This window comes from Drosophila tropicalis, unplaced genomic scaffold, assembly GCF_018151085.1.
Source record: "Drosophila tropicalis isolate 14030-0801.00 unplaced genomic scaffold, ASM1815108v1 contig_859, whole genome shotgun sequence".
NCBI classification, from domain to species: domain Eukaryota; kingdom Metazoa; phylum Arthropoda; class Insecta; order Diptera; family Drosophilidae; genus Drosophila; species Drosophila tropicalis.
The window spans coordinates 60051-612100 of NW_027173353.1; the positions used below are offsets into that span (position 1 = coordinate 60051).

General features: G+C 37.4%; 69 protein-coding genes, 3 long non-coding RNA genes and 1 other non-coding gene across 136 annotated transcripts; 32 read left to right on the plus strand and 41 right to left on the minus strand.

The window, feature by feature from the left end:
* Window positions 1-11777: 11777 nt before the first annotated feature.
* tal-AA (tarsal-less AA) lies at window positions 11778-13162 on the minus strand. The gene has a single exon (XM_068296596.1). It carries the CDS (start codon window positions 12054-12056, stop codon window positions 11967-11969), a length of 90 nt encoding a protein of 29 aa, XP_068152697.1. The 5' UTR covers window positions 12057-13162; the 3' UTR covers window positions 11778-11966.
* A 15303-nt stretch (window positions 13163-28465) lies between these two features.
* On the minus strand, window positions 28466-28538 carry TRNAF-GAA (transfer RNA phenylalanine (anticodon GAA)). Its single transcript has one exon. It is a non-coding gene; the product is annotated as a tRNA-Phe (tRNA).
* Window positions 28539-39593: 11055 nt separating this feature from the next.
* Dip-B (Dipeptidase B) lies at window positions 39594-42511 on the minus strand. 2 transcript variants are annotated; one of them, XM_068297164.1, is made up of 5 exons: window positions 42399-42511; window positions 41982-42086; window positions 41084-41360; window positions 40920-41018; window positions 39594-40864 (listed from the first exon to the last, which is right to left on the minus strand). In XM_068297164.1, exons 2-5 carry the CDS (start codon window positions 41993-41995, stop codon window positions 39728-39730), a joined length of 1527 nt encoding a protein of 508 aa, XP_068153265.1. In that variant the 5' UTR covers window positions 41996-42086; window positions 42399-42511; the 3' UTR covers window positions 39594-39727. The 2 variants fall into 2 exon arrangements, with proteins under 2 accessions (XP_068153265.1, XP_068153264.1); XM_068297163.1 differs by lacking the exon at window positions 42399-42511 and having other exon boundaries at window positions 41982-42240.
* A 148-nt stretch (window positions 42512-42659) lies between these two features.
* LOC137582007 (protein BCCIP homolog) lies at window positions 42660-43812 on the minus strand. Its single transcript, XM_068296433.1, has 3 exons — window positions 43570-43812; window positions 43380-43506; window positions 42660-43324 (listed from the first exon to the last, which is right to left on the minus strand). Exons 1-3 carry the CDS (start codon window positions 43696-43698, stop codon window positions 42681-42683), a joined length of 900 nt encoding a protein of 299 aa, XP_068152534.1. The 5' UTR covers window positions 43699-43812; the 3' UTR covers window positions 42660-42680.
* A 36-nt stretch (window positions 43813-43848) lies between these two features.
* Window positions 43849-44551, minus strand: LOC137582008 (protein Abitram). Its single transcript, XM_068296434.1, has one exon. The coding sequence runs from the start codon at window positions 44549-44551 to the stop codon at window positions 43925-43927; it is 627 nt and encodes a 208-aa protein (XP_068152535.1). The 3' UTR covers window positions 43849-43924.
* Window positions 44552-44557: 6 nt separating this feature from the next.
* On the minus strand, window positions 44558-44957 carry LOC137582009 (COX assembly mitochondrial protein 2 homolog). Its single transcript, XM_068296435.1, has 2 exons — window positions 44784-44957; window positions 44558-44725 (listed from the first exon to the last, which is right to left on the minus strand). The coding sequence occupies exons 1-2, from the start codon at window positions 44862-44864 to the stop codon at window positions 44558-44560; spliced, it is 249 nt and encodes an 82-aa protein (XP_068152536.1). The 5' UTR covers window positions 44865-44957.
* Window positions 44958-45734: 777 nt separating this feature from the next.
* Window positions 45735-53046, minus strand: LOC137581813 (uncharacterized). 4 transcript variants are annotated; one of them, XM_068296154.1, is made up of 14 exons: window positions 52578-52830; window positions 52107-52365; window positions 50515-50598; window positions 50369-50455; window positions 50018-50302; window positions 49919-49957; window positions 49781-49858; window positions 49640-49717; window positions 49502-49579; window positions 48813-49432; window positions 48431-48752; window positions 48184-48356; window positions 47462-47917; window positions 45735-47396 (listed from the first exon to the last, which is right to left on the minus strand). In XM_068296154.1, exons 2-14 carry the CDS (start codon window positions 52165-52167, stop codon window positions 46971-46973), a joined length of 2787 nt encoding a protein of 928 aa, XP_068152255.1. In that variant the 5' UTR covers window positions 52168-52365; window positions 52578-52830; the 3' UTR covers window positions 45735-46970. The 4 variants fall into 4 exon arrangements, with proteins under 4 accessions (XP_068152255.1, XP_068152253.1, XP_068152254.1 ...); XM_068296152.1 differs by lacking the exon at window positions 52578-52830 and adding an exon at window positions 53005-53046 and having other exon boundaries at window positions 50018-50455; XM_068296153.1 differs by having other exon boundaries at window positions 50018-50455; window positions 52724-52836.
* A 2374-nt stretch (window positions 53047-55420) lies between these two features.
* Window positions 55421-58050, minus strand: Cht5 (Chitinase 5). Its single transcript, XM_068296109.1, is given in 8 exon segments — window positions 55421-55701; window positions 55765-55932; window positions 55934-55939; window positions 56000-56185; window positions 56287-56778; window positions 56847-56970; window positions 57033-57663; window positions 57948-58050. Coding segments are annotated over 8 exon segments (1767 nt in total). The 5' UTR covers window positions 57952-58050; the 3' UTR covers window positions 55421-55545.
* Window positions 58051-58597: 547 nt separating this feature from the next.
* LOC137582834 (uncharacterized) lies at window positions 58598-59461 on the minus strand. 2 transcript variants are annotated; one of them, XR_011033327.1, is made up of 3 exons: window positions 59324-59461; window positions 58877-59255; window positions 58598-58821 (listed from the first exon to the last, which is right to left on the minus strand). It is a non-coding gene; the product is annotated as an uncharacterized lncRNA (long non-coding RNA). The 2 variants fall into 2 exon arrangements; XR_011033328.1 differs by having other exon boundaries at window positions 59356-59371.
* Window positions 59462-60559: 1098 nt separating this feature from the next.
* Window positions 60560-111290, minus strand: kmr (kramer). 10 transcript variants are annotated; one of them, XR_011033235.1, is made up of 13 exons: window positions 79810-80188; window positions 77145-79467; window positions 75061-76150; window positions 68616-68917; window positions 68348-68485; window positions 67902-68195; window positions 67605-67844; window positions 65996-67333; window positions 65754-65936; window positions 65602-65694; window positions 65418-65535; window positions 63713-64200; window positions 62374-62573 (listed from the first exon to the last, which is right to left on the minus strand). XR_011033235.1 is itself a non-coding variant. In XM_068296047.1 (12 exons), the coding sequence occupies exons 1-12, from the start codon at window positions 79839-79841 to the stop codon at window positions 62446-62448; spliced, it is 6279 nt and encodes a 2092-aa protein (XP_068152148.1). In that variant the 5' UTR covers window positions 79842-80187; the 3' UTR covers window positions 60560-62445. The 10 variants fall into 10 exon arrangements, 7 of the variants coding, with proteins under 7 accessions (XP_068152148.1, XP_068152149.1, XP_068152150.1 ...); XR_011033236.1 differs by having other exon boundaries at window positions 67614-67844; window positions 79810-80187; XM_068296047.1 differs by lacking the exon at window positions 63713-64200 and having other exon boundaries at window positions 60560-62573; window positions 79810-80187.
* Ubc87F (Ubiquitin conjugating enzyme 87F) lies at window positions 107907-108738 on the plus strand. The gene has a single exon (XM_068297246.1). The coding sequence runs from the start codon at window positions 108144-108146 to the stop codon at window positions 108645-108647; it is 504 nt and encodes a 167-aa protein (XP_068153347.1). The 5' UTR covers window positions 107907-108143; the 3' UTR covers window positions 108648-108738.
* A 2855-nt stretch (window positions 111291-114145) lies between the features above and the next one.
* primo-2 lies at window positions 114146-115020 on the plus strand. The gene is made up of 3 exons (XM_068296652.1): window positions 114146-114378; window positions 114462-114817; window positions 114872-115020. The coding sequence occupies exons 1-3, from the start codon at window positions 114336-114338 to the stop codon at window positions 114968-114970; spliced, it is 498 nt and encodes a 165-aa protein (XP_068152753.1). The 5' UTR covers window positions 114146-114335; the 3' UTR covers window positions 114971-115020.
* Window positions 115021-115115: 95 nt separating this feature from the next.
* Window positions 115116-119135, plus strand: LOC137582199 (low molecular weight phosphotyrosine protein phosphatase 1). 3 transcript variants are annotated; one of them, XM_068296654.1, is made up of 7 exons: window positions 115116-115241; window positions 115304-115653; window positions 115719-115801; window positions 115906-115955; window positions 116013-116197; window positions 116252-116425; window positions 116481-116758. In XM_068296654.1, the coding sequence occupies exons 1-7, from the start codon at window positions 115211-115213 to the stop codon at window positions 116577-116579; spliced, it is 972 nt and encodes a 323-aa protein (XP_068152755.1). In that variant the 5' UTR covers window positions 115116-115210; the 3' UTR covers window positions 116580-116758. The 3 variants fall into 3 exon arrangements, with proteins under 3 accessions (XP_068152755.1, XP_068152756.1, XP_068152757.1); XM_068296656.1 differs by lacking the exons at window positions 115116-115241; window positions 115304-115653 and having other exon boundaries at window positions 115787-115801; window positions 115866-115955; XM_068296655.1 differs by lacking the exons at window positions 115906-115955; window positions 116013-116197; window positions 116252-116425; window positions 116481-116758 and adding an exon at window positions 119093-119135.
* On the minus strand, window positions 116714-118916 carry Adgf-C (Adenosine deaminase-related growth factor C). The gene is made up of 6 exons (XM_068296653.1): window positions 118529-118916; window positions 117966-118463; window positions 117729-117898; window positions 117479-117660; window positions 117269-117405; window positions 116714-117212 (listed from the first exon to the last, which is right to left on the minus strand). Exons 1-6 carry the CDS (start codon window positions 118605-118607, stop codon window positions 116749-116751), a joined length of 1530 nt encoding a protein of 509 aa, XP_068152754.1. The 5' UTR covers window positions 118608-118916; the 3' UTR covers window positions 116714-116748.
* Window positions 119136-120867: 1732 nt separating the features above from the next.
* Adgf-D (Adenosine deaminase-related growth factor D) lies at window positions 120868-123060 on the plus strand. 2 transcript variants are annotated; one of them, XM_068296801.1, is made up of 6 exons: window positions 120872-121268; window positions 121335-121820; window positions 121894-122063; window positions 122131-122312; window positions 122374-122510; window positions 122574-123060. In XM_068296801.1, exons 1-6 carry the CDS (start codon window positions 121199-121201, stop codon window positions 123029-123031), a joined length of 1503 nt encoding a protein of 500 aa, XP_068152902.1. In that variant the 5' UTR covers window positions 120872-121198; the 3' UTR covers window positions 123032-123060. The 2 variants fall into 2 exon arrangements, with proteins under 2 accessions (XP_068152901.1, XP_068152902.1); XM_068296800.1 differs by having other exon boundaries at window positions 120868-121820.
* On the minus strand, window positions 122953-125594 carry ninaB (neither inactivation nor afterpotential B). Its single transcript, XM_068296799.1, has 4 exons — window positions 125336-125594; window positions 124499-125007; window positions 123424-124435; window positions 122953-123358 (listed from the first exon to the last, which is right to left on the minus strand). Exons 1-4 carry the CDS (start codon window positions 125378-125380, stop codon window positions 123083-123085), a joined length of 1842 nt encoding a protein of 613 aa, XP_068152900.1. The 5' UTR covers window positions 125381-125594; the 3' UTR covers window positions 122953-123082.
* f-cup (flyers-cup) lies at window positions 125238-130413 on the plus strand. Of its 6 annotated transcripts, none has more exons than XM_068296795.1 (13): window positions 125241-125509; window positions 125952-126026; window positions 126551-126876; window positions 127512-127702; window positions 127755-127958; window positions 128102-128225; window positions 128294-128466; window positions 128529-128941; window positions 128994-129257; window positions 129345-129488; window positions 129550-129738; window positions 129802-129987; window positions 130050-130413. In XM_068296795.1, the coding sequence occupies exons 2-13, from the start codon at window positions 126022-126024 to the stop codon at window positions 130153-130155; spliced, it is 2325 nt and encodes a 774-aa protein (XP_068152896.1). In that variant the 5' UTR covers window positions 125241-125509; window positions 125952-126021; the 3' UTR covers window positions 130156-130413. The 6 variants fall into 6 exon arrangements, 5 of the variants coding, with proteins under 5 accessions (XP_068152896.1, XP_068152895.1, XP_068152898.1 ...); XM_068296794.1 differs by having other exon boundaries at window positions 125955-126026; XM_068296797.1 differs by lacking the exon at window positions 128994-129257 and having other exon boundaries at window positions 125245-125509; window positions 125955-126026.
* Window positions 130191-131679, minus strand: LOC137582317 (cilia- and flagella-associated protein 36). The gene is made up of 4 exons (XM_068296803.1): window positions 131446-131679; window positions 131183-131388; window positions 130961-131121; window positions 130191-130898 (listed from the first exon to the last, which is right to left on the minus strand). Exons 1-4 carry the CDS (start codon window positions 131546-131548, stop codon window positions 130436-130438), a joined length of 933 nt encoding a protein of 310 aa, XP_068152904.1. The 5' UTR covers window positions 131549-131679; the 3' UTR covers window positions 130191-130435.
* A 986-nt stretch (window positions 131680-132665) lies between these two features.
* On the minus strand, window positions 132666-142023 carry flfl (serine/threonine-protein phosphatase 4 regulatory subunit 3 flfl). 3 transcript variants are annotated; one of them, XM_068297682.1, is made up of 10 exons: window positions 141817-142022; window positions 137840-138233; window positions 136617-137743; window positions 136373-136550; window positions 136053-136308; window positions 135717-135989; window positions 135526-135659; window positions 135263-135464; window positions 134588-135221; window positions 132666-134520 (listed from the first exon to the last, which is right to left on the minus strand). In XM_068297682.1, the coding sequence occupies exons 2-10, from the start codon at window positions 137949-137951 to the stop codon at window positions 134419-134421; spliced, it is 3018 nt and encodes a 1005-aa protein (XP_068153783.1). In that variant the 5' UTR covers window positions 137952-138233; window positions 141817-142022; the 3' UTR covers window positions 132666-134418. The 3 variants fall into 3 exon arrangements, with proteins under 3 accessions (XP_068153783.1, XP_068153782.1, XP_068153781.1); XM_068297681.1 differs by lacking the exon at window positions 132666-134520 and having other exon boundaries at window positions 135048-135464; window positions 136617-137770; window positions 137840-137983; window positions 138052-138233; window positions 141817-142023; XM_068297680.1 differs by lacking the exon at window positions 132666-134520 and having other exon boundaries at window positions 135048-135464; window positions 136617-137770; window positions 141817-142023.
* Window positions 142024-142327: 304 nt separating this feature from the next.
* Window positions 142328-143218, plus strand: PIG-H (Phosphatidylinositol glycan anchor biosynthesis class H). Its single transcript, XM_068297684.1, has 3 exons — window positions 142328-142815; window positions 142880-142957; window positions 143021-143218. The coding sequence occupies exons 1-3, from the start codon at window positions 142357-142359 to the stop codon at window positions 143156-143158; spliced, it is 675 nt and encodes a 224-aa protein (XP_068153785.1). The 5' UTR covers window positions 142328-142356; the 3' UTR covers window positions 143159-143218.
* A 519-nt stretch (window positions 143219-143737) lies between these two features.
* On the plus strand, window positions 143738-148124 carry LOC137582905 (transmembrane protein 245). 9 transcript variants are annotated; one of them, XR_011033337.1, is made up of 7 exons: window positions 143739-143930; window positions 144014-144583; window positions 144638-145790; window positions 146102-146304; window positions 146365-146774; window positions 146837-147063; window positions 147158-147736. XR_011033337.1 is itself a non-coding variant. In XM_068297672.1 (7 exons), the coding sequence occupies exons 2-7, from the start codon at window positions 144053-144055 to the stop codon at window positions 148101-148103; spliced, it is 2634 nt and encodes an 877-aa protein (XP_068153773.1). In that variant the 5' UTR covers window positions 143739-143930; window positions 144014-144052; the 3' UTR covers window positions 148104-148124. The 9 variants fall into 9 exon arrangements, 7 of the variants coding, with proteins under 7 accessions (XP_068153780.1, XP_068153773.1, XP_068153774.1 ...); XR_011033338.1 differs by having other exon boundaries at window positions 146126-146304; XM_068297672.1 differs by lacking the exon at window positions 147158-147736 and adding an exon at window positions 147923-148124 and having other exon boundaries at window positions 146837-146992.
* LOC137582907 (1,5-anhydro-D-fructose reductase) lies at window positions 148114-149942 on the minus strand. Its single transcript, XM_068297683.1, has 5 exons — window positions 149719-149942; window positions 149140-149320; window positions 148563-149074; window positions 148321-148496; window positions 148114-148267 (listed from the first exon to the last, which is right to left on the minus strand). The coding sequence occupies exons 1-5, from the start codon at window positions 149788-149790 to the stop codon at window positions 148219-148221; spliced, it is 990 nt and encodes a 329-aa protein (XP_068153784.1). The 5' UTR covers window positions 149791-149942; the 3' UTR covers window positions 148114-148218.
* A 452-nt stretch (window positions 149943-150394) lies between these two features.
* On the plus strand, window positions 150395-151868 carry LOC137581899 (1,5-anhydro-D-fructose reductase-like). The gene is made up of 5 exons (XM_068296291.1): window positions 150395-150505; window positions 150643-150823; window positions 150890-151401; window positions 151464-151639; window positions 151706-151868. The coding sequence occupies exons 1-5, from the start codon at window positions 150434-150436 to the stop codon at window positions 151752-151754; spliced, it is 990 nt and encodes a 329-aa protein (XP_068152392.1). The 5' UTR covers window positions 150395-150433; the 3' UTR covers window positions 151755-151868.
* Window positions 151869-152074: 206 nt separating this feature from the next.
* 140up (RPII140-upstream gene protein) lies at window positions 152075-153156 on the plus strand. Its single transcript, XM_068296292.1, has 4 exons — window positions 152075-152296; window positions 152348-152513; window positions 152575-152663; window positions 152725-153156. The coding sequence occupies exons 1-4, from the start codon at window positions 152124-152126 to the stop codon at window positions 153080-153082; spliced, it is 786 nt and encodes a 261-aa protein (XP_068152393.1). The 5' UTR covers window positions 152075-152123; the 3' UTR covers window positions 153083-153156.
* Window positions 153090-154750, minus strand: twf (twinfilin actin binding protein). Its single transcript, XM_068296289.1, has 4 exons — window positions 154637-154750; window positions 154499-154576; window positions 153629-154404; window positions 153090-153495 (listed from the first exon to the last, which is right to left on the minus strand). The coding sequence occupies exons 1-4, from the start codon at window positions 154659-154661 to the stop codon at window positions 153337-153339; spliced, it is 1038 nt and encodes a 345-aa protein (XP_068152390.1). The 5' UTR covers window positions 154662-154750; the 3' UTR covers window positions 153090-153336.
* A 173-nt stretch (window positions 154751-154923) lies between these two features.
* Window positions 154924-158377, plus strand: Abi (tyrosine kinase Abl). 4 transcript variants are annotated; one of them, XM_068296203.1, is made up of 7 exons: window positions 154924-155062; window positions 155230-155599; window positions 155658-156253; window positions 156317-156407; window positions 156484-156495; window positions 156575-156762; window positions 156817-158377. In XM_068296203.1, exons 2-7 carry the CDS (start codon window positions 155244-155246, stop codon window positions 156978-156980), a joined length of 1407 nt encoding a protein of 468 aa, XP_068152304.1. In that variant the 5' UTR covers window positions 154924-155062; window positions 155230-155243; the 3' UTR covers window positions 156981-158377. The 4 variants fall into 4 exon arrangements, with proteins under 4 accessions (XP_068152304.1, XP_068152305.1, XP_068152306.1 ...); XM_068296204.1 differs by having other exon boundaries at window positions 156320-156407; XM_068296205.1 differs by lacking the exon at window positions 156484-156495.
* Window positions 158378-162711: 4334 nt separating this feature from the next.
* On the plus strand, window positions 162712-165215 carry Kif19A (Kinesin family member 19A). Its single transcript, XM_068297265.1, has 5 exons — window positions 162712-162831; window positions 162893-164312; window positions 164371-164519; window positions 164584-164927; window positions 164981-165215. The coding sequence occupies exons 1-5, from the start codon at window positions 162712-162714 to the stop codon at window positions 165192-165194; spliced, it is 2247 nt and encodes a 748-aa protein (XP_068153366.1). The 3' UTR covers window positions 165195-165215.
* Window positions 165216-166002: 787 nt separating this feature from the next.
* On the plus strand, window positions 166003-169333 carry LOC137582649 (uncharacterized). Of its 2 annotated transcripts, none has more exons than XM_068297266.1 (2): window positions 166003-166567; window positions 167077-169333. In XM_068297266.1, the coding sequence occupies exons 1-2, from the start codon at window positions 166481-166483 to the stop codon at window positions 168913-168915; spliced, it is 1926 nt and encodes a 641-aa protein (XP_068153367.1). In that variant the 5' UTR covers window positions 166003-166480; the 3' UTR covers window positions 168916-169333. The 2 variants fall into 2 exon arrangements, with proteins under 2 accessions (XP_068153367.1, XP_068153368.1); XM_068297267.1 differs by lacking the exon at window positions 166003-166567 and adding an exon at window positions 166873-166925.
* A 1891-nt stretch (window positions 169334-171224) lies between these two features.
* On the plus strand, window positions 171225-176510 carry PK1-R (Pyrokinin 1 receptor). Of its 2 annotated transcripts, none has more exons than XM_068297270.1 (4): window positions 171225-172627; window positions 172825-173042; window positions 173107-173268; window positions 176387-176510. In XM_068297270.1, the coding sequence occupies exons 1-4, from the start codon at window positions 171778-171780 to the stop codon at window positions 176405-176407; spliced, it is 1251 nt and encodes a 416-aa protein (XP_068153371.1). In that variant the 5' UTR covers window positions 171225-171777; the 3' UTR covers window positions 176408-176510. The 2 variants fall into 2 exon arrangements, with proteins under 2 accessions (XP_068153371.1, XP_068153369.1); XM_068297268.1 differs by lacking the exon at window positions 176387-176510 and adding an exon at window positions 173357-173955.
* On the plus strand, window positions 176459-177294 carry LOC137582651 (10 kDa heat shock protein, mitochondrial). Its single transcript, XM_068297271.1, has 2 exons — window positions 176459-176566; window positions 176641-177294. Exon 2 carries the CDS (start codon window positions 176665-176667, stop codon window positions 176971-176973), a length of 309 nt encoding a protein of 102 aa, XP_068153372.1. The 5' UTR covers window positions 176459-176566; window positions 176641-176664; the 3' UTR covers window positions 176974-177294.
* Window positions 177295-177641: 347 nt separating this feature from the next.
* CCHa1 (CCHamide-1) lies at window positions 177642-182100 on the plus strand. Its single transcript, XM_068296526.1, has 4 exons — window positions 177642-177885; window positions 180948-180983; window positions 181082-181128; window positions 181236-182100. Exons 1-4 carry the CDS (start codon window positions 177822-177824, stop codon window positions 181647-181649), a joined length of 561 nt encoding a protein of 186 aa, XP_068152627.1. The 5' UTR covers window positions 177642-177821; the 3' UTR covers window positions 181650-182100.
* Window positions 181733-183664, minus strand: Npc2b (Niemann-Pick type C-2b). Of its 3 annotated transcripts, XR_011033261.1 has the most exons (4): window positions 183540-183664; window positions 182770-182877; window positions 182075-182698; window positions 181733-181981 (listed from the first exon to the last, which is right to left on the minus strand). XR_011033261.1 is itself a non-coding variant. In XM_068296527.1 (3 exons), the coding sequence occupies exons 2-3, from the start codon at window positions 182855-182857 to the stop codon at window positions 182304-182306; spliced, it is 483 nt and encodes a 160-aa protein (XP_068152628.1). In that variant the 5' UTR covers window positions 182858-182877; window positions 183540-183664; the 3' UTR covers window positions 182025-182303. The 3 variants fall into 3 exon arrangements, 2 of the variants coding, with proteins under 2 accessions (XP_068152628.1, XP_068152629.1); XM_068296527.1 differs by lacking the exon at window positions 181733-181981 and having other exon boundaries at window positions 182025-182698; XM_068296528.1 differs by lacking the exon at window positions 181733-181981 and having other exon boundaries at window positions 182025-182698; window positions 183603-183623.
* A 2350-nt stretch (window positions 183665-186014) lies between these two features.
* On the plus strand, window positions 186015-190629 carry trbd (trabid). The gene is given in 10 exon segments (XM_068298178.1): window positions 186015-186139; window positions 186905-187142; window positions 187213-187810; window positions 187870-188071; window positions 188220-188647; window positions 188649-188947; window positions 189018-189262; window positions 189315-189526; window positions 189760-189908; window positions 189991-190629. Coding segments are annotated over 9 exon segments (2340 nt in total). The 5' UTR covers window positions 186015-186139; window positions 186905-187014; the 3' UTR covers window positions 190070-190629.
* Window positions 190630-191581: 952 nt separating this feature from the next.
* On the minus strand, window positions 191582-191807 carry LOC137583145 (uncharacterized). Its single transcript, XR_011033370.1, has 2 exons — window positions 191776-191807; window positions 191582-191706 (listed from the first exon to the last, which is right to left on the minus strand). It is a non-coding gene; the product is annotated as an uncharacterized lncRNA (long non-coding RNA).
* A 237-nt stretch (window positions 191808-192044) lies between these two features.
* Window positions 192045-204656, plus strand: Unc-115a (Uncoordinated 115a). Of its 4 annotated transcripts, none has more exons than XM_068298177.1 (10): window positions 192045-192568; window positions 199317-200296; window positions 200725-200781; window positions 200934-201484; window positions 201556-201729; window positions 201800-201939; window positions 202298-202383; window positions 203227-203293; window positions 203360-203607; window positions 203673-204656. In XM_068298177.1, exons 1-10 carry the CDS (start codon window positions 192565-192567, stop codon window positions 203784-203786), a joined length of 2421 nt encoding a protein of 806 aa, XP_068154278.1. In that variant the 5' UTR covers window positions 192045-192564; the 3' UTR covers window positions 203787-204656. The 4 variants fall into 4 exon arrangements, with proteins under 4 accessions (XP_068154278.1, XP_068154277.1, XP_068154274.1 ...); XM_068298173.1 differs by lacking the exon at window positions 192045-192568 and adding an exon at window positions 199020-199163; XM_068298176.1 differs by lacking the exons at window positions 192045-192568; window positions 202298-202383 and adding an exon at window positions 199015-199163 and having other exon boundaries at window positions 203243-203293.
* On the minus strand, window positions 204562-205910 carry LOC137583225 (uncharacterized). The gene is made up of 3 exons (XM_068298179.1): window positions 205684-205910; window positions 205413-205568; window positions 204562-205336 (listed from the first exon to the last, which is right to left on the minus strand). The coding sequence occupies exons 1-3, from the start codon at window positions 205804-205806 to the stop codon at window positions 204869-204871; spliced, it is 747 nt and encodes a 248-aa protein (XP_068154280.1). The 5' UTR covers window positions 205807-205910; the 3' UTR covers window positions 204562-204868.
* Window positions 205911-206048: 138 nt separating this feature from the next.
* On the plus strand, window positions 206049-209847 carry Oga (O-GlcNAcase). Its single transcript, XM_068296340.1, has 5 exons — window positions 206049-207145; window positions 207215-207926; window positions 207990-208072; window positions 208140-208531; window positions 208594-209847. Exons 1-5 carry the CDS (start codon window positions 206148-206150, stop codon window positions 209439-209441), a joined length of 3033 nt encoding a protein of 1010 aa, XP_068152441.1. The 5' UTR covers window positions 206049-206147; the 3' UTR covers window positions 209442-209847.
* LOC137581932 (ATP synthase subunit C lysine N-methyltransferase) lies at window positions 209806-210586 on the minus strand. The gene is made up of 2 exons (XM_068296342.1): window positions 210236-210586; window positions 209806-210181 (listed from the first exon to the last, which is right to left on the minus strand). The coding sequence occupies exons 1-2, from the start codon at window positions 210510-210512 to the stop codon at window positions 209838-209840; spliced, it is 621 nt and encodes a 206-aa protein (XP_068152443.1). The 5' UTR covers window positions 210513-210586; the 3' UTR covers window positions 209806-209837.
* Window positions 210587-210686: 100 nt separating this feature from the next.
* IscU (Iron-sulfur cluster assembly enzyme) lies at window positions 210687-211827 on the plus strand. The gene is given in 4 exon segments (XM_068296343.1): window positions 210687-210880; window positions 211065-211347; window positions 211350-211551; window positions 211612-211827. Coding segments are annotated over 3 exon segments (456 nt in total). The 5' UTR covers window positions 210687-210793; the 3' UTR covers window positions 211436-211551; window positions 211612-211827.
* On the minus strand, window positions 211790-213491 carry LOC137581934 (vasotab). The gene is made up of 6 exons (XM_068296344.1): window positions 213379-213491; window positions 213123-213312; window positions 212854-213035; window positions 212477-212774; window positions 212026-212217; window positions 211790-211961 (listed from the first exon to the last, which is right to left on the minus strand). The coding sequence occupies exons 4-6, from the start codon at window positions 212502-212504 to the stop codon at window positions 211903-211905; spliced, it is 279 nt and encodes a 92-aa protein (XP_068152445.1). The 5' UTR covers window positions 212505-212774; window positions 212854-213035; window positions 213123-213312; window positions 213379-213491; the 3' UTR covers window positions 211790-211902.
* A 280-nt stretch (window positions 213492-213771) lies between these two features.
* Window positions 213772-257051, plus strand: cic (Putative transcription factor capicua). 5 transcript variants are annotated; one of them, XM_068297973.1, is made up of 19 exons: window positions 213772-213829; window positions 214744-214994; window positions 244729-246045; window positions 246104-246244; window positions 246314-247005; window positions 247076-247282; window positions 247364-247488; window positions 249350-250231; window positions 250304-251589; window positions 251648-251861; window positions 251935-252246; window positions 254003-254145; window positions 254204-254573; window positions 254640-255009; window positions 255089-255252; window positions 255317-255412; window positions 255472-255656; window positions 255721-255925; window positions 256057-257051. In XM_068297973.1, the coding sequence occupies exons 3-19, from the start codon at window positions 244885-244887 to the stop codon at window positions 256140-256142; spliced, it is 6639 nt and encodes a 2212-aa protein (XP_068154074.1). In that variant the 5' UTR covers window positions 213772-213829; window positions 214744-214994; window positions 244729-244884; the 3' UTR covers window positions 256143-257051. The 5 variants fall into 5 exon arrangements, with proteins under 5 accessions (XP_068154074.1, XP_068154073.1, XP_068154075.1 ...); XM_068297972.1 differs by having other exon boundaries at window positions 213773-213829; window positions 255086-255252; XM_068297974.1 differs by having other exon boundaries at window positions 213774-213829; window positions 255086-255252; window positions 256033-257051.
* Window positions 257052-262070: 5019 nt separating this feature from the next.
* On the minus strand, window positions 262071-262883 carry LOC137582011 (uncharacterized). Its single transcript, XM_068296438.1, has 2 exons — window positions 262707-262883; window positions 262071-262640 (listed from the first exon to the last, which is right to left on the minus strand). The coding sequence occupies exons 1-2, from the start codon at window positions 262881-262883 to the stop codon at window positions 262071-262073; spliced, it is 747 nt and encodes a 248-aa protein (XP_068152539.1).
* A 1523-nt stretch (window positions 262884-264406) lies between these two features.
* LOC137582012 (uncharacterized) lies at window positions 264407-265269 on the minus strand. Its single transcript, XM_068296439.1, has 3 exons — window positions 265105-265269; window positions 264662-265034; window positions 264407-264585 (listed from the first exon to the last, which is right to left on the minus strand). Exons 1-3 carry the CDS (start codon window positions 265267-265269, stop codon window positions 264407-264409), a joined length of 717 nt encoding a protein of 238 aa, XP_068152540.1.
* Window positions 265270-265983: 714 nt separating this feature from the next.
* On the minus strand, window positions 265984-276218 carry Hel89B (histone acetyltransferase 1). Its single transcript, XM_068296448.1, has 7 exons — window positions 275579-276218; window positions 272375-272485; window positions 271376-272310; window positions 269187-271315; window positions 267036-269110; window positions 266733-266973; window positions 265984-266670 (listed from the first exon to the last, which is right to left on the minus strand). Exons 2-7 carry the CDS (start codon window positions 272383-272385, stop codon window positions 266230-266232), a joined length of 5832 nt encoding a protein of 1943 aa, XP_068152549.1. The 5' UTR covers window positions 272386-272485; window positions 275579-276218; the 3' UTR covers window positions 265984-266229.
* A 972-nt stretch (window positions 276219-277190) lies between these two features.
* On the plus strand, window positions 277191-282388 carry mor (SWI/SNF- related protein mor). 2 transcript variants are annotated; one of them, XM_068298169.1, is made up of 7 exons: window positions 277191-277418; window positions 277513-277638; window positions 277799-279051; window positions 279116-279887; window positions 279954-280170; window positions 280797-281744; window positions 281806-282388. In XM_068298169.1, the coding sequence occupies exons 1-7, from the start codon at window positions 277302-277304 to the stop codon at window positions 281964-281966; spliced, it is 3594 nt and encodes a 1197-aa protein (XP_068154270.1). In that variant the 5' UTR covers window positions 277191-277301; the 3' UTR covers window positions 281967-282388. The 2 variants fall into 2 exon arrangements, with proteins under 2 accessions (XP_068154270.1, XP_068154269.1); XM_068298168.1 differs by having other exon boundaries at window positions 277194-277418; window positions 280611-281744.
* Window positions 282389-282689: 301 nt separating this feature from the next.
* On the minus strand, window positions 282690-286782 carry Usp8 (Ubiquitin specific protease 8). Of its 3 annotated transcripts, XM_068298170.1 has the most exons (8): window positions 286431-286782; window positions 285838-286350; window positions 285600-285762; window positions 285030-285530; window positions 284290-284763; window positions 283648-283878; window positions 283130-283584; window positions 282690-283065 (listed from the first exon to the last, which is right to left on the minus strand). In XM_068298170.1, exons 1-8 carry the CDS (start codon window positions 286523-286525, stop codon window positions 282735-282737), a joined length of 2763 nt encoding a protein of 920 aa, XP_068154271.1. In that variant the 5' UTR covers window positions 286526-286782; the 3' UTR covers window positions 282690-282734. The 3 variants fall into 3 exon arrangements, with proteins under 3 accessions (XP_068154271.1, XP_068154272.1, XP_068154273.1); XM_068298171.1 differs by lacking the exons at window positions 285030-285530; window positions 285600-285762; window positions 285838-286350; window positions 286431-286782 and adding an exon at window positions 284837-284978; XM_068298172.1 differs by lacking the exons at window positions 284290-284763; window positions 285030-285530; window positions 285600-285762; window positions 285838-286350; window positions 286431-286782 and adding an exon at window positions 283951-284107.
* Window positions 286783-287143: 361 nt separating this feature from the next.
* tinc (tincar) lies at window positions 287144-332256 on the plus strand. 3 transcript variants are annotated; one of them, XM_068296396.1, is made up of 9 exons: window positions 287144-287631; window positions 288912-289061; window positions 314236-314907; window positions 315474-315589; window positions 318934-319168; window positions 325219-327039; window positions 327717-328191; window positions 329821-330532; window positions 331140-332256. In XM_068296396.1, exons 3-9 carry the CDS (start codon window positions 314598-314600, stop codon window positions 331983-331985), a joined length of 4515 nt encoding a protein of 1504 aa, XP_068152497.1. In that variant the 5' UTR covers window positions 287144-287631; window positions 288912-289061; window positions 314236-314597; the 3' UTR covers window positions 331986-332256. The 3 variants fall into 3 exon arrangements, with proteins under 3 accessions (XP_068152497.1, XP_068152498.1, XP_068152499.1); XM_068296397.1 differs by lacking the exon at window positions 288912-289061; XM_068296398.1 differs by lacking the exon at window positions 331140-332256 and having other exon boundaries at window positions 327717-328136; window positions 329821-330038.
* A 1650-nt stretch (window positions 332257-333906) lies between these two features.
* LOC137582512 (uncharacterized) lies at window positions 333907-334917 on the minus strand. Its single transcript, XR_011033292.1, has 2 exons — window positions 334479-334917; window positions 333907-334418 (listed from the first exon to the last, which is right to left on the minus strand). It is a non-coding gene; the product is annotated as an uncharacterized lncRNA (long non-coding RNA).
* Window positions 334918-335151: 234 nt separating this feature from the next.
* Window positions 335152-341204, plus strand: LOC137582024 (uncharacterized). The gene is made up of 6 exons (XM_068296454.1): window positions 335152-335311; window positions 335817-335955; window positions 336019-337616; window positions 337960-340209; window positions 340270-340394; window positions 340468-341204. The coding sequence occupies exons 2-6, from the start codon at window positions 335859-335861 to the stop codon at window positions 340646-340648; spliced, it is 4251 nt and encodes a 1416-aa protein (XP_068152555.1). The 5' UTR covers window positions 335152-335311; window positions 335817-335858; the 3' UTR covers window positions 340649-341204.
* A 664-nt stretch (window positions 341205-341868) lies between these two features.
* Window positions 341869-343811, minus strand: LOC137581975 (WD repeat-containing protein 55 homolog). Its single transcript, XM_068296392.1, has 2 exons — window positions 343627-343811; window positions 341869-343556 (listed from the first exon to the last, which is right to left on the minus strand). The coding sequence occupies exons 1-2, from the start codon at window positions 343632-343634 to the stop codon at window positions 342050-342052; spliced, it is 1515 nt and encodes a 504-aa protein (XP_068152493.1). The 5' UTR covers window positions 343635-343811; the 3' UTR covers window positions 341869-342049.
* A 1335-nt stretch (window positions 343812-345146) lies between these two features.
* On the minus strand, window positions 345147-347365 carry TfIIFalpha (transcription factor IIFalpha). Its single transcript, XM_068296314.1, has 4 exons — window positions 347215-347365; window positions 346238-347145; window positions 345541-346176; window positions 345147-345478 (listed from the first exon to the last, which is right to left on the minus strand). Exons 1-4 carry the CDS (start codon window positions 347236-347238, stop codon window positions 345277-345279), a joined length of 1770 nt encoding a protein of 589 aa, XP_068152415.1. The 5' UTR covers window positions 347239-347365; the 3' UTR covers window positions 345147-345276.
* A 3340-nt stretch (window positions 347366-350705) lies between these two features.
* Window positions 350706-352540, plus strand: LOC137582925 (zinc finger protein 91). Its single transcript, XM_068297710.1, has 2 exons — window positions 350706-350981; window positions 351039-352540. The coding sequence occupies exons 1-2, from the start codon at window positions 350847-350849 to the stop codon at window positions 352476-352478; spliced, it is 1575 nt and encodes a 524-aa protein (XP_068153811.1). The 5' UTR covers window positions 350706-350846; the 3' UTR covers window positions 352479-352540.
* A 16-nt stretch (window positions 352541-352556) lies between these two features.
* LOC137582929 (HEAT repeat-containing protein 3) lies at window positions 352557-354562 on the minus strand. The gene is given in 2 exon segments (XM_068297717.1): window positions 352557-354245; window positions 354248-354562. Coding segments are annotated over 2 exon segments (1917 nt in total). The 5' UTR covers window positions 354492-354562; the 3' UTR covers window positions 352557-352572.
* A 238-nt stretch (window positions 354563-354800) lies between these two features.
* On the plus strand, window positions 354801-360973 carry LOC137582926 (transcription elongation regulator 1). Of its 3 annotated transcripts, XM_068297711.1 has the most exons (8): window positions 354807-355135; window positions 355195-356636; window positions 356699-357032; window positions 357107-357257; window positions 359198-359584; window positions 359907-360253; window positions 360317-360646; window positions 360719-360973. In XM_068297711.1, exons 2-8 carry the CDS (start codon window positions 355436-355438, stop codon window positions 360843-360845), a joined length of 2877 nt encoding a protein of 958 aa, XP_068153812.1. In that variant the 5' UTR covers window positions 354807-355135; window positions 355195-355435; the 3' UTR covers window positions 360846-360973. The 3 variants fall into 3 exon arrangements, 2 of the variants coding, with proteins under 2 accessions (XP_068153813.1, XP_068153812.1); XR_011033339.1 differs by lacking the exons at window positions 359198-359584; window positions 359907-360253; window positions 360317-360646; window positions 360719-360973 and adding exons at window positions 357579-357757; window positions 357865-358152 and having other exon boundaries at window positions 354801-355135; XM_068297712.1 differs by lacking the exons at window positions 359198-359584; window positions 359907-360253; window positions 360317-360646; window positions 360719-360973 and adding an exon at window positions 357579-358152 and having other exon boundaries at window positions 354801-355135.
* A 1292-nt stretch (window positions 360974-362265) lies between these two features.
* Window positions 362266-370975, minus strand: Pak (serine/threonine-protein kinase PAK 3-like protein). 4 transcript variants are annotated; one of them, XM_068297713.1, is made up of 8 exons: window positions 370707-370975; window positions 367482-367737; window positions 367224-367381; window positions 366046-366211; window positions 365359-365973; window positions 363561-364792; window positions 363280-363498; window positions 362266-363213 (listed from the first exon to the last, which is right to left on the minus strand). In XM_068297713.1, the coding sequence occupies exons 2-8, from the start codon at window positions 367630-367632 to the stop codon at window positions 363130-363132; spliced, it is 2625 nt and encodes an 874-aa protein (XP_068153814.1). In that variant the 5' UTR covers window positions 367633-367737; window positions 370707-370975; the 3' UTR covers window positions 362266-363129. The 4 variants fall into 4 exon arrangements, with proteins under 4 accessions (XP_068153814.1, XP_068153817.1, XP_068153815.1 ...); XM_068297716.1 differs by having other exon boundaries at window positions 363561-364324; window positions 370707-370971; XM_068297714.1 differs by lacking the exon at window positions 370707-370975 and adding an exon at window positions 368176-368190.
* Window positions 370976-371125: 150 nt separating this feature from the next.
* Window positions 371126-372845, plus strand: LOC137582856 (uncharacterized). Its single transcript, XM_068297582.1, has 2 exons — window positions 371126-372251; window positions 372307-372845. Exons 1-2 carry the CDS (start codon window positions 371198-371200, stop codon window positions 372789-372791), a joined length of 1539 nt encoding a protein of 512 aa, XP_068153683.1. The 5' UTR covers window positions 371126-371197; the 3' UTR covers window positions 372792-372845.
* Window positions 372846-374447: 1602 nt separating this feature from the next.
* Window positions 374448-381618, minus strand: LOC137581839 (uncharacterized). 3 transcript variants are annotated; one of them, XM_068296199.1, is made up of 12 exons: window positions 381470-381618; window positions 380546-380829; window positions 380269-380482; window positions 379712-379783; window positions 378397-378718; window positions 376760-378329; window positions 376244-376701; window positions 376079-376177; window positions 375703-376013; window positions 375364-375646; window positions 375129-375296; window positions 374448-375062 (listed from the first exon to the last, which is right to left on the minus strand). In XM_068296199.1, the coding sequence occupies exons 2-12, from the start codon at window positions 380754-380756 to the stop codon at window positions 374856-374858; spliced, it is 3915 nt and encodes a 1304-aa protein (XP_068152300.1). In that variant the 5' UTR covers window positions 380757-380829; window positions 381470-381618; the 3' UTR covers window positions 374448-374855. The 3 variants fall into 3 exon arrangements, with proteins under 3 accessions (XP_068152300.1, XP_068152299.1, XP_068152301.1); XM_068296198.1 differs by having other exon boundaries at window positions 374449-375062; window positions 380546-380840; XM_068296200.1 differs by lacking the exon at window positions 379712-379783 and having other exon boundaries at window positions 374451-375062; window positions 380546-380840.
* Window positions 381619-381689: 71 nt separating this feature from the next.
* Window positions 381690-385397, plus strand: LOC137581840 (endoplasmic reticulum metallopeptidase 1-like). Its single transcript, XM_068296201.1, has 13 exons — window positions 381690-381721; window positions 381975-382032; window positions 382114-382439; window positions 382497-382836; window positions 382921-383003; window positions 383076-383351; window positions 383411-383561; window positions 383622-383848; window positions 383909-384089; window positions 384155-384501; window positions 384571-384779; window positions 384839-385124; window positions 385194-385397. Exons 1-13 carry the CDS (start codon window positions 381704-381706, stop codon window positions 385359-385361), a joined length of 2670 nt encoding a protein of 889 aa, XP_068152302.1. The 5' UTR covers window positions 381690-381703; the 3' UTR covers window positions 385362-385397.
* Window positions 385382-388148, minus strand: LOC137581841 (proline-, glutamic acid- and leucine-rich protein 1). Its single transcript, XM_068296202.1, has 8 exons — window positions 388025-388148; window positions 387749-387959; window positions 387153-387690; window positions 386910-387092; window positions 386743-386850; window positions 386535-386679; window positions 386313-386477; window positions 385382-386245 (listed from the first exon to the last, which is right to left on the minus strand). Exons 1-8 carry the CDS (start codon window positions 388133-388135, stop codon window positions 385445-385447), a joined length of 2262 nt encoding a protein of 753 aa, XP_068152303.1. The 5' UTR covers window positions 388136-388148; the 3' UTR covers window positions 385382-385444.
* A 161-nt stretch (window positions 388149-388309) lies between these two features.
* Vha14-1 (V-type proton ATPase subunit Vha14-1) lies at window positions 388310-389542 on the minus strand. The gene is made up of 4 exons (XM_068297068.1): window positions 389397-389542; window positions 388908-388989; window positions 388635-388840; window positions 388310-388574 (listed from the first exon to the last, which is right to left on the minus strand). The coding sequence occupies exons 1-4, from the start codon at window positions 389448-389450 to the stop codon at window positions 388542-388544; spliced, it is 375 nt and encodes a 124-aa protein (XP_068153169.1). The 5' UTR covers window positions 389451-389542; the 3' UTR covers window positions 388310-388541.
* Window positions 389543-389919: 377 nt separating this feature from the next.
* On the minus strand, window positions 389920-405970 carry nAChRalpha4 (nicotinic acetylcholine receptor alpha4). 2 transcript variants are annotated; one of them, XM_068296697.1, is made up of 12 exons: window positions 405793-405970; window positions 404369-404704; window positions 404210-404254; window positions 403923-404032; window positions 402248-402428; window positions 394425-394540; window positions 394052-394220; window positions 393849-393985; window positions 393646-393789; window positions 393461-393583; window positions 393109-393355; window positions 389920-393017 (listed from the first exon to the last, which is right to left on the minus strand). In XM_068296697.1, the coding sequence occupies exons 2-12, from the start codon at window positions 404606-404608 to the stop codon at window positions 392820-392822; spliced, it is 1710 nt and encodes a 569-aa protein (XP_068152798.1). In that variant the 5' UTR covers window positions 404609-404704; window positions 405793-405970; the 3' UTR covers window positions 389920-392819. The 2 variants fall into 2 exon arrangements, with proteins under 2 accessions (XP_068152798.1, XP_068152799.1); XM_068296698.1 differs by lacking the exons at window positions 402248-402428; window positions 404210-404254; window positions 404369-404704; window positions 405793-405970 and having other exon boundaries at window positions 403923-403936.
* A 1593-nt stretch (window positions 405971-407563) lies between these two features.
* Window positions 407564-408332, plus strand: LOC137582013 (arylalkylamine N-acetyltransferase-like 2). The gene has a single exon (XM_068296440.1). The coding sequence runs from the start codon at window positions 407564-407566 to the stop codon at window positions 408236-408238; it is 675 nt and encodes a 224-aa protein (XP_068152541.1). The 3' UTR covers window positions 408239-408332.
* Window positions 408333-408496: 164 nt separating this feature from the next.
* Window positions 408497-411840, minus strand: CkIIalpha (casein kinase II subunit alpha). Of its 2 annotated transcripts, XM_068296699.1 has the most exons (3): window positions 411734-411840; window positions 410899-411080; window positions 408497-410414 (listed from the first exon to the last, which is right to left on the minus strand). In XM_068296699.1, exon 3 carries the CDS (start codon window positions 410261-410263, stop codon window positions 409253-409255), a length of 1011 nt encoding a protein of 336 aa, XP_068152800.1. In that variant the 5' UTR covers window positions 410264-410414; window positions 410899-411080; window positions 411734-411840; the 3' UTR covers window positions 408497-409252. The 2 variants fall into 2 exon arrangements, with proteins under 2 accessions (XP_068152800.1, XP_068152802.1); XM_068296701.1 differs by lacking the exon at window positions 410899-411080 and having other exon boundaries at window positions 411734-411813.
* An 831-nt stretch (window positions 411841-412671) lies between these two features.
* Window positions 412672-413643, minus strand: LOC137582014 (uncharacterized). Its single transcript, XM_068296441.1, has 5 exons — window positions 413546-413643; window positions 413294-413480; window positions 413143-413236; window positions 412883-413070; window positions 412672-412827 (listed from the first exon to the last, which is right to left on the minus strand). Exons 1-5 carry the CDS (start codon window positions 413641-413643, stop codon window positions 412672-412674), a joined length of 723 nt encoding a protein of 240 aa, XP_068152542.1.
* A 5188-nt stretch (window positions 413644-418831) lies between these two features.
* On the plus strand, window positions 418832-443879 carry LOC137583190 (synaptic vesicle glycoprotein 2C-like). 4 transcript variants are annotated; one of them, XM_068298112.1, is made up of 12 exons: window positions 418832-418940; window positions 421365-421478; window positions 422060-422441; window positions 422625-422746; window positions 423512-423611; window positions 423761-423899; window positions 423967-424163; window positions 424219-424338; window positions 424586-424719; window positions 443225-443384; window positions 443441-443568; window positions 443658-443879. In XM_068298112.1, the coding sequence occupies exons 2-12, from the start codon at window positions 421475-421477 to the stop codon at window positions 443711-443713; spliced, it is 1542 nt and encodes a 513-aa protein (XP_068154213.1). In that variant the 5' UTR covers window positions 418832-418940; window positions 421365-421474; the 3' UTR covers window positions 443714-443879. The 4 variants fall into 4 exon arrangements, 3 of the variants coding, with proteins under 3 accessions (XP_068154213.1, XP_068154212.1, XP_068154210.1); XM_068298111.1 differs by having other exon boundaries at window positions 418925-418940; window positions 421181-421478; XR_011033381.1 differs by lacking the exon at window positions 418832-418940 and having other exon boundaries at window positions 421126-421478; window positions 424597-424719.
* On the minus strand, window positions 424878-446567 carry Dhc93AB (Dynein heavy chain at 93AB). Its single transcript, XM_068298107.1, has 28 exons — window positions 446176-446567; window positions 440863-441658; window positions 440110-440262; window positions 439581-440034; window positions 439230-439512; window positions 438906-439171; window positions 438396-438847; window positions 436761-438337; window positions 436201-436473; window positions 435921-435950; window positions 434026-435776; window positions 433730-433967; window positions 432954-433666; window positions 432405-432757; window positions 431487-432310; window positions 431043-431404; window positions 430813-430969; window positions 429401-430750; window positions 429173-429342; window positions 428611-429108; window positions 428042-428552; window positions 427808-427978; window positions 427435-427751; window positions 426965-427379; window positions 425904-426905; window positions 425695-425843; window positions 425283-425415; window positions 424878-425153 (listed from the first exon to the last, which is right to left on the minus strand). Exons 2-28 carry the CDS (start codon window positions 441584-441586, stop codon window positions 424989-424991), a joined length of 13491 nt encoding a protein of 4496 aa, XP_068154208.1. The 5' UTR covers window positions 441587-441658; window positions 446176-446567; the 3' UTR covers window positions 424878-424988.
* On the plus strand, window positions 444395-449195 carry lovit (loss of visual transmission). The gene is made up of 9 exons (XM_068298108.1): window positions 444395-444850; window positions 446243-446436; window positions 446502-446570; window positions 446678-446917; window positions 447170-447322; window positions 447388-447617; window positions 447846-448303; window positions 448365-448539; window positions 448757-449195. Exons 1-9 carry the CDS (start codon window positions 444663-444665, stop codon window positions 448985-448987), a joined length of 1938 nt encoding a protein of 645 aa, XP_068154209.1. The 5' UTR covers window positions 444395-444662; the 3' UTR covers window positions 448988-449195.
* A 4-nt stretch (window positions 449196-449199) lies between these two features.
* LOC137583191 (eukaryotic translation initiation factor 4E1-like) lies at window positions 449200-450310 on the minus strand. The gene has a single exon (XM_068298113.1). It carries the CDS (start codon window positions 450130-450132, stop codon window positions 449347-449349), a length of 786 nt encoding a protein of 261 aa, XP_068154214.1. The 5' UTR covers window positions 450133-450310; the 3' UTR covers window positions 449200-449346.
* A 3507-nt stretch (window positions 450311-453817) lies between these two features.
* Map205 (Microtubule-associated protein 205) lies at window positions 453818-475527 on the plus strand. Its single transcript, XM_068298086.1, has 2 exons — window positions 453818-455972; window positions 472406-475527. Exons 1-2 carry the CDS (start codon window positions 454302-454304, stop codon window positions 474293-474295), a joined length of 3561 nt encoding a protein of 1186 aa, XP_068154187.1. The 5' UTR covers window positions 453818-454301; the 3' UTR covers window positions 474296-475527.
* A 3355-nt stretch (window positions 475528-478882) lies between these two features.
* On the minus strand, window positions 478883-481196 carry mod (modulo). The gene is made up of 4 exons (XM_068298190.1): window positions 480840-481196; window positions 480348-480753; window positions 479548-480282; window positions 478883-479427 (listed from the first exon to the last, which is right to left on the minus strand). Exons 1-4 carry the CDS (start codon window positions 481065-481067, stop codon window positions 479072-479074), a joined length of 1725 nt encoding a protein of 574 aa, XP_068154291.1. The 5' UTR covers window positions 481068-481196; the 3' UTR covers window positions 478883-479071.
* A 365-nt stretch (window positions 481197-481561) lies between these two features.
* Window positions 481562-490045, plus strand: krz (beta-arrestin protein kurtz). The gene is made up of 2 exons (XM_068298191.1): window positions 481562-482434; window positions 485013-490045. Exons 1-2 carry the CDS (start codon window positions 481819-481821, stop codon window positions 485870-485872), a joined length of 1476 nt encoding a protein of 491 aa, XP_068154292.1. The 5' UTR covers window positions 481562-481818; the 3' UTR covers window positions 485873-490045.
* Window positions 490046-493248: 3203 nt separating this feature from the next.
* LOC137582481 (uncharacterized) lies at window positions 493249-494070 on the minus strand. Its single transcript, XM_068297049.1, has one exon. The coding sequence runs from the start codon at window positions 494055-494057 to the stop codon at window positions 493293-493295; it is 765 nt and encodes a 254-aa protein (XP_068153150.1). The 5' UTR covers window positions 494058-494070; the 3' UTR covers window positions 493249-493292.
* A 7274-nt stretch (window positions 494071-501344) lies between these two features.
* Window positions 501345-502380, minus strand: Pos (Poseidon). Its single transcript, XM_068296447.1, has 2 exons — window positions 501528-502380; window positions 501345-501453 (listed from the first exon to the last, which is right to left on the minus strand). The coding sequence occupies exons 1-2, from the start codon at window positions 502378-502380 to the stop codon at window positions 501419-501421; spliced, it is 888 nt and encodes a 295-aa protein (XP_068152548.1). The 3' UTR covers window positions 501345-501418.
* Window positions 502381-552050: the final 49670 nt, after the last annotated feature.

Here is a 552050-nt window from a genome sequence, read left to right on the forward strand (position 1 = left end):
GAGAGAGACAGAGAGAGAGAGAAAGTGAGCTTAAGGAGCCAAATTACAATTATTTTCGTTACTATTTCACTTTAGATAAATGGCCTAAAGGGCGTGTTGGCCCTAAGTTGTATGCTGTTAATTTTGATTTATGGCAAAATGGCCTTTTATGGCAATATTTATATGCTTCCTGCTGTTGCAGCCAATATGACTCAATGACTTTGCAACTCTATTACATGCAACCCCCTAACGAAGCCCCCACCACATCCCCTACTCAACATCTTGCGATCTCATTGAGAGCATAGCGCGTGTTATTTGATATTGAACTTGGCTTTGACGTTAAGTATGTGTGTGTGTGTCTCTGTGTGTGTGTGTGTGTGGCACGAGTTCTCGCTGTATTGGCGCGTAAACTGGCTCAAATTCATATGAGTGACTATCTACTCGTACGTATTATTCTAATTAATTAATTATTTATTTATGTTGTCAACGGGCAACAATTGTGTAGTCACTGTAGGTGGTAATGTATTGATATTGGTGGTGGTGGTGTTAGCAACCACCATCAGGCGGCGGCGTTGGTGTGGCGCATTTTGTGCATTAAACGCCTTTAGGTAATTTGTATGATTATTGTGTGTTTCTTTCATATTGTTTTTATTATTTATGCAAAAACAAAACCTAACATATATTTACATATAATGCGAGACATGCGCTCTGATCAGAGGTGAACGTAATCCTATATCAGTATTAACCAAATATCAAACATTTTTCATCTTTACCTCAACTTGAGTACTTGCATTTAAGAGAGAAACTTGACCGAAACACAAGGATGACTTAATTTCAAATTCGGTTCAGTCTTTTGCCCATTTTATTATCTATACTTCTCAACCTGGCTTAAAAGCATTAACCAATACTCAATACTTTTAGTTAATTCTCAATTTCGAGTTTTTATTTCTTGATTAGTCTTCAAACTGCTGATGTTTAGTTAAGTTTTTAAAGGGTATACACACTTCGAGGTGATTTTATTTAGCTTAATTTGAGTTACACTCAGTTGTACTTATTAATTTTTAATTTATTGAATGTTATAAATCTTGATTAATTCTTTGTCCAACCAATTTTATTTATATATTTTCTTTTTGATATTTTCTGATTGTCTTTATTACTTTTTTTTTCAATTTTCTTGCCTCCCGAATAACTCAATTTTGTTGATTATTATATTAAGATAACGAATCGTATATTGAAGATATTGTATATCTAGATTTGTATATCTGTATTTTGAAACTAACATTCTGATAAATATCTGTTTTTTGTTAGTGATCAGCCTGTCTTTAGCCTGTCTTACTTATACTAAAGTGTTTTTTTCTTATGCCACAAAAGAAAATGAAACAAATTTCCTATCAAAAGAGTTATTTTTCTTCAAAATTGTATAAAAATTAGACAGCTTTTGAAACTACTTCAAATGAGAGACTTTTCGGTCAATAAATAACTTAATTTTGGACTTCTTAAGTCTGTAAGCCAAACAGAAAATGATTCTAGCCTTACAAGCTTGGCTTAGCCTCCAAATCGAGAGGGTTGCTAGAAAATGATTATAGAATTTCCATCTATTGGAAAACTCGGGATGGCTTCTCTTGGCCTGGAATACCATTTGGCTGCGACTGACAATGAGATGAGGATTGGTGGTTATCCTCAATTACCAATACTGAAACTTCCTTAAAGCTCTTGAACGAAAAGTAAACTACTAAAGATTAAAAACAAATTCTAGTGGTTTAGTTTTGTATTCTTAGAACAACAATTTATAAAGTAAATGTACTCTGCCTATTCATTTAATATAAGATTGTTAATCGGTTGTTCTAGTGCAGTGTATATTGAATTCTCTAGAGAGAAAAGGAGTTGGAGAATATACTTCAATTGTCATCAGTTTGATGTTTAATTTAGACCACATTTCATTCTCATATACGTTTATTTCCATTACCATAATTGATAACTGAATTGAGTTGGAGACCAATAAGATATGTTAATCATTAAAGATATACTTAGTAATATATTAGAAACAAAGTGATTCTCATCGATCTTATTGACTATATTAATTGGTTTCGATTTGTTTAAAGATCATTTGTGCTTATTCCAAGTAGAACATCGATATGTAAATTTGTGTGTAAGTATGACTCGATTTGTATGAGTTTAATTTTGAAAAGGCCAAGCCAAAAAATTTGGTTTGTTTTAGCCAAAAATACTTGTTTCAAAGTTAATTAATTGTTGCTAAACGGTGCAACAAAGAGCCAATAACAACAATTCATTGGCTGTCGCCAGAGACAGACTCTGGGATAGACCGTAATAAAATGACAAGAGCGCATGTCGATTAGAGGAGATTCCTGGGAGACAAGACGAGTTTTTTGTTGGGAATACTTTCAATAATGTACAGTAAAATGTTTAATTAATATTATAAACTTTGACTTTTTTTTCAACACAGAAAGAAAGAGAGAAATATCAAAGAAGTTAAATTCGGCTATGCCGAAGTTTATATACCCTTGCAGTCCTTGACAATAATAATTTCACATGTTCAAAATTTCTTTTCTGCAACTCAATTCATTAATATACAAACAAAACAATTTTACTCTTCATACTATGTACAATTTGTTCTTCTTCTTCCCTCATTCCCTAAGCAAAGCAACGCACGCATACACATACAGTTTATGTAGCGTTGCGTCTGTGTGTGTATGCATGTGCTCTGTTGATTTGATGATGACGTAGTAGGCAGCAAGCAGAGCTGCCGGCAGCGATTGAACCGATTTATATAGACTGTAACTTGTGTTCTATTTATCCGATCAGGGTCAAATTTTGGGATCTGAGATTTTATATCAAATTCTATTATATTGGTGAATTTCATGGGGATACTCCAATTTTTGCAAAAATTTTTGTTCCAGAGCTATATGATATAGTAGTCCGATCCCAAAGATTTTCATACTTTATCTCACCCGGGTAAAAAAAAGCTCCCAAAAAAAATTTCATCCCGATAGCTCTTAAGATGGCTGAGTAAAACGCGTACGCACCGACGGACAGACGGACAGACGGACAGACGGACAGACGGACAGACGGACAGACGGACAGACGGACATGGCTATATCGACTTAGCTTCTCATGCTGATCAAGAATATATATACTTTATGGGGTCGGAAACGTCTCCTTCTGTGCGTTACAAACATCTGACCAATTTTATAATACCCTCTGCAAGGGTATAAAAATAATACATTATTCAAGGTCGTTGGTTAATTTTGTTGTTCCATTTAATGGTTAATTAAATGATTTGGGAAAACTCTTAAAAGCTTCACTTAGGAATTGTATTGAGGTATTCAAACATTGTATGATTAATCAATATTCATTTCATTATAAGGGTTTATTATTACAGTCCTCCTCCAAAAAAAAGATTTCTTAGGTCCAAAAGAAAGAAAGAAAGAAAGAAAGAAACCAAAAACCTTTACAAATACATGACACCTCAAAAAGAAACAGAACTTGAAAAGATTGTCGACTAGAAGATGCCCTTTAGTAAAAATTTAAAAGTTTGATTTTAATTTCAATTTCGTATACTTAATATTCATAGTGGATATTTATGGTAAGACAATGAAGGGTTAAAAAAGGGCTAAATGAATTAGTTTATTAGAGGGGGAGTGGCACATTTTTGTCTTATTTGTTGACTTGACTATAACAAAAAAGTCAAATAGAGCTTTATCTATGGATAAATTGAATAAAATGAATAACTAATAACAAAAATTTAACCAAATTTGACCTGAAATTGAATGAAGTCCTTCCGCTCTAAGGATTGCAGCTGCCCTCTTCTGCCCTTTCCAAGCTAAGCCCTTGGGAAGTAAGAGTAAACTTTATGTACTTGGTATATACTTTAAGTAGTCCTTGTTTTAGTAGGACAAATGATGGAACCATAGATGGATTCAGGGGAGCTCAGCTCAAAGATTTGTTTTAGATATGTTAATAGATGCAACTAGCTATATATGTACATATGTATATACATATATAACCACCTTCTGGATGATCATTGTAGAGTAATACTAATATGCCCCCATGTTAATGCTCCAATGAAGGGTATTTAAAAGCCAAACCTTTGATGAAGAGGCTATGTATGTGCTATGATACCATAATCCACGAATAAAACTAAAGAAGCCAATGTCCAACTCACACACACACAAACACACACACACACTCAAAAAGCTCACAAATAGTTCAATGAACTTTTTTTTTGTATGTTGCTATGCTAGCAGCTCTATCTGTCTCTCTCTCTCTCACTCTGTCGCTTTCTCTGTCTTTCGCATTGTGTCTATCTCACTCCCTCTCACAGGTTCTCAGTGTTTGTATTTATTTTTTATTTATGTTGTTGTGTTTTTTTCGTCTATTTGAATTCATTTTTTTTCTTATGTATGTATCTGAAAGGTGGGAAATTTTTTACCTTACCAAAGTTTTGTTTTCTGTTTTTTTCCAAAGGGGCAACTGCATTTAAGGCTATATCTGTATTCAGTATCTATATATGTATATATATATGGCCAGAGATCTCTGTGTATATGTATATATTTAGCCTTAATTGGTTGAGGGGAAAGCATATATTAAGCGAGCCACCAACAACATCTTTATTTAATTTTGATATGCATTTTTAAAATATCTTTCGTATGTTTTTTTTTTCGGTTTGCTTCTCCTTTTGTGTGCGTGTTTCTTGATTTTGTCACGTAGCCCTCTTCTTGCCTCTTGCCAAAGCAGCAGGTGGGGCAGACGGGTGGGTTAATTTTTTGAATGAATTTTGATAGCCTCCCCCCTGCAACGATTCGGTCTGGGCACAGATTTTTCACATGACTCAAATCGAGTGTGAATAATGACATCTTTAGGGCCAAGTAAGCAAAATCATTTAAGCTTAATTGTTATGCTGATAGAGGCGCTAGATGGATTGGTTTCAGTTCCAAACACACACAAAAAATACGAGACAAAATAAAAGAACAAAGTCTCTCACCTGACAGGTGTACAAACACACAGGTAGACCCCAACGATCACACACACACACATAGTTACATACATATGCATGTGTATGTATTTCAATCAGTATATTGTTGTGTCTCGGCCAGCCATCTCACGTTTCAAACCTTTTTTTTTTAGGTTTTTTTTTTTGGGGGAAATGGAAGACTCCAAAAGAGTTGGGAGCTTATGCCATGAAGAGAGAGAGAGAGAGAGAGAGAGAGGTAGTAAAGGCTTAAATAGTTTATTAACAATTAAATTTAACTAAAATATTCAAATTTTATTTGACTAAAACTTAAGCTTTCGTTGCTTACTTAAATGAATGTCATGAATTCTAAGCAACTACTACTAATCCTTAAGGACTCCCTAATGAACCAATAAAGAACCTTCTCTGGAAGTTATCAAGTGTTTGATATTATCATTGAAGTCTCAAGTTTTTAAAGCATTTGGAACGAAAGTATCTTAAGATTTACCCTATGAATATATAATATAAAATTTTACAGAAAAAGTAACTAGTTTTGAATGAATTTGAAAACTTGGGTTTTGGAAATTCTTCAGCAGACTTAAGGCATAAAAAGCAAAACTAATAAAGTGTGAAAATCCGTTTTTCTGAAGCAAACAGTCTGAGTAAACGTATTTATAGAGTTATTAAGAAATATCAGGCTTACATATCGATTAAAAATACTATATAAATTAAAATTATAAATTGTTATGGATTTCATGATCTTATTGGCCACTTTTACAATGACAGATCATCGAAGGATAAAATAAGGGAAAACCCAAATTTTAGCTCCGATTTTCCGGCCGATTTCCTTTAGCAAAAAGTTAAGTTAGTTTTGCATTAGACTTCTTCTTCTTCTTGTTTAAACAATTTCATAAGTTTTGAGAAATTTGTTTAAGAAATTTTCTATGCTTACCTAACTTAAATGACAATAGAATATAACTTTAAAGTCTGAAATTAAGAGAGAGAGAGAGAGAGAGGGGGATTTCCCTGTCAAGACAAGTTAAAGCCAATAGAATTATCTCTTTGATGGATTGGTTATCGTTTTTTTTTTCTACTTTATAATTTTGAAAGTGTCGTCAGATCTTTGTTTTTAGTGACTTAAGCTATAATTTCTGTCTCGATGGGGCAATAAAATAAAGAAAAAGCCAACTATTAAATTGAATTGTCGCAAAAACAATGTTTTTTTTTATATATGTTTTTGTCGTGGTGTGTGTGTGGGCGTGTGTGTTTTTTGCTATTAATTAATTGTCATGTGATTATTACACAATATAGCTAGGTACATATGTATCTCTCAGTTAGAGGAGGGGGTGGGTGGGTAGCTACGAATTTGAGTCTGGGGCAGCGCTGCTTACGCAATGTATCTTCCAGTATTTAAACAGGTGGCCTGTGTCCCCCATCGTCCCCTTGGCTGACGTCACTGATAGCAAACTCTAACATCAGCTAACATCAGAGCAGTAGCAGCTAAATATACAAAATATATATTTATTATACCACATAGTATATATACATACGTATGTGTGTGTGTGCATGTATTTAGTGGCTATGGCTGCGCAATTTGTTAACTTGGACTTGGCCAAGCCAGCTTAAAGTCAGTGCCAAGTAATGAAAATGGCAACGTGTTTTGGCATTAGACGTGAAAGTGCGAGTTTATATACTCAAGACTGGTCAGCGGATGGATGGTTAGTGGTTAGACAGGGCCACGGGTGCGGGTGGAACGGTCGCGGACGGGTAGAGGGGGCCGGGGTGGCAGGCTGCATACATACATCATAGCTCCATTCGGGGCGTGGGTGGGTGCTTCAACGCCAACGTCAGTTAGTTGATTTTTTTTTTTTTTTATGGCACGTAATTTGCAATTTTTGCAAAAACTCAAGTCCAAGACTACTTACACACACACACACACACATACACATACATACACCAACAATCCAAGCCACGTTCCAGGTTTTTGCTGGCAGCTTTTCACTTTTCATTTTGCGCTTTTCCATTGGCCATCGTTGGCAAAAAGAAGCAGACCCATCATCATTATCATGGTCCTAGGCAACATCGCAAGCCTTTATCTAAGTACGTGCCTCATGTTGCATTTGTTTTTTTGCCCTGTTGGCCTATTAAGTCTTAAAGTTCTTAAACAGTTTTGGCCATTGTCCAAAACCCATGCATATGGTTAAATAGGAAAAACCCCGCCCCCCCTCCATAAGACTTTGGCTTTGCAGTTTCTCTATATTAATCGGCGACCTATTTAAATGGCTTGACATATTGCGTATACGCCCAGTTGCTGTGATTCAAAGACTCCAAAACACATGACTAATTCCAAAATTAAGCAGAAATGTAACATTTTGGCACGTGAATCGGCCAAAAACTATGCGACCAACAATAACAACTTGAAAAAATCTCAAACATTTGACGCATTTTTGCCAAAAACAACAACAACAACAACAATTATTTGCAAATTAGGAGAAACTCTCATAATAATTTTTTTCCTTCTTTGGTTTTTTTTTTTTCTGTGTTTTTGTTTTGTTTTGGTAGGGAGATGAAACTGAAACTGAAACTGAATATATAACAAAAGACACTTGTCGTCTGGGTGAAATTTTCACCAGATATTCAAATGAACACAAACAACAAGCCAAAAGCCAAAAACCAATACCAAAAAAAAATATATAAAAATAAAAAACGGAAACCGTTAAAGTTAAACAACAGCAGAGTAGACAGCAGCAACAACAACAACAACAACAAATGTTAGGTTGTTTTTTTTTTCTTATTTTGGAGTCGCTTTCAAATTGTACAAGTTGTTGTTGTTGTTGATTTTGGTCCCCAACCGCCTCCGTTAATGAGGCGTGCTCCGTTGTTTACCCCACTCGACACACACACACACACACACACAGTTAGGAGACTTTGGTGTTGCTGCTGAAGATCAATGGATTGTACCAAAGTTGTTGTTGTTGTTGTTGGCCTACCACTTTCATTGTTACTGTTTGTTTGTTGTTTGACTTTGAGCCACCAAAAAAGCTTTGAGCGATTTTTCATTGGAATAGAAAGTGAATTGTATTTGTTTTCGCTGATATTTTTCATTTTGTTGGTATCTTTCATTACTCCCGCCAAAAGAAGAGAGTGATATATATAGAGAGAGAGAGAGAGCTAGCAACAACAACAACCGAAATTGGATCATGTCATTGACCTTAAGTTCCATCCACACTTCCCTCAAAAAGTGTAACCAGTGAGAGTGCTCTGTCTATTTATTTAGGCTTTTGTTTTCTTTCTTTTTCCTTTTTATTATACCCTTTTGATAAATGATCACTTGCTAATGTCAATAATGATTCATTAATATCACTCAATTTACAACTGAAAGCCCCTTAACTACACAGAGCTGTATCAATAAATATCCATTAATAGTTGGATATATGTAGTTTAGATTAACATATTTAACTTACATCTAAGAAAAGTGATTCATAAAATACAATAGAGACCTTTAAACTTATAGTAAAGCTTGGCAAATAAAGGTCATAACGAATGGTGAATCCCCTTAGAGAGTTTGCTTTGCTTTTGGCCTGAGAGTTTTTTAGGGTTACATAGAATACTCGATGTGTGGGTGAAAGGATATTTCATTTAAGGATCTACGAAATTGTAAATTTTTTAATATTTTCCATAGCTTTTTCAACAATAATCTCTTTTCTGTGGACTTTCTTTCTTTGATTGGGATATTTTGATCCAAATTTTAGGTTAATTGGAGAAAACTATTTTCGAAACTTGCGAAGTTTTCCATAGAATTGTGTATTATCCTTTGGCTAGAACTGCCTAAAAATTTGTCTAGATGTTAGAAAGGTTTTCTGTTTTTATTCAATTATGATTAAATTATACTATAATATTGTATCTTGTTCATAATGTATATAAAAAACTTGTTTAAAATACTTTTTAAATAGCTTAGACAATAATTAATAAATAATAATATTATTGATGACTATAATCCATATGAATTTCCCATACAAAACCATTTCAGTTGACTTATTTCTCCTTTATTATGGAGACAATCCTTAAAGTTTCTTAAATTCAACTCAATTAAATATTAAAGATCAGTCTAAATTTAGGTCAATCAATTAAAAGTTTAAGAGGTAATCATTAAAAGATTAGCTCTTTTAGAAAATAAAATTTTAGATTAATTTGCAATATATTTTATATATTTTTCATTTCAAATCTATAGTCAATCATTAAAATTTTCATGTCTCTATATTTAAGTTTATCGTAATTTGAATTTTCTTGACTTTTCTTTCTAGTATTTTCCAAAAATGAAATCTTTTGCTGCTGTCGAATCGATTTCTTTTACAAAATGTGTAAATTAAGGCAATCTCCCCGCCCCTCACCCCAATACCTCGCCATGTTGCCACCCTCGATCAAAACACACTCACACACGCAACAGTCACCAGCGAAAAGCAACAGCACCTTAACCAATGAGTTTATTCACCTTTCGCCTAATTATCAAAATACATAAACGAAATGTACCAAAAAAACAAGAAATACATATTTATATATGTATGTATATACAAATATATATATATATATACATAGATATATGTTGGTACTCTTACTATATCGTGCTACAAGAGGCGTGCTAAAGCTTCAATGATCATTATGACGAAGACAACGACGACTTCAATGAAATCAATTTTACGATAATAATTTTTTGAAAGCAGCAACAACAACAACATTAACTAAGATACGATGAGAGCGAAGCCCTGCTGACGCTGACGCCGACGCCGACGTTGCCGCTGCCGCTTAATAAACATTGAATCAGTGTGTCTCCAGAAGCAATCCCTAGCCCCAACCCTCGCAAGTCGCAGCCCCCAAGCCCCCCTAGTCACCCTCCCAGTCGCTACAACTCTCTGGTCGCAGTCCATGTACCGTTGGAAATTTCTTGCTTTTTCTTTTCTCAATATAAGTGTGTGAGTAGTATCGTATTTTGTTGTTGTTTTTTTTTGTTGTGTTTCGTTGTTATTGTCTTGCACAAATGTAGGTCAAGTTATAATGTGTGAGAGTGTGTGTGCTGTGTGTGCGGGGCATTTGCCATACTACGTATAGCTTGTGGGAAGTTGCGTACCAGGCAGAGTCACTCACTTACTCACTCTCAGTCAGTCAGTCAGTCAGTCAGAGTCCAAAAACAACAACAACAACTCTCTGTGGTATTTTCTAGTAGTCCCCCACCATGTCAGACCAGGCCAACTTTCACTTAGAAAGTTCTGCTTGCGGTTATGAAGAGTGGGAATCTTTTATCTTCTTTTTTTTTTTTTTTAGTCGTTCGGCGTCTTTAAGCAATGAAATGAATGACGACTAGTCAGAGAGTTAAGGCGTCTCTGGTTAACTGGGTCAAAATGTGGGCTTAGGGTACATTTTGTTTTTTTTCTTTCACTGTTGACTGACTGCTTTTTTTTTTTTTAGCACTTTTATCTCTCGTCTATGCCACACATAATAATGCATCATGCCTCAATGCAACGAAAGCCAAAAGCTTTCCGTTAGACATTGCCAACCTTGGCGATCAGCTGCTCTCGAGTCGACTAGATTTCCCTGAACTTCATACTGCAAAAACACAAAAAAAAGCTAATGTAACTGTAGCTATTTATAGCGTCGAGTTGCACTGCATATGTATCCGTATCCGTATAATTGGAGTGTGTGTGTGTGTGTGTGTGCATGGGAACTTCCTGCTTGTGTGGAAAACTTGTAGAAAGAGAGTGAGCCGCTTAAGCTTTTGCCAGGTTTCTCTCGCTCTCTCACGTGCTTTTGCCTCTGCTCAGCTGAGAATGCAGTTCTATGCAGTTGCTTTGCTCTGCTTCTGCTTCTGCTCTGCCTCTGCTCTGCTCGCTCTTGTGCTATTATTGACCTAATCACTTGTGGAGCACAAACGAACATTGAACTTTTACTTCCGCATGCATCAAGCACACGGTGCGGGCATCTGTTTGGATATTTTTTTTCGTTTTCAACTTAATCGATTTTCTCCATTTTCATTTAAATCTCTCTCTCTCTCTCTCTGTGTGTGTGTGTGTGCGTGTGTGGATGGGCAAGACTTTAATTAATGCCCACAGATTCATCAAATATGCGCCAGACGTTTGGAAAATCATTTTTTTCCTTCATGCCCTCCAGCCTTGGAGCCTTGCAAGGCAGCAATTTGTCTGGAAAATCTTGTGATTAAATGCGACAATTTTCTGCATAGTTAGATAGTTAGTTAGTTAGTTTGTAGTTGGTGGTTGGCCCCAAAGGCACCTGAAAGGGACCTTCCCATTAAAAATCCAGTCTTATGTATGTTTTTTTTTTTTAAATAATTATATTTTTATGTGTGATTTTAGGTGAGTTTTTTTTGTATGTGTGTGGGTTCGTATGACATATATAAATAAACTTATTAGACTTAAATGTTATGAAAAAAACTTTCGTCTCTTTTACTCTCGATTCGGCAAAAAGCATAATTTTATGATAAAAGAAGAAAAAAACCTTGCAAAAAAAGGGAATATTGTTTGAAATATGACACTAAACTTAATACTTTTTCCATAGTTTTTTTTAGCAACAAAGATATATAACATATGTATATAATGTGAAATGAATAGGATAATAATGGTAAACCATTTAGGCAAATGTTGTTGTTTTTTTTTAGTTTTTTATGTTTGTGAACAATATTTAATTTAAATAATATATAATAAAAATAAATAATTTATATATATGTAATAGGTAATAATAATAATAATAAGCATAATAATAATAATAGGTAAAAATACACAAAAAAGAACTACATAAATACAAAGTTTCAAAGTGTGTGTGTGTGTGTGTGTCTTTGTGTGTGTGTATAGGTGATAATTTAAATAATTTACTTTCTTCTGCGTCTGCAACTGGAAGTCTCCTCGCGGCCACGTACGCGCAACCAAGGTGCGCCCCCAATCATGCCCAGAATTTTATGTGTGCGTGTCACTTGTAATAAGGCAAAGGCGGTGATGGGTTTCGGTATACCCTAATATTGTCCAGTTGGATCCAGGCGCCGTTTATGGCGTGTGTCCTGTGTATCCCTTGGTCGGCGATATGTACCAGTTGGATCCAGCATATTGATAACTGATTTTGTGTGTGTGTTGTTTTGTGAAAATCTTCTTGATTATCTTGATTAGTTGAAGTTTCTCTTCTTCTAATAGGTTCCAGTGGGATCCAAAGCAAGAGACATGATGATGATTGTTTTGTATATAATAAAGACAAGTTGAGAATTTCGAAGAAAAGTTGAATGGTATTTGCTAGTCTTTAATATTGACCAGTAGGATCCAAATAGGCAGCCATTGTAGATATGTATTTATGATTAAACACTTTTCGAGAATTTGTGGGTTTTGTGGGCGTTATGAACTTCCTTCTCAGTACTGACCAGTGGGATCCAAGTAGGCTGCCATTTGTATGCCGTGTAAGGTACCCAAAAATACTTGTATGACAAAACCACGAGTTGCTGCTGCTGCTGCTGCTTCTGCTTCAGCTGTTGCTCCTTTGTTTAATTTAAATCAACTTAATGTTGGCTGTTTATATATATATGTATATATATATATATTGAACTTTATACTGGTTCTCTTGACTTTGTCTTTTGCTGTTGTTGTTGTTTGTGGTTTTGGTGGTGGTGCTGCTTCTGCTGCTGGTGCTGAAGTTGTTGTAAGTTCTTTTATTATCACCAACAGTTTGGGTTATTTTTGTTGTCTGATTATACAGCGGCGCGTGTTTACGTATTGGTTTGTGTGTGTGTGTGTATGTAGATATTTGTTGTTGTCTATAGTTTTTTTTGTGTATTATAGGAAGAGTCACTGACACTTAAAATCCATTAAACACTTTTGTTCTTTAGTTCTTTATTGTTTATTAATAAGCGTCTGACTGAGACTGAGAGACTTTTTTTTATTGTGTTTGTTTTTCGCTTATGAAACCGAGCAAAATGTCTAGTAAATCGACAGAATGATGCGCGTTCACGGACAGAAATTTAAATTTGTTGAAATTATATTGTATTATTTACAACAAATTATTATAGGTGGTTTTTTTTTATTTGTTGTGCGCAGGTATTACGTGAAAAATGTGAGCACTACTATTTATTTTTGTTGTTACTTTTTTTGGATATTAATTTGTTTGCTTTTGAATTAACTCTGTTTGCTGTCTGGCTCTTGGCTTGGCTGATGTGCACTCGTCGAACGTTGTCGATCTTATGATTTGATTTTCGTCAAGTCGTAAGCTTAAATGCTCGGCGGAGTGGCAGCAGCAGCGGCGCGGCAATCGACGACGGCAGCGTTGGCAGAGCGTAATATCAGAGTGCAGTAAGCGAGTGGAAGAGAGAGCACTAGATGGGCAGGTGTGTTGTTTGGATGCTCTTAATGTTTGTGCGGATGCTACTCTTAAGCAAACGGGAGAGTGAGCGAGAGAGCGAGGGAGCATAGATTGTGGGCAGTTTTCATTCATGTGACCAGGTAGAAGAGGTAGAAGAGCCGATCCATGTCGCTCTCTTTCGCTCATTCACTCTCTGCTGCTGACTGGGAAGTTAGGTAGAAGGTAGCAGCACACATGAATCTCTCTCACACTCACACACTCGCAACGATGACGACTCACACCCACCTGGATTTCATTCAAGAAACAGCTGTTTTGGTCTGCGAACTGCGACACGATCGAGTGCCCTCGTTATGCTTTTGTCATGGTATTTGTGTGTGTGTGTGTGTGTTCGTGTGTGCCGATCTTTCCCTACCTTAGGCAGGTAGTCCTTTCTGCCTATTGGTGGTGATGATTCTGAATCCTAAGAACAGGCTCCACCTACATTTCTTTTGGGTTTGGCGATAATTGATGCCTATCTGGTTAGATGACTTTGCTAAAAAGAATTATTGTATTTGGCCAGTTTAACAAGTAAATAGGCAAATACAACTCACTCGAGGCGAGGACTGTCGCCACAGGACAAACACACAATCCTTGCCAAAATGCTAATGTCCTTAGCATGTGGCATAAGTCCCAAATTAATGATCTTTTAGCCACGGCGACGGTCAAAGGCATCACTGCCCATCTTTACGTGACATTTGCAGTAGCCTAAGCCGTCGGTGCTGTCAACTGAAAAAGGCTTAAGAAGCCGCCGCCGCTGCCGCCTCCGTCGCCATCGTAAGACTCATAAAAAGGATAAACGTAGGGCATGAGTCAGCATTCAGCATGGGCACTTCCGCGAAATGCGATACTAAACCAGAGGAGCGAACGACAAAAAATAAAAAAATACAAAATAAAATAATACACAAAACGTTGCAAAATTTTGTTGTCGTTTTTAGCCCAAAAGAAATACGAATTTATGATTGTAAAAAGATAAGTCAGCTGTTTAAGGTTGCCAGGAGGCGCACAAAGGATTACAAGATGTGTCATCTGCAGTACAATAGGAAATATAAATCCTTTCGTTTTATTACAACAACGTAAAAAACTCAACCAAATGTGAAGCTGCTGCAGAAGTGGAAAAAAATCATTAAAAGGGACTTCCGGAGCAGCCAAAAAAAAGAGAGGAGAGGCACGAGCTGAAGCAACCCTTTGGCACGGGCCAGCATGGACCTTTTAGCCCCTCATTAGGCTCGTGTCATCTTGTAAGATGTAAGATGATCACCATAATTCTATGGCACGGGGCAAATCGATAAAGGGGAGATGCCAAGGATTGACGTCTGTTTTTAAGGCTCACAGAGGTAGCCTGAGGTAAATTACAAGATAGACTAAAGTTAGACTGAAATTTGGAGGGTTTTAGAGTATCTCTCTAGGTCAGGAATCACTTAACATTTGCTTCGGAAATGCATTAACTTAGATGGCATCCAGTCCGTTATCTTATTTGCTGACGAGTCCTTGGATCCCCTTCTTAATTTCTTTCTCTATGTTTTGGCTTTGGGCGGATATAAGCATTTTGGTGTTTCCGCTTTCTTCTTTCACTTTTCAAATAGTTCCTCCTTAGTTTAATTTAACGACTAGGCTATCAAATTCGTTCGGGCTTAGTTGGGGGAGTTTTCATTTTCGTTTTTGCACCTTTTCATTAGCCACGTGCCATGGCACAAAGGTAAGGTAGAAATGGAAATTTGTTGGCACAACTGTTCCATCAGAGTCACTTTTACTGGAGCATTTGCTTTGAAATTTGATCTAATTTGGGTTTTCGTTTTTTTCCAGATTCACTTTTAACGGCTGCCATTTGGGTTTACATATAATTTTTGATGCAATGTTTGTTGAGGGCCCAAGAACTCCAAACTCCAAAAGAAAAATCGGAAAAAAACGGTCTTGAATCTCTTGTTTGCCTTCTCATGGAAACGAAATAATTTGGGTCAATGTTCCGGGGAGTTGTTATGCTGTTCTTTCATTCGTTTTTTTTCTCTCTCCACTTTATGCAGATTTAACAGTATTTTGTTTGCCACCTTTTGTTGGTCTTGGACTTGGCCATGCAGTGTTAGCAGTTTTTTTTTTCTTTCGTCGTCTTTCTGCAATGCAAGAAACTCAAACTCGTTGCTGTTGTTAATTTGGTCCGCTCGTGCCGAGTTGACAATTTGAAACGTTTTTTTTTTGTCTTGTCTTTTTGTGGCTGCAATGGCCAACTGGTTACCAGTTAAATTCTCTATTAACCAGCTCTGACAATTTGCAGTTGATATTTTTAATTAGTTAGCTTGAGACAAAGTTGCAGAGTTTAACGGTTTTAACTCTATCTGCACATTTTAACCTACTTTTGATTTCAGATCACTTGTGATGGCACTCAATGTAGATCGAGTGTTCTTTAGGAACTTGAAACTCTTTTAAACTCCTCTTAAGCTTAGCCAAAATCTGACTTATACAGGAGTTTGGAATGGAAATTAAATTGACTCTGTGATTAATTCTTATACAAAAATTGTCAGGTTAAGAGTTTTATCAAAGGTAATCATCAACTGGGTCACCAATCCGTCTCTGGTATAAATGGCAGGTCAAGTGGGCTTCTTCTTTATAGACTTCTAGTCTGCATGTTTGAGGGCCAGTTCAATATCATGGGTTTCTAACCTTGAGTGGTATCGAATGTAATACCTCCGTATCTCTCACTTAACGTACTGGATGTTAAGGTCTCTGTGGATAACTAAGTTACATATGTACGTAAGGAGGCGCGTCAACAATCCTGCGTAGAAGCTTGTTCTGGGATCGCTACGCAGATTAAGAGTAAAATAGTTCCGAAGAAACATTTAAAAGTTAACGATAATTATAACTCTCTTATGGTTCAATAGCCATAGAAAGAAATTTATAATCAAGAAAGTCCTTTCTTATACACAGAAACGAAACACTTAATGCCAAGATAGGACTAAGGGAGCATAAGCTTAGTTTCTTGGATAGTCTTTAATAAAATGTGCTATAGTTCATCTTAGCTTGAAAAATATCTGATATGATATGATTATGATAATCTATATCACAATTTACAGGGATATAACTACAGCTTTAACTATCTTTTTCAAAATAATTTACAACCGGAGTAGAAGCCTCTTAAAATAAACTGTTTAAACTTCTAGAAAACTCCTAAAAATCCAACTGTTTGAACTACTATCGAGTATCTGTATCTATTGGGAAAATAATATATATCTTTAACTTGATGTGTTCTAATAAACTAACTTAAAAGTGTTCTTATAAATAAAACTTCAAGGATTAAAAGGTAAACAATTTGTTACTTAAATACCTCAAACAATTAAGATAACATTAAACTGGTAACGAAAAATCCAATGTTGAAAAGCTAAAGTTATTGTTTTTTTGAAATTTCTCTTGAGAAATCTTAGAAGGTTTGCCAGTTAAAGCCAGTGAAAACTGGAAAATTGTAGTTTATTCACCTGTATATCGGCATTTTTGGTCCACGTGCTCGTTGTGAACTTTTACTCCAGTTTTGGCTTAAGAATTAAATCAAATAAAACGTGATGGGCCCACGGGCCCGGTAATGGAACTTTTCCTCGATTTCCAAATATACAAATGAAATTCCCATTTAACTGAGACGTCAGACAGTCTCAGTTTCTCAGATCTCTCGAATTCGCCTGGTTGTAATGACAGGCAAATATGTTAAATGATTTGGGGAATTGAATATGCTAAACGGCATCGATAACAGGCCCATATATGTATATATACTGAAGTTGACGCAAAATGCAAATATACATTTAGACATCTATATATATACTTGTATATATATATGTCTTTGTTGATGTGGCAAACGGCAACTGCCAAAACTCAATGAAATTGCTTAGTCAGGATATTAGATAAACTACATTGGGGCAAGGGCCGAAAGTGCAGTCCGTTAATGGCATTAAACCGATCAAGGTGACGAATGAAATGCATAAGAATTTACATATGTATGTATAACGACAACAACGACATACTTCTATATGTTTATGTATTTGTTTCTAACTATCTATCTATCTATGGAGTACTGCCGATCATTACACAGCGGTCAAACGGTCATTGGCCTGCTTGCGCATCTCAGCCTTAGCCATAGACGTAGCCATCTCCATCTCCATCGCCATCGCCATCGCCATCTCCATCTCCATCTTTAGCTCCTCGTATATCTCGTATCTTGCAACTACTCTTCATCATGTGTATCTCTATCTCTGTGGCTCTGTGTTGCGAATGCTGTTAGCTGGCACGTAAGCAGTCTTGGCATCTTTCACCATGTGCTAGCTTGGGCCTGGTCGCAGCTTACGCAAAATTATTTATGAAAACAGAGCCGGCAACAACAACAACAACACCGGCAATAACAACAACAACAACAAGAACTCTCGACTCTGATTCTTTTGCTATCAATCAGAGTCTATGGAAATTCACAACGTCAAGAAACAGAGAGAGTGAGAGAGAGAAAGAGACAGAGCTGCCGTTCTGTTTCATTCTATGGTCTAGGGCTATGCGTTCTGTGGAAATTCCGCATCGATTTGCATATGTGACAAACGGCAGCAGTTTATAATTATCGCGCGCTTGCCACTTGCTTGCTGCAGTTGTCACTTGCCTCCTGGAGTCGCCTTTTCTCTGTTATAGATAGATATCTATGTACATATTGTATCTACATATATGCCTCCCTGATGAACCTTGTCCGAGGCACTCTTATTACAACTTTGTTATTGATTTCATAATTTATTGTCGCCATCGTTTGCCAGTCAATGGCCATTAGATCAATGCATAGAAACCAATTGCAAACTGAGATGCATAACAAAGGCGCCGCATATTGAATTTGAATTGCGAAACAAAGCAACGACGTACTCGATGGTTGAATGGATGTAAAACGACAAAAACAATAACAAAAACAAAAACGAACACCTAATGACAAATCAATCTGGTGGCACTCAAAAATGACTTCCTTCCCAAATGGCAAAATGCGGTGATTTTCACCCAATAAGGAAGCAAAACAAACAGCAACCAGCAGTAACCAGAGACTGAGCTGAGCTGCATTCAAGCAAAACATATACATACTACGAAGAAAAAAAACTAAAAAAAAAAAAAAAAAACGGTCTACAGAGGCCGCCACCAGGCAGCCAGGCCCTATAAATCTGCCACCAAGACACAAGACCAAGACCAGACCAAAAGCCACCTCTTGTAGTATTTTTTTTTTTTTTTTTTTGCCATCAGACCAGTTGCTCTGGCTGGCGACTAGTTGGCCAATGGCATAGACACATGCTGACTCTAGTCGTGTGTGCCGGGGGTGGGAGAGGTGGCAGTGGAGAGCCGGCTGCGGGCTGTTTGCTTGCATGGAAGTAAAAATAACCTCAGCTAAGTTCACTGGGGCGAGGTTGAATGAACTCCAATCGTTAAAAGGCAGAAGAAAAAGTTAGGATCTCTCCATACACAGAGAGAAAACTTGGTCATAAATTGATTCAGATATTCTCCCACTCTCTCTTTGAGTTTGTGTGTGTATTATTTCCTCTTTTTTTTTTTTTTTTTGGTACTCCGGATATATCAATAACTGGCCTTTTTTTTCCTTCCTTTCTTTTATGCATGCTCGGCTCAATTCAATCTGCGGATTGCAGTTTCCATTTCTTTCAATTAAACTTTTTTATGATTTTTTTTCTTCTTTTTATTTTTTGCGAGCAATTTGCAATGACAACTGCAGACGACATATACAATTAACTTATCGCGAAAAAACGTTTCCGGAAACTGACTACTACTGCCCACACAAATGCTCTCTACTGGGGCCACGGGAATGGGTATGGGAATGGAAATGGAAATGGGTATAAGCATCAGCATGGACAAGGGACAACAAGGGATATAGAGAGAAGAGTGGACAGAGAGGGGGCGAGAGGCATGTAAATGCAATATCACAGACTCTCGGATGGCTTTTAATATGTTTGTTGACATCCAATTAGAGCGATTTCCTTCCTCATTAACAAAAGCAGCAAGTAGGCACAGGTTGGGATATGATAAATATATACGACTTTTAATATACCCATTACAAAGCGAGCAATTGTAACAAATACAAATGGAATATATGTACATATATATAATTTCTCAGCACGACAAACAATTAGAACTGTGGACAGTGTGAGTGATGCATTTTTTATAGACATCATGCCATCATCGTCACGATCATTATCGTCATCATCATCATCATCATTAACAGCAGCAAACAACATGATGAGCCATATCTATGGCCCATCTAGGGCCATGGCCACCTCGCACACACACACATGTACATGGACATGGACATGGACACACACAGTATTGCAATTAGAGCTCGTAGTTCTGCACGCTTAAAGTACAATAAACTCAGATTGCAACACCACACACACATGGACAAATAATACGTTGTATTAAACATAGTAGCAGTTGTGGTTGTGAGGTTTTTGAACTTACTCCTCTTGTATGCACGTAACTCCCCCCCTGCCCCGTTTCGACACAATCAGCTATTGCTCTGTGTGTGTGTGTTGCTCTTCTAATGTGCCTAGTTAGATTTTATGATGGCGCCTTGTAGCCAAGCAAAGACCAGGGCACAGGTTTATGGCCAAGCATTTAGCACAACGTTTAGCAGCCGAATGGCTTTATTATTGATATGAAGAAGGCGCAAATGAAAGTGAAAGTTCTGACCAAGACTTAGAGGCAACAAGGGTCTTATAGACACTTTTAGTTTGGCATCTTCTTTCATTGGCAAAGTGGAAATTTAGTTGGAAACACAAATAAGTCAATTCCAATTGATGAAAGGTTTTTCCCACCCGTTGCAAAAAGGCCTACCTAGTCTTGTGACCACATAATGTAAAGCTTATATAGCTTTCAGTTTATTTTTGGGCCCGTCTGGCTATGGGAAACAGGACATGTAGATACATAAGGACATGACGATTAGAGTACCCATTCTGGCCAACAGTCATACTCGTTCCACATGGCAGAGTTTGCTTGTATCGGCTGATATATATATATATAAGGCATATAATGCCATTTACAAATACACAGAGAAACAGACAGAGAGAGAGAGAGAGAGAGAGCTGGAGTTCCTTTACATGGGCATGAATAACAAATCTAAACATATGTAATATGTGTACCCCTCTGACTAACTGACTCACTGAGTGACTGACTGAATGTATGGCTCTCTGACTGCCTGGTTGGTGGAGGAGTTTGTTGTATTATCCAAGCATAAAGAAGAAGAACAAAAAAGAAAAAAAGACAAATACGAATGGGGCCCAGACAAAACACACAAACACACTCATGGACTCGGCAACATACAAGGGGGTCTCTCTCTGTATGTGTGTGTGTGTCGACATGGGGTTGCTGCTGCTGTTGGTTTGCCCCTCACAATGCTCGTGGTGGTTGTTGTTGTTGTTGTTGTGGCTGTTATTGCTGCGGGTGATGATGATGATGATGATACCCATCACTCCCCCCTGTTCGTACGACACACTCACACACCCACACACACACACTCATATTATGGAGCTGACACTTGTGCTGATATCCTGCGAACCTATTCGCATTTCATATACTTACATCATTGCATTTGTATTGGTTACCCCTCAGATACACAAAGGACATGGCAAATGTCTCTCTCTCCCTCTCTCTGTGAGTGTGTGTGTGTGTCTGGGTGAGTGTGTTGTGTAGTAAAAAGTATTGCATTAAATACATTAAATTGTGTAAATAATATGCTATACATGTTGCCAGTTCATTAAATATATGTGCCAGGAGTTACATGCCTAGACACATATACTACAACGAGTGTGTGTGGGGATATAGATACTCCTCTCGGTATGTACAATTGATATCCATGGAGTGGTTGAGGGCTTATTGCATTTGGCCACTCCATATTTGTGTAAGTTTGTGTGTGTGTGTGTGTGTATTCATTTGACCGGCAATTTATTTATGACATTTTATCAATTTTATATTCCATTCATGTCGTCTGTTTGTTTTTGTTTTATTCATTTTTTTGTTGTTTTTGTTTAGCTGACTGAATTCATTGTGTCTGGTTTGCTGCTCGCCTGTTGGCATATCCTTTAAATACAACTTGTGCGCGTGCTGAAGCGTTGTCCTTGGCAACAACTTGAAGCTCCTTTGATCCTCTTAAGTTAATTTAATTTTTATGGAGCCTTGCTTGAGCATGCTCAAAATGCCGACATCAAAGCGTCTCTTAAGTGAGTTTATAATCTTCAAAGCTCCAGAAATTCATTTGGAACAGGGCAACAGCATGGAATAGTAGCCAAATACATAGCATACTTTTCAGGACTGTGTGTGGACGGTGAGCGGTGGAGGAAGGAAGGAGGTGTGGTGGGGTTATGGACCTCCCATTTAAGATTGCCTCTTTGGTATATGTTGAATGTTTTTTCCCATACACTTATCTAACTAATTTACACAGGGTATATTAAATTTTTTGCAGTCTCAAAGAGAAAACATCATTTGTGTCCTTTGAGTATATACAAATACTTATCATTAAAGGGTGGCAATGTCCTTACATTTAAAGTATATGTAGATGAATATATACAAAAGTCAAATAAGCATATACACAATTCGTTGCCGTTTAATTCCAAGCTGAGATTTTCTTTTTACAATAGAATGGTGGGTGAAACTCGGCCAGGTCATGGAACCTGCTGGTCTCTGTTTCACCCACGTGCTGGACGACGCCGGTTGCTCTGGGGTGCGTTGAATGGGGCGTATGGAATACTTTTTGGGGGTTGGTTAGCCGACTGCGTGTCATGCGCATAGCCAGCATATGGTTGTGGCCATTGTGCTAATGCATACCAACGCCTTCTATGAATCATATGCGCCTGTTAACTTCTAATAGCTTAGAAATTTCTAACGCTTACGCAACCCTAGACCCAACAGATAAACTCCCCAACACACACACACACACACATAGGGCTTGACAAAGGTAATAGAAAGTTTTTATATCTATTTACCTTTCATTTTTGTGCGATTGTCACACCTGAGCGCAAATGCTGCCCCACAAAAGCGGGCTACACTTTTTGCTGAGTGCCTGTTGCGGCCAGGTAAATTATGCAATCTTTAACAACTAACACGGCAATGCCAGTAGCGACAGGTGTTCCACCTTTTGTAATAATATACAACCTGAAGCTAGTTTTTTTTCCCTTTGTTGTTGTCAATGTTCGTTAATGGGGTCCGCTCTTCAACTTGGCGCTCATAATAATGGATTTTTTCATATATTACAACAAGGCGCTCAGCAAATTTGTTGTTGCTGCTTAATAAAATGGGGGATATTTTTGTGATTGGGTAATTGCATTATGCCACTAGATAAACCAACCACCCGCCCCCGAGACCCATACTTGTCTCTGTGACTCATTTGGCGGGCAGGGAGGGCGGTGCGATTACTGTTATAACTAAGACTATGAAACTATAGTTTTCAAAACTAAAAGTATTACCATACCAGGTTATTAGGCATTCAGCAATTTGGTATAGGACGACCAACTATCTCAGTTTTGCCGCATGTCCATAAAATAGTTACGCTCTCTCACACTCTCTCTCTCTCTATTTGGCTTTCATACTCACTCTCAGGCCACATGTGTGAATGAAGAAAAAACGAAAGTGTCCTGCGCTCTTGGCATGTGAAAACTACACATGTGAGGCATCTAAGAAACAAGAATATGTTGCCCCACCATCAACACTCGAAACGATTCTTGTTTTTAGCTAAGCTCTAAGCAAAATCCACTGAACCACATTTTTTTTTTTCGTAGCATACATCTAAGCGCAAAACTACCCTGAAAGGGGTTGGAAAAAAACGGCATGTTAACGGTAAGCTGCCGACGGTCACAGGTCCCACACAGTAAGTGAAAGTAACCCTCGCCGCTTGAAAGAGTTGGGCGCATAGAACCCATCAATAGGCGGACTCAGCTCTCAGTTTTTGTCCACTGCCACACGCAATGGACGCAAAAATGGCGCGCAAGTTGCAAGAATTTTTGGAGCTACTAGAAAAATACCGTCATTAGGCCAGCAGACGCAAAGGAAAGTGGCGCCATCGCATTCCAATGTGATGACGTTGCCGAAAAAATGAGGAAAAAAGTCAAAGAAACCTCAGAGTGAGTTGCCCAAAACAAAAAAAAAGACCAAAACACACACACAACGAATGTGATGACAGGAATGGAGTGTGTATTAAATGGGTCCTCTGGCGCCCATAATGCCAACGCCCCATGGCAACATGGCAAAGGCGAATTTTTAGGACGCTTTCGTTACAGGAACACAGCGAAAGTAGCAGCTAGCTAAATGGAGAGCACGTGTTTTCGGTTTTGAAATTTTCTAGCCGGAAGTAAACATAAATTTCTACTTCCGGTTTTTCACTCTGTCCGCCTGGTAAATGAAAATGCAGTAGTTCCGCATGTATGGCAACTCCAGTAAGTTGTGTATGTATTCAAAACACACACACACAACCACACATTAAAACCTCATTTTAATCTCCCTCTCTCTCTCTCTCTGACTCTCTCTCTATCTTTCTGTGTCTTTGTCTGCCAAAGTTTTGGAATTTGGCGGGCGTGGTCGGACAGCTATTGATCCGTTGCATGTGCCATACACGGCTGCCAGCAAAGAAGGACCAGTTGATGCAGCAGCCATCGTTCATTTCATAAATATGTATGTATGTTTTATGCCATGCCTTAAATATTTGGAGTCAATGCCTGCAAAATTTCAAAATGGCGCCGTTTTTAAAGTGCCAACTTGTGGCTTCAGCCGACCAGGTGCCCAGCCAGGACCAGTTGGCTGCCAATTCGAAATGATATGCCAATAAAAATCAATAGAGAGTACCTCACTCTCTCTTTTTTTCAATTGGAAAGGTGGCAAGGTCCTGGGTGGGCCTCAATGAACTCATTGAGGTTAAGCTCTCTCTGTCGCTTGTCTCTCTCTCTCTCTCTCTCTCTATCTCTCTCTGCTGCTGCTGCATTAAATATTTAAATTTTTGTTTTGTAACTAAAGTCTTTCTAAGCAGCGTAAGGTCCTTGAGTTGATTTTTAAAAAAATACTTCGACCTGCATTGAGCAGGCAAACATGGCCGATGGCATGTGTTTGTAGATAAAAAATAAACGACACAAAAGCCAAAATAAAGTACGTGGGGGATAGAGCCTCGGGTTTGTCAGTGACTTTTACGGCCATTTAACACGTCATTAAAACGTCAAGTCATCAATCTTCTTGCTCATTCGAACAGGCTCGCAGGGTATCAGGGCGAGAATCTTGGCCCAAAAAGCCTACGGGCTACAGTTGCCTATGGAACACATTTATTTTGGCAACTTTCTCAACTGCTCTCATTGTGCTGATGCCCAGCAGTGTTGGTGACCCTAAAAACAAATATGGCCATTAGAAAATTTCCATTTTCGTCACACGTTGTCAGGGTAACAGGTTTCGGGCGACAGGACCCAAGCAACTAAGAACAGCTGATCAGAATCTGGAACTTTGTGCCGCATTCCAATCTCCATCTGTGGCATCCTTGGCGCCTGCTTTGCAGATATTTGTCATAGAAATGTTAGAAACTTCAATGCGAATTCTTGTGTGTGCTTAGAAGTTGCTTAGAAGGACCCACAACAGGAACATGACGTAGATGTTGCTGCTGCTGCTGCAGGCCAACGACAGTTGCGGGCCATAAATTCAACATTTTAATGCGAAAGCAGTCAACTCGGCGGCGTCCATTTGTATGAGGATAGCAGCAAACAGAAGCAATAGCATGGGGACCTTTTAGTTGGTAGTTCTGCCTCTCTCTCTCTCTCTCTCTCACTCACACACACTCTAAACAGGACATGCGCAGAATGCATCAATGGTATGGATACTTGGGGATGGCTTCCTATGAAAAAATGGTCCTAGCTCATGCCGTTTGTCATTTATGAGTGCCAGTAACGTAAATTTATCTCAGTTGGCCTCTCTCTCTCTCTCTCACACATTCTGTGCTTTTATCCCTACATATATGTATGTATATGTAACATCATCCTGGTCATGCTACGCCCCCAACTTACTGTCCATCTTTGGTTGCCTATTACCCTTACGATAATGATAAGAAATTTTTATATCCAGCATACGCTCAAAGAACCTACTGAGAAGCTGTTCTCTAGAGAAATAGTGTGAGAGAGAGAGCGAGAGAGAAAGATATCTAAGCTCAGTCTCTGCATAAATTATCAATGTGGTATTTTTTTTATATACATACATATATGTCTATGTATGGCTAAAACATTATTTTGCGTGGGCGTTACATTCCGACGGAGAAAAAGAAATTTTGTAGATTCTGCTAGCAGAGCAACAGAAATCTATAGCAAGTAACTTGGCCATTTCCCTTCTACGCAGCTGCAGTGAGCAGGAGTCAAAAGTCCAGGACCAAGTGAGGCCAGAGTGAGAGAGAAAGAGAGAGAGAGACAATTGAACAGGAATTGCCCCAGCTTACAATAAGGATAATAATTTTGTTAATGCAATTAATTATTAAACCCAATAAATATAATCTTCAGATAATTTATAGAATTTTTTCATTTCCCATCGATTTTTTCTTATATTTTCTTTAGCTTCTTCATTCTGAGTGTGTGGTGTGGTGTCTTGCCTCTGTTGCTGCAACATTATGTAACCGTATTGGCCCTGTAAACGTGCCACACTTTGTTGCCGAGCTAACCAGAGCTGCTAGCCTAATACCTTTTACAGGAATTCGTGCTACAAAGCTAAGGCAAATTTACATGTTACTCATTATAGACAACCCTTACAGACATAAGTAGGTAGATACATACATATGTCCTACCCCTAAATTACATATATGTACATGTATTCATATGCGTGTAATGTAATGTAATGTAATTGCTCATGTAAGCTGCTTTGTCGTCTCGTCTGAGGCCCTAATACAAGTTTGCATATTTCTAAATTCTAAACGCATCTGTTGAGCAGACCACAGGGCTCAGGTCCTCATGTCCTCAGGTCCTTACTCCTCCTCCACCTCCTCCATTTCATGTTAATATGAAAACGAGAGTAAAAATGCCCTGCAGACTGCGCACCCTTCGCGCACACGAGACCACGATTCAACCGAGTTGCTTAGCATAGAAAACGAAATAATGTGGCTGCTGTTTTTTCTTTACTTGTGTGTGGGTCCTGACAAAAAACAAAAAATAGAAAGGTAGAAGCAGAAAAAAAAAATCATTTCCTTGTTAAGCGACCCTTAGATGAGACTCACAATAGAGGCGCAGACAATTGGCACCCCAAAGACCGCAGTATCCGAAAGGATCTTTTCACTTTTTTTTCTCTCTCTCCTCGTTTTTTTCTTTTTCGCGGCTGTCACACTTCCTGGGCACAGAACAAGATGCTGCAATTTGAGGGTGCCTCAACCATCTTTCACTTTCAATGGGCCATAACAAATAAAAGAATGAATGAATGGAAGAAGAAAAAAACTACAAAAAAACAATGAAATTATTGAAGAAAAAATGCATAGAAAAAACTGGAGACTCTTGGTGTTTTTTTTTTATGCAAAAGACATCATCAACATCATCATCATCGTTGTGATCATCGTCAGGCTGATCGTCAGGGCGCCATGTGGTGCGTGCCAGCCGGAGTAGGAGGAGGACGTTGGTTTTTTATGCCAAACGGATATGTGATATTTCTGGGTAGGCGTAGGCTGGCAGCAATTTTTCCATCCATTTCATTTTCATATATCAAGTCAATGGCTTTTGTGGTCGCTAAGCACGCGCTTACCAAGCAGCTGTTGGACACACGGCCAAGCCAATGCATAGAATAAAAGGCCTTTTGCATATATTTTGCAGCTGGCATACGCCCCCCGCCCCCCCCAAATAAAAACTAGACTGTTTCATTTTCTTTTACTGCTCAATCAGTTGTCCACTTTAGAAAGTGACCAATTTCGAGTTCTCCTCAGGTAGTGATGACCTTTCTAATTGTTGTCAACGCATTCGTCACACTTTTTCTGTATCCTGGCTCAAAATAAAGGTGTCCTGACCAATGGCTGCGTTAATAATGCGATTTGCATTTCCCTTTCATTCTACATTGTGTCCAAGTGTCGTCCTTGGTCGATGTTTAGCCTGCTGTTTGATTGAGTTGTGTGTCCTTTCATATATCCTAATCTGCACCTTTTCAATTGCAGTCTTCTGCCTCATTGTCTCAGGGTCAGCATTTGCTGCGCCGGCTTAGTTAAATTTTGTGCAAAATTTTTGTCTCCTCTCTTGATTGACAGCAGCATGCCACTGTTGATCCTGCTGGACATGCCACAAGGCATTATACAGATCTAAGGAATTTAATAGATTTGTACACAAAAGTAAATGCAGCTTTCACAAACTAATTAATAATTAAATTTTAAATTTAATGAAAGTACTTCCTAAGCAGGATAATTTTGTGAAGAAATTAGACTAATAAATTATGTTTCCTTGCAATTTCTGAATACATATTTTCAACTAATTAATATCTCAATTAAAATTTAAATCTTTTATATACCTGATAGCGCTTTAAAGTCTATCAAAAAGTACCTTTGTCTTTCGTAATTTCTGTTAATGAGCATGAGAAGCTGAGTCGATATAGCCAAGCGTTTACGTTTTACTCGGCCATCTTAAGAGCTATTGGGATAAAACTTGGTATTTGAGCTATATTTGACTTGGAATTCTGTATCTATAATTTTATTATAATTTTCGGACAATTTTGTATTATCTATCAATCTGCATATCAAAAGACATCATTTGAATCTACATCCAAAACTACAAAACTAAATTAGTTTCTATGTATTTCTTAAGATTTTTTCAAAAGTTGGGCCAAAATGTTATTTTTTTAAATCTCCAAGTAGTTGATAACATCTTAAACTACGATAAAAGAGGTACAGAACTTTTTGAAGTTGTTTATAAATTGGTCAAAATTCACCCCAGAGAAATTAAGAATTTCAAATTAATTATAATTATTATTTTCAGACAATAAAAACGTTTCTGACTTATATAGAACCTTAAAAATATTGACAAAAACTTGGCAATATAACCAAAAACTTATTACAACTGACTATTTTTCTCCAATTATTCTTAACAAAAAAAGTAATTACTTGGTGTAAACAATTGTATTAAACAAAAGTACGTAGAAAAAAAAAAAAAAAAGATAATTTCATGCCGAAACCCGGGATTGAACCGGGGACCTTTAGATCTTCAGTCTAACGCTCTCCCAACTGAGCTATTTCGGCGTTGTGTCGTAGGCAGACGAAGGCCCTGGGAACAGTCGTAGGAATATGTTGGGGCTTGCCCTTGCCAAATGCCGCGAACCTTATCTAATCGCCCGCATATTAAAAATAGAACTTGTGCCGCATAGCGAGAGAGAGAGAGAGGAGGAGAGGTGCAAGTGCGAATGAGATGGATAATTCTCAGCGCCAGCGCTAAAGCCGAAGCCATCAAAGTCAAATGCATTTCAAATGTAAAAAAATGCAAAAATAGAAAATAGAAAAAAAAGGAATAAAGAAAAGCAACACAAAATAACAACAAAAAGGAAAGAACGCCATGGCTCACACACGCTCAGATTTACTTGGAAGTCTTCAGTCTTCTTGGGTCTTGGATGTTGGATGTTGGTTCTGGGAGTCTTGGTTGGAAGAGTAAGTATGGTAGCAAGAGTTGGCTGTCTCTTCGTCTTGCAGCCAAATCATGTTTGTTCCGCCACGATAGCACATGGCATCTCTAATGAACTATTGGTATAGAATAGGAGGAGGAGGAGAAGGAGGAGGATGAGGAGGTGGTAATGGGAGTGGGTGTGGGGGCGGGAATAGATGAAGAGCAGTAAAATAGTCGCTACTACTACTTCTACTACTACTAGCTGAGTGAGTGGGCTTAAAGGCGGTTAGAGGAAGGGGGCGGTGTTGGCTGGCTGGCTAAGACGGTTGAAGAGAGATCAGTGTGGTTGTTGTTGTTGTTGTTGCTGGGTGTCGCATACAGTTTTGCTCTCTGGGCAACAAATCAGCCAGAGACCAAAACCAGAAATGAAGCTTCATCTACAGCTTCATGTGGTTGTTGTTGTTGTAAAAATGTTTGCTTGCACGCTTTCGAATGGTTGCCGATGTCTTGTTGTTGTTGTTGTTGTTGGTAGTGGTGTTGCTGTTGGTGCTGTTGCTTGGTCGTGCTTTGCGGTCGTTGCCCCGCTGTGACGTCACCGGTTCAATGGCAAAATGTGACCCAGATTGTCTGAGCTGCACAACCTAAGCTATGTTCCATGCCTGTGTGTGTCTGTGTGTGTGTGAGTGTGAGCTGGCTTTCCGTATGTGTGTTAGCCACATTTTATCTCTCTCTTTTATAGAATAAAGAGAATTCGTGTACATAGAAGAGACTAAGCAATGCTCTCTTAGCCTCTTGGTCTTTTTGTAATTTGAGCTTGCCCTTGGCTGTAACCCTTTGATTTTTGGACAACAAGAACAACATTGAAGCACTGGTGATTGCTTCCCTCTCCTCTCCTTTATAGAAATGGGGACACAATCGACGAACCACACGGCGGCGGCAGCTCCTCGATTGCTTTTGTTGCCATGTCTCTGTAATTATCGCTCGCCGTGCATGTCCACAGCTCCAACTTTGGGCTCCAAGTCAAGTCCCCAACCCAGAGTGGGCATAGAGCCACCACCAGGCGGCAGTGTTGCGTGTAATTTGTTATTTTATTTTATTGTTATTATTACCGCATGCGACGTGCACTTTATTTTCATTACCAGTTGGGATTCTTTCACATGCATATGTAACTTTGTTTTTATTTCTTTGTATAGAGAGACACAGAGAGAAGGAGAGAGTTTCGGGGGGGAGCTAACCAACATTGAATGCCCATGCTTGGAATTGGTTGGTCTCCCATCATCATCATCATCATCATCATCATGATGACCGTATGTTTGTGGTTGTGGTTTCTACTGGGTACCCTAGGAGGACACAGTTGCACGTGCAATTACATTTGGGGGGTTTTTGGGGGCAGGGGGGGATTGGAAATGCATAAATAGAGAAATTGAAATGTCTATAAATAAGAAACAACTAACTTTATGATCTCCATACACCTCTCTATCTATAGATAGATGTTACCTAATATTTTATTTCTAGTTAATTAGAATGATTTAAGAGCTAATAACTTTGATTGATGGGCGTTGATTGGCTGTTAAACTACAAAGATGTGGGGCCCTCAGATACAATGTTCTAATATAACCCCTGTCCCCCTCCTAAGAACTCTCTCGATGAGTCTCTCTCTCTTTTACCACTACCGCCCGTAATGTTGCCAACTTAATACTCGGCTATCTGAACAATTTTGTGCAATTCATTAAAACGTTTTTGATTTGCCTGATATTGAGGCTCTGAGCCATTAATTGCGTTTTTAACGATTACCACGATTCCGATTCCCAATTTACAATTCTCACTCCCCCATCTCTTGAAGAAAGAAACGCCGAGTCGAGCCAATAAGCCGCTCAGCAACTTTTAACAACTCTTCTCATATTAAAATGTAATGTTCATATTCATAAGAGAATAGCAGAGGGAGAGAGAGAGATCGAGACTATACAGCGATGCCGGCTAAGAGTCTTTGGTGATGGAGGAGGAGAAGGAAGAGCCAAAGCTGGAGCTGGCTACTTCCAAGTCTCTTGTGGAAATTAACAATATTTATATAAACAAGTTATAAACAATGTTTGCCTAAACAGTGACAAACACACACAGACAGAAGACTGGCAGAGAAAGATAGAGAGAGAGAAAGAGGTGCTCTCCAAACCAGTTGGGAATTGAGCTCCAAATGCATTACATGACGACGCCGACGACGACGGATGCATGAGAAGAAGGCAACATACTTCCGCATTACTGAGGCCAACAAGCTCCAAGCTTACAGAAAGAGAAAGATATATGGAAGAGAGTCAACGAAGAGAATATTAAGAGGTTAAAATGCTCTTTTCTTTTTTGTTTGCTGCTTGTAGTCAGCTGATTTTGTTTTGCTTGAACTTTTGCCGGTTGGTGATTGTTTGGTCAGTTGTTGCTGTTGGCCAGGTCTGTTTGTTTTGGAGCTGGACAACTTATACACACACACACGCACACACATTAGCATGTCAGTTGAATACGATGGGCGACCCTGCCCAATGTCAATCATTATCATTCCTTCTTTCTTTTTTTGGGGCCCTTACCAAGAGTATTTGAAGCTGAAAAGGTTTACAAGCTAACAAAGCAAAAGAAAATAACAAAAAGTTTGCCGAAAAAACAAATAAGTTCTTAATAAATACCATCATCATCTGATCCGACAATAATGGGTCCATTAATAAACTAGTTTATGGAATCTTTAAAGAGTCTCAAACAAGGTGATTAGGGTGATTTATTTAAACAGGTCGAGATAAGAAAGTTATCTGCCATGCTACCTAAATGCTAAAACTAGTTGAGAATTACAACTAAACGAAACGAAAAGCTTACGTTGTTTAGATCAGAACAAAAGCCTTTTTCGACTAGAATCTCTTAGCCAACCCAAAGGGCTTAATGGACTGAAGCATTATTTGTTTATTACAACAATTTTGATTAATTTCATTTTGAGTATTTCATTTGATCCGGCCCTGAGTGTGAAACACACTCAATGGTTTATGTATCGCGTATCGTGTGTGTGTGTGCGTGGCAAGCGAGTTAAGCTTGGCTTGGTTACAACATGGAATGGGGTGGTGCGAAGGGGTGTGGGGGAAATGGGTGATGATGGTGGAATGAAGGGACAAGGTGGGGCGGCTATGGGGCATTCTGCCTGCCTTAACTTACACACTCTTTGTCTGCTGCATATGTATGTATGAAGAAGCGCACAGACACACTCACCCATGGTTTTTTATATATATTTCTTCTTTTTTTTTTTTTTTTTTTGGGAGGTGAATGGCCGCAACTGTCGTTGCCACTTTGGTAACACCGTGGCGCATTAAACGTAGCAGTCGGCGCGGTGAAATAAACCAAAAACCCAAAGCCACAACCTCGTCATCATCATCATCATCATCATGGTGGACTGTGGGCACTGAGTCGTTTTTGGCACACCACACAGAAGATTGGTCAAACCCCAACAAAGGGGTGGGCCGGCGAGACGGGGGCAGGAGTCGGAGGGCAGGTCAGGGGACGGACCAATGTTTAATTTGCTTTGCATTTGGTTTGGCCAAATATAAAAAAACTTTGTTGATGACGCGCGAGACCAACTGACTGACTGACTGACTGACTACTCCTCTGCTTCTGCTTCTGATTCTGATTCTGCTGCTCGAAAGGTAACTCACGCATTTTTATGACCACACAGTCAAGTCATTTTGATATTTTAGGGTTCTCTCGTTTCTGGCTGCCTCTTCCCACATTTCGATTCCCACTGATCCTCCACACAGAAATAAATAAAAGAGACGAACAAAATGTTTGTGGAGTGAATACGAATATGTATGTGGGCAAACTAGAACAAAGTTTTCTTCTCTCGTTTTTTTTTTTTGGCCCGTGATAAATGGGATTTGTATGGCAATTAAGTTAGAGGCTTAACTAGATTGAAAAGCTGAAAAGTTTTTCGTATGAATGAACTACGGCTGCTGCTGCTGCTGCTGCCGCTTGGTTGGGAGATGGGCTACTAGTTGCCTAGAATAAAACTAATTTCTTTTCTTTTTTTTTTTTTCAACACATGCTGTTCGCGTGTAGTTTTTAGCCCGCCTCAAGGTACTTGACCCTTTGGCTCACAGCTGATTTATGGGAACTTATACATACGTCTCCACACACACATGTGTGTGTATGTTTTGTTTGTTGCCTTGTCGCTTGTCTGGATGGCTATCCAGAAGGGAATGAAGAAATTAATGCTAGCCCCTATACATACATACATACATACAAACATATATAGAAAGAAAGCTAATTCATGACATGCTGACCATATTAATTTATCTTCTTTCTGCAAAATTTTCGTGCATGATTTGGCCATTACCACCAATTGAGATTGACTTCTATCTCTATCTGCTTTCTATGTTCAAATTTATATATGTATCGTGGCTATATACCATATGTTTCTTTGCTAACTATGGTTTCTGTGGTTTCTGCCCGTACAATGAACTCTCAGATGCGTGAAATGTTTGAAGTTTTGGTTTTTGGTAACGAGATCATTGACACTTTAACGCGGAATGCATTAAGTTTGTTACCATGGCAAACGATACGGGCAACAGTTTCTTTTATTGGCATGATCGTGCACTACTCATGATAACGAATTTCTTAGAAAGCTACATACAAACAAAGATGATGGATAATACTCAACTAAAGTACTTTGTATGATAGAGTATTGGGAAATCAGTTTTTTTTTTCAAACCAATGAAGTTCTGTGAGTGATAATAGATAAGAGGATCTTGAAACTCTTAAAACGTATAGAAAAGTATGTCAAAACTTGCATTTAAGCAGGCTTAAGTTTATATATCCATATTCGTAATGAATCAATATGATAATCAACTGGGACGATCTGGCCAACCGTTCAGATCCTCTAATCCTCTAGGAACTAGACGAATCAATCAAATAAAAAACTAATCAAATTTGTTTTACATTTTTAAGTAAATTAAGTAAAGTAAAGTATTTAAAAATAGTTTAATTGTTATCATAATCTATTAGTCCCCAGAAATTTCATAAAAATCAGGTAAAAAAAGAAGACAAGATATACTTTTTGCTCTTGGAAAGAGAAAGGGTGAAGGGTGATGTCTTCTAAGGTCGTCAAATTTCTTAAGTTCTTGTAAGAGTAAGCGAGATAGTCTTTGTTTGCTACATATAAAGAAGTTGATCTATTTAGAAACTTTGTTCCATTCCATACACACTTAAATCTTAAGACTTCTTAACTTCTATTATAAATATTTCAGATTCTTTGGCTTTATTATACATAAAACCCTTTAGAAAAAAAAAAGGTAAACTTAAAAGGCGCCATGCTCGTTTTAAACATTTAAATGCTTTTGTGAATATTTAAATAATTCAACCATTCTTAATACCATTCCAACAGATTAGCATGAATATTCAGAAATCAAATTATAACCAGCGGGCTAATGATAAACAGAAATAAAAGAAGAACAAAAAAAATATATATACAAAATGGGAATTCATTGGGATAAAGTTCGCTGACATCTTATCAGAAGAGCAAACAAACAGAGTAAACATATAGAAGATAAGTCCTATCATGCCAGACATATGTACATATGTATAATACTACATATATGTATGTATATAGAGTGATATGGGGCGTTGTGTGGCACTGAAATCAGTGCATAAAATTCTTGACAAGAACATATTCCGTAATTACTCCATTATAATGGCGGCAAGAACTGAGCTGATTGAGAAGAGACTGTGTGTGCGATTGTGTGTGTGTGTGTGTAGATAATGATAATGGTTTCAATTACCCGGCCAAAGCCAAGGAGAGGTCCAGAGGGAGATCAGAATGGTGTTTGTGGGGATGGGAGACACGCCCTGCAACAAAAGAGTAAACAAATGTATGTATTTCTCTTTTTAGTTTTATTTTCATTTCAATTTTTCCCCCTCTTATTTGTTGTTGTTTTTTTTGTTTTTTTGGCTTTTTAGTGGTGTAAAATATGCGGAAATGCATTTCTATGGACTTACTTACACACAAGTCAAACACCACAAGTCATGCCAGCCGGCAAAAGTTGCATGTGAACAGATCTACTCGGTGTGTGTGTGTGTGTGTGTTGGCCCGAAGATGACGATATTAATGTGGCTGCGGGATGGTAATGATGATCATGATAATCATGTGAAAACCAAACCAAACCAAACTAAAGGCAAAATCCAAAGCCACCATGGACCTGTTTGGGGGCATAATAAGAACACACAGAGCAATGCAGCTGCTGCAACAGAGAGATGGGTAAGGGTAAGGATAAAAGGGGGCGAGAGAATTGTGCAGCTTAGCGTTGCATCCAGCAACAAAATGGGCTGCTGGGGGCCCAGCCAGTTGCAGGATGCAACAGTTGAAAAGAGGGGGCCAAAAGCACCACTCCTCCTCACCCTCCCCCTAACCGCCTTTAGCCAGCATTGCTTTCTGATGTTGACGATCAACCTATAGCCCAAGTAAATTACGACGACGACGACTGCAAGTCAACCAGTCAAGTCAGTCAAGACAAGAGTCATTTCTGTGTATGCCCCATGGGCGTAAGTGCATCTGTGTGTGTGTGTTGGTATGAGAAAAGTTAAGAAAGAAAGCAAGTTGCTGGCTAAGAAGCAGCATCAGGCATCATGGAAGCAGCAAACAGTCAACCAGCCTCCAACATTTCGCCTGTTGTTGCTGGGCTTTTTCATTTCTTTTCTTAGCTTGTTGTTGTTGTTGTTGCTGTATTTACAAACGGGCAAAGGTTCGTTGACCGTACAAATAGTGACCCACTAACATCCGCGAGTACGTTCACCCTAGTGACGTATTACTTCCATGATCGAAGACGAGGTAACAGCAGCCGCAGTCGCAGCCGCAGCCGAAGTGGAGGCTTCGACAACCGAAGCGAACCTGGCTCAAACCTTAATGGTTGGAAACGAACCACAAAAATACGGTTGCGGCTTAAGAGCATGAATTTGAAGAGCTTAAGAGTTTTCTTGGTTTTTTTTTTTTATTTTTTATATTGAATTGAAAATTGAACCGGCCAGACGAGATGGCTCTCTCTCTCTCTCTCTCTTTCTCACTCTCTCTGTCTCTCTATAGATGTGGCCAAAACGCGGAAATGTTGTACGTTACACATTGCGTGTTGTTGTTGTTGTTGCTGCCGCTGCTGTTGTTGCTTAATCCTATCTTCGCGGACATCTTCATCAGCTCAAGATTAAAAGCAAATTGCATGCGATAACTGATTTTGCCTTGACCATAAATATTATAATATATAGAATTCACACTGTTCGATCGGAGCAATCAGGTTTTATCTACTGGCTTATCTTTATGTAAGGACCACACCTTTTGCCAATTTTTGCTTTTTTGTCTTTATGCCTGACCTTTAACAGCCTTGACAATTGCCACCTCCTTTTGCTCCTCAAGTTCAAGTTGCCTGCAACAAAAACCAAAAACCTGAAAAACACATAGCAAATATATGTGTGTGTGTGTGTGAGAGAGAAAAAAATAACTTACCACATGCGGTGAAAGTAAAAATTCATAATTTTGTCTTGGTTTTGAACCAAGGAGGCCATAAAAATGGTAAGCCAACTGCAATTGCAACAACCATCATGGTGGCATGCAGTTTTTCCAAGCCCCTTTTTACCACTTCATTAGTTTTAGGTGAGAGGTTCGGGTCGTGTGTGTGTGTGTGTGAGTGTCTTGGGTCCGGGATTGTGGCCTTTCTTTTACTTTCGTTCGCTTTTCCAAATAATTTTACCACAAGGTGTGAACGAACACACAGACAGATAGAGAGGAAAAAAGGCCAGAGCCAATGTCGAGGCCAAAAACTGCAACTGAGGTTGAGGTTGAGGTGGCCGATATCATGAACATGAACATGACACAATATTATGAGATTATGAGCTCTTGGCTCTGACTCTGACTCTGACTCTGGCTGCGGGTTGCCTGCGGCTTAAAAGGAAAATTTTGTTTTTCAATTTCAATTTTCGACTCCTATCTTTTGGCTCTCTCCTTTCCATTGTGTTGTTCATAATTTAGCGTTTATTTATGAGTTGTCATGTTCGAGAGGTGCTGCCCGGTACGTGATTTGGCTGACTGTGTCGGCATCCGATGGCCAAGTTCAAGGCAATTGCTGGCGCCTGAAGGACAGAGTTTAGATCAATTTGATATTTATGAGTTTATGCAGAAATTTGTCTGTTCCCAGGATAGGAACAGGACAAGGACCAGGCCCACACACAGACGCAAACACCTTTTTGTGGTGGCATGAATGAAAATGTCAGCATCAGGATATTCAATATGCAGCCTGGCATCCTTGAACTCCAGCTTCAAGAAAAGAAAACGAAAAAACACAAAAAGAAAGGTGGGGCAGCTGTTGTTGGTGTTGCTTCTGCTAGTTACTTCCATCTCAATGGGCACATGGGAAGAGATGAAGAGTGAGTGGAGCATAGAGTGGCTGGCCCTACTCTTAGCCCTGTTTTTTTCTTCAGATTTTTTGGCTAAGCTTTTTAATCGAGGTGAGATCAAATAACTGAGATCGGCAGCTGCTCGCTTCCGATTCACACGCTCTCGCGATGTGGCCCAAAACTGCTGTTGCTGTTGGCTGCAAATTGGCTAACAATTTTCAAGTGGCTGTCTGCAATCATTGGACTAATTTTAATATGTCCATGGCTATAAAGCTTCAGACTCGGTTTCGATCTAATAGTCATGAGCTCTCGGACTATTGCATCTATGATTATGGACTCACGCCAATCGCAAACTCTGACTCTGACTCCGACTTCGACTTCGACTCCGGTGCTAAGCCACAAACATATGTTTCTCTCTATGTATGTATGTATGTATATATGGGGAGGTAAGTACATAAATGTAGCAACATAGATGGTTGTTGCTTCGGTTGTTGCCTGGTTGGCTGGCTGCCACTTGGTTGCCACTGGAATTGCGACCTCTTTGGCGCTGTGTAGCTGGTTACGAAACCCCAAGAAAAACTTCCGCATTCATTTAAGATCATTTCTGTCGTTGGTGCTCCAAGTACTTGTTGTTGTTGCAACTCTTGCACCGGCAACAGGCAGCAGTCCCCCCTCATTTGGTGTTGTTGCTGCTGCTTGTCTGTTGTTTACTATTATTAATGCCGCCGCCATCACCGCCGCCGTTGGACTGGTCCCCACTTTGGTTTTTGTTTTTTCTTTTCCCTGCTGCAAATTTATGGATCAGTCGTATTGCGCGACAAAAAGTCAACAATGGCAGCCAAAATGTCGTCTGCCAAAAATTGATTGAAGGAAAACCTTTTCCTCCTTCCTATCTTAGAGAATGAGATCCTCTAAAATAACAGACCCACAATGGTCGACAATGATTCATTGGTTTGGTGTAACGGTACCCAGTACCAGTCCTGCCATAATCAGGTCATGGCTTCTGCCAATTTACAATACAAGAACATGGCCAAAAGTGCCGCCGCTTCGCCCAATAAATTCACACTAACGGCATATATAAACATTTATATGGCCTGTTCATCAATAATGAATACCGTTAAGTTGGAGCCAAAAGCTCTTACGGAATGGCAATATGACCAAAATGCAACTGGCCAACTTGGCCAGAACTCATTCTGCTCTTCTCTCGGACTGTCAAATGTGGAGGCATGCGTCAATAAATTACCTAGAAGCGCACCCAAGAGCACTGTCAAGACCAAAGCGAGAACAGAAACCAAAACAAAAAACCTATCGACCAAGGCACAGAGGAAAGCCACGCAGGGAAGCAAAAGGCAGGCGGCACAAGGAGGCGGTAGGAGGTAGGCGGGAGGCGGAAGGCCTACAGCAAAACTGGAGACCAGGCAACGGTATATTATGCAATCACAGCATGAATGAGACACTCTTGACCGAGTTTCCAAAGCCAAGCAATAACGGTATCAAGACACATGCGACAGCTGACAAGTGGCCAATAGCAAGGCGAAGTAAGCGCAGCAAACAAAAACAAAAAAACAGTGCAGAGAAGCGACTAACGGGTTCTGAATGAAGCTCTGGGCCAAAGAAAGAAACAAAGCAAAAGTCGACAAGGAGAATATAATGAACAACTGCAAACACAAAGAGCCAATGAAAAAAAGGTAAATACCTACATTTATAAAAAACTAATCAACATGGAAAAAAGGTTTTTGAAAATCAAAAACTTACAACTTAATCATTACTAAAGGGTAATTTGATCAATACTTTTACCATTAACATTAACTTTAAGAGACTCTAGCTTAGATAATCTTTATTTTCTATTTGAAACCTTGAAATTTCTTTTCACCAACTTAAAATTTAAATCTCAATCTCTAAAATTTCTTTTGTTATTCCTACTTTATTATAAAGGATTATAATAAAGTTTATTTCTTTAAGAAGAATTTCTTCTTAAAAGGGTTAAAAAATACTAAAACAATTTTTGATCCAGATCTCTTGTTGAACTCATCATTTAAATCTCAAACTCAAAATTTCTTTATCTCTTCCTTTTATAATCTATGAATACCTTAACTAAGGACAAAAAGTCTAGAGTTTTGTTAACTTTTGAACTTTTGTTAACTTTTTAAAATGACCAAGTTAATCAAGCCTTGTTATCAGTTTTGAAGATACTCCATAGAAAGGTAAATACAATTTATAAACGATGTACATATAAAAGTTTTTCCAGCATTTTCTGAAAATTTACACTCTATTATTATATTCATAGAAAAATGACGAAATCGTTTTAATTTGCATTGATTAGTTTAATTCAGTGATGCAGATATACATATATAGGTATATATAGTGGACAGATAGATAATTGAGTAAAAAATATAAGTACTGAAAGTGAATGTCATACAAATCGATATAGAATTCTTCAGTTAAGCAAATGTGTTTTAACCAACGATACGACAGGAGCAGCTGTTGGCATTTCGGGTAGTTCTCCGGCACTGCCAGCAATATCCAGATGTGTATACTTGATGGGCTTACTCGAGTCGAGACCATGTTGATCTAAACCGGTGACCTTGATAAGGAATGCCGCGGGCACCTGATGACCACGTGGCGTACGCACCGATGGTGCATTATTGGCCTGAACCAGATCCTCGCCAAGAGCTTTGCCAGCATTAAACTCAAAATCGGATGGACGCAAAACAGAGACTTCATAGGGTTCGCCATAGATTTGTCCGGCTTCCTGCAGCTTACGGGCATGATTTTCGGCAGCAGCCACACTATTGTCAATGGCAATGGTTTGGCCAGCTCCAGCTGAGATCCAAGCATGTCCAGTCAGTGTGGCAATGGTGAATAAATGTGGGTTTGGTAGATTGTCCTTAACAGCGATTTCCTTCATGCGACAGAGTACATCGGCCATGCACATGCGACCTTCGGCATCGGTATTGCCAATGCGTACACGAAGTCCAGCTCGCGATGTTATGATTTCATCGGCCACATAGCAATCCTCTCCAACCGAATTGCGTACCATACAGAGAGCAGCAACCACATGAATGTCCTCTGGCTTCATTTCATTGACCACCTGCATGAAGCCAGCCACAGCAGCTGCTCCGCATTTATCACGAGACATACCGGCCATAACACCACCGGCCTTGATGTCGGCACCGCCAGTGTCATAGGTTACTCCCTTGCCAACCAGCATCAGGGTTTTCTTTGCCGGCTTTGGTGGCTTGTACTCCAGGAAGATGATGCGACCTCGATGACGTTCTACAACATCAGCGGCACGATTTACGGCAGCAAAAAGGGGGTATTCCTTCTGAAGAGTAGGCACATCACTGATCACAGTGACCTTTAGAGAAGGCAACAAGGCGGTAATGTACTTCTCCACAGCAATGGGAGTCATCCTCTCGGGATCACCAACTCCAATGTCACGGGCAATGAAACGACCAGATTCCAGTATTAATGCATCCTTTAGAATATCATCTGCATCGGGGCCATCGATTTGGACACTAAGATTGGCTAAAAGGCTTTTCTGGCTAGGATCGGCTTCACGCAATTGAATTGGCTAATAAGTAGATATGATAAAATCCATGGAAAAATGTTCAATTCCATATACTAACCACATAAAGCTGCTCTAAGGCTCCCAGGACGGTACAAAGTTCAGCCTGTGGAAACCGTTTGCTCTTGGGCACAACCAATAGAGGTGTTCGGAAACCAGCCTGCAAGTCATTAAGACAATTGTTTACTTGTCGGTCATACACGATATCAACAAGCTCTTTCTCACCTTAATGGCCTTCTGTATGGATTCTTTGGCAGCCTTCTGATAACTACGCACATCATCATAGTCAGTCAATTTGGGAACGGGCGAATAAATCACTGGAATTCCCAAAGATGGTGCCTTGAAGCAGGAAACGCTGCTATCAAAGGACTTGTCAAACGAACGATGCTCCTCAAAGGTCTCCCGCAGTTCTTCAGGCAAAGTGGCACGATCAATGATGCAAAGGACATCACTGCCAGATCTCATCATAAGTTTTTTCAATTGTAGAGTACATGGCAGAATTCTAGAATGCGCATATAACGTTTGTTAATATAAATTTATTATTGTTTTTAAATACTTTATTTATATGCGCTGTAAACAATAATTGAGTCAGCAAACCTTTAAATGTAACTTTATCACGTATACTACATACAAGTGGAGAAACTGCCATGTAAGCGATTCGCAGGTTTTAATTGTTCTTTGTTATTTGCTTATCTACCGGCGCATCGATTATCTTAGCTCTAAATGCAATAAATAAATGCTTGCGATAATGGCCGTATGACCAATTTTAGTTAAGATTAACTACTTCAGAAATAAATTCTTCACAAATGGGGCGTTCTCAATTATAATCAAAGGGCTGGATTAACTACGACAGTACCGAATCCTACGAAACACTAAGCGCGCCCGATCTTAATGGAGTGTTTGGCGATCGAGCTGGAACGCCAGCAGTAGGACACTGGTTTAGACAGACAAACGGATAAGACTATAAAGTCGTGGGTTATAGTTTCTATAATTACAGCTCCCATTCATTGTATCCGTTGCAGACTTTTGCCCAATTTTAGAGACCCTTTTTTGAAGATTGTAATCTCCAAATCTTTATAATCTCTATATACTTATGTATGTATGTATGTATGTATGTACTTACTTTTCGATCCCCATGTTTGCGTTTGCAATGGATTCCTTAACACTCGTGGCACACAACGAACTGAATCAAACGGCAAATGTTGCTGAACTGAACAGGGGCTGGCAACTGTAAGCGATAAGATGTCCAAACGGTTAAATTGTGGTTTTTTGATAAGCGATTTGCTTTCTTTTCTCTTTCTCTTTTTGTGTTTGAGTTTGAAGAACAACAACAATAACAACTTTGCCTCCTTTACTGGAGAATTTGCAATGTAGTGTGAGCAATTCGGGGACCGATAATTCAGCTTTTATACGTTTTTTTCGCATTCGTTTGACAATAATAACAACAGCAACGACAATTTAATAATATTTTTACACGACGTATGAATAATTTCTTGAATGTTACAATTGTAATTGGAGAATATGAATAAAGTCTACTCACGTCGCTATTTTTTTTTTATTTGCTGAATGTTTGACTGTGTGTGTGTTTGCGTTTGCTGGCTTCAAATGAAACGTAATCAGCTGTTAGATTGCGTTGCCAGCTGTTTTAAAGAATTAGTTCCACATTTGTTTGTTAGAGTAAATTGTTTAAATTCAAACTGGCTGACAATAAGATCTTTTAAGATATTAATATATAAGACATTTCATATAAGAATTCAGAGAACTCTTAAAACTTTCTAATAAGCAATTAAAAGTACAAAAATTTGGTTAACAAACATAATTTTTATTCGTCATTTATATATTTTTGGATATCTTTTATCAGTTTTGGCAACTGATTGGCATCCAAAGCCAATAGTTTTCTGTATGGCGTCATTACAGCATCTCCCTCAAGCCAGTCACCAGACATGCCCGAATCACATTCTGAGGCTACTGAATACTCAAAGGAAAACTTTGCCTTCTCGGACAGAAACTCATCCTCGGCATTTGTGTAGTTATCCTCTGCTGGTTTGCCTTTTTTAGCCTCCTTGCGATAGAATTTAACTAGTAACAACAGCGTTCCAAAGTCAAATTTCATTTTTTTCGCATTGGCTGCTTCAATTTCCTCGTGCAAATTCTCCAACAATGGCACAGAGATCTGTGCTGGTATATTGATGAATCGTTCATTGATCAGGAAACCGACATGCCTCTGCTCATTGTCCAACAGCTCACGCAGTTGTTGTTGTACTTCCGGCGTGGCATGGGATTTGGCGCGCTCTTGTATATAGGTGCGCAATTGGCCAATACTAGGCTGATCCTTCTTGGCGGAGAGATTAAGCACTGAGGTAATGCCAAATATGGTGCCATCTTCTACCATATTCTCATCATCTGTTTCGCTCTCGGCACCGTCATCATCGCACTGATAGATGACACTGCCCACATAGTTTTGAGCTGATCAAGAAATATAAGTTATAGTATGTAATCGATGCAAACAAATGTGTCTCACCTATAATCAAATCTGCCATTTGATTGCAATTAATGTGGGCGCGCAGGAAGAGACGCTGCAGCAGCTGTGATATACCCTGGGCATCGGGATCAACTGGAGATCGGCCACCAAAATCAATCTGTACCTCCTATGCAACATATAATTTTCTATAAAAATCCAACTTTGTAGGGTTTTATTTTGTACTGCTCACCTCGTTTCCTCTATAGGCGTCCGGATGGTCACCCTCGTCATCATCATCGTCGTCACTGTCACTGGAGCTTGTTTCTTCGTTCTGGTCAACCTCCATATTATTCAGATTCTTTCGCTTGTTGGCAGACATTATATTTTGTTTATTATTATAATAAATTCAAACAAAAGTTTAAAACAAAACTTTATAAATTCAGTCAGCTGTTTGTAAACACACACACGTGTTGCGCAGCGTTGCCATTAAAGCCGTGAGTTTATCGATATAAATAGAGGACACAATCGATAGTATCGATTATTTTATTTAAAAAAATAAGTAAAATTCAAATTTACTTAATTATTTTTGCAGAATCCTTCAAATTTCATAAATCGTCCTGTTGGACCTCCACTTGCTTGTTATTGTTGACGTATTCCTCATATTGCTGTTGGTTTAGTAGGCTGGCTTTCATATCCTCGCAGTTTTCAATCTTGGGCAGTAATATGGCAAAGTATCCGGCTCTTTCAGGCAGCTGCTCCAGTAACTTTGGCTCTGCTATGAGTTCCGTGTTCACCTCCACCAGTTTGCCACGAATACAGCTGGGTATTTTGAACGTCTCACCCGTCTCTGTGGTAAGTAAAGCCAGCGTGGAGTCTGCCTGCAGAATCATGCCGCCCTTCTTTCCCTTTCCCTTAACCACATTCTGGCTGCGATCTACATTACCTACATTAAAATTGACTTGTGAAATGCCCTGAGCAAAGGCAGGATGCGATGGTGCCAGGCATATTAAGCAAATGCGATTGGAGTGATAGAGCACTTGGTAGGCGGCATTTCCCTTGATGTAGTAAAAACGTGTGAAAAATCTATCCACAACACTGGGATAGTTGTCATCGTAGCTGTCTGTAATTGGTCTCACAGATTGTCCGCAGATCTCCTGCTCTTTGTCTTCAAAGTAGTAAGGTGCGAATGGATCCTCCTCGCCTAGAACTGGAGTTGCCACTGCCGTTGCCATTGTGTCTTAATTGGTATTACTCTCTCCCTGTAGTAACTTCTCCTTGTACTTGGCTTGGCGCTCAATGGCTTTGGCACGATTTGCAGCAGAGCGAGCTATACGTTCTCCTTTGAGGCACTTGACCACCTTATCGTCTATGGAATTGCACACGCCTATGAATTTCGCAAATGCGTGCTACGATGAATAAAAATATTATTGCCAATGTTCATTTTCGTGTCCTCAAGTTACTTACATTCTCGTGACAGGCTTTGAGCTCCTCGATCAGTTTATTGCAGGCCGGGGTATGCAAATGTGCGGCTAAATCAGTATGCATTCCGTATGTTTTCCGGCTATGAAATGTTTTTGTTTTGCTGTGGACTGCTTAAATTCGGTTACGAAAACACAAACACATGAGCGTTTTATAACCGCTTTCTCCAACCCTGTCGGCACGACGTAACGAAAACGTAAGCAACTCCTCACGACATAACATTAGCGACTACTGGACACTCTTTCGTTTTTTCATTTTTGGAGCATTGCGGAGGTTATTTATATTATAAGAATCCAATTACTAACTTAAATAACCAATTAACATCTTATAACAAATGATGCATAATAATCTTTAAAAGTACATTTAAGTGTAAATGTCCTCCATTAATTAGAACCCAGGTTCAAATTAATATCAATATGTGTTAAAATATTAATAAGAAGTGCGAAAATGTTTTAAAAAATCATACCCTACCTAAACACCGAAAAAAATAGAGGGTCAAATACTAGGAGCTGGTTTAAAAATTAATAGGACTCCAAATCCGACTTTCCATCCACTATTTTTCTGAACCCCTATTTTAAATACTGGCAGTTTCGTAAGAGATGGGAGTCGATAATAATGTATCGATCCGATTATATTCCGCCTTTTACTGCCGCGATAGTAACGACTAGTGAGGTACCGATTAATATTCATGTGCGTTTAACGTAAAGCTTCCAGATAGCTAAACAGCTGTTTTCAAACTTCGTTAAACATTAATTGCATAAATTTTTTCATAAGTTCTTTGCTATCGGAACTCGTGCATATTTGTAAAGTAACAAGATAAAAGTAAGCATGTTATAATAAACAAGTGGGCGAATCAGTTCAAACTTTCTCCCGGAATCACGTATGTATGTATGTAAATAAATAGTTAAAAACAGTTTAAAACATTGCGCAGTTGAATGGGGTTTACCGTTGTTTTTATTCTTCATTTCATGTATTTTACCCACTCTCACAGTTCATTTTACATTTGGTTCTCAGTTTCTGTAAAATTGTTTAAGTTTATAGTTTAACATAATTTGCTTTATCTCACATGCGCTTTAGTCATTCATGAATAAAAATTTAGTTAAATTGTTTTAATCGTCTTCACTGTGTGCTTTTGTTACAAAAAGTCTTATCAACTACATCATCGCTATATTTCATATTTTATGGTGTCCTGCTCAAAAAACGAAAATAAAAAAACGAACTAGTGTTTTGCTCAAAAATATCTCTGAAAAAATCAACACATTGCTGAACTCTCAAAATTCTGAAAAAGATTCTTGTCAATTTCTGCGCTGTTGTTACTACTACTACTACTACTTGAAATAAGGAAAAGCTAACAATTGGGAAAATAGTCGGATTTCGGATAATAGCCAATTTGGTTCGGTCACTACGCGGGAAACGGGTAAGGGCTAATGGGGCTCTCTATATGTGTTAGATATATGTATGTATGTATATGTCATCGATCCGCAGCTCTCAATAAAACTTTGCTTCTCTAGTTAAGTGATAAAGGTTGATCTACTCATCTACAATTAAATTAAGAAAAAAAGGCTCAGTGTGCTTCCTCTACTCTGTTTGCAAAAATTAAACTAAAAACAATTAAAATAACTAACCAATAGTTGGCTGGTCTTTGGTAAAATAGGCTCTCATTGGTGCAATATTAGTTACCTCTCTCAAAAAAGCTCTCAGTTCAATTATGTAGATATTATACATACATATTAATTATGTGTAAATCATATCGAAAAAAAAAGAAAAACTTTCAATTTGTTGCAACATTAATTTGAGTTGTTAAAGGCCACTAGACTTTGGACCAAAACATTGCAACGCATTGCTCTAAAACAGATCGGTCAATCAATCTCGAAACTCTCTTGGCCCTCTTCTATATAGGATGTCTTACGCTGTTGTTACAAAATGCTCTCATTTGTGGCCCTTATGGACATGTGCTCCTCCTTGCTCTCTCGCTGTCTACTTTACTTTACTTCTTTACTATTCAATTAGCTCATTCGATGCAGTTAATTCACATTAGACGGTTTCCATTTGCCGATGTCCCATTCTTCCCATTTCATTTGTCTCTGTCTCATATTCATTCTCTATCTCTAACTCTCGTGCTCTCTCATGCTTATTAAAGAAAACAAACTACATAAATGGCAGGTTATCTCCTCATCTCGTCTTTTTCGGCTCAGCCGGATTGTTACCCGTCTCCGCCGATTGTTCGTGCTGTGCCTCAATGCTGGCCAATGCTGCCTCGGACATTTTCTTGTATTTGCCGGCAAGTTCGGGCAACTCGTAGGCAATGGCCACATCCAGCTTGGTGATGGGACAGCCACGGAAATAAGTACATGTCTCTGTTAGCTTCTTGAACTCGTACAAGGGATTCAAGCGGAAGAAGTCACGATAGACTTCAGGATCCGGCAGATCGTAACGCGAGATGTTGGTCAGTGTGGAGAGACCCTCGTAGATGTGATAATTCTGCGGATGATCGACAATATCATCCGATATGCGCTTCTTGTTGCCAAAAAGCGTCTTGTGATTGTAATAGGTGTTTAGATAACAATCGACCATCTTGGCATGATTGCGCACGCGCACCTGTAAAAGTCAATCAGGTTTGATTAATCCAATCTCAGCATGGAAATAGTTTTTGTTAGACTTACTGCAAAGCGACGAGCACTGGATATTTTGTGTTCAATACGCTTATCGATGGCCGTACGCAAATCACGCAAGAAGGCACGCTCCTGGGCCAATAGCAGGCGGGCCGGTGCGCCATCCTGATATGGATGCGTCCACAGCGAGGTGGTGTACATCAATGGCGGCTGGGCCGACGACATTAGCGGCGAAATGTTCCAAATGAGGGCGCCCTGCACACGCAACAGTTCCTCAGGCTTGACGGTATCAGCCTTGTTAAGAATGATGCGCGTTTGGTATTCGCGCCCCTTTAGCTGATCGAGAATGGCCTCCGTTTCGGGGCCCACATCCAACTTGGCTGGGTCGTAGACCAGAAAGATGATGTCGGCGCGATCGATGAACCACTGGCAGGCATCGTTGAAGGGGAAGACACGAGAGACCTGCTTGCGCACTTCGAGAATGCCGGGTATCTCGACAATGTTGACCTGAAAAAATGCATTCGGGGGTTGTGTTTAAATTTAGTTAGCTAAAATTATTCCTAAGTACAATTTTAATAAACAAAATTAATGCAAAAACTGTGTGCGCGCTAAAAGCTATAAATTCATCCGGGCAGATTGCCAGCGGTTTCCCAATCGAAGAAGATGCCCTGCCAACAAAAACTAACAGGGAGACAAGTTAATGCACTTAATCAAAAAGTATCTGACAGATACATGTGTACTAAAGAATGCGGATGGCTTATCTTAGAACATACCTTTTCGAGCAACTTGCTCTTCATCTTCAGACCCCTAAGTCGCTCCTCCAGTCCCTGGCCGAACTTTTGCAGGCCAGCAAAGGTATAATCAGCAGCCAGTTGAGTGCCATCCAAAACCTCAGTCTCATTGCCCCACATCAGAATATTGAAATAGGCTGGAGAGGGTTCGGCTCCTAAATATAGAATATTAAGAGTATTAATCTCACGTTCTACTGATTCACGTGATTCACTTATGTAGTTCACTTACCGGTTCTCAATGAGTTGGGTGTATATTCGTTGTCAGTCAAATAGTTAAGAATCGAGGACTTGCCACCAGACCATGGACCCATAAATAGAATCAATGGCTTGGAGAAGATTTCAGGATCGCTAAAGTGACGATTGCTAAGATCGCGATATTTATAGAGTGTTTCCAATGGCTTGACAGCATTCTCATAGATGCGTTTGATATCTCTAAGAATTATTTCAGCCACATTATCGGTGGCCTTTTCGCGAGCATTGAATTCCTCATCCAATTGCAAGAGCTCTGAGATGTGTTGACGACTGCGGCGATTTTGTGGTATTTCACCCTCCTATAATAGGCACAAAATTTAACCACATTTGAAATGGTTGAAGTCGTTCAAATTGCTTACCCAAAGAAGTTCGTCCTCTGGTTTGGTATCATCTTCATCATCTTCATCGTCGTCTTCTTCGTTGCCAGTTGCAACAGCCGAATCTGCTTGAGCCTGCTCTGGTTCAATGGCATCTTCTTGAACAGCTTCCTTTTCCACAGACTCATCAGCTTCTTCCTCTTTCTTTGCCTCCTCTGCAGGAGCTTCTTCAACAGGAGCATCTTCTACCTTTTCCTCGGTGGGCTTGACTTCTTCTACTTCAACCACAGGCTCGGCTGGCTCCTCAGCTTCTGGCTTTTCTTCTTCAGCAACGGCTTCGGGTTCTGATTCAACCTCGGCTTCTGGTTCAGCTTCAACTTCAACGGACTCCTCTTTGACGGCTTCCTCCACAGGGAATTCATCAGCTGGGCTTGGGGGTGCCACAACATCCAAAACTGGAGCTGCATCAACTTCGCGCTTGCTGCGTTTCTTAACCTCTTCCTCATCGTCGTCGTCGTCATCGTCACCATTCTCTTCACTGTCATGCTCGTTGGGCACTCCATCGCCATCTACATCGCTATCGTGTTCATTCAATATGCCATCGCCATCCAAATCAGAATCCTTTTCATTTGGCACACCATCGCCATCCAGATCATCGTCGTCTGCAAATTGGCAAACAGGTTTATTTAACTAAGTCACTCTTATTTTAATAGCAAGGATATGTTTGTTACCTTCATTGGCTTTGCCATCGCCATCCAGATCCTCGTCCTTTTCATTCTTAACGCCATCGCCATCAAGATCCTCATCCTCTGAATAATTAAAAATGTTAATTAAGGAACCACTGGCAGATTGAAATAAAAAGAACTCACCGTGATTGATTGTGCCATCTCCATCCAAATCCTCATCATCATCATTGTGGACACCATCACCATCTAGATCGTCGTCCTCTGCATTAAAAGCATAGAAAATGCAAAGCACCCGATATAAATATTATTTTAAATTATATATACCATGATTCTTTTTGCCATCGCCATCTAAATCCTCATCTTCCTCATTGGGCACGCCATCACCATCCAAGTCATCGTCCTCTAAAGATGGACAAAAGAGTATAGGAACCAAAACTTTTGGAGGACTATTTAATTACTTACCATGATTTGGAGTACCATCTCCGTCAAGATCATCATCCTCTGCAAAAAATGAAACATTTGAATATAAATAAAGTTGGATTAGTTTTACGAATAACTCACCATGATTCACTTTGCCATCGCCATCGATGTCTTCGTCCTCATGATTTGGCACACCATCGCCGTCGATATCCTCGTCCTTGGAATTTTGCACACCGTCGCCATCAATGTCGTCATCATCTTCGTTTGGTATGCCATCGCCATCTATGTCATCGTCCTCTTCGTTCGGTATGCCATCTCCATCGATATCGTCGTCCTTGTCGTTTGGTATGCCATCCCCATCAATGTCATCGTCCTCGTCATCAGGAATGCCATCGCCATCAAGATCGTTTGCGCTTTTCGCGTCCTCTGTGGAATCCAATTCGACAGTTTCAATTTCAACAGTATCTTTTTCATCATCATTCCCAATCCCACCATCATCATCATCGTCGTCGTCGTCGTCATCATTGTCCCTACGAGGCTGATCGGATTGCAATTCTCCAGAGTCATCTTTAATGCCATCTAGAATTGGATTGTCTTTGCTAGTCCCAGTTGTTTTGATTCTTTTGGGTCTTTCTCACCTGTTTTCAATTCACTTATAGCCTTTTCAATGTAGGGTCGACATTCTGATTCGCTTGGTCCGACATCGGCATTGACAAACCCAACTGCAAACGATTATAAAACAACGTGACAGCTAACGAATATGAAACGTATGGGCCCTACCAAGAAGTCCTTCAGTCCTTAGTTTTGTTTTTTTTTTTTTTTTGTGTTTTTCTGTGTCGGATGTCAGCAAGCAAGTACCGAGGTCATTTTATCTTTTCAAACTTGACATTATTTATGGCTCTCACAAACATTCTCACACTCATACAATGAACAATTTTCCTTCACCGATTTATGAATTTTATTTTTAAATTATGAAAATTCAACACACATTTCGCCAGCTAATGGAAAGGCGGTTAGCAGAGGAAGGGAAATGCGAAGACTTTGTTGGCTGTTCGCCCACTTCTTTTTTACTTTAATATATATTTTCTTTGCAGCTCCCCACCCCCTTTGAATTTGCGAGGGAGTAACACACACACACACACATGCTTTTGCTTTTTAGTGTTCTAAGGTCGCGGTTTTTAAAGAAAATTGATTGACAGTTCCATTCTAAGGTCATTTGCTAATTACTTTCAATATGGCCAAAACCATTAGAAGACTGTCTAAAATTACAAAAGAAATTTGTATATAGAATGGGAACATTTGGGTTTGGGTTTAATTATTTCAATTACATTATGATTGAATTGTTTATGATAAATCTCTTGTGTGTTTATTCAATTTGTTTTATTTCCTATAACTACTTATTGCAGACGTCTTTGCGGGGGGATTAGAGGAAGCTATTTCAAATATTTCTAATTTCTCATTTCTATAAAATTATTTATACAAATCTCGTTGATGCCTGGCTGCATATTGTGTTTATGTTGGTGCAATCTAACTACCTACATACATACATATCTATCTATCTATATAATATTTATACCGCAATTTGCGCCATTTCAATTTCTCAATATTCACATATTCTATTTTGCAAACAACACACACGCACACACACATATATACAGCGTATCGAAAATATACTCGCTCAACACATAAAATAACTTAAAAATTTCTAAATTTAAAAATATTACAAATGATGACAACGAAATGAGAGACAGAGAGAGAGAGCAACCAAACAGGGGCTATCTATCGTTGACGTTTTAGCCAACGATTTTCTTGTAGGAAAATTAACACAAAACCAACAACAAGTTAGACAAAAAGCTTAAATGTATCTGTATCTGTGTGTGTTTGAGTATCTATGTGTGTGTGTGCTTGGCTAGGCCAAAATTTTTAGTTAGTATCTTCAAATGTCGTCCGCTGACGTTTGTTCACTTATATACAAACGCACAAAACTAAGCCAAAAGACATATTCAAAAAAATATATATGTGTATAAATAAATATATATATTTTCTTTTTTCCGTTTTTCTTTCTTTTTGATTTTTGGGCGGTTTTTGTTATAAAATTGCATAATGTCTCAGCGTGCGGAATTTTCAGATAATTTCTTTTTGAATGGGCTGGGATGGTCCCGGGTTATCTATGTATGTATGTATGTATCTTGGCTTATATAATAGACCCTTTGATGGATTTTAAACTCACCATTGTTGGAGACGGCGATTAACGTTAGTCCCAATAGGAACCATATAGTTAGCCGCCCCATTATGATCAAATCAACAAATTATCCTTGAGTTTTCCCAGTGTGGTTAATACTTTAGCCACGTCATAAATTCTCCTTTTTATTTTCTCGAACTTTTCCGTAATTATTGTTAATTAGGAAAAATTTAAATCAAAACACTTGCTCTCGTATACTGGCATATATATCTATATATATTTCTATATATCCGCTCGTTTAAATGCACTGCATGAAAGAGTAAAGAATTCAATGCTAAAGATTATTTTTCAAACGTATTTGAAAGATCAAGAGATATTTCATAAATCTATATGTATTTAAACATGGGTAGTATATAAAGAGGGATAGAGAGATATAGGTAAAGAGAGAGAGAGAGAGAGAGAGAGAGAGAGAGAGAGAGTGAGAGATAATAAGATATATATGTATAATAAGGCTCGCACAAATTTTTAATATTTTTGTCACAATTTTGCACTTGTTCGTTTTGTTCACTTTTTGTGTAGCTCGTTTAAATTTGAATTTTTTTCGCTTTAATTTTTTTCGTTTTTTTTATTAATTTAGCGAGCCGTTTTTTTTTTTTTTAACCAACAATCGTCGGCTGGGTAATCCTTAGTGTCCCTTTCGACGATTGTCAGCTAAATAATTTTGCTTATTTTTGGCTCGTCGTCGTCTGTGCACGTCGTGTGCGTATCGTTTTTTGAACAGGCACCACAAGATTTTGCCCCCAACAATCTATCTAATTTCGATTTTGGTTTTCACAACCAGCCACCAGCAGCAACCAGAAGAATGAAATTTAGAAAAAGAATACAACAAATTTTTTTGTTGATTTTTTTTTTTTTTTTTTTGAAAAAATTATTCTATTTTTCGTACACGAGTATACGAGACGATCTCTCCCGGTCCAAAACCAATTCGTAACTCAACATGCATATACCATGAATTTACCTTGTGACCGCGAAAATTATTTTGCTTTTTGATATTTTTGTAGGAAAAAAAAAGCAAAAATAAAAACAACAAAATGATTTTTGTCAAAAACCAACGAATTGAGTTGAGTAATTTTTTTTCGTATTTCGCCGGCGCTCAAATACTTATAGATGGGCGCCTTCTCTATGATCTTGGTGACTCTCTCTCTAAACAAACATATATATATGTACATATATCCAACAATAAGTATATATACTTAGAGAGAGCACAAAAAAAAGGGATATGCTACTTAGGAGACAAGTTTCAGTCATAAATCTTAATGAAAATTAGCAATCTCTTTTACTATGTATTTTATTATTTGTTATGAATTATGGCAAATCATAAATCAAAGTGATAATTTTCTCCAGAATCTGTAAATAGATGATGGAAAGTATTTTAAATATAAACCATTATGTTGCGCTCATTCTATAGATAGATAATTTGGTTTTACTACTTAAAAAAATTGTCAAGTATTGTAAGGTATTTTAAATTTGTGAAGTCTTTTATTCAGTACCATGAGTATGTACTTTCGGTTTAAGTATGTACTTATTTATTTATGAGTGTTTTATATAAAAAACTGATCGAAATTGATCAAAATGAAATCACTTTAACTTTAACTTTAAAGTTTTAAGTCTTTGAAATGATATTAAAACAGACATTTTAAGTTAATTTTCTGTTTGGTCGTTTATCGCTTACTGTTTTTATAAGTGGTTTAAAAAACAAGCTCTTTCGAATGTTACATTTTCTGATGTGGTTACTTATGGTAAATGTTTATTCAAATTATATTAAACGTTTGGGATTTCTTTTTTCAATCATCTAAATTTATTAACCTACAAATTACCATACAAAATTTCTTAATTTAGTTATTTGGTTGTCAAAGTTCTGAAATTTCAAACGAGCTGACCAGTTGATCTCTATATTTACTCATTAATTTAAAAAACACGTTTGTGAATTTAGAAACATCGAAATACTTAGTTGGATAACAAACCCAGAAGGATACCGATCTAGAATCCATCTGAAGGTTTATTTGGATGTTAAAAATAGTCTGTGAATTTATAAATAACTCCTAACAATTGGTATCTCGATATTATCTTTTCATGTTTCAATGTAAAGCAGCAATTTTATAATTTTCGTTGATCAAAATAAATTAGATTAGGTATTTTTAGTAAACATTTATTAAAAGGGTGAAACTGTTATGAAAAATAGCTTAAACTGAGGATTCTTCCAATTCTTTATTTAGATTATAATGTTTTTGATTTCATAATATCATATTTTCTTTAAGTCTTCAAAAAAAGAATATGTATTTTGAAATGTTTCAGAGGCCATACTAAATATCTACATTAAGATTCATATAGTACTCAAATTAAAGTCATTGAAATCTGTGATGTTTCTTAATGCATTATTAATTACTTATTATACTTATTGTCTTTTATATATTCTAGTCATAGATATATGAATACGTCTATTAGAGTAGTATTTGAAAACCTGATTGATTTAACATTTCAACAAGTACCTAGAACCTACCACTATATCCTTGTGATTAAGGGCCTAGTCTGGTATGGGTAGAATAGGCCCCTCTTCCTTCAAGAACTCATTCAATTCAATTCAAATTGTCTAAAATTTTAGTCTTTAATAAAAAATTTAATACAATTCATTTAATATAAACTATCCCAATAAAGACTGTCCCTTAATTTGAATTTTGCCTTTGCTCTAGCTTAAAATTATAGGTCTCAAGTTTGTGTGCAGTGTATTTAAGTGTCCATGTTGGAGAAATTTTCATATTTTTGAGTCAAAAACTAAATTACATCTGAGCAGCACATATATACATACATACATACATGCAGCAGATGTATGAAGAGATATATTCATAGATATATTTTCATGTATTCTTGTACAAATATTTTTGAGTAACATTTTCTTGTTGAGCTGCCCGATTTGTTATATGTCACAAATGATTTAACTCTTCCATCTCTCTTGCTCTTTGCCGCATTTCTGTATGCTATGTTTTTCAAGATGAGATTACAAGCAACATTTTGAGAAAATTGTTTGGGTTTCCAACATTTATCAACGGTCATTTGTACGGTTGATTGCATGAACAGCTGTTCAAAGTTCCAAGGGCGCATCGCATCATTCGCCTCATGCCTGACCACAGACCAATGCAAGTCATTTCTTTTATGGCAAATTTATAATTGAAAAGAGTATTTAACATTAAAATTTACCCTATACATGAAATGGTTAATTAAGTGCTTGATTTTATTATATTTAAATGTTAATTTAATGTTATTTTTTTCGTCTCGAACAATAATCCTGATGATATCATCTTAAATCTTATGTATTTGCTTTATGATGTCACAAAGCTAATATTTATTGTGAAAAACTTGAGAGATATATATAAATTAGGAATTCTTAATTAATCTAATAAATAAGTTGAAAGTTCTTTATATTTATGAGTTAGTGGGCTTCATTGCCTTGGCTCTTTGTCTTAGTTTTGGTACAATAATAGCGATCACTATTCTCAGCCCAATCACAAACATTTAGAACTGTGTGAAATGCTGTGCCCTCTTTGCATTCGAATTCCACGGGTTTGCCATGGACACAACGGAAATACTAAAGGGAATACATTTTTATTAGTTAGAGGGTTTTCTCTGTAGTTTTACTAGTTAGTTTTACCTTTCTGCAATTGGGATGAGGCACAAAGTCACGATTGAAGCAATCAATTTCACTTGGATCAAATTGTGGTTGAGATCCACCTACAACTTCTTCGGGCTCTTCGGTTATCTTTTCTGGTGTTGCTGTAGTCGTAGGTTTCACTGTAGTCGTGGTCTTTTTGGGCTTTTTTAGGTTTCTGGAGAAAACACAAGAATTTATTAACTACGATCATAGATTCATTCGATTGGGCTCAAACCTTGGTTGTCTTGGTGGTGGTGGAGCTGGATGGCTTTGGTATAGGTGCTGACGTTGTGACGACTGGTGTTGACGTGGGTTTTGGCTTTGGTTTCGGTTTACGCGTCGTTGTTGATGTCACCGCCGCTTGCACTGGTTCTCCCTCATCCGGATTGGGCGATGTGGCGGGTGGTTTCGCCCACTCAGGCTGCAAAAAGTGTAAAATACAGAAAATTTTCATTGGCTTTCACTCGAAATGTGTTGGATTTTTGGCAAACATCCCACACACAAACATACACACACACTTACCCGCGGTGTTGTCTCTCGTGTTGGCTCTGGCACACGATAGTTTCGCATATTATCATAGAGAATTTGCATTAGACCATTCTTGCGACCGCACAGACCATGGAAATCATCCATATCGATGGCCCAGGTCATGGCTCCAGCATAGCCCTTTGCCTTGATAAAGTCCATTTTAATTTGTACGGATGCCTCGTTCTCATAGCCCACCCATTGGGTGTCTTTATAGGTAAATGGCACCATGCCGGCATCATCCCATTCAACAGTCCATCCTTTCGATTTGTCCATCACTTCGGTGCATATCTCATAGTAGGCCAAAAATCCGCTGGCATTCGTATAGGGACCTGGAGCTCCTCCACCCGCCTCCTTATTGATATACGTACCCATGTTGTAGTTCTTGTTCGAATTGCTCAGTGTGTAGGTGCGTCCGTAGAAGGGAATGCCAACCACTAATTTGTTTGCCGGGCAGCCCATCTCCTCCCACAGTGCGAGGCCGTCATTCTTGAATGGCAATGCTAATTAGTTTGGCACAGAGACATCTAACCAGTCATTCGTCCATCTGAACTTACCACATTGAGGCGTTCGTAGGCATACTGGTCGTGTTTGCGTTTATACAGTGGACTATGCACATCGGCAAAGCCAGCCCAATTTCCCCTCAAATCATAGGTCATAGCATGAATGGCATCGAGTAATCTGCAATAATTGAATTTGCCTCACATTGATGCTCAACCAAAAGAATCCCTTTCAATACTCACTCGCACAACTCGGGCACATGATAGCCCTCTTGTAGTCTAAATTTGGCTACCGGCACTGCCATGGTTATCTCCCAGCCGCGACCCTCACGATCGAAAGCTCGCCTTAGCTCCTGCACGAAATACAAGAACTTATCCTTATCGCCAAAGGTGCCACCACGATCAGTGGCCCCTGGATATTCCCAATCCAAGTCGAAGCCATCGAAATTATAGAGTTTCATGAACTGGACAACGCTGCGTATGAAACTCTGTCGTCGCTCTCGCACTGCCGACATTTGTGAGTATTTGGAGCCACCTTCACCCCAGCCGCCCACAGCAATTTGTAACTTCAGTTTAGGATGAGTTTGACGCAGCTGTGTGAACTTCTGGAAACCCTCTTGGTCGACATCCAATTCGGGATCAATAACCAATACATCCCAGCTTTTGTCATTCACTCCAATGAAAGAGTAAATCAAATGCGTGCAGAGATCAGCTGGTATATCCTCCAAGCCATAGCGTCCAATACCTGGACGATAGACGGCCCAATTGCTAAAATAGCAAACAATGCGAGCCGGTTGATCGTTAGCCAAAATTTCTACTGGCCCAGAAGCATACAATACGGCCAGCAGCGGCAGAAGCCACTTTAAATGTTGCACTACGCGGGGAGAAGTCAAATAATATCGGCATTAAAGATAAACACAAAACATTTCTGTTACGACTTGTTGTTTATCGAGATTGACGAGACTTGCATATATAATTTTTTTGTTTTTGTTATTTGACATGTCGGTAGTAACATTGATTGCACCTCTCTTACTTTTATTTTGGGTATGCTAAGGTTATGTGCCCATAATTGTGCCCATATAGAGTTCATTAACCGTATGAGAAGCTTCGTTCGCGTTTGATATGCAAGACCAGGCCGATCTGGGATTTTATGCTTACCCATTTCTTAAGGCAACTCGACACAACAATTCCTACGGCGGCAGAGGAGAGACTACTACTGGGAAACCGATGTGGATTAACTACTGCGTACGACGCTCGTTTGGCGTCAAATGACAGTCAAACTCTCGGCGAGCTTTGCTTTTATACCTACCCACCTACCTATCTACCGATTGCTGGAATACTCTTATTGGGTACGGTCCGGTTCTTGGATTGTCAATCGTATCGTATTGCCTTTGTTCCTGCGTAAAGTGCGTGAGAGACGGGAGACAGATATATACTATAGTATGTCTTATATGGAGAATGAGAATGAATGGTGATCGTCGTCGCTAAAAAAGCAAAAAGAAGGCAAAGCTTTTGTTCTTTGTTATTTGTTGTGTTCTCATTTCAAGATCTGTTTAGTTTATGGCCGCGACTTTCTTTCGTTTTGGTTCGTTCATTCAGTCAGTCAGTCAGTTAGTGGGCTTTTAAAAAGTCATAACAAATGAGTTTGTTTATCATCTAGAATTACCATTTCGACCTGTCCTCCTTTGGTTGGCGATCCGTTTAAAAGAGGTTCTGTGGTTTCATATTAACTGGCCCCACTTCATGTGCATCCTGGCATGAGCATAAAAAGTTTATTAATCCCAAACACACACACACAGACGCGGGAGTTTAATTTTAGAATTTTTAATGAGAAGATTTTACTTGAAGACAAATAAAACTAGAACCTATCCAATGCGTATATCTATATCCAAGGTATCACTTTCTGTGGAACTAGTTGGTAATGTTGTTGTTGTTGTTGGTGGTGGTTGTGTGGATGGTGGTGGTGCTGCTACAGTTGTTGTACTGATGTCAATCATTTGCTGTGGCTCCAGGTTATTCTCTTTGGATTCATCTAAAGAAATCTTTGAGATTATAAAACATATTTCTTGGATATTATTAACACTTGCCATTAAATGGTGCCAATTTAGTCTTATAAGGTGGTGTAGGCTGTAGCTGTGGGTCAAACGCACGGGATGGTGGTCCTGGTGGGCCAAAGCCAAAAGGATGCGATGGTCCATGATGCGACCAAGAATCTGGTGGAGCCCCAAAGCCACGATGATGACAACCAGGACTTGGAAAGTATTGATTATGTTGATTATGTCCGTTGTTCCAATTGAAATCATGATCATGATGATAGAAATGATGCCGTCGATATCGTAAGTGGGGAATCTCTCTCACTGGAGAAGCCGCCGACTCCTCGGCCAACAAATCCAAAGCCTGATTGGCTGACGCATCTTCAATTCCAAGTGATGGAGCTGCCCAGACTTGTAGTCCAAGAAGTAACAGCTGCCATGAATAATAGAAATAACTTTAAATGGTTGTCTGTAGATTGAAAAACTATTTATTTAACTTACAAATCCTAGAACTAAAGTAGACGACATTCTACCTTTGTGAGTTTGTCTTGTTTCCCTTAAATTGAACCTCAACCTCACACCTGAGGCACACAATGCCGACTAACTTAAACGGTCGACTCACTTAATTCCGCACAATTAATGCGTCGACAATGTCGCCGGGGTTTTTTTTCTTCTTACTCACAGAGATTTTTGAGTTGCTTTTGTGTTAAATAGCAGCAACGACCAAACCTGATTGGTTTAATGATATTTCAGGTTTTTTGCATATGTATACATATGTATGTGTGTGTACATATTATATCTTGTCATCGGTTCAATATAAATCATAAGACAGTAGTTTATATGTCTGTTGTAATGTCGAGTAATCGAGTACTCAAATGATCGGTTTCTCCATGCATAAGAATAAAGGGCAATCAAGTTTAGGTTTTAAAACGCATTTTAAACACTTATCTAATATGATAAACTAATGTTAATTTGTGCAAATAAACCTAATGAACTTTGACTATGCCTTTTATTGGTTGTTTAGCTGGTTCATTGAGTAAAAGCGAAAAGTGTTTTCGTTCGTATGTTAATTGGTTTGATATTAGAATTTGATAAGAAGTGACTTTTGTTTTGTTTCTTTTTTTAGAAAGTTATAGATTGCTCTACATTTTGGCAACAAGAAAAAACACCTACACACAACATACACACTCACGTATGTACATACATGCGTGTGCCTTTAGCAGGTTGTTTGTCAATCCTAGTCATATTTATATAGTGCTTTGTATCTCACTTTAGCGGGATTGACTCTGCGGTTGCTTGGGGCACGTATTCATTGTGATTCATGCCCAGATTTTATATATGTATATTCCTCTTTCGTGTTTTCATCCAGCTCTTTTATTGTGTATAGACTTAACATTGATCTTGAATTTAGCTGGCAAATTGACGCACTTACCAGATGACCAGTTCCTGTTCCGCTATTGAGTAACAACCTTCAGTTGTAACTGAATAATAAGTAAACAGTGTGGATAATGAATTTAAATTTTCAACTATAATCTTTATTGATAACATTTTCTCATCTGTTCAATTTGATGCAGTTTTCTTTTCGTTTTCAACTCTTGCGTCATAATATGACTTATATATGTATATATGTATATATATATATTTATGATATATGCTATAAATATTTTTAGTGTGTGTGTGTGTTTGATATATATAGTTTTTTTTTTGTCTGGTTTTTTTTTTTTTTTTTTTGGGGGGGCGGGGCATATCTGTGCAATTTGCAATTCGATAACTTGTTAAGCTTGGCATTCTAGTTATTTATTATGTTTAATTTGTAGCGTTTTGTGCGTAAACTTAAAGAAAAAAATCCTTAAAATTTTCATCATAATTTCTTTTTACATCCATATAGCACCGCGAAATGTACAAACAATTTTAAGTTATTGTTAAAAATATATATACGTATAATATTTTAATTTAAAGGCTAAGCATTAAAATAATAAAACATATTAATTTTATAACAAACTAAAAAAGAACTTAAAGAAATATTTTTGTACACTTTGCATGGATTAGTTTATCTTTTTTTAAATTTCATTTTTTTTTTTTTTACTTTCCCATATATATATAACAGATTATCGTTGTGGTTTATGCATATAGTAGTAAGGTATAGTATGTATATTTAGATGTCTATGATTCTATGTAGATAATTTTTTTTGTATAATCTTATGCCACTTTTAATAACTTTTCAAGTTATATAGACATTAACTTTAACTAGCATTTGCATATAATTTCATTATTGACTTTGCATTGATCTTGTTGTTGTTATCTTCACTTTTATCCCGACTTTTTTCTTTGTCGATATTTATATAATTGCCTGCCTAATTGACCTACATATTTAAATCATTTTTTGCATGCTCGTTTATGTAATTGATTCTAATTGTATGTATTTATAATTAAAAATTAAAATATATATAGATATATGTATATGTCTGATATATGAATAGTATGTATTTATGTCCTTTAAATACAATTTCATTATATGTAGGTTTTAGCTTTTCTTCTCGCCGATTAATTGCAATAGGTAGGTACATTTTATTTTTTCGGGTAGTGTATTCGAGTAAGTGCAATTGATTCATTGTGTTTATTTTTCTATAGGAATAATCTTCATATCCTAAGATTCAGATACGTAGAAGCCTTAGCTGCTGTCTGTTAATTGAAATTTTTGTTGTTTAATAACAAAAAATAAAAACTTGTTCATATCAAATGCAATAATTGGCTCCAAAAATTGTTCAATTCTTATTGTTTGTTGGTTTGGTTTGTTTCCACGGCCAAATGCAATATTTAATAAATAATTTGTTTATTTATTTAAGAAGTCCGTTACAAAAAGTCTTTAAATTTAATTAATTTGCCATTTTTGCCTCTTTACTTATTTTTTTTTTTGTTGTTGTTGTCCTGCACAGAAACGTGATTTGACTTTAACATTTACACACACATATTTATCTTTTCTGGATTCTTTTGACTTAAAACTTGCCATAGTATCAGCTAAGTACTCATATACATACATATATAGTAAATATACATACATATATATATATATATATATATGTAGCTTTTAGTTTTTTAAACGCTCACTAATTAATATGTAATTGAAAATGTTTAACTGACATTTAACGCGTTTTACATTGATATGTTGCATCTTTGATTTCCATATAATGTATATGTGTATGTATGTATGTATATACATATATATATTGTGTGTATATTTGCATGCATATGTATAATTTACGTTTCAACAAGTATTTCCCTTTCCTTTAGCTCCACAAAAAATTCGTTAATTTTCCACTTACATACACATTTATCAATTACTTGCTCCTGTTTATCTTTTTTTTTAGTTTTTGGTTTTCTTTTTCTTATAATTCAGTCACATTAAGAATTGATACGATTTCGATTAAAAACAGTTTAGCAAATTTTTCTTTTGTTTTCTAGTTTTGATTCTGAAGATAAATGCAGCAGTTATTGTGCTAATTATTATTATTATTATTCATATTTTTGTAAACGCTCGTTCGGAGTTAATTTTTGTATTAGGTATTTAGTATTCAGTAGAGTCAAGTTTGATCGTATGCATTATTCTGGTTATTATTTAGTATTTAGCTGTAAAAATTGTCGCGTTGTTGATATAAAGGCAGTGAATCGCTTGGTGATTCCGATCGTCTTTCACGTTCCTCGTCATCGCTGCCCTGATTCGATTTGTCGGCCGCTTTGGACATGGCTTTCTCTATGATTGGTAATAAGTGAAGATGACACCGGTAAAGAAGAAGATGATGAAGAAAGAGCAGAAAAAGGAAGAAAAAAGAAAAGTTCATGTTAGTTCAACTTGCTTTTCACTCATTGCTTCATTTAGAATTGACCAAAAACCTTCCCAAGCGTGCTGTAAAAGTTTCTTTAGGGTACACAGAGAAACATTTTGAAAGTTACTATAAAAGTTGATGTGAATGGATGTTTGTTTGTATATTGTTCGGTATGTTGTTCTTGTTGTGTGTGTGTGCCTTGAGCTTATACTTACTCATCTTTTGAGCGTTTTTGGCGCTGCATTTTCGTTTTTTGACTGTGTTAGGCAAAGTTTAGTTTTACGCATTTTAGGCAGTGCAGCAGAATTTAGTTTCAAAACTTAACAAATCTGTCAAATTGAGCTATAAATTCATCCTAAGTATACCTATAGTATTTACTATAAAGTTTCCTGTTGCCTTTCTTTGGAGTTTAAGTGTATTTGAGTTACCTAGTGTTGATTGATTTATATAAATAAGAACAACACTCAAGCGCAGTCGTTTTGGAGCTTGATTGTTAAACCATTGTTAAACCATAAGGTAAACTGCAGCATAACCCATTTAAGGATTCAAAATCTCTTCTCAAGGGAACAAAATTTCTGAGGACTGTTGTTTTTTCTATAAAAATTAAATTGTGGTCTTAAAACTGTTGAAATATTTGCTGACCTGGTATAAATTTAACTCAGTTTACGTTATAAAACACAAAATTCTGTTATTTCGAATCTGTATACCTTGTCTGTCTTTAAGGCATAAGAAGCTATGCAAACTCTATTAATCTTTTCCAATATATATTGTGTCTTTAATACAATTTAAAGTGCTCTACTTTTGGTGTTCTGCTAAAATCATTTGTTTGACGTATTGTGAGTTTAAGGGTTTGTGTATTGAATGTGTGGGTATTAAAAGTTTGTTTTGTTTTGGAATTTGTTTAAGTGTTCAAGTGCAATTTGATATATTTAGACTTTTATAGATACAAGGCCGATTAGTTAGGGCCAATTGAAATTTTTGAAGCATAGTTTTGGGCGCAAGCTACATACATACAATACAGGATCATACGAATAGAGAAAAATTAAATAAAATAATGTGTACAAACCTTCACTTACGGATTCGTATGTCATTTATGCTTGTTCTTGTTCTTGTTGTTGTTGTTCTTGTTCATGTGCTTATTGTTGTTGTTCTTGTTGTGATTGCGTTGATGTTTATTTTGGTTTTTTCATATTATTCATTGTCGTTCAGTATTTTATGTGAGTTTATAGTGATTTGAGTGAGTTTAGCATGCTATAATCTCAATATCATTGCGTGTTTCTATTGCTGTGTTGATCTTGTTGTTGTTGTTATTGTATTTTAATGTTGGTTGATGTTGTTGTTGTTGTTGTTATTGTATATACGCAAGTGTGATCGCGAACCCATTTATCCAAATTTCTTGTTTATAATATTCAATATTCTTTTTCCAATAACAATGTGAGCAAAACAAAATGCATACAAAAAAAAAAAAAAAACTTTAAAAAAACACAAAAATTAAGGTGAACAAAAACAACATGACAGACTAATTAAACAATTAGTTGTGACTAGTGGGATTGCCTAGAAAAATGCAAGAAAATAAAAAGAAAACAATAAACATAAACACATAAATATAAATCAAACATAAATGTATGTAAAAACATATATATATTCACTAACATAACAATAAATTTGTTAATTGATATTAATAATTATAATTTATAGCTAAGTTTCCTATATTTCTTTATCTTTCTTTGCCTGAAAGTCTTTTTTTAGCTCGTGTGTTTCAATAAACTTAGAAATTTTATTTGATTCTGGGAGTAATTTTAAAAATCAAACATAGAAGGATTATTTTATTAATCAACACAGATTATTGTTTATTGATAGCTTTAGTTAAGTAATATGAACTTGTTAAAACGAAACATTATATATTTGCCTATTTTTAAAAGACAAGAGATTAACTCTCTAATAACCCATAAAAAAAAGTGAATAGAATTTTTCACGAGCTCTAAAAAGGCATTAAGTGAAAGACTAAAGTGAATTAAACCCCCCGTTTAAGAATAAGTTTGATATGTATTATTGCAATGTTATGAAATATACATACATAGATAAAGAATTTACATAAAAAGAAGATATGTAATGTATGTATATGAATGGGTAGGGTAAATGTATTTTTTAATTGCATGTATAGAGTGATTGTATGATTGACTGTGAAAAGTGTTGAATGTGTTTGTTTGTGATATGATATTTGAACGCCTTTGAATGAGGGAGATGAATCTAAATAGATGATGATCTTTGGTATCTTGGATGGATCTTATATTTTAAAGGGGGCGTAACACAATTTAGATATTAGATGGTATGGCTTATGATATGGATTTATCATTAATCATCTAGAAAATTAGAAAAAAGTCGAAAGAAGATATTATAGATTAGAAGAGCATAGAGTTGACAGTTGAGATAGAGAGTTAGGGAAAGAGCAGGGACAGAGTGATATAATGCTCTCTGGCATGATTTTGAATTACATTGAATAAACGCAGAGATTTTTACACATATATATATATATTGGTTAAAGTTAAATACATAAAGAAAATTCATATATAGATTGATGGGAAATAAAATGTTATGTTTTTGAAATAAAATAAAAAATTAACATTAAACATAAACTCAACTTTCAAGGCATTGCATCAACAGTTTGAATAATCGTTTAAAAAACTTTGAATATCAATTGGAACTGAACACAAGAGCTTATATAACTAAATTTAAAGACCTAAATGCATTGATGGTCAAACTCTACGTACCGGCTACAATTTTGCTGACTTGCATGACTTGTTGGGCAAGAATTTGATTAAGTTGCAGAAGATGTTCACGTTGTTTCTTCTCTGCATTCAATTTGCTGGGCGGCAGATGTTCATTCTCCTAAAGAACAGCAAGATGAATCATCAAATGCATATATAGTTTTTGGTATTATCTCTATAAACTTACATTGCTGCTAATGGGTGCCTCAGAGAGCATTTTCTTAATCGATTCAACCTTCTCCTGACGCCGTTTCTTTTCCTCTGGCGATAGTTCAGGCGTCTGTGAAAGATTTTGATTAAATAATGATCATCTCATTCTCATCTGTTGAAGAGACTTACTGTTTCTGGTATGTAACGCTCGGGTATAACAATTTTATTTGGAGCCAAAAGTAAGTTATCAATGGTATTTTCAGATATCTTTTCACCCTGACCCAGAGCCGAACGCACCACATCGGGAGCATTCATACGTGGACGCAATGCCACCTCCATATCAAGATCATCACGAGCCCTCCAATTAGTATTCTGTATAGATTTGAAAGTTATTATATGATTTAAGTATGAATAGTTATATTTATACTTACATTGCGATTCATATCATTCTCGGCCTGCACCTTTTCCATGGCCTTCTGATTGACATTGTTGGGCGCCGTGTAATGGCGACGTTTCTCCCGCGGAACTGCCCTTCGATGTTTGTGCTGAGGTGGCACTTTCTCCACAATCTTTTCGGTGTCTTCGGATGCCGAACCAGCAGACATTTCGTTTATAATCTGCCGTGCAGCCACACTCTGGAACACAGGCTCCGGACTAATGTCAGTCAAGCTCTTGTTAAGGCTCTGCAGAGATTCGGTCTTGGTGCGTAAAGCCACGCGGGCACTATCCCTGGAAGGATTGGCTTGCTGTTGCAGTTGCTTGGCAAAATAGGCATTAGCCAGGGGATTAAGATGTTCTCGTTGCTGTTGCTGATGCGGATGTTGATGATGGCCATTGCTTTGGGGGGCTGGCGGTGGAGGTGGTTGATGCTCATAGTTACTGTTCCGGTCATAGTCATAGCCGCCATTGTATGAACTGTGGCCGTTCTGTTTAATGGATCCATTCATATGCCGGCTATGCCTGGGCTTAGGTGGTTCGCTGTAATTGCGAGGCAAGGACTTGGAACGACTGTGATGTCCATTAGTCATTTGCTCCTGCAAGCTCTGGGCATACAGTTGTTGCTGTTGCTGTTGCTGCTGGGCATATTGCTCTTCCTCTAGTACCTGATCCAAATTCTGTGTGGAACTACTTAGACCACGTTCACTGCGATCCCGATGACGTCGCTCCGATTCTCGCTTAACAATGCGCACCGTTTTAATTTCCTGTTTCTCCAAGTTACTCAGATTGGCAAACGGATTGCTATCCAAGAAACCATCACTATCCACACCACTCATTTCCAGGGCATCGCTGCTGCCACCATTATAACGATTATAGTCACTCAACTTGGCCGAGCTGTTCGTGTCCACATACAATGGCGTCGATAGATTCAAAGTCGAATCATTCAAATGCTGGCGACTGCCACTGTGCTGCATATTCAAATCCAAATCGGTCTCTGTCCAGCTGGTGGAATTGCTGCGCTTCTTTAGACTGCCATTCGAGGTGGCAGCAGTCATTTCCTTATTGCCAATCTCTTGATACAAACGTGTCGAATTCTCGGTCAACTGACGGACAGCGGAACTCAGTTCATGTCTTTGGCGTTGCATATCGCCAACCAGGGATTGCACTCGTTCCAATTCCGATTGAAGGACAGCAGCCGTCTGATTGCCATTAAGATGCACAGCATCGTTATTCAATCCATTGCCTGTGGCCCGACTTGACTGCACTTTCTGGCGCAGCAATAACAACTCCTGCTCCAGGCGGCTATTACCAGCGACCGTTTGCTCTAGTTTCTGTAATGACAGGAGATTAAGTGTGTGTGTTCGAAGGAGCTTATCACCAAATCGTTGGCACATGCAGACGGCGTTTTAGTAAAAGTCTTTTGCATCTGAAGTTCAATCAAATTTGAATTGAATAATCACATAGCAGAGAATTCCGTTCAAATCGTATTTTATCTTGTATTCGAATTAGTTACAAAAGCAACATGCATAGCACAAGCGTTTAAATAGATAAGTACACATATTTTTGTTTATTTGTATTATGCAAAAAACTTTTACTAGGCACCTTAGCTACCTTTGAGTTCTCGGCCAACAATTGATGGACACGAGACAATTCACGTTCCAGTATATGCTGTTGCTTCTTGGCCGCCTCCATGGCCATGGGCGTGGCATTGTTGTCATGTATGCGTGCACGTAGACCACCAAGAGCACGCTCAAGATCCTCTTTATCACGTTGCAGGCTCTGCAAAGTGCCAGATTCCTCCTGCAGCAATTGATCCAATTGATAAAGCTCCTGAACCTTGGCCTAAATAGAGTTAAAGTTGATATTCAACTTATTTTATTTTTGAATTGAATTACGTACCTGAAGCTCCGATTGATTTGGACTGAGACGTTCCCATTGCTTTTGCTCTTCCTGCATCATTTGGCGTTCTTGCATGCGTTGATTGAACTCCAGACGATCTAAAGTGGCTGGCTGAGCTCTACCATTTGCATCGTTGCGATATAGAGAGCCCAATTTTACCATATTATCGACCAGATTAACCAATGGTTTGCTCTTCTCATACTGACGCTCTAGATCAAGCAAATGCTGCTTCAAATAATCCAAACGCTGTATACTTTCCGCACGAGTTAGACCCTCAGCACTGCGTAGGCGATTCTATGGCAAACAATTAGGATGATTGTTAAGTTAGTTCAAAAAAATGGCAAAGATTATTTAAGAAGCTTAAACTTAAATTAGTCACAGAACACCGACACCATAATTATTCGGATAAGCCAACAACCAAGAGACGAAAAACATGTTGTAACCACCTGAACATCATGAATATCACTGCAACACTGCTCAATGGCCCTGGCGGTTTGACTGCTCTGGCGACGCAATTGTATTAGCAGAAGTACCAACTCCTCGTGGGTGCGACTCAATAAATCACCAGCCGATACATCCAAGTTCTAAATTATGATGTGGGATAGTAGGTGGGTTTAAATATGATGCACTTAATTTGCCAACTTTCTTGCCCCACTGAACTGCAAATTTATTGTTGCCCCACTCTCCCCCAACTTGGTCGATTTTGGAACTTACCCTTATCTGAGAGCTGGTTTCACGTTCAAGCATATCGATTTCAGCACGACTTCCGGCACGACGAATGACAAATTGTTGCTGCTGCTGTGGTGTAGATGTGGCACCAATGGTGCCAGCTCCCTTGCCACCACCTGGACCATATTGGCCACGATCCGTTAGAATTGTGGCCTTGGCATATTTTGTCTCCACCGAACTGCCATAATATGGGGCAAAAGCCGACTCTTGTTGTGCATCAGAGGGATCCGGGATGACTGTGAGATTGCCCTTGGGCAAATTGTTCACGTTTTGCACCGAAATCGAAGCTGCAATTTTCAAAGGAAGTTTTTAATTAATAAATTGTTAAAAAAAAGAACGAGGGAAAACAAGAAATGGTTTCGAAATTGATTAAATGCGTGCGCGAAATATTGAAAAGAGAAGCCAATTAGTTCACAAAATAGTTTTTGTGTTTTGTTTTTGTTTCGATGTATATAATTTTCTGCATTAAGTCAAAAAAAAAAATAAAGGAATACTAGGGAAATTGTGCTCTACAAGAGATAAAAAATAGTCCTTGCTAGGCAGCTGCTGTTGGGAATTAAGCCCAAATAAGTATACTATAAAAATTTTTACTATACAGAGCATGTACGTGTTGAATGAATTGATGTTTGTATGTATATATATATGGGTGTGGGTGTGTGAATGTATGTTTATGTAGATGAAGAAGAGTGTGTAAATGTATGTGTGTGTGTGTGTGATAGAAATGGTGTGAGTTTTAATGGATATTTACAAGCGCATTAATTACTTAATGAGATGCATGATTGATAAAAAAATGTTTTAAAAATTTGCTTACCATTTGATTAATTAAACAAAACAATACAACAATAATGAGAATAACAACAACAACAATGACAATAACAAATATAACAATTAACAACAAACAAATTGAAGGCTCGTTCAGAAAATTCAACCCAAAAATAAAACTACTACGCAAAACAAAACAAGGTCAAGAAGGCCAAAACACATACAAACCAAACACACACACACAGACTGAGAGAACTAGTAACAGAAAATGTTAAACAAAGCCTTTCTCCTTTCTCAAATTTTTTTTTCTTGTTTGTGTTTTGTGCTTATGTGTGTGCTGGGTGAGTGTTTGTGTGTGCGAGTGAGTGTGTGCATCTCAGTTGTTGTTTGTCCGGGACTTTTGTATTTTGGCAACAGCCACAATGGGATTACCATTGACATCATCATTACTATTTTGATTATTTAATTGTTGAATGATGGAACGCACATTGCTCGTCAAGGGCAACACTGGACCACTTGAACCACTGGGAGTAGTCGCCGATTCCACACTGGGATTTGACTTCATTAGGCCACTTGACATGGCATCCCATTGTCTTATCGTCTCACGATCGAACTCATTCGATTTGTGTGACAAATTCGATGCAGTCTCTTCGCGCAACACCTCATAGACATCGGAATCGATTTGTTGTTCATTGTGATCAATTGTTAGATTTGAACTATTGGCAAGTAATTGTACATAGACATCATGCTCATTGCTAATAGCCATGGCCGTATCTAATTGCGCCTGTTGACGCTGTGGCTTGAGGCTGTCATTAACATAGGTCACCTCACGACTGAGTTTGGTTTTCGGGGTACTGGTGATTGGTTGGTGTACTGGGGCCGGGGCTGTGATACGATCGAGATCATCGAGGGAGCGAGCATGACGCTGTGAGACACGACGTAAACTCTCGCGCCATAGTGTGTCCTCCTCCCAGAGCAGTTCGCCACCTAGAACTGAAATTTGACTGGTATTAATGCTTGTGGCACTTGGTCTAGCCTCTCTTGTCACCTCTCTCTTATCACTTTCAGTACCAACACCACCAACAACAACATCGCCATCATCATTATCATCATCCATATTATCATCTTCACCAACATCTCTAACATTACGATGATGTTCATCCAAACGACTACCACCAATCAGTTTACGGGCGAGATTTGTGTTTTTAGTAGTAGTAGTTGTGAGAAATGAATGTGCTTGGTTTAGTGAATGCCCATTTCCGCTGCCACTGCCGTTGCCACTGCCGCTTCCGTTTCCGTTGCTGCTCTGTGGCAACTCTGGCAATACGGCATCGACAATCTGCATATTGTTCAATTTATGTTGCACTTGACCCGCTTTTAAATTTTTATTGCTGCTATAGCTAAGTTTCTCATTGTTGGCCTTGACAGTATACAGATTCTTGCTATCAATGGCCTGATCCTTGTCCACCAATGCATCCATATTGAACTGATGCTCCAACCGTTCGATGGGATTGTGTATGTGGGCAATATTAAGACCCAGAGCATGAATATCCCTCTGGTTATTGAGTGGCGGAAGTGCTGGCAATTCAGAATAATAATACGGAGCGGACTGAGTGGATATATTGCTATTGTTTCGACTATGCGATGGTGTGAGATAAGCGGCGGATGCAACTGCTGCTGCTGCTGCTGCCGCTGCAGCATTGGCCGACTTCTCACCCAATTGCTGGATGGAGTCAGTGGACGACAGAAAGTGTATATTCCCATAGAAATGCTGTTCTCCATCGCCGCCATCATCATTGCGGAATGTTTTCGGTGGCTTTATCAAATTTGTTAGTATATCCGCACCAGCTGCGGCATTGGAATCGTTCAGAAGATGGCTAGTCGGTGTCACCTGGCCCCCGGTATGCTGATAGGGTAAGAGATCACTGCCCTGCAAATGACTCAGATATGTGTCCAATTCCTGACTGCTTAGGGTTTCTTCGAATTGCTCACTCAACGATTCAATTTCACTTATCGATTCCTGGGAGAGAGGACGACGAGAACGTTGTCGTTCCAGCTCTGAATCGGAACGCTGACGAAATTCCACAGATTCACTTTCACTGCTATCGCCGACAACATAGCGCAAAGGCAACGAATTATTGCTGGGACAACGCGCCGGTGATGGACGCAACTGTCCACGCCTTTGATAGATATCCAAATCCGATGACGTACGCGATGAACTATTATCCGTCTGGCAGCCACTGTAATTCGAGTCGGAAAGGGTGCGTGCGTGATGTTGTTGTAGCATAAGTGTGGGTGTGGTCGTTGTCGAACTCATCCCCGACGGTCTAGACTGGGTTGGGCCACGCGCCTTGGCAAAATGATCCGGCAGGGACAGCCGGCTGCTTTGCAATTGGGTAGAGCTGGCATCGTGTTTGGCATGCAAATTCAGGGATGTGTTGCTCGCATGCATCTTGGGCAGCTGTTCGTATGACAAATGAACCTTGCTATCACGTCGCTTCACTGTGTCATAATGCTCTGACGAGAATATCTCCTCGGTGGTCTTTAGCTCCTCCATGGGCGGTGGTGAATCCGGAATAGGTGGCGGTGGCAAAATCTCACTATCCGAACTCTCAGCATAGTTATTCAATGGGGTCGATGCTCCAAGATAATATGAGGCTGGTCTAAAGGTATCTGATAAACTAAATCGTGAACGAGATCTTAATTTCTTGGCCTCCAATTGCTGTTTACTGCTTTCATCGTCTGCATCATCGGAACTATCGCTGGCCAAGGCGAAGGCACTTTTGGCTGGCTTAAGGATATCAGGCATATCCTTACCCTGCCTTTTCTTGGACTTTTTCTTTAGAGTCTCAGCACCGGGATGGTTGGGTTTCTTGCCCTTCTTTAGGGTTGATCTACCCGAGGAACAGTGGGCTTCTTCGGCTGCTGTTGTTGCCTTCACGCCAGACAATTCCATATAGACGGGTTCCGTCTTGGTGGTCAAAAGTTTCATGCTGTTGGCCACTGTGGCAATGCACATGATCTCATAATTACTTTTGTTATCCTCATCCATAATACCCTTAGTCATTTCTACATAATGATTCTCGTCTTCCACCGGCTGCTCATTGTTATAGCTCTCATGGGTGGCAACTAAACTTAAAGTTCCTGATTGGCCCAATTCCACTTTTTTGGGTGTCATGGGCAGATAATGACTCTCATCGAATTGCTGATCGGTGGGTGTAATGGGCTCGTTTACATAGATTTGCTGCAATTCCTTGTCACTAGGAAAATTGGCATTTGCCTTGCTATTCGATTCAATCTCTTCATCGTCATCATCATCAACCTGAGCCAAAGCTTCATCAATATCATCATCTGTGTATTCTTCACAGGCTGTACTTTCATCATCATCATCTTCATCATCATTATCAGTATTCATTTCATTCCGTTCTTGCATTGGCCCTTCTGCATTATGCTCTGTAACTTCTCCTAGACCAGGTTTGGTTTCAGACGTTGGCGTTAAATCCTCTTCCGCATGTTGGTCCTTCTCCTTCTCCCTTTCCATCTCCATTTCCATCTCTTTCATCGTCTCCTTTTGTTGCTGCTCTTTGAAAAGCTTTAGCTGCATCAGCATGGGCGTCTCATCGGCATCATTAATCGCAGCGCTATCCTGTTTCTCCTCCGCCTTTGTTTGTCCCTTTCCCTGTAACTGCATCCCAGCTGCTTTGCCAAATTCCATGTTCTCATAGTTACCCGTACTACTGGAGCTTCTGCTGACCAGCTTATTGTTGTATACGGGCACATAATTGGCATTCTGTGGAGATTTTGGTGCTGTTTTCTTTGGCAAAATGGGAACATTCTCTACCTCCTCTTGCTGCTCCTGCTCCTGCAACTTGTCTTCATCTTTACATTTCTCATCCGCCTGTCCACCAACTAATGGCAATTGCAGCTTCAATTTAGGTCTCTCATGAGCCTGTTTCGGTTGCACCTGAATGATGGGCACTCTATGGCCCTCATGCACTTTCAATATGGGTTTCAATGGAGGTCTCACTTTAAATTTTGTGGGTGAACTTAAATTTAAATTTGAATTATTGCTATTGTTGCTTGCTAATATTTTTGTTGTTGCTATTGTTGTTGCTGTTGCAATTGTTGTTGCAGTGCTTTGTGTACTAGTACTAGTAGGAGTAGTAGTTGTGGTTGTTGTTGTTGCATTTCTTGTTGACCTTCCTGCCGTCGCACTATACAAGTTATCATCCACAGGCCCAGCTGCGTTTTGTGTGATTTGTATTTTTGCATTTTTCGATTTACAACATTTACATTATATAAACAAACAAACAAAAAAAAACCGTGTAAACAATATTTATATATTTTATATATGAAAAAGAAGAAATATAAAAAAACATATTTTTGATTTGTTTATTTTCTGTGTATGCATTAAACAAAACAAAAGAAAACAAAATCAATTAAAATTGGGCCTCTGAACCCATTTTAAAAATTGAAATTGAGTTGGTTTTTAATTGTTTTATTGATACGTTTTGAGTTTTTTTATTTTTTTATTTTTTTGTGGGTTTTAGTGCAAAGTTTACAGCGGCTTTTAGTAGAAGAAATACCAAACACCCAAAGAGAATTGATGATTTGAAATTTACAATAAATAGGAAAAAGTAATAGTTATTTTTGTTGAACCCTTTTGTAAAGACTAAACCCATGAAATAGATAGATAGAGAGTAGACTAGTTTGGAAACTATTTGTTTAAATAATAAGCAAATAAAATATGTAGGTATATATGAAAACGTTTTCTGGGTCCTGCAATACATACATATACATACATATATACAGAGTTAGCCTACATTTTTGCGGCCTTCCATGGCCTGATTTCAATAAAAAGTAATCGTTATCCTTTAGAATTGAAAACTGTTTTTTTGTTTTTTGTACGCGTGTGGCGGCAGGAAGGTTTTTGTTTTCTGTTTTTATCTATTTTAATTTCTGTGTTGATTTGATTTTAGTTTAAATAAATTGAATAGTTTAAATAACTAACTACAAAAAAGGAATCTTTGTTGGTTTTAGTATATGTATAATACGTAAATAATGAATCAAGTTCTGTTAATATACAAGCCAAGGGAATATGTTAAGTTTAGTAGCAAGTGAGTGGGAAATTAAACTACTTTTAAGATGGATTTAAGTTGCGTTTAATGAAAAACTAAAACGACAATCAACAGCAGCTGCGGCAGCTCTAACTAAAAGTATGTATTTTCTACGGGCACAAAAAGTTTCCAGGGAAACGCAAAACAAAAAATAAAAGGAAGAGGAGGAAAAAAAACAACTACAAAGTGATACGATACGATACTGAAGGCCTTTTTGCCTAGGGGCAACTAGTGCAGCATGCAACTGAAAGTAAAGCCAAAGAGCAAATAAAAGTAAAAGTACAAAGAGCGTACACACAGCAAAAGAAAAACCTAGGAAACAAGAAAATGAAATGCGGCACAGCAGAGCACACACACACACAGAGTTAGGAAAAGCTACACACAACACAGAGATACAGATACGCTTAAAGGAGGCAGTTACTATGACAGAGTAAGAAGGATACAAGATAGAATGAAAGTGAGCTCAATGACAGCGACAACGAGATATTAAAGATAGTTCAAGCAAAGCATAATAAGGAGGGAATTACATGGAGTGTATTGGTGAGACTTACCCTCATCATCCGAGGAGTAGTTATTATATGCAACTCCACCCGGTCCAACATTCGCCTGGCTATCCGATCGTGATCTCTGTATGCCGCTGGCTGCCCCAGCCGCTGAGCCATTGCCATGGCCATTGCCGACTAAACCAGTTTTACCCGCTTGGGGGCCGTAACGCGCCCCACTGGCCACAGCTGTGGATGCAAGGAGTATATTGGGATTACTGCCCAGCTTGGACATGGCCGACATATTGCTGCCGCCTTGTTGGATGCCCTTGCGAGTCAATGGACTCTGCAACATGCGTTGCTTCCATTCGAGTAAACGCTTCATGGACTCCTCCCGCTTGCGTTCACCATCCTGTGCATGTTGTGGTGATGCCGATGCCGAGACTGGAGCTCCTGATGTAGGCGAGGTTGTGGCCGAATTGGAGGCTGAATAGCCATCATCTAGGCCGCCATTGCGTTTCGGCAAACGGGCACTGGCCGATCGCAAAAACTGTTCATTCTTGCTGATAATCTCCTGTGTGGACATTGAGGGCGGGAAAATGGAGCCCGGATGCACATTTAGGGGCGGCAAATCCTCTACTTCATGCGGCATATGTCCATGCATGGAGGCCGAACGTCCAGAAGCGATTCCCTGGCTGGCTGAACGACTCATTCGAGGCATGCTGCTGGCCGCACTGCCCTGAGCCTGTGCCTCGGCCAGTAGCTCCTGCCGTTTGTAGGCCCTCTCATAGGGATTTTCATAGCCAATGGTGTGAACACCGCTGGCAATTTCCCCGCCGGCTGTCCGGTAATTGCCTGCCTGCTGCGGCTGAGCTCCACTCTGCAAATAGAGTGCACTCTTGCGCATCTTGTCCGCATAGCTGGCCTCCGAATAGTAAAAGCTATCCGGCGTCCGATTGATATCCAAGCTGGACTTTGGTCGCGGAGCACGTCCATTCTCATGTTTATTATTGTGAGCCGCTGCAGCCGCAGCCGCAGCTGCCGCAGCCTCGGCCCGAGCCTCATACTCCAGAAAGTCGGCAGAGTGCGGACGCACAATGGCCGCCGCTGTACGAGCACGCAAATCCAAATTATTGATTAGTTGATCGGCAGCCGAGGTCTGTAAATAAAAAAATGAGCGAAAAGAAGGGTTAGTCAGCAATTTGGAAAGCAGTTAAAACTCATGTTGTTGGCGTGCATTTTAAACTGGGGAAATTGGCTGGCTTGGCCCATAACTTGTTCGACACTTGGCAGGACCCGCCACAGCTGGCGGGCACAAGGCACCGCCTCACGTAGCCAAGGCACATAAATCATGCACGCGACTCATTTCCTGCTCTGACCCACTAAAGCAGCTGCTCCTTTGGCAGAGCTGGCCCCAAAAAGGTTGAGCAGACCCATAAAGTTGCATTTTGCAAGCGAGTGCAGCACAAAAGCCTGCAATTTAGTCAACCCACTGACACACTAAAGTCCAATTAAAGTCCGCCAACTAAGCGACGTTTGCATTAAGGGGGAGCAGTTGATGGCTCCCATTTGAAAAATGAAAGTTTAACTTACTGAATAATGATATAGAGATAGTACATGCTGATCAGTAGATAATGGAATTAACCTATTGGTCTGAATAGAACTAAAATTTGATTTATGCAAAAGTTATTTCAACTGAATGTAGACGAAAACGTCTTTGATCAATGCTGAATACAAGTTTAATTCGTGGGGGGTAAAAAATAGGTCAACTGGGGTGGTAGAAATCGGTGGAAACTTATTTTATCCAGTTGCTTCTTCGAGCAACATTTAACTTTTTCCTTTTTATTAGCTGCACTCAATTTGCTGCAATCAGAAGGCATCAAGTGCCTTGCAGATGATTTGTTGGGCTGACCTTCGCTCTGCGACGATGATGATGATGCCGAGAGGAAAAAAAAATAGATAGGGTGGCCAGTGGGTGGTGGATGGTGTCATAAAGTAGCAATGCCAAGTGGCAGGTCATCATCAGTGAGCGCTTTCGTGCTTGTGTGTGCCTTTGATTGCCTTGGAGAATTACATTCACTATTTGTGCTATCTCTCTTTTTTCTCTGCCCAATCCCATTCCCATTGCCACCCAATTTTATTCGTAGACTTACCTCCAAGTGATTGGGCGTATAGCGTTGGGGCATGGCCGGCAAATGTTTACTGCCATCATAGCTGGGCGGACTGAGTGGCCGACGATAGCTGGCCGCCTCTTGGAGCAATGCCTCTTGCGCGGACATGGGTATGGCACCGCCAGCTGCCGCCAATTGAGACATATTGTAGATATCCTCGTAGTCGGCAGCAGCTGCAGCAGCAGCGGCAAACATCCTCTGCTGTTTTGATCGTCCATAAGCATCGGGAGTGCGTCGTTCGGCCTGCAAAAGCTGTTGGGGAGTGGGATAGCCACCACTGGAATTGCCCCGTTGCATCATCTTGGCCATATATAGATCCCTTTCGCCATAGATTTCCTCGACAGCTCGTTGTTGCTGCAGCCGTGCTATTTGCTCCTCCATATCGATCTGTTGCTGCTGGAATTGTGCCTCCAAATGGTCGAGATTGTATTGCTGTTGCGCCTGTTGTAGCTGTAGGGCGGAGGTTATCTGACCTGTTCTTGTGTCGTAGATGGCATGATGTTGTTGTGGTTGCTGTTGTTGTTGCTGTTGAGATCGTTGCTGTTGTTGGTAGATTGACTGTGCTGGCGTCATCATATGCCGGCTAGAGTGTTGTTGCTGTTGTTCGTTGTGTTCGGGTGATGGGGAAGAGTAACCACCATCATTGATGCGTCGCGGCTTGGGTGGAGCATTTGCATACAATGGTTGAGCACCGCCACCATTGCCGCTGGTGGTGCCACCGGCATTATCCGAAGATGGCGTTGGCTGTCCCTTGCTAGGCTGCGATTGCAATGTGTGTATGCCCGAGTCCGAATTCTCTCCACTATGATTTAGAGATGAACTCACACTTGGCTCTGATTCACCACTGCTAGGAGCCTGCATCAGACTGGCCGCCGCCAGAGCTCTAACCCACTGCATCATGGCCTCCGCATTGTCTGCTGCCAGCCAATAGGTTCTCATATTCTGATGTTCGCACTTGAAGGCGAACTTGCGATAGATTTTATCCTCAGGCAAACAGGCGGACACCCGATACGATGGCAAAAGCACCGAACCCAACAATTTCTCCTCCTCGGGACCCTTGTAATAGTAGAGACAGTACTCGGCCAGGACAAACCAACGTTTGCGCCACACCTTTAGGCCATCGGATCCCTGCTTGTGCAGCCAACCGGACAGAGTAACAGGCGAAGTAGGTGGCCGTTTGGTTATGGGCGATTTCAGGGCCTGTATGGATCCGGCGCTCTTCTTGCGATCGAGTGGCGCATGACTGGGACTCTTGGTGGAATTGGATGTCGAAGAGGATTCCTCCGAGCTGGGTGTAGCCTTGGGCTTAACGGCCGATATTTGAGTTTGGCAGGCTTGATTAACCACATGACCAGGATGATTCTGTTGTATGTAGACGGGTCCGTGTTCGCTTCCAGGCGTTTGTTGGTCTGCCTTATGACGATGTTGCAATTGTTGCTGTTGCTGCTGCTGTTGTTGCTGTTGCAATTGTTGTTGATGTTGCAGTTGTTGTTGTTGCTGCTGCAATTGCAGTTGCTGTGCATATAACTCTTGATAATGCTTAGGCATCTGCTGTTGCAATTTCAATGGGCCCTGGGCTGGTTGATATTGATTTTGTATATTGAGAGAGGAAGGTGGAGCTCTCTGTTGCTGTTGTTGTTGTTGATGTTGCTGCTGCTGCTGTTGCTGTTGCTGCTGGAGGGTAATATTGGACACCATGCTTGATGATTGACTCATCTGATAATGATTTGTTGGCGGATTCATTGCCTGACGCATGGCAAATGTCCTCTGCTGTTGTTGAGCCGCCTCACTTTGTGTGGCAATTTGCGCCTGAATTTTAGCATGTTGCAACTGCTGATACTGTGCTTGCAACGCCGATATCGGATGATGTCCGGCTGTGGCATTGCTGGCCTGCAGACGTCCAGCTGCCGCCAGATAAGTTCGCTCTGTAGGCGACTGATAGATTTGATCGCCAGCTCCTCCACTGCTTGAGTATGATTGATGATATGGTGAACTGTGCGAACTGCTCGAATTGCCACCGCCATGGCCACCATGCTTCAGTAAGCCATGATGCTTGCCCTGCGGTTGCATATCAATCGGCGAGAGGGCACCGCCACTAGAACTAGTCGCTGTTGGGGATTGTTGATACAGTCCTTGCTGATAGGCTGCGGCCACTGCCGACGATTGAGTGCGATAGTCAATGAGATTAGTTTGATACGCCAGCGGCAGCTTTTTTTGTTGCTGGGCCAAGGCAGCTGCCTCTTGCAACTGTTGCAGCTTTTTGGGGTCCATAGTGCCGGCTGTGAAGAGTGGTGGAGCTTCCAACCTGCAAAGTACACAAAAAGCAAAGGAAATCAATGAGAACGTTGCAATCGTAGATTTAATTAGCTTAATTCAATTGCGTGACCGTAAGCCCCTTTATGCAAGGCCTTTCAATTTCACGAGCCTCTGGATGCCCAGAACGGAAGGGCCACGTTGTCAACTGTCGTCGGTCGATGGATGGATGGATAGATGCACTGGCTCACGGCTTAATTGACCATAATTGATTAACTGCCTGCGCTGTGGCCTACAGACTTACTATACTACATACATGCACACATCGACCGACCTCGCATTGCAATTTTTTGGATCACAGACATTCTGTCCCCGATTTTCAGTAGATACTCACCAGTCCCATAGCTGATAAATGCAGCCAAACATTTTTCCACCTTTTGCCTTGCAGCTCCACTAATTAATTAATAATTTAATTGGGCTTATTTCAGCCTTAATTCAATTGCACTAAATTTGTTTTTTTTATTATTATTATGATGATTTGCTGATTGTGTTTGCTTGTTGTAATGGATTTTCATTTGATTATTTGTTTGGGTGCAAAAACTCAATTATATTTTACACTTTTCACTCACTTCGCTTTACCCAATTGAAATGTGGCTAGAGAGTCTTTTTGTTTTCGGTTTGCTTTTAGCGTGATATGTGAGTTTGTGTGTCTCCCCGCGCTCACTCTCTGTCTCTCTCTCTCTCTATGGGGTGAAAAAAATGCGGCCGCCTAGATTGCAATGAAATTGTGTGTGAATGGGTCTATTTTTATTGAAGGGGACCGCAGATTTATTCGTCGGCAATTGCCAAAAACAAGAAGCGCAAACGGCGATGGTCAAAGAGAAAAGAATTATAGAAAAAAATCTGATTTCATTAACACAGAGAAGGTATATTAGCTTTAATCAGAAGTTTAGGGAAAGTATCTGTTAACACGTTTCTTCAAAATAGTTTAAGAAAAAGTGCCTCCTAACTATTAAATTCAATTTCAATTTCCACAAACAAAGATTCTGATAATTGCTAACAAGAATATAAAAGAGTAGATCAAATTCGGCGAGGTTGAAGCTTGATTGGTCCTTTGATTTTAACTATTTATCTGCCCAAGGGAAATTTTTCAATTTAAATCAATATTGAAAGGGCTTTTTAATCACGTTGAATCTATCAGAAATATGTATTCTGTTATGTTTAAAAGAATACAAAACAAATGCGCAACATTTTTTTTCCATTTTATTGATTGAAACATTTGTGGAATTTACAATCAACTTTTTAAATTAAAAAACAAATACAATTTATCTACCACGTTGACTTAGAGAAATCAATGAGAAAGCATTTTTATAGATAAATCTCTGATAAAGATTAAACTGATAATCAAAGAATAATAAAATTCTCATAAAATAAACAAATTGTAAGCCATTATAGTCACTTTCATTACAATCGAAATTCCATTGAATTGAATAATTGCTATAGACAGATATCCCGTCAGCCAAAACCGAGACACTGACCACATAAGTTTAATGCACACACCCGAACAGACAGATGCAGGTGAAAATAAATATAAATTTCCTTTAGTATTAACAATTTGTATGTTGATTTAAATGAAAATGTCATTGCCGATAAGCATGTTATCGATTGCGGAATATTTAAATGCAATTGAAAATGAATGCCAGTTTTTGGTTATGCATTTAATTCTATTGAAATGAAAAGTCATCTAGTGGTTGTGCATAATTTATGTATACAAATACAACCATATATACAAATACAACATATCCATATACCTATATTAAATGTATGTACATGCACATACAAATGATGTGGTGAGGGCAATTAGCTTGGTAGTTTGTATACTTTTTTTGATTATTTCTTCACATGAATTATGGATTATATTGATTTAAGATTCAGCTTTAAGCTCGGCAAAAATATGTTGCCTATTCTGAGGGATAAGTAACAGGAAATGGCATTAAATATATCTGAATAAATGGCAGATACATATATACGTATATAGGTATATTATCCTGAATATGGCACTCCTTTTCTAACTAAAGGCAACAATAAAACTTTGCTGTTTCAACGACGTTCGAGCATTAAAAGCAAAGTCCTGTTGAAAATGTTGCGCAATAAATAAACAATTGATCCGGGCATTAACATCCATGTCTACGTATGTGTTTGTGTGTGTGTGTGAGCTTGTGTATGAGCTATGCTGGCTAAGCTGAGTGCCAAAATGTACCATTTGTTGTTGATGTCGCTTAAGGGCCAACTTGGCCTGACCTAGCCTATTCCATTCTGGCCTTTCCTGGCCATTTTACGCTACAATCAACTCTGGCCAAACAATTTTATAATTGCCTTCAAGCCGAGCCACAATTTGTATGGCTTTCAATTAACGCCGACGATAGCAAAGTAGCAACAGCGGCAAACGGCCGAAGCAATAACCAAAAGCACAATCGTTGAAAGTAAAAGACATGGCCGAAAGCAAAACGCACAATAAAATATTGGCAACTGAACAACAATATAAAATCAATACCGATTAAACATGCTACAAGCCATGCCAAGTCTGCAGCCAGGACTCGTCTTCGAAGCTGGTTGTCTGGCTGGCTGTCTTTTAGCCATGGTTTTTATTTATTTAAGCGGCAAATGAATGGTTGGAGGCGTGGGTGTGGTTAAAAAAAAATGGCATGGGTAAATGGGTAAATGAGGTGGTTCAGCTGTGCAGCTCCTTTGCATAGTTGTATCGTTATGGTTTTTCATGCAATATTTACATACATTCCCATATCCGTTGTTCCTTCTTTGCCCCATAGAGAGTCTCATGCCAATATGGGAATGAGAAATTGCCGCGAAAATAATTCATGTACACAATAACGAGTACGACGAGCGAGAAACAGCAGCAGCAAACGAGTGCCAAAAAAATAAATATACATACATATGCATATAAATGGCCACACACATACACATACCTACCTATCAACTACAACAACTATAACGAAATATGATCTTTGGCACATGGCCAATAGGCTCAACAAATTCTGTTGACGGCTGTTGGCCCACAATATTTATGCTTATTTATACAACAAATTACACATACGAACTGATTAGGAAGCATCATTCTCTCCATTTGTGAGCCATGCTAAGTTTATATTTGCATTAGAGTTGTGTAAGTTGGTTATAAACTTAGTTATGCAATTGACCATATAAAGTAGTTGTTTACTCTTTTCATCTGTCCTTTCGCAGACTCAGATTACCAATGAAGCCAGTGAAATAAATATTGCTATTCATATGTATATGTAAATATGTATATATATGGGGTAATCTTTGTTTCTTTTTCTAAATAGTTGTAGAATAAACCTTCAAGCGTTTTAAATGCTTATCTTCTCATATTAAACGTAATAGAAGTATCTAAATAAGCGAAAGACAAATAAGAAATCTTTGCCGAGTAATTCATTTTTGGGCTTTATATTGTCTAGAAAAAAGAGTATACATAAAAGAGGCATTGTGTTTGGATAAGGAATTTTGACTCTCTGGTGTTCATTTGCATTTTGAGCATTGGACACGGTAAACTCAACGAAAAATTGGGCTAAACGAAATTGACTCAATTTCAATATTTGAATGACGTTCATATTGACAGCGATGCTATGCAGAAAAGTTTAGTAGAGTAAAACAGTTTTGTAGCAAATGATTGGCATTTGAATTATTGAGCGGCCACATGAACCCAGGACACGCACATCAAAAATTGAATTGTCAGTTGAAAGACTGGTAATTCTATTATATTATATGTATTTGTGTGTGTGTGAGCGCATTATAACATAACGAGGGTTAATTTGCGGTCGAGTTTGCCATATAATTCCATTCAAAATTAGCATGTCAAAGTCAGCCATAAGCCATTTTTGATTTGGGTACAGGATAAAAACGCCTTTAACACAGAGCGTCACTTGTGCCCAGTTGATTAGGCACTCTTTTGACTATTTTTAGCGCTCTCTTTTATTGCTCTAATTGCTGCCGGCGACATATACAACAGAACTTTCACACTGACGCACACACACACACACACACACACATACCTGACCCAACAGTGAAACCACCGACTGTCCGCAATGACGTCATTACCATTGGCAGCAAGTGGCCACTACAAGCCAAGAGATGGCGATGGCGGCGTCGTAGTCGACGACTACGACAGCCACTCAACGAGTCGTTTCACTTTGAATTGCTTGTAGTCAGCCAAGAGATGGAAAATACCAGGGTGAAGGGAAATAGGGAGTGGTTACCTATAACCACAGAGAGATGGAGAGGAAGAGGCAGAGAGAAAGCAAGAGGGGAGTGACAACCAACTGGCCAACTTAATTAGTATTGAAGCCCAGCATGGCCCCGCAATCGAGTCCTTCTTACGTTTATATACGTTAAGTGCAATTATAAATACTTATCAAGAAGATTTCAAGTAGAAACGGAAGCTTTACGGGCCAAAGAAGTGGAACAATAAATACAAGAAAATAAGTCAAAGTAGCTGGAGCAAAAATCAATAAACAACTTTCAGGCTTTTCCTCAAAAACTGTGACAAAAGTTTGTAACGAAAGAAAGTGCCTTGAAATACGCACAACCACATATACACAGACATATACACAAACACATTTATAAGAATACGTACAAACTTATATATACATATATATAAAATACAGTGGCGTTTAGGGGTAAGGTAGAATAAGGAAAAAACATTCTTAGACTTTAATTTAACTTTTCTTAACCTTGCGAATGTTAAGAAATTTTGTTGGGTTTGCTTTCTATATCATAAGTCCTTAGTAGAAACGATCAGATAGTATTTTCTCAACTGTAATACTTATTTAGATGTATTGAGTAATTACTATATAAAATATAGTAAGTTCTTCCTTACCAATGCCCCTCAAGAAAATTTATTTCTAGATCCGCCACTGTGTAAAAAAATAGAGACAGAGTTGAGCTTGTGCCCTGCCTGACAGATAAGACCTTTTACTTTTTCTGTTCATTCTCATTTCTTGAAAGCCTTTGGGGTATTTGGCACATCATGACCTTGCCAGCCGCTTTGATGACTTGTCAATGGGAGTGTGTGTGTGTGTGTGTGTGTGTATGGATAAGAGCTAGTGATTTGGCCGCTGGCCATAGCATACTTATTGGGGCAAAAGTGTTGCATAATATTTGCAAACATAAAAAAAAAAAAATGGACAGCAATTTTCAACAAATGACTTTCGCATTGCTAACAAAACAAAAACTTATCACATTATTTGAGTTAAGAATACAGAATATTTACTTATTGCACACATACACAACAATAAAAATGAGCAATTTCCATTTCACAAACAATTGAAATCAATTAAAATTTAATTTAACTTAATGAAATATTACGTGCGTGCCATAATGTGTGTAATGACATGAGTCATCAATTTATATTTATTTATAATTGTATATAAATCAATACACTATACCAATAGAATTTCGGCAATGAAGCAAATTTTTGAAAGGAGTTCAATTTCGTATTGCAAAGAGTTGAGAAAATGCCTTTCTTATACGTTTTCTATTTAGATAGTATCAGCGAAAAGAATTGGCTTTATGTCAAAGTTATTCCAAAGCCAAATAAAGGACTCGAAGTTATAACTTGAAATCGATACCTTGAAATCCTTTTAAAATCCTTACTTGTTTACCTTAACAAGTCCCTTTTGCTGAACTTTGTAATTGGCCAAGTTGAAGACAATTCATCAAAACCGCTTTGCTAAAAGCAAAAGAATATTAATGCCAAGCAATTTGGAAAGTGAATGCCTTTCGGAAAAAATGTCATGTTTTAATAACATTTGTGGTTCGCATCACTTGGGCCATTCAAACTTGCACCCTTGATTGTTCAGACCAAACAATAGGGGTAACAATACGTTGAAGTGACCCAGACCAGACCAGAGTAGACCAGACATGACCAGAGACTAGAGACTAGTGTAGACCCAACTGACCCCACTAACCACACATTCTCTCTCTACTTCAAATTCTTTCATTCACATTCTAAACAAGAAGCAAACATGGATGGGCTTCCAACAACAAAGCATAAATATTCATTGCAATTGAGGGTCTCTCCCTCGGAAAAGGGACGGGTGTGTGTGTGCTTGTATGTGTGTGTCAACTTCCGCCCAGAATGACACTTGATGATGAAGATTTTGTTGCTTTCACTTTTGTCGTTGTTCTCGTCGTCAACTTGATTGGCACAGGCAGCATCAGCATCAGTAGGAGCCGCAACCCATCCATGTATGTATGTGGAGGATGCAGTCGAATACCATTTTTTTCCTATTTTTTTTCTTACCGTACTTGCTAACATTGACTAACATGGCACGTGCTTGAAAGGCAGGCAACCAGACAGTCATGATGTTAGTAGGCATTGGAAGCCAAGGTGCCAATGCAGCTGGCAGTCAAAAAAAGATGAAAAAGGACAAACTGACTAAGTGACTGAATGGCTGGCTGACTGACTGACTGGCTGGCTGTTTGACTATTAAGCATCTGCTTAGGTGATTATCATAGACACACACACAAATTGAGTAAACAGGATGATGGCAAAGTTCAGCATCTAAGAAGCCGACTGAGTGAGCCGTTGCTGTTGCTGTTGCCGTTGCCGTTGTTGTTGTTGTTGTTAGCAGAAAGATGTCATTATGGTGATGCCAAGATGGCGTTGCCTTGAAACAGGATTTGCTGCCTAGGCATTTGCTAATGCGCGCATTCATTTTCTGCTCTGCAAAAGTTAAAAATTCAAATCAAGGCAAGGACATGGCGTGACACACACACACACACACACTCATATATATATACAACATTCAATGCACACACACACACGCTGCACACATTCATAGCGGCATAGAAGTGCCAAGAGTTTATCACACAAACATGAGCTATGGCAATGGCGGCTGTCATTCATGTTGCATACTAATTTAAATACTTTACACGCACGCCCCCAAACCTGGGTGAAGAGGGAACGTAATGGGGAGCCTGCCATAACGATTGGAACTGTGACTTAGACTGGGACAGGGACACACACACACACACACACGTACAGATATACCACCGCATGTGGTGCTGTTACCCATTTCCGCTTCTGGCAGCAGCACAAAAGCCACTCGAGTCCGCCTTGTGCCTGCAGGATGTGTGCCATGTTTATGGCTGCCTCTTTCAGCTATTACTCTCCCTGGCTCATACTCATCTCCTCTTTCTCTCTCGCTCTCTCTCTCTGTTCGCTTTTTGTTCCCTTTTTTTGTCGTTTCTCTTCTATCCCTTCCCATTTATTGCTAGAGGGAACAAAGAAGAGCAAAAATATTTTGCTGTTTTTAGTTGTCGCAAAACTTTGTGCTTTGTATGTATGAGTGTCTGTGTGTCTGTGTCTGTGTGTGTGCGAGGGCGTAGGAGTATACCAACGAGTGTGCGTGTGTTTGTGTGCTTTTGTTTATTGTATATTTGTTTGGCATTTTCCTGTACAGCTTTTCCCCAAAAAAAACAAAACAAAAATTAAACGAGAGTTGACCAAAGCAAAAACGAAAAACTAGCATGATGATTGGAAACCAAAATTCTCTACAAAGCTGGATTATGATTGCCAGATTATGTTTCTTTCTCAATTGTTTTTTTCTTTCCTTCTTGTTTTTCGATACCCCACAAACATTTAAAATGAAATGAATAAAGAATTTCAAATCGGGAAATGCATCTCAATGGAAGCTACCTAAAAATTTTCAACCATATTTTTTGTAAACATTAATTAAAGTTGATAAGAAATCCTTGTTTTAAAATAAATGAATGTGATGGTCTAAACTAAAATCAATAAAGGTTAAATCTTCCATCTGCCATATACATATATTTAGTATTTCTATAATCTTTTAATCCACCCACGTTTGTCCTTCTCTTGTGTGTCGTTATTATGATTTTTTTTGGTTCTTCTCTTTGTGCCATTTTGTTTTGTTCCAATTCCCTTTTTTTGTTTTGTTTGTTTGATGATTTTTGTTTTTGGTGTTTTCATATATTTTTTGTTGCTGCATCTAAATATAAAAATATGTATATGTATATAAATAGTTTCCTTCGTTGTGTGTGTGTGTGTGTGATTGCTTTTGGGTAGTCAGTCCAATTTGATGTCGTCCATTGTAGGTATATACACATAAAAATGCAAATTGTTATTGATTATGCTGCACATAAAACTATAAAAGACAAATACAAACATTCCGTTGGCTATCTTCAAGTTTGCTGCCATTGTTGGTGTCCTTGCTGTGCCGTAATAAATACTTACAAAAATATATGTGTATATACATTTGTATAATGTGCAGTTTTTGACCCAAAACCTTTGTTCTCTCCTCTTGTCCATTGTGTTTTTACTTCTTGAGAAAATTCAATTTGTCTTAAGGAATGTGGAATGAAAACAAACTCAGTATAACTACAACTCAAATTCATTTGCAAGCACTTTTGGTTTGGCCTATAAGCAAAAATATTACGCATACGCCCCATTGGGCAAAATAGATATGGAGGTTGCCACATTGGGCCATCATAATGCCATAAATTCATTTTGAAATGCACTTTGACTGCTTGACTTTCTGCTTAGAAGTTGAGACAGACGCAAACTTTGAGAATCCCAAAATATTTCATATGCCGGCTGAGGCCATCGAGGGGAAGGGAGGTAGAAACGATGGTCGGAGAATGGAAAAGTTGGGGAGTAAGACAACATAAGCCTGTCATACAGAGTTTGGCAAACAGTTTGCCTGCGGTTGCGAAACTCAAACAATTTAGCTCCGAAGAAAAAAAAGAGAATTAAAAAAACAAACTTTTGCCACTGACATTTGCCCTGGCAGCACAACTCCTGGCTACAATTTCTCACTACGACGACTACGCCTATTCCCGAGGTCACACAAGGAGTATGGGCAAGGAACTGCGTCAATCAGACGCAACGCAGGGCATAATGACTTTTGTAATTACTCGCCATGTGTCTTGGTGTCCTGATGAATAGTTTGCTGGCAATTACCTGCTGAATCGACTGTCCAACTTTTAATTGCTGATGCATGCGAAATAAGTGAACTCAAGGACATCGTAGCAGGAGCATCGCCTCCATTACAAATACCCACAAGAGACAACATTTCACCAACGCTTAATGAGCACAACCAAAGTTTGTGCAAGTGTGCCTCATTTTGGAGCCAAAAAGAACCATGAGAAATTTTCTAAAATTTAAATGAGTCGGCCTCAATGTTTGTGGGACATTAACGGGAGAATCATTGAATGACGAAGACATTGCTTATGCTTTTACTAGTGTTGCTGCTGCTGCTGGCATTGGGAAATTCCATTATGAAATTATGAAAATGGAAATTAAAATGCCTGAATTACGAAAATGGCGAAAACATGTGAAAACTTTGGCATAGATTGACGTGAAGAGATACAACATGAAAATTGAAATGGAAATGGGCATGGAAATGTATGGTTGTGTAATGAGTAATAGTTTATGCATCAATCATGTCAAATGTGTGTGTGTGTTTGTGTTGCCATTTCATTATGAAAAACCAAGAAATAAGAACAACACATAAAATATCTTTTACTATAACCACATTAAACTGACCTTTAATCTTCAAGATCTTTGTCTATTTAAACCTTAATTGTAAGCCAGGAGAATAATTTTGAAATCAGCTTAACTTAATGGTGGGCAAATAATTAATTGTGATTAAATTACTTGGCAAAAGTTATTGTTTATTCATTTCCAAATAGATTGCAACAACAAATCTGTGTAGTTTAGCTTTCTTTGACAAATTGATTCTTATAAACTTGATTCCTTTGCTGCAAAGCTTCGTTTCACTCAATGCTTCGATACGAAGCTTATTCAGCCAGGTTTCTATCTCTTTAAGCCTTAATTATAAGCCCTGAGAACAATTTGGAAATCTTCAAAACTTAAGCTGCGTTTCATTTAATGCATTGATGGGACGTTTAATCCGAAAGCTCTTTGCTCAAAGACAATTTTGAAAGATTTTTTGGACTAATTAAATCTCTTTTAGCAAAAGTTTTGGTTTATTTGCATTAAACTTTAACAACTGCAACAAAATTGATACATAAATACTTTCTGGACTCCTTGAAAATGAGCAGCTTATGGTTTGTGCGTTTCACTTAATGCCACTTAGATGGTGAGCAAAAGAGATGGATTAAATTTGAAGCGAATGCATGAGAAGAGAAAATGCTGCATGGGAAATTTAATTGAATTGAAACCGCTGTAAAGCGTTGGACAGGCTTTTCATTTCAATTTTCCAACGTTGGCAGCCAGCCAGCGATGACCCAAGTCAACACAACATTTACGAGTTTCAATTAGTCGAATTAATGCTTAAATTTGATTTGTACGGTATGAAGAGCTTGTTCGCATGGTCAGCTGCCCAGCCATGTGTATCACGGTAAAACTATGAAAGTCAGGAGCAAACGGGATCCATGGGATAGGGAAGAAGGAACTCTGTCCCAAAGAAACAACGCAAAGTGTCCTTGTCAGCAATGTTTTTGTTGTTGTGCGAATATGTAGATAAGTTTGTATGTGCTATGTGTGTTTATGTGTGTGTTTTTTCTTTCTTGGAAAATAACTTATTCATTAGATATCAAGAAAATGTTGTATGTGTGTGTGTGAGTGTGTAAAGTATTCGCCGTTAGGCATAATAAATTGCTTTAAAAGGGAGCCGCAGCCGAACAAAGCAAGTACAAGATATCGGGACTCTTTTTTGTTGTTTTGGTTGTTGTTATTTTTGTTAGCAGACCTATATATGTATGTGTATATATACAGGTGCCGCCTTGTATTTCCGCCCACACCGACACACACACACACACACCATCTCGTAGACAGACAGGACTCTTTGTGTGAGGCGATAAGCGAACCGCGTGTGTTGCTGCCAAAAAAAGTATAAAAAGAGAAAACGTAAAAGGATACACTTACACCAACACACAAGTGTAATAAGGACACCTGCACACTAACACACAAAAATAACGAGTAAAATGATAATGGAAAATGTTGAAGACGACACCAGACTATACAAATTGAAAAACTGATACTTTTCCCACTGATTTTAGGCTACAAGAAGAAACACCACGACTTCTTCCCCTCTATACTTATAAAAGCGTTCACTCAGGAATTGCAGAGGCTAAGGCTAACAGTTTTTTGTAGATAGCTAGCAAAAGAAAGACGAAGGCATCCAGTAACATGGACACACTCCAAGCCAGTCAGACCAGCCAATTCAGCACTCGGCTCGAGAGTACGACGATGTGACGGTCGGTCTTCGGTAAGATGTCTTTGCTACGTTTCTGGCACATAATAATTTACATAATATACGTGAGCACACAATCAAAACGACCACACTGAGGATGGAGCAGCAGCAGGACGAGCCAAAAGCAATATGAAGGCGAACATTTGGCCAGAATATATTTTCACTCTCACAGGACGAACGCATGCCATATACATATACACAAATACAGACGAAATATTTGTAGTCGTTTTTATGTAACGTAACATTGCCGCGCGCACATTTTCTAATTCATTTTCATTTTTACTTTTATTTGATTTTTTCCTCTTTTCTTTCTCCCCCTGGCCCACTCGCACACACCGACTAACCACTCCCACTCGCACCCACCGCCGCCGCCCAACGCGTTTGTTTTAGCTTTATTTAGCTGCTTCTTCTTATTTTGTTTTCCTTTTCTCTTTTTTTTTTTGCGTTTGCGTTGCCAACTAAAAATTAAGCGAAGAAGCGTAGACCAACCGTTCCGTTTTTGGCCAATTTCATGAGGAGACTGTAGAGAAATCGTTGGTGGCCATAACAATTCGTTTGGCAATTTGGCGAAAGGACACGGAGTTCAGAGTGAAAGCTTCATTGAGTTAAAGCTCGGCAAAAGCTTCGTGGGTTGTCCCAACAGTTTTTACATTTCAAAAAGGAGGAAAAGTCTCTAGTACACGGAAGGATAAATACCTATGTAGTATTGTGAGTTGAGTGAAAGCTTTATTAAGCCACATGTCACCCACCTTACAGCCCCTTTTCAAGTTATGTATGTATGTGTGTGTGTGTGTGTGTGTGTGTAGGTGGCTAAATTTTGTATGTTTATTTAGTGGTTTCTGTTTGTCTTCTGTTTATGCAGCAAAAGCAACAGCAGCAGCAGCAGCAACAAAATAAGGAAAAACCGAACTTTAAGCTTTTATTTCTAATTTACTCTAAGCAGCACACAGAAATAAAATTACCCACACAAAAATAAATAGAAACACCGGCAGCATAAAACAGAATATTATGCCGAAAAAAAGTACAAAGTAACTTTAACTGCAATGTCAGATAAATACACACACAGTAAAACCAACCTAAGGGTACTTCCGAAACGACTGACTGACTGTCCGACTGAGTGACGGTTGTGAGTGAGCTTTTGAAAAATCATCTGCTTATGCCGTGCGAGTGCCAAAGACCATAAAATCCGTGTTAATATATATTAATAATCTAGGCCGGGTAAGGCTCCGTGTATACCTGCCCGCCTTAATTATCATTTTCGAGAGCATGCGAGGCCAATTATCTAAACTTGGCTAACTAACTAATAACTCAAGTCAACTTACCTCTGTCTTTATAAATATATATACGCGTATGTGTTTGTATGTTGGCCAATAAATTTAGGCGCTATTCCGTGGTTTAGTCATCATGTGAATAGCTGCAAACATAGAAAGAACAAAAAGAAATAAGTAAGCGAGTGTGTGATTGAGTGGAGGGGAATCAAGTCATTAATATGCAACTGGCAGCCAACTGAGAAATCGTGTAGAAAAAACGCGTATGTCAATTAAAAGCCTATAACAAAGCCAAGAGAACAAGCAGCAAACACTACACGGATATTCGAACGACAACGGGTATGGTTAAAAGGCAGAGCAGAAATCAACTTGCTGGCTGTTCCCAGTAAAACACAAAATCGTCATTGCACGCAAAATGCAAACGACGATACAATGCTCTGATGGAATCTAGACGGGCATGTGGATGGTGGGTGAGAGGGGCGTACAAAGTCATAACGAATGGAATAGAGGAATAGAGGAAGAGAGAGTTAAAGGCGAAACCGATTTTAGTCACACAAGTCACGTGCAGGCAAAACGACTAAACACGCGTTTCAAATGTGCCGCAGCTCAGGGAGTAAAGTCGAATTGGGCTAGAGAAAAGAGACTGAGAATTGAATCGATTGTGTGTGGTGCAGGCAAAGGAAAACGAAAAAAAACAAATCCCAAAAATTGTGGCAATCTCTTAGCAAAGATCGAAACCATTTCGTTAAAAGGGAGCGCATCCTTTATTTGTTTATCTGTTTGATTTGACCTACAATTTGCAAATCGAAAGCCAAACAAAAGAAATGAAACTAAAATTAATAAAAAGCCAATCAAATACAATTTGCTAAATTATAATTGAAAAATTGTCTATTGGGCTTTAACAGGCAATTAGCCAGAAGCAAAACTGAGATGCAATTACTTTTTCCTAACACTCTCTCTCCCACACACACACACACACACACACTCTGTGAGTGTGTTAGTCTATATGTTTGTGGGTGTTTGTGCAATTGGAAACAATTAGCAAAGTGTGCTGGAGATTTAGAGCGGAATGTCATGGCCCTAATTGCCCAGGAGCGCTCACACATACTAACAAGACGAGAGTGAGGCGAAAATTTAATGCCGGAGACATGCAAAAATTACATCCTCAATTGCAGACAGTAGACATCGTTGTCATTCTCACACAAAGGACCGCCCCACTCCCCCACCCCCAAAATTTTCAATAAACAAGGCGCTCGTGCGGTCTAAAATACCCTCTGTTCACTCTTGCTCCAATTTCGCCCTCTATATTCCAGCTGCCCAGTTTCTCTGTCTATCTGTGTGTGAGTGTGTGCAACGAGGCGTGTTTGGGGCTCTCTAGGGCTTGCCAAAGAGACTACAACCACACTTGGAGACATATGCGAGATGTGATGGAGGGCGGGAGAGAGGGGGGGGCTTAAGCGGAAGCATGAAGGCAAAACAAAATCAATTGCACTGGCTTGGCACTTTTGTTCCTTTAGTCTGCCCAAAAAAGTAGGCAATATAAATTTGCACACAGCTGCCATCTGTCGCACACATTAAGCCATTACTCTCTCTCTTTCGAACTGTGCGTTGACCAGTGGACAGTAAATAACAATACTAAAAACAACAACAACAACAATGGCAACCTCAGTTAGCCAGTCATCCACGTTTTCGGATGAGCTTTTACTGCGTTCTGCAAATTCAATTGAAATCTACACAATGCCCACATACATGGGGTTAACCTTCCTACCCACCCCCCATTCTTTCTCAACAGTCAATTTCAGCTCCACGATGCACTGAAGTGTGGCCAACAGCAACCTGGCGTTTTACCACTCTCTCTCTCTATCTCTCTCTCTCTCTCTCATTCTCTCCCTTTCCATGCTTCATTGAATCGCCACAACGAAACCAAACGCTCAACTCAACGTATTTTGCCAATTACATGAACCAACTCTGACAGTGAGACCAGTCACCAGGAGCCACCGGCATCAGCACCCGTCACTGACAAGGTACTTTTGGCGTGCGGCTTGGCCAGTTGGAGGTCCAATTGATTGCCGAACACAATGAGGGGCGCATTTAATAGAGATATTAGGCCTACGGAAGTTTGGTTAACCAAAACCCATAAACTAATCTAAATCATAATATGACAATCTGAACCAATAAGTCATAAACTGAATATCCAAAGACAAATGGCATAATGACACCAACCATCCACAAAAACTGATTACACATCTTCTTATAGATAGATTCAGTACATGAAATGCTTATTTCTATTCTTTAATTTATGAAAACGTGTAAGAAGAACAAAAACGAAGGAAGCATTTACAAAGGTGTTGGCTTAGGTACCATGACAAATTCATGATGCGCAGGTGTTTACTTTTTAATTTCCCTAGATTCTTTGCCGTGTGTATACATAGTTTATTCCTGTTTCTAAGGTATGTATGAAACTTTCATTCTGAGGTCATTGCTCCCTTGAATTCCCCACTCAAGTGTCACTGTCAATGCTGCAGCCTCCTAATGCATAATTAAGTGTGTGTGTGTGTGTGTGTGTGTGTCTCTACACTTGCGTTTAACTATGCGTAAAATATGCTGCTGCTGCTGCTGCTTCTGCATCTCACGATGATTATGATGTCTATAATGATAATGATGATGTGGATGCTGGTTGCCGACTTCACTTTGCCATCCCAAATGACTGACACACTTAAGTCACAAAAAAAATGCTGCAAAAACCCGGATTCCTGTCCGCCTGGTCTTCTACCCCCCTCGAGTGGGTTTTCTTTTTTTCTGTTTGCTTCGTTTAAAGTTGCAATCTCAGCGGCTGCAGCGGCGACTCATTTAATGCCAGTAAATGCAAACGTCACGTTCCGTTCAAGATAGAAAACGAAAAAAAAAATGCAGTAAGAAAAAACCGCAAGCGTCTGCTTTTCACATTTGACATTTTGCCTATGTCATCAGCTAACTAACAGTATTAGGCCATTGGCGGTTTTTGTTGCTGTTGTTCGATTTGCAAAATTCTCAAATTGCGCTTGGCAACGACTTCCGTTCAAATCGTTGATTTTCACCCTATAACAGCCTGTAGGCAGATAGGCAGATAGAGCAGAAGATGCACGGGAACACAGTGCTTTCAGATTGATTTGTATTTATGTATATATGTACATATGTTTGTACATATCAAGCTGTGGTTGCAACTCTCTATTGCGCATCAATCAGCAACAGAAACTGCAAGCGGCAACATCATCCATTCTGATAATTATGCCCAACAGCAACAAGCTGCAACCCAATAGCTTCATAGAGTTAAAGTTGCTAGAGGAGGAGTAGATGAAGGAGGCACACTATAAACTAGGTCAAAAGGTGATTTTCCCCCTCCAAATCTGCCCCACTCTTTAGATATCTACTGTTCTTTGGCAAATTGCCAGTATAGCGTCAAGGTTTTTGTGTCTTCTAACTTGAAGATTATTTTGTGAAAATGCCAATTGCAAGTTTCCCATCAACCATCAACAAACAGCAAGCAACAAAACGGTTGATCTTACCTACTACCTGTAAATTTATTTTAACAACTTGCCATGGCGGATGGTTAATCGGTATAAACTTGAACTTGATCTTGAAAAATCAGTTCCAAATGCCTGCACATTCATATGCATATGTATGTATTAACTCATGGTTATACATATATACGCCTATTCACTGTTATGATTATATCATATTTTCCTACGCATTTCCACTCCACTTAATAGCAAATTATCTGCAGCCACATGTAATGTTTATATTTTCTTGCCTAGACTTTTCAACGCGACTAAATGTTCCACATCTGTGCGTTGTTGCATGTCGTTCATTTTGGTTGCTATTGCTGTTGTTGTTTATATTTTTTTGTCTTTCTTTTTTTGTTGCTTTTTTTTTTTGTATATGTAAAGTCAAACAAGCGTACAATTAGAGCGCTCAAAGTCGCGTAACATTCGCAAAATGCCGGCAACTTGGCAACTACAAAATGGGCAGTCATTTATTTTATTTATGTGTACTTTTGCATGTATATTTGAGCTATGTATCTATGTATGTACGTAAGTAGATTCTGCAGTTGATTGTACAGAATAATAGGTATCAAAAGCATATATGTAGAACTTAATTCAATAGAATCTGCATCGATTAAACCTACATTTAAAACAAACAATGATTTATATTTTTTTGACCTTAAAGAATTCTAAATTAATGAATGTTTATTCAAGTTTCTCTTGATCTCTATGAGATCTCTATACTTTGCATCTTTAAAGTATCTCAAATTTGTTGTGAAAGTTTCAATATTTCGAAAGATCTTTCTATAAATCTGAAGAAACTACTTTTATCCTTGAAAGCGATCAAAAAATGGTAATCAAATTAACAATCATCTAACATTTTAAGCATTTTAAACTAAAATCTTTTCCAGGAAATCATCAAGTCGTGCATACCCCAAATATAGCACACTTTGATGTAATTTTTTTTGTTATATTTTATGCAATTAGTCTTTTTTTTTTGTGCCATGTTGTATTTAGAATTCAGTTGACTCTGCAGGCTATGTTAATTTTTTGTTTTAGCTTTCAATTTCATTGCGCTGAATGTCATTTTAAAGCGCGGCAACCAGAAAATAAAAAAAAACCCGTTCACAATTGAGAGATACATACAAAGTACCTACATTGAGAATTGAAATTCTCTATCATTGTTAGTCTTTTTGTTGTGGTTCGTGTTGCACAACAACAACAACTATGTACATAGCCTTTTTGGTTTTTGCACCTGTGCAAATGGCTATCGATCGATGATGCTTGGTCGATTCAATTTTCCGTTCCGTTCGATCGTGCAGGCCAAGCAATTTTGTTGTCTGACTCTACCAGACACAAAGATGGTGCTTTGTTTTTACAATTTGGTTCCGTTATTTTTCTATATACCACGCTTCATTAAGCAACTTAGCTCTGGATCAGCACATTTTAACTGGGCTTCAGGTTGCAATAAATAAAACCAACTCAGCATTTATCATTTACCCTTACCAAAAAAAGAAGAAGAAAAACGACCAAAAACAAGTTGTTGGCTCTGACTTATCAAATGCTTTTAAGAAAAAATCACGTTACAAAATGCCAACGATAAGTCATCGTCTGGAAGTTCGTATATAAGTATGTATGTATACACAATGTGTGCATTTGCAGCTGTGGGAGAAAATTGCATTGCAAAATACTTGGCGAAAAAGTAAAAGCCAAAAAGCCAGCTACCAGACAGTTGATAGTTAGGGAAACGAAAGATCAAATAGGATAGAGAGTGGGTGCACACAAGTGAGAGTGAAGTGAAGTGAAGTGAAGGGAAGGGAAGTGAAAGGCAAGGAGCAAAGGAAGCAAGTTAGTGTCACTTGTCTGCTGCCATTTGTCATGCGATGCCTTTTGGACAACTCTGCTCCATTCCATTTCGATTCCAATCCACTCCACTCCACTCCTTGCCTAGAAATGGTACTTCATTCGGGCAATTGGCACAGGCATTTGGATAATTTTAATGAGAGGCACTTGCAGGAATTTGCTACAATTTGACAGCAAATTGCCAACAAGAGTTGCAGCAGCAGCAGCAGTAACATCTGTTCGAGAGAGAAAGAGGGAAAGACTCTGCTTGGTAATTTCTACAATACATTTATGTCAACAATTCCCCATTTTTTGTTTTTGACTCTCAGCTTACAACATAATGATGTTGTTGCAGCTTATCAGACAACGTTGAAACTGTAACTGACACTGAAGCTGATAAGAGTTGAAAATGTTTCGGAAATGAAGCAATCAATTGATGTCATTTATGATGCTGAACAAAATCAAACAAATTATGTCAACAACTACATAAATAAAAACATAAAATAGAACGCCTTTGGGGCGCCTTAGGGCCCCCTCGCCCTGTACTTTATGTACCTATTGGAAACCACAAAGTGTTCCAAACATTTAGTCAACCGATAAGCACTGGCACTCCCATGAAGCTTGGCCTCCCTTTATATTTGGCCAGTGAACCAGGCGTCGGAACCGGGCAACAAGCAATAACTAACAACCGCAACTGTTACAATTCGCCCAAAGTGCTTTTTTCCCGTCCCCAACCCCAGAGAGTGTGGCGATTGGTGGTAGTGCATCGATCAAACTTCCCTGGTGGGGAAAGACCAGCCGTTTCGATGCGTCTGCATTGATTTGTGCAACGCCCCTAAAAAACTATTTTAATATAGCCAGAAGGCTGAAATTTATGAGTGAAACTCCAGGGGCGAAACTCTCACAACCGTCCCCAGCCATGGATCTGTCAATATTCATAAACGCAAATCCCATTTGGATGCACACCCCCTCGGATAGCACGCACAGCCCTTCTGGACGAAACGAAACGAATCGAGACGAATTTTATTCATGGCGCATTTGGTTTAAACGGCGTTTACATATTGAAATCTGAAATTCAAAATGTGAATTGTGAAAATCTCTGTGTAAATGGAAAGTCACAGTACAAATACTAGCGCACTCGGTCCGTGTGTGTGTTTATATATGACATACCCATGTGTGCTTAAGGGTTTTGAGCTCATAAACTTATAAAACTCGTAAAAGAAAAAAATCAAACAAGAGAAATAGCTCTTGGCCAATAACGAAATTGTTTATACACTGTCTTAATTAACACGTAACTAACAGTACTGTAAATAAAATGCCACTTTCCAACACTAAGAGGTCTTAGTTAGCGCTTAATATAACCGTTAAGTCAGCATTCCCCAAGTTTGAAACAAATTTAAAGGGCCCACTCAATGATAGAAGTTTGGAAAGTGTATACAAAACTTTGTGAAAACTTTGTTGCCATGTTTTTTTTTTCCCCCAATGCAGAGTTTGAATCTGGCTTAAATCAACCCGAAAAACGAGTTTTCTGTAGACCTAAAATCAATGTTTTCAATTCCCCCGCTGCCATATCACCTCCCAACATATCACAAACACACACACACACCACTCCCAGAGCAACAGCAGACTTGGTTGCATTTTGTAGCTAACAACAACAACAACCCAAATAATTGAACATTTTTTGTTAAATTTTTGTTTGTTGTTTCTTTTTTGATTTTGAGGTGACCCAATTTAAAGGCTACACCCGAAAATAACAAATTGCTGCAATGTGCGGGGCACGCCCCAATGCCACGCCCCCATTGTGGAGTTGCGTTGCAATGCGTTTTTGGGGCAAACAAGAGTTTTGCCAGAGTTTCTTTTTGGCGAAAAGTTTCTTATTGATTTTGTCGCGGTGCAAAAGCCAAGTCAAAAGTTTATCTCTCACTCTTTCTCTCGCTCTCTCTTTGTACAATTTGACTGGGAAAACCTCAGGAAAACTTAATGCTGACACGTTCAATATTGAGTTTTAGATACCTCAACCCCCCGCAACGAATTGCAAAAGTTGCAACTGCCATGGTATGAAAATCAACAGGTATTCAATAACTTTCAAATGGTCAATGCTTTGAAAGTTGGTAAGAGCCAGTCAGTCAGTCAGACTGGCCATGGTCATTGAATGCTACCAATTACATTGTTGGCCAGCCATTCAGCTGGAGATTCAATTAAACTTTAGCTTTACGCTTTCGATCAGTGAAAGTAACAAACAGCCGCAGTAGACACACATCTCATTCAATTGGCATTCACAATGAAAGGCCAATTCCAGATCCAGTTCCAGTTTCAGTTGCAACAATCAGTGGCAAAGTGTCAAGTGCATTGGCCACTGAACCGCATCAAATAATGGTCCATTCAATTTGTTGAAGTAGCATTGATTTCCCCATTTCCACCTCCCTTTTCATCACATGAATGATAGTCATCTCACTTGATATCCAAGTTCAACGGCATTTTGCAAGGAAACCTGAGCTCCTGCCCTTAAATGGACACACAATGATTTGCATTTATGATTCGCTTTTTTCATTTTGCAATTAAAGCAAACATCCGTCTTTAATTGAAATCGAAACTTTTGGGCAGGGTTAAGGAGGGGATCAGTTTGCCATAGCATAAATCTAGCACAAGCACGAGCGACCAGACCAGAGAACAATGCAGGCTAAAGCCTCTAGGGGCACGGGTTTGCAACTGGGATCGCGGGGCTATTGCCGATGCCAACGTCGACGCCGACGCCTCCGGCTGGTGACGCTTAGTTGCATTCAACACGAGAATCCACAGAGGCAACAGCAGCAACAGCAACACGCTTGGCCAACGCTGCGTGATGAAGTGGCCATGTATGGATGTCGTATCTTTCCCTTCAGTTCGGCTCTGTTCTGTTCTGCCTGCTTGTTTGTTGCATATAAATTGCATTTACAGCATATACATATAAAATTGGCACATTTTACTCTCTTTTCAACAAGTTCAGACAAGCGAAATGGAACGCACAGCTGAGCCTAGGGCAATAACAAGACAAGTATTGTTCTATAGCAGCAGCAGCAACAGCAATTACTGGGGAGGGGAACATCAGTAGGAGCAACAGGAAATGCAGGTTAAATTGATAAGTATCTTATGGATACTCTGCATGCTTAAAGTCTAATGTATATAGAATGTATTTAGCATGTGGAATGTCTTGATTTAAAGAATCCTAGAATCTATAAGAGTGACAGTATTCTGATTTACTTAAAAAAGTGGGCCCCCCTTTTAATTCACAGAACTTTACCATAATTAGTAGGTACTTAAAGTCGTTGAATTGGAACTGAATTTGTACATGAAAATTCACTTAAGTGTATAGTTTCTGCCCTGAGGTCTAAATTGGGTATACCACTTATCTAGAATTGCGGTGTCCATAAAAAAAGAGGTTAATAAAAAGACTAATGAATTACAGATAGCATCAACCGCAACTTCTAACTACACTGCATTGTCATCCAACTAGAGAAAACACAATTAATTTTTTTGAGGAGCCCACATTTCTCTCTGGAGTTCATGTACACCTGTCGAGCGAAGCTTATCCCGCATCTACATCTCAATTGGAAATGTCATAATATATGTAGGTACATTGAGACAGACTGAGAGACTTGAAAATGTTTAGCCAAGACAGTGGTCAGAGTGGTTAGTGGAGGGCCCTTTAAGGCCTAGAGACATTGATGTCTTGAGTGCTGTGTATCTCTGTGTTAATTTCCGCTCAACTGTTAGTTTTATGACTTCTTCAGAGACATTCCCACACGGCGGCGAGCCTAAGGTGAGGCCCCGCAACTATGCTGCGTCACATGAAAAATACAATAAAAATAAAAGAAAAAATGCCCCGAAACGAAAGCTGTGGGTCAGTTTTGAATAATTTATAGCACAAGCACTGTTGAATGTTTGTTGTTGAATGAATGAATAGATGATTGTTTTGAGCATTTCCATGTCCACTTTGTTGTGACTCTCTGGTGGAAAAATGCTAATTTGAAGGCAACTGCTGAAAACGAAACTGAGACAAACCAAGCCAACGAGCAAACGAGCGTCCATTATCAAAAGAAAGCTAATGAACCTGGCCAAGCCCAGTTGGTTAGCTGGCCAGGTGCCTTTAGTCAGGTCAGTGGGTGAAATTTGAGTAGAGAAGCGGAGAGGTAGAGAAGAGAAAGAACCAAATGTATTCCTCGAGACAATGTCAAGGGTTCAACTCTTAATTGTTAACAAGTGAAGCGGCTCCCTTCGCTGTCATGCTCGACTGACTGACTATTTGAGCGAAAGGAAAGCAAAGGCTATGGCAGAGATGGCAGACACAAACAACAAATGCAAATTGTGTGAATAAAAGTCAACATTTGTGGCCAACGCCTTGGCACGCAAGCAAGCAAAATCTTTGGCCCTTCCGTGAATAGTTTATACAGGGGCGGATTTGATTTTTGTATGGAAATCATAATGAGAATGTGGCCACTCCGAGGCTGCCTCATGATGTAGCACTAGAGACTAGTCAATCATATGTGATTATATATAGATCTCCGTACGATTGAAAGCCCTCGCCTTGAAATACGCTCTTGGTTTTGTTGTCTTTATGAATTCATTTCTTAAATCCAAATGCTGAGGCGCTATCACGTAGTCTTTTGCTGAGATGAGGCTAACCAAATTAGCATAGCTTTTGCTTTTCTTTTCATCAAACCTAAAAACGGGGAACTGTGCTAATGTTACGATGAAATGGGCTTCCTGTTAACTCTGAGATTTACTTTTGCCCACATACTACTCCAGTTCATTAACTTTGCCAACAATGTGAAGACAGAAGTGAATTTCACTTTTTTTTTCCTACTTCGCGCACAATTTAAAGTTCAACGAGCTTATGTATCTCTTTTCCTGCGTCCCCATGCATATTGGATGCATTATACCAAGAAACCAGTTGAATAATAACCAAGTGAGCCAAGTTATTGCTCTCCCATCTCACTCTCTCTGTCTCTCTATGCCTCCTCCCCCTGTCTTCTTGAATTTTAGGGGGCAATATTGCAAATTACTGGCACATAACCTCCGGCTTTAAATGGCCATTACCAGCGGGGGGATCTTACAGTAGGGAGAAGAGTGGGCCCTTTTGGGCCAAAAACTTGAACTGCTTGTTGATGGAATTTAATTAAAAAACGAAAAAAAATTTATATACTTTCACTGCCAACCATCAGCTAGTTATAAATTTATGCCAGTTTGTAGTTAACAATTATGAGAGATTTGATAATTCAATAACAAAATATGGCAAAAATACTGACACTGACAGTTTTGCAATTATGTTGAAACTGAGGAACTGAAAAGCAAACAAATTATGACAGGATGTTGTCGTCATCAGTTTGGTATAGTCATTAAAAAAAAAAAACCAAAACACCAAAAGCAGCAGCTCATTTATTATGTTTTTATAATTATCAAATGAACTTTTGTACGTATGTATATACGAATGCATGTGTATTGCAATATCATCAATAGAGATAATTATCAGAATAATGAAACACAATTTGAAATGAAAATATTTGGCTTATACTTTTCTCTTTGCTTTAAACAAGTCTAACGAACTTTTGACCAACTTAAAAAGAAGTTCCCACAGTAAATTGGCCAACAGCTATTGAAATATTTAGCCCATTTAGGTTTTGAATTTATAAACACAACTTTTGTGATATTCATCAACCAATCAGTTTATCTGAAAGATATAGAAATACCTTTTCTATAGAGCTTAAAGGCAAACAAACTAGATTTCCAATCCGCTACTGTCTATTATATAAGATATATCATGGCTAATAGAAATTTTGTAAAAGCCCATGAAATGCATTTTCCTTCATTTATTATAGTCAAAATCAAAGAACCAAAACACTTTGCATAATCTTAAATTTATGGCCATATAAACAAACTTATATGTGATTTGATCATTAACTTTGAAATAAAATATAAAAAAATGCATAAAAATTTAAGCAATCAAAGAAATCATTTAAAACCCTTCTTTCTTCCTTGTTTCTTTTGTATACGAATGACAATATATTTAATTATACATGTCTAAATTCTATGAGTTTGTTTCAATTGAAATCAAATTCAACTATACATAACAACTATTTTGTGTATTAGAAAATGTATTTCCTATTTGACTCACCATAACAAACAAAACAAAAGCCCCGCCACGTAATTAAACCTAAACACCGTGCTATTATCGCCTCTCTCTCTCTTTCTGCTCACCCCCACCACAATAAGTCACACAAAAAATGTATAAAAAAAACATAGGTATATATACCATACAATAATAAAAAATATATAGAAAAACAAAAACCATATAACCTGAGGTTGAAAACACAACAAAAACAACAACATAAAAAGCTGAAACGCTTTTCGCAAGAAAACGTGCTGTCATTAAATTTAATAAGCACTTTTTTAGGCCAAGCTTGGATTTTTCAAGCAGAGGGAAAAAAAATTTAAAAAAAAAAAAAATAATAAAATATAATAAAAAGAAATTGTTTAAAATGACGGGCAAGCATTTAAAAGCGAAATGTGCTAGCTAAATATGAAAGAAAAACAAACAAAAAAAGAAAGAAATTATCCGATACAATGAAAAAAAAAATAGAAAAAAAACGAACACAAAAAACTAAACTACAAATAGCTTATGCTACTTTTTTTTAGAATTTTCTTTTGCTTGTCTGCTTTAAAGAAGTAAATGAACTCCAGAAGAACGTTAGCTAACGGCTCATTGGGGCTCATTTGTCCCATGAGGAGAAGAGTTTCAGCTAGCTGGCTTCACGGTAGCTCAGTTTAGGCCATTTCTTTGTCAGTCTTATGAAATATGCGTAACGTTTAACACTTTACAGCCCAAATGGTTGGGGGGGGATAGTGAATAAAGTTGAATTTCGGGGCCAGAGCGTTAAATTGTATACTAAAACTTCCGTTAATGGACCAACAAATTGAGTAATTACGAAACTTTTAAAGGTTTAAGCCACAATAATGGTTTTGGGAGAGTGTGTACATATATTTTGGGGCTGAGAAGGTAAATGCATTTTTGTTTTTATTCAAGCGACCCAGTTGAAAGTTGGCGGAAATGCACTGCCGCTCATTAAGGACCACAGCCCGAGGAGTAGAAAGAGAAGAAAGACAGGATGCAGACAAAAATATCTATACATTTCTATGAAATAAACATAAAGGTAAGCTCTCTTGGTCCTTCGCATACTGACTCAAAAGCATTATGGAAATATAAAATATTTTATATAGTACTTCAACCGGAAAGTGCAGAATTCTATTCCCATTCAGTGCACATGAGCAGCAGCAACTGCATCTGTTCGTTTAACCAACTCCCATCTAGCTTCTCATCTTCAACTACCAACTCCCAACTCTAATTCCACTTGCCAACTCAATTATAAACGCACAAAACACATTAAAACTGCAAGTAAAGTGAGAGTTTTTGTTTTCATTCTTGCAGCTTTTCATTGCTGCCGTTGCCGTTGCTGCTGCTGCTGCTGCAATTTATTTAGTTTTCTTTCCGGCATTGTTCTGCAGCAATTGCAGTTCGCGCGCAAGTGAAAAAAAAACACGCCGTGTGCAGCAATATTTTCCAGCACCCGCTTTTTTCAGCTCTCCCATCTTACATTTCCAGAAGCAATTTAAAAAAAAATATATACATGTTCAGTGGACTGAGCTTGGGTGGGTCCTAAGGTAGGGGCAATGTTGTGGATGGAGGGTAGATGACCACCACATGAGTTAGAGCCTCAATAAAGAAGTCAAATTATGCTGGTCACTCACTTAACTAACTTGTATTTATTAACTTTTCACTAGACAGAGAATGTTACACTTAACAAAGAGTTTATACTACTTTAAAGCTTTTGAAAGTAGATAGATAGATTTAGTAGATATTAGAATATCGATTCGATTTATTGGGAGAAATAATAAGAATTTTCTATATTATAAGTTTTATTTTAATATATTTGACCGTAATCAAAAACCTCAAATGTTAGCCCAACAAGAATTGAAATTTGTTTCAATAGAAAACTGATATGATGACCAGTTTACTTGGTGAAAAGAATCTCTTTAATCAATCTAATATTAATTTCTCACAGTGTAGGCAAGCTGTGTGAAGTGAGATTGCGACTGAATCGTTTTATTTCATTTTCCTATATTACTTAAAGTCATTTATTTAGCATTTTGTATAATTTGTTGAAATTTCTTTTGCCATTATGTAAGTGGAGAGCGAGCAAGTAAGAGAAGGCAGAACGAAAGGCACACATAGCACATGCAGTCAGTCCATTTGCTTGGGCTACCTGCTAGCAGGCATAATCAATTTGGTTCCAGGAAATTATCTACAGCTAAAAAAACTAACCGCACACCCATTCTGACTTCGGCGAGGAGAAGAAGGGAAGAGCAATTTCCAATTGATCGTTGCCGTCAGCTGGTTGCTTGATGAGCAATCAATTTGTGGCATGACTCCAAGAAATGCAGCAGCAGCACCTGCTCACGTTCAACATTGCACGAGATCCCAAAGTCTGAGTCAAGAGTGTGGGCTAGTGACCGTTAAAAACAAAAAAGTTTGCGTGATGCCGGAAGTTAAATTGTCGCACGACACGCCCACAGAAATAAAAATGAAACAAGCCACCGAAAAATGTTACCCTAGCAACCCCCGCATCTAAACATGACTGACTCCCCCTCGCCTTAATACAATCACCATGCAACATGACAACGTGTTGTTGGAGTAAGTGTGTTTGTGTGTGTGGGCGCATTAATGAAAATTTCCCAAACACATTATATGAAAATCAATTTAACAAAACGAATGTTAATGAAATGCCACCCGTGTCAATGCCATTTTTATCAATACGTTCAAAGTGCGACGACATTTTCATTTCTCTCTCTTTCCCTGTCTCTCTGTAGTAAATGGAAATTTGAGTTTTTCTTTTAGAGTGTGCCGTGTGGCGGCACGTGTGGATCGTTTTCAGAGATCTCAGATCTAGTTGCCAGTCTGTTTGCCTGCCTCACTGCCTGCCTCCCTGCACACGACATGTGGCACTTAAATGGGCACCAGCAACAACAGCAACTACAACAACAACAACTTTAGCAGCTGTCAGTCTTATGTTGTTACCAAACATGTTTCTCTTTTTGCCTGTAGATTCATTCTCTAACTGATAATTTGAGCAAATTTTAAATCCAACTGCGTTCTCGAGAGACATGTGTTTATTCGTTTTTGTGTACATATTTCCTTCTTTTTTTTGTGAGTGTGTTTCTTTTTCTTTTTGCAAGGAGCAGTATGCAAAAATATACATACATATGTATGTATGTACATGCAATTGGAATTTGTGAAAAGCATTGCATGGCACAAAAAACTTGAAAAACCGGCAGAGCCAAATGGCAAACAACAATATTTTCCATAACCCAACTGGCCAAAAAGACATTAGCAATTCACACATTTGCGGCAACATAATTTCAGTTAGCGATAGTCAGAGATATGCCGTTTTGCAGAGAGAATTTCAAAATGCCAGCAAAAGCAACAGCAAGTTGCTCTAGCAGCAAAAGTTGGAGGAGAAGGAGAGGATGGAGGGGCTACTGATAGAATTGAGTCTATGCATATGTATGCAAGCACATGTCGTGGTTGAAGTTGCAGTCATGGCCATCAAGAGAGATACATACATATGTACGTATGTGTTAGCCAACAGTCGCAGCAACAACAACAACAACAACTATGCTCAATTACGAAAGTCCAAAAGGCAAACACCAAATCCAACAGCAACATTCATAATTTACTATGCACCCATGGGAGGCAAAATCCATGTAATAGCCATGTATAAAGAAAAAATACATACATACATATATAGAGCCAAAGGCAATGTGCCAAAGTGACTGTAATGGAGCGAAAGTCCTTTCACAAAAATCGAAGAAAAAATGAAACATTTCGTTCCCTTTTGAGCAAATCCATTTGTTAATTAAATGGGAATTGTGTGGCGAATGTCTTAAGTTTATGGCCAAATTTTCAACACTTTAATTAATGGAATAGACTAACAATAAGAAGTAACACAATTTTTAGGTAAAAGAAGGTCTTAAGTTTCTGCATTCTCCATCTTAACTGGCTCTATCCCATAATCATTAGTCAACATTTTAGAGAAGTAATCTATCTTTAAGCTTTTTTAATAAATTGAAACTAAAAAAAATGTTTAAATTTAAGTAAATCTAGACGTTAAATTAGGTGATTTAGGTAAACTAAGGAGAAAATAACAATATGTTTAAATAGTTTAAGAAAATTTCTTTAAATATTTCAATAAATTTTCTTACTTGCAAGCGTTTTTGAATTTGCTTGATGAATAAAGAAATGAATAAAGAATTCAAGGTTAATATTTATTTCTTTCAAGGCTTCTTTTGACTTACAGTGATCTTAAATAAAACCGAATACCTTTATTTAGTCTTTAACAACTTAAATCAAATGCCTAAGACGAACTGAAGTAACTTTTACGCCAAGAAAATCTTTTGAAAACTCTGTTTTCCTTTAGAACAACTTAAATAAAATCATAAAATTTGAAAAACTTTGTCACCTACTTAAATATTGAACTAAATGTCCCTTTGTTTTCTAGTCAGACACAGCTGTCGTAGCCTCAACTGTCGTTAGACGCATAATATTCAGCGTAGTGTAACAACGACAGAAATCGAGTAAGAAAATAAAATATTTTGGAAATACATTCACAAATCAAAACACCAACTAAAAAAAACAACAGCACTAGAAATTTTCTAGAACAAAATTTCAGTAGACGTAAGCGCATTATCCTCCCCCCCTCCCAGTTTAAACATCTTTATAGGTAGTGAAACGATATGTCTGAGATGCAATCATCCCTGCTCCTTAGACGCCAATTGACTGAGCTCCAACGGAATCCTGTTGAGGGTTTCTCTGCTGGTCTGGTCAGCGATGTGGATATATTTAAATGGGAAGTGGTTATAATTGGACCTCCTGATACATTGTACGAGGGCGGTTGCTTCAAGGCGCACTTAACATTTCCCAAGGAATATCCATTGCGTCCTCCACGTATGAAATTCATAACGGAAATCTGGCATCCAAATATTGATAAATCGGGCGATGTCTGCATATCGATACTGCACGAACCTGGCGATGATAAATGGGGCTACGAGAAGGCCGAAGAGAGATGGTTACCAGTTCACACGGTCGAGACAATATTGCTATCGGTCATATCGATGCTAACCGATCCCAATGATGAGTCAGCTGCCAATGTGGACGCTGCCAAAGAATGGCGGGAGGATTACAAGGAATTCAAGCGCAAGGTGACCCGTTGTGTGCGTCGCAGTCAGGAGGAGGTCTAGTCACACAAAAAACGGAATACCATCTCTCACTCTCACTGACGACATGCAAATTTCAACAATAAATTTATCGACCATTTAACCCAAAAGAAAAGTTTCTAAAGTTTTCATGCACTCAAAGTAGATGAAGAATCAACTGCTAATTAGCTCCGACCAATTAAGAAAGTATATAAATCTTCAGTCAGCATCACACTTTCTGATTAGCCGAGAAATTTCTTTGTGCTTGCGCCAATTCTAATGCGAACTGACTGAGAGAGGGCAGGGGGTGTTTTTCCGCATCTGTCAACTTTAATTAGACTTAATCACACGCAACATTTTGAGGCCCCTTTTCTTTGCTAATTTTTTTTTTCTGCTGTTTTGTTTTTATTTCTTGGTCCCAGGCTGGTCTTGGTCTGGGTCAATCTTTAAGCCAGTGTGCTTAATAGGCTTAGAAGCTCTTTTTCAGCCAGCTGCACACACTGACACAGTTATGGCCACAATGTAGAGCGAAGACCACGACGACGACGACGATGACGACTAAGTAATACCAACATTTTCGATTGGCTGTAGCTTTGGCTACATTTTATGGTCTTCACATGTTGCCTGTTGGCTAGTAGTATGTGGCGTATTGTGTGACAACACAAACTCTGGCCAACGACTCGCAAAATGAATTTGCCTTCGAGCATTTTTGTGGTTTTGGCTAAAGTTGCCTTTTGTTGGATTTGCAACAAGTTTTTGCATTTGCCCCTAAAGGGGTGATATACCCCGATTGAAATATTTCGTAAGTAATTGCAATTAACATTTTTCAGGTAGAACTGAATTAATATTTAACGTTTTTTTTGGTGTGCCCCAAATGCTCCAACTATGATTCAGCAAAGCACAAAGGAAATGAGCACAAATCGACTGGCAATTTTCAAAAACTAGGTAAATAAGGCCATGCACCTTCTCTGACGGCCGGTTATGGCCACTATGAAAATCAGTCAGCAAAAAAAAAAACTAAATAAAAATAGTAAAAAACGAAAACGAAAAGAAAGAAACATGAACAGAGTAAGAAAAAAAAAAGAGAAAAAGCAAGCTTGAAAGATTTCATCTGAAGACGCAACTTCTGAAAAGATCTTGAGGTTGAAGATTCTTCAGCGCAGCAGAAAAGAAGAAAAAAAAAACTCACTCAGCCAGTAGAAATTGAATTGATGTTGATGTTGTTGGCCTGGGACAGAGATAGACGGGCGGACAAAAGGTAAAAACCGGCTCTGTGGCCACAGCCTGGGCTCCAAAACGCAACGCATAAGCGTAAGCCAAGATGAAGTCTCGGGACATAAAAACTGGCGACTTGAAATGGTTATGGAGACGGGGGAAATGGAGCTGGGGTTGGGTCTGACGATCGTGCCAGGCCACAGTGGACGAGGCATTTATAAATAGCTTTCGATATATACATAGTGTGTGTGTGTGTGTGTGTCAGTGAAATCTTCCAGCAGCAGCTAATGGGGGGAAAAACCTAGCTAGAGAGAGAGAGAGAGAGGGAGAGAGTAGATAAAACCGATTATGCCCTCTTTTTCTATCTATAGACTATCTATTCCTAGATCGAGGGTCAATCCAAACAGGTAGCAAGTGGCAACAAGGCAGGTCAGCTTCATTAGTTTCGAGGGTCATAGGGTCGAGGGTGGAAAAAACGCAGCTGAACAAGTGGCTACATGCATACACGCATGTGTGCCTATGTGTGCGTGTCCGTATTTTTCCTGGGAAACAAAAGGTGAACCAAGTTTTTGACTTACCTAGGAATGAGAATCGTTGGTTAAACAAAACACAAAAATCCAATAGTCTCGTATCTGACACTCTCTCCGTCTTTGGCTCTTAATGTGTGTGTGTGTGTGTGAGTTCGGTGCGTCGCCGCATACGTGTTAAGTAAATTCCAATATGTGTATGTTTTGCCTTGTATCTTACAGATACATTGGCTGGGCTCAGAGATACTGGTTTTGATTTCGTAAAGTTGCTGTAACCAGCAAACGAACCACTCGGTCGAAGAACAACAACTGGATGATGGATAGATAGGTGAAGGATGTGTGGGGGGCGGGGGGTGACGCTGAATGCTGGTGGAGGCGAAGGTGGACACAAACAAAAATCGAGAGAAACCACCACTACAGCTTGGTCGTTGCTCCTGCTGACTGATGTTGTTGTTGTAGATGATGATGAGTAATCCAGTTAAAATTTTGTTGGCACTCGCGATGCTGTTTTTTTTTTTTTGGATTTCTAACACTTTTCACTAGAAAGAATCTGCGACTCTTCTTCTTTCCTGTTTTTTTTTTTTCTTGATTGTTTAACAACTTTTACACGCTTTAATGATTTTGTTAACGCATGGGCATAATAACAAAAAATACAACAAAAAATTTTAAAATACCTAAAAACTACCTGACGCACAGCGCGCCATAAAAAAAAACTGAAAAGGCAAATAACACACAAACACACAGACACGAAATAAAACACTGAGCTAAAGCGATTCTTGTTGTTTGTTAATATTGTTGTTGTTGTTGCTGTTATTTGTTGGTGGTGTATATTTTAAATGCCGCGCGCTGCGTTTACTTTCCGATTTCTATACACTTTAGCTCTCTCTCACTCGCTCGCTAACTCTTGTCTCTTACTCAGTACACACACAACACACGTCCAGCCGCGATGCCGTCTCAAAGTAAACTAAAACCAACTAAATTGAAAACAAGTTTTTATACCCTAGCAAAATGTGCATGAAATTTAAGACATTTCCGACTATATACGCTGTATATACAGTATGAAGAGTTAAGATCGGTTTAGCCTTATACAAATGTCAGTGTTTTTTTGTACATTTTAAGGACCTTTTTATAAATGAGTCGCTAAGAGTTGCATCTTTTTATTGCTGCACTTTTTTCTATATGTATTAAAAAATCTTAACTCCTGTAAAGATCATAAAACTTTATAAATGGTTCTCATTGTAGAGATGATAAACTTTATTGTCTTTTCTAACTATTATAAATTTGTTAAACTCTTTTTAAAACTTGTCCACAATTGTTTAAATATAGCATATAGTTTTAAACAAAAATAACTATAAAGAACTGTAAGGCATCCATAAATCAAGTCGTTTTTGAAAATTTTCAAATACTGTTTAGTGTAAATAAAGCATTTTTAAGGGTATACAAACTTCTCGTTTGCTTTTTCTTCTAGACTTCTGTTTCTGTTAACCAAGATGAGACTGGTAACTAACAGAATTCAAGTTGCAGCAGTCAAGCAACATTTTAAATCGAAATGCATGCACACCCACACACACACACACACACTCACTCACATTGCAATCTGTTAACTTGGCAACATTTTTGTTGTCAGCATGTTGCTGACAGTAATCGGGTATGTTGCTAATGTTTGTTGTTGCCGGCTTTTTAGCTATGCTATGCCGGCTGCTAACAGTCGTCACTGCTCTTCTTCTTGTTGTTTTGTTGTTGGACGATAGACACCCCCGCAGACACACCCTCTACCCAATTGTAGGGTAGTTGCTTGTCATATACCCTTGTGTCCTGAATAGCTGTGGGGTTGCTTGGTTTTGTTTTTGAACTTTGAATATAATTTATCGGTTAAATTAGATTGCCAATTAAGCTTTGATAAAAAATATTTATAGATCGATCTGTTTCTTGAATTGTTCTACTGATAAAGTCCTTCCTGTATTTTTGTATTTGTTTAACTAAGAGTCATGCAATGGTCGACTTCTATTTGATTATTTGCAAACTTGTTACCGAGCGTCCGTTTTGTATTTACATTCAAGTAGTAGAATACAATGAATGCGCTTATTTGTCTGACCCAACCCGGTTAGATTTGGTTGAGATGGTTGAAGGGACGAACTAGTCTAAGTGGTAGGAGGATGTGACGCCCGCTTGGCGCTAAATATTTGATGTAGCTGCATGGCAGAGATAATAGACAGTTGGAGATAGAACTCAGACAGATACATAGACAACCTGTCTGCTGGTTTTACTATTGAAATATCCCTGCTTTGTACGCTTTTCATTTGGAAAATGGAAAATCTTGTAACTGCTGCTGCTGCTCATCTTATTTTTGTTAAACAATATTTGCTTAGAGTACGTATGTATGTATATCTTTGTTGTTATCAGGCTCAACTCATTTGCACTTGAAAAACATTGCCCTGGGCTGAGGTAACCTGAAGTAAATAGACATTCATAAACATTCATCTTGGTATCTATTTACACTGACCTTAACGTAAATAATACTTCTCGTTGACGACGATGATGATGATTCTACAGCTGCCATTGGCGGTCGTTTGTCTTATCTTAGTCGACGACAAAAGGATGGCCACAAATGATGAGTACAAACACCTAAATACATAGGTATATACATCTCCAACTACATCCTTACTCTCTGATCCTAGTCACATATGCAAGAGTTGTCGGACCGTTGTTGTTTTGCAGTGCACATGTCTTTGCATTTCCATTTCCATTTGCATTTTCAACAATTGTCAATTGTTGAGGGACGACAACAGTCAACGACGTCGACGACGACGACGACGCACTGCAGCAACATGCAAATTTGCATATGCAAGAGAGTGTGATGAGAGTACGTAACATTACATTTGTCTGCACTACCAACAAGCTCACTTTGATGCATATCAAAGCCGCCCCCTCAAAAAGCCCAACAACAAGAGCTACATACAAAAAGTTGGCAAAGTTTATATCTCAAAAGATAGACATACATTAATGTATGTATATTCGTCTGGCTTTTGTTTTCCTTGATGTTTTTATAAAATTTGCATAGAGTTTTCCGTTTCTACAACTAATATGTATGTATATAGATAAAACTATATAGTGTGTGGCACAGTCTGGTCAGATAACTTTAATGTCCAACGACAGCCCCGACCGATGAAAAGCCATTAAAAATTTGAAAACCCAGCCAGTCTTTGTAGGTTATTGTCTGTCTTTACAGCTGCACCTGTTCTGCACAGCACCGGAAGCAATTCCAACCCCTTCCCATCCCACCCACAAAAGACTCTCCGCTTGCATATTCATGGGCAAACCTGGGCTGCTCATCACCTTAAGGTTGAACAAGTTCCCAGAGTGCAATAGCCATGGACATGAACTTTAATAAAAATGTTAATAGTTTAAGTTATTTTAAGGACTAGTTTCGGGGTTCTCTTTTTGTTTTGTGGGAAGTCTAAACAGGATATAGAGCAACCGGAAATGACGAAAGTGACATGCAAGATAGGCAAGATAGGGGCTGTTAAGGTATACTCGTTTTGGTTGTTTACATTATTTCTAATTTGGGTGTTAAATGGAGCTCTTGAGATTGTTTTGTTGACTTTTTTGTTAGCATTGAAGTAAAAAAGTTAATTGAAATAGAATGAATCGAATGATCATCCGCTTTTAAACGAAGCCCATTCTTATAGACGGTAACTAATGCAAGGACTATAAATATGATCCAATTTACCTTTATTTAAACCAATTACTCCATAGTTTAGTAAAACGACAACAAGACGAAGTCTAGGAGTAAATATGAAACTTTGAGCATTCGTTTCGATTATTGTCAAGTAATTCTAGAGCAAACACATTATTATAGAGAAATGTTATAGAGAATCATGTACTAAGTAAATTTAAGCGTTTTCATCAACACACTTACCCAAATTATATTCGCGAATCAGACGACACTGTACCAAGGACAAAGGGTTTTTATTTCCGGTAAAGAAAAACAATGCGAGGCAGATCTCAAAAACGTCTGCTAATGGTCTGTGTGGGTGCGTATTCATCCCTTTATCTTTTGTCGTTTTTGTAAATAATCCATTATATTTATTAATATGCAAATGCAATCCACACGAAGGCAATTTATGTCGCTCCCCCATGGCGGAGGCAGTTATGCGTGAAGTCATTAGCAGGGCGGGTCTGGAAAAGGATTGGCATGTGGATAGCGCCAGCATCGAAAGCTGGCACACCGGCTCTCAGCCAGATTCACGTGTTTTAAATATTTTGGCCAATCACAATATTGACTACAAGAATCACCAAGCCCGCCAACTGACCGAAGATGACTTTGTTAAATTTGATTATATTTTTGGCATGGATCCCAATAATATGGAGTCGCTGAAACGGATGGCGCCGCAATATGCCACAGCCAAGCTGCTACTGTTGGGTGGCTTTGGTTTGCATCCGGACAATCGCACTATTGAAGATCCTTATTATGTAAGTAGAAATCGAGTCAGGTGCAAATCTTAATCACATTTCAAATGACTTTAGGAAATGGGAGAGGCTGCTTTTGAAAAGATTTTTAATCAGTGTAACGTTGCATGTCAATGTTTTCTTAAGCAGGCACGTGCAAATGAAATTATAATGTGATATATGAAAATTACGTATAAATAAATCAGAAGTTAAAAATTTAAATAAAACGTTATTGCGAACTAGTTCAGTTACAGGCCCTCCTTGAGTCAGCTGTTTCTTAACAGTCTGTTAATTTACAGTCTGTACAATGCCGGAGCGAATTGGAAATTGCTCAGCGAATTTCTTGTGTCTGGACGAATTTGCCGTAATAGATGTAAACAAAAAATCACAGTTTTTAAATATTAAAAATTCGAGAAAATGGTTAAGAAAATATTAATGATTTGTTTGGGTAACTATCACACTTAAGCAATTACCAATATACAAGATTGATCCCCTATTATATGCTTGCAGGCAACATTTGCCGGTCTCCCATAGCCGAGGTTGTAATGGTTCAAGCATTGGAGAATGCTAAATTGGACAATGTTGTGGTGGACAGTGCAGCAATTGGCTCCTGGCATGTGGGCAATCGGGCAGATCATCGTGCTCTTAGTACACTGGAGAGTCATGGTCTAAAGAGTACGCACATTGTCAGGCAAATCAAGAAAAATGACTTTGAAGATTTTGATTATATCTTTGGCATGGATGAGGACAACATGAGTGAGCTGCGACGACTGGCACCTAAGAATTCCAAAGCGGAGCTGCTTATGTTGGGTGATTTTGGCTTGGAAAAGAAGAACCGCATTATTGAGGATCCGTACTATGTATGCTAAGAATCTCTAATCAATTTAAACGAAAACAATAACAAATGTCCCTTTTGACCTTGCAGGAACGGGGAGCCGCTGGCTTTGAGACAGCTTATCAGCAGTGCGTGGTGGCATGTGCCGCCTTTGTTAAGGAGCGCCTGCAAAAGTAAGTGACTTGAAAGAAGTGTAAATGTTCATTGTTAATCAATTTAATTGTAAAATAAATGGAGAGTGTTAAAACAGTGAACCGGTTTTTTATATATGAATCAGCAATTTGCGGAACCAACAGTTCACCATGAAGATTCTATTTGTGTGCTTAGGTAATGCAACTAATTTTTGGGTAGATCTTACTCCATTAACTCTAATTATAAACTTAGGCAACACCTGTCGTTCACCCATGGCCGAGTCCGTTATGGAGCAACTGATTCGGAAGCATCAACTTCAAGATTGGCACACAGATAGCGCGGGACTTAGAGATTGGAATGTAGGAAGAGAGCCCCAGGGACGGGCACAACACCTGCTGCAACAGCATGGCTTAAATTCAAGGCATTTGAGTCGTCTGGTAACACACATTAGCCCTTGGTGTGCTTATATAACGAATAACTTATGTATTTAGATCACAAATCAGGATTTTTACGACTTTGACTACATTCTGGGCATGGATAATGAAAACATTAAGGAACTTCAACAAAAGGCACATAGTCTGCAACCTCAGCCGGATTGTAAAATCTTATTACTAGGAAGCTATTTAGGGCGCAAGGAAGATGAAATCATTCCGGATCCATATTTTGTAATTTAATGAATTCAATTTACATGGTTCACTGAGAAAACTTTCTCTTTCGCAGAGTCAAGGAATGGGTGGCTTTCATTCAGCTTATTTGCAGATAAATGAGAGTTGCGAAGCCTTTGTGAAGAAGCACAAAAAGGATAATAATGGATTTTAATACATATTTTCATACGCCCCGTCGGCCGTGAATAGTAGTAACTGTATCCGTTCTTAAGTCATACTTTTGCCAACTGGTCAGCATGGAAATCCATTTAGACACGATTTAGACGATTAAATTACAATTTCGTGCTGAATTTTTTATAATTTAATTATAATAATTATAACGATCAAAAGACATTACCCTGCAGTACTTTATCTATAAATCGTGACCAAGTAATCTCTAAGATCTTAAAGGCACGAAGCCGCTCCTCATCAGTCAGGAAGGAGTAGCGTATCGAGTTCCAGACAAGGCTCTTGAGAACCCGAAGACCAGCATTATTTGGTGCTAGACTCATGATGGCATAGTAAAAATCATAGCTTAAGGCTTTGGCATTCCAAAATCCCGGATCATCGTTACATATCACAATAGGTACATCCAATGCCATATACTGGGCACCAGGATGGTTACGCATATCCCAAACTAAATGGAGAACTTGATTCGATAGTGGATTGAGCTCGACAGCTATGTCTCGCGTCTTGACTGCGTTCATTAGTATGGGATGCTTGGCCAGGGCGAAACCATGTCCTATTCTGGTTGTATTAAGCAATAAAGCGTCCAGTAGATTAACATCCGTTGAGGCACCAAACCAATCTACAAGAAGTGAGGCTCAGGATTAGAAAGCAAACGTAACATGAAGTTAGACTTACTGGTCTCTCCGGCATGCAGAAATAAACGAGCTGTCGATGGCAAATTTCTCAGCGCTGGCAACAAACTATAAAGGGGTTTCCCATTATCCTCCTGGCCAACCAAATCAAAGCCCACCATAAATTGGGGAAAGGTTTCACTGAAGCAAGCAAGAACAAAAAAAACGTTAAAAAAGGGACAGCAAGTTTAGTCCTAGATATTTTTCAACTTACTGCCATTCTCTGAACTCATTTAAACGTTGTTCAACCTGTTGCACATCCTGACCACGATAGACTGCATAGATGAGTTTGATGCCCAAAAAATCGGGATGCAGGCGTACAAATTTCTCATTCAGAGTCTGCAATTCGCGTATTGTGTCAAGTCGGGTGAACGTACGTCCACTCGCATCATAAAGCTGCTAAAAGAAAACGATTTAGTTTGAAGAAAATCGTTTGTAACCCTTCCAATGAATGTCTGACCCACCTCTTTAAGACTTGTGCGGACCTCAGCATACATCACATTGTCGTTATACAGCTCCTCCATCATTTGCCAATGATAGGCACGAAAGGCAGGCAAAAAGCTGATGGCATCACCCAGGGTATCAAACATATCCTGGAATTTACTCCACACTGATGTAATTGTGGGATACTCTACTGCAAAAATAGTTGCAACAGTTCAAATAAACTATTCTTGACGAGATTCCTTTAAGTAAATAATTACATTCTGGCACTGGTGTATATAAATTGAAGAGCCTCTCAAAATTGTGATCATAGACAGCTGGATCTATGGAATTTCGTCGCTCATCAGCTACACGTATATATTGCGACTGGCAGCCATGTTTCTGGGGAGCACGACGAAAGGTCAAAACACTGCGTCCTTTGGATGTGGTGCAGCGCAGCATGCCAGACATATAGGACATCTTTTGCACCACCCACTTGGAGCTGACCGATGCAGTGTTGTGCAAATGCAGGACAGCTCCTTTCGGCATCATCTGCAGGAATCGAAAGACTCCACTGCGATCGATAAGGGGTTTGGCTTTAAAAAAATGCATAGCAGCAGCATTCTGATCGGCATTCCGAAACCCTTGAGCCAATTCACCCAGTTTGTATTGCATAAAGAGATCATCGACTTTGGCCTCTTCACTGTTGAGATATGTATGCCCACCAGTCATTAGTTGCTCCTCGGCAGCCAGAACCGCCTGACGTGCTTGCTCATAGCCTAAGTGAACCAGAATTTATTTCTTATCCCCGGAGCACACAATAATTAAATAGGAGAAAGCTTACTCAGCGTAGTTTCTGGCTGTGCCGTAAGCCGATCGACCAGCAGGAGCACGAGCACAACCACCGCACAGGAAGGCCACATATTGTCTACTAATTGAACGAATTTCTATACTGTCCTTAACAATGATTTATTGTGGCCAAACTAATGAACAAATATTGACAGGTTGACGTTGACTTTGTTTGCCTTCTAAGGGAAGGCTAAAGGGCTAAAGGGTCTTTTTGACTTTCTCACTCTTTTGCCGGACACGCGCCCGTTCGGTTAGACAGCGCGGCTAGAACTGTCGCCCCATGCCGGTTTCGTTTGAAACTTTGCCAAAAAGTAACAACCATAAAATAATAATAATTTTTTGAATATACAATCATTATACAAAGTAGTGTGTATTGGAATTGTAGTTAAATGTTTTCCTCTCCGCAATCAGCAGATCGTTTAAAGAGGGTGCCGAGTCTCCTCCTCCATTAATCTGCAGCCCTTAACGGTTGACAACCTCCCAAACTTATGAAGGGGAAGGGAGTGAGAAATGTTTTGTTCTAATAGTTGGCATTTTTTTGTTTTTGCTTTTCGTTTAGGCAACTGACTGCTGTGCATATTAAGTGATTTGCAAATGACGACGACAACAGCAACAACAACAATGATGACGATGATGATGATGATAATGATCATGATGATAGAGCGCGCGCGCCCACCACTTCCACTGGATGATGATATTCCAAAAATTTTTAAGTATTTTTTGTTGTCTGTTCCATTTTGGCAAATTTTCACTGACGTTTGCGGACGCGCTGGTTGATTTCTAATATCACATGAACGTACGACGACATTGGAATTAAAAGTCAGTAAACCACTGGACGAGAATCTCTATCTATCTATCTATCTATCCATCCATCTAGGTGTGTCATTTACGGTAATTGTAATTGTAATTGTAATTATAGTTGCGACAATTATTTTCCTATTTTGCAAATAAGTGTATAATATGAAGACTCATTCATTTGAAAATTGCCAACGAAATGTAATATTAATTTCCACAATTTATTCTAATCACTTACCATCAAAGTTAACTATGGATAAAATAAGCAATTGTTAAAAGAAGACACTTACCTTTTTTGTGCAAAAGTTCAATGGAAGTTAGTTTTGAAACTGAAGCGTCTCAATTGTTAAATACTAACAAAATGCTTGGTAAATTCCCCCACGTCAATATTTTATTTTAATCTACTTGTTAAATCGCTTAATTATATGCCTAATTAAAAGAAAAACAATATAAACAATGATTCATAAACAAACAAACTACATTCACTTTTATAAGTAAAATAATACAAAACAAAAAACATTATCTTGCATTTCAAAAAATCACAAAGTAAATGTTTAAATCATGTATTTTATTATTATGTTATTTTATGCTTAATGCGAATAATATTTATTTTCAACTTCAACTTTTCTGAACTCAAATTGGTTTCCTAGCAATTTCGGTTGGGCTTAAACTTTCCAACTAAACTTTGTTAACATTGATTTATAAGAAATTTCTTATATCTGATATATAAAATATATATAAAATAATTGTTATTTCTTTACATGTTTAAATTTCTTATATTTATTTTTATAAATAAGACAAGAGAAGAAGTTTCAAAACGTTAGAACCTTATTCTCCAAACGGTAGCCAAAACATCTCAAAACTCAATCCTAGGATTGAAAATACTATATTTAAGTATCCTTTCAAATTTAGAAAACTTATGCCATTCAAACATTTTTATTTTAGTTATAGATGACTTAAAGTGGTTAGGGACAGATTCTGGTTTATAAATGATAAATTGATTGATTTGGTTAATGGTTAGATTGATAAATTAAAACTGCAAAGTTAAATAAACAATTTCTCATAGTACTATTATTATGATTTCCCCATATTCCCTCAAATATAAATGTTATATATATATATTATCTTTCATATTGAAGCCCCCATCCCCAAGTAATATCGCATTCAATGTCAAGTATTTAGAAAATTTAGTGACCGCAAAGCGAATTGGGTTAGTAAACAATATGCAAAAATATTCAAATATACATATACATAAAACACATAATATATAATATATATGTACATACATTGAAATATTTGTACTATACCAAATATGTATGTAAGTTTAGCAATGCTGATAAAAATAAAACACTATACACTAGATTTCAAGGGGCACATGTGATTCTAGAATGGATTTAGCTATGATCAGGAAATAAATGAATTAAAAGTTAAGATTAAGTCAAAAAATTACAAAGTTTTTGAAGATTTTCGCAAATATTTTCGAATATATTCAGTTAAATTTGATGCAGGGTATGCATGAGAGGCTTTTAGGTCATGAAATTCATTTTGCAAATTTACGACGGGGGGCATATGGAGATTTTTGCGACCCCATCCCATCCATTCAGCATAATATGGACTAATGGTTGGCATTGAACTGTAGTAGCATCAGCTGTCGCTATTGTTGGGTTCTGCTGCCCAGCGTCCAAGATCATGAACAGTTTTGGCGATTGTATGCAATCGCAATGGGTCTCCAATGGGGCTTTATCAGTTAGTTTGTTGGTGGACACCAAACGTCGAGCATCAGTCACTTGACTTCAAAACAATATACGACGTATTCTTTTTGGGTTTTTTTCTGTGTGTGTTTTTACGAGAAGGAAGGAAGTGAAAACAAATGTTGCTGCTGAAACTATTGTTGTGTTTATGGTTTCTATGGCTAGATGGATTACATGGCGCAGAGTTACGTAAGTTAATTACCCCAAAAATTGCCCCTTCCAGTGAGACTCTTTCATCAATTTTTGGTTTTACAGCCTATGAAACACTGCGCGAACGGATTATGGATACTGAGCGGAAAGCCTCGCTGGGCGGCAATATGTGGCTAACATCTGATGAGGAAAAGGCCAATAGCATTCTAATGAATGCCAAACGTGCCGAAATTGCCGAAGGCTTAAAAAATCCCGATAAATATCCACCAGCCATGCATTTCTTCCAAGGCAAACAATATGTGCGACAGAGTGAAGTATTTCGCCTCATTCAGAAGATGCCAAAAGGCGCCTTTTTGCATGGCCACAATACAGGAATGGTTAGCTCGAGATGGATAGTGGGAAATCTAACAACGACAAGCAATTTGTATACTTGCCGAGATGTCAGAGGGCTACTGATATTCACCTATGATCAGTCAAAATGTCACAGCGAAGTGCAAAATGTGTGTACGGAACGTATCAATGCCGAGGATCGGGATAAATATGAACGTCAATTGGAAAGGCACATCAATATGCATTGTTCTCGGCCAGAGGGTAAGACTATTATAAATGTATACATCTTTCTCTGCTGCTATAAATGCATAATATCGGATCTCTTAACGTAAAGCTCTTTTGCGAAATCGTACAAAAATCTGGGAACGTTTTGAAAACATTTTCACAACTGTCGATCGTCTATATAAATATCGACCAACCTATTGTGCCTATCATAAAAGACTTCTCGAGGAATTGTGTGAGGATAATATTATATATGCCGAAGTTAGAGCTTCTCTGTCACCCGTAAGTATTACAGAGTTAATCCATCCTCTTAATCAGTTTCCTCAATGACGTTTTTTATCTACTTTAGCTTTATGATGACAATAATCGTACTTATAGCACACTGGAGGTGGCCAACGAACTGGAACGCATTGTCGAGGAGTTTAAGGCAAAGCATCATGATTTTGTGGGTCTAAAGGTGATCTATGCCAAACGCAATCGAGCCAGTGAAGAGGAAATGGCCAGAAGAATCACCACGTTCAAGCAGCTGCAGTAAGTGATAACAATCGACAATCCCAATTTTTATTTCTTCTGAAACGTTTTTTCATTTTAGCCATGCCAAACCAAACTTTGTGATAGGCTTCGATTTAATTGGTCAAGAGGATACGGGAGATCGTATAAAAAAACATGTCAATGAGTTATCAAATTTTCCCAGCACGGCCAACTATTTCTTTCACGCCGGCGAGACAAGTGAGTTTCATCCCCTGATATACTCTCCTATCCCTTTTTGACAATCATTTGTTCTTCCTATAGACTGGAATGGTGTCAGCGATTGGAATATGATGGATGCCATACTCTTAAATACAAAACGCATTGGTCATGCCTTTGCCTTGCCCAAGCATCCGCAACTTTGGGCCACCATCAAGAGACGTAATATAGCCATTGAGGTGAATCCAATATCCAATCAGGTTTTGGGTTTCGTCTGGGATCTAAGAAATCATCCGGCTAGTTTTCTAATAGCTGAAAACTTTCCCATAGTGATATCAGCCGATGATCCCGGCACTTGGGGAGCCAAGGGCTTAAGCTATGATTTCTACTACGCCTTCATGGCTTTGGCCCCAGCGGAGGCGGATCTGCGATTCCTGAAACAATTGGCCTTGAATTCCATAGAGTATGCAGTGCTCACACCAGATGAAAGGCGAAAAATCAATCGTGTATTCCAAAGAAAATGGCAAGAGTTCATTGCCAATGTATTGAATCCAAAATTCTAAGAGAAATATATACTAAAACTACTTACATATATATAGTGAATACTGAAAAGATTAAGCTGTGTAGGGGGCAAACCATCCGTGAAGGCATTTGGGTACTGGCCCATTTGTGTGAAAGTCACAGCGACCCAGTTCGGTCATTGTCTTGGCGCAGAGTACAATTAGACCCACATAACGATCGTTGAGACCACCGACAACTATGGAAGCCAATATGACACCATCGTCTTCGCTTTGCGGCTGTGGCGAGGGCACGAATATCGGCTCACTAGGATATACATTTCGTTCACACCAGGTCAAGGTGGTTTTCTTCCAAACATCTACCTTGATGAGCTTGATTTGTGGGATGAGAAATCAGCTTGAGTAGCAAATGTAAATTAAGTCCATTAAAAACTTACCGTGCCTGGATTTTCAGCGTCGACATCTGAACTAATGGCATAGAAATAACGATAATTTTTACCCATATGTCGCTCATAGTAGATCCTTGGAGTCTCACAGCCCCAATCGCAGAGCATTTCTGGCCGCAGATAGATTGCATTTGTGCCTTGATAAGCCTCGGCTTGACTATGTTTCAGTGTAACCAAGTTTATGGAGTCCTCATCGTAGCGCATACGTTTTGTCTCTTCTGTCTTATCCACATTGGCATTTGTAGCCGAATAGGATATGTCCACGAATTCGGAAACAGAATGCTTTAGCCGCGTAGGTTGCGCCGTGCCAAGACCCACCAGAGAAAATGACTTCACTATGCCTTTTGCTCGTTTGCCGGATGTCATTGTCTGTCCACCCAAAGGCAAGACAAATCTCAAGGGTCGTCCACGGAATAACTTTGCATAGTTGGCATTGGTTTGCATATTGGCAATGGCCTCCAAATACATGCAGTTAATCATTTCGGGATTCTTGTAACAACAGATATCCACAATGACATGTTCATCCTGCTCAAAGCAATTGATAATGTGAAGATAAAAAAAGGCTTCGGATTCAAAGGATTGAACCAATTTGCCCGTTGATCGCTCAATCAGATGAAACAATGTTGGCTTGTCCTCATACCACTTTAGACAGGCGGATAGATTTTGATTGTATAGCTGAGATTTGATATACTCGGTTAGAGACACGGACAAAGGCTGCTCGACAATGACAAAGTAATGCTCCGTTAGTCCAAACGTATGCATATAACCGGGATGAAGTTTCCAGCGACAGGGTAATGTGGCCACCACATGAGCATCCTCGAACATCTGATGACCATTGGGAAAACAGATAATTGTATATGCAGGACCAGATTTAGTCATGGTAGTGCCCAAATTGTAAACTGTTCCACTGGGCACAATGTGAGGATGAGATGTGTGATTAATAACGCCCACAAAATCGGTGGTACAGATCCTTCCTTCAGTGGCCAAAGTGCACGGATTAATTCTGCAACAAAAGTGAATTTTAAAATGCTAATATCTGAATCATCTTAAATATCTATCTGACTACCTATGCATAAATGGTGTCTCGGTAAAGGTATAATACTCATCGCCAAATGGATAAATGGATATCATAGAGTTATCCGTGCCACTATCTGGCCGGAATATGGCTGCAAATTTATCAAAGATCGTATGACAAGGATCGGGTACAGATGCTGTTCCAAACTCTGTGACCACAATTCGTTGAGCTGCACGATTTTTTCGCAATGTTTCCGTGTCGACAAAACGATTCTGATAGGTGACACGTCCGTCTCGTATGGCAAAACGATGCAGCAGTGCCGAGCAATCAAAAAGATGGCCAAATGTCATATCGCCTACCTTCCAGCTGCCAGGACCATTCCTCAGTAGACTACCATTTAACCAGTTGGGTATATGACCACTTAAATGTCCCTCGATGGGATCCACAATCTCACGTTCACAGGAGCGCAACCAAACATCCGATTTGCAATTGGGATAATAGCGACCATTACCATCCAGTTTCTCTCCCTGGGGATCGAGACGTTTATCATCGTATTTAGCCTGTGCAAAGATTCCAGAAATTCATTTTAAACTAATATTGATTTCTTATACTATTCACGTGTGGGTCACATTTTTGCCATGGGATTAATGTGGATTATCCACTGGCTAAACGCACTGACTGACTGTCCATTTTCCCACATACGAAATGTAATCCACTAAAATTGACCACCTGGTTCTTTCTAGTATTGAAACTTTTTAAACATATTTTAAAATTCTGTCAAAGTGTTTTAGATATATTTTCGGCAATTGTTAGGCAAAATTATTGAATTTTAATTGGAAATCACAAAAAAGTTGGTTTGATCGCAATTTAAAACTTTATACAACTGACCGCAAAGAAATCACGTATAAAACTTTTAAAGGCTCCGGTTGCCATTACGATAAAGTCAGCATATATATCCTGGAGTAGAATTAATCCCGGAGCGGCTGATGTAATTTCAGTCAAAGTTCTTGTCACCGCTTTTTGCTGGCCCAAGCACCTCAATAGAAAAGCAAATAACAACTGGCAAGTTTTCCAAAAGTGCTCTCACCTCGTCGACTAAGGGTAGATATGAATGGATAGATTGTTGGTTGGTTGGTTGGTTGGGTGGGTGGCTGGTTGGGTGGTGTGGTGGCCACCAATTGGAGGCAACTGACCCTACGCTAGCTACGCTTTGCTTTAGCGTTATTCATAATTTTGATTGACAGTAGAGCCGGCATCGTTAGCAGCAATGCAAAGGCAAATAGAAATAGACAAATGTGTGGGGGAGTGAGGGGAGGTCTCAGCATTTTTGCCGCTTCGTTTAGGCAGAGCTCCCCTCTTAAGTGCCCGGACTAACATTTCAGTTTGGGCGTTAGAAAAACGATATATTGAAATTCAATATATACCCACTGACTGACTTTACTGGCTGACCTTGCTTCAAAGTAACGAGAATTCTCTCTCCCTTTTCCTTCCTCTCTATCCCCAGCAGAAGAAGCCCAACAAAACAAGTGCAACAAAAGAAAGATAAAAAAAAACAAAGCCGCATCAAGTTAATAATGAAGTAAGTACCCTACCAGTAATAAAATAATAAATCTTTTAGGTTGTTTCTCAATTGCGCATACGCCACGTGGTCTCAGTCTTAAGTTCATGATCAAATCAATTGCAAAACAACAATAAGCTAAATCTAAGGCTGAGGCCTATTCTGAGCAATTTAAATCTCTATTATAAAAGCTATTGCAACGCAGGTGCATCTCGAACATTGCCCTAGATTTAATCAATTTTAATTTCTGTTCTTCTCTTAGCTAAAAAAAGGAAGACACTTATTTTTCTGTTCCTGTTAGCTAGTTTCAAAAACTTAAACATTCAAATTGCCCGCCCAATGTGACCTTAAACAGAATTACATAACAGACCCTAATGCTGCTGTTAGATTAACAGCTTGTCAAACGCGCAAACAGCTGTTCCAAAGTTAAAAACACAAAACACATATTCCGAATTCAATTCAAATACATAAAATAGTTTGCTCTTCTTAATTAGGGATCCTAGATATATTTTTCTAATCGCATGTTTTGGGCAATTCTGCTATAGCTTTAACAATTATACAAACGCTTTGGACGCGTTGGAAACTTTTGGAGGTGGTTACGAGTTGGGACATTCCTATTTCACCCACTACGGCTGCCCCAGCGACGATATGAGCGAAGAGAAAGGTCGAGGGTCTGCCTCGGGTAGTCGCATTCCTCGAAGCAGTCCCCGACAGCGCCCAATACCACCACGCCCGCGTCCCAATTGCTCTTTCCAACCTGTATTCCACGAGCGTTCGGCACGTGAGGATGATGCAGTGCTTACCCAGCAATTGTGGAAATTGGCACGCAGATCGGGCACTCTAAATCTATCAAACAAGGGCTTGTCCCGCGGTGAGTACAACAACAACAACAACAACAGGCGCACACATGCAGTTGTGTCGGCAAAGCAAATGCGACGCTGGAAGTCCATGGCCAAGGTCGTACCGACAACAACGGATCAACCTTCTCATATGTATAATAGCAACGTCATTGACAGCAGCGCCTTGTGGTTCCAGTACATGTGAGATAATCGTGATTTTGTTTTGAGCCCGACCCTGTTCCAGACCATAAAAGGTGTCAAGCTAATTTAACGCCTCGCCAAGCAGCAGCAGCTGCAGCAGCTACTAGAGGATCGGTTCATATACAGTTATGTTCAATGGGGCACACCAATTTAGTTTATGCAGTGCTTTGGCTGCCTACGAAACGGTCCAGAACGCTTTACGAAAGTTAATCAAAATTGCGTCCTCCAGGCGAACGGCACAGCTCACATCTTTTTGCATGTGTGGTCCTTATCCGCGTCGAAGGCGTTATTATCAGATACGTGAATTCCAAATGGCATCATCAGCCGATGAACTCGAGAGCGAGGACCCCGACGATGAGCTTGACCTTGATGAACCAGCGCCGCAGCCCAGCCCAGATAACTGTAGTGTAGTGCGCCAACAAATTGCTAATCGTATAAAAATTTATATCCTTTTTGCTCTTTGCAGTACCGGAGCGACTTTACGACATTAATCAGGCGGATGAAGACAGCAAAGCAGCAAATTTGGAGCAACTGCGCATAAAAGAGGAAGATGCTTGGTGGAATCAGGTGCCATTGATCAATCTGGATTTGAGCTCCAATACACTATCACGTCTATCACCAAAAATTGAGAATCTTATGACATTGACAGTGCTGACTGTAAGATTTCTAGGAAAATCCATTGTACCACATTAATTTCATTTCCTTGTAGCTGCATGACAATGCATTGGTTGAGTTGCCACGCCAGATCGGCAAACTGGAGAAGCTTACACGATTGAATCTTAGCCACAACAAGCTAAGTCAATTGCCGAGTGAGCTCTTCACTTTGCCGGTGCTGAATCATCTCAATATTTCATACAATGAATTTAATGAGCTAAGTCCGGATGTAAGTGACTTGCATATGCTTGATTTTTTGGTAAGTATTCCCTCTTTATCTCTCTCCATTAACTAAAACTTGGTTCTGGGACATATAATTGACTAATTTATTTTATCTTAACCACAATCTTCCTGCTAACCAACCCAATGTGGAAAAAAAAAAACAAATAACACCTAAAAAAGGATGCTAGTCATAACAATCTCCAATCGTTGCCTGGTGGCATTGGTTTCCTGGTGCGTATAACAAAGCTTTTGTTGTCCTATAACCATATTAAGGAATTGCCACCGGATATTGTTAACATGCGCAGTAAGTTGCACCCAGCTCAAGCTCTGAATTTGACCCTAAATCTTGTCGCATTTTCTCCAATTTGAAAGTTCTAGAAAAACTGGATTTAATGCAAAATGACCTAATCAATTTACCTGATGACATGGGCTTGATACGGAAACTCAAATGTCTATATATCCAACATAATGATATCAAAGAGTTACCCGAATTTGAGGGCAATGAAGCTCTAACTGAAATGCATGCCAGCAATAATTATATAACTGTAAGTACATATACTTAGGAATTAAATGTTCAATATACACTATATCTTTTGAAATCCCACAGAGCATACCCAAAGGATTGTGCAGCAATTTGCCACATCTGAAGCTCCTTGACTTGCGTGATAACCAGATAACGGAGCTGCCAGATGAAATTTGTCTACTACGCAATCTTCACCGTCTCGATATATCCAATAATTCTATAAGCGTTTTGCCAGTCACTCTTTCTTCATTGGCCCATTTAGTAAATCTCCAAGTCGAGGGTAATCTTATCAAGACAATTCGACGCGATATTATACAATGTGGCACAACGCGTATACTAAAGGTTCTGCACGATCGAGCCCAAGCCCAGCCCAGGGAAAAGGGCGGAGCCGATGATGGCAGTGGCAGTGGCGGTTCTCTAACAGAATCCATGGATGCCTTGCGTCTGGGTGGCTGTCAAACAAATGATGGCCCAATGCCTGAGAATTTTCCTGATAGGTATGTTATACATGGCTCCTCACTAAGTGCACTTAATCACGCGTTCAGCTAGCTCCCAGCCCCATTGTCAGTGTCAGCATTGTATGCAGCATAATCGCTTTTGTGTCGCTTATCCAAATCCTCAAATACAGGGACAACAATATGCGCCTGAGAATTATCAACAAGAGCATTATTATGGTCATTCCGCTCATTATCTTCAACAGCAGCAGCAGCAACCTATGCCTTATCCAAATCGTTTTAATGGCTTTGCCTCCATGTATCAGCAGCAACTATATTCTAATAGCAGCAACTCATATGCCGTACAAAAACGTTGGGTGTAGTGTATTTTCAGCTTTAAACATAAAAACATAAACAAAATATTTCGATCCCATGTAACTAATGTTCATCAACTTATATATTGCAGATACAAGTTACGACATACGCATACTTTGGCTGTAAACTTGGAAGAACTAACCAATGTGCCGGATCAGGTCTTTGAAATAGCCAGAGCAGAGAATGTAAATGTGGTGGATTTTGCCCGCAACAAACTGGGAACTCTGCCAAATGGGTAGGCAAAGTGTTAGAGAAACTAAGTGAGCAAATGTTTTAAACAACCTTTTGGTCTTTAGTTTACAATATATGCGTGATCTGGTTACGGAGTTGGTATTATCCCATAACCTCATAAGTTTTGTGCCGCCATTTATATCGCAGTTTACTCGCATTACCTTTTTGAATTTGTCGAACAATTTGCTTAAAGAGTTACCGAAAGAGTTTGGAGTTTTGAATACTCTGCGTGAGCTTAATATTGCAAATAATCGGTGAGTTTTATACTAAGACGTTATTCAAAAAGTTCTATAGTTAATCAAGTGAAATTATTGCAGTTTTGAGTGTATACCCAGCTGTTTGTATGAGTTGCAGCGTTTGGAAGTTCTAGTGGCTAGTGATAATCATATTAAAGTATTAAATATATCCGGATTGAAAGCTATGTCACGTTTGGCCACATTGGATTTACGCAACAATGATATTGAGTTTATTCCACCAATATTGGGCAATTTAACCAATATAACGTAAGAATATTGCATAAAATTTGTGATCTTAATAATTGATTATTGTCCCTTTTGATTTACAGTCACCTGGAATTGATAGGCAATCCATTCCGTCAGCCCCGTCATCAAATTCTAATAAAGGGCACTGAGTCTATTATGTCGTATCTAAGGGATCGTATACCAATCTAGAAAACGAAAAAGAAAAATGTTTGATTTACATTGATTCCTTTCACATTTTCTGCACAATTTTCAGAAATTTTTTTTTTATTATTTTTAAATTCTTATAGTAGCACTCATTTCAAACAACTTTGTTGAGTTGCGCCCAGTACCTTATACATAATACACTCTCCCAACTACTAGTCAGCACGATGCATTCAAACTAACTAATAAGTGTAATTAAACTGGCCAAAAAGCTTGCAATAAATTAATGTACATAGAAATACGAAATCGATTCGTTGCCCTCTTGTTTCTAATTGTGCTCAACAACCTCGCTGCGAAGGCGCTTGGCCAAGGTGCGGCGAAGCTGAAGAGCCGCATTCTCCTCGCTTTCCAATGGCGATGGCATTGTGAGGTCAATTGTCTTGCCACCATTCTCGAGTAACTGCTGGGCCACTTGGGCAGAACTAGGACGAACTCCTACATCTGGTGGACTAGTGCGTGCCATAGTATCCTGAAGCTGTTTGGCACGCGTTTGTTTCTTTATTTCGACAATTTTATCTCGCTGTTGGCGCAAGTACTCCTGTCGCGAGACCACATCGTTGGGATCCACCTTATCCTCTTGCTCGAAAAACAAATTTAAACGTTGAAATTTATCATTGACCATATCAATATTGGGTTCTTGCTCGGGCGTTAAGGCCGCTTCGGGACTTTCCAGCTCGTCGGCAACAGTTTTGGCAATCAATTCTTCCACATCGATGCTAGCGGCTGCATCGCTATATAATATATACATAGATTGAAAAATAAAGAAAACAAAAACTAACTAAAGCTATACTACCCATGGTCGGAGCCTGTCGCACTGGCATTGTCGCCATCCCCTGTGCCGGCTAGATGAGCCAATTGATTTTTTTCTATGAGATCCAAGGCCTGTAGTTGCAGTTCCACGTTGCGTTGCGTCATCATGCGTATGAATATTTTCAAATCATTGGCCGCCCATATCTATAATAAATAAAACTATAACCAAGTCTATGCACTCTTTTAAGCAATGTGTCCAAAGTACCTGCTGAAAGAGAACCTGGTGAAACTGAAAGGGATTATCTCCCTGAGCCTGACGACCCTCCATGCAGGCCACTTCGAATTGTTCCGGGGTTATATGCATTTCCTCCATGAAACTACCAAGCATATAGTCAACCAAATTTTTATATTCCTCATGAATTTGTTGTATGTCCGGATTATTCTCATCGAGTTGAAGATTGGGATCGAAAACTGGGTGAATCAATATGAGATGTGGGAGTGACGTGTCCGTTAATTGTGTTTACATACCTAGGGATTTTTGTTCGATAAAGGTTTGCAATGGTGCATTCCAAACGGGTCCATGGAGAAAGCAAACCAAGGAATCAAATACCCAAGAATCTTCAGCCGACATTTTCCTATAAACACAGTGGAGTGAATGACTTCAGGAGAATTGGAAAATAATTCGTTGTCAGAGTGAGTTTTGGCTTTAACTTTTTGTTTGGTCCTTGAAATGGTTGCCATAGCAACATGACTAACCACTGTACAATGGGTGCGTGTTTCTCTCAGTCTTTGAATGGACTCCTTCATGATAGAAAATCTAACCCACTGTGCCGACATGGTAAACTTTTATCAATTCACAAATGATGGGAAATAAAACACTATGAAGAACACTTTTTTTTTTTTTTTTTTTTTTTTTGTTTCCGTTTAAAAACTATTAAAAACTATGATTTAATTTACTCATAATCATAATATATAGAGTTCATATATATATCCGCGTTTTTATGCATGGATGTTTAAACAACTAAAAATTATTCCAAATTATATATGTAATTGGTATGTGTGTTAGGATTAGGGATTAGACAGCATATCATATACAATACACGATTTTCATATAAATACTATGTATAAACTATAGTTCTTTCATTCATTCTTTATTCGTTTTTTGTTTTGTTTTCTTTAATGTTTGTCGCTTAGTTGCTTCATTTTATTATTATTTTTTTTATATTTTATTTTCTTTTGTTTTATGCACTCTGCGGTTGCGTTTTATTGTTGCAGTTCAATCAATCAAACAAAAACAACAACATGGAAGGATATATGTAATCTTCAATTATGTTTCATATATATATATATATATGTATATATATTTGTCGTATGCATATGTGGGTAATAAAGAGGGTCTTTGGGGGTTGTGTAAGGGTGACGATATTGATCGATTGCTCCAAGTTTGCGGTGTGTTTTTTAAGGAGAGTTGTAAACGTTTTTTTTTTTTGTTTGTTTTGTTTGCAGAGGAAACCATTCTTAGTTTTGAAATATGCAATTTATTAAAAACTAAAATAAATATGTATGTAGTAAAGTATACGCATACGCAACATGGCAAATACGATTATTAACAAATAACTTGATTACACCTTAATTAGCAATGAAGCTAAATCGCTGTGAATTTGAAATATCAATATCCTGAATGATGTCTATGTGTCTGAATGTCCGTAGTTATCTGGGGGGGGTGGTTCCAAATGTATTCAAATCTATTTTCAATGTATATATATATATATTTGAATTTCCAAATCAAAAACAAAAAACTTAAATGGAAAACGTAAAAATACTATAATAATATGTATATTTTTTTATTGTTTGTTTTGTTTTGTTATCCTCATTTGTATTTACTATACGTTCTATTTGTAATTATCATTATCAGTTATCTCGGTTGTTCTTGTTTGTTGATAATATTGTTGCCATGTGAAAGAATTTGTGCAACAATTACTTAATTATACAGTCTGAAGAATCGGCGTTATGTGTGAATCTTCTTACTTCGATATATATTTAGAAATAACCTCAGATCAGATTAATGTAGGCTATATTATACAAAAACGTTATACATTTTTCCAATTTGTTGTTATTGTTGTTGTTGTTCTTTTATCGTTAAGTGGTGCTAGACATGAAGTAAGCCGACTATTAACTAATTCGATATGAGGACTGACTAAAATTATATACAAGGTTTATTTGCGGCAGAGCGGGAAAGGGGGCTAATGAAAGATATTTGTATATATCGGTATTGTTTTATGTATTTTCTGTGTGCGGTTCATTAACAGATAGTTTTTTTTTAACAAAATTTGTAAAGTTGGCTATGGTAATTTTGTATGTGTATTTAATAAAACAATTGCTGATTAGACAGTAAAAGAAATATTAAAAAATTGTATAATTTTTGAAAGATTTTAATAAATTATTACAATTAACTATTGTAATTTAAAGGGTGAGAAATATTAGTCTCACCTTTCACTTTTTTGACTTTAAATGATATAAATATATGTAGAACTTGAGTAATCAAACTAAGCAATTGTTTTTAAAAATTTCGAAAATGAAATATTGCACAAAAAGTGGTTATCTGCTGCATTCCAACAAGCCAACTTTACAGGATCTGTTTTCATTGCTCTTTATCGCTTTAAAGAAAAAACGGTCATGCACCACAAAACTAGGTTCGTTTCAACCACATTACCTCCTTAATTTTCTTTCTCTTCGTCCCTTTTCGCGCACGGCGTAGCGTATGAGAGTTTTGGAGTTTTGGAGTTTTGGAGTTTTGGAGTTTTTTTTTTTTTTTTTTTTTTGTTTTGTTGTTTTTAATTACTAAATACATTATTATTTTGGTTTCTTTCGTTTATGCTTCCAACGTGCGTGCGTGCGTGTGTGTGTGTGTGTGTGCATGTTTGTTTTAATTTAAGACAAGCGCTTACACACAAACACACGCATACAGACACATATAATTGTTGTGTTTCCCATATGTATATATTTATATATACATATTTATATATATATATATATATCGTAGGTATATATAGATATATACATATTTAGTATAATAATTTAATTTAGTAAAGTAAGATTTATAATTTCTGGTTTTACTTTTTTGTGTTTTTTTCCCCTTTTTTGTTTTTCTTTAAAATAAATTTTCCTTTATGCTAAATTGTTGTTTTTATGTTGGGTTTCCTTTTGTTTTCTTGTTCGATCTTACATCGTACCTCTATCTGTGTTCGTTTTACTTTCGTTTTCTCTTTTTTTTATGCCTTTTGCTGTTGTGTTTTAATAATTCAAAGGAGCGTCGCCATTCGTAGCTGCAACCGCTGGTGTAGCTACATTCATTAGCCGATACTCTTCGTTTCTTTCATTTGTTGATGTGGGTATGTTGTGTTTGTGTATGTGTGTGTGTGTGTGTTTGCTGTTGTTGCTTTAATTTGTTGTTTGTTCCATGGATTCATAATTGATGCCGCTGTGCTCCATCTTTATTAACTATGTCAAACGTGCGCGTTTTTGTGTTTGTGGCCCATCGGAATTGTCTTCATCCTCTTCGTAATCATCCTCACCGGAATCACTTTCATAATCCACAAGACCCTAACAAGAGTAAATATGTAATTAAATGATAGCCGTTGGTAATCATTCAAAGCGTTCACCAACTCACCTTCTTAGCCGTTTCCTTATCTGCCTCAGTGGCCGCTTCGGAGGACCCTTCCGCCGAGGTAGTAGCCGCATTTTTGTCCTTGTCCCCGTTCTCTTCCTCATCCTCCTTTGTGGAATCATCATTGGCCTCATTACATGTAGCAGCCGATGGCGTTTCAATAGAATCGTTATCTAAACTGCTTACAGTCGGCTCTGATGTTTCCGGTGCTGTTGATAGGCTGGACGTAGTTGTGGCGGCTGCAGATGCTGCCATTGCCGAAGCAATTGTTGTAAACAATTGTGAGGCGGCTGCTACTGCAACTACTGTCGCGGAATCGCACAGCGCCGGTGTCGGAGGCGATGAAGATAACGAGGATGATGACGATGATGATGATGATGACGATGAGGTGGACGCTTCAAGCGAGGATGCGGATGATGACGAAGGCAACACATTTACAGCTGAAGCTGACGAAGTATCTTCATTTTGCGCCTGCTGCTGCTGCTCTACATTGCCCAGCTGTTGTTGCAGTTCTGCGATCTCGGGCTGTGATTGCTGTTGCTGGAATGCCTGCTGCTGTTGTTGTTGTTGTTGCTGCTGGAGAGCGATGTTAGCAGCCGTCGCTAAATGAACAGCAGCCTGAGTTTGCTCTTCAATGCTACTCGAAGACTCTGGACTACTGCCACCACCACTGACTACGGGGGAGTAGATGCTGTTGTTGCTGATGATGATGATGATGCCGATGAGGCTGCTCCTGATACTGAGGTGGCAGTTGCTGTCGCTGTGGAATTCAAATTGCCCAACAGACCACCGCTTTGTGGTGACGTGCTGTGTGGTGGCGAGGATCTCTGAGTCTGTGACTGGCTTTGTTGGGTTTGCGGGCCATTCTTTTCGCTGACGGCTAAAAACCGAAAATATAATTAGCTGTTGCATTCGCAAATCTGTCTATTGAATTGGCTTACATTTTATAACATTATTATATGTATCAATTTCCTCTGGAAAATCATCTTCCTCATTAAACCACATTTCCTCTTCCTCCTCCATTTGACGTTGGTCTCGACGAAAACGTCCAGCGCTGCGAATTATGGGCAGGCCACTATTGAAATAGCATTTCATTTAATGTGCATTTCAAATAACAATTTATAACACTTACCCATCTGTTCGGTTTTCCATCTTGTCACGATCCTTAAGACGATCTTGATACTGGTCATAGCGATTCTTTAAATATTTGAAAGTCTGCACATATTCGATTTCATCAAATATCTTGCTAAAATTCTCTACAAAATACACGCACAATGTGCGTATATCTTCAAGTTTTATAAACTCGAATAATTCCAGTATGGCTGATTCCAATAGATTGTAACGGCCATTATTACGAATAAAGGCATCAACCACAGGCGCAAATAGATTACACTTTACAATGTGTCTGTTGAGATTACAAAGATACAAATTAAAATATAATTACACCATTTTCATTTCAATTTCATACCTGTTGTAAAACTCATCCTTTAGTGCAATTATCTTACGCAACAATCGTAGCGCGCCTAGTACAAGGAACGTGTGTGTGCTTTTCATTAGCACTAGAATTCGTTTGAGGAGATCCTTTTGTAACAAGAAGTTCTTAATGTGATAGCTATGATGTTCCACACAAAATGATAAAATGTCCAAAACAATGCCAAGCAATTGGGCTGTCTGATAGTCCTCATTCTGGGGGCGATCACCCGTTGTATTGAGCATTAGGGGGGCTTAATGAAAACCAAATTGTTGTTGATTTTGATACACTAATACAGACATTATTTAAATACATACCAACGAGCGTTTGTACGCTGTATTTATAGAAAAAATTGAGAAAATCTCCCTTCTCGGTCAGCATATTCTCTGGTTCTAGCAAGATTTTAATAATGCCCATCAATTGCACTGCAATGCCCAGCTCTGGTTCTGAATCATTAAGCATTTGTTCGATGGCAATATTAAGCAGCATGCGCTCCTATCGTATAAAAGAAAAGAAAATAAGATAAATAGTCCAAAAATTGTAAGAGGGGCTTACACTTACACCTTCGGGCCGATTCACCTGATTGAGCGTATAATTACGCACCACCAATGGTGAAAATTCCACAATAGCCGTGAGAATGTCTATTGAGGCTGATTTGGTCTTTTTGTCATTCATAACCAACGTCAACTCCAATGCCTGCAGTATGCCAAGGCAGGTGAGCGTCTTATAAAAGGAATCCTTGCCCTGCGGCTGCAGATTCTGGGCAAAATTGCAGAATTCCTTGAGAAACAAAACCGTGTCGCGACGCTTTGCGTCACCAGTGGCGGGATCTGTGAGCACCGTAAAGACATCGAGCAGGAAACGTTCATCCTCCTGGATCATTGTCACAATTTCGACCTTGTTAAAGAATATGAAACTGGAAAGTGTATTCAACATGTTGTCCTCAACAAACACTGACGGCGTGGGCAGTATAATGTCTTGTATGTACTGCACTCGAAACGTTTGATGGATTTTTGCCAACAGATCTGGATTCTTAATGGGCACTGCCTCACGAAATTTGGCCCATTGCTTTAAATACTGGCGATGCTTCTTTGGCTGTGCCACACTAGGATCATACTCCAGGCAGCCGACTACATCGAAAATTGTGTCATCGGCAAACATGATCTCAAAGAGGGCATTTTTGTTTAGCAAAAATATATTTTTAAATATCTCAAATAGATGATGGAGACCCTCAGTATTTTCCAGATCCTCGCACATATGGAATAGATTCAGCAACTTTTTGATATAACTTTCCGACTCAAGAGCCATAGAGAGTTTCTCCTTACGCAACGGCGTGGACAAGCAGCTTTGTATCGTCTCTGAAATGTCTTCGAGCCGGTTTATTTCACATGCTGGGAGCTCAATAGGCGGCGCCGTATCTGACATATCCTCAAAACGTTCATCCTCTGATTCCTCCACAATGTCCTGCGTAATTTCGACAGATGGATCTTTGCCCTGTACTTGGCATATCTTCTCCCATATCTCATCGCAACCAGCCTTTTCCTGAAAGCTAAGCGCTAAATCAAAATTATCTCCTTCCGACCAGACAATTAGTGTATCCTGTTGCTTCTGATAAGCAGTGTCTGGTTGAATTTTGCTCTCCAACAACAAGGAACCATCAGACTCAGCTCGCACCAGCAGGGATATGCCTGAAAATGCATCATCAAGAGATTGATCTAAACTAATTTCGTTTTACATCGTTTTTTTTTTTTTTAATTTTGCAATAAAATTTGGATGGAACGAACCTTTAAGTCGATCCACGTATGTGGATGAAACGTGTCCAGTGCCACGATCATCCCACTGCCGCTCTGCATTGAGGGCGTAGAGCTTAACACGTCGGCGGGTGTCGGTCGTCATGATGGATCTGCGGCTCCCTAGTTGATTTTTATCTACGGGCCGTGAGGGATTTTCCAAAATTGTTTTTTCTATTTAATTTTTATAATTTGTGGCTTATAACCTGTTTTTCTTGACTATCCTGGGCTAGGCTAAGCTAGTAACTAAATAAGGATTTTGAATTTAAAATTCAAAGGATTTTGGGCTAATCTCTATGCTTGACTTTTAGTACATCCATTGCATTAAAGCAAGCCACTTGGGGGAGAAGGGTTGACCTTATTATAGAAAAGAACGAATTCAATAATACTGAAAATGAAAGAAAAACAGAAAATGTATTATTAAAGCAGTTATTATTTAAGTTAGGTATGTTAAATAGCAGAGGGGTAACAGAAAATGTAAAGAATATTTATTTAACAGAGCAGGCAACGGTAAACGTGTGGTTGTTAAATTGCGTTTCGTTGCAAGTTTAAAAGATTATTTTAAAGCCGGTCACAAATAGGCCATCAAAATTTATTTAAAAAATCACAAATAACCAAGTGTGAATTAAGGAATTGCCAATTTGTGAGTCGCATGGCATTGCCAACACACATTTCAATCAATAACAAATAAATTCACAATTTTCATAAGCGCAATTTAATTCGAAGAGTCCAAATTATGAGTAATACCATGAAAACGCATGAATGAAAATGTGAAAGCAGCACTCTGTCTGTGTTATATGTATCCGTATTCACGCACACACACGCATAAAGTGAAAGAGAGTGACATGGGGAGAGCAAGAGAATGACCACTAACAAAAACAGCATCAAAAAGAAAACACAAATGGATGGTGGAGAGGGGAAAAATGGAGAGAAGAAATGCTAATAATGTATGTATGTATGTACATTGTATTTGTATGTATGTAAGTTTATAAAACTTGAAAACTATGATTCTGACTCCAAAATGGTGGAGGAGGTCTACAATGAAAAGCGCGACCAAAGGCAACCAACTTGAGTGCAAACACGCGCGCGACAAAAACAAACAATGAGCCAAGAAACACAGAGACATAGTAAAAGAGGGAGAGTATCTCATCACAATTGGCAATGGCTGAGAAGGGAAAGCGGTAAGCGGGTGGGTGGCTGCCGGCAGGCACTGCCTCAGATTAGATTATAGCATACAAATACACGCACACACATGCATAGTAGACCTACGCACAGCACAAGGTAAAAATCAATGAACAAGTGTAAAATGTGTGTAAACAGAACAACGAGCCAAAAAGAAAAACTAGAAATAATATGCATACACACAAACACATACAATAGGTACATACATATGTATGCGTATTTATGGGTGTCTGAGTTGTCTACGTCATTAATGGCATATTTACGTCACATTGGCAATGAAATATTTCGTTTATTGTATGTATGTACATACATCCATACATACATACATACATATGTAGTTAATAGGAGAGCCGATCGCAAATTCCATATTCTACGTTTGAGAACTTTTATTTTAAAAGACAACTTCTAGGGAAACTTTTTTCCTAATACGTTTCTAAAGATTTTTCCTGCTAAACCTGGATCAAGGGCTTATTCTCTTACACCGCACACCTCTCCCCCTATCCATCGATGTACATATACATATATATACATATGTACATACATATATTTCTCCGTGTCTAGGTTGAAAAAATGCGTGTTGAGCTATTTAACACAATATTTTTGTTTTCTACGTTCAGATTACGCGACGCGATGAAGAGATACGGTGCAACTGATAGTCTTACTCACTCACATACACATACTTATGTATATGTATACATAGGTACCTCTGTATGTGTTGGTGGAGAGCATCTCCAATGAAGCGGCGCCCCCATAGGCCAATTTAACGCTGATAAGAAGGAGAGAACTGGCAAAACTCTAGGCAAGCAAGCAAGGCGCAATCACAACGAATTGTATCAAAACAAAAGCAGCAATTAAAAACAAATGCTGAGAGAGAGGTTTACGCAATCAGCTGCAAAAAATAAAAAGAAAATCTTGGAAACTAATGAACGAGTTGTTTTGAGGGTTATTAATAAACACACTCGGTGATGGACCCGGTTGAATGGATGCCAAAAAAAAAGACAAGCATGAATGTGAATTGTATACGAGTGTGTAAAAACGAATCTGGAATTATGCTAGGTTCAAGTTCGGTTTTTCTTTTATTTTCACAAGGCCGGGAAAAATTTACATATTAAAGTACTTGACTGCTAAGCTGATTAAACAAAAAGTAGAGTAAATAGCTAAACGATCTTTAAGCCTCATTGTTGTGGAACTTCAGAGATGCCAGATTATGTAATTTTTCTTTTACAGTTACAATCGGCAACGGGTGTAAATAAATACATATGGCTGATTTTCCTTTTAGCATTACTTTATATTTAAGAAAAGGACGAAGTTATATTAACAATGTCTTGACTTGTAATCTTTTTTTACTCAACATGAGCTTAACTAAATAAAGCTAAAACAAAAAACTTCCAGGGATACAGGATATTTGTATGAAGAAAGGAATACAATATAAAAAAGCGGGCTTTATGGCCCCTCCTCATTTTTATATCCTTCCTGGCCAGCGTCTTTTTGCAAATGTATGCGTTTTGTGTATAACACACTTGCGATTTCTTTGTATGTGTATGTGGATCTCTTCACACAATCACAATGAATGGCTTCGGGCAGGCAGTAGAGCAACTGCTCAAGGAAAAGGGGGAAAACAGGCAGTCAGTTTGGCGGCGACGATTGGCAAACTCGTCGTATCTTGTTTTTGCATGCATGGCAATGTATACAGAGAATACGCGCGCTTGTTCATGTATCTGTCTACGTGCATGTGTGTGTCAGAGAGAGTTTGTTTGTATGCACATTTAGGGTGGGATAGGGACAAAGAGGGTGAGCGAAAAAGATTTATTTTTCATACGTATCCCGTAACGATGTTTTTTTTTTACCGCTGCTAGTGCAAAATAAGCAGACATGGCTTTTCAATATTTTCAAATGCATGTATGCACAGACACACACACTTACACATTAAATTGTGGGCCCAACGAGTATAGCGCTTTTTGGCCGTCTCTTTAGTGGTTCATTCAATAAAATTATTGCGAATGGCAGGCACAAAACAGAATTGCAAAAAAATTGCAGCGTATTTGCTGCCGCTGGCTGCTGCTAGCTAGAAGCGAAGCGTGTGGTAAAGAAAAACGCCGTCGCTTCTCTCACATACACACACTCACACACCCACGAATTTGTGACTGTGCTAAGTGTGTGTGTGCATGTGTACCTTTAATGACGCATGCAAATATTTCACATTTATTTTGATTTTATTTTTTTCCCGTTTGCCATCGGGGAAGCTTTCTTAAGTAAATATTTTACTTTTGATCCGATATTGCTTTATCATTATTGTTAAATTTCAGTAACACAAGTTGTAAGAAAAACATTGGGTACACACCACACACACACAACCACATATACATGCATACACACGCGGAGCAAAGGCGAAAACCCACCACATGTAACAGCGGCAAAATTCAACATACTACAAAATAGAAGAGAGCGAAAACTCAACACACGGGACCCCAACGACATTTGGCGAGATGTTGCATAAAGTTAATAACAAAAAAAAATGAAGTAAATGTCCTTGCATTAGATCAGGAAGTAAATTCGAAATAGACATGTAGATAAGAGTTTGCTGCAGTTAGTGTCTCTGACTTCACAATAATAATATTAGTCGGGGGAATACGTGAGAATCAAAGTATACGAGAATACACACACTCACACACATGCATATATACATATGTATACAGACACACACACACACACGCGCGCAGACAACACAGAAGCCGCAAGAGGGCGAGGAGAGGCATTGAATCTTTTTTTCCAAAAGTTTTTACACTCACGCTGCAATTTCCTTGTGTTGCTGCCCTTGTTTTTGGTATTCGATTTCTCCTGGCTGCTATCTGCATTTATTCAAGTTTAGTGTAAACACTTTCGCTTGCGCATATTTACCACTCGTTATTAACAATTTATCTTTCGGGATAACTTATTTTCTTTAATTTTTCGCGGAACCGACGCTCGAGCGCTGGTCGAGACGATAATTTTTTGTGTGTTGTTGTTGCAACGACGCCATGTTGTTTTTCCTCTACACGTATGGTCACTCTAAAACAAGAGAGAAACGCAGAAAATACCAGAAACTCGCTAAAAATACCAACAATCAGATTTATTTACATTAATTGATAAGAAATATATTTAAAAAAGAAAACAAACTGAAGAAATACACCAATTGTGGGTGTATTTATAACATATTGTTTGCATAAATCAATGATTGACTGCTCTGAACCTTTATAAAAAACAATCGAATTCGTTTGCTTTCCCGCCAAATTTAGCTATTGCCATCTCTGACGTTGCACTTTTTTTTTTTTTTTATTGTTTATAGCAAAATGGAACCGCATATAAAAATAGTAAATCATAAATACTACAGCCGGCATGCAAAATATGCTGGACTCACAGAGGCAGATTTGGAATTGTGCATTAGAAGCTATGACAACGATGCTGTAGTTCGCATAGAATTGTTAAACCGGCAATTTGGTTCCCAGTGGCGTGAGCAACTGCATCGATTTTGGGTTCTTGTTGGCCTGATTACTGTCTACTTTGCATGTGTCTGGACATGCAGTTCCAGCGTTTGGCAGGTTCCCACTTTAATTTTCGCAATGCTTATGATTACGCTAGGAGGCTACATTCTGAGCTCCGCACTTAATTTAGTGCAGTCAGAGAAGCTCTTCTATAGTTGGGATTTGGCTTTGCAAACAGAAACCGTTCATACATTTGGCCGCAAGACAATACAGTGCGTTCAGCGTGGTCATCTGTACGACATAGTTCTGAATGAGGTTATAGAAAATGTATGTGTAACCCCCTTAGCATAATCATAAGTGTTCTTAAAAAAAATGTATCTTTATATTACAGCTGGATGTGAAGTATATGTTAATTGTGAGAACTAAAGGAGGAATGTTTGACCGGAAACCCATAATTCCACTATTTAACGTAATTTAAAATTAAACTATATTAAATATTTTATCGAATTTAACAAGATCTCTACTTCCTCAGATGCACTCTCCATCGTTTGAGTGCCTCCAGCACATATATCGCATTATACATGGCCATTGGCTGCAGAATGAAAATTCTAGCTTAGGTGAAACAAATCAGGACTTTAGCATTTCGAAACCTTCCTCGGCGGCATTGTAGAGCTCTTCGAGCACGTCCAACTGTAGATTAAATTTTAACATTAAAAGTTTTAAAACTTAACTACTGTTTATATTGCAATGTATATATCTTACCCGTAGCATTGGCGTATACTGTGGTTCCTTATCCTGCTGAGTACCTAACATCTGAGGTAGTTCGTTTGGGACATTCAGCTCAGCGCTTATTATATTATAGTCACCGTTGACCTGCAGGAGTAAGAGACTTGTGAAAACATTCAAATTGTAAAGGGGAAACATAAAGACTTGCCAGTTCAGTTAACTCCGTAGTCATGGCTTTTTTTTACTACAGCGCGGTAGAGCCGAAGATATTCAGTTCTGCTTTTAATCATACGCATTTGAACTTCCCGCAGATGAAGAACTTGTTGCAGTGTTAACTCTGTGTAAATATCATTATTGAAACTAAAATAGTTCAACTAGTTGCCCAATGCATTTACCTGATTTACTCATAGCGTCGGTCTTCTGTTTATATTTTGGCTTAAATACGAATTCAAAACAAACAGTCCAGTGTTGGTTAACTGCTGTTAAAAAAACAAATATTCCCACCACTAAAAAACTATCGACGGGGCTGACGTAATTTGACAAAAACAAAAACAGACGCACTTTTGTTTATATCGTCCCCTCAGCGTCAACCCAGCAAAAAATTATTGGTTTCTTCGGTTTTTGGCCCGGTTATCTTCACAGATGCCCATTGACCTCATGTCCAAATTGGATCAGCAATGTGAAGCAGCTGATATTGAATTGACACATTAACGAATGTAAGTTCTTAGCCATAAATAGATTTTATAAATAGTTCAATGCGACGAAGGGTGTGTCTTAGTAAAATTCCTCACGTCTTTAGTTCCAGTTCCCCACCCTTACCCACGTTAAACACATAAGGATGAACCGCACGATGGACTCATCAAATCCAATTCGCAGAGACCGCTCCTTTGACAGCGTTCTAAACAGGCTACTTCGAATGCGTAGCCAGAATCATGAGAGTTTTCGCGCTGCAATGTACAATTTCCTAATTGCCGCTGGTATAGCAGCTTTTGTGGCCGTCTGCTTCATTTTGGGTCCATTTGTGCGTCCACTGATGTGGGCCTTTCTTATGGGGGCTGTCCTGTTTCCGTTTAAACGTCGGTTGGCCTATTTGCTTAACAGCTGGTTCCAGAGATTGGAGGAGCGGGATTCAAATGTTTTAGTCTCCATATGTTTGGCTCCGATGGAGGCAACAGAGCATTGTGGCCGCTTGCTTATCCTTTGGTTATGCGAGCATTGGCAATTACTACTGGCCGGTTGTGGAGTGGCTGGATGCATTAAACTTTTAGTTTTATATGCCCCCAAAGGATTCCTGCTTGCCATATGGAGTTGGGTGACTTTCTCACATGGACTGTTTGTGAAGATAATTGGATTCCTAAATGTCTATGTGGTATGCTAAGCGTCAGTAACTACTCCAATAGATGACTTATCTTATTTTCGACAGCTAATCGCTTTGGTTGTAATCTACCTCACCACTGTCCATTTCTTTTGGCGGCCAGAGAACCGAGCCCATTTTGTAGTTGCCGGTCAATCCATGTGGATAGCCATAGCCGGATATCTGTGCAGCTTTTTAGGAGCTCTTCAAGTACCCGTATTCCTCCTGGTTATGGCCTATGTAACGGCCTCGACGGCGTATCATCTACAGATTAGCACGGATTCTGGGTCCTATCTTCATCGCTTGCAGAAATTGTTCGATAAGAATGACTTTGAGAGATCTTTAAGTAATTTCAGTATTGCCGGCAAAGCCACCGGTGGAGTAGAGCAATCGAACTTACAATCCGATGTGGAGGATATATCACTAAGCGATACTATAGATTCAACTGACACCTTCGATGCCAAGCCTTTGGAGGAGGAGGAGACTGAAGGCCATCAGAGCGAGACGTTCTTTAAGCTTTTATTCTATGCTTGTTTAGCCACTTTCCTTTATCGCAACATTTGGATGTTTATATTGGCCGCTGTGCCAGTGTTTGTGCATTTACTCTTAACTTTGGGAGCCTACACGGGAATAACACAATTTGTGTCTGGCCGGATTCATGATATTTATAATGCTCTGCGACAATGGGCCATTGATCATCATTCGGCGGTGTTGCCATTGTGTCTACCTGGCGTGCTGGAACTCAACTATAAAATCAATTGCATAATTCGTAATTCACTAAAATCGTCCGTGGAATCGGTCACCTCCATTCTCATGATCATACTCATGTTGCTCATCATTATCTTTCTGGGTGTGTTCTTTTGCATTAACATTTATTCGGAGACCATTGAGGTGGCGTATTTGGGCAAAGATCTAATTAACAAGACGATCACAGATCGGCCAGAGCTAATTGATATTCTGCCCGCCAATGTTCAGGCGTCCATTGATGATGCGCTCGACAATGCTCACCATTATGGACGCCGTAAAATTGAGACATATATTGATGACTGGCTTGCCGATGCGGATAAGGTACATGCCACCAAGCTAAAAGATCAAATTCTCGATGTGTGGGATAGGCTCATTCAATATTGGATTGATTTTAATAAAGCAGGCACGTCTTATGGACCGCGAGTGCCCACAGATGCGTTGAAAAGTACATTTGGTGAGATTGTCGATAATCCAGGTAAGTCTCTTCTCCATTGCACTGGGCAGTGGCTTTTCTTTTGTTATTGTCCTTCCCTCTTTAGTTGTCTTTTGTAACACCTAACACTGTTTCAATTGCATTTTAAGGGTTTACTTTTAAAGAACATTTCTACAAGGAGTGTTGCTTCTTGGTAAACTCTTAAACAATTTTGGTTGTTGGCTTTATTTTGTTATATTTATTGCTTCTTCAGCACTTAACAAACAACATCCATCCTAATCTCTGTTTGCGTCTATCAATTAACTCCATTCTCTGTCGCTTCTGCTAACCAATGGACATTTATTTTAACCAAGGACATTTTAAAGAGCTAGTTTTAGTGGCAAAACAGGGCATCATCGGCTGGGCGCAAAGCAACACTCAGACAATACTCGAGGTAGCGGAATCTCTTTGGCATATCATACGAACGAATCTCTCCATGATAATGGGTGTTACTGGCGATATACTCTCACTGCTTCTATCTGGCGGACAAGCTTGCGTCGAATTCATATTGGATATGGTGAGTGTTTGTAATTATTATATAAATGGCTCCATTTGTTAAAAATTCTATTTTATGTAGATTGTCTTTTTCACGGCACTTTTCTATTTACTATCGAGTAGTCAGGATAAATATGCCCCATTGCAGATAACGAAATATCTGGGTTACTCTACTTCAGGGATTAAAATTGCCGATGCTTTAGAAAATTCAATTACTGTGGTGCTAGTCTCCATGTTTAAGTGCTCCATCTTTACGGGACTGTTCACCTGGCTGGTCCACACAGTGTTTGGAGCGCGCATTGTGTTCTTACCTTCAGCTCTGGCTGCCATGCTGGCAGCAGCTCCGTTCCTTGGTAGCTATTGGTGTGCTGTACCAGCCTTCCTTGAGTTATGGTTAGCCCAAGATCGCTTTTATGCCGGTTTAACACTATTCCTGATGCAGTTTTTTGTGCCCTCGGCATTTGAAACGGCCATCTATGCAGATCTTAAGGGGTAAGTATATTGGTTTAATATTTTAATGTATTCCGCTTAATATTTTAATATATAATACTTAGTGGCGGCCATCCATATCTAAATGGCTTGGCAATTGCTGGAGGTATGTACTGGATTGGATGGCAGGGGGCCATATTTGGACCTCTAATGCTTTGCTTCTTCATCGGCCTCTTTGAGGTTGCCACTTTGGCTATGCGCAACAATCAGGAGAATCCCAGGTAAGCTGGGATCAATACATTCAAATACATTCCGAACTTTTGATTTTGCATGCGGCCCAAGCAGGATTTAAGTGAGTGGCCTAAATTTTATTGTTTCTTTGTTGACTTTTGCTTGAATTTCAATTATTACTATTATTGACCACCATTCCTGTTCCCGTGTTGCAGACGCAGCTCTGATGAAGAAACACGAACTACGTGAGTTCAGTCATTTGGGCTGTTTTTACTACGAATTTCCTTCCAGTTTAATACTCGAAAGTGCAATCTTAACATAAGCGTAAAGCCAAATCTTGACAATCAACATGCGTTTGGCCCAATTTACCATATTAATGCTGGACTGCTGCGTTAATTTAATTCGTTCTTCTGTTTTCTTTTTTTTAAACAAAATTTTCAAGTATTCCCTTTCCCTTGTATTATATAAGCAGTAATTATTTTTTAAATTTCGAACATTGGCGCCAAATCCAAATGCTTTTCTAAAAAAAGTTAGAGTAAGGTCAAATGTCTTAAGTTTTATCAGTAAACAGATTTATATGATATCAACATTCGATCAGAAACACTTTTAAAAACTATCTCAAATACCGAATTCAAACATTTTTGTATATATCTCCATGGATATATTTAAAAATAGTTTTGGTAAAGACCTTGAAGTATATTTGGACTTGGCACCAGTGGGCACTTCTCGAATTGTTTAAATATTTGTATGTGTATTAAATATACTTAAAAATTGAAATGTTTTGAGACCTCAAACCGGTTTTGTTGCAAATGAAGTTCCGAATTATGCGCTCGCTACTAATAATTACTAAAAAAAAATGTAACTTGTGATTTGTCTATGTCGTAGATTATAAAAAAAAAAAACAAATTGTTGCAAATAAAAGTCCAAACTAATCGTAAAATGCTTTCAAATTTCTAAATGGAAAGTGTCTCTATTCCCAGCTCTCAGTTGAATGTTGACAAAGCCCTTACAAACGAGACGAAAGAAATTGGAGAGGAACTAGACAGCCCAAAAGCTGTTATGCCCCCACCACCACAAAGATGGAATGGAAAACCAGTTCAAGTGAAAATCATAACACGAACTCTTCAACCATTGGATACATTTCAAAAGGAAAGCCAATAAACATTCGAAATTCAACGAAAACACGAATATAATGCATGCGTTAACGGTGCTAAAACTATAATATAATAAGAAACAGATACATATGTTGAAGCAGATAATATGCTAGGGATACATATTAATTGGTGTATTGATTCTTGAAAGTGAACTCCGGATGCTTTTCCACACTGCAAAAAAAAACATATTGTAAAATTATTGTAAAGATAATGGGTTTTCTTACCCATGGAAGAAGGCAAAGTCACAAACGCGTATATTCTTATCTAGGGCCAAAAGTTTGTCGACCTCTCCTGACGACAGTTGGAAATCAAAAATATCCAGATTTTCCTTTAAACGTTTCGGATTAGAGCTTTTGGGTATAGCAATGACACCAGTGTCGATTATCCAGCGCAAAAGAACCTGAACACGAGATAAAAGAAGCTCGATTGAAATAAAAATGTATTATGTGTTTTTTTAATTCCTTACCTGAGCTGGAGACTTGCCATGGGCAGCAGCTATTTCCTTGACTTCTGGTATATCCAGCAAATCGGGCACATCACGTACCAAACCTGCCCCAGCATTGAATTTGGCAATGCCTCTGGAGCCCAAAGGCGAATAGGCCGTAATGGCAACGTTTTCTGCTTTACAAAAATCAACCAAATCACGTTGCTGGAGATACACATGATGTTCAATCTGATTGGTGGCTGGTGGAATTTTACAATTTTTCAACAGACGTGCCACCTGATCCTTGCTGAAATTGGACACACCAATCGATTTGGCCAAACCGTTTGCTACTAGCTTTTCCATTTCCACCCAGGTGGCAGCATGATTCGTAGTGACATCTACTTCCATTAAACCATCTTTATCTAGTTTAAAACTTCCGTCCTCATTAATATTGAGAGTAAATGGTGTATGGATTAAATAGAGATCCACATAGTCCAATTGTAGATCTGCCAGAGATTTCTTAATTACGCCCTCGACTTCATGTGGACGATTGGCTTAAGAGGAATACATTTTTTTATTTACATATTATACTAGTCATAGAGGTAATCAAAATAATTACCAATTGGAGGCAGTTTGGTTACAATAAATAGATCCTCGCGTTTTACCTTTCCAGCATCCAGCCAACGCTTGAGAACTCTACCAATTGCCACTTCATTACCATAGACAGGAGCTGTGTCAATATGACGATAGCCGGCCTCCAATGCAGCATCGATTGCCGTCTCGATTTCCTCATCGCTGGACTAAAATTACAATTGCAAATTGTGGTTTAATCTAGGGATTCAGTTATTCAATAAGTAATTCAATAAGTGGCCACCACACCCTCCCTCCACTCTCCAGTGTCATCTATCGCTGACACATTTCATTTGTTTATTCTTGTTAATCTCTGCAATGCAGAGAGAAAGCTGTTTGTTTTAAATATGAAAACCGGTCTTAAGTCTGAACAATCTTCCAATTGATTGTATTGGACCCATGCCCCATGCCCTAGCCACCAGCCCCTACTCCTCACCGTAATCACTTAAATTAAATGAAATTCTGATGTGTCAGCATTCGTGTTGCCATTATTTAAGCAGTCATGGTCGCAATTATCATGATTAAATTAAACAAATTTGAATTCTAATTGTCCGATTCAAACACCTACCTGCCAGGTGCCAATACCAATTAAAGGCATTTTCACTCCATTGTTGAGGGTCAAAAACTTTGTGCCAGCCATTTTAAAATCACTTTTTTGAAATATTCAACTGCTTAATAACTTATGGATCTTGGAACTGTAAATAAACTAAGCCGTGTTTACTTTCCGATTCAACCTGTTGAATGTCTTTGCGCTCACTATGTCAGGTCTCCATTGGCTGAAATCAGCGCCGGCTGAATTTGCCATCGCTTTTAGCCTACCCACACTCTATGCACTGTGAAAAATGGGTTTACTGTAGAAGGGGTCCCAAATGATTGCAATAAAATATTGGTTACTTATTTTAAGAAGAGGGATTTCTACTGTGTCTCGCTCGAAAGGCTTGCGTCTGTGAGTGACTTTTATTTATTATTAGTATTTATTTTGTCAACAGACCTAAAGAAAAATTCCTTAAATAGAATATATTAAATAATATATTAAACATTTCACTATATGTTTTCTCTTAGTGCACACACTTCGCCTCGTCGATGATACTATCGATGGATTTAGTTTCTGGCGATATATCGATGATTTTTTTACCCCGATTTTCGAAATCTGAAATCAGCGCTAATAAGACTTAAAAATTCCGTTGCATATAAAGTAAAATAAATCTTTTTTTGGAATTGTTAGTCTGTTTACCGACTTGAATCTGAGTAGCTAGCAGTTCAGCGGTTAAAAATAATTAATTATGGCATGTATCAAGTTTTTAACCCTAAATAATGGAGTAAAAATGCCCGTACTTGGTATTGGCACCTGGCAGGTAAGGCTTGACTACTACAAAACCTCCCATGTCATGTGGGGGCCAGATAAGATACATACGTCTAGTAACATATTGGATCGTGATTGATAAGCTACAGCACAAAGTAATTTCATAAAAATTGGAAACTATTATTTTAGTCCAGCGATGCGGAAATCGAGATTGCCATCGAAGCTGCCTTGGAAGCGGGCTACCGTCATATAGATACAGCTCCTGTCTATCGCAATGAGGCAGCAATTGGTAGAGTTCTCAAGCGTTGGCTGGATGCTGGAAAGGTACAACGCGAGGACCTATTTATTGTTACCAAACTGGCGTCATTTGGTAGGACCTTGTTATTAGCATTGTGGCAATTTTGAATTATAACTGAATTGAATTTGTCCCTTCTAGCCAATCGCCCCCATGAAGTGGAGCCTGCAATTAAAAAATCGTTAGCAGATTTACAATTGGACTATGTGGATCTCTTTTTAATTCATACACCATTTACCTTTGTCAAAGGAGATGATGGCAGCGTTAAGCGTGATAAGAATGGCATCGTTGAGGTTGATGTAACTACAAATCATGCCGCCACCTGGGTCGAAATGGAGAAGCTGGTAGAAGCAGGATTAACCAGATCCATTGGAATATCAAATTTCAGCAAGGAGCAGGTGGCTCGTCTGTTGAAACATTGCAATATTCCACCAGCCACCAATCAGATTGAACATCATGTGTATCTCCAGCAACGTGATTTGGTTGATTTTTGTAAAGCAGAAAATGTTGTCATTATAGCCTATTCTCCCTTGGGCTCGAGGGGCATAGCCAAAATCAATGCACTTGTTGGTGTGCAGCGCGATTTACCCGATCTTTTCGATATACCAGAACTCAAGAAGATAGCTAAAGCTCACGGCAAAACTCCAGCTCAGGTAAGATAAAAAAAAAATTAAAAATAGATTGTTTCAAATCGATCCTAATTTATCATGGTCAGGTTCTTTTGCGTTGGATAATCGACACTGGTCTCACTGCTATACCCAAGAGCGCTGAACCGAAACGTTTAAAGGAAAATTTGGATATTTTCGACTTTGAACTGTCTACAGAGGAAATAAACACTCTCTTGGCTTTGGATAAAAATATACGCATTTGTGATTTTTCCATCTTTCAAGGGTACACAAAAAAACCAGATTCTTCAAAAATACAAAGTTATATTGACTTATTTCTATTTATTTTCAGTTTGGAAAAACATCCGGAGTTCACTTTTAAAAACCAATACACCAAATGAGCAGTATTTTTAAAATTTAAATACATAATCGTAAAAAAAAAATTGTTTATATGTATTATTACAAAATCATACCGAAATATATATTTTTTTGATTAGTTTTTGAAGCCCCCCCAATTAAGACTCTGTCAGCGCTTAAATTAGAAATTGGAAATTTAAAAAGTGAATTTTGATTAGTTGGGGCATCCATTAATGAATCATAGTTTGGTAAATGTTTACTATAATAATTTTTTTAATATTTTGATTTTAAGTCCTAGTCGAAAATTTAGCGGTAAAATAGCCAATGTTATTTCCTTAACTTTACAACACTGAACTCGCCATCTGCAGTAAACAGCTGATTCGCAGCTTGTTATTTAATCTCAAACACTTCGCATGAATTTCTTTAAAAAAGGTCGTCCGTTTTTGATAGCGGGCTTATTGCCTGGCTTGGACAGCGGCTCGGATGATATAGTTAATAAAGATAACAAGACATACAAATCATATTTAGCCAGCAAACCGCCCGAGGAATCCGGTAGAGAGCGGCTCCGGCATATGTTCACCGTGGAGTAAGTGCAGCCTTAAGTCTATGAACTAACTAATAAATACTGTGTTTCCAGTGAATTTGGTAGCATATCCTCTGAGCTTAACTCCATTTATCAGGCCGGCTTCCTTGGATTTCTGATTGGTGCAATCTATGGTGGTGTTACCCAATCCAGAGCTGGTTACATAGACTTCATGGAGAATAATCAGGCGACTGCATTTAAATCACATTTTGATGCCAAGGTGGGAAGAGCTTTTAAATCATTTTCAGATTCCCAAACTTATTTCCATTTGTTTTTTGCAGAAAAAAATGCAGGATCAATTCACAGTCAACTTTGCCAAAGGCGGGTTTAAATGGGGTTGGCGAGTGGGCCTATTTACCACTTCCTATTTGTGAGTACTAATAAAGACGTCCTCCTCGAATAGTGCTTTTAAACTAATACTTCCGTTGTAGTGGCATCATCACCTGCATTTCGGTATATCGTGGCAAATCTTCGATTTATGAGTATCTGGCTGCTGGCTCTATTACCGGCTCCCTATACAAGATAAACTTGGGTCTGCGCGGTATGGCCGCTGGTGGTATTATTGGTGGCTTTCTAGGTGGTGTGGCAGGAGTTACTTCATTGCTCATAATGAAGGCTTCAGGCACTTCCATGGAAGAAGTGCGCTACTGGCAATATAAATGGCGTCTCGAGCGAGATGATACTATCCAACAGGCCATCAAGAAGCAGGGCGACAAGGATACCTCCGATCTAGTTAAGTCCCATGACAGTAGGGTGGGAGAACAGATTAACTTGGAATCGGTAAAATAGAGCTTAATTAGAATAATTCCTTTGATTTTATTAATTAAATAAATTGCAAATATGTCCAGAGGAAGCCCATATCAGCTGCTATGCGTTGTTTTTTTCAGTTGATACCTAGGCCAACGAATGATTTGGATATTAATTAGGAACAGAACAAAACGAATACACGAAGATGAACGAAAATAGACACAAATTTGAGTATAAATAAATTAAATGCTCTAGAATACGAAAAATTGACTCGATGGGTAACCGTTTGGTTTGTTTCAGACTTCATCTTCGTTGGTGGGTCGTGTCAGGCGCTTTGCGCCTCGATTTGGTGGACCCTTGGGTTTGGCAAAGGCCGGACGATATAATATCTTCTTTGGATGTAATTCGTCCAGCAAGTAGGCTTCGGTTAGTTCACTTCCGCTATCGATTTCCAACTGAAAGAATGTAAAGATCAATGATAATGCTAAAAATAGCTTAAAAATGTTTATAAATTATGTTTAGCCTTTTTTCCAAACAAATATTTATAATGAGTTGGCAGTTCTGTGAGACATTCACCCACACACTCACCTTTTTAATGACCTCCACACCCAAGGCAGCCAATTCCTCCAGAAACGGCGCCTTGCAACTGGAGTACATCATGCGCTCTCGAACCGAACAATTGTAACCTGGCATAGAGTAGATGAACACATAAGATTCCAAATAATCACCTTCGTGGGTGTGCCTAAACAAGTACAAATGATAGCGGGCATGATCCTCGGGCACCTGTTTGGGCAAATCATTGAGCTCCACTTTGGCCGCATTCGATACGTGGATTCGTTCTTCTGCAAGATCGATACGAAACTGCAAATAGTCGTAATTGCCGCGCACCAGATCTTGTATAGCAGATATTGTGGCGTCACTCAATGGGCAAGAGATCCCACCCAGTGTTTGATGGCGAGTATTCGTGCTTATCTCTGTGTGGACCTCCGTTTTGCGCAGCTCTTGAAGCTCCTCTTCACGTGTGGTAAGAGGCGCGGGTGCAGAAAATTCCCGTTTATGCTTCTTATATCCATCGAATGTAGTCTCGTCCAACGTAGTGGCATGTACCTCCTCCGTGATGTATGCTGAACCGAACTCAGCCTTCAGCGTGGCCTTGGTGGATGCATAAACCATTTTCTGTCGTATGCTAGCAGTATCGGGAGTCCAGCTGATTAGAAGCCAACTGTAGCCCAAAGGAATCTTTACATCCAACCGATATAGTATATAGCAGGGCACAGTCTCCTCCAGCATTGGGCTTATCAGCTTGTCATAATCGCGTTCCCAATCCTTCTTCACCTCAGCTGTACCACTGCAACTCAACTGTTCTATTTTGGGGCGGGGCGGCAACGGAAGCACCGTTATCACAACATTACTTAGTATACATATTATATGTATGTATCTAGTCCATGTACTACTCACCGTTCTCAATGGAAACTTTAACCACACGCAATTTACCGTTCTTTGCCTTGCCGAAAACTTTCGCCAGCTGCTCGTTAGCTAAGTGGGTGAAACACATTACAAAATTAATTCACTTATCTATAGAATTTTTAAACTCACCTCTAATGCCCGTTTGATGCGACATTATTTAAAATATTTAATACAAATTTTGGCGTTAATCGTGGAACAAAACAAATTCGTCACAATACGGGGGAGTAAAAAAGAGTGGCCAGATCGCAATTTCTTTCTCGCCGCAGTTTTTAGCCCCTCTCGCCGTAGTTTTTAGCCGTAAATTTTTGCCCTCTCGCCGCAACTAGCGTTTTAAAAACGCGTGAGTAAACCGCTAGCGTTTTAAAAACGCGTGAGTAAACCGCTCGAACATTTGAGTAAACGCGCGAACATGTTCGAGTTCGTGAGTAAAGTTCGAACATGTTCGAGTTCGCGAGTAATTGATATATAAAATGTTATTAATAATAACGTTCACGCGCATTTAAACAAAATAAATAAGACAAAGAAGCAATTCAAGTGCAATTGGATAGTAATCAAGTGAGTAGCTTTGTGATTTTCATCTTTGGTTACACGGAATTAAAAATTTAGGGCGACGTCAGCAGAGCAGTAAGAAAGACACTCGCTGCCACCGCCCCAAAAGAATGAATTTTTGAGAAAAGTCTCACTTTTGACTGTGATGTATACTTCTGTTTTTTTTGGAACAGCAAACTACTCCCCCATGTTATCCGAAGCCCCCATGGCCAGTGACAGCATAATGGATGAATTAGCATCTTTGATTCGCACCGAAATACCCGATGGCCGCCAGAGCCTACGCGATAGCTACACAAATCTGGAACGGGTGGCCGACTATTGTGAAGACACCTACTACAGGGCGGACAATAAGAAGGCAGCTCTGGAAGCCACCAAGAACTATACCACTCAATCTCTGGCTAGTGTAGCATACCAGATAAACACTCTGGCCTACAGCTATATGCAGCTGTTAGAGCTTCAGGCTCAGCAATTGAGTGAAATGGAATCGCAAATGAATCATATAGCTCAAACGGTGCATATTCATAAGGAGAAGGTAGCCAGACGGTAAGTCATTGATTTGGAAATAAATGGCTGCAATTTTTTATATCTATTTTATATTCAGGGAGATTGGAGTGCTGACAGCAAATAAGGTGAGCTCCAGGCAATTTAAGATTGTGGCGCCAATCAATCCGGAGAAGCCGATCAAGTATCTACGCAAGCCCATTGACTACTCCATTCTGGATGAGATTGGACATGGTATCAATGCGGCTTCCCATCAAGTACGTCAAAAGCATCGCGTGTCATCCAGTCATGGCTCTGTGCAATCACTTGTGCCCAATTCGGTGGTGGGACCGCCGCCAACCACAAAGCCGCCGACACCACCGCAAATGTCGCGGGCTGGAAATACAGGAACATTGGGCAAATCTGTGAGCAATACAGGAACATTGGGTAAAAGTTCACGCGAATATCGTACGCCACCGGTGGTCAATCCGCCTCAGGTGCCTTCGCATTATGCTCCAAATTATCCCATGGGACATCCAAAACGTCCCATGTCGACGGCTTCGTCTACCACCACCACAACGGGAGGTGGAGCAGCTGGAAATGAAAGGGCTGCTGGCTACAGTGCCCTGCCCATGCCGCCAAGCCAACAGATTGCCACTCATGTGAATTTGCCGTCAACAGGCATGATGCAATATGACGAAAGGAGCAGCATGCCACGTGAGTTGAAACATTTCAAAGACCTTTTTGGCCAGTAGCTAACAACTTTGTAATCCTCCTTAGCAGCTCCTCCCTCTCCTCTGACCGTGTCCCAACATGAGATGACCGAACAGAGTCATATTGGAATGCATACGCTGGGCAGGAATATAAATAGGTGAGTCACATCTTTTAGTTTTTGAATCTGTTGCACTCTTATTATTTATTGTATTTTAATGCTTGTGCCTACTCAGGAATCCCAATAGGTAAAACCTAGCCATAATCGTTGACTTCTTAGAAGAACACATTAAATAACTCTTCATCTATTTCATATTTGTTTCATAGGAATCACTTTAGTTTGAACTTTGCTCGTCCTGGCTCACAGTCGCCACCATTACCACCGCCGCCGCCTCCAGAGGATGAGCATCAGGATTTCGGACGTCCACGCAATTCGTCTGGACCACAATTGGCACCTATTGTGCCAGAGGATCAGAACTTGCCTGGCTGGGTGCCCAAGAACTACATTGAAAAGGGTAAGTCATTTGAAATGTGAAATAGTGACCATTCTACATTAGATTCTCTTTCAGTGGTGGCTATCTATGACTACTATGCCGACAAGGATGACGAGCTAAGCTTCCAGGAGAGCTCAGTGCTGTATGTGCTGAAGAAGAATGACGATGGCTGGTGGGAGGGCGTCATGGATGGTGTGACTGGACTATTTCCGGGCAATTATGTTGAGCCTTGTGTCTAAAGCAGGTGTTATACCATGCTACAAACATATAATTAACTTTCTCTCTCTCCGACAATGAGACATGCCAACCCATTACAATAATACACACACACGCCTACATTAATTACACTGTGCGACAAGTGAATGTTTATATTGGGAATTACTTATTCGCTTGAAACGAGTTTGTAGAAAGAAGTGAAATGGTATTACTAAACATTTTTTTATCCATCTAGTTTTCTTCGAAATTTAATAGAATCTTAAACTCTTATACAATAATTTTGTTGCACGGTGTAATCTGGACTATCCTTCTCCGCAGATATTTAGTTTCTACAAAGATATACAGCGTTATAAATATTGAGTATATATACCCAGATCAAAAAGCATTATTGTATAGACTAGGTAAACAAAAGAAATCCACAACAACCACAATAAGGATTTGAGCATTTTTGATATAAAACATTTATACAATTAACAATGGCACAATAAAGCCACAAAAGTATTTCAATAGCATAAACTCAAAAAACATAGACTAATATATACTAATTGTAGCATTTTTCAATTGTTTTTGTTAAAGCATATAGTTACATCTCTTGTAGAAATTCAGCAATTGTCTAAATCAATGTCTATACACATATGTTAGAAACGATTGGATAGCTGATTGCTTCGCATCGCATAATCATTCCTAAAGCATTCCACAAGAGTTGTAACAATGCCTTGCAATGGGAAAATGTATTTTTGTTTTATAAATTGTTTATCAATTTAAACAGAAAATTATTAGTAGATATATAAACATTAGCCAAACACAGGCCAAATCAGTTCCCTCCTATTGCGAAACGTATTAACAAAATACATCCTGCTTTGAGTTTTTTTTCCCAAAATACATAATCTTTTTGCATTGAAGTGGAGAAGTAACTAATTTGGGTCACTTTCAGTTAACTTGACTTACAGATACTATATTTACATTCTAAACATAGCTAAATTTACCAGACACACACAAATCACTCAATGAAAAATTCAAAATTTAATCCATTTAATAAAACTCCACTGACCTAGACAAATTTCAAATATTTGCTCGGAATTTCGTTGTTTGCACACAGTCCTTACGCCCGGCTCCGCCCACTTCAAAGTGGCGGCACCGTAAGCAATAATGCCGTAGGTTATACCAATTTCAGTTTTAGCATTTAGTTTATAAGTATTGACCAGTTGGGCCCTCTGCCTTTGTCGCAGTTATTTTCACTTTTACTCTTTATTTTTTTTCTTACTCTCGTTTACACTTTTATTATTTGCCTATACATAATTTAGTTAAAATCAATCATATGCAAATCAAAATGAGAAGCAAAAATCTTTAAAATATACAAACATGCATTTTATATATGGTATGAATAGCTAATAAACAATTTGAATTACATACTACTAGACCTTGCTCTTTGACCGTGTAATTTGTCTTGACCTTCTCGTGCCGAAAAGAATCTTTAATTGGAATCTTGAATGAGCTATGGTGTAGCTAAAATGCAAATTTAACGTGTTATATAAAGTCCTTGATGGGCACTCACACAAACACACTCCCACTGTAATGGTGTGGGGCAATTGATTGCGTTTTGCAATGAAATATTTACAAATGCCAACACTCATTGAAGGCTTGCCTAAATCTATCAATCAGAGTTCGACTTGTATGCTAATCCAAAGGCTCTTTGCACTTGCATTTCAATGTCTTGTCCGCCAATTGGACGAGTTAAACGGCTAAAATGGTGGTGGTGCAGCTGGTGGTTGGATATTCGCCATGGAAATGAACGCAAGGAAATGAACGCTTTCCTGGTGATATGTGGCAGTTTTTATTTGCAGCATTTTTGTTGTTGTTGTTGTTGTTTTATCAAACCATTTGGCCCACACTTAAGTTGAGCTGACGTGACGGAAATGCTTTCACAATGGTTGGAAAAGAAATGGAAAAAACGGTGAGTGACGAGTGGGTTACAATGGCTTTTACCTACTAAACTCCTAAACCAAAAATATATAACAAATGATTTGCATAAAAGCCGCCTAACTACTATGGACGAGGTGCACATGGCAAAAATAATAATTTTAAAAATTTGTTTAGAGTGGACCCAACTTAAAGGACTTTCCAATTTTCGGTCAGTTGGTCCCTCTTTAGACCAACTAACATTAGAAAATAAGAAGCTAACCTTAATTAGATATGTAAGTTTTCGAAATAGATTTTCTAACTCAAATGAACAACAGGGTCCATATGATATTATTCAGATCATTCCTCTATCCCGACAAACGTAATTGAAAACGAAATTTAAAGTCAATCAGTCAAGTCACCATTAATCTGAATTTATAAACATTTCAAGGGTGGAAATGAACATAAAACTCTTGAAGAATTGAGCCTTATAATTTGAGACAGCTGATTATAGTTGATCCTTGATCAATAACAAGATAAAAAAACTAACTAAAGGCAATACGAAGTTCTCATTTCCCTCTTTCCATTCATCTATCCAATTAAATCGCTTAAATGAAGTAGAATTCCCGATTAAATGAAACAAATATACTTGGCATTTAATATTCCTTTAGATGTAGATTAGAAAAAGAAAAGAGTATGTTTAAAAAGCTGTATCGAAACTCGTAAGGCAGTTGTTCAATACCTTTTAGATATATGAATCCAATTTGACCCAAATTGTTCAAGTGTATTTACATATATTTAAACATAACTCGATCCACGCGAATTTGTTGAGCTAAGTGCTATGTGTCATTCCTTGCATACTGGCTACATACATAGCTATTTGATGGATACGAACAGACCCCCAACTGGCCAATGACATAGAAATGTATGCAAAATGGCGCATTAGCATTTCAACTATTCAAACGACAAGAACAAGAGAAATGAACGAAAAAAAATTGATTGTGCCGTGCCAGGATACAGAACACTACATAGAACAATACTACCATCAACATTCCATTGCCCGTCACTACTTTCTCTTTCCACTACCAGCCGTCACCAGCGACACCCACTTGGCCGCTTTGGGACTATACAGTGCTTTCCTTTTGACCAGGGCAGACCCAGACCAGCTAGAACTAGAGACCGAAATTGGCATTTCAGTTGAGTTTTGTCCGTCAATGTGAGCGGTTTGATCAGGACTACATCGGTTCGTGGTTTCTTGGAATGTCTTTCATTTCCGTTAAAAGTGAATAGACTTGTTTTGTTTTTTTTTTTTTTTTTTTTTGTTGTCCTTTCGAATAGATATACTTAAATTGAAATAACTACTTTTGTAAGTGCAATGCACCAGTTTAAAGTTCTTTATCAAAATGGCCAAAGTTTCGGTTACTATATATGGATAGATTGTTGTGTTTTTGTTTTTACATAATCGTTGAATGGATTTTGACTCTGCAGGCTTCGCATTTAATTGACCTACTTGGGGTTCTACTTACATACTTCTACTACTTATCGTCCGAATCGTTGGCTTTACTTATTGTTAGCTGTAAAATATTACATTATTTCATGTCAAGATTGGGGCCAACTGCCACCGCAGCCATTTTGTTTTCGAATGTGTGAAATATGCGAAAACTTTTCTCTCGACTGCCGACTGTGTAAACAATGCGGACAATGTTGGCCCATTTAGGGTCAGTTTGAGTTCTAAAGACTTTGGGCCACTTGCATGCACGCACAGGGCTCTTAGAGTTTGAGATTTTTAATTGCGGCGTCCATTGCTAATTTTTAGCCACTTTTGAAGGTTGCAACTTCCCCCCACTTGTATAGGAAATGATGTCACCTGCAAATAATTTAATATTTGATGTGATGATTTCTATAAATAGACCGTAAATCGTAATGGTTTTCTTTTTATATAATTAACTTCAACGTGGAGTTGAAACCGCCAATCAAAGTAACCCAATAATTACCTTCTGATGGCTAGAGATTTTAGTCAGACTATTATTAGACCTGGATTGTGTGCTCTTCTATCAGAGACTACACTTTCTTTTTTCACAAAACTTATTGATTAATTAATTTGACATTTAATTTTGTTTTTTTAATACTTTTCTGATTAATCAAAGTGCTTTTATTTGCCTACGTGCTAGACAGAAATTGTTTGGCTTTTGTTTCTTGCAATTAATGGCAGGCTCATTAAAGGCGCATCGGGGACTCCCTCCCCTTCCATCCATTTACAGAAATATTATCTATCTATCTATTCATAAATTCTACAATGGGAGGACATGAGGTTGCCGCACGACATTGTTGGGTTATTCACTGATTTTCCTGACTGGCCAAATTTAACGGTCAACCATTTGTCAACCTAGGGGAATTTGTATAGCTCATAAAATCTAAGGTATACACTAATGAGCTATAGCACAACTATGAATCAAATAACTACATAACACCACGCCCAAGCCCCTTCTTGTGCCCAACTAGGGTCCCCAAAGCAAATGCCTCTCTATCGGAGGCAATAATCTAGGCTGATTTGGGTTGGGGGAGAAGGGCAAACAGTATGGAGTAGACGGTGAAGGTGCAATACATCAAATCAAAACATTAACAGACGAACGCCCAACAACAACAACAACAACAACAAAATGTAGCCAAAGCGAATGGCCTGTCTCGGACACCCACAAAAAAAAAGCCGACCAAGTGCCGTCGACTTTTATCCATTGGCTTTTTTGCTTTCCTTCTTTCGTGTCTGGTGGCAATTTACACAAATTCAATAAACAACCAATTGTGAAACTTGTGCTTCGTGGTTGGTGCAAGGGAGATAGCTAGATTGAAATGTGGTGAAAAAAGTGTTAAGATCCCCAGTTCTGGTGGCAGTTTGTGTGGGAATTCAACAAATATAAAGTCTCATTAAAGTCATTTGAAATCGATTTAGCTGAAGTGAAATCCCATTTTCAACGCGTTCAACTTATGTATATTTACCTTGAGGGGACACTCAAGGCATATAAATTCATAAATATTTTAAGCGCCAACTGTCTCACCTGTGACATATTCAAACTCATATAATATTCGTTGTCCTGTTGGTCAAAACATTGAATTAAATTTAATAATGCATACTTTGCGGCGCCCATCAAGTTTTCGGTGGTCACACATGGTAATTAAAAATGCTTTTAAGAAATGATAAAGCTATACCATTAAGAGTTGGAATAAGTCAATAAGTTTGGTAATTAATTGGAAACTAAAATAGATAATTAATTAATATAATTAATAAAGTGGTTTGCTGTTGTTGCCAAAAATAGTAGATGTTCCACTTGGAAGCGTCAGACAAATTGCTTTAGATAATGGAACAGATCTTGATCTTATGTGGTAACACGAGTTCATCCTTTGACATTAGTGAGGCAGGTTAAATTCTAGTGAACCACCAACTCTAGGTCAAATTTTACCTACGACCTGATAAATTCATCGATAGCCACACAACCTTCTATGATTTGCATGTGGCAACACGCAGGACACATCAATGTTCAAGTTCACGGATTGATTTATGGCACACGCCATCTCATAATGCTCCTTTGGCACTTGGAGGTAAACAAGAAAACCTACGGGACTTTCGATTAACATTAACCATGTCCAGTCGACCGCTCGAAGGGAAGACCTTGGCGCGTAAATTTACAATCCATTAGGGAGAGGGGGCGGCTTTGTTAGGCTAATGACATTTTTACGATTGTTGACAACAAATTGACACCATTTGTATTCATTTGTTTTACTCCTCCTCGGGTCATCAGGTGGCATAAGACGGCACGTGTCAAGGTACATACAACGACAAGGTCCAACTGATCAAAAATGGCGACTAGTGTTGGTGGTGCCAGCAGTTGGTCGGGTAGTAGTGGAGGTAGTATATCCTCACAGGGACCCCGCCAACTGACAACTGCCCAACACCCAGCACAGGAGGAGCGTCTTGTGGTATGTAAAATGTGGAAAAGACTCACAATTGAATACTTAACTTTAAGTATGCCAATTTTAGGTGGCTGTTCGCGTTCGTCCTAGCCAAGAGGCTACTGATCGCTGCATTGAGGTGATTTCCAGTGGCTCTCTACTCTACGACGATGGTGGAAAGAGTCGACCGCGTCAATACTCCTACGATCATGTATTCCGAGAGAATGACACCCAGGAATATGTCTACAAGACAACAACAGCTCCTCTGGTCAGAGATGTCTTGAACGGGTATAATGCAGCAGTTTTTGCCTATGGAGCCACAGGATCGGGTAAAACACATACCATGCTGGGGCCAGTTCCTCGCAAGAAACCGGCCACAGCAGATCGACCTCCAGCTACAGCAGCCTCTTGCTATGAAGGAGATGTCAGCAGTCAAGATACTGGCCTCATGGTTCGCGCCATTGAGGATATATTCGAGCACATCGAGTCAGCTTCCCCGGACAATTCGTGTAAGGTGTCCATATCGTATTTGGAGATCTACAATGAACTTATACGAGATTTACTGAATCCTGGCGGACCGCTCGAGTTGCGCGAAGACAACCGCGGTCAACGCATCACGGTGGCGGGTCTGTCTGAAATCACAACCTCTAGTCGCAAAGAGGTAGTCGGTCTTCTAATGAAGGGTAACAAGGCAAGGACAATGGAGCCCACGGCTGCCAATCAAACCTCCTCGCGTAGCCATGCCCTGCTTAGTATTACAGTACAGATGCGAACACCTCTGGGAACCAAGCAGGGTCGGCTCTTTCTTACCGATTTGGCAGGCTCGGAGAGGGCCAAGAAGACCAAGAACAGGGGTAAGCGTCTACAAGAAGGAGCCCACATCAACCGTAGTCTTCTTGCACTGGGCAACTGCATCAATGCCTTGTCGGGCGGAGCCCGCTATGTTAATTATCGTGATTCCAAATTGACGCGTCTGCTGAAGGAAGCTTTAAGTGGCCGCTGCAAGACTGTGATGATTGCCCATGTGGCTCCAGAGGGCAAGCATCGGGACGAGACCAAAAACACTTTGGTCTATGCAGACCGAGCTAATAGCATCACCACCAAACTTCAGAATTCCGTCTATTTGGATGAATTTAAGGATTTCCCCACCAAACACTATCAGAGTCTTGTCTCTGAGCTAAGAGATGAAGTTTCCCGTCTGCGTACCAAAATGCTTTCCGATCGTCCGCGAAGTGGAGCTGCTGCTGCAGCGGCGGCGACGGCCACATCTCAGCAACAACAACAGCAGCCACCCAATGAAGAGCAGGATTCACAAAGGAAAACGGAGCTTCGCTATCTACGGGAGCAGATCGTGCTAACATTCAAGCAGCAGATGAAATTACGACGCAAGCTGCTGGAGGCGGAAAGCCACCTACTTGGTCTGGAATTGGATGCCGAGCGTCAGCATATGATAATCTCACATTGGCAAGGACGTATTGGCAAATTGTACGATGCTAACGGAGAGGAAGGTAAGCAATGTGACCTACATATTTGTGTGGTCAGGTGATTTATTTTTTCTACTTAAAGACTCCGAGTCGGAGGGCTCTGTGGCCTTAAAGAATGCATGGGGTGAACTGGCGGCCATCGAGAAGGAGACGCGGCGTTATAAGGAGATACGGGAAAAAACCGAAAATGAACTAGAGCAATGCCGCCAAAAGGGTGTCAAACTGGAGGATGTAAGTGTCTTTGGATATTGTAATTCCACTTGGGATCGGTAGTAATTCTTCATATATTTTATAGGAATTACCCGAGCGCATAACCAGCGATGAGGAGCGTGAATTACTGGCCCTACTTTGCCGTGTCCATGAATTGGAGGCCGACAAGGTATCCCTGCAAGCGGAACGTCTAGCCCGACAGGCAGAATTGCGTCGAAGGGATCTTCAGCTATTGCGCGCCGAACGCCAACGACGATTGTGTGAGGATATCATCAGCTCCCAGCGAAGACTCATTGAAGAGGGAAACGTTGATCTGCCGGACGAGTTGCGCGAACTGTACGGTCTCTATCAGCAGGAAATTCATGCCGGTGTGGTTACACCCAGTACCAGTAGCTATGAAAAGAAGCTGCCACCCATCTACACAGCCGGGTATGATTCAGGTTCATCACCATTTCTTTTCACATCCTTTACTTTCATTGCAGCTCTGATTCGCCAGGATCGAGTTCCAGTTCGGAATGGTCTCCTGTCTCACCATTGCCACCCATTGACATTCAAGTGGAGCAAGTTGATCGTGTGATGGGTCCACCTGTTAATCAACGTCTGCCAAGGCTATCCACAGCGACCATTGTGCCGGCTGGTGGAAGTAGTGGAGCACGTCGTCCTTCTTTGCGGGCAGCAAAGCATACGCATCCTTAGGGAAGGCATTCAAGGTTGTTCGAGGCGAATCGCTCAGGAATTGTTGTTTTAACTAAAGGCTAGAAATTAAATATGTTTTTAATTAAATATAATTCGCTTACTTAACTTTTAAAGGATTATCAAATAAATTTATAAAGCTTCAACTTTTTTCGTTTTAGAAATCTTGTTATCAATATTATTATAGAGCCAGTTAATTCTTACTCTTTTTTAGTTTTAAATCTGATAAGGGAACATACAAATTCAAAATATCTTAATGCGTTTTTGAAATTATTTTTACTTTCATCTTTCAATTGTTTTTTATGGTTTTTTTTATTAATCATTTATAATTTATGGTTAAAAAGCGACCCCTGAATCAAACTACATACGTCTCCGCCAGTGGACGAGCGGAACATTTGCGGAACTCTTTAGTTGATGGTGGTTGGTCATACCCCTTTCCCTCATAAAAGGTCTTCTTCTATCTATTGTACCTGCGTTAAGTGAGTGCAATTGTGTGGAAACGATTATATTTTCCATAAGGGGTACTCACGAGTATAACTCGATTACATTACAAACAGTCTCTCGCTCTCTCTCTCTAACTATCTATGTTATTACTTATCTACACTGCACGAAATTAAAGGTGCTCCTTTTTTTGTTTGTAGGGCAAGAGTAACTTCTCCAAGGCCACCTACAACACTATCGCATTAGTTCTTCATTTTCGTAAGTGGGTCAAACGGCACAAAACATAAACAAACTGAACTGATGGAGAGCGAGAGCGAGCGAAGTATGCTGGGACCGAGAGAGGAAAGTGTGCCCTTTTGCTTGAGGGAAAGAGAGAGCCGAGCCCTTCTGCTGGTGAGAGCATGCGTGTTGAAAATTATCTAACAACATTAATACCGACAAATGTATCTGCCGCTGACCAAGTGGATTTCATTATTAGATACACAGCTGTGCGCTCATTGAGAGTGGTTTGTTTTCATTCCGAGTCTCCATTTATTACATTTTCAACTTCTCTAGAAACAACAACACATGAAGTTGCTGTCAAATAAGATACATAGAAGAATTTAATAAAAATATAATTTATTTAGTTAAAAAAGCCAATTACAAACTACAAACAAAACAAGTGCCAATCGGGAAAAGCAGCGAAGTCCATTGAAACCAACGATTCTTGCGAAAGAAAAACTACATCAAAACAAAGTGTGGAAACCCCAAGAGAAAAGAGAAAATCTCTGTTATTGCGTTGTACTGCTGGAAAATAAAAATAGAATAAATTTCTTCATTTATTCAACGCCAAACACTTAGACACTTGCATGGGTAATCATTTAACAACAAGTGGAAAACCAAGCCAAAGACGAGAAAGGACCTTCTTTAATAGGCTGAGTTGCAGTTGCACTCAGGTATGTGTAAAAAAAACCAAACAATTGACCAATGCAATGGGCAGCTTCGCATCATTAATGTTTGGGGGGTTGGAAAAAGAAAGCTGGATGCAGGAATAAGCAAGGAAAAAGCCCATAAAAACAACACGAACATCTGCGTAGGTCCTTGACAACAAAGTGGTGCCTGGCAACAGTCACAATCCCACTGTAGTCCATTTGGATAGGGTTGACAAGTGCAAGGTATGATTGTTATCAGAAGCAAGGCCGTAATGAGAAATACGAATGTAATCGGATCCGAGGGAGTCAACACTGTTTCAGTAGTTTAGTAGCCAAGTTGCTCACCACATCCAGCCATTGCCTCTGACAGTTGGTAGTCACGGTAGAATAGTTTCTTCATTTTTCGAAACAAAAAATGAAAATTTTAAGTTATTTGTTCTATATTTGCGTCTTTAACTTAAATCATTTGAAGAATGAGCCATTTTTAAATTTGCAACTTGAAATCATTAACATATTGATACTTTTTCTTTCAGACCAACACAAACATGAAGGTTAAGACGACAAAGATTCTTTCCGTGCCAGCATCGAAAACTTCATCACCCTTCACGCTAACTCCGTCTCCGCCATCATCAACGCCATCTTCACCCTTGAATCTAATGGACAATATCGAATGGAATAAACAAGAAAAGCGCACACATATCGAACAGTTGCCCAATGATTTGTGGCTAGAGATTATGTCCTTTTTGCCATACACTGATCTGCAACAATTGCGTATGGTTAATAGAAGATGTCGTGATCTGGCCAATCGACGATGTTTTCGATCCAAGTCGAAGGTGATTGTCAGCAGTCACAATTTGTTGGACATCAAGGAGTATGTCGAGGAGGGATGTTCCTATCTAAGTTTTGAAAAAATGGAGCTACGCAATTTGCGTCAGTGCGACCAATTGGCACATTTTCTGAAGCTTGTGGGATCTCAGGTGACACACTTGGAAGTGTGCCATGCACCCGTGTTTCGTGATTTGGATGGAAAGATGCCGAATCTGAAGATGCTGACGATTGCCACAACCAGCCTGTTGGATGACAATCATCTACAGCCGGTGGATGGGATAGACTTAAAGCAGTTTGTCCATTTGATGGGGTTCGAATGTGATGGCGTTAGCATGGACTCGTCGATGAAATTGCAAATGCTAGAGCAACTAAGTCGCTCAGAGAATAAAATCCAATTGCGTCATTTACAATTCGAATACAGGCGGAACAATGAAATGGCCCTGGCTCAGGTGCTATACGATCATGCTGATTCGCTGGAATATGTGGATATCTTCTTTAGTTGCTCGCCTGGCACCGATGCATATAAATGGAAAAATGCATTTGAGAGAATGAGTAAACTACAAACCCTAAAACTGTCTGGGCATTGTCATTTCGTTCTGCTCGATGCCATTCTTACATCCATTCCGGCTGAGGCTCGGCTTCGTCAGCTAGATTTGACTGGGATGCTGTCACTTACCAATGAGTTGCTACTGTACGTGGCTGGCAAATGGACAAATACTATCCGGAAATTGGATCTTATGTTCTGCGTTCAGCTGAATGCCAGTTGTGTTCCTGCTCTGCGGCAACTTAGCGGGCAACTGCAATCCCTGACTTTGGGACACTGTCGTGAATTGACCGGATTATGCCTAGTTGAGGGTTTGGCCTACAAAATGAACAGCACACTGCAAGAACTGCTGCTGGAAGACGTGTGTTTCATTGATGAGCCATCCATGTGCACGATTCTGGAACGACTACCAAATCTGCGACGTCTTAGCCTGGAAAACTGCCGTCAAACCGTCACCGATAAGACCATGGCTGTAATATGCCAGTATCAGACAGGCCTAAGGGATCTCAACATCGACTATTGTGTAAAAATCACTGACTTGGCCTTACTTGGTAACGGCGACAAGCCTTATGGAATCAAGAGGTTAAAAGGACTGCGTGAATTGAACCTACGCGGATGCCGCAATCTAACAGATCGAGCTTTGGCAGAAGCTCTCCACTTACCCGAATTACGTAGTCTATCTGTGGGATACTGTTGTTTAGAGCCTGAGGGCACTCAGGCCATTAGCCGTAATTGCCCTTTACTAGAGGCCCTCTGTCTTGCCAGTTGCATTCTGGTCGATGATGATACAATACGTCATCTTATGCGAAATTTAAAACGTTTACGTCGCCTGAATATAAGCAATTGTATGAAGCTGACTCTTCAATCTATAAATCATATTATCCGATATGGCCACAATTTGACTGAACTGATTGCCTGCTCCATTGATGGCATGGATAATGAGGTAGCACAACGAATTCTCGAGCATCATCGTCCACAATTAAAGAAGGCTCTGCTATAGCAGGAAAGGTATATCCACTGACCATTCGAAGACGTGAGCCATCATAGCAACTGGCAGAGTGACGATGAAGAGTCGGAAATCATTGAAATTGTAGTGTATAAAAGGTGTAGGTGGAGAGGGAATCAGAAGTAGGACCCAGTGCAATATAATAAAGCCAAGCGTTCATTATCATAAATACTCATGTAAAAATCGGAATACTTTGCAATTGCATTACTATCGCTGTACAATTCGAACATGTGACATAATTTTGAAGGGTGAAATCATAGATTTGTATGTACATATACACTAATTACTAATTATGTTTTGTCTTAATGACAAAAGTCTTCTTACAATAAGCAAAGGCCAAATAGCAAATGAAGTACAACCATACCTCTTCAATAAATGCAAAATGACATTTCCAATGAGAATGAAATAAAAAGCATTAATTAATAAATTAATAAACTTTAGTGTATAAGTGATTTTTTAAATATCCAATATGTATGTGAAACTTCCCTTTGGCCTACACGATAATGAATAATAATTAAGACTTTACTTAATAACTCGAAGAGCTTAGATCCATGTTAATTTTAAAGGCAATGGCGTCTAAATAAGACTTTAAGGTTTACATAATTTTACCGAACGTTCGATTTGGTGTCAAACCAAAAGTACTCTTGACAAAGATTCACAGCAATCGTATGCCATTTTAAAGGCAAAGGGTTATTAGTTAATTATTTAATGTGTGAGTATTTTTAGGAATATGATTAATTCATATTCAAAAATTATCGGGTGATGATTGTGTTAAGTATGATATAGGACTTTCCTGATTGCCGAGCATCTTCTTATAAATAAATAAAAATAAAACTATGTCAAATTTTTATTCAAATTAATACATTTTAAAAGAGAAGAATATTTGGGTGGCTTTTCAGAACCTTTTTTAAAAATAAATTAATTGATTGAACACTTGTTTGTGAAGTTTTAATCCGAAAATTTTTAAAAACCAAATCTCAGATACTTTTGTTTTTAAAGTAGATTACCTTCTGATATGCCAAATATCTCATTCTATACACATTTATCTAAAATTAAGAGACTAGAGGCTTATCATAATTCTAAATGCTTAACTCTAAAAGTTACCTTTAATTAGACGTAATATAAGCTTAAAGTTAATATCCTTATTTTCCTTTCAAGAAACTTTGCAAATCAATTTACTGACTAATTTGCTGATTTGTTAAAAATATGTATTTAAGATTCAATAAGAAAATCCCTAAACAAGTTTTTATGTTCTTCAGTTTTTTGTCCCTCTGTATACATATTTGCTTTAGTAAGAGCTTTTGTAAGCTTACTTTTGAATGAATATGAACTGTTATGTTACTGTGGGTTAAGCTTCGGGGGAAACCCAATTAAACCACGAATCGCAGTCTACAGTAGAGCCCCGCACCATTGACACATCTATCTAGCGCCAATTCCAAAGGCAACGCACGCACTTTGACACCCATCGATGGAAGAGGTTGGATGGCTGTCAGATGAGGGGGGGCGCATCGAGCAGAGCGGTGCAGGTTTTGCTTCACTTAGTGTCTAGCTAAACGAATAAAATAAATGAATGAAAATATTACGGGGGCTGTATAGCAAATGTCACTCGTCGTCAGCACGGAACTGAGGAGCCATGAAACTGACAGAACGCATGGGGCAAAACTTTTTTGTCACTTTTTGCCATTGGGTTTTGTTTTTGTTGGCAACATATATTCTATGTATGAAATATAGTGCCCAAAAACCCAACCGCATAAGCACACAGGCGACACAAGAAAAAACGCACATAATATGTAACCTGCACGAAATGTAGAAAATACTCAAGACTAATCTTAATTGCATTCATGATAATGATAAGCTATCTACCCGTTGATAGTTGATCAAGTTTGATAATTAAGTCAATTTTGGAAAACTCTTTTCTTCAAGTAGAGTAAGATGGATAGACTTGTGCTAAAAAGGAAATGGAATTTTCCTCTGGCCTAGACTTGAAATAAATAAAGGCAAAAGGACTAAAGTATATGTTTGTATGGTCCAAATTATCATCAAATTCTTAATAACATTAGATATAATTCCAATTCCATCTTAGGTTGAAAGGATAATTAGGAAAAATTTGTTTAATTGCAAACATTTTCTTATCAAACTTGATGTAAATGTAATTCAACTTATTGTTATTACGCGCACCTTATTGTGCATGTGTGTGACTGGCAGAGGCAGAAGTGGAAAAACTGCGAAGCGTCGTTGCTTGTTTCTAGATACAAATCTGAATGAAATGTCGTTGCTGCTTATCAGATAAGTTTTGAACGCGCTGGAGAGCGGTTCGTTTTTAGTTGTAGCCCTAGAGACGAAGACGGGGATTTGTCATTAGTGTGAGAATTGTTAGTGAATTGAATTAACGAATTCCTTCGTATTAGTAATAGTAGAGTAGAGCAGAGCGGAGTGGAGTGGAATGAAGTGGAAAGGAAGACAGATACCTGACCATGATAGCTCTCTGAGTTAATACCGCGAGCCGGTTAATACCAAGTGATTGCCCCGCTGTGGCGAGTGTAACCGCAAATCGCGTCCGTATCCGGGCTTAACCTTGCCGGTAACTTTCGGATTGATTGCGTGCCAGTCCAGAGACGATTCGATTCGAGTCTGGAAGTCACTACCTTCTGAAGTTGTTGTTGTTGTTATTTTTTGTTGTAGCTGGTCGCGACATTAAATTATTATAATTAGCATCGATAGGGAGACAAAACAAACGGAATATTATCGAAGCTAGTGGAAATTTTGCGTAACGCAAAGCCATCAAAATAAAGGAAAAATTTTCAAGAGACCCAAAAGGTAGAGAGAGAGACAGGGACTGAGTGTAGTCAGGGCATTATGTCCGAGTTCATGTACGAGGATGAGGACTTGTCGCCTGCCAATGTCACTGCTCTGCTGGGACCACAACGCGACTCCCTGAACATAGTCATACCAGTCACTGTGATCTATGGACTAATATTTTTCACTGGCGTTGTGGGCAACATTAGCACTTGCATTGTGATCAAAAAGAATCGCTCAATGCACACGGCCACTAATTATTATCTCTTCTCGTTGGCCATATCGGATTTCATGCTACTTCTATCGGGAGTTCCTCAAGAAGTGTGGTTCATTTGGTCCCAATATCCGTATATTTTTGGAGAATACTTTTGCATTGGACGCGGTCTGCTGGCCGAGACATCGGCAAATGCCACAGTATTAACGATTACCGCATTCACTGCGGAACGCTATGTAGCCATTTGCCATCCGTTCTTGGGTCAGGCCATGAGCAAATTAAGCCGAGCCATAAGAATCGTTGTATTGATCTGGGTGCTGGCCATACTCACAGCCATTCCACAGGCAGCTCAATTTGGCATCATCAGCTATGCGGGAGTCGACAAATGTGTGGTGGTTCGTGTCATAATCCAACATTCGTTTCAACTGTCAACGTTTATCTTCTTTTTTGCACCCATGTCCATAATTCTGGTATTATATATGCTAATTGGCCTGCATTTGTATCGAGCCAGTTCAATTGGCAACGATGCCGAGGGATCAGTAAGGTCTTTCGATCGCCGTAGTCATCAGCCCTTGAAGAATATGCATAGTGATACAATTTTATATCGCTATGCGGGAACTGGAACAGGACACCAACTGAGCTCAGTGCGTGGTCGACTCAATCACTATGGGACACGCCGGGTTCTAAGGATGCTGGGTAAGCGGTCTAATCATTATCTAAAATTGTGACAGCTGGTAAGCGCGGTAAATCTTCTGGCCATATGCCAGCAATCATCATAAAGTACATATATTTAATCAGCTAGCCAAAAATTATTGTGTATGACATTTATGATGGCCAAAAGCGAAAGCGAAATGAAATGAAACTATTTATCTCTTGCTCTTCCCCCCAAACAGTTGCCGTTGTTGTGTGTTTCTTTTTGTGCTGGGCTCCATTTCATGCCCAAAGGTTGATTGCCATTTATGCCCCCGAACGAGGAGCCGAAAGTCAAGAGGAACATAAGTTCCTTTATACGGTGATGACTTATATTTCAGGAGTTCTCTATTATCTATCCACATGCATTAATCCTTTGCTTTACAATCTGATGAGCAATAAGTTTCGAGAGGCCTTCAAGGTAAATCTTAAGCCTGTTCAATTGGGACTATAACTAATTATGATTTTCCATGTCTACTTTGCAGTCTGTTCTGTTGGGCAAGAAACCAATGAAGGGATCGTTGAATTCACGCCGACAGTTCGAATCGCGACGATTACAACGTACCACAACTCCAAACTCGTCCACCCAAACGCAACGCGTCTCAACAAGTGACTCAGCCGATCAGGCGAAACCTCCACTAATGCAGGTTTGTCGATTCTAACGTTTCGATAATAGATTTTTATCTTAAAATGCATTAAATGCTATCTTCTCCTCCTCCCCCCCCCCACACACAGACAACTTCTCTGAACAATGATCGCTTGCCACAAGGAAAGGCACAACTTGTTTCACAGTCTGCAATCATCAATGCACAAAGTGACTAAAACGAATACTAATATTAATAGAAATACTAATTATAGTTGTTGGGATTTTCCTTGCTTCACAATGGGACCCAATGGTCAATACATCTATATAGATACATATATATATTTATCACTTGCCGCAATTTGTATTCAATTCGAGAGCTCCACATGCTTCCTAATGCTAATTTATTTTAATGTCGTTTAGTCGATTATACTGTGTATTCGATGTTGTTGTTGTCGTTGTTGTTATTTCTACCAAAGGCATTTAGTACAAGTTTTAGTTAACACTTTTTATTTGTGTTAATATACATTTTTGCTGTGCAAGTTTTGTTTGCAATAAAGAGTTAATTATAATTAGAAATTTTTCATATTTTATCTATACACAAACACTTTCTAAGTTATAGTATGAAAATTATCTTAAGAGTGAACTAAAACTAGTCTACAAGTCTAGTTAGTTAAGAAGCGATTGATTGATTTACTTTTCCTCTAGTCTCAAATAAAGAATACAAAACTTTCCTATTCCATATACTTGTCATAGCCAATGAAACATATGTGAGCTATATTGTTAAAATAAATAAAACTAAATGTTATAAATTTGTTAATTAAATTGTGGTTGGAGTTTTAGGCTAAAACTTGGGATCTAAAGTATACTTTGAATGCGAGCTTTATAACCAACTGAAACTCAAAAAAATACAAACTCCGACTTTAGAATAAAGATGTATCTGGTCTTTTCTCATAGAAACATCTACAGTTTATATTTAAAGTATCTGTTGAATTACCTAGTTAAAATTGATCAGATTTCGCTTGAACTTAATTGGTTTGTTTGTGTCACGTATGAGAAACATTTTATGTGCGTCTTACCGAAACAACTTTAAAGTCAAGGCCCAATTTAATACTGCACAATATCAAGGGCATACATCTGTACATATCTATAGATACTTCAAACGATTATTTGAAGCGAGAAATTAATATTTGCTAAACAAGTTTTGCCCTTTGATGTTCACTTATATTTATATGAAACCAACGCTCACTTACTCAATGAAAATTTGTGAGGATTCATTCAACAAAAACAAAAAACCAAAACAAAAAAAAATGTTTGTCTATTATCGATTTTAGAGGGTTTGTCATCTAGACGATTGAATTATAATGACTAGCTACTACTACATGGACGTAGACAGGGGACAAAAGGATATTCTCACTGATCATCTTCGGTCGGCCATAATCTGAGTTATACCATCAATTAATTTATTTTTAATTTAGCACAAGAACGAAGTATTTTGCATCTCAAGTGATTGGTATTTGGATATATAATCGATAGTTATAGAATATTCTTTCGAATAATGTGTTTATGTTCTATATATGTATACTTAGATAAGTTTTTGTAGAGTTTAATCAATCAGCTTTTAACTATTTCACTTAAGCCTAAGAAAGTAATGCTGTCTTAAGCAGCATTTATTATTATTCGCAAAGGTAATTCTATTGGATAGTTGTAGAAAGTAAGCATTTGTATTCCAAGGGCTTTAAGGGACTCATAACAAACGAAAACTGATAGTAGAGGACATACATATGTACCTCTAGGAAAAGGAAAATCTGTCCTACGCCCATGCAGGCAAAACAATGTGAGAAATGCTCAAGGTCATATCTATGTAAATGCAGTAGAGCCAACATGGCGTATTAGTAATCATCAACGAAATTTGTTATGAAAATGCAATCAGGCAAATGGAAAATAGCTGCAAAATGGTTTTAAGCTATTGTGCAAATGCAGTTGTAAATAAATATACATATATATGTACATATGTATGTATATGTACAGAACAGTATTAAAGAGAGTTTACTTGCTTGTGCAACTAACTAACTGACTAACTAGGACCAAGTCTCACATTTTATGGCACATCTGCGACTCACAAATGCGTCAATTTGATATGTGAAAGTCCAAAGCGCAGCGGGCAATAAAGAAACAAAAAGAACAGCAGAAAAAAACATAACTAAACGGGCAAAAAGCAAAAGTGAAAAAGTCCATGAACGTCACGTAAAGCCAATAGACTAATATTGCAAAATATAAAAACACAAAAAATGAAAGGGAAAGAAAAATCAGGTAGAGGAGTAAGGGGAAATGACCTACACACCCGCAAAATGACGTAGAAATTATGAAGTTTTTGATTTATGAGCGAATTGTGGGAAATGGAGAAAAACAGAAACGGGCAAAAACAACAAGTAGAGAATAGAGAAAAGGGAAAGGAGAGAGAAAGAGCGTAAAACCAAAACAAAATTCCTGACAGCATTAAATGCTAGAAGTTTAGTCACACGTACAAACGCACACATACACACTCACACTCACTCTCACACGCCCCCACAAACGCACACGGATGAAGAAAAGCCTCACAGACTGAATGGCAGCCGCAACAACAAACCACAACAGCTTATTTAGTTAGAAAAACTGCCAACAGGTGGCTATGACTTGAGCGTGGGCTATTTGCGGACTGACCATAATAGGAAACGTTACGTATACGCACCGTCACACACATACACACACACGCCCAGTAGTTCACACTTTTAATGCACGACTAACTTTTGACGATAGATAAACGCAATATTTCTAGGGTGAACCAAAGCCAAAAATGAAAAATAGAATTTTAAACTTAGCAGGCTTTGCTAAGAAAGAGATTTTAACTTAGTAGGCTTTTCTCTCAAAAAAAGCGATTTTCACTTAGTAGGCTTTGAAAATTATGTATTGATTTGATTGGTTCATGTTGTCACGACTGTTATGTACCCTATAAACATATTTATCGATATATATTACAAAAAGAAATAACTAAAATTAATTTAAAGTTATGTTAAAAGCGCTATTTATATTAACTATTAGTGGGTGAGTATACCCATGGTATACTTTTCATGTTTTATCGTTGGGAATATTGATTTAAATATTTAACTGCTTATGATGGCCAAACAACCCTTTTGTTACAGGGTATTTGCAAAAAAATTTAAAAACATAGTAGCCGGGAAGTCATTCGATTCCGACCGAGAAAGTCAATATACCAACCTACGATTCCTACAGAAATCAGTCTTTGCCTACAATCCAAACCGTACGGAACAAGTTATAATAATAAACATTAAAAAGTGAAAGTGAATAAAAAAAGTTTCAAAGTGAGTTAAAAAAAAAAAAAGTAATTTCCTTTTGATTTATAGTACAAGGTTATTTTATCCCTTTGCATTTGAAGGACAAAAGGACTGTTTGTCAAACCATGGCTAGCGCTATTAAACGGGTCATACCGATGTTGGATCGCATCCTGGTTCAACGTGCAGAGGTGAAGACTACAACAGCTGGTGGAATTTTGCTGCCCGAGGAGTCGGTGCCCAAGGAGATGCAAGGCATTGTCGTTGCTGTCGGTCCCGGGGCTCGCAATCCAGGTGGAGCTGGACACTTGAGTGTTGGCGTCAAGGAAGGAGACCGCGTCCTTTTGCCCAAATATGGCGGAACCAAGGTCGACATGGATGACCAACGTGAATACGTACTCTTTCGCGAAAGCGATATTCTAGCTAAGCTGGAATAATCAACTCAAATCTAACATCTAAACATACACAAACAATACATGCACCTGAATCGGGGGTGCAGATTACTTTACACCAGATTTCAAACACGGGGCACTAAATACTCCGACCCAACACTGCGAGAGGACACGACATTCTATTTGCGATACATGCGTTCGAAATTAATGATTTACATAGTATTATTTGGTAGCTAATACACAACACGAATTGTAATACACCTATTTACACATTTTACACACACATGATAGCAGGCCAAACATTTGCAATTTTGTAAGGACATTAAACAATTGTTTGAGATGCGCTTAACATTTTACGACCAAAAATCTAAAGCATTTTTTCTTTCTTAATATTTACCTGCAATTGAAAGTTAATCCTTCAGGGAAAGAAAATTGTGTTGCGTGGGCTTTTCACTATTTTCATTTTCTTTGGCCTTTGCCCACTTGCCACACCCACACGCACAGCTCTCGCCTTCTGCCTGTTGCTTGGTTGGACCTTCTCGCTCTACGTTCATTGGTGGCATTCGCTTCGTGGCTAAAACATCGTAACATTCTTCGTGTTTGGCATTCGTATTGGTTGTCCGTTATCTTTTGGTAAGTTCCATTCATTCTGCGGGCCTTTTCCGGCTATAAAAGCCGTTGGTCTCCCACATTTTGTTGGCAATATCGAGAAGAGTGTTAACAGCAGAACTTGGCAATAAAGTTTCGAGATCATACAGCAGGAAAAAGAAACACAAAGTGCATATTGACAAACATTTATAAAAAAAAAAATCTGCACCTATAAAAAATTTTATTTGACATTTTAATCAAAGTTCAAATTAAAATAAAGAACAAAGAATTTTGTTAGTGACAAAATGTGGTACATTAAGTTCAGTTGGACTATTTTGGTGCTTGTGGGCCTAATTGCAGCAGCGGCAGGTAAAATTATACAATACAAAAAGCAAAATAAAATAAACTTTAAATATATAATTCTACTTACTCATTGAAATGGGTTCAAAAATATAGCATACTTTTCGGCTAATCATAGCGTAGACTTAACTTCCTGTATGCTTCGTCATCAACAACAATATTTAATCATTCAATGAGCTTCTGAGAATTTCCCGCTTCAATATATCCATCAATAGGGTCATAAATACCAACTATCCAAATCTAACTGATTAACATATATTGAGTGAAAAAACCGGCTAATCCGCATTATCAGTTTCACCAGTTTTATGCACATTTTCCTGTTGCCTATTCATCTTTGTTGTTACTTAATTTCGTTAGGCTGTTAGGGACCACTGATAGTCATTGCATTCATACTGGGACCAGGCTGGCTGGCTGGCTGGCTGACTCGCTGGCAAAGGTCTAAATGAAATGCCTCAGCGTTTTTAATTGCTGTCGTAAATTAATCCAAATTGCGTACAAAATAACAAAACACAGGGCCAATACATAGTTCGCTGGCAATCGTGACACGGTGAAACAAAAACGTGTGAATTTTGTCAAGCTGTGCGCTCCACGGACCTCTGCAGGCGACCATTGCACTTGTGGGTGGCTGGGTCCGAGATAGGCATACCACAACGATTCATTGCCAGCGAGTGTTCCAGTTACGGCCAGACAACAAATTCAAATTGTGACGGCAATCATTATTAGAGCGGCTAACGCTTTGAAAAATACATACGAACTTGGGTTATCAACACAGAATGTGTCGCAAAGATTGATTGGGTTAGGTTCAGGTTGACATTTAATATTGAATACTAGAACTCGATGAGGCATATTCAAATTAATCAACATCAGAATGAGGAATTGCCTTGCCATGGGTATTACCTGTACACAACAAGCTTCTATTAATTTCCAATGAAATGCTTTCTAAAACTCTCTCTGTGACTTAGTATAAATGGTTTTGCGTAGGATTGCAGAGCTGTGAAATGGGAGTAATTTGCCCCTAAAAAATTCTAAAAAATTTACAGAATTTGTGGAATTCCCTTTGTTAGTTTACCTAATTTGTATGCCTGTTCATGAACAATGATTTCATGGGCAAGCAATTGCATACTTTGATGGGTGAATTTCGCTCAATTTACGTTCTAAATCCGTCTTTTGTTTCTGTATTCTATTTTAGGAATCTCACAATTGCTGTACAAAATATTCCTTTGTTGATATTTGCTCAGAAATCAACAAGTGAAGAGTAAACTAAAAAACTAACCAGAAATGCATTAACTATGCATTTCTGGTTAGTTTTTTAATTTAATATATCAATCTATGTCAAAAGGATATATCAATTACTTCCTTTTACTCAAAAAATTGCCAATAAATCAAAAATTTGATTTAAGATTCCGAATGAACCCATTTGATTTGAGAAATTCTTTAATCAGCTATCCATTTTAGAACTCTTTTGACATATTATTGACTTAAGGGTAAAACTATTTCAGAGTTACAAGTAGCTAAAGTGAGAAATGAAAACTATTGTAACTCCATAGCCATAAATTAAGACTAGTCTTTTTTACAAAAACTTGTTTTTATGTCAAAACTTTCCAGGAATATAAAATTAAAAGAAGTATTTGAGATGTTGCTTATAAAATAATTAACTTTTGGTGAATCCCCCGCAATAAACTAAACCCGACTTTAGAATCTTCAACCTTAATAACTTACTTACACTTCAGGTTTGCGACAATAAAAAAGAGGCTAAAGCAAAGAGGTAAAAAAAAATGCCATTAAAAGTCAATTTAATGTATGTGTGTACTATGTACATACTTTAGTTGAACAAATGGCGCAACACTTTTAAGTTTGTCGAGCATCTTTTGCCCAGCCATAAACATTGAAATTGACCCCAAACGGCAAATGCTGGCCAAGTCGGTGGACGCCAGCCGACCTCGGGCGAAAGGCATTAAAGTGGCTGGTCACGATAATTAGGCGCTTAAGAATGGACTTTACTTAATGACAGCCCTTCGATGCGATCCGTCCAATTGTTGTGACGCTATCTTTGATGGCCTCAAAGTGATGCCGACTGGCCTGTCAACAAGTGTGTGAGTGTTTGGCCTGTGGGTGAGGGCTTGTGGGTTGTGGGTGCACGGCAACAATTAATCCATGGCTTAAGTAATTGACAAATGATTACATGTTTGATATATGGACATCAGCAGCAGCAGCAGCAGCAGCAGCAGCAGCGGCAGGGTAGTAACAGCAAAATAGGGCGTGATAGAGGTTAGCGGTTAGTCTGGCCTGGCATTTATATAAAATATATATAGGTGTATGAATTTATCTGGGCTTATGCAAACAACATAGCCAAAGCTATACCAAGAACCAGACCCAGACCCATGTACACACCCACACCACCTGTGTCAGGGAACTTGTTGCTATTGTCTATTGTTGCCTGGCGCCGTTTTCTCTTCTAGTTGCGCCATCAGGTACACATGTATGTAAGCGTGTTATTTTCGTATTCAAATCTAGTCCCAGCTGCTTTTTGACACTTCTTTTGTTGGCTGTCGGGCAACTGATGCAACAACTGATGAAGATGTGCTGCCCGTCCATTTGTGTGATTAGCTTTTCGGGCAGCACACAATGCATCAAGGATGTTGCACAAGAGCAACCATTAACCACGCACTCAAACCTTATGGCAGATGCCCTCCGAGTGCTTCTCTTTTGCAGTGCATTACTCATCCGCCCTGTTATTATCCTATCACACGTGGATTGTAATGGACGCATTTATCATGGGTCGTGACTCATGACGCAATGCGAATAATAAACCTAAGTAGATGCAGCAACTTTGTTTCGTCTTCCTTGCCGAGTAGCACTTGGAATGCGCAGGCAAGAAACCCAACAGCCTACGCAAAGTAACTTTTTTTCCTTCCACGGCTCAGCATGATGCGTGTTTAGTGGGGGACCATTTGTGCATAACTTTTCCCACAATAGCTTAACACTTTCATTTCTTTTCTTCTACTTGGATCCTGTCGTGCCACACTGATGATGATTTATTTTATATTGTGAAAAATTTTGCATACTTTCAGGCTCCTGCTTGGAATACGGCCATTCGTGTTGGGGAGGTGAGTAACTTGATTTCGTTTATCTCTCACTTTTTTTTTCTGTTGCACAAGCCCATTGTCTATTTGCTAAATTTGGTGTCCTTTTATGTGATTTTTAGCCCATGGCAAACGCTCAGGTGGTAAAGCAGTTCTGGCAGTCAAACAGGTGGGTTAATACATAATTTCATGTTTACATCATTCAAAAGAGGTCAAAAGAAAGGTTTTCGAAGGTTATATGAGTTGTCATTAAATACTTGTATTTTAATTTTGCAGTCACCTATATCCTATGCCATTGACTCTATGGCCGAGCAACTTTACAACAATGCCAACGGCAACAACAACAACAACAACAATGTGCAAGACGATGACGATGACAACAGCAATAACAACACCAACAACAATTTACCCCTATCCGAAACTGGCTTAGGTACTCCAAATGGCGAGACAGCAGTGGATATTCAAGAAAGGGAACGTAATCGGAATCGTAAATGGACACAGCTAATGCGTCTGCATCGTTTCAAGCATCAGCAACAACAACAACAACAACGTGGCCAGGGTGTCGATGGACGGGGACAATATGATGCCTCCAACATGGCTGCTGAAAGTTGGCGTAAATTGCAGCAAGCTTTGTTACTTGCCGAACAGGCAGAACAACAGCAACCGCTCTATGAACTCAGCACAAAGTAAATGCATACACACACACACACACACACACAATGATATGCCAAATTGATAACATAATGCAAAATATGAACAACAACAACTGCAAGTACTATAACAATTAAAAGATATTTATTCCACAAATAGAACGATTTGAACTCGCCCCATTCGTTGCATGCTGAGAGGCATCAATTGAGCAGCTTAAAAACAAAGGCAACAACAAAAAAATGCAAAAAAAAAAAACGGCAAAGATTAAAACTAAATTAAAAATATGTAAAAAAAAAACTTCAATGCACGCCAGTTGTCCGAGTCAAAGTCTGTGTCCCACATATGCACATATATATACATATTATATATACCTGTTAAAAGTATAAGCTAATCAAATTAATTGTAAAATTAAAGTTTTAAATGTTGGTTGATTATTTATTATATACATTTACATTTACACTTACAATTAAACACAATTTTTATCTCTCAACTTTGAACTTTGAATCCTTCAGTATTGCGTCACTGGCTGGATGTCGCAATATTGTCACGATTTTTCGCCCAATTTTTAACTTAGTATGCTCTTAATTAAACCCTATATGCATCTAAATATATAGTACATACAATATACAATACATACATATACGATTTTTAAAGCTTAAATAAAAATAGAATCTTATAAGATCCTTTAGAATTTTAGGCCTTGATTTTTGCTGGAATTTGGAAACAGGCCGCATCGCCCTCCTTATCACCCAGTCCCCAATGTATCTCGAGACTGACAGTGGGATAAACGGGTAAAATTTTGAAACTATTCTTATAAGTATATGTTTGTCCAGCCTTCAAGGGGCATCCCACTTGATTCTCGCCGGATTCATCGTAGATATGTGGGCAAGCGCTGGTGCCATAATATCCCGGGAATGGCAATGGCACATCCAATATAATGCCCTGTATATCGGAATTTAGGTCTTGAAAATCGCGATCTGGCTTCAATTTCATCATAATGCTGGCCTCTGTGTTACGTTTGAGAATGCATTTGCTTTTTGGGCAATTCGAGATGGTTACATCACCTGGCTGCAATGCCTTGGCTTTGGCTATAAAAGGTACACAGTAGGATACAATCTATTAGCTTATTTTTTTTAACTACCCATTGTCAGACACTTACACTTTGGACAGGGACTGACATCAGTGGCATTTGTATATCCCAGCACAGATGTGGCACAGATCAACAATAGCACTGAATTGAGCTTCATTTTGGCAGCTACAAAGTTTGCTATTAAAAGGAAGGAGTGGAGGGAGGAAAGTAGGCAGGTGGTGAGATAAATCAAACAGATTTAACAACAGCTTGCTAATTGCTGGCTAACTACATTGGGCCAGCCTAAAAAGCTTGCCATCGCAACGAACTACCTAAACTCCAAACCGGTCTAGCAAGATGTTTTTGTGTGGATGAAAGATCGACCTTGACTTAAAAATCAGCGAAACTGAGACTAAATAATTATATACACAATAAGAGATGCAAATCTGCAATACAAATTTAACTAGTTATTTTTCATTTCTTTGAGTTACTTCTTTGGTACTTTTTTTAAGTCTCGTTTGCCTACTTTAACAAGCCTTTTCGACTGAGCTAATTGAATTTTTTATACTCGTTTGTTTTTTTAATAATTTGTTGGAAAATATTTTATATGTATTTCCATTTATGTTGCTATAATTTTAAAATTTAAAACTGTTGCTGAAGAGCTCACTTTAACAACCTTTCGAGATTTTATATTACTCTTTTTATTTGTTTATTAACAATGACAAAAGCTGTGATCAACCACATTGTGATTTTTTATTAAGAGCATCAACTTGTCACATAAAAAATTAAACTTAGTTCCACACTAAAAAAGACTTTATCTTGCAGTAAAAACTTTGCCTGACACTAATTGAATTATTTACCAATTTTCAGTCACAATTAATGTAAAATTTCCGTATTATATACTTCAGAGAGCGCGGACTCACGTGTTGCTTCAGGCGCGGCTTATGAACAACAACTAAGCCAACTTCGTATGGCACACGGCATATATATATTTTTATAGTATAAAGATCGCTGTGAACGATCACTCTCGGCCTGACTAACGATTCCAATTGAATGCCAGCGTCGTTCTGTGGCAGTTTTTCTTCGCCTACTTGACATGCCTGGCCTCACTCATAGTACAGACACTTAATTGCCGCTGTCCATTTTGGTTTCAAGTAAAGTTTTCCTTTTCAAAGCATGCCTCAGTTAGAGATAACTTAAGACTGGCATCTTTATTCAGACTATCTACAGATTAAATTTGATTTTTTTAGTTAGACAAAGACAAATGGATCTAATAGGCAATATGTGATTGTTTTATAGATTCAACAACTTGTTGATTGTCATTACTACTTATTATCATTATCGTTATTTGTCTTGGTTGTTAGCATGCTTGAAATGCAAATTGCATTCAAATTGCAAATATAATCGAACAAATAAGCGATTGTTTATATACATGTACATTTGTTTATGTTTATTACACTTAAAAAAAGAGGGAATTTTATTTTCATGATCTGGATTTTCCTTTGAAAAAAAAAAAGACCTATCCTCATTTAAGCAACTTTATTTTGTTCCTCGATTAAATGACAAAATATAAATTTGGTTGCAGATAAAGTGTATGAATTTCTGTCTACATTTTGAAATCGAAAATTTATAAGAGGATTATAAAATATTATAATTTTTTTGATTGACTCCCTTTTTTAAATACATTTTGATTTGAATTCCTGAAAATAAAGTGAAGTGAAACATTAACTTCAAATAAATTTAAATAAACGAATTATAAAATTGAACAACAAATAACAATAAAACTTGATCTAGAATTGAATGAATTCTTAAAAAAATTGATTAAATTTAACGGTCTTAGCTGTTTTTTTCCTTTGGTCAACCAGGACACGCACTTGATTTTACCTTAGAAGAAGCTCAAGCTAATTAAAAAACTTGTAATTTCCATTGCAATTGTCACAATCAGTATTTTTAATGCATCAGTTTATTCTGTTTTAAAGTCGAGTTTCATTAAATTATTGATCAGGAAGTCAAACTTAACGATGACACGGTGAATTTTAAAATTGATGCAGGCCTCAAGCCCCTTTTCTACTTTTATCACTCTACATTAACATTTTTAGAAAGTTGGCCAAGAGAACAAAAGCATCGGAATGAATAACAATACTAATCCAAATGAAAGGTAAAGTGATTGGAAAAACATACTTTTCAACGTTAGAAATGCAACTGAAAACTGGGGAAAATTTGTCGATTGAAATCTGTTGTTTAAACAACCAGTTGTGGCAGTGGATCAGCCGGTTTCATGGATTTGTCTCGCTTTTAAAACTTTACACAATATTATTTACTTGTTGTTGTTGTATTACAAACAGAATTGAAAATTTCCGGCTTTTTGTTGTTTGCTGAGCCGACGACCCGATAAGAGTGTGGGAGTGGTGCGTGCGGTCAACGTGAAACTGATCGGCACACACTGACACATACAAAAAACAAACAAAAAAAACTTGTGGATATGTACAGAAAAGTTTAAGTTTGTTGATGATTCTGTTTGTTACTTTTTATTAACGCACTACCTGGCATACGAAATGAGTTTAAAAAATAAAAGGGGAAGAGAATTTGAGAAGTAAGATTTTTGGTGTGAAATCTAAAAGCAAGCTCAGTTATCATCACCCCTTTGTTGGCGTGTATCGGAAATTAAAACTTTCAAAATCTAAACATTCCATATAAGCACCTACAAAATACGCACTAAAATTTGTTTCGGAAGTACATATTTCCTGATTCACGTAATTAGTAAAATGACAAGGAGTATAAAAAAATGTGGAGAGTATTGTGAACTTACATTAATATCTGCAAATTTCATTTATTAGCCTTTTTTAATTTAAACGTCACAATGTCTGAGAGGGGCTGTAAATAAATTATATTTTGGCTGCTTTTTAAATTCAAATTCTGCTACTTTTGTCGTGCTGCCAGATGCTTAGAAAATGATGGAACCCAACACTTTCCAACACTAAACTTAGTTAGTGCAGAATAAATATTTTGGAACCAGTGGTTCGACTCTAATATGAATTAACGGTATTCTTCGAAATAGGGGCATAAGGAAGTCGGGTAAAAATCATGGTTGACCGACAGAAGATAACTTAAGTTTGTGGCTATAGAAAAATTATTGACCCTCATTTATCAAAAATATAATTTTTTTCAGTAGAATAATATAGTAATAGCATTTTGAACAGTCAGCAATAATGATTATACATATATAATTGTTTGATTTCGACATGGTGCGCTATTAGCAAATTGTATTCATGACGTCACAAAATTACATTTTTACGCCTGTCGGCGGTAAACAGCACTGGCTGATTCAGTGACTTTGGCAACACTAGCTTTTCATACGTCTTTTCTTTTTGCTCGCCTTTGTTTTGTAATTGCAATTGTTGTTATTTTGATTGTTCTTTAAATCCTGGCGAACTATAGATTTTGCAACTGGTTTCAGTGTGTAGGTACAAATTGTGTGTGTGTGTGGGTGTGGGTGTGTGTGTGAATGTTCAATAAAAAATGGAAAGGAATTCAAACTGTAATAGTTTTTAGTAAAACAAGTGAAAGTTTTTTTTACTGTTTTTCGTTCGTCTTTGTTTTGTAATTGTAATTGTTATTTTGTTTGTCATGCACTAATACTAAGTTGTCTTTGCCCTGCCAATATTCACACAATTACAATTATACGGCTGCTAGTGGATGTCACCAGGTTTGGGGTCTCTTTTTCTCTTCTCTATGTTGGCCTCAATGTGATTGTGACAGTGTTATATATACATACATGCATATATATATTCATGTACATACATAACAAATCAAATTCGTATCGAATTGTAAATTGGAAAAAGAAGGCCTTGCATTTTTTGGTGTGTGTATGTTTGTGTCTGTTGCGACAGGTACTTGGGTCGTACTACCCAATCAAATTAATAATAAAGAATGAGTTCCAATAAGAAAAACTTTTGATTGATATACACATACATATCCTAAGAGTATGTAGAGCAGTATAAACAACCTAGAATCAGGCCTCCCGAAGGCTATCTGTGACGACACAGTAAGATAGAAGTCCAACAGTCATGGCTCTACATATATGTATATAGTGTGTGTGTGTGTGTGTAGACAGGGTCAAGGCCAGTTTTTTTTCATCTATTTGGATATACATACATACATATGTACATTTACACAAAAAATTAATAGACAAATTTTCTGATCCCATTTTTATATCTCCTGTTAGATTCTATTGACTGGGTAGAACAGGGAGGTAGAGGAAAGTAAGGCTGAAGGAAGGAAGGCAGGTTAAGGTAACCGAGTATCGCTCTGGCTGTGGCTACTTCTGAGCAAAAGATGAGCGATACCAAAGACGAAGCTCTAAAATGGAAATGTGAAATATGCACCTATGAGAATTATCCATCCTCACTGAAATGCACGATGTGCCAGGCCTCCAAGCCATTGCTTAACGAGGATATATTTCGGTAAGGCCATCGTCCTTGACATTGACAATTACCGAGGACAATGTGTAATTTTTGGCTCGCCCTCTCATAGGCTCAGTCCATCGTCGCAACAGGATATAAGCAGCAGCAACAACTACAACTCAGAAGAGGCGGCAGCTGGTATTGCCGCCGTTGAACCCACATCCACATGCTACGCTCAATCCCAGGCGCGTCAGACCAATCTTACTATCGATGGAGAGAAATGGGCCTGCAGGGTATGCACTTATCTGAATTGGCCTCGAAGTTTGCGGTGTGTGCAATGTTATACCAAACGTGGCGGAGCAGCCATAGAATTGGATAATGATAATGAAGCGGATAAGGAGGATGGCGGCGTTAGTGGATCTGGTCAAGCTTTGCAAGCGCTGCGCATTAGTGGATCGGATACGGATCTTGGCTGCCGCCGACCAATCGACGCGACCGATGGCCGACAGCAGCATCTTCAACTGATTAGCGGAGGAGGTGGTGCCGCAGCCTCCAATCGCCTAAGTCCAAGTCCAAGCGTTGACGATTCAACGCATCTCAACAATCTGGCCAATACTAACTCTCTCAATCAGCATCAACAATCACACCAACAACAGCAGCAGCGGGAATCCTCTTCGTCCGTCTCGCTGCAGCAAAAACATTGCTTTGTGGCCAAATGGGCCTGTAATGTAAGTTTTGAGATGTAATTCCAAGTCATTTCGTACATTACATTAATAATTCGTTACAGTCCTGCACCTATGAAAACTGGCCCAAAAGCCTCAAGTGTTCCATGTGTGGTAAAACGAAGGAACGGGATAGCAGTAGATCTGGTTCGCAAATCGATTTACATGCCGGTGGTGCAAGCATAATCGAAGATGAGGAGCAACAAAATACAAATGACACAGTTAGCGTCAATAATTCGTTTAATAAGAAGCACATTTACCAACTAGGTAAGATATATAATTGTGTTATAACTACAATTGCATCGATTATTTAAAGGTAGAAGAAACCGTCTAATTGTTAATGCGTAGTGGTTTCTTTATATCGATTTTTAGGGAGCCAAGACAGTTTAATAATAATTCTCTCCTTCACTTCAAGGTTCTTCGGAAACCATCAACAACTGTGATACGCTTCAGGAGCGCCAAGAGCGTCGCCAACGTCAGATTAGACAAAAGGTCGACTGGCAGTGGTTAAATGCTTGTCTGGGCGTTGTGGATAACAATTATAGCGCCGTGGAGGCTTATCTCTCGTGCGGTGGCAATCCGGCTCGTTCGTTGACAAGCACCGAAATTGCCGCCCTCAATCGAAATTCGGCCTTTGATGTGGGACACACATTAATCCATCTGGCAATACGTTTTCATCGTGAAGAGATGCTGCCCATGCTGTTGGCTCAGATTTCTGGCTCGGGTCCGGGCATTAAACGTGTACCGTCATATGTGGCCCCAGATTTGGCTGCCGATATACGTCGTCATTTTGCCAATACACTTCGCCTGCGCAAGACTGGGTTGGCATGCCATTATGTCCAAAAAGCATGCCACATTCGCCCTGCCCGCCGAAATCGAGGAGCTGCCCATACAAATTCAAGACCAACTCTATGATGAGCTACTGGATCGTGATGCCCAGAAGCAGTTAGAGTCACCGCCTCCAGCGCTTAATTGGTCTCTGGAGATAACAGCTCGTCTGAGCTCTCGTTTGTTGGTGCTGTGGAATCGTAGTGCTGGAGATTGCCTTCTGGATTCGGCCATGCAGGCCACATGGGGTGTTTTCGATCGTGACAATATTTTAAGGCGTGCTTTGGCCGACACTTTGCATCAATGTGGTCATGTGTAAGTGAAAACTTCTAGCACACATAAACAGAGTACATATATAAATATTTGTTTAAATTCATTATTTTAGGTTCTTTACACGTTGGAAAGAGTATGAAATGCTACAAGCATCGATGCTTCCTTTTACACTCGAGGATTCGCAGTGGGAGGAAGACTGGAGCACTCTTTTATCGTTAGCCAGTCAACCAGGCTCATCACTGGAGCAATTGCACATCTTTGCGCTGGCACACATTCTTCGGCGTCCTATTATAGTTTACGGAGTGAAATATGTTAAAAGCTTTCGGGGTGAAGATATTGGCTATGCCCGGTTTGAGGGTAATTCTTGTTCTCTCATTTGCTAGAGATAATTACTATGATTCATTTTCAGGCGTCTATCTACCTTTATTCTGGGATCAAAACTTTTGCACCAAATCTCCCATCGCTCTAGGCTATACACGGGGACATTTTAGCGCTTTAGTGCCGATGGAACCTTTTTCTCGCATAGATGGCCGACGTGATGATGTCGAGGATATGACCTACCTGCCACTTATGGACTGCGAGCTGAAACTCTTGCCCATACATTTTCTAACGCAATCAGAGGTGAGTTCTACTTTTAGTTATAAATAATTAGTTTTATTAATGAGGCCTACAACAAATGAACACATATAGTTATGAGTAGATTTCGAATTATTTATAATTTTCTAAAGAAAAAAAAAGCAACTCATTGTCAGTCCATCAAAAGTCAATTAAGTCCAGGGCTATCAGTTATTCAATTATTGTTTTCATAAACATACATACATCATTACTTATTTCCATTCATGGCTGCATTGTAGGTGGGCAACGAGGAGTCTATAATGCGTCAATGGCTAGACGTTTGTGTAACAGATGGTGGTCTGTTGGTGGCGCAACAAAAACTTGGCAAACGTCCACTCCTGGTAGCACAAATGCTGGAGGAGTGGCTGAATCATTATAGGCGTATTGCGTGAGTTTAACTTGTTTGTAAAATATCTTTTTACAGAATATTGTATTGATCCGTGCATTCATATTTTCCTTATCCTCCATAGGCAAGTCATAACCGCACCGTTTGTGCGCCGACCGCAGATAACCCATTATTCCAGTGACGGGGACTCGGATGAGGAGTAAAATTAGCATCACACGTCCACCAACACCACACTACATTACACACACACACAACCACAGAGCTCATAGTTGAATTTCGCTTAGTAAAAAGAAATCAGAAACCGATTCACATGCAGTTAGCTAATGAAACCTATATAGAGAGTACGTATATTCAATTATATATGTATATAGAAAGTATAGAGGCAATCTTAAACTCTAAATAAATTGAAAGCAACAGATCGATGCCAAGAAAGAAAGTACGAAAATACATTATTAGCTACCGTAAATCATATCCGTTTCCAACATTCAACATTCGTTGATTTTAGTCAAAACTATTATTGCATTGTAAACCATTTAGAGAAGAACAAAATGAAATCAGCATATACTGTTAGATATAATTACAAAACGCATACACATAATAAGAAAGAAAAAATACAAACAGAACAATCTATTGAGTCAATGATGAAGGGCCGCCAGTCGACCGCTATGCGAAATTGAGAATCGAGTAAAACCCACAGACACACACAGACTACACATCGTAATTAATGTGTAGGTATGTACAATGTTGATATATAAAAAAGAAATACCAATCCTTATGTATAACTATGTATGTACGTTTAAATTATTCTAAATCTCGATGTACTATTAAATTTTAAACAAGTGAAAAAGAAAACACAATACAAATGTGTGGGTAAAGTTACAAGTTATATATTTACAAATAAGCGTCATTGAAATGTTTATTGATAGTTTTTAAAACACTTTTTTGGAATTATTATGAGAATCATTACACAAACACACACATATGTGTATACTGTATGCATACAAATGAATATTTATACAATTGTATGTACTTTATATACTAATTAATTAGTATATTCGTATGCATATGTATATATATGTGACTTATATAGAACTCCTATGGTTCCAAAAGTTGAACAAAGGGCCACTAATATTATGAATTTTATTCTAACTGTATTATAAATGGAATTTTATCTCATTATACCTTTTTGTTAGTAATGTTATTAAAAATTATTATATCTTAAGAAAGCTTACTGTGCAAATGTACACGCAAAACGCATACAAAAAAAAAAAAAAAAAAAAAAAACACTTATTGAAATAAAAGATTTTGAGGTGAAGAATCTGTAAAAGACTATTCTATTTCTATCTTTTCTTCATGAAAACCTTATCTATGGATGGGTTACAATCTAATCAAATTCTTTTTATGATAGTCGTAGTAGTATATAGTTTGTAAATGATTCTTGTTATTCTAAATAATTGTCCAATTGGCAATTCAAAATGAATTTGAAAAATCGGTATGTAGCGCCAAATGTATATCGAAACTCGCAAATGATGCTGTTAAATTTTAACAGAACTTCGCGTACCTGAGAGCCCATTCGATATTTTCGATGTTTTGAGTGAAAAAATTCGATATATCGATACTATCGAAATATTTGCGGTCTTTTATTTTCATTTGAATTCAAAAATTAAAAATTGTTCATTTTATAATGTATATATGAAGAGAAACAAAAATGATAGTACTTTGGTAAAAATAACATTTTATATTGCTTCATTGCAAATGTATTTTCATACTTATTATAAATATATATATTATGGTTTTTTGGCCACCGTATTTTCAGCTTCCACATTGCAGATGCCGCCATCTATACATATGTATGTACATATAAAATTAGTTTCACGTTTCTAAGAATAAAATAAAATATAATAATCACCCTTGTTACTGTCAATCAGAAACTTGTCCATTCCGTAATCCAACAAATTCGATGGTGGCGCAGAAACGTAAATATTCGATACATCGATAGTACCATCGATAGTTTGCCAGCGAGAGGGCAAAAATTTACGGCGAGAGGGCAAAAATTTACGGCGAGAGGGCAAGAATTTACGGCGAGAGGGCACGAATTTACGGCAAAAAGCTACCGCGAAAAAGCAAAAACTGAGGCGAAAAAACATATGTTTATGTATCTGAGAGATACTTTTAGTCGTTTTGCTCGTGTTTGTTCGGTGCGGTGTTTTTTTTCTCCTGGTCGCAGCTGGTCCCGAATTGGAATTCTTTCTACATACAAAAACCACCATTTTCACTGTGATCTTTGGTCGGCAAATAGCATTTGTGAATGTACAATACATAGATAGTTGATAGAAAAAGTGAAATACGCATCCGCAATTCAAACCCAAAATCATACTCAAAACTCACACACAGATACAGGCATTACATACATACATACATAAATAGTGCTCCTTTTACTTTACCTATGTGAATTGAAAATTGCGAATGCATCGTACGACGGTTAAAGTAAAAAAGATACAAATAAAAAAATTCTAAGCGAAGAAGCCGAAGAAAAATCTGTTTAGTGTGTGAAGTGAAGAGGAAGTAGTGGTGACCTGTGCGCGTGTAGTTGTGTGCTTTCTACGTGCGTGTTTCGTCTGTTTTTTCTGTGTGTGTGTTTCCCTCCCCCATTTTGCAGGCGCAAGTGTGAAGAGCATAGCAGTATTTGTATCTCGCAATGGGTAAGTTATCTTTGCCTTTGCCCCGAACACCGACACTAACGTGTCTCTCTCTCTCCCTCTCCCTCTCTGTGGCGCGCGCGGCTTCTGTGTATGTGTGTGAGCGAAATTGAGCAAAACCAACGAAAGGGGGTGGCCTCTACCTTAATTTCCTCTCTCTATTTCTCTCTTACTCTCACCGCTGTCTAACTAACTGTCCTCAGACATGGGTTTCGAAAAGATAGTAAGATTATTGGCATTATCACACTCAGCTATCATATATGGAGAATGTGCTGAATGTAACCTGTCTATTTGAATTCGTTAATCAATATTGACCGCCTGTCTTGGGTCCCCATTCTCACGGATACATATGTACATATACATAGATATATATGTGAGTAGCGGTACGCTATGGCTAACTCATCCGTTCATACACATGTATGTACATATGTGTGTACATGTCGTCCACTCCCTATTTTGTTTCTCAGCTGCTTTGCCGATGACGTCAGTGTTGTTGTAAGAACAAGTTTCTTTTCATATTTTTTTTTTTTACTTTTGCCATCGCCCCAAATTGACTTGATATTGGAGAACCAGAATGACGATTCACACACACACACACAGAGTCCCACGAAAACCTGACCGTATAAACCTCAAAGGTGCTTGGGCATGCAACTGCAATTACACACGTTACCGTTAACCGTTACCGACTGTAAATTTACCGTTCGCTTGGCATGAAAGCTCACAAGCTAACTTCGCTGGCTATTGGCCCCCTTTTATGGGTAACTTAAGCCCTTTTTCTATAGATTTCATTCAGCCTAGTCAATGATTAATTACTGGCCTTTTCCTATTCGTCCGGCTAGGGTGGCCCTAATTTCAGTGTGTGTCTATGTGTGTCTCTGATGATGACTCTTCTTTTGGGAGGGGGGAGACCACTTGTCGTGTTGTTGTGTGCGTGCCTAAAATGCATAATTGACTCCAGCTTCTACACAGAGCAAAAGCAACGGACAACCCCAGACCCCATAATGTGAATGTGAAATGTGAATGGGAATGGCCATGTGAACGCTGCCGTTCGTCGCCCCCATCACAAAAGGCTTTACAATAACCACATAGAGAGTGCGGCGCATTGACTTCCCATGCCAAAAGGGGGTTTCCTTTTTGAGTTTTTCGTTCAACTGATGAAAATGAAAGGGGCAAAAAACAAGTCGTCGTCTCCAGAGAGCAGCCGGTAGGGGCCATCTTAAGCATTTGGGCTTTTTTATTTTATTTGTACGTTGATTTGTTCATGTTTGTGTTGTCGTTGTCGTGCAGTCGGATGCATTTTTCAATTTCTCTGGATGTCGGCGGCGGCAGGGGTTATATAGGTCAGAGCACTTGCATAGAAAGTGGCTTCTCCTTCTTCGGTCTCTTCTCTATTCGTTTAGTTTGTTCGTTTGCCTAATTGAATGCTATTTTTGTATTTCGATGGCAACGTCATCAGCTTCAACTGTGTATGTATATATGTACATATACGAACAAATATAGGAAAATATATACTATATTATCTAAACTTGTGTGTGTGTGGCTTCGGCTGGTTGGCTTTTCACTTTTTTTTGTCTAATAAGCATACAGGAAGCACTTTTAAGCATTAAACATAAAAAATTACGTATACGTCAGGTAGCACCACATAAAAGCACTTGCAGAGCAATTTCAATCGGATGAGTAATACCTCCGTGTGTATACCTCTTCAACATCCAAAAAGAAAAAGTATGTGTACATACATACATAAACACAGACATTGAGAGTGTGGGCGTGTGTGTGTGTGTGGGAGTGGAATGCAAGAGCGTGATGTTGTCTTTCTCAAAAAACAAAAAACAGAAAAAGAATGAAAGAAGAAAACATATAAATCCAGTGGCAAAGAGTGAAAAATCTTTCTATGTGTGCTCCTTTCTGCTCACCTGTATCTCTATACCGCCTTGACCTGCATTGTCCTCGACATTCTGTCAAGGATTTGACGCACTTAACGAAGGTCGTTTGTGCCAACCATTCATTTTTTCAGGTTAGGTTTGCTTTTCGGGGCGCGGTTTAAATTAATTAAAATATTTCGAATGTCATGCAATTTGACCATTGACAAAAAAAAAAAGAAATATTCTCTGTTTATTTCAAATTTAATTTCAAATTTAAAGTTCTATGCATAATAATCAATGATGTGACTTAACCTTGGACTTGCCCCTTGGTTGTATACAGACGGGTTTTTCGACTACATAATTTTTGGTTCGCTCGTTTGTTTGTTTGTATTTCAAATTCGAGTGTTTTCCTATAACCAGTTTGTGCGGCACATGGACTTCGACTCAGTCTCAGTCTCCATCTCCGTCTGCCACAACTCAAAAAAAAAAAAAAAATGAAATATGTACATACAACAAAAAAAAAAAAAAAAATACAAAAGCTCTACGTTGGCTGTGGCTGCGGCGACGGCGGTGGCGGTGGCGGTGGCGCCGATGACATCATTCGGCACTAAAATTGCTTGCCGTAATTATAATAAAAAAAGAAAAACCAACAACAGCAACTAAAAGCAACAAACAAATTGTGAGCTCAAAACATATTTATTATACCCACCAAGCGAACAGATACAAATGTATCTCGTCATGAGCAACTCCACATTATCTGTGGCATGGAAACGTAATTTTCGCCTAGTTGTAATTATCATGCCAATGTTAAAATTATGATCTATATATGTATGTATATGCATATAGGATCCAAATTGCTGTTGAAAAGTCAATAAACAAAATGCCAAAAACAAAAAAATCAATATGCAAAAGTAATGGTGAAAAAATGTTTGTGATTGCATAATAAACAAGCAGAGATAGCATAAACGAATTTAATTGAATTTAAACACGTACTACACACACACACACACATAAGAGGCAGAGAGATACACACTGACTATAGACTGGACGCCAATTTGCTCTAGTGAATAAAGTGAAAAGATTTAATTAACGTAATAACTAATTATATTATACAATTCGACTATTGAAAAGTTTTAACTTAAATTTGACTGATTTTGAAAGTATGCCAGACTTTAAAGCGTTAATTTTTAAATATTTTTGAGTTTAAACTGATGAAAACGATATATAGAATATAATGTATGAAAAATTCTAGACCGAACTTCATAACCTTAATGATAACTTCATAATAAGTTTCTAAAAAAGTTAATACAAGGCATGGTTGAATTAAACAAATTTTTTCAAGGGGGTCTGATAAAAGTTTTTTGGCCTAAAAAGTTTAGCAAATCTCGCAGAAGGCATTTTGTCACTAGAGGAAAAACTGTTTCTGAAGAGGATCGAATCGATTCTCGGTTGGCGGGAGTTTAGACTTCTTATAATCGACATGTGCGTAAGGAGAGTCGGAAAAGGTCAAGATCCCTTGGACTCTTCTTGGATTAATCCATGATACAAAGTAAACACTTACATAATATAAACAGTTGAATTTAAAGTAAATTTTATGTAAACTTTTCATTTGTGATTTATCGTACTTACATACATATATTAATATTTAGTAAATGTCGCAATTTCCGTTTGTGTAGTTTACATGTTTCCGTAGGTACATTTGAACGCAAAAACCCCCCAAATCAGACTTGGTAAATAGTAAATTTTTAAAACTTAGAGATACACCACTTTAAAGAAATTGTGGGCTTAGTAGAATGTTGAAATTATAGTTAAGTTTTAATGCTAAGCCAGAAGTATTCAGTATTTCATTAAAAATTGTGATTTTTGTTTCTATTCTTTTAGTTCATATTAGCTTTGAGTTTTCTCAAAGGATTCTTTATATAGCATAACAAGATATGCTTTATTGTATTATTATTTTGTTATAACGATAAGGATGAATTTATTTTGGTTTTACCTGGTCATAAGTAGACCAGTTGAGATATGTATGTGTATATTTGCTTGTATGTAGTTTGAATCGATCACAAGTAAAGAGCCCAACAAGTCTTGCCTCATCGTTAGCCTACGTCATTGATGGGACACGTAGACCCAGCGATTTCATTGTGTGTATGAGTTTTTTTTTTCTTTTTTCATATCTTAACACAAAGTTTTGTAGCTTATCAATAAGTTCTTTTAATTTAAAGGCAACTGAAATTTTGAAAGCTCAACAGGTTGAAATTATGGCAAGTGGTTCAATTAAATGAACATCAACTGAAATTAAAGAAAACTTCCATTAAAACTCTTTCTTTTATAAAAATTTTGTCATTTTGTAAACTAAAATAAACTGTTTGTTGTTTTCATAACAAAATTTAAAAAAATGAAGCAAGTAAGTCGACTCGTCGACTCGGGTATACCATACACCAGGTGAAACAAATTTTTTTAAATTTCGAAAACCAAATGTACATATGTATGTCTATTAAATTGTTTTTACATGTTTCATAGTATGTGCTATCTCGCTCACTCTACGAACACACGAGCACTCTAGCGCCGCTACTAGCCAACGGCCAATTCTGGCCTTGTGGACCGCGTAGTAAAATACGTTCATACGCATATTTTGCATGTTTCTAGTCCGATTTCAATAAAATTTAGTAGTTTTGTAGAAATAGATAAGATTAATTAGTCTGCCGAATTTGAATGCGATAGTCAAAAAACTACAGGAGAAAATCGGTTTTTTCTTAATTATGGAGGCGGAAGTGGGCGTGGCAAAATATGAAAATATATATACTCTGCGCGAATACTAAGCCAGTATACATACTAAATTTGGTGACTTTAGCTTTGTTTGTTTTTGATAAAATCAGTTTTGTTTGATTTGCGGGGGCGGAAGTGGGCGTGGCAAAATTTTTAAATAGCCAGTTTCTGCGCGTCTATTAAACTAGTCTGCATACCAAATTTGATGTCGGTAGCTCTCATAGTTTTTAAGAAAATCAGTTTTATGTAAATTACGGGGGCGGAAGGGGGCGTGGCAAAAAGTTTAAACAATTAGTTTCTGCGCGCCAACTAAACGAGCATATAAACCAAATTTGATGTCTCTAGCTGTTATACTTTTTAAGAAAAACAGTTTTATGTGATTCCTGGGGGCGTAAGGGGGCGTGGCCGAAATTCCAATTAACTCTGAACATGTGCATACTACACGAGTATACATACCAAATTTGGTGGCTCTAGCTCTTATAGTCTCCGAGATCTGCGTGTTCATACGGACGGACGGACGGACGGACGGACGGACGGACGGACGGACGGACGGACGGACGGACGGACGGACGGACGGACAGACGGACATGGCTAGATCGACTCGGCTATTCATCCTGATCAAGAATATATATACTTTATAGGGTCGGAGAAGCTTCCTTCTGGCTGTTACATACATTTTGGCGACTTTAATATACCATTTCACCCTATGGGTGTATGGTATAAAAATGTGCCCATAAAGAAAGGGAAAAAGGCAGACAAACAGTCGTCTGTCTATATAATCATTAGTTTTAATGTACACAAATGTTTTTTTTTTAGCCAGCCATTAGTACTACATCTAACTAAGCAAAGTGTCTAGCTGTGGTTTTTTTTTGTTGTGTCCTATGGAAAATGCTTTCTATTCTTTGTTGTTGTTCAAAGCAGACCTGACACCAAAATTTTGTTGATGATTTTTGGGGTGGGGAAACAAACCCGAAAAAAGAGATCAGTCATGGCCGACAATTTGTTTCGTTTCATTTTGTGATGCCGTCATGGTTATGAGGTCTCCCCTACTTTTCATCTTTCATATAAACACTCGAATGCATTTACTCTATACATATATTTATATCTACATATATACTTCATTTATGTGGCTAAATATATTTTGATATGCTTCAGTCTCGTGTTCATCGTTTTGGGTAAAAAAAAGATATACATATGTACATATGGACATACATATATATCTAGCTGGTTGAGGTGTATGCATTAAAAGATATGTGATAAGAAGTTCCTAGAATTGATTGTTCGCTGAATTCAGTTTAGTTCAGTTCAGTTCAGAACCCATTACAAATTATTAAATTTGCTTATCTTTTTACATTTTACAATTTATTGTATTGTCTCTCTACCTCTCTAACTTCTCTGTCTGTCTCTCTTTATGTATTCTGTTCATATCGTTTGCCTTTTGGTGTTGACTTTTTAGACTTTTTCTACATACATACATACTTATGCATGTACTCAAGTATCTGGCAAGTGCCTGAGAAAGTCCAGTAAATAAAAATACATATGCAGGGGCCAGACTTACCTGTACACTTGTGTACAATAATTAACACAAAGACATAACGTTTTATATATACAGCTGAAAATGTATATGTATATGCGAGAGGTTTGGTTATATCTGGCAAGTTTATGCCGCCCTTGGCCTTATCAATGATAAGATTAATTGCCAGCGATGTGTGTGAGTGTGAGTCATAGCTACTTACAGAATGATAAATAAAAAACAAAATATAAAATGGAAAAGAGTATGCTTTGGCTGCCAATAAAAAAAATGTTAAAGCCGCCTCTCTCACCTACTAATAGTATCTGGTGGGGCGACACACATCAGACTATTCAAAGCCCAACGCACAGAGATACACACTCACATATGTATATGCAAAGAAACGTTAACTATATCATCATCAACATCGATCTGGGGCTTGTGCTTGGCAAAACGGGGCAAGGTTTGGCCATTATCGCATCACATGCATATGACATCAGCGCTGCGGTGGCGTATACGTAATCTGGTCGGGCCTGGGCCCCAGCTTTGATTGAATGAAAATACAGATTAAGATAGAACAAATGATAATCTTCCCGCTCTCTCTCTCTCTTTGCAGGTAAACAAAAAATCTACTGTGCAAAATGCACAAAAAAATGCTCCGGCGAGGTGCTCCGTGTGGCTGACAATCATTTCCACAAGGCTTGCTTTCAGTGCTGCCAATGCAAAAAGTCATTGGCCACTGGCGGATTCTTTACAAAAGACAGCGCCTACTATTGCATACCGGATTATCAGCGATTGTACGGCACAAAGTGCGCCACTTGCCAGCAATATGTGGAGGGCGAGGTGGTCAGCACAATGGGCAAGACGTATCATCAAAAGTGCTTCACATGCTCCAAGTGTTCGCAACCCTTTAAATCGGGCAGCAAGGTGACCAATACCGGTAAAGAGGTACTCTGCGAGCAATGCGTTTCAGGAGTGCCACCCGCTGCGGCATCGCCATCCCGGCAAGCGGCCGTTACTTCGCCAGCGCCGCCAGCAGAGAGTCCCACACGAGCCACAGCCCATCAGCAGCTGACGAGTGGTGTAATTTCCCATAAGGCTCATCTCAAAGAGCACTATGATCCCAATGATTGTGCCGGCTGTGGGGAACTGCTAAAAGAGGGCCAGGCACTGGTGGCCCTCGACAGGCAGTGGCATGTCTCCTGCTTCCGTTGCAAAGCCTGCCAGGCCGTACTCAATGGCGAGTACATGGGCAAGGATGGCGTCCCATATTGCGAGAAATGCTATCAAAAGAGTTTCGGTGTCAAGTGCGCGTATTGCAATCGATTCATTAGCGGAAAAGTTCTCCAGGCCGGTGACAATCATCACTTCCATCCAACCTGTGCCCGCTGCACCAAGTGCGGTGATCCCTTTGGCGATGGCGAGGAAATGTACCTGCAAGGCAGCGCTATTTGGCATCCGCGCTGTGGTCCTGGTCCCTCCGAGTCTGGCATTATATTGAACGGTGGCAACACATCAGTAGCTGGTGGCGCCTCCAATGGCAATTTCACAGACACCGAATGCGATCGCATGAGCTCCAGTGCAATGAGTGATATGGTATGTACACTCCAAAAAAAAAAAAAAAACAAATCTGAAAGGTTCCGCAAGATGATCACGACTCCAGAGCAAGGAGTTGTCGCTGCTGCACAAGCTAATACTAATTTGAATGCCCCATCACACACACTTCTACCAATCCTCCCACAAATCTCACAGGCCATAACGTATCTCCAGTTTTATTTTAATGAAAAACAAATTCTCAGTCGTTTGAGACTCAGAAACCATTAATTGAGTTAGTGTATCGATCAACTGGCCAGTCACCTCCACCTCCACCTCTACCTTCACCTTCACCCCATCTTAGCACACACATCACATGCAATTTATGATTTTTGTAATTTTCTTTATTATTATTATTATTTTTTATGCATTTTAGTTGTTCACCTTGTTTTGAGCTTGCGTTTTTTTTATTTTCTTTCGTTCGTTTTCAGTACATCCGTTCCAGAACTCCGAGTTTTAATGGTTCACTTTATTCCCCTAGCCGCAAGGTTTGTTTTTTATAATTTCTATTGTCATCATTTATTTGTTTGAATTTTATCATGCTACTAAATCCACAAATCGCACTGCATGTAAAACTATCCCCAGTGGGAATGAATTGCCTGTTTACCTGGGAAGACTTATCATTCAATCTGCATTGCAGCATTATCGTACGGTTAGTCCTGGCCTGATATTACGTGAATATGGTAGACCAATTGGCGAGGATATCTCACGGATCTATACATACAGTTATCTAACCGATGCGCCCCATTATCTACGCAAACCGATCGATCCGTATGACAAGACGGCATTATCGCCCCATTTCCATAGGCCATCCTCCTATGCCACCACTGCCAGTAATGCCGGCTCTGTGGCGGGCAGTCGGCCGCCATCTCGTCCTCATTCACGGACACGTAGTGCCATGAAGGTGCTGGTCGATGCCATTCGCTCGGAGACCCCACGTCCCAAGAGCCCGGGCATGAACAACGAAGAACCCATTGAATTGTCGCACTATCCGGCTGCCAAGAAACCGCCACCAGGCGAGCAGCCTAAAATTGAGAGGGATGACTTCCCGGCTCCTCCATATCCATACACTGATCCAGAACGGAGGCGACGCTATAGCGAGTCATACCACGGAGTGCCCGTCTCCGATGATGATGACGAGAACAATGGCGATCATGCCAATGGCAAGATGAAGAATGGCGATGAGCAAATGTAAGTGACAAAAAGCCATACAAAAATCTTGAAATCTTGAAGATTCTAATTTCTTTTTCTCATTCAATCAGACGCCTTAAACGAGAGGCAGAGCAGCTGGAGAAACTAAACTCGGGCATCGGTTCGGCAATTGCCAAGGATCTTAAAGAGCATGCCAAGTACAGAAAATGGAAGCAAAATAATTTAGATCCACGTAATGCATCGCGTACGCCTTCCGCCTCCAAGGAGCCGCTATACAAATTAAGGTTGGGCAATCAAAATCGAAAAGTTTTGCGACTAGTTCTTCTTCTTATATAAGAACTCATCCCATTGTAGATACGAATCACCCATTGGAGCATCGCCCTCGCGTCATCTGGACCATCAGAAGCCCTTCTGTGAGGATGAAATGTTTGATCGCTCTACAAGCTATCGTGGCTCCCTTGGCAAATCGTTGGGCAATGCGCCCAGTTATAATGGTAATCTTTGAATCATTTGAGCCCTTAAGCCCGGAAAGTGTATCTTAAGCGCGTGTGATAAGCCGTTTCCTAGCAAAAATTCATTCGTGAGACTTTTGAACAATTCAAACTCAATATTTTGTTGATTGCTTTACTGAAAATGTTCGTTCAATCTTTTGCAATTATTGTCCAATAGATTCTCCAAAGAATGTGACAACTTATAAATATTGTCTGTGTTTCCGCAAAAAATAAAAAAAATTATTTGAATTTAGTTTAATAAAATTCTCACTAGTAAAATGAATTTTTGCAAGGGTATATCTTGGCACAGCTAAAGTTAGCCGATATTATATATGTATATATCGCCCAATTACGTTTATAGCCATACATTCCTATCGCTCGCCGCCCAAGCCCGGATACGGATTCAAAACGACCACTCTGCCCTATATACGCAACGGCTACAGCTCAGTAAGTGCTGCCTGTTGTTGAATCGATCAAGAATCGAGATACTATATTCTGTATGGTGTTTATTGGGCTGCATTTAACTTAACTCCATTAACTTACAATTAGGATAAGAGCTAACATTTGTCCATGGCGAAATTTAACTCTCTCACTCTCTCTTTACCTCTCATTCTGTATCTTCTCTTGATTGGAATTGTAATACTCTGACTCTGGTGGCTGGGACACTGCATAACTAAATCATTAATTCGCTAACATCTCAACTGGTTGGTCTGCTACTTCCTTTTGTGTCTTCTTCTATGCTACCCCAATTCCTATATATATATATAAAATATCCTTTAAACAACTAAATTTTTGTGTGTGCGTGTTAAATCAATGTTTATATGCTCTTTGTTGTTGCCTTGTCACACAACACCGTCACTTACATCTACTCCATCTACTAACCACGTACATAACGCCTAACAACAATCATCATTCATCATATACAACACACAAAAAAAAAACCGAAACAAAAACCAACATCAGTGGTGAGTGCACTGCGCCATGTACCCAAACCTGGATACGGTCTGGCTCCACGCTCTCACACATTCAGTTCCACAACATCTGCTGCTGTCACGATGCATGGTGCCACTGTAAGATTGCTTTTGGTTGTTCTACTCCCCTCTTTCGTTTCGTAGATCTTATTATTTTCGAGTTTTTTTTTCGTTCACTCACATTTCTTAGTATAAACTACTTATCTTAGCTCAACTATCTATGCACTCGTTTATGGTTTCTTTTGGTTTTGGCATGTTAATTAAATGGTGTCTGCTGGCAGAGAATTATTTTAATTGTTGTATTCTATTTCAAATACAGGATTTCTCTTATGGAGGTCTTGGCGACAAAACTCACAGCACAGATTTAAGTTGCGGCAAATCGGAGGGTAAGTACTTCAAGTGATAATTGTTGTAAATCATTTAAAGTAACGTATTGTTTTCTTTCTTTTCAGCTTCAGTGGATTCTATTACCGATGGCGATAGACGAGCCCTAATGGGAAATGGCACAGATTTGCATGCCTCAAGCACATACTCAGGAGCCTTGTCCTATCATTATCCCCAGGCTGGACTTATAAGACGCAGTTTGCCCAATATGGCACATTCAATGCTGGTCCATGAGCCAGCCAAAATCTATCCCTATCATTTACTGCTTATCACAAACTATCGACTACCCTCTGATGTTGATCGCTGTAATCTAGAGGTAAAAACTATTTTGAAACCATGTCAAATATAGATTTAATAAGTTACTATATTTGTTTTTTGCAGCGTCATTTATCGGATATTGAGTTTGAACACATATTGCAGTGTGGCAGATCGGAATTCTATCGGTTGCCTCAATGGAGACGCAATGAGCTGAAGCGGCGGATGAAACTCTTCTAAGATTGATTTGATTGATTGAGTGTGTCCTAACCAACAGTAGTGGAGGCTGCTTGCGACGAAACCAAATGAATACAATTTACCTTAAAAAAAAACAAAAAAACAAAAAAGAAAACAAAACATGAGGAGAATTGAAAGGTCAACACAAAAAGATAGATGGAACTGCTAAGCTAATTTCACAGCCACAGCCAGTTTTGAAACACGCTTTAAATAGTTGAGAGAAAAAAATCAATGAAAACCAACTAAAACTATATTTAAATACAAATACATAGTTACATTTACAGTGCGGAGCGCGGATGGGTGCCGAAAGATGGTGCCGCTGGGTCCAGCTCCAGTTTATTTTTTTAAGAATTAGTTGCGCTAAAGCAAACAAATTGTAACTGAACACTATTTAAAAAAAAGAAACAATTACAAGCAAACATTGCAGAAGAAACAAAAGGGCAGTTCCCAATAATAATAATAATAAAAGAAAAAAATAATGTATACAAATTTCAATTAGTTAAACAATGCATGATTGCTTTTTTATATATATGTGTACAATGCATAAAACATATATTATATACACCCACACACGATTGATCATAAAATATATATTTACTTTATATACCTTTATTTTCTTTCCGGTATTGAAATGAACAGAAATTAATGTATGTACCTACAACAGAATCCAATGAACAAGTTAGCAAAAGTCAAAAGAATGAGGAACAGGCAAAAGTTTAAAATATTCGGCATTAAAAACAAAAAAAAAAAAAAAACAAACGCTAAACAATTACGCAAATTTTATTTATTAATAAATATATTTTATTTATTTATTTAAATAGAATATGTCAAAGAATAATAAAGATGAATAAATATCCACATGGATTAAAGCAATATCTAACAAGTTTCTAAAAAAAATTCGACATTAATCGAGTTCAAAACAATTTGAGTACAGAATGGTCTACTATATAATAGTAAGAGTGTTTGTTGTTTGGAATGTAGAGAGATTTCGTGTGTAATTAAAATATATATTTTATATATTCTATGTGTAAATATATATTGAGCTAGTTTTCACAGTTTTACTTATGTTGCTTTTCGAGATTGCACTAGTTTTGTTTGGAGAGAGCCTCGTTCGAACGCAGATTGTATGTCATTTGTGTCTTCATCACAGTCACTGTACTTCCAATGATTTGCTTATGATAGATCTGACGTGTGGCAAAGCCCATATTATCATAGAAATCACGTTCATTCTCTTGCCACTCGGAAATGGTGCATTCCAATGTGGCATAGCCGCCATTAAGACAATTTTTCACAACCAGTCCAAGCATTGGACCCATTATCTTTTCATGTGGATAGTTTGGGGCCAAGGCAAAGCGATATATCCAGGCTGCGTTATAAACGGCATGATGATTCTTAACGCTTATCGTTGCCACTATGCGGCGACGGAATTTATTGATGTAGGACTCCTCATATGGACAGTTTTCAATAAATATCTGATAGCTCGCTTCATTGGGATCACAGCGAAATATAAAGGGCTCATAGCACTCGGCCACCAGTGATTGGGAGGGTTTCATCTGAAAGAACAATACAACAAACGATTTTTAGCCTGATAACTGTCTAGGCTTACAAATTGTTATTTTTATTTCCTACCGCCATCAGCTCCACCGCCTTGGCATAGAACGAAAAGTATGTTCCTGTGAAGAGGAAGAAAAAACATCCGGGCACAGTGAAGGCACAGAAAAGTAATGGCACACCCAGAAATATGAAGAATAAGGCCCATGTGATGACAATAAATTGTAATGTAATCTGAAGGAACATGTATGTATAAGAAATTTATGTATGTAGAGGTACCTTGATGAAGATAACACACGTTCCACACAAAAGAAAATACCAATTAACATGGACACTACTTTCTACTTACCTCTCGAAAACAAAACACTAAGAAAGATTTCTTTGAAAATGACATAATGTAGTCTCTGACCAATTCCTGGCACTTGAGCTCATCGTCTTCGTGATAATTGCGTATAACAATAAATGGTTGCATTTTATTTAAATCAAAAATAAATAACAATAATATTAATAGTAACAATAAGTAAAAAATTAAATGGAACAAAACAAAAACACTCCCACACAATGTTTGTTATTGTTGTTGATGCAATCGAGTGTTGGCGAACTTTTTTATTTCCTGCCAGTGCTGGAAAAATAATGGGAGTATTGGAACTAAAAACTAAAAATTTGTTTGTAGGTAAAAATTTAACGAACTAGTTCTGCTCTGCGTTTGCCAACACTAATTTGCATCCTGAAAATAACAAATAAAAAAATTAATAGCTGCTGCTACCGCTTTCGCCGTTGCAATATTTATCCTGATCTCTGATCCCGTTTAAAATGGTAGACGCCGCCAATCCACAGCTAGCGTCTCAGCAGGATGAGCAACGGCAGTTCATTTGTGGTGTTATTGAGGGCTTCTATGGCCGACCATGGACAACTGAACAGCGTAAAGATTTGTTTCGCAAACTCAAGAAGCTGGGCATGGACTCGTATATGTATGCACCCAAGGACGACTACAAGCACAGGGCATACTGGCGTGAATTGTATACAGTTGAGGAAGCCGATCATTTATCAGGTTTAATTGCTGCTGCCAAGGAAGCCGGCATTGTGTTCTACTACGCCTTGTCGCCGGGCCTGGACATGACGTATAGCAGCCAGAAAGAGATAGCGACGTTAAAACGAAAGCTAGATCAGGTATCACAATTTGGATGCGAGGCGTATGCCCTTCTCTTCGATGACATTGAATCCGAACTATGCAAGTCTGACAAAGAGGTCTTTCAGACCTTTGGCAATGCTCAGGTGTCGGTGACAAATGAAATTTACCTACATTTGGGCCGACCCAAATTTCTATTTTGCCCCACCCAGTATTGCGTCACCCGTGCTGTGCCCACCATCCAAGAATCGGAGTATTTGAATACATTGGGCTCCAAGCTAAACAATGAAATTGATATCCTTTGGACGGGGGATAAGGTGATCTCGAAAACGATTACAATTGAATCTATACAGGAAATCACTGAAGTTCTACGTCGACCTCCTGTTATTTGGGATAATCTTCATGCCAATGATTATGATCAGAAACGAGTGTTTCTGGGACCCTATACTGGCCGGTCGCCAGCTTTAATACCACATCTTCGGGGGGTTATGACGAATCCCAATTGTGAATTCTTCGCCAACTTTATAGCGATTCATTCATTGGCATTTTGGTCACGTTGCAATATGGATTCCAAGATGAATAGCTCGCTGAGTGCCGATATTAAATTAGAGACTGAAAATGAGGATGAGGTGCCCGTGGAATTTCTATCAAAGAATGTATACCATCCACGTTTGGCCCTTAAGTAAGTCCAAAAGAACTGGCTAAAGCTAAGTCTGATATTAAAGTCTTTTATTGTGTTGTTTGTTCTCAGAAACGCCCTAACCGAATGGCTGCCCGAATTCTTCGTGGAACGGGAAGCCTGGGGACCCATAACTAAGCCACAACCGCAAGTACAAATGGTTATGCCAATCATACCAATTATACCATCCATTAACACTTGCATGAGTCTGACGACAACCACCACGACCACTTCGACAAACACGAGGACGGTACCCGAGGTGAATACCACTCAATTGCAGGCTCTGGCCGATGTCTGTAGCACTGTCAGCTCGGCCATGACGCCCATATGCAATCCGGTGATGAATTCCCTGGTATCGCCCACCAAAGTCATAACCAATGAGGAAATTATCAATCCTATACCTACTACAGCCGCTAGCAACATTGAGTTGCCCAAGAAGATACCCATTTCTATTGTTCCAGTTCCCATAATGGAGGCGAAAAATGTTGACCCCTCCTTGGAAGATAGTCTGGATGGTGAGGAAGCTAAACAAGAAGATATTGCCATTGAGGATGAGAAAACCAGAGATTTAGAACCTGTGACTTCTAGTCTTTGTGTGGACACAATGCTAGATGACAACAGCTTGAGTCCATTAAGCGCCGGCATCAATGAACCTATGGAATGCAGCAGCAGCTTAGCTTCTCAAGTATCTCCGAAAGAGGAGGAAGATGAGCAGCAGCAACAGCTGCAAACCCCTAAATTAATTGCCGACGATGTTCTTATGGAATCAGTCAATGATGTACATGTAAGTCGTCTACATCTAGTGAGATTATTTCAAAGATATCCTTTCTCTTATATATATCCATAGATCATGCATGTAGAAAGCTCAGCCTCGTCCTCATTATCAAATGCCGAAATGCGAGAGGATGAACAAATCATTAAAAATAATGAGTAAGTAACAAAAAAACAGTGGATTTCAAAGAATCACTTATACATTTTCCCTTTTTGGTTTTGCTAGGCCTTGTTCTGCTGGGTCCAAGATAAATGTGGAGGACTTAAGCCTGCTCTCTGATCTTTTCTATCTGCCCTTTGAACATGGCAGCCGTGGCTTAAAGCTGCTTAGTGAGTTCAACTGGCTAAAAAGCAATGCCAATGTCCTGCTTCAGTCAAGCGGAGATGCCAACAAGGAATGGCTACAACGATGTGGAGCTTATGATGATCTATGCGCTTCTGTGCAAGAATTGTTAATCAAAATTGCCGGTTGCGAAAATAAGGAAATTTGCCATGAGTTGTATTCCTATGTTTGGGACATATCGGGTGCCCTCTCACTTCTTAATGGTTATGTCAAATGGTTGGCTCTGGGACAGTTTCCGCAAAATATGGCTTCGTATACTGAAGGCAGTTACACATGTGAGTTATTATATGCTTCTTAATAAATTATCAGCCCACTTAAATCCCTTGCTTTCGTGCAGGGTTTAGCAAAGGATGGAAAGAAGCTTTCATGTCTGGGGATCAGGAGCCATGGGTTTTTCGTGGCGGACTTATTGCCGATTTGCAACGTCTGATGCCTGTAGATTCGGCCAATGATCTGTTTATCTACAAATTACCCGAACAACCCACGTCCAATTATTATCTTCTAAGGCCTTTCTGCAGTAGGGATGAGCAGGAAGTGAATGATGTTTGTACTCGAGCATATCTGGAGTGCAGTCCGGATTTGCATGATGACGATGCTAATGACCAGATACCTGTGCTACCGGCCAATGTAATCAATATTGTGGCAGATGCTCTTGTGGGCGCCCATTTGACTCTGGACTCAAAATTTTGCATTGTGGCCTATGATGGTAATGAAAGCATTGTAGGTTATGCCTGTGCTTCCTTGGATGTCAATTTATATCATCGAAACTGGGAATTATGCTGGCTACCAGAACTCCGTGAAAAATATCCGAAATCTCTTATCGATCAGGATGATGCAAATTTAGTGGGTAATGGAAAATTGCAGCGGCTTATTCATAGTTTTGTGGATAAATTCCATCATAGCACAGAACCGCTGGAAATATGTCCACCTGCCGAGGTAACCAGCTCCTTTCCGGCCGTAATGTGTGCAGCCACCACAAAAGAAGCAGATCAGCAGGATAATGGCATTGCCAAGCGTATGCTGACAGTCCTTTTGGCGGCATTGCGTGCCAATGGCTGCTTTGGGGTGCATGTATGTGTACCTGAACAAAATGTGGAGCAGGTCAATTTCTATACAAAAATTGGTTTTGTCGATGTGTATCGTGAAGAGAGCAGACATTGCATTTATTTAGGGCGGCGTTTCTAGCAGCAGCATCAGCAGCTAGATGGCCAGTTGTCACGATTTTTTGTGCTCAAGCCGTTGTCACATTGCGGGTTGTTGTAGACTTTGTGATTGATATCGGCTGCCTTATGGTTCCTTATTATTCTGTATTCCGTGTACTCTATGGTGTACTTACGCCATTTTTCATGTATTCTCGTCGTTTAAGGTCTGGTTCTCGTTTTGTACTCTGTGTCCAATTTTTTTGTCTTAGTCTTAACATGTATTTTTTTTCTAGTTTTTTTGTATTAACGACCAACTTGACGTTAGCCAAGCGAGTCCTGGCTGAATTGGCCCCTTATCCTAGCATTTATATAATACGTATGTATGTATATTGATTCTATTAAAGATATCTAATATTCAACAAATAAAAATTTATATTTCTCATACGAAACGTTTACTTAAATCGTAGAACCAGACTGTATTCACCCCATCATCAATAGTATGTTCGGGCTGAAGGTGAGGTAGAGGAAATCGACAGGCTATGACTTTGGCATCGTGTGGACACTCTGCAATCAATTTGTGCTCCAAATCTTGCATCATCTGCTCCACACCGAATATTACCACGTAGTTGTAGCTCTGTATGTTAAATTTCCAAAGATCGCGACGAAAGAAGCTAGCCTGTCGGCTTACACCATGACGCAGTGCAGCCAACCGGGAGTAGTATACCAGCCAAGGATTCAACTCAACCCCATCTGTTTTCAGGTCTTTGGCGTGCTGGGCAGCAGCTGAAAGAAGATTATATAAGATGTACATGGAAATCGGGAGTTCGACTCACTTACCTACAACAATTCGCCCGTCTCCGGAACCAATATCCAGGAGTTTTCCACTGTTCGCATTTTTGGGTAGAAAGCTTAACACATTTTTGATTTGTTCCTCGGTCGCTGGAACATAAGGCAGGCAAATCCTTCGGAACGCTGGTGCCACAAAAGAGGCACAAACCACAGAGAGACCGAGAGCCACTCCACCTGTGGCTGCAATTAGTATTTTGCCACCTGTCGATATGGAGCTGGACTTGCTCTTTAATTTTTGGTCACCGGCTCCATCTAAAAGTTCCATTTGCCAAGAAATTTGCGCCCTCGAAAATCAACATAAATATCACCCAGCAAGCATTTGCTTGGTTATTGCAGAAAACAAATTCAAATAACAGTTGGTTCACAGAAGATTGAATTTTAACATTAACCAACACTGACAGTATGACAGAACTAGCGCAGAACTTTGGCAACACTACTTGTCAGCTGTTCACTTTCTTACCACGCAGTAGCCCGAGCCGAATGTGTTTTGATTTCACAACATTGCTCATATTTATTTGTGATTGATTTTTAACTGATTATAAAATTATGTCTTTGGTGCGGAACTCATCCCGATTGCTGCGGTCACAGCTGAAGCGGGTGCAAAGTGTGCCAGTGGCTTTATATCATGAGAATGTAAGTAATATCATAGAAATGGCGGCACTTTGAAGGTCTTTCGTAATATCTTTTACGTACTATATAATAATACATATATAAGTCATTGTTTTCATATTGCATGATAGATAGATTACAACGCGTTCCTCGTGGCACGCACAAAGATAACATTCATATATAATATATAACGATAACGTATTTGTAGGTCGTTGAACACTACGAAAATCCCCGCAATGTCGGTTCGTTGGACAAAAAAGATATTACTGTCGGCACTGGCCTTGTGGGCGCTCCCGCTTGCGGTGATGTGATGAAATTGCAGATTAAAGTCGATGAAAATGGCAAGATTATTGATGCCAAATTCAAAACTTTTGGCTGTGGCTCAGCCATTGCCAGCAGTTCGTTGGCCACCGAATGGGTAAAGGGCAAATCTATCGATGAGGCTGGCAAATTGAAGAATACAGATATCGCCAAGGAGTTGCGATTGCCCCCGTCAAGTTGCATTGCTCCATGCTGGCTGAAGATGCAATCAAAGCTGCATTGGCCGACTACAAAGTCAAGCAGCAGAAAAAGGATTAAATGGCGAATTTCTAAAAGCCCAGATGAATCTAATCAACAACAATAACAAACAACCTTATAATAATTGAATTATTTTTGCATTAGAAATTAGTCGCTTTGAAGCTTTGTAGTGAGTGGTAAGTAAGATTTTACCCCATTTAATAAAAACTCACTGATTGCTGAACTTTTCTTTACAGATTGCTGATAAGTCTATATATGAGTGAGTGTGTTTGGAATGGATCTTTACTGGAGTGTGGTTTGAATGCGTGTGTGTCTGTTTAAATATTAATGTGAGTGTCGTTAAAGAAGGGGATATTTAAACGATATTGAAATTATACGTTATGCATAACTATAAAATACAAAAAAAAAGAGAAATTAAATAAACTTCTATATATTTGTTCGCATTAAAGATATATGGTTGCAGTTCTATTTTATTTTATATTGCACAAAAATCATTGTTAAACAAGACGGAAAGGTTGTGATTTGATTTAAGATAGACGCACGCTAACTCCACCACCGCATTCGCCTTTGCTCTTCTGTTCAAAAGCTGAAATTAAGTAAACAACATTTAAGAAGTAATTGTCAATTAATTTTGGGATGAATATTCTTACGATCATCGGCATGCTGGCAATTGTAGTTGGCCATCACACACTGACTGCCAAAGGTCAGCAGACGTTCCTTGCTACTATTTTTGGCCTTGGCACAAATTGGCTCGTAGTCATCGCCACAGGCACGGACACAAGTATTCGTTTTGGTGTTGGTCTTGCCAGGACTGGCCAAGACAAAGGCCAACAAGCAAACGGCTAGAATAAGTATGGATTGAAAGTCAATCTTCGTGGAAACGTTATTTCCATTTGATACTTGTAAATGGCCAATGAGATTTCGTATTCATAAATATCAAACATTATATATATTTATTCTCTTAATTGATTATTTACTCCTGCGGTTTGATAACATTGCTTGAACTTTTTATTTGTATTATCTCGTGAATCTCGGATGAATTGAATTTTAATTTTCCACTTTACATATTGATTTTATTTATTTATTTATTTTTTACTTTACCTAGAAAAGCAAACAGAGCGAAACGCATTTTGTATGTAAAGTCAAAAGTTCCACGAATTCAACTGAATTAAATAAGGCACAAATAAATGACAAAAAACTTTCGCAAAACCGGCTTTCAGTTAAGCTAGAATTGAACTGAATTCTGGACTGAGAGATTTATCACCTTTATATACGAATCACATACAGACGAAGCTTGGACTCATGAACAATAGCTGATATACAAAAACATTTTATATATACCAGTTTCTAAGTAGGAGGGAGGAGGAGGAGGAGGAGGAGGAGGAGGTACATCGCCCACCTAGAAAATACAAATTAAATTGATGTAGATTAAAAACAACAAAAAAAAGTAAATTCAAGTAAACATAAAGTGCACTTGCCACAGATGATGATGCCGATGGTGATGGGATGAGGGATTGGACACGAAACGTTGGATCCGAAGATATTTGTCATAATTCCCAGAGTCATCTTTATTCCCCTTGGTTGAGGTGAGGATGACAATATGTAATTGAACAGGTCATCATCTCATCGTTTCGTCCCACACTATGCGATTATGATGTAACTTTATGGAATAACAAAAACAAATTGGACAAATGGGGCGTCAAGGGAGGCAGTTTATATCATTGAAAACCTCAACAATTATTCCTACCATTAAAGCGAAACGTGCTTCCAGTATAAACGTGACATATCTAGTTATCCAGCAACCCCATCCAGTTCACGTGATGACAATTTCGCAAAGTGTGCCTCCGATTAATCTTAGAGTTCCTAGATTTGATATGAACGCTTAAATTCTTGCAAATTCAACTGAAGGTCTACAAAATTAGTTAAAAGAAGTTATCCTATGTATGTATTAGTGTGGCTGGTTTATACTGCGTATACGTAATATTGAATTAAAAAATAGTTACCAATAAACATCAAAATATATTGATTGTTCCTTTTGTCGCGCACAAAGGGGTATATTCAATAAAAGAAAACAATATTATATAGTTCAAAGAATATTATTGTTTCGTTTGCAGTTTTTAAACTTATCTGAAAAATTTGGCGGGAAAAAACCGAATGTGGCAACACTGCTGAGGAGATAAAGTTTAGTTGCTCGATGTTGGCACCATTTGTTCGAGTGTAGTCGATAAATTTGCCACCACTAACATGTTCGCAGCTGGCATCATTGGATCGCCGTTGGCATCCATTGTTCGCCGTTGGCATCAATTGTTCGAGTTCGACTCCTTAATTGCATGTAGTTTGAAGCGAATTCGGCGCACCGAGCGAATTGATTTCGCCGTTTTGTTTGTTGTTGTTTTTTTTTGTTTTTGTTTTCAAGTCGAATTGGAAGGTTGTTGTGCGGTCGGTTGTCGGATGGTGATAAATTAATTTTAATTTAATTTTACTTACAAACAAATAATTAAAAAGAGCGAATGAACAGAAAATGCAATTAAGAAAACTAATGGAACATTTTGAAATCTTTTAAAAATATAAAAAGTGCATAAAATTTCTAAAATATTCATGTGAAGTGAAAATAAAATGTGAAAATTAGTGGGGAAAAAACAGGGAGAACTAAACTAATTGATGTGTGTTAAATATTTAATAAATAAAGAATGAAATGCGAGAAAATCATAAACAAGAAAATCGAATCGAAAACCAGGCAGAAAAAAGCACGGAGCAACAGAGTTGCCAGGCCATAAGTGAATAAAAGTTTAAACAAAAGGGAAACCAGAAAACCATTGTAGCAAATGGTTTTTGGAAAATTTCCGTAATGTTCAAACAAACGAAATACAAATTGTTCGATAAATGTTTAAACAAAATTAGCTAGTGTGGGGAAGAATTATTCTTATTGGTCTTGGAATTTCAGCCAAATGAGTTGGCAACACTGTGGCCAAGAGAGTGAGAGCGAGAGATGTTTGCGTGTGTGAGTGCGTGGGCTTGTGTGACTCTGTGTGTGTGTGTGTGTGTGAGTGTTGTGTGTAGGGCTCTCTCTTGCTCATTTCAATTTTCCTCAATGAATGAAAATTTTTCACGGTAAAATGTTTTCGGTTTCGATTCCGCTGCCTTCGTCGTCGTCGTCGTAGTCGTTGTGTATTGCCGTTTTTACGCGACCAAGAACAAGATATACATAATATATGTATATAAAATAAAGACACAATATATACTTACATATTGATACACTTTGTATTTCCTACTGACCGAGAACCGGGCACAAAAACAATGGCGATTTGCTTCATAATGATGAATTGTTAATAGTAGTAAAATTGATTTTCTCTTACATATATTTTCAGTATTTTTAGCCCTATTCGGTAAAGGGTAACCGCAAGTCGGCCATTCGGCTTGAAATATCAAAGTTGTATGGCACAGAGAGAAGAGAAAAAATTAAAATTAAATATTCGCAAAGCGAGAGAAAATGTTAAATAATTTTTAAAGTGTTTCTGTGTGTTTTTAACGTGTATTGTAATAAAAAATCAACAAAAATTCCTGTAGTAACAGCAAAGGAATAGAATCAAACACTTTTGGAGGCAGCCAAAAAAAAGAGGTAAGCTGAAAATTCTTTAACTCATAACAACTGCGCTCTAGCCCCATCGCCCATGCCCCCCATGCTCCACGAATTCGGCCAATTGGAAAATTTCTTATTTCATTTTACTTACACTTGCTCGTGCTTCATTCACAAGACACACACACATCCGCATACATACCTATACATTTGTACTCTCTCTCTCGCGCTCTCTGGCAAGTGAATTAGTGTGACCAAAGTTTAAGTGGTTTTATGTTGTAGCTGGTCAGGCCAGAATTTTATTTTTTTTTTTTTTTCGTTTCTTTTAGTTGTTGCTAACTGCAAAAACGTCAACTTTTTTTGCATTAATAAAAAAAGAAAACAATGGCATAGTGTGGGTGGTTTTTTTTTTTGTGCTTATTGAAATTTAACTCAACTGTTATGTATGTGTGTACAAATGTACGTTTTTTAATAATCTTAGTTTCTTTAGATTTAACATCGCAGTGCTTTAATTTTTTTGAAAATTAAATTTATTTCACCAATTTGCCTTGAATTATTAAACCTAGTTTCCATTTTCTTTGTTTCAAAATTAAAATAAATTTCAAATTAACTAAAATAAAAGCATTTCCGGTTGTTGTGTTTCCACTGTGGCGAAATCCTCTCAAGCCCACCCCCCAAACTATATCTCTATCACTCATTATCTTTCTCGCTCTTTCTCGGTGTGTCTATTGTAATTAGTAGGCAACTGCAACGATGCATGCCCCAATTTGACCTATCTCCATCTCCTGCTCCTCTACACACACACACACACTCAGACAAAGACAGGCTTGGATAATTTACATTTGAATGTGCGTGAGCACACATTTGTTGATAATTACCAGCAAATTACTAAACGCACTTAGCAACAACAACAACAAAAAGTCGTCTGTGATAGATATGTAAATACACACACACACACACAAAAACACCCACAACCCAAAGCACACATACACATGCATAGCTCAACGCGTGCTCAATTGACATTTATTATTTTCGACTTCTTTACGCCGTTCACTGCTGCTGTCGCTACTGAGGTCGCTTCTAATCCAACAATTCTTTCGCTATATCATTGGTCTGGACGGGTGGGTGTAAAGAGCTTGGAAGAATGAGTAAAAATTTTGGATCTTGGCAAGTTTTCGTCAATTAATTCATAGACTCACCTTATGAAATGCGTAAACTTATATTTTCTTTGTAAAACCTTTAAAAAATCCGTCTAAAAATACCTATAAAGTTGGAGAATATGTTTGCTGTGGATACATTTTTGTTATACACTTGCAAAAGCGTTATCTTTAAAAATAAAGGACACGAATGTTTAATTTGTAACGTAATTAACATCAAAGTACTAAAAGACAACAAAATTCCTGATCTCCAATTAATATTTCTGTTACAGTTGCTTGAAATAGTATTCCCACTTTGTTGAGGTCTTTTATTTATTACTTAGATATTCAGTTAGAAAACAATGTTTTTATAACAATAATGTTAAAATAACTTTTTTTTTTAGGAAACTTTGAAAAAAGTTTAGCTTTATCAGCAAAAATTTAAAATTTAGAATTAGGAACAAGTTCTTGACGATCTTTCAAAATGAAGTCTCGGCTTTATACATATTTAACATGTGTACGCAAGTTGATGGTGTTTTCTTAATTCATTTAATGCTTTTTACCAATTTGGCTTATTTTTTTTTGTTTCTTTCTGGTTTTATTATTAGTATTAACTTCTGTATAAACTAGGCACAGCACGTTTTTACTTTTCTGGTATGGGTTTCTTGTCCATTTATGGTAAGGGCGCATAAGGCGTCCATTTTTGGTCATGAAAGCTAGTTGCACTACACTGAAACAAATCAGAGAAAGAAAAAAACATCAGCCATATCATAATTTATAATCTTTAGGAAAAAAAAACAAATCTTATGGAATCTATAAACCTTGAAGCACAACCTCTAAATAACTGAATCGTAGACTCAAAGAATCATTAAAAAAAAGTCGTCACAACTTCCAATCATAATCCATCAAAAAATACAAAAATACGAGAAAAAAATGAACGACACGTAATTGCCTAAATCCAAACACAAAACAAGATCATGTAAGTCAGAGTCAGAGTCAGTTAGAAAGACACAGCCAGCAGTCATGTCAAGATGGAAAAATAAGCTGAAAATACATAAATTTGTAATGGATGATGAGAGCAGAAGGCTTGGGGTGGGGAGAAGGGAGGTAGGTGGTAAGGAAGACCCAACAACGAAGTTCACGGGTAAAGCGAATGCCAAAGTCAGATGGTAACGATGGCTACACAACAATAAATCAACCAAAATAAAGCTTCCCTTTAACTTGGTCTTTGGGAATGATGAAACGAAGGAATGAGGTTTCCAGAGCAGAGCGTACGGTTTACGTAACTTAAAATAAAAGGTATAAAACAGAACAGATTGTCAAGTGAAATCAAAGTAATTTGATTAATTAATTGGATATTTAATATTTATACAGTCGAAAAATACTCAAGAGATAAGTAAAAAAATCTGTAATTTAAGCTTGTATTTAACTGCAAAGAGCATTTCTTAACTAAGACATTAAGGAATTTAAAGGATGCCAAAGCTAAGAGAGTGTCGAAATTCAATGACCCTCTTTGCAAAGTATCTTTATTCCATTTTGGAATTAGAACATTAACTTGAATTAATTATTTGAAAAGGAAAATTTTGGAAATCTGATCAATCAAAGATTTTCAAAATTTCTCCACATGATGTATAAAAAACCTGGATCATTAGATGATTTATCGTTCGTAATAAAGGTTTACTTCTCCTCAATATATATGTACTAACCATATCCGTGTATTCTGAAAGATTTTTTTGTTATAAATTGCATCTACTGTACTTGCCAATGAAATGGTCCTATTGAAGATATGTACATACATACATATGTATGTACCTACAAATATGTGTGTGTATAGTCAAAGTTTGTTGAATAAACATTATTTTCCTTCATGGAAATTTATTGAGCGGATTGATTAGAACTACATATACATATATGTATGTATTATTGTTGAATCCCTCTTATACGATTAACAACTCGGTGTCCCTGGCTGTCCGACCAAGTTAGTTTTCACTGATTATGTTTGTACATACATACATACATACATACATACATACATACATACATAAGTGCAATGAGTCCGCTGCTGATGCCGTCAGTCATGATCATCATTATCATTATTATCACCACAGACATCATCATAATCATCATCAGCAGGGAACAACAGAAGCAACAGCCGGCCAACACAAGCCACAAGCAGCGCGCTGCTGCAAAATGGCGAACGCACGAAAAGAAAAAAAAAGAGTAACAGAAAAGAAAAACATTCAATAAAGCAGAGAGAGAGAGAGAGGGAGACCAAAACCAAAGCATGCAGACAGAATGACAAACAGACATTCAGGCTGGCATCGGCATCGCGTATACGTAGCGTAGTACACATACACCCAAAGCACATTCAGGCATGTGTATATATGTATGTATGAGTGTGTGTGTGTGTCCATGCATACACGCAAACATCCAAAACCATCCACATGCACGTTGCCTGGCGGGTGGTTGGTGGCTAAGGGGGCTAGAGGGCTAGAAAGCTGGTGGCTGGTGGCTACGGGGCAGAGACACACTAACTGAAATGAACATTGCCTGTTAGTGTTGTTGGTGTAGTTGTTGTTGTTCTTGCTGTTGTTGCTCTTCTTGTTGTTGTTGTTTTACTACTATGTACTACGCTTAACACCAGTAGCTGTCTGACAGCTTGGCTGTCGCACCGGCTGATTGTTGTTGGTTTATTTTTTCGGTGTAATACCCTGCACCCAAAAAAAGGGATAAAATGGGGTATATTAGATATGGATTACGTTACGATATACAGAATTATGTATTTATGCCATTTTTAAATTAGCATTAGAATCAATAATTATAGAAAATAAAAATTTCTTATTCTTTTATAATATTTTATATTTATCCCATTAAATGTACACAAATAGATAAATGAAACTCAAATTTCGGATTATAAAAGGCTCTCATGGGAAAGTAATAAAGCAAATATTTGAAAAATTTAAATACAGGGTATCTTAAAGTCATCATAGTTTCGAGTTGACTGCATATTTTCTTTTCTTACTTTGTGCTGGCCTTTTTGTTCGATTTGTTTTTTTTTTTTTTTTTTTTGAAGTTCAAGAATATGAAAAGCAAACGCGTATAACACTAAACGAAAGAGAAAAAAAAGAAGGAGGCAGCAAGTAGTAGTAGTCGTAGTGTGACAATGCGGCGAGGTGTAGCTATCGGGTATATACAAACTTACAGACAATATGTGTATCTTTACATATATGTATGTATGTGCATACATACATATAGAAATATATAGCTACAATATCTGAGATGTTACCAAGCAAATGTCTTGTCTACACACACACACACCCAATGAATACATGTGCGTACTTTTGGAGTTCTTCTTCGACTTCTTCTTGTATTTGGTCTTCTTGTGGCGTTCACACACAGAAACACACACACACACTCTTGGTTGGATTGGAATATGTAATTTTTCGTTCATTGCTTTTGAACCGGTTTGCCATGCGTCTCGTACAACCAACCTTCCCTCTGTCCTTCCCCCCTCTGGATCTTCATCATCAACATCATCTTCGCCTCCTACTTGAATCACAAACTTTACCAAATACTACTATAAACATTGGAGTTGTACTACAACTTCTTGCGACTGACTGCCTGTGCCTCCGTCTCCTCAACTGCCTGCCCCTTTGATGGTTAGTTGCTTGGATGGAGTCTGTGTAGATTTTGCTGATTTTGTTGTGGGGTTGTGTCTGTCTGTTTTGGAATCCTATACACATATATATGCTATGTATAGTCAATATAGTCAGTAACAAAATCTAGATAGTTAAATAAAATGGATTTTATTCATTTAAGTCACTTTTCTGTAATAACTAACAATTTAAGTAATTTTATTTTAAGTGAAAACAACGAAAGAGTTAATTCTGTATAAGCTCAAGTAAATAATATTATCATGGAATAGTTGTTTCCTATAATGAAAGTAAGAATAATCAATTCAACTCAAGTTCAGTCTATTTAAGAGCTTTCCAAACGAACTCCTGATCATTGTAAAAGTCATGACAATAAGAGTATCTATAATCTTTTCAATTGAGGCGACTCAAAACAGCCCTCGCCTTTTTCTGATCTGCTGCCTTGTTGACCCTAATCCGCACCTGTATTTCATCTTTCGTCGTCGTCTTCTGGCAAGAGGCGCAGCAGAAGTAGGGCCCGCAACCAAACAAAAAAAAAAAAAAAACCAAACGAAAAACATGCGTCGTCAACATTTTCGGGATCATTAATTACGTCTGGGTCTACGTCTTTTTGCCTGCCTCTGCCTCGGCTGCTGCTGCTGGTTGCCTTCTGCTGTCGGCTGACCAAGAACCGGAATGTTCAAGAAGGAAACAAGAAAGTTGGCTATAAGATTTGATCTCTCCCTCTCTCTCTCTGTGTCTCGCTCTCCCACAATCTATCTCTTTCTTGTTACTCTTTGACTTGGATTTTTCAAGCTCCAACTTTATTCTTTTTTTGTTCACATTAGAATTTCTATATGTTTGCACAAAGGCTGCTCTTTGTGTGTTGTTTGCTGTATGTGGAGGAATAACTGGAACTGGTTTGCTTTTTTTTTTTTTTTTTTTTTTAGTTTTTAGTTTTTATCTATAACTCACTACATAAAGAGACGACGTGCATGTATGTATGTATATAAAATACATTTTACATACATCCATATACATATATATGTATTTTCATATTTCCAACATGCGTTTATGGCTATTTATACTTCCTTTTTATCGGCATCTCGATGAATAAGCCGCTACTAAAGGCTTTGGGTTTTGCCTGTGGCCTCATTAGCGTTTGAAAGAGCATTATTACTCATCCTTCTTTCACAAAATTGTATGTATGTATGTATGTATATAATATTATTTATGTATAATGCCTGAGCTAAGCCGTACTTTATCATCATTTTGTTTAAAGTCTTCCTCCCCTCTGCCGCATTCCCATTTCGACTCGATGAAGATAAAATTATTATTTTTGTATTTGTATTTGAATCACTATTAACCAGTAGCTTTAAGATTTCTCTGAAAAATTTATTCATAATGATGTTGAAAAATGAAACAATACCCAATACATTTTGTATGCTATTTATATTGAAATCGAAAACGAAATCGAACAACCAACCGGTTCTTCATTTCGTTCCCGCTCTCGGCCACTATTGGCCGTAATCAACCACAAAAAACGAAAAATATTTTTATTTATTGAGTACCAACAAAATGAAAAGCCGCAAACAAACCGGAAAATATTGCAAGAACAAAAAAAACAACGACTGGTTATAACTATTATCCCCTTTTATCTTTCTTCGTTTCATATCCATTCAAAAGAGCATTTACTTAGAACTTCATTGACGAATAAACCAGATATTGTCTAAAGATTATAACTATGTAGTTTACCTGGTGATGTGGTTAAAAACTTCTAATTCTCATGTCAGTGGAAATTGAAATGCAAAACTCCATACATTTTACTATATAGGAGAGAGAATCAAAGTGTTGTAGAAGTTGAAAGAAACATTGAGCAGACTTTGTCTTCCCAATTGGCCCTACTTCGATCAGTGTACACCCTAGAACTCTGATGAAAATCTGTTGCAACAATGATATTATAAAAAAAAAAACCTATAAAATTATTGAACTTTGCTTTGATATTTTTCTGAATCGTAGTTAAATTTGAATTGTAATTATTTTTTTTTCAATTTTATTATATAAAAAATTAATTAAAAATAGTATTTTATTTCCAATAAATAAAGTTAGACATTAAGTAAGTTTTTTTTAGATAAAATGTATTGATAAATTACATTAGTTACATTATAATAGTTAAAATTAAACTCAATTAGATCAAGTCTCAACAACCCTAGATGGTTGTCCTTGTTTGACTTACATAAAGGTTGTTCTTTGTTATTAAATATGTCTTACTGAACTTTGTAATTAAATAAGTATATTAGATTCTCAGATTTATTAGTGTGTAATAAATAATAAAAAAAAAAAAAACAAATTCACTTATTATAAAAATAAAGCAATTCAATTTCAATTCAATTGAAAAGTTGCATTAGAAACGATTTTAAGTTCGTTTTATTATCGATAACTATGGACAACAATTTTCAAAAACAAAAATCTTGTACTTACCTTGCTTATGATTAATAATTTGTTGGTTTTCATACTTTTACCTAAAACTGATATACATTTTCATCAGGGATAGGGTATCAAACAATAAAAGCAAACACACAGAGACATGCCACAGTGCTGATAAGTCAATATGTAATTTAAATTGTATTTTTATAATGATAAGCCGGTAAAATGTGACATATATACATATATATAGGAATCAGACAGAGAAAGGGAGAGTCAGGGAAAATGAAAGAAGAGGTGCTATATACATACGTATGTATGTGTGTATGTATGTATGATTGAATATGTGTATATACAAACATATGAACAAACTTTATTGATTTCAATTTACACACAGACACACATGGACAGCTGTTGTCGCTTTCTGTCAGTTGGTCAATTATGCCTTTTGCCTTGCACTATCAGTTAATACTTCTATACAGACATATATACTATATATTCGTGTATGTATGTACATATGTACATAAACTAGATGTTGCATATATAAATTTCAATTTATAGCTACTTGTTGTTTATGAAACTTGCAAATGCAGATACAATTCGGTTGCCATCTTATATTATTTTCGCTAATAAATGAACAAAAAAAAAAATATCTAAATATTAAGGCATATGTTACCTAAATGCCACATACATCTGTATATATTCATATATGTACATATGTATATGTAGATACACATTCATTCTTAATGAAAAAGCACAAAATCTATATACTTCTCTGTATCTATGTATGCATTTGTTTATTTATTTGTACGTGTGCTTGTTTTTTATCTGCCTTTTGTAGCAAATGAATGAAAAGCAACAAGAAAATACAACAACAAAAATCCCATAGACACAATAGTTTCATATATATTTGTAGATACATACATACAAACAACGCCAGTTTGACTATAAAATTTATTGGTTTCTGTTCGTCGTCTATCGTTTATTAGTAATCTATTGATTGCCTAGCATTTAGCTTACTTAAATAATGATCAAGAATTTTTATATCTCGCAATTTCATCAAAATTTCTCAAAATTTCACATAGAATCAAATTGTAATTAAAAATCAGGCATATAATGTAACTCCAATCCCATTTTACACATTTCTTATCTGAGTGGAAACATTTTTCCAATCTGTCTAATAAAATCTACTTAACTTTTCATTAAACCTATTCAGACTACGTGGTAAATACTCGACAATTAGCTATAGAATGAAATTAATGAATGATATATGATCGTGTTTTTAACAATATACAAATCGTTTGTTGATTTATTTAGATCAAATATTAAGTAGTTTAAGTCCTTTTTGCTTATTAATTTAAGGTAACTATAATTCCAAATGGACAAAAATTTCAACAATTTTTACTACATTTCTCATATCTGCTTAGGAAGAATTAAAATCAAGTTTTTTAACAATTTTTATAGAAAAATACATAAAATACAATTGAATTCAACTCCAGTCCATTCAAGTTCTAAGCAAAGTTTTTTATATTTTGTGAATTACTTCTCAACTATTGCAATAAACAACATTGTCAATTAAAACTACTTTATGATCGATAGAATAGCTTAATAGCTTTATTTTCATGCAAAAACTGTTTACTATCTGATAATACAGCAGTATTTATAATTTATATACATATACATACATGTATATATACCTTTAGTTTCAACCTTAATAATTCTCTTTGATCATCAGTTTTTTTGTTTGGTGTTTAAATAAATTTCCTTGACTATGGAGATATTTTCAGTTTCGGTGCGTGCCACATTAAATTCGAAAATACAACACGAACCCACAATAATAACGATGATGATGATCATTATAATGATGATGATGATATCTCCATAGTTCCATAGTTATTACTCACGGCACGTCACAACAAAACCAAAAAAAAACAACAACAAATAAATAAGAAATATTTAAAAAAAAAAAAAAGGCAAAGCGAAACAAAACTGAACTCAAAATTAAGATATGCTAAAAAGGCAAAAAGACAGAAAAAAAAAAAGAAACAGAAACTTGGTTGATAGTAGTAGGTAGTAGGTCGCAGGAGATACACGGGGGAGTCAAAGAGCTCAGAAAGGAGAAGGGCGAGGGGAACGGAGACTTGTTGACAACAACTTTGGGTGCTAGCTTGCTCTCTGGGGCTGTTTGTTTGCTTGCTTGGTTGGCTTTGATGAGAATTGCCTGTTAATTTTTTCTATACCCCACAAACCATAATGTACAATAAAAATGGGGATATTAGCACTAACTAAAACAAGTAATCAAGTGAGCAATGGGAAATAGTAGATACTTTTTTGTATCTATTAAAAAACAAATATTAGTGACCATTTTGTGATTTTTGTTTCCATAGAAAATATTGTTAATAATGAATGAGTTTGAATCGAATTAATAATTTTTAATCCAGCATTTCAAAAGAAAGAAAGGTATTTGAAAAGGAAGAAAGGTATTTCAAAGTCGCCAATTTCATTTCTAATGGAAAGGAAAGGAATTCTCTTTTATTTTTTTATATGTATGGATGTATGTACATATATACTTGTATATTTTTATCTATACGAAATGGTGTGTGCTGCGTTGTCGTCTCTCTATATATGATTTGTATTCAGCATTACTTTTTTTTTTTTTTTTTTTTTTGCTGCTGCTGATATGGCATTTAAACCATTATTGTATAGAGTCGTCGTTTTTTTGCTCTATCTGTATGTCTTTCTCTCTCGCCCACTCTCTCTTTCTCGCTTTGTCTCGTTCGAATGAATTCTCTTGCTCTCTTTTTCTGTCTGCTGTATAGTATAGAGTATTATGAATATATAGCATTGGGGGTATGATTAGTCTTAACTCGTCGGTCGGTCGGTTGGTCGTTTCTTGATGATTGTGGTCATTCAGTTAGTCAGTCAGTCGGACAGTTAGTCTGTCATACGCAACCGTGGTGTCATTCATTTGCCATTTCAAGTGCTTTACACACTCATGATATTGTTGTACGAGTTCATATATGTATGTATGTATAAATATATTGCCATATGTATGTGTATATGTACATATGAGTACGAATGATCGTTTATAATGCCGGCAGTAGTTGAGTATCTCCTCTCGTCTCTTTACTACTACTACTACAACAACTATAGCAAATGTATTTGTTAATACTAAAGTGTAGCTATTTTTTAATACATACAAACAATATATTTTTCCTATTCATTAATAAGTTGTTAAGCTGTCAGTTGTCGTGCTCTTTTCGGTCATTATACAATATCCATAGTATTATTATAGTATAGACTCTACACACATACATACATACGGTGTACATGTGGTATACTTGATTCAGAACTATAATGAATTTCCTATGCAAATATAGTCGTAATTGTTTATCTATATGTAGTGCGAAAATAGAAAATAGCTATATGTACGGTAAGTTTTGTTTTTAATGATTGATAATTAAGAATCATTCAATAGAAATATTATAATTATATTAGAGAGACACAGGCTTGGTGCTGTTTATGCATATTTTTTTTGTTTTAAACATCTGTTAAGCCATATTCACAAACGAGGGCAATAAAAATATCGTCTTTTGCTTAGACTAATGGGAAATCCCAATTGATAGTTAAACAAAGAGCAAAGCTAAAGACTTGACCCCTTTTTAGGTACATAAATCTTTATTCTTAAATCTCAAAACTCATTTGAAAAAAAATCCTAAAATTGGATTCTATTTGTTTACTAATTTCTCAGTACTGTTCCCCTTAGCTGATTTTAACTAATCTTTTATTATTAATCATTCGCAGGTGTTCAGCCTATGGTATGAGTTTTTTTTTTTTGGAGATAGCGTAACTACGTTTAACTAAGCATGATTGTGCCTTTACTAACAAAAAACAACAATGACAAAAACAACAACGCCGAAGAAAATACAAACAATAAAGGCAAACGTACGCGAACGAACAATAAAATTATCGTGCAATCAACTCGAAACAACTTCATCAATCAAGTAGCCAATAAATCATACAATAAATTACCTTACATCAAGACAAACTAGTGTCAACTTCCACAACAAAACCAAAAACAAAACCAAAAAAACGAAACGCAAAGTGATACACGATATGCTATTATTATATGAATGGTTCTACTTTATGACATTTCAAAATGATTTAGACAAGAAAAGAAAGTAGCTGAAAATATTTCTTTATAATTTAATGAAATACATACATATATAGGTATTAATCGTTTTTTTTTACTGACTTGAAGTAATAATTGCGGTTTTCCCCAAATTTTCAATCCAATTCACAATAAACAATTAAAACTAATTAGTTAGTGTGAGAAAATAAAAGTGCCAATAGTAAATGCAAAAGGAAAATAAATACATATAATTAAAGCAAGCATTAATTGCTAAGTATCTAGAATGTTTTAAACCATATAAACTAGATTAATTTAACTTTTAAAATGAATATTGAATTTATCTATTGCTTATTGGCAACCAGCGAACATTGCATAAGCATTTCGATTGAGAACGGGGAAATTTCATTTCGATAGCTTTCAAATTGCTTTTCCACTCACTATTTTTTTCTGGCTGCTGCTTTCTAAGAATAAATCTTGTAAATTAATGACTATATCGAATTTATTTACTCATGGCTAATAATGTACTCAACCATATTAAAGAATAATAAAAGAAATAATTTCGATACGTATTAATGAGAAAATTGGCAATTAATTTTCATTTCACTGACCACTAAAAGGCAAAGGAATTGAATTTGACCAATTTGGCTCGGAATCGAAAGCGGTAGCAAGAGGAGAAGCAGGTTCTCTCAATTACTAGGCCCGATTTGTGTTTCGAATCAGAGATATTGGAATTATTGTGGTAGAGTATTTAAAAGTCATTGCTAAACACATCACAATGTTTTTTGTTTTTATGTTTTTACGCGCTCATCAAAAGAAAAAAAAAGAAAAAAATTTGTATCCAACTTTTGTGTAAAGAGAATCTGCTTCATCGTCTGCCTGCCTGGTGCATGTGGCCTGGCCAGCCGGCTAGTAGGAACCAGTTGGTTCTTAGGAGGCCCCCTTTCTCCCACTCTCCATCAGACAAGAGAAGAAGCAGAAGGCATAGCGATGCGCATGTACTCGTATCTAGATAAGCATCCAGATGGTCGTGGCCAAGAGGGAAGGAGGATGGGATGGGGCGAAGAGGAGGCCAAGGCATAGCCAACAGGGTCAGCGGGTTGTATTTTTCATTATTATTATTTTTCTTTTCTTTTCTTCTTGCTGTTGTTTTTGGTTTCTTCTCTTTGCTCTCTTGCCAAGCCAATTTTTACGCGCATTTGTTTACTATAGATACAAACACATACACAGAGACACATACACACTATCTGCATATGTATGTATGGGGTAAAGCTTTGTGTGTGCGGCTACTGTTTGTATCTCTATCTGTATCTCTGTTTTTGCCATTAAGCTTAAATAATACCAAAGTAAACAAAACAATAAGGAATGTGTGTGCTTTCTCTCTCTTTCTCTCTCCCACTTTTCCTCTCACTCTGTATTCTATAGAATGGTTTTTGGTTGGGTTTTCGGCACTTGTTTCTTTTAAGTGAATTTTCTTCGTTTTTCCCATTCTTCCCATTGGGTGGGTATTACATAAAAAAAAAAAGCAGAAAAAGAAAACAGATATAAAAATGAAAATGTTAAAAGGTAGAAGAATTTGGAGGCAGCCACTTTGGGTTATTTAGAGTTAAAATCGGTAAATAAATGCAGTCTGAGATAGAGAGAGAGAGAGGGAGATAGATGTTCGTGTTCGGTTCTATGATGATGTGTAATTTGGTAGTCTTTTGTGTAAATTGTCTGTATGCATTATTTACACAACAATTTAACAGGTAGCCCAGTATGACACGCAAACTAACAAAACTAACAATAAAAGAAGAGAAAATAATCAGTATAAAAAATGATTCAAGGAATTTGCTGTGATATATTCGATAAGAGTAACTGAAAACCACCAAAACGACATGAAATCTTAAAAAAAGAAACTGAATAAGCAGTGATTAATCAACAATACTTAACTTAGTCTATGTATATAGCATATGATTCATATATACGTACTATCGTTATTTCAGGAATTTATAACTGAAATTCTAAGAGACCTAACCACAAGTTTAATTTTTAAATTATCAAATGGAATGCCTGAAAAATCAATTTATTCCTATATTAATGAAACGTGTCGTACATTTCTTTTTTTTTGAGGTTTCTGATTATCCTAATAACATTTCAAGATTGATGATATTTGTTTCAAATACCCGTAAATCAAGTTAGTTTTTATGTCTATTAAACGGGGGCTAACTCAAGGTGGTATGTATCTGAATGAAATACAAATCGGCTTACTTCAATTAAACGGCATGGGGGCCATAATAAATAAGCCAAAAATAAATGCATAAATAAGTATTCATGTAAGCTTGAATACACAAACACAAACACAATGAGTATATACATAGATATGACAAATATACGTGTGTAAATTGCCAATCTATAAGTAAAAGAGATGAAAATATGTAGAATAACAGCCAGCCAACCAACGTAGAGCACGTTTTGTTAATTTTTAATTAATGAAATTTATTTCGAGAAAAGAAAAAAAAAACAGAACCAACAAATATATGTAAGTCTCTCTGTCTCTGAGGACTCATTTTGAGGTGTATGGAATTCATTTTTGCACCTATATCATCCATCTACGTACATATGTACATATGTATGAACAAAGCAGCCTACCTTTATATTATTATTTACGTACATATATGGCGCATCAAATAATCAGGCAATTTATAAAACTGCCAACATCTAGACCTCGATAAGCAATACCTTTAATTTTTTTTTTTTTTTTTTTGCTTTTGTATTTTCGTTTTGCCTTTCGGTCGTACGATATTTTTCATTCATGCGCTAATCGTTGGACATTATGGCTTTCTTTCTACACACAAGCTAGATTATACATATATGTACACTCATGATGAATATAATAGGTACACCCTTTAAAATTTAATTTAAATTAGCACAACTTTTTTTCTTTTACCTTAATCACCAAAATTTAAATGCACATTTGTTTATTGAACATTTGTGTATTCTTTACCTTAATTTGGAAATGAAAAGTTATTTTATTCAAAAGTTACAACAAAAATATGAAATTTCAGAATTTCGTGCTTGATGAAAATAATAGGTACACTTTAATTCACTAAGTCATATTTAATTTTTTTTGTTTTCAAATCACTGAAAATCTATTTTTGTTTCATTATCTGATTAATATGGAATGTATCCACCTTAATTTTACCGTTACTTTTCCCATCCGATTGGGGATACTCTTAATCAAAGCTTGGCAGGACTCTATCGAAATCTTCTTCGACGCACTCCCACAATTGTCGGTTGTTGCCACTTTTTTCTGTTCGAGACTGATCCTATAGCTCACCCCACAAGTTATCGATGAGATTCAGATCCGGAGACTAAGTGGGCTAGGTAAGAGCGACCACTATATTGACCTCTAACCAAGTTTTTAAAATTTTGGAGGTGTGTTTTACGTCGTTATCCTGTTGATAAACCCACCACAGGGACTTTTTTTCCTCTAAATATGCTAGCATAATATTTTCCAGGACATCCCTATAGTCAGCTGCTCCCATCATGTCAGATATTAGGAATATTGGATAGTGTTCTGACCAAGACAAACAACCCCACACTATAATATTTTTAACACCATGCACCACTGTAGCGGTGATCAAAGTTTTTGGTTATAGGGCGCCTTAAATGTTAGGAACAGTCATTTCCGAAAAGATAAATTTTAGTTTCGTTGCTAAGAAGGATATTAGGCCGGTTTTTTTGAACTTCAGATGCTGCCCATGTGAAGTAGTCGTTAAGAAATCTTTGCTACATGATCAAATCTTTGGTTCGCATCAAAGGAACCCTTCTTGCGATACGAACTGATAGATTAGCCATTTGTAGTGAAATCCTAATTGGAAAAACATTAATATCATTGTCCATTTTGGATCCAATGGCTCTCAAGGACTCGAAAGTGTCCGAATTTCCTAGGTTAGGAGTGGTTTTCTCTTGACCCAGTTAGTCTCGTGATCTGAATCTCATCGATAACTTGTGGGGTGAGCTATAGGATCAGTCTCGAACAGAAAAAAGTGGCAACAACCGACAATTGTGGGAGTGCGTCGAAGAAGATTTCGATAGAGTCCTGCCAAGCTTTGATTAAGAGTATCCCCAATCGGATGGGAAAAGTAACGGTAAAATTAAGGTGGATACATTCCATATTAATCAGATAATGAAACAAAAATAGATTTTCAGTGATTTGAAAACAAAAAAATTAAATATGACTTAGTGAATTAAAGTGTACCTATTATTTTCATCAAGCACGAAATTCTGAAATTTCATATTTTTTGTTGTAACTTTTGAATAAAATAATTTTTCTTTTCCAAATTATGGTAAACAATACACAAATGTTCAATAAACAAATGTGCATTTAAATTTTGGTGATTAAGGTAAAAGAAAAAAAGTTGTGCTAATTTAAAGTCAAAAAAATTAATTTTAAGGGGTGTACCTATTATATTCATCATGAGTGTATGTATACGTATGTATATGGCCGATAAAATAAAATGTATTCCCCTCTTGCTTTTGCTTGCTTGCCTATCCTTTCTCTCGCACCTTATATCAAAAACGTAAATCACCTGCCAGCGGTTCTCAATATTTTAAACACATTTTAATGCTGCGTAAATAAACCGAAAAGAAACCAAAATTAAACAATCCCCCACGTGCTTTCTTTTTCAAAACCAAATACTATATTTATGAGGAAAACGAAAAGAATTATTTTATGTATTTATTATTGTATGTATTTTCATTTAATACGTATACGTTATTTTTCTTTTTTTCTGGTTTGTGTTTTTATGTGTATTTTCTTGCCTCTTGACGCTTTGTATGTATGTATGTAGGCAAATATTTTCATTGCCGGAAAACGTTGGCTATCATTTGAAAAGCGAGAGAGATTGATTGAAAGGGGGAGAGACCGGGAGCCTTAGAAATACTCTTCACGACAATATAAGCCATTAATCCTTTCAAGTAGTGAATTGTAATCCAAGTTAATAATACAGAAACTATTTCTTAAGTGAATCAGTTGTATTAAGTCATTTATATCAGAGACTTTTTGCGGTTTGCCACAGTTGCTGAAATCTTGAATTATGTTTTTAATAAGAATACTGTTTCTCTTTCTTTAAAAGAACTTGAATAAAACAGATATTGAAATATTAGCAATTTAAGAGGTAAAATATAGTTTTTGGGGAAATTTTTTCCCCTCATTTCCTCTGCGGTTAACTAAATCTTAATATACAAAAACAAAGAGAGAGAGAGTATCTCAATTTCTTTGCATGTTATTTGTACAAATTTGTATTCATTTCTTTTCGGCTACGATCATTGTTTACTTTTCTATTATTGGCCTATTCGTTTTTGATTGAAATGGTATTTTCGTATTTATTTTTTGTTGGTTTCGGGTTTTCGGTGAAGCGACAAAGTGTATAAAGCACCGAAAATTTTTTTGCACACATCATAAACGATAGTTTACAACAAAATTGTTTTGGCGCCACTCAATCAGACTCCAACTAGTCCCAATCTGGCTTGGCCCACAAGAGAAAACAACTACAAAAGGCGTCGCCGTGTCGCCATCAGTCAAAGTTCTTGTTTGATTTACATGTTTATCTTCATACTTCATGTCTCTCTTCTCTGTGCTCAGTTTCTGCATAAATTATACAACAAATTTGTATGTGTGTATGTATTTGTATGTATCTCTAGCCAACATTCTCACTCTTTCGCTCTGTTTTGGTTTTGGCTAAATTGAATTGTGTTAAGTTTCACACATAAGCGATATGAGCAACAGCTGCTTTAAATGCAGAAAAATAAACACACACACACAGAGACAGAAAGCGAAAGAAAATAAAATTATAAATAAGAAATAAACTTCTTTTTGCCCTGCTGCATGTAATTATAAGCTTTGAAAATTTCTTGGAATCATTTCGCATACAAATTGATATAATGATGCCTTTAAAGGTATTTTGTGGTTGATTTTTATGTGTACACATACAAGTGAAAAATGTTGTATATGTATATACATATATATCTCGGCGCCACATAATTAAAATTGTCTTTGATCTTTTAAATAATCCAAGAAATTTTACAAGGCGCCACCCCCCTTACCATATACATAGAGTTTCGAAGAAATGTCATTCAATATATACATAATACATAAACAATATATGTACTTAGATACTTATAAATAAATATTTATACATTTCTTTTCTATTTATTTGCAGGTATGTACATATGTCTACCAGCAGGCAAGGCACATGTGGTCTATAGTATAAGCTCTTAGTCTCAATTATTGAAGAGGAAGCGTAAGTGTGAAAAATATTATAATAGAATAATCTATTGACGCATTTTTAAAAGAGAAAACTACAAATTACTCACAGGCTACAGAATTATGTCTTGCCAATATTGGCAGCATTAATCATTATCCAAATCTGTTGTCTGTGATCTATCATAAGTTTCCTAAATTAAAATGACATTAGCATATAATACATGTAAATGGCTATGAAAAGAACCAAAATGCAATTTACAAGTTTCTAAAGTTATTATTTATACAAGTTACAATACAAGTTCAGCTGGATCTAATCTCATTTAAGCGAATTTTGTGTAATACAATCAAAACTTAAGCTATTGAAGATGATCTTTTCAAATCAATCTTTATCTGGATTAAATCCTAATCACTTGCCACATCAAAGACGCAATCTTTAGCCGCCCACAACTCGAGACATTCATTCAGCCACCCACTTGAAGCATTAATTAATTTCAATGAATTTAATTTCATAGGCTAAACTTTAGGTTCCCCTCCGCTCTTGCTCTCCAGCTCCATCTCCATTTCGACTTTGAAACTCCTACAGTTTTTTATTTTTAAGTATATATTTACAAATCGTGTCAAAGTTAGAGAACATTTCATGTGTAGGTTTTCGACTTGGTTGGGCTTGGTTGGGTCGAGTGTGTTGCTGGCTTGTTGGCTTGGCTTGGCTTGGTTGGCTGGTTGTTTCCAGTTTTTCCCTCATCAACATGATAGAAATGCGTGGGCCGGCCGGTTTATAGTACATGTATAGTATGTGTATATATGGACATACTATGAACGTAGTATTGTAGTAAATTGAAAAAATGCAATCACGACAAACCTCTAAACTAGCACGTCGCAATGTTGCATTTTATAACTTTGATTAGGTTGAGCACAACTAAAATAAAACAGAGGAAAAGTACAATCGTACAAATATACATACACATATGTACATATATACAATTGTATGTGTATATATAAAGACGAGACAACTGCTTGGAAAATCAAGGTTGCTACCGCTGCATATAAAAAAGAGTCGACGTGCTGGCCAATGTTCAACCCATATACCTAGGTGGGGGAGCACATGAACATTTTATATGCATGTACAACAGTATATAAAAAAATATTATATATAGTATTCATATGAACTTAGGTCTACACAATTCTAGACAAATAATTGATTAGTAAGCGGGTTTGACATATTTTTTTTGCTCTGCCAAACAAGCATCTAAAAATATGCACGGCTTTTTAAAAATCGATTAAGCTCGGACCTACAAAAAAAAAATAATATACATGCATACGTATGTACGTCCATCCATGGAAAAACAAAAACAAAAAGGTATTTTTTTGCACACACACTTGTAAGTGTTGTTTGTTTGTGTTTTTTTTTTTTTTTTCGTGGCGTTACTTTACGGGTTATCGCATAAAGTTTTGGCCTTGTGGTGAATGTCTGTCTCTTTTGGAATTTGGAATTCATAAATTTACTCATCTTTTCCAAAAGCTAATCCATCCCACGCTGCTGCTGCTGCTTCTGCTGCTGTTGCATCTCTATGCCACCTTCAAATTCATTAAAAAGAAAATTTCACTTAAAAACGTCAGCCAGCCCACTCAATCAATTTCAAATGCCTTTCAATTTCCATCAATTGTGAAATCATAATAAATTAATTAATAAGATGGAAGCAGACAACAACAAAAAAGAGCTTGACCTAAACGTAAAGACTATTAGGCTTAGATATACATACACATATAATCTATCTATCTGTTGGATGTTAGATAAACTGTTTGACCAACTGAGTCACCCACCTGTTTGACTAGTTCGACTACAGCATTCGACTGACGAAAGGTTTATGCACCACACAAGTCAAAGTCAGGAAAAAAAAAGACCAACCTACGCATAAAGTCAGTTAAAATAAGTATACATACATATATATCTATATGTATGTATGTATGTACATATATACATTTTCCGATCCCAAAGCAAAGCAAACTACGACCTTTTTATGCCTCTCTTTTGGGTTTTCTGTGTATGTTTTTGACATTATCCTGCTTTTTCGCACTTTCTTGTTTGGACAATAGCCGCACACAACCCAACAACGGACGCCCCCGCACTCCAACTCACACACACACACAGACATCAAAAAATGTGTATATGATACATCTTCTCTGTCGCCATATTTGTTTAGGTCAGTCCCGTCCCTTTGAAAACGAAGTGAACCTTACCATGTTTAAATAAAAAAATTTTCATCATGGCAAATGAAGAGTTGGTAGAATAATACACCTATGTACATACATATGTATATACATACATACATGTATATATATATTTGTTATTCACTGTATGTAACCGAACAAAACTTTGGCTTTGGTCTTCCCCAACAAATTTCACTGTATTTTTAGATTTCTCGATATATAAAGAAACAAACAAGTCCAAAAAGCAATGTTAATAACTAAAAATTAGATACTACCTTAAAAAGGATGCAACCTTATCTTAATTTCTGTATAATTTAGTTTATTTAATACATATTTACATATCTAGATTCCAGAATCGCGGACGGAAATCAGTCAGTATAGGACTCATTGCTTCCCGAATGATGATTCGATCTAAGTTAAATATAAGTCATGTTGCTTGATAGATTTCTGTCATTCTTGGGCAATTTTCGTAAACCTTTATTGAACTTAATGTCTGCCATGGATTGGAACAGATAGTAATTTGTTGTTGAAATGTATCAAATTTTAATTGTTTTGAGAAGGATTGCTTTCTTACCGTTGGCTTTTCTCACTATACCGATTCCAGTCACACTTAAAAATTAACTTACGTTAGAAGGTGGGTAAATAGAAAATCGAAAAATAATATCATGTAAATATTTGACACCACTTAGTGTTGTTCTGCCTCGCTTGCCCCCTCGCTCTCTCTCTCTCTATCTCTGCCTTTTTTCGGTGTGAAGAGGAATTATACAAATAAATAAACCAAAAAATGGGGGAAAAGAGAAAGAAGTGAACCCACATACATTTATCTACTAATATACATACATAGTATGTATATAGGGCCTGCCACGTTTTTGACTTTTGTTATTGTTGCTGCCCCCGGCCGGGTCTTGTCAGTCTATTTACTTGACCACAAATGTTGGAGACGACTCACTGTGTTGTTGTTGCTGCTTGTGCTGCCGTGTCTGTTTATATAGCAACTAATTGTTCGTGGGCTTATCTCAAATTTCAGATCGGAGCACGAGGCATTGAAAGAAAAAGAGGCAAACAAGAAGAAAAGCAACTGAGAAATAATGAGTAAAGGTGGGCAACAACAAAATATGTAATACAAATGAATTTGTTTTCCATTTTATTAAACAACAATTTTGAAATATTCAAAAAGTTTGAGAATAAAGCGAGGTGAAGGATAAGGCTAACTAAATTCCAAAACATGACGAAAACATATGCAATCTATTGTTGGACATAAGTTTTGTGGTCTATGAATTCTATTAATGCCTTTTGAGATACATTTACAAATTGTTCTATTAATTAAACACATGTGGTTTTAATTTAACAGGGTTTAAACCTTTGGGTTTTAATGTTTTCATGTTCTCAATGGCAAAGAAGCATTGCAGTTATTTATAGTTAATTGACGCTGATGTTCTATGCATAAACCCACCTGGCCAATTGAAAAAGCTAACTTGTTTAGCACATTTACGTGAATATAGCCAGGACCTGACAAGGAGGGGAGACAAATAAGATTAAAAAACGAGGAAGAAAATGGCCAAAGAGAAGGAAAAACGAATAAAATGGCCCTGGAGGTAAATGAAGGCCACTTACTTAAGCAATAGCAGCAGCAGCTGACGCACATAAAACTCCTCCATATGGGCAACATGGAATGGGACCATTTTGTAGGCGGAAAGCATCCTTGAGGCTTGCCATTCTCATCATGCACGCGCACGTTCCCCGAACACAAGAGAGAAATAATCAAACAGCAGAAGCGAGAGGGAGATAGAGAGAGAAAGAAAGAACGAAAGGACTCACAAAGTGTAGGCAATTGAATTCTGTGGTTTTTTTCGGTTTGAGTAAATCAATTGAGTTCCGCCTTCTTTAGCTCATAGTCTTCATCCTCATCATCATCGTTGTCGTCGCCGGCCTCGTCTTCGTCCTGTTTTCGCCTTCACCGTCTTGTCCGTGTAATGTTAACAAACTGCAAAGTAGTTCTCACCCGCAGTTCATTCGCCCATTTTCCCTCTGTTTTACTATAATGAGGGGGGAATCTGCCTTTGACACTCTTGTGGTCATAATAGTTTGCTCTCCATATATTTTCTAAAGATTTTGCTACCCTCATTTCCTTCTTAGTCCTTGCTGCTTTTGACTCGGATCTACCCCAACAAGAATTTTGTTAAATATTGAACGGGGGTTCGTTCTGAAAAGGTTTTCCGTTTGGCTTTTACTTGCCTACTTTTTCTGGTTTATTGCGCGTTAAGAATTTTTTAGTCTTGAGCCAATGAGGGAAAGGAAACTAAACTTTAATTAAGATCTAAGGATTTTTCTTTATGTTGGTTGATGATAAATTGCAAAATATTCGTCTGCAAATCGTAAAATATTTTATAGCATACTTTTCAGAGTATGTAGCGGATGTACATATACAAAAGTAAATTATTCGAAAACACATTAAATGAAAATTGTTATTTCTGGTTGTTATCGTTATCGGTTGTTTCATTACCTTAACTCTTCCACATTATGAAAGGGAACCACAATGATCCTGAATTATCCTAGCCCTAGTTCAGCTTTTCCTATAATTTTTGTATCAATTAAATTGTTCAAAATTTAAGTTTAATACTAAAGTTTAAGTAAGTTTAATACTACTTCATTCTATTCGGTTCCCATTTATCTGCACCATTTTTATGCTCCTCTCTCTATCTCTCTCTCTCGATTTCTTTAGCCATTATCAAGTTTTCTAAACAAAACTTTTTGTTTTTTAATGGAGTCTCATTAGCGTTGTTGGTAAGCTAAAGTTCATAATAAAGTTGGCTCATCAATAAATCTGTTGCTATCGACACATACGTGTCCATATGTATGTATGTTTGTATGTGTGTATGAAAGTGTGAATGTTTTAAAGTTGTTAACTTTATTGATTTTTCTCTTTACCCACGTTAATTGAGTGAAAATTGATACTCAATTATAAATCAAAAAATCCTCCTGTCAAAAGAGAATACAAGAAGTAATTTAAGTCTCTAAAATAAAAAAAAAAAAAAAAAGAATATATATAGAAGTTAGAGTTGAATTTTTACTATGACAGATTGCTCAATCATTGATGACAACTGTACTTTTTATATTCTTTTTTTGTTTGTTGATGTGCTTTTTAAAAGAATGAAATGAAAACGTAGTCCGGCCGGCCCATTGAAAGAATTTGCATTTGGAGCTCAATCAAATGCATTTTGTATGTGCATTCTCTGTATACATAAATATTTGATGGGCCAGCGCGCATGCAGCACAAAATTGTTGTATCAAGTCGAAAAATAAAAAATTCTCCAACAGAGTTGCCGCATTCATGTCTAATTCGCATAAAAGTAGTGTGAAAATTTGCACTCTCACCAAGTTGGCAAAATCGTTTTGCAATTGAAGAAACTCAATTGCAATTATTAAGAATTAACTTCATTCATTTTGCATGCCTTTGTCATGGGAAAGTTCTCAAGTGTTTTACCACAAGTATTATAGTTTCAATTTAATATTTAAATTGAGGCTTGTAATCAAGTTATTACAATACTTGTGAAAATCCAAATTATTTTTGAATCGATTTCAAACGTTAAACTAGCGTAGCGGAGTGTGTGTTGTGTGTTGAAGGTTCAATTGGTTCAATCTCAGACTTTTTGTTTGTTGTTGTCATACGGAATGTTTACATAGTCGACTTTGGTCGATATTCCAATTCATCTTGTTGTGTTTACCCCCTATTTTTCTTGGTATATGTGAAGTTTTGACGTCCGGTCGATTTTTAGGCTTAGTTGCAATTTCTTTGCGGGCCCCAAGAGCTATTGACATACGAAGCCAGCAGCTTTTATGCACATCATATCATCATCATCGTCATCGTCGTCATCATCTCAGTGCCACATCCAAGCCCCACATCATTCAACAGAAGCCTGAACAACTTTTCTTATATGTTTTTGTGCTCTGTTTTGTTTATTTTTATACTTTTTTTTTCGTCTTCTCGTTTCTCTTTTAACTTAGCGTTGTCGGCATATTGCATTGAAATTTGCAACACATTTCCATTTTTTTTTTCTGTTGAGTTCTTTGGGGCTACCGTTTGACGTTTTGGTTTTGGGGTAAAAGAAAAAGAAGAAAAAAGCTTGAAAAAAGGCTGGATAAAAGAGGAATAAAACTGGAATGATTTAATGCAAATTTTATGCGCCATACTTTAGCACACTCTTCCGTCCCAACTGTGGCGATTCGGCTCGGTTCTACATCATCATCATCATGAACGGTTGTCATTGTTTTGTCAGTAGTATTGAGAACACTTTAATATATATTTTGCAATCGAATATTTTGCATGCATGCAATTATTTCTGTTTTTATTCAATTGAAATTGTGAAATGACTAAAACAGAAAATAAATTAGAGAAAACCAAGTTCGATGACCCCCAGCTACCCTAATATCCCCCTTGCTATCCCCCTTAGAGTAACTCTTGAACTTTTCAAATTATAAAAGTATTCTCATTAGTAAAAGCTGCAAACTAAAATGAAAGTAGGTATTGATATGAATTTTTTTAACAAAAATTGCAAGAATTCTTTTATTATTTACTTAAATATTTAATCAATAGTTATCGTATTTAGTCTGCAATAGTTTGTCCTCCACATACATACATACATATGTACATAAACATTGCAAATAGATTGTGTAGTAATTTGATATTACGAGAGTTTCTCGGAAATATTGTGCTATGTTGTTGACAGTACTTATAAACTGTGGCTATCTTTCTCAGATTCTAAACCCACTATAAGTAAGTTTTGCAAACAAGTTTACTGATCTTTCACTGTAGACGAAGACTATCAATTCAAGTGCAATAATTTAAAAGTGCAGTCTGCCGTTTTCATCTTAAGTACTAAATTGTTCTCAACTGCAATTAGCTGGAAAACATGAGACGAAGGCTGCAGCAACACTTTGTGTTTGAGAAAAATGAAGAGAAGATGGCGACGACGACGACGCGTTGTCTTTTCGGCGCTAGAGCTAAAAAATTTTAATTAGTCTGCACGCCTCGGGTTCTCCTTCTCCCTCTCTTCTTTCCTTCTATATCACACGCTTTTCTCTATCATTGTGAACTTTAAGCGCAACATCAGCAAATTAATCGAAATGCATTAAAGCCAATTAGAAGGAGGCAACAACAGCCCTCTCCTCTCCCCCTCTCTCTGTGTGCAGTGGACGATCTTTACTACTTGATTTTCTTGCTGCTCTTGTAATCAAGAAGATGTGAGTGAACCTAAACCCATTCAGGCTACCGTTAAGAAGTTGCATTGTATTTTATGTATGTATGTATGTACATACAAAGTTACCCCCAGAACAGGGTCGGATTTAGGCGAGGAAAAGCAAATAAAATAAACTTAAAACTGTTAACCAAATATTAATTCTATATTAGAAACGTTTCGAGAATGTTTTCTAAAGTTTCTTGGGCCAGGATTGCAGAAATAGCTGTTCCTTTTATTCCTTAAATTCGAACCGAGAATAAGCAGTGTGAAGGAAGTTTGAAATTTAAGCGAGGGCTGATTAATAAATTGTTCAGAATAGCTAAAATAACTTTGTTTCTGATAATTTTTAAAGCAGTTTTTGGGGCTTAGTAAGAATTACTATGAATGTATGTATGTATATTTATTTTTTGGTAAAGTTTGCAGCAAACTTTTTAATTGGCCTTCGTTTATGTATTGTTTGTATGTACATATCTCTTGTCTTTTAATTTCTGCCTCTTTTTTCGCGTTTTTTGCTTCGTCATCTCAACAACAGCAGCAACGTTTGGGCCATTGCAATCAGCAGCAACTGCCTCTGCTTGTGTCTCTGTCTCGGTTTCAGCTTGTGCCCCCATTTGGATTCTCCTCCTGTGCTCCACATTTCAATTTCAATTCGCGCATTTCGCGTTGCTAGGCGCGACAGACGTAGGGTGGCCGGCTGGATCGCCCCGGCAACACAACAAAACTTACTCACTCAGTCAGTCAGTCGTCTTTTACAACTCAGCACTGTGGCGAGAGAGCTAGAGAGGAGAGACCACCGACCCCCAATGAGAGAGTCGTCAGCATCAGCAGCATCCAACAGCCAGCAGCCTTTTCCATTCTTCTCCACTGCATTCTTCTTCCCCCTTTTTTTTGTTGCCCTCTCTTGCCTTTTTTTTTAATAGTATGCCGCACTCAGCAACAACTGCAAGCTCAAGCACAGGGTGGTGCATACAAAATAATTTACGCCATGTAGAAGGCAAAAAAGCTAAAAATGAGTAAAGAGGCCTGTGCATGTGCTGGAAAAATCTATGTGCACATGCACCAAAAGAGGCATCATACAGTAAAGGCAATACAATTATGAACTAAGCTGGGAATAAATAAATTTACAAAATACTAAAATGCAAATAATCAAAGATAATGCACCAGATATGCAAGCCTTGGTTACAAAATCGCTAATGTCTGCTATGCAAAAATGTATTTCAAAATATATATTTATGTATACATTTTCAAAAAAATAACACTTCCTTTTCACCATATTTGTCGAAATAGCATAGAATATGTGTATATGTATATGTGTATGTTTGTTTAGCTTTGGTATCCCTCCCACAAAATTATATACCTTTTTTTGGAGGCCACTGTGAGAGACACTGTTACACGCGCGCCAATGTAAAAATCGTTGTTGTAACCTTTTGTTGTTGTTGTTGGTGATTGCTACTGCAGCGTATTGCATTCATGCGTGCTTTGTATATGCAAGTGTGTGTGTGTGTTTGAGGGTGGGGATGAGACGAGGCGAAGGTGCTGCTGCTTGCTCACTCACTCACTTATATGTACGTGTTGTTTGCATTTACTCTACGCAAATGAGCGGCATTCGCTGTTGTTGTTTTTTTTTTGCATATATGTATGTATGTATGTATGCAGGCATATGCATACTTTTCCTTCTCGAGGAGCCACACCTCCTTCCCGCCCCCTCCAGTCAATGATATAGCCTAGCAACGTTTGCGCACAACTTACTCTCACTTGATGATGCTGCGTTGCATTTTATTTATTTCAGTTTTTTTCTTACTGCATTATTTTTTGTTTTAGCAGACTTTGAATGACTAAGAGTTTTTGTTGTTGTGGCGAGAGAGAGAAGGACGCCAAGAGTAGGGAACAAGAAAAAAATCACAGCATTATACTAACTGCAATTGCATGAGCTGCTCTCTCTCTCTCATGGATTCTCTTTTATTCTCTCTCTCGTTTACCCTATCTGTGTGTTTGTGTTTGTGTGGGGTTACTGACATTGCACAGCAGCCAGCCACTGCACTGCATCCCACTATTCCTGGCACTGGTCGGCCATACAACGATGTTGCTATGGCTGGCACTTCACTTCACAAGTGCTCAACGACGACCAAAAACGGAAGACGAAGAAGCGTTAACTTTATGTTCTTTCCTTCTTTCTTATTGCATTCGCTTCCCCCCTCTCTCTCTATCTCTCTCTCTATCTATCTCTCTCACTTGGTTGCACTCCCCCGTCAGAAAAATAATTTCTATTCGCTTTCATTTGGCGCCAAAACAAAAAGTGACAAACCGTTAGTTTTGTGGGTTCAAAGAACTTTATTTCCTCACACAAAATTCATACAATGATAGAAAATTTAATACGACTGCATTGAGATCGATCTCGTATGTATGTATGTGTGTGTGTGTGTGTGTACTCGTTTGTTGTGTGAGAGAGTGTGAATGCCAATTAACAACAAGAACAATTGTAAAAGGCAATGGCCCGCCCATGCATGCCAACTGCAGTTAGATGATTTTTAAACCACATCATAAAATTGTAGCAACAATACACACATACATACATACATGCACACATTATTGCAATGCAGAATATCATGATGGCAATTCAAAACAGTAACAAGAGCAACATAATAATTACACATAACTGTAATACATAATATACATGCACACATATGCACATGTATAATGTTTTGCCATTAGTTTAATATTTACATATATTTTGACATAGTATCCATCCATGCCTTTAGGCATTTCATTTATAAATATTTTTTATAAAAACTTTTTAATAAAACCCCATTATAAATTTTGAAACATGATATTTTTGTAGTAAACCATTCTTAAATATTAGAAATTTATTCTTTTCCATTAAAAAAAAAACACATTTTACTGGAAATTCGTTAAAACGTATGGAAAATTAGTAATAAAATAAAATAACAGTTAAAATCATTTATATAACTGATGATAAATACGCTTTTAAGTGTAGAAAATTTCATTTGGTCTTCAATATACTGACAGGTTGTCTACTAGATTACATTTCAACTACATATTAATTGGCTTTTCATTTGGGGTTCCGACATCTTTTCCCCTTGTTTTCGACTCACATTCAGACAGTAATTGCGGGAAATTATTGCCACGCCCAATGTGGGCGCTCAGAACAGAGAAAGAAAATTGAATAAAAAACGAAGCAAAACTGAAGCCCAACATGGCTAAAAGGCAAGCTTCACAGGCATCAAGGCCATATTGATGTTGTTGTATTTGATGCTATTGCTTTTGGGTAGTACCTATTAATGGAAAATCTAAAGAGGGTCAATGATGATAGAAATGAGTGGGAGGATCATTTTATTATCTGTAACTTAAACTTAGCTTTTGGAGATGACGTGTTCCCCCTGTGATTAGTTTAAACATATGCGTATGCACCTGAAAAATAAGAAGCTTATGTACATATTTACTTTTGTTTTATGTAAATAAGTGCATATCTTTCCCTCCATATGTATGCGCATACACACATATGAACATATTTTTCCATGCAATGCCGCTGGATGGTTGGGAGACTTTTGTTTGCAGGGCTTCCTCCACGTGCATATATCGCGTGTGTGTGTGCGTGTGTGTGTGTGCTTAGTCATAAAATATAAAAAATGGTAAAACCTTTGCTGATGCTACCGATGCGTGCCTAAGTAAATCTTAGCCCCTAGTACACAGTAAGACAAGTCGTCTAACTCAGCATTTATTCTCCAGAAACTTGTATTCTCATGAAGTTAAGACAAAAAGTTTGAAATTACTCAGCATTTAAATGGGATGATTTCTTTCACTACAAGTGCCAAGTTAAATTGTAGTGCATTTAATGTACACGCGCTGAAATAAAATTTGTATAGCTAGAAATAGAACTTTTCTAAGCAGCACACCTGACTAAAAAAAAAAAAAAGAAGGTCTTGTAGTAGCTTTTCGTAGTCATGCACCCGTATAATCCATAAAGCGACCTCCAGTTAGCACACACCCCAACCCTGAGCCCCCCAAAACTTCTCACCCACAACCCAGAGACCCATTCACAAGCTTGTCAAAGTCGAGGCTGCAGTTGCGTCTGCTGTTGATATGAGTTTGTGTGTGTGTGTGCGGGTGGGTGTCTGTGTGTGTGTGTGTGTGCAAGTGTATTTGTGGTTGCCAGATGATTTTGACTTTTTATGCAACTGTACGTAAAATGTTTCAAGTGTCATTTATATTTCATTTTAACTCGGTTTCTTTTTTCCTTCTTTTATTTTTTATGAAACGTCCCCAACCACTGGACGTCTGTGCAAATTAAAATGTTTCCGTTGTCGCACACAGACACAGTCGGAAAAAGAGAGAGAATACACCATAGAAAGAGAGCGTGGCATGAAGAAGGGGGGAGAAACAGGAGAGAGAGAAAGAGAGGACATTGAGCCTCCTGACAAACTGTCGGGGTAAACTTGGTTTATAGTGCAATGCATATAATTCTCTGTCGAGATTGAATTTTATTGCCTGGCAACAGGCGCCACTGTTACTACTCTTCTGCCCGGCCCCAAATGCCATAGTTATCCAAAGTGTCCTGTGTCCCGTGTCCTGTCCTCTCTGCTACCGCCCGGATATCACAGAGTTGTCAGGATGCGGATTACACTAATTATGAAATGACATTGCCGACGTCGTCGTTGATTTTAATGGTTTTTTGTTGTTGCTGACCTCGCTTAATTAACAAAGTTTTTACAATTTGTTTTTCTTTCTTTCTCCCATTGCAGAAGGACGAAGGATGTTGAGATTGATAGTTGCTGATGCATTTTATGTCCATTAACAACATTACGCACAAGACGAGATAAAAACAACAATAGCTAAAAAAAAAAAAAACAATAGAAGCCACAGATATTTGCCCACATGTTGCTGCCACGACAAGAAAAATGCTTAGCGATGCTCAACAGGCATCTAAAACAACAGCAGCAGCAGCAATTGGCCCACCGGAAACTTATGTCATAACAACAATTAATAAACAGCAAATATACCAACAACAACAGCAAAATAGTTTTGTTGTTGCAAATAACAAAATGGTAATACCAGCAACAGCAGCAACAATTGCCGGTACACCAACAGCAACGACAACAACAACAACATCAGCAGCAGCAACAGCAACAATAACAACAACGGAGCCAACGCAACAGCAACATGTGTTATTTCAGCCACAATTACAAACAACAACCACACCTCAGCAACATCAACAAGCCACAGCACCTCAACCGCGTCAGCATCCCAAGAAAAGAAAATTTGATCCAGCTGAGCTGGACAAAGCCGAACAACAACAACAGCAGCAACATCATCAGCAGCAGCAGCAGTTGTCGTTACAAAAATGTTCCGAGAGTAATGGCAACAGTGAAATCAATGGCAATGTTGCTGCCGTGCAGCAACAACATCAACAACTGCAACTACAACGCATGATTGTAAGTCCTTCCGCAGTTCTTATTGGCGGTGCAGGCACCGGCAATGATAATAAAAATCAACAGCAGCAGCCGCAGCAACAACAACAGCAACATCGTGTTATAATTGCTTCGCCGCAGCAACATGCCTCCAGTACTTATAAACAACACAGCAGCAGCAATAGCAGCAGCAGCAACAGCAGTACTAGCAGCAGCAGCAACAACACTCACCATCAGCAACGCACACATACACCAACATCAACGGTTTACTATCAACAACAACACCAGCAGCAGCAGCAACAACAGCAACCGCAACAACGTTTTAGCTTTAACAACTCAAACAATCAGCAACATGTACAGGAACAGCAACAACAACAGCATCCACATCAACATCAACAACAACAACAGCTGCAGCAGCAACAGCCGCCGCAGTCTCTTGATCTCAGCGATTGGGTGAATACACGCGTCCTAGCCAAAATTCACCAACATTATGCTCCTGGCATTATACGACAACTGTCAGAGGGCACGCCCCCACATTCAATACTCGTTGAATTCGATGCCATTGAGTATGGCCAGCAACTATATCAGGATATATTGCTGCCACAAGGACGATATCATGTGATACTCGATGCCAGTCCGCCAATGGCAGATGTAAGTAAAGTGACTAGAGACTTTTTCAAAATCAAAATTGACTTTTTATATTTTGTAGATCACCCTAGAGGCTCGTGTTTGTGTCCGTCATCAGGAGGTTCGCTGTCCAGGTGGATTTGTCTATGCGGAAGGAATCATAACCGATATCAATCAATCCCTTAAACAATATACAGTGCAATTGATTGGTAATGATGAATTGGTAAGTAAAATATGCAAGAAGAAGACAACAAAGCTATATCTCTTTCTCACTCTCTTGCTCTCTTTTTAGGCAACCACAAAACTAGTGCGTCGTGCAGATTTGCGACTTTTGCAGCCACCATGGTGGGATGAGCTTAATGAACTGACACCAACTGTTGCCACGCCAACATCATCAACATCATCGTCGTCGTCGTCGTCATCGTCTATGGCAACGCCTTTGAGTGGTGTTGGGGCCAAACGCAAAAATGATTCGGCGGCTGGTGTGCCCTTGTCAAGTGGCAACATTGTATATCCAAAGTCATTGACTGGAGCACCTTTAGCATTTGTGGCCACGCGCTATGATGGCAAGTTGCCCATAATTACGCAAAAACAAGAAGAGTATTATAGAACGACGGCCACATCACCGTTCCAGAGTGGCAACGGTGGTGTAGTACCTCCTCCACCACCTTTGGCATTAACAGCCCATGTTGAACAGCAGCAGCAGCAGCAAAATGGTTTGCCAGATATAGTGATCTCGCCGGGTAGCAGCCAACAGCAGCACCTTAAAATCCAACAACAGCAACAACAGTCACGTGGCTATGACGATTACGACTCCGATGATGAGCTGAAGCGAGTCGGCATTGGCTATTCTCCAGCCGCCGGCGATATGGATAATGAAAAAATGAGCGCCTGCAGCAAAAGGAGTAGCATGCAGAGTCGCGGCAGCACATCAAGCTTAATTGATCAGAGGCTCACACCACGATCTCATCCAGCAACTCCAAGGTAAAACATTTCACACAAATGACGTTTGTAAATGACACATAATGACATTTATGTATATTCATTTTGATAGATCTCAAGCCACAACGCCGCATCGTTTTAAAAAGGGCGACATCGTTGAATCGGAGTCCGGCGTGCGTAAGAAATACAATGGAAAGCAATGGCGACGTCTCTGCATGCTATGCATGAAGGAATCTCAGCGTCGTGGCTATTGTTCAAGGCATTTGAATCAGAAGGGAAATGTCTTGCCATCATCCACGGGGCCGAGCCGATTGCTAAGGTGACAAACAAAATCTTTGTTGTACTCTGACACACGCTTTAACACTTTCTTTCCACTCTCTTTGGGTCTTTATCTCTGCAGTGATAGCCGTTCAAGCAGCAAGACACAAATTGATGAGGATACGTCACGTGATTCGGAAACCTCGCCCAACTACAGAGTCAAGGGTCGCTATGATCAGGAAGAGACCGATGCGGCTGTGATGCTAGGTAAAACCTCTCACACCTTTCTAAATAGCCTAGAATTCTTAAAGTTCTTAAAATCTGGAAAATTTGTTGAAATTTATTCATAGTTTTAGCGTTCAATTCATCTCAAGGCTGGAATTCCAGCCTCTTGATCCCTCCCTGTTGGTCCACTCCCTGTCGCTTTATCAGCGCCTGCTTAGCCTGCTAATCTTTTTACGATTCACGCAATTACTCACACGGTTAGAGGACAAGGCTGTCCGGTCTTTCTTTTATGGTTGCGTTTTGAAACCTTTTCGTTTGGGTTAGGGCATAACGACTTCAAAATGTGCACTCTACAAATGATTTCACCATTATACGAAGAAGAAAAATATTTACCTACTATTTTTGAATATTCTTTCAAAAATCTTGGTATAATGATTATTTCAAATTTTGATATTTCATTGTAAATATTAATTGGATTTTAAGTCCGTAAATATGTAATATTAATAATTGACAACACACATATGTGTGTATTTATATTTTGGATAAATTATACTGCAAGCAATCAATATTGCCGTCTCTAGAATTTATGAATAACTTATTGAAATTATTGGATAGATTTGTCTTACAATTAGTTCTCTCTCTGTTTTTAGTGCTTATATGTATGTAGGGTACTCCATAATAGTTCATATAGCTTGTACTTTCTTTGATGCTTCAATGCATTTCCAATTCACTATAAAAATGCGCATATCATAAAATTTTATTGTAACAGCGCAGTCCTCAGTCCGCTTTCCGTCCAATACCTTTTTGGGAAAGCAACTTAACAAAGGTTGATGCCCAAAAATCAAAAGAAATAATAAAGAAAAAGGTGTTGTCCGAATTCCTAAATTCATAGATAGAAAAAAGAGTCTATTGTCTCTGCCGGGGACCTGCCGCTGGGCCACTTGAAAGTGTGACCGCAGTCTGTGATTTACACACAGAGATCCAGAACCAGACACAGACAGACACAGGCATAGACCCCGGGCCAGACTAGACCCAACGACGACGTCGGCATCAGTTGAGCAGCGCTGCCTACGCAACAACATTCCAATGCACCTGCACAAGATGATCATCACGATGATCGTGAAGAAGAAGACAAGAACAACAACAATGACGACGACGACGACGCCACTTGAAACGAAACAAAAGCAAAAGCAGCAGCAGCAGCAGAGCAAATGAGAAAAGATTCTTTTCTTTTATTCGTTTTTACCTAAACACAACAACAATAAAAAAATGCACTTGAGAGAGCCAGCCACGCACGCATACATACACCTAAGCAGCTACACACTCTCGCAGCAGGTAAACAAACATGGCGCAGCAGCAGCAGCGACAGCGACAGCAGCAACATTGCCAGGCAGCAGGCAGAGAAGAGAACATACCAGACGAGAGAGAGACAGTTTATGCCTGAACATCGATGCCGCATTTTATGCTGAAGCAGTAGTAGTGACAGTGAGGGAGGAGGAGGCGGAGGAAAAGGGGCAAAATACTAAAATACAGAACAGAACAGAGAACAGAAAAAGCAAACCGATGCGAATGCAGTAGACAAAACGAAACGAAAACGTTGACAACGTTGACGACAGACCAAGAAAAGACCAAAAATTAAAATAAAGTGTTTTAAACAAAAAACATAAAGAATAAGTAAAAGCAAACGACAATTTCTTAACAAAAATTTTCGAAGAAACGCGATGATATATCCGCGACGAACGTCATGAATGCGTTCCAGGACTTTGAATTGGGAGCTAAATTATACCTGCAGTGCTTATGTAATGATTAAAGGATGACAAAAACTATAATGATAACATTTAAACAGAGTTTAAAAAATAGTGCTGTTAATAAATTTTCCATTTCGTGTTTTACTTTATTCTAGTATCCTTAAGCAGTTCACGCTCGGCCACGCCATCGTATACATCACCTGTGAACCATACCGGCGCCTCGCCATCGAATGCCATTGCCCACTCACCGGTGAATGTGTCCTCGAATCACAGGCAAAATTTCTTTACACCGATTGCCAATCAAGCGCAACAGCATCAGCAACAAAATGTGGCAGCAGCAACGGCAGCATCAGCAGCCCCACCGCCAGCAGCGCCGCTGCCTTTGGATGGCAAATGGAAAACAACACCTAGTCCGGTGTTGTACAACACCAACAACAATAACAGCAACATTAACAACAATAATAACAACTGGGAAAACGGTGGAGGTGCTACAACAACAACAGCATCAATTTCAGGATCAGCAGCAGTGGCAACAATAACTCAAACTCAATCTCAGCCAATGCCACCACAAACGACACCCGTTTCACTGGTGATGCATGCTCCACATGCACCGCAACAACAACAACAACAACCACCTGCCGCTCATTTAAATACTAATCTGCCAGCGCCAGCGGCACCCACCAGCGTCATACGCATCTCTAGCAGTCAACAACATCTTCAGCAGCACCATCAGCATCAACAGCAACAACAACATCAGCATCTGATTCATCATCATCAGCAGCAGCAGCAGCAGCAGCAGCAGCAACAGCAGCCGCCACTGCAGCAACATGTTGTTGTCTCCTCAGCACCAAGCCATCAGACATTTCATCCCGTCATTGTAGATGCCACACAGTTGACTGTGACACCATTGCCACTGACTGGGGGTTTCCATCAACAACAACAACAGCAGCCTCAGGCAACTTCTACAACGGTTTCATTTCATCAGCCCAGCACACCCACTGTTCTGGCCGGACAGGATAAATTGTTGACAAAAAATGGTAAGATCAAGATCAATCCAAATATCAAGAATCGAAAGAGTTTGCTTGACAATTTTTGTTTGATTGTCGCAGGTTACAACGATAGCTATGCCTGGTATAAACTATTGCCGCAAATGCCGCCCATGACCAAGGCGCCAGTTAAATGCTCGACTGCACCAATAATGACCACTACGGCAAACAACTATGGTGTTATGCTGCAACAGCAGCAGCAGCAACAACTATCGCCACCTCAGCAGGCGCCACCGCCACCAACATCTGTAGCCGTCTCACAGCAGCAGCATGTATCGCTCAATCAAAATAACAATCATTTGATTGTGCCAGCACCAATGTCCTCACCGGGCAAGCCACTAAATTGTTCCATGAATGATGCCAAGGTAGCTGCCGCTGCCGCCGCTGCTGCCAATGCTGTTGCTTCAGTCCAGATGGATGATCACGATGATCAACTGGACGATGATGTTTTTGAGATGACATCGACAACAACAACTGTAACCACAAATGGCCATAAGAAATCCAATTATAGTAAAATAAGGAAATTAGAAGATTGTCATGATCCCAACGATGTAGCAGGAGGAGGAGCGCCGACCACTTCGGCGGCTAAGCGTAGAAGTCAATCGATGAGTGCGCTCCAACAGCAACAGCAGCAGCAACAACAACAACAACAGCCCGGCGGTGCTGCGGCAGTTTCTCCTGCTGTGGCAGGAAAGAAAATTCGACGACCGATGAATGCGTTTATGATATTTTCGAAAAAGCATCGCAAAATGGTCCATAAGAAGCATCCGAATCAAGATAATCGCACAGTTAGCAAAATCCTGGGTGAATGGTGGTATGCACTAAAGCCAGAACAGAAGGCGCAATACCATGAGTTGGCTAGTTCGGTAAAGGATGCCCATTTCAAATTGCACCCCGAGTGGAAATGGTGCTCCAAGGATCGTCGCAAGTCTTCAGCATCCGGTGCAGGTGCTGCTGGTGGTGGCAAGAATCCAAACGCCGCAGGAGCTGCATCAGTCGATGCCAAACAGCGTCTGGTGTCGATGGATGGCTCTGATGGCTCCCTAGAACACGACATGTGCACACCTAGCACACCAGGAGGTAATGGCAGTTGTACTGCTCAAGCACAGAATGCCAACGATACGCAAGGTGACATTATTCCACTGACCATTGCCAAATATAATACCGCATGCGATGAGACACCAAACACCAAAAATGAATTACAATCAGATGAGGATGAACAAATGCTTGTCGTTGAAGTAGAGTCCAAGAAATTAGATTTACAGTGTCGTGAACGAGTCAATGACTCTGATATGGATGATGTGCCATATGATTATCGAACACAACAACAGCTAAAGGAAACAGAACAGGTAAAAGTGCAATAAAACCTAAATGCTTAAACCTTATTAAATCTTAAATCTTTAACAGCGTCATTTGGCTGAGCAAGATCACCTGCAATCCTCCTCAAATGGGCCCAATGCAGCAACTAGCAACTCAGCGGAGCGGGAAATTACACTTAAACCAAAGGCTATCAAAGCCCATCCGGTGCTGGAGAGCACTATGCTGTCATTTACACAGAATGTGTGCAAACAATACACTAGTCCCAAAAATCCAATTGGTGTAACACCATTCCAACCCACAGGCGAGCAATTGATACCACAAATTAACTAAACAGTATACTAACATTTGCCCCTTTTAACACTTTTACAAAACAGGCGGCGCTTTCAAGTCCATGGGTAGTCCTAAAAGCAAATCCGAGCACGAGCAACAGCAGCAGCAGCAACAACAACAACAACAGCAGCAGCCACATATCAAACAGGAGTACATTAAACAGGAACCACCATCGCCCTATAAAATAAATGGCAGTGGTAGCAATTGTTTATCCAGTGGTGCTACATCACAACGGAATAGTGCCAGCGGCGTGGGAGCCATTTTTAATTTCAATGTGCCAACTGCTACGGCTCTTAGCCAAAAGCAATTTCACTATCCCATGCATCATCCACTGCCAAGCCCGACGGATGTGAGAGGTGAGTCGAGTTTTCCAATAAAAATGAAAATTAGTTCAAAGGGTTTTTGCTTTTTCCCCAAACCCAACAAGAAACAGAAAATGTTCTTGATGGCTGGTGATATTATTTTTGATCAGAAGGCAATAATAATATTTGGCCAGATTGGTTGTACTTATAATTATTTATTATTAGATTAGATTAAATATATATTTTATTTTAAGTTTGTATGTAAAGAAAATTTTATATTGATTTTAGCTTGGCATTTTGTTTGGTACTATGATTTATTATCATTTTAGTTTATATCGATTCTAATTTGTTTTGATGTGATACGAAATTAGCAAAGATCTCAAAATTTATCGCCTCGAACCACCCAAACTCGCCCAATTTCATCCTAGCGCTCACACCATCATTTGTTTCTGTAATCATCTTTCTTTCTACTACTTTCTCTACTTAATCGCTTCCACATAAAAAAAAAAAAATCAAAAAATCATTTCGTCATACAACCACTATATCGCGAGTATAGAAGTAGACAAACATCAAGATGTAGCTAAAGAGAAGGAAAACGATGAGGATTATGTGGAGGATGATGAAGAGGATCATGATGATGAGGAATTGAATGACGACGATGATGACGAAGATGAAGAGGATGATGAACAATTTATGCAGGAATTGGCAACTGTTAATGCCGATCAGAACGATTTCGATAATATAGAACAATACACCATAGCCAAACCTGCAACAACAACAACAACTGCAATAGCTCAAACAAAAATCACAAATCAAACAACGACGTTAACGACCTCGACAGCAGCAGCAACTACAACAACAACAACAATTATAACTCCTAGCAATAATACGAGACGCAAACAATTTACTATTGTACGTTCTCTGACTCCGCTCCAGCCGACGATTTCGCCACACCAACAATTGAAAAATTTGCATCAACGACGCGTGGAGACTCCGCCGACAGTCATAACCAGAGTGCCAACACCCACCATTAATCATCATTTCACTATCATACGCACACAAACACCAACACCTACACCAATACAGAGCAGCAGCACAACCAATACCACGACCAACATCACTAGTCGACCACCATCACAACCACTTAACAATACACCGCCGCCTCTATTTTTCAAGCCTAATAAATTTTCCAATAATTTCAATCCAAAATCAAATTCCAACGCTTCGACACCAATTATACGCAAATTGTTGACGCTTAAAGATGGTAACAAAGCCACAGGGAGAGCAGCTATACTATATGATGCCCTAGTCTTAGATACCTTGCATGACGAAGGTGAAGGTGATCTAGATAATGAGACAAATGCGGATCATGGTAGTGGAGAAGAGCCAGAGTGTAAGCAGGCGCCACCACCACAGCAACCACCACCGACAATGTTGCTTATAACCGATGTCAATACCTACAATCAGCAGCAGCAACAGCAACAACAGCTACAGCATGTGACCACTGGAGGAAACGGAGGAGCTACTACACTACGCCCCGTCTCGTTTATAAGCATCAATGCGTGTAATAAGATAACTTTGCCTGCAAATGCCCGAATCCTAACCACCAGCACCACGACCACTAATAGCATAGTCAACAACGGAAGCAGCACACTGACAGTGTTAGCCAAGGCGGGAACAAATCATAGTAACCAAAATGCCAACGAACTAAGTTCAATAGGATCAGCAGCTAGCCATAATAATATTAATAATAACAATAGCAATGAGGCAACCATACTTATATCGACATCCACTAATAATAATTCTATAGCCCATCAGGCATGCGTACCATCGTCACCAGCAGCAATGGGTCTAGGCCATGCGGCAAGCATAGCAACGCCCCCGGCTTCGGCACCAGCTCAAATAATGGGCGGTGGAAAACCAGCTCCAATTTTCTTTGCCATGAGTAATCCTGTAAGTAGAACGACCCCTAAAGAGATAGAGATAGGGGACTTAACTCTTTTTCTTACAGTACGCCCTGCTGCCTCGACCACAAGGCATTGAGATTGAGCCATTCGGCACAGGCAGTTATATATTCAAAAATCATTCATTGCCGCCACCTGTGAGTGCCCAACCGACAATGCTGCTGCATGGCTATACACAGTCAAGTCAACACAATGCAGAGCTACCGGCCAGTTCGCCATCGTCATACAAATCCATGCCATCCACACCAAAGTCGGCAACATATCATATGGTTGAACGCAATATGGACTCATCATCTAGCGCGGGAGGAGCAGCAGCTGGCGATGAGACCGGCGAAATGGATTCCGATGATCAATTCGTATTGGCTCCCACGCCAGCTCAACTGGGCAAAGCGCCTCTGCAACGTCGCAAGAATCTATGTAAGTAGAAATATAGTTAACAAAACTCTTTTAAAAGATCAGTTACTTATGAAATTATTATTTCAGCACAAAGTAAATCCGATAATAATGTTTCTTACGGTTCAAACAATGGCCAACACATTAGTCGTAAGTTGCATTCACCCACTATGATGGATACCACAACGGCTACATCAGCGGCTAGCTCTTCGCCCGTTATTGGCCATGTGAATAGCACAAGCCTGAATTCGGCTTTGCCAACGCCCACCTCTTCGACAACAACACCAAATAGTGATGAGCAATTGCCTCTAACACCGACAACAACAGCAACCACAACAACAGGTGCCATAACCTTGTCCGCTGGTGGTACTACCAATGGCAGCAGTATTCAACCCAAATCACCTCTTAAAGCTGTAATGTCAACAGCAGGTCATAAGAAAAAGAACGATGAGATGAACAAGTAAGTAATCAAGTCGAATTTTCCAACCTTCAAACACCTCTAACTGAGTTTTCTTTTACACCTTTTATTTTTAAAGTAGTGTGCTCAAGCAGGTTGATTTTGAGAAGAAATACAAGGCTTTGCCACAATTTCAACCGGAGGATTGCCAATCGCCTAGTGCCATAGCAGTGCCTTCATCGCCAAGGGTCTATGGTACGAACTATCGGAAGAAGAATACAGCTCCGCCGCCGGTGCAGAAGCTAAGTAAGTGAATATAATAGCAAACAAAATATGAACTCTGTTTCTTATTCACCTCTAACGTTTACAGTAAGTGAAGATGATTCCATAGACGAGCCTGCATCATCGGCACCGCCCACAACATCGCAACGTTTCTTTGGTCCAGATTTTAACAACGAGCTAAAAGGTAAATGACTTGACTTTATTAAATGCAAACAGCTATTAACTGAACATTTCGCTTTGCAGAATTAGAGACCACAGATCAAACAGGTCGCTCACCTAGAACGCCAAAGACACCGCTGCAAAGTGCTCGCTCGGATGCCAGCGAGAAGGGCCATCGCAAAGTGTTAGAAACGCGTCGAAATTTAGTGTTGCAACTATTTGCAGTTCATGGCAATTTTCCGACTACTCAGGCCACTGTGGCTTTTCAGGTAACTATAGATATATTTTCTATTTAAGCTTACTTGATCTACAGCTAATGATTTGGATTCTTAGGCCAAACACAAGGATGTCTTTCCACGCAAACAGGATCTCCAGCTAAAGATAAGAGAAGTGCGGCAAAAGCTACTGGGTCAGGCATCCTGTACACCACACTCGGCTGGTCCAAATACGCCATCGGATGCGAGTGCATCATCATTGGCCATGTTGAGTATTGGTAGTGGTGCCAGCCAAACAACTAACAATGCAAATAATCATGCAGGTAATGAACTATAAGATTAAAATATGATTTGTTATCATATGCATTTTGGTTGTTAATTTTGTGTTTTTTTTTTTTTTTACATATTTCTTTTTCGAAACGTTTTAAAGATGTTCTTCAATATTACTAAACAGGTATGCAGGCCGAGCAACAACAACAACAACATCATCAGCAATATCTTAGCAATAAACCAAACGAAAATCCAGCCAAGTACAAGTAAAATGAATGGGCCAACTGGATAAGGACAAAACAAACAAACAAACAAAAAAGAACGAAAGAAAAACAAACATTGTACAAGCAAATCATTTGTATTATTACTAACTCTAATTTATTTTTCTTTGTTTTTGTTGTTTTTCAATTTGCTGCTGCTGCATTAAAAAAAAAAAAAATAAGGCAAGACAAATTACTTAATAAACAATTGCAGCAACAACGCACAACAGCAACACAAAAAAAAAAAACTTAAATTAGTAGTTGCAAAAGCTCATGCATAAGATGCATGTTTTAGTTAAAACAAAACAAAAAACAATCCAAACACAACAAAATGTTTGTTAATAACAATAGCAATCGAAATGATAAAAAGATTGAAAATATTTAACAAGAATGAATTTATTAAGCAGCTTAATAAAGTCAGCAAACAATTTGATACACATTATTATTATTAATATTATAAAAAGAAAGCCACTCAACATACATACTACAATACAATATTGAATTAAGTACAGATGAATGAAGTAGAATGAATGAATGAAGTGCAACCAACATAGAAACAGCAATTGATTACCCATTTACAATGGCTTAGTTATATATATATATAATTTACAACAAACAACAAACAATAAGAATAAACATACGAAGAAATAGAAACAGCCACATAAACATTAAAATTAATAGACCTTAAGCTTTAAATTAAATTGCACATTAAACATTTTTAAAGTGTATTAAGCACAAGTAAAACAAAAACAAAAAAAAAACAAAACAACAAAAAAAAGTAAATAAATCAACAAGAAGTAAGAAAAATTGTATAAAACATGAAGAAAAATCTGATGAAGAAGAGTGTGGAAAACACAAAACACCCTGTAGTTCTATCGTAAATTTAGTCATTAACGAGAAGTTTTAAAAAACAAGCACACACACACACACACACACAGATCTAAAAATTATATATATATTATATATAAATGCTTTTAAATTGTCTTTTCAAATGAAACAAACAAAACAATTGTATGTATTTCTCTCTTCCATTTTAATTTTAAATTGGCTTTACTTTACACCATTCTGTTTTAAAACTGTTGTCTATTTGAAAAATAATTTATAACTTATATTATACAAATATAAATATATATATAGAGTTTAGCTTGTTTTTTTTCATTTAAAATTGTATACACGAACACGAAAAAATAAAACGTAATTAAAAATTGATTGCAATAATTATGAGAGAAAACAAACAACACAGAACTGTCTTCCACTGTTGCTGCAATAATGCTTATTATTATTATTATTATATTATAATTCTTAGTTATTATTATTGAAATTTTTTACTAAATGTGACTGGTTTCGAAGTTTCGATAACTGTTCTTTTATATTATAATTAAATATTTAGTTTTTATGTGAAAGTAGTTAGTCTTAGACAAGCTTTAAAAACAAATTCAAACCACAATGTAGATTGAGATTTCATTTATTTTGTTTTTCGTATAATTCGTGTTTGTATAATTTTATGTTTGTCTGATTAATCAAAGTGCTGTTCTCTCTCTCTCTCTCTCTCTCTCTGTCTCTCTTTTTCTCTAGGAATAAAGTTTTATAATTGTTCATATTTTGATCAGTCACATATTGTATATTAATATTCTGTTGAAATTTTAACCATTAGGCAACAGTTTAAAAGAAAAAACAAGATAAAAAAATTAATAAAAAGAATTGTCGCTTCCGTTTTACTCACCTTTTCTTAATACAAATACAACAAGAAGCAAAATAAAATAAAAATAAAAGAAAAACAGCACTTAAATAATAATTTAATTCTAATTTTACTTTTAGATTTTAGTTATCATTTATTTTATTGTATTAATAAGTGAACAAATAACAAATGAATTATGAGAAACGAAATTTTATATGATAAAAACCTAAGAAGATAAAAACTAATTCAACTGTAGCGTGTTAAATGTTTAAATAAAAAGAAAAAAACATAATGAATAAAACAAAGTTTATAAGAAAAAAAACAAAACAAAACAAACCAACAACAACAACAAAAAAAAAACAAATCTAAGAAATGTGTAAAATTTATTGTAGAAGAAAAATTTGCTAAAACCTTAAGAACATTAAACGAAAAAAAAATTACAAAAATAAAAAACAAATTTAAAGCAGAAATATTTCTAAAACTAGACAGGTAAACCACCTCCCCCCTCAACTAGATGATGATGATGATGATAACCAAGCGAATTTGTGCCAATGACAAAAGCTAATGTAACAAATCATAAATATAATAATAATAATAAATTATTTTAACTAGAAATTGCCGATAAGAATTGTTGATATGACGGAAAGTGCGAGCACTTCTTTTGGTTGTGTCCGATTATAGCCCACTTACGACTTTCCCAATGAATAATCAGTTGGAAAATTAACAACTTTTAAAGTTTCTTTGTGGAAAAAACCATTATAATAGGCTTAAGATTGGAAAACTTTGTCAAGTTAGCTTGTTTGGCTGGTGACTTTTCTCTCTCAGAGTCTACATTTTGGAAAGGTCAAGAGAACTTCAGAATTATAGGCATTAAAGTAATGTAATACTAAAAAAAAAGGCATCAAATAATCAAGTATTGGATAATCGGATAAAGTCGAGGTGTAAGGGCAACGTAATGAAGAACTAAACCATTATAAAGGCCCTCCATCTCAAGGATTGGAAGGAGGTTACAAAAGGGTTTGAAAATATTTGAAGTTACTTTTATACTGCTATCAACAATTCTTAAACGAGAACAACTTTCCATTTCACCGCCCCCACCCCCTTAGGAAACTCGGTCGGCATTAAAATATCCGTCGTCAATTAAGTTAAGCGCAAGCAACAAACTTTTTTGACATTTACCAAAATAAAATAAATCTTTACAAAAAAAAAACACAAACAAAACAAAAAATGAGATATAAAGAAAAAAAAAAAAAAAACATGGAACAACTTTTGGCTAGACAAAATTTTTCGGACAAACAAAAAGAAAAAGAAAAACAAAAACATGAGAAAACAACTCAGACAAATGAACAACAAGTAAAAATGGCGTTTCGGATACAAAATTCTAAAATTCAGGTATTGACTAAAACAAATCGTGTTGTATAATCTTAGACAAAACAAGAAAAACAAAAGGAGAACAATTATTTAACTAACTATTTATACATAAACGACAACAAAAAAACAAAAGAAAATTGAAGGAACAAGGTGCTTTTACAACAACAACAACAACAACAAAAAACCAATATATAAAATAAAAAGTTTGTAGAATTTTAAATAAATTATAATACTATATACATACATACATAAATAGATACAAAATGCATATATGCATACATACATACATACATATGTATGTATGTACATCATCTCTGTATGTACTATATTTTTGAGTCAGAAATATGAAAAGACGACAAAATACTTGTAATGTATTTTTAAACTGCTTTTAAACACACTGAAAACAAAAACAAATGTGAAATCGAACAGAATTAATTGATTAATGTAAAAGCAAACCATTTCGTTGTGAACAAAAATTCGCACATTTAAATGATATTATGGAAAAAAAAGAGAAAACGTTTTTTTATAGGTTTTAATCTTGAAATGTTTTTAAGAACATATTATATACATACATACATACACACATAGTATATATATATGTATATATATATATATAATGTAGTAGTTTGCCTGCCTTTGTCCCTCGTCCCTCGCTAAATCCCCTGTTGATTGCAGTTTGTTTAGTTGAATTGTTAATACATATAATGAATATGTATATATACATACATTCTGCATATAAAATATATATATAAATATATCTATTACATTACATACATACATATTAAAAAAGATATATATATGATTATTATTATTATATTATTATTATTATTATTATATAAGTAAGCAAAACAAATAATTGCACAGACAAAATGTTCGTTTGGAATGTAGTGAAAATTTTATTTGCCATTGACCTGAACGCTTTGTATAAAACATTTAACAAACATACATACATACATACATATATACACATAAATAGTTTATTTGTGAAACTAATTTGTAAGCCCAGTTATTGTGAAAATTTAATCTTTAAGCCAAACACACACTCTCACACAAATTACAAATATTACGAATAAAGATACGAATGGATGGTGACACGCAAATGTATTGATGATCTATGTACAACAACAATGGAACCATTAGATGATATTTCAAATATCTGAACAAAAAACAGTTTAAACCGATGTGTCCACTGATCTGATCTGTGTAGGAGGCTGATATCAGATCCCCCAACAGGTCAATCATGTACACAGATACACTCACAACACAAACACACACACACAAAATATACATACATACATATATATATATATATATATGTATATACACATACGAAATAAATTTATTGAATAAAACGAAAAATATGCATTCATATTTAGGACCCCCTCTTACTCCTTCTCACAGTGTGATTTGGCTGGGATTCCCTCTCTCAGGAAACGAGGTATTACATACATTTATTTGATATTAAATTGAGTTTTAAACGAACCGAGCCAACAAATTTAGCCATCTCCTAACACGATCTACTTTAACAGTCTTACCATCTCAAAATTTTTCTTGTAATATATCGTTGAATGGTGTATATACATATATGGCATTCCATAGACCAATTAATTGTATTCCTGGCAAATGATTCCAAGATCAGATGTATGAGGAAATGAGAGATTACATGGAAGATCTATGCTTGATTCTACAGCTACAACTTTCAATAATTAAGTTTCTTCACTTAGTCTGTAAGAATAACAATCGTAACAGTCATAACAATCGTTTGCCATTTACCATTAACTTTGATAACAACAATAGAGTTTTCCCATAATAAAGAGTCATGGCTAACCGATATGCCCAAGACATGGAACGCCCCAAAAATTAATAATGCGAGACGCACTTTGTCCAATTTGTGACTTCCACACGGGCTAAATATTTGATGTATTCCCTTAATTCAATTTTTAGAATTCAGATTTTTAGTTATTCATGGGTTAAAGTTTCACAAATTAGCTCCAATCTCTTATCCGATAACCTATAAATCTGAAATGATATAAAATTTTAAACAAAATACATTTAATAGCAGTGCGTATTCTTAATTATTATTTGATTTATAAAGTTTACTTTTATGAAACAGGAGCATAAACATTTCCATTTAGTAACTGAGTTTTCATTGTTATTTTTGTGTTTTTACTTTCTCAAATAAAATCTATTCTCAGTATAAATATATTTGAAACTCGCAATTAACAATTCAAGTGCTAAACCACAACACATAAACGTTAAGGTTTTTATTGTTTTATTATTTTATAATTATTGTCTCTAATTACTTGCTATAATACGCATACACACATATAGATATATACCTTCACATGTATACAAAGAAGAACTTTAGAACTTAAATAATTTTTGGTGAGTGTTCTGAAATTTAAGCTAAGAATTTAAGAAGTTCACTTTCTTCTCCAAAATCTAGTGTAGAATAAATAAAGATTTCATACGCCTTTAGGATAGGTCTTACCATAATAATATCCTAATTGATATGGTGGTCCGATCTTGTCGAATCTTTGGATATAGTATAAAGTATATTAAATTGTTTACTTTACTTTGTTCCCAAAGGAGACCAATCATAAAAAACTTTGTCATAGATATTTATGAGTTTATTAGGCTAAAGAAATAAATCGGTTTGAAGGTGAATTCTCCAGCGGTCATTCCTATGGCATATGGTGGTCTGATTCGTCTGAATTCAAAATAGACAATGCGCGGATATAAATAGAGTAAACAAGAAGCTTGCCTTGATTAAGATTATATGATGATTGCTTCTCCTAAACAAACTTAATACACCCAAACTTAATACTTAAATGTTTTTTATTGAGATTATAATTTGTACATTTGGTCAGACAAAGGAGATAAACCCCCCTATGAAGTCTCTGTCCCAGTGACCTCTATTGGCACCTCCACGGCCACTTCCTCCACCGGCACGCCCACTGTCTGTATTGGTTTGTAAAGTAAACTTTTGACTGAGCTCAGTATACTTATGTCCGCACAATTCACAAATGTCTCCTGAGCACCACAACCCATGGCACCGGTACCATCCTCACAGACACCCCAATTGTTGCCGGCAGTGTAGGTCCAACGCATAACACAATGCTCACACTGGACACCGCTGGGTAGGTCGACAGTGGATTTAATTGTACCCATGGTGGTGTTTATGTCCTGCTTGAGGCTGCCATCGCTGAATTTCAATGGATATTTGTTGAAACAATCGTCCGATTCACTGCCAAACTCATCAAGATCACACAGATGAAACTGGAAGTTGCCCAAATGATTGGCTGTGACCTCGACAACAATCTCAGCCGTCGTTGTGGCTATATAACTTTCAACAATGACTCCGCCTCCGTATTTACCACCCAGTTCATTTGGTCGCGGCTGCTCCAGACTCCAATCATCGCCACAAAGACCACAAAGGCCACCATTCTCAGTTTGTTTCTGCACCAAAGAAAACGAAATAAGAAAATTACAACATTTTTTGGTTGTTAAATTTTCAAAACTTACCCAAAATCCTCCACAATATAGGCCAGTGTCATCATAATTTGTAGGTGCCGAGCTATCGTAGCGCCAACGTGATGATCTACCCACTGGACTCATCATCCTTCCATGTCCCTCTGTACCCAACAGAAGGCAACTGAATGCCACAAATACGCTCAGTAGAACTCTTACGGCTTGCTTCATTTTCTTTGGCTTTGACTTTCACTTTTGATGCGTGAAAGGGTAAATCCGTATGCTTATATACTACCATTCCTCTTATCATATGTATATTTTATGCATGGCCATTACTTTTCCCTTGCCAAGACTTCTTATCACACTATCATATACTTTTTATGGGAATTTAAAATGTTGTTGAAGGATCGCCATCACGCCAGGCGCTTTGGGGGAATATCACAATAACAAATGTTTTGGCGGTGATCATAACAACTCGTCGTCAGAATAGAATTGGCGAATGTGTCATAACCCATAGCTGCCAATAGCTGTTGTCCCCATTGTCAAAATTATTGCTAATTGAATCATTAAAATACGAATGAATTGTTTTGTTTTTTCGTAACTGATTAGAGATCGATTAGAAACCAATGGCAATCGGATAAGAGTTCATCAGTACTCAAAAGCTACACTAGAATCTATTATCTATGTTCGGTATATCAGAGCAATAAATGATGAGTCTGCTTAGAGACAGAAATTATTGATAAAACGATAATCGGCGTGAGTTTGGACAACAAAATATTATCAACCAGCTAAATCAATAAACTTTCCATGCTGTTGATCGATTAGGAATGTAACTATATTTCAGTATGCTTTAAGCCCTAAAAGTAATGATTAGTAAGAGCTTTAAATATATTAATCTTAGAATCGTCTAAACAGATGGTTTATTATTTTTTTTTTTTTTTTGGTTTAGTTTGCTGTTTTAATGTGTATCCTTAATCCGTTTCTAATCAGCTGATTTTATACACATTTCTACTGATTCTCTCTCTCTATCTTCGACTAGGTAAGTCCAAAACTATATTGCCTACTTTCAGGCGTCGCATTCATTTCAAATAGCTCATTGGCCATTTCTTATCTAATTAAAATGAGCCAATGACTACTTAAGCAGGCGAATGTGTATGGTTAATATTCAATTGACAAATCATAAAAAAAACTGAGAAATCCGGTGATTTCAAAAGAAATTACCATTTGTTGGGCCTCACAGTTTCTCAATGAGAAGATTTTTAAACATTAGTCAGCAAAGCAGTTTTTTATTGGAATAGGAATATTATATCCCTTAAATTTTTAAATTTTATAATACTCAAATTGATTGATCACCCCATTGAAATCATTTAAACTAAATAAAAAATGGTTAAAATTTTGTTTGATTTCAAATAGCCATATGAATATGCCTAAAAGTTTAATGCTGTTTAGAGCAAATATTATTATTTTAATGTATTGTTATAGTTCTTTATCAACCTCTCTTTATCTATCATCGAAATAATATTTTTTTTCAACTTGTGAAATTGATAAAACAAAGAAGTCATAAATAAGTTAACTCCATAGTTTAAACGGGTGCAAGTCCAAAATTGGCTTTAGGAGTATTTAAAGAGAGATTTTAGATAGGGATAACAAAAACGTATATGTATAATATAAAAAATGTTCACAGTTTATTTTAGTTTTTAAATATTTTTTGGTTTGGTTTCAAATTCAGACAGTTTCAGACTTCTGGGTTGAAGTTAGGCAGTCTCATTGGAGGCAACCTCCACAGGCACCACGGGTTCAGCACCACCAGCCATCTCCTTAATCATGTTGCGACCCCAGAATACACTGACATCGGCACAGTTCTTGAAGGTCTCTTGTGGACCACAGCCCAAAGCGCCATTGCCAGAATCGTCGCAAAGACCCCAGTTGTTGGCTAATGGTAGAGAAAGAGAATTCAGATGAGTATCAACAGTTCGGCAGATGAGCTTATTTATAGAGATAGTTCCTACCTCCCGTATAAGTCCAACGCAGGACACAGTGATTGCATGTTACTTGATCGGGCAAGAGTACGGTCACATCGAATTCGCCGGCTTGAGTGCCAATATGAAGGCGATCACTGCCATCGGGGAAACGCAATAGGTTTTGATTGAAACAATCTTCCGATTCACTACCAAAAGCATCCAAGTTGCACAGATGGAACTCAAAGTATCCCAAATGGTTGGTGGTGATCTTAACGCTCACAGTAATGGACGAGGAAGCTGCATAGCTACGAGTTATGACTCCTTCACCGCCAATGCTACCGCCGATCTCATTGGCACGTGGCTGGCCATCCAAAAAGTTGTCACCGCACAGACCACAGCGTCCGCCATTGTTCGATTGGGTCTTTAAAAACGAGAGATATGTCGACCATATGGATAATCGGAAATTTGATTTGCTGTTAGTCTATACTTACATAAAGTCCACCACAGAACAGTTCATTATCGTTCCAATTTTGGGGAGCAGCTCCATCATAACGCCAGCGGGAGCTACGACTGGGAGGTGACAACATCATGCCGTGGGCATCGATCTGTTGCAGACCAATGGCCAGCACTAAGGCCAAACTAAGCAGATACTTCATGGTAAACTCCCTTTGCGATTTCACTTTCACTAACCACTGGCCAGGAACATAATCCCTATATATACCCCCATTCACAATATTTTGGTTCCATATCACGTCCACTTATCAATCTGAAGAGTTTTATGATGCCTCTTCTACTGATAATAGTCAAGTATACACACATACTTTATGTATGTATATATAAATAAACAAAAACAGTAGCAAAATAACAAACTTACACTAAATAAACAGAGGCAGCATTTAACTCATAGTCAAAAATCGGTTGCCGATGGATAACCATCTTTAATTGGCCTAGTAAAATATTCATAAAAATGTCAACGGAATTTGATCAGCTACTCTATTATATAAATATGTACATATGCATGTGGCACTGTGCATAGTGCAAAATTCTGATGGTATCTCTTAATCGCATTAAGATTATCGCTTCATATATACATATATGTACATATGTATGTATAAGTAGCTTTGTTTTGGCAATAAGGGGCCAATACACCCTCGGCCTAATTATTTTTAATGCATGAACCACAACGGGAGGCCAAAAAGAATTCCAGATGTACAAATACTTTTATTATTTAGCATTTTATGGCAAGCCATTTAACCAATATAATTAAAAATAAATATGTAATAATTTTTCAACTTTTTAGAACTTTATCGACGTTACAATGAAATATTTCATCATTTTTGTTATAGAAAGACGAACGAAACCTTTTAGATTCCAAGTGAAAATAAGTAATAGATTTATTGGGATAGAATGCAAACTAAGACTTTAGTAATGTAATTATTGTAATCATTATGGATAATTATGTTTTTTCATGGTTTTTTCTTTATTTTTCAATTACAAAGGAACAGGAAAAGTAGGATGTTATAATCATAAAACTGAACTCTCATCTGGAAGTCTTTAGAGTTGGTATTTGAGCCGGCGGAAGTGGATTTAAGCGAGGGGAAGAGAAAGAATAACTTTTATTTTTTTAACGCCTGCACAAAGTTGCCCAAATCGTATTCCTCCTCGTACTGATGCTCGGACCAAAGTTCAGGCAAGTTTTCAATTATTGTGTTCATTGATATGTTACTGACACCAGATGATGCACTACTTCCTTGCTGGTTGTTCTTGTCAGACTCGGCATTAACGAAGCGATCGAATATTTGTGAGGTGCCCATGGTCTGGAGTGAGGCATTCTCGGCACTGACCACAGTATTGGCAGTAAGAATTTTGAACTTCTGTAGTCCCATAATCTTTTCCTCTAGCGAGTTACGCGTTATCAGCCGATAGACATTGACTACCTTCTTTTGGCCAATACGATGGGCACGATCCATGGCTTGTAGATCTTTCATGGGATTCCAATCGTGTTCGACAAAGATGACAGTATCGGCTCCAGTTAAATTTAAACCTAGACCGCCAACCTGGTCAACAAAATTATGTCAATTAATTTATTGTTAACGAAAATTCCCAGAAAATTCCTTACCAGAGTGGTTAGCAGCAAAACGTCAATGCTAGGGTCACTATTGAAATTATTAACTATATCCTGACGCTGGGAAGCCGGAACACTGCCATCTAGTCGCAAATAGGTGACACTGGGCAGATGACGACGCAGCAGATCGTGCTCAACAATGTCCAACATGGCTTTCAATTGGCAAAAGATCAGGGCACGATGCTGGCTCACGGATTCGGTTTGGACTCCAATACCGCAGTCAAGTAGAAGTTGCCTAGTGGAAATTATTTAAGAGATTACTTAATTGATTCTATTGCATTCCTGGGTGGTACTTACTTCAGAGCTGGTAACTTGGCCGAATTCTCAATGTCATCTAATGTGGAATTTGAGAGCGCCAATTGAGTTACGATCGGGCCGAGCTCTTCGGATTGGCGTAGAACCAGTTTGGGATGATTACAAACATTCTGTAGATATCGCAGAGCTTGGAAGATGTGCGTCCTGCCATTGAGATTCTCTGTGTTCGTTGTGGTTCCTGTTCCTGCGCCCGGCGAATCGCCCAACTTATCCAAACAGTCTTTAAGGTGTTTCTTGCTAAAATCTTCATAGAGACGCAACTGGAGAGGACTCAGCTCACAGAGGAGATCTTGTGTGATCTTTGGTGGCAAATCCTTGAGTACATCTTCTTTGACACGCCGTAAAAGGAATGGCAAGACCTGACGATGAAGGGCTTCCATGGCCAAGACGCCAGCTTCTTGATCTTTGGGTGAACTCTTAGCATCCCGCGATGCCAAAATGGGTCGTGAGAAACGTTGAATGAATTGCTTCTCTGTGCCCAGGAATCCAGGCATTAGGAAATCGAATAGGGACCACAATTCCAAAACATTATTTTGAATAGGCGTACCCGACAGAATGAGTCTGTGATTGGCTTTCAATTGTTTAATTGCCTTGGAGCTCTTAGTTTTGCCATTCTTAATTATGTGACCCTCGTCCAAGACGCAATAGTTGAAATGTATTTCACTGAAGTATTCTATGTCTTTGCGCACCGTGTCATAGGATGCCACCACCAGATTGCATGTGGTGCCAATTTGACTGCGAAGCTTCTCACGTCCCACGGGAAATCCGTAATAGTGCAGTGGCCTTAAGATCGGCGTTTGGGCCAGAAATTTCTCGACCTCATAGACCCAATGGCCGGTTAAAGTGGGCGGACAAATGACCAAACTGGGCAAATTAGACTGATTCGTATTTTCGCGTTGGATATGATCACCCGCCAGAATGCAAATGGTCTGTAGAGTCTTTCCCAGACCCATGTCATCACAGAGTATGCCATGAAGATTATATTTATTCAAGAACCACAGCCAATTGATGCCAGCCTGCTGATAGCCACGCAGCTCCACACTCAACGGTACGGGAACTTTATAATCGGGAATAGTCTTGGGATTAAATAGATAATCCAAGAATTCTTTATCCCGACTTTTTCTCGCCTGCAGCGGTTCACTTTTCAGCTGTTCTGACTTAGCTCCACCATCTAGGGGCATCAATTGTATAAGATTGGCAAAACATTGAGTTGCCATTAGGCGCACAGACTCAGCCGGATCGCTCATTGTACCTAGCAAAGGCACCACAAGCACCACAATGTAGGGCACCACTTGAATTTGTAAGCGGCTGACAACACGCTCAATGGCTTCCACCGCTCCTTGACGCTCAATTAGTTTCTCGATCTTGGACAAAAGTGGAACAAGGTGCTGGACTACAAATTGCATAGTCTCACATGGATCTATCTCGGCTAGGACTGCTATACAACGTGCTGCCATATGGCGCAAAGCTTTTAAGGGATGTCGCACAATGAATCCCAAATGAGGTAGCAGGGTAAACAATTCCTTATGCAGTGCCCTATGCAAATGAGGAGCAGCTGTCTCAATTAATTGAAGTGAACTAATAAGTTCGGTGCAAACACCGAGATCGGGCAAAGTGTTATACAGAAGTGTGTCGTTCGTTTCCTGGACGAATTGGGCAAGTTTGCCAAACATCAGCTGCTCAAATATCGGCACTTTTTCGACAATGCGCTCACCAAAGGACGAGCATAGCTTTGTAATGGCACAAGCTGATCCAAGACGTTGAATGCGACATTGTTTCGCTTCGGCTTCACGTGCTATTAACACACTCTGCTCTGTTGTGGCGGCGGCAGCTGCTGCATTAGCTAAAATCTCACTGGCTGGCGGTCTTCCTGGACCACGTGGTGTAGTGGGTGTACTTGAACCGGTTGTAGTGCTTCCACTTCCTGGACCTCTATTGGCATTTGTGTTTGATTTCACTGCCTGTTGAAGGGTCAGAGTCACAATGCCATAGTAAGCGCAATTCGAATCAGCAACAGCCGAGGCCATCGTATTCATCACGGTATGGGGAGGCATAATCTTTAAAATAATGAAAATATTTGTCAACTTTTAGTAAAAAAGGAACATAGCAGTAGTAGTAGTCAGTGGTACTCACCAGTTTGGGCGTGTGATCGCCATCACTTCGAAGCAATGTGCATAAATTGTTTAAAATTTTACTGTTTGGACTAGGATTTCTATCACAAACCTGATCCATTAAATGAACCAGAAACTCAGCTGACAACTGCTGCAATGGCACACACTGTTCCCGCTTGATGGACTCCATTAGTGGCTTTACGACGGGATTCAATTTCTCTGGCAGACAATGCAAGGCACATATGGCACCAGCTAATGCAGCCTGGGCACTGACATGATATGAGCCTTGCTCAGTCGTTGTCTGCTGGTATGAGGCCTGAAGACTGCGCCGACGTTCCAATAGCGTATCCATGACCTTGGGCTTCAGGGGAAAATGGCGTATGTTCTCGCTTAAACTGAATGCCACTGCTTGGATCTGGTCGAGTGTTAGGATTTTGGCATTGTTAAAATCATTGATGGGTATCTTATTTTGCTTTAGAGTCGCAATAAAATCTTGCGTTTCCTGCAATAAACGTGTAAGCGAAACGGCGACCTCATCGTAGTAGAAATACTCGGCAACACATTGATGGAGTTTCTCTTGCAGATTAGGTGGACCAGGGCGCACTGGCTCATCTTCAAGGGCCCAGAAGGCTATAATCAGTCCACAAACAATTCTCTGCACAGCAGAGTGGGCATTTAAATGACCCAGCAGTACTTTGGTGTAGCAATCTGTGGGGCTTTCCATTTGTGGTGTATAGACCACACCCGGGGCCGGTTGCACTAGATAGTGGGAGAGTGCTCCAAGCGCTCGCGACGATGTAATTCTGGCCCTCACAAAATTTGCCTCTCTAACCTCTAGGGGAGTTGCCTCACTACCACCCAAGTAAAGTTTTTGCACGGCAATCGAATGTGCTAGAGCGGAACCACCCAAATCATCGCCCAATTTCGGTAAACGACGTCGTGAAGATGTTGATGAGGCATCACCTGTACCGCCGCCGCCGCAAGCTCTAATGAGAACAGCTGAATCAAAGGCTAATCTGGGCGGTTGCATTGCTAGACATATCCATGATGATACAAATGGACAAGCAGCGTTCAAAAGAGCACCTAAATCGGCATGTTGAATGAGATTAGACCACACTTGGCGTGCCAATGCCTGAATACTCTCTTGAGGCTCCACCAATATGCGTTGGTAAATGTGACGCAAGGCCTGCTGGAGCAGCTGCCAGTTCCAGTCGTTGACCCCAAAGTTAAGTTTTACCTGCTTCGCTTCGGTCTCTGTTTTGACACCTCCTTCTCGATCACCATTTATTAGCTTATCCTCACTGGTTAGTGTGATTAGAGTCTTCAAAGTGGATTTCCTCACAGAGCTGGTGCTATGAGAAAGAAATGGCCAGAGACGTGGCACTAATGTCGACATCGGCTCCATTTGTATCCATGATGCAGCTTGTGGTAGACATAAAATGGCCGCTAATAAACCCATAAAGCTGTTGCAAGCCGATGTTAGTTCATCTTGATCCAGCAGCAAATCCCACAGCATTTTAACAATAGATGAAACTTGTGTGGGGCTCAATAGCTTAGGTAGCCATGTGGAAACTGGTATTAATGTGGCAGCAGCTACAGCTCCTACATCATCAACTGAATCGAGAAGTCCCGTCAAAATGATCTCTATTGATTGTGGCAAATATATCTGAAGTAACTCTTCTCGAACCACAAAAACATACTTCAATCCCAAAAGGCCACCGTGACGGACTTCCCATTCATTCTTGTGGCGTATCAATTGCAATAGAATATCCACAATTCTCTGGACCTTGCTCGCTTCGATCTCTTTGACCAATGTGCCGAGTACTTGGGCGCATGTCTCTCGCACCGGAGCCACAACCTGATCGGAAACGAAATCACCGAAACGGTCCAAACAGAGAACACATAGCAAACGAAGAGCGGCATCTTCTAGCCAACGATTGTGGGCCTCGTGCATCTGTTCCAATGAATGATGGCATATGGATTTACCCGCACCCTGCGCATGTTGATTAATCAATTCGCGTAAAGCTGTCGCTGCACCATGACGAACTTCCCATTTCGCATGAAAGAGATCGATAAACAGTCGGGAGCAAAAATTCTCCAGGGGCCAGCTAGTGGCATCAACCCACTGGCCAGTGGCATCTGGCACAGCAGCTGTAAATAGATTAGATTATTGTAGATTTATACATTAATTTCGATATTTTAATGACTTACCATTTAAACTATAGAAAATCTCTTGACCCATATGGGATTTTAATTTCTTTTTTTCCGGCTCATCGCTGGTGGGTGTAGATGGAAGACCACCTCCTCCACCATTACTACTATTACTGCCGCATCCACTGCTATTGCTAATGGAATTCCTTCGACTACATGTTGGCGGCGTTGTTACCTGTCTAGCCTTACGCTTGGCCCGATTAATTTCACGACAGCTGAGAGGAGCTCCACCGCCATTAGCATTAGGTTTGAGATTGAGGATCTGCTCTACGGGTAATTTTTCTGCATTGATATTGTAGTTACTGTTCTGGTTACCAGAGCCACTGCGGTTCAAGGCAACATCTTCATCTGTGATCATATCGGTTAAGTTCACACCCAACTTGGCCGCCGTTGTCAGACCCAATTTATCATTTAGCAAAGCACGCTGTCGACTGAGTCTTGTGGCCACGCTCTGATCTTCCGCGCCACCAGCCCCAGTAGCTGGTTGTTCTTCTTGGACATCGAATTCATTGCCCTCAGAACCAATGAGACGGGCGCCTTTCTGTAGTATTTGTTGCAAATCAAATTCATCGAAACTAAGCAGACGTTCGCTACTGCTGTTTGTAGCCGTCGTCGAGGAGGATGCACTCGACTGGCAACTATCCTCCTCGGCAGGCTCTTCCTTTTTTACAGTAGTAGCTGCATTTGACTGCTGATAATGATTCAGATCCAATTCTGGTTGCCATAATGGTACCTGTTTCAATATTGATTCTACAGTCTGCGCGGCAGCTATTCTCGTCTCCCACGATGAGCTATGCAAGTAGCCAACTAGACGATTTAGAAGCGAATGCAACTCATGGGGATATAGTTTCTGAACTTCTCCAATTTGTTTGGCTGCCGCTTGCCGTGTGGCGGCTGTTGAGCCCGACTCCAAAAGGATAAACAGACGATCAAGTCTGTAATTCAAGTAAATATAGTTAGTGTTTATCTCTTAGTTAATATATTTAGGGTTCAAGTCACCTGGAAGTCATTTTTCTATATGTGTGTGCGTGGTAATTTGTGATACGCTTTTGTGGTCAATCTTTTGTTATGCTTTTCAACTTCTTTTTGCTTATCCTAACTGTAACTAATCTGCAAATATAATCATAAAAGAAATTGTTGTTTACATGTGTTTAAGCAATAGATAAAAAATATAAAAATACTTTTTAATAATAATAATTATTTGTATTAAACGTATTTGATGAAATTCATACTACATTTTGATTATATTTGTTTGCCTTAAAAGATAAGGACAACAATTTCGCTACTTTGTTTTATGTATAATTTTTTAAATTTCTGAATGTATGAATATAAATATGATAAGAGGTATCATTTTCAATGACACAACAGATTTGTAAATATGTACAATATGTACATACATATGTTCATTCATGATTATGTTTCTAAAATGCGAGGGCTAAAAGGCATTTCGCATGAATTAGATGTTATTAAGCTTGAAATAGCTTGACATTGATTCAACGTTTGTCGTTTCGTTCCTAATGAACACAAATTTTACAAGGTTTAGAATATTAATTTTTTTATTTAAGAGTATATTCTTTGCTTTGTTTTAAAGCAAAGACAAATTACAGCGAAGAATGAGAATGAACCATTTGATGGATTCAGGTAGAAATATAAATAAGGGTCAAATGAAATTGCGGAATGGGAGTTTAGCATATAAGTTTTAGGATTTAGTTTAAAACAAAAAATTATTATTATTGGGTATGTCAGATTTCGACACAAAATAATTACGAGCTACCCCATATTTCATGTATTTTATGAACAATAATTTGAAAATGATTTTGGCTACTATAGAATTTTATATCATACGTTTTTTTTTTATATTTTATTCAAGTAAATTGATAGCTACATACACAAAATAAAAGTGGAGGGGGAGCATGAAACGTGACAAATTGAGTAAATTACTATATTGACTTATTGACGACTTAAGTTACCCCTAAGTATTTGATATATTTTAATGGGAATGACAAATACCATTTCGTAAAGATAAGAATTAATAGACTATGCATTATTAGTTGGATTTTTTTTTCAATTGTTATCTTAAATTTAAGTTAGTTATGTTGCAGTTGGAAATATTTTGTTAAACAAGTTCACTGAACTTAACAAAACAATAAATAAAGTTTTAATTATTTTTTTATCTACTAACACTTAGATTTAAAAAAAATATCTTAGGCCAAGCACGTGCATAATTTTATTACTTAATCCATTCTATGGACACCATAAATAAAAGGAAAGAAATAATAATAATAAAACTTACATAAACATGACAAAACATTTAAATGATTCATTTAACTTTGATTACAACAAAATTACAACTTTTTAAAAGATTTGAAATGTTTCTCTAATTGTTAGTCAATTATAATAATATTTAAAATGTGTTCTGTAATACTGTGATTCTGTGTTTTTATAGCTGAGAGAGGGAGAGTGTAAATCCATTTCCATTTATTCGTACTCTTTCATGGTTGAATGATTGATAAGAACGGCCGCAGCGAAGCAGCACCAAAAAGTTATCAACAAATGGTAATGTACTCAAAAATAATGAAGTAAATTCGAAATTGGAACTTTGGTTTTAGGGTCAACTTTGTTCATCCAAAATTAACTTTGGATGAAATAGAATTATGCCCCCTTTATCTCTCATCATCATTATTGATACCTAAAATTTTTGAAAAAATGTAATCAAATACACAATTGTTAAAACATGTGTGTGTGCTTTTTTGAATATTTGGCAAACATGAGAACCAACATTTGGATAATTATTTTAACAGCTGCCGCCAAAAAATGCGCTCATCGTTTTCTGTTTTTTTTTTTTTGCGTTTAATTTATTTACCAATAAAGTTAATAGGTTAATACGTTAGGGCCCTTGAAATTCTTATATTGATAATGAAATATTAATGCGGTATGTGTAATTGATTTTTTACTTATTAACTAACTGTTGATGCATTTCCGCTGCACAATTGCATACATGAGTACATACAATATGCCCCTTCCTTCTCTATAACTACAATTAGCTAAGGTAAATGTCAAATATGGCAAGCCCAAACAAGTCCAAATCAAGAGAGAAAGAAACTTACAAAATCTCAACAAAAAAAAAAAAAAAAAAACACGCACACAAAGCTGCGCTTTAAAACTAGTTCAAGTGCCCTACCCTCCCCTTGCTAATATAAATATAAGTAGGAAACAAGAAGGGGGAGGTTGTTTAGATGACGACAGCAATAGAGACACAGCCAGAGAGAGAGCCAGTGTGAGAGACTTGCAGCAGTCGCTGCCGTCGTCGCTTGTCGATTACGGCAGCAGACCAAAAATAAATACATTCAGGTGGTGCTCTGGTAGCGCCGACGTTTGCGGCAACGTGGACAACAACGCACAGACTTACTTACATATGTATGTATGTACATATGTATGTATATGGGGAGATGGATGCGGGTAAAAGCGGGGAAAATTTCAAACACCCACAAAAACAAGTATTAAACAATAGCAAACAGAATAAAACCTAAGCAAAATGGCTACAAATATTCAGAATACAATAGCAATCAAACGGTAAAACAAAGCAAAAACAAAGACTCCCTCCCACATAGCAAAAAAGCTTCAAGCAATTAGTTAAGTGATTTCTGCTTCTCTCTCTCTCTCTCTTTTTCTTTGTGGCTTATAAACAATAACAGTATGTCTGTGAGTAAGTGATTGAGTGTAGTTTTTTTTTTTTTATTTGTTGTTGTTATTGTATGATTTTTTATGAATTCTTTTTTAGCGTAATAAAATTTCTTCTCGACTCCTCTTATCAGAAATGGCCCCGTTTGTCCCCACCAACACCACGACAAAGCTTTAAAGAAAAAAAAATCGGTTGCTGCAGTCGGCAGAGGCGGGGACTGCGACCGAGAGAGCCAAGCAGAGACGCCAGCGGAAGCCGCTTGCTCGCGCGATCGCCTTTCCTCGTTGTGTAGAGGGGAAATAATTCAATTTATAATGAGGATGAAAAGCATTTTTTTCTTAATTATTTATGATAAAAATGATAAGAGATTTGGCTTAGAAATTAAGCTTGAGCACTAAAGAAGGCAAGGCATCTTAAAATTATACTAATTTGTGCATTGATAAATACATATTTATGAATGTGTATGATGTATGTATGTACATAGACATGTACATTATATTACGTACACGTTTATTACTTACCTTTGGCAAAAGTTGCTGCGGCTGCTTCAGTTGATGCGGCGCTGCTTACTGCAGCATAGGTGTACCTATGGCGTCGACTGCGCGGTCACTCATGCTGCTGCTGCTACTACTCTGCGTTATATTTCTAATTGATTAACTGCTAATCGTTTATTTTCTTTTCTTTATGTACATATGTATGTATGTATGAAGAGTGGTATAGTTTCCTCCCTTTTTATTTTTTATATATGTATATAACACAATAAATATATGTATGTATATTTATATATACATACATATACATAGATTAGTGTGTGTGTTTGCTTTGCGGCAGCGTCACAAATCGTTTTTTTTTTCTTTTTCTTATTCGCTCACTCTCATTGATTTTTCACACACGAACGCACACATGCATATGGGGATATGTTCGCACCCACACTTTAGCTTTCCGGCGCGGTGCAATTTACCGTTTTTCCTTTCTATCATCGGCCGTTAGGATAGTCAATGTTTTAATTTAACATTGGGTTTAACACTAGCGTTATCACACACACACTCCGTTCGCACTATATTTTCCAATTTACGAATTTTACCAGGGAAAGCCATGGTGTCGCACCAATGCTCCAACATTTATATATGGCCCCACTTGGGGCCTAGCAGCTGGTTTTGATCAGCGAAATTGTTCGCAACATGTTCCACGAACGTACGAAAACGTCGTCTCCATCCCTGTACGACGTAAAGACACACGAAAACAAACACGTAACAACACGTAACTTCATAATAACAGAACACCTTTGCGACTGTTGGACACTCTTTTGGACTAAATATTACATGTGATGACAAAAGATGCATAAATCTCATAAAAAGTACATATGGGGTGGATTAGTTTTTTAAATTGCCTGGATCAATTAGAACCCGGCTTCAAATCGCAGCCAGGTCAAGGATAGATGTCGACTATGTTTAATACTTACATATGTTGATAGTTTTGCAATTGAATCCCATACAAAATGATAACAATTATTAATAACAATAAACAGTAAAATTATTCAGTGTTTACAATAGTCAAACCTCCTCACGATTACCCTACCCGCCAAAACTTATTTGTTCGATGCAACGTTTGAGATGGCATCCCAAGTTTGAGTGGCAGCCATCAGTGTTGCCGTTTTCCTCAAAGCGAAAAATGCTAGATAGCAGAGCAAAAAAAAAAAAGGCAATAAAGAGAGATATTATTGATCAAAAACAAGTTTTTTTTTTTTTTAAATTATTTTCCATTATGGGGTGGATTAAAACTCTCAAACTATTTCGGTATTAGTATATTAGCGTTTAAAAAGTGATAGATCTAGCCAGCTAAGTGCCAAAACGACAACACTGGCAGCCATTGACCAATACAAATTCGCCTCGTTCGTTGTACATCCGATAACTTCGCTTCGTTTTTCTAAGGATATTTGATTTGTTTTTATAAAATTAAAATAGTTTGGAATTCATAATCTATAATCCTGTGTTCGGTGCTATGGTTTAATAGAAATTATATTTTATTCGCTAGTAAAGGATTACAATGTCTCCAAGATTTAGTTCAGTGGAGAATATCGATTTGCGCCCGATTTTTCGATAAAAAATACTAAATTGTTAAAAGTCGAAAACATTTCCGGGGCTGCATCGTTATCGTGGCGTCTAATCTCTTCAATATTGGTTTTTGTATTTGGCGTTGGCGTGCGAAAATAATTAAGAAAATAAAGAAAAAGAATTGGCCACCATGAACACATTGGGACCTAAAAAGGACGGAAGTCCGAATATAGAATTTTTCCACTCGCCCGAGACGCTACAGGGCTTTGAATCCATACGACTGTGGCTGCAAAAGAATTGTAAAAAGGTGAGGAAAAAAACAATGCCACCGCCGCCGACGAAATCAAAAATGGCGCAGTCTTGTGTATAATATAATAAAACTTTTCGTTTTTTTCTTTTAGTATTTGGCCCATAGCTCAGAACCGATTACCAAGGAATCGTTGGCTCAATTGCTGCTTAATTTTTTACAATATGTTGAGGCCAAGTTGGGTAAAAACTCGGTTGAGCCGCCGGCGACACGAATTCCGGTTAGTATGTGTGAGAGTGTGTGTGGGTGGATGGGGGGGTAAAATCATGACAGGGTGTCTCATTCGGGTGTTTGCATAGAAAATTGTGACTTTAAAGTTTTCAATAATAAACTATTATTGGAATAATTATTAATTAATGCTTTTTATTTTTTCTCTCTAGATGCGTTGTTTCCTGGATTTTAAGAACGGAGGTGGATTATGCATTATTTTCTCTACGATGTTTCGTTTCCGGGCCGAGCAACGAGGCAAGAAATTTGATTTCTCAATTGGCAAGAATCCCACTCGCAAAGATCCCAATATTCAGCTGTTAATTGAGATTGAGCAGGCTTTGGTAGAGGCGGATTTATATCGGATTCCTTACATTTATATAAGACCCGAGATCGAAAAGAGTTTCGAGGGTCGTTTGCGTGAAATTCTTGACAACCGAAGAGTTGAGATTGTCACCGATGAAGAGGATGCCACACATATTGTATATCCCATTGTGGATCCGCATCAAGATGAGTATGCCCGACCCATTTTTAAGCGGGGAAATCATGTTATGCTTCATTGGTACTATTTCCCAGAATCATATGATTCTTGGACGGTGAATAATTTCGATTTGCCGGATAACATACCAGAGAATCCGGAATCACCCGGCGAACGTTGGCGTGTGTCGGCTTCATGGATTTTAGATCTAGAGCAATACAATGAATGGATGGCCGAAGAGGATTACGAAGTGGATGAGCAGGGCAAGAAGAAGACGCACAAGCAGCGAATGTCCATTGATGATATCATGTCGTTCGGTGATGAGAAGAAGAAGCCTAGCACAAGCACTGCCACAGGCAAACAAAAGCGTCGCCGTTCGCCATCACCAACCACATCAACATCTACATCCAAGCCGGGTAAACGTAAGCCGGCTGTAATCCATAAGAAATCACGCAACGATGACGACGACGAAGATCTGACACGGGATCTGGACGATCCGCCGGCCGAGCCCAATGTCCAGGAAGTCCACAAGGCAAATACTGCCCTTCAATCAACAGCCAGTCCAGCTCCTGGTGGCAAATCTCGCGGTGATAACGATATGATGCCCATTAAGGGTGGCACCATGACCGATCTCGACGATGAGATGACAGGCGGCAGTGCTGCTGCCCAGGCCCTTTCCACCGGAGACGGCGAGAACTCTCAGACAGGCAAAACTAGCGATAACAGTAATACGCAAGAGTTTTCATCATCTGCCAAGGAAGACATGGAAGACAATGTCACAGAGCAGACACATCATATCATTGTGCCCTCGTACTCGGCCTGGTTTGATTATAATTCCATTCATGTTATTGAAAAGAGGGCTATGCCCGAGTTCTTTAACAGCAAAAATAAATCCAAGACTCCAGAGATTTACATGGCATACAGGAACTTTATGATTGATACATATAGGTAATCTACAGATTAGATTTAAAAATATTGTAAGTAGAATTATAATGCCCTCCATCTTTTGCAGACTCAATCCAACTGAGTACTTGACTAGTACAGCCTGTCGCCGCAATTTGGCAGGTGATGTCTGCGCGATTATGCGAGTCCATGCATTCCTCGAGCAATGGGGCTTGATTAACTATCAGATCGATGCCGATTTGCGTCCCACACCCATGGGCCCTCCACCTACTTCACACTTCCATATATTATCCGATACGCCATCCGGATTGCAAGCCATCAATCCTCAAAAGACACAACAGCCATCGGCGGCAAAAACTTTGCTAGATCTTGACAAGAAACCCCTGGGCAAAGAAGGTGCTGGCACATTGGAGATTGGGGACAAGGCCATTAAAACCGAAGCTTTGGAGAATGGAGCGGCTAGCGGCGGCTTGGCTTCCGGTGTGAGTCAATTTGGACTTAAATTGGATCAGTATGCCAAGAAACCAGCAGCCATGAGGAATCGCACTGCGGCCAGCATGGCTCGTGAGTGGACCGATCAAGAGACACTTTTATTGCTCGAGGGACTCGAGATGCATAAGGATGATTGGAATAAAGTGTGCGAGCATGTTGGATCTCGCACGCAAGATGAATGCATTCTCCACTTTCTGCGGCTGCCCATCGAGGATCCTTATCTAGAGGATGATGGTGGCTTCCTTGGTCCTTTGGGATGTCAGCCCATACCTTTCAGTAAATCAGGCAATCCCATTATGTCCACAGTCGCTTTTCTTGCATCTGTTGTCGATCCCCGTGTTGCTGCAGCAGCAGCAAAAGCAGCTATGGAGGAATTCGCGGCAATTAAGGTAATGTGGAATCTGCTTACTAAGTAAATATATTCTAATCCCGATTCTATATTCCAAACCTGACAGGATGAGGTGCCTGCTACTATTATGGACAACCATATGAAAAATGTGGAAAAGGCTTCGGTTGGCGGCAAATTTAATCCCAATTTCGGACTGGCTGAGAGCGGCATTGCTGGCACTGGCAATGACAAGGAGGAAGAAGACGCATCTAACAAGGAGGGCGCCAGCGCCAAAGAAGCAACCACTAACGATGAGGAAATGAAGGATATAAGCAAAAAAGACGGTAAGTTTTATAATATTTGTGCAAATCACACAACTTCTATACTCGATCAGCATACAAATTTAGGGACGATCTATTATAGTCTTGTCCGTTCCGTCAGTTTAAAATTAAGAAATAATTAAATTTTAGTTTAGAGCCATTTGAATCGGTTTAAATTTTTGTTAGGTGGATATTATAATTTTAGAGTTCTGAAAAAAGTTTTCGTATTTCTGCTCAAATTATGAGTAGACAACAAAATTTATTATCCAGATGATTATTTTCATTAGAAAATTTGCTGCTTAGATGATTATTTTCTATAATTTTCCTAGATTATTACTCTTTATGTTTGAAATTGATGAAATTTGCAACCTTTTTGGCCAACATTACTCTATTTGTTTGTTTATTTTTTATTTTGTTTTATTTTCTGTTTCTTGAACCAACACCGCAACAAAAAACAAACACAGACGATGCAACATCCAAAGACAAAACGAAAACGGATAAGCCAAACACCACCACAAACACAGACTCAAGTTCAAGTTCATCGTCAAGCACAACACCAACAACATCAGGGACAAACAACACTGACAAGAAATCGAAAGAGACCACTTCGAACAACAAATCAGAGAAATCAAACAAATCCTCACCCACAGAACCAGGCTCTAGTGGCGGCGATGTACACGACATCAAAACGGAGGACACCACCAGTGGCGATGGCGAGCCCAAGGATGCCACCAGCAGCAGCTCCGATGCAGCTGCTCCATCGAAGGATGGTGCATCCAATACCACCACCACGGTAGCCAAAGAGGGTGCATTTAGTGAAAATAATATGCAAACTGCAGCTGCTGCAGCTCTGGCTTCTGCCGCTGTCAAGGCCAAGCATTTGGCTGCATTGGAGGAGCGTAAAATCAAGTCTCTGGTTGCCCTGTTGGTGGAGACGCAAATGAAAAAGCTGGAGATAAAGTTGCGTCATTTCGAGGAACTGGAGGCTACCATGGAGCGAGAGCGCGAGGGTCTCGAGTATCAGCGACAGCAATTAATCACCGAGCGGCAACAATTCCATCTAGAGCAATTGAAGGCAGCCGAATTTCGAGCTCGACAGCAGGCGCATCATCGTTTGCAACAGGAATTGCAACAGCAGCAGCAACAGCAGGGTCAGCCGTCTGGTTCCATAATAGTTCAGCAACAGCCACCGGCACCAGTTCAGCAGCAACAGCCACCACAGCAAGCAGCAGGACAACCGGTTCCACCGCATATTCAGCATCATGCTGGACAGCAGCAGCCAGCACAACAAACGCAACAGCCACCACATCCTCTGCAGCAAGCACAGCCGCAACAGCAGCAGCAACCGCAACCGCTGGCACCACAATCACAACAGCAACATCAGCCGTTGCCACCACATCTAGCAGCAGCAGCTGGTGGACCACCACACAATGGGGCAACATTTGCCACTCCTCCCACTGCTCCCATTGGAGCAGCTGGGGCGCCACCGGCCGCACCAGCACCTGCGGCTCCGGGTGGGCAACCTGCTGGACCAGTTGGTGTGGAACCAGCAGTTAGTAGTGCACCAGCAGCGCAATCTCAAGCTCCGACGCCAATGGGTAAGTTTAGCTAAACGTCTATTATATCTTTTATAAATCTAATTCTTTCTTTTTTCTGTAGATACTACACCGCCAGCCCATACTTCACCACCGGAGGCGGTAGCTCCTGCACCAGCTGTCCAAAATATTAGCAGCATTCCTCCAGTCGGTGGATCTGGTGGTCCAGCACCTCCTCCAGTGGTCGCAAATGCTCCACCACCACCGTCATCATCATCATCCTAATTTTTAGACTTAGTTTAAGTTGTACGCTCTCAGTATGTAATTTGTATACTTTTAATCAACTTTCGCTGTCCACAATTTTATTTTTCATTATCTTATAAACGTTCTGTCCCCACCTAACCAACCCGATCTGAATAAAGGCCCGCCACATTGGGCAGTGGTGACTGGTAGGCACTGCCTAATTAGACAAGCTCGCCTCCACCTCTAGAATGACCTTTTCCCCCACTAAATAACACAAATTTGCATTCTATTAAAATCTATATACCTATATATATCTCTTCAAAACTTTGTGAAAAATTAATATATTATCACAAGGAGGAATGCCACCAATATCTACTATCTTATCGGTTAATTGATATTTCTAAAGGTCAATACTCTTACAGGCACAGAATAATTATAAAATAAAATTTGAAATTATGTAGAAATTGCATTTCGTTTATTTGGTTTAAAAATATATAGTTTGTTTGATTTTTGTATGGAGTGTATGTTCGTATATTTAATAACTTTCCTCTCCTTGCTCTACTCGTAATGCACTTATCAGACAGATCAGTTTTTTTTCGTATTACATATTTCAAGGCTATGTAGAATTAAATGTAAACTTAATAATTATCTAAGCAATTGTTAGTAAAAAGATAATCAACAACAAATTAAAAAAATTACAGTTTGGGATTGCAAAATGAAATAAATGGTGGGGAAATAAGAGAAGTATAACATTAAACAAGAGGATGGATAATAAAATAAATTTTATTGAGGGTGGCAAGGCGGATGATTTTACTGAGACACTTGCGTATGCGGCAACCAAGTATAGAAAAGAATGTAGGCCGCACTTGAGACAACACTCGACGTATCCAGCGTCGAAACAATTTGATCATCAAATTTATACCAACGTTTATAATTGGCACTTTTACAGAAAGCTGTATAATGGCCACCTTCCATGGTGCCATAATGGTTAGATACCGCATATAGTTGGTAGATTTTTGGAGTGACCGTACGAGATTCGGCGCGCGCTATATAGGGAGTCATCTCAAGATTTTCAAGAGGAAAACGTAAATAGTTTTGCTTCTTAATATAAGCTCCACTCTTGATGGGATCCGCGTAGAAACTATTGAAGGTAAATAGAAGATTGAGTTAATGTAATTAAAAGTCTTCAATTAGTTTACTCTTACCGCTTTAAATGCACTACCAGAACTGGTGGCAATTTAGATATATCCAATTTCTTAATCGCTTCTCTTTTCGTTTTGCAATTTGGACAATTCCAACCATGAATACGCTCACCACTAAAATACATATCCATGCATTGATTTAAATAGCACATTTCGGTATTTGCTGGCAGTTCCAAACTGAGATTTGAGAAACATTCATATGTGGCTGACTCGCGATTACAGGTTACACATTTTACTGTGCTCTTCATTTGTCCATAAAACAAATGCAATATAAGGCTCTCCTTTGCTTTGGTAAATTCCAGCCAAGCTTTCTCTGAGGCTGTGAATGTTTCTCGCATTTGTTTCACATTCAAAGTTTGCAAATCGGAATGTAACCAATCCATTAAAATTGTAAGGAATTCATGAGAGTCCTGTTGATCGACGCCACGAAATATTTTCTGATACTGACCCACAACATACTAAAAAAAGTCAAGAAGTTAATGTAACAACTTTAAATATACATATTAATATTAACGACTTACTCTTAAGTCACGACTAGCCACGCATTTATATTGACCATTCCATAGCTCTTTAATTAGTGCAGCGACTTCTTCGATTACTTGCCCATTAGTTTTGTTACTACGACTTATATAGTTTTTGTATTTATCCGTAATACAATATTCCGTCAACTGTGGGGTATGACTCAAGCATTGAAGAATGCTGTTCATATAGCAAGTGTTACCCAAATTTTTCAACCCAGTTAGACCACGACCCTAAAAATGAGAAGAAACCAAAATGCATGATAAGAAATACTTTCTTCCCGTGTTAGGTAAACAAGGAATTACACGTCTTAATGGAAATATGGAGCTATAAATGCTGTATGTAGGTGTGGATATTGCTTGTAGTTTGACTTTTGCCACTGAAATCATTGCCAGAATTACTAAACAGTTTGGCAATTCGTTGTTGCTTTAGATAGAACAACATGCTTTGAGTACAGCGGACAGCGAGCGACTAAGAAACCAATTCCCATATTAAGATATATACATTCAGATGGTATGTCTGGCTAAAGTCTAGAAAACGTGACCCCCCCCAACCACCACAATTGTGGGTGGACGCTATTGATTTTGTTGATGTGTTCTATAAATAGATAATGCAACCACCCATCCACTAACTGGACGACTCACCACATTGTGACCTATAACAGGTGAAAAGTCCCGCACTAGGGGCTGTGATTTTTCCGCTGGTTTTACTATTTGGGTGCTTGATGGCGGTTTCATGCCTCTATCAAATCGTGGTAATTCCGATGCCTGCTCGATCAATAGAGTCTCTACGCCATTTTTAATGTTTTGCATATTAACAATCGAATCATGATCTAGAGTTGGGATTAATGTTGTATCATTTGACGGTGGCGGCGGTGTTATTGTTGATAACATTGTCGAGGGCGGATTATAGAGCTTTTTGGTCTCACGGGCAATCGCCAGGAGACGTTCACGTTCTATGCGATCATGGGCATGCTTTTCATCCAGCCTTTGACGTTCAAGTATCTTGGACTCAATGCATCTGGTGGCCTCAGTTTCGCCATTTAGTGTTGTCTTTTTGGTGGCCTGTTCCTCCTTATACCGATTTAAATCCTCACGCAGATGATTGTTTTCAATTTTCTACAATAAAAGTAAAAAAAAAAATTCATTCACTTTCAATTTCGAGATAGAGTGGTTTTAGGGATTACTTAACGGTTCCAGAAGACATTTACTTAATTAATAAAATATATATGCGTCAGCGTTAAAAACAAAATAATAGCTAACTGTCTAAAAAGTACTGTTAACATTACAAGTAATTTTTACAAAAATAAATTTGAAATCAGTTCGTTTTTTGGTAGAACACTAGTAAGCTACTAATAGAACTAAGAAAACATTTCAACACTCACATAATCCTCGGCTGTATTTTCGAGTTGAAGTATATTGTAAAGCAATTCCTGATCGGTCGAACTTAATTCAACTCCCTCAGCTTTCAGTTGTTTTAATTCAAATATTGTATTCCATTTTCTATTCGCATCTATAAGCAATTGATCATTGTGCTCGGCGCGCTGCAGTAAATTGGCCTGATCACGCAATATTTCATCAATCGGCTTAGCTTGCTCCGATTTCACTTCATTTGAGACCAGATTCATGGTGCGCATGGCAGCCAATTTACTAGCACGATTAATCCTAGGTCGTCCTCCTGGAGCATATGATGTGATATCTTCTTTCATTGTTATATCACTGAGCGACGGGTATTCAATATCGTCAATTGGCTCAATGTCATTATTGTTTTGTTTTGGCGCCTGTACAGACGGATTGGTGCAATGACTGGGATACATCATTATAAAGTATTCATAGCCGCTTTCAAGTATTTGTATGGGTGCACGATAGGTGGCATCCGGATCCCACTGGCAAAGAGATAAATTAAATTGTGTACACAAGAAAAGAAAGATGGTAAAAGAATTTAGCGAACTTACATTCTTTAAAATATCAAGTAATATGGCAATAGCCGTATTTGATGCCGGCTCACCATCCTTTGTGTTCCAGTCCATTAACACCACTGTCTCCTTAACGGAACGTGATGCCCAAAGGGTTTTGGATTGGCTACTAAGTCGTGCTTGCAATCTGCCAGCTGACATACTAAAACAAAGAAATAAAAAAAAAAGACTTTGACCACCTGACTTTATATTCCATCGGATTCCTCATATGACTCACCCTGAAGCTATTATTTCTTCGGGAACATTAAATGCACAATTGTAGGTAAGGTGAGAGTTTTCATAGTCCGCACTTGGTCGACAGTCCATGACCAGAACCGTTTTTTCCTGCATTCGCTGAAACAAAGACTCACAACTAATAACGCCCAATTTCGCATACTCTTTGGCGGTTAATGACGACAACATTGTTGTTCCATTACTAATGACTGTGTCGCCAATGTGATCCAAAGGACTACTAATTATAGTTGGTGGTGTGGCTACTTGCCGTAGAGCCCTATACCGATCCCTGAGGGAATCGTTGATCTTTTCTAAAGCATCCATTTTGCGACGGTTTGCTTCTTTATCACCCAGTTTTTCTCGTACTGCTACCTTATTATTTGAATAGTCGGGTTTCTTGCGTATGTCGTTTAATATATTGAAGTATTTCATGTACGTGACATAAGCCATCTCCTCGTCCCCGTCTAAACGGTACTTCTCCGCTGTCGTGTACAGTTTGTAGGCGGTGTTAAGTAGCCTTTGGAATAAATAGAGAATACAAGAATCAGCAAAATATTTTAATAGAAAGATTTTAGTTGGAGTGGGGTGTCGGCTTACATTTTCATGCTTTTGTTGCAGCAATCTGGGATGATGGTCAGTCGCTCCAAGTCTTCCAAGTTTTTGGACAAATACAATTCTTTTGTATGGGCCATGGTGTTGTAGGACTATATTCTCTTTATAAATAACTTTAAGGAACTCCCTTTCTTAAACGAAGTTGGTGGCTGACGTGCAAATGTCACCTGGGAGGGGTTTAATATTCTAATACGACAACCACTTCATATATCAAGAATAAAATAGACTTCAAGAGACACAAATTAAACTATAAATATATTGACTAATTCGAGGTATTGCCCAAAATATCGCTTCCGCAAAAAAAATTATCAGTTTTTAACAATTCTAAGACACAGAGTGACCAGATTTCTTGTATTTTTGAGAGACAATAACAATTGCTAATTCGCCCAGCGAACTGCCAATTTGCCCAGCCATATGGAATTCGCTTCTCCAAATTTATATTTTATTCACCCAGGGTTGTTGCATGTTCGATTTAAATGTTGAAAATTTACGGCGAACTGACAAAATTTCACGGCGAATAGTTCATTTTATTACGTCGAGGGCAAAAGGTTACGGCGAAACGCAAAATGTTACGGCGAATAGTCAATTTTTAGATGGCGAGTCGAGCGATTTGGCGGCGAATTTTTTATTACTGTTGTTTTTGATTTCAAATTGTGCGGTTGTGCGGGCGGAGTTTTTTGTGAAAAAATAAAAAATGAGTAAAAATACGTCGAAGAAGCTAAAAAACACAAATTGATTAAAAATATTTTGCAAAGCTTTGCATTTTCAATAACAACAACAACAAAATAAACTCATACTTAAAGATTTTTTTGCTTCTTTATTGTTGTTTTGTTTTCGAGGTGAGCGGACGCGTCTGCGGATCGTCGCAGAATACTTTGAAATAATATACAATATATTCGTTTTGGGGAACTCTAAAAATTTTAAAAATTTTCAAGAGCGCGATATTTGTGTCCATCAGTACTTGTGAATGTGTGTGTGTGTGGGTGTGCGCGTACACTGTATGCGTGTTGTATGTGTAAGTGAATGCGCCTAATTTTGGGCTACAAAAATTGAGAAATACAAAGAAAATAAATATCAAATAAATCAAGCATACGCAATGTGTTTTTAACGCAGAGAAAATCAAATTCAAATTTTAAACCAGGATTCACCTGGCGGCGGGGGACGGTGATTCATTCAGATAGTACAGGTGAGAGTGCGTTTGTGTATTGTTTTTGGTTTTAGCCATGACTGTCGATTGCCGACTAACGTTATTTCGCCGGCAAAACAAACGACCAGATAATCCTAACCCCCTTTCTCTCTTCCTCTCTCTGTCTTTAGAGAGTGTATTTAATTCACTACAGCTATCTCTCTCATGGGCTGATTGGGAGACAGGTTGGCGCCGTCGCGGTGGTGTCATGTCATTTGCTGTGTTTTATAGAAAATATCCTTTTTTCTAATATATGATAGTAAAGAATATCCAAGATAAAAATAAAAATTTGTCTGGTTCCTGTTTCACTTAGCATAAAGGATACACAAGAACCCTTCTGTACACTGTACTATAGAATGGTTACATCTGTATGTACATGCAGTTTATCCCATTAGGCTCTCCGTCTGGCAGACGAGACGCAATTGATGCTTGTTCCGCCGCCTGTTTCCCCTTGTCCTTGTTCTTGTTTCTGTTCTTGGTCTGGCCACCACCCACCCAAACCACCCCCAAAAAAACAAAAATACTCTAGCTTCTGGGTGAACTCGCACTGTCTCGTGGGGTTGTCCTGTGGAAGTTGCCACTGTTGATTTTTGATTTCTGTGCGGCTTTTTATTGCGTCGAAAAGTTTTTATGCTCGCGTTTCCTTTTTGTGTGTTCTGTTGCACACCCTCCGTCCTTTCCCCGTTATCCAGTAGAAAAGTTGCCACACTATGGCCGCTGTCGTCCTCGTCGCCGGTCTAGACACGAAAGCCAACAGTTTGGCATTTAGCCGAGTTTATGCGTTAGAAATTCAACAAATTCAAATTAGATAGTTTAGATTGAAAACTATATGTTATAGCCGCCTGACTAAGAATTTCCAAAACCTTCTCGTTAGCTTTTATATTAAGAAAATTAGTTGGTAAACTTTTCATTGTTTTCATTCTTTATCTACATAATATATGTAAGTAGCTTACTTTTTTAGAGTTTTATTCTCAACAGTCTCAAATATTGCTTTTTGATAAATTAAAGTTTGTTAAAATAGTTTAATAATAATTTAATAACAATGTATTTCAGATTCATATGAATTGGTTAAAATTACATTTAAAGCAAAGTAAAACTTAAATCATGCAAAAGAATTTTGTTTAAAAGGAAATATTCAAATGACCACTCAGTTTTCTTATCTTGTCTCTTTCCTAACGCATAAACGCAAGATTTCATAGGCTGTGTCTTTATATAGACTTTATTTATGTATATGCATATAGTTTACCTGCAATTATATAAAATGTCCTATTTTGTTTTAGCTGGAATAAGCATATCAAAAACATGAAAACTATTGACTGCAAAAAATAAAAAAGAAACATCCACGGAAGGAAAAAAAGTGTCTGAAATAATATCTCTTTCTATTTATCATATCGTCATCTACTTGCAAGGAACATTGCAGTCTGTGACAGGTGAGTGAACATTGTGGGGGTCATCTTTTCTTCCTATTCACGTCGTTGGCGTTCTCGATAACGCTGTTGCACTCCAATGTGTAGTAATTTGTATGCTCGACTAGCAACACCCGCATACCAAAAGGCAAAGTCAAAGTAATTTGAATAATTCGCATCATCATGATTCAGAATTGAAGTTACCATGGCGACGACATGCCAGACAACGGAGAGGAGGCGAGAGCAATTGGATGTTGTTTTGCGCAGCTGCATGAGATTCTTCTTATGTGTATGACACATACACACACACACACATAATGTGCCTCACAATGCCAAAATATATCCTAAACAAACTTCCGCTTCACAGACGCCCCATAAGAAAAGGTGGCTATATTTAATTAAAGCAGGCAACAGAAAAAAAAAGAAGACTCAACCGAAGAACTGAACAGCACGGAACAGAACAGGCCGGCACAGTCAGTCATAGACTCAGGGCCCTAGACGCAGGCCTTTTGCTATTTATATGTACATATTTGTTCGTATCAAACCATACCATGTATGCATATGCCGTGACTCTTATATGGCTATACACTTGAAAGAAATTCTATATACCATGTACTAGCATCAGGTTACTTGTTCACTGTTTTCACATATTTGATCCTCGTACAATTATAGGATTATTCTGTGAATTGATCTGGAGCATAGGTTAGATTTGATAGTAAGAAGTTCTTTCTATCTTTAGAATATTTTCTACCTGACTTTAAATGAGAAATATTGAATACGTTTCAAGTTATGGATGTAAATACATAGACTTAACAGATCATTGACCTAAATCAATAAGGATTATAATTTCAACACATTTTGAATGATAAAATAGTATTTTTTGATAGTGTAGAAAGATCGGCGCCAAGTGCCTTTGACATTTGTCCAAATTATAAGTTGAAGAGCCCCAAAAACTCATGTGTGTTTGATAGTTTTAATAGATGGATTGCAGTTCAAGTGGGTTCAGAATATGTATACATAACTTCAACTCTGAATATACATACATACATACATACTTACAAAGCGAACGGATGTTGTACCATTTGTTCGCTTTACGTGACTGCATTTTGTCTTTCTTAAGTGCTCTCAACTGCTCATACTTTAGCTTGGCGTAATGAGTTTGTGTTTGTCGTTCATGCCAAACACGTGACAAACATGAAAATCACCAAACAAAAACGAGAATTAGATGTCAAAGAGAGCATTTTACAACAAATTTTTCTAAACAACAAAGTAAATATGCCGCGGCACAAGGGTCAATGGCCAATTGGAAATTCCAATCATCATTAATTAGTGCTAAAAACTTTTAGATACCTGAAAAATGTCTCAAAATTTTTGAGCAAATGGATTTATTTAGCAATTAGTGGTTGTCAGAAAGAAAAGACGAAGTAGAAGAACATGTAAAGCCAGACGAAGAAGGAAAAGTGTAACAAGGATGTTGATGATGATGTCGAACCAACGAGCGGCAATTGCCAGCGGGGTGTTAACGTTGTCATTGTAACTGACATCATGTAGACAGACCCATATACTACAAACCGACCGACCGACCGACCGTTGGTTAGGTAGGACAACAACGGAGAAGTGTAAGAGCAGAAATAAAATATGGGAAAAAGAAGAGACTAAAGGTGGAGTAGCTACTACAACGACAAAGTAAAGTTGTTGTTGCTGCTGTTGTTTCGCCCTGAGCCATATTTTGCACCTTTTACGTTTATTGTGACATTATGCTTTAAATAATGGATAAACAAAACAAGGAGAAAACTACAACAAAGCAAACACTTTTTTAGATCAACAAAAAAAAAAAAAAAAAAAAAAACAAGGGAAAAAAACCTGGATGTTGGACATCAGGCAATGAGTGGCATTTGCAGTAGTATTTCGTATCCTTCTTGTACATTATGGTTTTATTAAAAAATGAGGCACAGCCACAGTTCTATAACCGACAGAAAGAACAAAAAACAAAATGGGCAAAAAGGCAAAGGCAACAACACTAAACGAATGCAAACAAGGAGTGGGCAAAGAGAATCGCAAAAGCAAAGTAAACAACAAACAACAAAAATGTAACTAAAAGTATGGCCAGACTCCGTGTTGAAAGCTGGGAGGAGTTGGGCGGAACAGGCAAAAATGTAAGTGGTCAGTTCCGTACGGAAAAGTGAAAAAGCCTTGATTAAAATGACCAACGAAGTATAAAAGCAAAGATAGTTCCTAGGCAACGACTTTCAGATACCATATATCATAAATTTTCAAAAAAAAAAAAAAATAACTAAAATAAAACATTTTATGATTAATAAAACTTATCACAGGTTCACATTCTTTTTGGCTTCAATCATGAGTTTATTTTTAAAGTGGGAATACTAAAAGTACTGTCTACAAGAATTCATCACATGTCACATTTGGCAGACCTTAATGTACCCGTTTTTCTAATTTTGTAAACGGCATAGAAAATACGCAAGTGGCAATAAGAATATTGAAGCGTAAAAACTAAGAAATTGAGGTAAAAAATTGGTAAAAATTTTCCTTTTAATTTTTAAAATTTTAATTTTTTTCACTAACAAGTCAGAAAAGCAAAACTCTGCCCCAATATACTTACGTACTTGGATAAATCGTATTTCCAACTGTATGCTGCTTCCCGCTGCGAGTCCCTTTTTGAAGTTCTTTTTGTTGTCGTTGAGTGATTTCTTTTGTTCTATTTTGTGATTAAGGGCGAGAACAAAGTTTTGTCAATGCATCATGATTATATTGATGAAATGTGATTTTCAGGTTTTCAAAGTACAATTGATCTATTGACTGATATATGAAAGTGGGAACGTAACCACATATACGTAATAAACCGAATGTTTTGACGTACAAAGGACTTCTTTTTGCTTTTATTGCGCTCCTTTATAATCTTTTATAAGCCTAAAGGGGAAAAAAAGGTCGAAATATAAAAGAGAATGAAACTATATTGAAGAGAATGAAAACTAAAAACAAGGATAGCATCTTTAAATCAATGTAAAAAGTCTCCAATGACGTTTTCGTTAATAGTTCCTTAAAGGAAAATGCATATTACCAAGAATTGGTTAGTTTCTTTAACCTTTAAATGGATTTTGTAAAATTATTCGCACTTTTCGTCGCCTTTGGAGTCACCTGCATTCCAAATTCATCTCATTTGTGTTTTCCACAAAATGCTGCTGCGGCTGGTTTACGATTTGCAGGTGGGCTGGACCTGAACTGTTGTTACAGGAACACTCAACTTTCACCCAACTCCCATGTATTTCGACATGCAAATGCGCAACAATTGACAAGAGAAACAGAAGCCGTCAGACAGTGACAACAACAAGAACGGCAACACAGACAGACAGGACAGACAATTAAGTGTTAAGTTTTTCACGAACATCATCAGAACGGGGTGAGAGCAGAAAAGAGGATGGGCGACTTTTCTGCTGTAATGGAGTGACAAAAAAAAAAAAAAAATGAACTAAAAGGATGGAAAGGAAGTCGATGCTATAGCTAGCTCTGATGCTGTGACATTTGTCAACCGAAATTGCGCGAGCGACGACGGAGAAGAGGACGACGGACGAGTCAAACACAGACACACTGACGCAATGGGGCGTATGTAAAACTTCCTGTTATTTTCCTTCTTTTTTTTTTTTGTGTGCTGTAAAGTGGATTGCATGTGTGTGTGTGTGTGTGTATGTTTCATTTGCCTACCAATTTCAGTTGGCCATGCCGGGGAACAATTGCCAAACAAAAGCCGCTTACAACACTTGAGGCGAGGAACATTTCTAGTTTGCTGCCGTTGCTGCTGCTGCTGCTGATGCCAACTAGACTCTGACTGCAGTTAAATTACAATTGTTCGCTTTGTTGCACATTTGTTCTTGCCTCTCCGTTACCAGACACTTTTTATGCGTTGTCTACATTTTTTTCCCGGATTTTCCAAAGGTGTTCTATGGGTAGATATGTTAATTTAGCCTTACGTCTAATCGGGACTTAAAGTTTTTAAAGTAAACAGATAATTAGTGAAAAACAGCTAGTTTCCACACAATAGAATTTTTTGTTTAACAACATTTCAACATTAGATATTGTTGTTTTTGGAGGGTAACAAATGGTCCATGCAACACATTTCTGTATCAAAAATAACTGTCAAGTGTGTGTGGGCTTGTAGAGGGATCTACTACTGTCAGCTTTGGTCCCATTGTATTTTTGTGTTGCCATTTTTTGCATTGTTGTCTGCATCATCATCATCATCAAAATCATCATCATCATTGTCGAGTGTTGTAAATGGAATAAAATGCTAATCGCATTTGGTTTTCACAGCGTTGATTTATGTGTGAGGATGGATTAGGACTTAAAAGCTTAAGAACTTTTTTTTTGCATACATATGTATATGCGAGTATGTATATTTAAATAGAAGCATGTTTAAAATAATTGGTATACAAAAATTATAATGAAATATTTTTGAAACCAAGTAAAATGTAGTCTTTCTTATCTTCAATGAACAGAAATTGGCAAAGGTTTTAAATTGAAATCCATTTGAATATTATTAAACTTGTCGTTCTACCACTTGAGATTTTATAGCACTTCCTATTGATTTTTATATCCTTGCAGAAGTTATTATAGGCAGTGGTGGATCGATAGTTTTTGGAGGCTTAAATCAATCATCTTAGTGGGAAATCGATCTGGGATTTTAGAAATTCAACAGTCCAAGAAGTGAAGTATCGTTCTTAGACATGAAAGTATCTCCGCCAGGGTATATCAAATTCGTTATGACCGAAGTTAGCCTCGTGCATTTTTCGGCTATATGTACATATATGCACATGTGAAAAGTTAATTTCATTTTCTAAGAAAAGCCAAAAACAGAAATGTGCAATGTAACAGCAACAATTTTCCCTCAGCTGCACTTGAAACACTTGAAGAAGGAGACACAAAGCCGCACACAGATAGAAACTGAAAGAAAGACAGGGAGAGAAAGCAGCTCACTTACTGAGTAGCTTAGCGGAACAACAACTTACATACCAGTAAATAGTATATACATATATAAACTCACATACTTAAGTTCTATATAACAAGTATGTTACTTGTACTCAAAAAAAAAAAAGAAAAAAACCAAACGAAACATAACAGCAGGAGATGTGTGCCACAATTGGTTTCCAGCATAATGAAGCTGTAGCAACAGAAGTTGCAACAACAACAACAACAAACTTTTGTATTAAAACTTATTAAATTTAACCGTATAAAAACTTGTAAAACTTGCTGCAAATGCAAATATATTTGCTGAAGGACTTTAACCATCAGAAATAGGAGAATTTCCTCCAAAAGGGCACACAAATTTTAAGGTTTTCACCAGAAATTCTTGACAAGGCAACAATTAAAACTCTAAATAACACCCAATAGAGCTCAGTTACTCTTGAATAGATAGAGGACACTGTATGAATATGAACTATATTATCTATATATGTATATATAAATGTAATTGTCCATGAGTGTGTGTGTGTTTGTCTTGTGCAGTTCATAACTTTGTTGCCTCTGACACTGTTTGGTTGGTTGTACGACCATATGGCGCAACATTCTGCCATTCTGTTGAGGACTTTGGGGACTTTTGCTGTTTTCATGCATGTTTTTAATCCTTTAGAGCAAACAACGTTAGTTTATCCAACCAGTGCAGAACATCAATGCCCTGTCCTTTTAATTTTATCTTCCTGTAAGCAAAAATGCAATGCAATTTCAAAAGAGAACAAAATAATTGTAATCCCCTTTTATGGCTGCACATTGCGAATAATTGTAAAAATTTTATAAATGCATTCAAAATTATTTTTATTACTAAAATAAAAAAAAAACCCGTGTTTCTTTTTATATACAATTTCCATTTAAGTTGATATCAATTTAATTATTTTAAGCATAAGCATTCGTGAAAAATTTAATATTAAAGGTTCTATATAATGAAAGAAAATTTTAACAGAAACTGCTCTTGTTTTCTGAAAAAAAATGAATAAGTTTTGCTTGTTTTCATGGTGAAATTAGAAATACTTTTTGTTCTGCTACGAGTATAACCAAAAACCACAGAAATGTATATATAATTTTAGAAAAACTTAGCAGAATTACCTTAAATAAAAAAATAATTATATATAAAACCTATTTTCTATTTTAAATAACTTTTTTTATTCCTTCGTTAATTTGTTAATAAATCTAAATTCATTCCTGGAAAAAATATTAGAAATTTTTTCTTTCTTAAGAATCAACAAAATTTTATTATATAACTTTTACTTCTCCCCATGTGAATTAGGATACAATCTAAATCTTTATATTGTTGCCGTTTTTGTAAATACAAGTTTGATAAAGTAGAACAATATTTTTTGTCATTCATATTCAATTGTAGTCGAAAATTATAGAACCTACTCCCATACGATTTCTTTATTAAATTGTCTCTTCATTTTTCTGCCTGTTAATGGGGCTATAACAATTTGTCCTAAATATTTAATAACTGTCATCAATGTTAAAGACATGATTCCACCACCATCATCATCATCATTGTGTTTCATTTTTATCAACATTTCCTTAATCAACTAAAATAATGTTACGCAATACACATACACACATACATATGTATGAGTATGATTCCGATGCCTTGCCGGTGTCCTGTGCGCCTCATTAATAAGAAATCAAAAATCGATTAACTCAACCCAGGTTATCCTCCGACCGTGCAGAGTACCCCTATCCCTCGAACATTTTATACCCGCAATCAATTTATGTACTTATTATATAAGTAGAAACAATTTGAGTGAAAAAGTTTTAATTGCCAAAACGTGTTGTGTGTAAAAAGAAGAATTGTTGAAATTTATATTTTGTTGTTTTTTGTTGATTTTAACTTGGTATAAATGGCAACATTAATGAGTTTTAATGAATTAATCGATAAATATTATTTGAAATATTTGTCGAGACATTTCAAACTGATGTATTGATATTGATGAGAACGTGCTTGGTGATTCTGACGGTAAGGATGCGTAGGAACCTTTAGGTTTTTTACGAGCAACGAAATCTAACAGCTGCCAGTGGAAATGAGTTGGTGGTGGTTCCCATTAATTTTGTACAAAAGCTAATACTGCAAATTATATGGCCAACGGTTAAACATTCGCTCACAATTTGGGTTACCAACGAACCGGCTTCCTTCCTACTTATTTCCACTCCGCCCTCAACGCCCTTTCCCATTCGTTCTCAAATAACTGGTTTTGGGGCTCCGTTTCTGTCCTGCAGAAAGACGAAAAAAAAGGGCAACAGATGTCGTCGCTGGCTTCGCTTTTGGGCGATTAACTTACCTGACCAGTGCCAGCTTTTTGTACTGTTTCTCGGTTTTTGTTTTCCTCTCCGTTTTTCTGTTTTTTGATTTGAAATGTGTGGCAGGTGCAAAAATTCTCTGCCCCTTAAAATGTAAGCATTTTTCGGCAATCGCCGCCGCCGCCGCATAGCCTTAACTGATTTGCTTGGCACACCTGCTGCTGCTGCTTCTCTATGTATGTATATATTTATGTTGTATGTAGGTTCCCTGCAGGTAGTCGTCTGCTGATCCGATCTGATCCTTTTTGTGCAAATAATAGGAGCCCTTTGGCCACTTTTACCTTTATCATAATGTGTTTTTTTTCTTGTTTCGAGTCTAGCTAGTTGTCTGTCAGTGTCTATATGTGTGTTTGCTATCCTTATCCCTGTTGCTTACTTGTCATTTATGCCATTTTAATTATCATTAATTTGCTACTGTCTACTGAAGCATTGTCGTTGTTATCTAAAATCTCTTTATGTTTGGTAGAATGATAAATGAATGTATAAACAATTCAAATTTCGATTCAAATATTGTCTATTTTGCTTTAACTTATTTGAATTTGTCTGATTTCATCTTCTCTTTTAATTGCAAGCTGTTCTTAAAGAACAATAAGCTATCTTTATGATTCAAAAACAATTTACAAAATTTATTATGCGTTAATAGGTTTATCCAAAGTCGATGTGGTATTTACGTACCAACGACTTCTTGCTTTTGGCTATTAATTGTCCTTAATTAAGTATTTTAATTAATTTCCGAAATTCAATTTTGTATAGAATAATCCTAGTCAGGCCTAGAGCTTTTTAAATCAATTAAGTTGTATTATATTTCAAGAGGATTCATATTGTTATGACTGATCTCAATCTGAAAATTACGAGTACACCTCGCACATTTTGTGTCACTTTTATATGCTTGCTGTGGCACTTGTCGAGCAGATTTCCAAAAATTTTTACAATTGTGTGCGACATGGTGCTTGTGGGTGGAGAAGCGGAAAAGGGCCGGGACACACTTCAACTTGAACTGTCACTTCTCTATGTACATAAGTTCCACCTTATCGCAGATGCATTTGTTAGTGTTCTATCGCACCGTTGTTTGCCATTGCACTGTTTGACGAGTTCCCTTCCCCCAAACACCGTCGCTCTCGCTCTCGCCCTCGCCTTCGGTGTACCAAACTGCCAAAAACAAAAAAAAATACCATTCCAAGTTGAAGCGAGAGGGGAAATCAGAAAGTTGCCGAGGCAAACCAAAGCCGAACACAAACCAAAAATCGATAAGAACAACATACCGTAAAAGTGAATGAGGAAATCGTAGTTAACAACCTGAAGACTCTACTAAATTGATATCATCATTTTATACATTTCCTAATTAAAATGGTTGTGGTGTAGTTGAAAGAATTTTTTGTAAATTAAAATGATATTAATATATAGGCAAATCTTAAATAAAGAGTAACTGAAAGCAGCTTAACATCGGAGGCAGGTAACTAGATAGCTTACTGACAATTGTGGTCCTTCTTTTAGAAGGATGAGGAGTGCAGGGGTCGAAGAAGAAGTAAAAGTAGAATTTAGGTAACAGCTATAACCACATTGAAGCTGCCTTTGAATTCTGCCTATCAATTGAGAAAATATGTATACACACATATGTACATATGTATACCTAGATACATACTTACTAGTGTGTGTGCAAGTTTTTGTGCATATATCTTCTCAAGTGGTTACTGCCAGACCATAAAATACACACACAGACACAGGCATATCGGTGGAAGCATATGTGGAGCCGCAAACCAAAAGGCCATGGAGGACAAAACCAATGAGAAGGACTATTTGGACCACTTGAAAGTGCCTCGAGTGTAAATGAGAAAAGACAGACGAGTGGTTTGGGCTGGCTTCCCTTTTCATTTTCATTTTCTTTTTTTTTTTCTTTCTTTTCGTGAAGTAAAGTGAGAGATATGTATGTATGTATGTATTTATCAGTTTTGCACTTTAGCTCAAGTGACAAAGTGAGTGGAAAGCCAGAAATTGAAAAATGACTCAAAATGCCAGAAATTTTGTGAGTAGAGCGACCAGAGCGGAGCTGGGATGTCCTGCATGCAGGATTACCAAGCGTAACGATTACAAAACTCTTGAATAGGGTTAGGCAAAGGACGGTAAGTGATAAAAGACAAGAAGAAATGAAAAGAGAGTAAATGAAAAGTTGTGCAACTTCTTTCAGTCATTACGACTGCCCATCTTTCTCCCACCTACATACCTACCTCTGTGTATTATCACTTTCTATGCCATGATATCTATGGAACTAGGTAGAGGGGTCTTGTTTTGGTTTCCTATCTATGTGTGTCAGTTAATCAACTGCATTCTCAGATATGAATTAGTAGATTTCCCCGTTCCACTTTTCCTAAATTTTGTCAACCATACTACACTGAGAGAAAATGATTATTTTGCATGAATGAGTTCCATTGATTCGATGGCCGTTTCTGTTCCGAATTGAAAGGCTTCTTGCAATCTTGTATTAACTAAATAAATTAAATGTACCATAAATTCTTAAACAGATGTTTAGATTTACCTTGCCAGTAGTGGACATAATTTTGCTTCTGCGTACGCACACTCACACACTTGAATGGCGTAGTATTTGATTAATCTCAACACTTTCCGACCCATTAATTTCAATGTGGAGCTTGTGGAAGGGGGAGTGCTTCTATGTATGTGTCCTTCTCATCCCCATTTTCGCAGTCCTGGGGACATGCATTAATGGGGTTTCGCCCTTGCGAGTAATTCACTTCACACAAGAGAAATAGGGGGCTAAGTTTATGGATGCAGCCGACCTGTTTCGAAAGCAATGGTGGACTCTTTTAACAACCATTGTAGAAATCCCCATACACATCTCTGTAATTTGCAGAGTGGATTTTATAGATAACCCACACAGACACACACAAATGATGACCAGATCATCTGATAGCATTCGTTGAGTATCTGGAATTAGAATATGGCTTGAATAGATGCAAAATGCGTGTCATAAAGTAACTGAAATATGACCAAAGATTGGAATTGACAGTGATTGGTGGTGGTGGTGGCTTGGGGTGCAAGGGCTGGTAGATCGATGGCTGGTAGGGCAGTAAGACGTGACCCAGGCGTGGGTATACCAGTTTTTTTTCCATTTCCATGGCAACACCCTAATCTATATAGTATACACGCCCTTTACCTTTAACCCAGGATACAAAACAACATTTGTACCTTTAATTTATTGATGTTTTGTGTCCTGAAATGGGGTTATTTTTGGGTGTGGATGTGGGTGGCCGGAACAAATGTGTGCCCAGGTGTGAACTTAATTTGTGTCTGGGTCTGGTTCTGGGTCTAGGTCCGTTTGTTTGTTTGTCGTCATATACATGCATTTGTGCTTATGCTCGAGTTACCTGGCTTTCTTTTTTTTGGGGTCAGTTTAAAAGGTTCATTTTTGTTTTAGTTTTGGCCCCCAGCATGATGTGTGAAAATTGCCAAACTAATAGAAAGACCTCCTTCAAAAAAGGCCATCCTAATGGGAATATACTTAGAGAGGTTCCCCCCCATTGGTAAACCATTTCATCAACTCGCCTACACGCACAAACACAAACACATTCATTAATTGTTTGTATATACATATATAATTCGAGCAAGATTTCAAATCAGATTTCAGACTTGAAAAAGAGAATTGCAAAGTCTTTATCACTATAAATTATTTCTGACTGTGGGATTTCTGCACAGTTTGCTTTCTTCTTTGTCCCGATGCAACAACGAACCAAACAAAAACAAATTGACTGCCAGCCAGGACACTCAATCTCCGCGCACTGCGTTGCGTTAAGGAAACTTAATGCCATACCACAAGCTAGACAACAAAGGAATGGTAGGTGGCAAAGGAAATGTGCATATTTTATCGTCTCGCTTGCTAAAAGGAAGCTTCAACTGAGTATAAAAGGGAAATATCCCTTCTGCCATCATGACAGGGAGCCAATGAGATGATTCAACCAGAGACAAATTTCCAACAAACAAAAAAAAATCAAACACAATTTAAAAAACATTTGAGACCCCCAACATTGTGTTACATTTTTTGGAAGTTTTCACGGGTTAAGGAAAAGACATTTGTTCTTCATGTGGAACGCCAAAATACTTAGATACCATGTACATACATATCAACTTCGAAGAGACACCCTGTTGCCAGACACATACACAAATACACACACATTGGCATAAAAAACCTCTCACATACTTTGACAACACTTTGTAATAAAATTTTCCTCGAGGTTATGGAAATTTTTCCGTAGTGCTGGTGACCTGTGGGAATGCTGCTTTGTTTTTAGTGATAACTTTTCCTTTGCATTTGTTGGCATTCTTTCTGTTTTCTTTGTTTTTTGGTGGAGGGAACCCGCAGAAATTGTGTTTGCATGCAACATTTCTAGACGATTTGCATAATTAAACTGATTTTGATAAATGGCGAAGGCAAACAACAACAACAAAAGCAAAAAGAGAATCACCCAACTTGCAAAAGTTCAACATTTCAATGGGTCTTTCTTGGTTTTTCGTCGGTATGAAATGGAAACCCTTTCTTCGTGGCCCGACATAAATTTTCATTTCTTGTGCCAAAAAGGTCAAAAGTTTTGCCAAATTATTGGAACAATTTCCTACTTGTGCAGGAATGTCGGGCTATTTGAAATAGAACTTGAGAGAGCATTTCTGTTCATTTTTCATTGGCTGCCTTTCAATCGAAGATTTACCTAAATCGTTGTGATAAATCGTTGATAGGCTGCCACCAATCCCAGAAAAGGTCTCAAAGGTCATGCCAATCCTGTTATTTAAAAAAAAAACAATACCCTTGGGCAGTGGAATGGAAGGGAAGTTTCCAATTTAGTATGCCAACCAATTTAAATTTTCAAGTCTAATTTGAACAATTTTGAATAATAATTATAACTTTTATGCTAATGCGGCACAGGTAGCCAACTATTTTTTTTTTTTTTTTTTTGAGCTCAGCCAAGAGGAAGTAATTATTGAAAATTATTTTGCACAACAAAATTTTCCGCACTCTGGTACAGGCTAACTTAACTAAGCTAGAAAATCGCTCAATCCAATTAAAAGTTAAATGCCACAAAGGCAATGGAAAAACTCTTAAAGGTTCAAAAACTTGTAGAAATGGAGAATTCTCTCCTTTTTCTTCGTATTCTTTTTACACCATCGACGCCGTTGCCGCCATCGGTCAAGTTGAAGGCTTTATATTATAAATAACAGCCAAACACGCCAACAACAAAAGTATCAGGCAAGTTTATATATTTGCCCAATGCGAATAAGGCGAATAAAGTGAATCGGGCATGGTAGTATATAGGAAGTTGAACGAGTTAACGATGCCAATGGCTTGCGTGCCGACCAACAGAACTCAACGAACGAGCCAAGTAACAAAACTTTCCACTAAGAACTTTGATTAAGTTTCTTTTGGCCTTAAAGTTCCTTCAATAAGCTAGGGAAAGGTGGCGAAAATTAACTAAACCAAATGAAGTTTATAGAAAGAGAGAGGAGAGAGAAAGAGAGTGGGAGAGACTCTGCCAGGACTCAGTTAGGGTGGGTAGTCCGTTGATGGTGGCAATGGCAGGATGGTTGGCAACGTGCTTAGGCCACCAAACGGCGCTGCAAAGTATGCTATAGATTATGGCACGCCCGGCACGTAGAGCAAAATAAAGCTAACCAAAAACGAAGAGAAATAGAAGACACAGACAGAGAGAAAGAAGAAGAGAGGTGAGGTGGGCAGCGCTTTTATAATTATTGTCTTGAAATTAATCAAAGTCTTTGCTGATGAAAAACAACAACAAAAAAAATTTGAATTTTCTTTTAAGACTATGCGGTTGGCTGAATCCGCCTGAAATTCGCCCACACCTCGTGCCTCTCCCACTCTCTCTCCCTCTTGCACACATAAGCAAACGCATAAACTTGGAATTAATTCAATTACTTGCCCGGATTTAACTTAAGTGTAGCAAATTGTTTAAGGCTCATGGAAACCCAAAAGCAAGTTTTTCTCTTAATATGGGAAAAAGGTTAATTGTTTAGGCATTATGGGTTGTACTTCATGTAGGGAAAGTGTTTAATTGATAGTTAATATATCACACGAAATGAAATTTTCAGAAACCACAAATGGTTATCTAGTGGAAATTTAATTAGTTAACAGACTATTAAATCTATAACATTATATATATATGTGGTTAGGACTTTTAAGGACTTAATCAACATACAAATTACATGAGTATGTAAGCAAATGGGACAAATAAATACTATGTAATAATAATTTATAAATTGATTACTTCAATCGCATAAATAATATGAAAAATCTGATACAACAATATATGTAACTTTAAGATCTGAGGTGGGGCAGTTATTATAGGCTCAGCAGCTGTCAACCGAAAGGGATTCGAAGTAGCAATATCTTTCATCATTGATTAAATGTCAATGGCTTATGTTGTGCCTCTTTCTCTTGAAATTTTTACAATTTTTCATCACTTTCCTTACCTCCTTTGCTGCCTTTATTGGGACTCACATTTGTCATTTTTGTCAGAGAGGTTTTTACAGGGCAAAACGATTACTTTATGTGCACTCACATTTGTTACACATTTAAGTTATTGCCTTGATTTTCTTATATATATGTTTCCGGATAGAGAGAATAAGTAAAAAGGAAAAACGTGAAAGCAATAATCAAGCCAATGAACCAAATAATTTGCGCAATTGTAGTTCTACAATTCTAGCTTGGCCTTCGGGCAACGAAATAAAGCTTAATAATTTACTTTTGGCGTTAAAGTTAGAGATTGTTTGGGGCGGAAAGGGAAAATGGGATTAAATATTCAACACACAAACACTCACACACACACACACACTTACATGAGTTGAGTGAAGATGTATGTAGATGTGTCCAGGCCAAAAGGGCTTTAGCTTAGTTCAAAAGTTTAAGTCGAATGCATGGGTATGGCCCAAACAAAGGCAACAACTACAACAATGAGTTGGAAACTTGGCTCAAAATGCGTTCATGTGCAAAAATGCCATTGTTTTGGATTTGGTCGTAAACAAAGCGGGGAACCAAGCAAGCAGCATCAACAACAATAACAGAAATAACAAAGACGGAACCTACAACTTTTTGCCGTCTCTCTCTCTCTCTTCAAAAACTAGGCGAATAGGTAAGAAACACAAAACCAAGAAGCAAAGAGCAAAAAAATAAAACCAGAACCCACTCTCGACCAAAGTGAAAAGCTGAAATGGAGGAAAGAAAAACGGAAGTAATACTTACAACTCTCTAACATAAATACAAAAGTGTGAATAGATTTAACAAATTTACAGGATTCGAATGAATGAATACCCATCTTAATTAACATTGTTCTGTCTTCGACTAGAGAATAATGTTTCAGGACTTTAAACTTGAAAATAACTTAATTACCAATAAAAATTCGATATCACAAAGTTTTAGTAAATTGGAGATGAAAGATAGTTAGATTCTATTAAACGTTTTAATTTGTTTCTTAACATTTTATTTTGCTTAATTGGAAAAAAACGTGTTAATCCTTTTGTTAGACTTACTCCTTAGCCATAGACTTTGAGTAATTTGAAATATAATATTAAACTTTATGTATAGCTGTCATACTATGTATACAAAAGCTGTTATCTTAGCTGAGCATAAAGTTTATATGCTGAAACGAACAGGGAATACAGATAACTGCAAAGCAACAACAACAACAACAACATGAAAAGCAATTCAGCACTTAAGAAAAAACTCCATGTACACTTTTCTAGTGGGGATGCAGATATTGGGTTTTTAGGACTCACTTCCTTTTTCTACCTTCGGCATATGCGTTAGAAGATTGGGAAACTGCAAGACTGACACAAATGGTGTCACATGCAAAAGATGTGGGAGGGGGTTCCAGTGAAAAGGAGAACAAATTCGGTGAAAATGTTGCCAGTACAATTTCATTGCAAAAACTTTTGAAATGTTTTAGCAGAAGGCAAGACAAAAAGTGGCATAAGCAATGGCATGGGGAAGACAGATTCACTGACAGGAGCAGCAGCAGCAGCAGCAGCAGTGACAAGTCATAAAATACACAACAAGGCAAAATGGAAAGCCAAGCAGCAAAGTGGTAATAGAGGCTCCTGCCCAGTTGGTACAGTTGGTTACAGTTCTCTGTGCAAAAAATTTTATATGTCTATTTAGTTATTTTCCGTTAGCTGGCATTGTGGATAAAAGCTATTTCAAACAGGACATGGCAAAATGAACATAAGCCATATACATAAGTAAAATGTAACATGAAAAGCGTTTTAATAAAATATCAATTATCCAACACACACACACACACAAGCCAATGTGTGTATGCACAGAGTGTTGTTTCTTAACAATTGGCTGATAAATTATGTCAAAATAGTAAAGAAAAACCAATTTCCGAAAATAGTATTCAATTGGCGATTATTTGATATTTTGCGGACAAGTAACATTTGAAAATAAAATCAATAAATTTTCATAAATTTATAAGAGAATTAGTTAGAGAATCGCATCTAAGGGTCAATTGCTTGTTTTTTGGGGCAAAATGTTTCCAAAGAATATCCAAATCCGCCCCTGCGGCAGTAAATCCTTGTTTAAGAAACATTGTTGTTAAAATTTAATTTAAAATGTGGTATTTCGGTTTTGTATTTCAATTTCAGTTTCGTTTTACTTATGTGTGTATGTTTGATATCAATAAAGGTGTCGGTTTCTTATGAATTTGAGTGATTGAATGAATTTGATTTCATTTTAAAGATTGAAGGTTAATAAAAGATTATTAGCACCTTAAAAATCTTGGCCACAAATTGTTGATTAGCCTAAATAGACTAATAATACTAATAATACTAATTTGTAAATAAAAAAAAACTATTGAGTTTAATGAAATGTAGACTAACCCAAAAAAGTGTAAGGGTATAGAAAGAATGTAATTTTTTACATTTTAAACAAACTTTTCCTTTGGTTTGAATTTTTCGCTTTGAATTTTTTTTTTTTTTGCAGTTATTTAAAGTTATTTGATTTTATTCCTTTTTTATTTCACATTTCTCGTTGCTATAGTTATATTAAATTTCAGTTTCTGATAAATTGGCATTTTAATTAGACGTCTAGTAAAAATGAATGCAGAACATTCTATATTTTTTGGGTAATTGGCTAGATCAAATTGTAAGAGAAGAATAAAATTCCATTTACCATTTTTTCTCGTTTGTTATTTTTTGGGTTCTCATTTCTCTTTATTTAACATATGGCATGTGGCTAAAAGGTAGAATGGGGAAATACACATAAATATTTTCTCGAATTTTTGGTATATCGTTAGTCGCCATTTTGCCATTTCGCCATATTTTATTTCCGTTTGTCGCTGTTGCCGCATTGTTTCCGTTTTGCCTAGTTGTTGTATTTGTTGGTTTTTTTTTTTTTTTTTTAGGACGAAAACTCAATTATTTATGCATGTCACGTCATTTTCGGCAAACCATGAGATGGGTACAAAAATATTTTGGCGAAAACAATAATAAAAAAAAAATACAAAAAAATTAGGAAGACAGAGAAAAGGAAAACTCAAACGTCACAGCCACAAGCAAAAAAGCTTCTTGTCAGATTTTCTTTTTGGTAGGTTATGTAGGAGTTGAAGCAGAAGCAGGTTAGCTAGGTATCCTTCGATGATGCTGCTTCTGCTTATTAGATTATCCGGCGAGCAATTCAATTGTCATTCTCCGACATGACATTTGACTTTTCGATGAAAAATTGTTCGCATTTAATGCAAGGAAACATTCCATCAATCAATATTAAAAACGCGCATTAAGTATACGCCATGTGGCTTATTAAAATTAAATTTTCTGCGAAAAAAAGAACCAAAACACACAAAAATATTGCGAAAAAATCAAAATTCAAATTAAATTAATGAAACAAAAGCTGAATTCAATAAATAAACAAAAAAAAATCAAACCAAACCATTGAAACCAAAGCCAAGCCCTGTTGACTTCAATGAAGCGTTAAATTGAATTGTTGTCGCCGCAATTTTCTTTTTTTTTTTGTATCTCTCTCTTCTTTCTGCCTCCCCACTTCCGTTCTTTGACATTGTCCATTGTATTTGGCGTTCGCTTTTAAAATTTGTATGCCCATGCAAAATAGAACCCTAAAGAATAGGGAGACGGTAGAGAAATCCTTTTCCAAACAAGTCATAAATTGCTCAATATTGTGTGTCTGTGTGTGTGTATGTGTGTGTGGGTCGACGTCATTTGCCCCAAAATGGTTGTCAACCCAACAGACTAAATAAGATCTATATCTTTGCAGCTGCCACGTGCCCAAGATACATACACACATATACATACATACATACATAAGTAGGTTCGTTTCCTTGCCATTGCGTTTTTCAATAAGTTGGGATTAAGTTTTTAAAGGCAAACTACCAACGTGAGACTTCACAAGCCATGTATTTATGTGTGTCAAGCAAAGTAATAAAAATATATTTCCTCCTCTCTCCGATATGATGTTATTCTTAAACTGACAACTTTTATGCTCTTTGTTTGCCGACTAAAAATTACTCTGAACTTTTTCGTTTAAGTCATAGAAGTTGAGAGTTTTGCAGTTCAATCAGCATTTAAAGATTCAGAAAAGAGAACTGTTTGTCCTTTACTGAGCTATTTGTATGGTAACCAAGAATTTGTATCCTATTGCAATTGAGAGTTTAGCTTAAAACGTTTTGGTTGACATTAAAGTTACTAAGATATTCAATTTCTTAGTTTGAAGGTTTTAGTACTTTTTTGTTTTGTTTTGTTAAGTCCCTTCAAAAAACTTTCAATTTGTAGTTCTCTATTTTTAATTTGAAGTCGCCGCACACTCGCACAGGGTGGGGGCAGGTTACTTTTTTTTTGGGGCAAATTCCTTTTGGGAGTTTCAATAAAACTTTGCCTCACTTTGTCGTTTTGTTCGCGGCATCGAGCTGAGCACATCTTCCAGTTGTCAGGACCTGCCTAGTGCCTAGTTGGCTGGTGGTTGGGTGGTACAGCTTCTGCTGCCTGTCAACATTAGTTGAACACAAAATTTCAGTTTAGCATTTTACGCTTGACGCGTCGACTAATGGATAAGAGAATGGGAAGAGAAAACCATGAGGGGAAGGTGGCAGTGGTCGGGGGATTGAGAGGTGGAAATGGGAATGGAAGATGGTAGATGGGGATTGGTTGGGTAACCACATTAAGCAAATGAATAATGCATTTTTATCCGTAATTTAGTCGAGTTTTTATGCAACTTTTTACTTTTATTTTTGCTGTGCGAAAAACTTTGACACGATAACATGATAAAGTTAATTACTATAACTTCTTCTTTATATTTTTCTTTTGTTGTGTTTTCGCTTTAGGGTTTTGATATGCAAAAATTTTCCATTTCGATAAAGAAATTTTGCTAGCTTGAAATCAACTTTATTATCCTTTGCGTAATAAAACGATATGAGATATTCAATTATCATAGCTAACAGATCTTTATAGAGTTGTACAAGTTGTTAGTGTGAGTGTGTGTTGGAATGTGTGTGTGTGTTAGAGTATATTCATATTCTTATCAGTTTTTTATATGATTATTCTTGACAGAAAATTGTAGATTCAAGTTGAATAATTCAAAGAGTGCAAATATCCTTTTTAGCTTCCTTAGCAATTTCCTAGTGCAAAATTTTTTAATGTCCATGTTTAAGTTTGCTCTGGCATTTTTCTAGCTACGAACTCCAATTCCATTCTTTGCTCCTGTTCCATCTCTTTGCCAGTTCATGCATCGCTGATGCTGCTGCTTCTGCATCTGCGAGTTTTATGCAAGTTATGCGCAAATGTGTTCATTGCTTGAAAGTTTTCTCAACTGCCACCATGTGGCCCCTTCCCAAGTGGCCCTACTCCCCCCGTTCACTAATATCCTTGCCTAGCCTTGTGGCATCTTGTGTCATAATCTCTGACTGCTATCGGCATTCCATTTCCAGGCTTTCTCCCTAGTTTCACCCCTCAAAAACCTCATCTGGCACTACGTGCCATTTTGATTTGTCCTGACTTTTCTGCGGTTGCAATGCTCTCAGCTGGTCTTAGCTTCCATTTACGATTTGCCATCCCGTTTTGGCCAACTAAAGACGTCAACATCTTTATTGTTTGCTTGCCAGTGACCAGCAGCAAGCATCAACTATACTTTTTTATGATTTCTTTTTTGCGGTTATTTCCCTTTCTATTTCTCTCTCTCTCTCTCTCTCTCTCTCTCTCTCTCTCTCTCTCTCTCTCTCTCTCTCTCTCTCTCTCTCTCGGTATCTGCCTCTGTCTCTGCTTCTTTGAGCCACTATCTATCTGCTGCTTGGAGATGGATATCTTTTTGAGACTTTAAATGAAATTGAATTTTGTTCTCGACTTTTGTCTTGTCTCAATTTTGTTGGTATGTGCATTATTTGATAGCCTCAAGTCAAAATGTTGGCATCCTGTTAGCTACGACTCGTCTTGTCGTCCTGTCCTGTCCTATTCTGGCTTGCGTCCGTCTTATCTTTATTGTCCTGCGGTTTTTGGTTTTAGTTATTGATCGCTTTGTTCGTTTGTTGTGGTTTTTGTTTTACGCTTTGCCATCACTCTGAAGAGTGGAACCACGCCCAGTTTAACAATTTTTGGAATTGTTTTTGTGCGGTAAAACTGATAATTTATGCAGAAATACAAAATCAATTAAAAGTCCTTTTGAATTATAAGTGGTGTACACATATATTGCTTGTTCTGGCCACTTTTTATCTTCGATTCTTTCTCATTTGCCTGTTTGTTGTTTGAGAGTTTTTTGACCCATTTAAAGACAACTGACTGATGGGTTAAATAACTGGCCAACAGGCCAGTGGTTTTTCAATTACGAAAGCCAGTAAGCACAGGGAATGCATATAGAAGGGGTTGTGATGGAGGTGGTGAAGCAATGTTTGCTTTCTTTCATCGTACACACATATTTCCACATCGTGTTTTTCTGGTTTTACTCCTCCAATGGTTTTTTTCCAACAACCAACTAGCTGACTATGCTATTTGATTTGGTCATTCACAATGAAATCAATGTGGCAGATGGAAAAGAGTTCTATATACATGCATACATAAAAAAAAAATGGAATCCTTTTGGAATGTTGCCTTATTGTTGTTGAGCTTTAACAATTGTTTGTGTTTCTCTTTGTTTGGTTTAATTAAAAGCACAATTTCAGTTGCAACTAAAATTCTCTATAAGCAGGGGAGAGGAGGATCAGGTAAACTGACAGGCAAACCTATTAACCAAGTGCCCTTTTTTATTTATGTTGACATCGAGGAATGAGTGATGAATCCAATAGATTTAATTAGGCGATCGAACAGAGGACAGAGGTTAAAAGGTCAGTCATACAATAACTAGAAGCTAATGATTCTATTTTAATAAACCTAATAATAAACCTTTGTGTAACTGTTTTTTTATTCACTGCTTTTTGCTAAAAGAAATCCTATTAATTAATATTACTTTCACACTTGACCTGAAATATTTAAATGAAATATTTCTTTTAACTTTGCTGCCTTTTGCTAATGCCTCTTTAATGGATTGTCAACTAATCCATGTAGCCATCTGACTTAGTTTATTTTAAGACTCAGAAATAATATCCTTCTATTAGAGCAATTCATAGAAGTCCATCATGTTGTGATTTAGTATTCTCATGATAGTCCCAAACAACAAGGTTTTGCTACATATCTCTATAGAATTTCATTCGTTATATTATCGACATGAAATTATTAGCCGCCTATGAGTTGAAGTATGAATCAAAATTGATGGAAAAACAGTCATAAGAAAGCGGGGTATTAAGTCAAAATGGCAACTAACGTGCAGTGGTTGATGTCTTAAAACGCTTTGCTTGAAAGCGTTTGCCATTTGTCAAACTTTTTTTGTTGTCCTTTATTCTTTTTTTGGTTTTTTCATTCTTCTTTAACCTTTTTTTCGTATAACTGTATGTGTGTGTATGTTTTTTTTTTGTTATTTTTTTGCTGCCAACAAAAATGTCAAAACAAAATGCCGCTTAATGCGGCATGTCCTGAGCCAAATATACAATATATGTACCATATACTAGATGAAAAGCACCTGTGCGTGGAGCAAGAAGATGGCGGAAAGTGAAGTGAAGTTGGTGAAATTGTTGGCCAAGAGGTCGGGGTGTTAAGGGTGACTGCTTCTATCGATTTTCTTCATAGACGTTGGGTAAAATGTTTTGCTTTTTGAAGCTCATGGACGACAATTGCACAACAAGCAGGCAACTAAACAACCCCCCAAAAAATAAACTGCTCCCCTTCTGACAAATCCATTCGAAAGCGATAAATAAATGGGAATTTTTATGACCAGAAACTCAAGCAAATGCAGGCGGATTGCCTGCCTGGCAGTAGGCGACAAAAACAACTCGAGGAGCAACAACACGAAAATGCCGTAACTTTGGCATATACACAAACATACATACGCAAAAGGGGGATGTTTGTTGTATTTAATACCCTTGCTGAGGGCACATTTCACATCATCACAGAAATTGATTGGCCTGAAGTCGTCATGAAGTGGCTGAGAAGTATGCTATACATATTTTACAGGATGCTAAAGAAAGAGTATTTCATGCACGACCACGAGGAGTTTGTTTAGCTTGGCTTCCCTCTTCCTAAGCTCTCTAAAGCAATTTAAACGCATTCGGAAAATTGTGCGGCATTTCAACGCATTTCAAGTGGTGGCATGTGGAGAATTGGGTGGTTTTAGCAACCAGTGTTGGTAAGCGATAATTTATTTTCGTTTCCCATAATGTTCTTAATGCAATTTTCATTCAAATTTATATACTAGCAACTAGCTGATGTTATTCCATATTATTATTATTTTTCACGACATTTTAATTACAGTTATTTATGTATTTATGTAGTTTGCTTTCAAAACTACCACTAAATCATAGTCGGTTTATTGGCTTTATAACCCAATATTTTGTATTTTAGATTCCAATTCTTGTTTGCTCTCACGTCTTTTGTAAAGTTCAAAATTGATAAAATGGAAAAAATAATACGATGTCGAAGAAGTGAACATGGCTCACACGTATTAACTTGGCACATGTGTGAATACAACACACAACACATGTATAACTGGGCACGTGTCACATAGGGGGACACCCTACACCCAAAACTTTTCATCATTTCAACCACTCCTACCTACTGCGCCCCACTCACTCGCAGTTCGCAGTCGTTTGCGAAAACTTTTGTCAATGCTTAAACAAGTCTTCGTTTAACAAAAGTTTTTTTTCATTTATCATGCTCTTTTCTTAAGCATAAATATATTTTTCCTAGGCAACTGAATTTATTTTTGTCCTTCTTTTGTGTAAATTTATATTGCATAAGTCACTCAACTCAACTGAAATCATGGAAATTAAAAATAAAAGTTTATGTCATGTAACCGACTATTTTGAGTGCTTCAATTGTTTATCACAAATTGCAATTGAAATCAAGTAAAGGGTTTTTGGTTACTTCTTGAACGTCCTTTGTTTTTCCACACAGTTCTTTAATTGGCTTCATATTTTGCACTTTAACCAAAATTAGCTTTCATTTGTTTTTATTTTGTGAAAACTCATAAGATGACATTCCTAAAGATGTTAAAAAGTCGCAGGAATTTTTTGTGGCAGGACACCTTTTACTTCATTTTAAATTCGTTAAGCGGAATTCTTGTACCACATGGGTTGAATAAATTTTCAATGTTCTCTTCCTTAACAGTTAGAAGGTAAGGAAAGTATCACGTTTAAGCCAAACAGTGCTAGCTTTCGACCAAAAGACTCTGTTAGACTTGTTTAAAACAAATTTTAATTGCCTCCACTTCCCTTTAGAATGATCAAACAGAATGAGCCATAAAAAAAACGAGAGAAGTATGTAAGGAAATTGCGAAAGGACAAAGTGAATGTGAAGCCTGTTGAATATTTAAAATTCTATGTAAAAAATGCAAATGATGAATGTTTGAGGTCTTTTCACTTATTTTACTTGTTTTTTCACATGGTTCATTTAACGTAACAAAAAGAGCTAAGGGCAATGATGATATTGCTTCAGACTTCTTTTCGGAGAAAAAATGAGAGTGAAAGAAAAACTCAAAGTCATTTGAACTATGCAGAGTTTTTAATTTACAAGAAAAGGAAAGCATTTGAATATTTCTTTTATTTTTTTTTCTTGGTTTGTTTGTCTTGATATGATCTGACAAAGTGTGTATGGAAAATAGGGACTAGCACCTAATGTACCTTGAAGCAGGCATAAAGTGGCTATTTCATTTGCGTAAAAGTTGTGCAAACGCGACAAATTGCCCACGGGTGGGAAGAAGATGGGGCAAGGACTTGTCTCATTTGCTCACTCTCTTGTTATCTTTCTGTTTGTACGTTCTTACATTGTCGTCTGCTGACAAAAAAGAAGGAGACAAAGCAAATGCCCTTAAGCAACAACAGACAACAGCAACACCAACAGCGGCAGCAGGAAAAAGAAATGTCAACATCTGCATTTATGACTTTTGTGGCTGGCTAATCTGATGTTGAGTATGTCAAAGTACAACAGGAAGGAGGAATAAGCCATGGAAAGAAACGAAGCGAACCTTACCAAAACCCCCATCATATCCCGTCTCTGTACCCAACCCTTAACTTTCTTGGCTCGTCCGACTCTCACCAACATCTTGACTAACTCATAGAAAACGTTGAACATATTAAGGGAATGAACACACTCACACACACACACACTGGATACAGGCGAAGGCAAACAAACATGCAAAGATTGTAATTAACATAAATTGTGAGGGAGAGACCCCAAAAAGTTACCCCAAAAATGAAGACAACCAGTAGAAGAACTAAACTAACTGAAACCATTTAGATTCCAAACAAAACTAAAGCCAGAGGCATAAGTCTTGTATGCCAGATAGGATTATATTCAATTTACTCAAGAATCTACATAAGTATATATTTCAGTTTATACACTATTAATTAATGTATCTATATCTTGACTTCTCACTGTGGGACAAAGTTGGAGAATTTGATGAGAAATTTTCGTTGTTTTTAGTCTTAACTGACAAAAATCTAAAACTAATAGAAATTTCTGACCATAAAAACTTATTAAATAATAGATTTTTAGATCCTCAGCAACTTTCAAAATATCTTTAACTGAACACTAAAAATAAGAAGTGTAAAGAGCTTATTAATTTATTCCATGTTTGGCAAAGTCTTTATTAAATTTAATTGAATTTACTGCATTTGGTTAAAGATTTCAAAATAGAGTTTAAAATTATAATGTTTTATTGTGCCTTAAAGTGAAATGTGCAATGTATACACATCGGTGAGCATGGGTTTCAAATGGAACAACGACATAAAATATAGTTTTGTTCATGCTTTGCAAATCAAGTTGGCATGTGGCAAGTTGATGGCTGTCGCATAAGGCGGCGGCAAGTAAAGCAAAGAAAAGGCACTACATGTCTCACAGCGAGAATATTCATGAATATATACATATGTACATATATGAAAGGGTGGTGAGAAAAAGGAAACGAACTAACTGCAGCCTAGACCTCAAACCCAGACCCAGACATACCGACACATACATACTTATATGCAGACGATGCCGAGTTGTGCATCACCTGAAGCTCCGCCTTAACACAGTCTACAAGCATAATTACAGAGCGTGGCAATATTCAGGTGGCAGGCAACATGATGCATTGCATGTACCGGACATGCAGCCAGGATGAGAAGGACTTCTCTACACGCTTGCGTTTTGGGAAATTGCTAAGGGAAATGCCGCTTTGTTAATCATTTAAAAGCGTGAAAAAATGGGAAAATATTTTAATATAAAATAAACTTTCTATCGCATATGTATTTATTTGTTTTTAAATGTTCTCTTTTTCCAGCACGAATCAGCACCATCAAGAAAGAATTCACATAGAGATATTCTCTTTTGCTGAACATTATAATGAGGCATATCAATGAACAAACAATATCATCATTATTAGTAACAAAAACAACAATGGGCATAGCCCAAAACAATGAAAGGCCTCATCAGTTAAGTAAATAGAAAATCAACGGGCAAAATCAATACACAATCAATACAAATATATGTATTGAGTGGCAAAGAGACTGAGAGACAAGATAGATAGAGAGAAGGAACAGATAGTCCCTTGAAAAATACGAAACAAAAGCGCAAAAGCGTCAACAAAATAAAAAAAAAGAAATAAAAACCAAGTTAAAAAGTTTTCCCCAGAACCTAGTCAAAATGGGTGGGAAGAATAGTGGCAGTGCTCTAAACTCTAGCATGTGCAGCAACTCGATGCTGACAAATGCAACCGGCAATACCACAACAATTGGCATCAACAGCAGCAGCAGCCTCACTCAGCAACAGCAACAACTTCAGGCCAAATACATTAAGTCAAAGCGCCATCAAAGTCGGTATACAAATCTTCAGCATTCTGGTCACGATTCGAGCAGCTATCTGCATTTGAATTCACTTTGGTCGATCTGGTATGGTGTGCTTCTTACACTATTTCAAGGATATTTGGCTATGCATGGAGCCTATAGGTTCCTTGGTAAGTATTTCTCATTCTATTTAAATTAATTACAAATAATTGAATATTTTTTAACGCCCCCCCACATCATTGTTTAAGAAATTTACAGTAAATTTCGATTTATTACTAGTAGAAACTGATGATTCAAAATTCATTTAATATTTTCTTTAATGTTATTGTAAGATTCAATTGTCCATGACTGATTGCACGGCTATATAAATTTCCGTATATCCAGGGCTTTAACTCATATAAAATTATTCTTGCTAATAGTAATTATTCCCATCTCTCCTGATGTTCCTCTAATCTAAAAGAGTTTTTCTCTACTTTTTGAATGGCTTGTGAATTAGCAGACGTGACAAATTAACTGTGAACAATCAACTTGTAATTGTATTTTATTCATTAAATTTTTTATGTATTTATAGGTTACTAATTTAGTTATAAATTAAAGTTTAATAGTTTGGAAACGAAATGTGTATTTAATAAATTTATGTAAAATTATCACATATTTTAGTTGCACCCTTTATGCCTTTAAATTTTGCATTTATAATTCTCTTTCATTTGCATTTTAATTTTTGTTTTTATTGCAGGATGTTCGCTGATACCCTGGAAAATTGAACCCGTGGCTGAATTGAATCTGCAAATTGTATTATCCGGTGTGGTTTTCATTCTCTTGCCAGTCTTTTTCACTTCCGCCGTATTTAAGGTAAGCTATTGAATTGTTTTTGCCATTAACTTCATTTTCGATTAATAAAAAAAGAACTGAAAGCGGAAGATGAGGTAGACATCAACCACTCAATAATTGAATTTCCCATCGTCGTCGGGTGTCTCTTTGTGAGCGCGTTTGTGTTTGTGTGTGTGTGGCTGACTGTGTCTGTGTGTGGCAACTATTTTTAGTGGCATTATTCTCGTTATTAAATTTATTTGCAAACAAAAACAGAAGCAGCAGCAGTCCACAAAATTGCTGGCAATGTTGATAGAAGAGTTTATATAGACACACACACACACGCATGCAGACGCCATTGCGTTGGTTATCCTTTGCCCCACACACAGAAAAACACATGGCACACACACACATACGACTGCAGTCCTGTCCTTTTTGCTGGCATTCGGTTCGTGTCTCTGCTTTTATCAGCATAATAAATGCAATTATGGTTTTTCCACATATTTTTCTCTCTTCCCGAGTAACTCTTCCACTGGCTCTCTGACCATGTCGTGTTCTGGTCCTGAATGTAGTCCTGTCTCTCTTATTTTCTCTTTTTTTTAGTGTCTTATTTATTGTCTATTTGAGATGTGGCAGACGATGATGGCAATGTTTGAAGAGGAGGTGCTGGTGGCTATGAGGGAAGAGAAACACATCATAGAAAGATATACAATAACAGAGAAATGGCATTTTCTCCCCCTGTCCCTCTGTATCTCTTCCTCTTTTACACATTCTCTGCAACAATTCCCACTAAAAGCCACTTAAAGTGAGATGCAGGGTGCAGGGGAGGGTGTCTGTGTCTGTGCTTGTTGTGTTGCTTCTCACTTTTGGAAAAGGACAATGCTGTAGGTGCATTTGTTTGTCTTTGTCTGTCAGCAACCAGCATCGGCATCCTTTTTGCCTCTGAAAACAGTTTACAGATAATTGACTGGAGGTTTTTGCTTTTTTTTTTTTTTTTTATTAAGAAAACAACAGCCACTGGGCATAACGGGAGAGACAGTAGCATGATTGGATGGAGCAGGAAAAGCTGCTGCCTATCAGTCAGTCCCAGACACGGGATACAAACACGCGTAGAGAGAGAAACAACACGGGAGGACCAAACAGGGCAGGGCAGGGGAAAGAAAACTATTGCAAACTAACAAGCTATAGAAAGCAAGTGAAAACCCGCTCTTCATCATCATACGCATGAACCTGAATGAACTTTTAATAAAAACCAAAACTGAAATTCCATTATTAGCTATTGAGGCATGACTATCAGTGACTTCCAGCCTAGAGCTCGCCACGGCCGATTGAGTTTGGTCCAGTCAGTGCTTTTTAGATACAAATTTGATGGAATGGCAATTAGTAGAACAAAAAAGAAAGGGGTCTAGGTAAATAAATAAAAAAAAATTTAATCAAATACACAGAAAATCGAAAATAAAGAAAGAATACGTTAAAAGAGATATTTCATTGGCATTATGAATTCGATAGCCTACGATTGCTTTAATTTAAGTAAACCAAAACTCGTCAGATTCTCCTTTTAGAGCAACATTGTAAATACACATTTCTTAAATACCATAATAAACGTCAGGTTTATATAACATTTTAACACAGACACAATAGCTTCATTTAGCCAACTGAATTAACGTTTCGCTTTCAATTCTGTTTATGTCTTTGTGGCTCAGTTCACTCGTCAGGGAATAGACAGGAGCTTGGAGTTATCAAAATCATTCACAAAATGTCGGTTAGCTTAAATGTATTATCTGGCTGTTGCGATACCTCCAGCTGCCAAAGCATTTCCCTCATACAACCCTTCCACCAACCGTCTACCGACCACCAGCATCATCATCAGCATCAGTACCACCTATTGCCTACCCTGGGGATGTATGCACTTCAAATGCGCGTTTCGCTTTTTGCAAATTGCAATCATTGTTGCACGAAAACCAAACCAAAACCAGACCAAAACGAAACGAAACCAAACCAAAGCAAATTTGAAGAGGAGTTTCCACATATTCTTCTCCTGCTGCTCTACTCTGCTGCTTGTGCTACTGCTACTGATTTTTCTCCTCCAATTTTTTTTCGTTTCGCCATCGTGTTGTTCTCTGTACATTGTTTTTAATTTAAAAGCCCGACAGCTCGCATTTATTTATATGGTGCACGTGATATTTATTTTCCTCTTCTCTCCAATAAATATATGTACATACATACGCACACATGTATATATATTAGGTTTGTATATTCACACAGGTTATACAAGTATGTATGTATATGGTAAGAATGTATATAAATATTTCATTTCACCATTTGTCACGTGCATTTTTATGCGGCAGCGCGTCGTATGCGCAACGCCGTTTTTGTTCTCTTAAAAACAATATGAAAAATTCATATAAAACCTTGCCACAAAAAAGCTCAACGTTCGCTTTAGTTTTAGTCCGACACATTTCATTTATTTCTTATTCTATTAATTGCACTTTACTTGTTTGTGGCTGTTTCAGTTTTGTGTGTGTGTGTGTGAGTGTTTCTGGTGTCAGTGTGTTGAAATTAAATCGTACAAAAGCCCATGATAAATTTGATTTATAAACTTTTGTTTAATGTATGTATAGAAATGAACTCAAACGATTTGAAAAACAAACAAAAGTTAGAAAGCGAAAAAGCCATTTAAATAATTCAAAATAATGGAATGGAATTTTTCTGTACCATGGCTTTTAATTCACAAACTCAATCAAATTGGTTTATTCTCCATATTGGAGAATAATGTTAACAATTTTCGTTGTTATTTAATGAATATGCATAATAATGTTAGTTAAGATTCGATTTTGGAATACACTCATTTCGATATAAATTAAAACATAGATAAGGACAATGCGAAGACAATTTAATTATTTTTTTAATAACTTAAAACTTTAAATTAAACCTTTTAGTTTAATGACCTTAAAGTCATGCATTAAGGGTTATTTGGGATTAAAAAGAGTTCCTGGCCTGTCAAAAGACTTAAGAACTCTGCCTTTTGGTAACTTTCATCATAAGTTTAAAATGACTCTGGTTGAAAAGTTGGCCTAAAACTACATTCAAACATTAGGTTCCTTTTGGGCCTAGATCATTACAGTAAAACTGAATAATTTCTGTAAATACGAGACTTTTTTATTGCAATGGTTAATTTAAATTTAGAATTTTTATTGTTCTTTGTTCATTTTAAATTTAAGATAGCCTGTTAGCCTTTGAAGAGATAAGCGCTCTTGCTTTGTTAAGGGCCAGCTAAATAATGAGGGTAGTTGCTGTATTTACCGATCTAATATTTTCACCTGTAATTTTACACTTAATAATCATCACCTTTTCTTTACCTTTTGTTTGTTTGTTATGCTTGACAGGTTGGCAATTTGGCAAACGATGGCATTAAATTGGCCACAGGAGCTAAAGAACGACGCTGCACTCTGGCACCACACGATGGCCTCGAGGAGGAGTCGCACGGCGGGACGTTGCGTGCCCTGTGGACTCATGGTGGACCAACAGCGGCTTTTGTACACATTCTCATTGCGTTGTGTTTGCTGTTGCCGCGACTTTTGCTTGAAGCTCGAATTATTGAGAATGGATTGTTGCCAAAAGGTAAGTTCAATCCCCAAACCCCTCTGCCCGATCCAAATGCCCTATCAACGCATTGAAACGAAGTGAGTCAGATGTGAGAGAGAGAGACGCTGAAAAGTATGCTATAGTATATAATGAAATATGCAATGACAGGATGTCCTCTCAGAATACATGCTATTTTCGTGTTGATGTCTTTCTCAGCAGAAGGGTACCTACCTCTCCCTCTCTCTCCCTGTTCTCTGTCTGTCTGGTAGTCTTTATTTTTACGGGGATACAATTGCATTCCAATTTTGCATTTCCCGCACGAACATTTCCCCACGCATACACACACGCACGCTCACCAAGTCACCCATTGTCATCCCATGTATGTGTGTTTATATAAATGGGACGAATGAAGCGAAATCAATGATAATTGCCATTGTTTGTTTGCCATTCTGCATTTTAATTAAATCATTTTTGTGTTAAATTAAACGAAAATTGGCTAGCATTGAATTGTCACAAAGGGACCTATTTAGTTGCTTGGTAATATTCTCTCATCTTGTCTGTCATTTTACGAGTATTGCAGGCCAAAAAAGTAATTTCGACATTTTGGTTTTCTCTTTTTTGTTGTCTTTGTTGTTTTTTGCTTTTGCTTCTTTGGTTTGATGTCGTAAAACTGTTTGGCCAAGAGGTTTTAAGACGCTTTAAGCACGCTTAACAAAGTAAGCCTAAGGGAATTTTTAGAGCAAGAGACTGACTGACTGAAAGAAGATGGCAGAGATGTAGGAGGGGTAAAAAGGAGTAAAGCTTCCTTCAAAGGTAATCGCTGGGGAAATCTGCAAGCCAAACATATGCATGAGTGCAAACAAAAACAAACTCGTACGAGTGGGCTAACAACCACAGGAGTAAACACATATGCATGAACACACACACACATATACTGGTATGTAAACTCTCTGGTCTGGTTGACAGCAGGACGACGAGAACGCCGGCGACGACAAGGTGCGCCCATTATGGCCAGCAATAAGCCATGTTATTAACAGTGAAGCAGAGTCAAGCAAAAACTACGCCAAAAACAAGCCAAAGCTAAGCAAATGTTTGACTGACTCCCTTATCCCTCTCATTCCGCCTCCGTATCCCTCTATTCCATTGGTCTCTATCTCACTCATGTAGTGAGCGAAATTAGGAACAGGCAACTGTTTGTCTATTTGGATGTGTATGAGTGTGTATTTGGGTGTAATTGTACTGGCAGTAGTAGTCAGTGACACACAGTCACAGTCACACAGTCCTTACCTGTGGCACAGTTAACTAATGCCACAGTCAATTATTCAAGTTAAGGGAAAACGAATTTTTGATACTCTTCTACGCAAATATGATGATAAATCATTTAACTAGCAAAACTCTCGATTCTAATATGCAATTCCTACAAAAAATTAAAGTTAAATCGTATCGTGTTAAAACGAAATTTAATAGAGGATTGCTAATAAAGGACATGTTGTATTATTAAAGATTATTTCTTGACAGACTCTTTACTCTAGAAGCGTATGAAAATGGATAAGAACTAAAGGGGTCGAAAGATGTAATGTAATTACTTAATTTCTATTTCGTATGCTAGAACTAGAAAATTTCTGTAGAAAGTTGTTTTTGTTTTTCGTTACATATTTAAATCTTTATTTTTTTAAAAAACTTGTTGTCTTTTTGTAGTTGTGGTTGGATGTAGCAAAATTTAAATTTAAATTGTATATACGTTAGGAAAAACCAAATGCAATTTGGTGAAATACCGATTCCGACGGACCACCATCCAATTGTCGAACAGGGAATTGAGAGGAGGATTCGCAATGATGAGCAGCGATGGGTAAATCAAAATTAACTACATTTAAAGTGAGTCCCTTGAGTGACCAGCTGGTTTGGTTGGCCTGACCGTATGGTGGGTTTATTGAACTAACAAAGAGAAAGCCAAGAAGCGAAAAACGAAAGAGAGATGAAACGAGAAAGAGAGAGAGAGAACAAGAGGCGGAGGAGGAGGAGGAGGAGGAGGAAAGTCCTGCCGCAGAGTAAATTAAAAATGTGGCGTTCATTTCATCGACGGCTGCCCGTCATTTGTTCATTGGTTGGTTCGTACAATTTTCATTGGCATCATAAAACCAGGCACAAGCCATGACCGACCGCCAGAAGAATTTAAATCCTGTTCGTCCTGTTCTCACGCGCAGGCATCATGTGATTTTTCAATTAATTTGGAATTTCTCATTTTTTCTCCGTCTTTTATTTCTCTCTCTCTCTCGTTCTCTTTGTTGTTGTTTCTCAATTGGCAGCCACAAAGTAAAGCGAACGACGTACACACATACAATCCGTCCGTACGTCTATCCGCCCGTCTCTGTATGTTTTCTCGTTGCTGTCATTGCCAGACATTGCTGGAAAATTGTTTTCGCGCAATTCTCTAACCGCTTCGCTCCGCTCCGTTTTGCACTGCACACTCCTCAATCCCTTCTTAAATTAGAAAAAATCATTGACACAAATACAAAGAGAAAACAAAAACACAGGAAAAACTTAATGCGACTGTTGTGCATTGGGCAAATGCATTTGGTTTGCCACTTGGTCAAGCTAAACTAAGTGCAATGACTTGTCCTTGTCGCGATTTCTATGACCATTTTTACGCTTGCTTTGGCTCAGGCTCCGTTTTTCTCCATCGTTTCTCTGGTTTTTTTCTCTACCATAAACTCTGTTGGCGTCTGTTGCCACTTTTCAGCCATTTGCCATCGCGAACTCACATTCTTTAAGACCTTATGGCAAATGGACTTGATCCTTTTGCTTTTTCCTTCACTCTTCCTTTTTTGTTGCCATTTCTCAACTTTCGCATTACCATAAAATTTGCATAAGATGTATATATGTATGTATGTATATGTATGTATATGGCAATTAAGCAAAAATATCATAAAAAGAAATATATTTTTTAAACTTTTCTCAAGTCGCATAAAAAAATTTCTCGTAGAAAACAGACATTAACTGAGTAACGAGCTGAAGTGGGCGATGGTGAAATCCTGTACCATGACTGAAGGTTATAAAATAAGATTGATTTCACGTCGACTAATGAGTTCAAGGTAAAAGGAAATGCTTTTAACTCCATAAATTTTGCTTATAGATAGTTTTTGAATTAAGAATTGGCATACCTTTAAGACTTGGCGACAAATGCGAAATAATGAGTTGGGTTACCACAAAATCACAATTAATTTAATTAAACAAAAGAAGAGAAATAAAAAAAATGACAAGAATGATTTGATGGCCACAAGGTACTCGGATCTCATTTAGGTACGCCATGTTTGCCACTCATAAATAATTAATGCAGACATAACAGAAAACAAATGAAAAATCAGATAGGACGAGCCATACTTATGTAGATACATACAAATAAACGCTACTAAACAGGCTGCTAAACTCAAATTACAATAAGAGAAGAGGTCGAGGACGAAAATGAGAATGCGGGGGCCAATGTAGTGGCCAGGACCATGGCCTGCCTCCTGCTGTTCCTTGCTTTCCACGATGGTTCGAGGTCCGGGGTCGGCTCAAAGCTCGAGCTCGAGCATGAAACTTATCATTATTCATGCTAAAGACTTAACGAGCGCGCGAATAAATGGTAAGAAGAGAAAGCAGGATGGATAGACAGCCGAAAGAGAGTGGGAGTAAGTCAGAGCTGGCGAAATGAGAGGAAAGCATGCTTATCCTTCGAGCCTTATCGCAACTATTACCACAGCAGGAAGTCCCTTCGGGTGGGCGTTAGCTGCTTTCTGGTGCATTGGACTTTGTCAGTCCTGCCATTTGCCGCACAGCGTTACACCCTAAGTAAAAGTGTTGAAAAAGAAGGAAAATGAAAAATGTGGTCGAAAGTCAATTTTAGTTTTCTTGTAGAACAGCTAAAAGACAAATATAAGTTGTACAATTGTTTATACACTGCTTATCGCATTACCATTTTAAGAGTATAGAAAGTTCGGTTTATCTTAGCTTGTTAGCCTGTATGTGATTGTCATTGCCATAATCATTGAGATGATGGTGGCGGCGTAGTTAAGAGGGAGGGAGAACCAGGAGAGGGGAGATACTACAACGTAGCAAAAGTTGGGTTTGGGTTAATCTGCAGATTTTTTGGTATTGTCGGTTTTACGACCAACTTGCCGACGACAACAGCAGCGGCAATGACAGCGGCAAAGGCACAACATCATCTTAAACGACGACATATTATTATGGGCGAACCATTTTTGTAATCCTCGAGCCTGCAGCAAACTCTCTCTGGACCCATGTCATTCCTTGCTCTCCTTTGTCTTTAATATTTGTTCGGCAATTCTCATTTCTTTTATTTCCATCAGCAGCTTTACTCCTTGCTTTCGCACTGCCCCCGTCCTTCTCTCCTTCTCCAATGGTCTCCCAGTTTCCCGCTGTTAAATGAAGGCACTGACATTCTTTACTTTGCTTTCGCTTTAAGCAACTCGCCTAATAAATTTGGTTTTATGAAAGTGTTAACTTGGCAAATTTTCGTTGTTTCTTTGCCTGTATTAAATTATTAACTGAGGCATTTTGTGGTCTTAGCATAATTCTAGGCAAAGACCAAACAAAGACAAACTAATTAGCAAGTATGCATAAGAATTTAATCAAGGCATATTGCTTAGCCTAGCAAGTAACTTGTTATTCCCTTGGATCGATCGATAAATAAATTGGAAAACGGAAGAAAATGGCCATAAAGTTGGCATTTCTGATATATTTACAAAAGACCGCAAAAGTCAATCTACTTTCAATTATTTGTGCTTTCTCATGGAAAATACATTGGTTATTCATTTTGGTTATCGTTTACTCGCTGCGCATTTGACTTGCTGATGATTGCCTCGTACCCGGATGTCCTGTGTAAAGCCATTAATATTCATTACACAAAAATTGAGTACTTGACCGTGAAAAATATAAATATTAGATAACAACCATCAAGAAGAGAGACAAACATCTTGGCTGTGTTGAATATTTTATATGTAGCTATAGTAGACTTTAAAAATCAATCAATCAGGATAATTTGAAGCCGCAGCTCTTCTAAGGCTTAAAGTGAACCTTGTAGTCGAATCTTGTCGGATTAAAAATTAAGATTAATGCAAACAGAAGAAAACTAAATTGAAGCATTAGCACACTTATTTAACGAAGTTAGATAAAATAAATTAATGCACCTTTTTACCTCTCCTAATGATACTTATATGTATATTCAACCAAACTGAGACTCTAATAAATATTTATGTTTGTCTGTTAGAGTAGAAGAGGGAGTAAGTCTATCAAAGTCAACAGGAAGCAGTGTAAAAATTCTTAGAAGATATTATAAAAGCTAAAGCAAATCTTTATCCTTTTGGGCATTTACTTGTGCCAAAAAGTATGCAATGAATATTTTATTTGTCTTGCTCGTAGATGACTTTAGAGTACTTATATTATAAAATTCAAACATTGAATTAAGACATTCCCAGATGATCCCAAAACCCCATATAAATGCCTTTTAAAGTCTTTATTCTTCTAATTTATAACCTAATGTAAAGGGAAACTGTTAAAGAAAGTTATGAAAATCTGTGGAAAAGTTTAATTAACAAGATGCCTTTTTGTTTTACTTCTTCTTGTTCAGTTCTTTTAGATAAAAGCAAAAGGCCTAAAAACAAATATAAGGGCGTTTACTATTGCTTTAATATTGAAATCATTTGGGCGTGGTTGAGCAGCTTCTATCTATCAACGCCTCATTTAATTAACGATAGTTCAAGGGATTTAGTTGAAGTGGGTTGCTTGTTTTGGTTCCAGACCTGCCTCCAGTGCTTCATCAACTGCTCGTTACATCAGACTTCATGTTTATTTAAGCCAAGTGCGTGTTTGTCAGGAGAATGTGTGTGTGTGTGTGTGTTAGTTGAACAGGTTGTTGTCTATACATGTTTAATCCTTAGTATCCTGCTTAGTGTATACCAATTAGCTGTAAAAGCTGAAGGAGTCTAGTTCAAAGCAATTAATTGCATGAGGTTCCCATCAATCAGAAAGTTCAATACTTATTACATTTCTCTGCCTTTCTCTCCCTCTTTGTGTTTCTTTTGCAGAACAAATTTGGGCTACGGAATTGGATTTCATTGTTATAAATAGACGCAATTTGATGGCCATGGCTGTGGTCGCACCTACAAATCTAACAGGAGCATCCGCAAGCTTTGAGCATGTCGATAATAATAATGATGACGACGATGATGATTACTATAACGATACCATGTTTACGGCCATACGTGGACGTACAGCAAATACAAATGCTAATACCAACAATAATTTGTTTGATTTAAGACCCGATAAAGATCGTGATATGAAAAAGTTTGGCAAGACAGTGACAACTACTCAACAATCAGCCACAAGCACAATGTTGAATAAAATTAATGAAAGATACTTTGAAGTGCCCGATTTCATTAGTCAGGATATCGATGAGGAGGAGCGGCAAGAGCTGGAGGAGGTTATTAATGGCGACGATGAGGAAAAGGAAGATGATGAAATTGTATTGCCGGCAATAACTACAGAAAATTGGCAAAAGTTGGGCACTTTGGCTAAGAAGAAGAAACTAAGTTTGTCAACGACAGCAAAAACAACAACAACAAGGGGTACGACAGCGATTACCAGCAGCAGCAGCACCACCACCACCACCACCACCACCTCGACCACAACAGTACCGACAACAACGCCTGCCACAACAACCAAAGGAACAACAACAACAACCAGTGAAGCAATTATTATGACAACCTCAAAGCAGCCACAACATCATCATCATCAACATCATCAAAAGACCTCTAGAAAGCATCACAAGCAACACCACAAGCAACGTAACCCACAACAACAGCAACAACAGCAAACAACGCGTCGTCATCATGTGACATCCCACGAACAAGCCATGCTAGAATCCTATGCCCCTCCAGTGCAATCGGTTCCAGCAGAAGAGACCACCACGCGAGACAGCAATATACACCGTGTGCGCCCCGAAGTTCTACCCGATATCATAATTCCCTCCACACCGGCAATATCTAGTTCAAATTCTAAAATAATTGCCATTAAACCAAAGAATCAGAAGAGAAAACTCTTTAAACGTTCGGCCGGTGTGGAAATTGAACCGGAATATCTTTTGGGTGACACTGAATCAGTGAGTTCCAGTGAATTCATCCCAAAGTCATCATCTGAGGTGGACGAGGATGCCGAAAATGAGAGTGTGGATTTGGACGAAGCCGATTTCAAGACACTAACTCTGCCGCCGTCGATATCTGCGGCAGCTCCAGCTCCGTCGCAGCAGCCTTCCACGACGAACGGTGATTATGTGCGGCTCGACGGTTTTGCTGGCATGTTGCAACTATTTTTTGGCATTGATCGGCCCATCGATGTAAACATTTTTGCCCAACCGCCGAGCGCTGAATTTGTGAACCTTTTGTGTGCACTCCTCGTCTGGTCTGTACGCTATCCGGCCGTATTTTGGAACACATCCAAATTGTTTGCCTGCATATTTAGTCTACAAATGATTGTGGCTGCATTGGATATCATTTTGGGTTATGTGGGCATTTCAAATCTATATAAGTTGCAAATCTATGCTGAAGTCATGCCCGTTCATCAACCGGGCTTAATATTGAATGCCATCGTCACCTTGGCTCTCTACATACTGGCCACCGCCTTGGTATTGGCCTCATCCATGGTTATGTATTTGTATGGGCATGGACGTTTGGCCACACGAATGCGAGATCGTTCAATTATCACATTAAAGAATAGCGAAACTTGGATATATTTTGCCCACTGTGCCTCCTTGTGTTTCGTTTTGGCCCTGGCAGTGGTCAAGGCTCCATTACTAAACGATTTGAGTGCCACCTACAAGAATAATCTCCATTGTCCCACCTTTTTTGCTGGTAAGTGAACAGCACAGCATGCTGTATATAATATTTAAAAACGATTTTCAGCACAAAACCAAACAACTGAAACTTTTAAAATTAATCAAAATTTTTTCGATAACTTTCCGTTCTCAACTGATAATTTCAAATGGGTCTAAAAAACAATCAAAAATATTCCCTTAACTGAAATTCAAATTGTGGCATAGAAAATTTAACTAAAAAGTACAGTTTATGCTTCGTTTTCAATTTACCTATTCTAACTTCAACATTGAACATTGATTAACCTCACGTGTTAGAATCTTAATCCCTTTTGGCTTTGTTAAACCTGAAGTTTTAAATTTAGTGGAATAGTTTGCATAATTCCAAAGGGGTTACCAAACTCTGGTTGTAATTGGAAACGCAACCAGTTGACTTACACAAAGGTCGTGCCACAATAACACCTTGAACTTCACTTATGTACTCACTCACTTACATACATACACACTACAAAAACAAGTGTGGTTTGGTAGGCCGATCGGTTTGGCCTAAGCCAATTAGTGTCCTTGTTTGGGTTTCACGCTTAATTGGACTGTTATTGTTGTCCAGACAAGGCTCTCTGAATTCCAATTAACCTGTCTTACAGTTACTTTAATCAGATTACCCATCTCTTCTCTTCTTTTATTTGTACTCTTTCTTTGGTATTCGTGTTCTGGCAGCCCTTATTGGAGTTACTCATCTGTTGCTATGGATTGTTGTCTGGCTATGTTTAACCATCAAACGGCGTTGGCACTTTAAATTACCGCCACTGGAGAACATCTATGGCCTGGGCGGTGTCGGAAGTGGTGGAGGTGGAGGCAAGAACGGTGCAGCTCAACCCCTGCTAATGTCAAGCGGTCAAAGGACAGGAAGTAATTCAAGTAGCGGTGCCAATTCGACAAGCACCACCATCAATGGCATAACCAACAACACCAATGAATCATCGTCATCGTCAGCAGGATCGACCAAGCCAGACATGATGAGCACGGCAACAAGTACAGAGCTGGCTGGCATGGGCATGGCCGCCCAAGAGGACATCTATTGGCCCAAACTGACACCAAGTTCACCAAAATTGAAGGTTACCTTCAATGAAGTAACGAGTACGTCTGATGATGTCCTACTAATTGGTGACCAAGAACAAACTGATGGCAAGCGGTAAAAAATCGTTTTTTTAGTTACAAAAGAAAAGGCATCATTACCAAATCACTTTACGTCCCCCACCCAAAAAAAAAAAAAAAAACACACACACATTTTTGTCCGTTTAACTATTAGAGGCAATAGTTTTTCATTTACATTGAAACATCAATAGTTCCATTAATTAATGCACTAAATACCGAAATGCACTGAAACACCCAATCATCTGGTTCATCCATAATCCTTTATGTTATTCGATTTTGTTATATCCTTCAACATTTTCTGTTTGGGTTTATTTTTTGCACGATTTTCATTTAATTATCCAACACGAGAGTTCCATCATCTTTAAAATGTTTCAGTAAATATCAGTACTTTTTATTTATTTTCCCATTTTTTATATATAGTCTTATTTGTTGTTGTTTGTTTTGTTATTGATCAACTAAACGAAACTCATTATAGAAAAAGAAAAAAAGATTGAAATAATAATAATGAAAATGAAGAATAAAACAAGAAACTATTTTGTTCCGCTTGTCGCCTGTTTTTTGAAAGAGATTTTTTTTTTTTTGTTATCGTTTTCGATTATTTTGAAATTATTTGGTTATTATAGAAATCAACTAATCAACTAACTAACTAACTTACTTACTAACTAGAGCTAATTGACTGAAATGAAGAAATAATTAACTAATCGAATAACCAAAAATTGTCGCACATTTTGTCATGGTTCTTTTTGTTGTTGTTGTTCTTGTTGTTATTGCTCTTGTTACTACATATTATTGTGGGTTTTATTTTTAGTATGTATGTGTGTGTGTGTGTGTTGTTTAACTAACCAAAACGTAATACAATTTTAGGTAAACTAACACAACACATGCATTTATTTTCATTCTCTGCAGTGAGAGTCTGTTGGCAAATAGTTAAATATTTAATAGAAGAGGAAACAGAAATGGGATTAGGATGTCTACAATGAGTCATCCATATTATAGGATATTGGATTCAATTATATACATATATAGTTTATTTACCTTTTATGCTCTTGCAGTGGCAATATAATTGATTTGTGTCTCTGTCTTTCAGTCATTAAGCTTTTCTGATGTACCCAGCACATTTGTCAACTTTGGACTGATCAGACAATTATACCAACTAGAAATAGGAAGAAAAAATGGCAAATGAGGCTCTTGCCTTTATCCTAGAGACAGATAGTAGAAGAATAATCTATATTTTGGGAGAGTAATATATTTAATAGTCAAAAACTGCATAGCTTTTAAACTAGATAAATTTGTAAATATGCTTCGAATTATGATAAATCTGATCGAAAAAAGTTCAAACAGTTTTAAAGTCTATCAATCTATCTAGATTTCATAAAAACCTATCAACCTATACATATGTGTTTGATAGTTGATTTAAAAATCCTTAGCATGTATGCTATTAATCTCTTACAATTAGATACAATCAGAACAATCTTGTTTCGAATTTATCTAAATGGGACTTATCGAGGACATTTCAAATAATGCAAAAGTAACAGACTCCTTCTGCCAACAAGAATGGCAACAATAGAACAACAATGACAATTTTTATTTGACCTTCCATGTATAGTTTTGTTAACCGATTGTATTGTATATATAATGTATATTTGTAATCTCGTGTCTGATATAGCCATACGAGCCGTGGAACCGCGATATGTTTTGCCAGTTCTACGAGGGAAATTGACGACGGCGAATATGCGACATTAAGAGCTGCCACCGCTGGCGCCGTTGTGGGCATAACCATGGGCAGTATGAAGAGTGTTGGTGGAGCTGGGGGATCTGGTGGTGGTATTACAACTGTGGGTGTGAGCCTTTTACAACTATCCGAGTATGATGAACTTCCGCCGCCACCACCGCCACAGCAGCAACAACAACAACAATTTGCCCATGCTCGTCCCCATGACTATGCTAATCTGAGCGGCCTGGGCGGCATCAGTGATGACAACATCTCCGAAGAGGGTAAACTATTGGCTTGTGTTCGTGATGATAGCATCACATACGCATCCACACGAGATCTGGAGCCACCGCAGCCAACAACGAAATCAACACATCCACCCCCACCACCCCCACTGCCAATGAAGGGAGCACCAATACCATTGCCACCGGCCATTCAGCCACATTCACATAATATCTATGCCGGTCGGGCTCCGCAGGCCATGCCCGAAATCATGGAATTATCGCCCGAGCATCATCAGAAAACACAACAACAGCAGCAGCAGCAAAAGCAGCCGCTCCATCATCCTCTACAGCAAAACACTCCCCAACATCAGCAGCAACAACATCATCATCTAGTCAGTCCATTGGCTCCGGTCACTGTGGCCGTGCATACAAATGAAGCGCATGTAAGTCGCCAATGAGCCATGCTCCAGCCATTTTTAATTAGCGGAGACAATGCTCCAATCTCTCTCCGAATATTAAAAGACCCTATTACAATTCCTTCAATGCATGATGTAAGAGTATTTAATGTCCGATATGAGCTCCCGTTGTTTCATACATATGTGAAGGGAGGGACAATGCGTCGCCTAGTTTGGGGCGTGTTTTGTGTCACACCCAACATAGCGGTGCAATGAGATTTATGTTTGGTGTTATGAGACAGCATAAATCAGTGTGTGGCCCACGAGAAGTCACAGAGTCAGTCAGTTAGTCAGGGACCAAGATTGATCGATGGCCTTTGGTTTTGGGCGTTTTCCTGCCTGCCCGTCTTCCTGTCTGTCTATTTGTCTGTCTATCTTACTGCCCGACTGGGTGGGTGTGTGGCAGATATCTCAGTCTTATCTGATTTGATTTTATTTTCACTTGCAGACAATCATCAACTGACGTGTAGCCTGAAGCTAAGCTAGCTAGTTGTCCCTTACCCGAATCACACACCTCTCTGCTATCATTTGCACTTTCATCCCAATTCTATCTCTCTATCACTCTTGTTCCGTCTCTTAATCCTGCCATCCTCAGATCGCTTCCAGTTCCACACCCCGCTGTCTGCGTCGTGCCGATTCTGGTGTCCCCAATGAGGCTTTAACGCCACGCAGCGATACCACATCAACCACAGAGAGCACCATAACCACCTCACCGCCAGACCGTGCCCCATCCGAATCCTCTAGCGGAGTCCATTCCGGTGAGGAGCGCGAAATGGAAGTCATCATTAGGCCACGTTCCACCTGTAAGCCACCGCCGCGTCCACCACAGCCCCCGATTCAAGAGGAACCCTACGGACGCTGCACAAATATGCGTATGTCCAGCTTCAATTCGGATCCACATTCGAATGCTTCGTCAGCATCATCCTCGGCCACTGTCATTAATAGCGCCACCTTGCCGCTTCAGCGTAGTATTCCAGAGCAAAAGTTTGACTATACCGCTCATTGCAGTACCATGCCGTTACCGGTGGGCTGTCACAGCCAGCAGCTTGCCGGCACAGGAGGAGGAGCAGGAACTGGGGGTTATGCCTCCACCTCAGCCATGACCAGTTCCATGGTCGGCAATTCTACTGTCTCCAGTTTCAAGACACCCAGCATACATTATGCAAATGCGGCGGTGGCTCTAGGCAGTGGCCAACTGCATACAACTTTACCGAATGGCGTGAGATATTCCAATCCGCATTTTCTACGCCGTCTGCCTCATGTGAGTAAGGCAGCTGAATCCCCATATGGCCACCTGGGCTATGGTGCCGCTCATCATGCTTTTGGTAAGATGGGACACGAAGCAACGCATCCAACCATCCCCGAAGATCGGGACTCTGCCAACTATTCAATGGCCTCTGACCAGGACTGTGGACTCTATGTAACTGCCCAGCTACATTAAGCTTCATAACTAATCTAACTACTCAATTTCAGTGTATAGAGCAAACAGAAAAACAAATGAAAATCCCGAAAATATCCTGTACCAGAATCATTAATCTTCCATATCTTATGTACACACACACACTTGAGTTCAAAAGATGTGTGTGTCTCTTTTTTTTCAAGATCATTTGCTTATCTGCCTGAATTATAGATAATGAGAATTCTAACTCAAGTACTAAACTAGTACCAATCCCACACATGACCCACGCAAAAATAAAACTATATGATCCAAATATGAACTATATACATATATGTACATATGATTTTATGATTGAGACCATTTTGATGTCATATAAACTTTATATGTTGGAAGCGATGTTGGATGATATATTCAACCAATTAACCAATCTCTATTAAAAATAGGTTCATCTAGATTCTAGAACATCAAATATCTAACAATTTCAATAAATCACATCATTTTCAAAGATTCAAGATCAGAATATTTAACATTTACGTAAAATACAGCATTCTTGAAATATACATAAGTATTTGCTTAATTTTTAAAAAATTTCGTATACATTTACCAAATGGATTTTTGAACAAAATATAAGTTTGACATCAAAAAATATTGGTCTCAATCCGAAGAATCATGCTAAAATGTAACACATACATACATACATACATCAATATATATTTATACATGCTCGTATACAAAGTGTAAGATAATAACAAAAATCCATCTAACTAAAGAAAAACTTGACTAATCAATGTAAACTAAAATTAATCATATCATTAATGAATGAATGAAATTAATTTCTATATTCTAAGAAGCTATCCATGAAATAATTACCACTAAGAAACCTATATAATAATAGCTTGATCACTTGAGCAAGCATTAAAAAACAAAATACAATATTTTTAACTAACGCATTTTCTCTAATCGCAAGAAAGAAAACAAATGAAAAAAAGGCAAAAGTGTTTACGAATTTAAGCTGCAAGTGTATGGTTTTTAAACATATGTAATTCTAATGGCACACTACCTTACCCTATACCTAATCTAGCCTACGCTTCAACTAGTCGGCACAAACTCGTACTCGTAATGCCCATTACCCTAGGCTTTTGCATTGTAAGCAAACATATTTTCTATGGTCTCATCTTAAGCAAAATAAATGCGACAATATGAAAATGATATAATGTATAAAAAAACAAACACAAATACTACAAGAAATACTAGCCATATAAATATATATATATACATATATATTTAAATTTACATCTGTATGTATGTATAATACAAGACAACTGGGGCAACACACATACATACATAATTAATTCCCATGCAAAACATATCTTACCCTATTTCCTAACTTATCTAAACTTATCCTATCACAATTGGAAATACAAGACTCAATTTTTGAATCCCTTTTGCTTCCACTGCGCACGCAAATGATTCCTAGATGAATCCAAAACTCTTCACCTCTTCACAGTTTCAGTTTTGATTTTTGTTATAAAGACTGATTAGTATTATATAATAACTATCGACAATTTAAACATCCCCGTATAATACCATATATTAAATCATTCAGACACTCGCACACAGCATACATACATACATACATAAATGTTGAACCCTCAGATTATTGTATAGTTCAGTTTTAGTATTGTATTTGCCGTTTAAAAGATAATTCTTTAAACTTTTAGTTCCTTTAATGAAACGCACTAAAAACTATGCGATAACGCGAAATCAATATATAAGCAAATCTTTTGTAACATAATTTCTATTTAATTACGGAATAATTTAATAAATCAACAGATAAAGGATGAAAAAATAAATCTTTGGGCCCTTATTTTTTGTATGTTTAAGTAAATATTCAAGACTATTGTAAATGATGATGATGATAATAGTTTGGATTGCCCAAGAATCGATTGAAAAAGCAACATAATTAATATACATATACATACTATATTATTCTTACATACCATACAAATATATATATATAAACACACACACACACAAATATATATACATATATATATAAAATATATGAATTAGATGGTTTATCAATGGTAAAATAAAGAAATACCACCGCTTTATGTGAAACCCCCAATAATGAAATTTGAATTTTTCTTTAATACGAATAGATCATATTATTTTCCAAAGTTACTGCTTCTCCGATTTTACAAGACAATACACAGTACAAAACTCGTCTCCATATTCAGTGATATTAACTCGGTTCAACAGATAAGTATTCTCGATCGCTTGCTTGCATCGGGGACAATTGCACCAATATATGCACTGCCAATAGAAATTATTCTGTGATAATTCCACTGTTCGATGCATGGCCTTGACTGTGTTTCGAAATATTCCATGCCTTCTCAAAATGCTGCTTGGCCATCAAAATCAGCCCCATTTGCAAATGAATTTGTGCCTCCACTTCTGATGGCGGCGTAAAGCCTATAAATAAAAAAAATACATTTTAGTAAGCTTATTGTTTTGATTTCTCTAATTGTTTACCTGTAGGCATTGAATGCATTTCTTGATATTTAGGAGTTGAAAGGTACTTTACTACGCCATCTTGGCTAGCCGTTGGATTCGCACTGCTAGATCCAATGGTCAATAAGAAGTTTTTTATTACAATCGGCATTTTCGTCATCTGTGAGCCTGATGAGGATGGCCATAATGGCATATAAAAGAAATGGTCCACGAAACTACAGCTCAATTGCAGCTTGTCCTGGGCAGTTGAACAAGTGTCCTCAATGTCATGTTAATGGGTTTAACATATTATTTACTTAATCCGCAGCAAGCCACAAAAAGAAAACAAAACCCGCTGATTCAGAATCCACCATGAAAAATAAACTCACCACGAACCAAATGATAAATTCGCCTCAGAAAAATTCGCTTCGTTCTCTTCAGCAGTGTTGCCAATCTCGCTTTTTTTCCCGTCAACTTTTTTTTAAAGTATGTTTCTTATTTTTGCTAAGTTGTGCTCGCCAACATTTGGATAAAAATTCTGAGAAAGTATTGTCTTTAAAAATAAAAAATGATTCAACAAAACAGGATAAAATATATAAAAAATGTTTCTTTGCTCGCTTTACTTTATAGTAATTTGCCTCCTTTTTACTTTTCTCCCTTTAAATTCAGCTTTTTTTGACCATAAGTTGACAACACTGCTCCCCAGTATTTAAAATTTTTCACATTGGAGACAAGGTTGTAAGTTTGAAGGAGTCGCAATTGCAATTTTTAATTATTATTAAATGAAGCTCAATAAAATCACAAAATGTTTGCGTTTCCAATAATTTAGCAGTAACTAGATTTGTTATTGCCCAATTGTGCATCGGCAACAGCAGGTAAGTGCCACCTTTCCGTTCTCTCTCTTTCTCTCCGCCCCCCTTCCGACACTCGACCACCCACCAACCAACCACTACACACTCATCGCAACAACTACGCACAACCATAGTCACAGCTGTTTTTATTTTCTTGTCGAGAGAACACACACATCTTATCAAATATGACGGTGGAAATGGGAAGCAAAGGGAGGAGGTTCATTAAATTTTTAAACAATTTTTCTCAAATTTGAAATGCTAAAGTCGTTATTTTTTGTGTGAATCAAAGGTGCTTGGGAGAATTAGTTCATATTTGGGCTAAGATTCTTCAATTAACTCCACCTTGTATCGCATTCTCTCAAAGTTTTTGCTATATTATACATGCTTTGACATACATGTGTACATAGTATTCCACATTCTCACATACACACATCGATATATATACATACATATATTTTCATAATAATTTTCCTTATATCTGGACAATTACCTATACTCTTTTACGACGTTATATCGTTTTTTCATAAAGTACAACAACAAAAAACACCACACAAGAAACAACGAACAAAAAATGGAGAATGAACAAGATGAACTCAGGCACTTGCAGCAGCAGCACCATCAGCAGCATTCCCGTCCATTGCAGCAATATGCGGAGCGTCGGGAAACACGTGAGCACAATAATAATTAAAGATCAGATCTTTTCAATCTTGATATCCATTCGATCCTTTCAGATTCTCCATTTGGCCTGTACTATGAACAGCATCAGCCCCGTGATACTTTGGTAGGACCAACAACATTAACGGACAGATACCATCTGGTGATGTCACCATTTGTAGCCACATCCGAAACACCGACTAGTCGAACTGATGGTGGTGGAGACTATAATCCATATCAAAATGAAAGCTTAACCCCACATATGGAACAGGAGCTGCATAGTAGTAGTAGTAGAAATTCACCATTATTGGAATCCCATCAGATGTTCACCATGCAAGCACCGCGGCCGTCGTTTTCATGTTTAGTACGTCGACGTCGGATGGCGACACTTGGCAACACCAACGGTCCCAGAACGGATTCTTCCAGTTATGAGGCGGCCACAGGGATACGTCGCTTGGAGCAGCATGCACATGGCCAGAATATGATACATCCATATTTTGAGTTGGCATCATCCTCTTCGTCGGGGGCGGCAACTTCTCAGCCATCAACCATGGCCAGCTCCAGCTCTAGACTCATTCCTGAACAAAAGACTGAAATACCAACGCGACGAGAGGAGGCGCAGTGGCCTGTGGCTGCACTAGATGATCATGCCATGGATGCGTCATTAACATCGACTACCGGCTCCACTTTAGTGGCAAGTTATGAGATGCCCACCAGTTCGTTAATCAGCAATAGCACAAACAGTTCATTTGAAGCCAATTCCAATCTGGCTGCTCTATCTGGCGCTGGTATGAGCATCTATGATGATGTGACATCTAGTGCTTCAGACACGGAGCATGTGCAGTTTGCTCATACACGTACCACCAATACAACGACAACCACATCAGCCATTCAGGCGCATAAAAAAAGAAAGAAGCAAGCGACACCCTCATCCTCTTCGTCGGTGATTGATTTAGATGCCAATCCCAGTACAAGTGCCCAGGCTCAGCAGCACCAACAGCATCAGCAGCGGCAACCTAATAATTATACAATATATCAATCGTTGATTGAGCCGGACAACGAGACAACGAGTAGCGATGATGGTTGGGATTTGCGTATGCATAATTCTGCTCCTCCGCCATCAAATGACACATCTGTCGCAATGAGTCGTAATCATCTCATGCAATCATCACCAGTGATTGATCATGTGGATCACTCATATTACAATAGCCGCGGTCAAATGGAAATTAATGGAGTATCAGTGATATCGCCGCCCCCACCACCGGATAGTTCCTATATGCAACTACCGGCAGCTTCTTGTTCCACAGCTACACATACCACCTGCAGTATGGACTATAGCAACCGTGTTGGTGAACTCTGTGGTGTCCACCGTCTCAGGCAAGGATCAAGAGATGCTAATAATGAGATGGCTGCCCTTCCTACATCTGTTTCTTCAAATGGTGGTGGTGGTGCTCCTGCTGCATCGGTGGTACGCACTCGTCTGGGTTCTGGCTTACCCAGTGGCATTGTGCGCACACGTAGTCGCGTGCGTTCCATGGATGAGGCACGGCCAAGTAATAAACGGATGCGATTGGATGCTTTAGCAGAGCCATCTAATAGTAACACGCGCCTCTCACCCACAAACTTTTTTGCATTTCATCCAGGCCGGCACCGACATCGTACTTACGGCGAACAAGTGAGTTTCTTATTCATAATGTTGATGTTACGATTGGGGAGTGTCCGTTTTCTGTTATTCTATGCCAACAAACCCATTGTTTATTTATTGACACAATTTCTAGAATCAGCCAATTCCAAACAATACAGAACTACCCACAATATTTTGTGATTTAAAAAGGGTTTGGAGTCGTTTAGTCTCAGTTTCATATTTACAACTAGATGGTTAGATGAATAGTAGTATTGGTCTTGGATCTGAACCGAAAGGTTTTGGGTTCCACTCCTAATTAAGACAAACTTGAACATAGTCGGAATTGGCTGCAGGGATCTTTCAATACGATTGTAAATGTTTTCTACCTTTACAGGCGTCACCGGAGCAACAGCAGCAGCAGCAGTCAGTGGCGCCGCAGCAAACACCGCAACAGACCCCAAGCGGAGGTTCCTGTGTGATTGCTTATGTCGGTAGACCACGACAAGAGCGACAGGAGGATCTACCCTCAACGTCAACAGGAGGCAACAGGCAGCAAGGACAGGGCAACGCTGTCTTAACTGCTCCAGATCTTCAGTTAGATGACTGGTCTTCTGATTCAAATGGTGGCAGCGATGATGTGGTTTTCGTACACTCCACCAGAGAGCCAATACTCTCCATAGACTTGACGTCAGACGACGATGGTGTCGCCCAGCAGCAACACCAACACCAGAGAAGTTTTGAACAGCAGCAGCAGCATCAAATGCATGTAGATAGAGACTACCTACTGCATCCTTCGGAAGAGCCACCAACGGTTGGACGTCCGAATTCGGCGAATGGCTACGATGGAAGAAGGCGACGGCGACACGTTTATAATTATACCTATTCCCTACCAATGAATCGTGCGGATCGCCGTGCAGAAATCGGACCAAACCCAAATGTGGGTGGTGGAGTTGGTGGTAGTGGCAGCGGCACATCCTTTGCCTTTTACAGTGGAGCTTTGACGGATCGTGCAGCCATGACGGATCACAATTATAGCTACGATCACAGCCACGGCCAGGGACAAGTGCCGCCTGTTCTGCTGGCAGAAGAACCACAGCCGGCTCCTAATAATTTCTATTCCAGAGCACCATGCCCGAGTACAACGCGATGTCCTGGTCTAGACTCGCAACGATATTTCCAACCTATAACGCCACCACCCTTGTGGCCATTTAGTTCTTTGGGATCGGAACTCTTGCCGAATGGTCTTTATGACCGTCCATCTCTGCCAAGACCGTCATCAACGACGGCCAGCACTGGGGTGGCAGCCAGCAGCAGCAGTGAGCCAAATAGCGGTCGTAGCAGTCCAGGAACGAATTTCTATCGTCGTTATCAGCCATACTTTATGCCTCCTTATAACATACCACCTTTGCCAGCGGCAGTTAGCCGAAGCGGAACTGGGGCTGCCGCCGCAACGGGAGGAGTTGCAGCCGGAACGGATTATCACTTGCCCAATCCCCATTATCAAGGCGGGGGCGTGGCTGTTGGAGGTGGCGGCAGTAGTCGCAGTTCTCTTAGTGGAGCCATGAGTGCCGCTGCTGTAGCGGCGACAGTAGCAGCAGCTCAAGCTCAATCTTTTAGTGATTTGCTGTCGCTGGCCAATGTGCATTCAACACCGTCTACCACTATGGAAAGTAATCACGGCCTTGATAGCAGGGGTTACCAAAGTCAATCTCCGCATCATAATCATCCGCACACTCATAGCCATTCCCATTTGTTGTTAGCCACTCCACCACCGCCTCCAGTGACATCGGCACTGGTCACAATGACTGTTACGGCCGGGGTGTCGCCCCCGCCGCCCTTGGAAATGTATTCCGGACGAGCCACCATTCCCTATTGTGGATCACCCCCCTATGGCATGCGACGATCGGAGGCTTATACTAGTCGTCAGCATTATCAGCCGCAACCGCATCAGGGTCATCATCAGGCACCCCAGAATCAAATGCACGCCCACATTCATCCACCTCATCGTGCCAGTGCCATTGTGGCGGCTACATCCCTGACCCCGGCTCCTCCTTATCCTGTGCATCAGAATCTGTGGTATCGTCAACAGAATATGCAGGAGTTGCATCGTCGACACTTGACACCCACACCCATTGATCTCTCCTCAAATCCATTGAACTTGACTAGTAGCCTGCGAACACGGTATTTACATAGCATATGCAGTTGTGTGCATGCCAGGAATGGCCCTGTCTCTAGTCTGGATCCGGCATATTATCCACCGTATGATGCAAATGCAGCAGCCGCTGTCCAAGCTGCTGCTCAAGCTGCTGCTGTTCAGGCAGCTGCTGTTCAAGGGGCAGCTGCCGCCGCTGCAGTTGTTAGCAATAATCCAAATGGTGGTCCACAGCAGCAGCAGCAACAACAGCAACATCAACAACAACAACAACAGCATCCACAGCAGCAGCAACAACAACAACAGCATCAGCAGCAACAACAACCGCAATCCCTAATGCAACACCAGCAACAGCGCCGAAGAGCCATTCATCACCATATGTTCCATCATCATTATTCGCCGTTGCATCTAGAGATTGGTTTGGCCACTCCATTGTCGTTGGGCTCTCGGATTTTGATTGGACCCCCGCGTCCAAATCGTGGAGCCACTTTGGTAAGTTATGAGAAAACTAGTGGTGAAACTTTTGACTCTATTAATCATTCCACGGGGCAGGAAACTATCGAACGGAATACCTTGCCACATAAATACAGACGTGTGCGTAGACCCAGCGAAACTGATGAAGATGCTGAGAAGTGTGCCATATGTTTGTCCCTATTCGAAATCGAGAATGATGTTCGGTAAGCTCTTGAGCTTGATATCTCACAATTATCGTCAGCCGGAAGCACTAATTTCTCGGTCGTTCATTTTCAGTCGTCTGCCCTGTATGCATCTTTTCCATACCGACTGTGTGGACCAATGGCTGGTAACCAATAAACACTGCCCCATTTGTCGGGTGGATATTGAAACGCATATGGCCAAGGACGCTTTGGGTCCCAACTCATCAAGCAGTGTAAGCGGCTCTTCTTCAAATGCTGCTCCCCCAGCTTTATGACATTGTGTCCATGGCGGTGTTTTTATGTAAAAAGCAAATGTTAGGGATACCTTGTTCGTTCCAAACAAACCAAAAACGCTTGCAAACTTTGAGTTGGCGGCGTTTTTGCAATTAAGTAGACTACAAAAACCAGTAACAACATATACAAACAACAAATGCTAACTAACCCACCCAACTTGGGCATAAGAATTTGCCGCGTTGCGTAAAAAAAAAAAAAACAAAAAAACACACATTAAGAACTGCGAACAAAACATCTTGCAAAATTATGTAATATTCTTCATACATATTATGTGTATATCAAACAAAATTCATGTGATTGCAATTAATGCAAGGTTTTGGTTGGTACTTCCCCTAAGATTCAGCTATTGTGGTGTATCATGGGCCGGGAAATGCCAACCAAACGTAATTATTATTTGTCCATATCTACCATATGTAGTTGCTATAATTAACTTTTGATTGTGTCTGCATAGAAATTATCGATGTATTTGTATATATACTAAGAAGTGAAATCATTTTGAAAATCGATAAAATAAGATATTTGTGCAAACTTAAAGAATCTTTTGTTTATTTTGCCCCTCTCTTTTAGTTTTCAAGTTTATATTTTATATTATCAAAAAAAATGTGCATTGTATATATACTATAAATAATGTTTAATTTAATTTATAATTAATATTTTTGAATTTTATAACTTATTATATCTATGATCCCTGGAACTCACAGCTCAAAATCAAATCATTCTTATTGTGCCATACAATATATCATTCATAAATATATATATATACTTATATATATAAATGTTAATCCATATATCAGAAGGCAGTAAAACTATTCAAATAAAAACAATTTGCGAAAAAAAAACACATCATTTTACTTTACCTTTAAAAATATTTAAATTAAAAATTTAGCTTTTAGATTAAAAAATTTCAACGATAACGCCAAAGTTATTTAGAAAAATTGATTGTATATTAAATTTAAGTTGTTACTGCGACATTTTTGAATTTAGTCAAACTTTTACTATGTGCCGGCTCGAACTCAGATAAAATTTAAACAATTTGTCCCAAGTGATGCTGATGTAAGTGTTCGTGGAATATAAAGCGTTTTAATTTTTTTTTTCAAGAATTTTTATTTTTAAAAATTTATTTGACTTTTTGCCCATATGAAAAAACGGATTTTTATAAGGTTCTAGGACCAACCGACAAGAAGATTTATCTCAAAAGGAATAAAATATTGGATTTAACTTTATTGACTTAAATTCATATACATTTTTATATTTGTATGCATATCTATTATGGCTACATATATAAACTTGTCGAGTGGTAAGGGGGGATCTTTAACAGTTATCGTCTAGTAAATTGAATATGATCATTCTAAGAGCCGCCGGAAAATTTAGCAATTAACTAATTAAGATGTATTACTGGGCCCAGCGGTAGCATCATCATTTTCATTATCATTGTTATCTTCTTTGGCCAGATCAGCAAAGAAATCTGAAGCATTTGTACATTTGGATGAGGGCAAATTGTGACGTTTCTCCTTATAGGCATTGTGCTTCTCGTTGTACTTAATGTCACCAAAATCCTCAAAATATTTCACATTCCAGAAGCGAACATCATTATTATGCGATGACGAGGCCAATAGCTCGCCATTTGTATTGATATCTATGGATTCAATGGGCATATTGTGTTGTCCAACAACTCCCAGATTTCGATAGGGTGTAATGTGACATGCGCGTATATTGCCATCCTCACCCGCGACACAGGCAATGCGCTCGGTTATGGGAATCATTAGACTTATGGGACTCTTGATGCCCGGATACATGTCGCAGTGGTAGCCAAAGTAGCCCCAATTATAGGTATAGAGACGACCCTTTGAGGTACCGACAACAAGTTTGGAGTTTCCTCGATAAATGCCCATGCAATTGAGTTCCTCCTCGTAAGGCTCCGATTGAACATACAATTTGCGTGCTCCAATATTAAAGGTGGTAAGATAGCCATCTGCACTGGTAGCCAATAGAAGTTTCTTTTGCTCGTTGGTTATCATTTGAGTGACCTGATCCTCAATCTCCTTAAGTTCGAATATGGAATCTTTTGTGCGGAAATCCCACAATTTCACAGTACCCGAGTCATCGCCTGAGGCAAAGAGTCGTTCATCAAGGACAAGCAGCTTGTTTATGGCATCATCGTGGGCCGTCTCATAAAGCTTCTTTAGTTTCTCTGTTTCCATATCGGTAATCATCACAGATTTATCCTTCGAGCAGGTAATCAAACTGCGTCCATCTTCTGTGAATTCCACATCCCGACAAGCTTTCGCATGCACTTCAATAGTTTTCAGCAACTTATTTTCCTCGTTGCTATACTCATAGAGATGCACATCACCAATAATTGTGGCTAAGGCGATAATATGTCTTTCCGGATGGAAGCATATGTCTGTAATAAAGTCCTCGAGTTTAATTTCAGGAGGAGCACTGCGTGGTTTCTTTATAGCTGCTATAATTGCACGCACTGTTTCATCTGTTTCGTCATCTTCATCCATATCAAAGGCACCGCCATCCAAATCCTGACTTCTGTTTGAGCTCCCACTGGGTCCATCATCATCTTTGCGCCGTTTGGCTTTGCTGGCTCCACCACCAGCCGCCCCATCCGCTTCATCTAGCATAGAATCATCCGAATCTGTGTCTGAATCTTCTTCATTGGGATTAAAGCTGCTATCGCTGCTGATGCTGTCCTCGGCGTTGGCTGCAGGTCGCTCGTAAGGTTCTGGAGCTCCTATATCATCGCCCAAATCGTATTCACCGATATCGCTGTCTGATTCGTTTACCACTTCTTGTTCAATTTCTGCTATAAAACCAACGACATCGTCTTCCGAAACCTCAACTTCGTCCTCTTCTAGTGGCGTCTTGAAGAGCTCATGTCTACAAATCACACGAATTCAAATAGCTTAGAATTTAAATCTCATTGCTAGCATTTTTTTATGGTACTCACGTATGCATTCTGTAAATAAAAACAAATTTTCTTTTCTTTCCGAGATTCACGACCACGCTACTACCACATAGTGTGACCAGCCGCAACCATAAGCTGATTGTCGATAGTTATCTTATGTATGTACATTATCAATTTCAAAAATTGTTTAAATACCGAAATATTTTATGAGATTTATGATTCACAAACAATTAAAAAGAAATTAAAGTGTGTATTAAAGCGAAAAGCAATGTTATAGTTCACTGAATAGGCCTTATGGCATATTTACTTTGCGACAATGCGGTTCAAGTTGATATTCGTTGTGGCGCTAATTTTCGCACACAATGCAGATAATATTGTAAGTTTACTAAATTTTCCACAAGCTTCGGTTTTTGATTAATTAAATATCTAATATCCTTTTTGCCCGAAAGTATGGTGTTATCTTTAAATTTACGAATTTCGTTTGTGATGTCCACAATTCCTCTTCGATTCAAGTTCATCAATGTCGTTTGAAAGCAGTAAAACGTAATCACGTTACCCTCAATCTGAATGCAACCTTATTGTTCTTAGTGAATCGTGCACAAGTTCAAATCCAGTTTCTTAGGAATTCAAACGGCTACAAGTTATTTCATTACAACTCCACAATAGATATTTGTCGCTTTTTAAATCAGACTTATGATCCAATGGCTATAATGATTTTTCGACAATTTAAAGAATTTTCCAACTTTAATCACACCTGTCCTTATATGGTAAGTAAATTGGCAATCACACCAACCATACATATTATCTGTAATCGAAATTTTTGATTTTCTTTTAGGGTAATGTTTATGTAAAGGATTTATATTTAAGACCAGAACTGGTGCCTTTGCCCATACCCACGGGAGAGTATTTGTTGACTTTAAAGTGGATATTTGAGAAAAAAGCAGCAATGACAACAAAGCAGTATTTCATAATTGTTGACAGTTAATAATTTGTCTACTTATGTCTGTTTGATAATTATAATTAATTAGCACATATAAAGGGTAATGTCTTGCAATCTAATTCATTTTCCTTTTTTGGTTAAACATTTCTGTTGCTATTGTAAAATCAATTCGTTTTTTATATTTGTATCCATACTCGTCTTGTCGTATTTTTCGTTTATTATTATTGTAAATATAGTCTATTTTAAACACGGGAAAACGTTTAAAATATTTATTGTCCATTACTTGTAATTACCGAAAAGATATAACACGTAAACACAATACTTAATCAAGCGAAAAGATTTGAATTTTTTGATTCTGTTAAACTGCTTAACCGGGTCAGCCCAGTACGAAAACCAAAAATATTGGCTTGCGATGTCATAATGCAAATTATAATATCACAAAATCGGCTCGAATATTCAACAGTTATAATAATAACGGAATCTGGGCTCGTTAGCGCTTTGCTCCTAGGATTTGTTAATCCTAGGATGGCTAATCGGGAACTGGAACTACCAGAACTAGCGCATCAGCCTTTGCTGTTGGCGATGTAAAACGGATGGCCATTGCAAGGAAAAAAGAAACACGTTGACGAAATTTTCTTTAATTAAGTATATAAACAATCTGATAGAATAATAAAAATGAAACTGTTTACAAAATGTTTCGCTTTAGGTTGCTTTAGTTTAAAATTACTATAAACTCATTTTGCACTTAATAGTTACTTTATCCACAAATACATTTTCCCTTGAATAGTATGCTTAACGGGATTAATTTTCTTTAAAATTTTTGTCATGGTTTCAACCAGACGATCACTCGAGACGCCAGTTTTTTTGTTCTTAAACTTGGTCAACAGTTCGGTGGCTGTCAAGGGTTTTCGTTTCAGATACCGACGCACAGCTTCTTCGGTGATGCCATAATCCCTGGATAAAAGAAAAGGGTAAATAAATTGTCTACTACAATTTTTAGAATAACAAGTACTTACTCTATTTTATTGTTGACGACACCAGCAAACGTCGAGGGCAAAGAGTTACTAATCTCATTTTTAGGACGTTTCGCTGGCGTGCTATTGGGGCTATTACTGGTATCTGAGCCAGTTAGATCACTTGGTAGGCTGTTCATAACTTTGCGTTTGGTGGCCTCATTGCCAAGAGTAGGCGTGACAGAACGAGATTTGTTGGCATTGGAGCTAGTGCTGGCAACAGGTTTGCGCTGGCTGCTACTGCTATTGCTATTATCCTTTTCCTTCTCCTTTTCTTTTTCTTTATAGGCTGATGAAGAAGCGTTGGCCTTCTTTTTCGGAGGCCCATTGCTGAGATCATCTTCGGAATCGGTGCTATCCGACGTAAAATCTGTGGAAGAATCATTACCACTACCTCCATTCGACTTTGATTTCCGGTCTTCTTTAGAATGTTTCTTTTTCTTTTTACTGTCTTTTTTATCGTCATCCTTATTTTTGTCTTTCTTATTCTTTTTCTCTCCTTCAGCATCCTCCTTGTCAGATTCATCAGATTTCTTTTCTTCATCTTCTTCCTCGTCCGAAGTAAGGAGTTTACGCAAAGCGTCCTCTTCAGCCACGCCCTTCATATCCTTGACCAATTTAGATTCAGGATCTGGCTCACTGGAAGACACAAGAGAACTGTGAGTTGAAAATTTGTGAAAGCGGTTTTTGTTTTACTTACTCTTCACTGGAACTAGTATCATAGTCCATTTCGCGACCCTCTTCATCGCCGTCATCAGATTCCTCGAATGCTTCATCATCAACATCCCTTTTCTTTTTCTTTTTATCCCCAGCCTTTCCCTTTCCTTTGCCCTTTTTGTTGCCATCATCATCGCTATCTTCTTGTTCCTTCTTCTTTTTCTTCTCCTCTTCATCATCGGAATCCGACTCGTCCTCGGAATCAATCCACTCATCCATGTCTGTTATTTTCAATTCCTTTGACTTTTTAGTAGCAGCCTTAATTAATTTAGTCTCCTCTGGATCCTGTTCTTCTTCTTCGTCGCCCCGAAGACGTTTCCTCAACATGAGAGAGAAATAGTTCATGACCTTTTTACGACGGCCAAACTCCTGTTCTGCTTCTTCTGCCGACAGCGATTTGTAACGTTGAATGGGTTGGAAATTATACCATTCATTCAGTGGATAAGCTTCAATAGCACCATCTGGCGCATGGGTAAAAACATAAAAAGCGGCATTTTCACTTACTCCACCTTCGCGTATTCCTCTAAACTTTTTGCCCATTTTTCCGCCCACCTTTAAAATCCAGGGCTGTGCTTCGGGCCTATATTTTCTGGCAATGATGCCAAATTTTTTGCGTCGCGCCTCTTCGCGCTGATCCCTGTTGTACTCAGATCCGGCGCCAAATTTCGGTTGATCTTCATCCATGCCGCGAAATTCCTTCATATTATTCTCCCGCTCCAGCTTAACATTTCGCCACTGTGCGAAATCCACATTTAGGGTGGCATTGAAACGCATAACATGATGCTTTTTTCTCATTTTTGGCACTCTTATCTTAAATTCCTGGACATTTGAATTCCCGGAAGCAGATGCAGTCGATGATGATGCCGCTGCAGACGTGGAACTGCTGCTGCCCTAAAGGAAATTAACAAATTACAATCGAATTACAAAAAGGAAGTTGAGGGAATCACAACTGTTACTAACAATCGATTTAATTGCACCCGACATTTTTGGTCTACTATGTATTATATTTAGTGACTCTAATTAAGGATATCTTCTTCTTCTGCCTTTTATTTTTTTTTATATGTATATGTATTAAGTTGGCGATAGCGATAGGCTCTTGCGCGAGTAATCGATATATATCGTTGTACTTTGTTAGTGTTGGGAAGTTCATTCGGGTGTTTGTGTATTTTGAACAATGGTAAATGTTTACTATTACTACTCGGGCCCAAAACGCCCTTAAACTACATAATTTTGGTATCAAACGAAAGAGAAAAATTGCACGAGCACGACCTCAGCTGCGCCTTGGCGATTTATTTCGTAGTTTTTGAGTAATTAACAAAAGAAAATTAATATTTTTAGCGGGACTATAGCTAAAAGTAGCCTTTTCCGGCTAAAAAAAGCTGTTCAATTTTGAGATGGTGTTGCCAAATGCCGAATTTTGGATACTCGAATACGCGGGCATTTTGAATCTTTTGTTCGCACTATTCTCAACAAACGAAAATATTGTTGAGTTTACAATATTTCTTGATTTTATGGAACAAATATAGTTTAGAATACAATATTCGGCTGCCAGAGCAGCCGAATATTCCTCGACTTTTGGGTTTAGATTAAAATATTTGGCTACCAGGGCAGTCAAACAGCGCGCCAAATAAAAAATAGCGTTTGACAACACTGAAATCTAGCTTTACCCGATTTTTCCACTTTTCAACACTGAAATCTCGAGTAGTAATAGTAAACATTTACCAAATAGTTTGTGTGCAGGTTTCTTCTTTATCATGTGACAGGGAGCATTTGCTGCACTTTTGGTCTAACTGTTTGCAGTGCTGCGCAAAGTGATTAAATCTGAAGCATCTGTAGCATTGACTAAAAGGAACAAAAGGACTTACTGGAACTTTCGAGTATAGGAAAATTATTTCTGTTGGTATTTGAGATCCTTTGAAAACTATTTTAACTCTAGATGTTGCGACTAGATTGTCCTTCTCCTTTCTACGCACACGAATAATCTCGTGTATGTCCACTGGTGCTGAGATATACTCCTTAAGTTCTTCGTCTGCGAATCTTGTGGGGATCTGGAATATGATTCCAGTTTTGTATAGGAAATGCTTTAGTAACTTGGGTTCTTACTCATATTTTTTAAGGTCCGATACGATGAATACGTTGGCTGCAGCTGCCGATTAAAATTCTACCTTGCAACGTCCATATCCTATTTTATTGACAGCTAATATGTCTTTGACTTTTAGTTTAAACAAAACTGCATTTAGCTCTAATGGATTAATTGGTAATCTGCTTTTATTGCTCTCTTTGTTATTTTCATCTACTCTGTCTACATACACCACAAATGGTCTCTTGTGTGTATTGTTATAATATAGAACGTTAGTTTGCGATTTGCTATTTGACATTTCTGTTGTATCTTGATTTTCCTTTTGTGTCGAGTCATTGAATTCTGACATTTCTGTCATTTCTACTTCGTCAATTTCAGATTTTGATTCGGATTTCATTGGTGGTAGTTTTTCTTTCCTTTGATGCCCGCGATATTCTTGGCTTTTTGAATCTGTTTGGCTCTGAGAGGGGGCCACCGCCCCTGGCCCCAGAGCCCATGATTTTACGGGTAATTTTACCCGTTTTTTTTTTTTTTTTTTTTTTTATACTTTCCACAAAATTAAATTTTGTTTGTTTTCGTTTTGTGTAAATAAAATATTTTTATTTCCACACCACAGTGGAATAAAATAGAAGGATCAAATCCTTGGAGGTTATTATTTATTTTTTTTTTTTTTTTTTAAGGCACTGTCTTGTCAGTCTTTTTGAATTATTTTTTTTTCCAATAGGCGCTGAAACACAACCGTTGCTCAACGTACGGGGCTCGAATGGTTTGTAATTTTTTTTAATTTAATTCACCATCTACAAAATAAAAAATAGTGATGGACGAAAAAGCGATTCGATTTTAGTTCGATTTTACATTTGAAATATTTTTCGTGATTTTTTATTAATGATTTATGTACAACTAAGCATAACTTATAGATAATATATTGCGATTTATTTTAAAAAACTGATAAATTTATGTATATTGTCCTTTGTGCAACAATTTTTTTTTGTAATTTTGGAAGAATATTAACAAAAACGAAACTAGTGATGGACCTGCAACTAGTGAGGGACGAAAAATCGAATTTGATTTAGTTCCCGCCCTTTTTAATTCAGTTTAAAATATTCGTATTACAAATTTTTGGAAATCGGATTTGCTTCTAATGTGAGAAAAAGGCTAACAGCAAGCCCGAATCAAATGATCCTAATTCATATTGACCCATAAATGAATTGTAAAAAATATATATAATAAATAATATATTGTCAAATATTGTGAATGTCAAATATTATATTAATCACAAAAAAAAGTAAAAATAAAAAGCTTCTATTTCAAACAAAATTTAATGTATCTTTACGAAATTTGTACACCATTTACATCCATTGGCTGCCATAACCATCTTGATCCGGGACCTAATGATTAAATGATTTATTTTTTGTTTAGAAATGAAGAAATTTACATTTTTTGGTTTTTGTATTTTCGTTTTCATGATATTTAATTAATTTAAATTTAATTAATTTATAAATCGTTAAGAATATTGCCAGACTATCATAGTTTTTTGAATCTTCCAGAAGAATGGCATAGTTTTTTGAATCTTCTAGAAGAATGGCCAATACTCAATGATTAAATGGACACCCATCAACTGGCCAAATATATAGTTTTCTTTTTTTGGATGTGCAGTAGTACTTATATTTTGTACTAATGCTCAAACGCCAAGACAACTTATGTGTTGCATGTCCTTACTGAGATAACATCAAAAACCCGTATATTACACCGTGGATACAAAATTTATATTATTATTACATAAGAAGGCCAGAGCAAATAAACTTACATAATACTTTGAACTTAACTATAGATAGAGAGAGATACTATAAGCTTATTAATATCATGTGGGACTACAGATCCTCGTTCAAGTTCACATTGCATGTGTTATTATTCTCGAATGTCCTTCTGCCTTTTATTTAAAAATTTCAAAAAGTTAATTTAGAAGGGGGTTTAAAAAATTATGTTTGACGGCGCCACTGCAAGGGGGGTCACAACTCGATGTCGCAACTCGATCCAACATGCAACTCGATCCAACATCCAACAAAAGAGCGCTGTTTATGCAAAAGAGAGTAAAAAGAGAGTAAAAATCGTGAGAAATGGTTGGAGTCGAGCAATGGAGTCAGACCCAACCACGCTGTCGAGCAAAAGAGTCAATTAGAGGTGGAAAAACATCGATGGTACTATCGATACATCGATGGTTTTGTATTTTTAAAAAACATCGATTCGCCGTAAAATGTTGCCCATTCGCCTTAAAAAATTGAGCGCGGCGAACCATATGTCGCGAACCAGTTCCAAAATGTTCCGAGTCATTTTTGTTTAATTTTCAGGGTTGTCACCTGGCAAAAAACTTATCTGATCTGGTCCCATCATTGAAAACAAACAAAATAAATAAATCGTAAAATACACAAAGCCATTAGACGAATATTAAATATATTATTCTTTTTTTTGTTTATTAAGTTACTTTTCAGATTAAATATATTATAAAAGGAAAATGTCACGAAGCTTAGTGCTAACCGATGAGCAAAGTCGTCTTAATGCCCGCTTGGAGGCTCATATGGTCTACATATGTCCAGAGTGTGGTAAAGCGTTTCGAACCCAAGTCGAATGGCGTCAGCATTTGAACACGGTAAATATTGAGAATTCTTTTAATTTACCTCTCCATTCAATTCAACCTTCTTTATAGAAACACGATTACTTGAAAAAGACGTATGTGGACTTCAATTTCACCCAAATTAATAATCGTTTTCATGAGTGCCAGATCTGCTTTAAATGGGTGGAGAATGCCCATAAAACAATTGCCATGCTACAATATCATTACTTTATGCATTTAGATCACAGTAAAACATATCGGTGTGTTCACTGTCGCATGGCCTATACTCGAAGAAGAGCTCTGAATTCCCATTTGTTGGACACACATATGCGGGAGATTGAGAAATATGAAGCAAAGCTTAGGCAAATGAAAAGAAATGAAGAGCAAAAGGCTTTAGAAGCAGCAGCAACGCTGCCTAAGCCGACAAAGATACCTAATAAGCCAGTTGGTAGACCACCAAATAAATCTGGGACAGCACGCAAACGTAAAGATTTGTTGGCAAAAGCTCTGATGGACATTGATCTCCAGGCCGAAGACTATAAAGGTACTAACACCACCAGCAATTCAACTGAAGTTTCACATTCCAAAGCATCGAATGCCAGTGAGCAAAATTTGGATCGTTGTCTAAATGCCTATGAGGATATACTCCGAAAAGAAGAAGAACAAGCTGACCTGGATGCCTTGTGTGAGGAATTCTTTGTGGAGAAAGTCGACGATGAGCAAGAACTTCCGCAGAAGCCAACAGAGCCAAAAGCCAACAGCTCGCAAGAAGTAGTCATTATTGAGATTGATGCTCTGGGAAAAGAAGAAGTGGATCAACTGCAAAAAGAGCTTAAGCCTGGTGGAAGCCGCAGTCCGCCCAGCAAACGTCGCCGTTTATCCGAATCCGAGGAACTCAATACTCAGGAATTAACAAAACTCATTTCCTATTTGTGTCCCAAATGCGGTAAAGAAATTTCATCTATGGACGCTTGGCGAACTCATGTTTTCGAGAAGCATGATTTCGAGCATTTCATTGAGAATAACTTTAAAATAATTGAGCCGGGCTATAAAAGCATGTGTCTGCAATGCCGCGAAATTCAGACGACCACAAAACGATCTGAGCTGCAAAAACATTGTTTTAAGCATCTACCATATCGATCCTATTTAAAGTGTTCTCTCTGTGATCGTACCAAGACCAGTATGTCCAAAATGTACAATCATATACGTTACAATCATCAGGAGGAGCTTCAAAGCAAGAATAAGACACAGTTGATTGTGAAACCGGAGCCCAGGTGGAATATTAGCCCAAAACATCGACTACAAACTTCAGCAGAAAGTCTAAGGCCAGAAAGCCCCCCAAACGATGGTGATGAGCATTTAGTTTGCGAGTACTGCAATAAGATCTTTAAGACCTATTGGCGCCACAAGCGACATGAAGCCACTTGCATCAAGGCCGGAGTTCTGCAGCCAGAGTCCTTATTCGATACAGGAGCTGATCTTATAATGAAGCATTTGCGTGAGGGTTGCTTACGTATGAGTACCATCTGCTGAAACATGTAGTATACCTAAGATTATATGTTACTCAAATAATAGCATTCATTTCAACAAAACAACACTGAAATTTCTATATTTTTTCGGTTTTTTTTTATTTTTTGCAATTGTCATTTAAATACGTCACAAATCGCGAGAAATTGGTTTTAACTGTCATAATGGTGGCACGACGCTCCTTCATATCACGACGCTGTTGCCTCAGCTTTGATTTAAATGTTTCCTCAAGAATTTTAACGCTTTCACACATATTTAACTCGGCTATAATCTCTGGCCAATCTTCAATAGCAAATATATCCATTAAAGCATCCAAGCCTTCAGATAGTGCCCACAAATCACTTTCCAGTTTACAAGAATCCAACAAGAAGACAATAATAATTTTGACCAAATTCTCGGCTAGTAGACAACCCAAAGTGCCCAGCATTCGATTCCAATTGACACGTATATCCAAATGCGGACAACTACGAGCTCCTTCGATAATTAAAACCAAATCCGCCTCTGTCATCTGTTGGAATAGATCTTTGCGGGATTTGAGTAGTAGCAGGGATGACCGCATTAGCGAGGTGATTGCTTCCATAATTGTGGCATCCGTTATACCCTTGAATGCCTGCTGACCCAGCTGGAACCACATATTGTATATATTCTGGTGGCCGCCCAAGTCATCAACTTTTAAAAGATTAGTTAGATTTTGCAGACAAAGTAAATGGGAGACCCGCATTTTTGTGAATTTACTCTGCAGCTGCGAATTGTGTGTAAGACTGAGTAATTTTTCCAAAGTCAAATCTAAGGGTTGACATTTTTGCCATAACTTTTCAACCACATTTCCAGACTTAATTATCTCGAGAAAATCACCAGAGGACGAGTTATTTACAGTTTCATCTTCCATGTCGTAATCGGCAACACTTTCAGTTTCCGACTGATCCAAATCTGAGTCCGCATTAGCATATTCTTGTTGATTATCATCATCATCATCAGATGACGCAAAGTTAGTTATAATCTCGGCCACTAGTCGTTGGCCATCTAGAAGATATTCAAGATTTTTTAACAGTTCTTCTGTTTCCGTCAGTTTATTTTGGCCGTTTTGTTTTCCGTTCGCTTGCGATTCATTTAAATCTTCAGTTTCCATGGATATTTCTAATACAGGAACTTGATTCTTGGTTACCTCTTGCTCTAATGCATTCTTATGGTAATTCAGCTGCGCTTGGGTGTCGGTGGTTAATAACTTTTCCAAGCTAGCCATAATTTCCTTAGTATAGGCTGACGAGCAGGCTGGAACGTTAACCAAAATTCCTGCCGCTAAAGCACTTAGATATAATAAATTCTGGTTTGCTTCCTCCTGATTGACTTTAATTAGTTCCGTTAAGATTTGCTCATTAGCCACAACATTCCATGAGCTGGAATTATTTTCTGATACAACCAAAACTAATTGTGCCACTGCTATAGAAATTTCCAAACCGAATTTCTTGTAGTCCAAGCATAATAGCAATTGGTTTAGCAAGCCGGATGACTGGTTAAAGGCTTCAGTGGCTGTGGGAGAACTCTCTGTGAGATTTCTAAGCAAGTGTATGGCCTGTAAAAATGTATCCGCTTGAAGTTCTGATTCCAGGATATTAATTTTCAAATCGTAACTGGTTATTAAGGATAACAATGCTGTCAATATATCATTGTCGACCAAATATTCACAAACTTCGGGCCCATAAACAGATAAATTTCGTAAGGCTCCGGCAGCAGCATTTCTTATAGCGTTATCTCTGTCGCACAGTAGGGGGCCGCAATGCGTACCAAATCACTCTCTAGAATCTCTCGCAGCTTCTCTTTGCGGAGCGCCAGAACTGCAAACGAGTGCAATCCGTTGAGTTTTTCCTCGATGTTGGCTCGCTGCAGGTGTATGCCAATTGCTTCGACGGGACCACAGTTGCTCTCTTCTTCACTGTCCACTTGAAAGCCATTCTCGAGGCTATCGGAAGTATTGACTCCTGTGGGAGTCCGAACTTTGGTTTTCTTTACTTTTCCCATTGCAGTTAAGGCGGAGTCCCGTTTCAAATGCAACTGAGGTTTATGTCCAGCACGTGTTTATTTTGAAAAAGACCAGGGTGGAAGAATGCCTGGTTGTGGAGTTAGTGAACTAGTTCTCCTTATTTTTAAATGCAATGCTAAAAACTCCAAACAAAATAAGAACTGTGACTAATAGAACACACTAAGGAAAATATGCTTCCACGGCTGACTATATATAAATGCCAACTCCAACGTTTTTAAAATTGTTGAAATTTTTATTTCTCTAGTTCCCTTTGCATTTAGGGTTGATGTTTGTTTGTATCGATGTTATCGAATATTTAGTCTGGCATCATTGAATTTCTACTAGCGGCGGATGAAAATTTTTTCTTCGAGTGAAAAGCGTTAGCAAAAGCCGAATCTGTGCAATGGAAAGCAATGAAAGCATGGATAGTGAACGTGCTAGTGCAACGGAAGATGAAAATAGCAATAGCAACCGATCTCCACAAGAAGCAGCTGTGCCTGGCTTAGGCGTTGTAGCGGGGGGGCTTGAATGGTGGTGGTGGTGGTGGTGGCAGTCAAGATGGATCGAATGGGGTAGCTGTTGAAGTGGGGGCAGCAGTTGCCATAGCGGCTACTGTAAAGGAAAAGCCAATCGAGTCACAGTGGTAAGTACATGTGAAATTGAAAATGAATTAGGTTACGAGTTTCTTGTTTTTTTTTGCAGGAGCAAGCCGCCGGGATTCAATGCATTTAGTGGACGACCTATAGGAGAACATACGGCCTTACAGCAGCAGGCCCAACAGCAACAACAACTGCAGCAACCGCCTCCAACGAATGGAGTAACCCCGGCACCCAATTCAGATATTTGGGTGGAGACAAAAGCCGAGGACGGTCGTTCGTATTATTATCATGCAGTTACAAGAGAAACGACATGGGCACGTCCTGATGGTCCAAGCATCAAGATCATGACCCAGAGCGAAGTCGAGGAGATCGCAAAAAGACCGACGCCAGTCACAAAAGCTACTGAAGCTCCAGAGATCTCACATCTAACCTCTCAGCCACCACCACACCTAATGAGTCAGCCACCGCCTTCGACTGCAGCCACACCTGGCGCACTTCTCTCTCAGCCTCCGCCGAATGTGCGACAACAACCACCGCCCTTATTTCAACCACCTCCAGGATTTGGGCAGCCACCATTCTGTATGCCTCCGCCGGCCTATGGCTTTCCTGGTGCCGCTCCTGCAGCTGCTGCCCCAACATGGGGGGTAGGCATCCCACCTTGGCAACAGCCGCATGGTCCACCACCAGCTGGTGTTGGTGGGGATAAACCAGCACAAAAGCTGATCATTAAGCCTGGAGTTATAGATCCAGCAGTGATTGCTCGAGCTGCCGAATGGTCCGAGCATCGTGCACCGGACGGAAGGCCATATTATTTCCACGCCCAGCGTGGTGAATCCGTTTGGGAAAAACCCCAAGCTTTACGAGATATGGAAGCAGCACGCATGGCCGCCCATTCGGGCATAACGCCACCGACAGTGGCTGCTCCGCCTCCACACCATTTACTTCCCAATCCGATGATGCATCTGCCACCAGGTACAGCACCTGGTTTTGATCCACAAATGGCATTTGCAGCGGCTGCAGCAGCGGCTGCCTCTACAAAGGCGGCACAGGCAGCAGCCTTAGAAAAGGAGGCAAAGAAAGCAGCCGAAGAAAAGCGGAAAAAGGAGGAGGAACAACAAAAGAAGGCAGCTGCAGCAGCAGCCAATGCTAAGCAGACGGACAAATCCCGTCCAGTTACCAGCACGCCTATAGCAGGCACTCCCTGGTGTGTGGTCTGGACAGGAGACGCTCGAGTTTTCTTTTACAATCCATCGACAAGAACTTCGGTATGGGATCGACCCGAGGATCTGATGAATCGGGAAGATGTTGACAAGGCCGTCAATGAGCGACCGGAACAATTAAAAACTGATCAAGAGAAGTCCCAAGAGGCGGAGGCCAAGTCAACTGTAGATGCATCTCGGGATTTCGTGGAGGTACCGCAACTAGAACTAAATCAGCAAGTCCAGAGGATAGAACCAGAAGAGGATGAGGACGATGGAATTATTAAAATTCGTACTGAATCTGAATCTAGTGTGGAGGAAGTACCCACCAAGAGAGTTCGAACTTGTAAGTGGAACTAATTCACCAATTACTTAACCTTCAATTCACATATTCAATCTATTATTCAGTAACAAAATCGAAGCGAGCCGAAGACGCTGCCTTGGAGGCCGAACAACGTGCAGCTAAAGAGCGTGCCCTGGTTCCACTAGAGCAACGTGTGACCCAATTCAAGGAGATGTTAAGAGAAAAGGATGTGTCTGCTTTCAGCACCTGGGAAAAGGAGTTACATAAGATTGTCTTTGATCCACGCTATTTGCTGCTTACATCAAAGGAGCGAAAACAGGTATTTGAAAAGTATGTGAAAGATCGTGCCGAGGAAGAGCGTAAGGAAAAACGCAACAAAATGCGACAAAAGCGGGATGACTTCCGTAAACTCATGGAGGAATGCAAACTGCACGGCAAGTAAGTAAATTCAGCAAAATTGAAGTTATGCTAAGGTATATTCAATTACTAACACTCCCCTACTTTTATCCCAGGTCGTCATTCTCCGAATTTAGTCAAAGGAATGCTAAAGACGAGCGTTACCGTGCCATCGAAAAGGTGCGCGAACGCGAGAGTCTCTTCAACGAATATATCGTTGAAGTGCGGCGGCACGAAAAGGAGGATAAACAGCTAAAGAAAGATCAGGTATGCATTGAAAAATGCGGCAAGAATTGCTGCTCCTTGTACTATTTACGTATTTGCTCTGAATGGAGTAACTAATGATGATAATTGAAGAAGATGATGATGATGAAAATGTACATTATATGCACATATTCAACCCATGAACATATCAATTTATATATATACCTTTATATTTATATAAATATTTAAAATTATCTTATTATACATAATGTGATTTGATTGACTTTTTTGTTAATTTTAAAACATAAACAACGTGTGAACCACATACGAACCCAACCGTACCGAAACCGAACCAAACTGAACCCTGATCGATTGCATTTGTAGCTTGTGCCCTTGACCGTGCGGTTCCGGTTGCCACATGTCCACATAATGTTGCAATGTTGTAGCCACTAGCTAGCTAGCAAACAGTTAAAAGAGCACTAAAGCACGTCCCTCAATCATCAACCAACCAGCAACCAGATACAGCAAACACCAACATCAAATTCTTGTCGTCGTTGTCTAAAGTGAGTGAGTTACCAAAACAAAAAAAAAAAAAACAAAAAAAACAAAAATTAACAGTTTGTTTCATAACAAATATGGAAAACAAAAAAATCATAAAAATTAAAAAAAGGTTTAACTTGATAATCGTTGGTGTGATTTCCAATTCCCGCCCCGCGCCCCAGGAATATATGATCAATTGATTATGAGGTGACCAAGATGATGATGATGATTTAAGATGATAATGTGATGAAGATGATAATGTAATTGTATGTATATGAACGAACACGATGGTTGCCACAATCAACATCATTTGATTTTGGAATTGGAACAGGATGGATCTTCGAGCTGGAACTGGAGCTGGATAGCAACAACTACGTGTGTGCAGGTGCCCGTCCATTCTTCCGGCGCTGAGCAAACAGTATGAATAATACATAATTAAAATAACCCAATATTATCGTTTTGTTTTAAAAAGGCAAAAAAAAAAAAATGAAATGTAAAATCACAACGAGAATTGTGGAATGAACCGAATGCAAGCGAAACAAAGATCAGGGAAAATCAAACAGAAAGCATAAACAAAACTTAGTCCGTTTTTACTTTGCTAAAAATAAAGCAGTCTGCTTATCTCTTCTTTCCTTACTTTTCATTAATGTGGTCCGATATTAAGGCAATTGGGAACAGTTTGCCTCCAAGAACTACAACTTGCTCCTACAATTTGCTACACTCGGATTGTTACCACGGTTCTCACAAAACAAAAACAAACCTTTCTAGTTAATATCTTTATGTATATTTATCTATTTATTGTATGTTTATTTTAGTTTTCTACAAACTACTAATATATGACATTCGGCATTGCTGAAATGAAAAAAGGGCTTCTTGCTAAATGATTGAGAGAAGACACTTTAGTTTTTGTATTAGCGTATGCTAATGTAATTTTCTGAGCTTCTGAACATTATTTAAATACTTCTGCCACTTTCTTCTAGTTTCTTAATTTGTAGTTCATAAAACAAATTTTAGAGATTTAAAAAGAAAACATTTTCTTCTCGTTAAAAAGAAATCTCATGTCACGCCGTTAAACACTGTTTGAATTTTTGCTTCCAACAAAAGCACTTCTATTCTCTCACTTAGCAGAGTCGCCGCCTACTACTAAACCCATTAATTCTCTTTCAGTAAATCTTATTTAATTATACATAATTCTCTTTCAGCATCAAGGATGAGAGCTTGTAACTATATTCTCATTCATATAGAAATAAGAGAACCTAAACATAAGCATCTTTAAGTCAGTTTTATAAGTTATTATCTAGGACTATCTATGTAAGTTCAATACCATAATCAATTCTAATGATAAAACTAATTCGCTTTTCTTAATTCATTTCTCTTTTTCTTCCACATGCCTGTCATGTCAAAAACAAAAAACAAAAATTCCTTTACCATACTCCTACACCATATAATATCCAATAATATAGATTCGCAAAGATTTTCTGGACATGCTACGTGAAAGACATGATATCGAAAGACACACCCGATGGTATGATATCAAAAAGAAGTTTGAATCAGACTCACGATATCGTGCAGTGGACTCTCTTTATAGAGAGGAATATTTCGAGGACTATTTGCATATTATGAAGGACGAGAAACGTAAGGAGAGGGATTTGCGAGAACAACGGGAAAGAGAACGTCAACGTGACCGCAAATCTGACAGAAGAGATCGAGACAAAGATAAGGACAAGGACAAAAGCCGCAAGGATCGTAGTGATCGCAGTCGTTCCAGAGACAGGCATCGTGATCGAAGATCATCCAAGGACAGAGATGATAAGAGCAAATCGGATAAAAGCAGAAGGCGAGAGTCCCCGGTAAGCAGTTGTTTAACAGATGACTAAGGTTTTTAAATAGAAAGAATTTTCAAGAAACTTCGGACCAAACAATTCTATTTTTCGGGGCCGATGTCAAATTCAAGAAGAGTTGTAATCATTTCATTAAAATAAAAGTAATATATTCCCCATTGAACAGTGGTTTAACGTAAGGAGTTTTTAAATCAGTCAATGTTTTAAAGACTCTAGTCAACTGACCTTGACTTCTTTCAATTGAACTGTTGCATAGATCATTCATACAGAAAAAGAAAAATCGGAGCAAACTTTAAAATAATATATTATTATACAAATTCCTACATTTTAGGAGGAGGGTGAAGATTCGGAGGCTAACGACAGCTATAATAGCGAATTGGCACGCATTCGTGAAGATGAAGCGGAACAAAAGCAAAAGGAACGTGAGAAAAAACTTAGAGCCGAACAGAGTATTCGGGAGCGGGAGAAGGAAGTTCAACGCACTTTGGCAGGACACTTGCGGGATCGGGACAAGGAGCGCGAGCATCATAAGCGTGATGAAAGCATAGGACATTTTACAGCTTTGCTTACGGATTTGGTGCGAGCACCTGACTACACCTGGAAGGAGGTAAAGCGGCAATTGCGCAAAGATCATCGATGGGAACTGATTGAAACGCTTGATCGGGATGATCGCGAGAGGTATATATAGAATAGTAAAAGTACAAGAAACTATAGCTAATCACTCAATCAAACCTTTGATAGAATTTTTAACGAACACATTGACAATCTGATGAAAAAGAAACGAGAGAAATTCCGGGAAATGCTTGATGAGATCACCACACTGCAGCTAACCAGCACCTGGAAAGAAATTAAAAAATTAATCAAAGAGGATCCAAGATATCTTAAGTATAATTCCGATAAAGGCGAACGTGAGTTCCGCGACTACATAAAGGACAAAACACTAAATGCAAAAACAGCGTTACGTGAACTGTTGCAGGAATGCAAATTCATAACACACAAAAGCAGCGATCTCATCAAGGAGAATGTGAATCATCTTAAAGAAATCCAGGACATACTCAAGAACGATAAGCGGTATGATCGATTGCAGCACTAATTAAATAAAAAATACGTTCATTATTAATTTTCTCTTTCTGTTTATTTTAGTTACTTGGTGCTGGATCACATGGAGGACGAAAGAGATACCATTGTTTTAAGTTTTTTGGAGGAGCTAAACAAACGTGGTCCACCGCCGCCGCCTACAGCCTCGGAATCTACGCGCCGCAACAAATAATCAATCCTAAATCCCTAATCAATTCAAATTATTCTTAAATTATTATTTTTAACTTTGAAATTATTTAGCATCTAAATATTTAAACATGAATAATAAACAAATTAAAACATTTAATGAATAGAACACAATTGTGGTTCAATTACTTTTGTAATAATATATTTTTATTGATCATTTTATATATATAATGTACATATATATATATATATATGCATGGTCTTAGAATCATCCCGCGATCATATTATTGTTTAATACACATTCGTTCTCATGTTTTATTTGTTTGGATTTTTTGCTTTGCCTAATATCTAAAAATAAATACAATAATTTCTATAATTTTGCATATAAATTATTGCAAAATATTTAAATGTAGTTGTCTGTTTTTGTTATTTTAGGTTTAGGAACTAAGAGCAAAAAAATTGTTTGGATGCTTGTGATGTGCCTGTTCGGTAACGTATGTATGTATGTATATATTTGTAATCCTGATTTACTTCATTTGCCAAAGTTTTTAGACACCATATTTTTAAATCTGCTGAAGCTGGATGTCTTTAACAATTGGTCTCTTTCGACATAAGAGAATATCAATCGTTTGTAATACAAATTTCTTAAAGGTTTTTAAATATATAGAAACTCAAAAATGAACAATTTAATTACGGAACGAATTGTGGCATGTCAAAGATATAGCTTTCGATTTTAGATAGTAGATAAACAAATAGAAACTACGTAGAATGGAAATAGTGATCGTCAGTGGAAATTATTAGGCAAAATAAAACTGATAATCTAAATTAATGCTTTCTTTTTTATAATTCTTACAAAAAATCCATTTGGATTTAAAAGTACCCAATAATCCCACGTTAACTGTATCGATTTATTAGCTGGTGTTTTCAGTTGAATGCTCTCTACGCTATGTCTTCTAATATTTAGTTACTACTATTTATAAAATATTTTTTGCTTGACTTTCTTTTCGTATTGATTTTTTTTTGTTTGTTTTTGGGTTAGGCACAAAGTAACTGGTTGTTGTTATCCTCTTCTTGGTTTCAAAATTTGTATATTTTGTCTGTGTTTTTCTTTTTACATGCTATTATTCCTTTATTATCTAGTTATATATTAAGTTGATACTATCCTCAATTTATCGAACAGCTTTGTAGTTGTGATTCCTATACATATATATAGATGTTATGGATGTCTATGTCTAGTATAATTATATATAAATTTTCAATATATTGCTACTTGACTTGTTTGTTCCGTTCTATATAAATTCTATTACAATTACAAGTATGTCAAATTTACCCTCTTAGCTTCTGTTTTTTTTTTTGTTTGATTTACAACATTGTATAAAAATAGCAAGATGGATAACAAAATCTAAAAATGACAAAAATCAGCAGCATACAAAATAAAAGAAACATTAAATGTGAAATAAAATAAATTCATATTGAAAAATATAAATATATTTGTATTTATTACATCATAAAGCAAATGTGTGTGTGTGTGTTAAAACTAGTTTTGAAACTTTTACTAAAAAACAGAAAAGTCTCTAAGCGATTGCAATTGAAAAAAATGTTTTAAATAATACTCTCTACGTCAATTGAATTAGTTGTTAGTTACATCCTTGATGGGATTTTTCTTATAGAAATCGTTTGTTTTCTTCTTTTTTTTTGTTGTTGTAGGTGAATCAAATAATATGAGCTTTATACAGATAACTGTGTTTATTATTATTAATTTATATACGTTTTTTTTTTTTTTTATCATCTTAGTTTTTGTTTTAAATGCAAAAAATTACCCAATTTTACGTAAACATTAATGAAGTTATTTGCTGAAAAGCATTTAAAATGCTTGATTTACACATGATTTGTTTTTTTTTTTTTGTTTTAAATATAAGTTTTGGTATAACAATTAAAGGATTACTAGAGATGATATTAAGCCAAATAGAAAAACGGAAAGAATTCAATTGAACTATAATAAGTCTCTTTTTTTTCTCTGTTTGCTATTATTATTGTGGCTGTTTTACTTTTAAATGAATGTTTGTGTTGATAGATCGTATCGCGATTTGGCCAACAACTCCGGATTCAGTGTAGAATATTTATATATGTATATAATACGTTCTTGTTTCTCTTTTTATATAAATTAATTCATAATAGTAATCATAATCATTAATAATTCATCATCTGTTCTGCATAATCATTAAGTATTGTTGCTATTGTGGTTGTTGTTGCTGTTGCAGTTGCTGTTGCCTTTTGCAGTAGTAATTCATTAGTAATGGTTAAATAAGCTGTTTCTTCTTGGTTGTCAATCAGTTGCCCTTAGTAGCCTCTTTGGCGGCCATAATTAGAGGAGTTAGGCTGGCCAATGGACGGGCCAATTTCAGGAAGGGATGCTGAAAAATGCAAGTAAACGATTCATACTCCATTTGAGTCAATATGTTGTGTATGAGCACACTTACCTTCAGTAAATCCATGGCGCTGGCTCGACGATCAACCTCCACTTCTAGACACTGATCGAGAAAATCTTGAAATGCTGCGGACAGCTTGTCTTTTTCTTTAATCTCTGGCTTGCCATTGGTGGCAATGAGGTACAGGGCTTTAAGCGGATTCTCATTTAGGTAAGGCGGTTCACCTTCTACCATTTCAATGGCCATTATGCCCAAGGACCACAAGTCGACCTATATCAAAATTGAGAACAGTTTAATTTCAACCAATCAGATTGGGCAGACATCATTCTTACCTTTGGTCCATATTGTTTGCGTGTAACTACCTCAGGGGCCATCCAATATGGAGTGCCCACCATAGTTGTGCGTTTTGATTGCTCTGGCGAAATTTGCGCACAGAAACCAAAATCAGTCAGCTTGACGGACCCATCCAAGCCAAGCAAAATATTATCACTCTTTATGTCTCGATGAATTACCTGATTGGCATGCAGGAATTCCAGAGCTTGCAATACCTCTCGACAAACGGCCGCAATTTGTCCCTCATCCATACATGTTTCTGTTACAACATCGGTGAGGGAGCCACCTGGCAGATATTCCATGACGACCCAAAGCTCTTCGGATACTAGATAGCTGTCCAGATAATTGACCACATTTGGATGTTTGTTTTCTCGCATCACCAAAATTTCATTAATGATCAGCTCTTTCTTAGGTTGTTGCGATAGGTTCATCTGTTTAATGGCCACCTCCATGCCCGTTGAAGATTCAATGGCCGTGTAGACGGTGCCCGAAGCTCCTTGGCCAATTTTTTCCATTTTTGTGTACTTACGATTTGGATCGCCCACGGACACAATGGTGCGAAGCTTCTCAAGGATTTCCTCATCGGACATTTTCTTCTTTTTAGCATTGGCTGCTCTTGTGTTTGCTCCAGCTGATGCTTGTGGCACGGCAATTTGATTGCCAGGACTTGCACCAGTTGTGGCAGCTGCAGCTGCTGTTGCTGTGGGTGCACCGGGAGTAGAAGTGACCAATCCAGTTGTCGGATCATGTGTGTTGTATAGGTCTGTGGCGGCATTATGACAGGGTGTGGCAGGCGTTATGGTGGGCGGCAGGGGAACAGAAACCGTTGTCGTTGTTGCCGAATTGCGGGCGGAAGACATTAATGTTGTCGGTGTTGGACAGTGGATTGAGGGCAGATGACAAACATTAGGCGGAGGCGGCAATAGAGAATCATCATCATCGTCATCGTCATGGAAAGAGGGGAACGATGAAAAGGAGGAAGCAGAAGAATGATGATTAGTCGTTGTTGTTGTTGTTGCTGCTGCTGTCGCGACAAGCTGCTGCGTGCCCTGGCTAGCACTGGGAGTAACAGAAGTTGTAGTAGCAGTAGCAGTAGGATTGGTACTAGTAGTAGTAGTAGTGGTAGTAGTATAAGTAGAGGTACGACTAAGGTTAGTAGTGGTTGAACCGCCGTCTGTATCTGTTGTTGTTGTAGCTGTTGTCGCTGCTGCTGCTGTTGGATTTGTTGCTGCTGAGTTGTAGTTGCAGTTGGTTTTTCAAATATCAAGCAGAATTTGTTTGTAGTTTTTTTTTTTTTTTTAAACATAACAGAATACAGAGAAGTCGATGCAAATGACAATAATAATAATAATAATAGTGATTCTGTTATCAGACATTTAGCAGTTAGCAATTAGCAGAATTAATCAACAATACAAATCAACATTCAGCAAAAAGAAAACTAAAATCAATTCGGCATTACCGAATTTAAAAAAAAAAAAATCGACCCTTGCAGTTCAGGTTATTTCGATTGGTCTAATTAATATGCATATTTCAGTTTTGTACAATATTTCTTTCCTAGAAAATTTAAATTCCATCGGACTTGCTGTTAATTTAAGAAAGAACCTAAATTCAATCAGATTACAAAATCGGTTATCATATTTTGAACTTTATCAGAATTGTAAATAGTCTTTTTCAAATTATATTTAACTGTTTGCAAGGGTCTTGAGCTTGGGGGTAAGTAAAGAAAATAGTACGCAATTATAACTAAAAATTTTAGCAAAAGTCTTTTCCTCTTTGTTTTTGAGTTTTTGCACTCACTTGCGTTATTCTTGTTCTTGTCCAATGTTGTCGTTGCGGCATTGTTGGTAAGTAGTGACGAAGTGGCTGTTGTTATTCCCGGTAAAGCGGCTTTGTGATTGTGTAGCGGCGTTGTTGGCGTGGTTGCCGGGGCAGCTGGTATAGAGTGGGGCAAAGACATTGGCTGTAATTCCTCAATGGGACGTGTGTAAATGGATTTCGTACGCTCCGGTCGAGATGCCACTGGTGGAGGTGGTGGCTGCTGCTGACCGAGCATATCGTCCTCATTGGCGGATGAATGTTGCGATGCGGATGAGGAGGCCGTATGACCGCCAAAATTATATGAATGTGATTGACTGATCCCACCAATGTGATGATGTTGTTGTTGCTGATGATGATGTTGCTGATGTTGCTGTTGTTGATGTTGTTGTAGTTGCATCTGCTGTAATTGTTGTTGTTGCTGATAATGATTGCTCAGCATTTGCCCTGCAGCAGCTACATTGTTCGCATTGGGACCCAGTGTCATGCTACCCAATTGGACACCAATTAAATTTCCACCACTATTTGAGCCATGCAATTCCGAATCAGTTGGTGTACTGCTGGGACTGCTACTGCTCACTCTACTCAGCGAGGAACCTAAGGATTATCCAAAACAAAACACAGATAAGTTTCGTGACATCATTTGAAATCATAAAATTAAAATCATACCTGAATGCGTCGTTATAGCATTTGTCATGTATTTGGAACTTGGTCTCTGTTTGGTTGTATTGTCAAACCATTTGAGAACATCGAGTACAGCCTGGGGATTCTTCTTCTGCTCCTGCTTGCTGATATTCGAGTTCATCAATAGACGCGCCCATGCCTCTGGCATACCCTAAAATAATTATAACAAAAACAATTACAAATGGTATATAGAATTTTCATTATTATAACAAGGCGGCGTTTGCAATTGTGAAAAATGGATAAGGTTTGTGTATATTTCCCTCTTGAGAGGATTAAGAATTTGGTAAGCACATTTGGATATTGAAGATGATAGCATTTTCAACTATAAAATTCTAAGCTCAGCCATCAATTGTATGAAATTAAAGTGTATAAAGAAATTATATATGGATAAAATGCATAAATTTCTTCTTTTTTTTTGAGAGAGAGATTAACTGGTCAAGATTCAGGCTGATGAGACATTTACTATATCTATGTAGGGGAACACATATGACAACAACAAAAAAGAGGTAATTTGAAGGCAATTATCCTATGGCTTGAAACATTTCGGCATTTACTTACATTCATTGGCAGCTTGAAATACACAATACAAAATCAAAATACAAAATCGATAATATAATATATTTAGAAAAGCAAATAATGCATGTTAAAGAAGATTTTGAAGAATCATTTGGAAGTAAATTGAATGTAGAGAACCATTAAGATAAATAAATTAAAAATGACAAGACATTAAATATGCCAGGAGGAAATCAAGTAATGAAGGCTAAAATTAAAACGTTCTCCTTTACTGTCAACGTGATAAAAATTACATTTTCAGTCTATTAAACAAAAATCTTTTATTCATTTTTCTCTGCAATATCCACATTAAGATAAAAATTTCTCTCTGATTTTTGTATACCAACTGACATCATGTTAAAAAAAAAATGTTAGTAGTAATTTCATTTAATTTCTCAAAGAAAATAATTTTGAATATAAAGTATTCAAAGTTTTGCGGTGATTTTAAATTGACTGTTTGATGTATGCATGAAAAATATTTTGTTATTTTTTGTACAGTACTGAAAGTTGTGTTCGGACATCGAAAGCCAAATTATATTATATATAAACAGTTATATTGCTATACAAAATAATGCTCAAGTGATGAAATTAGTAATGTAATTGAAACTCACCGTAAATTCTCCAGTTACAGCATCGAAACCCACATGAACTGTATGCTCGAAATTCGTAGGATAAGAAATATTTGGTTTGGAATCCGTATGTGAGGGCTTTGATCCTTTGATCTTATTTTTAAGCGTCTTCTTTTTCCGATCGGCAGCATCGTCGGGCTCTTTAAATGGGGGAAAGAGGAACAAGCAACAATAAGTACACATTTTGTCAATAGCGTGCCAATGATAGCCATCTACTGATGGCCACACACTCTCGCTCACCTTTGGGCAATGGACGCATGTCAACAGACGGCGCATCACCGCCCCCGCCTCCACTGCCAGCAAGGGGTACCCGTTCAACGCCGCCGCCGCCGCCACGATTGCTAGTTAACCGTACTGGCGGAGCCGGTGGTTTATCCTCCTCACTAGACATACTATGTTCTTATGGGCTCGCTCTTCCCCTCTTATTCTTCTCCTTTTACTTGTTATTGTTCTTCCTTGAAAGAACAGCTGTTCTGATGCAGAGGAGGGAAATCAGCTGTAAGTCAAAAGAAAAAGAAAATTAAGAGCGCAAATTGTAGTAAAAGATAAGTAATGATTTCATTTCTTAAATATGTATGTACTAATATTTCCCGTACTCTTCTGTTATCTATACACAGACATACTTATGTACATACATTTTTACTTGAGAGAGGCTTATCTAAAATTATTTTATTTCCTTTTTAATGCAGTCGCGTCATAAGGTTCTGCAAAACTTGTAGTTTGTCATATAATTTGGCACAGATCTAGAGTGTTATATAGTGGTTGATGTTTTTTGTTTTTGGTTTAGGAAATTTTTTTTTTTTGGCAAATATAATATATAATTTTTTTCAAAGTGCTTGCCCACACGAAATCACAAAATATATATAAAAATATAAATAAATAAATTGATATATACAGAATGTATGTATGTACACACATATATAGATACACATACATATATATATATATGTATATATGGACCGACGATGAACGGACGAATGAACTGACTTGGTCTGTTGGGGATTTTGCTTTGAGTGTCACTGCCACTAGAGCAGAGCCGGCAAAGCAAAAAGAGAGACCCCACTCTCTCACACACTCATACCCATACTTTCTCTCTTTCTCCCGCCTACGCTAACGATCGCGTCCAATGGGAAATAAAAACAACAAAGTAACGAATTATGCGATAACACAAGAGTTCGAATGTTTTTGGTCTACTTCTCCCCCTCCGCAGTCTTTACTTCCTTCATCCATATTGGCCTGCAGTAGCAAAAGCACCAACTGTATTATCGATTAGCGCACAAACTCACGCATTTTCAGATCTACAACAAGAATAAGAAAAACAAGAAACAACACTCAAATTATATGCCTTGGACATTGAATGTGGGCGGCGGCGGTGACGGCAGCAGAAACGCAGCAAAACATATGATGAGAGATAGAGAGGGAGAGAGAGACTCCAACGCGTTGCCTTTGGCAACGAAGCAACGAAGAAGACGAAAGCGCTACCGTGGGTCGAACATGGATAAAATTACAAGAAGTCATTGGATCCCAAGGGTAAACCCTAAAGCCCAACTACATATTATTCAAATTATCAGGATTAAACAATAAATAGTTCACAGCAAATGCATATAAATATGCAGTTTGCTCCACTGTGCGGTGTTGCTCGCATGATTCATTCATTTATCACCGTCAGGGCGTCAATGCAGTCAAAGAGAGAGGGATATAGAGGGGAAAATGCGACGTGCAGAAGGGGGTGTTATATAAAATCTAAGCAAACAACAAAAAATTGTATATGTATTTGTAGGTTTGTTGGCTAGCTGCCCTGAGACCGAAACAACAATAACAACTTCAGATGTTTTATAGGTAAAATTTCTTTTCTTTTTTTTGTTATTTCTTGTTTTGTTTTTAGATACGGAAAACTTCTTTGGGGAGCAAACCAAACAAAAATACAGCAGGGGAAGGAGAAGAGGCAAGAGAGTTTTGAGTGGGAGCCAAAAATTGGGTTAACTGTAAAATTTGTGTGTTGCCTCTGGTTTTGGTTACTTGAAGTTCAAGTAAAATCAATAAATTTCAACATTTATATGTATATGTATATATGCATGTACATATGTATGTACATATATAAATAAGTTTTAATTCATTGCAGGTAATGCAAAATTAATCCCTAATGAGCAAAATACTAATACATAGAAATGTGTGGACACATGTACGGAGACACACACACAGACACCACTAACAGGAAACTCGACAGCACTTGCGGCATTTAAATGAGAGACAGAAAGAAAGAGTGGCTGGCGGGGGGTGGGAAGGGTTCCCAAGTGGGCCAAACATAGGTGCATGTTGCAAGAACAACATGGCGTGTTGCAAGTGCATTGAGTGGCGCTGACTGGCTCCAAGTGCATAAAGAAGCCACAAACATACATATATGTACATAATACAAATAAATGAACAAGTTCATGCGTGGCTTAAATATCATGAAATTACTTAGTAATCTTTAGGATTTAACTGATGACAGATAAATATATTACTTTATTCGCTTTTTATTGCAAGGGACATAATAATATACATTAGACTACAGTTGAACATCACTCTAATGGATTAAGATTTCTGGTAAGAAAAATCGTAGCCTAAGGAACAATAAAAGGACAGCATTCACATTACCATTCTCCATTCAACAATAAAAAATAACAACAAATGGATAATAGAGCTTCGTATAAACATAGCTGTGGAACAGCGACAGTGTCGTCTATTTTGGGTTTTGGACACCAAGTTAAAGCAAACGGAAATGTGCCTTATACATACATATGGATATGGTACATACATATGTATGTACTTACATACAAACATATATTCTTCTTCATTTTGCCTCTCTTGTTCTAGCTTTTATGGCTTTGCTTTTCTGTTTTTACCTGGTCTAAAGTAATCCATATATAGTATACGTACTAAGAGAATGCACCGTTAGGCGGATGAAGCCAACTATAACTTTTAAATGACAAATAAATTGCCGCAATGCACGTGGGCCCCCCCTTTCGCCACCCACCTTACCCCACCCACTAGCTGGGATGTGCGGCTTGAAATAGACACGGTGAAGACACTCCGTTATTAAAGCATATCGTAATTTTTTTGATTAAATTGCATATATTATGAATTACAATGACAACGTTTTAGCAAAACGCTAGAAAAGAAAAACAGAAACCACTTGAAACGCTTCCCTGTTTTCCGTCGTGTTTGTTGGGAAAAATCAATGCACATGTGTGTGTGTTTGTAATAAATGTAGGGTTGAGGGGATCAAACATATGTATGTATGCATGCGGGACTCTGAGCTCCAACAAACAAAACGTTGGCTTTTTTTTTTTTATTTTGTTTTATGAATGAAACACAAACTCTCCTGCAATTAGGCTTACAATTGGCAGGTGGACAGGTTTCTATATAAGTAAGTATAGAGATAACACCCTGTAATGCCGCCGCTATCCCGCTACCGCTCCTTACCATAAACTTGTCGTTGTCAGCTTTTCTTCTTTTTCTAATGTGCCTTCACAAAAACTTCAATGCATTTTCATTTGCTAAAAAGACACACACACACACTTTTTAAAAGCTTCAGCTATTTTTTTCGCGTTGCCGTCACTTTCTGCTTGCCTCTTTCTTTGCACATCCGAATTTCTTTAAATGGCGACGCTTTAACAATTTAATAAGTTGTACTTAATATAAACTAAATAATTTTCAGCATTTCATTTTGTGGTAGGGCTGGAGAACTTTTAATGACGGACCTGCTAACTTACTTGTGACTCTGCTAACTCATTCGCGAGCTGCTAACTCAGTTGCGAATTAGCTCCAGGGATACACTCTGTTTTTGTAACTCGACAACCCTTATTTGAAAAAAATCTAACTGCTAAATATTTGAATTTGTGAGCAAGATTTTTGACATTTGTTATTAGTCTGTCGGAGTGTGCGCTGTAAACAGTAAAAAAAATTGTTACGAAATGGCCGAAGGAAAAAAAAGCGAAAATGAGGAAAACTGGCTTTATGGTGGGGAGAAACTTAACTTACCAAAAGAAACATCAGAATTGGTCAAAGCACAGCATGTTGTTTGCTCCCCAAGAAAAAAGCAACCAGAAAGCGAGTTAACTGAATTCGATGATCCGGCCAAGGAAATGGAGGAAGATGAGGAAGCTTTAATGATAAACAGTGAATTAAACATGCCACCGTTGCATGGTCATGCTACCGTCTCGGACGGGGACGAGGACTCTGAAGATGATGTCAATGTAGTCATACGACACATACATCCAACATCAAATGTTCGCCAGTTAACTAATCTCCTGACGTGCCCGAGCGTCGTTGAAAAGGCCAAACCATCAGCTCAGGCAGGTCAGTTTAGCGTGGCCGATTTTCAGGGAATCGATGAAACCATAAACGAAATTCCAGCTCATGAATTTAGCATTGATTCTCTTGAGGAGAAACCTTGGCGGAAACCGGGATCAGATATCACAGATTATTTTAATTATGGATTTAATGAAATGACCTGGCGAGCTTACTGCGAACGGCAGAAGCATATGCGTATAACTGAAAGCGGAGCTGGAATGATCAGCCTCACACAGAATCCGTATAACAATGTTGGTTTGGTGGGTGTCAAAATAGAAGATACCACAATGCAAATGCCACCAGGCACTACGATGCAGCCTTCTCACCTAGCAATGGGAATGGGGATGCAGAGGTCTTCCCGTCCAATTGCAGCCTGTAAAGAACAGGTCATTAAGGTTTTAACTGCAGAAAGTCGACATTATACACGTATGAATTTAAATTTTCCACCACCACCTCCTGGAGTAACAGATGATGCGTACCTTCGTGAGCAGGATTCCTTCGATTATGGCTATGGCGAACAGTCCAATTGGATGCCCACTAGCATTAAACAACTAACCCCATCAAATGAACTTCAGATGCTGCCAGAGTCTATTGATAATTCGCCTCCAACTCAGGTGAATATGTCGTTTCCACATCAGATGATGATGCAAGATGAAGACCAGAAGCCAATAAGGGGTAAGTGTCTTGCAATAAGAATAATTACCGTATTTCATTTGAGTTTTTTTTTAAGAACCATCACCACGTCCAAGAGTACCCTTGGGCATAAACGACACCAATTCGTTTAGAAAATTCTCATCATCGTCTTCCTATTTAACGGTATCCAAAGATGGCAGTGATGACAATAAGCGTAACAGCAGGCGGCCTGTTAAATACAATGAGCCCAAAAGAGAGAGTTCTTCCTTTCAGTTAAGAAAAAACTTTCTCGACATGCTCAGCGAACGTCAAGATATAAACAATAATACTCGATGGAATGACATTAAAAAGAAACTGCGAAATGATCAACGTTATCGTGCTTTGGACTCTGTCTATCGTGAGGAATACTTTCGTGACTATTTGCACATTATCATCAGAGAAGGGAAGCGTAAGCGAGGGCATAAGGAACGCCACCGCCAAAATTCATCATCTTCGTCGTCGACGTCAAAGAGGCAAGGGACTCGCTCTTGGTCTATGGAAAAAATTAGTTACAGCGTTGCTAGTTCACGAAAAAATACTTAACAACATATAATAAGTTCTTAACAATAGAATCCAAAGAAGTAAATAAAGAAGCTAAGCTGGTAAAAATAATTTTGTAATGTTTCCTAATTAGATTAAAAGAAAAACTATATTTTATATTTAGCCAACATTTTCTTTATTACTTTATCATATTACACTACAATCCAAGTACGGTTGTCAATTATATATCGCCCCCGGCCAGCCAAATAGATTTTCGTTTTCGATAAAAATGGATAAAAATTCAAAATCTTTGTGGCTCGCAGAGCGCTTTGTAATGACCTACCGCAATTATTTATTTTTCATAATTGATAAGAAAAATTACTTTTATTTTATAATTTGTTGTTTTTCATAAAATTGTTCAATGCATTTCTCATGAGATTTATCGTTCACATTTTTGTTTCTTTAATTTGTATAACTACATATATGTATATATGTTAATCTATTTTAGATGAATGTGTATATAAATTGTTTTTTTTTTTTTTTTATTTTAAACTATTGATAAATGGGCATAGGTAAATGTATAAAAAAAACAATAAACTTGTACAAAAATAAGTTAAAATTAACACTGGAAGCTGCCGAAATTTAGTTGGTACTATGTGAGCTAAGAGCAGTATAAAAAAATTTTAAACAAGTTAAGAAAAATAATACTTAAAAGTGTGTTTATGTGTGGTAGTTAACATAAAGTTAAATACTTTTGGAGGGCACTCTGTCTGGATGGATGAAAAAGAGTTTTGGAATTTTGGTTAAAAAGGAATTTTACAATGATTTGGAAAGTTGACCAATGAGAAGTGAGTTTGTTAACATTTTTGTCTATTTAACCATTAAATAATACAATATAAATTTAAAAATTGTTATTCTATTTTTTTTTTTTTTTTTGTAAATTTTCTTCATTTAGAATGCTTTTTAATGCAGTAATTCCTGTTTCACGTTTGATCTGTTGTACTTAGGGTAAAACTGCATGGAGCGACTGAGAAAATCGGGAAATACTGGGGATATATAAATAAAATCCCTTAAAATTGTCGTTCAATGCAAATACTTGACAAAAGTACAACAGAAGCTTTATTGTACATAGATTTTGCTATTGATATTCATACTGCTTTAGGTTTAACTTTGATTTTTTGTTCGGAAGAAAAAGAGTATTTCGTAGTTGATAATATTAGTTACGTAAATAAATTAGTTGTTAAGCCATAGTTTTTTTGTGTTGGTTTGTTTTTGTTTTATATATTAATTAACAATATTTGCCGATCATTACAGAAGGTATGGCATTTCATATTTGTTTGTTCGTTTTTGTTAGGTACAAAGAAAAACAAAAATCTCTTGGCAAAGTTATATTTAAAACCTATAATAAAAAAAATTAGCTGAATGTTGTAATGAAGCAGCTTTTTTGTTCATTTGGTATTTTTGTAGTTACTTTAGTAGTTTTTATATATATGTATATATATATATATATATATATATATATATATAATATATATGCATAGAAGAGTTCGAGTTTAATTGTTGCATTAAAATTTACTTGCGACTAGAATTAAGATTTGTTGTTGATTCTTTTTCACTATTTATGGTATTCATTGTATATATTTATATACTAACAACTCGTATATATTTATAAAGATATATATTTATATTTATATATATATATATGTATATATATATATATATGTGGATAAATTTGTTCATATTACTCTTTAACTACATGGATCTGCTTTAGCTGCTTGGTCATAATGGAAAAGTTAAAAATAAATTCAAGTTCTGTTATCTATTCATTGATAATAATTAAAAACTATTAGAAGTTTAGATAAAACGCTGACTAATATAGCTTTTGAGTTCGACTTTAAAGTTGACAAGCGATTCAATATAAATATATCTCATATATAAAATCAACAAGAATGCATAACTCGTTTTAATATATCTGAATCAAGCAGCTGAAGCAGCCGTTGTATATAATCATATATGTATATATAAATACATTGATAAATGTATTTGTATATGTGCCCGAATCACCCATTTGATACCATATCTCACGCTCATGTTCATTTATGATCGAAGATCCTCCTGATAAATCTGTTAGACCGTTGTGCCATAGGCATTGTTAAATACGGCTCTAGAGCTATCAGTATCTAATGATATATCCTCTGGACTAGCCAAATCGACACGTACATTGGAATTAGTGCGTCGACGAGCGGCCTGAGCTGCGCCCCAATTGCTTAATGTCCAATGGAAACCCGATGAACTTGGCTCCGGTTCTGCATCAACTTTGACTTGTGTGCAAACCTTCAAGTTAATACGAGAAGATTAACTAGAAATTTGGAGTTCTTGAATTTAAAACCTTTAACTAACCTCTCGGTTGCCACAGGGCAAAGTCTCAGTACCATTGCCTATTGCTGAGCCAGATACTGATCCGGAGCCGGAGTCCCTGGTGCTGCCAATGCTACTACTGCTAGCCAAAGAATCATTGCTAGACTCTATAACCGCTCCGCGATAGCGGGCCACCGATTGGGCAACTTGCTGCAATAAATTTGACCGCATTAAATCGTATATACTATAATGATTCATTGATTATTAATTGACTCACAATAGCATCTCCACCTTGACAATCCTCAATCGATTTGAGTATCTCCCACACTAGTTCCGAATCCAATGGTATGGGCTGTTCAGTATCTCTATTGTAAATAGCAATGGCGATGTGGACTGGGTGTGGAACTGGCAGCGGTATAAGTAGCTTTTCGGTGACACTTTTTTCTCCACATTGCTGTTTCCACGGACGCCAGGGCTTTTGAGTATCCGGCGAGGATTTTGGTATATGTTGGGCACGCTGAGCCCGCACACGTGGCGTAGTCAAACCCACAGACATGTCACTGAAATATTCATAAGAAATAAATCAAGAGCACATGTTTATAGCATTTATCTGTACCGTTTCTCGGGTTTGCGGAAAGTCAGCGTAATTCGTGATCTTGGATTAAATGCCGTAACCTCTAGGAATGGCAAATGCACTTGAACATTGCCGCGTGGTGCATAAACATTGCCCAAAAGATCCAGACCTTTGGAACCAATCACATCGTTGGCGTTCTTTACCATTTCCGTATAGCGCATTAAGTCCAGCGAGGCATGTGGTTCTAGTTTAAAATGTGTGTCATGTTCAGTCAATGGCGTTAGAAAATCTAAACTAAATATATCGGTATAAATGAGACCAGCTAATCCAGGCCAGTCGTTCACTATGAGACCCTGAAATCAATAGAAGTTCAATTTAATCATATAACTTTAAAAAACTACGGTTTAAGTGCACTCACTTTATTATCCCAGAATTCCTCCTCGCTAATCGACAATCTGCCGATAACATGAGACGGATAGTATTTCTCTAATATATGGGCGGCCAGTTGAATGGCAATCTAAAACAAAATACACGTTATCCATTGCCTCTTATAATCTGTCATCTGCCATTTCTATGTACTTACTTTTAATTCTTTGGTATTTAGCTTAATACGGGACTTAACCTGCGTGGTCAGCGCCGTTTGAAGTTCCCGACGACGTTTTTCCAGCTTTTCATGCAATGTACTCATCAAATCCTGCGCCTCACGATCCAAAGCCAAATACGGTCCTGTCTTACTTAACTGAGCTGAGAAAGGACCAAAGCAGGCCTCAACAAATTGCAGGAAATCCTGCTGCGGCTGGAGTATAACTCGTTCCGTAGCATGTTGATAGGCCTGCATTTCATCCAGCTCCATTTTAGCCTCTAGGGCGGCCAAAGCCTGCTCTGGTTTGATAATGAAATAGTAATCTAAGGCCAAACCAGGTCCAGCAATACGTTTAACAGCAATACTATCCGATGCCGGAACTCTTCCGCATTTTTTAATGAATAAATGGAAAGTAAGCGAATCCCACACTATACGGAACGTATATCGAATAACACCAACTATGAAAGAAAATAAAACAATTACCAATTTAACTATAACTTGAAGCATTTAACTTACCTATTAGTACTGTTCCAGCTGCCAGAGGACACAGTAAAGTGGCCACTAAAACCGACGCTAACGGTTGCAATAGTCCCTGGATAAGTAAATTCCAAATTAATGCCTCCAATAGTATACAATAACGATTTTTCGTATTATCTGGCGCATCTAGATCATATATTAGAATCATATATATATGCAGGAGGAGGACGAAAACTGGAATCCATAATGGTGCTGTAATGGCTAGTCCGATGCTCAAGCAACTGGTGGCCAAACAGATCAATGGAAAGGCAAACAGTATGACCACGGAGCCCAGAAAGCCCTTGACAAAATAATTCCAAGTGCGATTCAAGTTCCTGGTCAAACCTTTGCCAATAAAACCAGTATCCGGTTCAGTTTCAAAATGTGTGCGGGATTTTGATATGTGTCGCCAGAGTTCAATGAGTCGTGAGGCCATGGTTTGAGTTATGCTCGTTTTTCGTGGAAATAGAGTGCCATTAATTTGCGATAATTCAAGATCGGGCATAAACGGTTTCACGCAGCAAAGTGCTCGTATTCCAAGAGGACTACACCAGGGCACTAGGATACCAAGCAAAAACATCATGTTCCATGTCCAACACCAAGTTCGTTGAATTAAATTCAGCATTCGCCAAAAAGGCCATCGGGTACTTGTGGTTCTTATTTTCTCCTTCTCTACCAAAAAGACCGGCTGACTCGGATCGGAGCGTGGTGTGACAATTGAAGTGGCCTGCTGGCTAATGACTGTAGGTATTACATCCGATTGTCCCTGAAAATTACGACGAATGATCCATGCTTGGGGTGACCATATGCGACAGGCCCATTGAAAACTTCGCGTTGGTGTTTTGGCATTTTTCAACTCCTTAAGCAGCACTGGCTCACGTTCTTTCATAAAGGCCAAATCGCGAGATAGAAAGTAAGCCGTCTGATGCAGGTTGTGTTGAGTGCACATCTTTAGAGCCTCCTCGTGGGCAGACCAGGCGCACTTGTTCAATTTGTGCTCCTCGGCATGTCGTAGCTTGGAGCGCAGCCATGGCGCGACACGTGCAAGTACCGAATGATCATTGCTTAAACATTTCTCATGATCCTCACGTGAGCGTTTTATATCCTGCTGCACTTTATCTACAGCCTTGTGCATTATCACCACAGATTGGGCCTGGTGGACGAGCAATTCAGGCACACCTTGTCCCAGTTCGGACAATTTGGCGTTCCCCATGATCGAAGTGTAGACACGCTGTAAATATTCTCGCATTACAGCTTCATTGACCTCTTCCTCGATTTCTTTGTCGTTCAGTTTCTTGGCTCTCAGCTCGGCAATTAAACGCTCACGAAAATGCAGGAACCAACCACGAGTCTCACGTTCCAGGATACCAATGAGAATGGGCAAAGCCTTGCGCATAATATCCCGGCAAAAAAGGCGTAGATCAATCTCTTGACCTTTGGGAGTGAGAAAGAGATATGGCACAGGCTGGCTAATCTCACAACTGTTGAAATCGAATTTTTCCATGGTGGCGCGTCGTAACATCTTCCTCACATATGCACACAGGCCATCTAGGCAATCTTCATATTCGGGCTAATAATGATGAAAAAAATTAACATAAAACTCAATCGAACTAACTTTCTTTCTATTGTGGTCTTACTCGGCACACCAGCTCGGCAATGAGAAAACGACAGCGTTCTTCCTTGATTTTATAATCCAAGTTGTGTGCCAATAATGCTGGCACTCCTATGAACATATCCGCCAGCTTGGTAAACGCTCCTAACAGCGCCTGTCCAGCTTCCATAACCGAAAAGAAGTGCGAAAATATACGTGCACGGGCAGTGACCACGAGAAAACGGGCTGCCAGAGCCAAATCGCTAAGAAATGAGTCATGAGCGCGTGCTCGTCCTTTTTGCAAAAGCTGCGATAGACGCCATTTATGCACTTGGCCGGGAAAGTGCAGGCTTGGTACATCGAATTCTCTGTCGAAACATGAAGGACACTTAATTAGTTTAACCAAATCATAAAAATTAAGTGGCAACATATAAAGACACAAATAATCTGTACTATTTATACAGAGGTATATAGTATACATATATCGAAAAAGTAGTTTTTTATGTTAGTAGTTAAAATAAACTATAGATTTTCAATTCTATGAGTTATTCAATTGTTGTTGGCATGCGACAAGCGTGATCCCAATTCGAGAATTATTGTTGTGAATGTTTTTTGCCCAATTCCATTTAAATGGGTGAGAGATTAGGGTAAGTGTAGGTCTCAATTTATTGATAGATAGTGTGTGGGTGGTGGGTGAGTTTTCTGTGTGTGTGGGTTTGTGTGAGAGTTTTAAGTATGTAAATCCACAACGTAGCGACAAAACATAGATTACTAATCACAAGATATTATATTTTCTTTCGCCTAGGTCATATTTTTAAAACAAAATCTCTTAGCTTTTTGATTTAAATAAAAACTAAAAATTTGATAGTAAATGAATCTTACGAATGACAATTGTGATCTAGGATAATAGGAAATTTATTGTTTTTGAAAGTTAATAATTATAATATTTCGAAAGTTACAAGTAATAATGGACTAACTCATTTCCATCGCAAACTTTCAGGGTTCCCTATTCTTCTTGTCTAGAAAACTTCAGTGATTGATAAATTTTATAACATTTAAACTTGCCATCAGGGTTTACTATGATTTTTTTTACTTTCCAATTTAGATCGCATGCAAATTCACTGAGTGTCATGCAAAAATTTTAGTTAATGCTCATGTTTACATCTTTTATTTTGCTTTTTCTTTTTTTTTTTTTTACAATTATCAATGAAATAAAAAAATGGATTAGTTTTAATGAAATGAAGTAAATTATGTATGTACAAAAAACGGAATAAACATTGACTAAAACAACTGTTTTATGTAATGGCAAAACACGCAAGATAGTTCTGCTTTTTGTTGTACATATTTTGTCGCTTATTTACCCATTTTTACGTATAGTTTCCAATTGTTCCAAAGTTAATTTCTTCGGCTTTCCATATTTATCCTTTTGCAAGCTTTACAGAAATATTGTTCAATTTGTTGGTTTTTACGTTTTGGCGATTTTCTTATTTGTTTTTTAATTGAGTTTCAAACAGAAAGTGTAGTAAAGTAATGGATAAAATGTGTGTGGCATGCAATTAGCTTAAAACATAAATTAAAAATAACAAAAAATTAAACTGAAGACTGTTTTATTTGGGTTTCTTTTTTAAAAATTGCGTTGGTCTTCTTTTTTGTCTTTGGGCATGCATTTAGTTTTTAAATCATTGCGTTTGCTTTGTGCATAAAATGTGACGAATATTTACCACAAACGAAAAGTAAAACACCAAAAATAAAATAGAATGTGATTTGTTGATTTAGCCACAAAAACAGAAAATTTAGTTTAGTTCAGTTGTTGTTATTCAGCCTTAGCCAACACGTCATCTTCGTCTTTATATAGATTATTTAAATCCAAGGTCATCCTTTCTCATCCCATCTCCATAATGATGGTTTGAATACTCACCCAGTTTCACGGAGAGTCTTCAATTGGACATTGGTGAGTCGACGCGGTTCCCCACTTCCATCCGAGGCAACTGCATCTAGCTCATCGAAGGGCGGCGCAATAAAAAGATCACGTAAATTTATTGGACGAGTTTTTCGGCTGTTCACACTATTGGTGGCATTTGCCAAGCTGGCTGTCAAATTAAGTCCACTATTGGCCAAGGATTGAGGCAATACTACAGAAATATCAACATTTAATTAATATTATAAATATCCTTTGATTTGAGTAGTCAACAAACCTATGGGAAAACTTTTCCAGTGATATAAGAACTGCTCGGCCACACTTTTGATCTGTTCCACCAACTGTTCGACTTCAAGCGGAGCTCCTACAAGATTGATATTGAATTGGACAGGTTCCCTCTCTGGTGCAGCTAGAGTTTGAGGACGCATCAGATGATTTCCCGATGAGGGGGCCGCAGATGCAGCGGCTGAAGGAGGTTGCAGTGACATACTGATGCTAATGTTGGATAGCGGGGCACAGGGTAGCGCACTAGGTCAGTTCAATATGGTGCTTCCATGATGGCTATAAATGTGCTAAAGAATTTTGGTTTATTTAATTGAAATAACACAAACTTAATGATCTAATTGAAAATCCACATGCGTTCCACTTAGTCTCATGCCTTTTGTATGTGTGCGAGGGAAAATAATTGAAATTCCAGACACTCAGAGCAGGAGGGCGAGGAAGGTAGAGCAATTGATTGAATATTTAAATGTAAACAAATATTTTATCTCACAACCCTTCGGCTAAATAAAATTTTGGATATATATGTACATACATATATCAGACGAAGTTGCCATCTGATGAGCCACTAAACGTGTAACTGAACCTAGTTTTTCCTTGGGTTTTTTTCCCCATTTTTTTTTGTTTGAGTTACACCTGCCCCAACTAACTCTAAGTATAATTTCGCGCTTCGTTTGCCACAGTCGTCTAGTGTTCCACGCCCATTGCCAGACGACCAGAGGCCCACCCCCACCCATCCACTTCATGGCATCCCCTTTTCCCGCGTCTCACTCTTCTCCTACCCTTTCGCTCCACTCACAATTCTTATTGTTTAATTGCCGCACACACACAAACACACACGCGCACATACACACGCACTTGCATTCAACTACACACACACACTACGCACTTCGAGGGTTTTGAGTAACATTTTAACTTTTACCTTGTTTGTTATATCAAGTTGCAATGCTTCTGACTAACTTGGACATTATTTTAACTAATTATAATGCGTAAGGCTGCGATTTTCAGGGAATTGGGGTATCTTTCAACGAACACGAACACACGGACAGTGTTACCAGTTCCCAACATGTTCAAAAAGCCTTAAAAGTCCGATATTTATCGATAAGAGATTTAAGTGTGCCCAGGTGTAAGCAAAGATTGATTTTTACATCGAATAATGGACCGGCTTTACGGAGTAAGTTTCTTTAAAAAATTGATAAAGTTTATAAAATCAATTTATGATTGTGCCAAGCTCGGTAATTAAGTTGAAATACTGAATATAAAGCAAGAATTCAAAGCTGACATGATTTTAAGCTAAGATAAAGCAAAGTCAACAAACACTTTGTTTTGTATACATACAAATGTACAAAGGTCTTAAATTTTATTGCTTTTTTTATTTCAAAATTTTACTATTATTTGTATTGTATTATTTTACATATTTCTTTTAGAGCTGCCTTTCGGACAGTCGCAGATGTCGAAACGAGACCCTTAACTTGTTTGATGCAGGTAAATATTTAATTAGGAAATTATCAAAGTGCTAACAAATTACTAATAATAATTTATATATATATATATAATTTAAAATAGGTTACAGAAAACGAAACATACACCACATTTCTCAAGGATGGGGATTTGTTGCCGTTGCAATAACATTGCTTTTAGGTTTTTGTTCTCAATATCACTTTCATGAGAATTTACCGAAAGCCTTAGACAATTCTGAACTACTTCATAATCCAAACTCATTTTTATCGGAGCGAGCGTGGCATGATCTAAAGATACTTTCCAGTTTTGGCTCTCGATCCGTTGGAAAATATACTAACGAAGTTTTAGCAATCGAGTTTTTAAAGAAAGTCATAAATAATGATATAAAAAATCTAGCTCACGCCAATCAGCGGGTTGAACTAGATGTTCAGGTAATTTTAAATCATAATAAAGTCGGGTAGAAAGTATAGTTTTTGGTATTTTAATAGGTTGTTAGCGGAGGTTTTTGGGCCGATTTTAAGCCTTATGGGATGACTAGTATCTATCGTAATGTACAAAATGTGGTTGTAAAGCTACATGGCGAACCAGGACTAAGACCATGCAAGAGCCTACTCATCAATGCGCATTTTGACAGTGTGCCAGGAAGTCCAGGAGCAAGCGATGATGCGATGGCATGTGCTGTCATGTTGGAAATTCTTCGAGTATTGTCAAGGCAAAGTAACCGAAGCAAGTGTGATATTATCTTCCTATTCAATGGAGCCGAGGAAACTGGACTTCAAGCCTCTCACGGATTTATAACAAAGCACAAATGGGCAAAGAACATTGGAGGTAACAAAAATAGAAAAATTTAGATTCATATAATTCTTAGTTAAACTCTAAAATCTCTAATACTCAAAAATATCACTTGCTAAGCTTTTATTAATCTTGAGTCGGTTGGATCTGGAGGAAAAGAGATGTTGTTTCAAAGCAGTGCCAATAATTCGTGGCTTGTTGCAGTAAGCTTTTTTACAAAATAGATTGCTTTGAACATTATTTATAAATATAATATAAAATGACCCATCTTATAGATGTACGGCAAGTCAGTTCCCCATCCTAATGCGCAAGCGGCGGCTGAAGAAATATTTCAATCTGGAATAATTCCATCTGATACAGATTTTCGAATCTTTCGAGATTTTGGAAAATTACCTGGCATGGATTTTGCTCATCACATAAACAGCCACCGGTATCACACCAAGTACGATCATATAGACTACATTCCAATTGGCTCTGTACAACATACTGGAGACAATATTCTGGAACTAGCAAAAGCTATCTCGAATGGTGATGAGCTACGCAGTACTAAAGTATGTTCCTATTTTTGTAATATTTAAAAAATGTTGTTTAATATTTTAATTTTTTTTAGAAAAAAAATATTAACCAATCGCAGGTCTTTTTTGATATCTTCGGATACTTTTTCATTGTATATTCCAAAGACTTTGCAACTGTATTTAATTATGTTGTAGTAGTTTCTGCGGTTTCAATCTCATATTTATCGCTCTCAAAAGCAACCAAAGGTCTGTATGAAATCTTTACCATTATTCTTAACCTTTTGTTTTAATTTTATTTTTTTTAAGGCATAAACAAAAAACATTTGCGATACGAAATATTTCTGGGTTTTGTTATTAATATGATTAGTCTAGTGAGTGCCGGAGCCTTTTGTTATGCGATTGCATACGATGTGGATGTGTCTGGACAATCCATGTTTTGGTATAGCAATACATATCTATGTGTTCCCACATATTGCCTAGTAACCGTTTTTGTACAATGTGCTGTGCATTTGGTTTTTAGTCGAAATTTAAAGGTGACTACTACGATTACAGTCCGTTAATGAGTGACTTAAGAAAGTGTAAACCCTTTTAAGACTCCACTTAGTTTAGCCCTGCAAACTCAAGCCAGATTGGCTGGAACGTCTCTTTTTTGGGGAATTCTTTGCGCAGCTGGAACTGGGGCCGGAGTCCGCACATCTTATACAATAATGGTGCCAATCTTTATAACCAATGCAGCCAATATGGTGATAGCTATTTGTGACTACCAAAATTCACGTGTGTATTGAATGTGTCTTCTATAAAGTAAAAAATCAAAAGAGTTACATTCCTTTTCTTTGCAGAAAGGCGATGGCTTTATGTCCATCTTTTCGGACAACTTTTTGTTGTGTTATGGAGCACACTGTTTTACAGCATGGTTTTGGGAATTTTTATACCAACCGCAGGGCGAATGGGCGGTGAAAAGAATCCTGATATAATAATTTCGATTATCTGCTGCTGTTTAACGTTCTTCATAACAAGCTATCTGACACCTTTGGTCGTATTATTGGAAAGGAAGAAAACATTTTTAATTTCGCTTTTTACGGTTTATATCATAACTAGGTTTTATTTCATTGCCTTTACAAATGTGGGTTTTCCCTACTCAGATGATACCGGAGGACAACCACGTACACAAAGACATTATATGTCGGTAAGTTTAAATTTAAATCAATTTATTTAATTCGGAATTCAGTTATTATATCATCTTTTATATACAAAGCATACAATTCGAACACTTTATGACCGGGATGGGAATATTCGATATACAGATTCTGGTATTTGGATGTTAAATATGGATCGCAACTCACAAAAAACAATTGAAAGCCTAATAATGCCAGAAGAACCAATCCCCAATCATAAAAACATTCTATGCAAGAGCGAAGCGTTCTGCGGCCTACCTATTTACTCTATTCGGCAAGCTAAGACTGGGTAAATTTTACTTACCACAAAAAGTTTGGAAATTTTTAATATTGAATCATTATCCTTAGTGGTTTTTGGATACCGAGCCCAATGCCAACAATTCGAGAGATTTCGCATCTGGAACTACTATCACACCAGCAACTCTCTGATCGAAATCATCGACTAAATTTTGCTTTAACAGGGAGCTACCTAGCATCTCTGCAAATCCATTTGAGGGACAATGTAAGTCTTAAACAATGGAGTCTTACAACAAATTTGCCCTCCAGCGTAAACTATAATAAAAAGGATTCATACTTTGTTTTAATCACAACTGGACTGGAATCAGAAGCATTTAATATCACAATTGACGTAGAGGTAACTTTCACGCGGTTTCTGTTTCCATACAGGTTTTTCTAGCTAAATGTAATTTTTTGTGATTTACAGACAGCAGAGCAGCATCATAAAAGAGCATTGCTAGACATTACGCTAGTCTCAACTTACTTTGATTATCACAAGGATCATACATCGATTTTTGCTAAAATTATATCCAAATTACCGCGTTGGGCGCACGTTGTGCCTAGCGTGGCCTCACTTAAATCGTGGACATTTTAATAAAATACACATATGTATAATTAATGAAAACAAAAATTACTTGCTTTTATTGGTGTTTGTCAGCCCTCGTTTTCAATACAACATTACCAGAATTCATTAACAAACGCTGCATTTAATTCTTCTACAAAGTTGTCATCAATGTCATAATTTTCTTCGGGCCTGCTACTATCATCAGGACTTGAGGAAGAATTCTTTATTTCTGTTACAACTTTGCGTCCAGGCAAACTGCTTTCTTTTAAGTCATTTACTTTTTTAACTGGCTCTTTCTCGTCGATGACACGAGGTTTATTGTTACTATTTGGTGGCAAAACGTCAGATGGAGGTGGCGACAAATCTATATTTTCTATAACTTTGGAGGGCATGACATCAACGGACGGTACGGCAATATTAACGTCTTCTATAGTGTCTGAATTTGGCATGTCCACTTCCATCAAACTGGCACCCTTTGGTTGTGCTTCAATATCTGTGTCAAGTTCACTGGTAAGCATATCATTGTTTCCATGGTTTGCAGACTCATTTTCAATTGCAGAGAAGTCATTGTCATTGAGCAAAACTGTTTCTTCTTCACTCGTAGAAGTTGAACTTCTTAGATCTCTTTTAAAGAATACACTTTCTTTTTGCGGGTGTAGCATATTTTCAATAGTGTCAATTAGATTTTGGCAGCATAAACGCACTTCAGATGAACTGTCCCTCGAACGAGTTTCATCTAACAGATACAGAATTATCTCTGTAGGCGGAGGACAACGGAAATTCCTTGATTGTACAATTATTGTGAGCGTCCTATATATTTCTGCACGATATTTCCAATCGTGGGGTTGTTCCGATTTTGAATGCAAATTTTGTTGCATTTGAATACAAATAATCAATAAAGTGTTGTAAACATCCTGTAAAAACAAAAAAGTTAAGCTTACATTCGAGAAAAAAAACTAACAATTGATTTACTTTACGTACCTTTATAATTGTGTGCTTAATTAAATGACCCGAGGAATGCAATAAATTTTGCAGGCAACGGAAGGCCTCTTGGCAAAGCGAAGAAGTTTTAACTATTCCAGAAAATTCATTTTTTAAAGGTTGGACATCTTTTTTACGTCGCGGTAAGTTATTTGGTCGCTGCAACTAAAAATGAGCATATTTTTAATAAAAGTTTATCTTCAAGCGAATAATAGTTCCAACCTCTGTTGATTTATTGGGTAGAACTGGACGGACATCATCCAATATTTCTTTTATTAAATAATCTGAGATGATTTCGCAACGGCTTCCATCATTTAACACTGAACACCAAAGCGTTATTACTTTGTACACCAAAGAGCGTAGGTTCCTAGAATGTAAAATTAGATTAAAAGAACCAAACATTTAATTAATAAAATGCTTTGATACTTACACAAAATTCTCTTGTGGTTCTTTGCTTGTCGCTGGCTTAGTATTCTTTAAAGAGTCCAATAGAATACTTAAAATCAAACGAAAATGCATTCTAAGGTGAGTGTTACAGCTGTAAGCAATGGTATCAATAAGTTTTCTCAATAAAATTGAACTAAATAGGTAGCTTACATGCTAATGAGAACTTCTAACAATTCAAGTAGCTTGAAATGTAATTCGGGTAGAAGACTGCCAAAGCACAAGTTGTCAATGTTTGAATTGTTTCTGTAACTTGTCAATTTTAAACCAAGACCACGTTGGATTAGATTAAGTATTTTCTTTGGATAAATACATTTCTTGACGGGAAAAGGTTCACTAGTAAAAAGAAAAGGAAAATTGAGTGTACCATTTGAATTGTATGATTTTTAAACGAACCTTAGGGCAATTTTAAGATAGTCAACAAGATTGCAAAAACGCCGACAGACACGAGCACTCCGTTCGATGGGGTCTCCTTCCAGGACAAGTTCAAAATATTCCAGCTTAGTGCTTATAGCAGGTCTTTCAAAAATTTCGTCTTGGGAACTTATCGTTACATTTAGCAAATCATGAAGGTTGCCCAATATTCCCAATTGAAAATCCCGCCATTGTCCTTTATCCTTGTTTTCGCCATCGTTAGGAGTTCCTCCACGCACCTGCTGCAGCATGAGCCAACATTCGCCAGTGCCATGTATTATATCGATATCGCTACTGTCCACCAGTGAAGCTAGAAATTTGTTAACCATAGCTCTCCCAGATTTACTGGGTCCGGGATAGTAATGTAGGCATTCTTTTAAAGCGTTCAAGGAACTAATTGTGATGGGTGCGCTATAACGTATTTCCTGAAGACTCAGACTCTCAAAAAACTTTAAAAGGTATGTTGATGCAAATGTTTTAGCAACATCAAAGGTGGATTGAATTCGCTTGATGAGCAACGCTAAAAGAGAATGTGTATACATGATAAATGCAATTATTTAAAACATTTATTAACATACCTAAAGCCCCATAGATAAGATGACCATATGAACGGATCTCCATTGGATTACATGACTTCATTATGCTACCCAGCCATATATGTGCTTTTTTCTCCAAAACGCCTGTGGAACACAAGTCCTGATCCAGGTAAGCGATGAGGAATCGTAACCCAATTGCCCGACTTGTGCTTTTTGAAAGCGTCGATGTGATTGTTTGAGTCGCCACATTTTTCTGAAATCAAAGCGGATTTGTTACTTAAATGTCACGCGTATCTCAATTAATTTGTCGAAACCTACATCGTCCGATATTGGGTGATTTTTATTTATCGCTTCCAAATAGATATTTCGACTTTTTGGATTGGCATTTGCTATACCTTGAAAAATAGATTCTATTCCAGACATTTTCATTAAACCTTCGAGATGTGAGATATATAAAAAGTGATATCGATAACCCCGATTGTTTTTTGCACTGACTTCGCAGGGAACTGGTTCTGAACCGGTCACCTGCCAATTTTTCTTAACCAAATCTAAACATTAATTTTTAAACAATATTTTTATTGATTAAAACTTTTAATTCACATATTAACGAAACAAACAAATACTTTATTTATGTTTACAAATATTTATATATACATTTTCAACAAATGTTACCCAAAAACTCTTAAAAGAAGGGTAAACAAAAGAAATAAACTTAATTGATTACCATGGTATTTAAGCAATTCAATTCTATGATAAAACATTTGTTATTAATGCTGGAATTATGTGGCTGACAAAAATACACAAGTATGTGACAAAGCTTCTCCAAATCAAGAAATCAGCGCACCAAATCTTCGGGATTAAACATGCCCTAAAAAATATTGTAAAAATTATTTCAGTTCCAACATTAACAATGAACATTTCAACTTACACGTGCACGTCTTAAGATGGAATCCTTGCTAGCATCGTAAGGATGGTCTTTGGATGGAATTTCGAGCACAGCTGGCACTGGAGAAGTGTGTGCATCTATAACATGACGAATGAGTTCTGCATAGTTCTGATTTATAAGGATAATATCGATATCATCCCGTTTCAAGAATCGCTTAAAGCAGTCTTCAATTTCGCTTACAGCAGTATCTTTAATGAAAAAAATAAATATTTTTAAATTAGGTTTACATAAACTTGCAAATTTCAATTAACTTACTTTTATCGACAACCATAAAATTCGGGTGTCGGTTTTTGTTTATTTCCCCGATTCCTCCAAGAAGAAATCCAACACAAGTATCCTAAAAAAGAAAAATGAGTACACACCTCATGAATAAGTTTATTTTATTATTTTTACACCCGCGTTTGTATTTCCAAGAGTTTATTTGCCCTTGTATAGACCAACGGTCTCTATTTGAGATTCCTGTACCCTTACCATAGGCAAAATCAATAATTGCCGATGCAAATCTTATGTCCATACATGAATGTACATAATTGCTTACGCATAACATATTTATAGGCATTATACAAACAGTCTCAACTTTAGTAGATGTCCTTTTAGTAATGTACTTGGGTATATGAAAAACCCATATGCATCCATACTTATGTACATACATATGGTGATATATACACACCCACACACTTACATACATTGTAAATTTACATTTGCAAAAATTAATTACGATTCTTTGGACAAATGGTTACTAACCTCGTCACCAATAACTGATATCAGTTTTCCTTTGATTGCCGAATGTAGTGCCATTATGATGATGTTTTAATTGTAGTTCAATTTATTTCCTCAGGTCAAACAATTCGTCGATTGAGCTCAAAGAAAAAAATGGTCAGCTGACAACTGTCACGAGATATGCAATAACGCCCTAAAAAATACCAAAAACAATGCTTATTGGTGGCAACCCTAAAATAGATATGACACAAACGTATTTTTTAAACAATTTCAAATATTTATATTTCAAATTTAAATCAACAATCGAGCCTTAGTAAAAAACAATAAATAATTATTTTAATATTAAAATTTAAACTCGAAATTAAACCATCCAAAAAAAAAACCACACCGACTGAGTCTCTGAAATCTTTCTCCAAATACTTTAAAAACGGAGTTTAAGAAAAATAAACGGATTTCACCATCGTATTCCTCGGCATCAGGTTATTAAACCTTCAATTTAAAGCTTCGTTTTTAGCATAAATTTGTGTTGATAAATATGCACGGCATCGAAATTGAGAACGTGTTTTATATTTATTGCATAATGTAATCAAAAAATACAACAGTATCTCTGACATGTTACCTACAAATAATTTCTTATTTTGTAATTCAACTTTCTTTTAAATAACAAATACATATATACTTTAAATAATATTTAATCTTAATTACTAAAATGTTAACTTTCTATTTCACATTTTTTCATGCTATGTTTTGCTTTGGCTTTAAAGTAGTTTTTATATTGTATTTTTAAGTAATGTATGTATGTATGTATGTAAGTACTTATGAGCCATTGAGACAAAATATTAAAAAATTAGCTTGCACCACGCTTTCATATATGCATAACAAATATAATCTTCATTGTGTACGAACTGCTTAATCAAATTTAGCGGAATTGAAAAATTGCTGAAGAAATCAGAATATGAACATCATGTTCATCGCAAACGTAAAAATTTCAATTAATTGTCTCAAAAAAAAATTATTAACTCACAATTTAGGATATATGTATATGTATGTATGTGTTTTATATGTTCTTGATGACTTGAATGAAAAAGAAGGAGTAACTGCGAGGCACAAGCTTCATTTAGAAAAAAAGTTTTAGATACTACTGTTAATTTACTCGTTTCTGCATTTTGTCGTTATCTTCTTTGATTTAATATTCGTTTCATAGTTTCCTTTTGGTTTTAAAAAGTCGTTGATCATTTCTGAATTTAACATATTTTATCTGTTATTTTACTGCCAGACTTAGTGGTGGTATTGCAACTTGTCTATCATATGGTTAGTTGAAATCTGTTGTGTATTTCAATAATTTTCTGCTTTATATTCAACAATTCTTATGTTTTAAAAGTAAATACATTCTTTGTGTACAAGTTCAGTTTTACAAAAAATATTTTTTTCCAGCTAATGAGGTTGAACGGAAAGCATGATTAAATTTTTTTTTTAGGCTTTTGGCAGTATTTAATATTGCAAAGGTTTTGTGGCATTCTGGATAAAAAGATTTAACCATGGTATTTAGAATTTGGCTGATTCTGTTCCTGGGCAGGTGGCAGGTGAAGGTAAAACTTAAACTTCATTGCAATTGGTTCCAAATTATATTAAGGAATTTTGTAACATTTTTTTAAAGACACTGCGATCTTAACAATATTTGTCTGATTCTATTTTATGTACAATGCACATTTACACAGTTAATTTCGCTTAGCCATAAGATATAAACTGCCTTAAATCATCGTACTATCGTTTGAAAAATGAATAATTTCTGTTAAATTTGAATCGCACTTCAATTTTAGTAGCAAATTTTTTAAAATTATACTTAATATGCATACGTTTGTATGAGAATATTAACAATATTAGTAGCAATAAATAGTAATTGAGTATGTATGTATGTATGTGCATGTATATTTGATAGTATAAAACCAAAAAAAGAACTAAATTACACATTGTGTGTTAAACTTATAAATAATATTTATATATGTTGATGTGTATATGTATACGAATACATATGTTACTTGCAATCATTTTATTTCAACTAACTTTTTAACTTTTTTTTGTTTTAATTTTCTTTTTTTTTATTATTTTCACAGTGCGAGGTTAACTACAGTTTACGATTTTGAACAGCTCATAACACTTACACAATTATTAGGCACACAGGCCACATATATGTATACACATACACATGCATATGTATATCAAACTCGTTATATATGCTCTCATGTTGATATCAGGATCCGCATAAATTGACCGTCAACTCTGGTCATGGTCATGAGTTCAAAATGTTACACGTATTTCCATATTCTTGTTTGTTGTTGTGTGTGTGTGTGTGTTTTTTTTTCTAGATTCAATAGATACATAGTTTAACAAGCATTTGCTAATAAATTGACAATTGAAATTTTAGACACATTTAAACGATAATTTCAAAAGCATTGAGAAAACTTCGAACTACTTCTAAGCACAAAGTAACATCAATTTTCAAATTAAGATTGTTTCGAATAATTTTTGAAATATTTTAAAGAGCATCGACGGAAGAGAGTTTTAAGGCTTTGTGTACAATAATTTCATCAAAACTAATGACAATAAAATTCATTTTTATTGAATTTTTAGGGGAGGAAAAACATATAAGTATTTGTTAATGGAATTAATTGATTTGTTCGTGTCTTGATCGTGTTTTCTGTTAAATTGAGAAGAAATCTGTTGGCTTTTTATAGATTTTAAATTCGTTTTACAATTGTTGTTGTAAGGGTATGACATTAGCAAGTTGTTATTTGTTTACTGGAATGTATGTATGGTGGTTATTGTATAAGAACGAATAAATCAATATTATTTTTGAATTGTTATTAAATGCTTGTTAAGTTAGATTCTACTTGTTATCTCTCTGAAGTACTGGGACCAACATAAGGTTTTGACTTTCTAAGACCTTTTCATCTGTTGTGGAATAGGTAAATGGGTCTCGTCGAGTAACGAGAAGACTTAGTAATATCATACCCCTGTTTTGCGGATGGATTGTTGTAATCTGTCTCTCAGCATACAAGTCTCAGGCCTTAAGATTTCGCAAAAACTTTGTGTCAATTCATATCGAAATGTTTCGATAATACAAAAGAATTTGAAGTAATGGATAATATATTTTTTAAAAAAGGCAGTATTGTTTTTTTTTTTTTTTTTTTTTGTTAAAAACATTCAATTTTCCTACTGCATTGCCCCACGAATTTTATCTCTGACATAAATATGTACATACATAGGTAGGTATATAGTTCTTTTTTCGTTAATATTCTTATCTGGATTTTAGTATTTTCTTTCTTTTTCTTTTTTTAGCAATGAGCTGCTTCTATGTAGTTGACAACAATGCAAAATTTGAATGCATTGAACTCTTTTGCAAAATGGTCAGTTTAAAAACATATGTGAGATTCTTGGATAGAAATGCTATTGCGGAGGCCTGCAACGTCCAGCCGATGTTCCGGAGAAATCCAAGTCTTTTTGTTCTATAATTGGGATTCGGTCATCATACAATGTTGGCGCTTGTAATATGATTCCAGCTGTACCAGCCAGTACGGCCAATGTAAATATCCATAGAAATAGTCTATCCAAAACCATGGCTACATATTTCCAATCTTCTTTTACCTTTTTCAAGTGGGACAAAGGAAAAACATTTAGATTAGAAATTTTGAATACTCTTCTCGAATCATGCGATTCATGGGATTCATGTTCTTACTTTAGTAGAGTCCTCCTGCATTTTGGTATGCTCGGCTATAAAACGTACACAAAAACAGCTTCGATGTATTCGAGGTGGGCATTTAGAATGGGAAAATGCTGGATTATTTAATATTGGGCTTTTCATTCCCGAATTTCCGATATCCAAATCAGGCACAGCTGTTAAATCCTCTGAACTAGAATGCGTTAGTGGCGGCAACGGACCGTGTATTTGACAACTTCCACCAAAAGGTCCTGTGCCCGTTAAACTATAATATTAGTAATGAAAATTTATTACTATTTTTTCAATATCGAAGGATTGAAGAACCTAGAGCCTAAGAACAGGGCTTAATCTTGTTTTTTGTTATACTTTCCTTTGTGATGTTAACTCTTCTTTTGATTGGGTATGACTGTATCCTGTTGATACAAGGTGGTCAATATTGGTCGATGAATAATAGGGATAAAAACAGGCATGAGTATCCTTCAGAAGCAATTTACTGAAATTGAGCGAAAATTATTTAAAATGATAAACCTTTTTGGAAAATGTTGCTTCACTTACCTTGTCTCAAAATTATATGTAGGCCTTCGAATAAATAAAAACTTTGGTAAAAAATCAATAAAAACGCTTTTAACCCAAGGCGCCATTCTATGAGTTTGTGGAGATCGAAAATGTACATTAAGTACGACGACTGTTACACAAATACTAAAACCAAAGTGAAGAAATATTAGTTGTGAATTTTTTAAAATAAACTTTTTACTTACCTAATGGAAACTAAAATCATAGCAAATATTAGGTATTTCCCCAACAACGGCACAACCAGCGATGTCGGTGGGATAATTTCCACAACCAAGAGAAAGAACACATGGAGACTGATAAGAATCGAAATAGATAATGTAACCTGAAAAAGAAATCCAAAATATGTAATTGCAATACAATGGCAATGTCAAATTAAGGCAAATCAAACCTTTTCTCCGCTATCTGATGGTAAATAGAATGTTAATACTGTCAAAAATGAGATTCCCATGCATGGTATAATTATATTAACAGTGTAGAATAGAGTCTTTCTTCGCATTGTTATGTTGAATGTTATATCCAAATAGGGTTCATCGCAACATGTGTAAAACTTTTCATTTCTGTAAGCATAAATAACAAGATTAACATTGAATTTAATATATGAGCAATTATTTCGAATTTTTTTAAGCGATGGGATAATGCGCCATTGATAGTGTGCAGTTGCAAAAGTATAGCATACTGTTTGGGGCAACACTCAAGACGAATGAATACTAGACGAAAATCTTCACAATAATTCAAATTAGGTAAACATTTTTCAAGCTTACCTCACTGCTGGCACCTCAAGGATATCCCATTCGACAGACATATAGAATTCCGATAAGTCGACACCAACATCGACAACATTGCTGCCCTGTTGCTCATCCATATGCCTTAGGTCCACCTTGAGAAATTTGAAACTTCGGTTATTTATCATAATATCGAAATACATAGGGAATACATTTATGACACACTGTATGTGTATGTGTATATGTACGTACGAATAGTTACATAAAATTGTAAAAAGGAAAATTATTAACTTGGGCGATAAATAATATATTTTCAAACGATTTGAGCCAATAATAGGCGCTCACGAATATATGTAGAATATCCTTAGATTATAAAGCGGTCTTTCATGCATGTAATTTTAAACTAATAGAGCTAATTTTATGGTTTCTTTGTTTAATTATTGTACGTTTACGCGTATTAAACAAAAAAAAAATGAAAACTTATATCAATAAATAAAATTGAGGAGAATAAAAAACTTTTATTTCAAAACAAAGGTTTAATTTCTTTTCGTGTGTGTGTGTGTGTTTTTTTTAAATTTGCCTCATAACATTGCTAAACTCTGTAAAAATATTATTTCAATGATAAATTATCGCAATTAGCTTCTTTTATTTTTTTGTGATGAAGACATGTTCTATTTTTTAAAAACGAAACAATAAAATATAAAATTAAAAAAGTATAATACAAAGAAACATTTAACGAAACAAACGGATGGAAATTATGTTTTTTATTCATATTTAAAGCCGGAGCTAAAATTTAAATATTGCTTATTGCAGTTTATTAAAATAATTCTCAAGTAAATGAAAAGTGTTTGCAACAAATCGGTTAGTTTAGTATGTATATTCTTTAGAATTGATCACGAATCAAGCAGAAAAATAAAAAAATACATACAATTTAGTTAACAATCGTTTAGCTAATAAAGCGAATTTAAAAATATAATCAACAAAACAAATTTTGAACCTTGATCATGGAATAGTTCGAACGATATTTGGAAAAACTTCAATATAGTAGAAACTTTTGGCTTAAATCCAATTAAAATGAACTCAGAACAAGTTGTTAAGTGTCTCGTTAAAATATGAATATTTTTTTCTTCACAAACTAATTAGTTATAATTTCGTTTCTGAAAACAACTGAAGGTTGCACATTTTTGGATAGGAGCGTTTGAAATTCTCTTTCAATGTAAATTGATTCATGATCCAAGTTTTGTATGTATATAAATAAATAAACAAATAATTTACAACAAATAATTGCAAAGAAGAAAAATAAGGCAACAAATTTCGAAATAAAAGTGTCTGCTTTATTTATGACAAAGTTATATACATTTTTATTGTTTTCATGCAAATGCTGAGGTTACAAAGTTGAAAACTCTCATGCAGACATTATTTTTTGAATAAACTTCCAATAAATTTAAAAACATTCCATTCACTTATTCAAATTGATAACAAAAACAAAGTCATGCGTGAATTTCTTTTCCGAGATCTTTAGAGTATTTTTAAAATTAATTTAATAATTTAATTTATATTTTTCAAAACACATTTTTTTGGGTTTTACTTTATCAGTCATTTTAAGTTGAAAACATTTTTTTTATGATAATTTTGTTAATTAAAACTAAATTAATAGTGTCATGGTAAAAAAGAAGTCGGACCGACAGATTCATCAACATTAGATGAATTAATATTAATAAAATAAATATTAAATATTGCCACACTTATTAAGCATCGTTTCTAGGATTGAAAATGTTGAAATTTGACTATCTAATTTTTGAATTTGGCTTTGAGTTTGGTAAATATTTGAAATCTGTTCAAAAGCCCGGTAGATTTTTTGAATTTGTTTTTCTATTTTTTTTTTTTTTGTTATGTTTTTTGCTAAACAAGCGATCTCTTTTATATCAAATGTAAAAATATAGAAAATTACATGCAGAGTATGGTGGAGGATGCAAAATGCAAGATGTCAATAGAAAAACACACTTAGTTAAACAAATTGATTAGTCAATTGGTATTTAGATGGGCAAATGGGTAAACTTAATTACTTACTAACTTAACTAGCATTCATTCAGAGAAACGGCGTGCAGAAGAATTAGGTTTTTTTTTGGTTTTTTTGGAAACAGTTGGCAACAATCTGGGCTAGACACAACATTTTGTATTGCTAATTGTTTTAATTATTATTAATTAATTAGTTAGTTGGGCAGGTGTGTTGTAAAGGTGTTTTACGAAGTAGACTGTCTGAATGGTGAGATTGTGTTGTGTTATATGTTTGTGTGTGGGTGTGTGTGTATGTGTCGATGTTTCATGGGTCGATCTATGCCCTTGTGAAATGACCGATATGTGCCCTTTAAAGTATGCAATAGGTAGTCAAAAGAACAATAAAGAACCCCTTTCTCTTTGCCCTTGTATATGATTAATGTATTGTCAAGGGAATTTGTAGAATTTATCAAAAAGTTAGATTTTTATTTGCCCATTGCCCATTCATAGTTTCGTTTTCGGTATGAAAAGATGTCAGACAGAACTATATATGTACATATGTCGTTCTGATTCTCACTTAGTTATTTCGATGCTTTATAATAACATTTGTACAATATGTTGTACGATACATTTCATTTGAAAGTGAACCTTTTTACTAGGCTTAAAAGACGTTAAGCATTTTAGTTTTTATTATTTTTTAACCGACTTGAAATTGACTTTACGCAGTTATGTATGTATGTGTGTATGTATTTTTGCATGCATAGTATATAATTTTACACTATTAATATATAGAATGCCCTTAAGTTCAGTTTTGCAGATAACACCTTATATATTCACTTAAATAAGCCTTAGTTAATTAAGCTTAGCAAAAGAGCTATAACAGCGCTATACGAATATATTTAAAACTCTTTAATGAGTACTCGAAAATATCCGATTTCAATTTGAATATATTCATACAGCTCACTATATTGTGTGTGTGTGTGGTATATGAATATTGATTATTTTTGTTTCATCGACGTTTATTAAATTTTATGAGTGTCTTTCATATGTCATATCTGGATACGAAGTCAGTTTTGGAAGTCAATCAATTAGATTTTGTTCATTTCCTTCTTTGTTAGATATTTTCACCACAAAATCTGAAGCTTTTTGCTGTAAATATCGTCAATGTTTGAAAAGGTCAATTTCTGCTATTTATTGTGTCACTTTAAATTTATCACTTTAATTAATTAATTAATAATATGTTTAACTGAATCGTAATGTAATTGTGTAGTGAGTTTAATATGATGATTGATTATGCATACATTTCTATATTATCAATGGTTTTTATTATATTATTTTTATAGAAATCCCACTTATAAAATATCCCACTCCATGCCACAAAGAAAATTCCCGTTCGACGCTTTCAAAGGGACCTCTCAACGTATAAAACGCACTTAAGAGATTCATGTCAGATATATTTATATACATATATATGCATATATAGGGAATATGTATATAGCAATATTCTGAGATGCGTCCTTTCATCTTTTTCCCGTAAAGAATGATAAAAGTTACAAAAAATATTTAAAATCAACTGTTTGCTTTGTTGTTTTCGATTTAGTTTTTTTTTTCCGAAATTTTGATAAAAAAAATGTAGAGGTTGGCGAAACAGAAATTTTAAAACACACCCCAAAAGACAGACAAACAAATTTTCGAGGTGAGCCTTGTTAAAATCACAGCAGAAGCGGGTTAAAAGTGATAGACTTCTTTAGAAGGATAAGCTTAAGAATAAAGAACTTCATTACATAAGAGACAGCAGATCAGCCATTATTCCTTTGGTCCCATTTTAAGAATAAATTAAAGTTGTTTGGCTTCAAATTTAACTGCGTACTTTTATATTCTAGAGAATCCATTCAATTCCTCGTCGCACAACGAAAAGATTCCTATTAAAAATAATAATATAAGAAATAAACTCCTTTGAAATATCTAACACAGCTACACAGGACCACAAAAACTATCTAGTTCTATGACAATAAAAACAAACTTTCATTGCTGTATTTAGAAAATTTATTCTCTTGCGCACCATAAGCATAGGACTGGAATTTATTTATATTTTTTGTTTTATATCTTTTTTATTAGGACATTGTCCAATTATAATATAGAGTTTAATGCTCTCAATACTAAAATAATAATAATAACTTTTAACATAAATGCATAAGAATATAGTTTACGCCATTTGTTGAATATTCAATGAATATTATTTACATACTTGGTATATGCCCATGCCAAATAAAGGAGAATCATGCACATGCCATAAATCATGCATCATTTCCGGAGACTTTTCATTATATTAAATTATAAAAACAAAAAGAGTAAACAAAAATGTTTATATTTGGTTTATTAAAGATGCATAAAGTCGTCACACATGCTACATGCATTCAATTAAACAAATTTACAATTATTATACCCACCTGTTTGGGCTCTATAAGTATTATGACTTGTTAGGAGAACCATCAACTATATAGGAACAATATGATAAGTTAAACTAATTGAGTTTGGAGTTACTTTAAATAGTTCTTTGTTATTTTGTTAAGAGCTTTTTCCTTCTTTTTAGTTCAGATCTTATTTTTAAACAGAATTGCATTCGAAATTTTAATGAATTGATTTCCAAAATTCAACTTTTTTTTTAGAGATTAGAGATTCTTCTTTGAATTTACTTTAATTACCCATAATACAGCAGCTCGAAATCGGACGAATGTAATCTTTTTTCGTATTGCTATTAGATTTTCCTACTACCATTAAAGATTATATCGTTTTAATTCAGAAACATTTAATTTAATTCACTTAAATATTATTAATATCACTATGCAAAATAAGAATGTTAAGACAAAATAAACACATGCATTTCATCAAAGACAATTAAAACATGCAGGAAAATGTAAAAATATATTAATTATACATACATACATGAATACACTTACATTTAAGTACATATTTTTGAATATGTATGTAAATGTTTACAATTACAATGTAATAATTGCCAACTTCATGTACATATGTATATATATGTATATATGGATATTGACTTTTAACAAGCATTAAAAAGGAGTGAAAATTCAAAATTTCTGTCCTTGAATGTTTTTTTTTTTGTTACTTATATATGTATGTATTTGCATACATAAATAAGTATAAACTAAAATTATTTTAAATTACAAGTGTGAACTTTGGTTTCCAAAATGCATGAAAACTTAAACAAAATAATTGGATTAATATCAATGCAATTAAAATAATAAGTCTCCGTTATAATAGTTAACTAATTAATCATGCATAAAATGAAATTTTTGTGATTTTCATGCCCATAAAAGTATGCTATATTCCATGCAGTTGTTTTTTTTATTGATGAATACCTACAAGGATGTTCGTGTGTGTGTTTGCGTGTGTAGAAGGGAGATAGCTGGAAGTATTTATAAATTTTATATATTTTTTTATTATTCATGCAGTTTAAGCATGCGAAACATCATTGAATATTCAATTTGAAACTATTAACATCCCATTTTTTCCCAGCACATTAATTTTATGGATTTTCTTTTTTTTTTTTTTTATTGTTTTTTTTTTTTTTGTTTTATTGCAAATTAAAATAATTGATAAGCTGATTGATCCATAAAATTTGAAATGTGTGGTCATATAATACATGAACTGATTAACGAGAAACTATCTAAGTTAATATTTAACATGGTATCATTCCAATTCATAAACACTTTGTTGGTATTGAATATTTCATTTTAACTGATTTTAGTAGTTACATTTTGACGTTTAATAATAATAATCATAATCATAATCATAATAATAGAAACAAAATATAGTTTTTGATTTTTTTTTTTGTTTTTGTCAAATGGCTTAGGAGTAAATAAGATTTGAGTAGCACCTTAAAACCATCATAGGTCCAACTTCCTAATTTTAAGATGCACGTCTGCACGTCATATGGAAAATATTCAACATCGATTGAACAAGACGATTTATAGACGGCAGGTGGTTGCCAAATCACCAATCCATTACTATAGACTATTGCTTTTGTCATAAGTGTTACTTCATAATGACCATCAGCACTGAAAAATATATATATTTTGAACACAACTCCTGTTACCATCGTAATACATATTAAACGCCAATAAATTTTTGCAGCTTTTTATACTTAAGTAAGTGTGTGTTTGTATGTGTATTATATGTATGTTAGTATGTATGTATGTATGTCTGTTAGTATGTTTCGTATCGTTTTGTGTGTAATTAATGCATTTATTGTTTATTGTTTGCACATATTGATCTTGTTTTCTTAATGCTGAGTGCTGTAAGGAGACATGTTATAAGCATATGAGTTCCATTTGATTTAATTAACCCAGATTCAACCCATACATACATAGCTAATGACAAGAGATTAATTTCAAGCGAAACAAATCAATTTCAGGATTGCCACCCCCTCTCTATTACATCAAAGTTGGTTTCGGTGGCCACCCCCTATATTTAGTTTAAATAAAATACCGTTTTATCCATTCCCACATTTGCCAAATACTTAAGTGTTTTTAAACACTGCCAAAAAGTCAATATTATGTATGTGTATGTGTTTTTTCTTATATAAATATATAGATATATATATATATTTGGATGTAGATATCGGTGTAGTTATGTATTTAGAGTAAATATTTGCTGGGACACGTAGCATTTTATTTATATATTTTGCGAATGTAATGTTGGTTAGTCGGTGCATATATGTAAAATAGATACGGCATGTTAAAATGTAATATGTAATGAAAAGGAACTAAGAATCATGTAATGTACCATCGCAATGTATAGAGGCATGTATGCAAAGATGCATACTTATACGTACATACATATGTACATACATACATGCATACATCAGTGCATACATACGTTTTGATGAATTGTTATTTAAATATTGAGATAACTTTATGTTGGTATATGAAAAATTTATACATCTGTTAAGAGGGAACAAAATTGATAACAACTGCACATTCAGTTTCAGAAAATCAAAATTAAAATCCAAGTCTACATTTATAATTATAATAATAATAATAATAATAATTTTTTTTTTGTTTTGTTTTTTTGGTTTGTATTATTTTGGAATCAGTATTAATGCGTAATAAATAGTACATAACATACAATAAAATTATGTACAAAAATATATATATGTATTTGAATATGTGTGTAACTGAAAGCAATTTATGCGTTGCTGCTATTAAAATGATCGATCAAACGGAAAATTTAAATTAAGAATCTCTGCTATTTAAATGGGAATGACCTCACGAATTGTCTCCAGCGCATTCACAATTTGTTTCTTATATTTTTGTTCATTCTCTGTTTTCTGGTTTCATTTTTCGTTTAAATGTTATTTGGTTTTTTTTCGCTTTTCTCTTATACATCAAAGAAAGCAAACGTTATGAAGTAAATTTATATTGGTAACTTAAAAAAAAGATAAATAAATATGGTCAGTTCATAATCACCTCGCAATTAAAGAAATATTGTATGTTGAGATAAATGAAAGAAATGAAACATTAAATTGATTTTACAAACAAAGTTAGACGTCATAACCAGGGTTGTCAACCAAAAACATAAAAAGGAGTCCTTCGTTTTTAGAATTTTGTACAAAGTTACTTCAGCTTAGGAATTTAGCCATTCTATGAGCTACTAACACAAGTCTTTTGTCTTGATTTTTTTTTTTTTTTTTTTTTTTATCAGAAATAAATGATAATGAAACTAAAAACAAAACAAATAAATGATCTTGGGTGACAAGAGAGAAACAGAGACAGAGAGAGAGAGAGGGGAGAGAGCCACTCGTTATATAGTTTGTACGAAGATTTTGACAGACCTACCTTGAACCCGTCATAAGTCCAACTGCCAAACTTTAGAACACAAGTTTGTTCATCAAATGGGAAATATTCTACATCTATCTCACAGGATGATTTGTATATAGCGGGCGGTTTCCATTCAACTAATCCTTCAGAGTAAATTGTGGCTTTTGTCGCAAGAGTCACTTCGAAGTTACCATCGGCACTATACACAGTTTAATGTGTTTTTAAATTCGTATTTGGTTTTTTTTTTTTTGTTTTATATCCGTACAAATTACATTTTTATATATAGAGTAGGTGCAATAAGTATGTATAAGAAAATTTGCAGCTTTATGAATATAATTTTTGATATCCTTAACGTATAAAAGGTTTCAGTTTCCACATTGAACCTTGGCTCAATCAAAAGAATATTTTGAAATTCAAAAATATATCTTTCATTTAAAAAAAGTTCAACGTGAAAGCTGCAATTGGCGGGAGGCTTTAATATTGAAGCTGCCATAAAAAGGAAATGTAATCACAAATGAAAAGTATGTAATCAATTTTTTCCAAAATTTTGTTTGGCATTATGAGGGATATACACAGATTTTAAATATACAAAATGTTATTAGATATTATTATAAACTCTTCAATGAAAAACCCATGAAATTGGTGAATTTATTATGAGTGTATGCAGAATTATTTACAGTGTATCAGCTTAGCTCCAGCCTTTTTAATTTTTAAATAATAATTCATTTTATATATTAGCCCCCTATCATAATACACTTCCAATTAAATCCAATAATCAGTTATTAATATTCAGCAATCACACTGAACAACCTGCCCCAAAATATTTAACGACTTGGTTTATTTTTTAATTATCAAATGATTAGTAGAAGAATAAATAAAAAGAAGCAAGCCTAAGAAATATTGATTCATAAAGTTTTTGTAGTTAATGTCCATATTAAATCATTTGTAAAATAAAAAAGTTCCTCTGATATAGAAAGATCAGAAAGATGTAGGTCCTGTTAATAAAGGAATTTTTAAGGGTTTTCCAATCAGTAACTGACAAATAATGCACACAAACATCAAGATAGGAGATAGGATAAAGGATTATCTTTTCCTTACTACAACTTATTTCAATTTTATTTGTTGCATCGAAACATTTACACATCTCTACACAAAACATTGAACCGTGGGTAGGAAATAAAATAGAGTTACTTCAGGTTTCGGTTTTTCAAAAACTGTTGGGGACTTTTTGATTCATTTGGATATTTAGAGGACGATCACAACAATAATATATTAATGGATTTCTGCTAATCAATGTCTCATTTAAAGAGGCTCGACTACTCGATCGACTGATATTTGGGAGCAAAGTTTGCTCATAGATTAAATCAAAAATCAATAAAGAAAAACAATGTTCCACATATAAATTTTGGTTACTTGCAAAACTGGTTTGGTTTATAATATATTCTTTAAGCAAATCCATTGAGATGTTTACTTTCGAACAATATATATATATATACATATATTTTTCAGAGGAATTCCAAATGTTTATATAGCGCGAAAGTTCATATTTCATACACGAGTACAAGACAAGCACCACATTTAGAATTTATGTATATTGATAATGTTGAAGGAGAAAGAAATTTGTTGATTGTAAAAAAAAAACTTAATAGGAGTACACTCCATTGGATTTGTTGCGTTTTATTGTCTTACTTACTTGTTATATAGTACAATATCCGGCCTCCAAATATGATCGGAAGGGACGTGTAGCATATGGACTCCGCCATATTCCTTTGGTTCCCATCGTAACTTGTAATCATACCAGGACTATAAGCATTTAGAATATAAATAAAAATTAGTGTCAATTAAGGAATACATTTAATAAATTGTAAGTGTAAAAGTTTTGTTTAAGTATTAACGCAATTCACAAGGTCTAATTCGGTCAAATTTAGCTTTAAAATAAAATATCCTTATCTTATTCATGGTGCATTCTAGTTGACTCACCTGCTCCACCCAAAGATTTGTCGTCATAATTTGATTTTTAAGATTCTACAATAAATGTAAATATAAATGAAGTATTAAACAAAAAAGTTCCACAAAGTATATATACTGTTTAGTTTGATGTTTCATAATTGAAAAACTCAAATACTTTTTAAAACTTACCACATCAATCAGCTGGGATAGCTTCAATTTGATGCAAACTTTGAGCACATCGGTAGTATTGACGACAGGACGAACTAATTTATTATAGTTACTCAATAGATCATCGTAGAGACGCTTTGCATCAGGATTACCAGCCACTGCACCATGTACCATTAAAGCTGATAGAAGCCAGGCTCTAATAATTTCGCCGGATGACGGCTTCATTACGAATAGGCGTATGATTTCAATTATAAATTTCATGTGGACTTTAGTTTTGTGTGGACGAATATATGAAGGGGATTATACATATCATATGGTATATATGTAGCTAAACGTTTTCTTCCTTCTCTGGGTTCTCTATAATTAAAAAAAAAAAAATATGTTGAATAAATTACTTAAGTTGAGTCTAAAATTCACTTATTAGATATATCATATCACTTATAATATCACTTATTTTATTAAATATTCTCTTTAAATGGTTAATAAAGCTAAGTTTGACTATAAGTTAATAATGACCCAGTTAATAAAATATAGTTATTTTGGCCAAGTGCACTTAGTGAAAGTTCTAAGTAAGTATTACGGACTAAAAATCTCTTAGAAGGCGAAAATCGTTACGATTTACTTAACAAACATTTATTAAATTAAGATATCGTAATTTGAAATAAACTTCCGTGGAAACTTTTTCTCTTTTCCCCCATTGGCAAATGCTTTCACGTGGAAAAAGAAAATAGCAGATACACGAAAAATCACAGCAAGACATTTCTTAGAAGTTTCGCAAATTGTCATCCGCTGCTTGGAAGATAAATGTTCTTCTCTTCCCATTGATTAAGCAGCCATTAATATTACAAAAGTTGTGGATGGATACACAGAATTGGAAATTTGGCACAACGTATCGAAGGCTTAGCAAGTGTTCATAGCAATTTCCGAGATGTTTTCGAGCTTTCTCTTATTTAATTGACACACAAAAACCCGCGACATTTATGTATGTATATTATTTCATCTTAAAGTTATTGTTATGCTCTATACACATGTATATAGTTTAGTTAACGAAATCAATATATATGCACCGATGCATATGTACACACACACACACATACATACATACATACATATGTACGTAGATGCAAATGTATACCACGATTGGATGTAGAGATGCTATACTATATACCACTATATATACATATATATTTATATATATATCTATACACATGATGCGTGGGCGTTGCCATATAATGAAAGGCATCCGTTTTCCTAAAATTTTCATCATGTTTAATATCCTTTTCGGACAGGAAATTCGTGTGTAAGATATTCCTTCATATGTAAGACAACATTTGCATAAACTTTTACATATATATTTTTGTTATATTTATGCTCATTGTATCCTTTTTATAATTATATATAGTTACATATATAGGGTCATCAAGAAAAGGGTAAATTTCACTCACAATTTTGCTAATGCAACTTGCAATAGATTTTATTTCATTCATTTTATTTATTAGTTAATTTTATTTGAAACCACTTCCATTATGTGTGTTGCTAACATTTTATGTAACATTTATTAAATAGAATAATAGAATTTTTTTATGGAAAATAATTGATCCCGCAATAGGTGAACAAACCACGCTGAATGAAATGTCTGAGAGAACTGAATATGCGATAAGCGTTTTGGAAATGGCAAGTGCGCTCTTCCAGCCCGACTGGCTACCAAAAGATGGATGGATGGATGGTGGGTTGGTTGGTTGGGAGAGAAGAGATTCTGGAATGCCAATTCAACCCTTAGTCAATGGAGCAGCTGCTGCTTCTGCTGCTGTGATGGAATCTTGTGCCAAATTTCTAATAGAAATTATCCTTGCAATTATGGGCACAACTAAAGTAAATATGCACCAATTAAATTGAGTTAAGGACAAATTTTTGTTGCCTATTCCCATTCATTCATGCGAATTAGCAACAACAATTTACTCACAATCGTGTTGTTGTTGTTCATTAGAATTACACAGGTAATACCTAATTTAGTTCAGCATCTAATCCCTTAAGATTAACCCATTATTTTAAGGCCGTCTTGACATACTTACATTCATAAATTTTCTACATAAAAATTCAGATTATTAAGGCGGTTTTAACGAGTTTGGATGCTGAGACAATTTGCCATTCACATTTGGAATAATATTTAAAACGCATGCGCAATTTTAATATGTTTTGATAGTCTTGTTTATGCGAAATTCTTTACAAAAACTTTATAGGGACTTGAAAAATACACTATAAGTATGGTAAACACAGATAGATACCTGGATTTTTGTAAAAAAATAAAAAAAAAAAACATCGAATACATACTAATTAAGCTAACTAGCTATTACCTGAATTCCTTAGTAGAATTCTTATATTCGTCCTTTCAAATAACTCTATTAAGTTCGAAACTTTCTCGTTTTGAATGTCTAACTTTTTAAACTCTGTTAAATTATCCTTTTATATAGTAAACATTAAAAGTATCTTTGCAAAGGTTTCGTAAAATTTGTAGACCACAAATGAAAATAAATAAAAGCAATTTTTCACCCTTGATTCTCAAACTCATTATTTCGAAATTGAATAAAAATTTTAAAACCTGTCTGTAGAATGAATTAAATATACAATATACATACGCCAATTTAACAACTTTTTTTGTTTTTAAATTGATTATGTCCCTTTAAAAAAAAAAGAATTCCATGAAAATTTTTTTATACCCTTGCAAAAAAAGGGAAAATTAATTTTGGTCAGAAGTGTGCAACGCATAGAATGAAGCATCTCCGACCATACAAAGTATATATATTCTTGATCAGCACGACGAGACGAGTTCAAATAGCTATGTCCGTCCGTCCGTCTATTTCCGTCTATGTCCGCAGGGGTTGTATATTTCAGATTCAGCCGGATCGGACCACTATATCATAGAGCTCCCATACATACAAACGCCAAAGTGACCAATGACTTTTCTCAATAACTTCGTCATTTTTTGTGCTATTCTGAGGAAAGAGTTACCAAAAAAGTTGCAAGGGTATACAAAATTTTACGCGGCCCTCTGGTTTCTTATCGTTTTGATAAGAGTTAATTTATTACATTTGCCACGCTTGTGGCCTAATTTCCTATCGTTTTGATAAGGGTTCATTTATTACATTTTCCACGCCGATTGCCTAAAGTGTAATTAGACACTACAGCCACCAGATCAGTTCACGGAAAGAATCTGAGATGGTTGCAAGTAATATTAGTACGGAAAACGGGATAGCCGTACGAATAATGAGTACGGAGGATTACGATCAAGTGGAACTCTTTTTACGAGATCATTACTATAATGCTGACCCGCTTATGATGTCCTGTCCAGGCGATCTATATAAGTTTGGTATTCCGTACTTTGATGAAATGAATCTATCACTAATAAAGCAAAACACTTCATTGATTGCCATCGATGAGTTAACTAATAGCATTGCTGGTGTGGTCATAGCAGGAGCACAAGCCGAAAACGATGTAGAGGAGCACCGCTTGCTATCAGAAGCATTGGGTTCAAATATATTTGGTTGCATCGAACGACTGGTATCGGAGGTGGAACGCAAATCTAATGTCTATCAGAGATTCAATGTAAACAAATTGCTTTATTCCCATGTCACGTGTGTGGATACCTTGAAACGTGGTCAGGGACTGGGTGTACGTTTAGCAAAAACTCTAATAAAATTGGGCCGTGCAAAAGGATTCAAATTGATGTTAGCCTTGTGTTCAAGTTTCTATTCGGCTCGTCAAAAGCATGCTCTGGGCATGGAGTGTATATATGCCCAGGCATATGCGGATTATAAGGATGACGAGGGTAGGGCGATATTGACACCACCGGCTCCCCATACCCATATTCGAGTCATGGCCATGAAATTATAAAGGAAAATTAGAAAGTTTTTATCACTTATTAAATCTTACAAGAATTTACTTAAAAATAAAATCATTTATGCTTCTTGTGTTAATGTTCAAACCTTTAAAAATTTAGGTTGATTTATTATTATGTCTTTAAAAGACCCAGTAAGTGGATCCCCTTGTTGTCTGTATGGTAACAAATGCTGATTTGAGTGATACGTATAATTGTTTTACTGCAAATGATAACGAACACCATCCGTGTGAGATCATGAGATAAAGTGGAAATTTGTTTTTCTAATTTATTTTATTATTCCCTCCTACGATTTTCATCGGGTTTTGTTTAAGAAATGAAAACAATTTATTGGATTATATTTATAATTATAAGGTATAAATATACGTTAATTATAATGGAGCTTGGTGTTCTGTTGCCTGTGTATGTATGAGTTTGTACACAAATATATTTCGGTATGTTTATGTATATGCGTGTGTGTATTTCTGTATGGTAAGTATCTAATTTGGTTTACCCATGTTCTTTCTTTGCATTGTCGTCACCTTGCCAAAGTAGTGTATCGGTCTCCAAAAAAATAATATTATATATTATCCTCACTTTCGGCAAATTGAACATTACTATTGTTTATTATTATTTTTTTCTCTTTTTTTTTTTTTTTGTTTTTTTGTTATATGCTTAATTTGTGTGAACAAAGTGTTGGTTTTGTTTTGTGTGTGTGTCTGTGTATGGTGTAGGTGTATGTGTGTGAATTCGGTGTGTTTAATCTATATTTTCTACAACAGTCCGTCCATATTTAACCATGTTTTCCAAACTCTATGTCGATGCGTTTCCTTATTGCTGATTTTGTTTATATTCTTCACTGATCTTTATCCGCTTTATATGCTGCACGACGACATACATTTCATGCACTCCACTTCTCCCTTCCGCTGGTCATTGTCCATCCTCTCATCTGCTCTGCTCTGTTCATCTCACTTTATTATTATCGTAATATGCGTTATGGACACCTACTTCAGAATGTTGATCAACTCCTCCTATTGTTGGTTATTAGGATTCATTTGTCCGTTGACAACGGGCACAAAGTATGGATGCGCCATGGCTTCGCGAGCGGTGAGACGGTCTACATGATCGTAGCGCAAGAGCTTATCAAGGAAATCCAATGCTTCCGGCGACACTAGATGCTGATTGTCGGAGTGAACAAATCGCTCCCACCGCTTGCGCGAATGGCGTTGCAAGATGTCATGAAATCGCGGATCCAGGTCAATATTATACTTATCCAGATAAGCGTATAGCTCCTCGGTTCCCAGCACCTTGGCAATGCGCACTAGCTGATCGTAGTTGTCGTGGCCATGGAAAAACGGCTCTTTTCGAAATATCATCGATGCCAACATGCAGCCAAGGGACCACATATCCAAAGAATAGTCATACATCTGGTAATCTACCAGCAATTCGGGGCCCTTAAAGTAGCGGGACGCCACCCGGACATTGTACTCCTGGCCGGGATGATAGAATTCAGCAAGGCCCCAATCAATGAGGCGCAACTTGCGGTTCTCGTGGTCGATCATCACATTGTGGGGCTTCACATCGCGGTGCATAATGCCCATGCTGTGGCAGTAGTCGAGCGCCTTAAGTAGCTCGAATAGATAATAGCGGATCTCGTAGTCTGTCAGCGTCTGATATAGCTGCTTAAAGTCCGTGTTGTTCACGTGCTCGAAGATCAGTGCTGGCGTGCGAGACACCGGGTCCTTGACAACAGCTAGCAGCGTAATTATGTTGGTGCCGCCACGCAAATTCTCCAAGATCTTGATCTCGCGCTTAATCTTCTTCTTTTTGACGGGCTTTAGAATTTTCACGACACACTTCTCTGTGGTCGTTATGTTGATGGCCTCGAATACCTCCGAATACTTGCCACGCCCCAACTTGCGCACCAATTGATAATCATCCTGATTTCCCCAGTCGACCACATAGTTCTCATAGTCCCAATATTCATCCGGCTTGTGAGCATTCACGTCTGTATAAACGCGAGCGGCACTCGGTAGCGTCATCTCCGCTCGATCTTCTTCCTCCGCTGTTTCCGATTCTTTAGAGGATGTTGTGCGTCTGGCGCCCTTGTCAGATGCCCCTGACTCAGTTGATGTGCCTGTGCTGGTGGTTGGTTGATGGCCCCAAACAGCAAGATTTGTGTTGTACAGTTGTCTGAAAAAAAGGTTGAAAAGTCAAATAAAATTTCTGTTGATCAAAAAAATAAACTATATTTATATATATGTGTGTGTGTAGGTCGTTTCTATGACATTTATATTCTTCGAATAAATGAACCGTCTCGGAATTAGTTAAATGAGATGCCGCTGTGTTTATGGCAACCATAATTTTGAAATTTAATTTGGAATACATGTTTTCCTTTTGGCAGTTGATCGGATCGGATTGTCTAAACTATGTATTAGACTAATTTGTAATACGGCTCTGTTGCCTAGAATTAGAAATCTATAGACTCCGTTTGAAGATAGATCTGAGCCTGGACATGTAATTCGTTGGATACTTCAGAGTCTCTGATTCACATTCCATGATGTAAATACGTATTATTAACGTGATTATGATGTCTGTGTGAGTGTGTGTGTTCAATTTGTATATAGTATGAATGGGTATCGATTTAAACAAAAATATATGCAACAATGCAACGTACCCAAGTCGAACAGGTTGGCTGTAATTCAATTTTGGATTTTGCGATGGCGACGGCCTCGAGGAATTCCGTTTGTAGTACTTGCAGTGCACCAGAAAGATTGTCAAAGGCGGTCGACGTAATTTGCAAGAGAGAGCAAATTGACGATGGACGCCGAGCACGTTCCGTATGTTTTGAATGTTGCGCTAATTTATATAATATGCAAAGAAATGAGAAAGAAAACTCATATTTATACACAAATGTAGAAATTAAGAATTAACTCCGGCTTGCGCCGATGCATTATCGACTGTGTGTGCACACAACGTATATAAACAATTAAAAAAATAAGTTATACAGTACAGACAATATGAATGTATAAAGTACTTTCATACACACGCATTTTGTATGGTACGCACGCACGCTCACACACACACACACACGCACACTCCATTTACATTTGTGCTTGGGTATATTTCATACAAATTTTTAAGCAACTAATTTATCACAAATTATTATAAGAACAATAAAAACAACCGGTATAACTGAAACACACTTATATGCACACATATAAATATAAATATATGCATCTATGCATATTGTATGTACTTAATAATCCATGTATGTATGTATGTACGTATACTGTACGTACATCAACTCGGCGTGTTCAAGAATTTTGCCGCATGAATCTACCATTTATATATGTATGTACATTCATACATATGTACATACATATGCTTGTGCAAGTAGGCGGAAAAACACATAAAATGCGCACTAGACAAATTTCAATTGATTTCCATGTTTAAGTCACAGTCCGGGACGTCGCAATTGACTTTAATCTCTTTCAAATATGTATACTTACATCGTTTTTGGGCAGCGTGATGACGTGAATTTTCTTTTTTATAAAGATGGACCGATATCCACTGATGAATTATATTTGCAGACAATTTATCGAAAAATTGGTTCACCAGTCTAGTTCGATAAGTTTGTTGCTAAGGGCTACAGTTCTTTTTTTAAATCGGTTGCGCTTCTTATATTAATCGATAACAGAAATGTTCAAAAATTATCGATAACTATAAATTTATATAAAATTATGAAGTACATTTATTGCAAAAATCAAAATACTATTTTACGCCATATTTCTATCATGTAATATATATATATATATATTTTAAACATTTCTTCTGGACACAAGCTAATTTATTTATCATTTTTAAAATGTAAACTAAATTGAAAATTGCATTTATAGTTTGATGTTAACTATGTAATTGTACACAATTAATCCGTTCTACATCTTTACATCATTACATCTTTTGTACATATGAACAAGACTTCGTAGCATAAATCCATAATCATTTGAAACTCGTGCTGCCAGCCAACTTGATCCCAAACTATAGAGATAATAAAAATTGATATGTTTGATTAAATTAAATTAGTTATACAAATGCTTTACAATTTAATCGAATATAATATTGACTATAACTCCTGTAGGCGACTTAAGTAGGACTTACTGGTAAACTGAATAAGTTTTATTTGGAAAGTTACTAAATCAGAATTGAACTCGACATATAAAAGATTTTTTGACATAATTTACCTGTATAAAGGAATCCATATCCTTTGCGCGTCTGGCATTTCCTTCCCAAACTTGGAATAGTTGCATAAAAAGCTTAAATGCTTTTGAACTTTTTTAGTATTTTTGCCGTCCACGACCAAATTGTCCACAGAGTTTAAAATGAGTTTGGATAATTGATTAATCTGTGAGGTAAATACATATATTGTAGTTAGTTTGTACTTTTATATTTAGCATAAAGAATTTCTGCAAACCCCCGCCAATGAGCTGTGATTGTAGCCAAGAGAACGTTTTCTCCGTCGGATTTCCTCAGTTCCGTCAATGGTATCACTAGATTCAGTTGCTTCCATGGGCAGCATCATTAAATTGCTTCCATCATCTTTACTCTAAAAGTTTATCCCATTTAAGAACTGAGTAATTATTATTATATTACAGTCTCACCATGGTTATGCACATTAAAACCTGCAGGATGAACATGCCAAAGGACAAAAATGCTAATGTTGTTAATGCAATGTCTGTGATGTCCTTGATACTGATTTCTTTCTTTTGCTTGGTGGACTCTGACATGGCATGCGAATTATCAGATGGTGGAGAATGAACAGAGTAATCGTCGTAGGAATTATCGTAACCTTTAAATAATATACACTACGTGAACTAAGAACATACATATATTTATATTAATATTAATACAGGAAGCTTACCACTTTTGCTTATTTCCTTTAAATGCGGAGCTATTATTGCATGACGGTATGTATACCTTGGTATCAGTGGTCCTGGATGTATGTGTAGGGGATACTGAAATCAATATGAATGATTATATTTTGAGAAAATGTTGAGAAAATAAAAGCATACATCATAATTTATGCTGGCATTTTGGATACCATCAAAAGCATATCCAGTTATGTCCCCATCCTCAGTGTCATCTAATCCAGCCGAAAAATCTGAATCTGGTCCAGTGGTTCGTCTTTGCACTGGACTTGTATTCTCGATGGCATGCTTTTGTTCAAGCTGATGCTGAATGTCTTCCAGTGTTGTAGTCCTACAAATATATTTATCTACTACGTGATCTAATAATATGCGATATATAAATCTTATAAAACTAACCTTTGAAGCCAGGCTTTATATTGTGCAGAGCCATCGTCATAAAGCATCTTTTTTACGGCTCCCACATGCAAATCATTTGCAGATGAGTTTGTTTGCATTCTTCCAATTCTCTTTTCGATACCGAATCTATTTTTGTCATTTGTCCAGTTCAAAATCTGTTGAGCAAGATAATCTGATGCCATAAATTGCTGCATCATTTTTCTGTAGATTGTAACACAGAAAGAGTTAAGTAAGTCCGAATTTTAGTTCATATTTTTTTATATTTACCTATGATAGGACATCGTCTGTAAAATGTTTGCCCAGCTTGTTGTCTGATTTTCTATAGGTTCTTGATTCATGTGATTTAGAAACAAATCTAATGGCATCATTTTAGCATTGAGTATATCATCTACGTTCATATCAATGTCGAAACCCTTGGCATTAGTTTTGTAGACATGGAAAAATATAAGAAGTAAATATGCAAGAAACTTCATTTTTTAACCCACAAGAATTGCATCCACTTCGAATCACTGTATCTGAAGAACTGCCAGCAAGAAGATTTAAAGTTGCCTCCACTCTTCACACTTTCTACTTTTATGACAGATAATTGCAAGTTGTGCACCAGATGCAGAAAGTAAATAATAATTACTTGTCGCGCTCTAAAGCATGAATGAAATTCTATATCTTACCTTCATATTTGTGGGTAGAAGAAAGTACAAAAGTAAGAATATGTCTCGACAGTTTTGTATTAAGAAAAAAACTATTTAATTAAACACGCAAAAATACTTTTGCCATAAAACAAAAGTTGTTGCTCGGTCGGTCCAAGCCAATAAAGCTGAACTATTTTACTGAAATCTTAGTCAATGGTCAATTGTAATCTAACTAGTCTTTGATTCCTCTTCATAACTTGGTTACAGGATTCCCCAGGCTTTATTGAATTCAATTTTATACATGTCAGATGTTTTGCCGTGGGAAACTACAGAAGGCACGAGTTTAATTATTTGATTTGGGTAGATAGTATCAGACAACTAGATGATTAATGTTTGGAAACACTTTCAAGTTAACACGCGATTCACCAATATTAATGGAAATATGTTTTTTTTTTTTGTGTCTCGTTTTTTTTTTTTTGTAGTTGGGAGGAAATAGATTCCTCTGTATGATGATGAAACTGATGCTTTGGCTTAGTTACATTAGATACCTTTTGATAGGGAAATAAAGTTAGGATATAACCACAGAGTCGTGTCGAAGCTTGGACACTCTTTCAAGAAATTTTGATTTATACTTTTTTACTTATGTCAAAGTAGAAAAACGTTTTAACGTTTAAGAATTTATATTTGAGATCAACTATGCTAATAGTCGGACTTGACTTAATCTCAGATGTAGAAATATATCCTTTTTAGATTAAAAATTCAACTATTAATATTAAGTACACTTAATATAAAAATTTAAAAATGAAAAGGATAACCTGATGGTGTCTTTTATAAATTTCTACATCTAGTCCCATATTTACATAAATATGTTGTCCTTTATTTATTTCAACTTTCAAGTTAAGTCCAATAGTAATGAATTTTATAATTCTGAATCTGGCTTGGTTTAATGTCAAACTCGAAGTCGATTGAGATCAGGTCTAAACCTTCACAAATCGATGCTTAATGCCCATCCAAATAAAAAAAAAAAGTCGTGAAAAAGATATAATTATACTTAATAGCATTGATGTACTTCTTAAAGAAATTATCAACACTCGCTTGTGTATGTATGTGTGTGTGTGTGTGTATATAGTATAATGTTAAATATCTAGGTAAATATTTATAACACAAATTGAGATGTCAGGGTGTGAATAGGCAATATTGGGTGTGGCAGCGGTACATTTACGTATGCACACATACTTAATATACACCTATACACGTACAGATCGACAATAATGATGATGATGATGAAGATGATGATTCGTTTTACACCTAATTGAGAAGTTACACAATAGAACAGACTCCATGAAATTTTGGGCATCTGCTGGTCGATCCGCTACATTTTAACCAGAGAGTCTCGAGGTAAAAGCATACACACACACATACAAATGTGTACATATGCACCCAATCTCACACTTATATAAATGGAGTGTCTCGTCGAAATTCTTTTTAAATAGTAGTAATACATTAACACATCTTAAATTAGTTAAGCAATGAAAGCATTCGGAATGTTAACGATATAATTTGTGCTTTAAGAATGGTTGTTTACGCGCAGCTGCACTGCTGCTGCTCCTCTCAGTTCGAAGCTACCTACCAACCCACATCCATACCCATACCCATATCATACCATTCCATCCCAGATACATCTGTGTGTTTGGTCGGACAGAGATGAAGATAGCCGCCATGTCTCCGGATTGGCTATTTTCCCAGTCGTCAGTTATGCAGATGGTCGTTCTCATCATCCCCTTACAGATTTTTAAGCGTACATCGCAAGGTGCGAAGCTGAAGTGCTAATTTCTGGGCGGAGTCAGAAAAAAAACTAGACAAATCACACATGAGAGATCTGAAGTCGTGATTAGACGGCGATTAACCATAATAACAACAATTATGGTTTCAGTTTGACATGATACGTCTCGGGATCTAAACGGATTTGTAATGAATCGGGCGAACGCAATCAGAGCATCGAGTGAGAATGTCAACGGTTTAAATAATAATAATATTGGCGCCATTAATTGTGATGCATGTGAGATAACAATGAAAGCTCAGGAAAACTCCAATGTTTCCCAGGGGGCAAATATATCTGTGTGTAAACATAATACCCGCAATATGGGACGATTTTGTTCATTTAGTATTGATAATATTTTAAGAAGAAACAGTGAATCCTCCGAAAGCAGTTCAGGATTTGTTAGCGGCAAACCAACAACAATTCATCCAAATGTAACAACAACAACAATAGTGAATACTTCACAGTCCATGCGTAAGTTCTGGAATCTTTATTATAAGATCGGATCAGTTGGAAGATTTGACTAAACCATATAAATAGAAAAAATATCTCGAAAATCCTAAGAGTTCCTTTTTGTCACATACATATAAAGCCGCCGGGAGGGATAAGACAGATTATTGAGAGATCGTTTTGGGTTTAATGGCAGTTTGTATTTGTTATTTAAGCTGATATTTATTTGTGAAATATCTTAAATCATGAACGGATCTATAGATGAAAGGGGGGAGCTTGGCAACCCTCTGAAATATCTCTAAATTGAGTCTTTTTTGGGCTCTTTATAGCCACAACTACATAGTAAGTCTTTTACTTGGTCTTGCACTGACAAAATGCCTTCATGGAAATTAATTATATTACTGATTTTTTTATTGGACCCTCTGTAAATATATTTTATGAATCCGTCCATGCCTTACACATATGCTTTATCTTTCTGAGGGATTACATGCAATTACATGGACGTAGGCAATCCCGTCGGCTCATTAGTTTGGATTACAAACAGATAATTGTTCAGTTTTAAGTTAAGTAATATTATAGATTTTGTTGTACATTTTCTTTCTTACTTTTATTCTCCTTAAAGCTTATTCTAATGCTTTCTGGTATAAATGAATGTGAATTTAAAACAACTAAGAAAGAATATGTTACCATCTGATTTAAAAATCAAGATCAGTATGACGAAAAGGCAATAGAGGCAAAAGTTTGTTTTTCCATTAGGGTTTAGAATATTTTGTATCGTCTATCTTCCTATAAAAGTTAGGCGTAAGAATAATATATCCTTTTTAACAATACCAAATGGCCTCTTAAGATATTCAAACACAAGTGTGCTTCCGTTTTTAGAATATAAAAAGTAAAACTCGATAAAAAAAAAACATTTTATCATAAGACTTAGAAAATCGAAGTAGTGCATTCTCATTAATATGGAACCTTGTTGTATATTTCAGTTGACAGAGAAGCTACGGATATTCCAGATTTCCATGATGCTTCAGCACAGAAAGGATTTACGTTTTTCCAAAATCTATCCTTTAACGGAACTGAATGCTTACAAATACCGTATCCCACAGATTTTGGAACCTCACCACCTGTCTTTCAGTATCCATCTAAAATAGTTATGCCTCCGTATTTGCATCACCTCTTAACGATTCAAGGTATTGTCATTTTGAAAGATTGCTTTGTTTACCCAAATATATTTTGAAATACTTACTATTTTGTTTTCGAAGGAAAACGATTCAGAAAACAGGGCATTGATAGAAAGCCACGACAGGCTTATAGTGCTAAACAGCTGGATCGACTTGAGAACGAGTTTAAAATGGACAAATACTTGAGTGTTAGCAAACGAATGGAGCTATCAAAAACTTTGTCACTCACAGAGGTGCAAATCAAAACGTGGTTTCAAAATCGTCGAACTAAATGGAAAAAGCAACTTACCTCCCGACTCAAAATAGCCCAACGCCAAGGCCTATGTAATGCCAATATGTACATTCCAGCCGTATCCAGTAGAGCCGGAAGTCTGTCGGCTCTCACAGGAAACAATGCGATGCAACCAACGTTCTACACTTCTTCTCCTCAATTATGCATAGTTAAGCCTTTTCCATTTATTGACGCTGTGTTAGGAAGCCAAGCTCAAACAAATTGTGTCTCGAACTTTGATGAAAACTCTCAATAAACAAATCAAAACATTAAGCATTGTACAAATTATTTAAAGAATTTATTTAAATGTTTCGGGCTTCAGCATTTCTACCCAGTTAAGGTGAAAAACATTCTTCTGGAATCAAATCTTGGACGATGACTGCCCAAGGAAAAAGCCTTACAATCTTTTATTTTCTACATTCGCCTATTAAACTGTGTCAAGAATTGTTTCAAATTGATAGACGATTCATCTTGTTTGTCTATATATTGATTTTACAGTGGCGTAGTCGAGGTTTCAAATAGAGGGCGGTCCTTAATTCTAAGTATTTATCTTTAATTTTCACATTATTTTGTTTGATTTTTTTTTGAGTCTTTAACCGACAGGTATGAATAAAAGGTCCACCTTAAAATGCTATATATGTACATATATATATGTATTTAGAAATATCTAGATATATGTACAAGTACAACTATGTGCTAGACCCAACTACAAATATGTATGTATGCAAAAGAAATTGCTGAGTGTCAACATTACATGTATTTATGTATGTTGATTCAAGGTTAACCGGCCTCTTTCTCAAAATACAAGACGAAGAATACAAAATGAGTATGGGATATGCTCATCGAACTTTTGTACTTTCCTCTTATTTTTTGTTTTTGGCCTAAGAACATTGCATTTCCGCTTCTCAAAAGATCTCAGCGTTTAGTTTTTGTGAAACGGTGTCTTAGAGCGGTTCGATTATTTTAATTTAACTACATAGTACCCAATATAAATTAATCCATATATTATACAAAATCGTTGCAAACTAAATAACTGCGAAACGATTACGTAATATCCCAAAGGACAAATAAAATTTCAAATTAATAATTACAACTGCATGTCCCAAAAGCATCTTGAAATCTGTTTAGAAATATTGTGATTGAATTGTGATTTTTGCAAAAATAATTGGATATATAGTATACATATATGTATATCTGAACTATATAATAAACAACAGTGACATTAAACTTGAATGGTCTGATATTTTTTTGGGCACTTAGCAAAAGACATTCTGTGCACGCTTAATTCATTGACCACGACCAAACGTACATATATATATATATACATATATGTAAATGCATTTATAATAGATATTTATATCTGTGAACTTGTACGAACCAACATTATACATATATGCATTTATTTTTAAAATCACCTAAAAAATCAAGTTATTCATGTATGTATGTAGGTAAATGGGTGATTATTTTCTATTTCACTTATTGTTTTCAACAATTTCTCTTGGCTTTTACGTCATTATACCCACACAAGAGATAGTGTAAAAGCATTGAGACATACAAACATATATAAGGATGTAGAAAATTTGTAAACAGACTTTTTATATATACATATATAATACATACATATATATGTTTGTCTATGGTATCGTGTAGACGTACTTAGTAGCAATGAACGACGCAATTTTCTATGCATGACCGTCATCAACAAATGGACTTTATGATCTTGTATTTACTGAATCCTTGTTAAAAACAAACTCAATACTCAAAACTTCTTATTTTTAAATTATTTACAATAGTTGGAACATATTGATGCAGGGTAATTTCTAGTAATATCCTAAATTGAAATAAATAATGTCCAGAAAATTGTTTCCCTTTAGTTTGACTCCTTTTATAGCTCTGCTATTAAAGCGTTAAAGTGAGCCAGCTAGAAAAGGCTATGAATTTAAAAATAAGGCTAAAAAAAGCTAAACGTAATATTGGTTTAAAACGACCTCAGGCTTCACATTTTCACTAAGGAATTATGTCATTCCAAATGAATTTAAGTACCTAATATTTGTCATCATTTATACCTAAAGATATATATCAGTCATATAATTTTAAAATTTAACTTAATGGTCGAACTGTCTTCAAAATACGTGTTTGTAGAGTCAAGTAAGATTGTCTGAAAAAGATATGTAATAATTTTTACCCCTTTTTGAGTGTATTTTTTAACGAGGCAGAAAATTAGCATTGAAATTGCCATAAATATTATACATCCATACATAAGTATATATATGGTATATTAACCTACAAGATAAATAATATAATTTTTTAATTATTACAAAATAGCGTCTCTGATTAAAGCATTTGGCAATACGAAGACAACTTGTGTTGTATATTGAGAAATAGAGGAAGAGAGAGAGAGAGAGAGGTTGAGAGAGAAAATATAATCGATTTTTGATTTCCTGAAAGTCTGTTATCATTAGAGGGGCTCTTTCAAGGATATCCTCTCATAAGGATATACGCCTAGGATGTCGCCAAGAAAAATGCTTAGTTTATTAACAGGAATGAATCCATAAGTTGAATATGTTCACATGTACACACCTTGTTTCCATGTAGGGTGGTCGTCATTGTGTGTGAAGAAGTGTGTATGTATCTGTGTATCTACGTATACAGATATAAAGAGCCAAGCTCGTTTTAATATCGAATGTCCGTGAAGCCCAACCCAGCAATGACAAAATGCCTGTTTGGGTCTAACATTTGACCGTCAACTTACACACACACACACACACACACACACGCATACATAGAAAGTCTTGGACAAACAGCATTTTCCCTTCAGTTCACTATGTCACGCGAAGGACCGCAGATATGCGTTTTGCGTTCCTGTTAATTTTTTTTGTTGTCGTTTAATTTTGTTTACATAAATACATATGTATAAACACATAATCAGCATTGTTGAAAAATACGCATAAAAAACAATTAGGAAATAATCAAAGGATCAATAATTAATTCCCAACAACTTGTATACAAATATAGTGAATTGCAATAAAACGAAATATGTGTAAATTTAAGTGATGTATGTACATATGTATCCTGCATGTCCTTGTCCTTCATACACCGTATACACCTTTATGTTTCATGGTTTATGAATTTTTGAGTCTTTAGCATGCTCTAAAGTAACTTTCTTGATCAACTTTAATGTTCTAATGCTCCTATTTGTGTGACCTATTGTGTATTAGTGCCCTGTTTAAAAGTGATAAAGCAATTGCAAGAAAATCTAATTTAATAATTTGCATGGACTCTTTAAAGTGGCAAATTTATTAAAATGCATCTTTATTGTTTCAAATTGATGTAATTGCATTTGATGAATAATTAATCCAATTACACAACAAGATTAAATACATATAAATATAATAAATATTGTGATATATCTAACTACAACTACTTGCTGGAAATACAAATAAAACCATAAAAAAAAAAAAAAAAAAACTAGAAGACAACGTAATATATCGAATCGCATATGTCAACCGATATAAAATTAACTACGACGTATAAAACAAATTGCGCAGAACTTCGAGGGAGCTATCAAACTCAAGACACAGGATGAGTAAGTCAGTGATATCAATAAAAGTACACACATACATACATACATACCTACCTATATTAAATATTAATTAAATTACTAAATTATAAAGACATTGCGCACTTGGTAGTTAGCCAGATCAAGTCATCTTGTCATGGTTCATCATAACATACTAAGTAATTAATAAGCTCTCGATAGGCTCTCAGACACTGCCTCCCTTTATCCAGGGACCCTTTAATAGATAATAAAAAAACAAGGGGAAAGAGGATACTGACAAGAAAATGACCTGTATGGGGCACACACACACACACAACACACATACACAATGAAGTATCACGCGTCAGCACAAAGAATCGTGGCAAAAAGTAAACTAAAGGATAACTAACATTAACTGTGGGTCGATAGTTGACCCACGTGTCACAGCAGTTAGAACTAAAGGTCATGGGCATAAAATGAAGTCGTGTTAACATTCCATTTTTAGCCATTTTTGCACTCACACGTTTTTTGCACATATCCTTGAACAGAAGCTACTCCTGTCAATTACCACTCTGCCAGAAATGACCGTTCCCTTTTTCTTTCTACTCTTCTTTATTTTCTTTTTATAGGCCTTGATTTTCTTGAAAATTTAGCCAGCGATTATGAAAATGCTCTGCTGCAAACTGGTTTTGGCAAATTTCATTTACTTTTGCTAACAATATGCGGACTGATCTACATGAATACGGCCATTGGCGTGACCATCATATCCTTTGTTCTTCCATCGGCGACTTGTGACTTCGAGATGACATCCAGAGACAAGGGTTGGCTTTCGGCCTCACCAATGCTGGGAATGTTAATTGGTTCATATTTTTGGGGTTGTTTGGCCGACACAAAAGGACGTCGCATTGTATTAATTGCAACTTTACTGGCTGACGGAATCTTTGGACTAATATCATCATTTGCCCCACTCTACATAATATTTATGTTTATACGCTTTATCAATGGTTTCAAGTAAGAATTCTGAAAATTTCTATATTTATTTTTGTCATCTTATTTAATAAATCTCATTCTCATAAAGTTATGTTTTATTCTTCATTTAAAGATTTTATAGATTTCATTCTCATCCTCAATGGTCACTATGTATTTTGGCATAAAAAACAAAATATACATACATATGTATCTTTTAATTTGCAGTGTGGCAGGTACAATGGGAATTGTTTTTCCATATCTGGGTGAATTTCAGCCAACAAAATATAGAGAAAAAATCTTATGTTGGATGGAACTTTTTTGGACTTTTGGAATTATTCTCTTGCCAGGTTTGTGTATTCAAATAACTTTACATACAAATTATCACAATTTATTTGAAATATTTTGTGGCTAGACCTTAATCAAATCAATAGTAGATTATTTTGTTTTAAACAATCATAGTGCCGTTATATTGAAATAAGGGAACAAGCAGAACAGTTTGTCAATAACAAATGAATAAGAACAATTGTGTTTTTCAATTAAATACTTTTTGAAAATATGTACAAAAAGTGCTCTCTCGATTTAGTAGTCTCGTCATTAATTTCGTCCAATTTCTCTTGTAGTCAATGTAAAACGAATATAAAATTGACGTCCAATAATTGCAGAAGCCAGTAAAAATCCATACCGAAAAGATTGCTGGAAGGCCACAAATCTGCTAATAATATAAAGTAAAATGAATTGAATTACTTATGTAAGTATATACAAGTCAATTATTGTCTATAGTTCATACTTACTTTATTTCTTACTGCTGCAAGCTGTTTCTTAAGGGTGGAGCTGCGGTAATAACCTTTATGTATGATGATCTTAGATAGGTGCGACTTCTTTGTACCTTCAAATATTATATTGGCAAACTTAATCAAAACTTTTACACGTTTTTCGTCTCAAAATCTGGCTAAAACTGAAGCTTATAGTAAAATTTATATATCTGCTTATTCTGAAAGGCCTATTCAACTGCACTATACTGATTGGAAAATTGAACTATATATTTTTGAACTCGTAACTGACCAAGAAATAATATTCAACTAATATTCAACTTAATGATATATTATTTTCAGGTATTGCCTGGGGCGTGATACCATTAAAAATTAATATTGGATCTGGATCATTCAATTATCATAGCTGGAATTTATTCGTAGCAATGTGCGCTGTTCCCAGGTAATGCAATAATTGGAATCATGTAAGTTATATATGTATATAAATAGTTACTTCATGTTTCTCAACCGGATGGAATTATGGCCACAATTTAGTTGTAGTAACTCGACCTTCTCAAGTTTTTATTTAATCTGACTAAATTATAATTTCAGTCTTCTTCTGGGTATGTGGCTATTTGCTTTTCCCGAAAGTCCCAAATTTCTGCTTGAGCATGGAGAATCGGAAAAGGCTTTGGATATTCTTGTCTATATGTATGTTAAGAATACGGGAAATCGACGAGAAGACTACCCTGTAAGATTTTTGTATATTCTTGAAATTGATTTGTTGTAACTTATTAACTGACTTTTCCTACAATTAGTGTACCAGTCTTCGAGAACCCGATCGTACCATTCAAAGAGCTGGGGAAAAAAGTGTTCGTAGTTTAAGGTTTCGAAAACCTAATGAGCTAAAATTATTATTATCAGAGATTTGGACGCAAACAAAAACGCTATGCAAGAAACCCTATTTGAAGAACACATTCATAACATGTGGAATACAATTCTGTCTAACCACAAGGTATGCAAATATCGAAAATGTGTAAACATTATTTTATTATTACTTATTTTTGCAGCTATTACACATTAATGGTTTGGTTTCCAGAACTGTTTCAAAGATTTGATGATTATGAGAAGGCTTATCCAGGCAAATCAGCATCTGTTTGTGATGTTTCATCGATTGTAGTAACTAACTCGTAAGTATTTTAATTAAAAAACTCTGAATTGGTATAATAAAAATTTAGAAAAGAACAAATGCCAATATATCACGAAAAACAATCGAAATTTTGTAATAATTGGTTATGAGTTAATAACAATGAAGATAAAATTTAGTAATCATTATACTTATAATTGGGATAGATTTAGAAAATATAAATTTAGAGAATTGTAAATTAATGTGTTTAGATTTGTTTACTTTACTTTGTTAATGAAATACATACTCAGTTCCTTTGTAGGATGTGATTCGGCAATCGATCAGCAAGTTTTCCTTCACACAATCATCATCGGTTTGGCCTGCATACCGACAAGCTTCTGGTTACCACTCTGTGTACACAGACTTGGAGTCAAATTCTTTCTGGGTACGTATATAACATTTTTTGAAAAATCGGTAAAAATCCATTGGAAATATAAACAAAAATATTGGATCATTTCTTTTCGATTTGCTTTATGCTAGTGCGCCTAAGGCAAGTCTACAAAAAACTGTGGATTTATTTTGGGGAAAAAAAACGTGCTTAGATTTTAAAAAAGGAATTACATTTTACTATACATTCTACTAAATTTCAAAATACTATTTATGGTATTCTACTGAAAAAAATTAATAAATTGGAGAAAGTCATTTAAATCTAATTTATGTTTGTAAGAGTAAAGCGACGCCAGCCAATATCCATTTGCCAGGCTTATCTTTAGTCTTCAGATTCAAATTGGAGACATATGTCGTGGGACCACGGGTTCGAGTCTTATATACAGGACACTCGTACATATTTCTCAAGTCTTGCTTATCTTGGGTAATAGCCTGCAACATGAAACGAAACGAATCCTCTATTAGATATGAATGTCAAAATATTATAAATATGATTATTTGATCAAAATAGATGTGATTTTGATAATAGATGCTTCTATGGTTCTTAAATTCTGAACTTACACGAATATTAATTACAGGCATTGATGGATAAAGTTCCTTAAGTCGGGATTCCATTATTATGCCCTGCTGTATATCCCATCTGGCACCTTCCATAAAAATTCCATGTACACAACAACCATCTCTCGGTGCAGTTCTATTATTAGAGAATGATTTTTAAGTGTTAATATATTTTGAGCATATTTACTAAAGCTATTTTTATGAGAAAAGTTATAGTCTAGAAAATTTGTGATGAATATTATTATATATATTCCTCTAAAACTTAAAATATTAATTTTTAATAATTTAAAATAAATTTTAAAGACAAACAATAAGAAGGAACCTATTGTAGGTTTAGATTTTAAACCGAGGACAGAATTTCTTTAATAATATATGAGATAAAATGGATTTAGGTTTGCTTTCGAGGTATATTTACGTGAACTCCTCCTTTTGTTTTTTGGTGACATCGCATTGCAGGCACATCTTATCCAGGGGTAAATCGTTTCGACGTGCAGTGCTTTGCATAATAGCTGTGAGTAAAGATTGAGGATTGAAAAAGCCGGCCAACCAAACGCATGAGGGTAACTGCAAGGAGGGATAGTTGTAGTTAAAAGAATCGATGGATATTGCATTCAAAATACAAACCACAAAATCAGTGGACCAGGTTTCCAGCTCCCTCAGGCGGAGACATAAATCAATAAACCAATTATTGAGACCCAAGAGCGAGGGATACGCACGTTGTGTCCAAATCGGTGGTACTTGATCCAAAAACAGTGAATTTTCCAGAACTTCCATATCCGATGTAATGGTCAATTCACCCTTTAGGCCCAAGTCCAATTCCTTCAGGCTGCGCTTCATTTCGCTGGTGAGGAAGTTCATCCGCTCGCATTCCTGAAAGGCCACTATCACATACGGTGTGCGCTCCTCCACCTTGTTCATAATCTCGATCATGTTAAATTCCTCTGGTAGCTTCTCAATTATCTCGTCAACAATTTGCTTGACCTTATCCTCGCGTGTCACTGTCGTCCCACCGCCAGCTCCGGCATCACGCGGTTGCATTTCAAAGACTGTGCGAAAAATGGTTTCCGCCCGTGTGGTTAGGAAACCAATCTCTGCATTCGGATGCAGTCCATAGAGATATGGTGACTCGGCTGGCAACATTTCATCCACATAGGTGTGGTAGCCCAGATAATCGGTGTTTGGTGGGGCAGGGAAAGAGGGTGCCAAAAAGAGTTCGCCATCAACTAGATCCGGTTGCATATACTCCTCCAAATAGGTGATGCATAAACGTCTGTCCCAGTCATCGGTTATGTGACCACCATACATGATCTCGCCAAAGAGATAACGAAGATCCTCGAACGGGACCTTTGAGTTATTTTCCAAGTAATTGTATAAAACCGACACGGAAATATTCAAATCTCCCACATTGAAGGGGTAGATCTTATTCCAGCCCTGTGGTCCAAATTTGCGACGTTCTGCCACGACTGCATGGAAGTAGCAGAGCGAGAAAAGTATGGCCTTAAATTCGGCTTCTTTGCCAGACATTTCCAGCGTTTCCTGGGTAAAGTTATCCAAAGCTTTGTGAAGATTCGCCAGCATACCAGTTGGCGGTTCGTTTGTGATCTTAATCGACGACTCTAAAATACCCTGCATCGTGAAAGAAGGTATTAATAATTGGCTCATTGAAAGGTTTCTTGTTGACCCACCTGTGGTATTATGTGAGCTGAGGGTGTTGAAGCTGGTTCCGCACTCAAGAACATGCGATAATCAGGATGTGAATCCTCTGCATAGTACTCTAGTTTCTTTTCCAAAACAGGCAACCACTTTCTCACCAAATGGATATTCTGTAAAACCACCCAATGGCCATTTTTGGCCGCCGTATCCATAGCCGCCTCGGCAATGGCCTCCTGACCCTGTCCCAAAGATACATTATGAAAATTCCCCAGATCCATGGTGAAACCCATTTGTTTGCCCAACGCCTCAACATCCTTTAAAGGATTAACGCCAGGCGAGAGTATGAAGAAGATTGGTGTGGACGGGCTAGCTTCCTCATACGATTTGGCAAACTCCATAGCCCGACTCTCCACATATTTAGATCCAAGTTTCTCCTCAATAAAATCACTAATAGTTCGGCATTTAGGGAAGTTTTTCATACTCACTAGTTTGTCATACTTACGCCAAGGCATATGTCATACGATCTGGCCTCAATGCCCTGATCATGCATAAACGTTGCAAGGCTGTCTTATTCTTCCATTCCTGGGGGAATTTCTCTTTCTCCGGGAGTTCTGATTCGACAAGTTTCTTCCAACGCTTCGACGAGGTCTCAATATCACGATCGAGGTTCCGAAATTCATCTTTGGACGCCAGACTGCAAATTCCGCCCCACGATTGATTTGTTAAAAAATCCACAGGACTTGTTACATGTGGCTTGATCGGGAAGCGGAGCAAGAAGTCGAGTTCCGCGGATGTAATCTCCTCGTTCATAAGTAAAATCTGTCAACATAATGAAATTAATAATTTGAACAAAATTCACAAATTATTATCATTACCTGAAAAGTCATTTGTGATGCAAAGATAAGCTTGTCGCATTCAAAAAGACCACGCGAAGTATACTGAAACACCGAATACGTTATGCAATCGATCAGATTGGAGACACGCAAATCCAATGTTTCGCCCGGTTCAGCCTTGGCTATGGCCTTTTGGAACACTACACTAAACGCCTACAATTAAATAATGAAATTTATTAGAGTTTCGGAACACAAAGGGAGATGCGCTACACTTACCTTCAGGGAGAACTGATAGATTGGATTAATTGTGTTCAATTCGTTTAGAATAAAATAGAGCAGACTGGCCCTTGCCGCCGCCGGTCGATAGTATTCTCTAGCCTTGTCAATTTCTTTCGATGTGATCTTTGCCTCAGCCACCTTTTGTTCAATTTCGGATGCCGTGCTTTTGGTCGTCTCCAGATTCTCAACTAAAGCGGTGTCACCTAAAATATTCTCGCCAGCTGACGATAAACGAGAAAGCAAATCATCCTCTAGTTTTTTTAGCATAATTTTAAAATCGTTTTGTTGTTTAGTTAATTCAGCCTTTAACTCCTCCAGATCAGGTCGTTCGGCCTTCACCACTTCGGCCAGCAATTGATCCTCTAAACCATCACGTGTAACGGTAAAATTAATTAGTGTAGTCTGTGCCTGCATTTCGGGTTTATAGTGGGGATTAGCAAGTTTTGTATGTAGAATGAGGCGGAAGTTGGAGTTGTACTCAATTTCCTTATCTCCGATTTTGATGGCCCTATTAAAGGAGAGGATTAAAATCTGCATTCAAACCTGAATTAGGGCATTTTACTTACTTGCCCTTCTTGATTAGATTACGGCCAAGTAAAGAATCCAAAACTGGATCCAAATTCTCATCGATGTTCTCAATTAAAACTGTGCTACCGGCATTAATGGATTTTTCTATAATATCCAAGTAGCTACGTTGACCCAAACGGATCACCTTAAGCTCTTCACCATATTTTTGTTTTATCCACTTGACGCCCTGCAATTGCGGATCTATCATCAGGGGCCAGCGGTCAGAATTTGAGAGAATCGTTGCATTCTCAATGGACATGCGATCACTGGGCAGTCCCTCATTTGTCCATATGGCTATCGTTGTATCATCTGTTAGCAACGATAATGGATCTAAATTTTCAGTTGTAGGTATGGGTGGGTCAATGCTTTTCAGAAAGGGTGTCCACATCTTCATTAGCAGATCGATGCGGAAACCCTTCGTGAAACAGCCAACATAGGAAATGAAGGCGGTAATGAGTAGTATATCGCCGGGTAAAGTAATACCCTGCTTGACGAAGCTACAAGACAAAAAGAACGAAATGATTATTCTCCAAGCCAAAGGGAAACGCAAATATGACCTACTTATTGACTGCTTCAGCCCAGCGTACATTTTCACTGGCCAAACCACCAACTAGGCGATTTGCCAAAGCTATTGTGGCCTGAGTGGCATCCGCTTCCTGTTGGCAGCGTAATTTATCTGCTGTGGCTTTTTCAAAATCAGCCGTTAGCTTAGCCAGTTGTTCCTCCAGACCCTGAGGGTGAAACATGGTCACTTGATCTAATTGTAAATGATTTTCATGTATTACTTACCGCCACTTTACGTTTAATGCCCGCTAACTTGTCTTGGGCGGCAGCTAGCTCAGCATTGGCAGCTGCCAGAGCCTTACGTTTTGGCTCCACATCACAATATACTTCATAGAACTTTACGATATTGATAACCCAAGCACATAGGCCAGCTGCAGCTCCTGATTTGGAACGTACGAATTCCGGCTCGAATTCGGGATCCTTGAGATAAGGCTGTATAGCTTTGGTTATTTCTGGATGTATATTCTCCTTGTCATAGTTGATGAGTGAATCCAAAAATGTGTCAACCTTTGCCATTGCAATTTTAGCTGCCTTCCAGCTGCGATCTTTGGGTAGTTTGCCTCCAGGTGACAGTAAAACCATTACAGCAGCCGTTACATTCGTAACAGCTCCCGGAGGTGAACCGAAACTCTTAAGCTCGGTCAAGTTAGCCTTATTCAAGGTATTCAGAGCCTCTTGGGCGGCCAATAGGGCTGGCTCTGCCTTTAGCAGATCTTCCTCGCAGTCACGTTGTTTCTTGGTCACTTCGTCGGCTATCAAAGCAACCTTCATTTCCTCCTCATCAGCTACGGCTTTCTCTCTTTGCACTTTCTCCGTTTCAATTCCTACAATTTCGATTAGAGCATCGGCTGCTTCATTTTTCTCCTTTAGCTCTACCTCTTGAACGGCCAATTTGACCTTCAAGTCAGCCACTTGCAAAGCTGTGGAACGTAATTTCTCTAGACCATTCTCTAGACGTTCTATTTTGCTTTGCAGATCATTGTGCTTATGATTAAGCAGCTTGAGATATAGATTTATCTGCTCAAGATAACTCTTTGGTGTCGTGTAATTGTATCTACGCTCATTTTGTAAATATACTTTGGATGTCGTGTTCACAGATGTATGGACATAGGCCATAAATTTGGCCACCGAATCGCGATGAGTCTCGGGCAGAACCACATTCTGGGCCAAGAAATTCATGGCGACGGAAATAAGCGCTTCTTGAGGCCATTCGTGGAACCAATTGATGGACGTTGCATTGATGATGGCAGGGAATTTTCTCGACCGAACACGCAATGTTGAACCCACTGGTGAAAAGCACAGAACTATTTTGAGCTGTTTGCGCACACGATCGATGAAGAATTTCCAACAGTTTTCCCGCGTATCAACCAGTCCCGCACCTTTGACCTCATTGCGCACTCCAGCGATGATATTCTCGATTTCGTCGTCCGGGAATAGATCTGGAATCTCGCCAGTGGCTAACATATCATTAATTAGGACAAGAAAATCCTCGCTGGGTATTTGGGCATCCGTCATCAGAAACATAATACCGACATTTTTAAGACCCGCTTTCAGATACAATCCGGAAAATTCATTCTATAAATATAAAATTCATTAAATGCAGATATCCCACTCTTTGGGTCACTGGACAAACTAACCTTCAGATCGTTCACTCCATAGCCCTTCTTCAGCTGAATCTGCACGACCTCCAAGCTGGATATGAATGCTGCCAAGCGCGCTAGAGACTGTTTGCCACTGCCACCAACACCAACCAATAAAGCGCTGCCACGCGGTGATTCTAAAATGCGATTGATTCTGCAACAAAAAAAAAAAAAAGAAACAGGTTTTGAGAAAAGTCTTTAAAGGATAATTGTAGATCAGTTTTTACCTGCAAACATGCATCATCGCATCCTCGAACAACACCAGATTCATGGCAGCGACTAGATCATTATACGATGACATTGCTTCCTGAAGGAGTTTGTGAAGCTCAGGCCAACCCTTGATGGGCATGTACTTAGGATCACCAATTCCTCCAGCGAAATGACAGTAAATATTCGGCTTGTCGAATATAACGGATTCGTCAATTTCTTCGAATGACTTCTTGACAATGTCATGCTGCATTTTGATAAAGCTATCGATATCCTTATCGTCAGTTAGCTTATCGGAGTAAACGCGTTGTGTCTCATGTTGCCACAAACGTATAAGATCTGTAGAGCCCGTTAAGCACTCCGTTGAACTGAACAGTAAGCCCTGCCAATGTGTAAAGGATTAAGGATTAACGTAAGAGTCATTTCAATCATTTGGCAATTGAAAGTTTCAAATTTCCACCTACCTGAAACACGTTACTGATATCTCGAAGATTGAATATATAATGCGATTTAATTGCCGTAGGCAGAAATACTTGTAGACACTTATTGTGCAGGGCTAAAGTGGCCGCAACAATGTTCGGTGTCATTCGCGTCACAATCGGATTGAATTTCTGTTCGGCATTGGCAAAATGTTGTGCCAATATCGATGAGTACATATGGGTAATTGATTCCGGTCCTGGAAAACTTACAGCTAGCACACAAAAATGTCGCTGTAAGCGTGGATTTACTGTAAAGCTTCCCGAGGTTGGATTCATGCATGCCACATACTGGCAATTGTGTATATCCTTTAGAGTCAATTTATTGCGATCATACCAATGACCGTAGTCCAAATGTTGACGCATCAGTGTATGGGGCTGTACTGTTCCATAACAATCCACTTCAGGCATATTGATATCGTCGACGAAATAGCAGAGTAACTTATTACCGGGCGGTCCGTAGTTGCGTCCCGCTTTCTTTTCTAGCGGTTTCTCAAGGATCTTTTGCAACATCTCGGACGTTGTATAGAAATTGAATGGTATTGCAGTGACAGCGTAATTCTCAGAAAGCGATTGAAGCTTCTCGTTGACCAGTACGGTTTTGCCACAGCCAGCATTTCCAACTAGCATCACCGGGTGCTTCTTATCCATTAGGAGATCTAGAAAGTAACGCAGGCGTATCGACTCAGAGGTGTGCACTATAACAGCCTGCAATGGTAGATCACCATCCAGTTCAAATTTGGGTATCTTCTCGGTCCAGGGTAAAAATGTCTTTGTCTCGCTATCCAGAAAGTAGTCGAAAACTGTTCCGCCTAGATATTGTGAGTGCGTTTGGTTGGGTGGTTGGTTTGTTTTGGGAATGGAATAACTTATGGCGACTAGAGCTTAGTGTGTGTGTTTACTCACCTGGCGGAAACTTAACAGTTTTGAACTCATTTACCCACCATTTGCTGAATTCGACACGATAATCAATGGCTTGATCCTGAAACATAGCCGAACCGAACGCCCAAATACAGGCAAAAACAAAATATAACTCGTGCCATTCTTTGGGACAATCGGCTGGAGTGTTTGCTGGTATTAGAAAACTGTTGAGCAGATGGCACAACATTTGTATATGTGCCATCTCCGGGACAGGCGTGATTTTTTTGAAACGCACGCGTATCGTCTCCAGTGAAGGCGGAATGTACTTGTCGAATAACATGACCAAATTGGACTTTTCGGCAGGAATTTTGCGCGTTTCAACCCAACTGGTCACATAGCTAAAAACATGGAAATAAGCTTAATTAGTATAAAAGTCTGAATATATTAATTTTTTTGGAGCATAAATGACGGAACTAGAGGGTGAAATATGAGAAAATCGCCCCTAAGTACGCTGTTGGCAGTCCAAAAATTAACTTGGGGGCAATTATCTTTAATTTCACTCTCTGATAGCTCCACAAAATTTGTGTCACATACGGATTCCAACCCAAGTCCTGGGGATTTATGTACAATATGCCAGCCCTGGATACGGTTGCCGGTGTGGCTGTTCTCAGGTTCGAGATCTCGAATAGCAAACGCATCGAAGGTGTCAACGCAATGCGCTCATTGCTAGCCAATGTTAATACTTTATTATCATCCATAACGGTATTTAGACTCTCAATCCACATGGGATCGATATCACCATCGAGCACTATCCATTTGGGTTGATCGTTTGTCAGGTTTGCCTGATCCCGCATTAATACCGAGAACAGCCCGTCTTTCCATTCGCGTGTCGCCGGGTTGATAATGCCGAAGAGTTCATCATTGGTCACCGCTTTTGGATTCAAGTCATTGAATATAGGCTTCCGTTTGATATTCTGATAGGTGCGCAGCAGCGTCTTCCACACTTGTGTTTTGCCAGTGCCCGCGTTGCCAACAATGAACACGGAGTGACGTACCTCCAACAGTTCCTCCAGTTGCACCACTTTCAAAATAAAATTATCTTCTGGTTGTAGTAGCAAATCGGAGGCAGCTTGTTTTACGGTGCGTTCAAAGTCCTGATCACGTTTGCGCGGCACATCTAAAGCGGGAAATAGATCGCTGATGAGCCCCATAAACACCGGCATGTCATCGGTGATAATTTTTGGTATATTAAAGTCACGCAAGGCACGCATAAGAACCTCTTCTTCCGGACGGCCAGGATCTCCGCGCTAAGATCAAACCAAAATGTGATTAGTCAGTCCATAGAAAAGTCTGTAACCCAATCTGCACACCTTAAGAGACCCAGCGACTACAAGTACAGATTTGATGGCCCTTAGACCCCAATCGTAGTGATCCTGTTTAGATAGCAATTCCTTGCAAAGTGTGTAGAGGGTAATGAATTTGCGCGCCAACACACGGGCATCCTGAAATCCTTCTGCCACCAGCATAATCTCACAGATGAGTTCAAAATCAGGTACCACCATGGCACAAGGGCGAAAGAGGGCTTTCAGATTCTCTGGTAACTCAGTTCTAGTTAAAATAGAAAAGGGCTAAGTTGAGTTGTGACTGGTATCAAAAAATATCTTACCTTCCAGCATAACCAGGATTCATGGTTATAAAGACACCAACAGTGGGAACACAGGTGATCATTTCGCCCATAAAATTGAATTTCTCCTTCTTATCTCGGATGGCATCTTGCACAGACTTAACCTGTACAGCCACCACGGATAGAACCTCCACTGTGATGCGATTAAATTCATCAAAACAGCCCCAGGCTCCAGTCTGGGCAAGGCCCTTATATATGTTGCCACACGATTGATAATCCATTTGTTCGGAACAATTAAACACATAAACCATAATACCAATGGCCCGCCCCAAATCCTTAGTTGTCTCCGTTTTGCCCGTACCAGCGGGACCAGCAGGAGCCCCGCCCATGACTAGATGAAGCGATTGTGTCAGGGTGATATAACAGCGATCTGTGAGCGGCGTTATAACCAGGCGTGGCGTATTTCCTAAATATTCATGGCAATACCTGAACTCAGCGTCGCAAATATTGGCAAAACAATCTTTGTCCACATCATCGAAACGATGTCTTAGCTGGGACTGCCACATAAATGCTGAACCCGAATCCAGTTTGGCCTGAATCATCTTGGCGACCACATCTCTCGAATGCACATCAATTGTGCATATCGTCATTATTTTCTGACGATCGCCTTTGCTAAGCTCGCCCAGCAGAAGTGTTATGAGTAGACTGAGTTGTGAGATTTGTTTCTTGTAATAATCCTTGATGGCATTATCGTAACCCTCTTCCAAACGACCGAAGGCAATATTCACCTCCGTTGACCACCAGATTTGTGAACCACACAGGGACACCTGGGCAGGATAATCGAACAACCATTGTTCCCGTTGCTTTTCCTCGTAAGCTATTACAGCCTCCGTAACATAATGTCTTAAACTTGCACGCATGGCGGCCTGTATGCGATTGAGCCACACCTCGACCGGACCCCGAATACTGGCCAATTCATTGAATTCGACATATTCACCATCCTTGGCGTACATGCCCGATGCTGTCTCGATGTCATTGGCATCGTCACGATTGAATTTCAGGCGCGCTATCGAATCGAAAAGTTTCGTCAGATGCTTGGTCACCATTTCCGGTTGAATGCCATTGCTGAGGACGTCTAGCAGATCGGCCGATGACACAAAGTAGAAACGAGGAAAAGCCAAACGTTTCGTTTCCAAGTACTCTGCCAGTGCCTTTTCACATAGCGTAAGCTCCTTTTGCAAATGCTCCAGACGTTCGATCAGCCCTGATCGATTGGTAGATGCTACCACATTGGACGAAACGGACATTTCGTCCATCAGGATGCGAAACTCAGCATCAATATTATCGAACCGAACCGAGTCGACGGGGAGCTGTTTGCGTATGTCTTCCGAACTCATGAAGATACTCTCAAGATGGGTCCAAGTGCGTTGTACCTCAAACCAAACCGAAATAACTTGGTCGGCGATCATCAGTTTATTTTGCCAAGTTGACACTTCTTCGAGGAAATGGGCGATGTACTTGGATGTTATTAAATTCTGTAGGCAAACCTGATTATCTTCAAGCGTCTCTATGAGTTCTTCCGATGCCTTTAGGAGATTACAGCCAGTGCGTGGATGCAGCTCATGATCAAATTCCATAGCCGACCAAGTGGTATTTAAATCCCTTAAAATTTTCTCCATTGACATTTCCTTAACAGCCTTGTCCACAATATTTTTCACTTCCTCCTCGCATTCATGTAGATTAAGTCCCAAAAGTTCGGCCAATGTCGTCTCATGATCCATGATAAACTTTACCTGTAAATTGGAGATTGGTTTGGCAAATATTGTAGATCACAAAAGTAAACAAGATCAAGATAAGAACTACAACTACATAAGTTTGTTGACTAACTAAAGAGACTAACTAGAACTACTTTTTGGGGTGATGGACAAACCACTTACGGTAACTTCTTTAGGCAAGGCGGCAAGACTCTGCAATGAAATGGTATTTACAAGAACTGTACAGGTAAGACCGAAAATAAATGATTGTTTCGGTAAACAGAAATGATTAAATAACATTTAGTTTGGATAAAAATTTGCTATACAATCGAGCATCCAGGCTCAGGTGGTGCAGGTTGGCAGAAAAGATTTTTTAATTAATTATTTACATTAAGCCAAATTAAGATTTTCATATGTATGTATGTATGTACAGGGGTTAAATAAAAATCATCATTAAATAAACCTTGGTTGAGTTCATGAGTTGATTCCAATGACGCTCTCTTATGGCTGGATTCTGTAGTTCTCCCACAGCTCGCAGCGAAGTCAACATATTCTTGACAGTTGATTCTAAATTGATGAATGTATCCCACGCTCTCATCTCCTTATCCAAGAGACGTATATCCTTGGCAAATTTCTTGCATTCTATGTCCATATTCTCCACATCGACTTTACGCCACGGCGTAGTCTTCCAATCATCGATGCTAGTTTGTACAATATTAACATAATCCCAAAGTTGCTACAGATCAATGCGAAAAGAATATAAAAATCGTTAGTTATAAAGTAATAGAGAGCGACAATCTGGTATTAGATTAGAGAAGTAAATGGATTAAAAAAGAGAAACGCTTTTGAGGAAGGGAAAAAAGTAAAGTAAAAGCTCAAAAATCCGCATGGCATGCAATATATATATGTATATATAAATTTTGGTTGATTAAAAAACATGCAGATAGAAAAAGAGTTTCTAGCTAGATAATTACAAAAATTAGGTAAATAGTTAGTGAAATAAAGTGAGAGAGAGGAAAATACCTTTAGCATGCGCAGTTCTTTGCGGCATTGTTTGAGAACCTTGAATTCTGGTATATTAACCTCGAATAAGCTACCCGATTCCTGTATGTCTCGCATTTCAGTCTCACACAAGAACATATCATCATTGATGCGATCCATAAGCAAATATGGTTTATAACAATCAAATCGAAAGAAATCGTAGTGTTTGAAAACCTCTCGAAACAGTTGAATATGCGTCTCGAACAAGGCAATCTTATTCCGAATGCTAACCACTTCTGTGGCCTGTAGAGGAGACACCTGTTGCTTCACTGTACTGGCAATTTTTTTCGTATTTGCCCATTGTTCGGGCAGTTCCTGTAACAGAACATTCACTTCCTCTGGTATATCCATGTCATAGTATTTAAGTAATTGTATGGTCTCTTGCATGGGCTCGAACATCTCATCGGTTTTCGCTGTTCTTTCCTTCACCTGCATCAGATAGGCCATTATGCTGACCAAGCCTTCGTAATCCTTCTCCTTAACCGTTTGCAATAAGCCCTCATCGGCTTTTCGTATAAATTTCGATAGATTCATTAGACTGGAGGTTACTGTGGTAACCAAATGTTCTTTGAACATATTTCCCCATTTGCAAACCGTATTCAGTAGGGCCTGGCGAAAAGGTCTGACGTCCACTTGAAACCAGGCGCTGAATATTTGAAACGGGGCAATGTCTTCAATCTCATTGAATAGCGATTCGTAGTTGTCGATTTGTTCGCGAAAAGCTTCAATTGTCGGCTGACAAGGGACAGGAGCCGGTTGATTTGGATCGTTAATGAGTATTAATTCAATTTCATCTGGGTCCAACATGCGCCCATATTCGAGGAAGTACTCCATGCATTCCTCACGATCATCTAGCCAGAGATATGAGTAACGCTCGAATTGGCGACAGAAACGGGAAGCTTCTTCCATTACCAAATCCACACCATTGAGTATCTCTCGTCGCATATCGATAATGTCTTGATTTTCCTTGATCATTTCCACATAATTCCGTTTCTCTTTGGGCTTGAGGCGCTTTATTAACGAACCCATCTTCATGATATCTCGCATAAGTTCAATTAGCATATTATTGAAACCCATGGGATCGTCTGGTTCGAGGGACGGGACAAATACCAAATTCGGTTCCACTAATTCCAAACGTGACTCAAATAACGGAGCGTAATTATTATCCGGATCCATATTTTCCGCCAAATAGCCCACACTAACGCCAACTGTATGCAATATATTTTCATATACAATATTGTCCACAAAATCCACATAACTTAGCCAAACGGCATCGTTTTGCTTCTGCTCCATATCAAATTGCAGCATATTGTCATTGAGCAGTTTGTGTATTTCCGTAGAAGCTGCCTGTATCTCAGCATAACGTTTTGCCGTACGATCTGGACGTTCGTCTATGGAAAGGACCGTATCCTTCTTACAATCGCGACGCTCAAATAATGGTTGCTTTGCCCAGACGCCCATTATTTTACGTATTTGTCTCAGATTTCCCTGAGTGTGATCCATACGATTTTGTAAGGCAGCCACGGGTTGGCGCAGCTTATCCAGATAGCTCATAATATCTGTAAAGGATTTTTCGATATTTATTTCCTCTTCACATTGTCTTAAAGAAATTCTCACCTGAGGAATTCCACACAAGTTGCTCTACACCAATTTTAACCAGGCCATCGATCATCTTAATCTCGGGCTCAATGAGCCTTAGTTCCACTGGTGAACTTCCCTCCTGAATGCTGTTATACCAATCAATGGTCTTTTCTAGATTTAGGGTATACGAGCGAAACACATCACTCTTCTCGGCAAATTCAATAGCTATTTCGGGAATGCCATCAATTTTCATTTGTTGCATATAATGAACTTCCCTTAGAATTGAAAATAAGGCCGAACTAAAGTTAAGTATCAAGGAATTACTGTGTCCATCGCGAGCTATTAGAGATTTCTTTAGATTCTCCTCTATGTGACCAGCCAATTGGGCAGACCAGTTATTAAAATACTGGGTCTTACAAGCTCCCAGTTTGACCATTAAATCGTCATAGCGTACAACAATTTCCAATGATTTTTCCGTCTTGGTGATTCTGTGGCAATTGGTATTAAAGGTTTATAAATCTAGATTATAATTAATCCACGACTTACTCATGCTGCAGTGCCTTAAAATTCTTAATTGGTGCTGTGATTCTTATCTCCAGTTGATGACACCAACGTATAAAGGCAGCCACTGGTGGACAATTGTAGTCCGGATATAGATTCTCACCGTCACGACTTGATTCTATTTGTTTTTCATAGATGGTTTCACACATGGTCATCTCTTCGTCCAACATGCGTACAATTTCTGCATATCGTTGAGTAAACTCTTCTTTGATTTTGGGACGATCTAATACACTGCCCACAATGCTTATAAGCTGCAGAAGGAAGGGAAGATTTCCTTAGTTTTTTAGGGAGTATTTTGAAAATGCTTACCTTGAAAATGCTCTCCAAATTATGGCAATCATCAAAAGCCTGACACAAAATGGCAGCTAGCTTCATGTCTAATTCAAGAATGCGTGTCTGAAATCCCTTAAAGTCCTCATCGAACTCATGGTCATCGGGATCGAGGACATCATAACTTTTGGAAGCGAAAGCCGTAAAATATTGATTAAACTCCACATAGACATCCGTAATACGTGTGCTTAGCTGACGACCACGTAGTCCTCCGATTTCGACTTTCTCTAATTTCAGGAATTCAATCACAGTAAAGAAAAACCTTTTCGAAAAAATCAGTGGAGAATTTTAAATGTGTTCTCATCCTTATTATTCGAACAGTTAGCTTACCATTGAATGGTTGTTAGACGCTCTAGAAAAGCATTAAAGCGTTTGAAAACTGAATTTGGATGAAAAGTCCAGAAAATCGGTGGTCGTTCTTCAGGCTCCCTAAAGAAGGTCCCCAAGCTATCCTTGTAATAATCGAATAACTCTCGAAAGAATTTTAATATCTGTATGGACAATGTCAGACGTTGCATAGCCTCATCAATATCACTATGAAATATTGATGATGGATCCAAATATCTCTTGGCCTGTTGTATTATCAAATTGCATATCTCCTGCAATAGCACTGTGATTTTCGATGACTGGCAATAGTATCGCGAGTTGCCCCACAGGGTACAAACGATATTCATAAAGGGTATGAGTAGAGGTTTACATTCGGCAAAATCAATCTCCTCCAGGTGATTAAGCGGTCGTTTCAATGGGTTCAAGTAGAGTGTTATATCCTTTGCTTCGGCAAGAGCTGCGCAATCGAAAGTGTTTATTGGCATGCAAAAATATACATATACCTAAGGATGTGTGGCATGCCACCCCTCACCTGTGACGACATTCTTGAAGAGCGTTTGAAAGCAAGGATGGTAGGCGCTTGCCGAGTATTCAAGTATAAGAGCCATGGCTCTAATGCGCTCATTACGCAATTGGTCGTAGATAAATGACAAATTCTTCAGACGATTGTTCCAAAATGTAAATTCTGTTGTATGAGAAGAGAAAATACATTCTTTAGGGAGGCCAATCTAATTTCTTATCTTCTGATAAGGAAAAAACCAATCAAAATCGGACAACTTTTCCACGAAGTTTATACTACAAAGTTACAATTTACATTCGCATTTGACATATTTAGGTAGGGGCAAGAAATCTAGTAAGAGTATATAAGCTTCGGCATGGTGAAAGCCAACACGTTCCTTTGGTTATATAGTAGACTGTGAGAAATTGCCTGAATAGGATTCTTTTTCTTTTCATGTATGAAATGTTATTTAGCTTTCCTGTCTTTTTCGCAATCATTTTCCTTTGGTACAAAGTTCGTAAACCGCCCAAAAGTTAACTTATAAAAGCAATAAAATATCATTTATAGGAGCAAAAAATGCTTATTGCAGAGGAAATATTGCATGCACATGTCATTCGTGAACAGATAGAAAAAACAAATTTTGATGACATGCAATGTTGCTAAGGGTTGCTAGGATATTTAGCAACTACAAAGACATGTACTTGAAATTTTATCAATAATAAAATAAATAATCAAGACTCATATGGATTCCCATTTGCATAGGACCCAAATATGTTTCATAATCACCTGTATGGGGCGTTGGATTCTGTCCATTGGCAAAGGCATTTGAGGGGCTTTCCTTGATGACCTCATGAATCTGGGTGGCCCATTTAATGACCACTCCCTCGATGGCACTCTTGAGGTACAAATCAAATTGACAATGCTCCGTCTCGACCAGCTCCTTGGCCGCCTTTACAATCTTCTCCACTCCCACGGGCATGGCTAAAATGGTTTCACCACTGACCTGTCCCTTAACCTGATGCACTGTACTCTTCAGACTATGCACATGTTTCTGCACATCCTGGGCCACCATAATGGGCCAAGTGCGATAGTTATCCTCATTGGAGAGCAGAGGCACCAGCACTTCCTCGACCAGAGCCGATAGCTGGTCAATGGTGCGTGTGGCCAAGTCACCATAGATAATATAATTTCCACAATCCTCTCGTGGAATGGGTTCAGCATAGCGCTTTATGAAATACACGCCCTTGCTCTTAAGCTGGGACAGGGGAAATGTGGTCGATGGCACAAGTTGGGCAGCTTGCGTCAGAATTATAATCAAGACAACTGGAGTTGGACGATCAAGAAACTCTTTGATAATTCCCTTATGTTCCTCCACTGTGATGACTCGTGTCCACTTCTCGGGCTTCAATTTAAGCGATTTAATGACAAACGAACCCATCAACTCCAAACGCGGATCCGGACCGCCGCCGGCAGCGGCTGCAGCCGCCTCGGCGCTTGTGGAGGGCTCCATGCGCCAATTGAGGCTGAAGTTTGTTTGTGTGTGTGTTTTCTTTTTTTGTTGACCTTGTTACCAGTAACAACTCTATAATCAATATGAAACAAAAATCCATAACTAACAAACAATATATTTTTACGTTTTATGTAACCATTGTAAAAAAAAATCTCCGAAAACTTTCACTTTTCAAAGTTATATAACTTTGAAACCTTTAGAACTCTTAGTATTATGCAATAAATTGTCACAGCTTTTTATATAACTTCACAACACTTTAAAATAATGAATGAATTTCTTGCCAAAAAATATATGTATATTCACATATTTTTATCTCTGGCTTTTATACTTTATATAATTTTTTCTTTTGTAATTATCTTTTTTATTATATGTTGTTTTTTTCTTATATTTTGCTAAGACGCCTTCTTACCTCGGCTGCCGCGACACAACTAACTTTAAATTCCATTTACCCTTATGTATTTATTTGGGGTCCTTTTCCCCAAGTGATCGCGCAAGGACTTGGTTGCCAAGGAGTTGTTGATTTTCTAGCCAGTCACCCATCCCCAAGAGTCTGATTTGTTTACCATATTATTGGCCAATTGTTGCTTTGTTATGTATATTTTTGGTTACGGCTTTAATGCCGAATTGCACGCCATTTATTATTTTGCGAGCAGAAAGTTTTCGACATTGTTGAGTTGCGCACTTAATTGATTGATTAGCCGCCAATTGATATTTGAATTCAGTGTTCAACATAATTAATGTAATAAATGATTACGAAGAAATAATTAATGGCATTAAGAATGCGATTCATGATAATATAGAAGTTAGTTGGCGTTTTCTTCCGTTCTTTAAAACATCTTACAAATTCATTTATTTAAGATTTGTCCCTTGTATTTGTAAAAAGGTTAACTAACTCAAAGAATGGTGAATTAATGCCTGTCAAGGAGTCCGGAGTCGAAAGTTTGTATGTACTTATGAATTAAGTGCAAGGAGTTAGCATTTTAGATTACAGTTGGACTCTAATTGTATATCAAAGTTATCATAAAAAGTATCCCTAAGAAAACACTCAAGGAAAATTCCCTGCTTTCTTACAAATCATCAAGAAACTTAAATGAAAATTTTTAAAAATCATTGTATGAACATGTTTTCTGCATGGAAAAAGACGCCACTGCTAAGAAAAGTCCTTTAAGTGTATTAGCCAAATCGGAAAAAATTTAGAACTATTTAGCTTAAAGTATGATTCAAATAGAAAATGAAGCCAATGGTATTTCTGAACTCACTAGGAAAAATCTTTAAATAGATTTCAAAGCTTAAAATAATCGTGCTCCAACAAATTAAATTCACATAGCCAAATTAAGTTTAGTTCTCGGAGTTGACATGCAAATTATTTCCGTAACAAAAGTTTTTACGGGCAAATTTCTAGTCACGCAAAGAATTGTTGCAATCGAAGCAACAGTTGGCTAAAACAGTTGGCTTATACTACTATACTTAGTAACCACATAAAGTTTCACCAACTTCAAAACGCAGGCGCACGGAAAAAACACCTGATGCACCTGGCGAAAAGACTTGTTGCAAATGTTTGGTATTATAAATAATAAGCTATTAATCTTATTTATATAAATACATGTACATATACTATAATTTTATGTGTTTTTTTAGTTTTCAGTTTAACGGCAGCTGGATTTGTTACAATTGGTCTATATTTTGTTAGAAGTTCTCTTGAGAATCTAATATTATCATGCATTTTTGAAGCCCTAACTTCTCTAAGTATCAGTACTGTATATTGTGTAATGGTAGACTTATTTCCCACAAATTTAAGGTACGTTATTTCAGTTAGTTAAAAATTGAACCAATTTAATTAATTATTCTATGCAGAGTAATGGCAGCTGCAATGTCTATGACATTTGGACGTGGTGGAGCTTTGTTAGGGAATCTAATATTCGGATTTCTTATAGATCTGAATTGTATAATTCCAATAATTGTTTTCTCAGGAATGTTGTTCAGTAAGTACGAAGCGAAAGTCCTTCATTTTCAACTTCCAATTACTTAAAGTAATCTAAAATAATGATCATTTTCTCCTTTCTTTTCATAGTAAGCGCATTCTTATGCTGGATGTTACCCTCTACTGGTTCAGAGGCTTTGGACTAATTATTTTTCCATTGACAGAATCCATGGGACTAATAAATTCAAATTAAAATTCAATACCTTTGTAATTAAAATATTGTAGACTTGGAAAAGTGTGTATACAATTCCCAATTTGTTAGTAAGTTATAAAACAAAAATAAATTTACATTTGGCTATTAAGTATATGAAATGTTTCCTGAAAATACATTGGCTTAGGTAAGTATAGAATTCAGAAATTACATTATATACATGTTGGGAAATAAACGACATTTGACACAAGTTTTATTTCGTTTAAGACAAACTAAGTTTTTCAAAAACATTTAAGATAACCCAGTCTAACCTCTTACAAAGAGTTAGAAATAAGGTCTAAATAGTAACTAGATTAATTAGAATAAGATTATCACTTTAATTTATACACCTTAACTGGAAAATTATCATGAATTATGCCAAAAAATAATGAAAAAGCTATTGGTATAGAAAAAACTAAGCCGAGGTGTGAATTGGAGTACTTTTTTGTATATTGTTCCAATACCATTTGGAATGAGTAGTTGGTTGGTTGCCTTAGTGGGGTAGATATTCAATAAACAAACAAACCCTTACATCAAAACAAACCAACAAAAAAAGTTGACATTCATTCATGATTTGGTTAGTCTATTGCTTTTGTCTATCTGTCTATACTGGAAGCGACAACAATAGCAACTGCGCCAACGCATGCTCGCTGAAATATGTTGGAAAGGTTACACTAGTTACACTGGCGACTGCTAAATTATTTTATTTGCTAAAACCTCATGGCGCATTCCTATTTTGAACACCGAGGGCAGCAGATGCATTTCCCGCGTAATTCCCTTAACATTTGACATTGTGTTGTGTGTGCGTGTGTGTGTGAAACCATAAAAATTTCGATTCAACCATATAGATATTGATAAAAAACCAAAACTGTCCATAAATCTACGTTTAGTTGTTAAATACAAATATGGAGAAATTACACGAATATCAAGGATTTACGGGTCGGCTCCATCAAGTGCGGGATAATATACGAGATAAATATAACAACTTCAAAGAGCAAAATCCAACAAATTTTGTAGAAACAGCCAAAAATGCAGCACTGGATCAGCTCAAGGGAAATGCAAGTGCCAACAAAGATTATTCGCATATTTATAGGTACGATTGCATAATTTATATACTAAAGTTTTCATTATTCCCTAAACTGACTAGTCTTTTCATTTTGAAAAACTAAAAATAACATTAATTGAAGCGCACAAAAAAAATATATTGATAATGTTATCTAAAGTGCATTTTATGTGAGGGTGATAATTGTTTTAAGGCTACAACAATATTTGTAAAAGCATAAACATTTGTATACCCTGTCTTTCCAAATGAAAATAAATATTATTGGTAAATTTGATATAACATAAAAAACCAAGCGTAATTTTGTAGTAAGGAATTCGATTTCGCGTCTGGATAAATCAAAAAACTGTTAATTTTCCACAATCTTATTCAATTGACTTCTAGTCAGACATATTTTCAATTTAATTTCCAATTATCAAACGATTCCAAAATCTATTCAACATGTAACTGTCTTGTTTCAAATTTAAAACAAAATACATAATACAAAATATTGAAATTCTAAAAACCATAGTCATGTTTAAAGTAATTCCTTCCCTTTCTTTCCTACTGTTTCACTAAAAGACATTTAATTTAAATAGATTTAGATTAGAATCGCAACGTTTGTAAGTATGTACTTGTACCCTTGTTTATATAGAATAATAGTTCCCTAGTCTTTCTTTTAGAAAAGATTAATCAATTGTACTATGACTTGAATCGGAGGCAAATGAATAGAGTAAGCAGATGATAGCTTCTTAGCAAAAGCAATTATTTTAATTTCTAACACATTTTTAATATAATCAAGACTTCAACTTTATTTATTTAAAGAGTATTTAAAGTCGTTCCTATGCAAATTAAGTATATGCCATTGATGTGTATCTTTTGTTGTCGCATATTCTTATCTTTTACTATTTCAATTGATTAGAAATCTCGTTTAATTGAAACTTTGGCACTCAATAGAAAGAAATGTTTTTTTGAACGTTTTTAGAAAACCTTGTTATAGAATTTAATTTTAATTAACTACCTAAATTCAAATTAAATGATAAGAGATCTGATTACAGTAGGGGCCAGACACCACAAAAAGAGAATTATTACAATATCTGGGATACAAAACATTGATCACTGAATTTTATATAGCCTGCAATACAATAAAGACTACGTCTTAAAGAAAATAGGTATTTATTTAATAAACTTGATGATGTCCATGCTAGCTAAATCTCCTCAAAATCCAATTTGGCCCTTAGGTTATTGGGCAGTTTAGTTTTTATTGAATTGACTGTTGCTTAGCGTATTGGCCAATAAGATGATTCAATAAATAAACTAACCTAAGCCATGGCGGATTCTTCAATGGCATTTGAGGCAATATATTGCAGATTACTTACATCAAATTTGCATGGGTATTGAGACCCCCGCCGTGTGTATGTGTGGGTGTGAATTTCTCTTTTGCAGACATAAAACTCGGGCAGAGCTGATACGGGTATCCGCTGCAGTAATGGGTATCGAGTTCTCCTATGCGGCTGAAACGGCTTTTGTGTCACCCACGTTGCTGAAAATTGGCGTCGAGCATCAACACATGACTTTGGTTTGGGCACTCTCCCCGTTGGTTGGTTTCTTCCTTTGCCCCTTCTTGGGTTCTATTTCAGGTAAGGTTGGATTTTATTCCTCCACTCCTGCAAGAGAATATAAAATATGAAAATGTATTTTTTAGATCGTTGCAAGTTAAATATGGGACGACGACGACCATTTATATTGTTATTATCTATTGGAGTAGTTCTAGGTAACTATAAGTCCCATTTACACACAATAAATTATAATTATAAATAAGACATTTTAAAGATATTGTTATTTGATATGTGTATGAACTCTCATGAACTCTATTTAAAGGGCTTCTATTGGTACCAAACGGGGAAAACTTGGGATATTGGTTTGGCGATGTTGATCCTCATCTTCGGGATCTTTCCCTTATCGAAAACTCAACAGATAGTACTCCTCTACAAAATCGTAGCACATCCGCTTACAGAGTCACTGCAGCAACTTCAGAGATAGCATCGGCCACAAAAACTTCGCATCCATGGGGTATACTTTTTACTGTGCTAGGAACCGTTCTCTTGGATTTTGATGCTGGTATAACAAACATATAACACTAAAAGTAGATTAGTACTTGCTATCAGTTTTTTTTTTCTTGCTTGGAACTGATGTTGGGTGATATATCTTTCGGCTCAGCAGAAAGAAGTGTAGTCTATATATAAACAACACCCTTTAGTTAAAGCATAGGCCTAGCTTTCCATACTTGACCAGTTGGATCGCCTAAGATCTAAAAGAAATATATGTACATTATTGAATTCGAATATGTTATATATATTTAAAATCTTTTAGATGCTTGCCAAAGTCCAGCTAGAGCCTATTTATTGGATGTGTGCGTTCCTGAAGATCATGCCAAGGGTCTATCAACTTTCACCATTATGGCTGGCTTAGGTGGATTCTTTGGATACTCAATGGGTGGTTTGAACTGGGATGAAACAGATATAGGTAAGTGAAACTGTATTAGTTAATATTTGTTGATCTTTGCATATTTGTTTGTACTTATTGTATAGGACGGCGTCTGGGAGGTCATGTCAAAGCTGTTTTTTCCATAATCACGTTTATTTTCATTATTTGTGTGGCATTTACAATAACCAGCTTTGCAGAGGTTCCACTATGGGCCATTGCCAATCCAAAAACAAAGACTCATCCAAGTGAAAGAGATCAACTAGACGGATACTCTGCAAATTATGGTTCCCTTAACAATGAAGAAGTTTATAAGATCCAGGATAATGATATACAGGTGAATACCAATAAAGCTTTCTATATACATATATTGTTTTTGGGTAAATAATTTTAAATATTTTTACTTATATTCAAATTCATGTCTATGCAATGTTTATTTGTCTAGAAAAAAGAAGAAACTCTTGTGTCAAGAACAATTTATTTACTTTAAATCAGAGAGATTACTTTTATAGAAAATGCGTGCATACTTTTTAATTAATCCTTTTGGGACTTTTTGTTTCGTAAGCTGACAGCTGAAGCAGCATCAGACAGCTTCTCGGCAATTAAGGAAAACGTTGGTGAAACTTCGTTTAGCGAAGCACAGGAGCCTTTGACATCGATGGCAGGAGAGATGGCCAACGAAAGTGAGATGGGCCAGCAACCGCAGCCACCGGCGGTTGAAAGCGGCGTGGAAATAGAGTCGCTATCGCATTATTTGTTGTCCATCGTATATATGCCATACTCCTTGCGAATGGTCTGCCTGACTAATCTTTTCTGCTGGATGGCCCATGTCTGTTACTCACTGTATTTCACCGATTTCGTTGGAGAAGCCGTATTCAATGGGGACCCAAAGGCCATGGAAGGTTCCGCGTCACAGATGCGTTATGAGGAAGGAGTTCGCTTTGGTTGTTTCGGCATGGCCATGTATTCGCTGTCATGTGCTTGCTATTCCCTTGTTATAGACAAGCTAATTCGACGGTTCAGGTAAGGGTTCTCACTTTCAATTAAATTGCACACACTTTCAACCAGTTTATCTCTTCTCAAGGGCCAAAACGGTATATATTGGCGGACTTACATTCTATTGCACTGGAATGACATTAATGGCATTAACTAGGGCAAAAATGAGCGTTATTTTATTCAGCTGGACGGCAGGAGTTATGTACTCAACTCTCTTTACCATGCCCTATTTGCTAGTAGCACATTATCACTCTCTTGGCACAGTAAGTTGAATAAATTAAACACTTGACCAGTTCAAAATTTGTTCATTAAGGGGCTATGTATATCAGTGTAGGAACCATACATTCAGGAAGTACATGCAATGACCAATAATTGCTCAAAGTGTCAAACTAGTAAAGTCCTTTAAGAAACTTAGCAAGCTATGACATAAATGTTTTTACAATATTTGTGCTTATTATATACATTTTCCTTAATTTTCAGTTTGAATTGGATGAAAATGGTAGCGCTAAGCATGGATCCGGAGTAAGAGGTTTGGGCACTGATATTGCCATTGTGAGCAGCATGGTCTTTCTAGCCCAATTTATTCTATCAATGTGCATGGGCACTATAGTGAAAGTCTCGGGGACGACAACGGCCGTTATAAGTACAGCCAGCTTTTTGAGTTTATGTGGTGCAATATCAGCTACGAAAATTATGTATTTAGACCTTTAAAGCACATATATTTAATTATTTCGATATGTACCTGGTTACATATCCGTTTATGTATGTATGTATGTTATTATAAACATTATTGTGTATACACACCAAAAAAATACAACCTTCTAAGCATATACATACATATTCTTATGTGTACTTTGTAAAATAATGATAGATTACTCCAAATAAATATTATATACGTTACAGTTAGTTGACTTACCAATCGATTCATTTTGTAATGCCAAAGCTTTTATTATTGGTGTTTTGGGGTTTTCAAAATATTTTTTTTAGTTACATATCTTTCCTCTTTGCGTTGGATGTTTGCTTGTTGGTGTTACAAAGGAAAAGTAGAAAAAAAAAAAAACCAAAACTATTTATAGAATATAGATCGATTTAACGGTCGAGCCCCGCTTAACAATGGTATCCTTGTGCACATGGTAGTGCAATTGGCATTGTCGTCCCAGGCGCAGATCTTCACGTAGCTTGTGCCCAATCTCCAGGACAGCTTCCTTGTCGCTAGCGTTAGCCGTCCAAAGAGAAATCTTATTGCATTTATTGCGTATATTAACCACAGCGCCGCAAATTTGGTCCGCATACTTGAATGTCTCTCCAATCATGCACAGCAACACATCGAGCCATAGGTTATCCAAATCCTGTTTGGAGCTCTTATTGAGAGTGATCACCCAGCGACCGCCTTGTTTATTAGCAGCATCCTCCCACATGGGGCGTATGTCCTTCTTGAAAAGCGAATAATCACTTCCCATTTTAATTACCGATGGCGGTATAATGTGGTTATAAAGACTCCAGAAATCTTCGACAAAGTTAAAGGTCGTAATCACATGCTGCATTTCTTCCCAGGTTTTTTTGTGATCATTTTCCAAATACCACAAAGTCCATGAGTTCTGCAGAGGGTGCTTGAACAGCGGTTCAGTCGCTTCGTTTTTTGCATCGTCAGGGGTTTCTTGAAATTTTACCGGATCTGAATTCTCAGAAGCTTTTTTCGATTCTCCGTTTGAAATTGGCGACACCGTGGGTTTGGCATTCGAATTCGATTCTGATTGTCCTTGCGTCTCCTCTATGCCGGCAGACGGAAGAGAATTGCTTTTGAATTTAAACTTTGGATTGGCAAAGTTCTTCATTCTGTAAAAATCACTTTGCATGTTGAATTATGACGAGTTGTAAATTCAAATTGTTTGCAGTTTACGCTTCCCTGATCTTTTAATGATTTCTAAATGCAGCAAATTCCGCTTCTCTTTTTATTTGACTTTTTCACAGCACTTTTTTTTTTATTATAGATCTGCCAAGTTTGAAAATTCGTGTGATGCTTGCTCGAAAGAGAGAGGGAGACAGAAAGTTAATTTTACCGGTCTTTTACAACACTGGATGTTTGACAACACTCATTTTGAGTTGACATTTGCTCAATTTGAGTTCAGTATTATCCAGCCCTGGTACGGCGAATAGCCAAACGCTTACGGCGAATGGGCAAAAAATTGCGGCGAATAGTGCATTTTTTTTAAGGCGAATCTGACTCCTTTGCTCGATTCCAACCATTTCTCACGATTTTTACTCTCTTTTTACTCTCTTTTGCATAAACAGCGTTTTTTTGTTGGATGTTGGATCGAGTTGCATGTTGGATCGAGCTGCGACATCGAGTTGCGACCCCCTTGCAGTGGCTGTCAAACATACCTGCAGTGGCTGTCAAACTTTATAGAAAAAGCCCTTGCAGTGGCTGTCAAACATACTCATTTTTTAAAACAGTGCTTCTAAAACTTTTTTGTAAAACGCATCATCTTGAAACTTGTTAATATTTATTTATATATGTATGTATGATATGAATACTTTTTGAGACAATCACTCAATTTACAAATGACATTTCGACAAAATTAATTAAACTAAATTGTTCAAAGATCGAAGTAAATTTTATAAAGATTAATAAAGTATTTTATATACTTTTTATATATTTTTTAACAATTTGTTATAAAATTAATTGTTCATGCATTTTTTTCCATTTTGTTAAAGAAGATTCCAGTTAAAAACCTTTTCGACTTTAAAAAGGTTTCATTTTATGAAAATTTTGGACGTTTTGTAAACAATTTAATATCATTTCTCGCAAAAAATGTTCCAGATTTTGAAATTCTACAGTTCTATGCAAGTTCTAGGTAGTTGTAAATAGTTACTTATTTTGTTCATTATTTTCTAAATTTATTTTTTAAAAGATCTGACTTTATAACTCTCAAGATTGAGAGTAGATTTCCTTGATATGTATCTGTTTTACACACTTATTGCTAATACTAATAATAATAATAATAATGGAATAGGCATTCATTTTGTCCACAATTCATAATTAGAAGTTTGTTGCATGTTTTTTTATCATCAAAAATTATTTTGAACTTATTCATTAAATTCAATTAAAAGACTTTACTAACTATGGTATTTGAAGATTTTTGAAATGTGTAAATTTATCCAAATAAAAAAGAAAAAACTTAAAATCTCAAAAAGGTGCATTTATTTCCATATATTTAATTCCATATAAAATTTTCTATTTCATTATTTTTTGCAAATTGTTTTTTTTTTTTTTTTTTTCATTTTTTAATTTAATTTTTCAACCAAAATTCCTTTAAAATGTCATAACGGCCGTGTCACCTGTCATAATGTTGGTCTAAAAAAATTGGCCGAAAAAAATGAAAAAGAACTTTGGAAAATTGACTTTTTTGGAAATACCAGTGAAGACTATCCGATTTTTCGTACGAAGAGTAAGTCTTGCAAATGAAGCGGAAACAGAATTGTAGCAACCAAACCCTCAAAGCAAACAGAAGTTGGACACACAACCGCATATATAACGCAAAAAGTATGCTATCGAGATATACATATATATATATACATATATAAAAAAAAAGAAAAGATACAAAACAAACAAACACTAAACCAAATATGAAAAGTGAAATTTAAAAACAAAACAAAAAAACTTGTATTTGGGTAGCAAATTTAAATTATACATATATATATCTATTCCCAACTTATCGCAACGAAATTTACAGCAACTTTTCCGTACTTGCATTAAATTATATATGATACCGTTAAGTGGTCGAAATTATACTTAAAGAAACATGAATCTTAAAATCATTTATTATCTATGCATATTTAAAGAAAAAAAAAAAACAAAACAAAAACAAAAGCATAAAACTAGAACAAAAACATAAAGCAAAAAAATGAAAAAACAAAACACAAAAGAAAAAAACAAAAAGAAAAGGGAAACAATTAAAAACATCAAATTATTAAAATATGAAATGTGTATACACAACTATGCCTTTCAGACTGAATTGTAAACATAACAAATACAAACATTCTTAATCTTTATAAGAACTAAATTTGTCCAAGAGCCTGAATATGACTGTATCCATTACGGGTGTTTCGCTTGCCGATCAAAAGTCTTAGCCAATTGTGCAATCTATCAGTTGTTGTCTTTCCTTTTGGGACAGGATCCCGACCTCAGTTCAGCTGAAAAAAAAGAAAATTAAATTTAGATCATAATTCAAAAATAAATTTTAAATCTAAACACAGATACATCCTTTTTTTCGCGAACAAGCAAAGGGACAATGCGAAAAAAAAACTGAAAATAAAGAAAAAATAGATTTAGGACCACAAATTGTATTGTTGTAATCCAAAATACTTCCCTTTGACGGGAAAAAACGTCAAGGCGGGACCTTTGATGACGCCTCCTCCTTCTCTAGACCAGGAATAAATTCCATTTGGCGTCTGTTTGGCTGTTTTGGAAACCTGGCCAGCAGACTCGGGCCATATTCGGAGTCTCAGTACATTTTCAGCAATCAGGCGGGCAGCAACTAACGGTTAATATAAAGCCAGCGAAAAAAAAGAATAAAGAAAAAATATATATTAACTTTCAATTCAAAAAGCAAATATCGAAAAATATCTAAAGTAATTTTTTTAAAGTGCAACAAATTCTGTTTCTTGTTATGAGTCCTTAACAAAAAAGAAAAGGAAGAGGATTGCATAGAAGCTTCAACTTCAAACAAAAACAAAATTCATTAAGATCTTCAGTCTCAACTGGATAACTTAAAACTATATAAGTCTTTATACTTATATATTTATATATATATATTACTTATTGTGCTAAAAAAGAAAAACACTTAATGGTACGTTAAATTACTTTTGAAATTAATATGAATCGAAAAATTTCCTTCGACTTATCGCACTTTTTAATTTCCATCGATCTATCGCACTTTTTAATATTCATCGATCTATCGCACTTTTTAATTTCCATCGATACTATCGATGGAGCCATCGATGGATTTCCCAGCTCTATGCGTGCTCTTTGTTCCATGCTTCTTGTTCTCTTTTCTTCGACGTTCGACTCTATGGTCGGAGTCTGACTCCTTTGCTCGACAGCGGGGTTGGGTCTGACTCCTTTGCTCGACAGCGGGGTTGGGTCTGACTCCTTTGCTCGACAGCGGGGTTGGGTCTGACTCCTTTGCTCGACAGCGTGGTCGAAGTCTGACTCCTTTGCTCGATTCCAACCATTTCTCACGATTTTTACTCTCTTTTTACTCTCTTTTGCATGAACAGCGCTCTTTTGTTGGATGTTGGATCGAGTTGCATGTTGCATGGTTGGGTTTGACTCCTTTGCTCGATTCCAACCACGGCGAAGTCAAAATATTGCGGCGAAGTCGAAATATTGCGGCGAAGTCAAAAGGTTACGGCGAGGTGTCGAGAAAATAAATTTTCCACAAATCAAGTTCGATAGGTCGTCATCGAAAAATTTCCATCGATCTATCGCACTTTTATCGATGGAGCCATCGATGTTTTTCCATCTCTAGAAATCAGTTTGAATTTTGTTTTAAAGTTGGGAGGTCGTATGTGCGCACATCGTTCGGCAAATAAGGCGAACAATTTAAACAGATAAAACCGAAAAAGAAAAATTAAGCATAATAATTTCGTGACTCGTCTCTCCTCCCTAAACACTCCTCTCGGTCTGTGCGTGTGTGTTTCTTCCGTGACTGTGTGTGTATATGTGAGGCGAATTTGCAAGAAAAGGCAGTAAAGCAAAAAGCGAGAGGAAGAAGACCAAAAACAAAAAAAAAAAAAAAAGGAAAAAGCGCAAAGCAGTGGCGTGTGAATCACGAGCTGAATCATAAAAAAAATTTAAAATTTATCTGGGCTCATTTCTCTTTTCCCAAAAAGGAAAAACATTTTGTTTATTGCAAAAATAAAACAAAAAAGTCAAGGACTGACTGAGAAGCAGCGAGAGAAAGAGAGAGAGAGAGCCAAAGCCTTACACAGCGAATAAGACAAAGAGATAAACGCGAAAAAAATGGAACACGAGGATAATAATGCTCAGTTTGATAACTTTCTGCAAAATCGCCTCGCGGAGAGTCTGCAAATGGCTGCTGGCGCCGGTCAAGTGGCCGATGTTGCCGGTGACTTGATGGTGGTGCCTCCTCAAAAATCGGATGAACAGCAGCAGCAGCACGACGAAGACGATGAATGGAAATACATACAAGAAGTGCAGCAGAGCGAGAAGCACCAGCAGCAACTCCACCAACAACAACAACTTCAACTCGATGATGAACTTCATCATGACTTGAGTTTGAATTTAAATTTGGATCCAATTGTGGTGGGCAATGGTAGAGCAGCGGCTCCACCTGGTGGCATCGACTTTGAGGAGGAGGAGGATGAGGTTGAGGTCATTAAAAATAATGATAATGATTTCTCAACAAATTCCAATACCGAAACGACCACATCTACTGGTGAGATAAAGGAAAAGGATAACGAATTGGTCCATCCGTTGGTTGGAGAGCAGTTCCAACAACAATTGGAACAACAGCAAGAGCAACAACAGCAGCATAATGAGGATGAGGATGAACCCAGTTCGGTGGCCACCACTTGTGGCACTACCAGCAGTCTGAGTGAGCATCATCCCGCACCCCAAGATGAAGGCTTCGATAATAAAGAGAATAATGATCCATTTTCCGCTGCAAATCAATCTCCGCTTGCACTTAATCCTAATGCGGTAGAATTTGTGCCAAACTTTGGCTCCCAGCCCACTTCCCCCTCACCCATACCGGAAAGTCACATTAATCCCCATCAACTGATAGCCGGTGGAGTGAATTTGGATGACCTAGTGGCGGAAAGTCCACGCAAGGGTTCCACACGTGTTAATATGGATGCTATCGCTGTGCCCGATGAATTGGAATTCGACAATGAGGCAGCCAAGCGGCCACATGAGTTGGAGCAGGCCGATGATGTGTTTGGACAAGAGCAGCAGCAGCAAGAGCTCCAGCAGCAACAACTTTTGAATGGAGCTGGAGATTCTGCTGATATCATTTTGGATCATGGTCCCGAAACAAGTGTCGATTTGGATGCACCAGCTACACCAACTGAAGAGGATGTGATGCATCGATCCCTTTATGCTGAACATAATAATGAATCCGCTATTGAAGACATTCTCAATTCAGTTCAGCCTTTGCCTGTCAGCACTCAGCTGGATGATGAATTTGCTGAAAAGGAGTTGCTCCATGTCGAGGAAAAGGAACACATTTCGCAATCACCCTCGACAGAGGAACTCCAGGAGGAGGAGCACGAGCAGCATCAATTATTTGCTGCCCAGGATCCTATGCAGGCATCATTCTATCTTGAGCACACTTCAAGTGAGAATCAGGATCCCTTCAATTTGGCAGCAGCAGACCAATTGAATCAGAGCCTTTTGTTGGACACCAGTGCTCCATTATTTAGTCCAGAAGCAGCAGACTCCACTCCAGTGACCAAGTTGGAATTAGAGCCACAAGAGGCCGCTGTGGTAGACATAACACCATCTCCCCTATCATCCACTGAAGAGAAACATCTGGTTGAGGAAACCAAGGAGCAGGAACCTCTAGAAGAACAAGAGCATCAGAACAGCGTTACCAATTTGATCCATGAGCAAGCTTTACTTGAGCACAATGATGATGGTCCACTAGAATTCACAGTCGGAGCTCCGCCACAGGTAAGTAAGATATAGAGAGAAATAATATTTGGAGGTGTCCATGAGTCATTAAAAACAATTCCAAGTCATCATTGTCGTCGTCCTTTCCAACCCCGAGTGCATGTGTGTGTGTGTATGCGAGTGTGTTAATTTTTCCTGTCTCGTTTCCGTTCAGTTTCCTTGCCCTCACCTGGCTATGTTAAAGAGAAATCATTAAATTTGTTGGTATACACTCCTTTGTTTCTCTCTCTCTCTCATTCTCTTTCTTTCTCTACTCATGCAGCAGCAGCGGCTCCTGGCAATGTGCATGTGCCAGTCCCTGTGCCTTTTGTCTCGTTTTCATCTTATATCCTTATAAAAAGTTTTCGTAGAGTAAACTTTTTTTTTAAGTTGTCTTTTATAACTTTTAATGGTGAGGTTAAGCATATGGCAAGAACTTTTAAAATTTTATTTAAAAAAAAATGTACCCTTTTAAAGCTTTAATGAAATTTTACACAAAATATTCTGATTGGACCTATTGGACAAAAGAAAGAAGCTATAAAAATGAATTTTAGAAATTATGAATCAAGTTCTAAAAATAACTTGATCGTTGATTGGAATTGTTTGGATGTGCCAACTATTCTCTAATAACGAGTCTTTACTGTATTGCATTTTGGCTACGTTTTGGGTGTGGGTGTGAGTGTGCGTGTATGTTGTTAACTTGCTCTCGACTCGCTCGCTCTCTCTCTCATTCTCTCAACTTGCATTAAGTTTCCGTTGCCAAGTTCTCGTCATTGTCCTCGTTCACGTCCTCGCCCTCGTTCTCGTTTTCGGTCTCATTCCTCCATATACATAGCCCTCATCCCCCCACTGTTGTTGTTGTTGTTCAGGTCTCGGGTCGACTGCCACTCAATTTTTACACTCAACAGGACACGTAAGTGCTTCAGACTTTGTGTCCCGATGTGTGTGTGTGTGTGTGTGTGTGACTGTGTTCCTTCTGTGGCTGGTGGTGGTGTTAAAGCTTTAGGCTTGGCCCTGCTGATGTCTCTTGTATTTTTTTTTGGGTGGGGTTTGCTTTAAATTTCAATTTTTAAATAATTAAGGGTGGCGGTAATAAACCCCAAGGGGGTGCTTAGTTGTATTTGTTTCTATATTAAGTGCTGTTGACCCCTTGCCACCATTTCAATTTTTGTTGCTTTTGAATTTCCGTTCCAATTGGATTTCGTTTCGTTTGGTTTTTATTTTCTTGGTCGTGCTGGTCAATGCAATATTTTTGTATGTACTCCATACAGCTGAAACTTTATTCTCTTTCTCTCGCACTCTCTCACTCCCCACTTACTCTCTTCTTATCTTACTATCTCTCGCTCATTCTCCCGTGTTCCGTACGTCTCTCTCCCTTTCTCTCTTTTTGGCGTCTGCAATCTGCATGAGCATAACTGTTAACTTGGCGGCTGCAAGAGCCAACCTTTTCGCTTCGTTGCAAATTCCAGCTCCAATGCACACACACACACATATGCACAAGCTTTCATAATTACAACAACTACAACAATAGAGAGCTTTGGGTTCATTTAATTGGGTCACATATACGGTTTTTCGCTTGCATGTTGTGATTCTGTTTTTTTCCCCTTTTTGTTTCTTTTACTCTTCTCTCTTTCTGTCATTTGGCTGTGGGATTTCCTGTATATACCCTTTCGCCCATGTCCACGGGATGTACAAAAATTAAACAAAACTAGAGTAAATTTTGCCCATACATAACTTTGCCATTGTCCGCAGTGTGTCTCTATCTATAAAACTTAACAAATTTAGACCATTCAAAGGAAAAACAGAAAATCTAGATTCAAGAACTTTCAACATACTTGACATGACGAATTTATTTCCTTAAGCCCAAAATCTGTTTTTTCTCTGATTTACGCGATTTATGATTTATTATCAAAATCGCCGGTGGCACGCTACTCCATTTCATTCTATTGGCGTCGTCGTCTTCCTTTCGTGTCTGAAACAAATTTTCTGATTATTTTATCAGCCATATACAAAACTCAAACAACAACAATGCAGAAGAATGATAGAAAAATATAAAGAGCATGATAGAGATTTACAGTTACTGGTTATTTATATTTCCTCTGAGAGGTAACAGGGTGTGCTAATCGGTTGTCGCGCAGTGTAAATTGGCCCCATCAGACAGCTTGTCACCCACCAAAACAATCTTGTAAACAATAAAAATATTGCCGCCAGCATTTTGTTTCTTCTTCTTTGCTTTTTATCAACAATATATTAACAAAAGCAATTTTCAAGTGGCTAATTTGGTCATTAAGTTTTTGTTGTTGTTGGGCAATGATTGATTTATTGACAGCTACTGTTAATGATGCTCATCTAAGTCAATTAACATAAATATATGTAATTCCATCTTCAAACTTACCCCCTTCTTTTGGTTTCTCTCTAATCTTTATTTCTATCTTGTTAATCTTATCAAGTGAATGTATTTATAGACCCAAACAAGCGCCTTGCACTTTTTTTGCAAAACAGAAAATTAGAAATTTCTAAAACGTAAAACATTTCACGCGTCTGGCTGATGACTCAGCCATGAAATAAACAGTTTCGATTCCCACACAAACAAAAAGAATAATAATAAATTATAGAATGCTTTAGAAATTTTTGCGCCATGTCACAGTAGTTCACATGACTTTTTGTTGCTATTGTTGCTATTTGGATGACTTTTTATGATATAATTAAAAGTTGTTTTTTTCCCTTTTTGTTTGTTTAGTTGCAATTTACATAAATTTGCAATGGGCTGACTTTACATTTGACAAGTTTCAGTCTGCTGTATGGTTATTATAAAAAACAATAATAATGCTTCAATTGACTAAACGACCCCAAAAAATATATACAAGCATACATATAATAATAAAAATCTATGTAGATGTAGTTTTTTTTATATGTCCATAAATTATGCAAGAAAGGCTAGTTAAATTTATGGTGAAATGTTGATACCCTGTTGCGATTTCATAAAGGAGCAAATTAACCCAACAAAAAAGAAAAAGAAACTAAAATTATAATTAGTTGGAAACTTTAAAAAAACTACAAGAAATCTGTTATGTACTAACTAATAAGCACTTGATCTTGAAGAATCAACAGCAAGAACTAGTCATAAACAGCCAACCCCGACAATCGTATAAATAACTACAATTTTGAAAAAGGGGAAGCTCACTTAAATGATGTGTAAATGAATTAAAACCCTCAAAACTCTTATTAGTTGGATTCAAAAACTTAAAATTTGAATATAGACGAGCAGATACCTTTAAATAATAGGGGGTCCCCCATATTATTTAAAGGTATCTGCTCGTCTATATTGAGGTAAAGCTTCTTCATCATACTCGTTACAAATGGGTTTTTAATCTTAACAAGTTTAGTTAGTATAAAGGCCAAATGGAATTTAAAATTTGTACAAAATATTTCTCAATAATTTAAGCATTTATAGGTTTTCAAAACGGGTCTGGATGTACTAATAACAAGACTCCGACTCATTGAAAACATTTCGTCTAGGAATTTAAATTTCTTTAGCCCAATCCTGTGTTATGGCGCTGTTAATGGCTATTAGACTTTGCTCATAGACTGTTTATTTTTTTTAGTATTAGTTTTCAGCACGTGCTCTTAGCATGCCGTTAAAACGCAACTTTAATAGCAAAAACAAAAAAAGAAAAGGAAGGCAATTGTTGCCATGTTGCTCTTCTTGCTGCAAGCTATAATTAAGTCTGAAAAAAATCCATTAAGATTATTAACTCAATTAAAATTAGTTGCTTGCGCTTCTACACTTGTGTTTTTTATTTTCGCAATTTAGTTCACACACACACACAGAGAGAGAGAGAGATAGACACATATAAGCTTAAGTCAAAGCGCCACTTTATATTTTTAAAAAACATATATGTATGTATATATACATGAATAGGTATATTTGTCTATAATGCAATTGGGCAACATGGCAACGGGTGGTCTGATTTTGTTGCTGGCGTCGCAAATCCTACGCCTTCTATACCGGGACCCAACCTTCTTGTCTGCCCACATAAGATACAAGTGCGCTTAGAGATAGGCTGCCCACCTAAAAAAAACCAAAAGGTGAATTGTAACTGACGCCCCAAAAAGAGAAAAAAATCAACCTAAAAATGTGCGAAAAAAAACTTGTTTAGAGTGGGAGAGAGAAGGAGAGGTCTGAAACGGCTGCTGCTGCTGTTGGCCCTAAAAAGCCAAAAGCAGAACAATTACAAGACAGCAAAGGAAATCTTTCTTACTGCAATATGAATTGTTCAGTTCTCTCTCTCTGTGTGTGTGTCTGTGTGGGTAGAAGGAAGCTTGCTTCAGTTGGTAGAAGCAGCACACACAGAGAGTTGATTGCCAAAAAGGCAGGAGAAGCACTTGACGGCGACCCGGACAACAACGACGACGACGACGACAATAATGATGCTGATGATGATGAAGCTGATGACGACCAAGGCAGACGACTTGACGATTAATTGCAGCATTTTACATTTCCAGTTCAAAAGAAAATGCTCCGAGCAGCAGCAACTGCATCATCATTGGCATCATGTACTCGGAGAATAGTATCTTGCGGTTATACCATAAGCAAAAAAGATATCTCATGCGGCCTCTTTGTCCATTTGTCTGTCTGTATGTCCCTTGGTTCCGTATCTCTTCTCTCTGTGTGCGTTATCTAAATTTACATTTTTATTTGCAGTTGTTGATCTTTCTCTCTTTCTCGTAGGCGACACTTATGAGCGCCTTGCACTTTCATTTGGCATCTTTGGTTATATTTACTTCTTGTGTATTTCATTTTATTTTAAGATAGAATTCACTTGGGCTTCCTGCTTGCTCAAATACACTCGAAAAAGCAACATATAGTTAAGATCACTAATATGGACTTATTAAAAGACCATCCTTTGAAATCAGTTTTTTGATTTTTAAAACATTTAGAATTTAATAGAATTTCTCTTCTTTGATTTGATACGATCTTTAAGGGTAAACATAATTAAAACCACAACGTAAAACGGGTTTTAAATATAATTGATTTTTACACCAAACATGATTCGTTTCACTTAAATAAGTTAACAAAAAGAATAATAAGAAAAAAAAAAACTTTTTGTAAAAATTTGCACTTTGTTCCAAGTGTATATGGAAATATATTTTTGAAATGCAACTAAAAGAAGCAAAAAAAATAGGAAAAAAACTAGCTGCCAAGTGCCAAGTTCAATAGCTTTTTGCAAAACTACAAGAATAACCGAAAGACCGAGAAAGAGGGAGAGAAAGAAAAAGAGAATGTTCTTGAGACAAAATGTCGTCGTTGTCGTGTTTTTCTACATTTTTATTTTTGCATGTTTTTGGCCCCTGCAGCGATTGATCGGTTGCATTCTGAGGAGGAGGATGGAGGGATGTCTACTTTTTCTTCTTTAAAAATAGGCTTTAATCGTTTCTAGGATACGCTATTATGCCCCTGTATTTTGCTGATGCTTCAATAGAGTCTTGCGTTAATTGAAAGTCATTTGAAGTCTCATTACATATTCATCGAGAAACGATCTCATCCATCCTAGCCTAACTACTACAAACGCCCCATTAACTTGTTTTTAAACCATGGTTTTAGTCGCGTTCGGAAAATTTATGAGACATTTTAATAGAGAATTAATGAATGTATAACAACAAATGTGTGCACTCATACTTCATATGCCCAAATGGAGCAAGAATAACGAGCGAAAGGAGTGTGGAGGCCTCTAAAGATCATCTAAGAAAACCAGTTTATACATATGTAAAATGGAACTACATTTTTTTTCTGTTTTGTTTTTTCACCGAAAATTAGCTAGAAAAGCGGAAAAAATTAATGGCGAAACAACAAACGGTGTAGAATAATTTTATAGTCCCCCACAACATTAAAACTCTTAATGGGTATTTCACACTTCCTGATGATTCCTTTTTTTCTCAATATAAACTCTTTTTTTTTAGAAGGATCGCTTTTGTTACTCTTAGGAGATGTTTTGTGTGACTTAATTTATGCCCACTTTTCTATTTGATAAGAAATAAATTGTGCATACTTTCCGAGCTTGTTGGAAATTTGAATCCATCGTCTCTCACTCCCCCTTCCTAACTCACCCAATTAAATATTTGCCTTCAGTTTTTTACTGCACTTGTTGTTACTCTTATCGAATTTCTTATTTTTCAATTAATCATAGTGAAATCCAAACATTCCACGATAACACGATTCAACTATTATTAACATTATTATGACACAATAATTGAATGGAACAACAACTATTTTTAGTTACCGTTGCGTGTACTTACTTATATTAGGTTATAAACAAATCAAAAGAAAAAACAATCGGCCACACAAGTTGCCAGTTAGATTGAAAACCATTTTGCCATAAATAAAAATAAACGTCATGTTTTTGCCACAGCCCCAGCCCTGTCTAAGTCCAAATCGTCGTCTGGGCCGTCGTCGTCTCTTGTAATAAAATAAAAAAGAAGAGAATTCCTAGAATGATGAAAATGTTTAACCGGTTTGCAAGTTCCTAGCCTGAACCTGCAGGTCAATTTGGCTTTAATTAATCATAAAACAGGCAAATGGGCAAAAAGTATACATCAAATTTAATAACAAATGTTTCAAAGTGAATGGGTTGAGACAGATCAGGACTTTTAGTAAGCAAAGGGAGAGGTAAAGTCATAAATTCTGCTATAGCTTTTAAGGAATGAGAAAAATCAACTTTCTTATTTTAAATAATCGGCATAAATATGTAAACCACTTAAGTTTGATTATAGACTGATCAGAAGTGATCTTGAATCCTTGGAAAAGAATAGGTATTTAAATTATTTTCTGTTATCCATTTGAAAGGATGGACGATGAATGGAATGAATAAATACTACAGAATATGGTTCCTTCAACTTTAGAAGTTGCATTCCATGTATAGAAATGATTCTGAATCTTTTATTTAATCGCTAAGAGGAATAAAGTTTGTCTTCAATGTACTATTTATACATAAATATCATAATAATTAACATTAAAACAAATGTTCCATTTATGAATCCTAATATATTCTTCAGTGTTTTAGCCTACTTTAGGACACATCTCTTGGGAATGTCCTAATAAATCAAAATAGATTGTATCTAAATTAATGCGAATACCTTAATAAACTAGTTTCTACGGTTCCTGTTTCTAGAAGGTAATAAAGACATTGAAATTAGTTAGCGGTACCTACTACTTTCATCAGAAACTGCATAAGCAATAATATTTTGACGCTTTTCATTGAATCAATGTGTCCATGTATTATATTTATCTATATAGATCTAGAATAGAATGTTAAGACGTAGATGATAGTTTTAGTAAGTGCTTTCTGCACGGTGCATAGTGCATGATGGGGAATTCTATTGTGTAGCGAAAGACGGCCAAGTGTGAAGAATGAAAGAGTAAAAGAATTGGTCAAGAAAAGGCGACTGGCGGCCATTAGCAAGCAACAACCACAAGGCTTTGACTTGGTTTGCCTTTGTCTGCCGCTGCTGTTGGTAATGCTTCCGAGGCCAATGCTAAAAAACTCATAAAATAATAAGAAAAAAAAGCAGTACAAGAACAAAAAAAAGATACAGAGTAGAAGGCAGAAGTATCTACGGAGAATAGAAGAAGAATATAGATACAGACAGGCCACATGATTGAGGGGCCGGAACGGGCGCTGCTTTTGCCAATGGTTTGTCTTCTTCTTCTTGTACTTCTTGAGCTGCCAAACCCCAATGTGTTGTTCGTTTTGTTCGTGTGGCCAACCGACTTGAGCTAAACTTGGCCAGGTGTTTTATTACCATTTGTGCTATTAACAATTTCTTTTGGCTCTCTGTTTTCGTATCTTATATGTATATATATATCCATTTTTTGTTGTTCGTTTTGCGCTATTATGAGTACATTCCACCGTTTTGATTGGGCTTTCCTACCATAACATTGGCTTGTTGGCCAACAAAGCCAGTCAATTTCATGGCTACGAGCGGCGGCTCCATTCTAATGTATTTATCTAACTAACTAACTAGCTAACCAACCAACTGAGAGTCTTGGACTGCAATAGCCGCCGCCATGTGGTCAGTCAGTCAGTCACTATGCTTCTTCCTTCTACTGTCTGTGTGTCGATCTGTCTTATTGTAATTGCTTCTTTCGAGTACTTTCACAAGGCAAACGAAAAGCGCAGTTAAGTTTGTTTCATGTCGGCACATTTTCATCCCATTTTTTATTCTATCTGTGTTTTTTGGTTTTTTATTTATTATTTATATCATTTTGTTGTTCTTGTTGCAGTTGTTGTAGTGGCTAATGGTTTTGGCTGACTGAAAACCTCTATATCTCTAAATATATAAATAGATCTATATGATTATTGCTGTGCATCTTTATCACATTTGCCCCTTTGGCTATGATGATAGCAAAAGCCACAAAAAAAAAATGTGGAAGGGTAAATTATTTGCACTGCCTGAGGGTGGAAAAGAGTTTACGTGGGTGGGGGGGCAATCAAACTGAATCGATTTATCTGGGCTAAATTAATTGGTAATCATAAAAACCACTCTAGTTTATAGATACGAAACAAAGAGAATTGGTTATGGTATTTTATTGTGCAGGAAAATGAATTTCAATCCAGAGCAAAAAGATAAATTTTTGCAATTTACCTACTGTATAGGGAGAAAGAAAAAAAGGAGGACTGGGCTTGTTCCCATTTTGAACTCCTTCAATCGTATTTCTTGGTTATATGTAGACCGGCTTTATGATTCTGTAAGTAAGTTTATAAAATTCTTACACTTCTTTAAAATATTAGCCTGTCGATATGAAGAACCTGTATTAACATTCATCTGTCATTAAATTTCCGAAAATTAGATATTAAATGTTATAAATTTAGTTCTATTTACACCTGCTTTCAGTAGGATTATATCCCCTTGAGAAGGATTTTCTACCAAACCGAAAGACTGGCAATTCACAGCCTCGGCTTACTCCTAATCCCTTTTTCTGACAATGACCTTTTTGTTCAAAGTGAACAATTAACATATTCATACCAAATCATTCAAGTGGAAAGTACATAATGCCAAAATGATTTTCTGTGCAATTTTAAATTTCATCTCAAATTTCCAAAAATGGCATTAACCCCTCTCTTCTCACCGTCTTCATCATTATCTGCTGCTTCACATGTCTAGTCTCATAACTTTCTGCGTACATAAATTTCCCCCACATCCAAAAAGAAGAAAGAGTTTCATCTAATAATTTTTTTTTCACAACCAAATTTAATCTTTTTTCTGTCTTCTTTGCGGTTTCCTAAACAAATTACAAAGACTCACACACACAGAGAAGAAAGGGAAAAATGTGTATTTTCTCATATTTATTTTGGACAAGCCTTTCACAAAATGTTTTTCCCCCTGCTCCAGTAGCCACACACACACACACACACAATATACAAATATATTTTTGCATACAACAAAATGCCATCAACCCAACCACAAAATCCATTGGAGTTGTAGGAAGGAGAGAACATCTTGGTGGGGCTGTCGGCTGCTGAGTTAGTTTGCTTGTTCGCTCATTCGTTTCTTCATCATCCATCCATCTCTCCATAGTCGCGTCGTCGTCGCGTTGGGCTTTTCTTTTGGAACTTTGGGAACTCTCAAGAGTGCAAAACAAAAAAACCAACAAAAAAAAAGTAGCAAAGTAGAGAAAAAGAAACCAGAGGGAAGATAGAGGGGGGAAAAAAGTCATAATTAACTTTCTATTCTTTTTGTTTTTTTTTTTTCGCTTGCCACGTTGCCCCAGACGGCTGCACTTCATCATCATCAGCATTATCATGATCATCATCATAGTCATCATCTGGTAACTTGGTTTCGCAAAATTTGCTCTACTCTGGTTTATTTCATTTTCTTCTCTTTTTTTTTTTTTTTTTTTCCTTCATTTTGGCCTGACTTGCGAAAATGTTGCCAGGGCCGAGTTGGTTGCTTGTTGCCGGTTTTCCTACACAATAATTTGCGCTGTCTCTAGTTCTTTTTATCCACTACCCTCACTAGATAACGGGTATATACGTTTTTTAGGGGAAGGAGAAAATAAAAGAGTAAGTTTAGTATCTTGCAATTTACCTAATTATTAGCTTCGGTTGGTAAAAGCCGGCTTCCATTTCTTTTTTCTCTAGATAAGTTGAACCACATCATAAAATAGAGTTATCTGAGCTGAAAACCAATGATAATTAGTTAACAGACTTAATATTTTCAAGAAAATCTGTTTTTATAGACTTTAGCATAATGGAAACCGATCTTAGACGGGTTCCTTAGGTAATTTGAGGTTTATTTAGATAGGAAAGGTTTCTGAGCTTCTTTCTTCTCAAGATCAGCATAGAGTAGGTCTTCATGAAGTATGTCTTAAATATTTCACATCTCATTTTAAATTTGGGTCTAAATAACAATTCCAGTTGATTCATTTTCATTCCAAGAGATCAATTCCCTCTGTGTATTCGGTATCCTCCTAATTATGATCAGAATGACTCTACAGAAATGTTTGTTCTTCTTAGTAAGGGTATATAGTGTGCGTTGAAGTCAAAATGAATCCAGCCCTATTCTTTTTTTCATTGACGTTTATTAATTTTTATTTTATATTATTTTTTTTTTGTTGTCTTGTGGCTTTTTATTTATGACAACATCATAAGTCATTGAATGAGTTGAGTTGGCGTCCCAACTGACTGTCGTTAATTGTACAAATTATATTATGAATTTGGAAACTGCTCCGTGGCTGCTGCTGGCCACGCCCCAGACAAGGTATACATATTCGTCCGTCCATTGACAAGTTTTATGTCTTGGTCTTTTACTGACTAAGCTGAATTACTTTTGATTGTCAAAGTAAAGAATTTATAAAGAAAATTGCTGTGTGATTGCATTTTTCTAGACATGTGTCATTTCCGCTGCCATAACGTAAAGAAGTGGTAACAGCAACAAATTAATTAACACACAGAAAAGAAGTTAACTGCCTTCCATTTACCTCGCACCCCTCTGTGTTATGGGTGGCAGTAAAAATTGTGTGGAAAAATAGCATAAAATGTAAACATTAATCATTATATAGAAGATTAATGATGTGCAGCTTATAAGTGTTGCAGCTAGCTTCCAAATAAGAAAACAAAAGCAACAATAACTACAAAATTAAACTTGGCAACATGTTGCGTGTTGTTGCTGCTGCTGCTGCTTGCCACACACGTACAAACAGTTGCAACATAGTAACATTGCTGCCGCGCTGCCATTGCTCATTATAATTGCCACGGCACAGTTAACAGTGCAGCAAAAACAAAACGAAAGAAATGACTTAAACAGGGAGAAAGAGAGAAAGATTATGCATTTTGCATAAACATTTGTGGCAAGACATTAGTTAACTGATATACTCAAACAAATGTACAGATACGTCTTGGAATTTGTAATTACTTGGCATTTATATACACGAGATTTCAGTTAAAACACTTTAAAGGTTTAATGCTTTCGACAGGCTAAAGTCATTGTTTTAGGATAACAATAAGTTGGGTATTTATTAATAGTAATAGATACTTTCTCTGTCAATATCTGATTTGTCAAAGTCAAATCTCTTAGACGTCTTATGTGTAAACATTTGCTGCTGCTCTTTATTTGCAAATAGTTTTATGTGTTTTTTATTTTGGGTTAAAAATAGAAATTACATAGACAGACCATGGGGCAGAGAGTTTTGTCATAGAGGGTAAAAGAAAATACACATTTTCAGTACACGCACATTTAATAAAAATGCAGAGAAAAAGGCTTTGGTGTTTTTTGTTTTCTTGCTTTATTTGGCATTCTATTTGAAAGTTGTCGTTGCCCTCAACTATGGGTATGTGTGTGTGTCTGTGTGCGTGCATGTGTCACCGCCACCGCCCAATGCCTGTTTAGTCAGTCAGTCAAATATAAATCTACATAGTGGGAGGGGAGAATGAGGGAATGGAATAGATCATTCAGATAGTTAGATAAATATATTTACATAAATGCCTTAGGCTGGATATCTAATGCGGCACGCATTATTGAACATTTAGCTATATTTTATTGTTATTGCGTGTCTGTGTGCGTGTGTGTGTGTGTGCGTATGGCCAAAAACAGTTAGGTTGTTGGGCTGCCAATTGCCATTGCATTGCCATTTTTGTCTAGGCTTAATGGCGTCTCCTCTCTGCTTGCTGCTTGTCTAACGAGCCATGTGAGTAGAGACAGTCGGCAACAACTAAAACAACAGCAACAGCAAGTGATTTTTTTTTATTTATTTATATATATTATTAAGCTAAATTTGCGACTCTATAAATTGTCTAGCGTTTGTCATGCCATTTCTGTAGAAATTTTTGGTGAAAATTTATAGACATCAGGCAGCTTCTCCTCTACTTTTACTCTACTCGTCGTTTTCTGGCCCCATAAAAAGAAAAAAAAAACATCCCAATGCAAATTGTTTGCCATCTGCTGAACTTGATTTTTGTGTGTTCAGTATTCAAAACCGGATGAATTGAACTGAATTTAAACTTTTAGATATAACTGATAAACAAAAATTGTATACCACTTGTTTTTTATTTCTATGGTTTATGCAAACGCTTTTTGGTCTACTATTTAGATAACACCTTATTAAAGTATTTAAATGCCTGTAACTATCAGATACATGAGATATAGATGCAAGTTCTTTAAGTGGTTGATTGTTTCTAAAGAAGTAGTACAATTGATTAGCTTGGCTCATTCGATTCATAGAAATCGGTTATCTTTGCAATGAATCATACCACACCAGCTGGTCATAAGTTTCATCTCTCTGTCTTTATGTAACGATAAATATACCCCTACTATGGTTAGGATATATAAATTTTGCACTCATTTACCTCCAACGAGATGTGGCGAGAGATTGGGAGAAATGTAAATGAAGAGGACAGGGAGAGTTGACGTCAACCGCACGGTTTTGCTCGTGCAATTTCTTCATATTTGCTGCGCACATTTTGCCAACAATTATCATTAACAACAACACACAAATTCACAATTCACATGAGTTGGCCTGGTGTGGCCTTGCTTGTTGCTGCTGCCGCTAGAAATTGTTGATGTCATCATTGCGTTTTGTTCTTTTCGGCACTCATTCATACTCTTTTTCTTATATACATACACACGCACACCCACCACATCTCAGAGATCGTATGAATGTGAAATGGAATAATGTGTGAGATGATTAACAAGATTTGACCAAACTCATTGAGATGAGAATTTCTTTTCTTTTTGGGTTTTAAATTATGTGCAGGGGCAAATATATTTCAAAAAAAAGATTAGATCTCTGACTAAAATATTAAATTTAGATAGCCATTTTTATTTTTAAACTAAAATCTAAAAACTCTAACTTTATAAAACGATCAATTGGCATAATTAACAATGAGAACAATTGCCGTTGTAAAGATGTCTCATTAATTTGTTTCCTAATTACTCTGTTTAAATAGAAAAATGTGAAAGTTTTAAACAGTTTTCACTGTATCATACGACTTTGTATTTGGCCTAAAAGTATATGTATAAATAAATGTTTGTGATATATTTGCACAAAAGCTTTTTGCAAAACAACAACAAAAGGTGAGCAAAAGCAAAGCCAAATAAATAAACAATTATCTCACCGGCCGGCAAAAGTTTTTGGTGCGCGCTTGCCAAGGCTTTGGGGCCTGCCAAAATCAATTATTTTGATACTTGATAAAATGCCAAACGACTAAAAACTGCAAGCCCCAAGGTAAGACTAGAGAGATATACAAAGGAACTATAAATACGGAAATTGTCAGATCGTTTGGAATGTACAGAAGATATTATTATGTATGTACATTATTACATCATTTGTGATGATGATGGCGATGATTGATTAACAAGCTACATGAGTCATCGAGGAGCTAAAGAAGTTAGTAGCTGACTAAGCCAAAGTTTCAAACGCTTTTTGATGTGTTTTTTTTTTTGGCTTTTGGCATTTAATACCCTGTAACCAGTTGGCTTTAAAAGGGGATTTTGAGAAGGTCAAAACACCAGAAAAACTGAATTAAGTGGTCTTTGGAAATGTAAGCAGATATTAAGAGAAGGATTTTTTGATGGAAAGTTCTGCTAGAGGGAGGGGTATCTCTTGGTCTATGACTCATTTTTATGTACGGAAGTTTTTGTTTCTTTTTTGTGTTTTTTGGACTTATTCGCTTCAGCTCACTTTTAACCCCATTACGCTTGAGCAACAGTCCAAGTCAAGCCAAGCCGAGTTGAGTTAAGTTGAGTCAAAACACAAAAGAAAGCAATTGCTAAGCGAACGAGCGAGTGGGCTAAAAGTGGGCAACTGAATGGCCGGCCGGCCGGCTGGCTGGTCTGGCTGGCCTGCCCTGGTGGCATTTACTGGTCAATGACATTTTCGAGCTGCTGCGGTTCGTTTTTGCGTGCTAGCTATGTAGTAGAGATAGAAGAAAAGTGCCGGAAAAAAAGAAAAGAAATGTGAATGCCGCCGCCGCTGTCGCTACAGAATTTTCCTCTCTCTGCCTCTGTGGCAAAGCCAAAACTAATGCGCCCAGTCACACTACTAAGTCAGTGACACGTTTCCTGTCACATCTCTCTGACTATATATTTTTACTTGTGTTCCTATAGTCTGCTTCTGCTTTTTGGGTTCTCTTCGTTTTTGCCGCTATGTCATCGTTGCTGGTTTACCTACCTACAGCCCAATGGCGGCCATGTCTCTGCCAGTGTCTACATACACTTGTCCTCCTTCTTCTGCTCCGCCTCCTTCTGGTGCTGCTGCTGCTTTCTCACTTTCACAAGTTGTTAAAGTCGTTGCCATTGTGAGCTGTAGCTTCGGCGTGCTGATGTCATTATAATAATTTGTATGCATTAGTAATGTTGTCTATATATGTATGTATGTGTATAGTAGTATCCAAGCGTGTTGTCCAACCCTCGCCAAATATGCAGACAGAAGAATGAAAACAGAATGAGCCAGCTGAAAAGGGTGGTAGACGACGACTCTCCCTGCATTTGGGTGTCACGAAAAGGGGATGCAATTCGGAAAAAGAGAAAACTAATGGAACTGGGGTAAATTGACTCACCAAAAAAACCTCATTCCACTACTTATATATTTATACAAACCGATTTAGGCCTTAAAGGTTAACATCAAATCAAGAATCGGACAGGTTGAGTCATCTTGGTAAAGTGGAATTAACTGTTCGTCCCATCAAATGGGCAACCAAATATTGGAGTAATCTGCAGTTAGACAATTTTAATAAACTTTTTTTGAATAATGATAACAAAGTCCTTTTTCCTTGCACTTCTTCGAGGATTTTAATTAAAGATATCTTAAGTTTCCATAAATATTTAAATTGTCTTAACAATTTTTGAGAATATTTTAACATATTTTAAGCAAAGTCCTTTAATTAGTTTAGACGAGTCACTTTGAATGAATGAATTCTTATTAATCAAACTAAATCAATTATTAATCAATGTGCTAATTTCTATAATACAGAAAGGGGAGAAATAATTTTAAAGCAGAGTATTAACTGTTTAAACGAATTGTTATTATTATAAATATTTAAGCCCCAATAGATCTCTAGCTTCTAGGGTTTCAGGCTCGTAGAAATGAATTAACAATCCCATAAATTGATTTGGTTTAAAGTTCCAGTTTCATTAAAAATGAAAAACTCATCCAATTTTTGACTTTTTTAAAATTTTCCCCTATTTGGATTCATGTAGAAAAAGCCTTGGTCTTAAATTAAGTCTTTTCTCATTGCAAAGTGTTAAATTGTCCACATGTTGTCGCGGAGCTGTCCAAAAATCATTCACTTATAAGTACAAGAATCTATATATGTATGCTTGTATGTATGCATCTCTGTGCAGATATATATGTATACATACATATGTACACTTTCCCCCTCTTATTTATTTAGCTGGAAATTTTTGTCGGTTTACTGCCGATGCCGCCGCCTGGACTGGTGATTTATTTTCGTTGGCTGCTTGCCCCAAACCGTGGCAAGTTTGTTGTGTTTGCTGTGCATTGCATCCAGCTATTTTTATGAGACAGCTAGCAATAATACCATAAGTAACATATTCTTAACGCACAATTGCAAAGACACCCATCATCCAGGAAGGTAAAGAAGCGGGGGAGGTGATAAAGGAGGAGGGAGTACAGACAAAGTAGACAGACCCCAAAAACCAAATTTTCTTAGTTTTTCATATTTTTATCGATTTAACAGCCGCGCGCGATGCCGACCGAGGGTGAAGGGTGAAGAGGATGACGATGATGATGATGATTTTGTTTTTGGCCCATTGTTGTTAGTCATCTTCTTGTGTGCAGGGCATTAACATTTTTTGTTGAAGTCGGTGTGAAAAGAGAAGAAAATTGGATTGGATTGCGCATCATCTCTGCAAGTCAACTCAAACGCCATTGTCTTCTATTCATAGAGCTGTCATTTTCACTCACCCACTTCTTTTTTTCTACATCTATTTATTTGCAGGTGGAGGAGTATACTGCCTTAAGCAATGCAGCCGCCGACTTTGTGGATAATTTAAGCTCAACTCTGGAAAGCAATCCATTTGCTGCTTCTTTGGAGAAGGAGATTGTGAATAAATTTACTCCTGAGCCGGAGTCGCAACCCTCTATTGGAGCTTTTGACAGTCACTTGAAGGAATCGCCAATTTGCCAACTTCAGGACGTAGAAGTCAACTACAAGCCACTGGAATTGCAAGAAGAGCTGATCGAGGAGAGTCATCACTTTACCAATGGCGTTGAATCCCATATTACACCAGAGCCACCAGTTCATGTGGAGCAGGAGGAGGAGAAGGTGTCGCACTTCGAAACATACGACCAGCTAGAGCCACCAAAGGTGGAGCAAGAGCTGGAACCGGAGCCTGAGAAGGAACTTCTGCACATTGAAGCGCCTGCTGCTGTTCAGGAACCAGAGCCAATACCAGAGCCAGTTCCAGAGGAGCCTATCGTTGCTGTGACTCAGTCTTTAATTGCTGAGCAGGAGCCACCTAAAGTGGCAGAGCCCGAACCTTTGGCAGAGCCCCTTATTAGCAGCGAACCCATTAAGGATGAACCAGTTGTTGCTGCTGAGCCAACTGTTGAGTTAGCTGCCGCTGCAACTGAAGCCCCAGTTGTCGCAGCTGTAGCTGCAGCTAGTGCTGTCGCTGCGGTGGCAGCCGTTGCTGCTGTTGCCAAACCCAAGCTCGGCAAGACCTCTCCAACTGAGGCCAAGAAACCAGCAGCAGCGCCTGCCAAGAGTGGAGTTACTGCCACCAAAGCGAAACCAGCAACAACAACTGCTGCCAAAAAGCCACTAACTGCAGCTTCAACAAAGACTTTGACAGCAGCAGCACGCCCAAGAACTGCACCGGCATCAGGAGCAGCTGCCAAGCCGGCATCAACGGTGGGAGCTGCTGCTAAACCGGCAACTGCTGCACGCAAACCTTTAACCAGTACTGCTGCAGCCAGGCCAGGACTTAAAACGACCACAACAGCCGCTTCCAGCGCACGCCCAGCTACAGCTCCGGTGAGCAAGACAGCAGCACCAACAGCTGCTCGCAGTGCTCCAACTACGGCACGTAAGCCAATTTCTTCCACCACGACAACTTCCTCAGCTGCCCAGGTGAAGCCACGATTGGCTGCCACTTCTGCAGCTGCTGGAGCCCCGAAACCGAAGGTTCCATCGCCAAAGAGCACCTTGTCCTCCACATTGCGCAAGACAGCAGCGCCTACATCGGCCTCCTCAACTACTTCAACTAATGCACGCAGTCCTACAAAGCCTCTGGCTAATGGCACTGGCAGAAGCTCTGTTGGAGGCACTGCCACCGCAACTCACACCACGCGAGTTAGGTCAGCCACAACAACAGGAGCAACCAATGGCAGCAGCACTTCCACCACGACAACCACCACCACAACGACAACAAAGACTTTCACAGCACGCCCAGCACCCAAGTTCACACACTCGGTAACTGGACCAACTGCAGCCAGCACTGCGCGACGCACTGCTTCAAGCACAGCCGTCACTGCTGCCGCCCAGCGCAAATCGTCACCATTGAAGACCACAACCCGTTCATCGCCACTAAAGCCACTTGGCAGTGCCAACAACTCGCCGCAGAAACCGAAAGCCAAAGAATCCGCACCTACTAAAACATCCCCAACAGGATTAAAGGCCAAAGGAGCTGCCGCCACCCCCATCAAGGCCACAAATGGCGTGGCCAAGCACCAGGAGCAGCAGGTTCAAGAAGCAGTCGAATCGGAAGCAACTCACAATGGCAACGGCAATGGTAATGGCATTCTGCATGACGATGCCGAGGACCTGCATCAGCCTCAGGACTCAGCACCAGTTGTCGCAGCTGATGTTGCATTGTTGGATTTCTAAATCGAACCTGGTACAACTTCGACCCCGCATCTAATGTCAAAAGGGGTTCGATGGGGGGAAAAACTAAGATGGAATGCAAAAACGAATAAATGAAGCAAAAAGAAATCAACTAAGAACTAAAAAAAAACAACCAAGAAATACTTTACTAATATTATAAAACATATTATGCAAAAGTAAACAGAAAGGAAAAATCGAACCAATACATTTTTTGTGAATTTTGTTTTGTAAGAGCCTCAGCGGCAATCGGGAGTAGTCTACCGATTCCAAGCACGACCACGATCTTTATACGACATTTCGAGATATTTTTTGTATGTTATCAATTAAGAAGAAGAAAGAAAAACAAAACACAATTATTTGTTCAGTTCAGAGCGAGAGAAGTGTGTAACCAATCCAATCAATTTGTGCTATTGTCCTATTTGAGAAGTCTTTTGATTTTTAATTAATTTTAAACAAATGTTTGTGTGCTCTTTTTCACTAATTTATTTAAGTGTCTCTTCTCGTCTTTCATTCCTTTCCCCTATCCCCAATAAAAAATATACTTTTGGGAGATGCAAAAAGACTGCGGTTCAGTACCATCCCCCCGTAAAAAAAAAAAAACACAAGAAATCTATTTTAAAATTCATTAAAAAATCAATTACAGACAAACGACTACTTAAGACTGAACCCCAATTTTCCCGAGCAGTGCTTTTTGCAGCCCTGATAAGAATTGTTCCTCAAGCTCTGTAATCATTTATTTTGCTCATTATTGTCACTTGTTTCCTCCCTCTTTATTTTATTAAAACTTTTATGCTGAAAGAGAATACAAAAACAAAATCCAAGTATACAATGAAATGTAGTAGTTAAAAAATCGAAAAATGTAACATTTAAAATCAAAAACAAAAAAAAAACACAAAATTCTAATCCAAAAAAAAAAAAACAAGAACAAAAAAATTATATAAAATGAAAACTAGCGCAGCTGGCATATAGTTTAGCCTTTGAACAGCAAAAAAAAAAATAATAATAACAAAATAAAAGTTTAAAAAAAATACCCCCTGTGCGTAAGCAGTAAAAAAAAAAAATAAAACTACACAAAAAAAATTATAAACAAGTATGATAAAGATGATCAAAAAAAAATTATATAGTTATGTAGAATTTATGTGTTTTTTACTGTCAACTCTTGGGTGCACATGGATAAATACGTTCCTCCAATTTACTTAAAAAAAAAAAACACCACACACACACACACACGAAAAGCATGAACAACAACAAAAAATTTTACCCAGTGTATTATGTATGTTTAAAAAATGAAGATGAACAATTATGAAAAAAAAAAAAACAAACAAAAAAATCTCTCAATTAAAATGTTTAATGTTTTTGTTTTAATTTCACATTTTTGTTTTGTGTTTGAATTGATTTTTTCTATTTTCCCAATTAATTTGCTAATCATATTATTTTTGAAATCTTGTATTATTATATTTTAATTTGTTATCACAAAACATTTATGGACAGTAAAAGAACATTTAATGTAACTCCAGCACCGATCCCTTATATACTCTATGTTTTAAACTTTATATATATATAAAATACTTACTATATATTCAAATTCAACAACGGAAACAAAAACGAAAACAAACAACAGCAACAAAAACAACAAAAAAAACGTCTATAAAAAACCACATTAAAAAAAATAACCATTATGATTTGTTTTATTTTTCTTTCAAGTTTTGTTTTTCAGTTATATATATATTTTTTATTTTAAAATGATTGTGGATTGCAGTTTGGATAAATGAATGAAAATGGGATGAATGGACGGAAGAATAAAGGGTGCGGGGTGGGGGAAGTATGTTTGACTGTGCTACCCATGAGGATGAGAACTTACCAAAGCATCAACGATTCGAATTTATTGTATTGAGAAACCAATTAATGCCTGCTTTTGTAAAAGTAAAAACCCCCTAAAAGAAAACCAAAAAAAAAAATGAATGGGGGAAAGAAAAATGGAACTTATTTTCTATTTAACTTATTAGTATTTAAGTTGGTAGAGCTGAAAAGTTGACCTTACTTACTCTACATACATAAGTATATTTAAATCAAATATACACGTATCTAGCCTATATATATATATATATATGTAATAAGTTAATTATTCATTTGCTTTATGGTTAGTTTTTTGCCTAATTCCTACGCCCCAGTGCCCTTCACTTTCATTTGCCTTATTATTAGTAATTTGCTAAAAGACCATAAGTTACAAATTTGTATGATTATTATTATTATTACACATACATCAGATACATACATACGTATTTATAGATATATAACTACATATATTGAAAAGTGAGACGTAGACCAAAGACCCCGGATACCCCTTACCAAACTACCGCATAAAACCCTAAACCTATCAATCCATAAACCAATTGAAAGCAAATCAACCTCCTTCATGGCCGCAATTAGCTTTGCCTGACTTAGCACAGCCAAGTTTTTTAAGCAAGAGGAGAGACTGATTAAGTGATTCACTTGCCCCAAGATATAATGAATAGGTACATAAGTACATGCATACAATTACATACATACAAACATACATATATATTATATACAATACAAAACTCAGTAATTGACGCTTTAGGATTATGGATTGTGAATTGAAATGGCAGCGAAGGGGGAGGAGATCCATCTCCTCTCTCTTGGCAATTGGTAGGCATTTAGATACGTTTTGCTTTGCATTTAGGCCAGAAAACTGATAGATCTAGTTATAACTCATACTCTCTCTCTCACTCACTCACTCACTCATTCAGTCAATGGAATGAACTTTTTTATATATATATATTTACACATACAAAAAAACACACATGATCAGATATCAGATTATCAAATGCAACAAAATAATGAGAGGACAACTGAACTAAACACTAAATACACATTGAATCTATCAATTTACATACATACCAATACCAATACGAAAAGATATGGTAAAACTATAAAAACAAAAATACATTATATACCCGATATACATCTATCTACATATATATAGTATACCAAATACATACATATATCAGTCAACAAGAACATATTTGTGTAGTAACAAACGAAAAACAAAACAAATGATACAAAAATCAACTGAATGAACATTTAACAAAATATTACAGAATATTAATTACTAATAAATGTTATAAAATATACAAAAAATACACAAAAACTTGGTTCTTTCAACTATGACGTTTCATTTACACAATATTTAAGAAGGTAAGAGATCTGATATGATATAGAAACACATTAAGGCTTTAAATTTCGTGCATTTTTTTGTTGGCCTAGTTTTTAAAAGTTATATTGTGTTTTCAATCTTAATATGAATCAAGGTTACTTTCAGAGATGTTCAGTAGAAGATTGTTGTTTCTATTCATGAATTTTATATATTTGAATATTCCAACTGAAACGGCTTACATAATATATGGATTTTCCACAATTTCCCATCATAGAAACATTAGGAAAACTTTAAAATACTTTAAAAGTTAAACCTAATGTGTCAAAAGTACAATCTGAAATGGATTATTGGCTTGAAATACTAATTAATGAATTTTTATTAAGAAATTACGATTTCAAATCTTATATATTGGTAAAATTCTTTACATTTTATTAATATTCTACGACAGTATTTGATTACTTTACGAGATATATGTAGTTTATTATTAGGTTATTTTATTTTTTGATTTTCAATTACACATTTATGAAATGAATTTAACTACTCCAAGCAGTTTCATGTTTAATTATTTAAGATTAAGATTCAGATGATTAAAGTTGCATTATAATTTGAAGCCCGTTAAGAAATAGTGCTTGACCAATATATGAAATTTAAATTTTATTACCATATCATCATGATAGATTTGATCATATTCTTTAGAGGACAAAAGAGAATGTTTAGTGTATATAGATAAACAAAGCAAATGAGAAAGCGTGTCTAGAATTGACAGCTGGCAATTTTGAGTTTTGAGATATAAAATATTTGAAAGTTTATAATACCAAGAAAATTATTTGATGACTGTATAATGAATTAATAAAGAATTGTCATGCTGTTTGACCCAGCAGAGGGAGCTAAATGCATTTAATCAATCATTTGTGGTTATATTTGTTGATGCTCTCAGCAAGCGGCACCTAGAGGAGCACTTTAACCAACAACTGAGCCACATTAGTGCATTTCTTCCTTTACCCAAAAGGAGCGTTCGGTGAATTGCGCTAATTATGGCACACCCCGTAGTGGACGGACTAGTCGGTTGGTTTGGTTAGTGGCCTTTTGCATTGGGCACAATGGGAGCGGCCAACGAAAGAACGATGAAGATGAAATGTAGTGTTTGCGTGCGCTTGATGACTTGGCTGGTATGAATCATCTGAGGTCCAAGTGCGCCAAGTGTAATGAATCATTTTGGGCCAGTAAAAGTAAATAGAAGGAGGAGATGTGTGTTATACACACACACACACACAACCATTTGTGTACGTGCTGTAAATTTGCAATTTGTTCTCATGTATGTACATATATCTCCAACGAGTTTTCAGCAATTTCTCGAATTTGGTCAAACAAAGAATTTATAAGCGAAAGGTGTTTGCTGAATAGTCACAATGTTGTTTACATTTAGCATTTGATTTTCTCTTTAATTTGCATGTTGTAAATTATTCAAATACAGCAAAAGACTTAGAAACTATAAGACCGATGCATTTTTCATCATTTGCATTGGCAACGTAATATATGAATGTATATATTATATATGTAGTTTTATACGTTTGTTTGTTAATCTCTAAAACAAAAACTTATTAAAATTTCCTGGCCTTTTTGAACAGTTGGGCCATTCCTCCTCCACTGCCGTTGTGCTGCGCCGGACGCTTATTGAATGGTTTGCCATTGCTGTTGGCGAATTTATTATATTTATTATTGAATTTATTTTGTTGACCACTCTCAGCCCTGGCCTTGTTTATCCATCTCATTTTGCTCATTGAGTGCGGTTCAATGAAGATTGGTTGATTGGCCACCTCAAAATCATTGAAAAGGAAAGATTTGCAGAAACCGTCATCGGTTTTAAATTTGATTTGTGCTCCAAAGTTCAACATCTGAATGCTCTCAATTTCACCGGATTTGCTGAACAAGGCCTCCAAATCGGCCTGAGAAACTTCTAAAAAATAAAAGAAATGTTAAGAAAGAAGTAAATAAAAAATAAAATGGCAGACATGATAACATTTTAGGAATTTTGTTACCAATATTAAAGAAATATAATGAAACGGTCTAAACTTACCTTTGGCCAAATTTTTAATCAAAATGGTACGTGGCGAGGTCTGATGAGTATAAGGCAAAATCTTCAACTCTAGATCGCCAACAGTTTTATTATTCAAAGCAGTCAGGGCTTTCTGGGCACCAGCACCTTCTTTGAAGGTAACAAAGGCGAATATTGCTGCCGTGCAGAGAAGATCGATGCTAGCTATCTCGCCGTGTTTCTTGAATATCTTCTCAACAGCATTAGCATTGTAGGATTCAATTTTGTTTGGATTCAGGACGGTCAAGGTACATTCTGAGGTTTTTGATACCTTGAGTTGCACGTCGTCCCTCACCGTAATAAAACGATTATTTAGTTCAGTGCTGTGCAATTTGAGCGCATTGTCTTTCGCTTCGGCAGTCTTGAAACGAATGTATGCTTGTGGATAAATATTATTTTTAGTCAGAGCTATACTATCAATTTCACCGCATTTTGCAAAGTATTCATGCAAATCATTCCTGCTGGTCATGGGCCCAAAAAGGCCGACCACAACGGATAAGGCCATCTTGTCCACTTTGGTGAATGGGCGTGATACGACCAACACATTGTCATTAAGGGTTAAAGCTTTTGGCTTGGCGTCCAAAGCGGCAGAAGCTCCTTCGGCTGTCTCGAAGGCAATTTTCACGTGACCACCACCAGATTGGGACTTTATACGATTGATCACCGAGATGGGTCCGAATTTAGTGAACAAGGCAACTAAATCGATGTGCTTGAATTCTATACAAGACATGGATAAAATGCAATTAGTGTTAAAAATTAAAAAAATTATAAATAAACCTTACCAGAGGGTAAGTTAGTGACAAAGACAACTTGATTCGAGGGCGTCTCTTTAGGTATTCTGGCAAGTGGAATTTTGGGAATTCCGCCCTTCTTGGCAACTTCTTCTTCTTCTTTAGATTCTTTGTCCTTCTTAGATACTTTCTTTTCTTTCTTGGCAATGGGCGCCTCAACTGGAGCCTCATCATCCGAATCGGCTTGCTGGGTTTTTTTGATTGGCTTAATTTGACCTGGCTCCTCTTCATCATCTTCCTCCTCATCATCCGAATCGGATTCATCATCATCACTGGCAGCGATTGGCTTAGTAACATTAGCCTCACCATCATCGTCATCCTCATCATCATCATCATCCTCATCATCATCCTCTTCAGCTTGAGAATCAATCAACCCTTCTGCACCTTCCTCCTCGCCCTAAGCAAAAAAAAAAAAAAAAAAAAAAACACGCGGTTTGTTGAGTTTTTTGTGTTTTGTCACACTTGGAAAATATTAATACTAACCTCGGAGTCACTTGCATCAACACCATTCTCTTCCTCACTGGCTTCGGATTCCTCATCACTGGGTTCCGCTTGTGGAATTGGTTGCTTTTTGCCCTTTTTGGTTGGCGTCTGTGTGGCCACCACCTCTTCATCTAAAGCCTTGGCTTTGGGGCCGCGTTTATTAGGCTTGGCAACTGGCTGCTGCTTTTTCACCTGCTTGGAAGCTGCTGCTACTTTCTTAAGTGCCATTTTGTTAATTTGTTAAAAAAGCAAGGAATTGATGCACAACTTAATATTATAAACCGAGTTTGAAAGCGAGAAGAGAGAGACTCAACAACGCGTGGTTTGCGGTAAAATATTCTAAAGAAACGCACGTGGAAATAAATGACGGCACCCAGTGTGACCAACGCAGAGAAGATAACTCAAATTGAGTACTCACTCAGGCAGGTTACATAAACCAAGCACCCTCAAAATCGGACACCTTCAGCAGCATTTATTTGTGATTAAATGAGCGCATATTGAGCAGATAAAACTCGTGTATCGGTTTGAAGTCATTAAAAAATTCCTCTTTTCTTTTGCTTTTGACCTCAAATGGCAATTTCATATATGTTTTTTAATGTTTCTCTCCATTTGAGCAGTATCGATTAATATTCCCTACATGTGACGAGGAACGCTTCCATTGTTGCTATTGCAGGTGCTTTTCAGATAGATGGCGCTTTAGCACAATATTTTTATAGTCACCACAATACAAAGAATGTGAAATTCACCGCAATACAATAATGCGGCCCAGATACACATAAAAAAAATTAAAATTGCTTAGTTAAAAGTTCTTTCTAAAACAAAGAGAGTAGAGTGTGTGCTGTTGGCTTGGCTTGTGTGCGTGTGTGCGAGAGAGATAGGGATTATCAGTAGCAGCAACAACAACAACAACACAACGACGCAGCCAAAGGACGACGACCACAACGACGACGAAGACGAGGAAGACGACTCAAAACAGAAAATGAACACAAACGGTGCGGGTGCGGCAGGATCTGCTACTGGAGAAACAACAGGCAATGGCAATGGAAACGGCAGCGGCACAGCACAATCACAGGCGACTGCCAGTAAGATAGGCGGCATAGCAGGTGGTGCTGGTGGTGGATTAGATGACGGGGGCGGCGATGCCAGTTCCCGGCGACAGGCCACTCGAGTCTTCAAGAAGAGCTCATCGAATGGCAAAATCACCGTATATTTGGGTAAACGAGATTTTGTCGATCATGTCACCCATGTGGATCCCATCGATGGTGTTGTATTTATTGATCCCGAGTATGTGAAGGAGCGTAAAGTATTTGGCCAAGTGTTGGCTGCCTTTCGTTATGGTCGTGAGGATTTGGATGTATTGGGTTTAACATTCCGCAAGGATTTATATTTGGCCCACGAACAAATCTATCCACCCATGCAGCTAGATCGACCAATGACACGACTGCAAGAGCGTCTGATCAAGAAACTGGGACCAAATGCTCATCCATTTTATTTCGAAGTTCCACCCTATTGTCCAGCATCGGTGTCATTGCAACCGGCACCAGGAGATGTGGGTAAATCCTGTGGCGTTGACTATGAGCTGAAAGCATTTGTGGGTAAGTGATTGGACCATATGGAATGACCATATTGGGGGCTGTGACTTGACTCAAAGTCAAAATCATTGATGTATCTGTATCTCCATCTGTGTACTTGTGTATGTAAGTGATTCTATGTGTGTGTGTTTGTGTGTGTCACGCGGGTTAATTAATCCCCGGGTCCGGGGCTATGCCGCGGACTGCGCAAAATGTCATTGTAGTTTGATGACGCAGCGGCCACCTAATTGGAATTCGACGCTTCTAATTGGAATTCGACATTGTTGTTGTTGCTTTAATTAGGCGCCGCGTCGCAGTTGCCATTATGCGCTGCGCTCCCCTCGTCTCTCTGTCCCTGGTTATTGTCTACCCTTTCGAAATGTGATTCTTGGAAAAATTAAATACTTTTTGTTAATTTTATTTTTCGCTTAAATAAGCTTTTTTACTCACTGCCTAAAAAACTTTGATTTTCCCAATTTTGCAATAAAATACGAACAACAACATTTTTTTCGGCTGCGATTTATGGGAGTTATGCGCGCATATTTGCTTTTCGCACGCGCACTTAACCAAAAGCGCCCGCCTGCTCCTCCCTGCCACCCTCCCCCATCAAGCCACCAAGTGCTTCCATTTGTATGTGGCTATCTTGCTTGCTGCCAGCTCCAGGGGAAGCAGAGATAGGGAGCGACAAAAGAGGGAGAGCACTCCATTGGTGTGCTGGCTATAATCTATTTGGCTTTGACTTTGCTTTTGTACGTTAATTTTTGGTGGTTTTATTACCCCGGCAATGTTGACGTATGCTTTAAAGCACAGTGGTCACTTTTACCCAAAAAAACCTTGAAAAACTTCTAAAGGAAATGCCAAACAGTTTTAGCATCGCATTAGGAATCTCTGTCCGAGGTTACAGTTCAGTCAGTCAAAGGTCTTTTCCACTATCGGAAATTCTTATGAAATAGCTTTCTCTGTTTAGAAATGAGCTATTTATATGTTTAATTTGATTTTTCATCTGATTTCACTATCTCATATTCTTCATGTAGATGTAGGAATTTCAATCATTCATTAAACACTTCTTATATACTTTTTACATCATGTTATAGTTGTATTCAAAACCTAACTGCTACTGTTTTATATTCCAATTCAGGATTTATATAGCTATAGAATCGTAGATCAATAAAAAAGTCTTGTAGTAAAAAAAACCCTTATATAAAGCAACGTTTCATGAATATATCTTGGACTTTAAAAGTATTAAAAATAATATTGTTGCTATGTTAAGTTTCTACCTTAAAGTCTGATATTATATTAGTAAAGACTGAGAAAGATTTATGTAACTTATACATTTTGATTAAAAGCTTTGCAATCGCATCATCAGACTTGATTAAACTTAAGCATTAAAAGCAAAATCATGACAAAGCTAATTTCGTTCCCACAGAAAGCTAGTTAAACAATTATACGAATAATTATTTAGAGATTTAAAATATTATGAATAATTAAAGTAATTGAATTACCACAAAAATGATTAAAAATAAAAAGTATATTAAGGGTTTTCTTGTTTATGAGGATGAAAATGAAATTTAGTGACCACTGTGGCCATTCGTTGTTGTATCTTATCTGGCGCGCATTGCCATAAAGAGATTAATGAAAAGAAAACCCAAATCCAATTGGCGTTTTGGGTGGGCCATTCAAAAAATATTTAAAAAAAGAGGCAAAAATGCATTGAATTGAATGAACGTAATGTATACACACATTATAGATACACATATGTATATGTTTGTATCTACTATATATGTATGTAGATACATTCCCCATAAATGTTTATAAGTTGTGTATATGGACATATGTACATACATATGTAGTAGATATAATTTCTTTAGAAAAGCTACAAAAATATAGTTGTTCGCATAAACGATGAGAGTAGATGTGGATGGGGTGGAAAAGTCTCTGCTTCTCCTTCACCTCTGAACTGATCTGCTACTTACTTTTGGCAAGATATTTTATTTACTTGGCCCGTCTGCTGTTTTGTTGATTTGTTTATTTAATGTGCTTGTCTGAGGCGCTGCTGTTGCTGCCATGTTTTCCACATAAACAATTAAGCTGTATAGCCGACCCCCGTCATCCCTTGCCCAATTAATCCCAACAAGTCAACCATCATTCCAGAAGGGAACGAACGATTTATGAGCTCCAGAAAGAAATGGAAAGCTCATTGCATTAAAAATAATTCTGAAATTCTTAAATGTTTGCTAATGGCTTTCTTCTTGCTTTTGACGATCAAGTTTATATTTAGCACATAACCCAAATTCCCAAGTCATACAGAACGCCTTTTTAAAAATTTATGGAATTCATTGAGTTGATAACTGGAGTGACTGACTGACGACTATGTGACTGAGTGACTCATGGCGTTGCTATGCCCGCAGCCTCAGAAAGCCGAGCAGACGAGACCAGCTGAAAGCGAGGGAGGGAGAAAGATACAATCTGTCTATGACGCACTGGCTTGACACACCCCCAAAACAAAGTCACTTTCATTCATTACGTCATATTCATATATTTGTTGGATTATTACTCAACTTGTTGAATTGCCATTACTAATTATGGAAATTTCCGTCTTTAGGTGAACATGTCGAGGACAAACCACACAAACGCAACTCGGTGAGATTAACCATAAGGAAGGTTATGTATGCACCATCCAAGGCCGGTGAACAGCCCTCGATAGAGGTTAGCAAGGAGTTTATGATGAAACCGAATAAAATACATTTGGAAGCCAGCCTGGATAAGGAGCTATATCATCATGGCGAGAAGATATCGGTGAATGTTCATGTGGCCAATAATTCCAATCGCACTGTTAAGAAAATTAAGGTTTGTGTGCGACAATTTGCCGACATTTGCCTCTTCTCAACGGCCCAATACAAGTCTGTGGTGGCTGAGATTGAATCCGAGGATGGCTGCACGGTGGCACCGGGTTTTACGCTCTCCAAAGTCTTTGAGCTATGCCCCCTGCTGGCCAACAATAAGGATAAATGGGGATTGGCTCTGGATGGTCAGCTAAAGCACGAGGATACAAATCTGGCGTCCAGTACACTGATCACCAATCCAGCTCAGCGTGAAAGTCTGGGCATAATGGTGCACTATAAAGTCAAGGTTAAGTTATTGATCAGTTCACCGCTGCTTGGTGGCGATTTGGTGGCTGAATTGCCATTTACGCTAATGCATCCAAAACCCGAAGAGGAGGAGCATCCGCTGCTGGGTGAAAGATCGCCTAGGGCAAGTTTGGCAGCGCCATTACTCAATTTGGGCGATGGCAATGAGACGGGCGGCGGTGCAGCAGGCGGAGGAGCAGCCCAACAGGCGCCCACAGATGTGCCTACAACCACCAATCTCATACAGCTGGACGATGATGAGGCGCAAGACGATGATATTATTTTCGAGGATTTTGCTCGATTGCGTCTCAAGGGTGCCGAAACGGAGGCCTAAACGCTCTCCAAAACAACTCCATCTTCATCCAGACTTTGTTTTCGCGGCATGGAAAATGCCAACAATGGGATGCACAACCAACATTTGATGTCCAATTTAAAGAAACAAATAAAAACAAAAATCCAACAAAAAGATATATCCGAATTGTAAACAATATCGATTTGTAATGCCGGCTAGAAACTTTTGCAAAAACAAAAACTAATTTTTTTACACTTTTATTTTCAATAATTTGACCAACATTTAAACATTTCCGCAAGAGAATTTGTTCAAAGTTTTTGCGCAGTCCTGCAAATCGATAGAGAAAACAGCTCGGCATATATATATATATATATAGATACGTATATGTATATGTTTAGTTATGGCATTTTGTATGATAACGTTCGATGTAAACGCGCAGAACGCGATGTGTTAAGTGTAAAGTTTTTTTATACAATAGCCACAAATAATAAATAGTTACCAATATACATATATATATATATATATACATATTAATGCATATGTAGCTATTGATATACATACATTAACTACGTGTAGGCCATACGTTCTAGTATCTAATAGTGTTTAAGCTGGAAGTGTACGAATTTTAAAATGTGAAATTGTTTAACAAATACACACCAAAAAAAAAAAAAACACAAACACTTAATACACACACACACAGACAAACAGATCCACACACAACTTGAAGAAGCCTGCAACAGTTGATTAATGCACAAGAATCCAATTCAATTAATTTATGCCATTAATTTTTATATATTACCTTTTGTATTGTTTTTTTTCTTTTGATGAAGCTCAAATTTGTTAATCAACGCGCAAAACTTTGTTAGTCAGCACATAATTTAGTTAAAGAAGAGAATTGTTTTTCAATTGCGATTCGAAAATGTTCAGAAAGAAGCGTCAAGTAAACTAAATGTAATATATAAAAGATTTTACAAGAAGTGAAATGCATTTGGATTGCCAAAAACTATATTCAATCTATTTAACAGAGATTCAATCTATGCTTTAGAGCTAATGATGAAAGCAAATCAAATTCCTTATTCGATTTGCAATCAGAAGGCTTTAATTATGATATACCAGCTTGGTGATTATTATTTGTTGATAAAGATTTAGCACAAGAAAGAAAATCAAAAGCTCTGTATAAAATAAAAGATCGTTAGGAACTACAGAGTATCTCGTATATACTCTCGTAGAAATATTTGATTTAAGCATTGAGATTTGGCTAACGAATTGTAATTGACTAGTTTTCTTTAGACAAGTTTTTCTTTTGTATAATTTGCAATGTTTGACAAGCTTTAAATGAAAATAAGTTTCTGTAAGTTCACACACACACACAAACCGCACCCATATACACTTACAGAACAACACACACACACACCCACACTTTTAGTTAAATACAACAAATAAACAGATAAATATACATATATATATATATATATACATACATATGTATGACTAAATGTAATGATGAATAAGTTTAATGTAAAATTACAAAACTGAAAAAAAAGAGAAAACAAGAAATCAATAAATTGTTGTTTTAAACAACAACAGCAGCAGCAACAACCACAACAAATGAAATAAATTGAAATTATTGTAAGCAAAACGAATCGAAATTTACATATTACCTAACTAAAATTATGCGAAAAAGCTTCACTAAAACGAATGTTGTTCTGTGTCTTTACATCAGCTATATATATATATACATGTATGCACACTATATGTATATGGATATAGATAAGGTTAATTGAATTGGCATTGTGAAACGAAATTTGGGAAACGAAATGATTAGTATGTGAATTATAAGAAATTGGTTCCTCTTTGTTCTGATTTGAGTGACATTTGAACGAAATGCATTATGAATTCGTTTAATTCTAATATAAGTTTTAAGTAAAACAAGAAGATATATATATGTATCCGATAATTCAGTTTAGAATTTTTAGATATACCTTACATAAAAAAAACCCGAATAAATGTGCTCGAATTTGTTTTAGTAATCAATTGCAAAATGATGTTTTAAATGCATTTTTATAACGCCCAATACATAAATCTTAAATATATATATATTTGTATGTTAGAATGATTTTAATATAAAAAATTATAAATTGTAAAATTAATATTATAAATGTGCAAATTCACATACACACACACACACATAGGGCGATTGAAATTGATGTAATTGAATTTATATAGACATCTAAAATGATGCGATATATAAATGTTAATATTAATAAAGCATTTAATAAGTTCTGACTGTATAATTATATATAGCAATGTGTGTGTGTGTGTTAGTGTGTGTATAGTATAAAATTAATTGAATTGTCCCACAAAATCAGCTTATTAAAATGAATACATGAGTATATCTAAATATATATGAAAGCATATTTATCAACATTATATTTAATGTTTTTTATATTAAATTTTATATATGAGAAGAAAAAAACAAAGGTAAATACAAAATGAAAAATACATACTTACACCCACACACACGTATATATAGATATATATATAAAGCAACTGAATAGAAGAAAAAGTTAAATACCAAACCCCGAAAATGAAAAGAAAATTAATTTTATTTTTGAAGTACATTTTTGTCTGGTACCAAAATGCATTCAATTTGATAAATGTTTAATATATATATATACACACATACATATATATATGTATATGAATATGTATATGTAAATTACATAGATTTAATGATATACATATTAGATATTAGACATTATGAGCTGTTGCCTAGCCACCTTTTCCTCCTCCCTCATTCCCCACGTTCCCCACGATTGTCATGAATGCTAAATACCATTTCTATGTGTATGTTAACATGTACCTAGCGAAACAGAAAATACCAATACTTATATGTATATACAACATACAATATATAAATAGAGACCTGCATGACTACATATGTATATATGTAGTAACTTCTATATCTATCTGTTCAATACGGCAAAAAGTATTGTAATTCAATTGAAATGGTTTAGATTTTCGATAAGTAACTCTCTCTCTACTTCTCTCTTTCTCTCTACTTTCTTTCTTCTGCATTATGAAACTTATTTTGTATATTTCTCAATAATATATATTTAAGCCATTTATTTTAATAATAATCCAACTTTATCTATAAATGAGTTGTATAAGAAAAGAAAAACGATTGTAATTAAAAATAGCTTCTAGATAACACTTTTCCCTTACCTTCGATTTCGAAATCGTGTTGAAATAAATTCGATTTGTATCATTATCAGATAATTGATCAATAGAGTCTCCAAATGATAAAGATTACATTTTGTAATCGAGGTCTTGGATATGAGGTTCAATATATTGACAACAAGCTCAGTTTTACGCAATTTTCAATCGTTTTGTAAAATTTTTTATTTTTGTTTTGAAATCTAAAGTTTTTAATCTATATGTATTTTTACATATGACTATTTTAAATGTAATTTTTTAAATTATAAAACCTAATTGCAATATGAAACTTTGATTTTAGCATAATTTTTAAGAACAAACAAAGATTATTTAGAGTCTACATAAAGAATTTTGATTAAACGTGTTCCATAAACAATGAAAATTGTCTTAAAAATCATAAAAGAGATTTGATAGGTGCTCATAAAGAGAAGTAATTGGAGAGAGATTGAGAATAGAAAGAGTTACGCAACAATTTCAGTATTTGTCCTAATTCCTTACAAAAGAATAAATATGATTAATGATATGTATTTCCATGCAGGACTATTAACCAATGTATGTATTAAGAAAAAAACAACTTGCGAGATGAAACAAATCTAACTAACCCACACGTGAAATGAGCGAACAAAGATATTGAAAGAAATGAATGCCTACCTAATATGTATGTATGTATGTATGCGTGTCTGTCTGTGTGTATGCATGCTGGATTGAATGATTGAATGTTGTACTTGTTTAAATGTTAAATACGAAATTCAATGAAAACAAAATAAATAAACAAAATTATTGCAGAATAAGAACAAATGAATTGAATTTCGATGAATATTGTTAGCTGCCATGAATAGGCATCAAAAATTGGGCCAGTTGCAATTAGTTGTCATTGTCAGGTCCCAAAGCTTTAAAACAAAACAAAACAGAAACAAAAACAAAAACACAAAATTAAAAACAAAATCACCTAATAGTTCTATGTTAACATCAACAATAAACTATTTATACATAAATAAATGATTACTTTATTATTATTGCCGCTTATCGAAATGTGTCCAATAAAATAATTAATCAAAATCTCTCTCTATATTATTGCATATGCAATCCTAATCCTGGCAAATCAATTGAAATTTCATTGGCGAATTGTCCACGTTGTTTCATCAATTTGTTTTCATAACAATTCTTGTTATAATTATTATTATTTCTCTTTTACTAAAGTTAATCAATTGCATGAGATATTTTTGTTGCGAAAATATGTGTATTCTTTTTTTATTTGTGTTTTTTTTTCCATTCTTTTTCTATTTAAGTCCTGTTTACATAAGCAGTTCGAATGTAAATGTAAACTATCAAACAATTATGCAATAAAAATGAATGAAAAACAAACATAAGAATACAAAAAATCGTACATTTGCGAGGTTTGTAATTAAAGAAAACAATTTATTAAATATATTTTCAGTAAAAGTTAAATTTTCAGAGAAAAAATTGACTATTATATACTATTAAATACTGTAGAGGATGGTCTGTTTCATAATGAGAAAGTATTTCATATATTTATTTTCAAGTGCTGAAATGGAAGAGAAGATTTAAAACTAGTCGAAAAACTAAAAAAAGAATTCGGCAGCGGAAAATTCTATTTATATATTCTAGTATAAACAATAGTTACTTTAGCTATAAATGTTTCTAAATTGTCATCAAATCTTTAAGCAGTCAAAAATCTATATTTCAATCTAAAAAAAACATGCAATCAAAATAGGTTCACAGAGTATAAGAATTAGCCATCTAGCAGCATTAGCATGTTACTGGCCGGTGGCCAAGAATGATCTTTAAATTTGAAAAATATTAAATAATTGTCAAAAACTCTTCGCTTTGCGGAAAAGGTCTCATGACCATTAACTATCGAGTTATCCTTTCAAGGAAGCCAATGAAAAAATAGAGCATATAATAGAGAATTTATTTCAAACTTTCCAATGTTTAAAAGTGATCTTATAATTTCCATGAAAACTCCGAAAATCTATATTTTATTTAATTTTTTTCTGGTATAGCTAAGGCCACATGTTGACTTAGTCCAGCACTGTAATTAGTAATTAGATATCTAAAATGCTTTTAATTTGTTTCTGAGAAAAAAGCTTTGATAACATAAATGTATATGAGATATGTGTGTTAGTTTTTCTGGTTAAATCAGCTAGACAATTGATATTTTATTTATCGCGACATTTTTGTGATCGATTAAAATAAAAACTAATATTGATTAATATTTTCCAAATAATTTTCAAACTTAATTCTTAGGTTTTAATTTTGTGGGAAAAAAAAGTAATTAAACTTAACAAATAATATTAAAAGTTTAAGGGTATTAATACTATTTAAAAGGGTGTTTTTTTGTTGGAAGATCGATTATTTATAGTATTCATTATTTTAGTTAACAAATCATTCATTAGATAAAATCTTAATTTACTTCTTTAAATATATCTTTTATTGTTTTGGGATATCATTTATAAGTGTTTAAAGTATAGATCCTCACCATTAATGACGAATGTATGTAGCTTATGATTCTAGCCGGGGAGGTAGAATCGTTCTTGGTTATCAAAATTTGACAAGTTTTATAGGTAAAATCTCAGATTTGAGTAGAAATTTACTAAATATTCTTTTCTTTCTTTCTCCATTTTGTTGGTATGTCCTTTTCATCAGATTTTCAGCTGCAAATTCCTTTCGTTACATCGATTGACACTTTTCGAATGTCTTTAAGAGAAGGACAAAATTTAAGCACGGAACGAAAACGAAAAAGCAATTAGCTTTCTGTCTAGTTCATTAAATATGTTTTGAACCAAGTAAAAGTAGTAGAGAATATATTGATTTTAAACATAACGTTACATCATTTTTTGTATTCTTAGAAACGATGGAATCTTTCCTTTAGATCCATTTCAGAGTAGGGGAGTTTGGAGGGTAAAAGGTAAATATCTACCTAGATTTATTATTTATGCATTTTCCACTACATGAATAATTGATTAATGCACAATGGACTTGTGAGACAGAGAGTGAGGGAGAGACAACTGAGAGGATAGAAGGCTGGTAGGTCCTGGCGGTTTAGACATTTGGGAGCGGATGTAGACGAATGGTTTGCCTGACGAAACTGTGTAGTATAGTTGGCTGGTTGGCGGGGCGATGGGAATTGGGTCTCTGTTGCTCTGTTGAGGCAAACGGGCGGAAAACCGCAATGTGAAAAAGCCATTTGCTGTCATATTGCTACCTTAAACACCCTCAACCCTACTGCGTACCCCACCCCATTATGAGCACTTAAAAACTGACTATATTTTTGGGTGATTCATTGTGGCCTTGCCTTGTCTTGGGTGATGTGCCAGTCAGTCAACCTGCTGCTGCTACTAGAACCACTGGAATTGTCGCAGGGACTCGAGCAACAATTCTTCATTTCCGGTGCAGCTTAAGAGCCGTGTTTCCTTCCCAAATGCTATGTAGTTGTGTAGCCTTTCTCGTTTTTCCTTATATGGGTGGGCCAGCTCTACCTATACATATATATGTTTGAATGTGTTTGTGTTGAGCTAAAAAAAAAACGAAAAAAATTCCAAAGGCGGACAACACAAACGGAAGTTGTCCGCCTGACCCCAACCCAGACTTGCCACGACTGCCTGGTTCTGGTTTTGGTCATGGTTCTGGTTCTGATTCTGATTCTGGCACTGGTCTGGACTGGTCTTGCTTTTGCCTTCCTTCGCGCTTTGCACACTGTATGGTTTTCATTTCCGGTTTCCGTCGCTATGTTGCTGTGAGTTACTTAAGCCGATTACAACAACAACAAGAACAACAAAAACAGCAAGACTGTTGCAACACAGGGGCAATGCCTCAACTGATGGTTTGATTTACAATTTTGTTGAATTTTAATTGAGATTTATGGAACATTACAGACTTGCAGAGAATGCGCATTGTTAGCTCCCTGACCTCGGCTCTTGCTGCCTCGATGGACTCATTATCGTAATTATGGCAAATGGTTTAACATTTCATGTATTCCCCTCTCAATAATGCAAAAAGTACATTAACAACTTGACTAAATTTTAAATTGCAAGTGCATAGAAAATCAGAAATTCTGATTGAGAATTTTACCTATGCCATTTTGTATTTTATATTTAAAGCCTAAAACCTCTACTCACTGTTATCTTTATAGATCACTTCTATTCAAATAAAAGATCAGACTCAACACAGAAGTATTAAAATTGCTTTGCTCAGTTGATATTTATTTAGTTATATAAACGACAGTCTAACAATCGGCGCCTTCCCATTTTTTAGCTTGGGTAAGCAGGAAATCAATCACCTGGCTTAGATTCACATTGGCCAACAGCTTGTTGTATTGGGACATAACCAATTGACTGTACAGATCGCCAATATCTCCACGATATTCAGCAATGGCATAGTTAAGGAAGGCACTGCCGTACTCGTTGACAAACTCATTGGCGGCTACGCTCCACAATGAATTCCAGTTTTCGAGCTTGAAGTCACCCAAGTAGATTTCAATTTTCACATCAGTAAGCTGCAAGCCCGAAGAATTGGTAGAGGCAAGGGTATAGCTGCCCACAAAACGCAAATCTTGCAATTTCTCATTGAGCAGGGAGTTTTGGTTGATGGGCAAATGAATGCCGCCAATGCTGATAAAGCCCTCCACTTCGTAGGCACCGAGAATTTGAATTTCCGGGAAGATCATATCGAATGTGGCATGTTGAGAGCTGGCATCGAAGGAGCCGCTAATAATCTGGAAGTTATTCAGGCCAATAATGCTAATGTTGCTCACATTGCCCGAAATGCTGTAGTCATTGTCCGATACATAGCTGAAGGATTGGAAATCAGTGACCAGAGGGGCCAGGACTGGAATACCTTCGGCAGCATAGCCGCAAGGCATAATACCTTTGAAGGCGTTCAGGAACTTGGTCAGGGCCTGTCCAAAATTGACGCCTGTACCAATGGTAATGGGTGTGGCACTGGCAGTGGCGACCAAGAGGGCCGTAATTAGTAGAAACTTTGATACCATTTCGAATTGCTTGCTTCGAGAACTCTGATCGTTTACGGCCAAGTATCGCACCTTTTATACATTATTGTTATCTAGTATTTACAAAAAAAAAGTGGAAAAAATTACACTGCAGTCCCATGATAGATTGCCATTTGCCATCATGATTAAATAGCCACGCGACAATCCCTTGCCCATTTTCACTTTTGCTCTTTTGGCTGACTCACATGTTTGATTACAAGGGGGTTCTGACCTGTGATTCACTTTTGCCTCTTGGCACGATCCATCGCTCAAGCCAACTTAATGTGTTTAATGGGAAAACTTCTTATGCTCTTATCAAACGAATTCCCTCGAATGGCCTAAACAATTATTGATTAGGCCTCGTTGAGCTGCTTAGTTCCCGGAATGTTGTTTGTTGCTTGTTCATTACATATTCAACCAGGTGACTGAAGATAAAGCTCGGTGGAAAACAAAGCAAAAAATTGAAATATCCTCTTTTGCCTGTTTCTCTTTGCCCATTTCATTTTATGCCCTTAGCGTAAAAACAAAATGTTACACAATTTAATCCCAAATGATTTTTGGACATTTTGTAGAGAATTTCTTTGGATTTGTCAGAATTGAAAGCAAATAGATTACCCTATAGACAAGTGTGAATCAGATGAAAAATGAATATAGCAATTTTCCAATTCTGTTTTGTCTCTTATCACTAACAAACAAAATGCTAAGAAACCGAAATGTATAATCAAATATATTGACTTAATGTTTTGTTTATTGTTTAATTGAATCTATTATTTATCAGTGAAATGATAAAAAAGTCATACGGAGCTTCTGATTGTGAGATATTCGTGGTAGAAGTCAAGGTAGATATTTACTATGCTATAAAAATATCATTAATTTATATATTATTATTTTATATTTTTAGGTTTTCACTTGCATTTACCTATGGATACTTTTATATTAATACTTTTTTTTAGTGTCTTTGTAAAGGAAATTTGTATTTAACTGTTTTTGTTTATCATTTTTGAAAAATCTAAAAATTTTGTAAAGATTTTGTTATGAATGAGGAAAAACAAACTTTTATTAATAATATGATGTTGGATAATTTTCAGTTTTAACAAGAAGTAGTAGAATAGATTAGTTTATTGTAATATTCCTTAAAACGACATCAAAAATTATATCAATTTTTCACATAATTATTTCGTAAAGTGTCAATGAGTTTTTAAAATTTAGTTTCAAAAATATTAATGAATTTATTTCGGTCTTTGAAGTGTCAGTAATGTTTCGTTTGATTGATTATTGAATTTAATTGAATTGCTAATTCTAGTTTACCTAAAAATGACAAGAAATTTTCAGTTCAAGAGTCGGAAGTGCACTAGATCCGCCTGTGTGGCTTCAAAAATTCTTGTGAGCTAAGACGATCCCCAGCCCCTAATGTGTGCTTTTAATGTTCTCTCTGTTCGATGATGCTTTTAGAGTGTAGCACTTTTTCTCTTTAATTTTTTTTCTTTAATTTTTTTTAGTTTTCTTCTTGTTATTTGGAAATGATTTTTAGACGTCACAGTGGACGAATTAGTTGGCAATGTGAGTGGGTGAGTTGGTCTGTGGGTTGTAGAATAGAAGCTCTTGTAAGTCCCAAAGAAGTGGAATTTCTTTTTTCTTTGCTTTTGTTCTTCATAGTTTTTGCTTCTTTCTACGGAGGCACAAAACGCATTTTTATTTCTACCTTTTGATGGCAAAATCTCGATATATGTGGAAGTATTTGATTTTTTTTGTTGTTGTGGGGGTTTGTTTTTGTTTTGTCATTTAGCATTGTTGTTGTATGTCTTCTAGGTATTATTTTGGATGCCTTTGTTTCAACAGTTTTCATTGATTTGATTGTAGTGGAAGGTTTTGCTCTCTGTGTTTGAAGATACAAACACTTCAAATGCAAAAGTTCAATTTACTGCAAGCGCCAGTGCTTTCTTTTCTCGTGTTGTTTTGGGGATGCTGTGCGTCGGACCGGAAACTGGTTACATACACGCTTCTGCTTGGTCCACACACATGGTGAAACAAAGCTGATGCTGATGCTGATGCAGCTGCACCTGCTATGGACAGTTGTGACCGCTGGGCAAAAGACGCCCACCCGCAACCCCAGAATAGACCTTGGCTCAGGTAACGGCAACGGTAGCAGCGGCAACATGTGTATGTGTGAGTGTGGGTGTGTGTGTGTGTGTGTGTGATTGAATGGAGTTTGAATGTAGTACAACTCGAAGAACAGAACGTTGACCATGAATACGTTTTCCGTTTCATTTTTGCCATGCAAATGCCAGAAGAAACAAAAAAAAAAAAAAAAGAAGAAAAAGCAAAACCAAACGTAGCGGGAACAAAAAACACTTTTCGGACACAAATTTCAATGGAATAAGCTCGAGTTGGACGTGGGGTGGGGGAGATGAAACATCTGGTGATGGAGGTAGTGCTTCTGCCATCGTTGTCCGGAGGCTATTGATGATGAGCGCAATGTTCATAACCTGGTCTGGACCTGCCCTCTGATGATGTGGGTATGCTAATTCCCTGCAGGACTACAAGCGGCTGGACAACATGAAGCATGAAGCACAAGCAGCTTGAACTCGAGTTGGAGTTGGAGTGCCCTCGCGGCTAAGCGCACACACACACACATACCCGCATTGCAAATACATTTCCATTTTTCCTCTCTTTTTTTTTTTTGTAATACTCACATCAAAGTGACAACTGACCGCATTATTGTTATATATACAATATACATACATACTCGTACATGTCCTTAGAGGTAGTTGGGTCACATTCTATTGGCAGACCTAATTTGTGGCATTCCACATATGGCCCACAGCCAAAAAAAGGCTATACACGCAATGCTAATTAGACAAAAAAACGCTTCCAAGGGTAAGGGGCAACCACGAATAACTACATAGACACGAAATTGTGCCACAGAAACCACATTATGCTGGCTCCTTAAAGTTTCACCCCCAAGGTGATCTCAGCTGCCCTCTGCATTTTTGGTTTCATTTCGCTTCTCGTTTATTTGTTGTTGTTGTTTGTATGTTGGGATTTGTACGTTGTGTTGGGTGGCAAGAAAAGTTTTACCGTTTCCTTGGCTTGTATTTGTACCCCTCTCCTGATGCTGTCCCCCGTCCTGAAGTCGGGCTTAGGTGCTCGCCCACATGTATTGACTAAATTAATATTCTCAATTGAAAACTTTTCAACAATAGTTGGTTTGGAAAAGTTTTTAAGCAAAGCCATTACACGGCTAGAAAAATATGTTTAAAAGTTTTTAAGCAAATTTCTGTAATCGTTTTTCACAAATTTTATGATGAACTTACAAAAGTTTATGGCCAAAGAAAAAGTTTTAGAGCATAGCTCATGTGCATAGATCATTTTCAAGTTCGTATTACATATAAGCGAAAGTTTTGAAGAATTATATAAGATATTCCAGTATTAGATTTCAATAGATTTTCCTTCCTTAATAACTTCATTTTCTATTAGAGCTCATAATTTGGTTCACAAACTTAAGTTCCAATGAAAAACGATGACAAAATTTGCTCAGTTTGAAAATTGAAAATATTCAAAAAGGGAAAAGTTTATTATTAAACGATTTGTTTGATTAATAACGTAAAGAATTTGTTTATGAAAACTAGTTTTTAAATATTGGAATGTATTTGCAATTCAAATAATTGTCTTCTCTTAACTGAATTTGTTACATTTTGTTTTTTTTTTTTTTTCAGTGTGTAATGGATAAACCGCAAAACTTTTTGTGGCAGTGTTTGGTGTGTATACATACATAGGTCTGCCCCCTCCGTCAATTCCAACTTCTCTTTCTAATAACTAAGTCGCTAGCTATCTAACAATTCAAATCTAAGAAAATTTCAAAATTCAATTTGCACCAAGGTGGCAAAGAGGGCGGTTTGGTGAAGGGGTGGTGGAGGGGACGGTTTGTTTGCCAGGGTAAGCGGGGCACAACAATAGGCAGACACTTCAGTCTCAGGTCACCTCAGGGTAAGATGAAAATAAAACCACAAAGATTCCTTGGGAACTCAATTCTCATTTGATTCAAACAGGAAAATGAGCAAACATTTTTGAAGAAACTTACTTGAATAGATTATTAGGAATTATCAAAACTTAATTTAGCTTAAGTGTGCCTTACAGTGGGTTGGCATTTTGGAATTCGTTATGCGGGCCACCTCCTAATGAGTCACTCGCAACTGAAGTGAAGTGAACTTTGTAGTCAGGTGACAAGAACAACAGCAACAAAAATCAGTGCTTACCACTTGAAAGGCGACTTTTGAAGTGGTCACCAAGGTACATAGAGAAAGTTTTTAACTAAATAGTTGAATGATGGCAGGCAGGTGGGGAATTAATACTGCTTTTGCTGCTGCTGTCAATAATAAAGCCCATTGATCTTGTCCATGCCTTTGTTGTAGGCTTTGTCTTAATCCCTATTTCTAAGCGGCTTAAAGTGGAAGCATTGCAGTTGAAGTTGAATCATGTTGGGTTGAGAAAGTTTTAGCACATACGATTTGATAATAAACTGTCAGCACAGCAGCAGGCACAACATGGGCACGAGATTATTAACTGGCCTTTGGTAGAGTGGGGTATTAGTCTTTGGCCTGAGACCTTGGACATTGGACATGGCTCGATCTAATGAGGCTGCCAGCTGGCTGCCATATCCAACTGTGTAATCGACTTCAATTAAATAAAGCCAACGACACCGGCAATTGGAGCGTCGTCCTCGTCCTCGTCATCGCCGTTGCCTTTGTGTTTATTCCCATAGAAACTGGATAGACGTTTGGTTTAGGCGTCTGAGCGGGTCGGGGCGGGGCACGGTGCACGGAAGTTAGTCGATGCTGGAGTCAGGCTTCCTGGCGTGCCTGGTCGCTCTCAAAGTGGCGTTAATAGCGTGGCACAAAATTTACAGCAGCAAAACTAGAAAGGAAAATACAAAAAATAAAACGTGGAACTGAGATTCAGTGAGAAGTAAAATGGTTGATGGGTGGAGCAAGTGGGCGAAGCTTACCTTTTTACCTTGACTCGATAATCGTACGGAAAACGGATGTCCAATTAGTTGTGTGCCAGCTTCCGGCTAAAACGGCATCATCATCATCAGCTTCGTCATCGTCATCGTCATTGTCGTGTCGTCTTTTATTCAGGTTTGGCTGTCAATTGCAGCGATTCGATTTGCCATTCATTTGCCAGTTGGACGCTTCATTGTTGCCAGTTGGACGCCAATGGTATAATTTCCATTTGCATGGTGATGGGTAAAGTTAGAGAGCGGTTTCGAGTGTGAGGACGGATGGAGGATTGGGTGGTTACAAAATTTACTATATACACACACACATACTACATTCAGGCAATATATCAAAGGCAATGCCATCCATAAACCCCTGAACTTCTAATCAATGATTATTTATGCTCGCTAAAAATCCATGGATGCTTTCTTTTATTTCCTTATATTTTTTGTGTTCGCTTGCGACGCGCTTATCGCGTTGCATACTTTTAGGCATTCAATGCCTTAAAATTGAATAAAGGATTTACGGCCTTAAATTGAGGCAACGCCACCAAAATGCCATGTCAAATGTTAGTGCGTGAGTGTGCGTATGCGTGTGTGTGTGTGTGTGTGTGTGTGTGACAGGAAGCCAAACAAAAGCAACATGTGTAACTTGTACGGCCTGCCAACGTCAAAAGGCGAGAGGCTGGAAATCTATTAGAACGTGTCTCGCCTGCCAACCCGATATACCCTTACCTCCCCATCCCACAGACACCATCTAACATCTTCTGTCTTCTGTCGTTCCTGCTCCTGCTTATATTTTACCCGAGGGCATAATAAGCTTGCCACTGCTGCCATCGTTTTTCTTTCCTTTTCCCTTCTATTACATTTTTTTTTTTCCAGCGTGTGTGCAAGATATTTACTTATGATTGAGTTGCCTGACGGCAGAGACACCAACACTCACTCACACACACACACACACAAACACACACGCACATGCAAACCCTCGCAACCATTTGGTAAAAGATTGCGGTTGCTTTACTGATTTTCTCACCCATTTTCAATTTTTTTTCCAACCTCCCCACCTTCATTCACTGACGCTTTGGTCGCGAGATGAAAATTTAAATTGATTTTGCATTGTTTGAGGCTCTACGCCATTGTTGTTCTGTTGGCTCCCCCTTTATTGTCATCATTTGCCTTACTCTTGTTACTATTGTTGTTGTTTTCTTTCGTTTTTTTCAGGTCACCCCCTTAACCAAGTAAAATGATTATAAATTTCAATTTCTATCACATAAATGTGTAAGCCTTACAGCTAAATTGGGCCACAAAACTTTAATAGTCCTAGGTGAGAATACGAATTTTGATTAGGCCATTTTGTAGTTAACACTTAAGGAATCAATCGAGGAGTCTTTTACCAGGCATTCCTTAAGATAGTCATTAACATGTTGCTCGATTCTTTCTTATGAGGCAAATGTTGGATGAATTAGAGTTTTGTGTACCTATTTTTATCTTGTTACTTTCACTGATGTTTCATGATCTCTAAATATATTCAAATAAGTTTGCTATATATATCAAATTTCTGCCTACTTATTCCACCTTATCAGGGAGCCTTGTTACATCCCTTGCATGTAAATGATCTTTAGCTTCCCCTCAAACAAGCTTACAGAATTTGCTGGTTTTTTTTGTTGTTGTTTATTTGTGAGACTCCAGCAAGAATCATTTGATTTTTATATGAAATTGTTTTAACCATCAACCCCTGGCCTTTTCATATATGTACGAACGTATTTTCGACTATTTCCTGCTCCTCTATCCCCCACAAAAAAAGAAGGAGGAAAAAGTTTGGTTGCTTTTGCTGTTCATACAAATGTTTATCGACTTGTGCGTTGATTTTCCGCTTGCTTTGGTTTTACAACGCCATCAGTTCGGGATCCTTCAGCTTTTCCTCTCCTGTTACTTTTTTTCATCCTTTTGGCTAGGGTTAAACCTGGCTGGCCCACTGACATGCGTGTCTGTGCGAGGGTATGGGGAAGGGGTTGTGAAAAATGTGTGTGTATGGGGGGAGTACGGGCTATGTATTGGTAATTGAATTTATTGTTTGACATTCAAAGTACCGTTGAGTCAATTACGCTGGAAAATTGGTATCAAAATATTTACGAGCTGTTTATTGTATTACGGGCCAAAGTAGATGCTTGAGGCCCCTCACACCAATTTCAACAACAACAACAACAACACGCAAATCTTCACCTCTCCCTTCAATACGTGGCAAAGAAAAAAAAAAGGTAATGCAATTTACATGTTGATGCAAATGCTCCGATAATGTCTTTATATATATTTGTATTATATGGAAATTACTTATATGGTAAGGATTTGTTGAAGTGCGAATTGCCAATTAGATGGTCTTCGAGTTGATATTTTCTGTAGCACCTGTGAATAAATATTCACACTGAACTGAAATAGTCACTTGAAGTTTTTAGCCATTGCGGGGATATAGAACTTACCAGTTTTCCTATTCGAATCCTGTGACTGACCCACTTTACGGTTCAATTCATCCAAATCTATGGGTGCTTGCTCATAGCCCGGAAGTTTGATGCGAGAAAAGTGGCCATTGCGTATTTGCTGTGGCATTAGTCGCTGCAGTAGGGCAAGTCCTTGCAGATTATCGGCCAGACGTAGAAAAATGCGAACCACATGCTTAAATACACACGGCTCTGGTTCCAGGGTCATTTGATGGACAACGCGAACCAATGTATGGACTAAATGAAGGCGTCGTGCCTGGTAGCGACAGGCGAACTTGAGTCCCACATCGTGCTCCAGAATGCGAAGCAGTACAAAGCCAGAGAGAACTTTACTCATAGTGGAACCCAACTCAAAGTGACGCAACACCAAATGCATTAGCTCTGTGCCAAGAAAGAAACAGACTATCTCTTCCGAATCCAATTTCAGCATGCCGCACACGACACCCAGCACCGAGAGACGTACATGCTCCACGGCCAGCGTTTGGGGTGTCATCTTCAGTAGTGGCATCAAATACGACATCAAATGGGAGCGCAGGAGCAGCAAGCCAGTATCCGGATGTGAGCCAATTGTCTGGAATAGACCAATGGCTGCACATACACGCTGCGACTGCATTGGGTTGATTTCATTGACCGTCACCGATGGATAGATGGCAATCACTTCCTGCAATAGCCCAGCCACAGCACCAAAGGCATGCCAAAGTAATGGACCCAGTCCGGGAAACTGACTGCGCCGCTCAAACAATTCCAGCATGGCAACAAGACGTTCATCCGTGTCGCACAAATTTGCAATCCATTGATAAATGAGTTCGGATTCCACAGGATTTGGTTGGCTCATTTTTCAAATTACGAAACGAATTAACAACTTCTAACACTAAATTCAATTGAAGGCAATTCTCCTCAATAAGCAAATGTATCACAACCGAGGCCAGTTGCTTTCTGAAGCTTCACTACAAATCCAATGTCTGCTAATCACTTAGGACAAGTATCTCAAATATCGCAGAAATGAATTTTACAATCCGAAGCCAACGAATTGAATGTAAATAAAACAAAGCACAAATTGCTGATCGTCAATGTTTAAATGAACAAATCAACAAACAATCGGTGGAAATTTTACCCCTTTTTTTTTCTTCAGAAATTTTATTAACTCGTTTCACGTTACTTGTCAACAAATCGTCAAAAAAAAAGGAAGAAAAACTTTTATATCATTTAGTAATCAGTTTTGACAGATGCAACTATCGAAAGTTGCCTTACAATAATAATAATAATCGATAAGTCAGGACAATCCTTAAAATTGTGACTTGACAATCTTGTTTTAATTTCAAATTAGGTAAGTCTTTAAATTTTAATATTATTTTGGCAGATTAAAAGAGTAATCTTATCTCTTATCATGACGGTTTTGAGTTTACTTTGCTAAAGTCATTTACAAAAGCCGCTGCGAATTGAGACAATGTTTGAAACTCTAATGAACCATGGCATTCAGTCCACTGGGAAAACCAAAACAACAAAAACTGAAAGTTTTTGATTACTTTAACTAGTTTAAGTTTAAGCTATTTACAATTTGTTAACAGTTTACAACAAGTTTTTGCATTTGCACTGAATAGTTGAACTATTTTGTATACTCTTCAATGTATATCAAATGGCAATGAATTGTTTATAATGTATGTACACAAATATTTATAACTAAACATATGTCTAGTATATTCGATGAGCATTAGCCGACTATAATGTTTATTTTATCAAGGGGAGTTAGTGAATTGTAAATAAATACAAAACAGATCATTATTTATTTTATCAGTTGAGGTAGATTAGGTTTCTTAGGGACTGACATCTTATATATTTTTGATATTAATACCCTATGCCTTGTTTTTGTTTGCAAATTGACTCAACATTTCTTATTTTGATCGTTTACTTAATTTTGAAATGTGAAAAAGAGAAAAGAGGACAACTTTTTGTACTTCATTAAAGATCAAATTCATCAATATTGGCAGTTGCTATTCGAAAGTTTAAAGCTCGAGAGTATTCTAAAGTCGATGTCATGAAAGTCCTCTTTGACAGCTGGTTCGGATGGCTTGATTCTTCAATTGAAAGTATTAAATAGAATATACATTTGTATAAACTAATTGTAAGAGTAAGTTAATCAAAATGCCTTAGTAAGGCTACCGCTTTATCTCTATCCATAAATTTAAAACGTTTGGTATGTATTTCCATTAATTTCATGATATGGCAATTGTTATTCTGATGACTCTTAAATTAGTTAAACCTACAATAATCTTCATTTGATGATTGACCTCACATTGGCTTAATTGGAAGGTTTGATTTCAATGTTACCCCATATATTTATGTACACACAACAATTTCAGGTGAAAGTATAACTCTTTAATTAACCAAGAGTTTATATTACTCTTGTGTGTCAAAAATATGAGAGAAAATGCATATATCCTTGAACAAATGAAGCCAGTTGTCGGACATTTGTCATCTCCTCGAATTGGTTGAGAATATGGAGACATAATCATTTCTCAAAACTGACTCGACGACAGCTAACCCATAAGATAAACGAGCTGACGAGATGCAGTTAATTAGCGTAACTGCATCAAATGTCCAGCAATGGCAACAACAACAACTTGATACATGTATATACATACATACATATTTAGATATATGTATATGAAATATGCATAATGGCAATAGCAGCAACAACTTGCAACCAAAACCATGCAATTAAATGCAAACAATTTGCTATAATTTATGTGTAGCAACGTCACCACGAAAGCATTCTATGGACCGACTAATGCCAAACGGAAGCGGAAATCTGTTTGGCCGCCATGTCTGGGTACATATATTGGTGTGTGTGTGTGAGTGCGTGTTAGTGTTTGTAGGCGTGTTAATTGGTGCACATACAACACCAACCTAACCACCAATAATACCAACAGCAACAACAACTCCATTAGAAGAATTTCTGCTGACCCGTTCATTGTGGCAAAATTTGCCTTGCTAATTTTTCCTCTTTAAAAAAAAAAAAAAAAAAACAAAATGAAAAAGCCAAACAAATATTATAGATACAAAATATACTCGATTTGAACAATGCCGCAATTTGCCCGGTTATGCAGCTGTGAAAATTCCCAAAAAATCATAATTTTTGCATATTCATGGTATATTAATGGTATTAAGTGATGCATCAAATGTACAAACAAAATTCACAAATATATTTTATATATGTACATACTTCATTCGGCATTCGGAATGTGGACTGTATATCTATTGTGTCTCAGTGTGTGTGTGTGTGTGTGTGTTTGAATGCATTTGTATGCAGGCCAATGTACAAATGTATTAACTACATTTTATGGTTAATTAGGCAGGACAGTTCAGGATTTCCGCTTCCGTTGTTGCCCTTTATTCAAAGTTCGAATTGGCATTGGTAAATTTGCTAAATTTCACGCTACATTGGTCAATATTTAGTTCGCACAAAACGCCAAAATCGGATAGCCAAATAGTTAAAAATAGTTATTAGAATTTTCGATACGACTATGTGCATACCAATTTCTATTGTTACTCAATTTAAGTACTAAGGCCAAAAGATTATGCTATTAATTGATTCCACACTATTCATCCATTAAAACACAATTTGAATTTATATTTTACTTGGAAGTTTTTCAAATGAAAATCGATATACTCCCATTGTCTAGAAATCGCTGGGTAAATTGATTAGTCTCGACAGGTATATAGGCATATGCCACCATTCGGCATTATCCGAGTCTGTTGCCCCTAAGCCGGGCCCTCCAAAACACACACACACACACATACATGAACCCGCTGGCAACATGATATTGCATTTCGATGCACCGCTAGGAATGCTGGCAAAGGCATTTTGTCTAATTTAAATTAATATTATGCCAAGCAGCAGCAAAAGCCACAGGCATTTTGCTGTATAGACCTTTCATGGTTCTGGCCATGGATATACATATAGGTACATATGTATGTGTGTATGTATGTGGACAGACGGCATTTCCATTGTTCGGTAGCCACGGCAAATTGAAATTGAAACTACAACCGGATGTAATTGGGCTTGCATATGTTCGGTTCGTTTTGGGTTTTCGGTCAGGAAGGACAGAAGCCCATGATAATATCATTGATAGCTTTTGCCACAATTTTGTAACCACAATAAGCTGTTGCCGTTTACAGTTGGTCAAAAGAAAAAAAAACCAAAAAAAGGAGCCAGTGACTGGGATTGGGCTGGAACTGCTGCTGGGACTGTCGGCATAAGGACCATATCCTGGCTGCCATATGAAATTGGAATTTTAAGCTGTCTATCTCGAACGATGCATGTGCCAGTGTGCGTATGTGTGTGTGTGTGGGATATACCAATCATTTGTCCAATGCTTTGTTGATTATTACCAAAGTTATCAAATGGATTTTGTAGACATTAATGAACATCTACGTGTGTAAGTGTGTGTGTGTGTGTGTGTAGTTACAATTTGAATAGATTAAGGTAAAAGATTATTGTATGTGGATTTCAATTAAAATTAATTCTACAAGCTGCTAGGATTAGAGTCAAAGTTGATTTTTTGTGGATGCTTATATTTTTAAATCCTTTTGATCTTTGGCTTTTGGCCTTTGGATTAGTCTTTACACTAATGAAGAAACCACGCAGCTCATTAAATATTATTCAACCGACTTTAACAAACCACAGAGCAAAAAGCAAAACATATTGCCAAAAATTATTATTACTCATTCCCTAAATCTTTACAATATTTCCTCATTTTCTCTCTCGACCTGTCTTCCACATCCCTTTCTCATTCTCATTCTCTTTTGGTCTTCTGCTGGGTTGATTAAATATTCAACAAACACAAACACAAAACCAAAATCCCGTTCCAAAAGGCTTGTACAGAAGTGTCTTTATTTATATTTTATACATTGTATAAGGGACAAAAAAAGAGTTAAAAACTATTTCAATTCCAAAAACGTAAAGTAATCGACCTACTAGGTACTCTAGGTTTTGTACATAAATTAATATTTAATAAATATTAAAATATAGTTTTATGAAAGAAAATTTCCTAGATCAGACATCATTCTTCTATAAACTTAAAGCAAGGGGCAAATGATTTCTCATATCATTGGTCTTTGATTTGTCTTTTGAAAACAAAATCAGCAAGAAACAAGACCTAAATCTAGTTAGATAAACAAAAGAGTTTCTTAGGCATTAAAATATCAAGAATATGAAACGACAAATTAGAGAACTTCAAGAATATATTTTCCTTAGCTTTGCATAGCCATTAAAACCTAAATTTATAGGGTATTATTAGAACAAAAACTAACTGGTAAAACTGGTGAGTTGGAAAACTAAAAAGTGTCGCAACAATTCTTGTCGTTTTTTTTTTGTGTTGCTCCGTTTTCTCTTGTTGTTCCTGTGACTTGTAACTGTTTACAATTGTTTAACTTTGGTCAATAATATCACCTGAGCTTGCCCCAAACCACGAACTAAACTAAACTGCATTTAGCTGAGACAACGAGCTGCGGACCAAAGGCAACAACATTGGCAATGGCAACGTGAACTGGCTACAAGGAGCAAGTCTTCCACTTGAGCAACAAGTAAAAGTTGCACGTATTTACCATTTACTAAGTATTTCTATGACTTTGTCCCTCTTTGTTTTTTGAGTTTTTGTGTTTTTTTTTTGCTTTTGCCGTTGTTTTGTTATTTCCGTTTTATTGTTTTTTGAGGTTTACTCGAGCATTAAATAAGTCAAAACACTCATATACAGTGAGACCCATGGGCTAAGCATGCCCAGCTGCTGCTGTTGCTTACTTTGTTAGGATTGTGCCTCGCTGCCCGAGGACAAATTGTCAACGGTGTGCATTGTTGGCGCTTACACAATGTGCAAGTTTGCGGCTTAACTTTCTTATTGCAAGGCGCATTAAAAATAATAATAATAATTTTCTTTGCCAGCTGAGCTTAGAAGGCCTTTCATCGTTTCTATGTTTAAATTATTTGTTGGTCAACGTGGCGTATGGGATTACAATAAATGTTGTCCCATTCAAACGTTATCTCTTCCAATTGATTGCTTTTGTAGAAACTGATTAAATAACGAATGTATGTAAATGATATAGTCATTCAATTTTCGAATTGGACTTTGAAAGAGCATCGAGAAGGATCTTTAAGGTGTAAGTAATAAAAATAAACTCACTCTATATCATTAAAATAATTTGTAATTGTTAATGCAGTGTTCTAATTTTAGCTGTTTTATCGGGTATGAATTCTAGCTTATTTAAAGCTAGGTTTTATATCTGGCCACACTATTTGTTATGTTTGCTGACATTTCTTATTTTTTGCCTGTGTTGACGTATTGAAGCGACATTAGTTTAATGCAATTCTCGTGCAATCAACATAAAAATGTTTTCATTTGCAATTAATTTCATTCAATGGTTTTTCAATGGGTATGAAAAGTTTAAAATGAAGACAACAAATAATAATCACTTTTCTTTTGGCGTGAATAGGAAAAATGAGATAGCAAAAGTGCAATCGATTGAAACCTTAAAGAGAAAGACAGAGAGGATTGAAGAAATAAGGTAAGTAGAATTTCTTCAGTTAAGTTAAGTTAAGCCAGAGTGCTCTCTTTATTTAAAGCAATTGCCTAATGCAGATCTAAATACATATTAAAAATTTAAGAAATTACAGAAATACAATCAAATTTATTAAAATAAATACTGAGATACGATAAATTTACAGTAAACTGAAACAATGTGCCAAGTTGGAATTAATATGGAAATTAAAAACTTCGTTAAGCTTTTTATTGATTTAAAAATATAGCATTAAACTTTAACAACTCGGATAATGTTAATTATTCTAATGTATGTCCTTATTACATATGTAAAGGCAATTAAAATTAATGTAGAATCCAATCTTTAACTTTAATTGAGTCGTTAGCTACAACAATATGTTAAATGTGGCATAACACATATGAACAAAAAAAGAACAAGAATTAGGAACAAACCAAATTGGAGCATATGACAATATTTTGAAAACGATAACTGACAGGCATGGCGGCAAGGGAAGAGGGGGCCAGCATCGGAGAGATGATTGTCATTACAATGTTTCCGCTGGCAGCAGCATTAGCAGCAGGAACAGCAGCAGCAGCCATTGTTAGCCATTCTTGTTGCTAATCAGCGATGGCTGTTAAAAGGTATTCATATGCAAAAGAGATGCTACGTCGACTTTGACATTATTCATTGCAAACGGAAGGGATAGCTATGCATGTGTGTGTGTGTGGGATGCCCTGCCAAAACTTTAGCGCCGCTTAAGGTAAAATATAATCAAAAGCCGTGAAAACATTTTTACACGTCATTAAACTCAAATTCAACAAACCATGGCAGCGTATGTTACAGCATCCACGGAACCCCTCCCCCCCACACACACACAAACACACATGCGTATAGAGATGCCTGTGGGGTACACACCTACACACACTCACATATATATATATAAATATTCACGAATCTTAAAACCTTGCACAAGATTGATGTGTCTCGCTTGCATAAATAAGTTAAAGCTCTTTTCATAGCACAATATAAGAATTGAAGGGGATGGTTAAGGGTAAAGGGATAGTAAACAAGGGGTAGTAGTGGAAAACGGGAGGGGTGACAATGTTAGTTTGTCGAAAACTTCTAATTACCATGTAATGATTGCAATTTACATGTTTCAATCTTGTTGACTACAATCATGCTCCACGCTTTATGTATATGTACGCTGAAACTGATGAGTAATGACTTTCTTGAAACTTTTTGGCAAAACGTCAAAGTTGTCATTGTTGACAATAGTTTCCACTAGAGAGCGTGTGTGTGTATTAAGTGTGAGAGGTGTGGAGGCATTTGTCTACATTCAAATTAACGAAATTGAATTTAATTAAAAACATAAATTCTATTTTAATTTCAATTGAATTTTCTTCACAAATACAAAATCAATGAAATTTTCAAATTTGATTTTCAGTTTAAAGCATAGCCCCAAGGGGTTGAGCTTGTTCGGTCAACTTTTGAACCATGAACTTTTGAATTATTAATTTTTAAGCTCTACGTGGGAGTGTGAGTGTGTGTGTGAGGCTGGGGGAAAAAGGACAGCCATCTGAAGGTTGTCTTTGATTTCAGCAGAAGGTCAGTCAAGCTCAAGTAATAGGGATCAGATTTTTTTCCTCTCTAAAGTTTTTTTGTGTTGTTCTTTTGTTGTACCCTTCAAATGGGTTACATCAATATTTGAAGAGAAAGAAGTAAATCAGAATGTGACTATATAATTCCTAAGTTCCTGGCCTGTCATCAGCGGAATAGCTTCTTTTTGTTGTCCCTTGTTAGCATCTTCTAAAGAGCATTGGAACTTCGTTGTGTCTCAACTGAAATTGGAGATGATGTGTTTTTTTTTCTTTGGTTACTTCCCAATTTTATCATGCATGTAGTGTGTGTCTTACGCTCGAGTGCACATTATTAAATTTAAGTATCTGTAAAATGGGGAGGAATATTATTAAAAAAAATGAGCAAAGAAACAAGTGAAAACAATAAAAACCACAACAAAAGGTATCTTTATACACATACCAACCATAAATAATGCATTAGTATGCCGCTGACCAATATATTTTCAAAATTAAAGAAGCCAAAAACCTCCAAAAAGCTGATTATTGTGTCTGTGTGTGTGTTGTGAAAAGGCAATTTGCAAAAATGCCAAAAACAGACAGGCCACGTCATCGGTCTCATTGCATTATAAATACATACATATGTACGGAGACCAGAAATAAAACCAAAAACCCACAAACCAAACCCAAAATGCCCTTGCAAATCATGCTAAAAATCTGATCAACTACGCTCGCCCCCTTAGGGTCTGACAAAGAAAATTGAAGTACAATTTTCCACAACCAAAAAAATTCTGACAGTTTGCATTTGGTTTTACCCAATTTTCCAAACTGTCAAATTGAATTGCCAATTGGTTTTTGTTCTCTCTCGGTTAAAAGACAAAATATAATTTGCTTTCAAAAATTGTTTTTTTTTTTTTTTGCCAAAATTAATTTACATGCTATCAAAAAGTTGTTGGCTGCTTCTGCTGCTGCTATCAACACTCGTTTTCATTAGCTAATTAGAAAATGACTTAATTTCATTTTGTGTGCGTCGTCTTTCCTTTGAAATAAATGGTATTAAATTAATTTGTGCCTTGCCATTGACAATTACATTGACCACACAATAAACTTTCGTGCAGTGATAATGCGATGTTCAACAATAGAAAACCAATAGATAAATATTCAAATCGTGGTCAGAATGTAAACACATTTCTTGGGGTAGAGAGGCCTGAATGAACTCATTCAACCACAAAATTGTCTATGAAATTAATCACTTGACAAAGTTGTGCAATTTGTGTAGCCCAAAAATTAACTTAAATGTTCGGTTTTTTGTATGCACAATTGCACACAGACACTATTCACACACACACATATGTATGTAGGTATATTGTAGAATGAATGAACAATGCCCAGAAGTGGTCTTCGAAAAAGGTCGCCACAAATAAGGACCGAGACCTGGACGGAACATTTCCCCAGCTCCCAGTTTTCAACTTCAACTCAGCCTAACCCATTGAAAGACCGAAAATGTATGGCAATTAGAGTAGCCATTGTGTGCTAAAATGGACTGCACTGTAAGAAAAACCTATTTCATATAACGAACGTTAAGAAGAAGGGGTTCTTCTTATGCTTAGATATTCAAATCGTTAGGTTAGTCACTGCTAGTCGGCCAAAAGTATTAAGAATATTTAATCAAATTTATTTCGTATTATTTTATTTGAAGTGTAGGAATGAAACTTGAATATGGAGGCATAACCGGGCAAACTATTAGAGAGCAATCCCGAGACTCTGTGTCGTCATCGTCGTTGTTGTTGTTGCTGCTGCTGCTGTTGCCTGTTCATTTGGCCGCACTTTGTGGCAACCAGTACAAATGGACCTTTGCTGTTGCTGTGCTTTCCATGTAGAGTAATTTTTCAAAAAAAAAAGAGCCAAAAAAAAAAAAGAGAAGAGCATAAAATTGTCGCCCCTCATTGTTATGCAGCCTTATTGTTATTGCATAAAAATGGCCTTCTCCTATCTGACCAACTCTACCATCTCACACACACAGATGCAACAGTTGCAACTGGCGCGCAATTAAGCGCCGCAATTAACGTGGCACAATGTTTAACCTGTTACAGTTCACCCATCCACGCCTCTCCACTACAATCAGCCCCTCTATTAGGGTCTACTGCGACTACTAGTGCCTACGCGTTGGCCATTTACATGGTGAGGGGATTTTCTAAATTTTAATGCTGGCTATTTGCTTGGCACATGGTTGCAATTGGCAACCATTTGTGTGCCCGCAATTGTCGTGCCCATTGGCCATCGTTTCCATTTAAGCGTTCTCATTTTTCAAAAGCTTTCACTGGGATTTTTTTTTTTTTTAGTCTTTTTTTCATTGTGTGTTTGTAGAGCTTCTCTACATTTGGTAGTGAATCCATTCGTTTTTTGGTGTATGCGGTGAGACGAGTTAAACGCATTATTTTTAACGCCAATTATATGTATGCAAGCATGGAGCGGTAGTATAAACTCTCAACTCGCACAGTGTTGAGAGTTGAGAGCTGAGAGCCAATAAATTGCCAACAAATGCAGAGCCTTGATTGCTTCCATTATGTTAATTACCGTACGTGTTGGTTTCCTTTTCATGCAATTAAATAATTTTCTGTTTAAATGCCCTTGTTAGCCAATTAAAGTGATCAACCTGATATGGCAAAACGTTATTAACTAATAAAGTCTGATATTAATTTTCCATTTACTTGGTAAATAAAAGAGAATCACACACTCTGTGGCTTGAGGGCTATTTTAAATTCAGTAATATCGCCGAGGCTTTGGCTCAGTATGATTTTAAATTATGAAGAAAAACTATTAGGACATTCGCCTGAATGTTATTTTTAGTGCCCATGCCGCATCTACATATATTATCTATCTTAATTAGTTATTGGATATGCACTTGGAATCTTTGCATATTGCAAATTAAGCTAATTTAGCTGCACAGTCAATGGTAAAGAGATGATTTATAAAAGACATTGAGACATTACAACTTCTTCTCTTCCTGCCTGCTTCATTAGGGATTAAATGTTTTGTTTTTGCACTGCGCATGCTATAATTGTAATTAAAAATAAAAAAATGCAAGCACACACATACTCGCACACACACACATGCTTTAGTGTGATGTGGAAAAGTTTAACATATTTGTTTTAACCGCCAGACCAGCAAAACATTTTGCATAGCATACTTTTCTGGGCACACATTCCATAAATGAAACATTTCACTGTGTTTAATTATGTGCAAATTACAAACAAAATAGATTAAATATTAACCATATTAGGCTAAATCTAAATATTCAAATATGATTGTTTCGTTTGAATTTTTGCAAAAGACAGACAGAGATAGAGGAAACGAGAGAGAGAGTGAGAGAAAGACTGAGAGTTAGAGAAATTCTAATTCTGACCGCATAAAAAATTCCATTATATATTTTTATCGGCCACACGTTGTCCACTGAGGCGGGGCAAACATAAAAATTCATAACCCACAAAAGATACGCTTGAGTGGAGTCCGAAACACACACACACACACACACACGCACATACAGACGCCCACATGCACTCTCATAGAGACAGAGATCTCAATCATATATACATTTCAATTATCTGACCAATTCAAACAGTCCACAACCAGAAAAAAACCTACAAAAATGAAAAAAAAAATAATAAAAATAAACAATTTATATCAATTGATATATACACACAATATGTAGGTGGGTATAAAAATCAAAATCAAATCGAGCGAAATCGTGCGTAAGAATTAATAATTTCCGTTATGTTTTATTCGTTTTTTTTTTTTTTTTTTTGGTATAGTTTACCAACGACCCAATAAGAATATATATATAAAAATATTTGCCGGAAATTAGAGAGCCCATAATTGAAATACCATAATGTCATATGCTATTCTGAATTGATGAGTATTTCTGTTCTGCTTCCTTTGAACTCTCTGAGCTCATTTTAATGTTTGAGATGGGGCGTGAATTATTTACGGTAAGGGCAGCAACTTTATTTGTCAAGCCTTAATGACCATTGACCGGATATCATCCATCCATCCATCCATCCATTCCAGCCCAGCCAGTGGAATGGCAGCTTATGCAGAGAGCATCTTCACATCGCCTCCACACATTTTTTTGTGTTTTCTTTCGTCTGCATTGAGCCATTGGCGAACTGTGCCTTTATCCTGTGGCATCATTCGTGATGTTACGAAATGGGATAGTGGCAAACACGTTGCATGTGTTCACTGCATACAGCGGTTAACTTGGTACATATTTATGTCCTCGATTGGAAAACCCTACAAGCAATAGAGTTTCACTTGATATTGGTATTAAGTAGTTAGTGAGTTCTTAATTCAGCTTTAATTCATTGGGAGTTTCTTTTTTGAATTAGTCTGGGTAAAACTTTATTATAGTCTTAATTAATAACTAGCAGCCATACGTTTTAATAAACATATGCTTTATTATATTCTTACTCTCAACTCCATCTCTCTATCTCTCTGTCTGTCTATTTCTAACTTTCTACAAACAAAACATACAACCTAAATGGCTGTTGTCATTTAAGACCAATAATACAATTGAAGAATGGGATATTCTTGTTGTGAGTTGACTATAGATAATATCTATAAGATATAGAAACATTTAAGTATTGTTTATGGATTTAATTTGTTGTTTCTAAAAAGTACTAGACAATTGTGATAATTTTTGGTAAAGAAAATAGTTATATTAAAATACGTTTTTATTTAAAAAAAATATATTATTTAACTAAAGATAATGTTTTAGGCCATGAATTTGTAGTGTTCATTTTGGTTCCTTTTAAATTTCGTTTTATTTTCACGCCAACCTTTTGCCTTTACCCTTCATTGTTGGCAAACATATGTACATATTTGCCCAACGGAACACATTCGCCACACTTTGTACGTAATATGAATCCTCTGGCGCTTTGTTTTACCACGCCCATGGGTTTTTGCACTCTTTATATCGTCGTCTGTTTGTTGTTTCCGGCATTATCTTTGGATTTTGTCGTGTGTTATTTTGTTGGTTATTGGCTATTGACTTTTTGCGTCGTTTGTTGTTTTAAAATTGCTCATTTCATGCACATGAGTGAGTGCACGTTTATCGTCAATATTGAGAAGCGGCTGTCACTTGGCAGAGGCGCAGTTAGCAGTCAAACTTTATCTTTAAAACGAAGTGATCAAACTGGATAGTTTTATTTACTATAATCCAGGTCAACCTTATGACTTTAAAAGCTTCGTTTTTAAAGACGAATTGCCCTTTTGTTCCTTCAATGACTTTTGCTGTTGTGTATGATATTTTGTATTTAAATTTTGGACAGGTGAACGATTACAAAAATTATGGCTATTGATGATGACTTGAATATGACAGGACCAAGGTGTGAAATTGAAGTGTCTGCTTAGCTTACGTGTTGGCACAGGTGCATGAAATTGCACATCAAATTGAGTTATTACACAAGGCCTTCATCAAAAGGCGTTCAGCCATGCAGCTGATTGAGTGCGAATGAAGACACAAAAAAAAAAAAAAAAACTAAATTCCACAAACAACCGAAATGAAATCACAGCTGCAACAAGTTTGATAAACCTTTATTTGCCATTCACCATGTACATACATATATAGGAATAGTCTTGGCTCCAGTCAGTTGGGGCGTTTTAATTAATGGTAGCAATTTACTTTCTAATTGGGGCAAGAAAAGGTGCTTTGGATATATTTGTGTGATTGATATGCCAAGTTTCAAGTTGAAAACCCTAAACTCAAACCTAAACCCAAACTCCAAGAGCAACAATACGGCACGAAACTCTTTTCTTTTTTATTTTTTTGGCGAGTAAAATTAATTCAAGTGTGTAAATTACTTGAAGGAACCTCAGGTGATTACCAGTGTGCCACTTCCCATTCACCACATACAACCTCTCTATCTTACTCTGTGTGTGTACGCTTGTGTGTGTGCGTGTGGGGTGGGTGTACGCCTTGTACAGGCTTAATTAAAAGTTGGTGGGCCAACATTCTGACGACCGAACCAGCGGATAGCCCCAAGTGTTTGGCGGTTGATTTGCGGTGAAAGAAAAGTGAAATATTTTCTGACTATGCCTGAGCCTGGATCTACGTCATCGCCAACGCCATCGCCATCGCCATCCTCGTCGTCGTCGTCGGTGTTGGTGTCGGTGTGAGTTTTGGGCAGCTGTGTTGTTACAACCGGAATTGCCATTGCCAACTGAGCCACTGGGTGTTTTGCTTAGAAAAATTGAAACGATGATGCGCCACTTTGATGTGAAAGCCAGTTAGGAATGGGTAGAAAAGTGCAGAGAACTCGAGAATTTGAGAATTTAAGTTTCACCAGAACAAGAGAATGTGAATTTCAGTTTCGCTCTATTAAACTTACAACACAGGCGAAAAAAAGAAAGCGAATTCCAACTGAAAGACAATGCAATCGTTAAAATCCCGCTGAGCAAAGTTCTTTGAGATGAACAAAGAAAAACCTGTTCAAAAAGTAATATCAATACACAAAGGACTTAAGGAAATGCATGACATCTTTGTCTCTCTTTATTATTTTGAAAATTTATAATGTAAATGCACAAAAGAATTATTGCATGAATTAATCAAAGGCTTAGACTGCAGGTGACCATTGTTATTTGCATTACAAAAATATAATTAGAGTGGGTTAGAGCATAAATGAATCGAATAAGGGTGTAAAGCATCCTCTATTCATATTGAATTTAAGTTGCATATAAATGTAATGTGTGTTCCTAAGATTTACACTAATTAGTCCTCTTTATATACTTAGTTCTATGCAATTAACTTGTCCTTTTTAACTTTTGTCAAGTGTCTGTTTACTGGGAAGACTTATTATGGAAGAAGAAAATTGGAATCAAGAGAAACGAATTTGTTAAAGTTTCTTTTTATAAAGGACAGCTGAAAACATATTCCACCTTACATTGTTTTGGAATATAATGATTATTTTTAAATGAATATATTCTAATCTACCAAATTGTGAATCGTTTTTAAGCACTTTGATGAAGTATTTCAATTTAGACATTAAGATAAGACCTATGGGGTTTTCTTCTCTCTTTTTTTTGACCCCACTGTGGCTTACAATTTCCAGAGCAAGCAAGTCATTGCCTTCACATGCCTCATTGGGTGCCCTCTGAACCAGCGAGCACACAATTATCCTTGAATCCTTGTATTTTCAGTGTGCGGACGCTGGATTAAGTGAAGACTTACAAAAGTGAAGACAGATAACATGTGTTACTAGCTGCTTTTTGGCTGGTTTGTCAGAGGCCATAGGGTTATTTTATTTATACGACTAGAGAGACTACTGTGTATGCATGTGCATGTGTGTGTGTGTGTGTGTGTGGGAGGATGGTGAAAGGTGAAAGGATGCCATAGAATATAGCACTACACTGTGTGTAGCTGCTGCTTCTGTCGTTGCACCGTTGTCATAGTTGACCCTTGATCATAATGACATTGACATGTTCATGTCCTTTGACTCTATCGTGGATTTTTTTTTTTGGCTGATGTTGGCCTCGTCTTTTGTGGTCTTGCATTAACTGGCCTGCATGGTCCATGGCTGGTCAATGGTAGGTAAAAAAGGTTGTAGAGCATATAAAAGCCAAGCCTGCATGCACATTGACAACATGATTCGAGTTTTATGACAACAATTGAGCCCTTAGCTGCTACTGCCTGCTCTGTTTGGTATGAACATTTTTGGGTTTCCATTTTAATTACTAAATTGTGCTACAAAATAACTTAGTTGGCTTTAAACTCAAACTGGCAGTGCATAATTAAGCATTTAAAATTAATGCAAATTATTGCAAAATTTACTATAACTATACAAAAATTTATATGTAAGTTTATGTGTTATGGGCTTAAATGCCATTTATTGTTTTCTATTGGATATATGTATGTATGTGTTTGTGTTTCTGTGTGAACTTGTATTGCCATTTAAAAATTCTCTTTGTGTGTGTTAAATGTAGCAATTAAAAATACAAGCGTGAATTAAACTGGCTTACACAACCCAGCCCAGAGTCAAAAATAAATTTGTTTGTGCGTGTGCAGTCCCTTCTACGAGTACAACAACCGACCTTCCCATTGCCAATTCTCTGGCCACCCATGCTTGCTAGACGAAGCAAACGTAAATACAGAACTGATTAAATATGCACTTTGCAGCATGGAAAACGCGGAATAAATTAAAGTGTTAATTTAACATGACACATTAGTGCAGCCCGCACTTCGGAACTCGTCCCAAACACACACACACCTAGGGGTACCTCAGGGACGGAGGTTGTGGGGGGAGAATCTCATCTCTCTAAAAACATCTACCTTCACACGTCTCACTTAGAGACGAGTTAGCTTTTGCTCTTGGTCTGAGTTCCGTCTGACTTTGCCAACTGATTTTTCCTCTCTTTCTCGTTTTGCGTGTGTATGAGTGTGTTTTTCCTTCTTTTTTTTTTTTGTTTTTGGTAGCTAAAACTCGACCATGCTCGCTCTGCTAATGAGCCACGCTGTCGTTGCTTTTGGGTTTGGGTTATATACCCTGTAGTCAGGGTGTAAAAAAGGGCAGCTCAATGCAGTCAAATTGTAGGCAACAGGCTGGGCATTACTGTAAGTTAACTACAATTGTAATTTTGACTTCTTTGGTGATTTTATTTGATCTACAAATAAAAGATTAAGCAATTATTTGATTAAATGTCCTTAAAGTCAAACCTGGAGATGCTGGCTAAAACGATAGTTATCTTATTCATTCTATTTAATTTGTTCAAACACCTTTGACTAAAGCTAGAGATTGAGATTTTTTTGTTATAAAATATCATGGTGGTCAAATGAGTTCACATATTTAGGCCGAAGTTAATATGAAGTACTATCTTCGAGAGTGTCATAACGAAACTATGAGCTGCAGGGTATTTCAAAATGGGCGACCCCCAAAAGGCTTAAGGGGGGATCTCTCCTGTCTCTTGCCTGGGATTAGGTTCTGGTGCTGCTTTTGGTCCTCATGTTGGCACTGGTCTTGGTCCTGGTCCTAATTCCAGGCTGTGGCTGTTGCTCTGGTCTTGGTGCTCAGTGCCATGTGGCAAGGTGTTTGAAGTAATTACGCTTACGCTGATGTATTAGCATTTTAAAGCGTAATTATTGTTGCTGCCACTGCATGTTAAGTGGCAAAGTTGAGTGCCCATGCTCTGGGCAAAAACAAAAACTCAAACCAGCAACCAAAAAAAAAAAAAAAAAACAGAAAAAAAGAGAGGAAAAGGAAATAAACACACAAAACTCACTGCTGTTGCCTGTTTACAACTTTGAAGTGGCTTTAATTGAATTAGCGGTTTTTCTAGCTGCCACTTCTATCTCTCTCGCTCTCTCTCGTTCTCTCACACTCTCTTGCCCTTTCTTTCTGTATTGTTCTATCTCTTTCAAACTCACTGTGCATGTGTGTGTGTGTGTGTGCGCGTGGTTGTTAATGGTATAATGCGTTTAGTTGAGTGCTATGAAGAGTTCGGTTTGCTAAGGACCTTACTTAACTAACAGCAATTTGCTGTTCTTCTATTCGGCGTTTAAATTCTTTTCATCAAGGGCCAAATAACCAATCTAAATGTACCAGCCACGTAGCTGACTTAATTAGAGAATTTTTCAACTGTAAATTAATGGACAACACAATGTGTCAGTAAAATAACTGAACAAAAGCTTTGCACTGAATTTGATTGAAAGCATTTCTGGCAATAAAACGAGAAAAATAGGAAATATTCATAGTCTTGAATTGGAAAATTTTTATAAAAATGTACTTATTCTCAGTTGAATAAACAAACAATTGTAAGCCGCCTAAAAGTACGCCACGATTTCATAAACTTTTGGCCTTCTGTGTATATGACCTACAATTAATTTGTGATATTTGATATAAATTGAAACATTTGCATTAGCGAAATGCCAAATTGACCAATTAACGAGAAGCGAAAGTTGATACTGGGTTAAAGGTTAAAGATTTAGTTGTTAATTTAAAATCTTTTCTATCTTAGAGAAATGCATACCCCCACACATATGTATCCTGTGAGGGACATGACTGCTGCAACGAATAGTCAGTGCAATTTATGCAGCTGTCAACGTTGGCAAGCGAACGAGACAAATCCTTGAGAATGGAAAAATTACGATAGGGACTTCCATAGAAACAGAAAGATGTGTGTATGTGTGTGCTTTTGTATTTTTTATATTGGGACGTGATTAAATGTTAACGCTTACAATTTTATGTAAGGTGCAACAATGCCATAAACTTGGTGGCAATGAACCAATGGAAGAGGTAAGCAGAAGGACCATTGGTCACGCTTAATCGCTGCCACGATGGAGAGCCGTGAAGGAGAGTGAATCAAAGGGGCTGAGAAAAAAGCAATTGCAAAAAGCGAAATCAAGTATACGCGCTGTATACATAACTCTATGCTGAAAATTGCAGGGGAACCAAAGTAACCAGAGATTGAAAGAGGTAAAATACCCAAACACCCACACACAACGAATACAAAGGTCCGTTTGTGTATGTGGGTGTATGTGTGTGTGTGTGGGCAATGAGAATAATGAAAAGCAAAAGCACCCTGGGAGTTTTATTACAATTGATCACCTGTTACGTTCATTGGTAATTGCACCCAGAGCTATACTAAATACACACACAGACCAATGGGAGTGAGATGAACGGATGAGTGTGAGCCAACGAAGCGCATGATGTGGCTCCTATCCATCCGCCCTCACCAACCACCCACCCAGTGGCACCAGGACGGACAGCATCAGTTCCCAATGCCAATCCGAATCCCAATCCCATTCGCCATGGCAAGTTGTTGTAGTTTGTGCCATCGTTTGTCGCTGGCTTTGGATTTTGTGCATGAGGTCAGCTTTTATATTTGGTTAGGTCTGCATTCAACTGTGGGTTGCCAATTGAGCGCCAGAGCAGCCCATTCAATTCCGCCCGTACGTTGTACAGTAAGAGGTAGACGCTACAGGACTGCCCTGGGACATTTGTTACAGTTGAAATGCACTCGTAAAATGCTTTTCGATCGTTTCTACTACCTACATACATACTGGCTGCTGCCAGCAGCCTATACTCTATATGCAGTGGGTTAAAAATGTCAGGTGAGTGAATGTTCCAATTGAAGTTGGATTCAGGCTGAGTTGAGGCCCCAATGGTGGTGCTGATGGTGGTGGTGTTGGCTGTGGTGTTGGTATCCAACAAGTAAAACAAATTGTTGCATTTTAATGTGTTAACCCCCTTGCATATTCCATGTGCGTATAAGTTGTACGTGTATCTATCTTTCTTTCTGTGTGGGTTTGAGTGTTTGGTGTGTGTGTGTGTTTGGGATTTATTGAATTTTAAATTTTAATTTTGCAATTTTTCAGACTCGGCACAGTAACTGGCCGACTGAGCTGTTGATTGAAAACTGTGGGAAAATAACCCAGATCAGCCTCATGAAAATGCAGACAAATAAAATAAAACAATCTAATAGCAAGTACATCCTTAAGGGCTCATACATATACATATAAGGAGTAAAGACTTCAAATATTAGATCTATTGATCAATATATAATAGATACATATATAACTTTGGAGGCTAAATTTATATATTTTTCTAAAGCAAATAGTTAACTCTTGATCATTGTTTCTAACATAGAGATGTTTAACTGCCAACAATTCGCAATTTGAAATGGATGACCCATGTCCACAAAAGCAACTAGATGGAGTTGCCTGTCCCCTTATGCCCCAATTGTGACCACCGGCCTGTGAGTCAACTGTTTGCTTCTGTTGCCTTACCACTGTCAGTTGTCAAACATGTTGCCGGGTGTTGTTGCTGTGCTTTGTGGGCGTGCAACGCATCAAAGGCTTGTATTGGAGATGCAAACAGAGGCAAGCGCAGATACGGCGGGAGAATGGGAGAGAGAAAGAGTTGACAGCAAGATTAGCATTTAGTTTAGTTGGCTTTGTTTGCTCTGACTCGATGGAACGATTTGGTTTGAGGCACCTGCGGCCACAAATGCCACAACTGATTCTGCTACTACCGACTCTGAGTCTGACTCTTTCCCCGTCTCCTGCTCACTCTCTCCCTCTCTATGTGTGTATCCTTGCAACGTTTGTGTGGCTAATTTCAGTTGCTGTCGCCTAAAAGCATGCTACGAATGCGTATTCTGCTGCTGTTGTTGCTGTTGCTGCTGCTGACGTTCCTGTTGCCAGACATTAAGCAACCAAAAATAAAACAACAACAACTTTGATTGCGCGTGGCAATGGCAAATGGCAAACAATGCCAAGAGAAAAACATAACTTTTAATGAAATTCAACGCATTTGCTTGTTAATAATAAAATGCGACGACAAAGTCGTCAGGTAAATTATGTTTATTATTTTGTTTTTTTTTCTTTTTTTTTCTTATGGTCCTGGAATTTTCCTTATTACACCTTTTCCTGTTGTTTTCTCTCTTTGCACTGGAGTTCAGCGCAAATCAAAGCCTTCAGGGTATCGGAATGCCTCTTGTCAACATTTCCTACCCACTGCTGCTCGGTCGTCTAAGCATTTTGGTTTGAGTACTGAATTTGAATCTGGATCAGAATCTGGGGTCCCGCATGAAAAGAAAATGTTATGCCAACCCCTCGGCATATTATTCTTCTTACTTGTCGTTGTCGTTCTTGTATTATTCTTTTATGCGTTTCTAATTTCATTTAGCGACATTCGACATCCCCCTGTTGGATTCCCTCGCCCTCTGTCCGAACTTTGTTAAACATTTCTTTGGCTCAGCCTTGGCCTTTACCGCCTGCCAGCCTGCCAGCCTGCCTGCATTGTTGTTCTTGTTTCGTTTTTCTTTGCTGCCAGTTTTTTTTTTTTGTATTTTTTTCTTTCCTTTGCCTTTTATACAATTTTCATTTGGCTGCGTGCATTCGACGCTCCATCTTTCAGTATTTTCTTTTAATTTTTTTCTCCCCCCCTCAAGTTTGGTGAAATTAGATTAGAAATATTGCTACCAGCATTCTGTGTGCTTCTTACCTTACCATACCTTTTCACTACTCTACTCCACTGTGAATTTCATTTCCATCTCTTCCTCTCTCTCTCTCTGTGTGTGTGTGTGTGCTTTATTAATACGCATGTTGTGCTTTTCCCTGTTTTCCCTCATGCAATAACAACAACAACAGCATAAGCAAAAGCAACAGAGCAACTGGCAAATGGTTTTTTATATTTGTTTAATATTTGAGATTTCTTTCCATTTGGCATTTGGTACTCGGTTTGTGGGGAGGGAGAAGGAGTATCCTCCTGCTGCCAATTGGCTGGGGGCCGGACGACCTGGATATGTATGTTTGTATGTGCCATGTTGCGACTGACTGTGTTTCACTTCGAATTATATTTTAATTTAGTTGGCGTTGTTAACTTTTAATTTGCCTTGGGCTAAGACCAACTTGACTGCAATATTTTATGCTTAGATTTCAACATTTTCTTTGCCCTAATTGGTTTTAGATTATAGCATAAAATGAATATATTAACCTGAAATTGCAACCATAAGCTTGTTGCACTAATGATGTGGAAGTTTAAAATTTCCTATTATCTGAACTAACACACAGACCATATCAGTTGGCTTTCGTTGTTCTAACAATAAGTCCGGAACTTAGTCGAAGATAAAATTGTTGTTAATATCAGCCGAACAAGTCAAACAGAAGTAGACAGATGTATCTTAAGTTTAGCCCCCTACTCTATTGAAGATTATGCTAAAGAAAAGCCTCGAAAATGTTTCAATTGTTGTTAATTGCAAAGTTAGTTTTTATCATTGAAACTTTATTTTCCAATTCATTTTATTTTAATGACTTGCTAAAGAAAGATTCTCTTCATAATGGTGAGCATAAAAAGATAATCAATCTAAACATTCCACTAGGACTTCTTTGATTTTATTAAATGGAATAGATCTTGTCCGATTCTTGCCGCAAAGAGGTTTATCTCGCAAATTTCTTTAAGTGTATGAAATGAAAGCTTATTGGATTAGGCTCATGCAAAGATACCGCAGCCAAGAACTAATAAAACAGTGCAATATCTAACGGTGTTTGCCACCTATGTTTCAGAATATGTACATATGTATGTATGCTGCGGCCTTCTTTGGCAATATGTTCACCGTTATTGTGTGTATGCTGTGGCATTGTAATGAATGTATTTTGTGGCAGCCTTCACTGTCGAAGGAGGCAGAAGCTCATATTGAGGTGTGTGTGTGTGTGTGTATTGTGGTTGTGGCATGCAACTTAGAGGCTGAGGTGGCTTTGCGGCATTTGCACTTTGGGATTGTATAACGTATTGTTAAATACTAATTAACTTTGTTACTTGTTGTTGTTGTTGTTGCTGTTTGTGCAATCGATTACAAAAATTTCAACTTTAATTGATTGATGCAAAAATCTAATGAAATGCCTGTGGGGCATGCAACAAATTACTATTTCCGTGATGAGTGGGCGAGTATTTATTATGTTTATTTGTTGTTTGTTTGTCGACCAACCGCATTAAACATCATTTAAAATGCATTTTTGTTTATTTATTTAAATTAATTACAAAAAAGAAACCCACACACACACACATACACAGACACACACCACACCATAACTTCTCTCAAACATAATTTATCAAGTGTAAAAAGATGTTAATGCCACAATTCATTTTCATCATAGAAATTATTGTAATTAATTTTATATGTGAATAAAAAGGGCTACCTCAAAAAGGAAAAGAATGGTTTTTCCTCTTATACACATTCATGTGAAACTTTTCAATTTCTAAAAGAAATAATTTTATGCTTCCGAAAAAAAAAAAACACACACACACACACATCCGGCCAAAGAAAAATGCGCAAATTGAATTTTGGGTCAGTGTCCAAGAGAGGAAAACCCTTTTTTTTTTGTTTTTGCGGACATTCGTATCTTTAAAGATGTGTGTGTGTGTGTGTGTGTGTGCGTGAGACTTAATTAAAAGTGAAATTATTTAAGCCCCATTTCTTTTTTCTTATTCATTTTTAAATAAAAAGCACACTCACACACACACAGAGCTTGTAACAATATCGCTCACTCGAGTATGTGTGAGTGGGAGTGGGTGTAAGAGTGTAGGGTGATTGGAGACGGAGATGGCCAGCTTAAAATCCCCTTTCGAATCCGACACCCCAAAAATTGTGGCATTGGAGACCCCGTTGCCATTTGGCAAATTGAACTCATGTCCAAGTTTTAAGCAGATTACAGGCCATTAAGCATTTTTTTTTTTTTTTTTAAATATGTAGAACGTATATATATAGATGTGGGTGGGGAACTGTGTGTGTTTGTGTGTGTGGTCGGTTGGTAGGTTATAGACGGACTCAAACGTATGCTTTTTGCCGTACAATTTCTGCGTTTAACATATGCGAAGTCATATAAAATATTTTTGATAAGGGTTGCCGCCCTGCGAACACATTTTGCTGCCGGCTAAGGGTTGGCCGCTTAATACGCATCATGACTTTTAAGTTATCTCTCTTTTCAAATTAAAAATGGCCCATATACAATATACACATATATACATATATGCTGATGTATATGTATGTTTATGTATATATCTATAAAATGTATAAAAGACAAACTTCAAAGTATGCTCTATATAGTTAGTTGTCTGACCTTTTCCATTTTTGATACCCTGCCTCTAGAGAATAAAGAGTTATATTGAATTGACAAGGTCAAGCTGATATGGGAAACTATTTAATGATAGTTAATCCGTTTCTCAATTTTTCGACTGGCGAAGTATTATCGATTCATTTAACTGTTTTCTAAGTTAATTGCCTATTACAAGTTTAAATCTTCTTAAACTTAACATTTAATAGAATTCTTGGATTCTTTGCTTAAATAAAAGATTATTTAAGTTTATAATTTAATTCAGTTTTTAGATTAATTTAGACCAGGGTATTCCAGCTTCGTTTTCATCACCAAATGGATAAAAGTTTTTGGTATTTTTTTTTTGTTTTCGTTTTCACTTTTAATGTTTTTTGTTGGACAAATCCCAAAAGTGCTTGCTGAAACCTTGTCATTATTTTTGTGACAAATTAAATGGGCAAGGGCATTTCAGTATCCCAGTACCTGTCGTTCTCTATGGCTGTTTGTTTGTCTGCCTGTCATTCTGTCATATTTTATGCTAATTCATTTCATTAAAATACATAAAAATGATGAAACGAATGACACAGTTTTGTGCACAGCCCTTGGATAAATTCAAGAGACACTTTCGAGTTGATTTAACATTTCACAGTTTTTGACATTTTAATTCAAGTAAATTAAAAGCGTATTTTCATAAACATATTTTGCGTCTAATGGAATAACTTATAATATAACAATCTTTAAAATGTATCTAGGTAACTTTTTTGCCACTCTCCCCCTCTCTCACTCTCACTCTTTGTGTCTCATCAGAGAACAGCAAATTGCACATGTCAGTTACAAATTGTGGCGGCCACAAAAAGTTTCACAAATTCATTTCAGTGAAAGAAAATAAACAGTTTGGTTGAAAAGGGGGCAACATTTTTGGGTGGAAGTTGGCAAATCACTGTTGGAAAAACTGTTGAAAATTCCATTAAACTTCGCGCAAATAACCGAAGGCGTTCAATTCTAGTCGACGTCGTTTATATGTATGTGTATGTGTATGTGTATATAAATTTGTTGTTTGCCAAAACAAAAAGCAACGAGGACAAAACTGTCGGATGGAATGAATGAGAGCCCAGAGATTGAGACAAGACAGGACAGGTAAATCTGTTTGTGGGCGATAGCAAGGGATGCTGGGGTGAGTTTAGTGCAAAAAAGTTGTATGCAAAACTTAAAACAAGCTCGACGAACGCGCAAAAGTTTCACATGCCCGTCTGATGTTCATTCCACCATATTTTTTCTCAACATCTTCTCACAGCCAGCAAAATTAACTAACGCATACTTAATAATAATGCTTAAAGGAGATCCTGTTGCTTATCTATCCAGAACACAAAGTTGCCTCACTCACTGTTGCATTTGTTGGGTCACATGTTGCGCTGGCTTTTGTGTCTTGTTGAGAGCGCTTGTAGTGCCCCAAGGCATTAAGCTGATGCAGCAGTATGAGTATGAGTATGAGTCTGTGTGTGTGTGTTTGTGAGTGTGTGTGCCATACATCAAATTATGTGCCACGTATTGTTTCAAGCTTTCAAACTTATCAAACAAAATAATTTCATCATATTTTCCAAAGCTTCAACTTTTTCTCTTTCTTCTTTTTGTTATTTAATGAAATTTTTTATCTTCAGATAGAAACCAGTGGCTAGAAAACAGTTTTAAGGGGGTTAATCAACTCAACAATAACTAATGGACATTCCTAGTCTGCAATTTGAGTATATGCCATCAATAGCTAAGACTTGGCATCCCTTTAAAACAATTTCTAGGACACGTCACTGTTCATACTAGTTGGCAGACTTTTAGCTGACCTGAAAAGCTGCTGGCAGCCATACTTTGAGAGAGTATATTGTTTCTTTTTTAGTTGTTTTCATTAAGATTTAGTGCTTTTGACAATCTGATTCTCTACTCTCTAGCCAAATTCAATTTGCTGATGGCCTTATCTAATGATTATTAATTAAATTGAGTTTCTCAAACATTTGAAATTTGCATTAATCGATATGAAATTAATAATTTGTGTATACAGAAAACATAATTGAGTTTTTTTTATGTGATGATGAAGTTAGTTTAAAGAAAAGAAAATATCATTATCTTTGGTTAAATATGAAATGAAAAATCTTTTGAATTATAAATGTGTTAAATTGGAAATGTAACTTATATTATACGAATCTAGCCTAAAATCTTATTACAAAATTTGCAAATTATTGCATTACAAAGAATTTGGCATGGAAAACAGAGCCAAAAACTTTGTCTTAAACTAAAATTCAAATATTGAGTAAAATGTGTAATATCCAAAAATTAATTAAGCATTTGCAATAATAGGCTCAAGCTGTTTCAACTTGTTTCATAATAATCCTTTATAGTCATTTAGGTCTTGCCAGTCCGGCTTTCAATTACAACTGCTTCAATTCTGTGAAGGCCTCTTCATTTGTGTGTCGTCCAAGCGCAAAATCGAATTCCAGAAAATCAGCTTAGAGCCTTTTGCATATTCAAATTGACAATGCTCTTGATGCGAAACGCCCCTTCGCCCATACGCCAGCCCGCCCAACGGGCGTACCCCACCTTCAATAGGCAACTGCCAACTCTTTCCCCCAGGGCAATGTGAATCTTGCAAAAATGATTCGATAATTAATGCATGTTGCTTGAGAATTGAAGCGTCTGCTAATTCAATTTTCAAACAACCTTAACAATCACAATTTATATGTATATATGTATAGCGTATAATAATTTATCTATATGTACGTATACATAGGTAGGTAAATGCCAAGTAGATGGGTAAATCATCAAACAACTGAAGAAAATACACGATTATCAAATTTTCTTGTGGAGTGTGGAGTATGTGGAAAATATGTGTATGCTTGACTTTGCCCTAAGTAATTTGCATTGAACATTAATCAATTGCATATTATGGATATCCATATGTACATGGGCAAATATCTACTTCAATTCAAATGCAAGGGTCACTTTAGCAGAAAGCTCTAACCTTTTTTTACAATCCTTTTTACAAAATCTAAAGCATATTGTCACTCTTAAAATGGCAAGCAAATCCTCTCAGGAATCTAGTCTTTACTTTCAAATTCTCTATATACTTTAGTAAATTAAAACAAAAAGGATATATTTTTATATATAAAGTACAATTGGCTTGCCTCTGAAAACTATTCAAATGACCCTTGCTCCATCTGTGCTTAGGATAATCAACATTAGTTTAAATAGCAATGCAGTATTTTAAAGTGCCTGGTCGACATGATTTCGATTGGCATCTTTCGATTTAATTGTCTGTTTGTTTGTCTTTTAATTGATTGGGTTGGGTTCGCTGTAAATGTAGCATTAAATTTGCCATTCAAATCCAGGACAAAAGCAACAGCAGGTGTATCAACTTTTCTAATTAATATCAACAGTTATATTGGCATTTAAGAGCACTTGAAACTTTTTGTCTTGAACATCAGGTAAAACTGATGCGATGAGCATTTAATTTTGTTTTCAGTTAGTTTGTTATTTTTTTTTTTTTTTTTTTTGTATTATTATTTCATCATTTTCCGCTTGTCTGCTCTTCATCAAATGCTCAACTTCAGTTTTTTTTGTTGCTTTTAATTGTCGTTTTTCCTCTCATAATTTATCTTATTTTTTTTATGTTCTGTTTTTGTTGCTGGCGTTTATTCTTTTATATTCTGGAAAATATTCACACAACTTCAGTTTGGGTGGGATGGGGAGCGAGAGGAAATTGAAACATTTGCTCCTGAGCTTCTTTCAGCTTCAGCGAACATCATAAGCAGCTGCTCCTGTTGGACAGATGAGCCTTGAGGCAATGCGCTCTGTGTGTTTATTTAGTTTGCTTTGCCATTTTCTGAAATTGAAATAAAAGCAAAAAACGAAAGAAAAGTGAACATAAATTGTTCTTTTTTTTTTCTTCCTTCTACTAAATGTTATTACTCATTACACAAAAGAATGAAAACTTATGAAACGTTTGAGCTATCCAATTATCTAATTTCTTATTTATATTTCAAACGGTGGAATTCAAGGACTTGATTAGCGATTTTCTGTTTTTTATCTCTAACTTGTTAATTTATTAGAATTTGCTGCCCAAAAGTAGTATCTGAAGAGTCTATATAGATTATTTTTAACAAAATTTTCGTATTGACTTTAATTATTGATAATTTTTATACCATACACCCATAGGGTGAAATGGTATATTAAAGTCGCCAAAATGTATGTAACAGCCAGAAGGAAGCTTCTCCGACCCTATAAAGTATATATATTCTTGATCAGGATCAACAGCCGAGTCGATCTAGCCATGTCCGTCTGTCCGTCCGTCCGTCCGTCCGTCCGTCCGTCCGTCCGTCCGTCCGTCCGTCCGTCCGTCCGTCCGTCCGTCTGTATGAACACGCAGATCTCGGAGACTATAAGAGCTAGAGCCACCAAATTTGGTATGTATACTCGTGTAGTATGCACATGTTCAGCATTAATTGGAATTTCGGCCACGCCCCCTTACGCCCCCAGGAATCACATAAAACTGTTTTTCTTAAAAAGTATGACAGCTAGAGACATCAAATTTAGTTTGTATACCCGATTAGTTAGTGCGCAGAAATTAACTGTTCAAACTTTTTGCCACGCCCCCTTACGCCCCCAGGAATCACACAAAACTGTTTTTCTTAAAAAGTATAAAAGCTAGAGACATCAAATTTGGTTTATATGCTCGGTTAGTTAGCGCGCAGAAACTAATTGTTTAAACTTTTTGCCACGCCCCCTTCCGCCCCCGGAATTTACATAAAAGTGATTTCCTTAAAAACTATGATAGCTACCGACATCAAATTTAGTATGTAGACTAGCTTAATAGACGCGCAGATATTGGCTATTTAAACATTTTGCCACGCCCACTTCCGCCCCCGCAAATTAATCAAAACTGATTTTATCAAAAACTAACAAAGCTAAAGTCACCAAATTTAGTATGTATACTGGCATAGTATGTGCGGAGAATTTAGATATTTTCACATTTTGCCACGCCCACTTCCTCCTCCATAATTTAGAAAAAAACGATTTCCTCCTGTAGTTTTTTGACTATCGCATTTAAATTTGGCAGACTAATTTATCTTATCTATTTCTACCAAACTATTAAATTTTATTGAAATCGGACTAGAAACATGTAAAATATGCGTATGAACGTATTTTACTACGCGGTCCACAAGGCCAGAATTGGACGTTGGCTAGTAGCGGCGCTAGAGTGCTCGTGTGTTTGTAGAGTGAGCGAGATAGCACATAGTATAAGACATGTAAAAACAATTTAATAGACATATTTTTGGTCTTTGAAATTTGAAATATTTGTTTCACCAGGTGTATGGTATACCCAAGTCGACGAGTCGACTTACTTGCTTCATTGTAATAAAAACTATGAAAATGGTTTATCTATTTCTTTCGTTGAATAAATATTTCCCCTCTTGATTAAACTATTAGTTTTTTTTTAGTTTTCATAGTCAATTCTTTTGACTAATTGTCCTTTATGAGTCCTATGAGACAGTCTTTTGCTAAAGACTTGTCTTCAAAGTAATATATTTTAAAGAATCTCACACTATTGCCAACAATTACTTAACACTCGATAAAAAACCATTTGGATAACAAAATGAAATTGAATTTGCTCACACTTTATGACTCTTTTGCTTTCGCGCACTTAAAGCAAATTAGAAAAGCAAAAGAAAAGCCAAGACCCGTTTTTTCGTTTCTCACCTGCCACGCCCCTTACGACACTGAAAGGGAAAAGCATGCGAAATATGCCATTAAATTTAATTCAATTACGAATTTCATATAAGAAAATTTCATTTTTTCGTATTTCTTTTCTTTTTGAAAACGCATCTCTTCCTTCTGCCTGACACTCGGTCGGGCGGGCCATTCAATTGAATTCAATTTGCCATTAACCCATTATGGTTGAGCGCGCAATAAGAAGTGAAGGCATGAATATGTGTGTGTGTGGGTGTTAGGAATGGGCGTGGCTGAGGCAAAAGAAATATGCAATAACACATATAAAAATTGTTTCGTTGTTGTTGGAAGACTGGCAAACTATTGAATACTAATATACGCTCATATGGCCACACACAAAGCGGCCCTTTTGAGCACTCCGCGTCGTCGTCGGCGTCATCAGGATGAATGGTGGAGAGATGGCAGATCAAGATGGAGATGGAAGGGAGGTTGCTTGCCTGCCACGGGGGAAATTGGTAAAGAAACGGCAATGGCAGCATTGAAAGGTGTGATGTGCATTAAAAGCAAAAAAGGATAGAAGGTAACGTCGAGGAGGTTGCTTTTTGGTTTGGAGGAAGTCTGGGTAGAATTTTTCAATTTTCCAGCTTTTGTGTGTCAATAAACGTTCAATTCACGAGCATCCGCAAAGTGCCTACAACTGCCAACATACACATGTAGTGGAAGAGGGAGACACAAACACACTCACACACACACACATGCATGTGTGATGTCCTGGCAGGCAAACACATGTTCACAGTTTTTGCTCACCGACATTGCCTTCTAATCATTGCAAGGCCCACCCCCACTCAGCCACCCATCCACCCCTTTCTGCACCACCGACAATGCCAGCAGCAGCATCGTTAGTAGCTTTGCGCTATTTTTTCCCCCTACCACTTGTATGGCATTCTATCTTTTTTTTCTCTTTTTTTTTTTTTTTTTTTTGTTATCCATAATCTTTCTTGCCAGCTCTGCGTTATACTTTCTCATTCTCGTGTTCATCGTGCCTCGTCATCAGAGTCCTTGCATGTTGCTTGACGTAGGTGTTGTTGCAGTCAATAAGCTGCTAGAATGGATATGTTTGTATGTGTGTGTGTGTCTACCTATATAATTGCAGTATTGCTGGTGTTCTTGTCGCGGTCAGCGGTCAGCATAATATTCGATGGTCAAAGAACATTCAAAGCCTTCGAATACGCTCGCAAAAGTTAATCAATTTTTTTGCTGGTTTTGTTTTTGTTTTTATTTTTTTTGCACTTTCTCTTTGTGCCTTTGTCGCCTCATGTGTCAATACGATGGCAGAGGTTTTGGATACAATTTGTTGCATTTGACACTGTGGACCACATGTCCATCATGGTCACCTTTGAGAGTGGCTAGAAACGAATTAAATATGGTTATGGATAAAGTGGTCAAATGTTGCTTACAATTTAATTGAATTAATTAAAACACTTTTAGTTTAGTTTAAATATGAAATGAAGTGTTAGGATACATTGAAAGCTAACATGGGTACTTCTTCGTACAATGTTAAAGAAAAACTTTTTGTCCTTCCATCTTTTATCTATCTTTTATCTAATTTGTTTGAATTGATGTATCATTGCAACAAATGTATGTATATATGTCGAATAATTGAATCTAAATCACCTGATTGTCAATAAACTTGTAAATGGGAAATGAATAGTTTCTCCAAATTTAAAAAAAAAAAAAAATGGCATTCAATAGGCTCCCCAAGGTTATTAGGACTGAATATGCCCAAAGGAAAAGCACATCCACTTTGTCAGTATAGCAATAATCGAGTTTTTTTTATTTTCTATTCCTTCATCGAGTTGTTGAAAAGAATACTCCCAGGCATGGGCCAGGCATCTCCGGTTGGTGTATCAATCAGGACTTTGCTAGCAAAAATTTATGCACTTGAGATGCCTCGGGCGCATAGTCGTCTCCTCTCTATCTTTATATACTGCTTTATATCCCTGAGTCACTTACATTCTCTCTCTCTATCTCTTCATTTTGCATTGTATTTTGCATATTTGAATAGTTTTTATTTACTTGAACTCACAATTGCACTTTTGCCATTACTTTGGCTATTATACTGACGCTTTTAACATGTAAGCCATCAGCAACAAACATGTCTGGCATGTGTGTATTTGTGTGTGTGTGTGTGTGTGTGTGTGTTTGTTCATTATTTATGCATAGGTGTTAGCTTTGTTGGGTATATTGTCTCTATTCTCTGCCCTCTACTATGCACTACATTTCAGTGTCTTACGCGTGAAGCCTTTTCTTTGCATATTTAAAGGACATGTATAGTATACTTAGTTATCCTGCACTGAGTGCATTCCTTATGTGTGTGTGTTTGTGTGTTTCTATGATGCCATTTATCTTCTTTTTTGAATAAAACAAACATTTTATCAAAGTAGTGTAATATTATAATAATATATTGTACACTATTGTTAGAATTGCATAATTCAAAGAAAAATCTTGCTTAGAATCAAGTTTATCTCCTTTATTTTAGTCTCCATTTGGTCTTAGCTAGATCTCGAATTCACAACCGAGATTTTTTCGATCGATTTTTATCTTTGTATTGGATTAATCGACTCTACATTAATGTATTGTTCGTTCACGATAATTTGGTTATTTGGATTTCTTTTGATAAATCGTGATTAATAATAGCTTATATTTGACTAATCATATGGCCCAATCTTCTATGACTCATATTAACTAATTTTTAGAAAGTTTCAAGCTGACTTTTAATAAGAAAACATAATTGATTTCGCATGTCATTTGAATGCAAAAAGGATGCCAAAGATGAAACAAAGATGTTTATTTTGTCAAATGCCATAGATTAAAATAAATATCAATATTTAATGTGGATTTTCTAAACAAATTCACCGGTTAGTCATTAAGATTAAGTACACATAACTTGGTAGAAAAGATTCCATTTAATTGCGCAAGCGGCCAACTTGAACTTTTTTAATTAAAAGCTGCATCAACAATGACAAACGCTCTGGCCAGGCGGCCCGCCATAAGCGGGTAACAAATCTTGGTTAATGTCGGCCTGACTTCTCTTCTCTAGCCGCACCATCATGACAAATACTCGGACCATTTTTGCTTTACACTTTACATTTTCTAAGCAATTTATATATGGCCAGGATGGGAACGAAGCGGCAGTCAGGCAGGCGGACAATCAGCAAGGTTCCTCCTGCACTTGACTGTTATCTGGCTTAATTGCAGTACTCCAGCTACTGCCAAACCCTTTTCGCCCCGTTCTGTGCGTCTCTCTATGTTTCTTAAAAGGTGAAAAAATTGTTTATTGTTGCAGCAGCGGCAGTGGCAGTGGCAGTGGCAGCGGCAAAAAGTTAATTGAGTTTACTTTGGCTAGGGGTAAAAACGTTGACAAAGTTGTAAAATTGCAGATTGCTGCAGCAGCAGCATCAGGGCAAAACTCTGTTAATTTATATGACAAAGCGATTAAATGGCTCGATTTTTACTTTTTACCCTCATTTCTTTTCTTTTATGCTCCTCCACCCCACAAATCGGTTTCGTACGGTTTAATGATATTGGAAATTACATTTACCATTTCGTTCTTTTGATATTGCCATCGTTACAACGAGGCATGCAAATTAATTCAACTCCTACTGAAAATGCAAATTTTCACTGTGTGTGCCTCAAAAACTCAATAAACAGTCGAGTTGTTTTCTGTTCTCTTCTGTTTTGTTTGGCTTTCAATTGCTTTCGTTTGTATTCGGCTAATTGGCCAAAAATAATAAAAGGCCATAATTTCGGAGGGAAAGGATTTGTAATGCGTTTATTAAGAAAATTTTTGGCAAAAACCACTTCAGGATTGCACAAACAGTTTTCCTAGCGATTACCATTTTAAACGAGTAGTATCAATTATAATCATCTATACTTTCTTTTGCAATAACAATTAATTATGTCGTCAATTAGGTTATAAAATGGTCAACAAATAGGAAACAAAATGTAGATTCAAAGCTTTTTTAGCTGTCGTTTCCACAGTTTTGTTTTTAGAGGAATGAAACCAAAATAAACCCTTTCATGTTATTTAGTTATTCATCAAACTGACGCCAAAGAAAATCATTTCATGTCATTAGGGCAAAAATGGTGTCTAAAAATGCAGAGCAATTAATTAACTTTTCCATTCTATGGATTCATATGCAGAGGATGTCAACTTGCTTGTGGTGACAATGCCTTTGCAAAAATAAAACAAAAAAGGTTTCAGAAATACATATCCAAAATATCAACATTTAAAAACCCTGTCAAAGAAAGAAGTCAAAAAGGTTAAATGAACCGACCAGAATGTAGAATGAAAGTTCTTCGGCATATAAGGCTTAATTTTTCTGTAACTGAAGAGACTACTTAACTGAAATAGAACTAAAAACACAGTTACTATTTGGCCGAGAATTCCAGGATCAGTTTGAAAATTCGTATAGAATGCCGAAAACCCGCTAAGTATCCTTAACAACTAATGAACGTCCCCAAATATTAAGCTTAATTTTAGACTGAAATTGCATTTACTAAAGTTTCGACTAGAATTCAACCAAAGAGCCTTCACAGTGCTGAGGGACCAGCACCAACAACGCTGTGGGGCTTTATTCTCGTTTTATGCAAAACTGATGACGATGATGATGATGATGACAAGGAAACCTTGCTTTTAATTTTTGCAATGAAATGCTGGCTACCTGGAGTGCATGAGCATAAATGAAAACGAACAGAAAATGGTAGTTTCTGGTATAAAGCTATCAATTGTATTAAAATAATTTGTTCAAAGGAAAAGCCAAAATATTTCTGTGAAAGCAAATGAATGCAACTACTTGGGCAGAGTCATCATGGGGTACAAGTGTATGTGAAATTCTTTTGATGTTCATGATATTGGCTTTGTTACCTCTCCTGCTGATACACAATGGACTGTGGCTGGCGATTCAATCAATTTTTAAAAGTACTGCTAGAGAAAACCAATTAAAAATGCACTGCATTGTCAATGAGTTTACCTCTTTTTCCTGTTTACCATGGAATAAAAAAACAATACTCAAACCACATACATACATACATATATGTATGCATATGTATGTGTATGACATTTTCTTGTTTGCATGTCCTGGCCAAAGTTGACGAAAACAATAAGAACAAATGCTTTAACTTGATCTTAGCCAAGCAACAGTCTTGTCACGTAAATCCACAGGACTTGTTTGCCTGCCCCTTCCTTCCTAAATTTGTCTCAAATTTCTATTTCTATCTCTTTATGTCTCTTTGTCATTATCTTATTCATGTGTTTTGTCTGCTTTGTCAGTTGTTGTTTCAATTTATTTTTTTGGGCCCAACAAAGGCAAAGGTGAAAAAAAACATTCTCCCGATGTCCTTTTTATTGTTTTTATATCCTCAATTTTTATTGTTGCTTTGTTTTTGTTAGTTATTTGTTGTTGTTGCTATTGTAATCGTATTGCTCAAGAAAACCATGGAGTAATTTATGTAGCGAGAAGCACTAGTGACACTTGGACGACACTCAGCTGAGATAAAGAGGATAACAAATTGCGCTCATGCAACAGATTTCCATGCAAAAACACACTCATGAACACCCACACACAGCTGAGCAAAAGAGAGACAGAGACATCCAGTTGATGGACAAACAGGCAAAGGCAGGGTAGAAGGGTAAGAAAGCAAAAGAGAAAGATTGTGAGAGAGATAGAGAGAGAGCTTGCGCAAGTACAATCTTCTTTTGTCACTAAGTCGTCATCTGGTACCAGTTGTTGCATAGGTTTTTATAATTTTTTCTAAATTTTTACATACATCTTTCTTCAAAATTTCCAACCTAATGTCAGACCAAGGGGCCAAGTATTTCTCTTTTCAATTTAAATTGCATTTTTGAATCAGTTTGCTTATGCCGCCAACAGCTGTGCGCAACTCACCACACCAACGAGTGCTTTCATTCTCTCTCTCTCTCACTGTCTTCTTTCACTTTCTCTCCCTTTGGCGGGCCGCTCTCGCTACGCTGGGCTTGAGAGTGTTCAGTAACGAATGGTGAAGGTGCGAACAAATCAACACGGTTTGCACACTGCACGTTGTGTGGCATCAAAATAAATTTCAAAAATTAACAAATTTATTGCTAAATGCCTTAAATAGTGGCCAGTGATCTAATTGGAAAGTGACTCTGTCGTTGCGAATTGTGAACGAGCCCCGCAAGTGTCGTTAAAGTGCTCTGTGTGTGTTCTGTGTATTGAAAATTACGGCATCAGCAGCAGGAGGACATACGACAAAATCGCGTCCTACGCCACGTTTCGCATAGGTGTATGTGTGCGTATGCGTGTGTGTGTGTGTCTGTGTCTGTGTCGGTGTCGGTGTATCGGTGTTTGTCTGTGTCTGTGTTATTGAGAGAGAGCTTGTGAGAGCAAAAGAGAAGTGAATTGGTATTGGTGCAGCTGGGCAACGTGCTCTATGTCGCTCTGTGGCGCGCTTAGTCAAACATTTGAGTTTGTTTAAATGAATAATTACATTATTTAACTTAATATATACATATATATAAACTAACGTATAACCTCGACAGAAATTGTGCGGTTTGTGCTAATTAAGCAAGAACCCTAAACGTTGCAAAAAAACAAATAATTAATATTACTCATACGCCGTCGCGGCCCTAACATGTGGCGTCGACGCCGTCGTTGTCGATGTCTTAACTAATGCATAATTCATACAATTAAGCTTCGCTGACTGACCGGCAAAGAGAGGAGTCTAGTTGCTTAATTTAATTTTCGTATGCTGCAGCTGAGCTGAATGGCAGGGTAGACCAGGTGTAAAAGGAATCCAACTTCTTGAGTGCCTCAATGGGTCGTCATCATCAGCATCAACAACATTTTGGTTTCAAGGCTGTGTGAGAATAAGAAGAGAGAGAGAGAGAAAGTGTGTGTGCACCTGTGAACAGAAATTCCATACTAACAATTCCCCGACAAGTGGCGACACTTGGACTCAGCCAAGGCAACTCAACGCGCACGTGCAACGTTACGAGTAGGAAAGTGAAAACACTCGAAAGTGACTTTTCAGCACATCAAGCTGACTAGTCAAGCGTTGGCAAAGAACTGTGTTGCTGTCGCTGCTGCTTTTGCTATATCCTTGCCAGCACCAACAAACATTGACAGCTGTAATCGGCCACCTAACGAAACAAAACACAAAAAAAAAAAAAAAACATAAAACAACCCACCGCCCTTTAGCCACTCTTACACCACCTGCCTGCCTGCCGCGCCCATCTGACCTAGTCATTGTGCTGCTTGTGCTTCTTCTTCTTACTCTTCTTCAAACCGCTAACTGGCATTCATTCACCTGATGTTCTGGGACTAATGTACACACATACATAACGACAGCAACAATGCGCATATAGCGAGACAAACAAAGAGGTGAGCTCCTTTCGATGCTAACATATTGATGTATATGCAGTCCTTTATGCTAAACAGTCTATGCAATATGTTTATACACATACATAATCTAATCTAAAAACAGCTAAACAGATCGAATAATTTCTTTCTTGAACTTTTATTTCGCTTGATTAACTTAAACCTTGCTTAATATTAATGCCGAACAAAAGTCATTTAGAAGAAGACGAAAAATGCTTTTCGAACATGGAAATTTCCATAAATTTAACCCTGGTAGATCTGCCACAGATATACAAGGATGCAGACGATACCTTTTCTCATTCCCCTAAAGTCTTAGCTCACCTAGCTTCTAGTCACAATTTGCTTATTCATTGTGTTTAACACAAAAATTGGCTTGGCTTGGCTAAGCTCAACTGAGGGTACACAAAGTATGGTTTTTTTTTTTTTGTATGCCATGAATTATTAATTTTCAATTTGGGGCATAGATTTTATGTGCTCACTGTTTTAACACAAAACACTGCAATTGCTAAAGTTTTAAATACCAAATATATGACTGCCATTTGTACATAGTTGCCACAGCATAGATGTGACTGGGTGTGTGTGTGTGTGTGTGTATAGTGTGGCACAGTTTATAGCTTCGGTCCAATGGCCAAGGCAGCATTAACATTGCTTCGCTATATACATATATATCTGTAGCTGCTGTGTGTATGTGGATGAGTATATGTTTTGTTGTGCGGTTGGCGGTTGTGGGCGTCCTGCTATTCATTTCCGTTTCCGAGTGGTACGTCCGCTTCCCATTGTTATGCTAGTCGAATCCCCCAGGACTGGTCTAGGGATCCATCTTCATTATGTGCGCGCGGGCGCAATTTTTTGTCGAGGCTGCTGCTGTCGCTGCTACTTGCATTTACCCAGCCATAAGGCTGTGTGTGTCAGTGTCATCAGTTAAGAGAAGGACCAGAGCATGGTGCAGAAGCAGCAGCAGCAGGAGCTGCTCTCGTGGCATTTGCTTCAGCTTCACTTCACTCGAGTTGTGCGTCTTGCCAACCCAAAATGTCATGTCTTGCTGTCAAATCAAATCAACTGTCGTGGTTCTGGAGCTGTGTGCCTCGCTGGTTTGCCCCATTCAACGACCACTTGTTAGTCTGTAATTTTCGCTCTCACATACACATACACCCACATAAACACTCATACACTCACACACACATGCGCGTCATACCCAGTGCCAACCAGTGAGGCACAAAACGCTTACGCTACTTGCTTGGCTGGCCTCTATGCCCCCACAACTCCATTTTTACATCCATCTATTTCTTCGTTCGTCCTTCTTCTACTTTTCCTCCTTCATTTCCAGCCCAATCTTAGCCCCCCACCCCCCTAGTGACTGCTGTCGACGTTCTGTTGCTCGCTCGTGGCTTTTGTCATTTGTTGAATCTTCGCGAACTTTGCCTTAGTCATTCAAAGCGCATAACATGCGGTATTTTCTTATATATTTTGTTGTTATTTTTTTTTTCGTTTTCTTTTTCTTTTTTTCTTCTTTTGCGCTTTACCCCCATACATTTTCAACGAGTTTTCGGGGCTGTTTTTCCTTTGTTTTGATGTGGTCTGGCTCTCGCGCTCTCTACTTTTGCCTTTTGCCTATTACCCTGACTTAGAAACTCACCACAGCTCTAAAGTTAGTTCTCTCCAAATTCAATTTTGATTTGGCTTTCTGCAATTTGATAATGTGACACATACAGCAACAGCAGATGACCCGGCTAATGGTCTACTCTTGACCACACACAATTGTGGCCGCCAAAAATGGGCAAGTAAAAGACAAGATTCAAGAAGCTTCTCTACTTTCTTTGCCAATTTTGGCAAGTCGCAATATAAATACCCTTTCCATTTCTTAACTGTTTAACCGCCTTGGAATGTATGTAAATCTTTTTGTACTTAGAATAATCGAAGACATTTGAATTCCTAACTAGGGATAAGTATCAGAACTTAAATAATAATATTATAATCATATTTATTCCGAAATATAACATATTCTAGATGGAAAAAGTTGGAAAAGGTAAAGCAAAATATAAACAATAATTCACAAACTTTTGCATACATATTAGGGGTATTCACCCATGCGTCCTCTTGCAGATCTGGCATTGCCATCTCTCGTTTGGCTCAAACCCTCAGACATGCCTATCCAAGCCCAACTATTGACATGTCGATGACACCTACAAAAGCCTTCCCAGGCGTTGGCGTCGACAATGCAACCAAAGAGAGAAGGGGAGCGAAAAGAATGACAGAGACAGAGGTAGAGCAGGGAAGAAAGTGGAACCATTGGTGTTTGCAATCGCGGCTGATAGCGACGTGCGGTGCAGTGTGGCGTCGTGTTTGTCTCTTTATGTATGTGTGTGTGTGTGTGTGGGCCTACAAAAAGGCTTACAAACATTGTCAGGCGCCCTGTTATCTGTATTGTTTCTCTCTTACTGTTTCTCCTGTTGCATGTCCCGTTGGCTGGCAATTCAATGCCTCGAATTGGCGCGCAACAAGCTGGTGCCACTATGCTATATACTCCGCCTCCTGGAAACTCCTCGCATATCACCAATTCCAATTGAATTGAATTTTATGTGGGTCGTCCTCGTCGTCGTCGTCGATGTTGTTGTTCCTCTGCCTGACCCGAAAAAAAATAAAGTATTACGCTGCGCTTGTCTGACATTTCAATTGTGGTTTCATTTCAATTCGATTTTGATGACACAGTCAAGACGTCGCCACCAACACTGCAACCACCACCACTATCACCACCATCACCACCAGCAACAACAACAACAACAACAACAATAACAGTAATAACAATATGCTGGTGTCGTTGGTAATATGGCAGCAATTTTCCTGTACTGCACTTGGCGGCAACGTCGCCGGGCTTCATTGCAAATTGAGTTAAGTGCCTGGCCGCATGCAATTCAAGCGGGTTGTGGAAGGATATGGGGAAAAGTGTCTGGTTTATTTTTGGTGGTAGAGGCTCATGAGGGGAAGGGACTGGTATAAACTGGCAAGTGGCCGTAGCATGTTTCATGTTTTTTAGTTGGCAACTTGTAAGTGGGTCATATTTTTTGGTTGCACTTGAGGCCATAGGCGCTTTGCCTCAAAAACTGACGTACAGACAAGCTCTTCGTGTCCTCGTATATACTTACTTAAGTATGTATGTATTTTTCGTTTTTGCCCTGGCATATTTATCAATTGGTCTCGTGGGAGCATGAGCCCTTGGTGACGTCATATCACCCCAGTTAATTAACGTTCGCATTGAATGCTGCTTGAATGTGTTGATAAATGACTTATACGCAACCAGACACATACATACCTACAATATGTGTGTATAAAAAACCATTTGCTGTGCACCATTACCTGCCAACGGGTGGTGGCAATACCAATAAACTAAGTACGAGCACCGGGTAAATGTCACCATGGATCGAAATTGACGCTTTAGCCATAGAAAAAGTCCTAAAACATAAATTTATCTAAGCAGATAAGGCTCTTAAACAAAAAGAGTTTTTAAGAGTATAATATTCTTTATAAAAGTTTATTAAATATTTTATTTATATACATACATAGATAGTGAAATTGAAATTACCTTTTTAAAAATACTTAATTAAAGAGTGTCAACTAACAATTAAGTTTTGTTAAAAATATGTAAGTATGTGCTTTTGATTCTTAGAGAACATTTATAAGTTTAAAACAAAAGGCATAATAGTAATTTATATATATAGATTGCTTTTGCATAATATGGATATATATTGATATAGAGTAATCAAGAATATATAAATGGAAACTGAGTGATATATAAAATGCTAACCCTTATAATATAAAAGAATAATTGATGATCTCTCCAAAAGGAGAGGAGGGTAAAGTATAGTAATATAAGAGCTACAGGATTGCTTAATTTATAGAACATATAGAACTTTGAGTGTAAGCACAATCAAATAATATGCCATGATAAAAATAAGACAAACGTTGAGAGGAGACTTCTAGAATGATGAATTTCTATCATCGGAAGATCACAAGGCTCTATTTGATGTATTTCCCATTCATGAGTGGGAATAAATGCATATTTTTTTGGTAGAAATGTTTCACTTTGTCTTCGTTACATTTCGTTTTATTGAACACTTAACGTGTATGTATGTGTATATAGAGTGAACTACATGGAAACTACTTAGAAGAAGGCTGGCAGACATTTGCATTTTAAGCCATTTCATTTTGATGCCGAACCCCATTGTGCTAGGGTCTTGCCTGCCATCTCCTGCTCTGCCGATGAGCACCCGCTGCGTTTTAGCATTTTGGCGTAAGGTTTTTTTGTTGTTACGTTGGTCTTTTTTTCTTCTACTTGTTTTGTTTTTGCGTTATTTTGTGTTATTTTGTTGCTGTCCCAGCATCCCAGTTGTGCGACACCATATCAGCTAACAGCAGCTGGAGCAGCAGTAGCTACGGCATCAGCCCGTGTCAGCCTTCACAGCTCATTATACGCAGCCCTGGTGCAAGAACAGAGAGAGAGAGAGGGAGAGAGATAGAGGTAGAGCGAGAGAGAGTGAGCGAGAGCGAGTCTAGCTCGCCAGTTGCCTTAGTTCAGTGTGTTTTGTGAACCGGCTCTGGAAAGTATGCAACAAATTTGGTTAACTTTTACCAGTGCAAAGTTTTTAAACGCCTAGTCTTCTTTTACTTGTGCCTCCCGCCGCCTGCTGCCTGTCATCGTAGTAAAAGTTAAAACTTATGTTTTATATAACAATTTGTTGAGTCGTGAGGTAAGTTCAACAGTCCACAACAGACGTTGCCGTCCATGACACATTATCAACCACACAATTACCGCGTGCCTAATTAATTTGTTGTCATTTATTTGTCGCGCTCAATCATAAAATTTTCATGACTCTGTCACGGACACGCGTCCTTGACTGCCCCGGCTTCTGCTAGCCTCTTTGAATTGTTCTCATTCCTTTTTTTTTTGTTTTGTTTATAATGAATTCATTAAAGCTGCGCGACTTTGAGAACAAGCCAGACCCCCTCTAGGCCAAAACTAAAGGCACGCAAGTGGTTTTCAACGCTAATCAGTTGCAGTGCGTGCCATGAAGTGGGTGCGGAACGAGAGCAGGGGAGGGAGGGGTGTATCCTGGCGCCTAGATGCCTGTCAAAACAGTGAAAACCAACGGCGGCCTGTCAATTTAGGTTTTAAAATGTCTGCGTGTCTCTTTCTGTATGTGTTTTTGTATTGGTGTCTGTGGTTGGTGTACATCTGTGTCTATGTCTCTGTCTGTTTTTGCCCTGCAGGGTATGCAAAGTTTTTCGTTTTCTTCACTTGACACTGTTTGCCCACCCAGACCACCTCATTCCACGCTATTCACTGGTGGGCCATTCTCTTGTAGTCTTGTTAGCCCACCCATTCGCTCCTATCCTTGGGGTCATTTTAACTTAACAATAGGATATTGCGAACAATTTCCGTTACGCGGCCGGATGTAATGGTAATCAATTGATTGTTTTATTGTGAATTAATTGTGGGCATGGCCCATGCACATGGCCAATGTAGTTGTTGCTGTTGTTGTTGCTGCTGCCTCGCTGGCATTGCTTGTTGCTGCTATTGCCGTTATTCTTGTTGTTTGTGTTGTTGGACATTGTTTATTGTTTTTACGCAATTGTTTGGCAGTTGGCCCGAGCGGCCTCTGGTGATGCTGCAGCTCCTGCTGTTGATTTAAAACAACCAAAATGCGAAATGAGTTTTTCAAACGGAAATTGTATTTTTGGTTAGCAAAAAGCTTTTGTTATTTGCTTAACATTTGTACGGGGTAAGTTTTTGTAAGGTGGTTATTTGGCTTGCGGCTAAATTACTTTTCTATTTTTTATTGCTTCATTTTTGAATGCTATCGTTGTTGCTTTAGAAATTTCCAAAAAGTGTGTGCATTTAACATGAGTCCCAATAGCAACAGAAATATTTCAAAGAAGAACAAAAAATTGCTTCTAAAAAAGTAGATGGCGGCAAAAAGTTTAAGTTTTTAACGACCATTGCAACTCAACCATAACATTTGACTTAACTTAGAAAAAGAAAATGATGAAATAAACAAAAACTTTTGTTGAATTTGTGTTTTTATATCCAAAGTATAAAGAATTTATCCATTACCATAACTGAGACCGATAAGTTATAAGTTTGTTTAGACTCTGGTGATAAGTCTAAGAAGAAACTGCTATGTCTATGCCTCATATCCTAACATTTCAACATGACCTTAATATTTTCATATAAATTGGCCACTAAACACGGCGTCTTCTCACTGACTTATGTAAATAAACAATTCTGGCTCAAAATATGCACATGTGACAAAATGATTGTAATTCATTCTTGAGTTTACTTCTTCAACGACATTTGTATCTTGTTGTTGACATGTGTTCTATGTTTCCTTTGCATAAGGATATGGTCTTGATATGGCTAGGCCAAAAGCAATTGGTCTCAATTCTATATGCATACTCTCAACCACAATTTCCATAACTACTAAATTCTTTCATCAATCAATCATGGTTTATTGAAGTTTGTCAGCCTCCCAAATAAATAACGCTCTGGGATAAACTTCTTAATGTGTCCTTTGGGGAACAAAAGAAGTTTAGACTTTTTCTAAAATAGATTTTTATAATGTATCATAATTTTCATTTAACTTTTGCTTTTTTAAAGCAAATAACTACTAAATTCCCTTTCAGTTGATGTTAATCCAAATGGGGAAATAATCAAATCATAAATTTATTTAGTTTGTGTGGCCTTCAATTAATTATGTTGGTCTAACATTTATCTCAATTATTAGTAAATCTTTGGCCAACTAACCACTTAAACCCTTTCCAGTTAGTCATTATGCCTATTATACTCAAGTTAATCAAAAGCCATAGGCCGACTCTCATCTATCTTGCAGTTAATAGACCAAAAAGAAAAACTTCTACAAGAACTTTTTGTTGTACTTGAGTTAATTTTTGTGGCATTCTTGGTGTTCATGACAAATGACAAAAGCCATTGCCAAAAAAAGTTTTACCATAAAAACAGACTGCGATGACGATGAGGATGACGACGACGGCGACAACAAGAACAGAAACAACAACGACGCGACGGTTCACAGCTCCAGTTTCAGTTCCACTTTCTCTCATGTCTTCGTCGAACGGTGGTGACAATATTGTTTACTTTTCTTGTTGCTGGTTTTTCTTTTCTGTGGTAACTGGGAAGGGGCAAGAAGGCTTTGACGATGGCGGTGGCGGCATGGCTCATCATCATTAACTCATCAATGTCAAAGTTTATCAAAGAGGCTGGGCCTAAACCAGATTTAGCGTAAAATTAACACAATCTAGACGTATGTACGCTGCGCTTATTGGAAATCAATTTTGTGTCTGGCTGCTGCCTGGCTGCCTCCTGGTTGACTGTCTGTCAGTTACCAGTTGACAGGCAAACTGACTACCAATGTGGCTGCTGATATTGGTGAAGAGAGAGATGGAAATGGTCGACGTCGAAGGGAATGTCGACTCTGGATATGGATATAGATGGCGGTGTTGTCTTTCTGTCATGGTTAAATCAATTATATGCTCAGTTTATCGCACGGTGACTGTTTCAAACCTTTGGCTCCTGTTCGGTATGTAAGTGTGTGTGTGTGTGTGTGTGTGTGTGTTGTATGGGGGGGAGTGGAGCTAATTTATTTTTGGCCACTTTGCTCTCGTTCCGTTTGATTGTTAATTAAATAAAGCGATTTATTGCATTTTGTTTAATACATGGCCATTGATTATGCAGCGATTAGTTGGTTTTAGCCAAATGCAAATATTGCGTGTTTACCGATGGCTAAAATAACATTTCGCCATTTTACTGTTATTATAGCAATTTTTGTTGGCGTAACCTTTTGCAAGTCGGATGGCTCTATATACATATGTATGTATATAGGTTTATATGTATGTATATAAATGTATATGTTTACTTCGATATGCACAAACAATTCGTGTGTCCTGTTAGTGTATGGCTTTGGCACATTTGCAGCTGCTTAGCTTTGTCGATTGTGTGCGTGCGTGTTGCTGTGTGTTGCTTCAGCCACGTTGTATGCTACACTTTTGTTGATTTTTCTACTGCAATCATTTATCTACACTTCCATGCACAATAATAGATCTGCTTGGCTGTAAGTTCTACTTTAATATATAAATTCAAAGCTGAAGTTGTGGGTTTTTACTAGCTCAAGATTTTATCTTTACTTGAAAGTTGAAACAAAGTTTAAAATTTTTAAGATAATTTCTTTTGAATTGAATCCTTTAAACCTTATGTTCAGTTTGTTTATGTTGAGAATTTGTAAGTCTATAACAAAAACTGAGCTTATGTCCTGTGTAATCCCGTATTTATTATCTTGTACTGTAATGTATCTAGTGCTGATATTTTGCGTTATTTAGTTACATACTCCACGCAACTGTATCGCATCGGCAATGCATAATATTTGCCATCGATTTTTAGTCCTATTGTTTTATATGCCAGACAGATAGAAAAGACACAAAATACGAGTGAAAAAAAAAGAAATAGAAAAAAAGGCAAATAAAAAAGAGAAAAGGAGGATAAACTAAACTAAACTTGTTATGCAGCTGACGTTTTTGTATTTGTATTTGCTATTGTATTAGTGTTAGTATCGAATAACGAGCGATTGTGTGTGTTCATTTGCGTGTAACAAAAGCGTTTCATATGCCAATTGGCTGCTTGTTTCTTTTTTGTTTCTTTCTCTTGGGTTTTTGTCAACATTTGAGAAGCTGTTTTGACTTCAGATATGTCAATATTATTGCAATTGTATTTAATTGAAATCGAAACTGCCTTTAGGCAAATTGAAAAGTCAATTGTAAGTGTCGTTGACAGTTACAACAATGCATTTATGTACACATACCCACATACAGAACATACATCCAAATGTATGTATAATGAATGAAAAATAATTAATTTCCCTTTGTGTCAGAGATGGCCATTTTATATGCATTCACACTCACACTCACACTCAAATACGTATATTGTTGTAAATGTTTTTATCACATTTTCCAGTCACTAGCAAAAGATTAAAATTTTATGCAATTTCTTAAGTGAATAATAAAAGCTACGAACCATACAAACATACATATATACAAATCCTTCTTAATTTTCTAATGATGAGTTTAGGTTTCAACAAGAATTATCCTGTTGCTTTCGTTTCTCTCCCTCTCTTATTCTTGTGCGAAATGCATCAAACTAATGGTAAGATTTAACCTGTTTTTAACTATCTAGTTTAAACTTAGCCTCATTTCTCTTGTCTTCAATTGTGGATTGTAGTTTCAAGAAGTGACAACATTTTTGTCTGTATTCAATTTGTGATACTTAAACCTTCGAAAAGTTCTTTTAATATACTTAACTGTGAAATATCTAATTTGATGCAATACTTAATCAACCGCAATTAATCTTTATGTTGGTTAGTTAAGCTGATTACATTTCACATTGAATTGAATTTTCAATACATTCAATGTATATATATGTATGTATGTATACATATTTATAATGCAAATGCGAATGCTTCAATCAATTTTTAATTAAAACCTAAACAGGCAGAAATCTGCGTGTATTAATTGTCAATCGGTGTGTGTGTGTGTGTGTGTGTGTGTGTGCGTATTAAGGCCGTATCCGCTTAGATGCTTTGCGAATGTACGTCATTAGCAGCTGCGGCAAACGTCAAACATCGGCCCATCAGCCCATCATCATGAGGCTCAATAATATTTGTCATAATTGTTTCAATATCGAGCTGCTTGGAGCCTAAGCCGCAAATTGGACGGGGAACGCCAGCTGGTCAGGCTATGAGGCTTCGCTTATTAAGGCTAAGGCTTTCGTCTTACAATGATGACGATAATAATGACGATGATACAGCTAATGATGATGGCCATGAGTATAACTGCCTTGGCAACCGGCTAAGAGCTTTTAGATTTTGTTGAGCAATCGACGTCAGCTTTGTTTTAACGCTAATTAATTAAATTCATTCAAATTAACATGGCAAAGCCAACAAATCTACCGATTTGCCTCTATGCCACCCCCTTGAAAAACAGAGAACAAGAGATTGCCTTTGCTTCTCTGGGCCTCATTCACGCCCTAGCAAAAGCATTAATTACCAATTTTTGTGCTTTGTGTCGTTCGGTTGAGGAGGAGGAGAGGGTAAACCCGCTTAACATTTGCTGGAAATTTTTGTGATATTTTGCTTGTAATTCATTGAAATGAAATGCACTCAACCTGAACTGCAACTGTGGTGGTTAAAACGGAAGCCGATTACGCGGTTAGCTTGAAATGCGTTCTTAATTGGTCAGATAGAAACCACAGCGGAAGCCAACCCTTCAAGTGGCTTTTGCCAGGAATTTGCGGTCATTAAATATGATGCTAACCAACTCAACACATTTAACATTTACTTTTTACTCCAAATGCCCGATCTTGTTACATACTAGTCACTAGTTTGGCAGAGTTTTAAGTTAATCTGATTACTTTACAAGAAGTTGTAGGTACTTTTGTTACACTTGACTGCAGATATAATTTAAGTACAGTTAGTAACTTAATCATCATCAGTGAATAAATCAATTGTATTAATAAATTAACAGACATATTGTTCATGTTTCGGCTTATACACAACAGCACAACAACAAACATAACGCATTATTTACATGGAGGGCCAATCTACATTCGCTCCATTTCCATCTGCTGGCTGCCAAGCCGCTTGTAATATCTCAATTAATTATTACTGTGCGGTCAATGTGGGCCATAGTGGCAAGAGTAACAGCAACCTGTTTCTCTCTGATGTTGTCTGCCACATTTTAATTACACATTAATGTGAGCACACCCATACACACACACAAACACCAACGACCCTAAAAAGTTGCGCAAACTAAACATTTTGTTCTCTGCGGTTTTACAAATGTGATAACATCAACTGACAAATGAAAATCGCACCCCGGAACTGAAGAACTGAAATGAAATACAAAAACAAACAAATCTCCAATGCTCTAAGATGTTGCAAATATATCTATTTATTATATTCAATTTTTTACCCTTTTTATCCAAAAGGACTTTTATATTTTTACTTAATATTTCCTTTTATGCTGGCTCTTTCCTTTCTGTTTCTTCGATTTAAAGCATTCTTTTAAAAGTCTCAGCAGAAATTTTATGCAAAGTACATCAAAAAGAAACAAAAAGAATAAAAAGGTAGCAACATGATGGGATGATAGTTCAAGATAAATATGCAAGAGATTGCACTCTACTTTGAGTCCAAATGACTGCCAGATACTCTATGCCAAGTGAGTAAAGAATTGACGATGGAGGATACCAGATCTGCTTCGCATGAAACGAGTGTGGACAAGCTCTTTTATTAGATTTTTATCAAATTAAATAAATTATATATTAGTTTTCAATTAAACATAAACTGTCAAATGAAGGGCAAAGCAAAGTTCCATGAGGTTAAATATAAAATATTGTCTGTTGCATTTTGATCTATGACCAGAGATAAAGACAAATACAAAAGAATTGATAAAAAGTTGTTAATGAATAATTTAAGAAGTTTCAAAAAGAATGAAATGCAAAAGAAATGTTAAAAGAAACTAAGGAAAATAATGTTTTATATATTATTCTTTGATATTTAATCGTTGTATATACATATTCTTGCTTAACCATTGTCGTATATTTACATAATTAAGAGAGTATTATGTATTAAAATAAATTCGTGTATGTGTGTGTGTGTATAATGAGGTGTAAGTGTCTGTGAACCATATGGTTTTTTGTGTCGTTTTCTATACAACTATTAGCCATGCCAAGGGCAAATGGAAAATAGTTTTATTTCTGTGGCGCATAATATAAATTTAATAATTAATTCATGTAATTCGTTTGTCTATGTGGGTGTATGTTTCTGTGTGGTTGATATGTATGTATGTGCCTGTGTGTTTGTGTCGACATAATTGTTAAACATTTTGTGAAAATGCATGTTAATTAATAGCGACAAGGCAACAAAATGCAAACTAATTAAAATTAATACACCAATAAAGCAATTTGATCAATAAAGACACCGCAGCCGCAAAAGCCAAACAAAGTTTCGCATGCTTAGCTACACAAATACACACACTTACACTCACCCATATACACACACTCATACATATACTTATTTACATAAATATTTGTTGCTGCGGTTTGCATTGGCATTTTGACTGAAAACATTCCAAATGCATTTCAATTGTTTTGCCTAAAAGTATGCATTAGTTAGCTTGTTGCTGGGCGCACATGTCGTATGCTTAATGCGCACACTCTTGTAAAGCACTTAATTATTCTTTATGCACTTTTTAAATGATTTTCATTTCATTTCCTGGCATTACATTTACGTTATGGCTATACGCTGCCGTGCATGCAAATAGTTTCAGGTGGTATTTGGTGGGCGGGTGGACTTTTATTTTATAGTATTTTCTTTTTTACACGTTCTTCTTTCTCGTTTTGGGTTTTTTCTTTTTTGTTTTGTACGTCGAAAAGTTTCGGGCGCCTGTTTCTCTGTTTGTTTGCATTGGTAATGAGTTTACTTTTGGCTGTAAGTTGCGCAAACAGACCGCCGGCTTCATTCCGAAACCGCTCCAGTTCGGTTCGGAGTCGTCTCCAGCCGCATCCACAAAGCTAAGCCCACAATGTTTTGAGGGGCCATGTTGGTAATGGCAAAGCGGCACCAGCCCAGACCCCAACAAAAACTTATGCATTAAACTTTCAGTTTTATTGTAAAGTTCTGTCAACAAAAATCTTTCCGCCCGCAAAAATAAATGTGCATATACGCCGCATATGAATGTGTGTATGGGAATGTTATTTTTACTTTACCCTTCGTTTTTTTTTTACAGTTTTTTTTTTCAATTTTTGTGGGTTGTTTTGGCAAATTGCTTTGCGGTCCATGCAGCTCTAACTTTGATAAATATAAAAATTTTAATTAGTATCACAAAAAAAAAAAAGAAAAAAACCAAAGAATAACAGAAATTCTAGTGTGCAAATATGAATGTAACACGTCCGGCTGCCAGGTTGCCGGGTTGCCAGGTCGCGGTGATTTTGCTACATCAACATACTCACATATATGTAAGCTCTCATTTGAAAGTCAGTTGGGGTTTTTATTTTAAAAGCACTTTAAAATGGGCTTTAAAAAATGGCATAAATCAGAGCTCTGCTGGTCGTTGAGTTTTATCAAAGCGGCTTGTTTGCCTTCATCATCATCCCCATCATTGCCATCATCATCATGATGATGATGATGCGACGACTGTAGCGATAAGCTTGGTCCAGTCTGCCCTTTGCTCTGATACGACCCACCTCTCTGACCTTAAGTGTGATAAGCATCAGGCGACGCCGGCCCATAAATTACGCCGAACCGAAACTCGCACCCCCAAACCAAAAAGTCTATTTTGGATGCTTTTGTCAGGTAGTATAAATATGGGGGCAGGGGAAAGCGCTTACTATCAAAATCAATTCATTAGGCCTACTAGCATTAAGTACAAAATTTAATGAAATTAGTTGGTATATATACTTTTGTGTTGTTGTTGTTGTTGCTGTCACGCTTATGCTTATGGCGAGGACAAGTCACCGCTAAGTAGGCAATTGTCCCACCCTCAGCAAACACAAAAAGGAACAAAAAATGTAAAAATTGTAAAAGAAAACTTCAAACAGAGTTTTGCTGGCAACAACAAAATCAAC

Excerpts from the sequence above, each read along its gene's own strand:
- nAChRalpha4 (XM_068296697.1), bottom strand. The coding sequence starts at position 404,608 with ATGAAATTTATAATTGAAATCATACGCCTATTCGTAATGAAGCCGTCA. Across the intron at positions 404,255-404,368 it reads TATCCCAGCTGATTGATGTG|AATCTTAAAAATCAAATTAT; the intron begins GTAAGTTTTAAA and ends CATTTATTGTAG. Across the intron at positions 404,033-404,209 it reads CAAATCTTTGGGTGGAGCAG|TCCTGGTATGATTACAAGTT; the intron begins GTGAGTCAACTA and ends AAATGCTTATAG.
- LOC137582651 (XM_068297271.1), top strand. The coding sequence starts at position 176,665 with ATGGCTAGCGCTATTAAACGGGTCATACCGATGTTGGATCGCATCCTG.
- LOC137583190 (XM_068298112.1), top strand. Across the intron at positions 424,339-424,585 it reads TCGATTGTAGTAACTAACTC|TTCCTTTGTAGGATGTGATT; the intron begins GTAAGTATTTTA and ends ATACATACTCAG. Across the intron at positions 443,569-443,657 it reads TTTCTCAGGAATGTTGTTCA|TAAGCGCATTCTTATGCTGG; the intron begins GTAAGTACGAAG and ends TTCTTTTCATAG.
- Oga (XM_068296340.1), top strand. The coding sequence starts at position 206,148 with ATGGTAGACGCCGCCAATCCACAGCTAGCGTCTCAGCAGGATGAGCAA. Across the intron at positions 207,146-207,214 it reads CATCCACGTTTGGCCCTTAA|AAACGCCCTAACCGAATGGC; the intron begins GTAAGTCCAAAA and ends GTTTGTTCTCAG. Across the intron at positions 208,532-208,593 it reads TACTGAAGGCAGTTACACAT|GGTTTAGCAAAGGATGGAAA; the intron begins GTGAGTTATTAT and ends GCTTTCGTGCAG.
- TfIIFalpha (XM_068296314.1), bottom strand. The coding sequence starts at position 347,238 with ATGTCGGGTGCAATTAAATCGATT. Across the intron at positions 346,177-346,237 it reads GATACTAGTTCCAGTGAAGA|TGAGCCAGATCCTGAATCTA; the intron begins GTAAGTAAAACA and ends TGTGTCTTCCAG. Across the intron at positions 345,479-345,540 it reads GTCGTCAACAATAAAATAGA|GGATTATGGCATCACCGAAG; the intron begins GTAAGTACTTGT and ends TCTTTTATCCAG.
- LOC137582012 (XM_068296439.1), bottom strand. The coding sequence starts at position 265,269 with ATGAAGTATCTGCTTAGTTTGGCCTTAGTGCTGGCCATTGGTCTGCAA. Across the intron at positions 265,035-265,104 it reads TGTTCTGTGGTGGACTTTAT|ACCCAATCGAACAATGGCGG; the intron begins GTAAGTATAGAC and ends TCGTTTTTAAAG. Across the intron at positions 264,586-264,661 it reads GCGTTGGACTTATACGGGAG|CCAACAACTGGGGTCTTTGC; the intron begins GTAGGAACTATC and ends CTCTACCATTAG.
- Adgf-C (XM_068296653.1), bottom strand. The coding sequence starts at position 118,607 with ATGTGGCCTTCCTGTGCGGTGGTTGTGCTCGTGCTCCTGCTGGTCGAT. Across the intron at positions 117,899-117,965 it reads ATATACACCAGTGCCAGAAT|TAGAGTATCCCACAATTACA; the intron begins GTAATTATTTAC and ends CTATTTTTGCAG. Across the intron at positions 117,213-117,268 it reads TCTGCATGCCGGAGAGACCA|ATTGGTTTGGTGCCTCAACG; the intron begins GTAAGTCTAACT and ends CACTTCTTGTAG.
- LOC137581932 (XM_068296342.1), bottom strand. The coding sequence starts at position 210,512 with ATGGAACTTTTAGATGGAGCCGGTGACCAAAAATTAAAGAGCAAGTCC. Across the intron at positions 210,182-210,235 it reads AGACGGGCGAATTGTTGTAG|CTGCTGCCCAGCACGCCAAA; the intron begins GTAAGTGAGTCG and ends ATCTTCTTTCAG.
- f-cup (XM_068296795.1), top strand. Across the intron at positions 128,467-128,528 it reads CCAGCAATAATTATATAACT|AGCATACCCAAAGGATTGTG; the intron begins GTAAGTACATAT and ends GAAATCCCACAG. Across the intron at positions 128,942-128,993 it reads CCTGAGAATTTTCCTGATAG|CTCCCAGCCCCATTGTCAGT; the intron begins GTATGTTATACA and ends GCGTTCAGCTAG.
- LOC137582011 (XM_068296438.1), bottom strand. The coding sequence starts at position 262,883 with ATGAAGCAAGCCGTAAGAGTTCTACTGAGCGTATTTGTGGCATTCAGT. Across the intron at positions 262,641-262,706 it reads TATATTGTGGAGGATTTTGG|AAACAAACTGAGAATGGTGG; the intron begins GTAAGTTTTGAA and ends TCTTTGGTGCAG.
- LOC137582024 (XM_068296454.1), top strand. The coding sequence starts at position 335,859 with ATGGAGAATGAACAAGATGAACTCAGGCACTTGCAGCAGCAGCACCAT. Across the intron at positions 335,956-336,018 it reads TGCGGAGCGTCGGGAAACAC|ATTCTCCATTTGGCCTGTAC; the intron begins GTGAGCACAATA and ends CGATCCTTTCAG. Across the intron at positions 337,617-337,959 it reads ATCGTACTTACGGCGAACAA|GCGTCACCGGAGCAACAGCA; the intron begins GTGAGTTTCTTA and ends CTACCTTTACAG.
- LOC137582199 (XM_068296654.1), top strand. The coding sequence starts at position 115,211 with ATGGTTAAGAAAATATTAATGATTTGTTTGG. Across the intron at positions 115,242-115,303 it reads AATATTAATGATTTGTTTGG|GCAACATTTGCCGGTCTCCC; the intron begins GTAACTATCACA and ends ATATGCTTGCAG. Across the intron at positions 115,802-115,905 it reads GTTAAGGAGCGCCTGCAAAA|CAATTTGCGGAACCAACAGT; the intron begins GTAAGTGACTTG and ends TATATGAATCAG.
- Map205 (XM_068298086.1), top strand. The coding sequence starts at position 454,302 with ATGGAACACGAGGATAATAATGCTCAGTTTGATAACTTTCTGCAAAAT. Across the intron at positions 455,973-472,405 it reads CAGTCGGAGCTCCGCCACAG|GTGGAGGAGTATACTGCCTT; the intron begins GTAAGTAAGATA and ends ATTTATTTGCAG.
- Dip-B (XM_068297164.1), bottom strand. Across the intron at positions 41,019-41,083 it reads CCATACAGAAGGCCATTAAG|GCTGGTTTCCGAACACCTCT; the intron begins GTGAGAAAGAGC and ends AATGACTTGCAG. Across the intron at positions 40,865-40,919 it reads CCTTAGAGCAGCTTTATGTG|CCAATTCAATTGCGTGAAGC; the intron begins GTTAGTATATGG and ends TCTACTTATTAG.
- tal-AA (XM_068296596.1), bottom strand. The coding sequence starts at position 12,056 with ATGCTGGATCCAACTGGTACATATCGCCGACCAAGGGATACACAGGAC.
- Dhc93AB (XM_068298107.1), bottom strand. The coding sequence starts at position 441,586 with ATGGAGCCCTCCACAAGCGCCGAGGCGGCTGCAGCCGCTGCCGGCGGC. Across the intron at positions 435,951-436,200 it reads AACTCATGAACTCAACCAAG|AGTCTTGCCGCCTTGCCTAA; the intron begins GTTTATTTAATG and ends ATTTCATTGCAG. Across the intron at positions 432,311-432,404 it reads AACTGTTAAGTTTCCGCCAG|GCGGAACAGTTTTCGACTAC; the intron begins GTGAGTAAACAC and ends CACAATATCTAG.
- LOC137581839 (XM_068296199.1), bottom strand. The coding sequence starts at position 380,756 with ATGTCACTGCAACCTCCTTCAGCCGCTGCATCTGCGGCCCCCTCATCG. Across the intron at positions 376,178-376,243 it reads TAAATACCAAAGAATTAAAA|ATTGCCATTCAACTGGCCGC; the intron begins GTAAGTACATAG and ends ATTTTGTTTTAG. Across the intron at positions 376,014-376,078 it reads AGGAATTCTGGGATAATAAA|GGTCTCATAGTGAACGACTG; the intron begins GTGAGTGCACTT and ends TATTGATTTCAG.
- mod (XM_068298190.1), bottom strand. The coding sequence starts at position 481,067 with ATGGCACTTAAGAAAGTAGCAGCAGCTTCCAAGCAGGTGAAAAAGCAG. Across the intron at positions 480,754-480,839 it reads TTGATGCAAGTGACTCCGAG|GGCGAGGAGGAAGGTGCAGA; the intron begins GTTAGTATTAAT and ends TTTTTTGCTTAG. Across the intron at positions 480,283-480,347 it reads TGTCACTAACTTACCCTCTG|AATTCAAGCACATCGATTTA; the intron begins GTAAGGTTTATT and ends TGTCTTGTATAG.
- CkIIalpha (XM_068296699.1), bottom strand. The coding sequence starts at position 410,263 with ATGACGCTACCGAGTGCCGCTCGCGTTTATACAGACGTGAATGCTCAC.
- LOC137582856 (XM_068297582.1), top strand. The coding sequence starts at position 371,198 with ATGGCCGAAGGAAAAAAAAGCGAAAATGAGGAAAACTGGCTTTATGGT. Across the intron at positions 372,252-372,306 it reads AGACCAGAAGCCAATAAGGG|AACCATCACCACGTCCAAGA; the intron begins GTAAGTGTCTTG and ends TTTTTTTTTAAG.
- flfl (XM_068297682.1), bottom strand. The coding sequence starts at position 137,951 with ATGACGACCGACACCCGCCGACGTGTTAAGCTCTACGCCCTCAATGCA. Across the intron at positions 137,744-137,839 it reads ATACGTGGATCGACTTAAAG|GCATATCCCTGCTGGTGCGA; the intron begins GTTCGTTCCATC and ends ATGCATTTTCAG. Across the intron at positions 136,309-136,372 it reads CAGCGTACAAACGCTCGTTG|CCCCCCTAATGCTCAATACA; the intron begins GTATGTATTTAA and ends GTTTTCATTAAG.
- Vha14-1 (XM_068297068.1), bottom strand. The coding sequence starts at position 389,450 with ATGGCACTACATTCGGCAATCAAAGGAAAACTGATATCAGTTATTGGT. Across the intron at positions 388,990-389,396 it reads TATCAGTTATTGGTGACGAG|GATACTTGTGTTGGATTTCT; the intron begins GTTAGTAACCAT and ends TTTCTTTTTTAG. Across the intron at positions 388,841-388,907 it reads TTTTATGGTTGTCGATAAAA|ATACTGCTGTAAGCGAAATT; the intron begins GTAAGTTAATTG and ends TTTTCATTAAAG.
- ninaB (XM_068296799.1), bottom strand. The coding sequence starts at position 125,380 with ATGGCAACCGGAGCCTTTAAAAGTTTTATACGTGATTTCTTTGCG. Across the intron at positions 124,436-124,498 it reads GAGACACCATTTATGCATAG|AATTAATCCGTGCACTTTGG; the intron begins GTAGTCAGATAG and ends CTTTTGTTGCAG. Across the intron at positions 123,359-123,423 it reads ACGCTGAAAATCCAGGCACG|CTCATCAAGGTAGATGTTTG; the intron begins GTAAGTTTTTAA and ends CCACAAATCAAG.
- LOC137582926 (XM_068297711.1), top strand. The coding sequence starts at position 355,436 with ATGACCCAGAGCGAAGTCGAGGAGATCGCAAAAAGACCGACGCCAGTC. Across the intron at positions 357,033-357,106 it reads GAATGCAAACTGCACGGCAA|GTCGTCATTCTCCGAATTTA; the intron begins GTAAGTAAATTC and ends CTTTTATCCCAG. Across the intron at positions 359,585-359,906 it reads GCAGAAGGCGAGAGTCCCCG|GAGGAGGGTGAAGATTCGGA; the intron begins GTAAGCAGTTGT and ends CCTACATTTTAG.
- Usp8 (XM_068298170.1), bottom strand. The coding sequence starts at position 286,525 with ATGGCCCATACAAAAGAATTGTATTTGTCCAAAAACTTGGAAGACTTG. Across the intron at positions 286,351-286,430 it reads TGCAACAAAAGCATGAAAAT|GCTACTTAACACCGCCTACA; the intron begins GTAAGCCGACAC and ends TTTATTCCAAAG. Across the intron at positions 284,764-285,029 it reads AAAATACAGCCGAGGATTAT|AAAATTGAAAACAATCATCT; the intron begins GTGAGTGTTGAA and ends CTTTTATTGTAG.
- LOC137582317 (XM_068296803.1), bottom strand. The coding sequence starts at position 131,548 with ATGTCGGCTGAAGATTCTTGGGTATTTGATTCCTTGGTTTGCTTTCTC. Across the intron at positions 131,389-131,445 it reads TATCGAACAAAAATCCCTAG|TTTTCGATCCCAATCTTCAA; the intron begins GTATGTAAACAC and ends TGATTCACCCAG. Across the intron at positions 130,899-130,960 it reads GCGACAGGCTCCGACCATGG|CGATGCAGCCGCTAGCATCG; the intron begins GTAGTATAGCTT and ends TATATTATATAG.
- PIG-H (XM_068297684.1), top strand. The coding sequence starts at position 142,357 with ATGGAACCGCATATAAAAATAGTAAATCATAAATACTACAGCCGGCAT. Across the intron at positions 142,816-142,879 it reads TGAATGAGGTTATAGAAAAT|CTGGATGTGAAGTATATGTT; the intron begins GTATGTGTAACC and ends TTTATATTACAG. Across the intron at positions 142,958-143,020 it reads CCATAATTCCACTATTTAAC|ATGCACTCTCCATCGTTTGA; the intron begins GTAATTTAAAAT and ends CTACTTCCTCAG.
- Npc2b (XM_068296527.1), bottom strand. The coding sequence starts at position 182,857 with ATGAAGCTCAATTCAGTGCTATTGTTGATCTGTGCCACATCTGTGCTG. Across the intron at positions 182,699-182,769 it reads TGTCAGTCCCTGTCCAAAGT|CCAAAGCCAAGGCATTGCAG; the intron begins GTAAGTGTCTGA and ends TACCTTTTATAG.
- CCHa1 (XM_068296526.1), top strand. The coding sequence starts at position 177,822 with ATGTGGTACATTAAGTTCAGTTGGACTATTTTGGTGCTTGTGGGCCTA. Across the intron at positions 180,984-181,081 it reads CGGCCATTCGTGTTGGGGAG|CCCATGGCAAACGCTCAGGT; the intron begins GTGAGTAACTTG and ends TGTGATTTTTAG. Across the intron at positions 181,129-181,235 it reads CAGTTCTGGCAGTCAAACAG|TCACCTATATCCTATGCCAT; the intron begins GTGGGTTAATAC and ends TTAATTTTGCAG.
- twf (XM_068296289.1), bottom strand. The coding sequence starts at position 154,661 with ATGTCGCATCAAACGGGCATTAGAG. Across the intron at positions 154,577-154,636 it reads GCATCAAACGGGCATTAGAG|CTAACGAGCAGCTGGCGAAA; the intron begins GTGAGTTTAAAA and ends TCACCCACTTAG. Across the intron at positions 153,496-153,628 it reads GTGTGGAGGTCATTAAAAAG|TTGGAAATCGATAGCGGAAG; the intron begins GTGAGTGTGTGG and ends ACATTCTTTCAG.
- LOC137582905 (XM_068297672.1), top strand. The coding sequence starts at position 144,053 with ATGAACCGCACGATGGACTCATCAAATCCAATTCGCAGAGACCGCTCC. Across the intron at positions 145,791-146,101 it reads TGAGATTGTCGATAATCCAG|GACATTTTAAAGAGCTAGTT; the intron begins GTAAGTCTCTTC and ends ATTTTAACCAAG. Across the intron at positions 146,993-147,922 it reads AACAATCAGGAGAATCCCAG|CTCTCAGTTGAATGTTGACA; the intron begins GTAAGCTGGGAT and ends CTCTATTCCCAG.
- Ubc87F (XM_068297246.1), top strand. The coding sequence starts at position 108,144 with ATGTCTGAGATGCAATCATCCCTGCTCCTTAGACGCCAATTGACTGAG.
- LOC137581899 (XM_068296291.1), top strand. The coding sequence starts at position 150,434 with ATGGCATGTATCAAGTTTTTAACCCTAAATAATGGAGTAAAAATGCCC. Across the intron at positions 150,506-150,642 it reads TTGGTATTGGCACCTGGCAG|TCCAGCGATGCGGAAATCGA; the intron begins GTAAGGCTTGAC and ends CTATTATTTTAG. Across the intron at positions 150,824-150,889 it reads TACCAAACTGGCGTCATTTG|CCAATCGCCCCCATGAAGTG; the intron begins GTAGGACCTTGT and ends TGTCCCTTCTAG.
- Kif19A (XM_068297265.1), top strand. The coding sequence starts at position 162,712 with ATGGCGACTAGTGTTGGTGGTGCCAGCAGTTGGTCGGGTAGTAGTGGA. Across the intron at positions 162,832-162,892 it reads CACAGGAGGAGCGTCTTGTG|GTGGCTGTTCGCGTTCGTCC; the intron begins GTATGTAAAATG and ends TGCCAATTTTAG. Across the intron at positions 164,520-164,583 it reads AGGGTGTCAAACTGGAGGAT|GAATTACCCGAGCGCATAAC; the intron begins GTAAGTGTCTTT and ends TATATTTTATAG.
- LOC137581813 (XM_068296152.1), bottom strand. The coding sequence starts at position 52,167 with ATGGGGCGGCTAACTATATGGTTCCTATTGGGACTAACGTTAATCGCC. Across the intron at positions 49,580-49,639 it reads AGATGGCACAATCAATCACG|AGGATGAGGATCTTGATGGC; the intron begins GTGAGTTCTTTT and ends TTAATTATTCAG. Across the intron at positions 47,397-47,461 it reads CCAGTGCTCGTCGCTTTGCA|GTGCGCGTGCGCAATCATGC; the intron begins GTAAGTCTAACA and ends TGACTTTTACAG.
- lovit (XM_068298108.1), top strand. The coding sequence starts at position 444,663 with ATGGAGAAATTACACGAATATCAAGGATTTACGGGTCGGCTCCATCAA. Across the intron at positions 446,437-446,501 it reads CTTCTTGGGTTCTATTTCAG|ATCGTTGCAAGTTAAATATG; the intron begins GTAAGGTTGGAT and ends TGTATTTTTTAG. Across the intron at positions 447,323-447,387 it reads CTGGGATGAAACAGATATAG|GACGGCGTCTGGGAGGTCAT; the intron begins GTAAGTGAAACT and ends CTTATTGTATAG.
- Abi (XM_068296203.1), top strand. The coding sequence starts at position 155,244 with ATGTTATCCGAAGCCCCCATGGCCAGTGACAGCATAATGGATGAATTA. Across the intron at positions 155,600-155,657 it reads AAGGAGAAGGTAGCCAGACG|GGAGATTGGAGTGCTGACAG; the intron begins GTAAGTCATTGA and ends TTTTATATTCAG. Across the intron at positions 156,254-156,316 it reads CGAAAGGAGCAGCATGCCAC|CAGCTCCTCCCTCTCCTCTG; the intron begins GTGAGTTGAAAC and ends AATCCTCCTTAG.
- LOC137583191 (XM_068298113.1), bottom strand. The coding sequence starts at position 450,132 with ATGCAAAGTGATTTTTACAGAATGAAGAACTTTGCCAATCCAAAGTTT.
- LOC137582009 (XM_068296435.1), bottom strand. The coding sequence starts at position 44,864 with ATGCATACTGATTTAGCCGCACATTTGCATACCCCGGCCTGCAATAAA. Across the intron at positions 44,726-44,783 it reads TCAAAGCCTGTCACGAGAAT|CACGCATTTGCGAAATTCAT; the intron begins GTAAGTAACTTG and ends TATTCATCGTAG.
- LOC137581934 (XM_068296344.1), bottom strand. The coding sequence starts at position 212,504 with ATGCGTTTCGCTCTGTTTGCTTTTCTAG. Across the intron at positions 212,218-212,476 it reads CGCTCTGTTTGCTTTTCTAG|CCGTTTGCTTGTTGGCCTTT; the intron begins GTAAAGTAAAAA and ends TACTTATTCTAG. Across the intron at positions 211,962-212,025 it reads TTGCCAGCATGCCGATGATC|CTTTTGAACAGAAGAGCAAA; the intron begins GTAAGAATATTC and ends ACTTAATTTCAG.
- 140up (XM_068296292.1), top strand. The coding sequence starts at position 152,124 with ATGAATTTCTTTAAAAAAGGTCGTCCGTTTTTGATAGCGGGCTTATTG. Across the intron at positions 152,514-152,574 it reads AATCACATTTTGATGCCAAG|AAAAAAATGCAGGATCAATT; the intron begins GTGGGAAGAGCT and ends TGTTTTTTGCAG. Across the intron at positions 152,664-152,724 it reads CTATTTACCACTTCCTATTT|TGGCATCATCACCTGCATTT; the intron begins GTGAGTACTAAT and ends CTTCCGTTGTAG.
- LOC137582014 (XM_068296441.1), bottom strand. The coding sequence starts at position 413,643 with ATGCAAACAAACTCATCTGCAAATGATTTGCATGTGGGAGCCGTAAAA. Across the intron at positions 413,237-413,293 it reads ATGCCAGCATAAATTATGAT|TATCCCCTACACATACATCC; the intron begins GTATGCTTTTAT and ends TATTGATTTCAG. Across the intron at positions 412,828-412,882 it reads TTTTAATGTGCATAACCATG|AGTAAAGATGATGGAAGCAA; the intron begins GTGAGACTGTAA and ends ATAAACTTTTAG.
- cic (XM_068297972.1), top strand. The coding sequence starts at position 244,885 with ATGCTTAGCGATGCTCAACAGGCATCTAAAACAACAGCAGCAGCAGCA. Across the intron at positions 247,283-247,363 it reads GGGCCGAGCCGATTGCTAAG|TGATAGCCGTTCAAGCAGCA; the intron begins GTGACAAACAAA and ends TTATCTCTGCAG. Across the intron at positions 255,010-255,085 it reads AAGAACGATGAGATGAACAA|TAGTGTGCTCAAGCAGGTTG; the intron begins GTAAGTAATCAA and ends TTATTTTTAAAG.
- tinc (XM_068296396.1), top strand. The coding sequence starts at position 314,598 with ATGGGTGGGAAGAATAGTGGCAGTGCTCTAAACTCTAGCATGTGCAGC. Across the intron at positions 314,908-315,473 it reads TGGAGCCTATAGGTTCCTTG|GATGTTCGCTGATACCCTGG; the intron begins GTAAGTATTTCT and ends TTTTTATTGCAG. Across the intron at positions 319,169-325,218 it reads GAATGGATTGTTGCCAAAAG|AACAAATTTGGGCTACGGAA; the intron begins GTAAGTTCAATC and ends TTTCTTTTGCAG.
- PK1-R (XM_068297268.1), top strand. The coding sequence starts at position 171,778 with ATGTCCGAGTTCATGTACGAGGATGAGGACTTGTCGCCTGCCAATGTC. Across the intron at positions 172,628-172,824 it reads CCGGGTTCTAAGGATGCTGG|TTGCCGTTGTTGTGTGTTTC; the intron begins GTAAGCGGTCTA and ends CCCCCCAAACAG. Across the intron at positions 173,043-173,106 it reads AGTTTCGAGAGGCCTTCAAG|TCTGTTCTGTTGGGCAAGAA; the intron begins GTAAATCTTAAG and ends TCTACTTTGCAG.
- LOC137581840 (XM_068296201.1), top strand. Across the intron at positions 383,004-383,075 it reads ATAATTCGTGGCTTGTTGCA|ATGTACGGCAAGTCAGTTCC; the intron begins GTAAGCTTTTTT and ends CCCATCTTATAG. Across the intron at positions 384,502-384,570 it reads CACAAAGACATTATATGTCG|CATACAATTCGAACACTTTA; the intron begins GTAAGTTTAAAT and ends TTATATACAAAG.
- Pak (XM_068297713.1), bottom strand. The coding sequence starts at position 367,632 with ATGTCTAGTGAGGAGGATAAACCACCGGCTCCGCCAGTACGGTTAACT. Across the intron at positions 363,499-363,560 it reads GCAAACAATATGGACCAAAG|GTCGACTTGTGGTCCTTGGG; the intron begins GTAAGAATGATG and ends ATTTTGATATAG. Across the intron at positions 363,214-363,279 it reads GCGCCATGGATTTACTGAAG|CATCCCTTCCTGAAATTGGC; the intron begins GTAAGTGTGCTC and ends TGCATTTTTCAG.
- primo-2 (XM_068296652.1), top strand. The coding sequence starts at position 114,336 with ATGCGAGGCAGATCTCAAAAACGTCTGCTAATGGTCTGTGTGG. Across the intron at positions 114,379-114,461 it reads TCTGCTAATGGTCTGTGTGG|GCAATTTATGTCGCTCCCCC; the intron begins GTGCGTATTCAT and ends ATCCACACGAAG. Across the intron at positions 114,818-114,871 it reads CTATTGAAGATCCTTATTAT|GAAATGGGAGAGGCTGCTTT; the intron begins GTAAGTAGAAAT and ends AAATGACTTTAG.
- mor (XM_068298168.1), top strand. The coding sequence starts at position 277,302 with ATGAACACATTGGGACCTAAAAAGGACGGAAGTCCGAATATAGAATTT. Across the intron at positions 277,639-277,798 it reads CGCCGGCGACACGAATTCCG|ATGCGTTGTTTCCTGGATTT; the intron begins GTTAGTATGTGT and ends TTTTCTCTCTAG. Across the intron at positions 281,745-281,805 it reads TCAAGCTCCGACGCCAATGG|ATACTACACCGCCAGCCCAT; the intron begins GTAAGTTTAGCT and ends TTTTTTCTGTAG.
- LOC137582649 (XM_068297266.1), top strand. The coding sequence starts at position 166,481 with ATGGGTAATCATTTAACAACAAGTGGAAAACCAAGCCAAAGACGAGAA. Across the intron at positions 166,568-167,076 it reads TGAGTTGCAGTTGCACTCAG|ACCAACACAAACATGAAGGT; the intron begins GTATGTGTAAAA and ends TTTTTCTTTCAG.
- LOC137583225 (XM_068298179.1), bottom strand. The coding sequence starts at position 205,806 with ATGCAACCATTTATTGTTATACGCAATTATCACGAAGACGATGAGCTC. Across the intron at positions 205,569-205,683 it reads TAGTGTTTTGTTTTCGAGAG|ATTACATTACAATTTATTGT; the intron begins GTAAGTAGAAAG and ends ATGTTCCTTCAG. Across the intron at positions 205,337-205,412 it reads AGGCGGTGGAGCTGATGGCG|ATGAAACCCTCCCAATCACT; the intron begins GTAGGAAATAAA and ends TTGTTCTTTCAG.
- LOC137582007 (XM_068296433.1), bottom strand. The coding sequence starts at position 43,698 with ATGTCTGCCAACAAGCGAAAGAATCTGAATAATATGGAGGTTGACCAG. Across the intron at positions 43,507-43,569 it reads ACGCCTATAGAGGAAACGAG|GAGGTACAGATTGATTTTGG; the intron begins GTGAGCAGTACA and ends TATGTTGCATAG. Across the intron at positions 43,325-43,379 it reads AATGGCAGATTTGATTATAG|CTCAAAACTATGTGGGCAGT; the intron begins GTGAGACACATT and ends TTTCTTGATCAG.
- LOC137582925 (XM_068297710.1), top strand. The coding sequence starts at position 350,847 with ATGTCACGAAGCTTAGTGCTAACCGATGAGCAAAGTCGTCTTAATGCC. Across the intron at positions 350,982-351,038 it reads GGCGTCAGCATTTGAACACG|AAACACGATTACTTGAAAAA; the intron begins GTAAATATTGAG and ends CCTTCTTTATAG.
- LOC137582907 (XM_068297683.1), bottom strand. The coding sequence starts at position 149,790 with ATGGCTGGCACAAAGTTTTTGACCCTCAACAATGGAGTGAAAATGCCT. Across the intron at positions 149,321-149,718 it reads TTGGTATTGGCACCTGGCAG|TCCAGCGATGAGGAAATCGA; the intron begins GTAGGTGTTTGA and ends TTGTAATTTTAG. Across the intron at positions 149,075-149,139 it reads AACCAAACTGCCTCCAATTG|CCAATCGTCCACATGAAGTC; the intron begins GTAATTATTTTG and ends ATTCCTCTTAAG.
- krz (XM_068298191.1), top strand. The coding sequence starts at position 481,819 with ATGAACACAAACGGTGCGGGTGCGGCAGGATCTGCTACTGGAGAAACA. Across the intron at positions 482,435-485,012 it reads TGAGCTGAAAGCATTTGTGG|GTGAACATGTCGAGGACAAA; the intron begins GTAAGTGATTGG and ends TTCCGTCTTTAG.
- kmr (XM_068296044.1), bottom strand. The coding sequence starts at position 79,841 with ATGTTTGGCTGCATTTATCAGCTATGGGACTG. Across the intron at positions 76,151-77,144 it reads ATACGCCCAATCACTTGGAG|ACCTCGGCTGCCGATCAACT; the intron begins GTAAGTCTACGA and ends TTTTATTTACAG. Across the intron at positions 73,635-75,060 it reads CTACTCCTCGGATGATGAGG|CTGGGCCTGTGGATGATAAC; the intron begins GTAAGTCTCACC and ends CACAAAACGCAG.
- Unc-115a (XM_068298173.1), top strand. The coding sequence starts at position 199,088 with ATGTATATGCAAAGAAACGTTAACTATATCATCATCAACATCGATCTG. Across the intron at positions 200,297-200,724 it reads CCAGTGCAATGAGTGATATG|TACATCCGTTCCAGAACTCC; the intron begins GTATGTACACTC and ends GTTCGTTTTCAG. Across the intron at positions 201,485-201,555 it reads AAGAATGGCGATGAGCAAAT|ACGCCTTAAACGAGAGGCAG; the intron begins GTAAGTGACAAA and ends TCATTCAATCAG.
- Hel89B (XM_068296448.1), bottom strand. Across the intron at positions 266,974-267,035 it reads GCCAAGTTACCAGCTCTGAA|GCAACTTCTACTTGACTGCG; the intron begins GTAAGTACCACC and ends AATTTCCACTAG. Across the intron at positions 266,671-266,732 it reads TTTTGCTGCTAACCACTCTG|GTTGGCGGTCTAGGTTTAAA; the intron begins GTAAGGAATTTT and ends TTTGTTGACCAG.
- LOC137582013 (XM_068296440.1), top strand. The coding sequence starts at position 407,564 with ATGGTTGCAAGTAATATTAGTACGGAAAACGGGATAGCCGTACGAATA.
- Pos (XM_068296447.1), bottom strand. The coding sequence starts at position 502,380 with ATGAGCCAACCAAATCCTGTGGAATCCGAACTCATTTATCAATGGATT. Across the intron at positions 501,454-501,527 it reads GGATTCGAATAGGAAAACTG|GTGCTACAGAAAATATCAAC; the intron begins GTAAGTTCTATA and ends ATTTATTCACAG.
- Adgf-D (XM_068296800.1), top strand. The coding sequence starts at position 121,199 with ATGTTGCTGCTGAAACTATTGTTGTGTTTATGGTTTCTATGGCTAGAT. Across the intron at positions 122,064-122,130 it reads TTAGAGCTTCTCTGTCACCC|CTTTATGATGACAATAATCG; the intron begins GTAAGTATTACA and ends TATCTACTTTAG. Across the intron at positions 122,313-122,373 it reads ACCACGTTCAAGCAGCTGCA|CCATGCCAAACCAAACTTTG; the intron begins GTAAGTGATAAC and ends TTTTCATTTTAG.
- LOC137582481 (XM_068297049.1), bottom strand. The coding sequence starts at position 494,057 with ATGGTATCAAAGTTTCTACTAATTACGGCCCTCTTGGTCGCCACTGCC.
- LOC137582008 (XM_068296434.1), bottom strand. The coding sequence starts at position 44,551 with ATGGCAACGGCAGTGGCAACTCCAGTTCTAGGCGAGGAGGATCCATTC.
- LOC137581841 (XM_068296202.1), bottom strand. The coding sequence starts at position 388,135 with ATGAAAATGTCTGGAATAGAATCTATTTTTCAAGGTATAGCAAATGCC. Across the intron at positions 387,691-387,748 it reads TCTTATCTATGGGGCTTTAG|CGTTGCTCATCAAGCGAATT; the intron begins GTATGTTAATAA and ends ATTCTCTTTTAG. Across the intron at positions 387,093-387,152 it reads TATCTTAAAATTGCCCTAAG|TGAACCTTTTCCCGTCAAGA; the intron begins GTTCGTTTAAAA and ends TCTTTTTACTAG.